General features: G+C 40.8%; 2 protein-coding genes across 3 annotated transcripts; both read right to left on the bottom strand.

Moving 5' to 3' along the window:
* Nucleotides 1-38,607: 38,607 nt before the first annotated feature.
* STK17A (serine/threonine kinase 17a) lies at nt 38,608-69,905 on the bottom strand (the record flags this gene model as incomplete). The annotated part of the gene is made up of 7 exons (XM_080701836.1): nt 38,608-38,929; nt 39,518-39,697; nt 39,785-39,833; nt 44,157-44,283; nt 56,011-56,155; nt 59,835-60,047; nt 69,703-69,905. The coding sequence occupies 7 exons, from the start codon at nt 69,903-69,905 to the stop codon at nt 38,608-38,610; spliced, it is 1,239 nt and encodes a 412-aa protein (XP_080557962.1).
* Nucleotides 69,906-99,220: 29,315 nt separating this feature from the next.
* HECW1 (HECT, C2 and WW domain containing E3 ubiquitin protein ligase 1) lies at nt 99,221-545,159 on the bottom strand (the record flags this gene model as incomplete). Of its 2 annotated transcripts, none has more annotated exons than XM_080701622.1 (28): nt 545,053-545,159; nt 341,110-341,434; nt 331,983-332,090; nt 298,997-299,091; nt 266,882-266,957; nt 262,361-262,530; nt 221,824-221,966; nt 218,316-218,416; nt 215,325-216,677; nt 210,293-210,394; nt 204,576-204,726; nt 195,904-196,043; nt 193,493-193,614; nt 190,997-191,182; nt 174,739-174,873; nt 162,783-162,888; nt 161,634-161,730; nt 158,012-158,095; nt 157,057-157,166; nt 148,821-148,941; nt 147,445-147,558; nt 146,504-146,656; nt 119,887-119,985; nt 118,827-118,956; nt 113,746-113,892; nt 111,987-112,101; nt 108,133-108,331; nt 99,221-99,332 (listed from the first exon to the last, which is right to left on the bottom strand). In XM_080701622.1, the coding sequence occupies exons 1-28, from the start codon at nt 545,089-545,091 to the stop codon at nt 99,221-99,223; spliced, it is 4,833 nt and encodes a 1,610-aa protein (XP_080557748.1). In that variant the 5' UTR covers nt 545,092-545,159. The 2 variants fall into 2 exon arrangements, with proteins under 2 accessions (XP_080557748.1, XP_080557749.1); XM_080701623.1 differs by lacking the exon at nt 545,053-545,159 and adding an exon at nt 405,859-405,911.
* Nucleotides 545,160-576,716: the final 31,557 nt, after the last annotated feature.

Raw genomic sequence — 576,716 nt, 5'->3', positions numbered from 1 at the left:
AGGAAGTGGGTCACCTGCTAGTGGGGATCAGCAAAGCTTTCAACACAGGAAGTTTGCCCTGCGCCTCTAGAGAAAGGAGAAGGCAGGGGCGAGGAGATTCAGATCAACTGCAATGACAAACCAAGGCCAAGTGGCACAAATAAGGAGCGCAGAAGTAGGAGATGCAGGAGGGAAGGCATAGGAGGTAGCTCGGGAAATGGTGGGGGCAGGGAGTGGTTACAGCAGGAAAGACACTCTCCTGAGTTGCTGCATCCTACTCCGCAGGTGAGGGCTACACAAAGACCCCCGCTGAAACTCATGACAGACTAGAGGGTGAGAGGAGGACTAGCCTAGAAAGCCTCTGGAACAGGCAGCAAAGCCAAGAGCTAAACCCGGGTGGTAACAGTGGATGAAAAGGATGTTTTCTTAAAATATTTAAGATAGTATTCTCAGGGGGTACTAGGAATTGAAGCCAGGGTCATTCTGCCTCTGAGCTAAACCCCTAACCTTATTTTATTTTTTATTTTAAAACAGGTCTCACTAAGTTGCCCAGGCTGGCTTCAAACCTATGATCCTCCTGTCTTAGCCTCCAAAGTACTAGGATTACAGGAGTGCACAGCCACACTGGGCAGAACTAGCTCTTATTTAATAACTTGTACAACCAGGCGCGGTAGCACACACTTATAATCCCAGCATTTGGAAGGCTGAGACAGGAGGATCATGGATCGTAGACAGCCTCAGCTACTTAGTAAGGCCCTTTGCAACTCAATGAAACCCTGTTTCAAAATAAAGAATAAAAACTAGGGTTAGAGGGTGCAGCTTGGAGGTAGAATGCCCCTGGGTTCCATCCCCAATACCACAGAAATAAATAAATAAATAATTATTTAAGTAACTTGTAAAGTACCTCATTCCAAAAGGAGTGATGGGAATAACAAAGATACATATATTTAAAAACATGCATGAAGAAAGGAAGATAAATGGAAAATAACTTTAAGAAAAGCTGGGATAAAGTTAATGCACAGACTTCATACTATCATGCACTAGACATTTCCTAAAAATGGTCATATATTTGACATTGAGCATCTTCTCTGCTCAGTGGAAAAAGAAGCCTAAGTAACTATAAAATCCAGAAGCTAACTGACACTGAGAAGGAACAGAACAGTTCCTAACAATATATGAAACCTGAGACAAACCTCTCCCTGAAATACCCAGAAAGCGCACTCTATATAGTACCCTGGTTACTTATTTGAAAATATTTAGTACTAATTTTAGAAAACAAGAACACCTTTACCAATTTAACTTTATTTTAAGAATTCGAATAAAATTTCTTTTTTTTTTTTTTTTTGCGGGTCTGGGGATGGAACCCAGGGGCATTCGACCTCTGAGCTACACCCCCTGCCCTATTTTTTATTCTTTATTTTGAAACTGGGTCTCACTGAGTTGCAGAGGGCCTCACTAAGTAGCTGAGGCTGTCTGCGAACCACGATCCTCCGGATGCTGGGATTACAAGCGTGCGCCACCACGCCCGGCAACGTAAAATATTTTGAATGACAGGTAATTTTGATGATTTTCAAGAAAGTTGTGTTATTGTTAGGAGGCAGCTAGATAGAAATAAGCAGATCAGGCAAGATTGGGATGGACCTGAGGGGAAATTAAACCCTCTTGGAAGGAAATATAAGACATCAAGAAGCTAAACTGATTGCATTCATACCCACCCTTAGTCCTCTCTGCCTCTGCCAGGTTCACTTAGGCCAATAGGTAGGTTTCCAGTATGGTGGTAACAAGGCAGATGCACTAAACCATGGTGTGAAGAGATAGTGACCTTCCCAAATGGCATATACATGAGGAAGGTTTCCAGATGAATAAAGGCTGCCTCATGGAAAACTCGTGGCCATTTCCCACTCCAAGAAGTTTTCTGTGCCATACCCTTTCTCTGGAATGGAGTGTGTGTGTGTGTGTGTGTGTGTGTGTGTGTGTGTGTGTGTCTGAACATTGAGCCTAGGGGCATTCTATCTCTGACCCATACTCACAGCTCTTTTTATGTTTGTGTTTTGAAACAGGGTCTTTTTAGGTTGCTGAGAGTCTTGCTATATTTTGAAGTTCTCCTCAAACCTGTAGTCCTCCTATTTCAAACCTCCCAAGTACTAGGATTATGGACATACCACTGGGCCTGGCTGGAATGTAACCTCTTTATCATGGCTTTCTCTGTGTATACCCCCACATCCCTAAACAAACCTCTTGTGTTCTCCTATTTGTGAATTATGATTGAAAACTTTCTTTTAGGAAGCAAAGGACCGAGAAGAGATCACTGCTGTATAACATTTCTTTCTAGGAAAGAGCACCACCTTCTAACACAATGAAATAACAAAGGGTAATAGGTGTTACAGGGCCGAGATACCCAGTAGAACCTGCTCGGTTGCTCCCTGTGTAGTTGGGGTTTCTTCCGTTCTTTAGCATTTGTTGTGGCTGTAACGTCACATGACAGATGGGTAGATGTGTTCTTCCCTGTTTCACTTGTATTTTCCCCTGGTGTCTCAGCTGGCTTTAGAAGGTGTGATACTGTGGGAAGCTCTGTGAACTTCAATCTGGTTGCCCCACCCTATTGAGCTCTCTTTAGATTAAGCAAGATCTGACTAATACATTCTTTGGAGATGCTTTGGCCATTTTTATTATGATAACTAAATGGCCTTTCTCAGGTCACAATACTGTAATTGACTTTATACTTAACTTTAGTAAATATTCTTACATGCTATACAGGACTTGTTGAAACACAGCACTTCCTGCTTATTTGTTTGGTATTTCAATAGCTTTTTCTTATTGAACAAAGCAGTATATAAGTAAATTTTACAAAGATGATGTAAAATTTTATCCTTCTTAATTTGTTAAACTTATATTTCTGTATAGAACTGGTCAACTTCAGTTCCTTCAAGGACATGGTAGTTGCCAGTTCTCAGAAAGAATATACACATGAGGGACTTTCTCCAGCAGGACTCTATGGATTCATTTACCTTCAGGGCTTCAGAAGTGATAGGTAGACAGTTGTTATGACTCTCCCTGTTCTGGAAGCGGGCAAATGGTGACAACGTGGTTAGCCTGCCTCATAGGCCTAGCCAGTGGGGGAACTAGCATTTTTACCCTGTTTTGCACTGCTGTGTCTCTGATCCCTTTAGGGCACATCAAAGGCTTTGTTTTTTAAAGACACACAATTAATTCTAAGTTTAAATCTTCAAATGTGGATACACATACTTACGGGGTTAGCTAAACTGGAATTTTTACCTCTGTCCCAAATTTCATTTCTTTTTGGAGAAATGCCAGCAAAGACAAAGTGATTTACCTGAATCTCACCTAGGGTGAGGGTGTCCTGATGGCCAAAGCAAATCAAAAGTCTGCAGAAAGAGCTTGACCTCCGTGTGTCTTTTGTTAGGTCTTTGTTGGTGGTGGTTGTCACCATTGGGATTTAAATTTACACTTAAGCAATTTCACATTAAAAGATTTGATTTCTGCCACTTTTTGAGAAATATAAAGATTCACTGAGACTTGGCCCACATAGCCATAGTCAGCTGGAGCCAGGTTAAAGCTGCCCCTTGGCTGGGCTGGGTGCGCCTCACTCTCTGGAACCCCTCTCACTCATAGGACCCATCTGGCCCTGTGGGTATTTGAGCTGTCCTGTTCTGACCAATCCCTGTGTCCTGCTGTCTTATCACTAGGCATCTTAGTTGTCTAGAAAGGCCCCGGCTGGTGTGAGCAGTGATTCAGTGACCACAGAAGGAAGAGACTTGGCTCTGTGGAGGCCTGGGTGCTCTCTTAGCCCCACCCAGGCCTTCAGGGGACAGGAGTTAATGCCAGGGTGGATCTAACGTGCTGTACTTGCTGAACTGGCACCTCTCCATCTGTTCACTTAGCCTGAAAGTCATGAATTTCCTATCCAGGGGGTGGGGAATTTTCTAAAATATGAAAGAAAGAAGCCAGTGACAGCTCGGGCCCATTTGCAGGCTTACAAGGCCAGCTATGGCTGCGGGAGGGTACGCTTCCTGTTTACCAGTGGGTCTGAGACAAAGTAGTTGTGCTTCCTTGCTGTTCTGGGCTTGGCACACAGGCTAGGTCCTGTCTGTCAGGATGGTGAGACTGAATGCTCACTCTGTGCTTGGCAGCTGGGGGTGGTAGGGCCCCCATTCCCTGGGTCCTGGACGTGGGCCACCCTCGGGAGACACCCTCTGGAGGGCACTCACTTTGGCTCCGGAATTAGCCCTGCCATTCAGAAAGGAAGAAAAGAGGGAGGGTGGTCTCGCCTCCTTTCTGTCTTCCTCCTTAGCTCTTCTGTGGGGCCAATCCAGACAGAGGCCTTAGGCACAAAATAGAATTTTATAATTAATTTGTATCTTTTGTTTTTAAGCCTCCAGGAAACAGAATGTCAAAGCCTCTGGGAAGAGTGTTTCTTTATTCCAGTGTGGTGATTGCAGGGACCTGTCCACTTTTGTATTACCTTCTACAAAGTAAGTACCCAGCACACTTCCTGAGTCATGGCTTCCTAGTTCTTATGACCTTGCTCCTCTGTCGAAGGAAATACTTGGGATGCTTTCTGTAGATTAGAGCAAGGAGAAGAGGACTATTTTAGAAGTCAGTCCACTATCCCGTTGGCTAAAGCTTCCTCCTTATCCTATAATCCTCCTTGTTCTAGGAGCCACACGTACAAAAAACAGGACCAGAATACATTAGCATAGGAAGCCTTGCAAAGCAAGACCAGCTTTCACTCCAGTGCACATGCAGGGCATCCGTCAAGATGTCTGAGACTGTGGGATGGAAGAGCAGAGGGAAAGGCATACCAGATGGTTCCCAGGTGGGGAAACTGGCCGTTTCTCAAGTGTCATCAGGCTGCTTGCCCTGCTGTCCTCTGTCCTGACTTAGTGGAGGAGAGGGCCTGGAGTAAGAGATGCTGGCAAGAACAGAAAATAAAAACAGAGTTATGTGAGATTATCATTGTTAATTTTGGATAAATTGCTATAATATTAGATGTCAACCACTAAGCCAAGCATGGGAAAGAGGGATGGGGAGGGAACGGGGTGGGGATTGGGTAGGGGCTAACTGGGAGATGTGTGCATGTATGTCTACACAAGTTTTTATCCCATTATGATGTATGAATACAGTGCACCAATAACAAAATTAAAAAAAAAAAACCAAAAGAACACAGAAAGAAAAATTATACAAAAATTTTCATTAAAAAAAAAAAAAAAGAGAGGAATTCCTGGAAGATGGCGACCGAGAAAAGCGGGGCTTAAGAGTCCCGCTAACAACCAATCTCCATTACCACAAAAAGAGCGCCTTTCATAGCCAGAAAACACCATCACCAGAAAAACAAAAAAACCCACCAGGCTCCAGAGAGAAAGCGGACTGAGAACAGAGCTCAGGGCCACAGAGGAGACACACGCGCCCGAGGACGCGGCAGCAGCGCCATACTGCCGGCGGCAGCGGCGAACTCAATGGACGGCTACAGCAAGCCAGGTGAGCCGCTGCGGAACAGCCAGGCGGGATCTTTCGGCGCAGACAGCATTTAAAGCTCCCAGTGGCTGAGCTCAGCACACGCTGCAGTGATTCAGAGTGGAAATCAAAACCAGAGAAGAAAAAATACGCCAGCCTCATGGCCGAGGGCGTGGCAGAGGCGCCATATTGCCACCGGCGGCAGCAGCAGCAGTGAATTCACCGAGTCCAGTACAGCTACATCTGCATACTCAAGAACAGTGAGTCAAATTGCGGGCCACAGAGGAGAAATCGCAGTATTGGGCCTCCTGGGACTTGACCCAGTGAGGGAGTGGTGGTGGCAGAGATATCACACCATAGGAGAGCGTGCAACCTGGCACCCCCCATAGTTTAAAGCAGCCTCTATCGACTCCCTGGGTCGGAGACTCTGTGATACAACCCAGTAAAGGAGTAGTGGGGTCTGAGATAATACAGACTCGAGATCCAGAGCACCTTAAGTGAAGCCATAGTGACCCAAGGGAAGAACCCAGAGAAGGCACAAACCTCCGAAATCATGGGAAAGAGGAATAACACTGGAGTAATGAATGTGCACAACCCCACAACATCAGAACCTGATAAAACAGAAAATCAGAGATTTCTAGAAGATCAAATCAGGAAAATAACTGTAGAAATAATAGAGGTGCTTCGAAAAGAACTCAGAGAGAGCCAAAAAGAGATAAAGGATGCAATTAATGAAGTAAAGGCCTCAATTCAAAGCACAAACAACCGATTAGACCACATGGGGAACAGAATCTCGCTCTTAGAAGATGAGCAATCCAAAAATGAATGCATAGTTTCTAATCTAGAAAAAAATATCCAACAGCAGGAATCTGACATTGAAGAAATATGGGCCCATCTTAAGAGAGCTAACCTAAGAATAATTGGAATAGAGGAGGGAAAAGAAAGTGATACCAAAGGGATCAACAATCTCTTCAAGGAAGTAATAGCAGAAAATTTTCCAAATATAGAGCAAGAGGTTGATACACAGATCCAGGAAACTTATAGAACTCCCTTTAGACAGGATCCGAGAAGAGGATCCCCACGCCATATAATTGTCAAAATGACCAATGTGGAAGCCAAGCAGAGAATCTTAAAGGCAACAAAAACAAAGGGCCAAGTGACATTCAGAGGCAAACCAATTAGAATCACTCCAGACTTCCCAAACCAAGTCATGAGAGCCAGAAGGGCTTGGAGTAACATATTCCAAACTCTGAAAGAAAACAACTTCCAGCCAAAAATTTCCTATCCAGCAAAACTTTCTATCAAATTAGATGGAGAAATAAGAAGCTTCCATGACAAACAGAAACTGAAGGAATTTATGTCTTCAAAACCAGCGCTAGAGAAAATACTCAAAGAGATTAACTACAAAGAAGAAATAGGTAACACTCACCAGAACCAGAGAAACAAGAGTTTCCATCCAACAGACAACTAAGATTGGTTATCTGTGGAGATTCATTATTTATGTTAGTCTTTTACCTATCTCTAAGTTGTATTGTTTGCATTTATTGTTGTTAATTTTTAGGATTTCTAGTTGGAATATTAATATACCTTCAGATATAGCATTTGGAAATATTTTATCCAATTCTATTAGTAACTTTTAACTCTGTTTACATTGTCTTTGGATATACAATATTTTCTTTTATTTTTTAGGGAGTTTGTATATTCTTCTGTTGCCTGTGCCATTGAAATCATATCCAAGAAATCACTTCCAATTTCAATGTTGTGAGGTTTTATGACCCAGATTTTCTCCTAAAAGTTTATAGTCTTAAGATTTATATTTAGGTCTTTTATCTATTTTGAGTTAATACTTGTATATGGGATTAGGTAAAGGTCCAATTTTATTCTTTTCCATGTAATTATTATTTTTCAACAATATTTAGTTAAAAGATTATTATTTCCACCACCAAATGTTTGTGGAAACCTTGTCAAAAATAACTTGACAATATAGGGAAGAATTTAGCTCTAGGCTTGTATTTAACTCCAATGGTCTATATATCTGCCTTTAGAACAGTACTACACTGTTTCAATTATTGTAGCTTTATATGGTTTGAAATCAGAAAATATATATCTGCTAGCTTTTTTCTTTTTCAAGATCGTTTTGGGTATCTAGAATTCATATTCCATATTAGGATAGATTTTTTTCTGAAAAATAAATATATAAATATATGATAGTTTCACCTAAAAAAAAGAAAAAAATATACTCTAGTAAGAAAGAAAGCAAAAAGAAATATTGAAATGCTATCTTTAAATCATCAAACGCTTGGTATCAGACAAATGAAACTGTTATGTGAGATTATCATTTTTAATTTTGGATAAATTGCTATAATACTAGATGTCAACCACTAAGCCAAGCATGGGAAGGAGGGATGGGGAGAGAATGGGGTGGGGATCGGGTGGGGGCTGACTGGGCGATGTGTGCATGTATGTCTACAAAAGTTTGTATCCCACTATGATGTATGAATACAGTGCACCAATAAAATAAAATTAAAAAAAAAAAAAAAAAAAAAAAGAGTTAGAGATGCAAAATTTCCCGACAGATGTGGCTTCCGGTCCCCCTGCACCCAAATTTGAATTTGTGCAGACAGGTCACAATTATCGTCCAGAGCCAGAACATTTAAGGTCACGTCAGTGCACTGGTGGCAAAGAGCAGCTGTTGTTTTCTAGCTTGGCATTTTTTAGGCTTCTTTACCCCACCCAGCTTTGCTCTTTACCCTGCCTCTGAAGCATTTTTACTTTTTCCAGAACATGAAGGTGCCACCAGCAGACAAGCAGACAGCACAGTGACCTCTCCACTCCTTCTTCCCCTTCCTGCAGAGTTGGCCAAGTTTTTTAGTCTGAGGTGGCTTGAGGTCAGTGTTCCCAGGAATGATTCCTCTTCCCTCCGCCAAAGAGATGGGGGCAGGGCAGGGCATGATAGGACTGGGTGCACTTTGGAGTCAGGGTTTAGCCTTTCCGCCCCAGGAAGCTGGAGGCAGCCAGCTGAGCCCCGCTGGGTGGTGAGACCTGGGCTCTGTAGCTGCTGCAGTTGAATCCTCAATCCAGATCTTGACTAGCAGTGTGGTCTTGAGGGGGGATAGAAGAAATAGGTAGAAAGGAGAAGGAAATATAGTGCGTGTGTGTGTGTGTATGTGTGTGTGTGACTGAGTGTTGAACTCAGGCATTCTGTCTCTGAGCTGCAACTCTGCAACTGCAGCCCTTTTTTGTTTTTGTTTTGAAATAGGTTCTTGCTAGGTTGTTGAAAGTCTTGCTAAGTGACTAAGGCTGTCTTCAAATCTGTGATCCCCCTGTCTCAGCCTCCCCAAGTACATGGCAGGAATGCACTGCTATGACCAGAGGAAATAGAATTTTAATTCAGAAGTTACCATATATTTTTCCAAGTTTGTCCCATCCCAAGCCAGTCTCTCTCTCAGGCCTATCACTCCCAAATTTATGGGAAATCTATAAATCTACCTGGCATTCTGTTACTTATCCCACAATGAATAGTTTAAGCAAAAGAGATATGATATCTTGAGAAACCTAGGAGATGTTCCAGCATTATCTATTGATCAAACAATGGAAACCATGTCAAGAAACTGGAAAATGAGTAGACCACCGTGAACCATCTTGTGATCGCCAGACTGACGTCATTTTCATACGTCTTCCCATAACCAACCTTCACTGATGTCCTTTAAAAGAAGAGCCATGAACTCCCAAAGCATGTCTTGAGATAGCCCACTCTTCCTTGAATGTGGTGTTTCTTGCTTTCCTAAATAAACTTGTCTGTGCCTGTGGTGCGTGTTGAAATTCTTTTCTATCCTGCAAGCCAAGGACCCTGCTGGTCCTGAATGGAGCCCCCCACCTACCTCTGAGGACTGTCTAGACCCTTCTCAGATGCATCTCTTCTCCCATGACAGTTTTAAGGGGAATCCTTCACTTTACTGGGCCTGAGTTACCTTTGCTGTGTAATGAGAGTTAATATGTATCAAAAGTGTTGTGAGAATTAGTTGAATTGCACACCATGTGACCATGTGGTAATGTGAAATACTTAGAACAGTTCCTTGCCATAGAAATCACTCACTAAAAACTAGCCATCTTGGCCAGATGTGGTGGCACACACTTGTAATCCCAACATTCGGGAGGCGGAGACCAGAGGATCCCGGTTCGCGGACAGCCTCAGCTACTTAGTGAGGCCCTTTGCAACTCAGTGAGACCCTGTTTCAAAAAATAAAAAGACTAAAAATAGGACTGGGGGTGTAGCTAGAGGTACAATGCCCCTGGCTTCCATCCCCAAAACCATAAAGCAAAAAACAAACAGAAGCTCGCCATCTTGATCCAATCTCTGCTCCTCCTCTTTTATTATGGCTGGCATCTTGTCCTGCAGCTATACCCCTGGTATGCAGCAGCAGGGGTGTTTTCCTCGGCCTCTCCACCTCAGTCCTCCTTTATTATTTTGATTGAATCTACAGGAGGAAAGTTTTCTCTTGTTGTCAAACCAAACACTTTAGTGGGCAGCCTTCCATCACTCTCTCCCTTGAGTAGCTTGTTCTACTTTGTGCCTTCAGGAAGGTGCTTCCTGGGGTTCTCAGTACTATTGCTTTGGGCTAAGAAGGGTTCCTGAGACTGAGAGTAGAAAGTTCTGCTTGAAATGCCTGCTCTAATCTGTGCACTTGATATATAAGCATTTCTGTATCTTATATCTTGGCCCGAAGGTTTTGTTGTTGGTACGAGTTCTGTTTTGTGGCTTATCTTAGTAGAAGCAGTGGTGTTTAGAAGTCAACTGTCACAGATTGTGTGTGTGTGTGTGTGTGTGTGTGTGTGTGTGTGTGTGTGTGTGTGTTTTACTGGGATTTGTACCCAGGTATATTGAGCTACACTCCCAGTCCTATTTTATTTATTTTTTCTTGAAACAGGGTCTCACTAAGTTGCCAAGGTTGGTCATGAACTGTGATCCTCCTGTCTCAGCCTCCCAACTACTAGGATTACAGGCGTGCACCACCACACCTGGCTAACTGTTACAGATTCTGATTTTGGCCCCTGCCTTGCCTTGGGCCAGCTATAACTCTTTGATCAAATCATGGAATCATAGGACCTTAGAGCTTAGAGGAGACTTAGAGAGGAGCTCATCAAACCTCATAGTTGAAGGGAAAGGAGATGCAAATGCGGGAGAGAAAGAGAAGGCGTGGCACGGAAAGGTCATCTGCACATCCTGCTAGCTACTGCTTTTTGAGTATATAAAATGGAAAATTTAAAGTCCCTAATCCTTCCATCCCCAGACTTCATACTTTCTGTTTCTATCTCATATATCAATTATATTTAACTTTCTATAGACAGTCTACCTGAACAAGTTAAATGTAGAAAAAACAATAGCATCTGTCTTTTCTACCTAGAAGGTATTTCCAGGGCTTCCTACTACCAGATGGCCTTGGAACAGCTGCATAGTCACCCTGAGGCCGTGGACGCTCTGGGCGCGCCCCTCAAAGTTCACCCTCTCAGCCTCAACAGGGAGCACAACTTGGTGGACATGGCTGCTGCCCAGGTAATTGGCCCTCCTTTTGACCTGCAGGCCGCGTGCTGGCTGGAAGAGAGGAGGGGCTTCTGCCATCAGGAAAGAGGCTTAGAGGAGCTGAGATGAGGATTTGGGATGGGAAAATCCACTAAGTAAAATTGCCATCAGGCTTAACATGTTTAAAAGGGCTTTCTCTTTTATAATGGATTTTAAAGATTATTAGTATATAAAATATCCTCTTATTACTATGAATTAATTAATTTTCTTTTTTTTGGTCCTTTCTGGGAGCATGAGGAAGCAGAGGATACAGTGGGTGTGCTAATGTCACCATCTTAGACTATAGAGAAATGACCAGTGAAGGTTTGCCAGCACTGTGGCTTTGAGTTTAAAATAAGTGTATATGTAGTCAGCCCACATTCAGATATAACCAGCTATTTAATGCATTTATTTATTCATTTATTATTTATTTTGGGAATTAGGGATTGGACCCAGGGGCCTTCTACCTTTGAGCTATACCCCTAACCCAATTTCATGTTTTTTTTGAAACTAGATCTCACTAGGTTGATAAGAGTCTCATTACTTGCTGAGGCTATCCTCAAACCTGTGATTGTCCTGTCTCATCTTCCCAAGTACTGGGATTATAGGCATACACCACACGAGATAGGATTTTTCTAAATTGACCAGACTAGCCTTGCCTTGAACTTGTGACCCTCCTGCCTCTGCTGCCCGAGTAGCTAGGATTACAGGTGTGCACTAAACCTGGCTAACCTTTTATTTTAAAGTTTACATATTTACACTGCTTTCCTAATGCCAATTCTTTTTTTTTTTCTTCAGTACTGGGGATGGAACCCAGGGGCATTCTACCTCTGAGCTCCACCCCCAGCCCTATCTTTTAGTCCTTTCTATGTTTGAAACAGGGTCTCACTGAGTTGCGAAGGGCCTTACCAGGTAGTAGCTGAGGCTGTCCACGAGCCGCAGTCCTCCTGTCTCTGCCTCCTGAATGCTGGGATTTCAAGCGTGTACCACCACACCTGGCGCCAATTAATTTTTGAATGAAATCCTTTTTTTCTTTGTTTTTGTTTTTGGTGGTACTGGGGATTGAACCGAAGGGTCTTTTACCTCTGTGCTACAACCCTAACCCCCTTTTAGTTTATTCATTTATTTGGGCACTCCGCTTCTGAACTGCATTCTCATCCCTATTTTATTTTTGAAACAAGGTTTTGCCTAGATGTAGAGGCTGCCCACGCACTTGCAGTCCTCCTGTCTCAGCCTCTCAAGTACTGGGATTACAGTGCACCACCATACCTGGCTTATTTTCTGTTTTGAAACAGAGTCTCACTAAATTGTTCAGGGTCTCAATAAATTGCTGAGACTAGCCTCGAACCTGTGAGCCTTCCAAGTGCTGGGGTTATAGGTGTGCGCCATCATGCCTGGATGAAATCTTGTCGCTTTGTATAATTTAGCTTGGTAAAACTTACTTGAATATAAAATGCATTTGTTCTTCTGTTTAATAAATGTGTTTTGAATACATCCTCTTGTTGGTGGAATGGTTCTAAGTTATGTGGGGAATATAAAAATGCAGACATTTTTGGACATTTATAATTTTTGTATGTGTGTGTGTGGTACTGGGGATGGAACCCAGGGCATTCTACCTCCAGGGACACCCCAGCCCTATTTTTTATTTTTTATTTTGAAACAGAATCTCACTGAGTCGCAAAGGGCCTCACCAAGTAACAGAGGCTGTCCACGAACCGCCATCCTCCTGTCTCCACCTCCCAAATGCTGAGATTACAAGTGTGTGCCACCACACCCAGCCACATATTACTTTTGACTCCCCAAAGACTTTACTGCTGTTGGCTAGAAACCTTACCAATAACCTTAGTGAACACATATTTTATATATTATATGAATTCTAAGTGGTGAAAATATTTACAAACCTTGAGGAATCACTTTTTACTGCAGTATGCAGTTTACTCGACATACTTGCTCGTGTGGAGATGATTAACATCACAGAGTTTGATGCAGATATTTACAACATACGAGTTCATTGCACTGTCAGAAGAGGTAACTACACATGTTTATAGGCTGCACTGCAATTGATGTTATGCAGTTAGGACTTTATGCTGCATCTTTACATTTGTTGATACTTGTCTCAACTATAAATGGAGCCATATCCAACCTATTTGCATAAGTTTTGATAGTTTAAGTCCTTTGCAGTGCTAGGGATTAGACACAGGGCCTTGTGCATTCTGAACACGTTTTTGTTCTTCGTGGTACCAGGGATTGGACTCAGGGACATTCTACCTTTGAGCTACAACCCTAGCTCTCTTTATATGTTTTGAAACAGGGTCTTTCTAGGTTGATGGGAGTTTCACCACATTCTGAGGCTGTCCTTGAACTTGTGATCCTCTTGTCTCAGCCTCCCAAGGACTGAGATTACAGGTGTGCGCCATGTCTGACTTAGATTTAATTTTTTATGACAGATTTGTATATATCTTATGGTAAATGATGAAATAATATTATATCACGTATGCTTTATGTGTGCATGGCATACATTTTTCTTAATTTCTTTGATATTTCTAGGCTACATAGTTCATGTGTAGATTTCTTTAAATTTTCAAAAATCCCCACAGATCCCCCATATAGAAGCAGAACCTTACCATGCAAACCTCTGTCCAAGGGTCAACTTTATTTACATGTAAACTAAGAACATCCTCCCATTTTCTTTATCTTTTTATTTTTTGAGCTAACCTGATTAGCTCCCATTTACTCTACATCATCTGTAGATTTCTTATATGTAACACAATGTAAATAATTATTATACTGTATTATTTAGAAAATAATGACAAGAAAAAAAGTTCAGTATAGACATTTAAAAAATATTTTTGAGCCGGGCATGGTGGCGCACGCTTGTAATTCCCATGCTTGGAAGGCAGAGACAGGAGGATCGCGCAGGTTTGAAGCCAGCCGCACTGGCTTAAGAGACCCTGTTTCCAAATAAAAAAGTATAAAAATAGGTCTGGGAGTGTAGCCCGGAGGTAGAAGGGTTTCCAGGAACCCCAGTACCACCAAAAAATATACTTAAACATTTTTTCATTCTTTGTTGGTTGAATCAGTAGATATAAACTCTATGAATATAGACGTCCAACTGTACTTTTGCCTAAAAGCCTTTTTTTAATGGTCCAGATCAAAATATGTACCAGTTTTCTAGTAATAATTCTCCTTTTCAACAGTTTCAACTTTTTGTCTTTTTTTCTATTTTATTATGGAATTTTTTTTTTTTTTTTTTTTTTTTTTTGGTGGTACTGGGGTTCCTGGAAGCCCTTCTACCTCCGGGCTACACTCCCAGACCTATTTTTTATACTCTTTTATTTGGAAACAGGGTCTCATAAGCCAGCGCGCGCGGCTGGCTTGGAACCTGCGCGATCCTCCTGTCTCTGCCTCCCAAGCGCGGGGATTACAAGCGTGCGCTACCACGCCCGGCACTATTATGGAAAATTTTAAGCATGCAGAAAAATGCAGTTTATACTCTGATCATCTGTATGGCTGCTGCTTGGATTCTACATATCTTTGTTTATGACTCCATTTTATTTATTTATTTATTTATTTTTTGGTGGTACTGGGGTTCCTGGAAGCCCTTCTACCTCTGGGCTACACTCCCAGACCTATTTTTATATTTTTATTTAGAAACAGGGTCTCTTAAGCCAGCGCGCGCAGCTGGCTTCGAACCTGTGCGATCCTCCTGTCTCCGCCTTCCAAGCGCGGGGATTACAAGCGTGCGCCACCACGCCCGGCATTCCATTTTATTTTTTGATATATTACAGGTACATCTATGTGCTTCACTTCTAAACATGTAGGTGTGTATATCATTAATTAGAGTTTTAACATATAGTTTTGAGGTAAAATTGATGTATAAAAAGTAGAAATCCAAGTATTCTATCTGATGAGTTTTAACAAATGCATATGGCCATGTACTTAGTCCCTCTGTAGGTTCAGATTGTCACCATAGTCCACGTGTCCTCTCAGCCTCTCCCCATAGGTCCCCTCACACCCACCAGTTCCATCGGGTGCTGATTTCCCATCCCCTCCATAGTCTAGCATGTTCTTATATGGAGTCCTACATCGTATGCTCTTGTGCATGGCTCTTACTCAGCATCTTTTTTTTTTTTTTTTTTTTGGTGGTACTGGGGGTGGAACCCAGAGGCTTTCTACCTCTGGGCTATACTCCCAGACCTCTTTTTATATTTTATTTGGAAACAGGGTCTCACTAAGTTGCTGAGAGCCTCACTAAGTAGCTGAGGCTGGCTTTGAACCCGTGCGATCCTCCTGTCTCAGCCTCCCAAGCGCGGGGATTACAAGCGTGCACCACCACGCCCGGCTACTCAGCATCTTTTTTTTTTTTTTTTTTTTTTTTTTTTGGTGGTACTGGGGTTCCTGGAAGCCCTTCTACCTCTGGGCTACACTCCCAGACCTATTTTTTTATATTTCTGAAACAGGGTCTCTTACGCCAGCGCGGCTGGCTTGGAACCTGTGCGATCCTCCTGTCTCCGCCTCCCAAGCGCGGGGATTACAAGCTTGCGCCACCACGCCCGGCCTTACTCAGCATCTTTTTGATTCTTATCAATATTGCTGCACATATCAGTAGTTTTTTCCTTTTTTTTGTGTGTGTGTGTGTGTGTGTGTATGTGTGGTGCTGAGGACTGAACCCAGGGACATTTCTACTTCTGAGCCATATCCCAGTCCCAGCCCTGTTTTATTCTTTATTTTGAAACAGGTCTCACTAGTTGTGGGGTGCCTCACTAAGTAGTCACAAACCAGAGATCCTGTCTCAGCCTCCCAAGTACTGGGTTTACAAGTGGAAGCCGCTGCACCCAGCTAGTTTATTTCTTTTCAACTGGGTTTTTGCATGATTATTTTAAGTATTGAGTTTGGCCAAATGGAAGGGCTCCCGCTGACCTCACTAAATCTTCCAAAGAGGGAAGGACATTTGGAAAGTCAAGTGGGTTTACGTGGTAGGTTATTGGAAAACAACTAAACTCTGTGGACAGTTACTGGATTTTGTAGGCATGCTTCTAGAAAGCACCATTTTGATATTTTATGAGATGACAACAACATATCCAATTACATTTGTCTTTCTGACATTTTATATCCGCAGCTAAAGATTCCCATCTCTGGATCCAAGTCAGAGGGCTATCTCTACACCAGATCAACTAGAGACACCCCCCTTAAGAGGTATTATGGGAAAGTGGTGGGAGTGGGGGCAGGAAGAGAAACTCCTGATGGGAAAACCCTGATTTCCCTCTTTGTCAGTAAATGACTGCAGTAATAAGAATTACTTTTCAAAGCTTGAAGCTGAAGGCTTCATGGCTGGGCAGCGAGCCAGTGCTGTGCCTTTTAGTTCAGTCCAGACAATGTATCCAATACAGTCCACCAGATTGTCCTCTCTTCAGCTGCTGGATCTCAGACACTTTACAGTGGTCTTGGTCTACAGTGATTTGATGCTGTGTTCCAGCTTCTAACTCTGCTGCCTCAGTCATTACAAATGAATAAAGGCATGGAGTCCTGCTCCAGAATTATTCATCACATTCTCTGTGCATAACCCCTCCACCCTGTTAATTGGCTTTTCTTGTCTGGTTGCCAGTAGCTACATCCACTCACTTCCCCTGGGAGCCTCCCTCAGAGAGGTCTGCTGTTTAGCCAGGATGTGTCTTAATTCCCCTGGACAAAAGGAGCAGGCCGCCTCCAGGGAGCCCCCACCTGTCTCCCCCTGGGCTCACTGACCTCTGAGCCTGGGATTAGTGGAAGAGCTGGCCAGCTTCCAGGCCAAGAGTTGAAGGTTTGTGTGGATTAGGGAATGGGAGTAAGCTGCTCCCTCTCCTTGGTGCCTCTTCCATTTACCTCTCCATACCCTGCGTTGATTAAACAACGAGCCTGGAGCACAATGCTAAAACATTAACATTGGCACAGCACTGATGCATGATGGTACCTGAAAAATGTAAGACATTTTCCCTAACAACTGCCCCTGCCCCCGTTTGGACTGGTTGTTAGAGAATATATATACTTTTGGTGTTTATCAGGTGGCACCTCAAGGAGGTCATCTTGGAGCTCGAGGGTGGGCAACGGATTCCTGTGTTCAGTGAGGAGAGTAGCGATGAAGCAGAAGAGCAGGAAAAGTGATGGGAAGGACTGCGCGTCCTCAGGCCTCCTCTGCGTGTCCTCACCAGGTGACGGCCCATCGCCTGGCACAGCCCCGTGAGCCGGTTCTCTAGCCACCAGTGGGATGACTGTGTACTGGCTATGGCAGTTTTATAATTCTAAGTTGACCACAACAAATGCTATTGTGTTTTTAATTGAATCAGAAAGAAACATTTATTATAACTTTGTAATTTATTTAAGTGCTTTGTATATAAAAGCAAAATACAAAATAAATGACCAGTATTAATAATGTTTGTTGATTTTTGCTGTTTCTAATCTCTTTTCTTTTCCTCCCCCCACCCCATCCAAATAATTTTTAGCTTTATCAATAAAAAGCAGAGGCTTCCTAGCACTGAGGAGGCTTTTCAGTTGTTGACACTTGAATGCTAAGAAAGACCAGGCATCATTTTGTTACGTAGCTGGTGGGCATGCACAATCACTTTGGAATCTTTTGTTTGCTTTTTTTTTTTGGTGGTACTGGGGTTCCTACATTCCCAGCCCTATTTTATACTTTTTATTTGGAAACAAGGTCTCTTAAGCCAGCGCGGCTGACTTCGAGCCTGCACAATCCTCCTGTCTCTGCCTCCCAAGCGCGGGGATTACAAGCGTGTGCCACCACGCCCGGCTTGTTTGCTTTTTTAAAAATTTTATTTCCGTATCAGTTACCAGCTGTATGTCTTATTAAAGATTTGCAAAATGATCGCTTTCCCCCCTAAATATCCTAAAACTTCAAACATTTATATGTGAGAAAGGTCTCATTAAGTTTCTGAGGGCTTTGCTAAATTGCTGAGTCTGTCCTGGAACCTACAGTTCTCCTGTCTCAGCCTCCCAAGAACATACAGGCGTGCACCACCATACCGGGCCCTAGCCCTTTTTGAGACAAGGTCTGCGTAAGTTGCCTGGTCTGGCCTCAAAATTTTGACCCTCCTGCTTCAGTCTTCCCAAGAGCTGAGATTGCAGGCATGTACCAGCTTGCCCCACCGGATATTTGTTCTAGTTAAGTTTACTTCCATGTATGTACTTAGTGTCATCATGGGTGACTCTGAACAAGCTGGGACCTGATTACTGCATTAGACATCGTCTCTGCTGTTCTCTAAGGATAGCAGTAATGCTTCCGGTATATCCAGGAATCACTGTGACTCAGTCGCTGACTCCCATTAACCACCTTGATGATGTCTTGGATAATGTACATTATCATTAGAGAAAAGGCTTACTTTTTGCCCGGAGCACAGGTTCAACAAGTACTACCACCCCCACCCCAGCACATCCCATAAGAGACAAGGACAGGCCAAAGACTGAAGAAGGGGCTTTACCAGAACTCTGGGAACCAGATTTGTAAGACTTCGGAAGAGTGGTCACAGGCAACAAACGGGAACATGACTTCCATGTACTTTATTAAAGCACCTGCCCTCGAGTAGCTTGCCAGAGATTTGCTGAGGGGCTGGGAAGTTGCACAGTACTATGATCCTTGGCAAGAGAAGTGTAGCAGTGTTGGAATGATGCGAAAGTGATACCAGCGAGGCGTCCATGAGGCTGTCTGGAGGAAGCGTTGTCAGATGGGAGGTTTTTGTTTTTTGTTGCTGGAGACTGAACCCAGATGTGTCTAACTCTGCACCACACCCCCAGCCCTATTTTACTTTTTATTTTGAAACAGGGTCTCACTGTGTTGCTGAGGGTCTCACTAAATAAATGAGGTTGTTCTCGAATCTGCAATCATCTTGTTTCAGCCTCCAAAGTACTAGGATAACAGGCATGCACCACCATGCCTGGTTTGATAAGATTTTTTTTTTTTTGCACTATAGGTTAAACACAATCATTCATTCTACCTCTGAGCTCTACACCTAACCCTGTTACCTGGATCCTCCTGTCTCCACCTCCCAAGTACTAGGATTGCAGGCGTGTGCACCGTGCTGGGCTCCAGTATGATGACTTTGATGAGAAGACCTGGCGGAGAGTGCCTGTGACGTAAAGACCCGAGAGGACAGACGGGAGGTGTGCCACAGAGGAGGGATGTCTAGCTTGGCCAGTGTGTGGGTGAGCTGAAGATGAAGTCAAAGGCCTGGAAACATAGACCTTGTGCATGTGGCTGTGGCCAAAGATTTTGGAGCAAGTAAGTGGTCCTCCTGTTAATGAGGCCATGTTGAATGTGTATTGCTAAGGCCTGTAGGACTTTCAAATAAGCCACAAGTTTACTATCATGTGTTTTCATTTGTCAGAATTAGCCTGCTCTTTCTTCCAAACATTCCCTTTTCACCAACCCAGGCCTTGGTGATTCTTGATAAGACAAAGTTTTATTATCCCAAATTTTGGTACAGTTGTATACCAAAGATGAAGCTGAAATAAATCACGCATGAAGCAGCCAGAACTTGACACCTGGGGTCTTTGCAGGGAAAAGTAAGGAAGATGCTCCCGCAGCAGTGCTCCGGGACTGTGAAGTCAGCCTATCAGGAAGTGGCCCAAGGCTGTTGGACTGTTTGCTGTTTTCAGTTTGTCTATATGAAAATAAGAATAAATATCTACCAGTCACCTGCCTTCCAGGTGAAGCACTGTTGGCATTGCTTGCTGGGATGCTCGGTCTGTTTACACAGGAGATTGAGTGCGTGGGTGTCCAGGGGACTGGATGAGAGGCATCCTCCAGGCTCGCCCCAGAGAGTCTCTCTCGCTCGCTGCCTGAGTCAGTGGCCCCGCTCAGGCTGCCCCGGCAAACTGCAGCACAGTTAGTTGCTCAGTAGAAAGGACAGTCAGGAGTATGTGCAGGAAATCTGTGACTTTATCATCCAGGGCAGGGAAGTGGGAAGCTAAAATATTGATAACGAGGCCGGGCGTGGTGGCGCTCGCTTGTAATCCCCGTGCTTGAGAGGCTGAGACAGGATGGTCGTACAGGTTCGAAGCCAGCCTCAGCTACTTAGTGAGGCTCTCAGCAACTTAGTGAGACCCTGTTTCCAAATAAAATATTAAAAAAAAGGTCTGGGAGTATAGCCCGTAGGTAGAAAGGCTCTGGGTTCGACCCCCAGTACCACCAAAAAAAAAAAAAAAAAAAAAATCCCCCCCCCCATCTCTCTCTCTCTATATATATTGATAACATGCCCTTAACACACACAGTGGGTACAGGCCAGTGACTGGCTTTTCAGGAGAAGGGACTTTTCATTCCTAAATTATTTTTCTTTTTTCCAGAAGAAGCTTTCTTTATTTTTATTATTTCTTATTTATTTATTTATTTATTTATTTATTTTATTTATTGGTACTAGGATTGGAACCCAGGGGCATTCTACTTCTGAGTTACACCCCCAGTCTTATTTTTTTTTTTCCTTATTTTGAAACAGGGTCTCACTGAGTTGCAGAGGGCCTCACTTAAGTAGCTGAGGCTATCTGTGAACTGTGATCCTCCAATCGCTGCCTCCCAAATGCTGGGATTACAAGCATGTGCCATCACACCTGGCTCAGAAGGAGCTTTTTTTTTTTTTTTTTGAGAATATAGTCCATGTTTATTTTCATTTCTATATTTCCTATTCAATCAATTTATATTTGATAGATCATATATATGTATATATGTTTAAGAATGTGTGTATATATACTGGGGATTGAACCTGGGGACATTTTACCTCTACGTGACACCCCCAGCCCTATCTTATTTTTATTTTTTATTTATTTTTTTTTAATTGGTGCATTGTAGTCATATATCAATCACATTGGAGTACAAGACTTGAGAGGATATACAAGCACACATCATCCAATTAGCCCTCATCCAGCCCCCATCCCATTCCCTCCCCCTCCCTCGATCCCATGCTTTTTTGGTGATTGACTTTGATACATTTGTTTATGTACCTCCTGCATTTTTTTTTTTTTTTTGTGGTACTGGGGTTCCTGGAAGCCCTTCTACCTCCGGGCTACACTCCCAGACCTATTTTTTTACATTTTTATTTGGAAACAGGGTCTCCTAAGCCAGCGCGCGCGGCTGGCTTCGAACCTGCGCGATCCTCCTGTCTCTGCCTCCCAAGCGCGGGGATTACAAGCGTGCGCCACCACGCCCGGCTACCTCCTGTATTTTAAAGAGGCTTTGTCCTCCACTATTCCATACCCTCTGATTGGTCACATTAGTTGCTTCACTATAGGGCCCTTTCTATAGCTCGACCTCTTCCTGTTGCCCCTTTCCTCCTAGTTATTGCTGATTAGGGGAAGCGTCTGATTTATATTTTCTGTGATATTTCTCTATACATGCCGCGTTGCAAGTACCGATCCCACTCTTGACGGCCCCAGTAGTGGCCTGGCTACCCGGTGGACTGATCCAGACCTTGCTGGCTCAAGCAGCGGCCTTGCCTCATGGGAGGCCCCGATTCTGGTCTTGCTGGCCCCCACACCAGCCTAACCCCTCAGCTGGCTTCGATCCCGGCCTTGGAGGCCGCAGTAGTGGCCTTGCCTCACGGCAGGCTCCAATGCCGGCCACTGGCCCCGGCACCAGCCTAACCCCTCCGCAGGCTCCGATCCTGGCCTTGGTGGCCCCAGCACCAGTCTTGCCTCACGGCAGGCTCCGATCCCAGCCTCGCTGGCCCCAGCACCGGCCTAACCCCTTGGCAGGCTCGGATCCCAGCCTTGGAGGCCCCAGTAGCAGCCTTGCCTCCTGTCAGGCTCCAATGCTGGCCATTGGCCCCAGCATTGGCCTAACCCCTCGGCAGGCTCCGATCCCGGCCTTGGAGGCCCCAGCACTGGCCTTGCCTCACGGCAGGCTCTGATGACAGCCTCATTGGCCCCAGCCCCGGTCTAACCCCTTGGCAGGTTCCGATCCAGCCTCGGAGGCCTCAGTAGCAGCCTTGCCTCATGGAAGGCTCCGATGCCGGCTGCTGGTCCCGGCACTGGCCTAACCCCTCGGAAGGCTCCGATCCCTGCCTCGGAGGCCCCAGCACCGGCCTTGTCTCACGGCAGGCTTCCATGCTGGCCGCTGGCCCCGGCATATGTCTAACCCCTTGGCAGGTTCCGATCCCAGCCTCGGAGGCCCCAGTTGCGGCCTTGCCTAACGGCAGGCTCCGATGCCGGCCATTCGCCCCGGCACCGGCCTAACCCCTCGGCTGGCTCTTATCCTGGCCTCGGAGGCCCCAGCACCGGCCCTGCCTCACGGCAGGCTGCGATGCCGGCCTCGCTGGCCCCAGCACCGGCCTAACCCCTTGGCAGGCTCCGATCCTGGCCTTGGAGGCCAGAAGGAGCTTTTTTTTTTAAAGGAAGTATTTCAATTGACACAACAGACAGACCACATGCAGTATAATATTAACTTGTTAAAGAGTCAGTAAGCTATCAAGGCAGAAATTAGCCCCTCTCACTATATAACTAATATATATCATTATTATATATCATAATATTATATATCATTAGCTACCTAGTGTCAATTCTGTGCAGTCTTATTTTTTATAAAGAATTTTTATAAAATGAAACTATAATCTCCCAAACTGAATCTAATGACATATGGTGTTTTTTTATGTTGTTTTGTTTTGGTCCTGGGGATTGAACCCAGGGGCATTCTACCTCCAAGCTACATCCCAGCTTCATTCTGTTTTTTTACTTTGAAACAGTCTCACTAGGTTGCTGAGGGTCTAAGTTAATGAAGCTGGTCTTGAGCCTTCAATCCTTTTTTTTTTTTTTTTTTTTGCGCATTTAGGATGGAACTCAGGGGCATTCTACCTCTGAGCTATATCCCCAGCCCTATTTTTGTTCTTTATTTTGAAACAGGGTCTCACTGAGTTGCAGAGGGCCTCACTAAGTAGCTGAGGCTGTCCACAAACTGTGATCCTCCTGTCTCAGCCTCCTGAGTACTGGGATTACAAGTGTGTGCCACCACGCCTGGCAAACCTTTAATCCTTCTGTCTCAGCCTCCCAACTACTGTAATTACAGGCATGTGCCCCTATGTCCAGCATACACACTAATTTTTATTTTGGGGAGGGATACTAGAGATAGAATCCGGGGGCATTCTACCTCCGAGCCACACACCTGGCCCTATTTTTTTTTTTTTTTATTCTTTAATTTGAAACGGTCCCACTGAGTTGCAAAGGGCCTAAGTAGCTGAGGCTGTCCATGAACCTCAATCCTCCTATCTTAGCCTCCCAAATGCTGGGATTACAAGTGATGGCATCGTGCCCAGCCTATACACTAATTTTCTGACAAAATATTTCTGTGCCTTTCCTTTGCAGTGCTCTCTGTTATAGGAGGGTTATATATACCCTGTCCTTGTTGAACTTAGACGTATGACCATGTAATTTGTTTTGTGAGTGAAGTGACATGCATAATTTCTGAGAAAGTCTTAAGGGCCAGCTCTTGGCTCACTGTGTTATCTCTTCCTTCTTTAAAATTGGTCATGTTTTGGATGGCAGCTACTCAGATGGTAGCTGAGCTACGGCAAGACATGTTGCATGAACAGGAATCCTTCTAAACCTCTAAGGTTGGGGACTGTTTGTTACTCCACCTTATGACAAAATTAAGGCACAGAGAAAATTTTTTTCTTCCTAATCCTCGAGTCAGAAGGCTTTTCAATAATATTTTGGAAATATCTTCCCTTATTAAGCTATATATTGATGGGTGTGGTGGTGCACACTTGTAATCCCAACGCTTGGGAGGCTGAGACAGGAGGATCACACAGGTTCGAAGCCAGCCTCAGCCACTTATTGAGGCTCTCAGGTACTTAGTGAGACCCTGTTTCCAAATAAAGTATAAAATATAGGTCTGGGAGTATAGCTCGGAGGTAGAAAAGCCCCTGAGTTCCACCACCAGTACCACACACACACAAAAAAAATTAAGCTCTATATTTTAGATCTTGAGATTGAAAAAAAAAAAAGTACAGACAAGAAGCTTTGATTTCAGTACCATGTTACATATGAATTTGTCACTGTCATTCAAAAGAGCAATAGTTTAACAGACATTTGGCCTGAAAACGTTGCTTAATCTATGCAGACTTGAGAACATTCAGATTCCAGTAATACCTACAGGGTCCATGGCCAAGTCTGGGAGTCAGTTCCCTTGGAGTCAGGGTGTGTGTGTTTACACCCTCCAAGCTCGGTGACAGCAGAGCCAGGTCTCTGGTGGAGGCAGCACTCCAGACTCTGCCGTGTGCTGCCAAATAACTACTGAGAAAGATAGTTATTTGTACAGTACAACAAGGATATACGCAGTCTTAGAGTGGAATAAAAAGAGCCAAAACCTTTTTCTGGTATGGAAATGAAACTCTGGGCCTTCAAATACTACCTGTACACTGTATCAATGATCTACACCCTCAGCTCCTATATTTTTAAAATCAATTTCCACAATTAACTCCAAGATTTTTAGCAACATTTCAGTTCTGAAAAAAATTTTCCTCTAAAGAATACCTTTAAAGAAAAAAAGCTGGGAGCTGGGCGTGGTGGTGCACGCTTGTAATCCCAGCATTTGGGAGGCTGAGACTGGAGGATTGCGGTTTGTGAACAGCCTCAGCTACTTAGGCCTCTGCAATTCAGTGAGACCCTGTTTCAAAAAAAAAAAAAATGTCCAGGCTGTTAATCAATAAAGAAAGGATAAGAGATAGAGAGGATAGATTCAGAAGCTCCAACAATCTGCTTAATAGGAATTCACAAAAAAAGACAATAAAGAGAATGAAGCAAAGGACATAGTTAGTGAAATAATCAAAACTTTCCAGAGCTATGGAAGGATGCAAGTCTTGAGGTTGTCAGCGCTCACTGAATACCCAGTGTGATTGAAAGAAACAGACTCAGTCCTAGACACATATTGGCGAAGTTTTGGAATTTCAGAGACAAAGAGAAAGTCTTAAGAACTGAGAGAGAGAGAGAGAGAGAGAGAGAGAGAGAGAGAGAGAGAGAGAGAGAGAAGAAGAAGAAGAAGAAGAAGAAGAAGAAGAAGAAGAAGAAGGAGGAGGAGGAGGAGGAGGAGGAGGAGGAGGAGGAGGAAGAGGAGGAGGAGGAGGAGGAGGAGGAGGAGGAGGAGGAGAAGAAGAAGAAGAAGAAGAAGAAGAAGAAGAAGAAGAAGAAGAAGAAGAAGAAGAAGAAGAAGAAGAAGAAGAAGAAGAAGAGAAAAGAGAAGGAATATCACCTGCAAAGGAAGGAGATTGAGATTCACAGCAGATTTATCACTGGGCGCCCTGGGAGTCAGAGTCAGTGGAGCAGTGTTAGAAAATGTTCTCCAGGAGGAAGGCTCCCAGCCAAGTGGGCATTTGATTTTGAGGGTAAAACAAAGATGTTTTTTGACATTGAGGAATTCAGAAAGTTCATTGCTTGTGTACCCTCTATGAAAAAAATGCTGCAGGATATATTTTAGAAATCCCAGGTGGCTGCCACACAGATACGACACGCTTTTCTCCCACTAACATTCCTATAGAGCTATGGCTCAGAAGGACATAAAGGCAATAACTAATTTGGGGATGAAGGGAAGGAAATATTACTACCTGTTGGTAAGGTGAAAGGGTATGTTTTAAAAATTTAAGGTAAAATTTTAAATTTAAAAATTCTGCCTTGTGTATGAGTAAACTTTCTATACGGTTGGGGTGGGGATCTGCCTGGGTAACCAAGGATGGGAAGAGAGGGAAAGCATGGAAATGCCCCGGGGAAAGATGGACCTTGAGGCATGATAGGAAGAGAGCACAAGCCCAGTGCATCAAGAGGAGGGCGTTTTGTAACTCTCATCATTTGTCAAGATGTGAGTTTTTATATCAAAACTTTCATTATAATATGCTACATCTACATATTAAAAATGTATTTTAGAGCCAGGTGTGGTGTAATTCCAGCATTTGGGAGGTTGAGATAGGAGGATCACAGTTCTAGGTCAGCCTCTGCTACTTAATGAGGCCCTTTGCAATTCAGTGAGACCCTGTTTCAAAATAAAGAATAAAAATAGCCTGGTGTGGTGGCGCACGCTTGTAATCCCAGCATTCGGGAGGCTGAGACCTGGAGGATCGTGGTTCGCGGACAGCCTCAGCTACTTAGTGAGGCCCTCTGCAACTCAGTGAGACCCGGTTTCAAACTAAAAAACAAAAAATAGGGCAGGGGGTGTAGCTCGGAGGTCAAATACCCCTGGGTTCCATCCCCAGAGACCTGCCCCCCCCCAAAAAAAAAAAATAGGGCCAGGGCTATAGCTTGGAGGTAGAATGGCCCTGGTTTCCATCCCTAGTACCAAAAATAATGTATTTTACATCTTTTTTTTTTTTTTTTGTGGGTCTGGGGATGGAACCCAGGGGTATTTGACCTCCAAGCTCTATCCCCTGCCCTATTTTTTATGCTTTATTTTGAAACAGGGTCTCGCTGAGTTGCAAAGGGCCTTACTAAGTAGCTGAGGCTGTCCACAAACAACGATTGTCCAGGTCTCAGCCTCCCGAATGCTGGGATTATAGGTGTGCGCCACCACGCCCAGCAAGTTATTCTAACCTAAGACTCAACTTATATATAGAACTTGTATTCTAATTGGGGAGACACATAAACAGTGACTGAAACAAGTCCTTAGAAGTTTGACTAAACACAAAGAAAGCTGGCATGATGGTGCACGCTTGTAATCCCAGCGCTTGGGAGGCTGAGACAGGAGAATCGCATAGGTTCGAATCCAGGTTTTCAAATAAAATACAAAATAGGTCTAGGAGTATAGCCTGGAGGTAGAAAGCCTCTGGGTTCCATCCCCAGCACCAAAAAAAAAAAAAAAAAAAAAAGGCCTGGCGTGGTGGCGCACGCTTTTAATCCCTGCGCTTGGGAGGCGGAGACAAGAGGATCGGGCAGGTTCGAAGCCAGCCTCTCTGGCTTAAGAGACCCTTTTTCTAAATAAAAATATAAAAAATAGGTGTCTGGGTGTGTAGCCCGGAGGTAGAAGGGTTTCAGGAACCCCAGTACCTCCAAAACAACAACAACAAATCCCACAAAGAAGTTATTTCCAGTAATTTGTAAAAGGTATGCAAACAGTCTTTTTATAGGACCACATTTTTAGAAAAGTCAGTTTAAAACAAACCTAGAAGAGTAAGACTGAGTCGATGTGCTTATTCTTATTAAGCACAGCTAAAAACCTTTAGCATAAAAATAAACACAGAGCCGGGTGTGGTGGCGTAGGCTCGTCATCCTAGCATTTGGGAGGCTGAGACAGAAGGATCGTAGTTTGGTTCGTGGACAGCCTCAGCTACTTAGGCCCTCTGCAACTCAGTGATGAGACCATTTCAAAATAAACAAAAAATAGAGCTGGGGGTGTAGCTTGGAGGTAGAATGCCCCCGGGTTCCATCTCCAGTGCTGCAAAAAATTAAAAAAAAAAATAAATAAACACAAGACCAATGTGGAAGTTGAAGAGAAGGCTGATAGGCTCAGGACCCAGGGATAACATAGCACTGAGCTCCCAGGTTTTCTTTTTCTTTTCTTTTTTTTTTTTTCTTCTCTTTTCCAGATTGAGTGCTGGAGAAACCAGCAAGCCAGAAACACCAACAGGAATGGACAAGAAAAGCCTGCTCAAAGGAGCAGGAACAGCAACCTAGAAAGAGAATGCTGAGATAGTAATTGCTCTAAACACCAAGGCAGAACGGTGGCCCAGACACACACCATCAGCCACGGCCAAGTGGGCCTTCCTTCCACACGCTCTAGCAGGTGCAGGGAGGACGCCTCACCCTGTCTGTCTGTCCAAGGAAGATGAGGGTTTCCTCACACCCATCTGGCCTCACACTCCCTTCTCCCACTGGTGTGGTCAGAGGAGACCAACTAAAACATGGTTTAAATAAGATCAGGGTCTCTTGGCTGGGCATGGTGTCACATGCCTATAATCTAGTACTTGGGAGGCTGAGATGGGAGGATCACAGGTTTGAGGCCAGCCTCAGCAATTTTGTAAGGCTCTCTGCAACTCAGACCCTGTTAAAACAAGACTGAGTCTGTAGATTGGAGGTAGAATGCCCCTGGGTTCTATCCCAAGCACCACAAAAAAAGGGGGGGGGAATAAAAAATATTCTGGGTCTTATAAAATAAAATCCAAATGTCTAGTATATAATAGAATAAATTTTTTCATGGCAAGAATAAGGCAAATTTCAACTTGAGTAAAAAGGTCACTAGGCACCAACCCCAGATGACACATAAAAGTGAAGTGCAGGGCACAGAACAGTCAATGAACCTGAGGGTGGAGTCATCACCCCGCCTGTCTGGCTGCGGCCTGGTGGCAGAGCACAGGCTCTGCTGCCCGGGCCCTGGCTTCTCTTCCCCACCCGGAGCACTAGACACTAGGGCGAACAGCGCAGAGCGAACATATGGGCAGGTACATCAGACCCTCCTCGGGTCTCCTGAACAATTTGGAGGTGGAAGCAAAGCGCATTGACGTTGGCGCGGATCCCAGTGTACACAGAGCATTTTATTTTTTTTTGGCATTGGGGGTGGAACCCAGGGGCATTCAACCTCTGAGCTACACCCTAGCCCTATTTTTTATTCTATTTATTTATTTATTTATTTATTTATTTATTTATTTTGCAGGTCTGGGGATGGAACCCAGGGGCATTTGACCTCTGAGTTACATCTCCTGCCCTATTTTTTATTCTTTATTTTGAAACCGGGTCTCACTGAGTTGCAGAGGGCCTCACTAAGTAGCTGAGGCTGTCTGCGAACAGCGATCTTCCAGGTCTCAGCCTCCCAAATGCTGGGATTACAAGCGTGCGCCACCACGCCCGGCTCTTATTCTTTATTTTGAAACAGGGTCTCACTGAGCTGCGGAGGGCCTAAGTAGGTGAGGCTGGCTACGAACCGCGATGCTCCTGTCTCAGCCTCCCAAATGCTGGGATTACAAGCCTGCGCCACCAGGCCCGGCTCACAGAGGATATTTTTAAGGCAGTTATAAAGGGGTGAGGGAGGGGACAGGAGGAAAGGGACATATGGTTCTTTATTTCACTCAAATCGGCAAACTGTTGCTATCAATGGATCCTTATGACCATGAAGTAGTTCCCTATCTTGACTGTCTTGGTGGCTACAGGAAGTTACGTGTGACAAAATGCACACACCCATATCAAGCCACTGTCGGTTTCCGGTTCTGGTATTATGATATAGTTAGGTAAGATCTGGTCCATCTTTTCAACTCCCTCTGTAATTACTTCAACCCCAAAAGCGTTGCGGGCAAGTGAAGGAAAAGGACGCAGCTTTAACAGGGGCAGGGGCGTGTGACATGACAGTCTTCCCTCAGTAACTGCTAGCTCACCGCGGAGCAAAGGCACCGCTTCCCAAGTATATTAGAAAGCTGGTCATTTTAATAACAGAGATAACTAAAGAGATACTCCTCACAAAGAACCCATGAGTGTACTGAAACTAATAGAACATTTTTTTGTGTGTAAAAAGCTGTCATCCTTTGGCTAACAGATGTAGTAAAGATAGTATTTAGTAAATAAAATCCTTCTGTAAGAAGGAATTTAACTAGTCATAAGATTTTTTTTGTGTGTGTGTGGTACTGGGGGTGGAACCCAGAGGATTTCTACCTCCGGGCTATACTCCCAGACCTATTTTATATTTTATTTGAAAGAGGGTATCACTAAGCTGTTGAGAGCCTAAGTAGCTGAGGCTGGTTTCGAATCTACGCGATCCTCCTGTCTCAGCCTCCCAAGCGCGGGGATTACAAGGGTGCGCCACCACGCCTCCGGCTATTAGTCATAAGATTATTATGTCATGTAACATAGGCTATCCCCCAAAGGACTGCATATATATATATATATATATATACATATATATATATATATATATATATATATATATATATATATATATATATATATGAAGTTACTTTTCCTCTGGTACTGAGGATGGAACCTAGGGATGCCTTACTACTAAGCCATTATCTCTATCCCTCACGCATTCATAGACATTGAATGAATTGTCCAGGCTAGGCTTGAAGTGTGCTCTGGCTGCTTTAGCCTCCCAAATTGCTGGCATGTACCACTGTGCCTGGCCTATATTGGTTTTAAATAGAAAATAGCTCCTATTTTAAATATGTCTAGATCATAGGAGGCTGGGAGTTGGTAAGCTTTTCCTGTAAAGGGCCAGACAATATTTTATGTAATGGTGAGAGAGATGTAACCAAGGGTTCTTGTTCTGAACTAGGCATAGAAAACTCTAGCCCGAACTCTGTAAGCTTAAGCTGCTTTATTATTACAAAGATGGAAAGATAGAGTTTAATAAAGCCCTATACCCGAGATAGTGTAAGGGCGTGACTGGAAGTCATCAAAGTCTTTTGCAAATTGAGTAGCTTTATAACCAGCCTTCTGACCCGACTAGATCCGCCCTCTCTCCAGGCAGGTCTTCTGATGCGGGGATTCCTTCCTGTACACCTGCCTGGTCTCAGGCGCAGACCCCACACCTTTTGTTACACTCCAAAATGTGTTAGTTGATCACTGGGAGTCTGGGGTCTCTTGGAGGCTCATGGCATTCCCCCACATCCTTGAGGAAGTTCACTTCTCTTAGAAATGTAAGACTCTAGCCGGGCGTGGTGGCGCACGCTTGTAATCCCCGCGCTTGGGAGGCAGAGACAGGAGGATCGCGCAGGTTCGAAGCCAGCCGCGCGCGCTGGCTTAGGAGACCCTGTTTCAAAATAAAAATGTTAAAAAAATAGGTCTGGGAGTGTAGCCCGGAGGTAGAAGGGCTTCCAGGAACCCCAGTACCACCAAAAAAAAAAAAAAAAAAAAAAAAAAAAGAAATGTAAGACTCTAGCCGGGCGTGGTGGCGCACGCTTGTAATCCCTGCGCTTGGGAGGCAGAGACAGGAGGATCGCGCAGGTTCGAAGCCAGCCGCGCGCGCTGGCTTAGGAGACCCTGTTTCCAAATAAAAATGTAAAAATAGGTCTGGGAGTGTAGCCCGGAGGTAGAAGGGCTTCCAGGAACCCTGGTACCACCAAAAAAAAAAAAAAAAAAGTAAGACTCTAGGCTTCTAGATTTCCTCTATTCTCTTGCCCTCACCCTAGGTGCCTGGGTCCTCTGCAGCCTTTTCTCTTAAGCTCCTGGTTTTCTATTTTTTTTATTTTTATTTTTGGTGGTACTGGGGTTGGAACCCAGGGGCTTTCTACCTTCGGGCTATACTCCCAGCCCTATTTTATATTTTATTTGGAAACAGGGTCTCACTAAGTTGCTGAGAGCCTCACTAAGTAGCTGAGGCTAGCTTCGAGCCCGTGCGATGCTCCTGTCTCAGCCTCCCAAGAGCGGGGATTACAAGCGTGCGCCACCACGCCCGGCTCATGGCTTTCTAACACCGATATTATTTTCACATTTTGAAACCATTTCCCAAATACTGGTACAATTTAGGCTGCTTGGGCCATAAAATCTCTCATCAATTACTCAGTGTGAAAGTAGCCAGAGAGAAAAATGTAAATGAATGGGTGTGGCTATGTTCCAATAAAGCCTCATTCACTAACAGGCAGTGTGGGCCATAGCGTACTGGTCTTTGTACTGGCTTCATTTCAGTTTACTTACCCCCTAGTTAATAATTTTTAAAAAAGTTACAGAAAAGCCAGGCATGGTGGCGCACACATGTAATCCCCGCACTTGGGAGACTGAGACAGGAGGATCGTGCATGTTCGAAGCCAGCCTCAGCTGGTTTAAGAAACCCTGTTTCCAAATAAAATATAAATAGGTCTGGGAGTGTAGCTGGATGTAGAAGGCCTCTGTGTTCCATCCCCAGTACCACAAAAAAAAGTTACAAAAAAGTAATTTTAAAAAATTATGTTGGGTGTGTTGGCCCATGTTTGTAATCCCAGTACTTGGGAGGCTGAGACAAGAGGATCTGGGTTCGCAGCCGGGCTCAGCTACTTAGTGAGGCTCTCCGCAACTTAGTGAGGTCTTGTTTCAAAATAAAGAATAAAGCCAGCTATGGTGGCATGTGCTTATAATTCCAGCATTTGGGAGGCTGAGACAAGGAGGATCGCAGTTTGTGACCAGCCTCAGCTACTTAGTGTGGTCCTTTTCAACTCAGTGAGACCCTATCTCAAAATAAAAATAAAAAATAGGACTGGGGTATAGCTTGGAGGTAGAATGCCCCTGGGTTTCATCCCCACTACTGAAAAGAAAGAAAGAGAAAAGTAAATAAAAACTAAACAATAAAAAACAGGGCTGGAGGTGTAGCTCAAAGGTAGAATTCACCTGGGTTCAATTCCCAGCATCACACACACACACATACACACACACACAAAAAAAAAAAAAAAATATGTTACACAGATTAAAATGTGGCCAAAGGCAGATTCCACAGAGGTAAAAGCCCTTTAGTTGTCAGGAAACCTTCGGGGATTCTGTCCTTTGTTCTCAATGAGATCACAAAGTCCCTTGTCCATTTCTATTTTGAAAATATTAGAGGGTATTCTTTCCAATTTTGTTACTATGCATTTCAATTCAGCAGGCTTATTCCCACTGTTACTTTAAAAAGTTTCAAAAGAAAAGACCATTTCTATTTAAACAATTTATGGCAGTTCTAGTTAAGTCCATGAGCTAAAAATAAGCATTAGGCTGGGCACTTGGGAGGCTGAGACCAGAGGACCTCCAGGCCAGCCTCAGTAAGTAGAGAGTAATCAGCCTAGTGAGACTTGCTTCAAAATAAAAATAAGGTTGAGGGTGTAGCTAGGAGGCAGAATGCCTTTGGGTTTCATCCCCGCTACCACAAAGTAAATACTACATACATGTACACATTCATAGAGTAAGTGTTTAAAGATTTGGAGTATTAAAAATCAAACAAAAAATGTGTTTCAAATCATTGGTAACATAAAACACACAGGGATAACATTAAAGGATATGTGAGATCTCTACATTAAAAAACAAAGCACTGCTGAAAAAAATGACAAGAAGTCAGTCAAAGGAAGACACGGACAACACGCAGTGCTGTTAAAATGCTGAACCAGTCTATGGAGTCAATCCAATCAAAATTCCACAGGCTTTTTTTTGGGGGGGGATAGTTTGGTTGAAATTGATAAGCAAATTTAATTTCTAAAATTTGTTTAGAAATACAAAGGATCTAAGATAAACAAAACTATCTTGAGAAAGGCATTAGGCAATGTATTTAACCTGATACCAAGACTTAAGTTTTGGCAAAAGGTGAACAGAGTAATGGGATAGCAAAGTAGGCCACAGACTTGTGGTCAAATGAGTAGACAAGGGCACCAAAACAATGCAGTGGGAGAGGAGTATCTTTGACAAATGGTGCTGGGCTCATGCGACATTCATATCAAAGACCAGAGAACCTGACTCCTACCTCAGGCAGGTCAAAAAGTTAAGTCAAGGCGGATCATGGATCTATACATAAAAGCTAAATCTAAACAAAAGCTGAAGGTATGGAGCTCCTAAAAAAACCCAGATACTATCTTCAAGACTTCAGGGAAGATGAGGACTTCTTATTGAGCATACAGAAAACATTAACCTTAAACCAAGAGTCAATAAACTACAATCCATCAAAATTAAAACCATCTCATCAAAAGACACCACTGAGAAAATAGGCAGGTAAAAGAATGGGGAAAACACATTTGTGTGTGTGTGTGTGGCACTGGGGATTGAACCTAGGGGAATTCTACCTCTAAGCTATACTCCCAGCCCTATTTTTTATTCTTTTTTTGAAACAGGGTCTCAGTTGTGGAGGGCTTCACTAAATTGCTGAGGCTGGCTGTGAACCTGTGATCCTCCTGTCTCAGCCTCCCAAATACTGGGAATACAAGTGTGTCCACCACACCTGCCCAAAAAGTGGGGAAAAAAACAGTATTTGGCACAAGCTGTGGTATAGCTCAGTGGTAGAACTCTTGCCTAGCACAAGTGAGGCCCTAGGTTTGATCCCCAGTGCTGCAAAATAAAACCAAAGAAGTAACATATAAACCTGACCGAGGACTTGGATCAAAAAGGTATATAGGACTTCTGTTATACAATTAAAGGACAAAAGAATCATCTGTAAGCACATGGAAAGCACACCTCAACCATCATCAGAGAAATGCAGATGAAGCCACCATGAGATCCAAATGACCAGAACAGCTATGATGAAAACAAGATGAAAATGCTGGATGTCGGCAGCCCTGTGCTGGTGGGCATAGGAAATGGTGCAACCATTTTAGAACCGCTGGGCAGCTTCTTAAAAAATTAAATATGCATCTACCCTAGCACCAATCAATTCTACTTCTAGCTTTTTTATAATCTAAAAGAAATAAAAACATGTCCATAAATTCTTTTCAAAAATATTTATAGCAGCTTATTCATAATAACTCAAACAGCTCAGGGGTCCATGAACAGAAATATCTTAGATGCACTAAATGGGGGTGAATTAAGACAGTACTACACAACAATGGGTAGGAACAATCCATCAAGATGGAAGAATCTCAGACATGCAAAACCAGAAGCCAAACCAAATACTTGAAAAAGTCTCTAATTTTATTAGTCAATTCAAATTTCTCCCAAGTGTAAGCTTAAAATGTATTTTGGATCTGTTTTTGGGCAAATAAATTTGTTTTAGGATTTACCTGTGGCTAATGATCTTTTACCTCCACTGGTGTTCATGGAGGGATGGCGATTAACGGGCCTTGGCCTCTGTGCACTGAGCTACACACCACCCCACACGGTATGTGGACTGTGGGTCATCTCCGGTCTCGCCTCTTCTAAGTGAACTTTATAACCTTTTCTACAATATGTTTTCCTCCAAACTTGGATGTAGAATGCCCTTGGAATATTATATTTGGAATGTAGAATATATTCCAAATACTGGAATTATAAGCACATACCACCATAGCTGGCTTTATTCTTTATTTTGAAACAAGACCTAAGTTGCGAAGAGCCTCACTAAGTAGCTTGAGCCCGGCTGCGAACCCAGATCCTCGTGAGGTTAGTTGGAAAATTCAAGAGATTCCACAATTAGCATCTGTCTTTCCTCTGTAACTGCTACAGAAAGGCGATTCTCTCCTTCATGGGACAACAAAACACAAGAATATAATTTTCTGAATAAAACTATACATTATACAAACTTCATTATCACAATGAATTATTCTACTATTGAATTTTATAACTAAATTAGATTTATGACCTATATCAGTAAATTTACATAATATTGTTTAACTCTTTATATTAGCAATAGAAAAGTGAACATTAACAGCCTAAGTATACAGCAACCTGGCAAGTCAACAGAGAAAGATCTTATATGGCTGAATATTATGAAGGCTCTTCGTGCTGTTACGTCAGCCAAAAACTACCAATATATCTTTACAAGTGTATTCTGAGGATTTAACAGCTTAGAAATTAAGGTGCAAATTCAGCAAGCTGGCCAGCAAAAATAAGAAACAAATGGAATTATTACATTAAATGTGTTAGCAATTAATTTAATACCAAATGGTATGGGGGCGACATGCTTATAATCCTAGTAGTTGGGGGGCTGCGACAGGTTTGAGGCCAGCCTCAGCTATTTAGTGAGACCCTGTTTCAAAATAAAAAAGTTAAAAAAAAATGGACTGGGGTCATAGCTTGGAGTTATAATGCCCCTGGGTTCAATCCCTAGTACTAATAACATAAAATAAAAATTAAAAAAGTCCAAATGATTCTGGCTTTAAAATTTGATAAATCCATCAAATACAAATATATGCCAGAGTTGTTTTTTGTCACCCTTATTTTTGTGAAAGAGATATTTATACCAATTTGCCTCAGATTGTTTCATTTCTTAAAACTTACCTGGATCTCAACATTGTGGTCATGGGTTTTCACTGAGGACTCTACACTGAGGCTGAATTTCCTGTCTCTCTTTTTAAAGCTTTGGGGTGCTACAGGCCTGTAATCCCACTGATTTGGTAGGCCGAGACAGGAGGATCACCAAGTTTAAGGTCAGCCTATGCAATTTCATCTCAAGATGAAAGATAAAAAAGGGCTGGGGTATAGCTTAGTGGGAGAGCACTCAGATTCAGTCCCCAGTACCAAGAAAAAAAAAAAGTGACTTTCCAAGAAACAATACATAAGGCCAATTTAGTGAGAAGAAAGCACAACTGAACGGCCTAATCAACTTCCTCTGATGCTGCTGGGACAGTACCAGGCTCGCAAGCCGGGCTGGATGTGAACCCACGACCCGTGAAATTCGGTGGTCAGTGGGCGTCTCCATGCTTCTGACATCTGATAAACTAGCAGAGAGCTCCGTGTGAGCCCTACTCAGCTCACGAAGGGGGAGGTCTGAGTTGTTCTAGGACAGAGCACAGGCGTCCTAGGATACACCATGGCACAGGTGTGCCTGGTGTGTTGGCGACAGACAAGTTGTATTAACAAATATTTAGCAATGAGCCTAAGATAGACTTGAATTTTCTAAGATGATACTTTAATTAATTAACTTAGTAGTACTGGGCGTTGAATCCAGGGGCATTCTACCTTCAGGCTACACCCCTATCTCCTTTTTAAATTATTTGTTTGAAATGGTTTCACTAGGTTGGTTGGTCTCCCTACTTGCTGAGGATGTCCTCAAACCTATGATCCTCCTGTCTCAGCCTCTCAAGTACTGGGATTACAGAAGTGTACCACACCTGCCCATAGGAGGATTTTTAGTTACTGTAAGTTATACAACATACACCTTTACATTTCCATTTACCTATTTATTAGGAGAGGTCTCGCTATGTTGCTCAGGCTGGTCTTGAACTTGCGAGCTTAAGTGATCCTCTCCCCTCAGCCTCCTGAATAGCGGGGCCTAGAAGAGCGTGTCACAACTCCTGGCTGTACATTTCCAGTTTTAAAATAGGAATTTACTATTTATTTTGGGGTCTAGAGGCCACTGTATTCAATCCTATTCAAATTAAACTTTATAGTGTGTGTGTGTGTGTGTGTGTGTGTGTGTGTGTGTACATATATGTGTGTATAAATATATATTGAATGCAGGGCCTCACATGCCTGAACTAAACCCCTAGCCCAAGCTAAGTTTTTTGAAATAAGGTACTTTCCTAATGACAAAATATCCAAGTTTTTAATGGACCAAAGCAAAGGTTTCTTATATTTTGGCTTAGTTGGGCATGGTGGTGTGCACTTGTGATCCCAGTATTTGGAAGGCTGAGACAAAGGGATTGCAAGTTTGTAACCAGCCTCAGCAATTTAGTGAGACTCTCAGAAACCTAGTAAGACCTAAAAACAAACACACAAAAGGGCTGAGGGCGTATCTCAGTTACAATGCTCCTGGGTTCAGTCCCCAGTACCAGGTCTGAGGAGGGCAAAGGCTACACAGTGGACACTTAACATTCTGGGTTTACAGAACCAGACCTTGAAAACCAGAATAATTTTTAGAGGTGAAAACACTTTTCTTATTAGTGATGTTAAAAAGAAAAAAAATAGCCACTGATAGATAGGTTACAAACATTAGGAAAAAACAGATGCCAATTATAGTCAATCTAAAGTAGTGATAAGATACAAAAATAAGATACCATCAAACTATAATGGAAGCTATTCTAGGTCTCAAAAATTTTTATGTGTGTGTGTGTGTGTGTAATATATATATATATATATATATATATATATATATATTTTTTTTTTTTTTTTTTTTTTTTTTTTTTTTGCGGGTCTGGGGATGGAACCCAGGGGCATTCGACCTCTGAGCTACAACCCCTGCCCTATATTTTTATTCTTTATTTTTGAAACAGGGTCTCATTAAGTTGCAGAGGGCCTCACTAAGTAGTAGCTGAGGCTGACCACAAACCGCGATCCTCCAGTCTCAGCCTCCCGAATGCTGGGATTACAAGTGTGTGCCACCACGCCTGGCTAGATGTATATTTAAATTAAAATCTTGCTCCCCCATTCAGAGTACTGTTAAGTAAAATAAAAAATGTGGGTACGGCGGAGTGTGTAAAACACGAGAGAAGTCCGGTACACATGGCATGTAAAGTTTTAATGGCACGACTCTCCCGGGGATCAGGGTGAGGCAACGTGGGGCCCGCGCGCCTGTCCAAGCTAGAGGACACGGGCTCTCCTTTTCAAGGTATGCATCTCGCGAGATGGGGGTTTACTCGCGGGAACGCCCAATTCTCGCGGGGGTTTCGCCCCCCCCCCACGCAGAGGTCATGTGACACAAAGTCACACGAGTGCAGGACCCAACTTATCAGGTACATTTTAAAAGATCTCAACATACACATATAAGCAGATATAGATACATATATGAATAATACAAAGGAGATTTATATCAGCGATGTAATTTTGGCATTTTTACTTGGATTTATAAAGAAAGTGAATACAAACATTTTTGTACACAAATTTGAACTGTAAGAAACAGGATGTAGAATTAAAAGGTGCAAATGTCTCCCTTCTGAAAAATAACATTGAAACATAACTTTACCTGTTAAACCTCTTGGTTGGCAACAAATCTGGTTTGATTCACCTAATTCCACAAGTTTGAAAAAATTATTTTTGTTTGTATCACTGACACCTGGTTATCCACTTCCAGTACATGTAATCTGGCCAGAGGTCCATAAATAACATTAACATTTTCAGTGTAGAAATCTTAAAGTTCTACAGGGAAATACTGCTCAGTAAATAAATTCTCCTGTAATTTCTTGTAGCAAAGGTTCCTCAAATTTAAATCGTTTGGAAATGGCTTTCTGCTCCATTTTTACTTTCTCAGACTGTCTGCATTGTCCTAAAGTATATGAAGTAACTACAATGAACTCCTCTGTCACCAGCGACCCCTCAGTTTCTGTTTCCTCGGGACCCGCATTCATTTCGGGCACAGAGTGAGCTTCTTGGATGGCATCTTCTTGTAATGTCCCTTTCAGCCTGCAGGAAGGATTCCGAACGCCGCCCTGTGTCAACCACGGGTGTTTTAGGCATTCTTCAGCAGTGGCTCGATCTCTGTAGGAAGACACACATTTCATACTCAAGACAGCGTTTAAACATCAGTTAAAAATTAGAGCATAAGGTATATTTTGTATCACCTTTTGGGAAGTATAAAGAGCTGGAAAAAAACTTATTATGATTCCTGAATAATACCACAAATTTTGAACTATTGTTGGGTGTCAGTTGCTGAACTACTTTTGTTCAGAGCACATCACTCAAAGAAAAAAAAAAAAAAAAAAAGAAAAGAAAAGAAAAAAAGATAAAAGCCAGGCGTGGTGGTTCACACTTGTAATCTAGGTACTTAAGAAGCCCTGACAGGAGAACTGTAGGTTTGCTGCCAGGCTCAGTAACTTAGTAAGGCCATCTGCAATTTAGAGGTTGTTTCAAAATAAATACAAATAGGGCTGGGATTGTAGCTCAGAGGTAGAGTGCCCATGGGTTCCAACCTCAGTAAACACATACACAAAGATAAAGATCTGGCTGGGGTGTACCTCGATGGTAGAGCACACACTTAGCCTGTGTATGGCCCTAGCATCAATCCTCTAACCTCCCACCCCCGCCAAATAAAAAAGAAAGCAGATAAAGATGAATATTAATACTTACTCAGGCTTTTTAACTAAAAGTCTCTTGATGAAGTCAATAGCTGACTCAGATACAACATCAAATTCTTCCTCAGAATAACTTAAATTCATTTGTGAGATGTTTAAGAATGTGTTTTGTTTAGTATCACCTAAGAAAGGTGATATTCCTGTAAGCATAACATATGTCAACACGCCGATGCTCCTAAATCAGAAGGAAAACATAAGAAAAATTAATATCTCATTCATTTCCTGAAATGAATTTAATAAATTTTTCATAAACAACTCTTACCACATATCTGTTGCCATGCTGATAGGATCATAACTAAGAATTTCTGGAGCTGGTATCAGAAACAGAAGAAAACAATTTTGTAGAAAAAATGTGTTTAGAGATTGAAAATTAAAGTAGGTGTTAGATACTATAAAGTACTATTATTCAGGTATAGGCTAAAATGAATTAACATCATAAATCAAATTAATATGGGCGGGTATGGTGGTATACACTTGTAATTCCAGAACTTGGAAGGCTGAGACAGGAGGATCACAGGCTTATGACCAGTCCCAGCAACTTAGTGAGACCCTATTTCCAAATAAAAAATAAAACTGGGTTGGGGGTACAGCTCGGAGGTAGAACACCCCTGGGTTCAATCCCTAGTGCCACAGGGAAAAAAATTACTATGTTTGTAATGAACTTACTTACTTTTCGTATTTCCATCCTTAATATTCAGTCCTAGTATTCTTATTTATTTATTTATTTATTTATTTTTGTGTGGTTCTGGGGATAAAACCCAGAGGCCTTCTACCTCTGAGTTATACCCCCAGACCTATTTAACTTTTACTTGGAAACAGGGTCTCACTAAATTGTGGAGGATCTCACTACACAGCTGAGGCTGGCCATAAACCTGAGATCCTCTTGTCCCAGCCTCCCAAGAGCTAGGATTGCGAGTGTGCACCACCACACCTGGCTGAGTTCTAGTATTAAATATTTGAACGCATAAACACTGTAATATATGCTGACAGTTTCTGATGCCATTCTCTTCTCACACCACCCATCAGCTTACAGTGGTTAAATCTCCAGGCAACCATAGCTCTTCTGCCCACCCTGGTCCATGGCACTTTCTCCTGACCTCTGGGCTTTCAGCAACTGTCCCACACCCCTGACTTATGCTTTTTATTGCAGCCAGTGTAAGCTTTGAGACTGTCCACTAATTAACAAAAAATCTGACAGTAAGTTTAAAAAAATCTGGGCATTCTTGAATGACATAAATCATAGTTAAAAGCAAGGAAGTTGCATCTACATAATTGAGAAGAATAATATGCTTTGTTAATACTCAGCTAAATTCCTGCCACACATGAAAGCAATAGAAAGATACAAATCAAGACTCAGACGTATGAAAACGCTCCTTGGAAAGAAAAATCTACCCACAACCATGGATGATTTTTTTCCCCCCAAAAGTATACAAGCAGGCTAAACTATGAAAAGAAAGGTATTAAGTACTGAATCCTGGAAAAAATAAATCTTGGAAAAACCTAAACACTCGCACTTTCACTGCTATCCACAACTAGTTTGGGACAAACCGTCACTGACTCTAAGGGAGAAAGAAGAGGCCAGGGAGGAAGGTGAGGTCCACTGATTTCCTCGATTTTGATTTCCAAAATGGCCGAGAAGCAGATTATGAATATTATATTAAAGTTTAAAAAGAAACAACCAGAGAATTGAAAATGTAATGCATAGCATATATAAATGACTTAAGGGGAGAAATGTAATGCATTTCATATATATATATATATATATATATGTATATATATATATATATATATATGACTTAAGGGGAGAAATGTAATGCATAGCATATATAAATTACTTAAGGGGAGAAAGTGTAACAGGAAAGTGGGAGGAAGGCTGTGGAAAATAGCAGCAGCTAACTTTTTGAGCCCTTGTTACGTGCTAGAAACTGATTAAAAGTTTTATATGGCAAATACAATGTAGCCCTTAAACTCCCTGTGAGGCTGGCACTATTTCTAGCCCCATTTAAACAATGGGCTCTGACTTGTCAAGAGATGAATGGAGCCACGTGGAAGACAGCATGGAGTCAGACTTGAGAGCTGGTTTCAGTGTCTAAAGTGACGGGGGGCATAAGCTCACCTATGAAAGGCAAACCAGGGGCTGCCAGCTGCTGCTCGGCGGCAGAGCCCTTGCTTTGTGGGCGCAATTCCCTGGGCTCGGTCCCCAGTACAAAAAAAGGCAAGCCAGGGGAAAACATTTAGAATTTAGCTAGGTATGGTGGCACACGCCTGTGATCTCAGTACTTGGGAGGCTGAAGTAGGAGGATCACTGGTTTGAGACCAGCCTCAGCAACTTAATGCAACTTTCAGTAACCTAGTGAGACTCTGTTTCAAAAACAAAACATAAAAAGGACTGGGATGGCAGTGTGGAGACAGAATGCCCCTGGGTTCAATCCCCAGTACTACAAAAGGAAAAGATTAAAAAAAAAAAAGAGAAATTTAGAATTTATCAAAGAACAGAAAACATTAGAGCAACCTGCCTTACATAGGGTAATAACTGCTTTTTGATTCTGTAGCGCAGAGCTCTTCATTCTGCACTCTTCTGTAATTCTTCTAGCTTTAAAGGCTACCTACTAAGGTTGGCTAGAATATTTGGGCCGCTTCTTTAAAGAAACACTATCAAGTCACATTTCTAAAACTTTTTGAGAGGTCATAATGTGTATCAGTCAGTACAGTGAATATTAAGTATTCGTTCCATAATTTTTAAATTCCAATTTAAAAAAATTTTAAAGTTTGTTTTTTGGCCTATGGCCTCATTTACTATTTGTTTTTAATTGGTGCATTGTAATTTTTCACCATAATGAGGTTTAGTGTAATGGAAATGAACTGCACACAGCATTTGTTGTGTGTTTCCCTCTGGGTCTCACCTCTCTCCCTCCGCCTCCCCATATTCCCTAATTATTTATGGATCTGTATGAAGTGGTAGGACTTTAAAACTTCAATTATTTTTTGTACTATCACTGCCATACAATTCTGATTTCTTTGACTACCTCCTGTCTGTGTCCTCTGGAGTATTCTCTTGTAAACACATTTCTAACACCTTCGGCTCTTTCAAGCACTACTCTTTGAGCCCTCTTCTTTGAAAGAAACCCTACTCCATGGCTCTTGACAGACTGCCAGCAGGCATGCGCACTGCACACTCTACCCTCAGGCCCACAGCCATCCTCCTCTGCTCCCAGGTATTGCCACACTGATGTTCCTGACCCTCATGGCTGACATCAAAGCTTCCTGACCTGGGCTAGAGAGCTGCCTTCCAGAGCTAGAGTCAAGGCCTTCTGAGTACAAAGAGCTGCTGAATATTTTGTTGTTGTTGTTACTGGGGATTGAACCCAGAGCATTTCACCTCTGAACTACACCCCCAACACCTTCTATTTTTTGTTTTGAAACAGAGTCTCATTAGGTTGCTGAGGTTGTTCTTGAACTTGTGATCCTCCTGTCTCAGCCTACCAAATATAGGATTACAGGCTTACACCATTATGCCCAGCTACCAACAAACTTTTCTTTTTCTCAGTACTGGGGATTGAACCCAGGGGCATTCTACCTTTGAGCTACACTCCCAGCCCTATTTTTAAATTCTTATTTTGAAACAGAGTCGCACTAAGTTGCAGAGGGCCTCACTGAGTAGCTGAGGCTATCTGTGAACCTGTGTTCCTCCTGTCTCAGCCTCCCAAGTACTGGGATTTTAAGCATGCGCAGCCACACCCGGCTCCCAGGAACTTTTAAAAGTTCACTTTAAGTGATACTATTCTAGTCTTTGGTCAGAGTCTCTAAATTGTCCAATGGCCTAATTCCACTACAGATGCTTTTTTTTTTTTACCCTAAAACACACATACACACAAATATGCTAGTCAAACCACTAATCCTTCAACTTCCCACTTTTTCTGTCAGAAAGTCCTACTTTAGCCGGGCGTGGTGGCACACACTTGTAATCTCTGTGTTGGGGAGGCTGAGACAGGAGGATCACACAAGTTCGAAGCCAGCCTCAGCTAATTAGTGAGGCTCTCAGGAACTTAGTGAGACCCTGTTTCCAAATAAAATATAAAATAGGTCTGGGGGTATAGCCCGGAAGTAGAAAGCTCCTGGGTTCCACCCCAAGTATGACAAAAAAAAAAAAAAAAGTCCTAGTTGACTTCTTTCTGCGTGGCCTAGACCATGGGATGTCATTTCAGCTGCTCTTCTGTAGCGACCTTCTGTGTTCAAGTTACTTTTATTCCTGCCAGAGCCTTCCACCCGGCATAATCCACCCAAATGGCCTCTGCTCCACTTAAATGGAACCCCCAGGGTTAGAAATTACTCTACCAATGTTTATTACCAGCCCAAACTTAAGGTCTTTGACTTGTATTCCTTTTAGACACAATCCACTCAAACTCTCCTAACCGTGGGCTGGTGCAGTTCGGTGGTAGTGTCTGCTGAGTATGTATGAGACCCTGGGTTCAATGCCCAGCCACTCCCCACCTCCCAACAAATGAATCCAAAGGAATCGATCTCTGATGGTGCAGTTTTAATACAGCAGATGGCCTATGCCCCTATACTCAGGCCACATGTTAGTTCCCTAATGAAGGCGATGCCTGACCCCAAACAGTCATATGAATACTCACCCACATACTCAGGAGTACCCATAATTTCTCGAAGCTCTTCGTTGTTCTTCATTATTCTTGAAAGGCCAAAATCAACTATCTTAATGTCACCCAATGGAGATTCACTTGTCAGCAGGATATTTTGAGGCTATAAAATATATTCCCCCAATATTAGTAAGACTGTGATTAAGTAAACAAAACTTGTAGCCCATAAAATACAAATTTCACCTGTGAAACAAACCAAGGAATTTTATAGTAAGCAATAATTCGTTAAAGAAATTCTTTTCTTTTCTTTTTTTTTGGGGGGGGGTATTGGGGCTTGAACCCAGGGGAAGTCTACCTCTGTGCTAAACCCTTAGCCATTTTTATTTTTTGTTTTGAAAAAGGATCTTGCTAGGTTGCTGAGTCTTGGTATATTGTTGAGGCTGGCCTTGAATCCCAATCCTCCTGTCTCAGCTTCCCAAGTACTGGGATTAGAAGTGTGCACCACCATGCCTGGCAAAAGAAGTATATTTCTAATATACTTCCTATATGTAAGGCAGCAGCTTTGTACCCTCTTTTATTTTCAGTCTCTTTCCCTACACTGGTCCTGCCTCAGCATATAGATATGCTTACTATGTTCCAGGGAGAGGCCAGTGGCTCTACCCTCCTCTGCTTCACAGCATCTCATGGCAAACGAATCACAATGTTTTGTTAAATGTTTATTTTCCTGTCTCTTCCATCGTCTGTGGTTCTCCAGACGTGTAAGTAACGAATGTTCACATTTTCTCTCCTTCTAGTCGTATCTACCTACTCCATTTCATTTCTGTCCTCTCATTCCACTGAGTCACAAAAGTCAGTGATATTTTTCAGTACTTTCTTCTGGACCACTATCTTAGCAGTGCTTGACATTGTTGCCCATTCAATATATATATTTGGTACTAGGGATTGAACTTGGGGATATTCTACCTCTGAGCTGAAACCCTAGCTCTTTTTATTTTGAAACAAGTTCTTGCTAGGCTGTTGAGGGTATCCTTATGTGGCCAAGGCTGTCCTTGAACCAGTGATCCACCTGCCTCAGCCTCCAAGTACTGGGATTACAGGAATGCCCAGCATGCTCTTCCTTGTTTATATACTTTTTCTCTTGGTGTCCATGAAAATAGAGCAGCATCTAAGCTCTCCTAGGCTGCTCTATCAAATCCCACTGCCTGGTCCTCGGGGTTTCTCAGGATCTTGAAGTCCTTTTTTCCCTCACTCCACACTCTCACCTGGTACAATCTACCTACTTATATCTTTCCCCTCTGATGTCTCACAGGCACCTTAAATTCAGTGTGACCAAAACCAGACTAATATTTTCCCTCTTCATGATGATTCTCTTTTTGCCAATGACAGCATCTCTGAGAATATGATGATATATAAGGACAGGAGAGAACAGACAATCAACTTGGTCATATCAAGGTATGACCAACTTGGTCATCTCTTTCCTCCTCTATTTAGCCAACATCCCATCATATCCTAAGGATTTAAAATCCTCAATTCTAAGAATTTCTAGACTTTGTTTACTTTTCTCCTTGCATAGTAAGCTAATTAAAACTACCATCAAGCTGGGTGTGGTAGCAAAGCTTGTAATCCCAGTACCTGGGAGGCTGAGACAGGAGGAGCAGGGTTTAAGGCCAGCATCAGCTACTTAGTGAGGCCCTCCACAACTTAGTGAGACCCTGTTTCAAAATAAAGAATATAAAACAACCGGGCGTGGTGGCGCACGCTTGTAATCCCCACGCAGGGTATATCATGGTGGTAGGATGACCCTGGATTCAATCCCAAGTACCACACACACACACACACACACACACACACACACACACACAGGTCAGGCACAGTGGTGCATGCTTGTAATCTCAGTACTTGGGAGGCTGAGACAGGAGGATGGCAGGTTCAAAGCCAGCTGCCACAACTTAGTGAGATTCTCAACAACCTAGCAAGACTGTTTCCAAATAAATGAAATAGGGCTGGGGGTACCACAGAGGAAGACTGCCCCTGGGTTCAATCCCCAGTACCACAATAAAAAAAAAATAAAAAAGAAATAAAGAATAAAAAATAGGGCTGGGTATGTAGCTCGGAGGTAGAATGTCCCTGGGTTCCATCCCCAGTATCACACACACAAAAAAAAAAAAAAAAAAAAAAGAAAGAAAAAAATTGTGTGGGGGTGGGGCTGAGGGCATAGCTTGAAGGTAGAATACCTGAGTTCAACCCCCCCCCCCCCCACAAAGCTATCATTTGTTAAAAGCCTGGCATGGTGGTACATGCCTATAATCCCAGCACTTGGGAAGCTGACACAGAAATATCAGAGGTTCTTGGACAGCCACAGCATTTAAGGGATGCCCTCTACAACTTAGAGTCCTGTTTCAAAATAAAAAACAAAATAGGGCTGGGGAAGAATATCCTTGGGTTCAGTTTCCAGTAACACCCCCCCTAAACAAAAACCCCTAATTGCAACAGCTTCTTCAATGGTTTGCTAGAGCCTATTTTTCCACATGGTAGCCAGAGGATCTTCTGAACTATGTAAATCTGATGTCCTCTCCCTGCCTAAGCCCTTCAAAAGGCTGCTCTTATGTAACATTCAAGCTCTTTGATGGGTATACAGACTTGTCACATGCCTGCTTCCTCTTGGCTCAGAGAAACTGAGTTGCACTGGACCTCTCAGCAGACTCCCTCCCACAAGAATGTCTTTGTACACAGTACTTCCTCTGCCTAGGGCATTTCCCCATTCTTTGCCTAGTGGTAGTGAAGCAGGTAACAATGACTTTTAGCTGGGTGTGGTGGCGCACGCTTGTAATCCCAGCACTGGGAGGCTGAGACAGGAGGAACATGTTCCCAGACAGCCTCAGCTACTTACTGAGGCCCTCTGCAACCAAGTGAGACCCGGTTTCAAAATAAAGAATAAAAAATAGGGCAGGGGGTGTAGCTCGAAGGTTGAATGCCCCTGGGTTCCATCCCCAGACCCGCAAAAAACAAAAAACCAAAAACAACCCAATGATTTTTAACAGTGCAAAGAGCTGCAATACGAAAGGAAATCCAGGATTATACGGTCCCTGCTTTTTATTTTATTTATTTATTTATTTATTTATTTATTTATTTATTTATTTATTTATTTATTTTTGCGGTACTGGGGATGGAACCCTGGGGATGGAACCCAGCCTCCCGAATGCTGCTGAGATTACAAGCACACCTTGCCCGGCTTTTGGCCCCTGCTTTTTAAAGAGGGTCAAAGCTATCTACCCAACCATTCATTTTATCTTTTTTTTTTTTTTTTTTTTTTTTTTTTTGCTGTACTGGAGATTGAACCCAGGGGCATTCTAACTCTAAGATATAGCCCCAGCCCTATTTTTTTTTTTTTTTTTTTGGTAATTATTTTTAAACAGGTTCTCACTAAGTTGTGGAAGGGCTCACTAAGTAGCTGAGGCTGGTCATGAATCTGCGATCCTCGTTGTCTCAACCTCTCAAGTACTGGGATTACAAGCTTGTGCCACCATGCCGGGCTCATTTTGCCATTTTATGTTATGAAAACTCTTACAGGCTTATCAAAGTCTCAATTCAGAAAGAGAGAAAGGAAAGAATATACAGCTTCATGAAGACAGGAACCAAAGTACCAATCACTGTGTTACACTGCCCATGGTCAGCGCCCAGCACACACTGCTAGGCGAAAGAACAGGAAAACCTTTGTCTCAGGAATGGTGAATAAATATATATTTATTCATATATATTCATTCATATATATATATGTATGTATATATATATATGAATTCATAATTAGAAGAGAAAGAGATGGACTTATCAGATTCAACTCTCTCAGTGCTGTGCTCTGACAACAGTATCAACACAGTGCTCAAACAATAAATGCATATTTAGAGGTTATGTAAGCAGACCCTGAAGGGTAAACTTATGATTTATTCAACATACTTTAATGACTACTTATCTTCAGGAAATAACAAAATAAGACATGAGGTCTCTCTTTTGGTGTCTTATATAAAGTCTGACATTTTTTTCTTTCTTTCTCTTTTTGGTGCTGGGGATTGAACCTAGATAGGGTTTCAGGCATGCTAAGCATGTGCTCTGCTACTGACCTATAACCCCATCTTAGAACCATACATCTTAATGAGGACAGAGAAGTACAAACATGTAATTTAACCTTAGGTAGTTAGAAGTGCTATGAGGAACTCACGAGTAGGATAGTGGCTGAGAGCTGCTGCACGTGAGCAAGCTGTCTTTATGGGAGTCAGAGAAAGCACCACATTTGAGGGAGAACACTGAGAAGGAGCCAGTCGGGGCACAGGTGTCTTGGGGACGGGGCATTCCAGGCAGAGGGAAGAGCAAGCACACAGGCCCTGAGGCAAGACGATTGGTGGAAGACCTCAAGAAGTCCTGGGTAGCTGCAGAACAGCGCAAAGCAAAAGGGGTAGGAGTGGCAGTAGGTGAGACTAGAAAAGAAACAGAGGGGAACAGGAGCCTCAGAGCTTTGTACACTCTCAGCTAGGTGACAGAAGCTAGTTATTTGCTATGAGTTGGATATGGCTTGAGCCTGTCCCTTAAAGGTTCTAGTGGTGGGAGCTCAGTCCCAGGTGAGGCCAGAGAGAGGTGTGAGACCTTGAAGAGGTGGACCCAGCACAAGGTCCTCAGTCACTGATGACTGAGCCACTCATTCCGAGGCACTGCCCTCTGAAGGGATAAAGCAGGTCTCTATGGGACACCTAATTTTCTTGTGAGAATGTTATAAAAGAGTGAGCCCGACCCCTCAATCCATGTCTCTGGCTTCCGGTCTCCCCATGTTGATTGCTCTGGCATGTGCTCCTACCACTGTGGTGCCATGTACCTTGAAGTACTCGTCAGAGCCATGCCAATGCTGGCACCACGCCCCTGAATGTTTTTCTTTATAAAGCACTCAACCTCAGGTATCTTGTTATAATAACAAAACAGACTAATATTCTATTTCTTCAGGAAAAGAAATCTATGTAGCGCCCTGATTCAAGCGCATGCTTGTAATCCCAGTACTTGGGAGCTGAGACAGGTGGATCGCAGGTTGGTGGCCAGCCTCGGCTACTTACTGAGGCCCTCTGTGACTTAGTGAGACCCTGTTTCAAAATAAAGACTAAAAAACAGGGCTGGGGGTGTAGCTCAGAGGTAGAATGCCCTCTGTCCCCAGTACTGCACAAACAAAACAAAACAAAAAGCAAACAAAAACACTCAAGCAAATTTATGGGAAGAATTTGGCTCAGGGACATATACTCATTACTATACACATAAAATGCCAAGTGAAATATCGCTAGAGGAGATCTTCACTGAATCTTCTTGAGGGTCACTTGTGATTTGTAAACATGCACACTTTGGGAATGTTCTAAACACTCTTCTCCCTTACTTTTTCTTTTTTTCAGTGCTGGGGATTGAACTCAGGGCCTTGTATATGTTAGCCAAATGTTCTACCTCTGAGCTACACTTCCAGCTCTCCCTTAAACAGTCTAAATATTTCTCCGTCACATTTTGTTAATACCTTACATTCTTTGAGAAGTGCATTTTGTTTATACTTTACATTCTTTAGTTACTGTGCAAAAGCTAGTTTAGTGGCAATGTTGTAAAGTCTAAATTAAGGAGACCAATCATTAAAATGTTACTGTATTAGTTACATACATCTAAGATAAAGTGAGAGTTTTTGAAAATAAAATAAAATAGCGGAAAGAGAGGTTGTTAGGGGAAAGAAAAAAAACCCCAAATTGCTTATACTATTAAGGGTATTTCAAGGAATTTCAGTTAAGGTCACTATATAGCCTATACTTACTCACTGTGCCGTTTTGACTGCAACTGTTTTTTTTGGTAATGAGGATTGAACCCAGGGACATTCTACCTCTGAGTTATGCCCCTATCCTTTTTTATTTTTTGGTTTTGAGACAGGGTTTCGATAGGTTGCTGAAGAGTCTCACCACATTGCTGAGGCTGTCCTCAAAGTTGAAATCCTCTTATCTCAGCCTCCCCAGCATTGAGATTACAGGTGTGCATCATCACGCCTGGCATCCACAACTATTTTAAAAATAAACTTTACTTCTCTAAATAAAATATAGGTATAGTTACAAGACTCTAATTTCTGTCAGTTCTTTGGTGACGATACCTACTTACAATAAGCTAAAGTATATGTGTTTGGAAAAGAGATAAGTATTTTCTCATCTATGATTTAGCTAAACCTCATTTTATTTTATTTTTATTTTATTTTATTTTATTTTATTTTTGGTGGTACTGGGGCTCCTGGAAGCCCTTCTACCTCCGGGATACACTCCCATGGGCTACACTCCCAGACATATTTTTTTACTTTTTATGTGGAAACAGGGTCTCAAGCCAGGGCGGCTGGCTCCGAACCAGCGCGATCCTCCTGTCTCCGCCTCCCAAGCACGGGGATTACAAGCGTGCGCTACCACGCCCAGCTCATGGATAAGGTTTTAAGGAACATTTTGTCAGACAATGAAAATTCTAGTAACTAACTTTTAAATTATTAGAACCAGACAGGAGGGTAGCGCAGGTTCGAAGCCAGCCGTGCTGGCTTAAGAGACCCTGTTTCCAAAAATAAAAAAAATATGAAATAGGTCTGGGAGTATAGCCTGGAGGTAGAAGGGCTTCTAGGAACCCCAGTACCACCAAAAAAAAAAAAAAAAAAAAATTATTAGAACCAAGTTTAGAGAAATAGGTATAATCTAAATTAATTCGGGGGATTGTTTGAAAATGTTTAGCCGGGCGTGGTGGCGCACGCTTGTAATCCCAGCATTCGGGAAGCTGAGACCTGGAGGATCACGGTTCGCGGACAGCCTCAGCCACTTAGTGAGGCCCTCTGCAACTCAGTGAGACCCAGTTCCAAAATAAAGAATAAAAAATAGGGCAGGGGGTGTAGCTCAGAGGTCAAATGCCCCTGGGTTCCATCCCCAGACCCGCAAAAAAAAAAAAAAAAAAAAAAAAAAAAGTTTAATGTTTCAGGTAATACACTGATGCTAAAACAATCAGTGGTTACACTTAAATCTGAAATGGGCATTTCATAGTGTCTAGTCCACTTTAACCATGCACACAATAGGGGGGACAAGCTAGTAATAGAATATTTCGTATTAGTATTAACATTGCTGAAACAGGACCCAACTAAAGACAAAAACACTGGATTTAAAAAACTGAATTTCTTTGTGCTATTTTTGGTCAGTTCTCCCCCTGAATGAGAAAAAGCAGGCCACTAGGCTTGTACATTCCTGAATGACTAATTCAGCTGAGACTGTAGTTAGCTTCCTTCTTTCCTTTCCCCTTTCTTTCTCTCCTTTTCCCTCTCCCTCTCTCTTTCTTCTTTCCTTTTATGGTACTGGGGATTGGATCATGGGCATTCAAACTCCGAGCCACACCACCTGACTTTATTTTATATTTTATTTTATTGTAGTGCTGGGGATTGAACCCAGGGGCATTCTACCTCTGAGCTACACCTCAGCCCTATTTTTTAGTCTTTATTTTGAAACAGGGTCTCACTAAGTAGCTGAGGTTGGCTGCAAACTTGCGATCCACCTGTCTCAGTCTCCTAAGTACTGGGATTGCAAGCATGAGCCACCACACCCAGTTCCTATTTTGGTTTTGAAACAGGATCTCCCTAGGTTGCTCAAATTCTTGCTACATTGCTGAGGCTGTGCTCAAACCCGCGGTCCTCCTCTCTCAACTCCCAAGTATTGTAATTACAGGTTTGTACCACCATGCATGGTTTGAAATTTTCCATTTTAACTATAATTAGGTCTAAATAGTAATTTAAGGTTACAATGTATTAGGATTACTGATTTTCATAGTTAGAATGTAAGAAAATATATTTAACATTGAGTTTTGAAACAGTATGAAAAAATAATTTTTAAATTATTTAATTTAAAAAATTTATTTTTAACATCTTAGCCTTTCAAGTTGTTCCCAGAGACTGAGAAGTCAATTTATATGCATAATTCTCACTGGACAGATGGCTGTTTAAAGTACAGGACAATGGACTCTCTTTGTCCAGACTCAGAGAGGTCAACTGGAAATGACCTTCTGGTAGAAATCATTCCTGCTGTCATGCTGCTACCCAGGCTCTCAGCAGTTCACTTAGCCTCGTCTGACTGCACATGTTGGGGAGCTTGAGGGTGAAAGAAAGGCCGAGCCAGTGAGAGCTTCAGCCGCCTTGTCTTTTAGTCCCTCTGGGTGTAGGAGACAAGGAAAGTCTAGTATTCAACATCAAAGGGCCATCATCAAGGCCTCTATTAAATCTGGGAAGAATTCTACACTGAGTACAATGGTGAAAAAGAAATAATTTTATACTGAAGGTATTGGGGAGAAAGGGATATAATTTCCTCATGTAAGTACAGAGTTGAGCCTGGTATTCAGGAACTTAATATTCACCTTGAGTGCTTTGAAGTGACACAAAAGATGCATGACACATGGTCTTGGCAACATGTCTGGCTTCCTACTTAATTAGCCCCTAACTAATGGTCACAGGTTGAGTTGTCATAAACTGAAAGTTCATTCTTTATCGGTGCAATGTTATATAAAGTGGGGTTCTGTTCCTAGAAGACTTTTATATCACAAAACATTATAAAAATTAAAACCAGTACATGACTTTACAAAATTAAGAGTACAAAGCCAAATATGAAAAAGTTGTAGCATAAACATTTCTTTTGGGAATTCTTCAGTGCCAACACTGAGACTTCTCAAAGTTGAGACCGCAGAGGCTGTCTTCCTGCTCAATGTTCCGAAAGAAAGCATAGGTGAAAACTTCCTGTAGTGAGGATCTTTGACCTTCTTACCATGTGGCAGACTAAAGAGGACGAGCAAAGCCCTGTTCTATGCCACCTCCATACTATGGACCCAGTCTGTGGAGGGTTTTAACTAGGTGATCTTTAGCATTAACCTCCTGGGACTACATGTGGGAGCACAAATGTCCACACCAGTCTTTGAAACACAATGCCACTGTTACTACCATGTGGCTACTGTGTTGTAACTATCCATGTTGGCCACAGTACTAAAAAATGAATTTAAATTGGCATTTTTCAAAAAAATGATTAAGAAAGCTTCCAAACTGTTTTCTCCCCTGTGAGTTTTTCTGTAGGAATCCAGTAGGTAAAGTACCCTTCTATTTTTCAAATGATACATCCTCAAGGCTGCTTTAGAACACAACCTCCAGGTTCTATACATACTCCTTGAGAGCATTCCCTCACACAGTTCTTTACACACATGGGGGTATATATAGGTGTTATGGAATGGTGCTACAGTAACAGCTCTCAGTATGCCCCTGGACCTTAAATATCAGCCCCCTGAACGGCCCTTCCTGCATCAAAATCTCTAGCAGTATATGTTTTTTTCTTTTTGCAGTACTGGGGATGGAACTCAGGGGCATTCTATCTTTGAGCTATACCCCCAGCCCTATTTTTTTTTAATTTTTTTATTGGTTTACTGTAGTCAAACATCTTTTTTTTTTTTTTTTTTGGTGGTACTGGGGGTGGAACCCAGAGGCTTTCTACCTCCAGGCTATACTCCCAGACCTATTTACTTTTTATACTTTATTTGGAAACAGGGTCTCACTAAGTTGCTGAGAGCCTCACTAAGTAGCTGAGGCTGGCTTTGAACTTGTGCAATCCTCCTGTCTCAGCCTCCCAAGCGCGGGGATTACAAGCATGCGCCACCACGCCCGTTGTAGTCAAACATCTTAATGGAGTACAAGATGGTAGAGGCTTACATGCACAAATTACCCAATTAGCTCTTCTCCAATTCCTACCCTATTCCCTTTATTCTTTATATTGAAACAGGGCCTGAGTTGCAAAGGGTCTCACTAAGTAGCTGAGGCTGTCCGTGAACCGCGATCCTTATATCCCAGCCTCCCAAATGCTGGGATTATAAGCATGCGCCACCACATCCGGCTCTAACAGTATATTTTAACAGGCCCTTATGGGTGATCTGATGCTCCACAGAGTTGAAGAACCACTGACATAAAGCATCTACTTTCTGCTGGAGGAGATACCAGCAGAGGTGAATATAGACTGTGGATGGTGGAAAGAGAAATGAGATCACAGTTCAGCACAGTAAAGCTTTTTCTGGGGCCTTGGGGCTTTAGCTGTCTCAGGCTGTCAGTTTTCCCAATCTCATTCCTTCTGGCTGAAAAGGCTATCTCTGTAGGGGAATAAACACTAAGAACTTGAGTTATTGTGGTATGTTCCATTTGATGACTGTTTCATTTTCTCACAGCCATACCTGGACTTGATATAAAAGTAAAAATCAGAAAATCAACAGGGATCACAGTCACCTCAAGGAATATGCTAGGATATTTATACTACATAATTACTGTTTGTCTTCTAAGCATTTTCTATACTTTTTTTTTTTTTTCTGCAGTACTGGGGATGGAACCCAGGGGCATTTTATCTCCGAGCTAAACCCCAAGCCCTATTTTTTAGTGTTTTTTTTTTTTTTTAAATTTTGAAACAGCGTCTCATTGAGTGGCAAAGGGCCTCGCTAAGTAGCTGAGGCTGTCCATGAACCGTGATCTTCTGGTCTCCGCCTACCAAATGCTGGGATTACAAGTGTGTGCCACCACGCTCAGCTTCATTTTCTATACTTTCAAAAACAAATTAGTATGAGAATGATGCTGGCCTGGTCAGAAAAGCCCTGCACACTTCTTGTATGCTTATTAGTTCCAGGTCTGTCCAAGCTGGTCTAATTAGTGTGCATCTCAGGACTTTGTAAAAGAGACCAGCTCCTTCCTGCTGAGTCTCTGCAGAGTTATGGGGCCAAAATGGCAGCATCTACAGCACCACATCCTACTGCCACTCTGAGAAAGCTGAGCTGAATGCAGGAGAGAAGATACAAGTACTGGTATCAGTTTTGAAGCACCAAATATGGTAGCAACTGAACTAGAATTATCCCTAGACTTTTTCACCAACAAAATTTCCTTTTTTGCTTACTCAACTTTCAGGTAGCAATTTGACCACTTGAAAGGACTGAGACTGGTATACTTCCTTCTCCTCTACCTTGCTTTTTCTCTAACAATCTTAAATGGAATACCTACTTGTCCCTATTCTCTTTAATTCTTCCACTTATTTTATTTACTCCTGCCTCCTAATTTTCTAAAACATCGCTTTTCAAATGTCCCTGCTCAAAAGTCATCTCTCTTGTCATGACATTTGAAACCCTTAGAAGCTAGTTTTTTTTCTCAACTTTAATACCTTCTAGTAGAGCTCTCAATTCCATAATTCCAGTGAAACTATTCATTTTTTTCCCCAAACACATCATAAGTCTTCTCAGATTTTTTTTTTTGTACTGAGAACTGACCCTAAGGGCATTTCTTCTCCTAGATACACCTCCAACTTTTTTTTTGATATTTTTATTTTGAAATAGGGTCTCACTAGATTGCTAAGAGTCTTGCTAAATTGATGAGACTTGTCTTGAATCTACAACCTTTCTGTCTTAGCCTCCCCAAGTACTGGGATTATAGGTGTATGACATATACCTGGCAGTCTTCCTAACTTTTATGCGGTAATTTTCTCTTATTATTCTCTACTTAACTAAATCCTAACTTTTAAAAAATGTCTAGTGTAAGTTCTGTTTCTACCAGGAAGTCTTTACCTCCTAACTCAGTTAAATTTTGGGGGAGCCGGGCGTGTAAATTCTGGGGGAATTAGATTACTTCTCTTTTTACATATACAAATGTGCATTTTCTCCCTGATAAAACTGTTTAGAAAATAAGAGTCTACATTCAATTTTAATATCCTTGTTACCTAATAAAACCCACAAACTTGATACATATTTGAATAAATCCCTGTTAATTATTTTTATTCGGAGTGTCATTCTTTGGCACTCTGTAAAGTAATTTTGATCTTACCTTCAAATCAAGATGAACTACATCATGAGTATGTAAAAAGTGGACACCTTCTAAAATTTGTCGCATGAGTCTTTGAACATCTTTTTCTTTAAAGGCTTCTTCTCTGTCTGCAACACACTGATCAAAGATTTCACCTCCAGCAGCGCTAGAGAAGGACAAAATTAAAGTAAAATTTAAATCATAAGAAAGGAAATGGAGAACATGTCAACAAAACTAAAAGGGTAAATTAATCGCAACCTGGTAGATACTCTTGATATGGATCTGATGACCTGAAGCAAAATATAGTTTGAGCAAATCCAACTTAGTTCCAAACAGCTAGACATGTACCATCCACATGGCCCTCTGCACACACAGACCACAATTTGCCAGTAGCACAACTATATTCCTATTGCTGGGCACAGTGGCACATGCCTATAATTATAGTACTTGGAAGGCTAAGACAGGAGGACTGCAGGTTCGAAGCCAATGCACAGTAACTTAGTGGGAACCTGTTTCAAAATAAAAAAAATTAAAAGAACTGGGGATGTAGCTCAGTGTTAGAACACCCCTGGGTTCAATCTCCAGTACCATCAAAAAACAAAGAAAGCAAAAACAAAAAAGCCCCTCTATTCCTCAACTGAAACAAGAATTTGAATTCAATATAGTCTAATTCACATAAATATAAGGATTTATCTAAAATTAAGACTAATTTTATTATTAGTTTTTTCCACAGTGGCATTTGTCCAGTCTGTTTTTCTGGGAGGAGAGAAGGCAGTGTGGATTGAAGACAAGGGCATTCTACATCTGAGCTACAACACCACACCTTTTTATTTTCTGTTTCAAAACAGTGCACTAGGTTTCTGAGCGTTTTACTAGGTTGCTGAGGCTGGTCTCCAACCTGTGATTCTATCTCAGCCTCTCAAGTACTAGGATGTGAGTACAGGATACTCTTTCTGTTTCAATAAAGTGTTTCCTCTCTGTTTTCCTAATAACTGGAGTAGTTCACTTGAGCACAAAATATATTGCTAGTTACAATTTTCTGAAAAATTTCAAGGATGTACAGACTGCTATAAGGAGCTTTAAAAACTAACCTCAGTGATTAGTATGACTATGCTCCTCAGTATAATGTGCAATCATGTAGCTTTTATCCTGCTTAAACATAGGCTTTACCCATTAACTGAAGAAGACAGGTGAGGGCAGAAAAATAGTAAAAAACATAATGGCTGAAAAATGTCCAAATCTGATAAAAATATAAACAGAAAGATCCATAATCTAGCTGTAGAAATATCCATAATACAGCTCAGTGAGCCCCAAGCAGGATAAACACAAATGAGGCACATGATGCTTTAGTTCCTGAAAACTAGTGATACAGATAAAAATGTCTAAGAGGCACAATCATAGGTGAAACAACGTAAGTGTACCATAGACTTCTTATCATAAACAATGTAAGAAAGACAATAATGGAATGACATCTTTAAAATTCTGAGGGTCAGCCAGGTGTGGTGGCCCATGCCTGTAATCTCAGTATTCAGGAGGCTGAGACAGGAGGATCACAGGTTCAAGGACAGCCTTAGGAAGGGAGACACTCTCAGCAACCTAGTAAGACCTTGCTCCAAAACAAAAAATAAAATGGGCTTGGGAAATAGGTTGGAGGTAGAGTGGCCCTGGGTTCAATCCCCAGTATGACACATACACACACTCCACACACAGACAAAAAACAAAAATTACTGGGGGAAAAATGTGTTTAGAAACAGAATGTGAGGTTGGAGAAGGATCAACAGATGAGATAGAAAAAAAAGTCCGAGGAAAAAGTAAGGAAATAAAGAAAAGGAGAGAGAAAGAAAAATCAGCCAGTCAAATAAGAGCATGGGATGAGGGAAAATAATCTATAAAATCCTTATAGGGCAAGGACGGTCCATACATAATCCTTCATCCACCATCTTCTCCAGGAAGTACTCCCAAACTGCTGAGGCAGAGTAACGGGGCAGGGATCATGGCCAAGAGCAGAGGTTTTGGAATACACACCCCTGGATCGAATCCTGGCTCTGCTACTTGTGGTATGACTGTGGGTTGATTATTTCTCTGATTTTTTTTCTAATATGTAGAATCTTATTTGAAAATTTATAAATAATGTATATAAAGCTAACTGGAAGATTTAGCATAGTACCTGGCACACAGGTAAAATATATATACATATATATTATGATTACTATAATTTTCTATGTTCGCACAACATGTAACAAGAATTTCTGGTAATAAACCAATATTGCTGCATAATTTCTATATATCTCCTTTGCTAGACTTTTAGTACCTGCAGGAATGGGCTATGTTATTTTCACTTTTATATTTCAGCACCTATTAGTGTCTAGTTCACACCAGTTCCTTAAGAATGAGTAATTGATACACTGACCAAAACTTGCTTGTTTCGATAGCAACAATCTACTGATGCGGCTGAGAATTTTGCTATTTCAGTATATTCATTTATACCTCTGTGGCATGCTCAAATATGACACATTGTTCACCAATTCATGTTGATTTTGGTGCTAAAAATCTGATTAATAAAACAAGAGAATGCTTCTAAGCAAGGAAATAGTATCAACACAACTATGTTTCTGTTATCTATCTAATGGCAGCAAGAGGGATATTCCAGAATAGAAGCTAAGATGCTACTGAAGAGGTTTAAGTGGGTGACTTGGTGAGACTAAGAGAGATAAAGACATTGAGGACAGCTTCAAGGTTTCTAACATGAGCAATGAAATAAATGAAGATCCAGTGGAAATACAGAAGAACAAACAATAATAAAACATCCAGGCATTAAAAAGGCAACACAATAGTATTGATACTGAGTTGAAAATGATCTCCAGTTGGATACACATATGCCGCTAGAGCTAAGGAGAGAGGCTGGTAAGATTCAGAAATAATCGGTATGCAAATAACATTTGAAGCCACAAGAAAAGACCATGGTTCAGAGTAAATGTATAGAACATAAATGTATAACAACAGTAATAATGATGGAACTCTGGGGAACACTTACATTTATATAGAATAGGGTAAAAGGCTCTGAAAGGAGGAAATTCAAAACAAAGCTGTTGAGAGCTAGAAGAATGTAGTTTCAAGAAAACATGTATAATATCATATGTTTAAAGAAAGTGAGAAGTAGAATGAATACAGAAGTGAGGAGAATGATTTTGTCAAACTGGGCTGGTGACCTAATGAAAATTTTAGAAGCACAAATGGCACTAGATTGAAAAGTATATGGAGTATTGGCATATGAACAGATGTGTGGATCAATGAAGTAGAACATAACTGACTGGAAGGTGAGCAAAGCTGTGAAATTACACTATCATTTAAGAAGAGCCAAACTGAGGAGGAAGAATTTGGAAGAGACTGAAATAATAGAAGACAGAGGAAAAGAACCACCAAAGAACCTCTAAAAGAAGTTACATGCTGACTAAAAAACAAAGCACAGGTTCCAGAAGAGGAAGGATGAGAATTAAAGGATATAGGAATTTAGCTTTGGATCTGAGTAGCTAAATCTATTCCTTTCAACAGACAAGAAAGGCATAAGACAGTACAGTAAGCACAGAGGTACTCAGAGAAGGGAGGAATACTGAGGGGAATGTGTGCCTGATGGCCTTATTTTCTCCATAAAGGAGAGAAAAGGCCAAGTACCTAATAAAAGCTGGGAAGAAGATGATCCAGTAAGTATGGTAGAGGCATTTATGAAGAACACATGAAGATCATCTGGAAGATCCTTTCCAGAGAACCGTGCCCTGCACATTATCAAAGGAGTGGCTTCTGAGATGGGAAGTGTACCCTGTCATCTGAAGGAAGACAATACTTACTATTCTAGAACCAAGATCATTTCTGATGGAGTCTCATAAACTTCATGTAAGTTAATGACCCAAGGATTGTCCTGTGCTAGTTCAAGGACAGCAATTTCATGAATTATTTCCATCCGACAGTCTTGGCCTTTTCTTCTTTTTCTCATGAACTTTGCTGCAAATTCTTTTCCAGAATCTTTCTTTATACATTTTCTCACCACTGCAAACTTACCCCTAGAATTAAACAAAAACATTCACTGTTAAAACTTTCCAGAGGTGGTAAAATTTTTTAATACTTTTACTGGTGCAATGTTACACATCATAGTGAGAGTCAAAGTGATACAAAGGTACAGGCACACATCACTTGGAGTATTTTCCACTCCTCTTCCTCCCTCCCCATACATGTTAGTTGAGATTGGTAGTGAAACCTTGTATGGACGTAACTTTATATGAAGTATTCTCTTCCTCAATTCTTGTTCCCCTCCCCCTACCTCCCACCTCCATTTCCCTTCTACTATTTTAATACTGTTTTTTCTCTTCATTTGACTGAGATCTCTTTTACTTCCTATTTTTGTTCTTGTTTCCAAATATGAGAGAAAATATATAACCCTGGACTTTCTGAGAATGGCTGATCTTACTTAGCGTAGTATTCTCTAGTGTTATGTGAGATGGTAAATTTCTTTTTTTTTCTTCTGGAAATTGAACCCAGAAGCATTCTACCTATGAATGCACCCATAGGTAGCACTCTACATATGAATACTACCCCTAGTCATTTTTCTTAATTTTTATTTATTTTATGTTTTTGTGGTACTGGGATTTGAATCTAGGGAATTCTACCTCTGAGCTATAACCCAGACCTATTTTATTTTAAAACAGTCTAAGTTGCTGAGGCCCTTGCTAAATTGCTGAGGTTGGTCTGAAATCTGCAATCCTCCTGTCTCAGTCTCCCAAGTATTGAGATTAAAAGTGTGCGCCACCCTGCCCAGCTTTAAAAAAGCCATTATTTTAAAATAGAAATTGGTCACCAAATTTCCTAATTTGATGAATCTGGCTGTCACTAACTCTATGGAAGAAGCTCATCTTCTAAAGTCATAAAAGGTAAGGATCTCGTTCATACAATATCGTTCTAACTACAGAATTAGCCAGAAATGTCTCCTTCTGGCGAGAGACACAACCAAGCATTAGCTTGTCATTATTAGCAAGTTAAAGCGGGAGGTCAGCAGAGCATACTGATTAAGACTGTGATGTAAGGAATGAAACAGATGAGGGCTTATATCTCACAAATGGCACCTGATAAAAAAGCTTAGGCAATTTATTAAAACTTTTTAACTTATATTTTTCTTATCTAAACATAAGGACACAAATCTGCTTCACAGTTGTAAGAATTAAAGTACAATTGCCCCTCAATATCTATGGGGATTGGTTCCAGGACTCTCTTAAGATACCCAAATCCAAGGACGTTCAAGTCTCATATAAATTGGTGTAGTATTTGCAAATAACCTATGCACAGCTTCCTATATACTTGAAATCATCTCTAGATTACTCATAATATCTAATACAATGTAAATGTGACATAAATACTTGTTTTAGGATGCTGTTTTGGGGAATAGTAAGAAGAAAGTGTGTACATGTTCAGTCTAGATGCATCTTTTTCTGACCATTTTCCATGCACAGCTGGTTTGAATCCATGGGTATGGATGACCAATTGTGTATGTGTATGTATAAGTAACAAATACACGCCAATTATCTAGCTTGGCACTTCCCACAGAGCAAATGCTTATCACCTATAAATATCCAATGAATCCTTAGGTTGGAGAGCAGTTTAGAAATCATAGTTTTACCCAATGCCAAGTGCCAATGTCTTTCAGACTATTAGGTAATCTCTTCCACCCCTGGGTACATATTATTTTAATGAGTTTTTCATTAGAAGCCTAACTCTGACTTCAACTGAAGGTCTAACTCCTCTGCTGAGCAGTACAGAATAGACCCCACTCTTTTCAATGTGAAAGTCTCTTGGATATTGAACATAAATCTCTCAGCTGTCACTTCCTCTTCCCTTCCCAATTTGACATCATTCTTCATCCCCAGAGGGTTTTTTTTAAATCTCACTATTATTGACTCATCAGAAAATGTGCCAAACAAATCAAAAGCAACTACTGCCAGGTATAATCTGGTCATAGTGTTACAGCACTATTATTTTGTTGGTCATAGTATAATACACCAGTACAATAATATTGTATTTAGTACAATAATATTGCTTGTAAAAAATACTTCATAGGATCTTCATATTTCATATTGGGCTGGTAAATAAATTACCTAGACTTTTTCTTTAATTTTTTTTTTTTTTTTTTTGGTGGTACTGGGGGTAGAACCCAGAGGCTTTCTACCTCTGGGCTATGCTCCCAGACCTATTTTATATTTTATTTGGAAACAGTGTCTCACTAAGTTTCTGAGAGCCTCACTCAGTAGCTGAGGCTAGCTTCAAACCTGTGCGATCCTCCTGTCTCAGCCTCCCAAGCGCGGGGATTACAAGCGTGCGCCACCATGCCCGGCTCTTTTTCTTTAATTTTTAAGACAATATCCTCATTCTATATTTTTTCAGATCTTTTCTAAAAACTAAATTTGTCCTGTTAAATTCTAGGTTTTGGCTCACCATTTTAGACTGCTGATATAACTGACATAATTTTGAACATTATTTTTTCCTTCTCAGCAATAAGTTAACCACAAATATGATTCTCATTTCCTCTATATTTTTGTTACCATTAGTAATAAAAATGTGGAATGGCAAATCCTGAGGCATAGCCCAATGGTTGTGCAATTAGGTAACAATTTATTTAACAGCACCCAAATTCCAATTCAATTGGAAGTTCTTTTGTTCATAGAATATGGATGATAAATACCTCTTTTTATTTTATCCTACAACATCATTAGCTTAACATCTCCATCAAGCTTTAAAGTCTAATACATTTTTGATAATTTTAAGAAAAAAGTATAAATAATTTGATTTTTCATACCTATGTATCAAAAGTTTCAAAAGAAGAGAAAGCTAAATTTGTAATAAACTGATTTCAAGTGACAACAATAACATTCAAGGTAAATTAAAAATGACTGTCAACAGCTTCCCAAGCACTCCCACATCAAACATGCAAATATTTATTGTTGCCACACATAAAATTCGAAACAATGCAGTTTCTACAATAAGTAAGATACTACTTATTTAGTCTAAATGTGTGTTTTTGAAAACCAAATGGATAGCTAAGTAATTCAGCAAACAGAATATTGGATTCACACACATTGCTTAACCTGCAAACTCTGGGAACCCCATTACAGGAACAGCCATAGCTAAATTTAGGGGCCTCTTTCCTGTACTTATTCAGTCTGCTGTCTAATACTTAATTTTTCTTTTTTTCCTTTCTGTATTGGGGATTGAACCCAGGTCTTCCTACATGCTAGGCAAGTGCTCTACCACTGAACCACATCACCAGTTCCGTGTGTGTGTGTGTGTGTGTGTGTGTGTGTGTGTGTGTGTGTGGTTGAAGATTGAACCTAGAGGCAATCTACCTCTGAGCTACACCAGAGGCCTAGTGTGGTGATATATGCCTACAGTTTCAGCTCAGGAAGGAGGACGGATTGAGCCCACATGTATGAACCAGCCTTGGCAACACAGGTAGAGACCTCAAAACAAATTTTTTTAAGACAAACTTGGATTTAAATTCCAGTTAGTACTTGTGTGGGCAATTTAGTCTATCTGCCTGAGTCTTGGATTCCTCAACTGTGAAGTGATGGTGAGGTCACCTACCTTAGAGGTAATTAAGGCACAGTAACATTTCTAAAGTACATAGCATTCAGGAAATCATCAGTAATCATTAGCTATTTTTGTTGTTTGGGGCACTAGTTTGGATTTAGGATATAACCAATGATTAAAAAAAAAATTGTAAACATCATAGAACACAGGAGCCCTGGAGTTGATCCCCCTTACCTCCAGCCCTAGGGCTCAGGATGGAGCCCACACTATTACTCACGCTATACAAGCATTCTGCCATTGAGCTACAACGAGCTCTGCTGAACTCTACATGATATATAAATTCCTTTAATAAGTCTAGTTGCTTATCTGCCTAAAGAGGTAAAACAATGATTACAGCTACTCAGCTTTCTAATATATTTGGTTCAGTAATCAGATTTTATATAATTTTATTAGTTTTACAAAGAAAATAAAATTCATTAGATCTTTAAATTCATGTATTTTAAATTAAGACTTAGCTGGGCGTGGTGGCACACGCTTGTAATCCCCGCGCTTGGGAGGTGGAGACAGGAGGATCACGCAGGTTCGAAGCCAGCCACGCTGGTGTAAGAGACCCTGTTTCCAAAAAAAAAAAAAAGTATAAAACAGGTCTGGGAGTGTAGCCCAGAGGTAGAAGGGCTTCCAGGAACCCCAGTACCACAAAAAACAAACAAACAAACAAAAAAACCAGACTTATTTCCTAAGTAACTGCTATTACCAATTTTGTCTCAAAGTATTAGATTACTTCAAACTATAAATATTTGTGTGTGTGTGTGTGTGTGTGTGTGTGTGTGTGTGGTATTGGGGATGGAAGCCAGGGGCATTCTACTTCTGGGTTATACCCCTTTTCCCTGTTTTTTAAATATGAAACACAGTCTCACTAAATTGTTGAGAGTCTCACAAAGTAGCTGAGGCTGGCTTTGAACCTGTGATCCTACAGTCTCAGTCTCTCAAGTACTGGGATTATAAGCGTGCAACAACCACACCCAGTTTTGTAGATAAGATTCTTCAAATGAATGAGTAGCTGCCAATTTTGCCACCTGTCCCCAAGCAAATCAGTTTCTGCATGGATAACATTTAAAAAGTCTATTTCTGAAGAAATAATTTATGACACATGCTTAAGCAATTTAAGGTTTAAACATGAATCTATTACCTATAGCCATCAACTTAAAAGACACACGGTCCCTAAAATACACCTATCACTAAATTGCCTTTCAGCTTGAACATTCTCTTATTTTCTGATAAAATTTCTTTCTTGCCCTGTTACTCCCAATTGATAAGAATGAGACAGGATAAGCCCTATCTACTTTAAGGCCCAAGTGGGGAGAAAACTATTTTGATACTAAAATTTTATAGGGTTTGTTTCAATTTGTATCTCATTAGCATATCCTCTCATAAAAACTATAAAAAACTGCTTTAGTCACAAGGTAGGCTCAAAATTATTCTTTGAAAAACATATGTGGTATAGCAGGCATGATTTCAAAAGTTAGGTGTCCCCAGCTCTGTGGTCTTTCAGAAGATTCTACCTCTGACTTGGTTTTCTCATATGAAAAATAGTACTTCCAAACAAGCCTGCACAGAAAATCAATGAGATGAGGCATGTAGACCACTTGTCAAACTGTAAAATTTATACATTTAAAAGGACCTTGTATTATAGGCGGTTCCCTCCATAGGAAAATCAACTATGAGTATGTAATTTTTTTAAAAAAAGTTCTTTTGGTTTAAAATTTTTAAACATTTATGAATATACTAAGAATGTTAAAGTTAGGGATCTCAATGAAAAACATGAAGGCAAATCAAATGATGTGAAATTAGTTTAGATTTAAAGGTATGAAGCCATGCCAGGCATGGTGGCACATGCTGTAATTCTAGTACTTGGGAGGCTGAGACAGGAGATTCGTGGCCAGCCTCAGCTACTTAGTGGGGCCCTCTGCAGCTTAGTGAGACCCTGTTTCAAAATAAAGAATAAAAAATAGGGGTAAGGGTATAACTCAGAGGTAGAATGCAACAGGAGGACTGCAGGTTCATAGCCAGCCTAAGCAACTTACTGAGGCCTTCCACAACTTAGTGAGACCCTGTTTAAAAAAAAACAATAGGACTAGGGATGTAGCTGAGAGGTAGAATGCAACTGGGTCAATCCCCAGTACCACAAAATGAATGAATGTATAAAAACATCTTTCTGTTCCTGTATTATCAATAAACTCAGGGGAAACCAACATGAAAAATTTCTCAGAACTCAAGAGTCATTTGCCCCATGCCTCAGTAATGAAATCATTAATGTTGTTTACACTGGCACATATCCTGACTCAAAGAAAGTTAACAAGCCTTAGGAATAACAAGTCAAATTTGAAGCAATAAAGTTTTACATCATCTATTTACACATGTTTAGGTTGCTATGGACTGTCAGACATGAAAGAATGTGACATTTCTTAAAATGATCAATATTACATCCTGCATTACTCTGAAATCAATACTGACCACTTAAAAACTTCTTTGAACAGCCATCATATGGAAAATTTTTATCTCTGACAAAATAGTAGCAAAACCTAAAAGAAATTGATTTATCTCTTATGTTAACTTTTCAAACCCTCTCCATTTTACTAAAGTAGACAAATCTGTTTTTCCTCTCATATCACTAAAATATAATACAGGTAGTTTTGTAAGTTATATGTCAGCATGATCAAATAATTATATAGGAAATGCAACCAGAATTAAAAGTTAGAATTTCTATCTTATGAGAAAAAAGCTCACTTGTAAACATGCTCAATCATGTTAAAACCATATATAGTGGCAAAACAGACTGCTTATAACATAAAGCAGAACTTTTACTTCCTCTAAGTCTTGTAAACATACAAACATTTCCTGTATCTTTTTAAGGAAGACTTCCTTACATTTTTGTTGTTGTTGTTGTTGTTGTTGTTATTGTTGTACTAGGGGTAGAACCCAGGGGCTTTCTACCTCTGGGCTATACTCCCAGACCTATTTTCTGTTTTATTTGGAAACAGGGTCTCACTAAGTTGCTGAGAGCCTCACTAAGTACCTGAGGCTGGCTTCGAACCTGTGCGATCCTCCTATCTCCACCTCCCAAGCGGGATTACTAGCGTGACTTCCTTACTTTTTGCCAGAGACAGGGGCATATTTAGCAATTGTGCAGGTTTCCTTAATTTTGTTTTTTGATTACATTTAAAATAGTAACATTTATTGAGTTACACAACAAGTTACATTGAGTTTTCTCTTAAGCACAGCACAGCCTTAAGGCTATAGATGTGCTTTATGTGATTCTCTCAACAACTCTATGAGGCAATCAGTGGTTAGGCAATGTACTCAAGTCCTTGTAACAAGTCTTTTTTTTATGGTAGTGGGAATCGAACCCAAGGGCATTATACCTTTAGCTATACTCTAGACCTATTTTATTTTTTTTATTTTGAAGTTGCTAAGGGCCTTGCTAAGTGGCTGAAGCTGGCCTCTACCTTGAGATCTTCCTGTCTCAACCTCCCAAGTACTAAGATTACAGGTGTGTGCCACCATGCTCAGCTAAATCCTTGTATAAATCAAGATTCGATCCCAGACTGGCTGACTCCAAGGCCCATGCTCACCACTGCAGTAAACTCCATGATGAAAAAGGAGAGCAAGAGCCAGGTACAGTGGCATTCATCTGTAATTCCAGTACTTGGGAGGCTGAGACAGGAGGAGCACACATTTGGAGACCAGACGCAGCAATTTAGCAAGATCCTATTTCAAAATTAAAAAATAAAATAGGAGACAGGTGTGGTGGTGCACACTTGTAATCTCAGTACTTGTGAGGCTGAGACAGGTGGATCTCAGGTTCACAGCCAACCTCAGCTACTTAGTGAGGCCATCCGCAACTTAGTGAGATCCTGTTTCCAAATAAGAAATAAAAAAAATCAAGCTGGGGGTTTGGCTCAGAGGTAGAATGCCTCTGGGTCCAATCTGCAGTGCTACAGAAATAAAATAAAATAAAATAAAATAAAATAAAATAAAATAAAATAGGGCTAGGGGTATAGCTCAGAGGTAGAATGCCCCAAGGTTCAATCCTTAGTACCTCAAAAAAAAAGGGGAAAGTAATAAGAAAAAAAAAATAGGTTTTGTTTTTCACTTCAGGCTTATATCAAGTTTCTAACTGCATTGTTTAACTGCTTCAGGACTTATTGCTTTTATATTCTCCTTACTTCTCTCTATATAGAAAAAGACATCACAACCTTAAAAAAATACAACAATCTTAGAGGCAAGCCAACTTTATATTAGTAAAACAAAAGTTGAAAGAAATATTCCTGGAGGAATTAGTGCCATGACACTTGATAGGGTGCAACTTAAGTTTTTCAGATTAAATTATTAAGAAATGTACCAAGGCCAGGTGTGGTGGCGCACACTTGTAATCTCCACGCTTGGGAGGCTGAGACAGGAGGATTGTACAGGTTCGAAGCCAGCCCCAGCTACTCAGTGAGGCTCTCAGTAACTTAGTGAGACCCTGTTTCCAAAAAAAATATATAAAACAGGTCTGGAGTATAGGCCGGAGGTAGAAAGCCACTGGGTTCCATGCCCAGTACCACCAAAAAAAAAAAAAAAAAAAAAAAAAAAAGAATTGTACTGATATTGCTTGCTCCTAAAGACAACAGTTTTGTTAGCCAGTTTTCTTTAGTGGAACAAAGCCAGTCGGCTCAACTAATAATTTTCCTTTTTCATGTAATCAGGGATACTTCAGAATGTATGGAATTTCAATGGATTAGAATACTTAGCCAAGTCAGTAGCTCTAGCCTCTTCTTTTGTCATAATTAGAATGTGCACAGAGCCAGTCAATTAGTGTCTGGCGCAGTGAAGGAAAGAACTGTTTTTGAAAGGTGTTTTTTCTTTTGTTAACACTAAGTAAGACATTTTTAAGGTGCCACCCCAGAAAAAATCTATTTCTAAAAGTCACCTTAATATTTGTAAAAACGTGCATTTTTAAAAAATCAGTTTGTAACTAATGCCTTTTCCAAGACCTCAGATGAAGTCTGTCATAATTAAAAAGCCCATTCCCATTACAACATGGAGCTATTTGACAACCTTGATAAATGTTTGCAACAAAAGTGAACATGAAATACTTTACGCCAGGCCCAGTGGAATGCACTTTACAGGCATCACATCTTCACAACACCTTCATGAGGTTTGCTCTTGTGAATGAGAAAAGTGAGGCTGGGGAGGGTAAGTCACCCATCCACCCGAAGGCAAATTCAGCAAGAAAGGCAAGGGTACGAACTCAGATCTGACCCCCAAGACTTGACAACTTCTCTAAACTGGGAATTTCAAAACCCCAGAGAAATCGCTACATCATCCCTCTTCAACATACAAACTGTAAATCATCCAAACAGCCTTCACCTTTTACAACTTTGAAGAGATCAACCTCAGCGTGATGGTGCAAGTTTGTAATCCCCAGTACTTGGGAGGCTGAGACAGGAGGGTAAGTAGCTTCCGGGCCACCCTGAGCAACTCACTTAATCCTGTTTCAAAATAAAAAATTAACTAGAGTAGGGTGTAGCTCAGAGGTAGAATGCCTCCGGGTTCCATCCGTTCTCAGCACCAAAAAAAGGGGGGGGGGGGTTAGAGGGAGGGAGAGACCGACCAGGTGGTAAACGCTCCCTACTTACACAAAGAGCGGGGAGAAAGCAGGAATTAGTTGACAGGAGTAGAGAGTGAGAACAAGGCCAAGAGCTTATGAATAAAACCAATTTGAATTAAGGCACAGGGACCTAAATATTTTAGAAAACAGCACAAAATCAGCCAAGAAAACGAAAGCGACGAAAGCAGGAAAAGTAGGCTGACAAGTTCACATGAAAAGCGGTCGCAAGTGTGGTTACTCGTTAGGAACGACACCGGAGGAGGTGGGGAAACCCGGAACCGTCGAGAGCAAAACGCAAAGCTGACTCCATAAGCCTCTAGTTTAGTCCAGACTTTGTAAATACGCGTAGCGCGCCGCACACGCTTCTCTCGTTAGGCATCACGGAGGTAGAAAAGGCGTGAGGAGAGGAAGGTGCCCCGGTCCGCGGCGCCCCACACGAAAGCAGTCCAGTTAAGAGGTCTGGCTCGCGGAGCCCGGCCGGCCCGCCTCACCTGCCCAGCTCGCGGCCCGGGCTCAGGCGGTAGCCGTCCTGGAAGGGCTCGGAGCGCACGGCGGTGCGGATCTCCGTCAGCAGCCCGCGGGCTGGGGGCGGCGGCGGCCGGCGCGCTGCGCTCTTGCTCCGAGCCGCCGGGTCCGAGCCTGAGGCGGCGGCCGAGGACGAGCCGCCGCTGCCCGGCTTCTCCAGAGGGATCATGGTGTTGGGCGCTCTGCCTTTCCCGCCGCTCCGTCGGCTCCCGACATCCAGCGGGCAACGGGCCCGCCTCCGGCTGCCTCGTGGCGGTGCGCCGAGCCGCACACACCGGCTCTCCCCGCGCCGCGCTCGGACTGCGGCCGCCGGCTCCCGGCAGCTCCGCCCCCGCGAGGCCACGCCCCTCGAGGCCACGCCCCCGGCCTTCCGTGGGGCCGTGCGCGCCCTCTGCGGCCAGAGAGAAAAGGCGCAGCTGGAGGGGGTACCCGGGCGGCCTAAAGGTGACGCACAGCGCCAGCCTTTGGCCAGGAGGACCGACCGAGTTGGCTGTGTTGGGTTCAGCCTTGGCGTTCAACACTGACCCAGGGTTAAGGAAAGGAAGGCACCATCCCAATTGGGGTGGTGCAAACTTGCAATCCCAGTACTTGAGAGGCTAGACAGGAGCACCGCAGGTTCTAGGTCAGCCTCAGCAATTTAGCGAGACCTTGTTTTGTTGCCAGGTGACCTACAGAGACCTGTCAGGTCTCCAGAGTGCCAAAGAGATCACTTTGGAGATGTTGATACTAAAGTTTAAAGAAGACAGATTTTTATTTTATTTTATTGTGGTACTGGAGATTAAGCCCAGGGTCATTTTGCCTCCAAACTACATCCCCAGTCCATTTTATTTTTTATTTGAAAACAGGATCTCACAAAGTTGTTGAGGCTAGCCATGAGCCTGCCATTCTCCTGTCTCATCCTCCCAACTACTGGGATTACAGGTGTATGTCACCACTATCTGCCAAAGACAGATTTTTTTCAAAATAATTCTCTTCAGTATTTATAAGAAAGTAGATGACAAGTTGGAGAGTTTCTGTGGAGAACCGGAAACTCCTAAGAAGAACGAAATAGAATTTTGGAATTGGGGGAAAAAACAAAGTAGAATTTCCATGAATGATGGGTTTAATAACAGATTAGTTGCAATTTAATCATGAATTAGTGAACCTATAAGTGAAGCAAAATGTACAAAAGAAAACACCAGAGATAAAAGGATGCAGAAAGGAGAACAAAATAAGTGTGCTGTGTGATAAAACATTATGACAAATGTGTGATGGAGTTTCAGAGGAAAAGGTAAGAAAAAAAACAAGACAATATTTGAAAAGACAAAGGCTGGAAGCTTTTCAAAACTAACAATTCAGAGTCGAGATAAATCATGAATATCAAGTAGGATTCAAGCAAAAAAAAAACTTTATGTGAGCAGGTCATAGTAAACTACTGAGAAACAAAGAGAACATTTAAAAAAAATAGGGACAGCAGGTATATAACCTACAAAAGTACAACAATAAAATTAAGAGCTTATTCTCACACAATGGAAGCCCAAACATTAAATGTCTTCAAAGTATCAGAGAAATTAGTCACTAACTTACACTATATTCAGTAAAACTACTCTCCAAAATTGTTTGTTTGTTTGTTTATTTATTTATTTTTATTTATTTATTTATTTACAGAACTAGGAATTGAACCCAGGGGCATTCTACCTCCAAGCTACACCCTCAGCCCTATTTTTACTCTTTCTTTCTTTCTTTCTTTCTTTCTTTCTTTCTTTCTTTCTTTCTTTCTTTCTTTCTTTCTTTCTTTTTTTGGTGGTACTGGGGTTCCTGGAAGCCCTTCTACCTCCGGGCTACACTCCCAGACCTATTTTTACATTTTTATTTAGAAACAGGGTCTCCTAAGCCAGCGTGCGCGGCTGGCTTCGAACCTGCGCGATCCTCCTGTCTCTGCCTCCCAAGTGCGGGGCTTACAAGCGTGCGCCACCACGCCCGGCTTTTATTCTTTATTTTAAAATAGGGTCTCACTAAGTGCAAGGGGCTTCACTAAGTAGCTGAGGCTGGCCGTGAACCTGTGATCCTCCTGTCTCAGCCTCCAAAGTACTGGGATTACAAGTATGCACCATCACGCCTGGCCCTATTTTATTTTTTAACTTGAAACATGTCTCACTAAGTTGTTGAAGGCTTCATTAAGTTGCTGGCTGGCCTTGAATCTGTGATCCTCCTGTCTCAGCCTTCCCAAGTACTGAGATGACAAGCATGTACCACCATGCCCAGCAAAAATATAGATATTTAAAAATAAACACTAAGATTTGGCTGACCTGTATGGAAGAAAACTTCAAAAGAAATTATTTTATTTTGGTAATGGTACTTCTGAACTGTATCTCCAATCCTATTTATTCATTCATTATTTTTGTTTTGAAGCAGAGTCTCACTAAGCTGCTGAGGGTTTCACTAGGTTGTTGAGGCTGGCTTCAAATCTGCAATCCCCCTGCCCCAGCCTCACCAGTACTATGATTACAGGCATGCACCACAGTGCCTGTTTTAAATTTGTGTGACTATTAAGAGAAATACACAAACACACAATCATAATCTGAAACTTTTAACGTATCTTTTGTTCATTCATAGAACAAGAAGACAAAATGGAAAAATTTATAGAAAATTTGAAAAATACAATCAATAAAATTGATGTAATTGATATATAATACTGCAAAATACATGTTCTTTGGATGTAAAGAGAACATTTAGTACCGGGAGTATAAGTGTGTACCACCATACCTGGGTTCTAAGTTGTTTTTGTTGAGTATTTTGGTTACAGTGACAGGAAAGATGATTAAAGAAATATACAACCACCACCACAACCAAAAGTCTTATGAAGCCAAGCATGGTGGTGCACATTTGTAATCCTAATACTTGGGAGGCTGAGACAGGAGGATCCCAGGTTCAACACCAGCTTCAGCAACTTAATGAGATACTCACCAACTTAGTGAGAACTTTTTTCCAAATAAAAAATAAAATAGAGCTTGGGGTGTAGCTCTGAGGTAGAATGCCTCTGGGTTCAATATCCAGTACCCTCTGCTCCCCCCCCCAAAGCCCTATAAAATCCCAAATGCTTGTAAATTACTTTTCTTCAGTGGTGACAGAAAATGCTGGGGAAAACATTTTGTAATATTCAATATCAATTGATGATTAATGAAAAGATTAACAACCTCAAAACAAAAAAGGTTTTTTTTACAAAATAAGATATTTCTTCCTTTCTCCTTTCTCTTTCTTTCCCTCTCTCTTTCTTTCTTTCTCTCTCTTTCTTTCTTTCTTTCTCTCTTTTTTTCTTTCTTTCTGTTTGTGCATTATAATTATACACCATGGTGGGATTCAAAGTGATACCTTCACACGTGCACACATCACTTGGCTTATTTCTCTCCCCATCCTCACCCATTCTCCCTCCCTCCTTGTACATGTTAGATTGGTAATGATACCTTCAGATGTAGACATGATATTAATTGAGCTATTTTCTTTCTCAACTCTTCTTTTTACCCTCACCACCTCCTTCCTCTAATCTATTCCCACTATTCTTCTGGTCTCTGTCCTTATTTATCTGTAATCCTCCCCCCCCCATTTTCTTTCTAGCTTCTGCATGTAAGGGAAAACATATAGCCCTTGACTTTGAAACAATTCATTTATTATAATGTTCCCTAGTTCCCTTCATTTTCCTGAAAATTAGTTTCTCTTTGTGGCTGAGTAGAATTTCATTGCATATATACCATATTGTCTTTAACCATTCATCTGTTGACAGGTATATAGATTGGTTTAATAATTTGACTATTGTTAATTATGCTGCTATAAACATGGATATGCATGTGTCACTGTAATATTCTGACATTGTTTTGGAAAGATGCTGAGTAGCGATAGAGGTGGGTCATATGATGGTTCCCTACCTAACATACATTTATTTATTTATTTATTTATTTATTTATTCATTTATTGGCACTGGGGATTGGAGCCAGAAGATCAGAGGCATTCTAACTCTGAGATATACTCTCTCAGCCCTATTTTTTAGTTTTTATTTGGAAGCAGGATCTTGTTGAGTATTCCTAATCTATTTTTTTTTTTATACTGGCGATTGAACCCAGGGGCATTCTATTTCCAAGCTATAACCCCAGCCCTATTTTTATTCTATATTTTGAAACAGCATCAAAGTAAAGTTTTAAAACTAAGTTGCAGCCTGGCTTAGTAGCGCATGCTTGTAATCCCAGCATTTGGGAGGCTGAGACCTAGAGGATCGTGGTTCGCAGACAGCCTCAGCTACTTCGTGAGGCCCTCTGCAACTCAGTGAGACCTGGTTTTAAAATAAAGGATAAAAAAGAGGGCAGGGGTTGTAGCTTAGAGGTTGAATGCCCCTGGGTTCCATCCCCAGACCCGCCCCCCCAAAAAAAACAAAACAAAACAAAAAACAACAACAAAAAAAACTCAGTTGCAGAGGGCCTGACAAGTTGCTGAGGCTGGCTGAGAACCTGCGATCCTCCTGTATCAGCCTCCCAATAACTACTATGATTACAAGTCTGTGTCACCACACCCAGCTACATTCCTAATCTTTTGAGGAACCTCCATACTTAACTTGTGACTACTAATTTATACTCTCACAAACAGTGTATACAATTTCCTATTTTACTACATCCTCATTAGCATTTGTTATTCTTTTTTTTTTTTTTTTTTTGGTGTGTGTATGGTACTGGGGATGGAACCCAGGGGCATTCGACCTCTGAGCTATAACCTGCCCTATTTGTTTATTCTTTTTTTTTTTTTTTTTTGCAGTACTGGGGAATGGAACTAGAATCTGAGCTATATCCCCAGTCATATTTTTTTATTCTTTATTTTGAAACAGGATCTCACTGAGTTGCAAAGAGCCTCATTAGTAGCTAAGGCTGGCTTTGAACCTGTGCAATCCTCCTGTCTCAGCCTCCCAAATGCTGGGATTACAAGCGTGCACCACCATGCATGGCTTTATTCTTTATTTTGAAACAGGGTCTCACTGAGTTTCAAAGAGCCTCACTAAGTAGCTGAGGCTGTTCACCAATGGTGATCCTCCAGGCTCAGCCTCCCGAATGCTGGAATTATAAGCGTGCATCACCACGCCCTGCTATTGTTCATATTCTTGATGATTGTCATTCTAACTGGACTTAGATGAGAACTCAGCTTAGTTTTTTTATTAGCTTAGGTTTTTGAAAAAAAATGCTTTTATTGGTGCATTGTAATCTCACATCATAGTGAAGTTTAGAGTGACAGGGACATATATAGGCACATCGCTTGGTGAGCTTACCCCCAGCAACTTTCCCACTCTCTCCCCTTCCCATATATATTTATATCGCCACTGATAATTTTATATATGTACACAACATCATTAATCATCACTCCCCTCCACTCCCCTCCCCTAGTCCCCCCATCGCTCCACTGGGGTTCTCCTCCTTTATTTAAAGTCCCTCTTGTATCCCAATTACTCTCGAGCTCTTCACTTTCTGACCCTTAACTTTGACTGGCTAATCTCACTTCACATAATCTCCAGGTCCATCCATTTTCCTGCAGATGACATAATTCTGTTCTTTATTGCTGAGTAGAATTCTATTGTGTAGTTATCCCACAATTTTGTAATCCATTCATCTGTTGATGGACGCCTTGGTTGGTTCTATGATTGGGCTATTGTGAATTGTATTGTATAAACATGGATATGCATGCGCCCCTATAATATTCTGATTTCAGTCCCTATGGAAAGATACTCAGGAATGATATAAATAGATTGGACGGTGGTTCTATTTCCAGTGTTCTGCATAATCTCCACACTGATTTCCGTAGATGCTGCACTAATTTGCAATCCCACTGACAGTGTGTAAGTGTTCCTGATTTTCCACAGCCTTGCCAGTATTTATTGTTGTTTGTTTTCTTGGTGATTTCCATTCTAATTTGGATTAGATGGAATCTCAGAGTAGTTTTTATTTGCATCTCTCTGATTGGTAATGATGTTGAACATTTTTTTCATATATTTATTGGCCATTTATATTTTTTTGTGAAGTATCTGTTCAGTTCCCCATTTCTTAATTGGGTTTTTTTTAAGAGTTAAGTCTTTCAAGTTCTTTGTATATTCTAGATATTAGTCCTATATCAGAGGAGTAGCTGGCAAAGGTCATCTACCATTCTGTAGGCTCTCTCCTTAGACTCTTGATGATTTCTTTTGCTGCATAGAAAGTTTTTGATTTAATGCCATCTATCACATTTATTAATTCCTGTTTTAATTAAGTTTAGGAAATACTTTTCTTATATTGCTATATTTAAAAAATAAATCATAAATGAGTGCTGAATATTATAAAATATTGCTTTCTCCAGTATGTATTAAATCAATATGACTATTTTTGCCTCTCATTTGAATTTGTAGTGAGCATATTTTCATTTCTGGAATAAATCTACTCTGTTATGATTTCTCCTCCTCCTCCTCCTCCTCCTCTTCCTCCTCCTCCTCCTCCTCCTCCTCCTCCTCCTCCTCCTCCTCCTCCTCCTTCTTCTTCTTCTTCTTCTTCTTCTTCTTCTTCTTCTTCTTCTTCTTCTTCTTCTTTTTGGTGGTACTGAAATTCCTGAAAGCCCTTCTACCTCCGGGCTACACTCCCACGGGCTACACTCCCAGACCTAATTTTTTTTTTTGTACTGGGGGCAGAACCCAGAGGCTTTCTACCTCTGGGCTATACTCCCAGACCTATTTTTTTTATTTTTAAATTTTATTTGGAAACAGGGTCTCACTAAGTTGCTGAGAGCCTCACGTAGCTGAGGCTGGCTTCGAACCTGCACAGTCCTCCTGTCTCAGCCTCCCAAGCGCGGGGATCACAAGTGTGCGCCACCACGCCCGGCTTCCAGACCTATTTTTTTACTTTTTATGTGGAAACAGGGTCTCTTAAGCCAGCAAGGCTGGCTCCGAACCAGTGCGATCCTCCTGTCCAATCCCAAGTGCGGGGATCCTCCCAAGCGCAGGGATTACAAGCCTGCGCCACTACGCCCGGCTATGATATTTTATTCTTAATGCATTTGTTAAGTGAATTTATGACAAGATTTTTATTCATCTTTTACCCAGGGTTTAAATTTTTTCAGTAACAGAATTTTTGAAAACATGAGGTATAATTTAAAGTCACTATTTTCAATCAGTTTTTAAAATGCATACACCACGGAAGCCACACCCTGTGAAGAAGCAGAACATCCCATCACCTCAGGAAGCCTCGTGTTCCTTTTGGGTCAATCCCCGCAACCCCTCGAATCAATTTCTGTTCTCATTTTTATCATCCTTTTTCTGGTTCTAGAACTTCATATGAATTTAATCCTAAATGTGTTCTTTGAATCTGCTTTCTTTTACTTATTATAGTGTTTTTGAGATTTGTTTATGTGCGGTGATTGTCTGTATGAGAAATGCCTTATTATTGTCCAGTAGTATCCACTTGTGTGAATATACCACACTGTCTCGATCCATTTTCCCAGTGATGGATACTTGAACTGTGTCTAGTTTGTGGCTCTTATGACTAAGCCATAATAAAAGCTAGTGCTCTATGATTCTTAGACTATTTGTCTAGACATGTTTTTCGTTTCTCTTGAGAAATACCTAAAATGATTTGTTGGGTTATTGGGTATGCACATGATTAAATCCTTAAGACATTGCAAAAGGACTTTTGAAAGTAGTTAGGACATTTTATAATACTACTAGGAATGCATGATACCTTTATTTGCTGTAGAGCCTTGCAAATACTTTTTATTCTATGACATTTATTTATTTATTTATTTACTTATTTATTTAGTTATTGGTGGTTCTGGGGGTGGAACCCAGAGGCTTTCTATCTCTGGGCTATACTCCCATACCTATTTTCTATTTTATTTGGAAACAGGGTCTCACTAAGTTGCTGAGAGCCTCACTAAGTAGCTGAGGCTGGCTTCGAACCTGTGCGATCCTCCTGTCTCAGCCTACCAAGCACAGGGATTACAAGCGTGTGCCACCACGCCCGGCTATTCTATGACTTTTAAAATGTAAGCTATTGGCCCTGGGCAGGGTTGTGTGGGGCACGCCAGACCCCCGGAAAAACCGGGGCCCAGTTCACAGTGCCCTGGGCCCTGGGTGGGGGTTGCGTGGGGCACGCCAGATTTCCGGAAGAACCAGGGACCAGCGGCCCAGGCCCCAGGTGGGGGTCGCATGGGGCACGCCGGACCCCCGGAAGAACCGGGACCTGGGCTACAGTGCTACTGAGTGCCTGATTCCACAACCTCCTCAAACCACACATACTGTCTTCTCTTATTTAAAAAGAAAAAGAAAAAGAAAAAGAAAAAAGTAAAGAAAAATATCGGAGAGGGGTCAAGAGTGCCACGGCGGCTGCCAGGATACTGGAGATGCAGACAAAACTTATCCAACTGAACTGGAACTTTTGGAAAAATTCTCTGTGAAGGAGGACTGTTTCTTCTCTATATCCTTAAGAATCCTGGACACCACCTGTAAGAAGAGAGTTTAGTGGAGACCTAGGAGGAAGGGGGTGTTGGAAGCAGTTGCTGCGATGGCGGTGGAGACTTGTATTCGGGAGAGGCAGAAATCTGATCCTACCAACCTTATCTTCTGGAGAAATTACCCCAAACGTTGAATGCTACCGTCGCACATGCTTAGGAACACTGAACAACATGCAGAGTGGAAAAAGAGCTTGGGAAACATTTGAAATGGTGGAGGCAGTGGCAATGGCAGTGACCAGTACTCAGGGGAGGCAGAATCTGAAGCATTACACCTGGAACTTTTGAAGAAATAACCTCAGAGACAGAATGCTACCATCACGCACCCTCGGGAGCGTGGGACAACCTGCTGGGTGAAGAGGGTGCTCGGATTGGAGCCTGCTGAGGGGTGAGGCCGGTGACAGGGACAGCAAAGCTGGGATTGGAGCCTGCTGTGAGGCAAGGCTGGTGCTGGGGCCTCTGAGGCTGGGATCGGAGCCTGCCGAGGGGTTAGGCCGGTGCTGGGGCCAGCGAAGCTGGGATTGGAGCCTGCTGTGAGGCAGGGCCAGTGCTGGGGCCTCCGAGGCCGGGATCGGAGCCTGCCAAGGGGTTAGGCCAGTGCTGGGGATAGGAGCCTGCCGTGAGGCAAGGCCACTACTGAGGCCTCCGAGGCCGGGATCAGAGACTGCTGAGGGGTTAGGCCCGTGCCGGGGTCAGCAATGCCAGCATTGAAGCCTGCCTTGAGACAAGGCCGGTGCTGGGACCTTTGAGGCCAGGATCAGAGCCTGCCAAGGGGTTAGGCCAGTGCCAGGGTCAGCAATGCCAGGATTGGAGCCTGTCATGTGGCAAGGCTGGTGCTGGGGCCAGAGAGGCCGGGATTGGAGCCTGCCAAGGGGTTAGGCCGGTGCCGGGGCCAGAGATGCTGGGATTGGAGCCTGCCATGAGGCAGGGCCAGTGCTGGGGCCTCCGAGGCCGGGATCAGAGCCAGCCGAGGGGTTAGGCTGGTGTGGGGGCCAGTGAGGCCAGAATCGGGGCCTCCCATGAGGCAAGGCCGGTGCTGGGGCCAGCGAGGTTGGGATCAGAGTCCTCTGTGTGGCCAGGCCACTACTGGGGCCGTCAAGAGTGGGACTGGAACTTGCAATGCGGCATGCACAGAGAAATAGCACAGAAAATAAAAACCAGATGCTTCCCCTAATTAGCAAAAACTAGGAGGAAAGGGGTAACAGGAGGAGGTCGAGTTATAGAAAGGGCCCTATAGCGAAGCAATTAAGGTGACCAATCAGAGGGGATGTGATGGGGGAGGATGAAACCTCTTTAAAACTCAGGAGGTACGTAAACAAATGTATCAAAGATAATCACCAATCAAGCATGGGATCGAGGGAGGGAGAGGGAATAGGATGGGAATTGGATGAGGGCTAATTGGATGATGTGTGCTTGTATATCCTCTCAAGTCTTGTATTCCAATGTGATGTATGATTACAATGCACCAATAAAAATATAAAAACAACAACAACAACAACAACAAAAAACAACAACACTAAAATGCAAGCTATTGCTGGGCGTGGTGGCGCACGCTTGTAATCCCTGCGCTTGGGAGGCGGAGACAAGAGGATTACGCAGATTTGAAGCCAGCTGCGCTGGCTTAAGAGACCCTGTTTCCAAATAAAAAAAATATAAAATAGGTCTGGGAGTGTAGCCCTAAGGTAGAAGGGGTTCCAGGAACCCCAGTGCCACACACACAAAAAAAATATGTAAGCTATTGCCGGGCATGGTGGCACATGCTTATAATCCTGGCTCTTGGGAGGCGGAGACAGGAGGATCGCGCTGGTTCGAAGCCAGCCATGCTGGCTTAAGAGACCCTGTTTCCAAATAAAAATTATATATAAATAGGTCTGGAGTGTAGCCCGGAGGTAGAAGGGTTTCCAGGAACCTCAGTAACACACACACACACACACACACACACACACACGCACACACACACACACAAAAGTAAGCTATCTAGTGAGTGTATAATGGTCCCATAGTATTGTTTTGATTTGTATTTCTTTTTTTTGTGGTACTGGGGATGGAACCCAGGGGCATTGAACCTCACAGCTACAACCACAGCCCTATTTTTTTATTCTTTATTTTGAAAAAGGGTCTCACTGAGTTGCAAGGGGCCTCGCTAAGTAGTAGCTGAGGCTGTCTGCAAACTGCGATGCTCTGGTCTCTGCCTCTGGAATGCTGGGATTACAAGCATGCACCACCACACCCGGCCTTTGATTTGTATTTCTGCAATAACTAATGTTGTTGAGTAATTTCTCATGTGTCTATTAGCTATTTTGCTATTTTTTTGTGTGAAATATGTGCTCAAGACTTTTTTTTTTGCTAATTTTACATTTGAGTTTTACAGAGCTCTTCATATATTCTAAATATAAATCTCTTGGTAGATATATGTATTGTAAATATTTTCTAACAGTCTGTGTCTTGTGTGTTTGTTTCTCTCTCTCTCTCTCTTTTTTGTGGTACTAGGGGTGGAACCCAGAGGCTTTCTACCTCCAGGCTATGCTCCCAGACCTATTTTATACTTTATTTGGAAACAGGGTCTTACTAAGTTGCTGAGAGCCTCACTAAGTAGCTGAGGCTGGCTTTAAACCTGTGCAATCCTCCTGTCTCAGCCTCCCAAGATCTGGGATTATAAGCGTGCTTATAAGAGTGCACCACCATGCCCGGCTCTTGTGTGTTTGTTTTTCTTAACAGTGTCTTTAAATGAGCAAAAATTTTAATTTTAATACGGCTTAATATATCAATTTGTACTTTTGGAGGAGTGCTTTTGTGTGTTTTCAAAGAGAACTACCACATGATTGTAATGATAGTCTATGTTTTCTTTTACACTTTATACTTTTGGCCTTTAGATTCATCTCTATGAACCATCTCAAGGTAATTTTTGTGTATGGTTTGACATGTTTTATATGTCTTCCCCCAAACTCATGTCGTTTTCTCTACTGTGTGGAATTATAAGGTGGGACCACGTGAAACCTTTGAGAGGTGATTCGTCTATGAGGGCATGATCTCACTCATGGATCAATGACCTTATGGGTTAATGAGGTAATTGGTCATTTTGAGAGTGGGTCTGTGATAAAGGCTAGTTTGTTTCTGCTGCTTGGATTTGCCCCACTCACCATGAGATGCCCTGTGTTGTCTCAGGACTCTCAAGACAGTTCCAGTGTGATAAAAAGGCCCTTAGAAAACATGGCATGCTGGGTGAGCACTCTACCACTGAGCTATATCCCAGACTCTCTCCTTACTATCTTGGTCACTGAAGCTTCACAGTGAGTCTTATAGTTAAATACATTCAATCATTCAACTTTGTTGATCTTTTTTAGGATTTTTTTGTTTTTGTTTTGTTTTGTTTTTTTGGTGGTACTGGGGTTCCTGGAAGCCCTTCTACCTCCGGGCTACACTCCCAGACCTATTTTTACATTTTTATTTGGAAACAGGGTCTCCTAAGCCAGCACGGGCGGCTGGCTTCTAACCTGCGCGATCCTCCTGTCTCTGCCTCCCAAGCGCGGGGATTACAAGCGTGTGCCATCACGCCCGGCTTTTTCAGGATTTTTATAATTTGTCTAGGTCTTTTGAGTTTCTGTCAATTTTAGAATCAACTTATCAAATTTCTGCAAAAATTCTCCTTGAATTTTGGTTGGGATTTCATTAAATTAGGTTAATTTGACATCATTTTTTTGTGCTACATTGGTTTAATATTTGCAAAGTATTATATGCCTGTCTTATTCCAGAGTCTTCAGGTGACAAAGACTATCTGGGGTAGTCACTCAATAGGCTGATCATTCAAAAGAACTTATTTTTAAATATCATTGCTATTTTAGCACCTGACCTTTCCAAATAAAGTTCTGGCATCATTTTAAGAGTTTAACTTCTAGAAAAGGACGTAGGTGTGTGAGATGGACAGTCTAAATTGTCAACTTGACTGGATCATGAAATACCTAAGATGCTGAGTCTTTGGGTGTGCTGATGAGATGATTGGTCTATGTAATGGGAAACTGAAGGGGAAGTCCTGCCCTGGATGCAGGCAGCACAGTTCTGACAGGTGCAAGACTTGGATAAAAGAAGGAGAAAGCTGCGTGAAGGCTTGCATGGTTCTTCCTCAAGAACATGCATCTGCTTTAGTCTAAGATGTCGGTCTTCAGCTCTTTGAGCTGGACCTTCACCATCATTTCTCTGGAGAGTTTCCTAGCCCTTCCATCTTGGACTGGGACTGAATAAGTGGTCACTCTGATTCTGAGACTCCAGCTCTTGGGCCACTCAACCAGCTGCTGGTTCCTCCGGCTCTCCTTGTGGAGTCGGAAACCTGGGACCACAATGGTTTGGACTGTAAGCTGATTGAATAAATCCCTCTTTTCCATATACATGTTCTGTGAGATTTGTTATCTAGTAAACCCTGACAAATACAGTGAGAAAAGATGGACTAGAGCCTGGAAATGAGAAAGAGAGAGAAAGGAACTTTCAATCATGTTTGTGTGTGTGGTACTGGGGATTGAACCCAGGGGCATTCTACCTCTGACCTACACCCTCAGCCATTTCCTTCTTTCCCTGCTTCCTTCCTTCCTTCCTACTTTAAAACAGGGTCTTTCTAGGTTGCTGTGGTTAGTCTCAAACCTATTGATCCTTGTGTCTCTGCCTCCCAAGTACTGGGAATTAGAAATGAGTGCCACCACACCCTGCTGTCTCTTACTCTTTTAATGAAATCTATTTTATTTTATTTATTTTTATTTTTAATTTTTGTGGTGCTGGGGATTGAATCCAGGGGTATTCTATCTCTGAGCTATATCAATCAGCCCAATCTTTTATTCTTTATTTTTGAAACAGAGTCTCACTAAGTTGCAGAGGGCCCCTCTAAGTAACTAAGGCTGGCAGTAAACCTGGATCCTCCTGTCTCAGCCTCCCAAGTACTGGGATTACAAGTGTGCACCACCATGCCTGGCTGGATCTCTCTATTTTAAATGAATCCTCATCCTCTGGAATTTTGAGTTAGTTGACTGGTTGGGACCTCATCATTGTTACTTTGAAAACTCCTCTGGTGACTTATAATCCTCTCTAAGGATAGATAGATTTCTGGAGCTATATTCTTATGGAGGTAACACATAATAAGTAGATATTTAATTTGCATTATAATATCAGCTAGAGCTTGATATTATGAAAAAACATGACGCAAGAAAAGGACATAGGACCAGGTGTGGTGATCCATGCCTGAAATTCCAGTAATGGGAGGCTGAAACAGGAGAATCACAGGTTCGAGACCAGCCTCAGCAACTTAGCAAGACCCTGTTTCAAAATAAAAAATAAAATAGGACTAGAAGTGTACCTCAGAGGCAGAATATCCCCGGGTTAAATCCTCAGTGTGTGTACACACACACACACACACACACACACACACACAAGGACTGGAGACAGGCAGTACTTAAAAAATCATACTTTTATTGATTCCTTGTACATCATAATGAGGTTCAAACTGATATAATCATACATGCATTGTCCACTTGGCGTGTGTCCCTTCAGGTCCCATCCCGCTCTCTACCCCCATACAGTAGTGAGATTGGTAGTGATACCTTCATATATGGACGTAGCACTTTTTAAACTGTTTTTAAAATTAACTCCCTCCACCTTTGTACCTCCCTCTCCCAGTCCCCTTTCCACTGTTCTACGGGTCTCTCTCATTTATCTAAAGTTTCTTTTGTTCCCTATTTTCTCTTTAACTTCCACATATAAGAGAAAGCATACTTTTGATATATTGCACAGAAAAATTCTCTCTAAAAGGTGACACATAGGAAGAGACCTAAAGGAAGCAAGGAAGAGAGCCACGAGGATGTACTTGAGCCAAGCGCTCGAAGCAGAGAGCATCGCAACGGTCGAGGCTCTCGGGTGAAAATGTGCTTGAGTGTGTGGCTGGGAGACAGAGGTAAGAGGTAAGAGAAGTGTGAGGGCAAATCTTGTAGGGATTTAGGGGCTGATAGGAGACCACTGGAGGGCTCCAACCGGAGAGGGACACGCGGAACACTTTCTTTGCACTGAGGATCGAACCCAGGGACATTCTTTTTTTTTTTTTTTGGTGGTACTGGGGTTCCTGGAAGCCCTTCTACCTCTGGGCTACACTCCCAGATGTATTTTATATATTTTATTTGGAAACAGGGTCTCTTAAAGCCAGCATGGCTGGCTTCGAACCTGCGCGATCCTCCTGTCTCCGCCTCCCAGGCGCGGGGATTACAAGCGTGCCCCACCACGCCTGGCTCCCTATTTTTTAATTTTTGAAACACAGTTTCATTAAGTTGCCAAGGATCTTGTTAAGTAGCCGAGGCTGGTCTCAAACCTGTAATCCTCCTGTCTCAGCCTCCCAAGTACTGGGATTACTTAACACTTATTCTGTAAGAATTATTCTGGTTATAGTTTAGAGAGTAGTCTAAGAGTTGCAAAATTGGATGCAGGAAGACCAAATTGGAGACTGTGACAATAATATAGTTGAGAAAATTTTGTGGCTTGGGTTAGGAAAATAGCAATGGAATTGGTAAAAAGCAATGTGAATTCTTTCAAGACTGGGCCATCAGGAATTGCTGCTGGATTAGACAAATTTGAGAGAAGGAGTCCTGAATTAGGTGTGTGTTCCACGGAAGGCCAACTTCTTTGGCAGGCCATTCACACTGTTGAGACTGGAGACAGTGAAAAGCAGAGGGGCTTCTAGAATGAGCAGAGGGGCTTCTAGAATGAGCAGAAGGGCTTCTAGAATGAGCAGAGGGGCTTCTAGAATGTACTCAGGGTTGCTGTTCATCCTTGTGAGATTCATTTTCTCTAGTTTCTTCTACTTCAGATCTTGCTTCTATTCCTAATTCAGATCAATTATCAGATGCAGACGGTCCCATGTTTATTCACCAGCCTCTACAACTCTGAAAGGTTTAACTCTAGAATAAATCTCTATTTTATATCATTCAGAATGATTCTATGTTCTTGATTGAAACCATAGCTGACCGAAGTTTGATATGTTTTTTAGCCACTGAATAGAGATGTTCATTGGACAGTTGGGTATGTCATTCTGAGATGCTTTAGCCTATAACCATGAATTACAAACACCTAGACTATTTTGCTATTGTTTCATGGTAAATAATTTAATTTTATTGTTTTCTAGTTGTATTGTTCTCAGAGAATGTGGGATATTTGCTTGTTTATTGGGTATGAAGTTTTATGGTATCTACACAATAGGTTGGGTATTTACCCTTAGTAACTCTTAATAACTAAGGAAATAGAATTTTAGATGTAGTGGGGGCTTAGAAGGCCATTATATATTTGTGAAAGAAATAAACCACCAAAAATACTTGACCATCATTAATTTACATGCACATACCATAGACTCATAATATGTAAAGCTTACTAAACTACAATAAAAGAATTTTGATTCAGGGAGGGGTGAATAAGCCATTTTATGCTACCTACTACAATCTTAGGGAAGAGTTATTTCTCATGGTCATCTCTTTCTTTCTTTCTTTCTTTCTTTCTTTCTTTCTTTCTTTCTTTCTTTCTTTCTTTCTGTATTGGGGATCAAACTCAGAAACATTCTATTTCCAAGATACATCCCCAGCCCTTTTAATTTTTTGTTTTGAAACAAGGTCTCACTAGATGCTGAAAGTCTTGCTAAGCTGCTGAGGCTGGTCTAAAACCTTAAAACCTGCAATCCTCCCATCTCAGTACCCCTATTACTAGGATTAGAGGCATGCAATACACCTAGATACTTTTTCTTAATAAAAGAAGAGCACTTTTTATAAACAATTATAAAAATATGGATAGGAGCCGGGTGTGGTGGTGCATGCTTGTAATCCTGGCACTCTGGAGGCTGAGACAGGAGGATCCAGGTTCTTGGCCAGCCTCAGCTACTTAGTGAGGCCCTCCACAACTTAGTGAGACCCTGTTTCAAAATAAAGGATACAAAAGTGGGCTGGGAGTATAGCTCTAAGGTAGAATGTCCCTGGGTTCCATCCCCAGCACTGCATGCGCCACACGCACACACACATACACACACACACACACACACACACACACACACACACACACGCACAAATATGGGTAGGATAAAAGCCATGGCCCAATTTTTATTGCACTTAAAAGTATTAGGAAATTTTCACAGTGGTAGTATTGTAGCCAATGAGGTTTATCTAAGGCATGATTATTGCTAATTGAAAAAAATTAATGAAACTTAAACATATTGGGAGCTGAGCACATGGTGACATGTGCCTGTAATCTTAGCAACTTTGGAGGCTGAGGCAGGAAAATTGCAAGTTCAAAGCTACTGGTGCAATTTGGCAAGACTCTGTCTCAATATAAGAAGGACTGGAGATGTGGCTCTGTGGCAGAACTCTCACCTAGCATTTGTGAGACCTGGGTACCAATCTCAGTACCAGAAAGAAATGGAAAAGCATTAGACATTGCATAACTATGTAAAGACAAAAAGAAAACTGTAAAGATTTACTGTTCAGAATAAAATGGAAGCATATGATTTGACCACTTATTTGAAAAAGTTAATACTGATTTGAATAAGTTTTAACCCTAACTCAGAGATTCAAGACATGAAAGCTTTTTTCTTTGTCACTCCATTTTCCCACCTTCTAAAGAGATGAAGTTCCAAAGGCTGATTTAGTCATTTGTAGGCCATTCTCTGCTTATTGTTTCAGAGAAACAATGTACTTCCCTCTTGCTGATAAATCTAAATTATTTCCCCCAATTTTATACACACTCCAATTCTGTCTCCATGTAAATTCATTTCTGTCTGTCCTTCCTCTCTAGCAGAGATAATTGTTCCTGTTCCCCTCTCCCCATAGCACTCTACTTATTTGTGTCATTGTGATGATGATGATGATGATGTTTTTGGTATTGGAGATTGGACCCAGGGGCATTCTATCTCCAAGCTCTAACCCCAGCCCGATTTTATTTTTATTTTGAAACAAGGTCTTGCTAGGTTGATGAGAATTTCATTGCTTGTTGAGGCTGTCCTTGAATCTATGATCCTCTTGTCTCAGCTGCCCAAGTACTAATATTACAAGCATGTGCCACCATCCCCAGCTATTTATTATTTTTAAAGATACCACATTGTACTCAGAAGCTGGGGTTTTGGATGAGGAGAGCATTTATATTAAAACCAGGGACCAAATATCAACTGGAGAAGAATGAATCAGTGTATTGTCAGACCATGAATTCCCTAATGGTGAGGACTACGTGGCACAGAACCCAACATTAACAACAACAGCAGTCTCCCCTTAGCCACTGTTTTACTTTCTTCAGTTTCAGTTACCCAGGGTCAAGCATAGTCCAAAAATAATACATGGCACATTCTAGAAATAAACAGTTGATAAATATTAAATTATGTTCCATTCTGAGCAGTGTGATGAAATCTTGTGCAGTCTTGACCTGTCCTGCCTGTAAGTGAATCATCCCTTTATCTAGTGTATCCATGCTGTATACACTACTTGCCCACTAGTTAGTAGCTGTCTATGCCATCAGATATAGATGGCACAGGGTTATCTTTGGTTTCAGGCATCCACTGAGAATTTTGAAACATATCTTTTATGGAAAGAGGGAACTACTGTATTAATTAAGTAAGTATTACTGGAAATTGAACCCAAGACCATTCTACTTTTTTTTAAATCTATGGGTTCAGTTTATTTATTTTTCTTTTTTATTGGTGCATTGAATTCATACATCTTAATGGGATAAAAAACTTGTCTAGAGCCGGGCGTGGTGGCACATGCTTGTAATCCCCATGCTTGGGAGGCTTTTTCATCCAGAGTTCCTCCTATGACCCATTTCTCCTTAGCTTTCACATATTAGGGAAATCAAACGATTTCTTATTTTTTTGTGACTGACTAATCTCGCTTAGCATAATGTCATCCAGTTCCATCTATTTCCCTGAAAATGATGTAATTGTTTTTTTTATGGCTGAGTAAAATTCCATCGTGTACATATCCCACAGTTTTGTGATCCATTCATCTGTTGATGGACATCTTGGCTGGTTCCATAGTTTGGCTATGGTGAATTGTGCAGCTATGAACATGCATTAGTTTGGTAGTTTGGTTTCCTTTCTTTTGGGTAGATATCAAGAAGTGGTATTGCTGGATCAAATGGTAGATTTGTTCCCATTCTTTGGTGGATTCTCCAAACAACAGAAGCTCTTCAGTTTCATGCAGTCCCACGTATTGATTTGCTTTTTAGTTTATTGTGCCTTTGGGGTCTTGTTAAGAAAGTGTTTATCTGTGCCTATGTGTTGCAGTGTTGGACCTATGCCCTCTTCAAGGAGCTTCAAGGTCTCTGGTTTAATTTCCAAGTCTTTGATCTATCTTCAATTGATTCTTGTGCAGGGTGAGAAAGTGGGATTAATTTCCATTTTTCTGCATATGGTTAACCAGTTTTGCCAACACCCTTTGTTGAACAGACTATCTTTCTTCCAGTGTATGTTTTTGGCTCCTTTGTCAAATATCAATTGGCTGTAAATGTGTTGATTTGTTTCTGAGACTTCTATCTTGCTCCATTGGTTTATGTATCTGTCTTTGTGCCAGTACCATGCTTTTTTTTTGTTTATTACAGTGGCTTTATAGTATAGTTTAAAGTCAGGTATTGTGATTCCTCCTGCATGGTTTTTGTTGCTGAGAACTACTTTAGCTATTCTTGGGTTTTTTTTTTCTCCAAATGAATTTAAGAACTGATTTTTCTATGTCTATAAGGAATGATCTTGGTAACTTAATGGGTATTGCATTGAATCTGTAGATCACTTTTGGGTGTATGGCCATTTTGATAATATTTATTCTGCCTATCCATGAACAGGGAAGATCTTTCCATCTTCTAAGATCTTTGATTTCTTTTTTCAATGTTTTATAATTTTCTTTGTAGAGGTCTTTTACCTCCTTGGTTAAGTTTATTCCTAAGTATTTTATTTTTTTGTGGGAGATCCTGAGTAGAAGTGTTTTCTGAATTTCTTTTTCAGTGGATTTATGGTTGGTGTACAGAAAAGATTCTGATTTGTTGAGATTGATTTTGTATGCAGATACTTGGCTGAAATTGTTGATCAGGTCTATAAGTCTTTTGATTGAGTTTTTTAGGTTTTCTAAATATAGTATCATGTCATCTGCAAATAGTGAAAGTTTGAGTTCTTCCTTTCCTATTTGTACTCCTTTGAGTTCCTTTTCTTGTCTTATTGCTCTGGCTAGTGTCTCAATTACTATATTGAAGAGAAGTGGTGATAATGGACTTAGTTTAGGAAGGTTGTATTTATCTAGAAAGTTGTCAATTTCCTCCAGATTTTCCATTTTGTTGGAGTATAGTTTTTCAAAGTAATTTCTGATAATCCTCTGGATTTCTTTACTGTCAGTTGTGGTATCTCCTTGTTAATCTCTTATCTTCAAAATTTGGGTTGCTTCTCTCTTTTTTTAGTTAAATTGGCTAGTGGTTTATCTATCTTATTAATTTTTTTGAGGAACCAGCTTTTGGTTTTGTTGATTTTCTTTTTTTATTCTCTACTTCATTTATTTCTGCTTTGATTTTGACAATTTCTTGTCTTCTACTCGCTTTGGGTTCAGATTGTTCCTGTTTTTCAAGGGCTCTGAGGTGTGTCAGTAACTTGTTTATTTGATGATTTTCTGTTTTTCTTATGTGGGCACTCAGTGCTATTAATTTTTCTATTAATACTGCCTTCAAAATGTCGCAGAGGTTTTGATATATTGTATCTCTATTTTCGTTTGCTTTTATGAATTTCTTGATTTCATCCCTTACTTCTTCTATGACCCATTCTTCATTTAGCAGTGTGGTGTTCAGTCTCCACATGTTTATGTGGTTTCTCTGAGTCTTCTTTTAGTTGATTTCTAGCTTTATTCCATTATGGTCTCAAAAGAGACAGGGAAGTATGTCATATATTTTTTATTTGCTAGTGCTCACTTTGTGGCCCAGGATGTGACCTATCTTAGAGAAGATTCTGTGAGCTGCTGAGAAAAATGTGAACTTTGCTGTAGATGGGTGGAATCTTCTATATATTCTATATGTGTCTAACAGGTCCATTTGATTAATGGTGTTCTTTAGGTCCGAGCTGTCTTTACTGATGATCTAGTGGTGTAAGAGGTGTGTTGAAGTCTCCCAGTATTATTTTATTGGGATTTATATGTGACTTTATATCACAAAGAGTTTGTTTTATGAAAATAGCTGCACCTAAGTTTGGAGCATAAATGTTGATTATTGTTATTTCCTCATGCTGGATTTTTCCTTTTACCACTAAAAAATGACCATCTTTTTCTCTTCTAATAAGCTTGGGCTTGAAGTCTAACTTATCTGATATCATAGTTACAACTCCTGCCTGTCTTCATGTTCCACTGGCATGGATTACCTTGCTCCAACCCTTTACCTTGAGTTTGTTGCTATCTTTACTTGTAAGGTGGTTTCTTGCAAGCAGCATATAGATAGATTCTGGTTTTTAATCCATTTTGCCACTTTATGTCTGTTTATTGGGGAACTGAGTCCATTTACATTCAGTGTGATTATTGAGAGATGATTTTTAATTCCCAACATGTTGAGATTTTACTTCTGTATGAAATATTGTTTGTTCTTCTCTTCTAGGTTGTCTGCTGGATGGAAATTCTTGTTTCTCTGGTTCTGGTGTGAATTTCTTGTTTCTTATTTGTAGTTGATCTCTTTGAGTATTTTCTCTAGTGCTGGTTTTAAAGACATAAATTCCTTCAGCTTCTGCTTGTCATGGAAGAATTTTATTTCTCCATCTAGTTTGAGAGATAGTTTTGCTGGGTAGGAAATTTTTTGCTGCAAGTTGTTTTCTTTCAGAGTTTGGAATATGTTACTCCAGGCTCTTCTGGCTTTCATTACCTGGTTTAGGAAGTCTGGAGTGATTCTAATTGATTTCTCTCTGAATGTCACTTTTGTTTTTGTTGCCTTTAAGATTCTCTTCTTGGCTTCTACATTGGTCATTTTGACTATTATTTGGCATAGAGAACCTTTTCTCTGAACTTGTCTAAAGGGGGTTCTATAACTTTCCTGTACTTGTGTATCAATCTCTTGCTGTATGCTTGGAAATTTTTCTGCTATTACTTCTTTGAAGAGATTGTTGAGCCCCTTGGTTTTGCCTTCTTTTCCTTCCTCCGTACTAATTATTCTCAAATTAGCTTTTTTAAGGTGGGCCCATATTTCTTTAATATCTAATTTCTGCTGTTGAATTGTTTTTTCTATGTTATAAGCTATGTGTTCATTTTTGGAGTGATTATCTTCTAGGAGCGAGATTCTACTCTCCATATGGTCTAAACAATTGCTTATAGTTTGAATAGATGCCTTTACTTCGGTGATTACATCCTTTATTTCTTTCAGACTCTCTCTAAATTCTTTTTGGAATTCCTATATTAATTCTACAGTTACATTTTTGAACTGGCCTTCTGGAGAATGCCGCAGTTCTGTGTTATCAGAGTCTGTAGTTGTGGAGTTGTGGGAGCTTATTGCTCCTTTGTTGTTCCTCCTTTTCATGACTTCAGACATTTGCCTCTGTTGCTTTTGATGAATTTCTCTCAGTTTCTAGGTGTCAGCTGATAAATCCAAGGACAGTTTGTATTGTATTCAGTAGTGAAGTGAAGGTTGAGGAAGGACGGAAGTGCAGGAGTAAATGGAAGAATAGGGTAAAAAACTCATGTAGAGTCTAATAGAATGAAAGTATGAGTTTGGTATATTAGTATATACTAGAGGTTAGAGATAGTAAGGGTAAAGTAGTGTTCTAGTAAACAATGTAGAATTTGTGGTATAATTATATGAAGCAGGTTTGATACAAGTCAAGGGAGAGAAAAAGCAGAAGAAAGATAGTAAAGGGATAGTGAGAAGAGGGTTGGTATTTACAGAGGAAGAAGCTTGGGAGAGGCTTTGGGGACAGCTTAAAAATAAGAAACAAAACAACAAAGAAACCCACCAGGTATACACACTTACCCACATAAAATGGAACAAATAAAACCAAAACAACCTCAACCACAAATGAATGCAATTCTACAACTAAATGACAATCCAGCATATAGGTCTGCAGCACTTTCTCTCTGTGCAGATACTGAGTACCACCAGCAGCCTTCCTGATGTGAATTTGGTTCTCTGAGATTTTCTCAATCTATGTAAATGGCCACTACTGGTCTGGCGAGGTTAGGAATTAAGCACAGGTCACCCTCCCTCTTGCCGGATTGGAGTCTAGGTCTCTCTCTGCCACCATTTGTGATGTATGTCTCAGACCAGACTCAATGTGGGAGTCTCTGTTCTCCACAGCTAGAGTTGGTCAGGTCTGACTTCTCTGTGTTCACCACAAATGGGAGGTCTGTGGTAATCCCAGAGATTTTATTAGTTGGGTGTATCTATATTTCCCCCCACATTTTCCTCTGATTAAAGCCTGAGTCTATTAGAGCTTCTGTATGTCCAACAGCAGCCCCCCTCCTGCTTTCTCCAGGCTGTATCAGGAAGTCTCAGATCGGGGTGTTTATTGGGGCTGTGCAAGACCCTAACGGCATCTTGCTTGGTGATTTCCCATGGGGGCCTGGACCTTGCTTACAGTTTTATTGAGGGCAGCTCTGAGTCTCTAGGAAGTATGGTACTCTCAGCACTCCACCTTTACTGAGTTTAACCACTAGATCTCAGACCTAGGGAACTTATCGTGGCTGCGCAGGTCCCAAAGGGCACAACGCTGGAGGATCCCCTTTGGGCTGCAGCTTTACTCTCACTTCTAATGCTCGCTGGCCGGAACTGTCAGCGGCGTGGTGGCTGGGCTGTCATTGGGTTAATGGCGTCACAGTGGGACTGCGAGTGTGGCAAGCTTCTATTCTGGTGCTGGACTCAACTCTGGGTTCCTGGGTGGCGAGGTTAGCTCACATTTGCTGTAGCAGGTCTTTGGGCAGGCTAACTTACAACCCGTGTGCCTGCTGCTTCTCCCTTCAAATCCTTGTTCTCCTTTTGTCACTGGTGCGCAGTGCTGTGCGGGAAGCCTGCTCCTGAGTTGGCGCCCGCCACTGCGGGCAGGGCTCCCTCCCCCAGGACAGTCTTCTAGTCTTTCTCTGTTACTTGTATTTAAGGTTCTTATTTCTCTGCTGATTGCTTTATCTGGCTTTGTAGCGTTTAGTTTTGGGGACAATGGGGATTGAGTGTCAGCAGGATTCGTAAGCGCTGACCATTCCACTTCTGAGTTATATCCCCAGGCCTATTTTAATTTTCATTTTGAAACAGTTGGTATATTAGTATATACTAGATACTAAAACTTGGTATATACCAAGTTGCTAAGGGCCTCACTAGGTTGTTGAGGCTGGTCTTGAACCTGTGATCCTTCTGTCTCCATTCCCAGGTACTGGGATTATAAGCATGTTTCACTGCAGCTGGCTGGAACTACTGTTTTTATGGTTATGGTTAATAGAATGAAGGTAGTATGTGCTCATGATTGAGCGCTTGGTCCTGAAGCCATGCCCCTTGTACTCAAATCTTAACTATAGCATTTACTAGTTATGTGGCTGTGAGCAAGTTGATTAACTTCTCTGTGTTTGTTTTTTTTCCAGTTAAACTGGGGATATAAAAGCTGCAATTCCATAGAGTGATACATTAGAAGCATGTAAGCATTTATTATTATCACCATGAAGCTCTGAAGGAGGCAGGAAGGAGGATGGTATAGGTTGAACTGTGTCCCTTAAAGAAGACATGTTGGAGTCCTAACTCCCAGTATCTCAGATTGTGACTTTATTTGGAGTTACAATGGGGTTAGAATCTTTACAGTGCTTAAGTTAAAATAAAGTTATCAGGATGAGTTCTAATCCTGTATGACCGGTGTCCTTCTAAAAGGGGAAATTTAGACACACACACACACACACACACACACACATACACACACACACACCATTATATGAAGATGAAGACAGAGATATACAAGCCAAGGAATGCCAAAGACTGCCAGCGAGCCACCACCAGAAGCTTGGAGGCAGGAATGGAACAAAGTCTCAATCAGGGCCCTCATAAAGAACCAACCTTTAGACCACCTAGATCTCAAGGTGCCCAATTTGCTAGGAGCATCCATATTGTGTTACTCTTTGACTGCCCTCACAAATCAAAGAGGGGCTTCAGGAGCAAGCAGCCCACATTCTTCTTTGGTGAATGCCTGCTGGCTGGGGATTCCTGGTGTCCTGATGGCACATTCTCAGCCTCCATCTCTTCTGTACAAATTTCATAATCGTGGCAAATTTTTATAATGGTGATGTCAGACCCAGGATCCCAGGATCCCAAGGGGTATGTCGTGACAGTGCATCAGTTCCCAAGGTAAGGCTTAGTGGCCTTGAGCAAGTCAGCTTTCCTTGTCTCAGCTCATCTCCAAGATAAACCAGCTGAGCAGAAGTGCCTAAGCTGGTTCCTGAGCACTGATAAAAGCCAGTCCCTTCATTCATCCTGTTAGAGAGTCATCCTTTGCAAACATATCAAAACTACATCTTGAATATAAGCTCTGTGTGTGTCATTTTTCCCTTACAGTATATAATTAGTAAGTATCAGCCACAGAAATCAGGAGCTTTGAAGCCCAATCTTGATTTCAGGGTAATGACCAGATTAAAACAATTTAACATAACCTATTTTCCTCCATAAATTATGGTTGAGGCTAATTGTTCTCTTAAATCTGAAGAGAAAATTAATTTTAGGTAAAAAAAAATCTAACGCAAACCCAGAATTGTGTAAAAAGATGTAGTATCAAGGTGTCTCACTGGCTCCCAGTCAGTCCCTCAGGTTATTTCTTCTCTTAATCTTACTCACACTTTTTATAGTAATAATATTTTTTCCCTTAAAGAATAAGTCAACTTCTGATCATCTAGCAAAAGCCACATGGTTGGTCTTTTGGAGGCTTGGAGGTAGGTGATACCATTTTGATATTGGGAGTTTGTGATCTGTGCCTCAGGGTATGACATGTTTGCCTGGTGGCACCCTCGTCCTAGAACTGACCACACTGTTATGCTGTGGCCTAAAGCACTGTAGAAGCATCTCAACAGGTAAGATTCACCTAAACCAGTGTCGGCCTACTTCTGCACAAGGAACGCTCACAAAACAAAGCTCATGTGGCTGATGTGGAGCTCCAATAGGTGTACACAAGGAATCTGTTAATAAGCTCTTCCTTTATTCATAGATTTGTAAGCATATACTATCCTTTTCAATAAATGATTTTTTGGGGGATTTTTTTTTAATCAAAGCAGTTGTCAGCCTTTTGTGCCTTTTAATTGCTTATAGCCAGTGAGAACACAGGCAAGATGCAGATTGCTGTGCATTACCCTAGACTTCCCTTTGCAATAAAGCACACACACAATGCCATACCAAAGTGAGTTTATTGACATTCCTTGAAGGTGGTCTGATGGAAGAGAAAGCTCGGCCTGAGTATCACGTGACATTTCTCTTGTCGATGTGAGCAAAATCAGTCCAGTGATGTGGACTTCTCCTGCTATTGACTACAACAAAGACTTTTTTTTTTTAACAAAACTGTTAATAGACATTTCTGTAGATAAACTGGAAGCTGCAGGAAGTAGGCTAATGGAACAATATTTACTCTATATTCTACCTCTAGGCACCTTTTTTCTACTAGAACAAAGGGACTACATGTCACTAACAGGAAAATAACACTTTCTCTTTTGGACCTTGTGATGGCTGGAACAGCCATCCCAGATTTTTATGATATAGTATTGCAGTAGTTTTAATAATAAACACAGAAATACATAATTAATAATAATAATAGTAAAGCACCACATTTGTTATGTAAAATTCTAACTACTTTCATTTGAAAGTGTTTCATCTTGACTGGGAAAATCTTTGTGGCAATTGTGAAATTTTCTGAACTCAAATTTCAGACACATGGTTTGACACAGGGACTCACTGTTCAATCAGATCATGAGAACTATCCCAGAACATGCAGCTCACTGGCTTGCCACACATATATTCTTATACTTAAAGGATATATGAGCATGTATTAAATGGAAAATGATTTAAATCTTTTCATTTTAGAGTCTCGCAAAATCATATATCTCTTTTTAAAAAAATTTTTTTTACCACTCCTTCAGTGATGGTAGTACAAAAATTTCAGAGCTTCTGCCAGTTTTATACATAGGAAGTCACAAAAACATTCAGTAGACCTAGAATATTTCTTTTGATCATACCGAGTCAATTTTTATTCTGGGGATTTTAATCTCTACCTTATAGAATAAAACACTCGTGATATCCATGAAATTATTATTATATCTTATAGCATTTTAAAAGCATTTTTCAAAGATGAAAAATAGGGTTTGTCCTTTATGCTAAAACTAGATATAAACAATCTTGTTTTATCGGGTTGTGGCTTATAAGTGACTGATTTTGCAATTTGCCTTCATGGAGAAAACTCACATATTAAGTACAAAAAATTATATGTGGTAATAAATAGATCAGCTTAACATATTGAATTATATGATTTGAGGTGGTTTGCATTTCCACCTGGTGAAATTAACAGCAAATTGCAGTTTTACAGTTACTTCAGTTCTAATTTAAATTATATATAGTTTTAAAATCAGCTTCATGTATAAGGTAAAAAGACTCTTTCCATGACTGGTTTCTGAGCTCCTCTTTGCTTTGATTTCTTTCATCGGTGTAATGGAATTCAAGGTCCCTATTAAGGAAACTAGAATTTCTCAGGTGATTTTTGACATCAGCATCTCTTTACAGCATTTTGCACTTTAAGAAATACTCTTCCAGGAATGCTTGGTGGGATACATCTAGAGTCATGGCATCAGTGGTGGAGGTAGTAGACAGAAAAAAGTTAGAAAAGCATTTATTCTTAAGTTACCTCTCCCTACATGATTTCTGAGATAACTTATTCCTTCTATATATGAGTAGAATAAATATTAATATAATAGATGAACTAAGTAGCCATTTATGTAAATTGAAAAGCTCTCCAGGAACAGGCTCCATCTTTTGAATAGTTATCTTTCTTTTTAATGCCTGAGAAATAATATAAATACTAAAAACCTAAATATTTGAGCTAATGAACATTTATATACATATAATACCAAATTCTAAGGATGAGAGATGTCCCCTATAGTAGAGATGCTGTACAAAGAGTTGGAATAAATATATGGCAATAGTACTTATGCTCTGATGTCATAAATGAATAACAGCTCTACCAGAATCTCTTACTTTTCAGATACTAAAATGTGTAATGAACTTTATTATACACTTCAGTTTCTATATCATATAACTTACATCCCATCCTATCTTGGTAAATGTTCTTTTTAGACCACATTGGAAGGCTAAATTTCCGTAACATATACTTCCTGATAAACAACAGATGCACAGCAGCAAGGGGTGCCGGGCACTGGTAATCATTTCTACTAAAAACACATTTTATTTTAGAGTGCAGGGGCCACAAATAACGAGCCATCCAGGCGCAGACTGGCAGAATGAGCCACAAGCCATGGCTTCATCTGAAATTAACGTCGTCTGAATAATATATTGAAAACAACAACACCACATTTAAATAGTTGGGTCTCTTCAGCTCATATTTTCCCAGTGAAGAAAAACACTTTCATTTATGACATACTTCAGAGAACATGGATAACAAAGTTACAAAAATAGCAAATGACCATTATGATTGGGTTTATCTTAAACGTAATCGAGAAGTCAGGCTGTCTTTGGAGCCTGAAACTGTTTTCCTGAAAACAAAGTTTTCCGAGATATCTTTTTACTGAATGCTAAAAGCAACTGGCTATTTGTTTTGACACAAATCCACGTGCCTTTGGAGGATTGCGATGATGGAGGAGAAGTACATATTGCCCTAGATCCCTAACAAGCACCATCACTCTCGCAGCTTCTCATGATGTGTGGTCCCTGTGGACAACCAGACGCGAAGGAACTTGATCACTATACTTAAAAAAAAAGTACAAAAAAATCAATACCAAAGTTAAAAAAAAAACAAAAGGTTTGCCTGCTAAGTAAGGAAGCTGGCTTTAACCAAAGTCATGAGATTATACATTGTTTTTTTCTTTTGTGAAGGAGAACTGTAGGAGACTGAACAAAACAGTACAGAACTCAGGTATTCAGATCAATGTAATACGTCCTTTTTTCCTTTCTCCAGTTTGCTTGACCACATTCTATACAACGCTCACACAATGGGGGGTGAAGCCTCCACTGGGCTTCAGCAGTCAGATCTCCTTAGACGTGTGCACAAGTTTGTGCTGCCTGTGCAGTGAATGTTCACTAGAAGTGCTCCCTCTCCTAGACTTCTCTGAACTCAAGTGGAGCCCACACTCCCCACAACCGTAGGGATACACTGCTACATCAGCAGGACATGTTTTTCTTGCTGTTGTGAATTGTTGGAAGTGTCATATTTGCACCATGTGTCTAGGCTAGTTCCAGCTGACGGACTGACGCCACCTATGAATCATGAATTGAATATTAAAAAATTTCAGTTTTGCCACTGCTGTCCTCTAGATAGATGGTATGCATGGGAGAAGGTATAGTGGGAGGAAAACAAAGAGATGGTCAGCTCCTAGGTTGTTAGAAATGATAAAAAAAATGGTGGTTCTGCTTAGAAGACATGGGCGTATAAAAGCTTGGAATGCTTAATGCTCAAATTTTCCCTTAAATGATAGAAATGGAAGTAAACATTTATTACCATTTGGTCAAGTGTAGCATAACTTGCATTCATATTTCCTTGTTAGTAATGGAGGTATGTGGAGATATACACAGACCTTAAGACAGCTGTTTTTTTTTTTTAATATTGCATACAGGCTAGCAGTTCATTGAAAACAGAGGAGATAAGCCTGAAGGTTAGATCTGAGAAGGCAGTTCTTCATGCACAGCTTTTGTTAATCCTGATTTGGTTTGAAAATAAAAATCACGGAATACCAAAATCAAAGGAGAGTTGATTAAGGGAAAGGGAAAGGGAGTCGTCCCAGACAGCGTGATGTCACTGGCCAGGAAAATGTCAGGAGAGGTTCCATTTCCTCACTCAAGTCCAAAGGTGCTGGTTTCTTCTACTGCTGTCAACAGCTTTTCATACAACATGGAGTATGAGGGGTATGGTGGAAGATCCAATCGGTTGAAGCACGTATGTGCCCTGAATTGGGGGGAAAAGATTGGTGAGAGTGTTTCAATGATACAACTAGTTTTATTACTTTAAAGGGAATCAAAATTGAGCAGGATGTTGATTTAGTACAAGCATAAAACATTGCAAACTACAGCCTTCTAGACACAAATAGGCCAGTTGAGGGAATGCAACAACTAGAAGTGGGTGGCTGGCATTGTAAGTAAACTACATTACACTAGAACCACTCTAGCAAACCAAATATAGCCTACCGTATCAGCCTGACTTTGCAACTGAGACATGAACTTAGATGTGTTCAGAGAAGAAGGCAGAATTAATATTAGTATTATAATTAGTATTAAGGATTAAAGGATCGCCTTGCCTGTCTCTGACTTCTGGGTCTCTGTAACCATGTGTATCAACTTGGAAGAGTCCACAGTGCTCTGGGGTTCTGAGATCCAATTCTCCATTCAAGTCAGGTGTGCTGTGGAGAGGAGTCTGACTCCTCTTCCCCAGTAGAACATTCACTTAGAGCTGAAGTGCTTCATTTCTTAGGAAAGCTGAGCTCACGAGCCAGCACTCCTTCAGTGCCTGGGGCATCTTCATCCCACTGCTCCAGGCTCTCCTCCCCAGGCTTGTGCTTGCCAGTGTCTTCCCCACCCTGCTGTTAACAAAGGGCCCAGGAAACACTAGTGGGTCTCTAGCCAGAATCTGTACAGGCGAAACGTACAGATTCCCCTGTGTGATCTCAAAGCACCTACCTGGCTGCTCCCTGTCAGGAGTTCTTTGTTTCTATCTTTTGTTGATGTTGAGTTTTGTACCAAAGTAGGGAGAAAGATGGTGAGGTGCAGCTGAGAGTTAATTTAATGCTTTTTCCTCTCTAGGAGGAGAGGTGTGTTGGAATGGTGTTTTGAGACACCAACTAGCACAGAAAAGACAGTCAAATAAAATAAAATGAAACCAAATCAGGCAAAAAACAAACAAACATGCATACAAATAAAACTCCACTGGAATTTTATTTGGGATATTAAACTCTTATTTATAATATCCTTCAGGCAACAGTCTATTATTTATACCTTTGTTTTAAACATAAATCACTGCACAGGCTGATACAGTATTCAGGGTATGGAGGAGATTATTTGGGGAATTAGGAAGGAGGGAGTGGCCAGGGGGAAGGTGGGTTTTCTTGCGCAGGGAGAATCTAAGGAGGAGGCTGGTGTTTTGTCTTCTGAACATTCACTCCTCCTCCTGGTAACAGCTTTCCCTCTGTCTTTAGGAAACTGCCCTTCACCTCCATTCTCCTCCTTACCCCCTCCCCTCTCAAGTTCCAAGGATAAACACAGGACGGTAGAGTATCTGGCCTTAAGCCTTAAGCGCTTAACTGGGAAGAACAAACAAACAAACAGACAAAAAGAATAAAAGAGTTTTTCAATCATTAACTTAGATCCAAACAGGACTATATCCCCTTCAAAAGAAAATAATTGAAATATTTTCCTTAAAGAAGAATATTTTAGTGAAAGGAAGGGGGAAGTCAGTAATTTGGGTAGGACAATGAGTACAGTGATTCGTCTCTATGTTTAGAAAGACTGAAACTAGAACACTGGGCTGTGGCTGACCGAGTTAAGTGGGGCAGGAAAATGTGGAGTGTGCTCTTGGAACTAGGTGAATTGTCAGGAGTGAGGCACGAGCAGACATCTTGACTTTCTTCCTCTGACCATTTAAATGGCACTTGTGAGTGAAAATATTACAGAAAAAAAAATTTGTTTATAAATCAGGTGGGGCCAATTAGCAATTAGGGAAGTTCAAATCAAAGCTACACTAAGATTTCGTCTAACCCCAATTACAATGGCAATCATCAAGAAGTCAAACAACAATAAATGCAGGCGAGCATGTGGGCAAATAGGAATTCTTCTACACTGTTGGTGGAATTGCAAATTAGTGCAGCTGCTATTGGAGATCAGCATGGACATGGATAATGGGAATAGATTCACCATAGATCCAACTATGTACCACTCCTGGGTATCTTTCCAAAGGAACAAAAATCAGATTACTAAAATGATATATGCAGCTGGGTGTGGTGGTGCATGCTTGTAATCCCAGCGTTTGGGAGGCTGAGACTGGAGGATCGCGGTTCATGGATAGCCTCAGCTATTTAGTGAGGCCCTCGACCCTGTTTCAAAATAAAGAATAAACTGGGCGCGGTGGCACACGCTTGTAATCCCTGCTCTTGGGAGGCAGAGACAGGAGGATCTCGCAGGTTCAAAGCCAGCCGCGTTGGCTTAAGAGACCCTGTTTCCAAATAATAAAAAAAAGTATTAAAAATAGGTCTGGGAGTGTAGCCCGGAGGTAGAAGGGTTTCCAGGAACCCCAGTACCACCAAAAACAAAACAAAACAAAAAAAGAATAAAAAACAGGACAGGGGGTGTAGCTCGGAGGTCAAATGCCTCTGGGTTCTATCTCCCCAGACGAGAAAAAAAAATAAAAAAATTAAAAAAGATACATGCATATCTATGTTTATAGCAGCACAATTCTCAATAGCCAAATCATGGAATCAACCTAGGTGTCCATCAATAGGTGAATGGATTATAAAATCATGAGGGTATACACACAATAAAGTACTCCTCAGTAATAAAGAAGAACAAAATTTATGTTATTTGCAGAAAAATAAATGTACCTGGAAAAAATTAAGTGAGATTAGCTAGTCACAAAAAATGAAGGGTCGTTTATGTTTTCTCTCGTATGTGGAAGCTAGGGAGTAGATGGGATAGAAGAGGGACTTGAGATAAAGGAGGAGAAACCCCAGTGGAACGATGGAGGAGACGAGGGGAGGCTGTTTATGGTGGGAAGGGAGCATGAATGAAGGGAAATCCTCCGTGGATGTGATGTACACACGTGAAATTATCAGTGCCGATCTCAATATCATGTTTAGGGAAGGGGAGGGAAAACCTTACCAAATGCTACGTGCAAGTATGTCTGTTATCTCTCTGAACTACGTTATAATGAGAGATTACAGTGCACCAATAAAAGTACATATAAAAAAAGATATTTTGGGAGAATAAACAAACCATTAGCAAATAGGACTTAGCTTCTATATCTCTCTATTTTTTTTACTAGTTGTTTTTATTGTACTTTTCAATAGCTTTGGTTAGCTCTCAGAAAAACCCTAGTTTGTCATCTAGATTCAAAGACTGCAGCCAAGCCACAGCTCAGTGGAGCACTCCACATGCCAGCTGTGCTGCGGTTAGGACAGAGCTCTTGCTTACCTCATTCTCTGTGCCGTAGACCAAGTGCAGCCAGGTGGGTGTGGGGCCATAGACCATAGATGGAAAGACCTCTATTCTGACCCCAGGCTAGCTACCTACCAGCTTTATGACCTTGGGAAATTCATTTAATCTTCTGAGCTTCAGTTTTCTCACTTGTAAAATGGAGATAATAATACATGCTGTGTGCACGCCAGAGGGTTAGTGGGAGAATCAACGATAGGAAACACATCGATCCTTTTGTAACCCGTTAATCATCATTTAAATGTACGACTCTCTTAATAATGCAACCATGATTGTGATCATAATTTTAGGAACTGTCTCATACTGTGGTGATTTAAGACCCGGGCCTTTTTCACATGACCTACTGGTAAATGAATCACCTGTCTCATAATTGATGCTTTGAAACTCCACAAGGATCTTCTCAGTCATTCCAAATTCTACTTTGTTAATGTGAACCTAGGGTTCCAGGCTTTGGAATGGTTTTGGATTGGGATTGTTCCAGTCAGTTCATTGTTTGCCTTTCTGATTTGTGTCACCTAGATGGCTGATCTCTTTGTCTCCTCTAATGTTTTCAGTGTTAAGATCTTGACCAACACTCTTCAAGAGTGACAAAGAAAGTCTTGTTACTGTCCAGAAGAGACTACTTAAAGGCTGGTCAAGAACAAACAAAAGAGACCGCCATTACTACTCTTTACTGCTGGTTGTTCAGCCAGTTGCTCAGCCAGTTACGTAAGCTGTGTCTTCCCTTCATGCCGGCGTTCTTCCACTGCCTGACCACAGCCTCGTTCTTTCCGATGGGTCTTGTCTTCATCCCTGCTGAGCCCACTTTTTCAAGTTTGTCAAGAACCTCTTGATCCCCCAATCCAGAAGTCTGTACTCTGTCCCCATCTGCTCAGGCTCTGGAACAACATCTGGCAGTTCTTCACCTTGAACATCTCTTTCCCTTTTTGGATTCTCTTTGGTTTCCCAAAGATCGCCATTTTCTCTCCTGTGCTCCCTGAAATCCCTCAAGCTTTTTTTTTTCAGTCTTCTTCTTTCTTTAGCAGAATTCAGAGCAGGTTCTCTCACCTGGGCCTGACTGGCATTTTTAAACATGATAATCTTTTGTTGTGGAGTCTGTCCTGCGCATCGTAAGATGTTCCTGCAACCAAAAATGTCTCCAGACATTGCTGAATGTCCTGTGGAAGGTACAAGCACACCTTCCCCTCTCTGTTCCACCTTGAGAATCGGTGCTATAGGGAAGGTCAACTACCTACTTAACGAGGGCTCCTACCCCACTCTAGACCTGGATTCAGGTTACATCTAATATGCTTCTGGATTCAGTTTACATCTACAGTGAAGCATATTAGAATTTTGCAACTTTTAGGTCCGTTGAACCATCCATGACTCATAGCGCTGATACCCTTGGCCTTTGACTCAAATGTAAATATCTATGGTTTTCTCTCTTTTCCATGACCACTCTACACTGCCCAGGGTTACATCTGTATGTCTGCTCTGACCTACCTTCTGTGTTTCTCTTTTCTTCCACTTTTCCTCTGTCCCCTCTTGAGCCCTTGTTCAAAGCAAGGAAACTTTCTCACTCTCCTCAAATCTTTCCAGATGGTCAGTGTCCCTTTTTCATCCTTGTGAGGGTACACTGCCCATGTCTACATTTCATAATGTGGATGAGAGTTTCTGCTCCTCACTGTCAATTTCAGATTATTACTTTGCAATCCTTGATCAACAATTTCTGTTGTTTCTCAAATCATTTAAGCATTTTTTAAAACTACAGATTCGGGCTGGCATTCTATTTTAATGAAATAGAATAGAAAGTAGCATGTCCTATAGGTAATATGGGTAAAATGTTTTAAGGAATACTCACAAATGAAAATGATCACAGTGTGCATGTACTGGGTTGAGAAATAGAGGGTATTTCTTTCTGTGGGATACAGTCTAAAAAGCTTTAAAATCAGTGCTCTAGATATATGTTTTATTTCTTTTGACCCTCTTAACTTTCCACTTATTTTATTTTTTTGTGGGTCTGGGGATGGAACCCAGGGGCATTTGACCTCTGAGCTACACCCCCTGCCCTATTTTGTATTTTTATTTTGAAACAGGGTCTCACTAAGTTGCAGAGGGCCTAACTAAGTAGCTGAGACTGTCCGCGAACCGCGATCCTCCTGTCTCAGCCTCCCGAATGCTGGATTACAAGCGTGCGCCACCACGCCCGGCTCCACTTATTTTATTTATTAAAATCTCTAACACTTAGATCAAACCTTCCTTTCCACTTCAAGTTTTCCCACCAGACTTTGTAGCAACTAAGGCTACACAGTTGACCAGCTTAACACCCTAGGGCAGGACTAGCCCTGATGTAAAGGTTTGATTTAGCTTGGGCCATGACTGGGGTTTTGCTTTGACGCTATTGGACACTTCCAATCTGCCCAGGCCATCTCTCCGGGATATGGGCCAAGGGCCCTGGGGCTCCCAGCCTCTGAGAGGCCCTGGGCACCAGGAGTCAGCTTTGTAGTTCTATGAGCAGCGGATTCCTGCCGCTGCCAACTGGCCTAGCCAGGACTTACTTCCTGAGCGACGGTTGGGGAAGCTAGGGATTATGTCTGTCTCTCCACACATGGGGGACCCTTTTTGGTTCTTAGATCTTCAGAGACTATGCAGATGGCCTGGTCCGGGCTACTTCTCCTGGATCACTGTCACTGTCCTCTCAGGCATTTGCTTCTTGCAGTCTTCCTGTCCCAGGAAAAAGTTTCAGCTTCACCAAGAAACCCTCTCCAGGGCTTGCTTAGGGATGTCTTTTTATAGTGCCTTGGCCGACATGTGAAGAATCTCTCCATAAGCCCAGTGTCCTCTGAAAGGGCGCTTTTTGTGGTTAACAGTATTAAATAATTTCAAAACTTCCAGAGCAAATATGTAAACTACATACAAATTGTGTCCCCTAAAATGACAAAAGCAAAACTCATTTTCAAAATAATAAATCAGAAGCAGGGGTGTGGAGGTGCACACTTATAATCCCAGTGGTTGGGGGCTGACACTGGAGGATCGCAGGTTCCAGGACAGCCTCAGCAATGTAGCAAGACTCTCAGCAACCTGGTAAAACCCTGTTTCCAAATAAGAAATAAAAAATAGAGCTGGGGGTAAAGCTCAGAGGTAGAATGCCTCAGTCCCCAGTGCCCACACCCCAACACACACACTAGTACTACGGATGGAGGCTGGTGGTGAATCCCTCTGTCTCAGCCTCACAAGTACTGGGATTATAAGCGTGAGCCACCATGTCTGGCAAAAAATAAAATAAAATAGGATAAAATAAAATAAAATAAAATAAAATAAAAAGGGCTAAGGGTATAGCTTGAAGGTAGAATGCCCCTGGGTTCAATCTCCAGTATAAAAAATTAATTAATTAAAAAAAGCAGAAACTCCTCAGATGGGTCTTGTTTTGGTGGCCCACTTAATTTTCGTACCCCTGTGGCATCTCTCGGGACATCTCTAGTCACTGCTTGCCCCAGGCCTTGGTCCTGCTGATTCCTGGGCTGGGATCCCCTTGTCTATTCCTTGCCTCTGACTGCTCACCTGAATGCCAGTTTCTCTGTGGTGTTTTCTCTGGGCAATTCAATCGGGATTCAGCCTGTTTCAGTCTCATAGCACGGTGCTTTACCTCCTTGACTTCCTCTGAGTCTAACCTTGTATTGTACACAGTTACCGTAAGGCTGTGTTTCCCCCATACTCTAAGCTCCTATGGGCCGGTACCTTGTGTCTCAGCCCCTCCTCAAGGAACAGATGATAGGGGTAGGCTGGCACCAAGTAATGACTCAAACTTTATTTCTCTAAAATAAAAAAATGTCCAAATAACTTCATTTTCAAAATCTATCATTAAACTAGATGAGTGGAATTTCTGCTCTGTTAGTCTTATTTACTTTAATTTTTTGTTTTTGCCAGACTTAATGTGGGAGGTTTAGCTCTCGGTGGAACCATGCAGATGAGATCCTTTGAACTTAGGATCTGCTGCTGGGTGAGTGAAGGCAGGTCTATACCAGAACCAGCTGTTGATAACTACCTGGGCACACCCACCAGTGCTCACGCACCTCAGGTGAATTATCCTCAGGGCACCAGGAAGTCTGGAAAAGCTAGATGAGAACTGCACTCTAATAAATCTCTCTATGATAAGGACTGAGCAAAGGTATTTGGGTGGTGCTACTGTTTGGATCTGGGATATGCCCCAAAGGCCCAGGTGTTAGAGACCTGGTCCTCAGAGTGGTACTAATGAGAGCTGTGGAGTCTTTAAGATGTGAGTGTAGTGGGAGAAAGTTAGGTTATTGGGGAGTGCTCCTGAAGGGTGCATAAGGACTGTGGTCCATTCTTTTTTTCTCACTCTGCTGTGAGGTGAATGGGCCTCCTCCTGCTGTGCCACTGTGGGCCCAACACAATAGAGCCAAACTAATCATGAAATGAGACTTCCAAACCCCCGAGCCAAAATAAACTTTACCCTTTTCCCCCAAGTTGATTTATGCCAGATATTTGTTACAGTAACAGAAAGCTAATAAATACAGATGCCCACGTAGAAATAAATATATCTGAATTAAATGTAAGTGGTGTGTGTGTGTGTGTGTGTGTGTGTGTGTGTGTGTGTTACTGGGGACTGAACCCAGGGGCATTCTACCTCTGAGCTACATCCCCTGCCCTATTGAAATAGGATCTTACTAAGTTGCGAAGGGCCTCACTAAGTTGCTTAAGGCTGCCGTGAACCTGTGATCCTTCTGTCTCAGCCTCCCAAGTACTGGGATTACAGGTGTGTGCCACCGTGCCTGTCTACAAATATTATTTTATAATTAGAAAATATCAGAAGAAGATAACAGGATCACTGTTTTCTTCTGTTTGTTGAAGCAGCATTTCTGACTACAGTACCTGTACAGAGATACCTCTTACTGCTCCCCACTTCACTCTTAATGCGTCCTATTCCAGATCAGGAATGTACTACCGAAGTGGCAGAGAAAGGACCTAAGACATATTAGGCTTAATACTCAGGGCACGGGGAACTTATTCTGCAATATTGCTTAGAACCCCAGTGCTGGCTTTTCTGCATTTATCCCACAATATTTTCCACAGCACATGTTATAGAAGGCACTGTAGAGATATACACAGGGAACATATAGTTTCATTCTCACATATTTTAAAACCCACTGGGTCACGCCATGCATTGCACATGCATGGATATGTAACTCTTCTATGAAGTACAATGCGGTGCTTGAGGAGGGATTACTTTGGGCTTCCAGAATCTTTACACTAATTCCAGTGCCTTCCTCCTCCCCCACATTAGCTATTCTTTAAACTAAATTGAGCTGTCTATGGATTGAAAATCTTCCCACAACCAACACTTGCATCAAGACATCAAAACCTTGCTCAGTGTATAGTCTCAGTCCAAGCTCAGAGATATCTCCCCTGCACCTTCCACTAATAACTCAAATAACTCTCTTGGGTGACAAGCAAGAATCCCGCCTCAGAGGGTGATCACCAGACTCAATTAGCAAAGTATACTCTGACCTCCTCAGCGAGTTTCCTTAAGGTTGGCAGGTGCTCCATACCTGGGGAGAGACGTAATTTTCCCCCATTTCTCTATGCAGAAACGCCGGAGTCCGTTGCTTCCTCGAAGGGCTGCAAAGCCCTCGTAGGGTACACTTGATGTTCCTGTGACGAACTGAAGTAACCTTAGTCTCTGCTCATTATTGAAGCGCTCCACCGTGGCCCAGAACCAGCGGATCACAAGATGCCCATCGTGGTACCCTGATCGGGGTGCAAGGAGGGAGAAAGGAGGAGGGAGCAGAGGGGAGAGAGAGAGCACACATCAGGGATGTTAACTGAATCTGCTGATTTTTTCTAAAAATGACCTTCAGATAGTTAGGTCTAAAACAACTTGTCTAACTAGGTCAAATTCTAAAACAAAAACAGATTTAGAAAATAGGTATTTTATAAAAAGACCTATGTTCTGAGACATGTCCTAAGAGGCATTTGCTCTCTATTTAAATAATTGGGACACCACTTAAATGTCCCTGTCTTATATAAATGTAGACAAGGAACAGAAAACCTTGGAAGAGCTGGGCACAGCGGCACATGCCTGTAATCTCAGTACTTGGGAGGCTGAGAGAGGAGGATCACAGGTTCAAGGACAGACTAGCAACTTAGCAAGAATCTGTTTCAAAATATAAAATAGGTCTTGGGGTGTAGATTAGAGGTAGTCCATCCTGAGTTCAATCTCCTGTAGGCCCTCAAAAAAAAAAAAAACAGAAAAGAAAATAAACATTTAGTAGAGACAGATTCCTTCTAAGTACAGTGGTTCATTATATTTCTTTGTTCTGTTGTCTTAGCTCTTGGCAAGCACGTACCATGGGAGAGTCTAGAACTTGAGGGCAGCTGGAGGTGAACAGCGAGCTTGGTGAATGAATCTCCTGGACTCCCAGCAGCCATCACTGCCCCACAGGAAACCCCTTACCCATAAGCAGCTGCTTCCCAGGACATTCCCAGGCTGAGCAGCTGCTCTTAGGTCAGTCCTGAGCCCACGGAAGAAGCATTTACTCCGTCATAGTACGGTTGAGGAGGCCAAACTTGAATTGATCAATTAGGATAAGTGGGTTGCCACTGTCCACAAATGTAAGAGACATTCAAAGACAGAGATATGAGCCACCCGCAGTGGTGCACACCTGTAATCCCAGCTATTTGGGAGGTTGCAGCAGGAGGTTCGCAAATTGGAGGTCAGCCCAAGTAATTTAGCTAAACTCTGTTTCAAAAAAATGAAATAAGCTGGGTGAGGGGGTGGGTCTGTAATTCCGGTATGTGGGTGACTGAGACAAAGAGGCTCACAGGTTCAAGACCAGCCCCAGCAACTTAGCAATGCTCTCAGCCATTTAGTGAGATCCTGTTTTCAAATAAAAAATAGAATAGACCTTGGGCTGTATCTCAGTGATAGAATGCTCCTGGATTTAATTCCTAGCATACCCCCTCTCTTAATAAAAACTGAAATAAAAAGGGCTGGGAATGTAGCTCAGGTGTAGAGCACCTTTGGGTTCTATCCTCAGTACTGCAAAAATAATTAAATAGAAATAAATAAAAAAGAAATCTCTGTGGACTGGAGAAGAAACAGAAAGCTTCACCAAGGAAGTGAAGTGTGAGTTAAGCACACAGAAAGCTTTGTCTAAGCAGAGGAAGGGGGAGGTCATTTCTGGCAAGGAAATAAAGATTAATGAGTCGGAGGAAAACATTCAGGGAGCAGTAAGCCACGTGGCAGCGCAGGGGATCTGATGAGGAGGAGAGTTGCTGGGGCAGCAGAGGTCTTGACACTGGGCAGAAGCCCTCTCACTCGACACCCCACATTGGTGTTTTTCACACCAGGCCAGCCTAGAGGTGCCAGAGGGTTCTTGTGGTCCAAGGTACTGTGGGGATGAGGCAGGCTGAGGCGGTGAGGTGATGCTCCAGCTTTTTCTCTGTTATATTGTCTGGATTTTCTCTGTAATATTTCATATGAAGGAAGAGTTTTGAGGCTAATTTTTATTTTTGTAAAAGCTCTTCCCTAAGAAGCAAGGAGCTTGTTTGGTAGGCAGGGAAGCAGCGGGTGAAAATGGTGTTTCAAGAAGGCGAGTTTGGCAGTGTGCAAGAGGGATCGTTAGGAGGGGTTAGGAATTCGATTCAGAGAGACCACAGTTAGAAGCATGCCGGTGATTCTACAGGAAGCCAGAGCCACTTCCTGGACAGCATGCAGGCCACCCCGGAGCTGGTGGGTGGATGGAGAGTTCTCGATAAGCCTTCACATAGGGTGAGGCCAGGGGTAACTGTCGCCCAATGGAAGGTTCAGGTTGGAAGCTGTACAGGTCCCAGCTTTGTACTGAAGTAAGGTCAAGTGTTTCATAGTCTGTGGAAAGTGATGAATTGGGCTGGGGTATAGCTCAGTGGTAGATGGCTTGCCCAGCTTGGACAAGGTCCTGGGTTCCATCCCCAGTACCACAAGCAGCAACAAAACTGGTCAGCTTATATATACACACATATACAATGGACTATTATTCAGCCATAAAAAGAAACAGAGTGCTGAAACAGGCTATGACATGGATGAATCTCAAATCAGTATGCTGAACTGGGTGTGGTGCTGCACGCCTGTAACCCCAGTAACTGGGAGGCTGAGACAGGAGGGTTGTAGGTTTGAGGACAGTATCAGCAAGTATTGAGATTTTCACCAACCTAGTGAGACCCTGTTTTAAAATAAAAATAAAAGTAGGGCTAGGGGTGTATTTTGGAGGCAGAATGCTCCTGGGTTTAATCCCCAGTACTACAAGCAAACAAACAAAAAACCCAAACAATATGCTGAGTCACAGAAACCAGACATAAAAGATGGCATTTGGTATGATTCTATTTACATGGCTTATCCAGAGTAGATAAATCCATAAAATCAGAATGCAGATTAAAGGCTGCCAGAGGGTAAGGAGAGGGGAAAGTAGGGGGCAGGGAGAACAATTGCTTAATGGGTGGGGTTTCCTTTTAGGGTGATGTAAATATTTTATAACTAGATAGAGGTTATAATTTGTACGACATTGTGAATGTGCGAAAGGCCCCTGAATTGTTCTTTAAAATGGTTAGTTTTAAGCCGGGCGTGGTGGCGCACGCTTGTCATCCCAGCATTTGGGAGGCTGAGACTGGATGACTGCGGTTTGTGGACAGCCTCAACTACTTAGTGAGGCCCTCTGCAACTCAGTGAGACCCGGTTTCAAAATAAAGAATAAAAAATAGGGTAGGGGGTGTAGCTCGGAGGTCAAATGCCTCTGGGTTCCATCCCCAGACCCACACACACACAAAATAAAATGGTCAGTTTTAGCTCAGTGTGAGATTACACACTTGTAATCTCAATATTTGGGAGGCTGAGGCAAGAGGATTAGAGGTTCGAGGCTAGCCTCAGCAACTTAGTGAGGTCTTTAGCGATTTACTGAGACCTTATTTCCAAATAAAAAAATAAAATAGGGTGGGGGTGTAGCTTAGAGGTAGAATGCCCCTGGGTTCAACCTCCAGTAACACACACAGACACACAGACACACACAGACACACGCACTCGTCAGTTTTGTTATGATACTTTCACCTCGCCACCACCAACAAAAAAATTTAAGTGATATATTCAGCCAGGTGGGGTGGCACACACCTGTAATCCCATTACTTGGGAAGTTGAGACAGGAGGATCTCAGGTTTGAGACCAGCCTCCGCAACTTAGCAATACTGTCAGTAACCTAGTAAGCCCCTGTTTCAAAACAAAACAAAACAAAACAAAACAAAACAAAACAAAGGCTAGGAGTGTAGCTTGGAGGTAGAATACCACTGGGTTCAATCCCCAATGCAAAAAAAAAAAAAAAAAAGGTGATGAATTCTGTTTGTGACAGTTGTATGATCACATCTGCTGCCAGCTCACCTCCTCGGTATTCAGTGTTATTCCGCCAGTCGTTCAGGTCTATTTCTGCAGTACCAGCTATCACAAGTTCCAGCTCCCTGGCGTCAAACACCGAGACAAGCCTCGAGTCCACAACCTGAAATACAGACTAGCTTCAGCACAGAAGCCCAAAGGTCATAGCCCTGATTGTTATTGCTCTCGGTTAAACTTGGAAAATGACCATGATTTACTATGTAATCATTCTGAAGTTCAAAATCACTGCTATGGTTCCAGTGTTCATGCACCACCTCCTCACTCATGTGTTGAAACATTCACTTCCAAGGTATTAAAGAAGGGGCCTTTAGAAGGTAATCAGGTCATGGGGGCCTGAGTAACCCCTCACTCCTTCCACTGAGGGAGGACATGTGAGAATTTGCCGTCTGTGCATTAATTAGAAGGTGGACCCCTGTTAGACACCAAATCTGCTAGGGCCTTGATCTTGGACTTCTCAGTCCAAAACTGAGAGAAATGGGTTTCTGTTGCTTATAAGCTACCCAGCGTATTGTATTTTGTTATAGTAAGCTGGATGAAATAAGATAGTCCCCGAGTTAAACATTGAGAACTCAGCCCTTCATGGACTGGACAGAAAACAGATCCCATTGTTTCTACTGCCTCAGATGCTCCCGCTGTGAGAGTGATGTCACAGACCTGCCTCGACTGCCTGAAATCACACTTACATTCCCAAGTAGTGTTGCATTTTAAAAACAGAAAGTCTAAATCATTTTAAAGTGATGTAATAGCTATAACTATTACCATTTCACTTAGAATATACTTTATCACATAAAATTAGGACTCATTTCTTAGGTTCAGGCATTATATACTAAAATGACTCTGTTTTGATACAGTCCTCACTTCCTTCCTCCCTTATGGAAAGATCTGGAAGGACCTGTTTGTTAGAGCTGTTTGGAAAGCTCTTGCTTTACATCTTGTGCCAAATCTGCCAGGCTCAACTGAACATCTGTGATGGGCGGGACAGGGGCCAAAGTTCTTCTCCACTCTGGCAGGGAAAGAAAAGTTTCCAAGACTCAAGAGCTGAGAAAACCTTCCCAGCCTCTTATTTCTACACTGGAAAAGGATGACATTATACTTGTGCACAGGTCTAGCAGCTGTCACTGTCTTCTTGCTTTATGGATTGGCATGGATTGGGCGCCACAAAATGATGCGGTACCAAGACTACAACCTAACCAGAGTGGGCAACCCCCCCAATGTCTTCATTCGCCTTTCTTTGTTTCATAGAGTCAAAGGAAACATCTTGACAGAGAGGAAGGACACTTCCACATCTGGCACACCAGGGCCACACCAGTGCCAATTTTCGTGTGTGTGTGTGTGTGTGTATGTGTGTGTGTGTGGTATTGGGGATTGAACCCAGATTCACTTTATCTCTGAGCTACACCCTCAGGACTATTTTATTTTTTATTTTGAAATAATGGTCTAGGTTGCAGGGAGGCTTGCTAAATTACTGAGGCTGGCTGGGCACCTGCGGTCCTCCTGTCTCAGCCTCCCACTCTTGGAATCACAAGAGTGCGCCACGATGGCTGGCTCTAAGGCCAGGGTTTAATGAGTGCTTTTCACCTCTGACAAGAGCTGTTCTTCCCAGAGAACTCTGGTGAGGAGAGCAGAGCCCTCTGCCTGCCTTGTTTTTTGCTCTCCACTGTCCTGCCTGGCTGGTCACTGGTCCTCCAAGTAGTGTGGAGAAGCAGAGGCCCCACCCGGAAGCTCTCGTCTGCAGCCAGGGCCTCACCTCGTAGAAGCCCCGCACCAGCGCCTCCGTCTGCTGCACCACGCCGCGCTCCACCCGCCACTTCACCATCCGCTCGATGTACTCCTTCTTGTTCTTCTCTGTCACCTGGGTGTTGGCTCCGCCAGACTTCAGCTCCCTTTCTGTTACCTGGTAGGAAGCAGGAAGGTCATGATGCTCATTATTTCAGTGTATCTCTCAGGAGACCTCATGGTTTTAGGAGGATGACGATTCATAAGCTCCTCTTTATACAGGTTCAGCATTAAGCCTCTTTGGTGCCTTTTCCTTCTCTGGAAGTCACTTGGAAGGCTTTGGTTATTTGAAGCATATTCTTTAGCACTTCAGAAGAGCTATATGTAAATATAGCATACATATATGTAAATATATGTAAATATAGCTCTTCTGAAGTGTGTGCCAACACACCCGGCCTGGACAATGGAGTTTATGGCCAGGTCTGCAGTAGTGACCGAGGATGGGCAACCTGGCCACCGGGTGGGAAACAGCAACACGGGAGCACAGAGACTGGCATTGCTGCTTAGGATGGTGATGCGAGCTTGTCCAAGTCCCCGAGGAATATCAGGATCTGGGTGCTTTCTTCACAAGCAAGAAAGTAGGCAGCATGGGCCAGCACAGTGGCACACACCTGCAACCCCAGTGTCTGGGAGACAAGGTTTGGGGCCAGCATGTGGTTAGCGAGGCCCTGTTTAAAATAATAAGTGAAAATCCCAGTGGTAAAACATCCCTGGGTTCAGTTCCCCAGTAAATGCGTGTGCGCGCCCGTGCGCGCGCACACACACACACACACACAAACATACACACACACATACACACACATGCACACACACATACACACACACAAACATACACACACATGCACACACACAAACATACACACACAAACATACACACACAAACATACACACACAAGCACATACAAACATACACACACACATGCAGACACACACACACACACACGGTAGGCAACATATTAGTTTTTGTTTTTCTGTATTGAGGATTGAACTCAGAGCTACACCCCAACCCCTACTTTTTTGTTCTTTATTTTTTAAACAAATAAGGTCTCACTAATTTGCAGAGGGCCTCACTAGGTAGCTGAGGCCTCACTAGTTAGCTGAAGCTTGCCACAAACCCGTGATCTTCATTTCTCAGCCTCCTACTGGGATTGCAAACGTATGCCACCATGCCCCACTAACTAACATGTTAGATTTTGATAACAATGTGCTGGCATTGATAGGTCAGGTCCCTCCCCCTTCCCTCAGAGGACCCTGCAGCTGGGACAGGAAGCGGAACCCCGGAAGCCAGAGTGGAGATGGAGCATATTCCAGATGTTGCGAGAGGGCTGGCATTTTCCCACCTTGCTAGCCCCAGCCCAAGACCCTGGCTACATAAATACCCTAACTTCCTCTCTGCAGAGCTGTTCACCCCAATATCGGTCTGCAGACAATTTAATAAAAGCGACAATTTAATAAAAGGGTCCTGGTATCACACTCCTTTGCTGGATTTTGCCTCCTTTGCAACCCCCCCCCCCCAGCCCCGACTTAATTTTAGCGTTTCAGGTATTTGAAGAGAGCAATCTTTATTAATCTCTTATTAATTAATTAACTTGGAAATAAGGTCTAAGTTACTGAGAGCCTTGCTAAGTTGCTAAGGTTGGCCTTAAACATGTAATTCTCCTGTCTCAGGCTCCCAAGCACTGGGATTATAGTAATCTAGAATTTACTTAAGGGTCCACCTCCCTGCTCTTTGCTACAGAACAAATATGGCATCACAGTACTCAGCTGCTAGTTTAAATAAGTAAGCTGAAGTGTCGGGGGCTCCCTCAGGGGCTCCTCACAGGGAGGGGCTGTGTGTTCCTTTGTGCTGCTGCTGTCTGGACAGGGACCCAGTCCTAGCTAATCTATCTGGTTGGTCCCCTTCTCATCTGGGCCACGAGTGTAGAGGGTATCTCAGGGGTGGCAGTAGTGAGACCCACAAGGAGCCGGGTCCCTGAGGATTCATGACGCAGAGCTTCCAGCCCAGCCTTGCCTCGCCTCGCCTGCCCACGTGCCTCAGTGTGAGAGTAAGATAAACGGCTGGCAGTTTCAGCAGGGTCATTCTGGGCTCCTTCATCAGTAGTGGAACCCAGTCCTAGCTAATATCTATCTATCTGCTCCCCACTGATAACTTGCCAAAAGAAGGGCTGCAATTCAATCATAAAACCTAACTCCCTGTCCTTGGTGACCTCATTTTGAAGAGAAAGAGGGTGAACTTTAAAAAGATCATCATTATTTTAGATCTACTACAGCACATTTTTTAAAATCACTAGGAATGTTTAAACCTTTGTCTCCATTTGTTGGTTCCTACATGTTACATGCACAAAGGATTGTTCTTTTGTATTATCAACACCAATTTTCCCTCTAGCTTTGTATATTCAGTTATTTGTAGTTAATTTTCTTGAATAGAAAATATATGTCCAGCCAGGCGTGGTGGCTTAATTTTCTTGAATAGAAAATATATGTCCAGCCAGGCGTGGTGGCGCACACTTGTAATCCCCGCACTTGGGAGGCGGAGACAGGGGGATCATGGAGGTTCAAAGCCAGCCTCAGCTACTGAGGGAGAGAGGGAGGTTCTCAGCAACGTAGTGAAACCTTGTTTCCAAATAAAATATAAAATAGGTCTGGGAGTGTAGCCCAGAGGTAGGAAGTCCCTGGCTTCCATCCTCATACCACACACACAAACAAAAGAAAACACACATCTATGATATAAAATTCAAGTGGCTTAAAAGTTCAGAAAATTAAATGTAACTTTCTCTTCCACCTTATCTCACAGCCATATAGTCTTCTGATCTGGAGGAAATCACCCCTAATTTCCTTCCAAGGAAATTCTATGCATGTGCAAAGGACTACATATTTATCATCTTTCCCTATACATAGCAGCATATTCATTGTTCTTCACTATTCTTTTTTCTTTAAAGACAAAAATATATGGATAGGGCTGGGGGTATAGCTCCGTGGTAGAGCATTTGACTAGCATGCGTGAGGCCCTGGGTTCAATCCCTAGCACCGGAAAAAATATGGATATATAAATATATAAAAACATAAGTTATGTATTTATTTATCTATTTATGGTACCGAGAATGGTACTTAGGATCATTCTACCTAGGAGCTCCAGCCCTATTTTATTATTTTATTTTGAAACAGGGCCTCACCAAGTTGCAAAGCCTGGCTGAGAACCTCGATCCTCCTGTCTAAGCCTCCCAAGTATTGGTATTACAAGTGTGCTACCACACCTGGCTTTAAGATATATATTTTGACAATTATTTTATACCAGTTCAGACCTGTTTTATTCTTCCTTTGTTATTAGCATACTCTGTTTGTTGTGGATGATTTAGTTTGTAAATTGATGGGCTGGTGGGCCTCACACTTCTTTTAATGGCCACACACGCAATTCTACTCTTCTACTGGCTAAATGGATTGTTTATGCAGCCAGTGCTCTATTGCTGGGCACTTATCAGATGTTCCAGACTTTTGCATGATGGATAATGTTGCAATGAAAATCCTAATATACTAGACATTTCAGTTGGGGATGACTATATCCACAGGACAAATTCCTAGGTGAGGCTGCTGAGTCAAAGGCAGGTGTTATCACCAAGGTGCCTTTCACATTGAGTGAACCAATCTTCTACCAACAGTGTGCCGGTGTGCCATCTTCAAAGCAGGTGGAGATGCTGGGCGTGGTGGCGCACGCTTGTAATCCCCGCGCTTAGGAGGCTGAGACAGGAGGATCGCGCAGGTTCGAAGCCAGCCTCAGCTACTTAGTGAGGCTCTCAGCAACTTAGTGAGACCCTGTTTCCAAAAAATATATATAAAATGGGTCTGGGAGTATAGCCCGGAAGTAGAAAGCCTCTGGGTTCCACCCCCAGTACCACCAAAAAAATAAAAAAAATTAAAAAAAAAACAAAGCAGGTGGAGATGCTAGACTTTCTGATTCTTGACATTATGATAAGGGGTCAGGAATCTCACTGTAACTTTACATTAAAATTGTGAAGGAAGCCAGGCATGGTGGTGCACGCATGTAACCCGAGAACTTGAGAGGGTGAGACAAGAGCAGGATGGCAGGTTCAAGACCAGCCTTAGAAACTTAGTGAGATCCTGCTTAAAAAAATAAACAAATAATATATCAAATCAAATAAAATCGGCCTAGGGTGTAGCTCAGAGGTAGAATGCCTTAGACACACACACACACACACACACACACACACACATCCACAAAAAGAAAGAAAAAAAAGGGAAGAGAACATAGGCAGATTTATTAAAGGAAGTAGTCCTCAAAGAATTGTATTTTGAGTGAATAAAATTTTTGGCTCTCTAGTTTAAGATCTAGCAATCCCATTACTGGATATGGATATATATATATATATATATATATATATATATATATATATATATATATATATTATTTGAAATCAGGTACTGGAATAGACATTTGTCCCAGGTTCCTAGTAACACTAATTACAAAAGCCAAAAGGTGGGAGAAACCTACGTGTTTATCAGCAGATGAATGGACACACACATACACACATATATATACATACATACATATGCTGGAATACACACACACACACACACACACACACACACATATATATATATATATATACACACACACACACACATACACACATACATATGATGGAATTCATTCAGCTTTAAAAAGGAAGAAAATCCTGCTACATGCTACCACATGGATGAACCATGAGGACCTTATGCTAGGTGAGGTAAATCAGTTACAAAAAGACCAATGTTGTATGTTCCCAATTATATGAAGTATTTAGAATAGTTAAATTCATAGGAACAGAAGTTGGATGGTAGTTGCCAGTAGCTGGTGGGGCAGAAGAAATGAAGAATTTCTGTTTAATTAGTGAACTTTCAGCTCAGCAAGACGAAAAAGCACTGAAGATGAGATGTGCAGCAATGTGAGGTACTTAATATTACTCAGAAGTGTTTAATGTGTAAGTTTTATGTTGTGTGCATTTCCCACAATGAAATCTCAGACCCTTTCCCTAAGCCTACCCGCATCACACAAACCTGTCCAAAGACCTCTTCATTCACAGTGAAGGTGAGGTCGAGGATATCTGTGATGTTGTTGTCCTTCATCCATTGCAAGCTCTGGTGGAATTCTTCGTCCAAATATTCCAGGTCACTCAAATCGCAGGGCCTGGGTGAATTCAAAGGGAGCAAAGCAACAGAATTACTACCAAGCAGCTGCCAGACCTCATCCCAGCCATTTGTTTATGCTGCTCTTGGCTCCAACCAAACTTCTAGCAGTTGGGTACTTTTGAAAAGTATCAATACTTTTGATTCATTCAATACTTTTCCTTCAAAAAAGAGACTGTTAAAATATTTACATAGCCCGGCGTGGTGGCGCACGCCTGTAATCCCAGTGCTTGGGAGGCTGAGACAGGAGGATCACATGGGTTCGAAGCCAGCCTCAGTTACTTAGTGAGGCTTTCAGCAACTTAGTGAGACCCTGTTTCCAAATAAAATATAAAAAAGGGCTGGGAGTATAGCCCGGAGGTAGAAAGCCCCTGGGTTCCACCCCCAATACTGCCAAAAAAAAAAAAAGAAAAAAATATTTACATAAAATATTACATAAAATAGTTTGTAATACTATTATAAATTTTATATAAACGGATTCATATCTGTTACATAATTTGTTTAAATAGTCTTTCCACATTGCCTACACAAAATCTATCTCCAAGAATCTTTTCTTTTTTAGGTACTGGGGATTGAAATTAGGGGCATTCTATCTTTGACCTATACCTCCCACCTTTTAATTTTTTATCTTTTATCTTTTTATTTTGAAACAGTTAAGTGGCTGAGGGTTTCGCTAAATTGCTGAGAATGCCTTGAACCTTTGATCCTCCTGTCTCAGCCTCCGAAGTATTGGGATTGTAGGTGTGTGCCATTACACCCAGCTTCAACATGCCTTTTTATTATACTAAAAGGTATGCATGATAATGTAAAGACCCGAACCAGAAAGCCACCAGAGACCTAAGAGGAATGTTTGGGACAAAACAGGAGCAGAGGCTGGTGCTACTGTCCTGCAGTCAGTGCTGTGTGGAACCACAGTCTGCAAAACACTTACAGCCTCAGGAGTGCTTTATAGAAGGGCCTTGTGAAGAACGCGTCCAGAAGGTACTGATGGATCAGAGCCAGGCCGAGGATACGGCCACTAAACCTGAACCTGGAACACAGACAGACAGATAAATTTAAGAACGAGTGGAAATTTACATGGTTAAATATTTTAATTTGTATTATTATGTTTCTGTAGAGTACTGAAATTAAGCTACTTAGGAAATTTCCCCATGTTACAAAGAATGCACTCAGACTCTCTTTATCTTTTTCTCTCTTCTCCCTCCCTCTCTTCTCTTCCTCCTCCTCCTCTTCTTCTTCTCCTTCTCCTCCTCCTCCTCCTCCTCCTCCTCCTCCTCCTCCTCCTCCTCCTCCTTCTTCTTCTTCTTCTCTCTCTCTCTCTCTCTCTCTCTCTCTCTCTCTCTCTCTCTCTCTCGGTTCTGGAGATTGAACCCAGGGGCATTTTACCTCTGAGCTACACCCCAGCCTATTTTACTTTTTACTTGGAAACAGAATCTTGCTAAGTCGACGACAGCCTCACTAAGTTGCTGAGGCTGGCTTTGAACCCGTGGTTCTCCTGTCTCAGCCTCACAACTACTGGGATTACAGGTGTGCACCACTATGTCTGGCCTCCGTCTTATTCTTTACCATAAATGATGCTTGTGTGCTTGATAGCTTGATATGTACTCAAGGAAACCTCTGTCCTCTTTGCCAGACTAATTTTTTCTTGACTCTCATCTCAGACTTGGAGTCTGAGAACCCAGGAAGAACAAGTACTTGGGGAGGGTGAGTGCGGGAATCTGAGGTAAACGACACACCAGACTCAAGGGGGACTAGAAGCCAGGACACCGTAAGCTCTCTGGACAGTGTATTCTTATCTACACAAACATTCTATAGCTGTGCTCACAGATAGTGGGGGAAGGTTACATGCAACCACAATGTGCTAAGAGATAAGTTAAGCAAGCATCACTAGTTGATATTGACAGCTACTTACAAAGATCAAGGTCTCTGCTGGGAAGAACTGGTCATGTAGACCTGGCCACTTTCAGATGTAAGAGGCCTTACTGAGTTTTTTCTTTTTGCTATTCTTTTTTTTTTTTTGTGTGTGTGTGTGGTACTCGGGGTGGAACCCAGGGGCTTTCTACGTCCAGGCTATATTCCCAGATCTATTTTATAATATATTTGGAAACAGGGTCTCACTAAGTTGCTGAGAGCCTCACTAAGTGGCTGAGGCTAGCTTTGAACCTGTGCGATACTCCTGTCTCAGCCTCCCAGGTGTGGGGATTACAAGTGTGCGCCACCACGCCCGGCCTTCTTGCTATTCTTAGAAAGTAAAAAGTTATTTGAAAATATCCACCACTAATTTCTGGGAAAAAGCCCTTATAATAACCCAGGAATAGAAGAGAATTCTTCTTTAACATCATAAATAACATCGATCTTAGCAATATGCGGTTGGGTCTTCATGTCTTCTGCATCCATGAATTCAGCCGCCAAAAATATTGAGGAAAAGAAAAACCTTATCTGTATTGAAACATGTACATGGTTTTTCTTGCCATTGTTCTCTAAAAAGTATAGTATGAAAACTATTTACATAGTATTTTTATTGCATTAAGTAGTATAAATAATCTAGAGATGATTTAAAACAGATGGGAGCAGGGGACGGTGGCACACGCTTGTAATCCCCGTGCTTGGGAGGCGAGACAGGAGGATCGCGCAGGTTCAAAGCCATCCATGCTGGCTTAAGAGACCCTGTTTCCAAATAAAAAGTATAAAATAGGTCTGGGAGTATAGCCTGGAGGTAGAAGAGCTTCCAGAAACCCAAGTACCACCAACCCCCCCCCCAAACAAAAAACAAAACATAAATAAAATAGATGGGAAGATATGTGCAGGCTATATGTAAATACTCTGCTACCTTATATAAGGAACTTGGGCATCTGTGATTTTGATTTCCCTGGGGAGGCCCTGGAACCAATCCCCAGTGCATATCAAGAAATGACTAACAATAAAAAATATAGAAGGATGCTGGCTATCACCACACTTCACAATATTCTATCAGTTCTAGTCACAACTGTTCATTATATATGAAAAATTAGAAATGGATTAGAAATAACTTTCACTGAATACCTATCAGACCAAGGCATGTTTTTGATATCTCATTGATACTTACAACAACTCTATTTCATGCTTATGACCATCTTCATTTCACAGATTAAGAAACCAACATCCAATAATTAGTTCCCAGCTAGAGACATAGGAGGGAAACCAACCCACATCTGCCTGTTACCAGACCAGGCCTTTTCTTTGTGTCCCTCTCGAGAAGAAAAAGCGGAGAGGTTAGTACTCTGGTCTCTTGGGCAGGCTGCCTGGTACGAGGGCTTTATCACCCTGATGTTGGTTTCCTTTTTTTTGAAAAACTTCACTCTTTAAACATTGCCTGTTACTGCTATTTTATTTTATGATGGCTACAAAGGCCTCCTGTGTCAACCAGAATTAATTTGGTTTAGGTAGCTTAAGCCAAGGGGGACTTCATGACAAGGTCTGGCAGTGTCCCGAGGAATCGAGGGTCATGAATGCATTTGGGCCTCAGGCACACGAGGGGCTCCCTCCCTCTTCATACTTTGCCCTTGGCTCCCCTTGGCTCCTTTGTTCTCTCTTACTGCTGATGCCTCCCATGACTTACATTCTGGTTTCGAGTACCCAGAGAGACTCGCTTGACTTTTTTTGACCTAGGTTTAAATTCCCAGAGCCGTTCCTGATAGTTCTGACTTGGATTGGATACACCTCTCCCCGTCAGTCATCGGTGACAAGGGAGGAAATCTCAGAGCCTATTGTCCTGCGTAGTACTCTTCAGCTAGGGTCACTGTTGCTTCCCTCTCACCCAGGGGAATGGAGTGCAGGAGATGTGGGTCTTTCCAGGTATAGGGGACTACTGTGTAGACCACCAGTAGAGAATTGTTAATTTGCTCTGAATGGGGTAGACCACAGAGGGAATTTCTAAGGATAAACTCACAGGCTAAGGGCAGGGTTCACAGGCTGATGTGGGCAGTGAGCAGGCTCTAGTTTTTTTTTTTTTATAATTGCAGGCAAGCGATGATGACGTGGTCTGGCTTCATATAAACACAAGATGGCTGGCTCTCAGCCAGGCCAATATATACTGTAACATATGTTCCAGAGCGATGAACTATGGTCGGGGTGTGTTTGTATGAATCACAATACAGCAACTGTACAATTCAAATCCAAAACAATACCTTAAAAAGGAGAGATTTGGAATGGAAAGCCTTTACCAGTTGCTGTGGGGTATTTCCAAGCATGAGGAACCTTCCAGCAATTGTGTGCCTTCAGTGTTTATCTCTTTTATTTATCACACCTAGCTTGAACAACTGCTTGTCAGAAAATTGATTACATTTGTTGTTAACATAAGTTATAAATGTATAGGGAGGATGAGACAAAGCACACTTATAATCCCAGCATTTGAGAGTCTGAGACCGGAGGATCATGTTTTGCGGCCAGCCTCAGCTGCTTAGTGAGGCCTTTTGCAACTCAGTGAGACTCTGTTTCAAACTAAGAATAAAAAATAGGAATAGGGGTATAGCTTGGAGGTAGAATGACCCTGGGCTCCAAGCCCAGTATCGCAATAAAAAAAAAAAAAAACAACCAAAAACGCTTTTCTTTAATCTCTGGTTGTAAATTAGTGTGTCAACAAACCCGGTAAGAAGAGAGCCGAAGAAAGGATCCACATAATTTAAGACAACAAAAGGCCTATTTATTTTGATGTGTGCAAGTTGCTATGAAAAAGATTTCTGAGTACTAAGTAAAATAAAGAAGTACAGGGGCCTCTGCTCCCCTCTCCTGGGAGTGCACATGTTACTTTAATACCCAGGCCCAGGCATCCTGTCCCAGAGCTTGTGTGTGAACTTGCAGGTCTCAGGAGTCTGATATCACAGGCTAGCTCTGGAGATTGAACCCAGGGCCTTCTGAGCTATACCCTCTGAACTACATCCTCATCCCTTTAAAAAAAATTTAAAGTTTTGAAATGGGGTCTTATTAAGTTGCTTAGGCTGTTCTTGAACCTGCAATGCTCCTGTCTCAGCCTCTCCAGTACTGTTATTATAGGTGAGCACCACCGTGCCCAACTCTGAGTGCCTGTTCTTTATTTTATTTTATTTTATTATTTTATTTTATTTTGCGGTACTGGAGATGAAACCCAGGGGCATTCTACCTCCGACCTACACCCCCAGCCCTATTTTTTCCTTCCTTCCTTCCTTCCTTCCTTCCTTCCTTCCTTCCTTCCTTCCTTCCTTCCTCTTCCTCCTCCTCCTCCTCCTCCTCCTCCTCCTCCTCCTTTCTTTCTCTCTCTCTCTCTTTCCTTTCTTTTCTTTCTTTCTTTCTTATACTGGGGGTGGAACCCAGAGCCTTTCTACCTCAGGGCTATACTCCCAGACCTACTTTATATTTTATTTGGAAACAGGGTCTCACTAAGTTGCTGAGAGCCTCACTAAATAGTTGAGGCTGCCTCAAACCTGTGTGATCCTCCTGTCTCAGCCTCCCAAACGCAGGGATTACAAGTGTGTGCCACCATGCCAGGCTTATTTTTTAATTTTGAAACAGTTGCGAAGGGTCTCCCTAAGTAGCTGAGGCTGTCCATGAGCTGCGATACTCCGGTCTTCACCTCCCAAATGCTGGGATTACAAGCATGAGCCACCACGCTGGGCTGAGTGGCTGTTCTTGAAGCCATGCTTGGCCGCTCCCATGGCCTCCATGTCCCCGCACACCTCCTGTGCAGTCCGAGTGCCTCTGGCCTGCACTCATTTTCACTTAGCCCCTCTGTGGGAATGGCCTCCTCTGTTAACCTGCTCTGATAGAGAGGACTGAGGGCAGCCGGGTCTGCGAGTTTCCTAGGCCTGCTTTAGGCGTTTGCTCACCGTCCTTCAGTCCCTAGGGTCAAGGACAGCTGCCCACTGGCTCACACCTGCCCCTTGGCTTGGTTGGCCAGGCCGGCCTGCAGGGCCTGCTTCTGTTTCTCTTGGGCTGGAGCATATCCAAGGGGTATGCTCAGATCCCCTCTTCATAATTTGCTTTCTCTTGACTTGCTACCACAAGTCTGTCCAGCAGATGAGCCCAGTGATAGGCCCCTCTCCTTTTCCTTTGCAAGTGCATGCAGCAGGCAGGTGGCCGAGGGTGAGAAGAGACAGCCATAGTCACCCCTGCCCCGATCTCCAAGCACTGGAAGGTGGGTCCCAACCTTTTCCCAGTTCTAGCTACCTGATGGATGTGGCACCCTGTTGGGACAGGAAGGGAGTCTCCCTCCCGGTGTTTGGGTGGGGGCCTCCCTCTGCCTCTGTCTTGAGTGGAAGGTGAAATGCCCCAGAAGATTCTCATATGCTCTTACCATAAGATGTATTCCTGACTTTTTTTTTTTTTATGTACTAGGGATGGAACCCAGGGGCATTCTACCTCTGAGCTATAACCCCAGCCCTATTTTTTATTCTTTATTTTGAAACAGGGTCTCACTGAGTTGCAAAGGGCCTCACTAAGTAGCTGAGGCTGTCTGCAAACTGATCGTCCTGTCTCAGCCTCCCAAATGCTGGGATTACAAGCATGGGCCACCACGCCCAGCTTCTGACTTTCAAAAAGCACATTTTCCCATGTATTTACCAGTCAGAGATGTTTCTATGAAAACTATTTGTACTTAAGACATTAAAGATGATGAATAGAGCAAAATATCAAGAATGTACATGCAATTGAAGACCATTCTGCTCCCCTCACCATCGTACTGAGGATTGAACCCAGGAATGAATGCTCTACCATTGAGGTACACCCTCAGCCCTTTTTATTTTGAAAGAGTCTCGCTAAGTTACTATATGCTGGCCTCGAATCTGTGATCCTCTTGTAGCGGTCTCCCAAGTACTGGGATTACAGGCATGTGTCACTGTGCCTGGCTTGGAAAAAAAATCCTTTCTATTGAGAATCAGTCAAGTACAGGTCTAGTTGGTGAGAGGGCACAGTCTGGTTCCCTTTAGAGGAAGAGCAAAGACAGTTCAAGGATTTCTTAATTTAACCCACTGACCATGTGGTCTGTGGGAACATGCCTTGAATGGCATCAGTTACTTTCATATCCTTGGTTTCAAAATGCTGTGAATTTTGTTTTTGGTATCATCAATCCCTTCTCTCCTACCAAAGAAAGAACAGAATTGGGTATTTATTAATATAAAGAAAAATGTAAGCAATATATAAAATTGCAAATAAAAATAAGTTGTCTCTATCACAAGAGGTGCCTTCTGTGGCTCTGGGTACCAACCGTGAGAGCTTGGTACACTTCTGTGGGTGGCACCACCCACATGGCACTGACACCGCACACATCTGCAAACACAGACCTTCACCACCCTCTCATAATCTGCCTGGCATCTCATTTTATGAATCTTTTACATTGGTTTAGCCCTTCCCTCTTTGAGGAGAACTCAGCTGTCTTTTATCTTTATCCATCTGCTCGTTGGTTCTGGGGGCAGGCCTGTGTCCCGCATGCCCTGTCCTCCTGCATCCAGTTAACTCTGGGATCGTTGGATAACTTGGGAAAGGCAGGTGCTGCCTTTGGGGTTGTGATCTCTCTCAGTCCTGAGTGGTGATGAGGTCAGGAGGGACCCTGGGGGAGCAGGGGCTACCGGGGAACCCAGCTCATAGCCCTGGGGTTAGGTGGCTTTGGCTTGCTCTCTACATCTAACTTTATCCAGATAATGTTTTGGGAGATATTTAAACAATCTTCCCTCCATGCCCTGCAAAAGAGAGAGAGAGAGAGAGAGAGAGAGAGAGAGAGAGAGAGAGAGAGAGAGAGAGAGGGAGAGAGAGAAAAGAAGATGAAGAAGAAGAAGAAGAAGAAGGAGGAGGAGGAGGAGGAGGAGGAAGAGGAGGAGGAGGAAGGAAGAAGAAGGAGGAGGAGGAGGGAGAGAGGGAGAGAGAGAGAGTGTGTTTGTGTGTGTCTGTGTGTGTGTTTTACTGGAGATTGAGCCCAGGGGCATGCTATCTCTGAGCTACACCCCCTGCCCATTCATCTTTTATTTTGGAACAGAGTCTTAGTCTTGCCAAGTTGTTGAGATTCTTCATAAGTTACTGAGAGCCTGGCTAAATTGCCTAGCCTGGCCTCCAATCTGCAATACTCCTGTCTCAGCCTCCCAAGTACATGTGTCACCATGCCTGATTTCCTGCAAGTTTTTTTTTTTTTGGGGTGTGTGTGTGTGTGTGTGTGTGTGTGTGTGTGTGTCTGGTGCTGGAACCTAGGGGCATTCGACCTCTGAGCTACACCCTCTGCCCTATTTTGTATTCTTTATTTTGAAACAGGGTCTCACTAAGTTGCAGAGGGCCTCACTAAGTAGCTGAGGCTGTCCATGAACTGTGATCCTCTGGTCTCAGCCTCCCAAATGCTGGGATTACAAGCGTGAGCCACCACGTCCAGCTTTGCAAGTTGTTTTAACACTGCAGACACGAGGCATGATTTATATTTGGTTTTCATAGCTTCCTTGTGTGTGGAAATAGTTTTTCAAATTAGCTGAGAAAACTTGATGTTTTCTTCATCTGCCATAAAGGAGACTCTCCTGACACAAGATAATGATAGGATATTATCTTCTGATTGCTAATTAGAAAATGAAATGAATGTCTGGCCCTGTGCTGCCAACTCCCCTCATTAATATCTGCCCTGCAGGGGCAGTGAGAACAAGGCTGTTTTTTCTCCACATGGTGGGCCAAGATGGGTTTTCTCTGGAAGTATTAAGACTCTACATACCCTCTGACTGTATATAAGTTCAAATTACTTACTGTTGATTTGATTCTAAAAGAAAGTTATAGTAAAATCGATCATTTGAAAGTGTGGATAGTAGATATTTTTTGGCCCATGATTCAGGTTAGCTTGAATTAATACTGAGTGGGTCAACTATAATTTGAGAGATTATTATGATTAAAGAGGCTAAGAAACAGAGGGCTAAGAAAATAAGCATTCTGAGATATATATATATATATATATATATATATATATATATATATATAGAGAGAGAGAGAGAGAGAGAATTACTTCCATTTTTGATGCTGTGTTCAGATGTGTTCAGGTACATTATCACTCGACCCAGGTCAGAAATACTTTTTAAAAGGCTCAGATGATTGGACGATGTGTACTTGGATATCCTAACAAGTCTTGTATTCCATTGTGATGTTTGACTACAATGCACCAATAAAAATATATTAAAAAAAATAAAAGGCTCAGAGATGCTCACATTGACCTCTAATGGCTGTTACATTAACCTGAACCTCCAAGTACTATTTTTTTTTTCTTTGTGGTATTGGGGATTGAACATAGGGGCATCTACCTCTGAGCTATACCTCAAGCCCTTATTTTTTATTTTGAAACGGGGTATCACTAAATTGAGGAGGGCCTCACTTAGTTGCTGAGGCTGACCTTGAACCTGTAATTCTCCTGTCTCAGCCTCCCAAAAACAAGATTACAGGCATGCATCGCCACCTGAGCTTCCAAGTATTCTTTATTGGGAGATTCTAAGTGTCTTGCTCTGCAACATCATGGAGGTTCTCAACTGAGGTCATATCTGTAAATCACAGAGATGATGTGTTTGTTCATTAATGAAGTCAAGCAACTGGATAACTTATTGAAAAAAATCAACCAAAGTTGTTAATTGATAGACCGAAACAGCTCAGCTCTTGTTAATTGTTTTTTTCCTTCTTCCTCCTACTTCACCTCCTTTTTTCTTCTTCTTTCTCTTCTTCTTTTTCAGATATTCAATTTTCTAACTATTGCACTGTTGAGGGAACCAAAATCATTAGTTTTCAGGCTGACTTTTTTTTTTGTAGATTTTCCCAGTGAATTCAGGCAAGCTATTGAAAATTTCTTCACTTCACTTTCCTTGATTAATTTGGGGGATACTACTAATTTCATAAGCTTCTAAGGAGATCCAAATAAAGTGGATTCTTCAGATATATAGACACCATGAAGTTTCAGAGTGAAATGTAATATCGCATTATTAGGCTTGCAGTGTTTTTTAAGATTGAAGGCATTTGAATGAGTATCTGTAGTGGGTTCAATATTTGCCCCCCCAAAAAAATATATGTCCAGGTCTTAACTCTAGAAGCTTTAAGTATAACCCCATTTGAAAAATAGATCTTTAAAATTATAGTTAAGTAAAGCACCCCAAGATGAAATTATCTTGGATCATCCAGGAAGGCCCTAAATTGAACGACAAAGTGTCACTATGAGACCCAGAGAGAAGATGTAGAAACACGTGAGAAAGTCATGTGAAGACAGAGCAGAGACTAGAGCGATGCGCTCACAACCCAAGGTTGAAAGAGGTGAGGGAGGATTTCCCCCTAGAAGTTTTATAAGAAACATGGCCTTGCTGACGTCTCAGTTTTGGACTTCTGGGTCCCAGAACTGAGAATACCCAGTTTGTGCTAATTTACAACCGTAGCCCTTGTCATATCTTAAGTTGTTCCACAAAATCAGATACTTAATTTTATGCAAAGGAAGAATTTATCTAGTTTTTGAATGAGACATGGCATCTGGTACCATCCCCATGATTATATAGAAAACTGACCAAATAAGGCTGCTTGCCTGGATAACCGAAAAGCTATGAAACCTGCTGTGTCTTCATCCAACTGGGTAACTGAGGAAGGCAAAGGCTTAGAAGGTCTTAATTATCAGAGCTGCACAGAGCAGAGAACACAGGGGTGGAAAGGACGTGGTGCACCTGGCAGAACCCATAATGATCTTCCCCTTCACATGCACCTCTCCTGCACGGGACTCATTAAAACCCAAGTCAGTTTTTTAGAAAAAAATCAGGTCAATATAATCCAGATGATTTAGAATTTTCATTTGTTTATTCAGTCTTTCTTTTCACAAATTATAATAAAGCACTTACCGTATGAGAAGCACCATGTTAGTTAGAAAAAATTTCCAAGATCCCCAAAGCTTCTGTGTATATACAAACTAGTGACATCACAGGCCAGAAAAACACTAGAATTGTTAAAATACTACCGACGTCTCAGCTGAAATGGCATTCTGTAATTCTCACGTGACTGGCACAATAATAATGGCTCTGATGACATCAAGTTCCCATGCTGCTCAGAGGCGTATGTACTGATACAATCAGAATACCAGAAATACCTGAAGCCATTTAAATAATTGGTTCTGAATTAATTGCATTGATAGAGAAGATACATGACACGTACAAGCCAAGCAAAATAGGAGCCTAGCATGACACTGAGGTTTGTGACTGTGATCTACACAGCTTCGTTCTTTGAAGATTTACCTATTGGTTATATTTTCCTTAGATAACAATATCAGAATATAAACAAAGAGTCTCTAGAAGTCTGGGTAGTAGGGAAAACCAATCTTGCAGTCTATGTTTGCTGTTCACTGAAAACCAGTAGCCTGTCCTCCTCCTCTGTTGCCTAACGATCCCAAGTCATCTATCTGATCTGTTTTCAGCCTATGCCAGAGGATTTATTTTTCAGATTATATCACATACCTTCCCAGGAGTCTAGAGTATTCTAGAGTATTCTTATTTATTTTTACAAGGTATATATATATATATATATATATATATATATATATATATAGTGTCTGTGTGTGTGTGTGTGTGTGTGTGTGTGTTATTGGGGATTGAACTCAGGAACATTCTGAGTTACACCTTCATCTGTATTTTATTTTTTAAATTTAAAACAAGGTCTCACTAAATTGCTCAGGGTCTCCATATGTTTCAGAGGCTGATCTGGAACCTTCGATCCTCCTGTTTAGCTTACAGGCTTGTGTCACCAGGCCTGGACACACAGTGATATTCTTGATTGTTAAATTTGTGTATCTCCACCAGTCATCCCCTTTCTCAGACACTGAGATCACTTGGATACCTTGATTCTATTCTCAGCTTTATTAGGGTTGAACTTCTGAGTTCACCTCTGCCAATGCCATTTTTCACATTCCTAGCCCCCACCCCAGACAGTCTCATTATTCTCAATTAGAAAATCCGTTCTCGGCTATTCACACTGGCCCTGTCCCTCCAGTCATTCCACTTCTGCTGCTCTCAGACTTGTCACCTTCCTACTTCTCTGAATATCTATTTCCTATCATGAAATTGGGGCATGACAGAAGATAAACTTCTATATTTTCACATTATTTATTTTTGAAACCTCTCTCACTCTGTCTACCACCACCACCACCACCACCACTACTACTACTACTACTACTACTACTACTATTATTATTATTATTATTATTATTATTTTGGTTCTGGGGATTGAGCTCAGGAGCATTCTACCTTTGAGATATATCCTCAGCTCTATTTTTTTTTTTTTTAAATTCTGAAACAGGGTCTCGCTAAGTTGCTGAGGCTGGCTGTGAACCTGCTATCCTCCTGTTTCAGCCTCCCAACTACTGGGATTAACAGTGTGCTCCATCATGCCTGGCTAGACTCTGCTAATCCCATTTGGCATTTAAACAATTAGAAAATGCATCCTTCAATTACTTCAGCAATAATTTTTAATTTATTTTTATTTTTTTTTAGTACTGGGATGGAACCCAGGCCAGCGCTTGCTAGAAAAACACTCTATTACTGAGCTATCTTTAGCCCTTTTTATTTTTAGACAGGGATTCATTTAGCGGTCCAGGCTGACCTCCAATTTATAATCCTCCTGCCTCAGCCTCCTGAGTAGCTGAAATTGTAGGTTTGCACCACTGCAACCTGCTGTTAATTTCTACATTTAGAGTGGACCCTAAAGACTTTTTGACCATGATATTGACCAAACATTCCACTTCATTCTTGGATCTGATGCTGCTACTGGAGTACTTTCATTTCCTTTGCCCTTAAAGTAAAATTTTAAGATAGGCCGCATCAGTTTCCATTAATGCAATCAGTCCATACTGTATTCATGAAAAAGAGTTCCAGCCAGCTAATCAAAGCATAATTTTTAATCCTTATTTTATATGTTATGATGTTGGAGTGAGGTAAATAGTCTGCTCAAGCAATTTAACTCCAATTCTTCTCAAGTCTTCCTCAGTCTAAATCCTAACACACCAGGGAAATTTGGAGACTTGTAGATGGCGTTCCCCATCTTTGCAGGTCACAACCTTCTCCTCTCCTCTGCTAATGGTTGCTCACACACGTTTTGCTATGACTTCTTTTCCAATATAACAGGCAAACAGGAGAGAGAAAGGTGAAGTAGCTTGAAACCCCAGGACCGCCACAGTCTCCACACTAGGAACTTAAAAGAAAAAAGGAGTCCTTTCAATTGTAGATCAGCATGGGCATGTCACAACCTCTCCAATCCTCTCTTCCCATCTACAAATAAGGGATAATAATGTTGATATTTGCTTACCTACCTCGTGGGAGAATGAAAAAGAATAGTAATTTAATAGTAATGGGTTCTTTGAAGATGAAACGCACTTCATAATTGCTAAGTTCTATTATATTTTTAAAAACCCTTCTCAAAGATACTCCTCTCTCCTTAGCCTCATTGCTTTGATTAATTAAAAATAATTATCCTTCCTTGACCTCATTATTTAAGTACCTGCAGCCTTCATGATGTTACCACACAGTGCTGGTTTCCACACTCCCCCTGATGTTATTGCCTTCACTTTTGGACTTTTCATGTTCTTTGAAGGACTCTTGAAGTTACCAGCATGTAAGGCAGTATTTCTCAAAGGGGAGGGGTGGCCCTCCTTCCTTTGGCATCTGAGTGCCTGGTATACTTGTTAAGATACAGGTGTCTGCAGAGCAGGCTTTGTAGGGTGGGCTAAAAATCTGCATTTTTAAATAAGTTCTGCAGTTCCAGACTAAAGTTTTATTTGCCGCTTTTGGTGGTACTGAGGATTCAACTCAGGAGCTTACTATCTCTGAGCTATACCCCTGGCCCAATTTTATTTTTAATTTTGAAACAGGATCTCACTAAGTTGCAGAGGGTCTCATGAGGAGGTTGCTGAGGCTAGCTGCGAATCTGTGATTCTCCTGTCTCAGCCTCTCAAGTACTGGGATTACAAGCATGCACCACCGTGTCTGGCTCAACGTTTTAGAATCTCTGATTCCAAGTCCTGACTAACCCTCTTTTCAAGCTGAAAAAAGTAGTCTGAAAGTCAGAAATGAAGAGTTTTTGTCTTTTGCCTTAGGCTTTAACCTATTTCTGCATAGATACTTCAAGAAGGGATGGAACACACAGACTGTCTCTTATCTGTAGCCATAGGATCCTTACCTCTTTGCACCCCACTGAATAGAGGGAGAAGCTTCTTGTTTTCTACTTTTCTTCATGTATCACCAGCCTCTCCATCCCTGTGTTGCTTTGCTTCCTTTCCTCTTTCATTAAAAATAAGTGCATCTGCGATCTATGTTGCTACTGATTTCCTTCAGAGCCAAGGAAGAGGAGCTCACCCTTTTTCACAGTTAATCTCCCTACTTGGGCTACAGATCCTCTTCCCCTTATTTTCTTTGGGCTTGTGTCTCATCAATTTTTGCCCTCTCTTATAATTCTAAACTTCCCTTCTCTTCTGACATGATCTTCTCAAAAGCTTTGCATCCTTTGAGCCGCTCCGATAGCAGAGCTCCTAGAAAAGAGCAGTTTTCAGGGTTATATATTGCTAGTTATAAAAATTACAACAGCTCTACCTTTGGAAGGTGAACACATAGTCCAAACAGCAAGGGACAAGTGCCAGTGATAATAATGTGTCTGTGATGGAGCTGTTTTTGGGTTAAACACTAGGGGAGAGTATCTTCCCAGCTCCCTGTCTTCTCAGGACTATATTTTGCTGCTTCTGGCTTCCACACCACACCCAGGACGGTTTTAATTCCCTCCGCTTAGTGCACATTCTTGTGGGCTGAGTTCAGGCTTGGCTCCAGGCTGGCCTCCTATCTCTACAGGTAGTGGTGAGTTCATCGTGGGCCCTGGCACCCCCACCGGAGGTTTACTCTGTAACTGTTCCCTGTTGGTCTTGTGGGAGGATGGAGGTCTGGTGACCTGTGAGCTGCAGGCCTGCTGCCCCGCAGACCTGAGCACCCCAGGGCCACGGTCTCACTACTCTCCTGGAAGCTGCACAGGAGGCCTTTGGAAATCCTCCCAGCATCCTGATTTTCTGAGAAGTATGGCCTGTGTCTAAGCTTTGCCCTCTGATTGAGTCTAGGAGGTGCCAAGGAAAAAAACATCAAAATGGAGGAGCATCCATTGGGGACACCTAAAACAGCTGAGAGGCCTTGGATAATCCACTTGCAGACATGTTTGCAGCTGAGCCTTTCTCTGGGCTGCCTGCCTAATAGGTGCTGACCTTTGAACTGGGCCAACCTGTAATTCCGTAGCTTTGGTTAATCATTTGCAAACTCCACCACCTGCTTCCCTAAATTAGCTACAGTTTGAAATAGCACCTAACCCCTTTCTTCCCAAACAGTTTAACTCTTAGAATCACTCACGGTTTCTAACAAGCAATGGTGTAGCCAACACTCCACTTGCAGTTTTAAGCTTTCAGTACCAAGCACCATTATGGAATATCTTGTAGCACAGTTTCAAGACTGCTTGAATCTGTGGTTTCCTGGATTGCAATCCTAATTAGCCCCAAACAAATGTAATTTCTTTGTTCTCAACTAGGTAGATTTTATTTTCAGCCAAGAGATATGTAACTGCTACAGGAAGCAAATGGTTAAAGCAAGTGGGAGATTCTTTACTGGACGGTCTAGAAGGAAATCATACATGAACTCAGTGGACAGACTCCAGGAAGGATCTTGCCTGGCACTCACAGCCTGGCACTCGCAGGCTGAGCTATGCTTGCCCAGTAATCAGAGAGCTAGCATGGGACTAACTTACTCTATTCCTGATAATGCCACTGTTATGGTTTGGATATAGAATGACTCTTAGAAAAGCTATGTACTAGCAATACAAAAATGTTCAGAGGTGAAATAATTGAATCACAAGGGGCCCAATCTTATCAGTGGGTAAGGCCATTGGTGCATTAATAATTTGAATAGATTCATTAGGTGGGAACAGGATGGTAGGGTGTGGCTAGAGTACATGGGTCACTGGGGGTGTGGGTTTGGGATTACATGCGCCCCTCAACCCTTCCCCTGGTCCTCTCTGCTTCAGGCTTCCTGTTGTGAGAGTAGTGTCCCTCTGTGCACCCTGCAGCCACCATTTATGTTTTGGAACCAGCCCTAAGGACTGAAACCTCTGAAACATAAATCCCAGTAAATCTTTCATTCTCCAAGTTGCTCTCTCTCTCTCTCTCTCTCTCTCTCTCTCTCTCTCTCTCTCTCTCTGCTAGCAACCTCCCTCCTTATGCTTCAGTGCCAGCCCCATGGGCTGAAACCTCTGAAATTGTGAGCCCCAATAAACCTTTCCTCCTCTTGAGTTTTTTTTTGTCATAGTGATGGGAAAGCTGATTAAAACAATCACAAACTGGGTCATTTATTACTGATAGAAATTCATTTCTCACAGTTCTGGAGGTCAGGGAGTCCATAGTCAAGACACTAGCAAACTCACCATCTGGTAAGGGACTGTGCTCTGCTTCCAAGATGGCACCTTCCTGCTGTATTCACACAAGGTGGAAGGGGATGAGCAAAAGGGTCTAGGTGCTTCCTTCAGCCTGACCCTGTTCAGGAGGGTGGAGTGCTTATGATGTGACCATTTCCCAAAAGGCCCCATTTCTTTTTTTTGGGGGGGGTGTCTGGGGATGGAACCCAGGGACATTCGACCTCCGAGCTACACCCCCTGCCCTATTTTTTATTCTTTATTTTGAAACAGGGTCTCACTAAGTTGCAGAGGGTGTCAGCGAACTGCGATCCTTCGGTCTCAGCCTCCCGAATGCTGGGATTACAAGCATGCGCCACCACGCCCGGCTCCCATTTCTTAATTTTAACACCTTGGGGGTTAAGTTCCAACTTGAAATTTTGGAGGGACACATACATTGAAGCCATAGCAATGATTTATCCCAAAGTTACAAATGTTTTCATAAAATTATAGGTCCACAGAAACATTCCTTATCCTGCAAAATTTTAGCTGGACTCTTCTTTTTCCAACCTCCTTCCATATGGGCACATGAAGACAGTGGCTCTCAAGAGACTGATCTTCCATCCTAGGACACATTTGGTAATGTCTGGAAATATTTTCAGTGGTCACACTGGGGTGGTAGTGGAGGGGCTACTATACCTACTGGACAGACGTCTGGGATGCTGTTATATATCTGACAGTGTACAGACCAGCCCTCACCCCACTGGCTCCTGTCAATAGTGGAGAAATCCTGGGTTGAAACACCCAGGCTAGTATTCTCTAACACCTTCAGATGTCCCTGTACAATATACATGTACACTCAAGGGTGGTAGCATTTACTGTTTGATAAGTGCCTAGTGAGTGCCCTTCTCTTTCCCTGCATGTTTACCAGCACTACGCAGAACAGGCACGGTATGGGCTCAGCTGTGTCCCCCTCCCCCAGTTCACATGTTCAATTTACTCCCAGTGTCTAAGAATGTGACTGTTTTTGGAGATAGGGCCTTTCAGGAGGTAGTTAAGTTCATAGGAAGTCATATAGGTAGGTCCTAATTTAGTAGGACTTGTGTCCTTATAAGAAGAAAAAACTAAGATGCATACATCCACATGGAAGACCATATGGAGACAGGGAGGCATGGCCAGCTACAAGCCAAGGAGAGGCTTCAGAAATTAATACTAAGAATGCCTCGAGCTCCAACTTCCAGACTTCACTTGAAACATTTGAACATTTGTTATCTAAGATACCCAGTCTGTGGATTGGGCTATGGCAGCCTTAGCAAATCAATACACAAACTCCCATTCTGTTGATGCTGCCATAACAGAACCACCATAGACCAGATAATTAATAAGCAGTAATACTTCTCTCACAGCTCTGGAGGCTAATGATTCGCAGATGGAAGCACTGTAGGACGTGCGTCTGGGGATCCTTCTCGCTGCCTCTTCCTCACATGGCGAGAGGCACAGAAGGGCAATGAAAAGGGAATGCATGCCGTGTCCTCAGCAGAACAGCGGAAGAGAGTGAACAGACGCAGGCTCTTTTGTAAGGGCCCTCATCCCACCAAGGAGGTCTCTGCCCTACCTCCTGGTAATATCAAGTTTCGACACGTTGCATTTCGGGGGGCACATATTCAAATTGTAGCAGGCCCTTTGATCTCCTTTTTATGGGCAAAGATGCTGAGACTCAGATAGGGTAGGGAACCTGTCCAGGGTTATATAGCAATGGAGAACTGAATTAGGAATTTAAACACAGGTTTTCCTTCAGCTGTGTGGCACCCTGGTTTGGGAACTGAAAGGTGCCATCTTTATGCCACGCAGGCTGCAGAGGGCAAAGATAATAAAATGCTGCCCTGATCCAGTTTCAAAGCCAATGTGGATCCTTCTAAGGCAAAGCACCCAGGAGAGACGGACTGAGAGGTGTAGGGCAAGCTAGAGCAGTGTTTCTTCAAACTGTTTTGTATAGAAGTTAGAAGTAGGGAGGAAAAAGAAGAGTTTGGATGATTGGCTGACCAGCCATGCCTCTTCCTTAGAGGAGACCCACTGCACTCGCATAACTTGAGAAAAGAAGAATATATTTATCTTGAGAAGAACGTTCAGGGAAAAAGTCATGAAGTATTTTAAGTGAGTGTAGGGGTGGGGAAATTTGGACCATATAAATGAAACAAGAGAAGTAGAAATTGAAGGGGTACACGGGGGGGAGTAGAATGGGACCTAAAGAAAGCAGGGGGAGCCGGGCGTGGTGGCGAACGGTTGTAATCCCAGCGTTTCAGAGGCTGAGCCCGGAGGAACATGGTTCGCAGACAGCCTCAGCTACTTAGTGAGGCCCTTTGCAACTCAGTGAGACCTGGTTTCAAAATAAAGAATAAAAAAATAGGGCTGGGGGTGTAGCTTGGAGGTCCTAAAATATCTGGTTGTGACACTGGTATGATTAGATTTGTACCATCACACAAAATGAGCACACAACCTTTCTGGTGGTTGCTCAGAAACTGATGGAGCAGTCAGCAACATATTTGAAACTTATCTTCTGAAAATTCTTCTCACACAGACAATTATGCAGAGTGACTCACATCACAGTAACTACTTAACACGATACACGTCAATACCTAAAACAAACAGAACATGTCCGACCCTCTGGCACTTTTCCTAGAAATAGAGAAGAATCTCAACTTTTTGATTGTTTAGACTTCAGTGCATCTGGAAAGAGTGGCTAAGTGGCATTTGGAATTAGGTAGGGCTAGACTTCCAGTTGAGGGTTCAGAGAAGCAACTGGTAGGAACTGAAGTGAAGCTCAACAGTGAGCACTGCTTTCCTGATTCCCAAATATTCTGAGCTAAAAATTGAAAAGAGATTGAAACCTTCACAAGCAAGGAGTTTGAACTGAGTACTCCAGCCATCCATGCACCACCCATCCATGCACCAATGCATCCATCCTTTGTCCACCCTCCCTTCTTCTCCCTCCCTCCCTTCCTTCTCTACATATGTATTAGTGTCAAGTTTGTGACTAGGAAGTCGCAAGCAAGACTAATCTCATAAGACTTACATTCTAGGGAGAGAAGAATGAGTCACAAATTTACAGTACAGGTCAGAGTGGCGGCGCCCACATGTAATCCTAGTACTTGGGAGGCTGACACAGGAGGATTGCAGGCTCAAGGCCAGCCTTAGGAATTTAGCAAGATCCTGTTTCAGAATAAAACAGGAAATAGGGCTGGGGGTATAGGTCAGAGGTAGAACACCCTGGGTTCAACCTCCAGTACATGTATGTAAATATATGTAATATAAATATCTTTTACTTGGCAAGTTCTGTCATATATTAAAGTAGGATACTAAGTTGGAAAGTTATAAATAAATGGCTTAATTTAAATTAAGTGCTCAGGGAAGCCCCTTAGCGAAGTGGATGCTTGAACTGAATGTGAACCTTTCCTAATTAAGCACAATAATTTGAATATATATGCACTTTGTACCATTCATGAACTATATTAGTAAGTAAATTTGAAGATTTTCATATTTCATGTATGCTTTGTTGTTGTTTATGCTGCCATTCAAAAGAGGAGATGTGTAAAAACTTTTACCTGATATTTTCTCATACCTCATTTTATAGTAAATGGACATTTTTCAATGGCACAAAGTTTTAGCAAATATTTAAAATGTTGATAGGACAAATCTAGGCTGTGGTCACCAGAATATAGTTTGCTTATATTATAAAGAAATATCATTTAAAATAGAGGGTACAAGTCGGGAGTGGTGGCACATGCTTGTAATCCCAGTACTTGGGAGGCTGAGACAGCAGGATCGTAGTTCTTGGGCAGCCTCAGCTGCTTAGTGAGGCCAAAGTTTTGTTTGTAATGAAAAGTATGTTCACAGCATTTCGGGTGATTACTGGTATCATTCTAAGCTACTTAGCTTTTAATATACTTAATCTTCCACCATTTACAATCCATCACATTTATAATTCATTCTCCTGAAGTATTTTTCTATTTCCTCTGCTTCTAACCTATTTTGAGTTTTAATTCTCTCTTCTAATAAGTATTTAAATAGTCCCTTAAATGACACCTTCTTTCCTGCTCTAATTAATTTACTTGTAATCAGAATTGATGTTCTGATTTCAAATATAGATCAAGAATTTCGCCTGCTTTAAAAAAATAATTGGCTCCTTATCATCATCATTTTCATGATAAAACCTAAACTCCATATAATACCATCAAATGCCCTTCCCTACATGACATCAGGATGCCTTTCTGGTCTCTTTCTCTGTTTGGATGCCATACCCAACTATCAGCGTGTTCACGCCTACAGCCTGTTGGGAATGTTAGTTCCTCTATCTGGCAATTCCTCCTGTTCTCTTCTGGCCAATTAGTCTCATTGACTTTTCAAAGCTCCTTGTACCTAATACATTTTACAACATACCATGATAATCACTATAATAGCTTTGCTACATTGTATTTTAATTGTGCATTATATACCTGATTTTGCCTTTGAGCCTGATGCAGAAGCCAGGATGCCAGGGCCCATGGCTAGCTCTCTGACTTTGATTCCTCATTTTATGAATCTCTAAAGTAGGGTGACTCCATATCTGGGTTTTAGTCCAGAATATTGCCTGATATGTTTAATATGTTCTCAATGTTTTGTTATTAGTTTTATCAATAACTTCTTCACCTTGTGTATTTTACAAGTTCATGTGTTGGAAACATGGCCTCTGCAGCAGCAGTGTTGAAAGGCAGGACCTTTGGGAGGTGACTGGTCTTGGAAGGCTCTGCCCTCCTGGGTGGATCGGCATGTCCACAGAGCAAAAGATTATCCTGGGAGTGTCTCTTGTAGTAGTGAGCTCTCTCTGGCTGTGTGATGATGTAGCCAGAAGGTCCTAACAAGAAGCCAAGCAGTGCTGATGTCTTGTTCTTGGATTTCCTCACCTCCAGAATCATGCGTTAAATAAAGCTCTGTTACAGAAACAGAAAATGGCACCGGGCGTGGTGGCGCTCGCTTGTAATCCCCGCGCTTGGGAGATGTAAACAGGAGGATTGCCCAGGTTCGAAGCCAGCTGCGCTGGTTTAAGAGACCCTGTTTCCAAATAAAAATATAAAATAGGTCTGGAAGTGTAGCCCTGAGGTGGAAGGGCTTCCAGGAACCCCAGGACCACCCCCCAAAAAAAAAATGGCCGGGTGTGATGGTGCATGCTTGTAATCCCCACGCTTGGGAGGCAGAGACAGGAGGATCACCCAGGTTCGAAGCTAGCTGTGCTGGCTTAAGAGACCATGTTTCCAAATAAAAATATAAAATAGGTCTGGGAGTGTAACCCAGAGGTAGAAGGGTTTCCAGGAACCCCAGTACCACCAAAAAAAAAAAAAAAAAAAAAAAGAAACAGAAAATGAATCGACACCCAGGTCTATAAAAACAGCATACAGTTGAGACTGAACAAATAAAAAGAATACCACATGAATGCCTCATCTATATACAAATGACCTCACCATAATAAAATGAAGTATAGAATAGTGTTTCAAGATGGGTCCTTAGATATCCATACAGTAGACACATATGGTTTAGCACATGGTAAGATTTTCATGGGTAGACTGAACGTCCTGAATCGTATGGGCTCAGATGGTTATTTCCATTCCCCTCTGTCCTGACCCCCACGGCTTCCCACCTTCTTCTATTCTCTGACCTTGGGGACTGGCTGTCGTGGATGTAATATCTGGAGATCCTCTGCCCTTTGGTTTATGGTTGGGTTTGGCCAGGGCGGATGGGAGAGGAGTGCCGAGGGTGCTGCTCCTGGCCTCTCCCCGCCTCTGCGTGGCCGCAGCTCCTGTGGGAGCCTGGGCAGGCTCTCACACTCGCCCAACTCTCCACCTTCTCTCTTAGTTGGCCTGAATGTTTCCACTGCTGATTTCAGCAGGTCCTTCTCAGGTTGGGATGTTAGTGATAAAAGTAGGCAATGAAACAGCAATTGCAGGAAAATCTCTACAGGCAAATGGGAAAATGGATCTTTTCCAGTTTACTCAAGGTGTGAATTGAATATTTGCTGTATTTATTCATATTGGTATCTCTCAACCCTTAATTGGAACAAAGGGAAGCAGGTGGGATTGCTACATCCCTTTGTTCAGGGCTTTCGATTCAGCTGGCTCTGTTTCAGTGGTCACAAAGCCCACAGCCAGTGGGCACAAGGCCACAGAATCTCAAGGCTCACAGTCACCCTAAAGGACAGGTGCATGTGTCGCTGACATTGTAAGGGCTGTAGAACCACAGATGATAAGTGTGGACTTTGAGAAATTAACTGCACCAGGGAGGAAGGAGCAGTCTTTATTTTAGTAGCTCTGCAGAAAAAAGAGTCTGCTGTGACTTGTGCAGTGACACTCATTTACACGCTCAATCCTCAAAGAAATGTTTGGAACACCTTGAAGTGCCAGGCATTGTGTTAGGGGAAACTAAGACAAAACCTTCTCTGCTCCTTTAGCGCTTATTTTCTAGAAAGGGGTCACACAAAACAAATAAGAGCATGGGGCACAGAAGGGCAGTTGACTGTGGAGATGCCCCTTCCAGCCACATGCTAGGAGTTTCAATCCTGAGTGATGTTTAAGCCTCTAAAACTAACCAGTCTTTGCCATGTTGGTTTCTGATCTGTGGCCATGCTTATTTCTGTTTTCAGAATGAAGAGGAGGCTGGCAGGTTGTGGGTATGCCAGGCTGAATCCTGCCCTGGGTGGTCCTATGTCAAGGGGCAATCTCAGCTTTACGAAGTGAGGCCTGTCATCTTTGGTTTCTCTTTTTCTATGAGTGATGCCGTCTTCCTCATGATACCAGTTAATTTCTCATGAGGTGGTGAACTCCCACAGAATGAGGAAGGAAGGCGGGTAGGGTGGAAACCCTACTCTGCTGGGGGTTAAGAGATGTCTCGTGGGAGCAAGTTGTGGCCAATCAGGTTTGGGAACTCGGGATTCTGATTTCCTCCAGGTCATGTACCTCCTGGTTGTAGGAGTGAGCGCAGCATGTCTTCAGGTAGGAGCTGCTGCACTCACCCAGAGCCTCTGCATCCAGATCTGAGCTGTCCTGGCCGCCTGCCCTTCGCTACGATGATGGGCAAAGAGCTTACGAGTACTTAGGGCACAGGGATGGCAAAACCTGTGAGTTTTCTGTTAATCTCTTTGGCACAAGGCACAAGGATGTTTTCCAGTGGGAAAATAAAAGGAGAAACTTTATTGTCATGATTTTGTTAAGACTCCTCAAAAGCTCATGATGCACAGGTGGCACAGCTCACTCAGCTGTGGCTTCCCTGTGGAAAGAAAACCTGTTTCTAGCATTTGGAGGAGCATTTAAGAGATGGGTAGTCCAGCTCAGGATATCGGCTTTGCTTTGCTTTGCATTCCAGGCATCTCCATCAGACTTGGACTTGGGGGACAGGTGTGTGTTCAGATTTGTAGTCTCAGGTGAGACCCCACCCCCACTGCCCACTTACATAACAAATTGTTATCCAGTGTGTGGGGCTGAAAAGAAAGCCTCAAGCTACATGAAGTTGGTTATGTTGTAAGTTGGCTCAGAAAGTCACGGTACTTGTGTTTCTAGGACACATGGCAAATATTCTCAACATGAATGAGAATGTCTGTGGATGAAAGTCAGCTTGCTGCCATTGAGGACAGGTCCTCAGACGGAAAGAGACAGAAGTTAAGTAGCACCTGGAGGGCAGGCACTTCTGAGTCCTTGTAAGGGATCCATCCAGAGAACTTGCGGATTCCCGCAACATCTCTGGATCACACCATTTCCGTCCTTGGTGCACCGAAGCATACCTGATGTACGTACAGAGCCTCTTCAGAGATAGGAGAGAGATTACGAAGCCAGGTTGAGGGGAGCTGAGGCACCGTCTCAACACAAAGTGCCTGAGGCCACTCTCAAGAAGGTGGCCTGTCAAATGTGCAGGTCACGAGTCCAGCGTGTCTCCTGTACTTTCCACTGGGCCTTCGCCTAATGTAGCCTTAGTTTTGGCCACACTAAAACATGCTTGATCCAAAGCTTCCTTCAGAATGTTGAGCCCCACTCATCCCAGCAGAGCAATTGTCCCTGCTACCCTCTGCCACCATCCAAAATGTGGCCCCTTGCTCCCAGTCCCCTTGGACACTCTTACTCCCTGGATTTCCTCAGCAACATCCTCCCAATCCTTTGCCTGGAACCCCTGCAGCATGTTGTGTGTCCTTACACACTTCTCCATATTTTTTTCTAATTTATTTATTTATTTATTTATTTATTGGTGGTACTAGGGTTCCTGGAGGCCCTTATACCTCTGGGCTACACTCCCAGACCTATTTTTACATTTTTATTTGGAAACAGGGTCTCCTAAGCCAGCGCACGTGGCTGGCTTCGAACCTGCGTGATCCTCCTGTCTCTGCCTCCCAAGTGCAGGGATTACAAATGTGCGCCACCATGCCTGGTGGCTTCTCCATGTTTTCTGACTGCCTTTTCCTTTTGCTACAACCGGCTGTCTCCGCCCCCTCCCCTGACCTTCCCTCCCTCCTTCTCTCTCATTCTACCCTCCCAGGCCTGAGCTCTCTGGTCACCCCTTCTTAGCATTCTGCATGGGTTCTGTCACTCTCTCCACCCCTGGAACATCAGTGTTGTCCACACTCATGGGGCCTCAGCTTGGCCCAGGCTTGAGATGACCTCATCTCCCATGGCTGAGCCCCTTCACCTGTGCTGGGGCCCCCAAGGCTCATTTTCCACCCAGCTGCTCTCCTGCTAGCCAGGGCCAATGCTCTGGTTATGACAGATGTAACATATTTATCACAGAAACCACAAACTTTTCGTGTCAAAGAGTAAATTCTGCGTCTTTCCTCCAAATATCTTCTATGGCATACAGCTCTTACTGCAGTTAATTAATAGTATCAACCAACCCAACTGAGCAACCAAAAGCCTTAAACTTATTCCATATTCCTCTCTCACCGTCAACGAAACAGTGAGAAAACCAACTAGCTAATCTCCTCTCCCTCTGAGATGCCCCTGAAGCCCGTCCTTTTCTCTCTTTGACACCGCCTCTGCCCAGGTTCTGACCCTCTACATCGCCCCTTGGCTTACCCACAGTTTCTGAGCTGTCTAGTGTTTCCTAGTTTACCCGCTCAAATTTATTCTCCACATGATAGCAAGATTTACTGTTTAAAAACACAAATATAATTTTTATATTCTCCATAGGGGATAAGACCATCTGATTCCCACTTCTGTCTCCATCCTTACTTGTGACTGAACACAATTTACTCTGTATGGATGTTCCCAACTTATGGTGGTTTGACATGTTTTTTTTTACCTTATGCTTGTGCAAAAGTGATATACATTCTTCATAAATCATAACTTGAATTATTTTGAATTTGAGTATTTTCTTGGTTTAGTGATGTGTGGTAGAAACCTCTCTCTGGATGCTGGGCAGGACAGTGAGCACAGCTCCCCGCCAACCATGGGGTCACAAGGGAAAACAGAGTTTTCACATTGTATTTTGTGCTAAGCTCTAATGATCTGTAGGTTTGGTGTAATAAATGTATTTCTGACTTAAAACATTTTTAATTTCTGATGGATTTATTGGGACACGACCCCATTAAAAACCGAGGAGCATCTGTATGTATACACACATCTGTATGTAGGCACACAGCTGCTCCTCAATTTTTAATGGGATCATGTTCCAATAAATCAATCAGAAATTATATGTAGTAACCATATATAGAAATTATATATAGTATGTATCTAAGGCTAACACATATGTGCATGACAGCACTGTAATCGACTAACTCAGGTGCTCTCCTATAACTTCTTGAGAGAAGAGATCTTGCTTATTTCATCTTTCTACCCTCCCATCACACAGAATGCCCCTAATTTATAAATGTTAAACTAGTGAAGGCATTTCCCACAACACCTAGCACAATCCTATGAAAATATTTCCTTCTTGGTTGTTGATTTTAATTCATGATCACAAAAACACCATCTTAAATTTCATGCAAGTAAGAGAGAATCGAGGGGTTATATTATGCATAATCTGTGTGCCGGTGTATCCTTGTGTCATAGGTTTTAACACCCTCTACGGTTGGGATGGAGCCTGTCCGAGTGGGACCTCAGCTTGAGCTGGCATTTGATTCTGGGGCTCCCGTCTCTTCTATGGCTCGCCTGCTCGGCCCACCCTGCCTTGTAGCCTTCAGCATCTGCTTACTGAAAAGTTATTGGAAAAGGAGAGACAGACAAATTTTGTTTCATCTTATGCCAGATACTTGATGTGGACACACTCTATCTATGTTCAAGAACTTCAGAGCTCGGAGTCTGGCAGGAGAAAGAGGGTATTTTGGAATACCTGGATGCCTGGTATTATACTGATGTTATAAAACCAACATAAACCCAGCAGGCCAGGTATCACCTCAAGAGCTCTCTCCAGCAGCAGTGTAAATAAGCTACATCAGAGAAGAACCCCCAGTAGTCATCTCCAGGACTCATTTCTCTCCTGACAGCAGGAGCTTTGCAGTGAGATCAGGGGTAATTTTCAAAACAGGCACGTTGGGGATGAAGTAGAAAAGTGCATGCATCCTAGATTTTCCAAGCAGCTTTCTGGAGATTTCTGATGCCTACATCTGAGGTCTTGTTCTCACAGAACTGCATATAACTGACTGATACATATTTTCTTACAAATATCAGTAGTAGTAGTAATAGAATGCAGACAACCAAAGAGATACTAGATTTTTAATTCAGAAGTCAGATTAGAGATCATCTGACCCAGCAGACTTACTGTACAGTGAAATAAAGAAGCCAATGCTAAAGCTACTGGTTTAAGGTCAAAGAGTTTCAAAACTGTGAATACCTCCCAAAAGCCTCCACCAGGAACTCCTGTGATTTTTCGTAAAATTATTGACATTCATGACCTATGTTTGCTCAGTGTGTTCTCAGAGAGGAAGTACTCTATCTCACATCAACTTGCAGTTTCTATATTATCAGTGTCTGGTGATTTATCTTGCATATTGCATAAAGATTAATCGATTCTCTCTTTCAGGGCTTTGTTACCCACTCTCATCATATCTCGTAATATCTGGCCCCACTGTTCTAAGTGCAGTGACCTTAGAAAACGGTTTCTAACTTTTGTCTAATAAGTTTCAAACACAAGAAAGTGAAAATCATAGATCTTACCATTCCAGGTGGTTTTCTACAAAGGCGGACATGGGGCTTATCTGCACCGTGTAAGTATCATTTGCAGAATACTCAAAGAGTCCGTAATAAGGGTTGAAGAGCTCCTGAGACAAAAGGAAGAAGAACTCTCGAGAAGGACCGCTGTAGTCTAGGCTGCAAGGCAAGCACAGGGCCAGGAAGCTCATTTTGTGCTCAGATGTGGAGGACAGTCTCTTTTCCAGATTCTAGTGGGCATTTTCAGAGGTGAGGACTAGGGCAAACAGAGAGCAGTATCTGTTCTTTAGGCTGAATCCCAATGGATCTATCAATTTTTGGTAGAAAATGAGGATTTTCCTCAGCAGTAAATAGTTTGGGGATATTTCTTAGCTAGATATCCAGGAATGAGCTCTTATGGTAATGGTTCTTAACCTTTTCCCCTAATCATCTAATACCTATGGTTTGGCCCATTGCAAACACGGCCTTTGTTGTGGGGGGCATGAAAGAATTTCCTGTATATGTGTGTGAATGTGCGCATGCTCATGTACATGTGTGTATGTGCATGAACTGAAATACTTCTCAAGTTTGTTCTGGTGTGCTCTCCTAAGGTGGGCTTGTCTTCCATAGAAAAGTTTGGTATATAGTGGCATATGTGCACTTTAGAAAAGGAAGATTTTTTTTCCAGATACTCAAAAGGCTACACCACTTACAAAGTAAAGACCTGGTGGCTTAGGACCATGATTTTGGCCAAGACTTTGACTGTGTGATCTTAGGTTTTTGAAAAATATGAAACCTAAAGTTTGGCAATACCTGGAGGGAGAAAGAGCTCTCAGGAGTGCATGTTTCGAATCACTATGGGCCAAAGGAGTCTAGCCACCCTGCCCTTCCTTGAGAAAAATCACCCTGGTCCTTAGGCTCTGGTCTGCCCACACTGAGGTGTCTGCATGAAATTCCTGGTTCCTCACCCCTCTTCTCCAACAAAGGTGACGTAGAGCTTGTTTCTCTGGAGTTCCTTCCGGGAATAAGCCATCACCTGATTGAAGGTTCCCTCCAACAAGTGGTCCCGACGAATAATGAGCCTGAGAAGGAGAGATGGTGGTGAGAGGTAGCTCTGGTTCTGGGCAGCGGTGGACTTGTGCCATGAGGTCTCACCCACAACCTCTCCAGCAAGAGAGGAAAGGGCAAGATGCGGCTTCTGTCGGTTCTAACACTGATGGACTTGACACTTCCCGAAACATCGGAGGACAAGGAAAACACGGGCACACTTACTGGATGCAATCATCATGTTGAACTACTTTAAGACTTTTTTGGGGGGGGTGGTGTGTATGGTACTAGGGATTAAACATGAGGGCATTCTACCTCCAAGCTACACACCAGCCTTTTTTTTTTTTTTTTTTAAATTTTGAAACAGAGTCTTGCTAGGTTGATGAGAATCTCACTACTTGCTGAGGCTGTGCTCAAACTTCCAACCCTCCTGCCTCAGCCTCCCAAGTACTGAGATTACAGGCATGTGTCAGCACACCTGCCTTAACACTCTTTTTGACCAATTCATAGGATGCCTCTTAAGACAGCTCTTTAAGTTTGAGCTAAAGCTGGAAGGGAGAAAAAGACTAAAATAACTTTTTTTTTTTAACTTGGTTTTCAACTGCACGGTTACAAAGACTCAATGAACAGATCAGAGTTAAATGTTTCCCTAAAAAATAAGTGAAGGCAAATATTTCCCTCCTCCCCGCTACAGCCCTTCCCTCTTCCCTCCATCCTTTCCTCTCTCCCTCTTTCCCCGGTTCCCTCATTCCTCCATTTCTTCCTTCCTTCTTTTATGTGTCACTGGGCATTGAGCCCAGGGGGATTCTACCTCTGAGTGGCGTCTCACACCTACTGTATTTTTTTTACTTTGAATCAGGGTCTCACTAAGTTGCTTAGGACCTTGCTAAAGTGCCGAGGCTGGCCATGAACCTGCGATTTTCCTGTCTCAGCCTCCCAAGTAATATAGGCTTGTGCCACCACACTTGGCTGAGGTTTTTTTTTTTTAATTTAATTTGATTCTTTTTTGTTTTCCAAAAAAACTACTATTGATGTCAGACTTGCCTTTGTCTGAAATCTACCATTCTTTCTCTTTTTCCTTCCCTTTTGCTTCCCATCCCTTCTCTTCTCTCCCTTTACTGCCTTCCCGTTTCTTAAACTCCGGTCTTCATTTGGATTTGTCTTAGTTTCCCCTCCCCTCTCTTCGGTTCATAATTGCTATTGCACCAGGGTATCGTGTTACAAGGATTAAAGGGACACAGGGACAGAAGAGTCTATCTTCCGTTGTGGACTCAGTGCCAAACACTAGCGCACTCACTTGATTTTCCCTGGACCCTGACCAAATCCTTTGGCTTCTAGTTTTCGGTAGAAATTGCGGAGCTTAGCCTCAAAGTCTCTTCGGTACGGTGAAGGCGCTCTTGCACTGGCTCTCTGTAAACCTGCGGAGAGAAGTACACAGGTCTGTGGGTCCCGCTCGTCTTCTGAGGACAAACTCATGTGGAACTATGGGAGAGCAAGACCTGTCACAGGCGCAGACAGGCATCTCATGGCCTTCTGCTCTGAGAAGTTTCCTTTCATTTCCAGCAGTTCCTCAGTTACTTTCATAATAAATAATAATAAAGAGAAAAAGAAATTGTGATGGAAATAAATATTTGTGTCTTCTACTCTTAAGTACTTCAAGTTGTATTTCAAATAAGAAATAATATTTTCTTTCTTTTTTTTTTGCGGGTCTGGGGATGGAACGTAGGGGCCTTTGACCTCTGAGCTACACCCCCAGCCCTATTGTTTATTCTTTATCTTGAAACAGTGTCTCACTGAGTTGTGAAGGGCCTCACTAAGTAGCTGAGGCTGTCCTTGAACCAGGATCCTCTGGTCTCAGCCTTCCAAATGCTGGGATTATAAGTGTGTACCACCACATCCAGCATTCAAGTTGTATTTCTTTAAAAGTATCCAGATGAACATTATTTGTACTTTACTGTACTTAGATAATCTGAAACAATTAACATAAACTGACCTAGACTAAACTTTTCTTGAAAGTTGATGTATTAAAAGATGTGATTGAGCTGGGCATGGTGGCGCATACTTGTAATTCCCTCACTTGGGAGGCAGAGACAAGAGGATCGCACAGGTTTGAAGCCAGCACAGCTGGCTTAAAAAAAAAAAGATGTGATTGTTGGGTATGATGGCACATGCCTATAATCCCATACTTGGGAGGCTGAGACAGGAGGATCATAGGTTCAAGGACAGCCTCAGCAATTTAGTGAGACCCTGTTCCAAATTAAAAATAAAATAGGGATTGGAGTATAGCCCAAAAGTAAAAATTTCCTGGATTCTACTCCCAGTACCACAAAACAAACAAGCCAAACAAAACATCACAAAAAACCAAACCAAACCAAAACAAAACAAAGAAGATGTGATTGAAACTATGATGAGGCCATGGGACTTTAAATGTATATTGTTTTGCTTCTATACTGATATTGATGCGTAGGCCTAGAGCATTTAGAATTTTATTAGGTTACCTTGCATCATAAGAGCAAATTTTACAACAAAAACAATAATAGTTCATTGACTCTATATAGAGCAAAGCTTTTGCACCATTTACAAAGTTTTGTAAATACTTTACTATCTTGATATATCTTTTAATGCAAAAGGGAATGAAATCCAGGTGTGGTGATACACGCTTATAAATCCAGCACTTGAATGGCAGAGACAGGAGGAGTATGGGATCAGCAAGGTAGAGAGGCCCTTAGCAACTTAATGAGAACTTGTTTCAAAATAAAAAAATAGAATAGGGCTGGGGCTGTAGCTCAGAGGTGGAATACCCTGAGTTCAGTCTCCAAACACACACATACACACACACACACACACACACACACACACACACACAGAAAAGTAACATTTTTATCCAAGTTTTACAGATGGCCAAGATTATGGTCCACCCATTCAATAACTGTTTGTTATTACTATTTCAGAAACTAACAATCTAGATAGGATTTATAGCAGTGCCAAGACATCCTGCTGCCTCGGCATCTATGTGTTGAGACCCCCCACTCCACATAGTTAATCGGCAGAACGCCCCGAGAAAGAGGGTCGTCTCTGGCCAAAGTACCCCCCACTTTTAGATACCCTTCACTATTATTCCTTTTAACTTTCTACACGAATTGCTCCAGTGATGTGAAATTAGGACTATAAATAGAAACTGAGTCCGTGGAAATAAACTCTCTAATAATTTGCCTAAACGTCCTTGGCTCTGCTCAACAACAATAAAAACTGGCCAGAATTCAGATGCTGTGATAAGCATTCCAGCTGCAGCAATTACAAAGGGTCTCTGACCCTCACTATCACTAACTTAGGTTAAGCTATTAACTCTGGTAAGGTAGTTCAGTTTAAGGAAACTTTGTTTACCCTTGAGATCCTGCCTAGAGACAGAGAAGATAAAAACCTTGTGTGTGACCTTAAAGCAATTTAGTTGATAAACAACTTAGTTGCCCAAATACAATAGACTCAAGGAAAAAGATTGGTGACTTTTATGCCCAGTGTAAATATTCCTGAAGACAGAGAGGCTGACCGCATGGTTAATGAATATGACAAAATAAAGGACAGACGTTCTAAATATATATGTATGAAGGAAAGGAAATACCGTGTAAGAGTAAGAAAGCATTTTTGCATGAAGAAGAGCTTATCATAAGAAAGTCCCAACTGGGAAAGAAAGGAATTAGAAAGTTAGAAGCAGGTTGCAGAGGGTTTGTGACAGAGAAATGGATTATTAAAGATGGTTAGACTTTTAATAGGCTTATTGTCTAAAGAAGAGTGCTCAGCAGTTAAGGAAATACATCTGACAATTAAAACCAAGAACTTTGTGGTGTTGTTTGTGGTATTTTGTCTGCAAAACTGTGTTGTGAGTTTGCTTAAGCTTTCAGATTTAGGAGATAAAAATGCCAACACCTGGAGAAACTTTATCACATCCACCTGAATCACCACGTCTCCCCACACTTGCTATATGAACTGAGCCCAAAAGATGGAAAGTTCCAAGAAAGCCAAAGAAGATTCCCCGAGAAACCCCCAAGCCTTGGCCATGCTTGTTTATTTTGGGAAGTGGCCCCCTGGGACTGCTTATCTGCAAAGACCTTGGAAAAGAATCAGGAGTCAGGAGTCAATCTCTCGAAGATCAACAGCCAGCTGAAGGACTAGTTTTATTACCTTTGTTTACATGTCATTCATTATTATTTCACAATGATTACACCCACCTCCCTCTCCTCTTACTATTAACTTTACTGGTGAAAGGTATAAATTTCTTGGAGTTTTTGTAATAAAGTGTCATTGGCTCAAGAAGCCTTTGTCCACCTCAGATTCTTTCCCAAGCGCCGTACCTAAAAACTTAGGGAATTCATAGAGGGGAAAGAATTGCTGCAGATAAGTTTCTGCAGAACTCCACCTGCCTTTTGCCCCATCTTTCTGAGGATTTGACCGGGAGCTGACAATAACGACCCAACTGAGATTAGTCGGCGACATAGCAGTAGACTCACAGAAATGAGTATGTAATTACAGGTTGAGATGATTGCTACTCATGAGGAAAGAAATACAGTTCTTCAAGAACACCAACAATGCGGGCCAATCCAAGCAGAATTTCCCAGGGAAGATATGAAGAATAAGTAGGCCTAAGTTAGACTGAATGGGTGTAATGGTTTAGAAACAGAATGTTTTCCTAGCTGTTGTGGAAGCAAGGCAGCAATGTTGGAGGAGGGGCTTGGTTGCTAAGGAGGGGTCCCTGGCCTTTATGTATGGTCCCTACTTCCCCAGCCCGCTCTCTCTTGCTCTCTGTTTCTGGTCTGTATCACGTTAGAGCAGAGCCATTCTCTCTCCCTCTCTCTGCTTTCTGCTGCCATGCCCTGAGCTTCAGGCCACCCTGGCCTCACATGGACTGAACCCAGAATCTCCCAAAAACTGTGAGCAAATAAATCTTCCTTCCTTTAAGTTGTGGAGTCAGTTGCTTTGGATTATAGCAGTGAGGATGTTGACGAAGACAATGGGTCATAAAAATTTCTCTTTAACTAAGAGAAGAGATAAGCTGGGAGAAGAACATTGCAGGGAGGTGGCCAGCATGTGCAAAGGTCTTGTGGTAGAAGGTAAACTTGTGTTCTAGTTGCCTGGAGCACAAGGTGTGAGAACCAAACTGATGCAAAAACAAGGCTTGATAGGTAGGCAGGAGTCACATCAAGCCAGATAAGGTACACCTTTCAAGCAATTGTCTTTCATGCTAAGCATAACAGAAAGCCATTGCATGAAAACTGGAGGGATATGACTTGGGTTATAAAAATATAAATCATCCTACTGTATAGAGAAAAACTGGAGAGAACAGGGTAGGCTTTGAAGTCCACACTGAGCTAGGCTGGCATCACAGAGCCGAGATGTCGATAGGTCAGAGAGATGGAGACAAAAAATTGGATATTGCAAAAGGTGGGCTTCAAATTCTGTTATTGGATGAACTGTGGTGACACACACTGAGATAAAGAACAGTAGAAAGAGAGCACGTTTGTGGGCGAGGATTGTGAGTTTTGTCTTTGAAACTAAGACCAAAGAGGGACAGCACTCAATACCACTAACAGCTTCTGAAAGATCAGGGAGGAGGGCCAAGAATTAGCCTTTGGATTGGGACCAAAGGTTCTGGTGACCTCACCAGGAATGCCTTTTCTCATGTACGAACATGGAGAGAGATAAGATACGTGCAGATCTGACAGCCTTGTAGGTTTGACAACAGACACTTGAGGAAATTTCTGCCAGGAGGCTTTAATGTTTGTCAGTGAAGTAAGTTGGAAGAGAGAGAAAGAGATGCTAGGGGTAGGAGGTTTGAGGGAAGTGGAAATGTTTGAAATAGTAGTAGAGAAGCCCAAAGAAATATGTTAGGATTTTCCTTTGGGTGTTCGGGGTTCATGTGAGGTGAGAGATGATCACTAATCTGCTCTGTCAGGTGAATTGCTCAGGAGTGTCTGACTGTAGATGTGTATAAAGCAGATAGGAAGGTTCATCTGGGGGTGGAGTTCTATCAGAAGATGAAGATAGAGAGAGAGGACCAGCAGAGCACAGGGCATTGGCAAGGATGTTACTGAAATGAGGAACCACAAAATCTATGCTGGATAGGGAGAGACGTTAAAGGAGAAAATCTATGAACTGTTGGTTCTGACAAAGCCAAAATAGGGCAATTGAATAAGCATGCTGTAAGGTAAGAGAATGCTAGAGTTGGCAATTTTAGAGATGATAAGGTCAGGAGTATGACTGGGGACAAGTGGCTGAGGCGGAGAAGGAGAAGGTCATTGCTATCAGGGAGTCCAGACCCTGGGAGGCCAGGGGACTGAACGGGTGTCCCCGTAGATGTTGAAATCATCCAAGATGATGCAAGGACTTGCTTGGGAAGGAGAGAAAGGCTTTGAGACAGGGGTCGTCATCTTTGAGAATGAGAAAAGAATGGTAGATGATAACAGCTAGGAGAGAAGGAGAGAGGAGATGCAGCTGAGTGGCGTGAGCTTTGAGGGGCCCGCCTACCTGGGAGCCACGGAATACACGGTGTGAAGGCAGCAGTAGCATGGTATATATTTACTTATTTTTGATACTAGGGATTGGACTCAAGGGTGTTCTACCTCTGAGCTAAAGTCCCAGCCCTATTTTGTTTTATTTTTTAAAATTTAAAACTGGGTGTGAGTGAATCATCTCGTCAATGTCACTCACCTTCTGGCGGTCAGAATTTCAGCAAATGGGAATCAGTGTGAAAAATAAAAGAAGATCTTCCAAGGAAGAGATGAACCGTAATTGATCGGATATGTGGAGAAGTAAAAACTCTAACACGTTATTGGTGGGACTGCAAATTAATGCAACCACTTTGAAAAACAGTATGGAAGATCCTCAGAAGAATGAAAACAAATTTACCATAAGATCCAGCAATACCACTTATGGGTATCTACCCAAAAGAATGAAAAGCAGACTACCAAACCAATGCATGAGTATCTGCAATTAAGGTGGCCTATCTGAGGGAACGGAAGGGGGGAGGACGGAAACTCTTTAAAGCACATGATGTACTTAAACATATCAAAGTCAATCACTAAAGCAAGCATAGGAAGGAGGGAGAGGGAGGGAACGGGATGGGGATTGGATAGGGGCTAATTGGGTGATGTGTGCATGTATATCTCCACAAGTTTTTTTTTTAATTCCATTAAGATGTATGACTACAATGCACCTATAAAATATATTACAAAAATTTAAAACAAGGTGTCACTAAATTGCTGATGGTCTTGCCACGTTGCTGAGGCTGGCCTCAAACTTATGACCCTCCTGTCTCAACATCTCCAGTACTGGCAATAGTTGCCATTTAAAGAGAAGAAGGAGCCATGATGAAATGCCAGGTTTCAGGATACAGATAGAACTAAACCCCAAGTCTACAAGTGCAAGTACGATAGTACGTTTTATGGTATGACTTTTACTACTGCTGGTAGCACCACTATCCCTATGATCATTACTTTAAATGTTTTTCTAAAGATTTATGCTTCACGAAGTACTCTGGCATACATTTCTATGATTCTCTATCCCTGTAGCACTTGAGTAAATTTGATAAAGGCTAGGATAGTGAGAATTACAAAAGTGAATACCAAAATATTTAGGTTGCATAATCTAGGAGCTTGTGGTGAAAGCTGGAGAATTAAAAATTAGGTACATTAACAAAGTAAATTAGATGACAGTTGGATTCATGGCATCAGTAATGTCTTTACCAGAAAAGTTGATAAATAATTAAAAAAAGTTACCTAAATAATTCTCATTTAGCAAATAACCTTTTATTCTTTCTAAAGAGAATCTTTTTGAAATATGATATCTCTCTTATATAGTAATGTTAAATCCTTCTATATGACTAAAGGTTTTACACCAAAATATAGACAACATGGCAGATCATCGTGCAGACCAACAGCTCCCCCAAATGGACGGCTCTGCTCCAAGGTAGGTCTCCTTGAGTGCCCTGGGAATGTTCTACTGTCCTGTCCTGATGTTGGCTCTAAAAAAACTCTTGAATCCCCTTTATATCAGCATTGGGCATTCCATAAGTGATGTCATTGGTATGCTTATTTAGAGGAAGTGATCACAAAATGATACTATCTTTTTTTTTTTTTTTTTTTTTGGTGGTACTGGGGTTCCTGGAAGTCCTTCTACCTCCGGGCTACACTCCCATACCTATTTTTACATTTTTACTTGGAAACAGGGTCTCCTAAGCCAGCGCGCGCGGCTGGCTTCGAACCTGAGCGATCCTCCTGTCTCTGCCTCCCAAGCGCGGGGATTACAAGCGTGTGCCACCACGCCCAGCAAAATGATACTATCTTAAAGACACATTTTAGCAACTAGGAAAACTACCTTAAGAGACAGCTCTCTTAAAGTACTCTCACGGTTCTCTCAAGGCACAACTTGGATGAGCCAAACTAAAAGGCATCCTAGTTTTGGAGACTTAGGGCAGTTATTCTGGGTGACACATAATTCAACATTTCCAAGAGACAGAGCATACCGCTAAATTCTCTTACTCTTTTGAATTCCCACACTGGCTTCAAAAACTAAATTTGGACTCTGACCCCAGAGGTTGTGAGATATGAAATTCCTAGATTTTTCAAACTACCCTCTTTCACTTTTGAAGTTAGAGAAAGATTTGGGTTTATCATTCAAATGTATGACAATATAATAATGCTAGTTAAATACAAAGGGCAAACTCTCCAATATCTGAATCCAATTGGAAGTCTGGGTTTGACCTCTGCTAATTATCTTGGTGGCTCTAAGAAGATATCTTTTTTCGCTAAACATTTCAACATATATTCCCTCATTTGGAACGGGAAATACTCAGAAGGAATTTTTGTATCATGAGTAAGTGCATTCTCATACATTAAAAAAAAAAAAGGTAGGGCAAATGACTTCAGGTGACCTAAGAACATTCTTTGGTATCTTTGTGGAGACACAACAACGGTCTCCAGTAAATGTTTTACCAGAATTGGTGTCAAACAAAATTCTGAGTCATGAGGAAAATGTTTCAGAAAGGGCCCTTCTCTTTGAAATGCTCGGAGAGTATCTTTGGAATGCAATAGCGATTTAAGAGCCGGGACTCAAACTGATTCTGTAAAGGGCCAGAAGAGTAAACATTTAGGCTTTGCGGGCCACATGGTTTCTGTTGCTATTAACTCATCTTTGCTGCTGTGGTGTGAAAGCTTTCATAGAAAATAAATGCGTAGGCATGGCTGGGTTCCCAAAAACCTTTACGGGCAATGAACTTTGAATTTCTTATTGTTTTCATATGTCCTAAAATATGGTACTTAATTTTTTAATCATTTAAAAATGTAAATTCCATTTTACATTGGAAACATTAAAAAACAGGCAGCAGTTTGTCAATGACCAATTTAGAGAGAGTGCTTTTGATCTGGGAATTGAGATGGAATAACAGAGAAAGGATAGGCACGCAGTTGTCTGTCAGTTCCTTTCAGCTGGTGGGAGCACACATGGCCACTTACAGGCGATCCCAGGCCTGAATCCCAAGTTACCTGGGGAATTCTGAGGCGAGGAACAGGGTGAACAGCGGGGAGAGAAGCTATACCCAGGGTGGAAGGCAGACTGCAGGGGGACGTAGGACATAATCTCTTCTTCAAAGAGACTGCAAAGTTATAAGAAAAGACAAAACAAAAAGTTAGTTCTCTGTTCTCTGAGAAGGTGTTCATGCATTGGGTGACATCAGTTAAAATTCTTACCAAGCAACAAAAGTATTTAATTTAGAAGCAACATAAAAGCCAGGCATATTATCAGTGGTTTAAAGCTTGCATTCATCCTCTAACAAAATATCCATCAAGAACTTTATGTAGCAGCAGTGTATGGTAGCACAAGCTTGTAATCCCAGTACTTGGAAGGAGGATCACAGGTTCAAAACCAGCTTCAGAAACTTTAACAAGACTCTCAGCAACCTAGTGAGACCCTGTTTCAAAATAATAATAATAAAAAAAAGGGCTGGGAGCATAGTTCACAGGTAGAATATCTCTGGATTCAATTCAATCCCCAGTGACACACACCACACACACACACACACACACACACACACACACACCCTTATGTAGCTTTTTTTTTTTTGTATTGGGACTTAAACCCAAGGGCATCTACATCTACCCCGGAGCTACACTCCAGCCCTTTTTACTTTTTATTTTGAAACAAACTCTTCTTATGTTGCTGAGGCTGGCCTTGCAGCTGCAACCCTCCTGTCTCAGGCTCCCAAGCACTGAGGTTCCAGGCAGGTGCCACCATGCCCGCCTCTCGTGTAGCTCTTGGTGCCTCGGGTGTAAATCTAAAGACGGCAATGACAGCAGTTACAAGTGTGAGGTCCCACTTCGCTCTGAAACACTAAAGTCTCTAGAACGTATGGAAAGGGTCTTGTCTTGTCCCTCCAGGCTGGCTGTGGTGCAGGAGCAGCCAGTGCAGCTTCTCTAGAATAGTTTCAGGCACAGCGCTCACCTCAGCAAGATGACCAGGTCAGCATCACAGGACAGCTTCTCAAGCCCGTGATTACCCTCGGTGCGAATGTAATGGATTTTCTCCCTAGAGTAATGTGGGGAAGAAAATGAGAATCCATACTAACAAAAAAGGTAAGAAATACATTTTTTTCAATTCCCCCTTTTTCCCCTCTTGAAATCTGGCTGGACAGCCAGGGCCCAGTGTCCAGTGCATTTCCTGGTATTAAGGTCTGGTCTTGTGGGTTCCCAGGATGTCTACAAGGGGTGGCTTTTCCTCAGATTTACACTGGTATAAGGAGCCGAGGAACAAAACCTGGGGCCTCAGAGAGAAAGGCAGGAGTGGGGCTGGGCTAGGGGAGCTGCTGAAGGAGTGCCCTGGGTATTATACATTTTCCATCAGGCAAAAGATTCCCAAGCAGTTCTCTCTCCCCTGACCATCCATGGCTTCCAGTGTACCATGAGCCTTTTTTTTCCCCCCCAGGGCTGGGGATGGAACCCAGGGGCATTCAACTTCCAAGCTACACCCCCTGCCCTATTTTTTAATTCTTTATTTTGAAACTGGGTCTCACTGAGTTGCAGAGGGCCTCACTAAGTAGCCAAGGCTGTCTGCGAACCGCGATCCTCCGGTCTGAGCCTCGCGAATGCTGGGATTACAAACATGCGCCACCACGCCCGGGTTTATTCTTTATTTTGAAACAGTGTCTCACTGAGTTGCAGAGGGCTTCACTATGTAGCTCAAGCTGGCCGCAAACTGCGCTCCTCCTGTCTCAGCCTCCCAAGTACTGGGATTACAAGCGTGCACCATCACACCTGGCTCCATGAATCTTAAATATGTATATAACCTGTGTGTGTGTGTGTGTGTGTGTGTGTGTGTGGTAATAGAAGTTGAATATGGACATTCTACCTATGAGCTATACTCTCAGTCCTAAAAAGGGGTTTTTATTTTGAAACAGGGTCTTTTTAGGTTACTGAAGCTGATCTTGATTTGTCATGATGAGCTATTGTACTGCAGGGCTAAAACCAGTTCACTTTCCTTTGGAAATATATTCCACTCTGTGTGTGTGTGTGTGTGTGTGTGTGTGTGTGTGTGTGTGTGTTACTGGGGATTAAACCCAAGGGTGTCCTATCTTTGCCCAGAGCCCTTTTTGTTTCTAATTTTGAGAAAAAGTCTTGCTATGTTTGAAGCCCAGGCTGGCTTCAAACCTGTGACCCTCCAGCTTCAGCCTCCCCACTACTGGGATCACAGGTGTGCATCACCATACCTGGCTTATATTCCACTCTTTTACACAGGACATTATTATTTTTAAAGCTTCCTAAGGATTATAATGGGACTCCCATGCTTTTGTTGAGTTCAAATTCCTCCAAAAGTAGGCAGTGAACTCATTACCTAAGTGGTAGAATCAGTAACAGCTACAGCAACCACAACAAGCGTTCAAGAGCTGCATTGTGTCAGAACCTCTTCAAGTAACACAATCCCTTTGGAACCCCTGGAAAAAGAGCAGCCCCTGAATAAATGGCCCACATGACCAAGTGTGCCCCCTGTGGCACAGGAATAAAATCAGGCAAGTAAATCTTAAGAGTGGAACAGGGTGGGGGTGTAGCTCGTGGTTGTGCGCTTGCCTAGCATGCGTGAGGCACTGGGTTTGATTACCTGTATAACTGGGAAAAAATAAAGTAGTGTTTTCGATCTTTAAGTAGACGACCAGGTTCTGAGGGTCCAGAGTAGGTACAAAGAAACAGATGACAGAGGCCCTGCTCCAACAGGGAGCCACAAATAAATGCCAGAATATGGGAGATCTGAAACTATCTTGGAGGTACAGAAAGAACGCCATTAACACCAGACAAAAGAGATAGTAAAGGCTGCCTGGATCACTGCATCTTTGTATTTGATCCGAGCCTTTAAAATGGGATGAAATTCCCTTATCAGAAATGCCATTCCAGGAAAGGCAAAGGCAGCAACCCGCTTGGTGGAGGTGAAGACGCTGGAAGTAGAAAACGGAGCGAAGGATGGAGCATTAGGGAGGGTGGGCTTCGGGGACCACAGACATGGTGCTGAGAAATCTTGACTCTATTTCATACACATAGGAGCTCTGATTTGTTCAATGCTACAAGAAGATAACTGTGGTTATTGGGGGTGATAGGGGATGACTTATGGGAGCCCTGTAAAGTCTTGGGGGGAAATTATGAGGATCCAAATGTGAGTCATGGCAGGGTCAAGAAGAGAGTGAATGTTCACAGGTGGAGGTGGAGGAAGAGAATGTTCACAGGTGGAGGTGGAGGAAGAGGGCAGTTGCCACGGGGCTGGGGAAGATGGCGGCTCTTATTTACATAGAGTTAAAGATCTGCGGAGTAAGCAGGTGTTGATGAAGGGGCAGGGATGGGTGGAGAGAACAATGACTGGCCATCTGGAGGGGCTGGCAGGAGTTTGGATGGTGAAAAGGTTATTTATTTGAAGGTGTCAGTGATTCACTGGGGAAGTCAAAGAAGAGTACCACAGGCATCAGCCAGATCCAAATGTCCACCAAGAGGCAGCCACTGGCTGATTGCTGCTCACCTCTAACCCTTTACACACACACACAGTGCTCGTATTCAAACTCCAGGGTGCACACCCCGAGCCCCATGCAGCTCCAGCTCCCCAACACTCAGTGGCAAAGAGAAGGAGAGAGATGTTCGCGTTTCTTGGTGAGAAAGGATTTAAACTCAGGGGATTTTTTTTTTTTTTTAACCACTCTGGTGGCTATCCTTTCCAAAAAAGTGACTCTGAGAGTCAGGGGCACTTGCTCAACAATGACTCCAATGGTTTAAGTAGTCAGAACACATGATAATTTTTGTTTGCTTGTCTATTTATTTTTAATCTACTCACCTAAAACTTGGTTTGGGATTAAGCAATTATATTTCAAAACTAAAAATCATATGGTACTTTACATAACTATTGCCAGGCGTGGTGGCACCTGACTGCAATCTCAGTACTTGGGAGGCTGAGACAGGAGAATCACAGGTTCAAGGTCAGCCTCGGCAACTTAGTGAGACCTCGGTTTCAAATAAAAAATCAAGCCCGATGTGTTGGCACATGCATGTACTCCAGCATTTGGGAGACAGAGACCAAGAGACCGGAGGATTGTAATTCACGGACAGCCTCAGCTACTCGCCCTTCGCAAGACTAAAAACTAGGGCTGGGGGTGTAGCTCGGAGGTACAGTGCCCCTGTGTTCCATCCTTGGTACTGCAAAACAAACAAAAACAAAAACAAAAACAAAAAAACAAAAAAATTACAAAAAGGTGCTGGGGGTGTAGCTTGAAGGTAGAATGTCCCCGAGATCATTCCCCAGTACCCACCCTCTCCAATTTTTAAAAAAAATAAAACTATTTTGTTTCCTTTCTGCATTTTCCTCCAAATCAACACAAATCCTCTCAATATTACATAAGCAATAGGAAACTTAACACTGTGACTATGTCTGGTTGTGCCATTGCCCAGGGCGCTGGGTCCTTCATTAAAGTATTTAAGTTATAATGTAAATACAGGAATAAAATGCATCGTCGGTTTCTGCTCTCCCCATGGAGGCGATTTCCTATCTGAAAAAAGAGCAGGAAAGACTGGAACCTCAGGAGAGGCTTGAGTCGTACCTGAGTGCGTGATTTCTTGCCAAGCTTGGCTGACGTTCTTGTAGCATTTCAAAAATGTTTGGCTGGCGAAGAAATGCCACAATCTTGTCATTATATGCTGAAACAGACAAAAGTGCAGAGTTGTGGTTGAGTCTGTATCCCAGAGATAATTTCTCTGATGACTGGAAAATACCTGCTTGATACCAGGATTAATGCAGGAGTTTGAAGTAATCACAAAAAGTAAGCTCTTGCATTTTTTTATGTGACAGAATAGCATTATTATTTTTAAAAGATCAAGCTAAAAGTAAATCAGATCTAAGTTAATTATCCATAATATGTCAGGAATTTTTACTGGATATTAACTCGTCTCTGTGAACAGGTAAATGGAATAAAATAGCTCTCCAAAGAGAGGAATTCTCCTCTCTTCCTTCTTCTGTTTCTTGGTCCTTTTCCTTTTCTGTGCTGGGCGTGGTGGCGCACGCTTATAATCCCAGCATTCAGGAGGCTGAGACCAGAGGATCGCAGTTCACAGACAGCCTCAGCTACTTAGTGAGGCCCTCTGCAACTCAGTGAGACCCGGTTGCAAAATAAAGAATAAAAAATAGGGCAGGGGCTGTAGCTTGGAGGTCAAATGCCCCTGGGTTCCAATCCCAGATCCGAAAAAAAAAAAATCCTTTTCTGAGCACTTGACACAACCCATGGTCATGTCTTAATTTTCTAGTAGTGATGATGGAAATACCTATTATTGAAATTATTGAAATTCTTTTCTCTTAATATAAGCAGCACATATTTTGGAAAGAGGGAACAAGGTTGGTAATGAAGACGGCAAACTTTCTCCCATACATACATGGAAAGAGTGGTATAAATTAAAAACTACATCTAGCAACAATAAAATTCCTTGCCTCATTTAAACCATGTTCTTCTGAACTGAGTTGACCAGTCACTGAATAGAATCAGGAAGCAGGGTTGTGAGGGATTGGGAAGGAGTAGAGAAAGAGGGGAAGGAAGAAGGATGAGATGAGGAAGGGCAGAGAGGGCGGGAGGAAAAGGTGGGAGGAAGTGTCATAAAAGCAGAGAAAGAAAATACAGAATTTTGACTATTACAGGCTTCACGATAAGGTGGTCAAGGCTAAGTCTTGGGTAGTCAGGGCTTCAAAGCAGGATACCTACCCAGTGGCAGTGACTCATGTTGGTGTTGGCTTCGAATAGCAGCTACTAGGCTGTGTCCTGGTCTGGCCAGTAAAGAGGCTCCTCTGTTTCTAGAGACTTCTGAGGCCTAATTGTAAAATAAAGTGCAAGATTGGAAATCTGTCATTAATTTCAGATTATATATATATTTCTGGTGGTACTGGGGGTGGAACCCAGGGACTTTCTACCTCTGGGCTATGCTCCCAGACCTATTTTATACTTTATTTGGAAACAGGGTTTCACTAAGTTGCTGAGAGCCTCACTAAGTAGCTGAGGCTGGCTTCGAACCTATGCGATCCTCCTGTCTCAGCCTCCCAAATGCGGGGATTACAAGCCTGTGCCACCACACCCGGCTTGATTATCTTTTGATACCAACTTTTCAACACAAGGGGTAAAGATCCTGACATCACCTAAGTTAAAAAAAAGTAATAAAGTTATAATCTTCCATCTGATGAAAAAATAAGTTTTTTTTTTAAAGACTGAAAGAGTGGTTGGTGTGCTATAATATGTTTTTAAGAAAGTGATTGTATGGACCATGTATTTAAAAATATTGATGCGTTGTAACTGTACATGGTAGATTCATAGGAACACGTCTGCATGCACATAACATTGTATGTTTGGTTTGCCTTCTTCCTCAACGTTCCTCTTTCCCTCTCCTCCTCTCGCTCTTCCCCCACTGCTCTATTGGTCTCTCTCCTAATTTTTGTGAGGTCCTTTTTCTTACCCTTTTTCTTTCTAGCTTTCACATTTGAGAGAAAAATGAGACCCTTGATTTTCTGGGTGACTTATTTCACTTAGCATGATATTATCTTCTAGTTATTTTGAAATCTATAATAAATTGTCTTACACTATAAAAAGAAAGCAGTTCTCTCAAATGTCTTGGATGTTAATCAGATTAATATACTGAATAAACTAAAGAACACTTCTCATCAGGAATATGTTAGAAAGAAATAAATTTGAGATACGTATTATCAGTGCGGTAGGTTTATAACCTCCCTTTCTGAGAGGTAACGTTGAAATTCAATACTAAATGTAGAATAAACTTGCTCTTTTAAACAGTGTTGGCTGACTGGGTGTCATGGTGCATGCATGTAATCCTAGTACTTGGGCGGCTGAGAGAGGAGGATCTCAGGTTCACAGCCAGCCTCAGCAACTTAGGAAGCTTCTGTTTCAAAAAATAAAATAGTATTTTTTGGGTTCAGTCCTCAACACCACACACACACACACACACACACACACACACACACACACACACACACACCAGTGTTGACTACATTCAAAGGACATCTTTTTTGAGTGTCTATTAGTTACTCACGGTACTGGCTTCTCTTCATATAGTATCTCATATCTTCACAAATTTTGTCAAATAAGCATTACTGAACCCAATCTACAAATAGTGTGGAGATTCCAAGAAAAGTAAGCTTTGCCCACATTTTTAACTGTAAGAGAGAGAACCAGGACTCTTGACTAATGCTTGCCCGACGTGCTTGTTTATACCAACCACACCACTTGCTTGCATGCAAAGTCTTGGTGTTGGTTGGGCACTTGACAAACCTCAGGGGACACGTAACTTGCTTCAAAGTGAGTATTTGTGGTGATTAACTTTATTTGTTTACTTATTGTCTGAGGCAGGTCTTGCTACATTGCCCAGGTTGGTCTTGAACTCTTGGGCTCAAGTGATTTTCCTGCCCCAACCTTCCAAGTATCTGGGATTACAGACGTGCACCACAGGCCTGGTTGATGATTAACTTTAAGCCTACTTAGCTTAATTTTAAAATTTAATGAATTTTATAAGTTTTACAGCATACTAACAAACTTAATACCACAATTCCAGGTGTATATGGTTCCTTAAGACACTTACAGAGTAAGATATTATAGATTTTCCAAATTGAAGCATATTTACCTGATATATGGGGTTTTGTGAAGAAAGTATAACTCCTATGGTGTTTTTCCAAAGTATGCCAAAATAGGCTTTTAGATATTTAGGAATGCTGAGTATGATTTTGTAAGACAATCATAAAGAGTTCAAATATTAGATACCGATACAGAATTTAAGAGCGATGCTAAGATCCCAGCCCACAGGGGCCAAGCCAGTTCCAAAATGGCCACTCAGGATGTGGCCATGTGTGATACTGCAAATCATAATATAGAACAAATTACTCAGCGATTCCAAGTTGAAGACATGGTAGTTGGTGGTTTTCTTTTGGGTCCTCTTTATACAATCCAAACTGACAATAACCTTATCCTCTGTATGCAGATGTAAAATTCCAGTCTTCTTTTCTGGAAGTAGGAGGGATGCGGATCGTCTGCTTCTCTCGGAGCCCTTCTCATTGCCCACGTCTCCCCGAGAGATAGGGAAATAGATTCTGTGCTTCTTTGACGGATTTCTCACTCCGTGTTATTAGCTCTGCTCAGTTTGTGTAGCAGACACCAGGCTGTGGAAGCTGGTGCTTCTTTCACTTTCCAGTCTCAATATTCTTCACCAATCAGTGAAAGAAAAGTTTGCTGAGTAATAAGGTGTGAGTCCCCACATTTCTCTCTTTTTATTAATTAATTTATACAATTTTTTTATTTTGCGGTACTGGGGATGGAACCCAGGGGCATTCTACCTCCGAGCTACATCCTCAGCTCTACCCTATTTTTATTATTTATTTTGAAACAGGGTCTCACTGAATTGCAAGGGACCTCACTAAGTAGCTGAGGTTGGCCGTGAACTGCGATCCTCCAGTCTCAGCCTCCAAATGCTGGGATTACAAGTGTGCGCCACCATGCCTGGCCTTGTTTAAATATCTTTGACGCTGTAAAGATGTAGTTCTCAAAGTCCACTCAACTGAAGATTATCTAAGTGATGAGTCACAGACAGAAGTTAATTAAACAGGAAAATTTAAGATCAAAGTTTAAGAAGCCTTGGTGCACTGAACTCAGAAGATACCTGCTGTCTCAGCCCATGTGAAGGTGTCTAACTGGCAGTGGGTCACTCTGAAATAAGTTGGGTTTTGAAACAGGAAGACTTCCTTTCCATTCTTGGCCTTCACAGAAAATTCCTATGTTGTAAATATACTTCAGGGGAAAATGGTACCCAATTCTGAGGTCACCTGTTCACTGGCAAAACGAGGCCAGATTGGAAAATTTAAAATACACATAAGGTCCAGCAACCCCAAAGGTAGATGGCTGACTGACAAATATGCTTCAGGGCAACTCTGAATGAGCAGGAAGAAGCCATGGAGTAGGCAGATAGGACTTGTGGGATCCCTGTACCATAGACACATCTGCCAAGGATAACTCAGGGACTGGAGCCCAGAGGACGAGATTGTTCGACAGAAACATTCTTCCCCAGTTAGAGGCTCAAGAAAGAACAGAGAGGAAGACAATTCAGGCAAGCCTGGAGAAAATACTGAGATTTTAAGATTAAGGTTGAATTTAGAATGTGCCAGGATCCTTGCAGCCCTGAAGTGGTACCAAATAATCCATTCTGAATGACTAAGTTGGATCCCATGGCAACGTGATGTCCCAGTGCTCTTCTAACTCCCGAAGATGATAGAACACTGGGCTTTCGATTTAAACCTAAAATGATGTGCCTCAAATTTCCTAGCATTTGGCCCCTTTGGTCTGAATTTCTCAAGTGTGTGTGTGTGTGTGTGTGTGTGTGTGTGTGTGTGTGTGTGTGAGAGAGAGAGAGAGAGAGAGAGAGAGAGAGAAGAGAGAGAGAGAGAGAGAGAGAGAGAGAGAGAGAGAGAGAGAGAGAGAGAAGAGACGAAGGGAGAGATGAGGAGGAGGAGGAAAGGAGGAAGAGGAGGAGGGGGAGGAGGAGGGGGAAGAAGAGGAGGAGGGAGAGGAGGAGGAGGAGGGGAGGAGGAAAGAAATGAAAGGGAGGAAGACCTGGTGACCCGCCTTTCCCCAGACATGCTGTCTGGTGAAAACTCAATTTGCAGTAGGGACTACTTTTAGTATTTCTTTTTCTTTTGATGTTGATTGCTTTAATCATAGTTGTAAATGTGAAAACTTCAAACATTTAGCTCCCCAGACGAAACAAAATAGATATCCTTAGAAAATAGTTTTCAGTGGCTGGTAAACAAGTTTCTCTTGAGCACTGCAATTTGGAAGTGTATATTGGCGTGTTTTAAAAAACCATGATTGCAGGATTTACACTACATTGGGGTTAATAATCAACTAATGTTCTCTTTGAAAACACTGGAGACCTAAAGTTAAAAAAAAAGTTAGTAACTTTGGAGAAGAGACCCAAATGATGAATTAGCATTAGTTCCACAATTTATGATTCTTAATGTAGAAATGGATTTTAATTAAGTCCTAAAGTGCAATTCATTAAAAAGCCTCAGAGTCTCTAAGTATCACAGAGCTGGGAGTGACTTCAGTGGTCATTATCCATTTTCATATAAGGAAACTGAGATCGTACACTTATAAAGGGAGATGGCTTATTCGGCTCAGTTTTGGGAGTTCGAGTCCATGGTTGATTATTCCCATTTCTATGGGCCCATGGTAAGCCAGGCATTGCGGTGGGATTGTGTGGCAGATGAATCACCTGCCTCATGACCAGGGAGCAAAGCAGAGCATGGAGGGGCCAGAGTCCTACAATCCCCTTCAAAGGCATGTCCCTCAATGACCTAAAAGCCTCCCATTAGGCCCCAACCCTCATTTATTTATTTACTTCTTGTCCCAGCCCCTAGGCCCCAACTCTTAAAAGTTCCATCAACTCCCAACAGCATTGCCTTGGGGTCAAACCCTTTACTACATAGGCATTTAGGGGATCATTGAAGATGCAAACGATAGCGGGCTTCATCACCTCACACCTGGACTGTGGCTGTGGCCTCTAACGGGCCTCTCTCTCAGACCCTTCTGCCACAGTCCATCCTCTTCTTGGCCTTCACAGTCTCCTTCTAAAAACTCTTCTTTACACAGACTGGGGGTTAGGAAACCTGAGCTGTGATCCTGAAATCCTTGTTGAGCAAGACTACATTATGGCAAACACAATGAAAATTTCCTACTTCATGTCCCCTTTTCTTTTTGGTACTGGGTATGGAACCCAGAGACATCTACCTTGAGCTAGGCCCCCAGTCCTGTTTTATTTTCTATTTTGAAACAGGGTCTCGGTGAGTTGCTCAGGTTTACCTTAAACCTATCATCCTTCTGTCTCAGCCTCCCAAATACTGAGATTGCAGGCATGTGCCCCAACACCCAGTTCCCTCCTCTGTTTTTATATGAGTCCCTCTGTCTCTTCTTGAAGGTACAGGCTCTCACAGTAGTAGGAGCCAAATAGCTGTTTACTTAAAGGCTGGGTCCTTGTTTTTCTCTGTGCTAAATCAGATAGGCCTCTGCTTCTCAGCCTTCCTCGGTTGCTTCTCTTGGCTTTCTGCTTGTCAGTCTAAAGTGGCCAGAAATGCAGGGCTAGACGGAGGTTTGAAAAGTGATGCAGGGTCAGTTAGGAGTGTCCACCAGGAGGTGGGCAGCTGGCAGGTGCAGAGCGGTGCCCTTGTACCGTCAGAGCTCACAGCTCTCACCTGAGGCAGGTGACACCCTGCTACTAATGCTGGTATGAAATGAATTGTAATCACATCAAAGAAATGCTTTGGAGCAAGTAGTGTAAGTGGCACCCATGGTTCCTATCTTTTTTTTTTTTCAGTTAGAAAGGTTTTTCATATTTATATTTTCAGGTAAATTTTATTTATTTTTTTATTGGTACTGCGGATTGGACCCAGGAACATTCTGCCACTGAGCTACACCCCAGCCCTATTTTATTTTATTTTAAAAGAGGGGTTCTCTGGGCATGGTGACACATGCCTATAATTTCAGGACTTGGAAGGTTGAGACAGGAGGGTCGCAGTTTTGAGGACAGCCTCAGCAATGAAGCAGGACTCTTAGCAACTTAGCGAGACCCTGTTTAAAAAAAAAAATGGGGCCTAGAGTAAAAAAAAGTGCAGGTCGGAGGTAGAATGTCCCTGGGTTCAATCTCTAGTATCTCAAAAAAAACCAAAACCAAAACAAACAAACAAAAAAAAACCCAAACGATAATGAACAAACAGGAAAGAAAATAACCAACAGGGTCTCACTAAATTGCCAAGGACAGCAATCAAACCTGTGGTCCTCTTGTCTTGGTCTCCCACTAATGGTATTACAAGTGTGAATTTAGGTGAATTTCTTATAATTGGAAGAGATCTATACCTCAGAGTATTCATCTTACATTGGATAATGTTTTTGATGGTAAATCTGTCTGCAGTACTCAGCTTCCTTATGGCATGTAGTTGCCCTATATTAATACTGAAATTGCGATCAATGTGCAACTTCCAGGAAGATGGCGACCGAGAAAAGCGGGGCTTAAGAGCCCTGCTAACAACCAATCTCCATTACCACAAAACCAGCGCCTTTCATAGCCAGAAAACACCATCACCAGAAAAACAAAAAAACCAGCAAAAAAACCAGCAGGCTCCAGAGAGAAAGCGGACTGAGAACACAGCTCAGGGCCACAGAGGAGACACACGCGCCCGAGGACGCGGCAGCAGCGCCATACTGCCGGCGGCAGCGGCGAACTCAGCGGACGGCTACAGCAAGCCAGGTGAGCCGCTGCGGAACAGCCAGGCGGGATCTTTCGGCGCAGAGAGGATTTAAAGCTCCCAGTGGCTGAGCTCAGCACACGCTGCAGGGATTCAGAGTGGAAATCAAAACCAGAGAAGAAAAAATACGCCAGCCTCATGGCCGAGGGCGTGGCTGTGGCGCCATATTGCCACCGGCGGCGGCAGCAGCAGTGAATTCGCCGAATCCAGTACAGCTACATCTGCGTACTCAAGAACAGTGAGTCAAATTGCGGGCCACAGAGGAGAAATCCCAGTACTGTACCTCACTGTACCCAGTGAGGAAGTAGTGGTGGCAGAGATATCACACCATAGGAGAACGTGCAACCTGGCACCCCCCCATAGTTTAAAGCAGCCTCTATCGACTCCCTGGGTCGGAGACTCTGTGATAAAACCCAGTAAAGGAGTAGTGGGGTCTGAGATACTACTGACTCGAGATCCAGAACACCTTAAGTGAAGTCATAGTGACCCAAGGGAAGAACCCAGAGAAGGCACAAGCATCCGAAATCATGGGAAAGAGGAATAATACTGGAGCAATGAATACCGCCCACAACCCCACAACATCAGAACCCGATAAAACAGAAAATCAGAGATTTCTAGAAGATCAAATCAGGAAAATAACTGTAGAAATAATAGAGGTGCTTCGAAAAGAACTCAGAGAGAGCCAAAAAGAGATAAAGGATGCAATTAATGAAGTAAAGGCCTCAATTCAAAGCACAAACAACCGATTAGAACACATGGAGAACAGAATCTCGCTCTTAGAAGATGAGCAATCCAAAAATGAACGCATAGTTTCTAATCTAGAAAAAAATATCCGACAGCAGGAATCTGACATTGAAGAAATATGGGCCCATCTTAAGAAAGCTAACCTAAGAATAATTGGAATAGAGGAGGGAAAAGAAAGTGAAACCAAAGGGGTCAACAATCTCTTCAAGGAAGTAATAGCAGAAAATTTTCCAGACATAGAGCAAGAGGTCGATATGCAGGTCCAGGAAACTTATAGAACTCCCTTTAGACAGGATCGGCGAAGAGGATCCCCACGCCACATAATTGTCAAAATGACCAATGTGGAAGCCAAGCAGAGAATCTTAAAGGCAACAAAAACAAAGGGCCAAGTGACATTCAGAGGCAAACCAATTAGAATCACTCCAGACTTCCCAAACCAAGTCATGAGAGCCAGAAGGGCTTGGAGTAACATATTCCAAACTCTGAAAGAAAACAACTTCCAGCCAAAAATTTCCTATCCAGCAAAACTTTCTATCAAATTAGATGGAGAAATAAGAAGCTTCCATGACAAACAGAAACTGAAGGAATTTATGTCTTCAAAACCAGCGCTAGAGAAAATACTCAAAGAGATTAACTACAAAGAAGAAATAGGTAACACTCACCAGAACCAGAGAAACAAGAGTTTCCATCCAACAGACAACTAAGATTGGTTATCTGTGGAGATTCATTATTTATGTTAGTCTTTTACCTATCTCTAAATGGTATTATTTGCCTTTATTGTTGTTAATTTTTAGGATTTCTAGTTGGAATATTAATATACCTTCAGTTATAGCACTTGGAAATATTTTATCCAATTCTATTAGTAACTTTTAACTCTGTTTACATTGTCTTTGGATATACAATATTTTCTTTTATTTTTTAGGGAGTTTGTATATTCTTCTGTTGCCTGTGCCATTGAAATCATATCCAAGAAATCACTGCCAATTTCAGTGTTGTGAGGTTTTATGACCCAGATTTTCTTCTAAAAGTTTATAGTCTTAAGATTTATATTTAGGTCTTTTATCTATTTTGAGTTAATACTTATATGTGGGATTAGGTAAGGGTCCAATTTTATTCTTTTCCATGTAATTATTATTTTTCAACAATATTTAGTTAAAAGATTATTATTTCCACCACCAAATGTTCGTGGAAACCTTGTCAAAAATAACTTGACAATATAGGGAAGAATTTAGCTCTAGGCTTGTATTTAACTCCAATGGTCTATATATCTGCCTTTAGAATAGTACTACACTGTTTCAATTATTGTAGCTTTATATGGTTTGAAATCAGAAAATATATATCTGCTAGCTTTGTTCTTCTTCAAGATCGTTTTGGGTATCTAGAATTCATATTCCATATTAGGATAGATTTTTTTCTGAAAAATAAATATATAAATATATGATAGTTTCACCAAAAAAACAGAAAAAAATATGCTCTGGTAAGAAAAAAAGCAAAAAGAAATATTGAAATGTTATCTTTAAATCATCTAAAGCTTGGCATCAGACAAATGAAACTGTTATTTGAGATTATCATTTTTAATTTTGGATATTGCTATAATACTAGATGTCAACCACTAAGCCAAGCATGGGAGGGAGGGATGGGGAGAGAATGGGGTGGGGATCGGGTGGGGACTGATTGGGCAATGTGTGCATGTATGTCTACAAAAGTTTGTATCCCACTATGATGTATGAATACAGTGCACCAATAAAATAAAATTAAAAAAAATAAAATAAAATAAAAATAAAAAATTAAAAAAAAGAATATCAATGTAAAAATAATACAAAAAAAATACTGAAATTGCCTCAGTAATATTAAGAAACTTGAGCTGGGCATGGCGGTGAATGCTTGTAATCCCAGCATTTGAAAGGTGGAAACTGGAGGATTGGGTTTCCTGGACAGCCTCAGCCATTTAGCAAGGCCCTTTGCAAGTCAGTGAGATCCTGTTTCAAAAAATAAAAAGACTGATCTCCATTGCAGCTGAACTAGTTTGCACTCCTACATCCTTGCCAGCATTTGTTGCTATTTGATTTATTTACGCTTGCCACTCTGATTGGGGTTAGATGGAATCTCAGCGTGATTTGTACCTACCTAATGGCTAATGATGTAGAACATCTTTTCATGTATCTATTGGCCCTTTGTATCTCTTCTTTTGTGAAGTGTCTATTCAGTTCAATTGCCCATTTCTTGATGGGGTTATTTGTTTTGCTAGTGTAGTCTTTTGAGCTCTTTGTATATTCTAGATATTAGCCCTCTATCAGAGTGGTGGCTGGTAAAGATCTTCTCCCATTCTGTAGGCTTTCTCTTTAGGTTCTTGGCAATGTGGAGATTTCTTAGAAAACTGGGAATGGATCCACCACATGATCCAGCTCTACCACTCCTGGGTATTTTTCCAAAGGGGTTGAAATCAGAGAACTACAGTAACATATGCATACCTATGTTCATAGCAGCACAATTCATAATAGCCAGAATATGGAACCAACCCAGGTCTTCATCAACAGATGAATGGATTGAAAAATTATGGGAAATACACACAATGGAATTCTATTCATCTATAAAGAAGAACAAAATCATGGCATTCGCAAGAAGATGGAAAGACCTGGAGAACATTATGTTAAGTGAGATCAGCCAAGCACAGAAAGGTAAGCGATATATGTTTTCTCTAATATGCCCAAACTAGGGAGCATTGGGGATACCAAGGCATAATGGAGGGAAAACCTCAGCAAAGCTAGAATGGAAGGGAAGAAAAGGAAGAAGGCTGAGGTTGATTAATGGAGGAGCTACATCGGAATATGTGTAAAAGTATGAATATAGCATGGTTAATCCGGACACTCACTGTTGGGAGGGGGAATAAGGGGGAGAGGGCACCAAGCACAGTCTAAATGTATACCATTTTCAATATGTTCCACTTATAAATAAAAGAAAAATAAAATAAAATAAAAAATAAGATAAAAAGACTAAGAAATAGGACCAGGGGTGTAGCTTGGAGGTAGAATGCCCCTGGGTTCCATCCCCAGTACTGCAAAAAAAATTTATATATAGAACTTGGACATTTTAAATAAATTAAAATGGCATATTTCCAGTTGGTGCAGAATTTTAAATTTATCCTTTATTACCTCAAGACAATATAAGTTCTACTTTTATTTAAGTGCTACCAGGGAGATGATGCATTTGAGTTGAGATACTGGGATATTGGTTTTTATAGTCCATGAAAATGTCTGCATCTAGCGCGTTGTGACACACATGTAATATTCAGGGATATATAATACTCCCTCTCTACATGGTCACATTCCACTTTCTGTATGTGCAGAAAGATTCAGCATGCTTTTATCAGTATCCTAAAACAATAATACCCAAGATAACCCCATGAAAGAAATATTCATTTTGTCACATTGGCATTAAGCTATGAGTTTCCTTATTTGGAAAGAGTTTTGTCTCTCAGAGTTTACAGAAACTCCTGTTTACTATGTGACAAGGATGGTTGTCAGGCGAGTTGTAATCATCTTCCCATTTTCTCCTATGGCCCTCCCTGGAATGACTCCCTGGGGGAGAAATGTATACATACATGTATACACACACACACACACACACACACACACACACACACTCACACACTCACACACATATTCACTCCTTCCCTTCCTACAGCACTCTTCATTTTTCATTTAATTATAATTCAGCGATAACAACTGTTTTATGAAAAATGGTTCTCAGAGCCCACATTTCCTGAGATCCTCGTGTTTTCTCTGAAGAGGGCAGAGATTTTAGGGGAATGTCAGTCAGGACATAAAAAGGGATTTGCTCATAATACCATCAGGAACTGATCTGACGCAGAACAGAGCTGTATTTTGAGCTCAGAAAGGTAGTGAAAGCGACAGTATAGAAAGTCGCTGCCCCCCACGGCTCGGCAGAAGGCAACGGGGTGGTGAGAGAAGATCCAAACCCGGGAGGAGCCAGGGTGGGGTGAGAAGAGAGTACTCATGGGCTGGTGACTTCACCCAGTTCTTTTTTTCCTAGGGTACTGGAGATTGAACTCAGGGGTGGTCTATCTCCGAGCTACACCTTCAGCTTTTTTTATTTTTTTACTTTGAAATAGCGTCTTGCTCTGACCTTGAGCCTGCATCCTCCTGTCTCAGCCTCCCAAGTACTAGGATTCTAGGCATGCACCACTGCTCTTGGCTATTTGTTCCTAGTTTAACCAAGGGATACATTTATAAAGTCTTCCCCAGGATCTTACAGAGGTAGAAGTTTCAAGTTGGTCGTACACTGCCTATCAGTTTCATGGTCTTTTAATATTCCCACGAGACTAGCAGGTCTCAGGAGAGCAGCTCCGGGGTAAGCGTGGGCTCTCCTAACACCACATTTTCAATTTCCATTAAATTAGACAGATCTTCAGTGGGCAGACAGAAGGAAGACAATCTGAAGCTAGCTCTAGGGGGCAAAGTGGGGTAAGCAGTGGATGCTGGCACAGGACACCTCTGGCTTCATCTCATGCGAGAAGTCAAGTCTAGGCCCTGGCCCCTGAGATGGTCCTGGCCCCACCGGAGGAGCCGGGCTGTGCTCTTTTGAGCATGGGGATGGGTGGGGGTTACCTCTCCGGCGCTGTAGCTTCGGAGCCTCTGCAGGTGCTGGCGATGCGTCAGATGATTCGGAAGACGGCCGTTCTGAAGAGGGATTCGGGGGTCAATGAAAGTGGTAGCGCGGCTGTTGTGGTCCACAAAAAACGACTGCCGGCAGGAAAAGCAAAGCACGGTGTGAGGACAGGCCGGAACGAAGGGGATGTGATAAGGAAATGTCACAGGGGGTGTCCCTAGCTGGTTTGCACCCCTCCTCACCTCCTTTAATCTTCTCTAAACTCACCTAGCTAGAAGGGGTCTGAGGTACTGCACATCTGCTTGCTCAGTAGTTGAATGAAAAAGATAAGCAAATATCACAACCTAAAGATAATCACCAAATTTTCTTGGCCTTCATTGTCTGATTACTGTATATCTTACAATAAATGGTAAAATTTGTTCTTTAAATTTAAACTTACCTCCCATAAAAGACAAAGCTACATCTTTAAAAACAAAACAACATCCTTCGTACTGTAGGACAATCTTTCAATGACTCTTACTCTTTTTTTGAATAAGATCTAATGTTTAGTGATGGCAATATGAACCTTAAATGACCTCAATCAATGTGAGTTTTAGATATTTTTAGATGTCACCTGAGAGATATAGTCAAAGAAATTGTGCATAGATTTAGAGGTTATTCTTGGGAGGTATGAACTCGTCATTTAAATGTTGGATATCATTGTAAACAAACCTTTTAAACAACTCCATACAAAGTCATATGGGAAGTTGGTCCATAATGAAGATAAAAATTGTCTCCACTCACCCAAGACAGATGTTAATAATAACTCTTCTAATGTCATGTGAATCAATATTTGAGGTTGGCATTAAAGATCTCCAAGGTAGTATTACATACAGATTCAAAAAGGGCTCTATGTCCAAATGGAACTGAAGGTGATGTGCCCTCAGAAACTGTTAAGAGTTCCTCCTATGACCATTTCTCCTGGGCTCTCACGTTTTAGGGAAAGCATCTGATTTCTTATTTTTTTGTGACTGACTAATCTCACTTAGCATAATGTCCTATATGGGTCATAGGAGGAACTCTAGATGAAAAAGGAAATCCTATAGAGGAGCAAACAAGACAACCTAAATGAAGGGATGGGAGGGGGGAAGAAGGAAATTCTCTAAAACACACAATGTACTTAAACATACCGAAGTCGACCACTAAGCCAAGCAAGGGAAGGAGGGATGGGGAGGGAATGGGGTGGGAATTGGGTAGGGGTTAAATCAGTGATGTGTACATGTATGTCCACACAAGTTTTTTTTACCCCAATATGATGTATGAATATAATGCACCAATAAAAAATAAAAAAATAAAGATCACTATGTACTTAAACATATCAAAGTCAACCACTAAGCAAAAACAAAACAAAACAAAAAACTGTTAAGACTCATAAAGTGAAGCTCAGCACCAAAACTTGTTCAGCAAACATCATACAACAGCTTGGTAAACTGTTACCAACTATGACATCTGTAATATTTTATAAAGCAGCTAATCTAATAGTCACTATTGGGAGGATTCAAAAGTGATGGCAGTGATGTAGAAATACAAGCAAAGAATTGGAATAAGACTGAAATAGGGAAATAGGAGTAGAAAAACCACAAACCTAACAATATGTTTATATAACGAAATTCAAAATATGCAAATATATGGTAATTTAACAAATGTTAAAGGTAAACTTTATTATTCAGATGCATATCTGGAAGTTTATATTTAAATAAGTTTGTCGAGCATATGTGATATATTTTTGGTATAAATTTCTAAACATTGAATTGATTATGGAGTTAAAGTTAGAAAAGTATTATTATTTCTCCACATTAGCAAACCATTTTCCTGACATCGCTACGGATTTATCATCTTACCATAAGTCCATTTTATAATGCTACTTTTTTAAAGCTCTCAAAAATACTGAGTAATTTGAAGGAAGTCTCAAAAATGTTAAAATAGTAAATAATGGTGACTTACAACTTACCATAGGATTTGCAGAGAGAATATTTCTCATAGTTTTATTGGTCAGTTTTATTAGAGAGTATTGTCTGCTGTGTCTGTTCCCTGTTTGCTGTTGGGGCTGGGATGTTAAGGTTTTCTTATTTATTTAGATATGTGTTAGTCACATCGTAGCCTTCACATATACTGATAGCATTTTTTCTTCCTTCTTTTTCCCTCCCTCCCTTCCTCCCTTTTTCTTCTTCTCTTTTTCTTTCATCTTTCTTTCTCTTTCCTTTCAGTACTGGGAATCAAACCCGGGGGTGTTCTACCTCCAAGCTATACCCTAGACCTTAAAAAAAAAAAGTCTCAGCCAGGCATGGCGGCACACGCATGTAATCCTAGCGCTTGGGAGGCGGAGACAGGAGGATCGCGCAGGTTAGAAACCAGCCGCGCTGGCGTTAAGAGACCCTGTTTCAAAAATATAAAATAGGTCTGTGAGTGTAGCCCGGAGGTAGAAGGGCTTCCAGGAACCCCAGTAGCACCAAAAAAAAAAAAAAAAGTCTCATTAAGTTGTTGAAGTTAGCCTTAAACCTGCAATTGGCCTATCTCAGCTATGCAAGTTCTGGGATTACGACTGTGCCCAGCTCCTATTGTTTTATTACACATAAATATCTTTTTTTTTTTTTTGGTGGTACTGGGGTTCCTGGAAGCCCTTCTACCTCCGGGCTACACTCACAGACCTATTTTTTATACTTTTTTATTTGGAAACAGGGTCTCTTAAGCCAGTGAGGCTGGCTTTGAACCTGCGCGATCCTCCTGTCTCTGCCTCCCAAGCGCGGGGATTACAAGCTGCACCACCATGCCCGGCTGTGGATGCTATTTTTATTATCAGAGTTTTCCCTGCAGAGCGTACATTGAGCAATAATAGTAAGGACGAGGAAGAAAACGACTGAATGATGATGTTTGTTCATCAAATTTCTGAGAGCCATCTTGGAGATTTAATTTCTAGTGTTAAGATTGTTCTCACCGGTTCTAGAACAATCTGTGATATTAAATGACCGATTCTGTTATTTGTGCTCCAGGGTTTTAAATAATCGAAGTCAAGGTGCATCTTTTTGGAGTATATCCTGAAGTCAACATCTTGATGTCTTTTCTTGTAAAAGATATTTGACAATTTAAAATAAGTACTACCCACCCTGCCTTGTCTCAGTCTGAGGGCTTTGGGTGTGGCCACTTCACCTTAACTCCACACATCAGGTCTGCGTTGAAGATACCATATTGTACAGGACTATGCATTAAGCAGAAAGATCTAGTTTTCTCTGAACTACTGTAACCTGAAATTGGAAACATTCTTGTGAGCCTTTCCTAACCCCCCACTTCATGTAAATGTGTTGATGAAACATGATGGATGAGTATTTTGTATGAGCAAATCAAACCATTTAGTACCTCCCCTCCCTCAGTGACAGCTGACACCTGAAAGAATGTTGGGAGAGAAGTTGACATCTACTTGTATTTTTTAAGTTTCTTTTGTGAAAGATTTTTCATTCATTTTTTTTTACTGTAAAAATACATGGAAATGTATGCCTTCTATAACCACAAAAATTATAAATGACTTGGGAGAGAATTCACCCATTTTCCATTTCAGATCATGATTTTCTTCAGAAAGACTTTCTGAATCATTCCTAAGGCATTTTGTTTTATAAGCTGGATCTGTTGGTAACCAATGCTGGCAGTGCTTTCCTTTGCTGTTTTCTCCTACTGGCATGACTGTTATGCTTGGCTTTATTGTTGTTATTTTATTTTTATTTTTCATTTTATTTGGGGATGTTTTGTATGTTTTGCTATACAGACTATGTTTTGTTTGATTTTATCTTTTGTAGGAATTTGGAAGAGCAAAGTCTTATTTTAAGTGGTTTAAGTAGTTGCCTTTTAAGTATGTCAAGTTTCTGTTTTGGAAATTCCATTGTCTGACCCCCCTTGGACCTCGAATTCTCTCACCACCCACCCGCCTTATTGCCACTTCTGCATCGTGTTTATTTCAGTCTGGGAGTACAGACCCAGACCGTTATTATACTACTCTTCAACCTTCACTGTACATGTTTTCCTATTTTACTCAGATTTTCTGAGACATTTGAAAGCTTTGAAACAACAGTTTTTATGTTTCTGTATTTGATTAATTTGAATACTCACCACTAGTAGGTGTGTATGTGTGTGTGGGGGGTTACTGAGGATTGATCCCAGGACTGTTCTATCTTTATGCTACACTTCCAGGCCTTTTTGTTTTGAAACAGGGTCTCACTAAATTACTGCACAGGCCTCAAACTGCTATTCTTTCATTTCAGCTTTCCACGTTTTGGGATTACATGTGTGCGCCGCAGCTCTTGGTTTACGGCTAATTTTTTTTTTTTTTTTTTGTATTGGGGATTAAACCTAGGGGTGTTTCGCTGTCAAGCTACATCTTTAGCCTTATTTTATTTTTTATTTTGAAACAGGGTCTTACTAAGTTGCTGAGGCTGGCGTTGAGCCTATAATCCTCCTTGTATAAGCCTCCCAAGTGCAAGGATTACAGGTGTGTCCCACCATGTCTGGCTACCACTAATTTTTTTTTTTTTTTTTGTGGTACTGGGGATGGAACTCAGGGGCATTCTATCTTTGAGCAACACCCCAGCCCTATTTTTTATTTTTTATTTTTTGGTGGTACCGGGGTTCCTGGAAACCCTTCTACCTCCAGGCTACACTCCCAGACCTATTTTATTTTTTTTTTTTGGGTGGTACTGGGGTTCCTGGAAGCCCTTCTTCCTCCGGGCTACACTCCCAGACCTGTTTTATATTTTTGAAACAGGGTCTCTTACGCCAGCGCGGCTGGCTTCGAACCTGCGCGATCCTCCTGTCTCCGCCTCCCAAGCGCGGGGATTACAAGCGTGCGCCACCACGCCCGGCTCCCAGACTTATTTTTTAAAAAATATTTTTATTTGGAAACAGGGTCTCTTAAGCCAGCGAGGCTGGCTTCGAACCTGCAGGATCCTCCTGTCGCCGCCTCCCAAGCACGGGGATTACAAGCCAGTGCCACCACACCCGGCTTTTTTATTCTTTATTTTGAAACAGAGTCACACCGAGTTGCAGAGGGCCTCACTAAGTAGCTGAGGCTGTTTGCAAACCACAATCCTCCTGTATCAGCCTCCCAAATGTTGGGATTATAAGTGTGTGCCACCATGCCTGGCTAGTCTTTTTTATACTCTGATTTTCACTCATTTTTTTTTTTTTTTTACCCTACTCTTGTTTTGCTTCATAAGGAATACATCTGGAGAATGGCTTTTGGCGACTGATGAGGGTGAGTGTAGCCAACTGGAAGTGCTGATCTCACTGGTACGGTAGCTTTTCCATTGTCTTGGTGCATGAAGTTCTACTCTCTGCCTATAGGTCTACTGGGTACAAAACCTTACTTTAAAAATCAGTACTTTGTAGTTTTTGCTCTAGATTATAGGTAACTTATATTATGATGGTTACAAATTGATAAGATTTTTAGAAAACCTCTATTTAAAGACATTCCAAAACATATATAGCTATAGAATTAAAAAAAAAACTTAAAAAAAAATTTTTGGTGGTACTGGGATTCCTGGAAGCCCTTCTATATCCGGGCTACAGTCCCAGGCCTACCTATTTTATATCTTTTATTTGGAAACAGGAACTCTTACTCTTCCTTCTCCTCCTCCCAAGCACGGGGATTACAAGCATGCGCCACCACGCCCGGCTAGAATTAATTTTAATTACTTCATTTTATTTAAATTTATTTACTGGCAGGTACCAATCATATATCTTTGCAGAATATATTTTAACTACACTTACTGTAAGTCCATGAACCCAATTAATCTGCCCATCTGAAAAATTTAAGTTAGCAGTCTCATTTCAAATATTTAATTAATATTTATTTAATTAATGTTAATATTGATATTTAATATTCATTATTGTAGCTATACCTATTATTCTGATTTCTTCCTCAGATAAGCCATTAATCCAAAAGAGATTTACTGACTGTCAACTAAGTGCCAGTGCTATTCTTGGCCTTTGGAATTTAAAAAATGAGCAAAGCAAAGATTTCTGCTTTCAAGGAGTTTAAAATCCTGCCAGGAGAAAGAGGCAACATAACTTATATAGTGAAGTGCATGGTTAGATCATAGGGTGGTTGTAGAAGTGGATAGTTAGTGGGACTCAGAGAAAAGATAAGGTTTTTCATTCTTTGGGTTTTTGCTTTCTTCCCCTCATTGATTGAAATCTGGGCCTTTCCTCTTTCTTTAGGAGCTGTTCCCATGTTCATATGATCTGTCAATGATTTGATTTAGTGTCAGTTTTGCTCTGTTTTATCTGTATGCTATTAGCTTTTGCTTTTCTCAAAAATTCAAACATATTTATTTTTATCCTGTTTTCTTCATCTACCTCTTCTTAGTTTGTTTTCTCTTTGTGGTTTCTTTCTCTTGCTTAATGGAAATTACATACTCCTCTACCATTTTGTAGATGAGGAACAGATATCTAGAAAACACCTATTTCTTGAAGAAAATTATATTCTAAGAAAAAGGTATGCTTTTTCTCAACTCAAGATCCTGTCTCTGTTACCGCTTCATAGGTCCTTTTTTATTCTGTTATTTATCTGTCCCTTATTGGAGGCCATTGCAGACACTTGCCCTGCTGGTAACTGTTGTCCTTGTTCACACCTGAGGTCAGCTGTGAGGCTGTCAGGCTGTTTCCACCACAGTTGGGTGGGAGGCTGTATCTTGTCTTTCTCAGATTTTCAAGATGACAAATAGGTTAGATGGGATTTTTGCCTTTGCTGCATTTTTTTTTGAAGTGTCCCAACTTTGAGCTTTTTGAAGTGTCCCAGCTCTGAGTCATCTCCCTTTGAGAAACAACTGTACATTCAAGCCTACATTCTGCTGTGGTACATAATAAAGCTGATGGTTGTGATCTTTGAATATGTAGATAAAGCAAGAAGCAGATTGGCCAGGGTGAGGGACAAGATTATTGGGTATTGTGAAGATGGTCTGTGAAGCGCCTGCTGTGAAGATGGTACCTGCACAGTGAGCCATGTCACTTCAGTTTTCAGCAAATGGTGTTTCTAACTCCTAGTCTCCTGTGCAACATAACCTTTCCAGGTTGTAGGGCTGAGTCTACAGAATATGATCCAAAAATGCTTTTTATGATCAGTTCCCACGATCATTGGCTTTGGAAGTGAGATTAAAAAACTTCGGGACTTCTGGGAAGATGGTGAACAAGAAAAGCAGCATTTATGAGTCCTGCTAACACTCAATTTCTATTACCACAAAATCAGCACTTTTCATAGCCAGAAAACACTATCAGCAGAGAAATAAAAACTGTAAATACAAGGGACAGAGAAGAAGAATAGAAGAACAACCAGAGACCAGAAAAGAAACAAGCCCGCATTGCGGTGGCGGACGCCATGCTAGCACCATCTTGCCTCACAGCACCAGGCTCCAGAGAGGAAAGATAATCAAGGAGCTGAAGTGAGCAGCTGTGATCATTCAGATGTAATTCAGCAGTTCTTTCTGTGCAAAGAATGTCTAAAACTCCCAGTGGCCAAGCTCATCACACCCTCCAAGGACTCAGAATGGAGCTCAACAAGAAAAGAAATATGCCAGCCTCATGGCCGAGGGTGTGACAGTGGCACCATATTGCCAGCAGCAGTGGCGAGTTCACCACCATGACTGCGACAGCTCCAGATCAGTGCGCATAACAACTGTAAGTGAAACTGTGAACCCTAAAGGAGAAATCCCAGCACTGCACCCCAAGAGACTTGCACAGCTTTGATAATCTCCCTGGGTCTGAGATTTTGCATTCCAAACCAGTGAAAGTATAGCAGTAGCAGAGATACCACACCCTAGTTGCAGCTCCCTCTGTGGGAAAATGCCCAGCCTGGCACCCCCATGGTTTGGGGCAGCCTTGATTAATTCCCTGGGTCTGAGATTTTGCTATACAACCCAGTAAAGGAGTAGTGGTGGCTGAGATTACCACAAACTCGAGATCCAGAGCACCCTAAATAAAGTTGTGGTGACCCGGAGAAGAACCTAGAGAAGGCACAAACTTCTGAAATCATGGGAAAGAGGAACAACAATGGAGCAATGAATGCTCACAACCCCACAATATCAGAACCTGATAACACAGAAGTTCAGAGATCTCCAGAAGATCAAATCAGCAATATAACTGTAGAAATAATACTGTACCTTTGAAAAGAATTTAAAGAGAGTCTAAAAGAAATAAAGGATGTAATCATTGAAGTAAAGGTATCACTTCAAACTATAAACAATCGATTAGGCCACATGGAGAATAGAATCTCATTCCTAGAAGATGATCACTCCAAAAACGAATGCATAATGTATAACTTAGAAAAAAAAATCCAGAACCCCCGGAAGCCCAGGCCGTGGGGACCCGCCCGTGTGGGGTCCCACTGCCAGCAACCCCCGGAAGCCTCAGAGGTCCGGGCTGTGAGGCCCTGGCCCCAGGCGGGGGACCTGCTTGTGCGGGGTCCCGCCACCGGCAACCCCCTGAAGTCCTGGAGGCCTGGGCTGCGAGGCCTTGGCACTGGGTGGGGGGTGGGTGGCACCAGCCTACCCCCAGGAAGGCATGGTGCTGGGGAGGAGGCTGAGCCCGAGTTTCAAGAGGCCCGGTACCAAACAGCAGGCCCAGCCACAAGGTACAGAGGAACCCAGCACTGCTGTGCTAGGCCAGGCCGTAGTGTGCTTAGAACTGCAGATTCTGTTCTGCATGGTAAGGCTGTTGGACTCTGCTCTTGGAAGGGAGGAAGAAAAAATTTCATCACTACCGAGTGCCTGATCCCACAAGCTCCTCAAACCACACCGACTGTTTTCTCTTACTTAAAAAAAAAAAAAAGAAAAGAAAAAAGTAAAGAAAAATATTGGAGAGGGGTCAATATGGCCATGGTGACAGGCAGGATACTGGATATGCAGACAAAACATATCCAATTGAACTGGAACTTTTGGAAAAACTCCCCACAAAGGAGGACTGCTTCTTCTCTACATCATTAAGAATCCTAGACATCACCTGTAAGGAGAGAGTCTAGCAGAGTCCTAGGAGGAAGACAGTGCTGGCAGTGGTGGCCATGATGGCGGTGGAGGCTTATATTTGGGAGAGGCAGAAATCTGATCCAACCCACCCTGATCTTCTGAGGAAATTACCCCAAAGGTCGAATGCTACCATCGCACATGCTTAGGAACACTGGACAACATGCAGTGTGGGAAAAGAGCTTGGGAAAGATTCGAAACAGTGGAGGCAGCAGCAATGGCAGCGGCAAGTACTCAGGGGAGACAGAGATGTGATGCAATACTCTTGGAACTTTTGAAGAAATAACCCCAGAGGCAGAATACTACTACCATGCACCCTCGGGAGCATGGGACAACCTGCTGGATGAAGAGGGTGCTTGGATCGGAGCCTGCCGAGGGGTGAGGCCAGTGACAGGGATAGCAAAGCCAGGATTGGAGCCTGCCGTGAGGCAAGGCTGGTGCTGGGGCCTCCGAGGAGGGGATCGGAGCCTGCTGAGGGGTGAGGACAGTGTCAGGGCCAGTGAGGCCAGGATCGGAGCCTCCTGTGAAGCATGGCTGGTGCTGGCACCTCTAGGGCTGGGATCAAAGCCTGCCGAGGGGTTAGGTCAGTGCAGGGGCCAGCAAGGCTTGGATTGGAGCCTGCCATGAGGCAAGGCCAGTGCTGGGGCCTCCGAGGCTGGGATCGGAATCTTCTGAGGGGTTAGGCCTATGCTGGGGCCAGCAGAGCCAGGATCGGAGCCTGCTGTGAGGCAAGACTGGTGCTGGGGCCCCTGAGGCTGGGATTGGAGCCTGCCTAGGGGAAAGGCCGGTGTCAGGGCCAGTGAGGCTGGGATCAGAGCCTGCCATGAGGCAACGCCGGTACTTGGGCCTCCAAGGCCAGGATAGGATCCTGCTGAGGGGTTAGGCCGGTGCCAGGGTCAGCGAGGCTGGGATCAGAGCCTGCCATGAGGCAACGCCGGTACTTGGGCCTCCAAGGCCAGGATAGGATCCTGCTGAGGGGTTAGGCCGGTGCCAGGGTCAGCGAGGCTGGGATCAGAGCCTGCTGTGACACAAGGCCGGTGCTGGGGCCTCCAAGGCTGGGATCGGAGCCTGCCGAGGGGTTAGACCAGTGCCGGGGCCAGCGAGGCTGGGATAGGAGCCTGCCATGAGGCAAGGCCAGTGCTGGGGCCTCCAAGGCCTGGATCGGAGCCTGCTGAGGGGTTAGGTCAGTGCCGGGGCCAGCAAGGATGGGATCAACTATAAGAAGACACAGAGAAACAACATAAACTTGTGGAGACTGAACATCACACTTTTGTATAAAGAATGAGTCAGAGAAGAATTAAGAGGTAAAATCAAGAAATTTCTAGAAACAAATGAAAATAAAGATACAACATATCAAAACCTCTGGGACACTTTGAAGGCAGTATTAAGAGGAAAATTTATAGCACTGAGTACTCACATAAGAAAAACAGAAAATCTTCAAATAAATAACCTAATGACACATCTCAAAGCCCTTGAAAAACAGGAATACTCTAACCCCAAAGCCAGTAGAAGACAGGAAATTATTAAAATTGGAGCAGAAATTAACAAAGTAGAGAATAAAAAACAATACAGAAAACCAACAGAACCAAAAGTTGGTTAAAAATGAACAAAATAGATAAACCACTAGCCAACATAACTAAAAAAAGAGAATCAACCCAAATTATGAAGATAAGAGATGAAAAAGGAGATATTACTACTGACAGTGTAGAAATCCAGAGGATTATCAGAAACTACTTTGAAAAACTATACTCCAACAAAATGGAAAATCTGGAGGAAATCGACAACTTTCTAGATAAATACAACCTTCATAAACTGAGTCAAGAAGATATAGAAAATTTAAACCAACCAATAGCAATCAAAGAGATTGAAACAGCAATAAAAAGCTTACCATCAAAGCAAATCCCAGGACCTGATGGTTTTCCAAGTGAATTCCATAAAACCTTTATATAAGAGCTAACACCAATACTCCTCAAACTATTTTGTGAAATAGAAAAAAAAAATGAGACTCTCCCAAATACATTCTATGAAGCCAACATCTCACTAATACCAAAACCAAATAAAGACAGTTCAAAGAAGGAAAACTACAGGCCTATATCTTTGATGACCTTGGATGCAAAAACAAAATACTAGCAACATACATACATTCAAAATCACATAAAGAAAACCATACACCAGGTAGGGTTCATCCCAGGGATGCAAGGCTGATTCAACATACGAAAATCAGTCCATGTAATTCATCATATAAACAGAATCAAAGACAAAAATCACATGATCATTTCAATAGATGCTGAAAAAGCATTTGATAAAATCCAACATCCATTTATGATAAACACACTGCAGAGAATTGGAATAAAAGGTACATATCTCAATATCATAAAGGCAATTTACAATAAGCCCACTGCCAACATCATATTAAATGGGGAAAAAAACTTCAAGAATTCCCCCTAAAAACTGGAACGAGACAAGGATGTCCATTATCACTACTTCTCTTCAATATAGTACTAGAGACTCTAGCCAGAGCAATAAGACAGGAGAAGGAAATCAAAGAGTACAAATAGGAAAAGAAGAACTCAAATTTTCACTATTTGCAGATGACATGATACTATATTTAGAAAACCCAAAAAACTCAACCAAAAGGCTTATAGACTGATAAACAAATTCAGCAAAGTATCTCAATACAAAATTGTTGGGAGCCATTAAGGCTTTCCCTAGATTGGTGTCTCTGACTCAGCTGACTGTCCTTTGCCCAGAGTCAACAAGGTTTGGGGTTATGGAAAGTTCAAAGAGGTCTGAGAGAGGATCAGGTGGTGATGACACGAGGGTACTGATAGGCCTATCTGTAATATGTGTTTTGTATTGGTCTTTATTGTATTCTGGTGGTGGTAGCATGAGAATGTTGACTGACCTGTAGCTGTGTATAAATACCTCTGGAAAAACAAGCCCGGCGTCGGTGCAATAAAGATGAGATTGACCCAGAAGTTGTGTTGGTCAGGAGTGTCCGCGCAATAGAGAATACTGACCCAGGTATAGTCGTTGACCCATAGGAAATATTGACCCATGAACAGGGGTCCACCAGTAGAGATAGTAGGCTGGCGGCTCCTCCACGTTAGGGTTAAAAACTCTTCATCCTCATGCCTCACTTCAGAAGCATTACTCTTGCCGGCAGGCTTCGGCACAAAATCAATCTTAAAAAATCAGAAGCATTTCTGTACACCAACCATAAACCCACTGAAAAAGAAATTCGAAAAACACTTCCACTCAGGATCTCCCACAAAAAAAAAAAAATACTTAGGAATAAACTTAACCAAGGAGGTAAAAGAACTCTACAAAGAAAATTATAAAACATTGAACAAATAAATCGAAGATCTTAGAAGACGGAAGGATCTTCCATGTTCATGGATTGGCAGAATAAATATCATTAAAATGGCCATCCTTCCAAAAGTGATTTACAGATTCAATGCAATGCCCATTAAACTACCAAGATCATTCTTCACAGACATAGAAAAATCAGTCCTTAAATTCATTTGGAATACAAAAAGCCCAGAATAGCCAAAGTAGTTCTCAGCAACAAAAACCATGCAGGAAGAATCACAATATCCGACTTTAAACTATACTACAAAGCTATTGTAATAAAAACAGCATGGTACTGGCACAAAAACAGATACATAGACCAGTGGAGCAGAATAGAAGACCCAGAAACAAGTTTACACACTTTCAACCAATTGATTTTTGACAAAGGGGCCAAAAACATACACTGGAAAATAGTCTATTCAACAAATGGTGTTGGCAAAACTGGTTAACCATATGCAGAAAATTGGAAATTAATCCCACTTTCTCACCCTGCACAAAAGTCAACTCAAGATGGATCAAAGACTTGGAAATCAAACGAGAGACCTTGAAGTTCCTTGAAGAGGGCATAGGTCCAACACTGCAACACATAGGCACAGATAAACACTTTCTCAACAAGACTCCAAAGGCACAACAAATTAAAAGGTGAATCAATACGTGTGATTGCATGAAACTGAAGAGCTTCTGTTCAGCAAAGGAAACTGTCAAGGACCTCAATCGAGAGCCAACAGAATGGGGGAAGATTTTTGCCACTAACCTCTGATAGAGGACAAATATCTAGAATATACAGAGAACTTAAGTAACTCAACACTAAAAAAACAAATAATCCAATCAAAAAATGGGCAAGGGAACTAAATAGACAGTTCATGAAAGAAAAAATTCAGATGGCCAATAAATGAATGAAAAAATGCTCAACATCATTGGCAATCAGAGAGATGCAAATTAAAACTACTCTGATGCCGGGCGTGGTGGCGCACGCTTCTAATCCCCGCGCTTGGGAGGCAGAGACAGGAGGATCGCGCAGGTTCGAAGCCAGCCACGCGCGCTGGTTTAGGAGACCCTGTTTCCAAAATGAAAATGTAAAAAATAGGTCTGGGAGTGTAGCCCGGAGGTAGAAGGACTTCCAGGAACCCCAGTACTACCAAAACAAAACAAAACAAAACAAAACAAACTACTCTGAGATTTCACCTAACTCCAACTAGAATGGGAATCATTCAAAACACAAACAACAACAAATGCTGGCGAGGATGTTGAGAAGTGGGAACTCTAAAACATTGTTGGTGGGATTGCAAATTAGTGCAACCACTTTGGAAAACAGTATAGAGCATCCTCAGAAGAATGGGAACGAATCTATCATCTGATCCAGCAATACCACTTCTGGGTATCTACCCAAAAGAAATGAAACCAAACTACCAAACTAATGCATGTGTATCTATGTTCATAGCTGCATAATTCACCATTACCAAAGTATGGAACCAGCCAAGATGTCCACCAACAAATGGATTACAAAACTGTGGGATATGTACACAATGGAATTTTACTCAGCCATTAAAAAAACTCAATTACATCACTTTCAGGGAAATGGATTGAACTGGAGGACATTATGCTAAGCAAGATTAGTCAGTTACAAATATTAAGAAATTGGATGCTTTCCCTAATATGTGAAAGCTAAGGAGAAATGGGTCATAGGAGGAACTCTAGATGAAAAAGGAAATCCTATAGAGGAGCAAACAAGACAACCTAAATGAAGGGATGGGAGGGGGGAGAGAAGGAAATTCTTTAAAACACACAATATACTTAAACATATGGAAGTCAACCACTAAGCCAAGCATGGGAAGAAGGGATGGGGAGGGAATGGGGTAGGAATTGGGTAGGGGCTAAATGGGTGATGTTTACGTGTATGTCCACACAAGTTTTTTTTACCCCAATATGATGTATGAATATAATGCACCAATGAAAAAAAAAGAAAAAAAAGGAAACATGTCAGTAAGCCAATTTCAGACAGAGCAAGGCACACCTCTAAAAATAAATAAATAAATAAAAACTTCCTCTATGATTTTTGTAGTCGTTTTTGTTGTTGTTGCTGTTGTTTTGTGTATGTATATATGTATTTGCTATTGTTACTGTGATAGTACATTTCAAATATAAGGTTAAAGCTTCAGCAATTCAGACCAAATTATGCCTCAAGAGGAGAGAGAGAGAGAGAGAGAGAGAGAGAGAGAGAGAGAGAGAGAGAGAATATCTGTCTGTCTGTATCAAAATGAAAGTAAAACTCAAGTCTTCTGATTTGAAATTAGATATTTTTCTTGCATATAGTATCATTTCACTAAGAAGAATTTTAGAAGAAACATTCTTGCCAGAAATTCTCTAATATGTATTTTAAAATGGCGTAAACACTTGATGTATACTTCAGCTATTGCACTCTTGTTAGTTTTTGCAGGGATCCAAGCTTACTACATTTGGAGGGCTCCCTATCCTGGTAAAAAAGCTGCAGTCATGGAAATTCAAGACTAAGCAAGGCATTTACATTAGCCAGTGCTTTTTGAATAATAAACACTATCTTTTTGTTCATTGGTTTATAGTAGTATTCTCTTGGCATCTTGATTTAAGCAATATGTGTAAAAATAACTACTGGAGACTAGAGCTGACGTAGTGCACTCTGCATCTGATAAGATGCTCCTTTACTTTCTGTGTGGCTCAGACTTATTTCCCACTCTGCTGCATCTTCAAACCCTCAAGTACAAATGCTGTAATTTCTCCAGGGGAGGCTACATTCATTAAAGGAGGTCCTGGCTAGTAGATTCTGTGTAAGGTGTTTTTCTACTACACAAGGCATGTCTCTCCCCACTCCCTGCAACTCACCTCTGACTCTAGGGGAGCCCAGGGACTCATTCACTAGTAGACTTGCATTCATGGCACATTCTTTGCCCACACACTCTATAGAGTCCACTCTAGAGAGTTCTCAGGCATGCTTAGTGGTTTATGGGATCCGAGGGACAATGGTACCCTATCAGCTCCTTTTGGGGAAACATGGCTTTTTAGGTGACAGATGAATGGGGCTTTTAATCAGGGAGGCAAAGAATTGTCCAGCTATGTGCTGGCTTCTGGTTCTTTTGATAAAAAAGGAGGGATTCTTTCTAGCAAATTTCATGAGAGGTTACACAGGGACAGGTCTCTATTAAGTTTCTTGGACTGTTCTATAAATACATTGAGATGACTAGTGATGATTAAGATAAAACACCCTCCCTCTGACAGATCTGGCCAGACATGCAAAGCATTGCTGGCAAGGCCATTTGAGCTAAGGTCACACAGGGTAGATCACAGGCCAGGAACATGGCACAGGCCAGGATGCCCATCCCTGTTTGACAGACTGGTGTAAGAAGCCTTATTAGGCAGATCACAAGTAATGAAATGTCACCCCCATTTAACCAAGTAATTTTATCTCCTGAGTGTTAGCTAAGGAGGCAATGCAATAGATGGGCCACTGACAGAATCTGATTTTATATTCCAAATGTAAATTAAAAAGATCTGACAGTAGTTCTCAACAGAGCATGGTTTTGCCCCCTAGGAAATACAGCAATGTCAGAACTTGGGGTGGTGGTGGTGGTGTGCCTTTTGACATTTAGTGGGCAGAGTTCAGGGACGCTACTAAACAGGCTATAACACACAGGATGTTGCCCCTGTCCAATCCCCCCAAACAATGCTGAGGTTGAGAACCCTCGATGTGGCTAGTCACCGCCTCCTTATCTCCCGAAGGCCAATAGCATGTCTCCATGGCACATTCTTCCCCAGGACTTTCCTCCTTGACTTCTCACCAGTCTCTGGTGAGTCAGAGTGTTTGGTGAAAGCCCCACACATCCCTCATATTCACCTTCCCCTGCTGGTCGGTCTTGATCTCCCAGCCCCGGGGCAGCTCCAGCCGAGTGTCTGCGAACATGTTGATGAAATTAACCAAATCCCGGTTGTGCTGGTATCGTTCAAAATTGCGAGCATCTCGACGGACTTTCAGAATCATGTGCTTCAAGCAGGTGCTACTGGTGAAGACTCGGTAGGCACTCTGAGAGAGGTTCAGGGCCAGTCAGGTAGCGTAGGAAATTAGAAAGAACACAGACTAAGTACATGCTGAGCACTTTTAACATGCTATGGGTGATCTCTACACAGCAATTTATTGAGAGCTTGCAATGGAGCCCCCAGAAACAGAGACCTTGCTCAAGAAGTAAGTGTGCACTGATTGTCAGCACACAGGGAGCTACTTGCTCTCCTGAGTCTAGCTGACTCTCAGCAGCAGTGGAGCCCCCAGCCCTGTGTAGATCTACGCTGCCTCCCTCTCCTCAGCTGCACGGCCCCCCAAGCCTCCCTCGCTCTCTCCCTCGCCCTGAGCATTGATTCTCTTTTTGTTGGTTTCTTGTCTGACTGCAAAGGTTTGCCTTTGGTCCTCTGATCTGGTTAATACAGTGTAGTAATTTAGGATCCTTGGGGATTTCAGGCTGATGCCTCATTCTTTTGAATACTATGTAAAACCTGTGTGCACAGAAAGGTCAGGGGATGGGAAGAAATGAAGAAAGATTTAGGAGTTCCTAAATATGCCGCATGACAATTTTATGGTCCATAGGCTTGGTGTGTGTGTGTGTGTGTGTGTGTGTGTGTGCGCGCGCGTGTGTGTGTGCGCGCACGCGTGCGTGTGTGTGTGTGTGTGTGTGTGTGTGTGTGTGTACAAGGACAGACAGTGAAGCCAGAGAAGGTGGTGGCTCGGGCTGTCCCAGGGCCCACCCGGCGCCCAGCCCTGGTGCTGCCACACTGTTCTGCTTCTGTGGCTGCCCCTGCAGCACTGGAAAGCTGCTCTGAGTCTTAGCACTGGTCCCCTCCTCCCCAGCCATACCCCATCACCTCATCAAACTGTAAGGGAAATACCATCCATCTCAGGTACCCAACACAGAAACTGCTGCTTTGAAATTTCTCAATCTTCCTTGATTCTTTATCTTCTACTCACCCATGGCCACAGGGGCTCGGAACTTTATCAACTCCCTGAGAAATACCTGACCTGAGCCATTTCTTGCCATGCTCCAGACCTTTTGCTTGACTGTTTCTTCCTTACCTTGGCCCCTTGGTCATTTCCCTGATAAATGCTTTATCAGACCACATGGTCATGTGGCCCCGGTGCCCAAGACCACTGTGGGTTCCTGTCACCCACTGTAGTGGTCCCAGCTCCTTTCCACGGTGCACCGTGTGTCTCTGATGAATCTTCTGTTCTTTCTCCCTGCCTGTGGCCAACCTCTCCCAGCCACACTGGGACCCTCATGGAGTGTCTTTCCTAATACGCTCTCTCTCTCTGCCTGGAATTCTTCCCTTCCCTTTAAACCTTCTGGACCTAATTGCCACCCCACAAAACAGATGCCTACTGGCTAGTGTCACTCTAATCTGTACCTGTGACTCTGACACCTAGATCTGTTTGCTGAACAGAAAAATGAACAAATATAGTGACATTGTGCCATTGCTTTCTTGAAAATCCCCCCCCCCCAAATAAATGGAAAAAAAAAACAACCTACATATTAAGGTCACATTGAGTTCAATGTCAGCATGATACTTGAAAAAGTTTATGAAAAGAAAATCGAGTTGTTTATCTTTTAAAATTTCTTTAGTGAAAATGATTTTATATAATGCCTTAAGCTGAAGGTAATCTGGCCACTTTATACTATTTTTTTTTTTTTTGTGTGTGGTACTGGGGATGGAACTCAGGGGCATTCTACCTCCGAGCTACACCCCCAGCCCTATTTTCCATTCTTTATTTTTTGAAACAGGGTCTCACTGAGTTGCAAAGGGCCTCACTAAGCAGTAGCCGAGGCTGTCTGTGAATCGTCATCCTCTCGTCTCAGCCTCCCAAATGCTGGGATTAGCAGCATGCGCCACCACACCCGGCTTACTTCATACTCTTGTTCTTTTAAAATTTTAACAATAATGAAAACATGTATTTGTTTCCAAAGCACTTTCTCTGATATGAGCCTAACAAAAACCTAAAAGCCTAAAAGCATTTCCAAATTTAGCCTTTTTACTTGGGAGACTCAGAGAGAGTGAAAAGAGTAGCCTGATTCTTTCCCTTTCCCCTTCCCCTTCCTTCCTTCCTTCCTTCCTTCCTTCCTTCCTTCCTTCCTTCCTTCCTTCCTTCCTCCTTTCTCCTTTCCTTTCTTTTTCTTTCCTTTCCTTTCTTCCTCCCTCCCTCCCTCTCTTCCTTCTTTCCTCCCTCCCTCCCTTCCTTCCTTCCTTGTATGGAATAAAATTCTAGTCTTTTTCGCCTATCAAATGACTTTGCCAAGCGTGTTTTGGGCCTGACAGAGCCGGGCCAGGCGCCCTCTATGACTGGAGCACTCACATAGTTGGCATGCAGCACAGTGAAGAATTCAGGGTTGGTGATGAACTTGACCGCCGGGGACTGCAGCAGCAGGGTGATTTTTTGTGTGTTCACTGGAGAAAGTGACCCTTCTCTCCTTAGATCTGGAAAAAACAAGGCAAAGTAACAGAATACATGGGGGAAAGTCATTTTAAATTTGTTACTTCTCCCCTCCCGCAGCAGCAGCACGCAGGCCTCCACCCTCGCGGCACACTGTTGTTTTTAGTAGTGACATGACCAGGTCGAGCATCCCTCACCAGGAATGCTTGAGACAAGAAGTGGTTCTGATTTTTTCAGATCCTGGAATATCTGCATATACATAATGAGATATCTTGGGGACGGGAACCAAGTCTAAACTCGAAATGCACTTATGTTTTATATACACTTTGTATACACGTGGCCTAAAGGCGAATTTATACAATATTTTAAAGAGTATTATGCATGAGCCTAAGTTTCATGGCATGAACTTTTCCATTTGTGGATGTTGGTGCTCAAAATATTTTGGTTTGGGAGACATATCAGATTTGGGGTTTGGGGATTAGGGATGCTCAACCTTTATCACTATCTGTAAGTCAGTTAGGAATCATTTGCTAGTAGCATTCCCACATAATCCAGTTAGGCTCGAGTCCTCTATCATCTTCTCTCGTTTATCTGGATGACTTTTTTCTTATTTTTCTTACAAGCTGCTAACAATGGCTATGAGAGATTGTTTCCAGAAAGGGTCGCAATTTCCCCCTCCCTGTATCCACACCCCTCTACAATGGGACTTTCAGCACCTCTCCTTGTTGGATCAGGGCTGCCTTCAACTAGTAGAATGTGTCAGAAGAAACAACATGTCAGTTCTGGGTGAGGGTTTCAAGACCCTGTGTCTCTCTGGTATCCCTGCTACTGCCGTGAGGATGAGCTTGGGCTACGCTGCTGAGAGATTAGAAGCCACAGGGAGCCGGAACAAAGCACGTAGCTGAGGCCAGGTCACACCAGCCAGCCCGCCAACATCTGACCAAAGATGTTTCCACAGCCCAGCCATATCCTGAGGATCCACCCGCTGTACTCGGCTCCCATTGCCAACCCGCAGAACTGGGATAGATGCCTGGTTGTGGGTTTAGGCTACTCAATTTGGGCTTAAACAGTAAGTGCCAAGGATCCAACACCAAACCCAGAAATCAATTTTTTCTTCATATTTCTGATCATATGCACCATTGTGCCATGTCTCTCTCAAAAGGCTGAATAAAGAAATTAATAACAAGCCGGGCGTGGCGCACGCTTGTAATCCCTGTGCTTGGGAGGCGGAGACAGGAGGATCGCGCAGGTTTGAAACCAGCCGTGCGCGCTGGCTTAAGAGACCCTGTTTCCAAATAAAAATATAAAAATAGGTCTGGGAGTGTAGCCCAGAGGTAGAAGGACTTCCAGGAACCCCAGTACCACCACCACCAAAAAAAAAGAAAGAAATTAATAACAGAAAAATGTAAACTAGTGTGTTCAGTTTAGTATATGTAAAAAAAAAACAGAATGGAGGCAATTATAACTATTGGTGGAACTGTGTATGTGCACTTAGGAGAGCACATGAAAATGTCCAATATACAAACTGCCATAGATGGCCAAGACCTTCAAGAATGGGAACCACACTGTCTGTTTGGCATGACTCTCTCTGAGCCTTTTATTGGTAAATAAACTTGCCATCATTAGCCCAATTAAAAGAGAAAATAGGTCATTAAGATACCACTGTGGTAATCGTATATAGTTATGGGTGTGGGAAGTGGAAGCCAGCTTCATGCCTTTTGAATATCTTTGTTTGAGTTCTTCCCAGGTGGATTCAGTGAAATCAAAATCAGAAACACCTGGCACTGGGTGGGCGCCGACTGTACTAGGTAGAAAGTGCTCTAGGTTAGTGTGCACAACCAGAAGCCTGCGGGAAAACTTTTATCCCCACATTCCTCCCTTGGGAGAACTAAATTTCATTCTAAATTCAAACAAGTAATTATTCCTAGTGTTTTCAAATGGATCCTTTGAAATAGATTGTGAATTTTTATCACCTGTTTTATTTATAAGTGGAAAAACCTTAGAGAATCAACAGATAAATTTACTAAACAACAAATGATTAGGCCACCACAAAGACTGTCTTGATGCACATGGATTATAGAAAACTCAGCCCCATCTCTAGAATACATCCCCTTTCCTGTCTCCAGAACCCCCAAGCCATGGTGGAGGGTCTTTTCACCGCGAATCTACATCTCCTTCTACGTTTCCTGGTGGGCAGCTCTGTCAGCATCATGGCTCTTTCTCCTCCACCTTCTTAACCCTAGGAGCATCTGTCCCACCAGACAGAGGGGAGGGCTTGGGTCACACGGCCATGGGATGCCACCCCTGGTGTCTAGGGCCCCCTCCTCCAATACCTAAGTTTGACTGGGAAGATTCAGCCTCTGAGTCACTCCCTCCGCCTCCACCTCCTCCAGCTGGGACTTGCTCACAGCTTTGACTGCTGGAATCATCTTCAGGCCTCTCTGTTGCAATGGTCCGCTGAATGTTTTGATACCTTTGCATTAGAAAATGGAAAGACAGGAGTTAACTTTTGTTTGCTTGTTGGAGGCTGGTACTCTGAATCAGATAACTGGAGAATATTTATAAAGATTCAGAAAGAAATGCTTAAGATTCCTAAAAGATAGCCAAAAGAATTAGCAAGACAAGTATCTCTAGATTATTTGATTTCTTTTTGTTTTGAAAATTATGATGAGTTTCAAGTATAGTGACTTTCACAAATTAACACAAATAATAACTAATCATGCAAAATAGCTCTTGCCCTTCATTCAACAAAATCAGGCTAAATCTAAAATATGGGCACGGGAGATAAAGTGTTACAACTAAGGTATAGAATTAGTACTACTTTATTGTAATCAACAAATTGGGATAATTGTTCTACTCATTTTTATTTATTTATTTATTTATTTATTTTTTATTGCTTGGGATTGAACCCAGGGGCATTCTACCACCGAGCTTCACCCCTAGCCTGATTTTTTTATTCTTTATTTTGAAACAGGGTCTAAGTTTTGGAGGACCTCATTATGTAGCTGAGGCTGGGATTGCTGCAAACCACGATCCTCCTGTCTCGGCTTCCCAAATGCTGGGATTATAAGCATGCACCACCACGCCAGGCTACTCACTTATTTTTATTTGACAGTTATTTGATATAGTTGAGCAGAGGTTGTGGAAATATTATACCTAAAACCATACTTCAGACAAATATTTGCTCCTTATTTAAAGGCTTATTTTTTATTTTTTACGGTGCTGGAGATAGAACCTAGGGGTGTTCTACCTCCAAGCTATACCAGCCCTATTTTTTATTTTGAAAAGGGGTCTCACTGAATTGCAAAGGGCCTCACTAAGTAGTAGCTGAGGCTGTCCTTGAAACATGATCCTCCTGTCTCAGCCTCTTAAATGCTGAGATTATAAGCATATGCCACCATGCCCAATTTAAAGGCTTATTTTTTTTTTTAAGCTGGGGATTGAGTTAATTGATTGACCAGTCAATCAACTTCTCAGGTACTAAATATTTACTAGGCTTTCTGCCATGTGCAGTCTCTGTGTTGGACGTTTATATCAAAGAGAGGATTGGAATACAACATTGTTCTTGGAATATACAAAGTCAAGATGGAGCAAAGAAGCCGGTCATGGTGGCACACGCTTGTAATCCCTGTGCTTGGGAGGCGGAGACAGGAGGATTGCGCAGGTTCGAAGCCAGCTGCACTGGCTTAAGAGACCCTGTTTCAAAATAAAAATATAAAAATAGACCTGGGAGTGTAGCCCGGAGGCAGAAGGGCTTCCAGGAACCCCAGTACCCCCCCCCCCCACACACACACAAAAGGAGCAAAGAGGGTAATGGCATGGAAACGGTAACTCTGACAATAGGAAAGTTTGTAGTGGTCACATAAGAGATTTGTGGGAACACAAGTCAAGAAGACCCCAAAGGTATATAAGAGTCAGAGTACAAATTTGTGGGGAAGGTTGTTGTGAAAGAACAGCTTCAAAAGAGAAAACAATGGCTGGGCAAGGTGGCACACACTTGCTTTGTAATCCCAGTACTTGGGAGGCTGAGACAGAGGATTACAGGTTCTTGGCCAGCCTCAACTACTTAGTGAGAATCTCTGCAACTTAGTGAGACTCTGTTGCAAAATAAAGACTAAAAAATAGGGCTGGGGATGTAGCCAGGAGGTAGAAGGCCCCTGGGTTCAATCCTTAGTTCTGGGGAGAAAGAGAGAAAGAACACAATGTGTGAAAGTAGGGTCCCCTGGGAGAGCTCTGAGATGCTGCAGGATCCATGAAGGGAGGTTAGCAGAGGGGGAGAGAGGCAGCAACAGAAGGGTGACCCCAGCAGCACTTGGGCCACGGGTTCTCCACATTATCAGCATCAGAATCACCTGTAGGGCTGCTAAAACAGACTGCCAGCCTCACCCCCAGAGTCTCTGGTTTGATAGGTCTGGGTTGGGGCCCAAGAATTTGCATTTCACTTAGTTCCTAGGCAATCCTGATGTTGCTGATATTAGAATTCCTGCAGTTTGAGAACCTCTTATCTAGATAATGAGTAGCTGCTAAAAAAAACAGAGACAGGGCCGGATATATGTGCAGAATGATCTCCTGACACTGGGTTCGAGGAGGGATGGAGAAGAGGAGCGTGCAGTCAGTGAGAGCAGTCTGGGAGCTACTACGGCAGTCTTTGTGGAGATGCTACAGGCCAATCCAGGTAAGGATGGAAGGTCATGCTGTTGGGGGCTGGGTTGCAGGGGTGAAGAAGAGCCACATACTGAAGGGATTCTAAGATAAGCTCTATACATTTTCTACACCTCCCTGACATTAATAGCCTGCTCTGTCTGCCTTGTGTCATTTTCTAGTTAGATGTCCAGCGAGCCTCTTCCTGTCTACTATGAGCCTTGCCTCACTCCAAGAAGCCTCTTCTTTTTCCTCAAATAACTTTGGTTTTGCCTATGGCTTCTCAGCCTACCAAGGCAACATGACCAGGACTCGGCTTCCCTTTTGTTCAAGACACGGAAGCACAGAAGGGATAGAAGAAGGGACCATTTCAATAACTATTTAGCAGCAGAATTTGTAATAATTATATAAGTATATGCAACAGGATTTAGGGTCTCACTGGATATGGGGGCTAAAGAAGAAGGAGCAGACTGTCAAACTCAAGATTTCTGCTTAGACCAGGTAGCAGGAGGTACTAACACTCAATGACAGTATGTGGGAGGATGGTCAGACAGGCAGGGAAGATGTTGTCTGATTTTGGACATGCTTATTTGGAGGTCTTTAAGGTCGCACAAGTTCAATACCCCAGGGAAATGTTGCTTTTATGGGTTTTGTGCTTAGGAAGGTGGTGAGTGGTAGAGAGGAGGATGCAGATGAGGAGAAGGATGAGGAGGAGGACAAGGAGGAGGACGAAGAGGAGGAGGAAGAAGAGGAGGAAGAAGAGGAGGAAGGGTAGGACAGGAGGAGGAGGAGGGAACAAGTCCAAGGGGAAGGCCAGCTCTTCAAGTGCAACCCCAGCTCAGCAGCAAGGGTATTCAGTATCACAGATGTAGTTCTACTGTGGAATGCTGCTGAAGCTCAGCGCCTTATCCTTCCCTTGACGGTACAGAGGTCTCCTCAGTGTGGGCGTCAGACTGCTTGCATGAGATAATCTGGGTGATGGTCAAAATTAAAGAAACTAAAGCAAAATTGAAATCTGCACTTCTGAGGAGCTTTTCAGGCAGTATTGTGTACATATAAGATTGAGAATAAGTGACCTAAGGCTTTCTTTACTTTTTATTTTATCTAGAGAGAGTCCACCACCCACTTTTTTTTTGTTTGTGTGGTGCTGGGGATGGAACCTAGGGACATTATACCTCTGAGCAACATCCTCTCAGCCCTATTTTTTTTTAATCTTTATTTTGAAACAGAGTCTCACTGAGTTGCAAAGGGCCTTACCAAATAGCTGAGGCTATCCCTGAACCTTGATCCTCCTGGTTTGGCCTTCCAAATGCTGGGATTACAAGTGTGTGCCACCATACCCGGCTCACCATCCACTTTTGACACCATCCACAAGAAACCTTTGCCTATAGCACTTACTATGAAGTGTTTTCTGAGAATCCCTCTCATAACAAAACATGGAAGGGGGAGGAATGAGCAGAGTATGAAATTAGGAAGAGAAAAGCATTTGGATGTATTGCCGCTGCAATGCGTCTGTGGAGAAGGTGGAGGACATGCCTCTGTGGTCTCCCAGATTGAACTTGGGGCATAGATCCACGGCAGGTGGGCAGAGTGGGCAGTGAGAAGCTGCCTAAGCCTGTAACCTTGACCTGGAGAAGAATGGGGCCTATCAGGGCTAAGCAGGCTCCTACTGGGACGATGCCCTAGATGCCTATGGGAGATAGCGTTTCCCTGAAATGGCCCAACAATCTTTTTAGTCCTATGTGATATTTCAGAATCCTGTCACTCTCCCCTGAAGAGGTAGATTGGTGTCACCTTGCCCTGGGCCTGGGAAGGTCTTGTAGCTGCCTGACTACTGTAGTGTAAGGGACAGTTTGGAATCAACCCAGTAGCCACGTTGTGAGGAAGCCCTGTGTAGTATCCTGGCTGAGGTTCCAGTGAACAGCCAGCATCAACTTCCAGATATGTGAATCTTCAGGCCTGGCCACCCGAACCACAGCCCTAAGTGAACACTGACTTGTGGGGCCAGTCAAGCCAGGACCACAACAAACAGTGACACTGATCAGAACCAAGCATCATTTTCTATTTATGTCACTATATTTGCAGTAGTTTTTTACTTAGCAATAAATAGCTGAGACAGAGCTTAGATATATTTCAAGCTCTAGTCTCTCTTTTCATCACCAAAGTGTAATGGCCGAAGCAGAGATATTTTTGAGTAAATATGATATTATTTGATGTTAAAAATGTCAGCAAGGTCACAACTTATCACATGCAATTAGTTGCATCTTAGTTATCTCACGCCTAACTAAGTCAACAGCCTCAGATTCCAGGCAGGAGACTCCACTCCTGGTCTTTGCTGAAGCTGGGGCAGTGCGGGGAAGCAGGGCACTACTGAGGTGGTCAGCCAAAGAGGGGAGAAAGGACCAGAAAGCCGGCTTTCTCCCATATCACCAAGAATTATCTGTCAACGTGCTTCTCTACTTTTTGTTTTGTTTTGCAGCAAAAGGTTACATTTTTTATGGTATAAGGGCTCATGAGAATTGGTTAAAAAAGACAATTGGAATGCCTAATTTGTAAGTGGACACAGAAGCATTCATGCATGTTCACGCGCGCGCACACACACGTGCACACACACACACGCGCACGCGCACGCGCACACACACACACAGGAAAAAAAGTAAACATTCAAAAACCAACCAAACAACCAACCAACCCCACCATAGAGCCCAAGAATAGGCAAGTCACATGTGTAGAAACACATTGGAAAAGTCAGGCATTAAGGGAACACTTAAAGTAAGGGTTTACTTTTTTTTAGTTCCTTTTTTTTGTGGTATTGGGGATTGAACCCAGGGGCACTCTACCTCTGATCTATTTGTGAACATACTTGTGAGGACACAGAAGAGGAAGTCACGGACTCTGTTCTGTGTGGGAGATTCTGGGAAGGTGTCACGGGGCACATGATGACCGAGTTCAGCTGGTAGGATGCGGATGTGGTCCAGGTGGGAGGTGGGCAGTGCTCCCTGGATTGGGGGTGTGTAGTCAAGCCATGAAGGCCATGTTTATGGCGTGGCCAAGTGTGCGCAGTCACTGTGGCCCACCACGGTAGCTTACTCTCACTATCGGGTACCCCGCAGTTTTCAGCGTACATCTCCTTGCGTGAACACATTCGCTCTTTACCGTCATCTGATGGACAGTCAGGGGAAAATCCTTGCAACACTAAGAAAGACTTCCATTTGGTGCTGAGACAGCGATTCTGTAAATTTCTCAAGATAAGTGGGGGTTATCAGAAAATGACCCTTCTGTCCCACTGTGTGATTACAGGTGAGAACTTCCCGTGACTGTCCTTATCAGGCCAAATCACAGAAAACTTAAATGCTTGAAAGCAGTAGGTGAAGATAAGTGCTGCAGAGCTGGGTACTTATCTGAAGGTTATCTGACCTTCCCTCAGTAGGCTTTTTCACAAGAAATAAGCACTTCCTCAAATGGCTAAATTCCTTTTCTCTATCTGTCCTGGTGAACTGCAAATGCGACTTCCTACTCAGCCAAGTCTTGCCCTTTCTCAGCGTGCCTGTCTCCAGGCAGGACTTCACGCGTGGAAGGCTGCGGAGCTCCTCCAGAGGCCTGGTTCCAGAGGGATGTGGCTTAGTTCTGATATCATCCAACCTCAGTACCATGAACTTTCATGCCACAGGTCAAGGTATTTCCTTCTGCTTCAAGTTTACTGTTTGATTTATTGTTATCAGTTAGGAGTTGTATATCAACAATACCTCTTGTAGATAGAGCCTGATGTTGCTTTGCTAGAGGCAAATTTCTGCCTGTGAAATTGTAATATGGTATCTATATAAAATGAATTTTCTGTGTCCTCTATATTCTTTTGGGGAGTGGGTTCTAGGGATTGAATCCAGGGGCATTCCACCTATGAGATACACCTCTAGCCCTTCTTTTTTTCAACTCTGAAACAGGATCTTGCTAAGTTACTGAGGGCCTCATTAAGCTGCAGAGCCTGGCCTCAAATCTGTGATCCTCCTGTCTTAGCCTCTGAAGTACTGGGATTATGGGTGTGCACAACAATACCCAGCTGTCCTCTGATTGTTTGTGTGTGGTACTAGGGATTGAACCTAGGGACATTCTCTCTCTGAGCGACACCCCCAGCCCTATTTTATATCTTATTTTGAAATAGTCTCACTAAGTTGTGGAGGGCCTCGCGAAATTGCTGAGGCTAGCTGCGAACCTGGGATCCTCCTGTCTCAGCCTCCCAAATACTGGGATTATAGGTGTGTATCACCATTCTCAGCTGTCCTCTGTGCTTTGAGTCACAGAAGTTTTGTTGCAACCACTACAAAAGGAGCAACCCATGATTTTTTGGTGCATTCATGTCTGATAAAACTAGATCAACACAAGGTCTTCCTGGTACTACAGTTTGTTTCTATAGAAAATCTTTTGTGGGTTTCATTAATGACTTCAACACTCAGCTACTGATAGGGAAAATGGAAAGCAAATGTCTTCCAAATGCTTAGGAAATAAAAGAATGTTCTGGTGAGTTTCACCTCAGCATGCTCCTCTGATTACAACAGAAACCAGAAAATCAATTTTTGTCTCCATGTGTTTTTAATAGGACTAAATAGTCCACTGCCCCTCCCCAATGATTCAGCTATATTTTAAGGTCATTTGCTAACATTAGGGTCCCTGAAGCCCAGTTTTTAACTTTCATACTTGACACGTGACTGAGAAAGCACGTGGAGGTCGTTTTGAGCTAAAGTCAGCCTGCAGCTCGTGTTCCCAGCAACTGAGAGTGTCCTGTTGTCCCCGGCATGGCCTCCAAGAAAAAGAGGGTGGAGCCGGGCATGGTGGCGCACGCTTGTAATCCCCGCGCTTGGGAGGCTGAGACAGGAGGATTGCATGGGTTCGAAGCCAGCTTCAGCTACTCAGTGAGGATTTCAGCAACTCAATGAGACCCTGTTTCCAAATAAATATTAAAAAAAAAGGTCTGGGAGTATAGCCCGGAGGTAGAAAGCCTCTGGGTTCCACCCCCAGTACTACCAAAAAAAAAAAAAAAAAAAAAAAAAAAAAAAAAAAGAAAGAAAAAAAGAGGGTGGAGACAGTGCTCTACACCAGCTTGAAAGATGGGCAACCTGTGGTCGAGGGATTTAGCTGCACATTAAAATCCAAACTACATCTTTACAAATTCAATAGTGAGGGTCTAATTTTTAAACAAAACAATTCTCAAAAAAACCTTTTCTTTTTAAAATAGGATTTTGCTAAGTTGCCCAACAAGACTGGCCTTGAACTCGAGATCCTTCTGCTTCAGCCTCTGGAGGAGTTGGGCTTATAGGAGTGTACTACTGCACTTGGCTTCAAAAAGCTTCTTTAGACATTTCTTTTTCTAAGAGAAAGGCTTTTGAAGAATTATTACTTATGGGTATATAGTATATACCGTATGGGTATGGGTATACAGCAATTATATATCATACAGTATAGAAAGCATATAATCACTTTATAGCATATAGTGATTTAAGAGATAGTTCAGTACTTTTATGGAGTATTCTGGAAATGTCTGTTTTGAGTTCTGTATTCTTTTAAGAATCTTATGGTGCCAGGCGTGGTGTCACACACCTTTAATCCTAGTACTTAGGAGGCTGAGACAAGAGGATTCCAGGCTCAAGGGTAGCCTCAGCAACTTAGCAAGACCATGTTTCAAAACAAAACAGTGCTGGGGGTGTAGCTTAGAGATAGAACCTCCCTGGGTTCAATCCCCAGTACCACACACACAGATACAAACCCCCTTATGTTGGATATGGGCCAAAAAAAATGAGCAGCATGTATAGTTTTGCACCCAGTTTCTGCAGAGTCTATAGGACACTAATACCCTTGGTGTATGCTCTGGGGGAGGGAAGGAGCCCTTGGTTAAGAAGTTCTGTTTTAGAGGCCAGGACCATTTCTCAGTGGTAGAACACTCACCTAGCATGCATAAGGCCTGGGATTTAAGCCCCAGTATTGCAAAAACAAATAAACGAACAACTCTAAAAGAAACAAAATTTGTTTTCCAGCCTGTATCAGTAAGAAGCTCAAAGGAGTCATTGCCACCAAATTTTATTAAATTAAATTAATTAATTAATTTTTTTGGTGTTACTGGGGTTCCTGGAAGCCCTTCTACCTCTGGGCTACACTCCCAGACCTATTTTATACTTTTTTATTTGGAAACAGGGTCTCTTAAGCTGCCACCAAATTTTAAATCTGGCTTTCCAGGTATCTATTATTAACCGGTTCTTTAAGATACTTAATTACTTTCCAGTCTCCTTATACTAAGCAGAAAAGTGTAAGTTTCACAGGCTGACATTCCCCTTCACTGAGGTCTAGAGGAGCTCAGCGCATACTGATCACCAACCGCCTGTTGAGCTGCTCCATCTGCTGGATGGACCCCGATCTCCGCATCCCGTCCGGGGTGGCTGCTGCTGTTGGACGCTGCCAGGTGGTTGTGCGGTTCACATGGTCCACATAAAAGACCCGCCCATGGCTGTCAATTCGAGCTTCCCAGTCTAGTGTTTAATAAAAAGGCAAAAAGAAAAATCAAAGACAAACTCCTGAGCCATGTGAACAGATACTACTCCCAGGTCTTCTGAGGAAGAACTCAACATTGGTCCCCTGGTGAAGTCCAGAGACCGCCCACAGCACCCACCATGGCCGCCGTGTGGCATGGAATCCGGCATTCCAGAGGAGTGGAATGCACTCAGATTCTCTGCTGGGCCACTTTAAACAGCAGTGTGGTTCATTGAACATGGAATCCCATATTCTAGTAATTTATACGGCAAAATTCTACATTTCTAATAATTTCTAAAAAGAAAGTTGCTTAATTAATTTCTATTCTTGCAGCACTGGGGATGGAACCCAGGGGCATCATACCTCCGAGCTATACCCCCAACCCTATTTTTTAATCTTTTTTTTTTAAATTTGAGACAGGTCTCACTGAGTTGCAAAGGGCCTCACTAAGCAGCTGAGGCTGTCTGCGAACCACGATCCTCCTGTCTCAGCCTTCTGAATGCTGGGATTACAAGCGTGCGCCACTGCACCTGGCTGCTTAATTAATTTCTTAAAAATATTGTTATTTGCCCAAGTGGCAGTTGTGGAAGATTAAGGATGTCCTCCAGCAAGAGCTGACAGTGTGACACTGGAAAACCTTCTCTTCAGTAAATCTGACACTGACTAGGTTTGGTGACAATGGCTACCATATTAAACCCTATTTTAACTCAAGTCTTACAGTTCTATACCTGTAACCTTAGGTGGCCTCTTTCTAGTACTTACCAAGCTTGGCTGACTGCCATTCTTCTTGAGAGGGTGGATGGAAGGATTTGACACCGAGAGATATTAACCATCCTTCTGGTAAGTTGTAAATTCAGAGTATATATTCAACCTACCGGCGGCTGCCAAGTATTTCTTATCAAATCCAAACTGGTAGCCAGTGATGACAAACTCTTGAACACCTCTTTGTTGTAAATAACTAGACCGAACAGTAGAGGGAGCCCAAGATAAAGGTAAATTCCTTCACTTCCCGACTGGAACACACAAAACCCCAGAAATTAAAAGGCAGAAGCATAGATGATCCGCTACATACTACATGTAGGGCCAGGGTGTGGCGAGGTGCATGAAAAAGCCCTCAAAACAGAAAGAGCTGAAGTACACATTCACATCTGAACTTGAGGCACAAAAGCAAGGATTTCTGCACAGGAATGGGCGAAGCGTTCAGAGTCCACACATAAAAATGTAGTAGAAATAGCAGCAACATGATACTGTTATGCTGAAAGTGCATTAGACTAAAGAAAAAAAAAAACAACAAAAAGCAAAAATGATTGCAAAAGAGAAAAAAGCATTCATTCAGCCTCTTAAGTGAAAAGAGCCACAGCTTTTGGGAGTAGGTCAGAGAGTAACAATGTTCTTGAAAATGTATTCAGGTAATGACATAGCAACTCTCAATTTTTTAAGTGAAAAATAAATTTTGCATATTTATGGTTTTAATATTTATGTGCTTGGCATATCTATTTGGAAACATTATGACATATGTTTTACCTGGGGTATTGCCAAATAATGCCTGATAAAAATAAAAATATCAGAAAACATCAAATTTAACTTCCTAAGCAACTTGAAGGAACATGTAGATTGTATAAATATGTTTTAGGAAATTTTAACTAAAATTGACTATTACCTAATCCAGCTGCCAACTGTTAACTGTAAATGTTAAGTAGCTCATTGATGAAATTGTATATACCTATAATTGTGTAATTAATCTCTAACCAGATCTTGAAATTTCACTGGTTCTCAAACCAATACTAGAAAAGCACTGGACAATTCTTGTTTTTGAATCCAACATGACTGCCATCCAAGAACAAGCATTAATCTTAATCAAACTCTTTTTAGCACTTACTATGAACTAGGAACTATGCCTGGTCCTGGGACACAGAGCCAAGTTACATAGGTCCCTGCCCTCCAGGTGTCTGTGGGAAGCACTACTTCAGAGACAAGGCTTCAGTCTTAAAACCCTCTAAGGAAAAAAAACTCAAGCAAAGCAGCAATAATGGTAATTTCTCACCATAAGTTTCAATATTTCCCAGTCATTCATGAGAAAGGGTAGGAAGCCAGATAGACTCTTTTATTAATAGACTAAATACATGGAACACAGACTGCTAGTTATACAATCTTAAAATATTCAGAAAATAATTAGGTAAGTGTAGTCAGGTAAGTGTGGTCAGAGTTATGAGTGTGTTTACTGGGTTGTGGTAAAAACAATTTATTTTCACACATCTCAAGACAAACAAACAAACAAACAAACAAAAAGTTCCAAATGCAATTTCAGGCCCCAGCATGACCTGCAGGAGCCGGCACTTGGATGTCATGAGTTTGCTTAAATAGGCACCAGAAAACAGTATCTTTTCAATACTAGTGAAGGTCAGGCCAGTTAGTATGTAACTGATGGAAGGGCCTATTGAATACTAAATTTTATGTTTTCTTTTTTTAAAAAATGTATGTTTTCATTGAAGTCTAAGAACAATACAGAGTTTTGTCATGAATTATCCTTATACTAACAAGGCATGTAAAATTGTACATTTTAAAACTTTTTGGCAAATTAAATGCCATGCTTATTGTTTAGACCTTTCTCTTTCTCCCCCCCCCCCCGCTCCTCTTTCTCTTTTTTATGGCACTGGGGATTGAACCCAAAGGCATTCCATCTCCCAGCTACACCCCAGCCCTACTTATTTTTATTTTGAAAGAAGGTCTTGTTAGGTTGATGAAAGTCCCACTACTTCTTGAGGCTATCCTTGAACCAGAGACCTTTCTGTCTCAGCCTCCCAAGTACTGGGATTACAGGTGTGCACCACCATGCCAGCTTAGACCTTTCTCTTGAATTTAAGAGTCAAACATCTAATTGGCTTCTTGATATCATACCCTGGATGACACCTCAAATATAATGTGATCAAAACCAAGTCTCAGACTGTTTCTACCCAAACCTGCTTTGTCTGTGTCTTTCCTTTCCAACCTTAGTTGCAGACAAGTCCTTCAGGTTAAAACTTTATATCATTCTTAATTCTTATCTTTTCTCACTTCCACCAGAATCTGACCACTCCTCACCACCCCTACTGCTCCCACCCTGGCCCAAGCCACCGTCATTTCTCCTCTGGGCCTCCGAAATTATCTTATGTTGTATCTCAAGCTTTTATCATACCTCCTCACAATTCATTTCCTACACAGATACCAGGGAAAACCTTTCAAAACTTAAGTCAGACAATGTAACTTCTCTGCTCAAAACCCTGCAATGCCCTTTTTCACTCAGAGGAAGAGCCAGCAGGCTCTACAAGGCCCTACATGATTTGGCCCAGCTGTCCCCCTGACCTCGTTGCCTGCTCAGATGCACTAGTCTCCTGTTCTTCAAACCATCCGGCTCTTCCATGTAGAGACTGTCTACTCCATTTGCCTGTAAAACTCTTCCTTCCCAATATTTGCATGGATTACTCCCTTCTCATACTTCGTTGCCTTTTCAATAAGGCCTTCTGTGGCCCTTGACCTAAAACTGCAAGCCAACCTCCACTCAAAGACTCCTCGCCCGGCACTACTTGTGCTTGTCCATAGCAATTGTCTCCAATTAGTATGCTACTTATTCCCTCATTGATTATTTTGTTTGTTATCTATATCCAAGACCAGACTGTGAGCTCTAAGAGAGCAGGGATCTTTGTCCATTTTGCTTACCTAAAATAGTACCCAGTACAGAGTAAGCATTCAACAAACATTTGTTGAATAAATGACTACTCTTAATGGAGTCATTTATTTATTATTTGAGATTTCTAAGATAATTCTGTTGGTATGATTCACTAATAGCTTTTCTATTATTTTCAGTGTTATTTTGATAGAAAATCTATCCTGTATGGAGGAATTTGTTTTAATTATTAAAAGTGGCTTAGATTAAGTAATTCTTTTTTTTTTTTTTTGGCAGTACTGGGGATGGAATCCAGAGACATTCTACCTCCAAGTTACACCCCCAGTCCTATTTTTTATTCTTTATTTTGAAACAGGGTCTCACTGAGTTGCAAAGGGCCTCACTAAGTAGCTGAGGCTGTATGCAAACCATGATCCTCCTGTCTCAGCCTCCCAAATGCTAGGATTACAAGTGTGCACCACCATGACTGGCTTAGATTAAGTAATTCTTTATAATACCTGCATGTATAACTAGTTATTACTAGAGTCTGGATTAGAGGTCAATTAATGCATACACATGTTGGTTGGTTATTTGTTGTGAGGAAAGCACCTCTATTCTGGAGAGAGTATGTTATATATATTTTCAAACAATTGACAAGTAGGAGGTATTTGTAGTAATGCTGAATTTTTACTATTCATTGATGGAATATCAATAAGTCAATGTATAAAGAAAGAAAGAAATCAAGCATCAAAAGCAAAGGAGATAATATTTGACCTGACCCCTGAAAAACAAATGTGGCATTCTTTAAGTTAGTGCACACATTAAAGATGTTCATTGTTTTCACTGATAAAATGCAACTGGATGGGGTGGGGAGTGTTCAACAAAATATATCACATTACCAAGAATAGATGAATCAAGAAACAAGCATTTCTCCTTTTGAAAAATGTAGCTGCTTAATGTAAGCACAGGCAAAAGGTTGTAAAAAAACACTGGTTCTTTGTATCCTGGAAAGTTTTTGCTGTTGTAATATCTCTCAAATCTTAAAAGTTATCTATGTGTTAAAAAATCCTAAACCAAAACAGATATGTTCTAGAATTCATGAACATATGTGATAACAAGTGAGTTTATAACATCTGGGGTGTCAGTTCCTTCTCATAAATTTATTAAATGGAGAGTTATAAGGTTAAAGCTGTAAAGAGAGGTAGTCTTTCAGTCTAGAGACTACCTGGTCCAAACCTAGCATTTACCAGATGCAGTCATTAAAACTTTACTTTACAAATGAGAAAACTGATTATCTGAGCGATTAAATGAATTTCCTAAATTCAGATGATTAGTTAGATAATGATTAATTACATACTACAGTTACTAGGAGAGAATGATATTGAATTCTATCCTAAAGATGATATTTTGCCTGGCAATCCTTAAGAACTACACAAGAAATTTGGAGCTTTTACTCTACTGATGCAAGTTACAGAAAGTGCAAGTTCACGGGCCCCTATGGGTCAAAGCTGTTTATAGTATGGAGATACTTGTGGATAACAAACCCCATGGAGAGCAACAGAATTGTTTCCATTTAGAGTCATGTATTTTAAATATAAAACAGTAAAGTTTTGGGTTATGGACAGTTTGTAAGGACTAGTCAAGTCTTATAAAGGAATGCTTTCCATTTCAGAAACTGAAGGACACTGAGAACATATGACTATAGCCTCTAGATTACATGTTAGAACAAGTAGTCAAAACAAAAAAAATAGCAAGACAAAAAAATCTGACCAATTTTTTATAATAGGTGCTATGTTGGTTTTTGATAACAGTATAAGGTATGTAGCTGGGGAAGAGTTTAGATGTTCACATACAATGCATACTGACCTGTTCAGACTTGATTAGGAAGAGTTAAGACATAGATTTTAAAAACTAAAGCTTACTTGGTGGAAGAGGCTCATCGATTGTTGGGTAGTGATGATGTTCAGGCCTCAAGGAAGGAAGCTGGTTTACGGGCTGGGAATTACGGAGTATAGGACTCTCACCTACGGACAAGATAGTCAAGACATTCAGGCTCGTTCACTGCTATAGCAACGTCATCAATAAAGCACGAGTGTAAACAAACTACTGCAAGAAATAACAAATAGAGTGGACCATCTATTTTTTGTGTCATTTGGATACATTCACAGTCATTTGTGCTACAGGGAATTTTTTTTAAGGAAGAAGAAGCAGCAGAAGAAGGAGAAATCGAAATACTTCATGTCTAATGATCTGTTCCACACAGATCAGAGTCTGATTCTGTAGCCACTTGATTTTCTTGATGGGAAGGTGGCATCAGAGAGGAACACAAGAGAAAATTCACACAGCCTCATTTTTAGCACAGCAAAGAAAATAGGCCTGTTCGAGGGAAGTGCGGCATTTATAAAGTCCCGTAAATGCTCAGCTTGTGCAAAATCACGCCTCCTCACAGGGTAGGTGTCACGAAAGGACTTCCAAGAATCTGTTTGTCAGATTTGTTTTTGGAGTGAAACTCTCAGATGGTTCCTTTCCAAGATGGGTCAAAGAGCTGGTGGGCCAAGAGGGTAAATTCCTGTGGTCTGGAAGCTAGGGGCCGATGTGGGGAGCCCAGGGTGCTATGGGAACTCATGACTATGCCTAACTGTTTGGAGGAGGGACTAGATGCGCCATGGCACTCTGGAAAGAGAAAAGAATAAGAGACAAAGGAAGAAGATAAAAGCGGAAAGACTGAAACAGGAAAACTTGAAACACAGAAGTGGGAGAGAAGGAAGAAGGAAGAGAGAAATGGAGAAATTTCAGAAATAAGCATATCCACAGAATGCGTGCCTCGGACTGTTACAGACAATCCCTTCTACTGCTGTCAGTTCAGCTTTATTCTGAACTGAACACTGATCTAGAGGTGTTTCTGTGTTGAGTGGCTCTGTGGCTGGAGGCCTTCAGCACCGGCGGATTCTCTTGATCTCTGGAGAGCTGGAGGACACCAGACGGCCTCAGTCAAACTCTAGCCTGGTTTCCTCCCGTCTCACACCATGTTCAACCTTTGTCCTGAGGACAAAGGTCAGACCTTTCCCATCCTCTGCCACCCATAGCTGATACAAACAGCAGTTTTCTATTATCTTTTGGGTCAAAAGGCAGAGAAACTGTGCAAAACAATGGTTGAGCAAGATCCTTGTGAGATTTCAAATGCTGAACATATCTCAGAATGTTTGAGCATGGAGAGGTGATTTTTTCTTCTTCTAGTTCCACAGACTGGATCAAAATTAAAAATAATTCTGAAGGAAGTTAGATGGGCTTAATTCAGTAGTTTAATTCCTAGAGGAAACTGGCAAACAAAAATATATATTCAGGAACAAATGACCCTTCTGTTAAAAACATAACAGTATTCCTTAAACCAACTGTAGTCTATTATTCAAATCCTGTGGTTCTTTGAAAACTCTAAAAGAAATCAAGGAAAGTGACCCTCATGGTAGCATATTACTCATTATAGACAGGTTGCTGTTTCAAATGTGGGTTCTGTGTTTAAGTGGGTACTATACTCATGTCTGTTTTTATGTGTTTAGTGTCAGAAATGAAAAATCGTACAGTTGTTATGTCATCAGCTGCTGCATTTTTAATTTAGTTTCTGGAAAAACATCAAACTTACCTTATTGTAATTAATTCAACCAAACAGGTTAATTACTCCTCCAAGCTAGTGGAAATACAATGTTGTCAATTGCTTGGGGTTAATGAAGCGGACCCCACCTGCATGGGAACCCCAAGCAAACGCAATGGTGTGACCGTGTCAGCAGATTGGATGGATGGAGCACGCTGACCACTCAAGCGATTCTGTTCTGTACCAGGGCTCAGCTCCACATAATCGTCCTTGCCTTGAATACAGAGCGAGTGTTCAGACCCACTGGAACATCAGAGAAGGAAACCTATATCTTTTATATTCTGTTCTGTTTATAAATAATATGACCAAGTTGTAGAAAAAGATGGGCTGCCTAAAATGTATTCAAAGCAAAGTAATTCACACCTAGTATGTAAAAATTCTGCTTGAATAGCACGGTGCAAAACCCCGAAGGACTGCTTTGGACTCTATTTATACAATTTTAAAAGTTAGCCTCATTGCTTATCTGCCTGGGAGCTCTCACTCAGGGAGAGGCAGAGCCCTCTGTAGTACTGCCTCATTTAATTCTTCCAATAAAGCTGTAAGGCTGAGCGTACAAATTTGCCTACTTGACACACAAGAAAACCGAGGCACAGAACAGTTAGGTCAGTTGGCGAGAAAGTGGTGGAACTGAATATAAATCCAGGAGGCCACGTCCAGGGCCTGTGCTCATAACCACAAGGTTATCTCGCTCCTGTCACTCATCTGTAGAAGTTTATTTAGAAAAAATATTTTAAATTAAGTTTAAAAAGGTTTGACACAGGAAAAAGAGGCTAAAGTAGATAAAGTACATAAAAAGTAGATAAAGGATACTAGCTTGTATAGGTGTCAGTTCATATTAACATTGATGGGTATAATTTTTTTGTGTGTGGTACTGGGGGTGGAACCCAGGGGTTTTTATACCTTCGGGCTACACTCCCAGACCTATTTCATACTTTATTTGGAAACAGGGTCTCACTAAGTTGCTGAGAGCCTCACTCAGTAGCTGAGGGTGGCTTCGAAGCTGTGCGATCCTCCTGTGTCAGCCTCCCAAGCTCTGGGATTACACGTGTGTGCCACCAAGCCTGGCTGCCAGGTACAATGTTTTAAAACTGTACACGGTACCTCCCTAAGTTGCTGCCAACTCCCTTACATGGGCATGTGTACTCCAAGCCAGCCTTGCTAACTTCACAGAGTGAAGGAATTTGTAGTCTCGGAAATCATGGGGAGGGGCAGTAGCGTTACTTATGGATGCAGAAGCACCCAGTGTACACGTATCAGGTAACTCCTTGCTTTCTTTGAGCGTGTGCTCTTGGGAGCCTGATGGCAGATTGGGGACTGGCTCACAAAGGAGACTCCAGACTCAGGGACTCAGTGGGAAGGCCGCTGGGAAGTCATGTACCAGCTTATGCACAGCCCCCATGAGCTCAGTGGTCCCTCTCCGGAATCTTGGCAGTTCCCTTTGTAAACACCATAACGAAGATGCACAAGGTTCTTGACCTTTTCTGAATTTACAGTTCTGCAGAGGTCAGGAATATAAAAATATCTTTAGAAACTGTCTTGCAGTTTGGTCCTGCTATGGTCCTGAAACATTTTCCTACCCTTTTCCTGCTGGGTCGTTAATTCTTTAAGGGAAGAGACAGTGTCATTTTGGGGGGTAAAATATGCTATGATATAAATTAATACTGAGCAAATGTTCAATTAATTATATGTGATTAGCTCCCAGTGTGGAGACCAAAATACGGTATAGGCTAAGACGGGATTGGATGGCTCTGAGCTATGAATAGATATGATACTTTTAAATGTAAAAACAAACAAACAAGAATAAAAACAAAACCCAAATCACCTTTTGGTGAGATTAATCACATGATTTTGCCTCTTCACTCACAAAGCCTACAATATTTACTGTCTGGCCTTTTTTGCCGTCTTGCTGGCCTCTGGCTGGAGCGATCCTGGGCTCCTCAGTCTGCCCTTTGATGTGGGAACCCCCCCTCTCCTTCTCTTGCAATCATTTTCCATTATGGACTCCCTTCCCTTTCTGTGCTTAGCATGCAGCATCTGGCCTGAGACAGAGAAGGGCTCAGAACAGCAATGCTGAAGAAGGGGCTTCTTCCTCCCTTCTCACTCCTCCTGGGCACCTCTCCATACTGCACGTCACCATTGTTTTTACTGACTCCCTGGTTTTTTTGTTCTCTACTAATTTCTTTGTGTTTCTCCTTAGTATCTGTGCCACTGCCCCTCACTCTCTATTTCTTTAAAATGTAGAATTTGGCACAACTGAATCCTTAAAAGTGTTTTTTTTAATGCTCAATTTAGTTTCTGTTCAAAAAATTTGGAGGCACCAGGCATTTGTTTAAGTCCTGAAAATTCAAACATAAAGAAGACATAGTTGTGGTCCTGAATGAACTTACAATCTAGACAGAACATCACCACTTTTTCTTTGGAGGCTAATTTAAACACCAGGATGGCAAAATAGCACAGTCCATATTTTGCTCTTTTAAAACAACTGAATTATTTCATATTATTAGGCAACTTCCCCCCCCCCCCCTCTTGCCACTGTCACTTGACTGGAACATGGTTTCCAATTCTGAGTAAGAAAGTACAAATTAATATATGATTCCACAGGCATGAGTAAGAAGGAACACCTTAGGTTAGAACACTGAATACATTTTAAAACTAAAGGTGGCAGCTTTTGGATTAGAATCTTATTTGAAACAAAACGATTTACACATTCGCATTATGCTTCCCTCCCATTAGCCAAAGGGCCACGATAACACGAAGACAACGAAACTAACAATTATTAACAAAAGTTGAGCAGACAGAGAGAATGACAAACATATTCAGGCTACTCATATACATGGGACTAGTTAAATGCTAAAACAGGTAAAATCTGTGTTCTCCAACTCCCGTTAACATTTATTGCTAGTCTTTAGTGTGCTTCGGTAGGTCAGCAAATGGTTTACACATTACGCAGCTAATGTTGAGGACAGACTGCTTCTCACGTGTGTTGGTGCTAGTCTTGGCACTTGGGTGGATGTCAAGACTAGAGAGGAAACTTGCACCAACCGGCTGTGCAGAGGAAACAAACAAGCACACAAACAAGTGCACGCTCACATCGACTCTGTTTCTTGGACACGGCGGCGTATCAGCCATCCAGTCATCGGGACTCATATACACGTGGACACACGCACACAGGTACGTACAAGACAGGCACACGTTGCCCAGCAACCCGCCGGGACGGTCCCTCCCCTCTTGTTTTTAAACCGCGTGGGCGGGACCTGCGCCCCCTGCTGCTCCCATCCTCACTCCGATCGGGTTTGAGGTCTAACCTTCTCTCCGATTGCTTGGACCCGCCACGGGGGACTCCAGACCGTCAGCGGTTCGCGCCACGCTCCCGCCGGGGGCGGCCAGCTCGTCCTGCCACGGCCCAGCACCGTTTGTGGACTCCGGGTCCAGCTCTGGGCTCTGCACCGAGTCGGGCACCGACTCGAACGCGCTGTTCTCCTCCTCCTCGTCGTCCTGCGAGGAGAACACGGTGCTCTCGGAGATCTTGGCGCTGTCCACGGAGGAGAAGCGCGTGTGGCTGGCGAAGCGGCTGTTGCCGTTGTAGCAGGAGGGGCTGTAGCAGGAGGCGCTGTAGCAGGAGCTGCTGTAGCAGGACGTGCTGTAGCACGAGGAGCTGTAGCACGAGGGGCTGCAGCAGGACCCGTCGCAGCCCTCGCAGCTGTGCTCGCCGCCTTGCCGCGGGCTCGAGTCGCTCTCGCTGCCGGTGCTGGGGTGCGTGTCGCCGTCTGGGCCCGAGCCGTTGGGCAAGCTGGAGAAGTGGCCCCCGAGGTGGCCAGGGGGCGCCGTGCCGGGAGCAGCCCCCGCGGGCTCTTCTCCGCCCTCTTCCAGGGCCGGCGGGTCGGCAGTGACCGTGTCCACCTCGCTGAGCCCGTCCTTCTCCGAGGAGTCTTTAAGGGTGGACTCCTCCTCGGCCGCGTCCTCCTCCTCCGCCGCCGCGCTCCCGCCCTGGGCCGACGGCAGGCTGTGCAGCAGCGTGTGGATGCGGATGTAGTGGGTCCGCGGCGTCTCCGGGTCCCCGCAGGCCGACGCGATCACCGTCTCCAGTTCGGACACCGGCAGGGAGCACGGCCTGCTTTTCCTCTTCACCGAGGCCCTCAGCTGCAGCCTGCCCCCTCCCAGCTCCAGGGTGGACACATCCCCCTCCTCCTCTTCCTCCTCCCCCTGGCCCTTCTCCTCCTCTGCTCCGGCCCCGCTCTCTGGGGCTTCCTCCTCCACCGTGGGCTCCTCCTTACTGGCTGGAGCCTCGTGGTCTTCCAGCAGCAGCAGCGATGGTGGTGGTGCCTCCTCATCCAGGTCGAGCCCCTCAGCCAGTTCTTCCGCACTCAGGGAGGGCTGGGTGTCCTGAGGCCCTGGGGTCAGAAGCTCCCCAGCCCCTTCAGGTCCCTCAGAGACCACACCACTGTCTCCGGCCTCCATGGAGCCTGCGGCGTCCTCGGCCGGCCTGGTGAGCTCCAGACTCTGGTCCCCTGCGCCCTCCCAGGCGTTGCCCTCACTTGGTGGCTCTGGAGCATCATTAGGAGGCTCCCCACGGCCGCCTTCCCCCAGGTGGTTGTTCGTGAGGCTGTCCTGGATTTCCGCTGACTCAGGCTCAGTACTCAGGGAAATCTCCTCATCGTCTGCTGGCAAGAAGAAAAATATGTCATTCCTTCCAAAAAAGAGCACTGTAGTATTAGCATACTGTGTGGCACATGTAAGTCATCCCTAAGGGACTTCTACATTAGGGTATTGGATAGAGGGGTTGATGAAGGTTTCTCACTGGCCAGGGCTCTGCTGAAAAATTCTGCAAGAATGAGTTCTCATTATGTTAATGACAATTTGAGGCATTGGGTATATTTTAGAATTCTGTTTTAGGGGATTTTATTTAGATAGTTTAGTTAGCCAAAGCCTAACACTACCCCAGTTGTGGGCACACAGAAGGTGCTCAACAGTGTATACTACACGGGCTGACTTCCGGAGATGGGATGGGGTGATATTTCTAGGTCCTTGATGGTCCCTGGAAAAGTTCATTGTAGTTGCACAGAATGTTTCCTGTGGCTGGGTCCTGCAGGGTACCAGAATGGGTAAGTCAGGTGCTTAGGCAACTAGAGAGACCAAAAGAGCTGGATGACAGATGGGTGCAATAGAAGCCATTTGGCTCTTATTACAATAGGAAAATCAACAAGATCTCCACACCAAGCAGTCCCCACTGCTCCACTCGATTCCTTCCAGATGTGGGTGCCCCTATGTCAAATGTACTAGTGCAATTCACTAGCTGCAAAGAAACAATATTTTTATGGCTTCACTGAAGGAAGAACTGGTGCTATTCTCAGATTGTAGCAAAAGGCTGACTTTAACATACTTTGAGCAAAGAACAATGAATTGGGCAGTCCTCAGAACTAGAACAGGTTCAGAGAACACCTGCACCACGGTCAGGTGACATTTCGTGGTCAGAAAACCAATGGCTGAATCTGACGGGATAAAATTTGACAAGATAAGGGTGTTTCCTTAAAATCCGAGTTGCATTTTGGGCATAGAAAAGTGCAGCTGGAGTTCAGTGAGTGGGTCGTGACAGACTCCGGACTCCAACTTCTCAAGAGCTTCATTGGTTTCAACAGCAACTCCTAAGTGTGGCCCAAGAGGACCTAACAATTCTGTGTGCTGTACCTCAGAATGGGGGCTGTGGGAGAAGAACAAAAGTGAAATTATGAGGCATCTCATCATTCTTATTTAGAAATATATTTCGCAATGAAAAACTGAACACGGGATGATTCTGAAACTTTCTGTTGTATTTTTCGTTTTTTTCCGTGATAATGTAAAAATGCATTGCATGATCATAGTTCTTCAACAACATGGCACTCCAGCTACTGGCCAATTGATATCCAGTTATCAGGTAGAAAGAGATGTTTCACATCTAGTCATTCATCCACTCATGTATCAATTATTAAACATCTTTTGAGCACCTCCTCTGTGGCTGTAGGTAGTAAAATAACGATCAAGACGTGGCTCTGTATTGATGTTGGCTGTGTTGTCAACCCCCATTCCACTGTGTGACCCTCTACCTTTGGGTCACCAGGATGAAGAGGAACCTGGCAATCAAGGGGACAGCAACATGGCTTCCAGAAGAGATCACTTGCTTCTGGGCCTCAAATGGAGAAGACAGAGAACCACAAAACCTAGGACATGTCTGGAGAGAACCATGGTTACTGTGTTTTAGAGAAAGGAACCATACTAGGACACTAGCCTAGGACAAGACATGAAGTTCATGCTGAAAATACCTGGGTGGATGGAGGAAGTGATCTCAAATCGGAATTGCAGCTGTCCACTCACATGATCTGTTGGAAGCCTACGGCCAAGTGTGTAGCTGACCACTCTGTCCCTAGAAGGAGATAGACACCATCTCAGATCTGGTTGATACCTCTTTTCTTAAAGACCATACAGTGTATCTTTGCCAGCAGGTGAGACAGGGAAGCTCTGATAATAGGAGGTGATGATCTACCCAGGTACATATGGATGATTCTACAGTGAAAACGCACATGCTCAACTGCCAGGAAATTCTTCTCCAACATCCTAAAGCAGGAGCCAGCAAATTTTAGCCTGTAATTTGGTCCACCTCCTATTTATTTTTATTTTTGTTTTTGTGGTGCTGGGGATTGAGTCCCGAAGCATTCTACCCCCGAGCTACATCCCTAGCCCTGTTTTAGTTTTTTATTTGGAAACAGGGTCTTGTTAAGTTGCTGAGAGCCTTGCTAAGTTGTTGAGGCTGGCAGCGAACCTGCGATCTTCCTGTCTCAGCCTCCCAAGTACTGGGATTACAAGTGTGCGTCACCTTGCCTGGCTCCTCCTCCTATTTTTGTATGGCTGTGAGTCTTAACACTTTTAAGTGGTTGGAGGAAAAAAAACTAAAGAAGAGAGAATAATATTTTGTGGCATGTGAAATGATATAAAATTCAAATTTCAGTGTCTACAAATAAAGCTTTACTGAAACACAGCCATGCACCTTGGCTTACAGATTATCTGTGGCTACTTTCCTGCTATAGTCAAAGAGCTGAGCAGTTTGAGCAAAGGCTATGTGGCTTGTAAAGTCTAAAATATTTACTACCTGGTCCTTTACAGAAAGTTTGCCAACCTGTGTTTTAGAGAAGAAAGCGAGAGAAAGGGAGAGAAATAATCTAAAGGAAACAATGTCCTTTGCTTGCTTTTCCTGTATAGATTGCAATTTTCCAAATATGCCCATATCCATTGCTAAATACCAGAACATGCCTATCTTAGGGCTCTAAGTAAATATAAGAAGGGTGCCACCAGGTTCCTGGAGAGCCTGCGATGTGCTGTGGAAAGCCACCGGCTCTAGCATGGAGCAGAGCAAGACCTGTGAGCTCGATTCACTGGCTGTGACTTCCAGTTACAACTGCAGGGCTCCCACATATAGAAACTGAGTCTCCACCCTGTACTCTGGCCCCATCCTGTCTACCCACTCAAAGCAAGGTTTTCATTACTAAACTGAAAGCTATCCAGGGAGACTCAGCCTGAAGCTTTGCTATTACATTTTCATCAACAATGTAGCTTTAGCAGAGTAAATTGGCCCAAAGATGGTCAGATAGTGATACAGAAATCAAATTTATTATGCTTTGCATTCACTTTCTTAGCTGTGCTTTCAACTCTACAATAAATATTTTTGAGCCTTTCCCAAGACAGGAGGATTGCAGGTTTGAGGCCAGCTTCAGCAATTTAGCAAGATCCTCAACAACTTAGTGAGATTTTGTTTAAAAAAAGGGGGGGGGGTTAGGGGTATAGTTCAGAGGTAGAATGCCCCTGGGTTCAATCCCCATCCCCAGTACAAAAAAATGTGCTGCAGTTGACACACAAAGTATATACTTAATAGTTCCTGTCTTTAAACAGTATATGTCCATCAGGAGGTCTAAAGTAGGACCACTAGATTCTAGCTTGAAGCAGTAGATGATACTTCTATAGTGAAGAGATGGCCAAGGTTAGAGGCCAAGTGCCAGCTAAAGGCTAGGACATTACAAGTAAAAGAACAGAGGGAGGGTTAGAAATGAGCCTCTGTTCCCAGGTTACAAAGTGAAGGCAAACACATCTGAAGGCAACGAGCCAGCAATGCTGGTAGAGAAAAAGGTTCCCAAAGCAATGGGTTCTGCTGAGGGCAGAGGGTAGCTGCCGTGGGAGATGGATTGGCTTTTGTTGCGGGTATGCTATGGATTCTGTCATGGCCCAGATCAAATGACTATTGTGCCCATGGGTGTCACTCCAGAGCCCTGCTCCTACATTGGGACATCTGTATTGGGCAGTGATCCTAAAGTAGCCTTCAGGGGCAGAGGCCTTGGAGGACCAGTTGCTTCCACTGGCCACTAAGGGGTATGTTTCACCCCATCATGGGTGGTGGGGAGAGAGCACCCACAACAGCTTGATGTTGCCTCCTCTTGGAGAGGAAGCTCTTGGAGAGGAAGCTCTTCCCTGCAGAGGACAACAGTGTCAGAGCAGACAGTAGGTCAGAGAAGGAAAGAAATGAATGGGAAGTGGCCAGTGATGACCTAGAGAAGCCCCTCGCAGCCCACTTGGTCCTGGAGAGAGGCAGTGCACGTTCAACCTTGGCTGCCCCTCTGCCACTCACAGGCCTTCGGCCTAGAACATTATTTATCCTTTCTAAGTCTCGTATTCTCATATGGGAGTAGTGGTGATAATGCCCAAGTTGCAGAAATGTTATGAGGACTAAATAAAATAACAAAGCCCTCTAGGAGTGCTGGTCCCTTCTGAGTGCCTACTGTGTGCTAGAGGCAGAATGGACTATTTAGATACACTTTTTGTTTATGTGATCCTCACAATGATGGGTGGAAGTGCAGACACTGTGTGATGGCTGTAGCTTCCTAAATGTCAGCTTTCTTTGGTTTGAGAGTTAATGGCATGCTCATGAGCACACAGCTACACACAGGCTAGGAGGGTCTCAATTGTTCTGACAACAATCTTTGGTGCTGGTGAAATTCCTCTGAAAAGCCAAAGAACTTTAAGACAGGGGGAAATTTTGCATAATTGTTCTCATTCCTTTGACATCATTCTAAGAGTTATATCATACTGAAGCATGTGTTTATAGTCAAAGAGTTCTGCCTGGTGTTTACAAATACTAGGTAGAAAAAACTATGACCTAAGGAAAAACATATTATCCATCTGAAGTTTATTTGGTGGTAGTAACCTTTACTGAGCACCATGAGTGAACATGAATGTAAAAGACCCAAAACACAGAAGCATTTGCCTACATAATCGGATTTTTTTTAAGCAACACAAATGCTGGTATTCCAGGAGAATGCATGCTTTCAGGACCTTCTCAATTTCATTTAGCATTTTCTGCAAATACTAGCACTGACTGCTGCAATACTCTACCCAAGGAATCCATCATTTCATCTTGCTAAGGAAGTGTCACACAATGATAGAATCCTATTTACAGGGCAGTGAGTTAACAAAATAATATTCTTTATAATAAAACAAATTTCAATTTCTATCTTCACAGAAAAATGCCTCATTGATGGTTTCTTTTACTATAGCCTGGGACTTTTGTCCTTTTTTGCATATATAACCAATGGTGCACAAATAAGGGGACAGGGAAGCATTTGTTAAGTTGAACGTTATGGTTCTAATTGATAGGAGAAGCCAAGGAAATGTAACTGCCTTGTAGTTTGATTCTCCATAAGACTAGACTATCGCTGCTTCCAGGCATCCCTGGGTGTGTCCTGCTGGCCGAAGCCTAGTAACACTGCAGTCCCAGTCACAGTTTACCCTATGGCGTGTCTCTCCAGGAGTCTCTGGACAGGCATCGACAGCTTTCCCAAGAAGCGCTTGATGATGGGGCGGCTCTTGGCAAACTTGTCTTTCACCTCAATTTCCAGCACGTCAGTGGGCAAGGACACAAAACTGAATTGCTGCAATGAGAGAATATGTCACATCAATTAACTGAGAGGTTCAGAGCTCACCAGTTCCCAGCCCATCTGCCTTGAGGACTGTCACTGCAAAAACTCCCAGCTGCAATGTTTGTATCCAGGTTGTAAAAATGCTGTGAGCTCTGCTTGTTCAGTAAATGAAGGGTGACAATGAGATACTCCCCCCAGGGGTTAAAATAGAGTTATTCTTTGAGACTCCAGAAATAAAACCAGCATTAGTTAAAGAGAAAGAATACCACCCAGGTCTCACCTTACTTGACTAAAGGTGTTATCATAGTTGAAGAAAGAATAAACACAAGCAGGGGCATGGTGGCACACACCTGTAATCCCAATACTTGGGAGACTGAGACAGGAGGATTATAGGTTCGAGGCTGGCCTTAGCAATTTAGCAAGACCCTCTGCAACCTAGCAAGGCTATTTCAAAATTAAAAAAAAAAAAAAAGAAAATAGAATTGGAGCTGGGCATGGTGGTGTATGCTTATAATCCCAGTACTTGGGAGGCTGAGACAGGAAGATCACAGGTTTGCGGCCAGCTTCAGCAACTTAGTGAGGTCTTCTGCAACTTAGTGATACCCGGGTTTCAAAACAAAAGAATAAAACTGGGCTGGGGGTGTAAGTCCAAGGTATCATGCCTCTGGGTTCTCACCACACACCATAAATAAATAAATAAATAAATAAATAAATAAATAAATAAAATTGTAGGTATTGCTCAGAGGTAGAATGCTCCTGGGTTCAAGCCTTAGTATACACACACACACACACACACACACACACACACACACACACACACACACACACAAGCTAAGTGAGATTTATCAGTCACAGAGAGTGAAAAGTTGGATATCTTCCCTCATATTGGAAAGCTAGAGAGAAATTGGGACATCGGAGGGACTCCAGACAAAGGAGGAGAAACCTTGAAGGAGTGAAAAAGGAGACTTCACTGAGGGAGGTGGGTGGGGGAGGAAGATTTAAGAGCTTAACACCTCAATGGACTTGATGCTCACACACAAACTTAGCCAGTCACTGTGCTGAGCACTGGAAGGAGTGGTGGGGGAGGGGTGGGAACTGGGGGAGGCTCAGTGAGTGCTGTGTGCATGTGTGCCACTATTATCCTGAACTTCAACAAGATGCATGACTACAATGGAGTAATAAAAAAGGGAAGAAATAAAAAGAACAAGCACAAACCCTCTTATAATTAAGGAAATGTACTTTTAATCAACAGCAACAACTTATGATTCTAATAGTAGATATTCTTAAAAAGTTTAATAATACCCTTCATTCTTGATAATGGGAAAATACAAGACCTTTCACTCTGTACTGGTGGGAATGTGCATTGACTTGACTTTGGGAAGGGAATTGTTGGTGTTTATTGGCATGTTTAAACTTCAAATTCCCTTCAACCCTAGAATTCAAGTTCTAGGATTGTTCTCATGCAAATGTGCAGAAGATTTATTTTATAAGAATGTTCTTTGGAGCATTAACTAACAAGAGCAAAAAACCTAAAAAAACAAAAACAAAATAAAACAACAAAAACAAAACAAATCTCTGTATTATCAGAAAGCTGGGTAAATGAAGGGTGTTAAAGCTCTGAAACAAGAACTCTGCTGTCATTAAGAAAGAACAGATAAATCAATATGCACCGGCATGAAAAAATACCTGACAAACTAAATGAAAAAGCAAAGCACAGGAGAGTATGAAGAGCAGATTCTGTTTGTACTGAGAAGATGAGAGGAAATGCCTGGAGGGGGACGTCCAAACTGAGCTCTAGGGAGGAGGCTGGTTGGAGAAGAGGAAGCAGGTCTTTTGCATTTTGTTTCATTTGATTCTAAACTGTTTATTTGTTAAGTAGCACATGGTGTGACTTTTAATATGAAAGTAACAAAGAAAGACTGTGATCATCAGAAGTTGGCTGGTCCTCAGTAAAGGTGTGGATGTTGACACTGCCAAGCTCAGGCTTTCTGGGAGGAGGAAGTCCCAACATTGAAGCTTATAGTACACTTAACCAAGGTCTGGGAAACAGCTGAAAATATAATTATTTTCTTTCATTCTGATTAGTTCCTAGTAGCAGTCTTTTAACTTCAGTTGATTTCTGTTTATAGAGACAGCTATGTTGGTCATGCTAATGGTAATCTCTCCTATATTACAATCGGGATGAGCTAGGGATGGTGCAGTAACAACCAAATTCCAAGTCTTACTGACTTAAGATAAAATTAGATTTCTTGTCTTCATGTTCACTGTAAAATGTTAGAGCAGCCAACCATCTTAAACATTGCCAGCCATTGTGACAGGTGAAAAGAGGGTCTTCTCTTGAAATAAATGACCATTTCCAAACACAGTCCCTCAAAAGAACTGGATACATGCTCCAGCCAACCTCAGGGAGCCTGACCCTACAGTGTGTTTGTTAAGAGAGAGCAGAAATGTTCAAACAATTCTAAGACTTCCACACTCGTTATGTAGTATTTCCTCCTATACAGAAAAGAGTATACATGTGTGTTATTTTTAATTAACACATAAAATTCTACATGTTTATGGGGTACTATGTGATGCTTCAATATAGTATACATTGCATAATGTTCAAATAAGGCCAATAATATTTCTTCAACTATCACTTCTTTGTTGTGAAAACAATATTTTTCTCCTAGCTTTCTTGATTTATATTATCATAATATATATATAGTTACCCTACTATAGATATCCTGCCCTACTACCCTAACCCAATGGAAAAAACAAAACTTATTTCTCTTTTATTTTTTATTTTTTTGTGGTACTGGGGATGAAACCTAGAGGCATTCTACCTCTGAGCTACACTCCCAGCCCTATTTTTTATTCCTTTTTTTTTGAAACAGGGTCTCAATGAGTTGCAAAGGGCCTCACTAAGTAGGAGCTGAGGCTGTCTTTGAACCGTGATCCTCCTGTCTCAGCCTCCCAAATGCTGGGATTACAAGCGTGCACCACCACGCCTGGCCTTATTTCTCTTATCTAACTATAACTTAGTATCCATTGAGCAGCCTTTCTCCACCTCTTTCTCTTCCTACTCTCCAAAGCCCATGGTCATATTATTCTTTCAATTTATACTATAAAATCAACTTCTAAATTCCACATTGGTGAAATAATGTTATTTGTCTTTTGTGTGTGTGTTCCTGAGTTAGAGTACCTCTAATGTCTATTAAAAATTAGTTTTAGTTAATTCCTATACAATTCCTAAGAACTAACCATTCTTGGTACTGGAAAAACTGAATTGAGGGCAGGCTAAGTTTGAAGATCAAGTTCAGAAATAGACACTACTCTAAGAATTCTAAGTGAAAATCCAGTTTCTCAGGGCCTTAAAATATCTATATTCTACTTATTTTTATTATGAAATGTGTTATAATAGATATTCTGAAGTAAATGCCCAATAGTAGACTAGATTTTATATTATGCATATGATAGAAATATTTATAATTTTCTAATTGATATAATTTATATTATAATTTATATATTACATGCAGTTGTAATATAATTGTAACATATTTAATATTAGAAAGATAGGAAGTGCTTGTTTTACAATGATAAACAAGGAGCAAATAGTTATATATAATTCAGGACCATAGTACAGTAATATTTATTATATGAATTGAAAAATGACTGAAAATAATACAACAAATTTTAATAGCACTTTCTTTACTAATTAAGAATATATTTTCCCTATTTCTTTTAATATTTTTAAATTTTTCTGTAATGAGCATTTATTATTTCCATAATGAAAACGTAACTGCCATTATTGAAATGAGACTATTTCTATCTATAGCATCCTCCATGCTCTGCTGAAGGGAGGTTATTGAAATGTCCTCTGGAACTCAGTAAAAGAAGTTCCTTCCACCCTCCACAAGAACTTCCTTTTTAGCTCTCTTTCATTAACCAGCCCCTGATTTCCATGGCATGGTCATTGGAGTCCATGTAAACACCAGGGAGGCCCGGTTCTGTTAAGAACTTGTGAGCAGCCCTGAAAATATAAAAGTCTGTCTATTCATGGACAGGCTACTTGTACCCATGAGTCTAAGGGCAGGGTGATAGATTTTGTTTAGAAGTATCTGCTGACCTGGCTTTTACTTCAAGCCTCTGAATTGCCTTTGGAGTGAGGTAAACATAGCTTTTATTTCTATCTTTGCACATGCAAGTTAGTGACCTTATTATCAACCACAGTTTTTTCCGAACGTCAGTATTTTCACCTGTAGGATGGGAAAGTAAAACCCATGCCATGTGAAATAAAGTGCATCTTTCCTCTCCATTCCTGTTCTTCTCAGATCCTACCAGCCCCATCCTCTGCTATATATTATTTTCCTTTTAATTCTTCCATTATTTCACTTTCTTCAAATTTAGTAACTCATTTCTGGTCGCTTTTAATGACCATTACAGCTGCCTGAAATAACTCTTAGTCTTGTTTTAAATGCTTAGTGAAGACTGGAAAAAGATGGCAACTGAGTAGGACTCTGCAGTGATTCCACAATTGTCATACAATGGAAACCCCAAGTTGAGTAACTACAGAGCAGGTGGGGAAGCGAGAGCTCTGGATCAGCGCTTGGGAGCAGCGTTTACATCTCTGCACAGGAGGCCTCACTCCAAGAAGAAAGAAAATGTGGCATAGGACGAGACCATGCATGTTTACCCTACTCAATTCCTTTTCAATAGTGAAAACTTTGTCACATTTTGTTAAATAATTTTTAAGGTTTTTATTGTTTGCCAGTTTGCACTTAAAAAATTTTCTTTTATGTTTATTTTTTTATTTATTTTTATTTATTTTTTATTTATTTTTTATTTTTTATTTTTCATATTTATTTTAATTGGTGCACTGTATTCATACATCATAGTGGGATACAAACTTTTGTAGACATACATGCACACATCACCCAGTCAGCCCCCACCCGATCCCCACCCTGTTCTCTCCCTATCCCCCCTCCTATGCTTGGCTTAGTAGTTGACATCTAGTATTATAGCAATTTATCCAAAATTAAAAATGATAATCTCACATAACAGTTTCATTTGTCTGATACCAAGCTTTTGATGACTTAAAGATAACATTTCAATATTTCTTTTTGCTTTCTTTCTTACCAGAGAATCTATTTTTTTCTATTTTTTAGGTGAAACTATCATATATTTATATATTTATTTTTCAGAAAAAAAAAATCTATCCTAATATGGAATATGGACTCTAGGTACCCACATCGATCTTGAAAAAGAACAAAGCTAGAAGATATATATTTTCTGATTTCAAACCATATAAAGCTACAATAATTGAAACAGTGTAGTACTATTCTAAAGGCAGATATATAAACCATTGGAGTTAAATAAAAGCCTAGACCTAAATTCTTCCCTATATTGTCATTTTTGACAAGGTTTCCACGAACATTTGGTGGTAGAAATAATCTTTTAACTAAATATTGTTGAAACATAATAATTACATGGAAAAGAATAAAATTAGACCCTTACCTAATCCCATATACAAATATTAACTCAAAATAGATAAAAGACCTAAATATAAATCTTAAGACTATAAACTTTTAGGAGAAAATCTGGGTCATAAAACCTCACAACATTGAAATTGGCAGTGATTTCTTGGTTATGATTTCAATGGCTCAGGCAACAGAAGAGTATACAAACTCCCTAAAAAATAAAAAACATATTGTATATCCAAAGACAATGTAAACAGAGTTAACAGTTACTAATAGAATGGGATAAAATATTTCCAAATGCTATATCTGAAGGTATATTAATATTCCAACTAGAAATCCTAAAAATTAACAACAATAAAGGCAAACAATACCCTTTAGAGATAGGTAACACACTAACATAAATAATGAATCTCCACAGATAACCAATCTTAGTTGTCTGTTGGATGGAAAATCTTGTTTCTCTAGTTCTGATGTGTGTTACCTATTTCTTCTTTGTAGTTAATCTCTTTGAGTATTTTCTCTAGTGCTGGTTTTGAAGACATAAATTCCTTCAGTTTCTGTTTGTCATGGAAGCTTCTTATTTCTCCATCTAATTTGATAGAAAGTTTTGCTGGGTAGGAAATTTTTGGCTGGAAGTTGTTTTTTTTCAAAATTGGGAATATGTTACTCCAAGCCCTTCTGGCTCTCATAACTTGGTTTGGGAAGTCTGGAGTGATTCTAATTGGTTTGCCTCTGAATGTCACTTGGCCCTTTGCTTTTGTTGCCTTTAAGATTCTCTGCTTGGCTTCCACATTGGTCATTTTGACAATTATGTGGCGTGGGGATCCTCTTCTCCGATCCTGTCTAAAGGGAGTTCTATAAGTTTCCTGGACCTGCGTATCGACCTCTTGCTCTATGTCTGGAAAATTTTCTGCTATTACTTCCTTAAAGAGATTGTTGATCCCTTTAGTTTCACTTTCTTTTCCCTCCTCTATTCCAATTATTCTTAGGTTAGCTCTCTTAAAATGGGCCCATATTTCTTCAATATCAGATTCCTGCTGTCGGATATTTTTTCCTAGATTAGAAACTATGCGTTCATTTTTGGAATGATCATCTTCTAAGAGCGAGATTCTGTTCTCCATGTGTTCTAATCGGTTGTTTGTGCTTTGAATTGAGGCCTTTACTTCATTAATTGCATCCTTTATCTCTTTTTGGCTCTCTCTGAGTTCTTTTCGAAGCACCTCTATTATTTCTACAGTTATTTTCCTGATTTGATCTTCTAGAAATCTCTGATTTTCAGTTTTATCGGGTTCTGATGTTGTGGGGTTGTGAGCATTCATTGCTCCAGTATTATTCCTCTTTCCCATGATTTCGGAAGTTTGTGCCTTCTCTGGTCTCTTCCCTTGGGTCACTATGACTTCACTTAAGGTGCTCTGGAACTCGAGTCAGTAGTATCTCAGACCCCACTACTCCTTTACTGGATTGTATCACAGAGTCTCCGACCCAGAGAGTCGATAGAGGCTGCTTTAGACTGTGGGGGGTGCCAGGTTGCACGTTCTCCTATGGTGTGATATCTCTGCCACCGCCCCTCTCCCACTGGGTCAAGTCCCAGTGAGTACAGTACTGGGATTTCTCCGCTGTGGCCCGCAATTTGACTCACTGTTCTTGAGTACGCAGATGTAGCTGTAGTGAATTCGGTGTTGTTGCCGCCGGTGGCAATATGGCGCCGCTTCTACGCCCTCGGCTGTTGGGCTGGCGTTTTTTTTTTTTTTTTTCTTGGTTTTGATTTCCACTCTGAATCCCTGCAGCGTGTGCTGAGCTCAGACACTGGGAGCTTTAGATGTCCTCTGCGCTGAGAAATCCCGCCTGGCTGTTCCGCAGCGGCTCCCCTCGGCTTGCTGTGGCCATCCCGTGAATTCGCCGGCAGTATGGCCCTGCTGCCGCGTCTGCCGCGTCCTCGGGCTTGAGGATCTCCTCTGTGGCTCTGTTCTCAGTCCGCTTTCTCTCTGGAGCCTGGTGATTTTTTTTGTTTCTCTGGTGATGTTGTTTTCTGGCTTTGAAAGGCGCTGATTTTGTGGTAATGGATATTTGTTGTTAGCGGGGCTCTTAAGTCCCGCTTTTCTCGGTCGCCATCTTCCCGGAAGTCCTTCTTTTATGTTTATTATCCTTTAAAAACTTTTAAACTATATTTTTTGTTTAGATTTTTTCATCTTTCACTTGCTCCTTTTTGTCACTCTTTATCTTTGCCTATTTGGTAGTTTGCACCTGTATGTACCAACTGACTTCTCTGTACTCACTAAAATACCTACTGGGCTCTTCAACTCCTGCACATAATACTAATAATTATTTCTCTCATATCCTTGTCTTTTTTGGCTTAGTACTTAATATGAAGCTTAGTGGAAATGCTAGGAAGCTCCAGATTGTGGGGTTTGATTTTCTCTCTGACTCCTTCATTACTCAACTTATTCTCCCTCACTCCTTTTTAAACAAAGACCCTTGAATGTGCTCCTATCCATTCTTTTCTTTCTCTTTCTAAAGATTTACATCTACTAGATCTGATTTCTCTCTTTTCTCCCCTTGAAAACTTTAAAATCTCTCTAATCTCATTACACAAGCTTCCTATCAACTAAAGAGCTATACCATTGCCATCTTTTAGAAATATTTAGCGTACACATCTTTTTTTCTTATCATACATATTGCTGCGACCATCAAAACAGCAGAAGTCCTCAAGGACACATGTGATAGAACTCTCTGTTTTTGGTCTCCATTTTTTTGATGATACAGCACTGTTGTAAGATAACATATACCTGGTTCATAACTGAATCCCATGTATTGCTCAATTCTATAGTCATTACTATCTACTCTCCCCAACTACATGAGAGACTAGAACCTATGGTGACACCACATCTTTATGAGACAGAACCAGGACATTTGAATTACACTTCTAACCGAGCTAAGAGATAACATATCCTGCTACATTAATTAGCGCTGATGACTCAAAAGGGAAGCAGCACTACAGAAAGAATTAAAACACAACTCAGAGATCATGTGAAAAAGAACCAACAAACAATCAGTACACATAAAATCCCACAACAATGGAAGCTACGGCAAAAGGGAAACAGAGAATTCCAGAAAGTGGACTCAGAATTTAATTATCAACCTGATAATTAAAGGAATATCTGAGGAAGGAACTCAGAAAGAATAATAAGAAAATTAAAGAACATTTCAACAAAAGGTAGACTCATTAAGAAACAAACAAAATTTGAATGTCATGAAGAATGCAATTGATGAACTAAGAAATTCAATAGAAAATATAACCAACAGACTAGACAACATAGAATCCAGTCTTGACTTTAGAAGACAGATTATTTAATATTAAACATACAGTCAATAACAGAAAAGCTAATAAGAAATCAAGAGTAAACATTCAAGATATCTGGGACCCCATAAAGTGACTGAACATCAGGTTAATTGGAATTGAGGAAGGCCTAGAGATACAAACCAAGGGCATAAAATATCTCTTCAAAGAAATATCAGATAACTTTCCAAAACTGGAAAACAAGGTGGACATTAGGTATAAGATACAAGCAGACATCTCAATGAGAAAAGATCCTCTGCATGTCACATTTTAATTAAACTCACCAACACTGAAACCAAAGACAGAATTCTAAAGTCAACAAGAGCTAAAGATCAGATGACACTTGGATACAAACCATACAGTTTACGACAGATTTCTCAAATCAAATTCTAAAAGCCAGGAAGGCCTGAAATAAAGTTTTCCAAGTCCTGAAAGAAAACAGTCTCCAAACAAAGCTGTTATATCCAACTAAGCTATCTTTCAAATTCAATGAGGGAAATAAGAATCTTCCATGATAAACAAAAACTTAAAAGAATACAAGAACACCAAAATGGTACTACAGAAAAAAAATTAAAAAATTAATATACGGCCGGGCTTGGTGGTGCATGATTGTAATCCCCGCACTTGGGACGTAGAGACTGGAGGTCACGTAGGTTCAAAGCCAGCCTTGCTGGCTTAAGAGACCCTGTTTCAAAAAAAAAAAAAAAAAAAAAGAGCCAGTGTGGTTGCTCACACTTGTAATCCCAGCATTTGGGGGGCTGAGACCCGAGGATCGCAGTTCGCGGACAGCCTCAGCTACTTAGTGAGGCCCCCTCTGCAACTCAGTGAGACAAGTTTCAAAATAAAGAATAAAAATTAGGGCAGGGGATGTAGCTCAGAGGTTGAATGCCCCTGGATTACATCTCCAGACCTAAAAAAAAGAAGAAACAAAAAATGATGAACTGATCAACAAATTCAGCAAAGTGTCTGGATACAAAATTAATCTTAAAAAATCAAGCTTTTCTGTACACGAACCATAAATCCATTGAAAAAGAAATTTAGAGAACACGTCCACTCAGGATTTCCCACAAAAAAAATACTTAGGAATAAACTTAACCAAGGAGGTAAAAGATCTCTACATGGAAAGATCTGCCATGCTCATGGACGGGCAGAATAAATATAATTAAGATGGCCATCCTTTCAAAAGTTATCTATAGATTCAACACAATGCCTATTAAATTACCAATATCATCCCTCACAGACATAGAAAAATCAGTTATTAAATTCATTTGAAACAACAAAAATCCCAGAATAGCCAAAGTAATTCTCAGCAACAAAAATCATGCAGGAGGAATTATAATACCTGACTTTAAACTATATTACAAATCCATTGTAATAAAAACAGCATGGTACTGGCACAAAAACAGATATATAGACCAATTGAACAGAATAGAAGACCTAGAAACAAATCCACACACTTACAGCCAATTGATTTTTTACATAGGGGCCAAAAACATACATTGGAAAAAAGTCTGTTCAACAAATGGTGTTGGCAAAACTGGTTAAACATATGCAGAAAACTGGAAATGAATCCCACTTTCTCACCCTGTACAAGAGTCAATTCAAGATGGATCAGACTTGGAAATTAGACCAGAGACCTTGAGGCTCCTTGAAGAGGGCATAGGTCCAACACTGTTACACACAGGCACATATAAAAACTTTCTCAACAAGACCCCAAAGGCATAACAAACTAAAAGGCAAATCAATATGTGGGATTGCATGAAAATGAAGAGCTTCTATATAGCAAAAGAAACAGTCAAGAACCTCAATTGAGAGCCAACTGAATGGGAGAAGATTTTCACCACCTACTCCTCAGATAGAGGACTAATATCTAGAATATACAGAGAACTCAAGAAACTCAACACTAAAAAAAAAACAAAAACAAAAACAGAAAACAAAAAACAAATAATCCAGCCGGGCATGGTGGTGCACGCTTGTAATCCCTGTGCTTGGGAGCCGGAGACAGGAGGATGGCGCAGGTTCGAAGCCAGCCGTGCTGGCTTAAGAGACCCTGTTTCCAAATAAAAATATAAAATAGGTCTGGGAGTGTAGCCTGGAAGTAGAGGGTTTCCAGGAACCCCAGTACCACAAAAAATATATCCAATAAAAAAAATGGGCTAGCGAACTAAATAGACACTTCATAAAAGGAGAAATTCAAATGCCCAATAAATGCATGAAAAAATTCTTAATATCATTGGCAATCAGAGAGATGCAAATCAAAACTACCCTGAGATTTCACCTTACCCCAACTAGAATGGCAATCATTCAAAACACAAACAACAACAAATGCTGGCTAGGATATGGAGAAGTGGGAACTCTAATACATTGTTGGTGGGATTGCACATTAGTGCAACCACTTTGGAAAACAGTATGGAGAATCCTCAAAAGAATGGGAACAAATCTACCATCCGATCCAGCAATACCACTTCTAGGTATCTACCCAAAAGGAAGGAAACCAAACTACCAAACTAATGCATGTGTATCTATGTTCATAGCTGCACAATTCACCATAGCCAAACTATGGAACCAGCCAAGATGTCCATCAAAAGATGAATGGATTACAAAACTGTGGGATATGTACACATTGGAATTTTACTCAGTCATAAAAAAACACAATTGCAGCATTTACAGGAAAGTGGATGGATCTTGAGGACATTATGCTAAGTGAGATTAGTTAGTCACAAAAAGTAAGGAATCGGATGCTTTCCCTAATATGTGAAAGCTAAGGTGAAAGAGGTCATAGGAGAAACTCCAGGTGAAAAAGGAGATCCTATAGAGGAGCAAATAAGGCAATCTAGCTGTGGAGATGGGAGGAGGGGAGAGGGAAACTCTTTAAAGTGCACGATGTACTAATTCATATCATAGTCAACCACTAAGCCAAGCATGAGAAGGAGGGATGGGGAGGGAGTGGGATGGGACCTGGCTGGGGGCTGGCTGGGTGATATGAGCATTTAAGTCTACACACTTTTTTTTTGGCTTCATCATGATGTATAGATACAATGCACCAATAAAATTAAAAAAAAAAAGAAACAAAAATGTACCTTAAACACAGAAAAGGGACTATATCCATTAAAAAATAACCAAGTAGATAAAAACTTAAATTTTTAAATTTGAAGATAAAAGATAAAACTCAAATGTCAAGAACCAACAAATACCTCTCTATAATGGTATCAACTCTTCAATTAAAAGACATATACTGGCAAAGTGAATTAAAAGTCAGAATCTAAGTATATATTGCATGCAAGAAACTTACAGGCAAAGATTTACATGGGCTGAAGATGAAAGGATATAAAAAGAAATTCCAAAGCCGGGTGTGGTGGAGCAAGTTTGTAATCCTGGTGCTTGGGAGGCGGAGACAGGAGGATCATGCAGGTTCAAAGCCAGCTGGCTTAAGAGACCCTGTTTCCAAATAAAAAATATAAAATAGGTCTGGGAGTATAGCCCGGAGGTAGCAGGGCTTCCAGGAACCCCAGTACCACAAAACAAACAAACAAACAAACAAACAAACAAACAAACGAACGAAATTCCATGCAAATGAAAGCCCCAAACAAGCAGCAGTAGCTACTCTTATATCCAAAAAATCAAACTTTAAGCCAAAGCTTATCAGAAGAGACAAAGAGGGCCACTTCCTATTGAAAAAGGGAACAATACAAGATGATATTAGGATAGCAAATATTTATGCCCCAAATATCAGAGCCCTACCTACTTTTATTAACACTACTTGGCATTAAGACACAGAGACCCAAATAATATTGGGAGACTTCAACACACCATTATTTATACTAAACAGATGAACCAGACAGAAGATCAGTAAAGTCTTTTCAGGCCTAAATGATACTATAAACCAAATGAATCTAACAGACATTTACAGAATATTTCACCCAACAACAACCAAAAACATATTCTTTCAGCCATTAATAAAACCTTCTCTAACATAGACCACATTCTAGGCCACAAAGCAAATATCAGTAAATGTAAAAATGCATAAAACAGTGCGTATCTTCTTAGATCACAATGGGCTGAAACTATAAACCAAGAAAATACTAGCTATATCAATATATTGAGATTGAATAATACACTTTTGAATGAGGACTGAGTCACACACAAAAAAGAAAAATTAAAAAATTTCTAAAATTAAATGAAATTGGAGACACTACTTACCAAAAATCTCTGAGATATTCTGAAAGTGGCATTAAGAGGAAAATTTGAGGCACTCAGTGCCCACATTAAAACATACAAGTAAAGAGAAAGATTCCAAATAAATAACATAATGATGCATCCATCTAAAGGCCCTAGAAAAGCAGAAACAAATCCACCCCATGTGCAATAGAAGGCAGGAAATAATTAAAATTAAAGCAGAAGTCAAATCAGTGAAATAGAGAATAAAAAATACAAAAATCAATCAAACAAAAAGTTGGCTCTTTTGAGCAAATAAACAAGATTGATATGCCCTTACTTAACAAAAAATGATAGAGAAATAATTCAATTTAATATAATAAGATACAAAAAGGGAGTTATTGCCACAGATATCACAAAAATCTAGAGGATCAGCAGGAGCTACTTTGAACATTTGTATTCCAATAAATAAGAAAATCTAGAAGAAATGGATAAATTTCTACACTCATACAACATTCCTAAATGGAACCAAGAGGACATTGACAACCCAAACAGACCAATATTAAGTAATGAGATCGAAACATCAATAAAAAGCCTTCCAACAAAGAAAAGGCCAGGTCCCTGGGGACTCAACAGCAGCAAAGGAAACTATCAAAAACCTAAAGAGAGCCTACATAATGAGGGAAAATCTTTGCCAGCTACTCCTCTGATAGAGGATTAATATCTAGAATATAAAAAGAACATAAACATTCAATTAAAAACAGAATGCAATAAAAATGGGCAATGCATCTTAATAGATGATTCTTAAAAGAAGAAATACAAATGGACAATAAATATATAAAAATGTTCAATATCATTAGCAATGAAGGAAATACACATCAAAATGACAGATTCCGTCTAACTCCAGTTAATATGGCAATCATCAAGAATACAAGCAATAATAAATTCTGGTGCTACGAGGGCAATTGGAATCCTTGTAAACTGTTGGTGGAATTGCAAATTAGTGTAGCCCCTATAGAGATTAGATTGGAGGTTCCCTAAAAGACTTGGAATGGAGCCACTATATGACCCAGCCATACCGCTCTGGGGTATCTTCTCAAATAAATTGGTCAGATTACTATAGAGATGCATGCGCTTTCATGTTTATAGAAGCATAATTCACGATAGCCAAACTATGGAACCAGCTTAAATATTCATCAACAGACGAATGGATTATGAAATTATAGTCTATGGACCCATATAGTCTATGGAATTTACTCAGCCATAAAAAAGAACATGATCATTTCATTTGCAGAAAATAGATGGAACTTGAGAATATTATGCTAAGTGAGATTAGCCATAGAAAGTGAAGAGCCATGTATTTTTCACTCATATGTGGAAGCTAGAGAGAATCTGAGGAACAAAGAGGATTTTAGATAAATGAGGGGAGATGTTAGTGGAATGAGGAAGGGAGCTTTCAGGAGGGGATGGGAGAAAAAAGGAGCTCTGATGATGAAAACAATTCAAATAATCCTTTGTTCATACACGATGTTTTCAGTATCAATGTAAATATTATTTATGGCAAGGGTGTGGAGGGGACTGGAGAGAAGCACACAGTGAAAGCGTGTACGTTTCTATCACTCTGAACCTCACTGTGATGTATAATTATAATGGACCAATAAAACAAATAAATAAACACTAGTGCACAGGCAAAAAAGTTTTCCTACTACTAAACCCAATCTATCTTTGTATCCAGAGAAACTGCCTGCTTATTGGTAAAGAGAAATTTGTGAACTATCTCAGAAAAAGATGGTTTGAAAAAGGATGGATTGTAGGACTGAGACTTCTGTTGTTTTAGAAATTTGAACATGTATCCTGAGAAACTTCTTGCATCTGTAAAACCAGCATGGAAGTGAAAGATCAAATCTTGGACAGTCTTCGGGTCTGAAATCCAGCCAATTTCCTTCTTCATTCTTCTCATGAGATGCTCATGAGCATCAGAGAACAACTGTAACACAGCCTTGGGACAACCAACAAATAAATGACTTATTATCTCCTTGTAAGTCGTGAAAATAACCTAAACAAAGGCCTCTTGGTACTTAGGGGTGAGGAAGTGAAGTTCCTCAAGTCCACTGTCCATCAGAACAGTGGATTCTGAATTCTCTGTCTTTGCTCGACATCGAGAACCAACTCTTAGACCTTTCACAACTGGGCAGAAGGCTATCAGAGGTCCAGCACTCAGGCCACAGTGAGCAGGAACCACAGGTACCTTATTCCTATAGTGCTAAGCATCCTTCTGGTTAAAAGTAAACTTTCTTCTATTTAGTCAAAAGTTCTTTAGATTTTTGCTTTTGCTTTGGGTCACTCGTTCTTAGAGTTCTCATTAGAATCATCAGGGGCACTTTAAAAATAGTACACATAATGGGGCCCTATTTTTTTTTTTTGTGGTACCTGAGATGGAACCAAGGGACATCATACCTCCGAGCTACACCTCCAGCCCTATTTTTTGGTTCTTTATTTTTTTTCTGTTTTCTTTTTTTTCTTTTTTATTGGTGCAATGTATTCATACATCATAATGGTATAAAGAAAATACTTTTGTAGACATACATGCACACATCACCCAGTTAGCCCCTACCCGATCCCCACCCCGTTCCCTCCCCATCCCTCCTTCCCATGCTTGGCTTAGTGGTTGACATCTAGTTTTATAGCAATTTATCCAATATTAACGATGATAATCTCACAAAACAGTTTCATTTGTCTGATACCAAGATTTTGATGACTTAAAGGTAACATTTCAATATTTCTTTTTGCTTTCTTTCTTACCAGAGAATATTTTTTTTCTTTTCTTTTTTTATGTGAAGCTATCATACATTTATTTATTTATTTTTAGAAAAAAATCTATCCTAATATGGAATATGGATTCTAGATACCCAAAACAATCTCAAAGAAGAACAAAGCTAGAAGATGTATATTTTCTGATTTCAAACCATATAAAGCTACAATAATTGGAACAGTGTAGTACTGTTCCAGAGGCAGATATATAAACCATTGGAGTTAAATAAAAGCCTAGAGATAAATTCTTCCATATATTGTCAAGTTATTTTTGACAGGGTTTCCACGAATATTTGGTGGAGGAAATACTAATCTTTTAACTAAATATTGTTGAAAAATAATAATTACATGAAAAATAATAAAATTGGGCCCTTACCTAACATATTTACAAATATTAACTCAAAATAGACAAAAGACCTAAGTATAAATCTTAATACTCTAAACTTTTAGAAGAAAATCTGGGTCATAAAACCTCACAACATTGAAATTGGCAGTGATTTCTTGGTTATGATTTCAATGGCACAGGCAACAGAGGAGTATACAGACTCCCTAAAAAATTTTAAAAAAAATTGTATATCCAAAGACAATGTAAACAGAGTTAAAAGTTACTGATAGAATGGGATAAAATATTTTCAAATGCTATATCTGAAGGTATATTAATATTCCAACTAGAAATCCTAAAAATTAAGAACAATAAAGGCAAACAATACAATTTAGAGATAGGTAAAAGACTAACATAAATAATGAATCTCCACAGATAACCAATCTTAGTTGTCTGTTGGATAGAAAATCTTGTTTCTCTGGTTCTGTTGTGTGTTACCTATTTCTTCTTTGTAATTAATCTCTTTGAGTATTTTCTCTAGCGCTGGTTTTGAAGACATAAATTCCTTCAGTTTCTGTTTGTCGTGGAAGCTTCTTATTTCCCCATCTAATTTGATAGAGAGTTTTGCTGGGTAGGAAATTTTTGGCTGGAAGTTGTTTTCTTTCAGAGTTTGGAATATGTTACTCCAAGCCCTTCTGGCTCTCATGACTTGGTTTGGGAAGTCTGGAGTGATTCTAATTGGTTTGCCTCTGAATGTCACTTGGCCCTTTGTTTTTGTTGCCTTTAAGATTCTCAGCTTGGCTTCCACAGTGGTCATTTTGACAATTATGTGGCGTGGGGATCCTCTTCTCCGATCCTCTCTAACGGGAGTTCTATAAGTTTCCTGGACCTGTGTATCAACATCTTGCTCTATGTTTGGAAAATTTTCTGCTATTATTTCCTTGAAAAGATTGTTAATCCCTTTGGTTTCACCTTCTTTTCTCTCCTCTATTCCAATTATTCTTAGGTTAGCTCTCTTAAAATGGGCCCATATTTCTTCAATGTCTTAAAATGGGCCCATATTTCTTCAATGTCAGATTCCTGCTGTCGGATTTTTTTTTTTCTAAATTAGAAACTATGCGTTCATTTTTTGAATGATCATCTTCTAGGAGCGAGATTCTATTCTCCATGTGGTCTAATTGGTTGTTTGTACTTTGAATTGAGGCCTTTACTTCATTAATTGCATCCTTTATCTCTCTTTGGCTCTCTCTGAATTCTTTTGAAACACCTCTATTATTTCTACAGTTATTTTCCTGATTTGATCTTCTATAAATCTCTGAATTTCTGTTTTATCAGGTTCTGATGTTGTGGGGTTGTGGGCATTCATTGCTCCATTGTTATTCCTCTTTCCCATGATTTGGGAAGTTTGTGCCTTCTCTGGGTTCTTCCCTGGGTCACTATGACTTCACTTAAGGTGCTGTGGATCTCGAGTCTATGGTATCTCAGTTTCCACTATTCCTTTACTGGGTTGTATCGCAGATTCTCAGACCCTGGGAGTCAATCAAGGCTGATTTAGACCATGGGGGGGTGCCAGGTTGGGTGTTCTCCTATGGTGTAATATGTCTGCCACCACCACTCCCCCACTGGGTCAAGTCCCTGGGAGTACAGTACTGGGATTTCTCCTCTAGGGGCCCCAATTTGACTCACTGTTGGGTGCGCAGATGGAGCTGTCGTGGACTCAGTGAATTCGCTGCTGCTGCTGTCGGTAACATTATGGTGCCGCTGCTCCACCGTTGGCCATGAGGCTGGCGTATTTCTTTTCTGTTTTTGAACTCCACTCTGAGTCCCTGCAGGGTGCGCCGAGCCCAGCCCCTGGGAGCTTTAGATGCTCCCTGGCCAAGAAATCTGCCGAATCCCGCCCGGCTGTTTCGCAGCGGCTCACCTTGGCTTGCTGTCTGCCCCTCCTCTCTGGAGCTTGGTAGGCTGTTAAGTGCGTTGGTCTGGTGCCGTCCGGTGAACTCGCCGCTGCCACCAGCAGTAAGGCGCTGCTGCCGCGTTCTCGGGCGTGAGGCCAGCGTATCTCCTCTCTGGTTTCTGAGCTCCGTTATGAGTTCCCTTCCTCTTTGGAGCCTGGCGCTGCAAGGCAAAATGGAGCCTGCCGCTTCACGCCGCGGCTCCGGCTGCAGCACTGCGGTCTGGTTTTTGGTGTCTCGTTTTTCCAGCCCTCTTTTTCTCTGTCCCTTAAAATTACATTTTTTGTTTCTCTGCTGATGGTGTTTTCTGGCTATGAAAGGCACTGATTTTGTGGTAATAGAGATTGGTTGTTAGTGGGGCTCGTAAGCCCCATTTTGCTCCGTCGCCATCTTCCCGGAAGTCCTCAGTTCTTTATTTTGAAACAGGGTCCCCCTGAGTTGCAAAGGGCCTCACTAAGTAGCTGAGGCTGTCTGTGAACTGAGATCCACCTGTCTCAGCCTCCCAAATGCTGGGATTACATGCGTACTCCACCATGCCTGGTTGAACTGTGTTCTTGACTAATTAATTTAGACTACCTTGAAGGTGGAGCAGGAACTGGTAGTGTTTAAAACTTCCTAGGTGACTCCATTCTGTGACCAGAGTGGAGATCCAGTTTCCTCAGTTTCCATTTTTATTATCAATAATATCATTGTTAGAAAACTATTAGAACAAATTCAAATCTTTCTCTGTGGCCTAAATATTTAGTCTAATGATCCATAACATATTCTTCAGACCCTAGTTTAATAGTTTATTTTATTTATTTTTGTGGTATTGGGGATGGAACCCAGGGGCACTGTACCTCGGAGCTACACCCCAGCCCTAAATTTTATTTATACCCCATTTATTTATTTATTTGTTTATTTATTTATTTATTCATTTTTGTGGTACTGGGGATGAAACCCAGGGGCAGTCTACCTCTGGGCGACACTCTCAGCCCTATTTTTTTATTCTTTATTTTGAAACAGTGTTTCACTGAGTTGCCAAGGGCCTCACGAAGTAGTAGCTGAGGCTGTCTGCAAATCAAGATCCTCCTGTCTCAGCCTCCCAAATGCTGGGATTACAAGCACGTGTCACCATGCCCAGCTAGTTTTTTTTTTTGAAACAGGGTCTCACTGAGTTGCGAAGGGCCTCGCTAAATAGCTGAGGCTGTCTGCAAACTGTGATCCTTCGTTCTCCACCTCCCAAATGCTGGGATTACAAACATGCGACACCATGCCTGGCCTAATAATTTATTTAAAAAACATTTCATAAATTTTTATTTTTAAATTAATAAATGGATGTGTGCTAAACTTACAAGCTTATACAATCAGAATACTTTATAAGCATGTAGAATGAGACTCCATTTGCCGAGTTGAATATTACATAAATAGCGGTCATTGCATACATATATCTTTAATGTACATTATTTAGAGATCAATTCTCCTCATAAAGAATGGATTCTACTTAATTCTAATCAAACTATTATAAATTCCATTATTCTAACTTTTTTTTCTTGAGGGTCTGGGGATGAAACCCAGGTGCATTTGACCTCCGAGCTACACACCCTGCCCTATTTTTTATTCTTTATTTTGAAACAGGGTCTCACTAAGTTGTGGAGGGCCTCACTAAGTAGCTGAGGCTGTCTGTGAACCACGATCCTCCGGTTTCAGCCTCCCGAATGCTGGGATTACAAGCGTGTGCCACCACACCTGGCTAACGTTTTTTAATTATAAATTTTGAATGCATATTTGTGGATCACCAAAGCTAATGTACTAATCCCTCCAGCCATTTCTTTCCTACTTAAATCTCCACATATGAGTAAGTTGTGTGTTGTGTGGCTTTTGTTTGTGAAGTTCACACCAACAGTGTTCTGTTAGTAACTGGCACACAAAGTTTCTGTGCAAAACTATCTTGTGCTTCTATTACAGTCCAGCTGATTCCTATTGTCCTCACCTGAGGATGTACAACTGTCATAGATGGAAGAAAAATATTGGGGCTTAAATCAAGGTGGTTATTTTCATTATTTTGCTGGAGGCTCATACTTAAATATAAGAAATTTATCTACACAGAGAGATGTTTGAGTCCCAATTTTTTACCCTGTCATTCTTGAAGGAAAGTAATGTATAGTATCTGGATAATTTAGAGAGAAGTTGCAACGTTTCCAGCAAGTTTTCAAATGAACAGTTCTCTTTTATCAGCTTTTAAGGTTGATCTTTCTGAATTAACTATTTTCTAAAATTTGCCTTACACAAAGGTCTGAATTCTAGGTAACTCCCAGGAACCATGGAATGAAGCCCAAGAAGGTACTTCAAAATGTCTTAGAAATGTTTTTCAACTTAGGAGAAACAAGAAATTATTAAATATTTGTTAAAAAGGGCCTGGTCTATCAGGTTAGACTCCAAGGGAAGTTTCACATTTTACTAGGAGCCTTTAAGAAGTTTGTCTTATGGGTGAATAATGGCTATTCTCAACTACTATTAAAATTACAGCCTATTCAACTAAAGAGGTTGGAGATTAAGTACATTTTACTTACATATCAAATATAACTACCAACTTCTTTATCTGAAAAGAATATTTTAAGATTCTGAAAGAGTACAGAAACGAAAATTGGAGAGATTAAAGATATCTAAATTTTAAAAGTTAAATCTTTCACACATACCTTTTTACTCCTTACACAAAGGGTATTAGATAAGTTATACTTAAACATCCTACTTAACTTATGTTGTAAAAATCAGATACTTGTCATATAAGAGAAGTGGAAATTATCTATAATATGATAGTTAAGGGTGAAGAGTGAGTTACATACTCAATTCAAATATAAAATATAAACAGAAGTAAAATTTTCCTGAAATGAAGTAGATATTCACTGGTCCCCTCTCAAAGTAGGTAAATTACACCAAGGAGAAGAGACCTACATGTACTGAGACTTTTAAAAATATATGTAAGTGAAAATAAATTCCATGCTGTCTACATTTTTAGCTATATAATTAAAAATAAATAATTCTACTTTTTAATTAATTTATTTTTTTGGCAGTACTGGGGATAAAACCCAAGAGCATTCTTTCTCCAAGGCACACCCCCAGCCCTATTTCTTATTTTTTATTTTGAAATAGGGTCTCACTGAATTGCAAAGGGCCTCACTAAGTAGCTTGAGGCTGTCCTCGAACTGCGATCCTCCTGTCTTGCTAGGATTACAAGTGCTAGGATTACAAGTGTGTGACACCACGTCTGGCCTATAATTCTACTTTTGTAGTCAGGTTAAGTAGTTGAAATAAACTAGCTCAACCATTAGAATTGGCTTGACATACTGGACAGGGATTATTCCTTTTCTTTAGCTTCTTTATACATGTAAAAAAATGAAGCCATTTTTTTAGGTCAACTTTGTAAATCACACAAGGTTCAATGGTATTAGAAAAATAGACTTCAGATCTTCATTTTTGTGTTTATTTCCTCTCAAACACTTTCTTGACTGAAATAAGTAATGTTATTAGAAGTTGGTGGCAGAGGACAGCCCTTGTTTTCTGGAGGTTGGGAGGCTTGTGTAATTTTGTCACAATTTTCCTCAATGCATGACTCCTTAGAACCATTCACTGTGGTTTTTTTTCATGCTTGTCTGGAACAGCAAAGCCCTCCTCTGCTAGTGTTGAGTTTTCTCTTGTTTATGTTGGGATTTCTCAGGGATTTTTCCATTGATCTTTCCCTTTGTTTTCAGGAAGCCAACTCTCATGATCCATTAGAGGAGCAGAGCTCACCCAAGTCCCAAAGAAGCACCTCTTCCACTTTGATGGCTGAGCCAGAAGTCTCCCATTTTGGCATCAGGTGTGTGCAGATCAATAGTTTTCGTTCGTTCATTTGTTCGTTTGTTCGTTCATTCTTTCATTCGTTCATTCCTTCCTACACTGTGGATTGAACCTAGGGCTCCACATGCTAAGCAAGCATTCTACCACCTAGCTACTCCCCTAGCCCTATTTCTTGCATTATTATTAACCACAGTGGATTATAATGGGTCTCTATTTTTTAGAAGCTAGTAACACCTCCATAAATGTGACAACCAAAAAACATCTCAGGACATCACCTAAGGTCTCCGTGGAGATAAAATCAATCTTGCTGAGAACCTCTATATATATATATATGGATTATCTTCAATTTTCCAGAAAGGTATGAGGACTGATGTTCCAATATATGGGGATATTTATTTATTTATTTTGTTTATGTTAATAAGCCTAAATTTTTAGAACTAAGATACTTTAATTCCATCTCGCTTCAAAAATATGAGGTAATCTTACAGGTCCATAAATTGAACTTAGTGAAATAAAAACAGGGTATCTGAGGACCTATGTAGAGAGAAGAACTTGGTATGGGTTGAGGGGAGAAGTCTGATGGACAGGAAGAGATGATTTTCCAGATGGGATGCCTTAACTAAATCTTAACAGATGACCAGACGTCATTGAGTGAAGAAGTTGTGGGGAAACATTCCAGGCAGAGGGATGTCATGAACAGGGGTAGATTTTTAGAGTGCATGGGGCACTTTGGGAACTGTGGAAAGTTTACTAGGTATGAGTCCTAGTGGGGGATCGTGTTGTGAGATAAAACCAGATCATGAATAACTTCTTGGCCAGAGCTTAGATGAATACCAGAGGCATCTGGGAACCATAGAAGAATCTGAATCATGCAAATAACACACTTAGTTTTGCATTTTGGAGAATCCAAAATAATACTGAAGAGGTGGCCCATAGATAGGTCAGGCCTGGAGGAGGTAGATAGGTAAGACAAGTGAGAAATGAGAAGCAAGCTTGGAGGGCAGGGAGGAGAAGGTGGCAGAATTTTGGACTGGTTAACGTCTGTGGACTGGGAAGAGATCACACATTTGTGAAACTGAATTCCCGAGGCTAAGGTCATATGAGGAGGGATAGCTAGGAATGGAGAGAAGCATGAGTGGCTGAATGCCTCAAAGCAGGCAGGGAACCAAGTGATGGAAATAGGGGTTTGGGCACGGAAGGACAGAAGACTTTAGGCAGAGGACTGAAGAGCCCGTGATATTTTTATAAGATCTAGGGTTTACGTGCTGGAATGGATGTCTGGTGGTGAGTGGAAATGAAGGTCACTGAGATTGAGGAAGTCAAGGAAATTACTACTTTCATGTGGACCTTGGTCATCTGAGAGTATTGTAGGTCTTGAGTATTGTTTAAGAAAAATAAAAGTGGAGGCCACGCTTTAGATAAGCTCCAATATTAACTGCCCAAACCTGAATAACCCAAACTTAGGTCATTCTAATTTCATAAACACAAAATATAAGCTTTTCATCCTTGTCAAGATGACAGTGAAATTAAACTAATCGGGTTTAAACAAATCAGTGTAAGCAGTTCTGTTTTCCCTAATAATGATAATGTATAACAGCAAAACATGAAAAAAGTAAAAAATACTTCCTTCGTTGTGGCTTATTAACTGTGTTATAATTGCTGTGAAGGAGCATCTTACCAATTGAAGTTACAATACCATGATCTGTATATTTTGTAATATTATTCTTTCAAAGTTTTCCTAACTTGATCTGATTTTATTTTGATATGATATATAGAACATGGTGCCAGAGGTAGAAATGTCTTTTCTGGTTATGGCAGAATAAGTAGTTGGACCTAACATTGACTTAATGTAGCTAAGACAATAAGGATATCAGTGTGAAGGTGATTTTATAATAAAAAAGGGGGAAATTAACCAGGTGTGGTGGCACATGCTTGTAATCCCAGCATTTGAGAGGCTGAGACTGGAGGATTGTGGTACATGAACAGCCTCAGCTATTTAGCAAGGCCCTTTGCAACTCAGTGAGACCCTGTTTCAAAAAAAAGACTAAAATATAAGGCTGGATGTGTAGCTCAGAGGTACATGCCCCTGGGTTCCATCCCATTACTGAAAAAAAATAAAATAAGAAGGAAAATTGCTGTGGTAAATTTCAGAGACATGATTTGGAAAATATTCCCATAGGAATTTAGATAGGGGTATAAGAAAATATGGCTTCAATCTGAGGGAGCAGAAGTATAGTAATACATGTATCTATTAAATCTACTAATAAACTTATGAAAGTCAGGAAACAGTAAGAATTAAAAAATTATAGAAATAGTTAATTTGGTTTGGGTCATGTTGAGTGAAGAAGTAAGGGATATTCAGGCTTAAAGTGGTTATACTAATTAGAAGCTGAGATTAAATGCCTCCTAGTGAGGAGTAAAAATGATCCCAATTGTTAAATAATAATTACAGGAGACCATTCTTTCTGCCTATAAAACCAATCTCCTTGTTGAAGAAGCAAAAAGATAGTCTCTTCAACAAATAGTGTTGGCAAAACTGGCTATCCATATGCAGAAAAGTGGAAATAAATCCTACTTTCTCATCCTGCACAAGAGTCAATTCAAGATGGATCAAATACTTGAAAATTAAGACAGAGACTTTGTAGTTACTTGAAGAGGGCATAGGACCAACAATCCAACATATAGGCATGGCTAAAAACTTTCTCAAAAAGACCCCAAAGGCAAAAGAAATTAAGACAAGGATTAATACATGGGGTTTCATTAAATTGAAGAGCTTCTGTGCAGCGAAGTAAACTATCAAGAACTTAAAGAGAGAGCTGACAGAATAGGAGATTTTTGCCAGCTAATCCTCTGGTAGAGCATTAATATCTAGAATATAAAAAGAACTCAAGAAACTCATCACCAAACAAACAAACAAACAAACAACTCATCCAATGGGCAAGTGAATTAAATAGACACTTCTCCAAAAAAAAAAAAAAAAAAGGAAGAAATTCACTGCTGGGCATGGGGGCGCACGCTTGTAATCCCCGCTCTTGGGAGGCGGAGACAGGAGGATCACGCAGGTTCAAAGCCAGCCACTCTGGCTTAAGAGACCCTGTTTCCAAGTAAAAATATAAAAAATAGGTCTGGGAGTGTAGCCCGGAGGTAGAAGGGTTTCCAGGAATCCCAGTACCACCAAAAATAAATAAATAAATAAATAAATAAATAAATAAATAAATAAATAAATAAGAAATTCAAATGGCCAATAAATATATGAAAAAAATGTTCAACATCATTAGCAATCAGAGAGATGCAAATTAAAATTACCCTGAGATTTCATCTAACTAATTAGAATCACAATCATTTAAAACACAAAAGACAACAAATGCTGGCAAGAATGTGAAGAAGTGGGAAATCTAATATATTGTTGGTGGGATTGCAAATTAATGCAGCCACTTTGTAAAACAGAGTGGAGGGTCCTCAGAAAAGTGGAAATAAACCTACCATATGACCCAGCTATGCCACTCGTGGATATTGATCCTAAAGAATGGAAAAGAGTTTCACAGCTGCCAAACTATGGAACCAGCCAAGATGTCCATCAATAGATGAATGGATTACACAATTATGGGAAAATACACAATGAAATTCTACTCAGCATAACAAAGAACAAAATTATGTCATTTGCAGGGAAATGGAGAATCTTATGCTAAGTGAGATGAGTCGGACACAAAAATAAAAGGTTGGGTGTTCTCCCTCATATGAGGGAGCTAGGGAGAAACTGGGAACACAGAAAGGACTCCAGACGGAGGAGGAGAAGCCTTAGTGGAGTGAAGGAGGGGACCTAACCGAGGGAGATGGGAGGAGGAGGAAGACTTGAAGAGGGAAACACCTCAGTGGACATGATGTATATACACAACTTATCAGAGCCAATCAGTGCATTGTGATGGGAAGATGGGGAGGCAGAGGGAGGCAGTGGGAACTGGGGGAGGGCTCAAGGAGTACTGTGTGCGTGTATTCCTCTATCACCCTGAACTTCCTCAAGATGTATGATTACAGTGCACCAATAAAAAGATACAATCTCTTGCTGAACCATTGGAACTACTTATTTTATTTTAAGGAATAAAGTGTTGCTTGATTGTAGAGTTGGAAATAAATTAGGGTCTTTATTATAATTTTTGTCCTTTGATATTGTAAGGTTACATGCATAGTGTGGGGGGAATTTAGTTTTGCCTCTTTTTTTTTTGCAGCCAGATATAAGAAGAGTAAATAAAACACCATCTCTGTTGATAAAAGGCTGTCTGGTACTGTTCAGCCAACACCATTATTTGTTACAAATGAAAGTTAAATGGATTGGGCTTGGAGCTTCCTGTGTAAGCATCCTTCAAGGAGCAGGAAAAGTAGAAAAGAAAATGGGACATTAAGAGAAGAAAATGGGGCGTGTAAACTGCAGCTGCTCTTTCTTGGAATCTTTCAATTTACAAGACTTTCAATTCAGTGGCCTTATTCATTGAGTTTTAAAATGACACTCAAAACAGTGCTGCTGAAAGCCAAGGATAATAGATAAACAACTCCATTAGTAGCTTAGTAATGGGATCTAGACCAATTTTTTTCCTCTCTCAATAGCAACATAACAGGGTCTTTGTAGTAAAAAGTGGTGCCCTTGGAATCTGGGTGTAGAAGAAGAGGAGTCTAAATAGTGTGTGGCTTCACTCTCTTCTAAGAAGTGTCAGAAACAATCCTGCTGAGCTGAGATCCTTGTAACTTCAGGAAATCTACTTGCTGTGAACATTAAGGTTGCTCTTAAAGACTGGATGGTGGTGCATGCCTGTAATCCCAGTACTTGGGAGGCAGAAATAGAAGGTTTGCAGCTTCAAGGATAGCATCAGAAACTTAGCAAGGCCCTCCACACTTAGCGAGAGACTTTTTCAAAATAAAAAGTGTTAAGTGTGTAGCTTGGAGCTCAAGTCCTTGGGTTCAGTCCTCAGTGTGACACACACACACACACACACACACACACACACACACAATCTTTCAAATGTGTGATACATAGTTTATGTTTATTCTAGTACAGAACAGCAAATAAATCAGATTGTGACTAGGTCTATACAAGGTTCTGAGAACCCTCCCTCTGACTTCCTTGCCTTAAACTTCCCTTTCATAGCTGTCAATGACTTTATGTCTCTGAAATCCAATTTGATTATTTCATCCTCTTGTATTATAAGCATCTCTGATGTCTACCTACTTACAGAACAGAATCTAAACATCTTAATGGCACCTCTATTTCCTACCTACCCTTCTCTTCTCATTTATTTCACTCATTCTCTGAACCTCATTTCCCCACACACTTTTACCTACTTATTTTTTGCTTAGATGCTGGTCTTTCCCAACTTCTTTGTCTTTCTAAACTCCTACTTTATACTTCAAAACACATTAAAATAAAATCTCCCCTGTGGAGCCTTTTCTGACTTTGGCACCTATCAACAGAGACATCTGTTCTTTTTGTTGCTTCAATATCTCCTCCATAGTTCTCATTAAATTATTGATTTTGCATCAAAATGGCCATTCTCCAAAAAAAGACCTACAGAATCCAGGTAATACCTATAAAAATATCAATGTCATTCTTCACAGAGCTAGAAAAATTAGTCTTAAATTTCACATAGAAAAACAAGGGACCCAGAATAGCCAAAGCAATTATCAACAATAAGAATCATGCAGAAGGCATCACAATACCTGACCTCAAATTAAACTACAGAGGTATACTAATAAAAACAGCATGGTATTGGCATGAAAAAAGACACATAGACCAGTGGAAAAAACAGAAGATGCAGAAACAAATCCATACATTTATACCAATTGATTTTTTTTTTTTTACAAAGGTGCCAAAAATATAACCTGGTGAAAAAACAGCCCTTTTCAATAAATGGTGTTGGGAAATCTGGTTATCCATTTGTAGAAAAATGGAATTACACCCCTTCCTCTAACTCTGCACAAGAGTCAACTCAAGATGGATCAAAGACCTGTAAATTAGACCAGCGATATTGAAGGCACAGGTCCAACATTCCATCATACAGGCACAGGTAGAAAATTCTTTAATAAGACCCTCATAATTCAGAAAATTAAAACAAGAATTAATAAATGGAACAGCATTAAACTAAAAGGTTTCTACTCATCTAAATAAACCATCAAGAGTCTAAAAAGAGAGTAAAGAATGGGAGAAGATTTTTGCCAGATATTCTGATAGAAGACTAATATCTAGAATATACAGAGAACTTAAAAGTCTTAACACTTAAAAAACAATCCAACCAAGAAATAGGCAATTGAACTAAATGGGCACTTGTCAAATGAAGAAATATGAATGGCCAATAAATATATTAAAAAATGGTTAACATCATTAGCCATCAGGGAGATGCAAATCAAAATTACACTGAGATTACATCTAGCCCCAATCAGAATGGTAATCATCAAGTCAAACAATAAATTTGGTGAGAATGTGGGGAAATAACTCTTTTCCACTGTTGGTGGGATTGCAAATTAGTGCAGCCACTATGGAGATCAGTATGATATTTCTCAGAAAAATGGAGATGGATCCACCATATGATCCAGTTATACCACTCTTTCTAAAGAGGTTAAAATCAAAATATTAATAGTGATACATGCATATTCATGTTTATGGCAGCACAATTCACAATTGCCAAATCATGGTATAAATCTAGGTGTCCATCAAAATTATGAAACATTCACACAATAGAATTCTGTTCAGCAGTAAAGAACAAAATATGTAATTTGCAGGAAAATGGAGATACCTGAAGAATAGTGTGTGAAGTGGAATTATTCAGTTACAGAAAGCTAAGGGTCATATGTTTTCTCTCATATGTGGAAGCTAGGAAGCAATTGGGATAAAAAAGGGAATTCAGATAAAAAAGGAGAAACCTAGTGGAACAATAAGGGGGGTCTAGGGGAGGGTGGTGGTGGGTGTGGAAGGAGAATTAATGAAGAAAACACTCTCACTGATGTGATGGACATATGTGAAATTATCAGTGCCAATCTCAATGTGTACAGAAAAGGAGAGGGAGTTGGAGGGAGCTGGGAGAAGCTCACCAAATGCTGTGCATGTATGTTCCTATCACTCTAACTTCATTATAGTGTGAAACTACAATTCACCAGTAGAAGTCTGTTAAAAATATGTCAATGTAAACCAGGCTTGGTGGCGCATGCTTGTAACCCCAATATTTGGGAGGTGGAGACAGAATGATTCTGGTTTATGGATAGCCTCCGCTACTTAGTAAGACCTTCTGAAACTTATTGAGACCTTGTTTCAAAATAAAGGATAAAAAACTATTTTCCTGTTTTATTTTTTATTCTGAAACAGGGTATTGCTAAGTTACTGTTTGCTGGCCTCAAACTGCGATCCTCCTGTCTCAGCCTTCCATGTACTAGTATTACAGGAGTATCCCACCATGCCCAGTGGAAATGCTCTAAATTACATATTCAATTTCCTTCATAGACATAGGACTTCTTAGCATTTCTATGTTGTGTCAGTTTAGCAAGGGTGTGTTGTTATGGGGGTTTTCCATTTCATTTAAAAATGGCTTTACCTCTCTTACTTGGGGCTCATGATGCAGAAGTTTCAGAGGTCCTTCCAGCAGGAAGCGGTGGCAGGTCCTCAGGCATGGTGGTGGGAAGTAGGGAGAGTGAAGGGAGGAGCAAGAGGCAGAAGTAGTTCCCAAGGCTGTGCCCTTAAGGGGCCCATCACCAGCCATGTCCCGCCTCTGAATCTGGCTGTGTAGCTTAACACATGAGCTTTGGGGGACATTTTAAGTCCAAACTATAACAGCATCTGACGTCATCTCTCAGCCAGCAGCAGCACTAGACGCTGCCCTGTGCTACCTGTGCTGCACGAAGTTCCTCTTACCTGCTGGAGTTCTATTTTATATGCACTGCAGGGAAATAAGCTGGGGGACATTGAAGGGACCCAGGAGGCAGAAGTGAGGCATCAGGACTAATTATAGCCACATGTAAAGTCTCATATCATTGCCATCTGGTTGAGTTTCATTATCTCCTGCCTGGCTTCTGAAATCACCTCCTGATGATGTCCTTTCTCCCTCCTCCCTCTTGTCAGCTGAGTCTTACTTACTCCACACCCCCCCAGCGGTAGCACTGTCGCTCTTCACTGGGCCGTTCTGGTGGGTGTGTGCGGTGGGTGTCACAGTGCACTTTTCATTCAAGGACTTCCCATGTGCAGTGGACACGGGCATCCTTCTCTGTGGGGTGCGTGTTCAAATCTTTGGTCTGTTTTCCGTAGGTTTTTGTTCTTTTCTTTCTGATTTGTGTGGGTAGTGTTTGTGTTCTAGATATTAGTTCTTTGCCACATATTTATAGCTTAATGTCTTTACACAATATGTGGTTCTCAATGTATAGGTCTGATGAACAAAGGTTCTTAGTTTTATTGTAATTCAATTAACCAAACTTTTATGCCTAATGCTTTGTGTTCTATTTGAGTTTTTTTTTTTTTACCTCCGCAATTTCATGAAGGCATTCCCTTGTTTTCTTATGAATTTGAGGCTCTACTGTTATACTTTCATATCTAGATTTACAATTGATTTGGAATGGATATTTTTGTATCTCATGAGACTACATTCAAGGTCTGTTTTGCATATGGACAGCAAATAGACCGAACACCTAGTACTGAACAGGCCATCCTTGTTGCCTTCTTGTTGCTGTCCTGAAGCAATGATGATGTGTATGTTTATTTCTATTCTGTGTAAATGCAGATTATTCACTTCTTGTATGTGAGGAATTGTACATTTGTATGTAAATTACGCCTCAGAAAAGGTAAGATAAAAAATTCAATAGTGTTGGCACACTCTTGCGAGCAAGCTCTGCATGTAAGTGCATCCTGCGTGTTACTGCATGCTGGCCTCCTTGCTAGATGTGGGGAGTCTGTGGTATAAGCTCTAGCATAGAGACCTGCTGACTCCCTTTCTATTTCAGCTGAAGTTCAGCAAGTGACAGGCACACTGTGCCAGAGGGAAACTGCTACACGGGTTGGTATTTTTAATGTCAATATTGCATTCTTGAAATAAACACAATTTGGCAAAATATTAGCTTTTCATGTCACTGGATTTAATTAGCTAATATTTTATTTAGGATATTTACATAGATTTTTATGAAAGATGTTGGGTTGTAATTTACCTTTCTTGTATTGACCTTATCAGATTTTGGTATTAAAGTTTGTTGGACTCATAAAACAAGCTTCTTTTCCATGGGAGAACTTATATAAGACTCTTTTTTATTTCTTCATTAAATGTTTGAGACAATTCAGCAGTGCCAATATCTGAGCCTATGGATTTCTTTGTGGGAGGTGTGTGTGTGTGTGTATGTGCATGTGTGTGTGTATGTGCATGTGTGTGTATGTGCATGTGTGTGTATGTGTGTGTATGTGCATGTGTGTGTTGTGTGTATGTGTATGTGTGTGTATGCGTGTGTGTGCGTGTGTGTGCACGTGTGTGTGTGTGTGCGTTATTTGGTATTGAACCCAGGGTGTTCTACTGATGAACTACACTCCTCAGCCCTGTTTTATTTTAATTTTGAGGCAGAGTGTTGCTAAGTTACTGCATGCTGGTCTTCAAACTGCGATCCTCCTGTCCCAGCCTTCCCTGTTCTGGCATTACAGGAGTATCCCACCATGCCCAGTGGAAATGCTCTAAATTACATATTCAATTTCCTTTATAGACATAGGACGTTTTAGCATTTCTAGTGCTGTGTCAGTGTTGTCATGAGGGTTTTCCATTTCATTTAAAATTTCAGATTTATCAGTATGATTGTGTTTATAATCTTATCTTTTCAGTACATTTAAGATTGTCACAGTTTTGCTTTGTTAATTTCACAATTATAAGCTTGTTTTCTAATTCATTAATTTTTCTGTATTTATCTTCTTCATTATAGTAGTAGACTTCTCTCTGTTCTTTTCATGTTTGGTTTTCTGAATTTTATAGTTTATTCATATGGAAATTCAGGTTACTAATATATTTTTTGTGGTACTGGGGATTGAATTGAGAGGCACTCTTCTTCTGAGCTATACCCCCAACCCTTTGTTATTTTTTCTTGTTTAGGAACAAGATCTCATTAGGTTGCTGACAGTCTTGCTACTTTGCAGAGGCTTTCCTCAAACCTGAAGTCCTCCTGTCCTAGCCTCTCAAGCACTGAGATTACAGGCATGCAGCCCCATGCCCAGCTCAGGTCACTAATTTTAAGTCTTTCTTTTCTAATTTGGCTGCATCCCACAAAGTTAGTTATATTATATATTCAATATTATTTAGCTCAAAATAGTTTCTAATTTTTGCTGTGTTTTTCTTTTTGACTCTTGGATTTTTTAAGGAGTTTTTGCTAAATTTTCAAGGGAGGTGGGTGTTTTCTAGTTATCTTTTAATTATTTATGTTTAGCTTCTTAAGATTAAGATATATAAAACAGTATTTAAAATCTATCTCGGATAACTCCAGTAATAACCCACCCATAGATCTGTCCCTAGTGTTGCTGGGTTCAGATTACTGTGATTGCTCAAGGCCTGATGAGTTGAGTTGTTGCCACATTTTTCTTTCTTGGTTTTTTTTTTTTTTGGTGGTACTGGGGTTCCTGGTCTACCTCGGGGCTACACTCCCAGACCTATTTTATAGGTTTTATTTGGAAACACAGTCTCTTAAGCCAGTGAGGCTGGCTTTAACCGGCATGATCCTCCTGTCTCCGCCTCCCAAGCGGGGATTACAAGCATGCGCCACCACATCCGGCTTTTTCTTGTTTTTTTCTGATCCTACTGCCCCAGCCAGGGCCTGCTGAGCACCTGCGACTTTGCTAAGGTTTCTGCCCCTGGACTTACTCACAATGCCCAGTTCTGTCTCTTTAGCACTGTAATGCTGCAGCAAATTTCTTTTTGATCATCAGCCACTTTCTGCCAATCCCTTTTGTAGGAAGCAGTGGCAGCAGGGCACGGTGGGGCACACTTGTAATCCTAGGACTTGGGAGGCTGAGGCATATTTGAGGCCAGCCTCAGCAACATGAGGCCCTCTGCAAATTAGGAAACCCTCCCTTTTTTTGGTGCTACTGGGGGAGGGGGGCAGGGGCTTTTCTACCTCCGGGCTATACTTCTAGACCTATTTTATATTTTATTTGGAAACAGGGTCTCACTAAGTTGCTGAGAGCCTCACTAAGTAGCTAAGGCTGGCTTTGAGCCTGCGCGATCCTCCTGTCTCAGCCTCCCAATCGCAGGAATTAGAAACGTGTGTCACCACGCCCAGTTCAGGAAGACCCTTTTTAAAAATAAAGAATAAAATAGGGCAAAGGGTAGAATAAAGAATAAAATGGGGCAAAAGGGTAAAATAGGGCTCAGATGTAGAATACCCCTGGGTTCCATCCTCAGTTACCTCTCCCCCTCCCCCACCAATAAAAAGGAAAAGCTTTGGCAGAGAGTTGGCGCCCTGGGAATCCTTTCCTTCCAGGGCCTTGACCAAATGAGCCCTTATTATCGTCTTAGCCATTCCCTGAAATCATCACAAATGTTTTCTTTCTTTCTTCTTCTTCTCCTCCTCCTCTTCCTCCTCCTCCTCTCCCTCCTCCTCCTCCTCTTCATCCTCCTCCTCCTCCTCCTTTTGCATTCTGTCATCTTTTCTAGTTGCTTTTGAGCAACACATCGCAGTAGGAGGATTTTATAGAACTTTAACCAGAGTGCGATATTCTTTTACTCCAGGGGCTTCTTATTACCCGTTATGGTTACATGAACGCCCATGCCCTCTCTTTCCCTCCGCCCACTGTGCCGCTACCCTTCCTCCCTCCAGCTTCACTGCCTCACCACTGCTGCCCCGTGAGCACTCACTTTCCTCGAGCTTCATGACTTCCTGATGGTCATGCCAAGTTATGACACTCAGGCCTTGAGCCAGTGATGATGCCAATCTAAAATGTGGGTCTAGCCGTCTAACCAGGACTTTCCAATTCTGGCCTCTCTGTTCAGGTTACGGTAACTCAGAAAGGCTTGTGGGACCACCGCTGAGTAAGGAATCCCCCTCAGTCATGCATCTTATACAACCATGTGGAATTTCCTTCGTACTTCTTATCTTCCACTGAAACTGTATTATTAATTAATTAATTAATTAATTAATTTTTTGGTGGTCCTGGGGTTCCTGGAAGCCCTTCTACCTCCAGGCTACACTCCCAGACCTATTTTATATTTTTATTTGGAAACAGGGTCTCTTACACCAGCGCGGCTGGCTTCGAACCAGCACGATCCTCCTGTCTCCGCTTCCCAAGCGCGGGGATTACAAGCGTGCGCCGCCACGCCCGGCCTTATTAATTTATTGTTATGTCCTTTTGTATTCTCACATTTGAATATAAATTCCGTGCCGGGCGTGGTGGCGTGCACCTGTGATCCCAGTACTTAGGAGGCTGAAGAGATTTTCAGATTTGTGGCCAGTTTCAGCAATTTAGCAAGACCCTCAGGAACTAGAGTGAGACCCTCTTTCAAGATAAGAAATAAAAAGGTCTGAGGGTGTAGCTTGAGGTAGAATGACCCCGGGTTCAATTCTCAATGCCACGCCCCCGTCCTCATAAATTCCATGAGCTCGGCCTTGTCTGTCTCATCTTTAATCTTGTGGCCAGATCAGAAGGCTTGTAGTGTGTGCACGGGCTCCATCCACCTGGCTTTGGAAAGCAGAGGCCAAGAGAGCTTGGGGACGCTAGCGCATACCACGGCCCTAGCATCCACTTGATAGTTGCAAAAATATGCTTCATGATTCTGTGCGTGCGTGCATGCGTGTGTGTGTGTGTGTTTAGAGTCCTAACTGTATTCTCTACAGGAGTACTCTGAATACAGAAGTCAAGCCTCTTTAGTTGAACTTCTCTGGGGAACTATAATCTTCTACGTTCTCATTATATTCTTCCAGGAAAGTAGGCCTGAGAATCAAGGAGAGTGCACCCTGAGTGAATATGGTTTCTAATTACAGTGATAATAAAGACAAGGAGATTGATCAATCAGTGTGAAAGTCTCTTGTTTATTTTAGTTTCTTTTCCCTTTATTTTTTATTTCTTTGGTGGTACTAGAGGTCGAACCCAGGGGCATTCAAACTTTGAGCTATACCCCCAGCCCTTTTTATTTTAGTTTATGAAATAGGATCTCACTAAGTTGCTGAGGCTGGCCTTGAAGCTGTGATCCTCCCATCTCAGCCTCCCAAGGATTGGGATTACAGGTGTGAGCCTTCTGCCTGGCTAGTTTGTATGAGTTTTAATATGCATTTCTTTTTCTTTTTTTCTTTTTCTTTTTGGTGGTACTGGGGATGGAACCCAGGGGCCTTCTACCTCCAGGCTACACTCCCAAACCTATTTTATATTTTTTATTTGGAAACAGGGTCTCTTAAGCCAGCGGAGGCTGGTTTCGAACCTGCGTGATCCTCCTGTCTCAGCCTCCCAAGAGTGGGGATTACAAGCATGCGCCACCACGCCCAGCTAATATGTATTTATTTTATCTTTCTCTTCTCATTTTAAAATTCTGATAGGAATTATAAATTTTCTAAGACTGAACATGTTTTAATCAACAAAAGAATGTTTCAAGCTTGAACTTACCTACATTGAAAAAAATTTAATGCAACATTAAGTGTCAAAGTAAATTTAGCATTTAAATGATACATTAAAGGGAAATCTTGCAATTTCAATGATTTCTTCTCAATATCCTTCTTAGATTAGCCAGTAAATAGAAGGAGTGAGGCAGTTTGATTATCACTTCCTGTCTTGCATAGAAACTTGTGTGAATCCTGTAGGAGCAGAGAATCTGTTCATTCACTAAGGTGCAACAAGAGACCCAGGAGCCCGAATTGGATTTGATGTGTGGAGTAAGGGACCCGCACTGGGTGTGTGTGACTGCAGTAAGCCACGCCCAGCTGCTGTCATTGGTCCACACAGAGTCCAACCACAGGCCCTGTTACACAGGACCCTGGGTGTTCACGGGCAGCCTCTGCCCAAGCTGCTCTTTAGCCTGCAACTTTCCTTCCACTTCCAAGAGCATCTCATTGCCCTTCTAGAGCAAACCTAGCAGCCCATCCTCTGTGAAACCTCTCAGGAGCATGGCGCTCTCCCCTTCGTGTACCACAGCATTAGATTGTCTCTTTCCACTAACCTGAGAGGGCTGTTCTATCCCCCATCTTTGTATCGTCCAGTGGCTTCTATTATAGAGCAGATAGTCAGCAAACATTTCTTAAATAAAACGAGGTGGGTGGGTGATGATTACTTTATCTTATTTAAGCCTATAGATATTCTTCCAGAATTTATTCACAACCAACTACAAACACAATAACAACAAAAAAACTGGTCAACAGTGCTTCTGAAGGCAAACTGCCTGGTTTAATTTCTGGTTTTACTATTTATCAGATGTGACTTTGGGAAAATTACTTAACTTCTTTGTACTTTTGTTTCCTCACTTTTAAATCAGGATGATAGTAGTATCCTATCTTCTAGGATTGTTGTGAGTTGATTTTATGAAATGTTTAGAACATTGTTTGGCATAGTAAGCCCTCTATGATCTCATATTAGTGGGTTTTAGGAACTAGAGACATCAGGATAAATTAGATGTGATTTCCTTCCCTGAGAAATTAAAAATCTTGTGGAGAAAATAGAGATGCAAATACAAACCAAGCCCGCCGACGCGATGGTGGCATCTAGACATGAAAGCACTCTCCCCCGCAGCCTGGGTGGAAGAGGCAAGAAATGGCCTTGAGGGAAGGCCTTTTGCATGAAGGTTGGTAGGTGGGTTAGTTATAAAAAAGATACAAAGACAAGATGCATGCAGGGCCATGGCCATGTGGAAGCACAGGGCACTGGGAAAGCAGGCACAGAGAGGCCTAGGCCTGGGGCCAGAGGTGCAGGGCTGTGCGCTGACATGATAGACCAGTTCACTCAACACCCAAGTCTGACCACCTGCACCCCTGCCTGCCCTGCCCGGGTCAGGAAAGGGAAGGTCTGCCACCCAGGTCAGGTTAAACAACAGGCAGGGGGTATTTGCTTTCCTTCTAGAATAAAAATGCATAGCCTTGCAGGCAGAGAATGCTTCTTTGGTCCTTTTGCTTTCTTCCTGCCCGGAGCGTGGGCTTGTAGCTTTAAAACAGGAGGATGAGGCCACCTGCTTAGGATGGTGCGGTGGGTAATCCCACCAGCTGGGTCCCTGGTGGCTACCCAGCAGCTGCACTGCTTGGATCGCCACTCTCTGGACTCCTTGTTTGTGACACCTTCAGAGCCGGCCAGCTTTCCTTTGCGTCCCTAGCCACACACTGGTAAGCAGAGCCTGACTGGAGACGGCCTCGAATGCTCTGCAGAGGAGCTCTGACACTGACATTTGCCCACCGGGGGCTGAGGCATACTTGGAAGTACAGCTTTGCAGCTGCGCAGACTTTATAGTTCAGATCCCAGTCTGGCCAGTTACTAGCTGTTTAACCTGAGAAGTCGCTATCCTCAACCTGAGCCTTAATGGGGAGACGTGTGGCGAGACCTCTCTTAGAACAGTGACTGCATTGCAGCACACTGGGTGGGGTGGATGAGGCCCAGGGTGGAGGTCCAGGGGAGCAGAGGTTAGTGCCCTGACAGAGCCAAAGATTTCAGAGTTCAAGTGGATTCTAGTTGATGTTTTTAGCCCCGAACCATTCTGATAGTGTAAAATTTACAAACGTTGTCCAATACTTATAGCATCTTTATGATTAAATGTCTTAGGTCACTTGAGTTTTGCTTTTTTAAAAAAATATATGGTATAAGTTCCCGTAGCATCTTGTATTAGCCCCAGGCACGCAGAAGAAGGAATCTAGAGATAATTGGTGAGAATACCAATGAATGAAGGAAAAAATGATTTAAGGTTGACAATTTCATGCTGGCGATACTGTGTTTTATTTTTAATTTTTTTTTTTTTTTGGTGGTACCGGGGTTCCTGGAAGCCCTCCTTCCTCCGGGCTACACTCCCAGACCTATTTTATATTTTTGAAACAGGGTCTCTTACGCCAGCGCGGCTGGCTTCGAACCTGCGCCATCCTCCTGTCTCCGCCTCCCAAGCGCGGGGATTACAAGTGTGCGCCACCACGCCCGGCGTTATTTTTAATTTTTTGATACTAGCGATTGAACCCAGATACATAAATAACATCCGTGCTACACCCCAGCCTTATTTTATTTCTCATTTTTGAACAGAATCTTGCTACATTACTGAGAGTCTCCCTAAGTTGCTGAGGCTGGCCTCAAACTTGTGATCCTCCTGTCTCAGCCTCCCAAGTACTGGGGTTACACCACACCTAACTCCCATCAGTATTTTAGAATCTATTGATAACAAAAGTTAGTAGGAAGTTTAAGTACAACTCTATTTCCGCTATGTCCACTTCAGAGCTCTAGCGAAGCTCTTCTGTGAAGTCCAGGAGATAGGCAATTAAGCTTAGAGAGGAGTCAGCATAACTGAAGAAACAACGATGTCACCATAGTTCACGATAGCCTAATTATAGTACAAATCAGTATTATAGCCACTATGGAGGTCAGTGTGGAGATTCCACAAAAGACTAGGAATGGAACCACCATATGACCCAGCTATAGGGCTCCTCAGTATTTTCCCCAAAGAATTAAAGTCAGAATACTATAGTGATACATGTATATTCATTCATTCTTTTTTTGTGTGTGACCCCGGGGATGGAACCCAGGGGGCATTCTACCTCCGAGCTACACCCCCAGCCCTATTTTTTTTTATTCTTTATTTTGAAACAGGGTCTCACCGAGTTGCAAAAGGCCTCACTTAAGTAGCCGAGGCTGTCCGCGAACCGTGATCCTCCTATCTCAGCCTCCCAAATACTGGAATTACAAGCGTGCACCACCACGCCCGGCCTGTATATCCATTCTTATAGCGGCACAATTCACAATAGTCAAATTACAAAACCAACTAAGGTGTCTGACAACAGAAAAATGAATAAAGAAAATGTGGTATATACACGCACAATAGGATTTTACACAGTCATAAAGAACAAAATTATGGCATTTGCAGAAAAATGAGTGGGACTAGAGAATACTATGTTCAGTGAGGTCAGCCAGCCTCAGAGAGTCAAGGGTGATATATTTTCTGTCACATGTAAAAGCTAGAAAGAAAGGAGGAGACAAAGGGAACTTCAGATAAATGAGGAGAAAGACCAGTAGAACAGTGGAAGGGAGGGGAAAGGAGGCTGGAGGAACCATGCTCGTGTCTGAAGGTATCACTGCCAACCTCACTAACCTGTATGCGGAGGGCGCAGGGGCGGCCTGGAGGAAACATTGCCAGCTGATGATGACAGTGATAAGACTATCACTGAATCTCAGTAATGACAACGCACCAATAAAATTGAATAAAAAAGAGACGAAGTGAGTCTGCTCCAAATATCTAAATTTTCTTGTCAGGGCATGTGAAGTTCTACCTTGGAGATGGTGTTTTGATTGAGAAAAGAAGGAATCCTGTTCAAAGCAAGGGCTTGGGAGGGAGCACATCTCCACTAACAACAGGCAGATGAGGATAATCCCAGCAACGACTGAGGATTACTGGTCTCTCCAATTTGCACAGCTACTGCCTGGCTCGGCTGGGAGTCGAGCCTGCCTTTGTGCGACACGCCCTGCACTGGACCGCATCCACTGGCACCGGAGCCTCCCTGCTCCTCTGCTTACCACTCAAGCTAAAGCCTGCGAGTCAGGCAGCCAAATGGCTGGGACAGTCTGCACGCTATCCAGGAGAGGACTTAGGTCAAGCCTGAGGTGCGACTCGGTAACTCCTGGCAGGCAGAGGAGATGCGTTCTGAAGTGGAGAAAGGCCTGTATTTGTCAAAACAAGCCATTCAACACTCCAACAAGCTGCTCTGCACTGTGGGGACCACCGAGATGAACAAATGACAAGGTTTCACACCTATTTAAATCATTCAATATGATATGCATCCCAATCAGAAATGTCCCAGGACTCATTGATTTAGCAGTCCCAGGAACTTGATAGTTTTATGGCCTCTGGAGCTAGTTCAGAGGCTACATTTACAACTTGGCATTCTTGCTCGAGAGCTGTAGAGAAACTGAAACATTCAGCTGAGCACAGTTTTCTTTATTTTTCCTTTTTCTTTTTGGTGGTACTGGGGTTCCTGGAAGCCCTTCTACCTCCGGGCTACACTCCCAGACCTATTTTTACAGTTTTATTTGGAAACAGGGTCTCCTAAACCAGCGCGCGCGGCTGGCTTCGAACCTGCGCGATCCTCCTGTCTCCGCCTCCCAAGCGCGGGGATTACAAGCGTGCGCCACCACGCCCGGCATGAGCACAGTTTTCTGCCTTAGAGCAGCTATAACCAGAGGCTGGCCGGTGCTGTCCTGACCGACTTGAACATGAGCCCTAAGAGCTGCAACCCACAGAGAACACGGCTGCCTCCCATGGCCAAGAGTCTCAGAGCCTTCATCCATCTTTGGTTTAGCACCAGAGCCGGGGGCCCAGGAGAGGAGAGGGGACCGTGTGGGCTGGTTATGGCTGGGCATTTCGCTTGTCCCTTAAGCTCCTTTCGGGGCTCCGGGCACTCACCTCGGCTTGCCAGATGGGGTTCACAGTGTTGCCTATGATCTTGGATCTTCTCTCCTGGCCGTGGTGCGGAAGGGCGGGGAAGATGCTGTGCTTCCCGGGCTGAATGGAAATCTTCAGATAAGGGTCTGGGTTGAAAAACATCCCTTTCTTCAACCCCATGGCCTGGAAATCTATAAAGTAAAAGATACCATAATTTAAGTATGTTTTAGTGTGGCTAATTATTACATCAGGCCTTATATGAAAAAAGTCAACATAAAAGGTGGAAAAAACTCCAATCTTTTGAGTATTTTCCATTTCTTTACAAATATGAAAGGATATGTCTATTTGGAAACACATCCAAACATATTTGGAAAACTGGCTGCCATATGCTGTGGAATATTTGGTTCCATATATAGAGTGCATATGTTGGCATGTGTTCATTGAGTTTTGGTGAGAAATTCTGGTGGCAACTCAATGCAACTAGCATTGTGCTCACTCTGTTTTCCATGTGAGGATCACTGACCTTTTTTGGACTAGATTTCTTGTGCTCCGCAGGCAGGTTAAGACAAGGTACCAAGGATCACCTTAGGATAGGGGGTTTAGGATAGACACAGAGGGAGGAAATTCAACTTTGGAAATTCTATGGGAGTGAGACACAAAATTCCCTTACAAGGTAGAGACATGAGAAAAACAACCGGTGCCATTTCCTGCTAAATGTGAAAGTTACTGGTAAGGAGACATAAAGAGAAAGGAGAGGGTTAAAAAAAAAAGCAAAGAGCACAGACGTGGAAGAAAGAAAAAAGAAAACATGGCTTCCACGGAGCTACGCTCTTAGTGGTGCGAAGGGTTTTGAGAATCTATGCTGTCAAGAAGGGTAGGGTGCCAGGTGTGGTGGCAACGCTTGTAATCCCAGCATTTGGGAGGCTGAGACAGGAGGCTCTGGGCTTGTGGGCAGCCTCAGCTACTTAGGGAGCCCTTCACACCTCAGTGAGACCCTGTTTCAGAAATGGAAAAGACTAAGAAATAGGGCTGGATATATAGCTCGGAGATACAATGCCCCTAAATACCATCCCCAGTAACACACACACACACACACACACACACACACACACACACACACACCAAAAAACAAAAACAAAAAAACAAACAAAACAAAAACAAAAACAAAAACAAAAAAAAGAAGGGCAGGGCATTGAAAGTTGAGCTTTTTTTTAAATGTATCTATCATCTATCTGTCTGTCTATCATCTTATCATCTATATCTATTTTTTTTTGTGGTACTGGAGATGAAACCCAGGGGCATTCTACCTCCATGATATACTCCCAGCCCTATTTTTTCTTTTTATTTTGAAACAAGTTCTCACTAAGTTGCAAAGGGCCTCACTAAGTAGTTGAGGCTGGCTGTGAACCTGTGATCCTCCTGTCTCAGCCTCTCAAGTACTGGGAACTATTTTATTTAATTGAAGATGTTCAATTGCATACAGTTTTGGAGAGAGAGAGAGAGAGAGAGAGAGAGAGAGAGAGAGAGAGAGAGAGAGAGAGAGCGCGCGCGCACAAATACACAAGACTGTGATGATGCTTTACAGTTGTTCAGGATAATTTAAAATCCCTTTATATTCATTGAAAGTGAATTCATGATGTCAGTAAATATAATATAATGTGTTTTATTACTGAAGTATCTTCCAAACAAAATTATTCTCATTTATTTACAAGTGAGGCAATCTGAGGTAAAGATATACAGAATCAGTGATTCTTAATCATGGTATAAGATGTGAGTTGTTTAAATAATTTATTGTGGATGAAAAAGTTTTGGTGTTTGCGTATTTACTTAAAAGTTATACTGACTTAACCCAAAGTTTTGTCCATAATGAAATTATCCGTACTCTCTTGCATTATGATATACTGCCAGGAGAGGAAAACAGGGCAGAAAGTAAAAACATCATAGAAATTTGCAAAGTCCATGGTATATTCACAGAAGTGCATGGAGAAAGAAATGAACAATAGCAGCCTGAGACAGCTTGCCTTGGGAGGTCCGTGGCTAGTGTCTGTGAGTTTGGGTTTTGGGAGGGTTCCCATTTCTTGAGAATTGATGAGTGGCCCACGCTGCCTAAACGGTTTGTATGAACGACGTGGCTTATGAGCACTGCTTCCTTTACGGGACTCTGTAATTTCAGCTTGTGCTAATCAGAAGGTGTCCGCGTGATTAACACACCCATCCCCAGTAGAAACTGTGGGTGCTGAGTCTCTGATAAGCTTCTGTGGTAGACAGCATCCCACACACAGCGTTGCAGCCCATGCTGGGGAATTGAGCGTGTCCTTCAGCCCAGATGTCTACTATGCCTGTATATGAACTTATTCTTTTTAAATTGAGAGTTGTCTGGGTATTTGTATCTTTATATATAGTTTTTTTCCCTAGTACCTGATGACCTTCTTTAATTTAATGACTCAAAATTTTCTTCAGCTCAGGAAGTTTTGTATTATTTTTTCTCTTTATGTGTTCTGATGTCTTCATAAAATATGCTGTTTTTGTATCGCCTCTGTATGTGTTGTCCATCTTTTTCTCCCTTTTATCTTTTTCCTGTTCTGCCTTCAATTTATGCATTTTAGAAGAGACCCTCAAATAAGTTCACCATATCACTGATTCTGATATTGAGTGCTAGTTGTGTTCTACTGCTTTATAAACCACTTTTAATTATACGATTGTACTTTTGAGGATTCTTTTTAAATCTCTCCTTGAACACAGTAGACATAATAATGGCTCCACCGAGCTGTTCTCATCCTAATCCTTTGGATTTCTAGGTGGGCCTGATGTAATCACAAGGGTCCTTATAAGATGGGAGCAGGAAGGGCAGAGTGAGGAGAAGGCAATGTTGTGGCAGAGCAAACGAGAGTGATGGAGCAGTGAGCCAAAGATTGCCGGAAGCTTCTACAAACCGAAAGAGGCAAGGGTGGATTTGTACTGGAGCCCACGAAGCACAGCCTTACTGCACCTTGATTGTAGCCTTGCAATATTTTTTTCTGGACTTCTGACCTCCAGAATGGTAAGAATCCATTTATATTCTTTAAGCCACTAAGTTTGTGGTAGGTTGTTATAGCAGCAGTAGCAGACACATACATTTAGCTTTCTAAGTTTTTATTTTTCCTAGCTTTGAAGAACTCTCTTGTCATCTTTTCCCATTTTAGATTTGTTACTTAGTATGTCCTATATTTTCCCATACTTTATTGATGTTACAAGCAGATGAGTGATCAACATTTTATTTTTCTTCAATATGTGTCTGTCACTAGGATATTGAGAGTCTCGCTAAGTTGTTGAGGATGACCTCAAATCTGTGATCCTCCTGTTTCAGCCTCCCAAGTAACGGAGTTATAGGCCTCTGTCACCATGCCTAGCTGTATTGTGTCTTCTTTAAGACCATTTAGGTTAAATGGAGTGTGTGAAGCCCTGAGCTTTGTATATAATTTTGGCAAGAGCAGCTAGCTCAGTGCCTCTTTTAAACTTCGTTTGCAGTCCTGGGGATAGAACTCAGGGGCATTCTACCTCCGAGCTACACCCCAACCCTATTTTTTATTCTTTATTTTGAAACAGGGTCTCACTGAGTTGCAGAGGACCTCACTAAGTAGCTGAGGCCGGCCGTGAACCACGATCCTCCTGTCTCAGCCTCCTAAGTGCGCCACCACGCCTGACCTCTTTTAAACTTTTAATTTTGAAATATTTACATAGAAGTTCTAAATATAGTACAAAGATTTCCTTCATATACTTTACGTAGCTGGCCCTATAATTAATAATTAATGTATTACCGAACTATAGTACATTTACAAAAAGTAAAAAGTTAGCTGACTCTTAACTATTAACTAAAATACTATAAAATAAATTAATAGACTTTATTTGGAGTTCACTGTTTTTTCCCATGAATGCACTTTTTTTTTTTGGTGGTACTGGGAATGGAACCCAGAGGCTTTCTACCTCTGGGCTATACTCCCAGACCTATTTTATATTTTATTTGGAAACAGGGTCTCACTAAGTTGCTGAGAGCCTCACTAAGTAGCTGAGGCTGGCTTCGAACTTGTGCGATCCTCCTGTCTCAGCCTCCCAAGTGCAGGGATTACAAGCGTGCGCCACCACGCCTGGGTATGAATGTACTTTTTTGAGCTGCTGGGTATTTATCTGTTTACCAGTTGGGCTCTACTGGAAGTTTCATTTAGGAAAAGGGCTGGATTTTATCTCTCTTCCCAGGCTCTCCTCAGGCTTCTCTTTGTGAACTCTCAGTTACTGGCACTTGGTCCTGGAGGTAAAGCAGAAGAGTAGCTTTCCTTCCTACCATCTCAAAGTACTTTCACACACTTAATGAATTCTCCATTATCCTTATTAGGTCAAAGGGGAGGGTTTGAGAAGATTTTTTTTTTCTTTATGGATGAGGAAATTGAGGCACAGAAAGGTTGAGTAACTTGTGACTTGTAGGTAATGGATAACTGAGATGGTCCTCCCATTCTTGGTTAACATTTTTTACTTTCTCCGCAAGGCCTCTAGGTGAGGGACACATACCTGAGAGAGAAAAGCTGATGAGCCTCCGACTTCCTTGCCCTTGGACACTATCATCAGAGCCAATACTTTTAAAGATCTGCAAGAAGAAGGAAAATGGGAGACAAGCAAAACAGGCATTGAAATGGATACTCACACTCGGGCACAAACACGCTAAATCACAGATATTCCTACAGGAAAGAAAGAGAGCACTGCTGTGAGTTTATTGTACAACTATTGATTAAAGCAAGCTTCTAGAAACCCGATGCTTGTCCTAGTGAATGGGGGATCTGCTAGTGGGAGTGAGGGGTACTTTTCAGAGAATTGGAAATCAACAAACATAATTACTATAATATTACAGGCCCTTTGTAACTACTTATGTAAACAATGCCTTTTCAGATTCAAATTTTCAGGAAGCATCTATTAAGGCAGGGCCTCAGGCAGTAGAATGATAGGTCAATAGATGTTTACTACTATAATTATAATGTGTTTCCATTTAGCAAAGTGTGGTGTTAAACTGCTGTATCTCCACTTACTATTATTATTTAGGAATTTCCAGGAAACTGTTCATTAGGGAGGAGCATGAACATGGCATTAAGAAGCTTCTCTGAAGTCTGTCACATTGAATTAATTGCCTTCCTTGGAAATATCAGAACACAATTGTTACATGGGCAATCTACAGTGTAGCAGGTATTTGCAAATCAGGTTGCTGAAATGTTTTATTTTTCATCATTGCTTGATATGTTATTTGGCTAATCAAAACAGCTGGAGTCCTTGCTTCCATTCTCTTATAGGAATCTTTTTTTCAGAAATGCTTTTAATTATTTATTCCAAGCCTGAATGAACTCTTCCTAGTTGCCTTTGAATTTATTGTATATTTTCAGAAAATAAGTTTAAAAATTTGAGTATCAAGTAAATTCACTCAGTGTGTACTTTTTAGAAGACAATCAGTACTGTAAGAAGGGAAAAATAGAAAATTCAATAAGCTTTTGTTCAAAGTCCCTTTATAGATCGTATGGGCTTATGCTTTTCTTTTCCAAGTATTCTTGCCAGCATAATAGTTGTAATTGGATATTCCCACCAACGTCCTGGGTCTAATGACTGAGCTCACAGCTTCAGGTCTGGGAATGTGTAGGAAGGGATTTTTAGTCTACGTCCTTCAGCTAAAGCAGGTGTCCTGGGGAGACTACGAGCCTGTGGGAAAAGCTTAGTAGGTTCAAGTGTGAGGTGTCTCTTAGGGGTGTTGGGCTGCTCAGCAGAGGGAACCAAAGTGGGTAACATATGGAAGTGAGGTAGGAGAGAAGAAATAAAAACTCGGTGGAAAGGAGACAAGGAAAGACAAAGATGTATAACTTTAAGTTTAGGTTCTGCATACATTTCCAGGCCTGTCACTCCCCAAACGAGTCTCTCTCTGTGGCCTGTTAATCCCAAATTTCTGAAAAATCTGTAAATGTACCTTTGCCCACTAATAAATTGGCCTAGTAATAAATAGATTAAATAAAGTGAGGAGGACATTTAAGAAGCCTATAGTTTATGGGACTTTCCAGCTTCCCTATTGATCAGATAATGGATCCCACATCAGCTAAAGGGTTCCGAGAACAGCCAGACCAACATAAGCCATCTTGAAATCATCATACTGGTATCATCCCCATATACCTCTGCATACCTACCTCTTACCAAATTTCCTTTAAAAGAAGAGCCAAGAACCCCCAAAACATGTCTATCACTCTGGAAATGGCTCTCATTCTCCCTGGAATGTGTATTCCTTGCTCTCCTAAAAAAATGTTGTACCTCTACTGACACATGGTGACATTCTTTTCCTTAGCATCTATCTTCATTCTTCCATAACATATATCGAGGATTCTGCTAGTCCTGAATTGAGGATCCCTCCCTGCCCCGGGGCTTCTTGGGACCCACTTCCAGAAATTGCTTTTCTCCCTTGACAGAGTAGGTCTTGGCAGGAAGCCAAGATAAGAACTTGTCAAGCTTTTTTGAGAAGCTAGAGACTCTCAGAAGTTTAGGGCAGAGGACTTAGGAACAGAAAGGTTAAAAGAAACCATCTGTGAAAGGAACAGAAACAAAACAGGTTAGTAAGATACAGGCTGAAGTTTCCTTGACCAGACAAGGAAACTTCAGCCTCCTTTTGCAGCCCAAGTTCAGTACAACCAGTGTAAACAAATCCCAAGAGTAATAAAAGAGGGAAAGGTGAGGGAGGCAGAAAAAGTGGCACCAGGAGATTGAAGAGCCACCAACCTGCAAGATAGAGATTCAAAGGAGGGACTGAAAACACGGCCACAGACAAAGATACTGGGTCCCCAGGACCCAATTCGGCCAATCACAAAAGAGCAGATGAGGAGCCACAGGAAGCGATACAAGCTCATCTCCCAAGAACTTCAGTGGGTCCTCTCTTTCAGGCACTCCTCCCCACTGTGTGCGAGGGGGCTTTCTATTTCATATCTTCCCTTGGCTTAAAATAAACTTTAATACCCCTATGCCTACCCTTTTATGATCTGTTAACTTGATTCTTCAAATTTTATGAGACCAAGAACCCAGTAAGAGAAAACCTGCATTATTTTGGTTTATCTCTATCTCTTAGAATCTCTTTTGATTATAAAGTACCAGAGTATGACATGAATGATCGTGTCAAGTTAGGACACCGGCTGGCCTCAAAGCCTTACCCTCTTGGGAAGCCTGTTTTGTTCTAATTTGCTTGTTCTTCTCTTGATTGGTTTTAAATTCCTTACTGTTATGGACTTTTCTTCTTTTTCAAACTCTTGCCTGGGTAAAGGTGGTGGGAGACCTGGGAAAGATGGCTATGCCCCCTTGCAATGCTCTACCAGGGACAGCTATAATCAACTGTTAAGGTCTCTGAGTTCTAATTCTAGTTTAAAAATGCCCACACCTAGCTTGTCTCCTTTATAGAATATAAATTCCTTGAAAAAACAACAAAAACTGTAATTCCAACAGAACCCCATGGAATTATAAACTTAGAGGGTGTGGGTTCCTATTTATGTTTTTTAATGTGTGAGATTAAACTGCATATCTCATTCTGGGCTAAAATGAACTTAAACATGCAATGATAACAAAAGACAGTACATTTATTCATTTTTTAAAAAGTACAATATTTTGATTTTTCATGTTTAAATATTCATTTGCTGGCAATTCAAGGTATTTACAAAGAAGGTTTATTATCTTTTTGTCTTTTGAATAAAAAATGGGGGAAGAATAGGTAAAGGGTGATTAATAGGTTGATTAATTAAGTTACAATTAGAATAAAAAGTTCTGATATGCTTTTGTCCAATAGGGTGACTATAGATAAAGATAAGGCACTATATCTTAAAAAGGTAGAAAAAAGGACTGCATGTTTTTGCTTTAGGAGAAATGAGAAACTGGGTGTGGTGGCACACACTTATAATCCCAGCATTTGGGAGGCAGAAACTGGAGGATTGTGGTTTGTGGACAGCCTCAGCTACTTAGTGAATCCCTCTGCAGCTCAGTGAGACCTTGTGTCAAAATAAAGAATATAGGGCTGGGGGTGTATCTTAGAGGTATAATGCCCCTGGGTTCTGTCCCCATTACCTCAAAAAAAAAAAAAAAAAAGAAATAAGAAATGTCTGAGGAGAGATATTTAATATATTATACACAATATATGCAAATATTGAAATATCATAGGGTACTCCATAAATATGTTAAGATTTTATGTTTATGTGTATCAGTTAAGATTATTTAAAAATAAAAGACAAGATTGTGGCCAGAAAAAAAGGCACTATATTTTTCAGAAGGTACTAAGCTCAGAGGGAAATCATACATCATTTAAAACGTCATAAATTCGTCCGGGCGTGGTGGCACATGCTTGTAATCCCCGTGCTTGGGAGGCAGAGACAGGAGGCTCCCACAGGTTCGAAGCCAGCTTTGCTGGCTTAAGAGACCCTGTTTCCAAATAAAAATATAAAAATAGGTCTGGGAGTGTAGCCCGGAGGTAAAAGGGTTTCCAGGAATCCCAGTACCACCAAAAAACCCAAAACAAACAAACAAACAAACAAACAAACACTTCATAAATTCTACCAAAATTCTTGGCTTTTAATTAATTTTATTTACCAAATCATCTAAACACTAGTGTAATGATAAATAAACAGAAGCAAAAGAAGTCATGATAAACATTTTCCAGGAAGTGAAAGTATTTGTCCAGGTTGGAAGGGTTTGACATCTGGCCTTTGTGTTGAAGATGAAGTGCAGAGGTTCGAGGTTGAGATGTATGTTGTACTCAGACTCTCTACTACAGTTTGTTGACTGAGAAAATGATGCAGAGACTCAGCCAAAATAGTTTTTCCCTATAATAATCTGAGGGGAGCATCAGAGACAAGGGGATATTGTTTGCCTCGTCAAGGCGAGACACATCCCCTTCCCTCTGGGGCTGGTCCCATGTCAGGTTGCCTCTCTGTCTCAGAGGCAGCTCTGGCAGCTCCACATAAATGTTTTCACAACAAAGCCTACTCGGCAAATGGTTTAACAGATTCCATGCCAAGCCTGTTGATGGCATGCAATTGATGACTCTGTAGAGCATTGGCAAGAATTTTGGCGTTGAATTAAGGGGCTTTGGGGTTAACACAAATGCATCTCTCCTACTCTTATTCTTGTGGCTCTCTTTTTGAAAAGTGTTAAGTGTGAATTTGCACCTCTGTTGCAAACCCCACAAAATGCTCTCACAGGGAACTTCTGTTTCAGAAGTATGAAGACTCTAGCTCAGTTGACAGGGCTCCTTCTGCCTTTTCTCCCTACCACATTACTCAGATCCTATCTTTCCTTTACACAGTATCACTGCATGAATGATGAGGCTGTTTCTAAAAATACTCAGTGGTGTCTCATCACTCAGTCATATATGCACATTGGCCTACTTCTTCCATCTCCCAGCCTCCCAGAACTTTTCAGATGGGCACTCTTTCTCCTAGGGGAAGGCAGATAAGCCCAGGCATAAGGGTGTCTGCCCTAGAACATCAATTTTACTAAAAAAAAAAAAAGAAAATATTTTAATTTAAAAAATTAAACATACAGATACATAAAGTTAAGTGTAAAATATATGTGCATTTTATAAGTAAAGAGGGACATTTTAAAGAACTCTTTGAGTTGCAGTCCAGAATGCCTGAGCTTTGGGCTACTGCTTTTTTGTAAAAGCTGGAAACTCTCTTTGAAGTATACATGGTGTTTTCTATAGAAGCAGACAAAATTATGATCAATATTGATGTGGTTACTTCATTTATATACCCAGGATTTTTCTGAAATAATTACAGAATTTTTTCTCTTTCACAAAGGAGTGAAGTGTAAAGAAATGATCAAAACATGATTCTTTTATATTTTGTAGACAACATTAGATTTGTGAAGGAAGGACAGATAATGGATCTCTGGATTAGGCTAGTCAATTCTAAGAATGTCACTAAGAGATGTATGGGGAAATTAGTAGAAGATAGGGTTACTTCAAAACCTGTTCATTCTAGCACATTGCCAGTCTCTAGTGAACAAGGCTATTTTTCAGCTTTGCTATATGGTGGACATCTCTCCTGGAAGAATCTTTATGTCTTGCTTCATGTAGGTAAAGACAGGTTAAATGACCATTTTGAAAAGTAAAGTCCCTCAAGTGATTGCAACTTAAAATAATCAACATACCAGTTTTATTTTTTTGTGGCAGTGGCAATTGAACCCAGGGGCATGCTACCTCTGAGATACATCCCTAGCCCTATTTTACTTTTATTTTGAAACAGGGTCTCACTAAGTTGATGACAGTCTCACTACTTGCTGAGACTGTTCTTAAACCTGTGATCCTCATGTCTCAGCCTTCCAAGTACTGGGATTACAAATGTGCACCACCTTGCCTGTCTCAGTTTGACATTTTGAGATGACACATCTTTAACTCCTTCAATACATGAAGTATTATTCAGCCATAAAAAGGATGAAATTCTGTAATTTGCAATAACATTGATGGGAACATATTATGTTAAGTGAAATGAGTCAGGCACAGAAAAGATAGACACTACATATTCTCATATGTGGAACTAAATATGATCATAAAGAAGTAGAGAGTTGAATAGTAATTTCCAGAACCTACGACAGGTGTACTGAGGGAGAAAAATGGGGACAGAATGGTTAATGGGTGCAGGAGTAGAGTTGGATAGGAAGAATAACTTTTAATGTCAAAGTAGGAGAACTGTGGTTGATAACAATTAATTTAATATTTTATTTTTTAATTTTTATTTTGGTGGTACCGGGGGTAGAACCCAGAGGCTTTCTACCTCCAAGCTATACTCCCAGTCCTATTTTATATTTTATTTGGAAACAGGGTCTCACTAAGTTACTGAGAGTCTCACTAAGTAGCTGAGGCTGGCTTTGAACCTGTGTACTCCTCCTATCTCAGCCTCCCAAGCAAAGGGATTACAAGCATGCGCCACCATGCCTGGCTAATTTAATATTTTAAAATAGCCCACATTCTAAAATCCAGGAGGGCTTAGAGTGTCTATATACATACATCTACATATATAATATGTTATTCCAAGCCCCGAAAGCAAAGAAACTACAAAATCCCTGATTTATTCCAAGCCCTACAAGAAAATAACTTATACAAAGATTATTATATCCAGAAAAGATACTGTTCATAATCAATGGAAAAAAATGTCTTCCAAGAGAAGTAGAAACTAAAATAATTCATGACTACTAAGCTAGCACTAGAGAAACACTTAAAAAAATAATGCATACACACACACACACACACACACACACACACACACTCACACATGCTTCAGAAGGGACAAAATCCATTAGAGGAGCAACTAAGTGAAGGAGAACTAATACCTAATCAGATAGAAAAAATAACCCCAAATGACAGAAAATAAAAATCACCTCTCTATAATAACACTGAATATAAATGCTCTTAACTTCCTAATCAAAATACATGGACTGGCAAAGTGGATTAATATCAAATTCCAACTATGTGCTGCTTGCAGGGACTCATACGCAAAGATAATAACAGGATAAAGGAAAGTATATATTCCATGGAAATGAAGATTGAAAACAAGTAGGAGTGGTTACTCTCATATCCCACAAAGCAGAATTAAGCCAAAACCTATCAGAAGAGAAAGAAAAAAGGTCACCTTTTGCTGATAAAAGGGATAATCCAATAAGAAGATATGATAGTAAACATGTATACCCCAAATAGGCACACTCACTTACTTAAAAAACATTGCTTGACATTAAGATTCAGATAGACTCCAATACAATAATACAGGAAAACCCCAATACATCTCTCTCACCACGACATTAGTCATCCAGACAAAAGATCATTAACAACTCTTCAGATCTAAGTAATACTAAAAGCCAAAAGGACCTAACATCTGAATTCACATTCTTCTCTCATGGAACCTTCTCCAAAACAGATCACATTCTAGACCACAAAGCAAGTATTAGTAAATTAAATTATTTTTTATAATACCTTGCATTTCTCAGATCATAGTGAGTTGAAATTAGAAATCAACAGTAAGAATATGCAGAGGAATTACATTAATACATGGAGATTGAACAATATACTATTGAATGAGGCTGGCACATAGAAGATATAAGGGAAGAGACTTAAAAATTCCTAGAATCAAATAGTGATGATTTGGATTGATAATGGAGAGAGAGAGAGAGAGAGAGAGAGAGAGAGAGAGAGAGAGAGAGAGAGAGAGAGAGGATCCAAATTACTAAAATAAGAGATGAAAGAGGAGATATCAACACAGACAATACTGAAATCCAGAGGATCATTAGAAACCATTTTGCAACCTGGTGTGGTAAAACATGCCTGTAATCCAGTACTTGGAAAGGTGAGATAGGAGGATCAAAGTTTCAAGATCAGCCTTAGCAACTTAGTGAGACTCTCAGCCACTTCCACTTAGTGAGACCCTGCTTCAAAGTATAAATAAAAAGGGCTGGGGGTGTAGTTCAGAGGTAGAATGTTCCTGGGTTCAATAACAGTGATACACACACACACACACACACACACACACACACACACACAAAATTATTTTGAGAACTTGTATAACAATGAACTGGATTAGCTAGAAAAAAAATGACAAATTTCTAGACATATACAACATACATAGATTGAACTAAGAGGATACAGAAGCTTGAAATAGACCAATAACTAGCAAAGAAATTGAAGCAGCAATAAATAATCTTCTAACAAAGAAACGCCCAGGACCAGATGGCGTCTCAGTTGAATTCTGTAAGAATTTTAAAGAAGCACTAAGCCCAATGATCCTCACATTATTCCATGAAAAAGAGAGATGGAATGCTCCCAAACTCATACTATGAAGTCAATGTGATCCTGATTCCAAAACCAAATAAAGATACCTCAAGGAAAGAAAATTATAGACCTTTTTATTATAAATATAATTATAAACATCCTTGATGAGCACAGATGCAAAAATTCTCAAATACTAGCAATTCACATTCAAAGTCACATCAAGGAAGATTGTGCACCATGACCAAGGTGGTTTCATTCCAGGGCTATTTCAATGTATGCAAATCAATAAATATACTCCATCACATAGATCACGTGGGTTATCTCAATAGATGCAGAAAACGTATCTGGCAAAATCCAACACGAATTTATGTTAAATACACTTAATAAATTAGAGATTAAAATGTACATCATAAAGGCAATGTATGAAATTCAAAGCCAATATCAGACTAGATGGAGAAAAACGGAAAGTATTTCCTCTAAAATCAGAAACAAAGCAAGGATGTCCACTACTGTCACTCCTACAGTACTTGAAATCTAGTCAGAGCAATAAGGCAAGAGAAGGAAATAAAAGGGATACAGAGAGGGAAAGAAAAACTGAAATGATCTCTTTGTAGATGATGTGGTCCTATACTTAGAAGATCCAAACAATTCAACCTGAAGCCTTCTATAGCTGCTGAATTTGGAAAAGTCACCAGAAACTAAATCAACTTACAAATATTAATAGCTTTTCTATACAACAACCATGAATTTACTGAAAAAGAAATCCAGAAAACAATTCCTTTCACCATAGCCTCAAACAAAACCAAAACAAAACAAACAAAAAACAAAATAAAAAACATTAAGGAATAAATCTAACTGAGGAAGTAAAAGACCTCTACAATAAAAATTATAGAACATTAAAGGAAGAAATTGAAGACCTCAGAAAACTGAAAGACCTCACAAGTTCTTAGAGAGGCAGAATAAATAGTGTCAAAATGGCCACACTACCAAAAGTTCTCTTCAGATTCAGTACAATCCCTAGCAAAATACCAATGTCATTATTCATGAAGCTGGAAAAAATAGTCTTAAAATTTGTTTTGAAGAACAGACGACTCAGACTAGCCAAAGTAATTCTGAGCAATAGGAATAACTCTGGAGGTATCACAACATCTGATTTCAAACTATTTTACAGAGCTATTTAAAAAAAAGCGTGGTATTGGCAATCAAAAACAAAACAACCTCCCCTAAAAAAGGTAGATATTAAGCTCTTGCTTAGAGGCAGCAATTCATTATTTTTGGAGCTTTCTGTATATTGTCCAAATACACATTTAGCTTCTCTATACTATACTGATATTGTGATCTATTTTGCAATCAGAGATCTTGAGTAGTCCCACAGAGACTATGAATTTGCTCACAAACATCCTGAGACCTCTGTTTCCCTACTCGGGCTTCCATGAGGTGAGCAGCTTTGTTTCAGCACATGTTCCCCACCACGACATTCTGACTCTCCATAAGCCCGCAGTGATGGGAAAAAGTGACCGTGGACTGACATCTCTGGAACAGCGAGCCAAAATAGATCTTTATTCATTTTAAATTGTTTCTCACAGAAATGTAAAGCTGACTAACACCAGGTAAGAGTGACAAAGGGCTCCAGGAGCAATGATGGATCATAGCACTATATGACAGAACCTTAGCTACGGAAGGAAGGAGATGGAAAAGTGTAGGTCATGCACTTAGGATCAAAAGACCTGAGAGGTAGGGAAGAGAAGTGCCAAGTTAGGAGACGATGGTCCAGGTGTGGTGGATTTGGAACTGAGAGTTTGGAAGTGATGTAGTTGTGAAGACCTACAGTAGAACCTATGGGAGTTGATGGCTGAGGGAGGGTGGTGGATATTAGGAAGCCATCAAAAATCACAGAAGAATTCTTTTCAAGCCCTATGTTATAGTAAGATTCTGGATAATAAAAATAGTGGTGCTAAAGTTTGGGTAACTGTTTCCCAAAGGCCTAGATAGTAAAATTTGGTTCTCAGCCTGTGGCCCTACTGGGAGGTGGAAGAACCTGAAAGAGGTGGGGCTTACTTCGAGGTCTTCTGGTCACTGGAGGTGTAACCTTAAAGGGGACAGTAGGTTCCCAGCTTCTTCCTCTTCCTCTTTTACATGTCCCAGCCATGAGGTAGACAGTTCTGCTACTCTACACACTTCTGCAGAGATGTGCTGACCCCTCTGCCAGAGGCCTGGGCACAATAGGTCTGCTCAACCATGGACCAACACCTCCAAAACTGAGCAAAAACAATCCTTTCCTATTTACACATTGATTACCACAAGTATTTTTTTTTCACAGTAATAAAGATCTAACTACAAAAGCCCACCAACTCTTGTCTATGATCTTATGGGATTAGATTTGTAGAGGACAGATCTTGAGACCCACAGCCCCAATTCTGGATGAGCTCTATATGGGTGAGCCTGATAGCCAGCAGCTATCACTACCCATTGTAGTTTTTTGGCATCCCTGGACACAGTTTGGGAAATATGGGGCAGTGGGTTATTTCTTTAATATTTAGTAATAAAAACTAAATGAATGAGGAACGTGCTAGTCCAATTTTAATTTGCACAACCTAGGTAAAAAAAAATGTGACAAATGAATTCATTTCTATATTTCCTTTTTCCCTGTATTATTCCAGAAAGGATTTTGGGAGTAAAAACTAAGTGTATGGAAGATTAAGGCAAAAATTGCCTATAAAACTGTTGATATTAGGTATCCCACTGACTGGAAAGAACTTTAAATGCACTTGGCCAGCAAGAAGGAGAGCAGGGGTTTAAATCCAGTTTTGTACGACTTCATTGTGCTCTTAAATTCTTACTCCTGTTATTCTAGCAGGGAGCTTGTGCTTGTGAAGGTGCTTTTACACACACACACACACACACACACACACACACACACACACACACACACACCCCATAAGCAACAACTATCCTTGTGGTCTACATTTGGGGTGGAGGTTGTCCATATTTTCTTTCTTGTTTGAAGTGAAGGGTTTCAACTATTTTTTTGGACACATATGAAGGACAACGGAGACTCTTCCTAAGGTAGGTTCTCTGGGAGATCCCTACCATAAACCCTGTGATTTTTTTCCAGGTTATAAGAAGCTCTTTGAAAAGTTAAGATTCTTCTGCTCTTGAATAAACTGATTTCTGGCAAGTCCCCCCTCTCTTCTCACTGGGCACACAGAAAAACAAAATCACCCTCATAATGGCTTCTTAAGTCCTCAATACAAATCAAACCTAACAGACATAGACATTTCTAGAAATGAGGGGTCTAGAAAGAAAAAGAAAAAGAATAGTAGTTCTTTTTTTTTTTTTTTCTTTCTGATACGGGGGATGGAACCCAGGAGCATTCTACCTTCAAGCTACACCCCCAGCCCTAGTTTTTTATTCTTTATCTTTAAACAGGGTCTCACTGAGCTGCAAAAGGCCTCACTAAGTAGCTGAGGCTGTACACAAACAGTGATCCTCCTGTCTCAGCCTCCCAAATGCTGGGAGTACAAGTGTGTGCCACCATGCCCGGTAATAGTTCTAAATAACTAGATTTTTGAAATATTGGGTTGATGTTGACAATTTTAAAACAAAAAAAGTTCTTTAAAACCTGAAGGTAACTGGGTGTTGTGGCACACACTTGTAATCTCAGTGCTTGGGAGGCTTGAGACAGGAGGATCGCAGGTTTGTGGTCAGCTTCAGGTACTTAGTGAGGCCTTCTGCAACTTAGTGAGATCCTGTTTAAAAATAAAGAATAAAATAATAGGCCTGAGAACACACACACACACACACACACACACACACACACACACACTGAAAGTGCAACATATCTACATACATTATTGTATACAATGCCAATAAAATTAATTAAGCTCCAATTAAACTCAAATAACTGTGTGTGTGTGTGTGTGTGTGTGTGTGTGTGTATGTGTGTGTAGTTACTAGGGATTGAATCCACGGGTTTTACCTCTGAGCCTTTAGTTAATTAATCAACTAATATATTTATTTATTTTTGTTATACTGGGGAGTGAACCTAGGGGCATCTTACCTCCAAGCTACACTCTTTAGGCCTTTTTATTTATTTTTTTATTTTGAAACAAAGTCTTTCTAAGTTGCTGAGTCTGCCCTCAGACCTGCAATTCTCTTGTCTTAGCCTTCCAAGTACAGGGAATCCTGGTGTGTGCTTCCACACCTCTCAAAGAACTCTTTAAAAGAGTGATTATCTGTTAGTTACTATGTCAAAGTATATATATGTATTTATTTATTTGACTGTATAAATAATTGTCCCATAAGCTGATCACTAAAGCTCACATTCTAAAGGCTTCTTCTGAAATGCAGTCATCTCTAACTTCTGATGGAGACGCTAGCATAAAAGTGATAGTTGCAGTCAAGAACATGGGCTAGGAAATTATTTACTGCCCTGGGGGAGATTTAAGAAAATGCCTGGGATTTTCATTGATCCTAGGACTGCTTAATAATTCTGACTTCCCTTTGGCTGAGCACAGAGAGGGGCCTTTATACTTGAGCAACATGCCTGAGGGCTTCATTAACTGAGGAATTTCTGCCATCTTAGCTAAAAATAACAGAACAAACCACACAGGAGAGAAAAAGTAATCTCTGTTCATTAAAATATACGAATTTGATTCTATTTTTGGGGGTTCTTTCTTGAATAACACCAGAGAAGACTCCTAAGAACGCTGGTTCGTCTCCCTGGTCAGCTACAGTATCTTAAATCTTCAGATAGCTTCATGGCTCAGTTCAGGAAGGAACTGGGATTTCATGATCTATCAGAACCCAAGATTAATTATTGTGAGGGGGTCGGTGACATTGTGGAGTGAGCAACAGACTCTTGAATAAGCACATTTTTACTCAGTCCTATTATTGTTTTGAAGTCAAGATATTAGTAGATCAGAATTAATCCAGTTGTTCATCAACCTCAATATCCCTTTCCTCATGGACTAGGAAAGGTGAAAAATAACTGATAATAGTTTGTCTTACCTTACAACTGTTTAATTAGGTTTGAAAATGTAGTTGGCATGAGAGAGGGGTCCTTTTGGGTTTGGGGGAGATAATCCTGGGCTGTCTTTTTTCTACCCTTTGACTCACCAGGGATTTAAATTACTTTTAGCAGATATGCAAAGTCCTTGGAAAGTAAGAATTTATATTCTTTCAAGACATTTTCCCTGAAGCAAAGTTTTTGTTTTCTTTTTAAAAACATTTTCCCCCAGAGTGGGATATTGGAGTTGTCCAGTTGAACACTGGAGTCTAGAATCAGAATCTATAGTTTGAAGTTAATTAGTGAAATGTTATCTAAAAGGGTCTTTATGGAGGACCCATTTAGAACTAAAAACCCAAGAAGTTTTCAGCCAGATGTTGTCCAAGTCAGTAACTTGGCCACTGTGTCAGGTGGCCATGTGATGGCTGGTGATCCTTCTCCTGGGATGCTTACTCTAAATGCTGCTAGCAGGTCAAAGATAATAAGTGGCCTTCATTTCTGCAAGTTCCTGAGGTTCACTGATGGTGGGCTTATGGATAATATTGTTATTTTTGTTTATATTTATTTAGAAGGATCATATACTATTTATGTATTTTGCAAATGTTAAAAGTGGTAACATCTAGTTGGGTGTGGTGGTGTACACTTGTAATCCCAGCATTTGGGAGGCTGAGGCAGGAGGATCACAGGATCTCAGCCAACTTCAATTACTTAGTGAGGCCCTCCGCAACTTAGTGAGACCCTGTTTCAAAATAAAGAATAAAAATAGGGCTGGGGGGTGTAGCTCACAGGTAGAATGACCCTGGGTTCTATTCCCAGTACTGAAAAAAAATGGTGACATCTTGTGTACTTATTTTGGTGCTAATTTTAACTTTAGAAGCTTCTAGTTTTAGATAGTTAAGTACCATAATGAATGAATATATATCTGGTTTATTTGATTGTGTGGAGATGATAAAGCTCATGTAAATAAAACTAAAATAAAGTTAAACACACACACACACACACACACACACACACACACACACTGCCGAGGCTGCAGCAGACAGCTGATATAGACTTTGTCAAGTCAGCCCAAGGAGACGGTGGGTTTCTGGTATGGTATGGACTGAATTGTGTCCCTCCATAGTTTATATGTTGAAGCTCTAACCTCTAATGAGACTATATTTGGAGATAGGGCCATTAAGTGGTTAATCTGGGCTAAGTGAGGGCAGATGGGAAGGGCTCTAAGCCAATGTGAATAGTGTCCTTGCCATAAGAGGGGGAAAGGTCACATGAGGACACAGAAAAGGAGGCGGCCATCTGCAAGCCAGAGAGGCCTCGCGAGAAAGCCCTTCAGACACCTTGACTTGCAGCCTCCGGAATGGTGAGGGAAGAAGGGTCTATTTAAGCCATGGGGGCCGAGGTATGTGTTATGGTGGCCCGAGCTCATGCTGGTCAGTCCTCCTAGGCATGAAATACAGAGCAGCTTACTGACATGACACAGTTTTAAAGATTTTCTAATGAATTTTATGGAATGCTTTTGACTATTAAAGCTAAAGTTTTTTTTGTTGTTGTTTAACTGATTGGTACAATAAATTATACAACATGTACTTAAATAATAAAAACAATGCATCATTGCAATTATTTCATTTTATCTCTTTAAAACTAATTATTGCTTATAGTTTTTCTATTCACTACCAGTCTCTTTCATTTACAGTTTTCTCAAACTTGGAAATATAAGTATATCTTTCCAAAATAAAAGAGGTACACACACACACATAGACATACAAACTAGTACACACACACACACACACATAGATATTGGGGATTGAACTCAGGATTCTATATCTAAGCAAAATCCCCAGCTCTTATGTATGTATGTATGTATGTATGTATGTATGTATGTATGTATTTATTTACTTATTTTATTTTGGTGGTATTAAAGGTAGAACCCAGAGGCTTTCTACCTCCGGCTATACTCCCAGACCTATTTTATATTTTATTTGGAAACAGGGTCTCACTAAGTAGCTGAGGCTGGCTTCGAACCAGTGTGATCCTCCTGTCTCAGCCTCCCAAGTGCAGGGATTACAAGTGTGCACCACCATGCCTGGCGGCACCCTATTTTATTTTGAAACAGGATCTTGCTAAGTTGCCAAGGCTGGCCTCAAACCTGTGATTCTTCTGTTTCAGGCTCCCTTGTTCTTTATTTTGAACCAGAGTCTTGCCATGTTACTCACCAAGTTAAAGTGCTGGCTTAAAACTTGTTCTGTCTTAGCCTCCCAAGTACTGAGATTACAGACATGTACCACCAGGCTCAGGTGAAACTGTGTCCCTGCCATGTAAGTCACTTCTGTGTTCTTCCATGTTTGAGAATGTCTGTGTTCTATTGCCTCCACTTACTGCTGACGACTGGTATGGTACAGAACAATGGTTTTTCCTCCACTCATCTTACCAAGCACATCCTGGCACTGTGGAGAGGACATTAAGTTTTTTTGGCTTTTGCTGTTTTTCAGATTAATGATAGTTTCTCCCATTTATGAGTCTTTGGTTTGAGACTTCTTCCAGAAATACCTTACTATACAGTTCCAGCGGCTTGTTGGATTATTTTTGTTTCTTCTTATTCACATGTTTACTAAAATTTCTACCATAAATGTTCACGTGTATTTTCTCATATAAATTCCAGCTATCGGACATATGCTGTCTTTCCATTTTAATTCTTTTTTTTTTGCTTGTCATTTCGTTTTTATTTTTATTTTTGTATTTTATTTTTTATTGGTGCAATGTATTCATACATCATAATGGTATAAAGAAAATATTTTTGTAGACATACATACACACATCGCCCAGTTAGCCCCTACCCGATCCCCACCCTGTTCCCTCCCCATCCCTCCTTCCCATGCTTGGCTTAGTGGTTGACATCTAGTTTTATAGCAATTTATCTAATATTAACGATGATAATCTCACAAAACAGTTTCATTTGTCTGATACCATGCTTTTGATGACTAAAAGATAACAGTTCAATATTTCTTTTTGCTTTCTTTCTTACCAGAGAATATTTTTTCTTTTCTTTTTTTTTAGGTGAAGCTATCATACATTTATTTATTATTTTTTTTAAAAAAAATCTATCCTGATATGGAGTATGGACTCTAGATACCCAAAACAATCTCAAAGAAGAACAAAGCTAGAAGATGTATATTTTCTGATTTCAAACCATATAAAGCTACAATAATTGAAACAGTGTAGTACTGTTCCAGAGGCAGATATATAAACCATTGGAGTTAAATAAAAGCCTAGAGATAAATTCTTCCATATATTGTCAAGTTATTTTTGACAAGGTTTCCACGAACATTTGGTGGAGGAAATAATAATCTTTTAACTAAATATTGTTGAAAAATAATAATTACATGAAAAATAATAAAATTGGACCCTTACCTAACATATTTACAAATATTAACTCAAAATAGATAAAAGACCTAAGTATAAATCTTAATACTATAAACTTTTAGAAGAAAATCTGGGTCATAAAACCTCACAATATTGAAATTGGCAGTGATTTCTTGGATATGATTTCAATGGCACAGGCAACAAAAGGGTAAATAAACTCCCTAAAAAATAAAAAAATATTGTATATCCAAAGACAATGTAAACAGAGTTAAAAGTTACTGATAGAATGGGATAAAATATTTCCAAATGCTATATCTGAAGGTATATTAATATTCCAACTAGAAATCCTAAAAATTAACAACAATAAAAGCAAACAATACCCTTTAGAGATAGGTAAAAGACTAACATAAATAATGAATCTCCACAGATAACCAATCTTAGTTGTCTGTTGGATGGAAAATCTTGTTTCTCTGGTTCTGGTGTGCGTTACCTATTTCTTCTTTGTAGTTAATCTCCTTGAGTATTTTCTCTAGCGCTGGTTTTGAAGACATAAATTCCTTCAGTTTCTGTTTGTCGTGGAGGCTTCTTATTTCCCCATCTAATTTGATAGAAAGTTTTGCTGGGTAGGAAATTTTTGGCTGGAAGTTGTTTTCTTTCAGAGTTTGGAATATGTTACTCCAAGCCCTTCTGGCTCTCATGACTTGGTTTGGGAAGTCTGGAGTGATTCTAATTGGTTTGCCTCTGAATGTCACTTGGCTCTTTGTTTTTGTTGCCTTTAAGATTCTCTGCTTGGCTTCCACATTGGTCATTTTGACAATTATGTGGCGTGGGGATCCTCTTCTCCGATCCTCTCTAACAGGAGTTCTATAAGTTTCCTGGACCTGTGTATCAACCTCTTGCTCTATGTTTGGAAAATTTTCTGCTATTACTTCCTTGAAAAGATTGTTAATCCCTTTGGTTTCACCTTCTTGTCTCTCCTCTATTCCAATTATTCTTAGGTTAGCTCTCTTAAAATGGGCCCATATTTCTTCAATGTCAGATTCCTGCTGTTGGATTTTTTTTTTCTAAATTAGAAACTATGTGTTCATTTTTGGAATGATCATCTTCTAGGAGTGAGATTCTATTCTCCATGTGGTCTAATCGGTTGTTTGTACTTTGAATTGAGGCTTTTACTTCATTAATTGCATCCTTTATCTCTCTTTGGCTCTCTCTGAATTCTTTTCAAAACACCTCTATTATTTCTACAGTTATTTTCCTGATTTGATCTTCTTTAAATCTCTGAATTTCTGTTTTATCAGGTTCTGATGTTGTGGGGTTGTGGGCATTCATTGCTCCATTGTTATTCCTCTTTCCCATGATTTCAGAAGTTTGTGCCTTCTCTGGGTTCTTCCCTGGGTTACTATGACTTCACTTAAGGTGCTGTGGATCTCGAGTCTATGGTATCTCAGTTTCCAATATTCCTTTACTGGGTTGTATGGCAGAGTCTCAGACCCTGGGAGTCAATCGAGGCTGCTTTAGACCATGGGGGGGTGCCAGGTTGGGCGTTCTCCTATGGTGTAATATCTCTGCCACCACCACTCCCCCACTGGGTCAAGTCCCTGGGAGTACAGTACTGGGATTTCTCCTCTAGGGGCCCCAATTTGACTCACTGTTGAGTGCGCAGATGGAGCTGTCGTGGACTCAGTGAATTCGCTGCTGCTGCCGCCAGTAGCAGTATGGCGCCGCTGACAAGCCTTAGGTCGTGAGGCTGGCGTATTTCTTTTCTGTTTTTGAACTCCAGTCTGGGTCCCTGCAGGGTGCGCTGAGCCCAGCCCCTGGGAGCTTTAGCTGCTCTCTGCGCTGAGAGATCTGCCGAATTCCTCCCGGCTGTTCCGCAGCGGCTCACCTCGGCTCGCTGTCTGCCGCTCCTCTCTGGAGCTTGGTGGGCTGTTGAGTGTGTTGGTCTGGTGCCTCCGGTGAACTCGCTGCTGCCGCCAGCAGTAAGGCGCTGCTGCCACGTTCTCGGGCGTGAGGCCGACGTATCTCCTCTCTGGTTTCTGAGCTCCGTTATGAGTTCCCTTCCTCTCTGGAGCCTGGTGCTGCAAGGCAAAATGGTGCCCGCCGCTTCACGTCGCGGCTCCGGCTGCAGCACTGCGGTCTGGTTTCTGGTGTCTCGTTTTTCCAGCCCTCTTTTTCTCTGTCCTTTAAAATTACATTTTTTGTTTCTCTGCTGATGGTGTTTTCTGGCTATGAAAGGCGCTGATTTTGTGGTAACAGAGATTGGTTGTTAGCGGGGCTCGTAAGCCCCGTTTTGCTCCATCGCCATCTTCCCGGAAGTCCACCTTTCCATTTTAATTCTAAAATGTACTTGTTTTTGTAGTACTAGGGATGGAACCCAGGGGCATTTGACCTCCGAGTGACACCCCCAGCCCTATTTTTTATTCTTTATTTTGAAACAGGGTCTCACTGGGTTGCAAAGAGCATCACTAAGTAGTTGAGGCTGGCTTAAAGCCTGCACCCTCCTCCTGTCTTAGCCTTCCAAATGCTGGGATTACAAGTGGGCGCCACCATGCCTGGCTAAAATGTACCTTTTAAGATCAGAAAACGTTTATTACTTTTCTCTAAAATTTTTCTATTTTGGAAATATCCATTGCCCATAGATTGGATCTCTGGGTTATTTAAAATAATTCTCTGCATTTCCATCTTCCATTTTAAACTCATTTCTGGGTCTGGGGTGAATTTCTTTGTCTAATCCCCATTGCTATGGTCTCTAACTCAGGCAGCTATGACAACAGGTCAAAAGGTGGCGCATATTATCTCCTCACTGTGCTTCTTAATAATCATCGCTGTGATGAAGTTTAAAAGATGACTGCTTTTTTTTGAATCATGTTGAGAACAAATGGAAGTTTTTTTTGTTTTTTAGAATTTCCTTTTACTTAATATACTGAATTTATTTCAGAAGTAGTCAACTTCTATGAATTTCCTTCTCTTCATTGGACCACAGAATACTTTTTTTGAAAGAAGAATGTATTTTATTTTTATTATTTTCATTTTTATGTGGATCATATTGAAAATGACATACATTCAGACTATGCTTGGTCCCCTCCCCCTCCCTTCCCCTTCCCCCTTCCCAACAGTGAGTGTCCAGGTTAACCATGCTATATTTATATTTTTACACAAATTTGGATGTAGCTCCTTCATTAGTCAACCTCAGCTTTCTTCCTCTCATATCCTTCTATTCTAGTTTTGCTGAGGTTTCTCCTCCATTGTCTGGAGTCCCTCTGGTATCACTAATACTCCCTAGTTTGAGCACATTAGAGAAAACGCAAGTCCCTTCTCTTTCTGTGATTGGCTGATCTCACTTAACATAATGTTCTCCAGGGCTTTCCATCTTCTTGCAAATGGCATGATTTTGTTCTTTATAGCTGAGTAGAATTCCACTGTGTGTATTTCCCATACTTTTGCAATCCATTCATCTGCTGACGGAGACCTAGGTTGGTTCCATATTTTGGCTATTACAAATTGTGCTGCTATGAACATGGGTGTGCATATGTTAATGTAGTTCTCTGATTTCAACCCCTTTGGAAAGATACCCAGGAGTGGTATAGCCTGATCATACAGTGGATCCATTCCCAGTTTTCTAAGAAATCTCCACACTGATCTCCATAGCGGTTGAACTAACTTGCTTTTTATAGATAGTAAGTGATGATAAAAACTGAAAATGCAGAGGATACGACAATGAGTAACAAACAGTTTTCCTGCCCAAATTACCAATGGAGTGTCCCCTAAGAAACATTTACACCAAGCAATTCAGGTGTCCACCAATGGAGGAATGGCTAAGCAAATTGTGGCATCTACATACAATAGAACATTATGCTACAACATAGATAAACCTTCAGGACATTATGTTAGAGAAATAAGCCAGCAACCAAGGATGGACACCGTGTAATCTCACTTGTAAGAGGTATCTAGGGCATTCAAATACAAAGAGATAGAAAGTATGTTATTGTTTAATGGGCATAGAGTTGTGTGTGTGTGAGTGTGTGTGTGGTACTGGGGATTGAACCTAGGAGTGTTCTACCTCTGAGCTACACCAAAGCCTTATTTTATTTTTTACTTTTAAAGAGGGTCTTACTAAGTTGGGGAGGGCCTTGTGTTGCTGAGGCTGGGCTAAAACCCGTGATCCTCCTGTCTCAGCCTCCCGTGTACTAGGATTACAAACACCACACCTGGTTTAGAGTTTTAGTTTTGAAGGTGAAGTGAGTTGTGTGGCTGGATGGTGATGGCTGTAGAACAATGGGAATGCACTTCATTCTTGCATACATATTAGAGATAATGTGCTATTTCTAATGATTTAAATAGATTATTTCAGATTTTCTAAAAGTATAATCAGGTGGTTTTTATTTGTGGCACTGGGGTTCCTGGAAACCCTTCTGTCTCCGGGCTACACTCCACCACGCCCGGCAATAATCAGGTGATTTAAAAGTGATGACAATTTTGTCAACTTTCCAATATTGAATCTATTTCTTTCTCCCACTTACAACTCAGTTTGTACTTCTAAGACAGTGTTAAATAATAGTGGCATAGTGACCTCTTTGTCTTGTCTCTTAACTCAAATGAAACTATTTCTAGTGTTTTGCCAGAAAATGATACTGGTGTTTGGCTTGAGATACTCATCAATATTTAAGTCAGGTTAAAGAAGCAATTCACATTTAGCCATGGCATGAACTTGTACTTGTCAGATGCCTTTTCTGTATCTACAAAGAGTATTGTATGGTTTTCTACTAATATACTAACAATTGTCTGTATAATGAGCGAAGCTGGGTGTGGTGGCGCATGCTTGTAATCCCAGTACTTGGGAGGCTGAGGCAGGAGGATCTCAGGTTTGAGGACAGCCTCAGCAACTTAGTGAGAGGCCCTCTCACTAAGCAGAGTAACTAAACTTAGCAGAGGCCCTCTGCAAGTTAGTGAGTCCCTGTTTCAAAATAAAGAATAAAAAAATAGGGCTGGGGGTGTAGCTTGGAGGTAGAATGCCCCTGGGTTCAATTTCTAGCACTGAAAAAAAATGAGCTAACCTGACAATCTGAGCATAAATTTCAAATAGTCCAAATATTTTAATGAATTTTTGTAATTTATATGCTAGATATTTGGTTTATGATTTTATATTTACCTTTATAAGTCAGATGGCCTATATTTCTATATTTTTCCACTTTAATGCTAATTTGGCAGTCTGGTTTCAGTATTAGTGGATCTAAGAAAAAGTTTGAAAAAAATTTCTTTTATTTTTGCTCTAGAAAATTCAAATCATAGGGCCGGGCGTGGTGGCGCACGCTTGTCATCCCCGCGCTTGGGAGGCAGAGACAGGAGGATCACGCAGGTTCGAAGCTAGCCGTGCGTGCTGGTTTAGGAGACCCTGTTTCCAAATAAAAATGTAAAAAATAGGTCTGGGCGTGTAGCCCAGAAGTAAGAAGGGCTTCCAGGAACCCCAGTATCATAAAAAAAAAGAAAAGAAAATTCAAATCATAGCCGATGTAACTGTATTTAATACCTTGAAAGAGCTCACCTATGAATTCACCCATTTTATTTTATTTTAGGAAAAAAATATGAATATGTATATATTGCTTATTATATACTTAGTAACTAGCCCAGAGGAGCTTAGTGATAATATACTGGATGCATAAATAAATTATTGAACCAGATGCTACACAATGATGTACATGATAATTGCTCTGAGGAGACTTCCAAGGCTGATGGGTCTGAGCAGTGCGAGCGCTGATGGGTGAGGCTGGGTGGGCACAGGAGGAGGAGGAGGCTGGCTCTAGGGAAGGAGGCCAGAGGCAGGAGGCGGCGAGCATCGTAGAGCAGAGGAGTGAGACAAGAAGTGGCCGAGCATCCTCAGATGGGGAACGTGTATGTTATGGCAATATCTAACCATCAGCTTCTATTACCCTAAGAAACTGCTTTTCCAAACCACCGTGATGTTATGAAATGGGGACAGAATTTAAAGTTACAAAAATAAGAAGATCTTCTAAAGCACTCCCTTAGAAAATCATTCTGAAGCCTTCTAATAAATGTCTGGGCAACACTGATCCTTTGTAGGTAAAGCTTTAGCTCAAGTACTCTAGTATACATCCACTGTGTTTATCTCTAGTGTTTGATTTCCAGCTTCTACAAATGAAAATGCTTTCTAAAATTATCCTCTAAGGAAATCTAGCAGAAATATGTATGAGGAAAAGACATGAAAAATTAGAACATTGTATTGTAAAATGACTCTAACTTCTTTTACTAGCATGATTAAGATTACTTCCTTTAGAAATTGATTTCAGAATATTATGGACTAATATTCTGAAAATTAGAGTTTTATCTCATTGTAAAACTGTTGTAACACTTCTTTTTATTTTTAAAAATTTTTAATTTTTATCGGTGCATTGTAGTCATACATCTTAATGGAGTACACGATAGTAGAGGCATCATGCACACAGCACTCACTCAGCCCTTCCCCAATTCGCACCCTGTTCTCTCCCCTCCCTCCTCATGTTTGGCTTAGTGATTGACTTCAATATGTTTGTGACTGTACATCATGTACATTAGGAATTTTCCCTCTTCCCCTTCCCACCCTCCTCAGTTGGGTCGCCTTACTTGCTCATCTATGGTTTCTCCTTCTACTAGAGTTCCTCCCATGACCCTTTTTCTCCCTAGCTTCTGCATATTAGGGAGAACATCTGATTTTTTTACTATTTGTGACTGACTAATCTCACTTAGCATAATGTTCTCCAGTTCCATCCATTTTCCTTTAAATGGCATGATTTTGTTCTTCTTTATGGCTGAGTAAAATTTCATTGTGTAGCCGGGAGTGGTGGCGCACGCTTGTAATCCCCGTGCTTGGGAGGTGGAGACAGGAGGGTCGCACAGGTTCGAAGCCAGCCGTGCTGGCTTAAGAGACCCTGTTTCCAAATAAAAAAGTATAAAAGTAGGTCTTGGAGTGTAGTCCAGAAGTAGAAGGGTTTCCAGGAACACCAGTACAACATACACACACAAAATTCCATTGTGTACATATTCCATAGTTTTGTAATCCGTTCATCTGTTGATGGACATCTTGGCTGGTTCCATAGTTTGGCAATTGTGAATTGTGTGGCTATGAACATAGATATGAATGCATTAGTTTGGTATTTGGTTTTCATTCTTTTGGGTAGATACCCAGAAGTGGTATTGCTGGATTATATGGTAAGTTCATATTTTTTTTCTTTTTTGGTGGTACTGGAGATGGAACCCAGGGGCCTTCTACCTCCGGGATACACTCTCAGACTTATTTTGTATTTTATTTGGAAACAGGGTCTCTTAAGCCAGATGGGGCTGGCTTTGAACCTGCGCGATCCTCCTGTCTCAGCCTCCTAAGCCCAGAGATTACAAGCGTGCGCCACCATGCTTGGCGTAGGTTCATTTCTATTCTTCTGAGGATCCTCCATACTGTTTTCCAAAGTGGTTGCACTAATTTACAATCCCACCAACAATGTTTTAGAGTTCCCACTTCTCCACACCCTCTCCTGTAACATTTCTTTTTAGTGCCTGATTAGGTAAATACTGGTGATATGCTGCAAAAATTGATTATGGATGTGTTAGGAAGAAAACAAAATAACAGATTTAATTCATAAAACATGCTATAGTTTGTGTCTTGAATGTCCCCCACAGGCCTGTGTGGTGAAGGCTTGGTCCCTGGCTCATGGGCTTATTAGGAAGTGGTGGAACCTTGAGTAGGTGGGACCTACTAGAAGGAGGTTAGGTCACTGCGGGCATGCCCCTGGAGGGGATTTTGGGTCCCAGCCCTTCCTGAGATTCTCTTTAACTTTCCAGCTACCATGTGCTGAGCAGTTTTCTCCACCATGCCCTCCTGCCATGAGCTGCTGCATGTCTGTCACAGGCTCAAAAGTCACTAGACCTACCAATGATGAACTGAAATCTCCGAAACTGTGAGCCAAAATAAACCTTTCCACTTTTTAGATTGCTTATCTTGGGTATTTGGTCACTGTAATAAAAATCTAACTAACACATGTGGCTCTTATTAAAATCTGAGTCAAAAAATAAGCCTCTTGTCACCTTCCCCATAACTCCATGAAGCCAGGGTCCCAGAATCAAGCCTGGGTGTAAGGGCAGGTTTTTTTTTTTAACAATTTTTTTTATTGAACATAAATGGTATACATTTAAACTATATTTGGTTCCCTCTCCCCCTCACCTCTGTTTTCCCTTCCCCCCTCCCACCAAGAGTTGTCCAGGTTAACCATGTCATATTCATAATTTTATACATATTCAGATGTAGACCCTCATTAATCAAGATCAGCCTTCCTCCTCTCCTATCTTTCCATTCAAACTTTGCTATTTCCCCTGCATTATCTGGAGTCCCACTGGTATCCTCTGTGTTTCCTAGTTTGGGCATATTACAGGAAACATATGTACTTTCTCCTTCTGTGCTTGACTGATCTCACTTAACATAATGTTCTCCAGGGCTTTCCATCTTCTTGCAAATGATATAATTTTGTTCTTCTTTATGGCTGAATAGAATTCCATTGTGTGTATTTCCCAAAGTTTTGCTATCCATTCATCTGTTGATGGAGATCTGGGTTGGTTCCATATTTTGGCTATTACAAATTGTGCTACTATGAACATAGGTATGCATATATTGCTGTATTTCTCTGAATTCAACCCCTTTGGAAAGATACCCAGGAGTGGTAGAGCTGGATCATATGGTGGATCTATTCCCACCTTTCTTAGGAATCTCCACACAGATCTCCATAGTGGCTGAACTAGTTTGCATTCCCACCAACAGTGTCAAAGAGTTCCTCTTTCCCCACATCCTCGCCAGCATTTGTTGTTATTTGATTTCTTTATGCTTGCCACTCTGACTGGGGTTAGATGGAATCTCAGTGTAGTTTTGATTTGCATCTCCCTGATGGCCAGTAATGTAGAACATCTTTTCATGTATCTATTGACCCTTTGTATCTCTTCTTTTGTGAAGTGTCTTTTCAGTTCATTTGTCCATTTCTTGATTGGGTTGTTTGTGTAGTCTTTTGAGCTCTTTGTATATTCTAGATATTAGCCTCCTATCAGAATGGTGGCTGGTAAAGATCTTTTCCCATTCTGTAGGCTTCTTCTTTAGGTTGTTGATAGATTCCTTTGATGAGAAGAAACTTTTTAGTTTGATGCTATCCCACTTGTTTATTCTTGCTTTAATTTCCTGAGCTCTGGAGGTTTTGTTGAGAAAGTTACTGCCTGTGCCAATATGTTGTAGTGTTGAACCTATGCTCTCCTCTACTAACTTCACAGTCTCAGGTCTAATTTCTAAGTCTTTGATCCATCTTGAGTTTATACTCCAATAGACTTGAAAACATGGAAGAAACTGATAGACTTCTAAGCACAGTTAACCTTCCTACACTTAGCCAAGAGGATATAGCAAGCCTAAAACAACCAATAGCAACCAAAGAAATAGAAACAGCAATAAAAATTCTTCCACCAAAGAAAAGCCCAGGCCCAGATGGGTTTCCAGCTGAATTTTACAAAACCTTCAGTGAACAACTAATACCAATACTTCATAACATGTTCCGGGAAATTGAAAGAGATGGAACTCTCCCAAATTCCTTCTATGAAGCCAGTATCATATTAATCCCCAAACCAAATAAAGATACCTCAAGAAAGGAAAACTACAGACCAATATCCTTAATGAACATAGATGCAAAAATTCTAAACAAAATACTAGCTATACGCATTCAAAACTCTATCAAGAGAATAATATATCATGACCAAGTCGGTTTCATCCCAGAAAAACAAGGCTGGTTCAACATATGCAAATCAATACATGTTATTCACCACATAAATAGAACCAAGAACAAAAACCACATCATAACAGCAATAGATGCTGAAAAAGCATTCGACAAAATCCAACATCCATTTATGTTAAAAACACTGCAAAAATTGGGATAGAAGGAAAGTACTTCAACATCATTAAGACAATATACTGTAAACCCAAAGCCAACATTATATTGAATGGGGAAAAACTGCAAGAATTTCCACTAGAGTCAGAAACAAGACAAGGATGCCCAGTATCACCACTCCTTTTCAATATAGTCCTTGAGACTCTTGCTGCAGCAATCAGACAAGAGAAGGAAATCAAAGGAATTCACATAGGAAGAGAGGAATTAAAATTATCCTTATTCGCAGATGACATGATCCTTTATCTGGAAGACCCAAAGAACTCAACCAAAAGACTTCTGGAGCTGATTGACAAATTCAGCAAAGTCGCAGGATACAAAATCAACCTAAAGAAATCAGTGGCTTTTCTTTATGCCAACAATGAATCCACAATGAAAGAAACAAAGAAAACAATTCCATTCACTATAACCTCAATAAACCTAACCCAAGATGTAAAAGACCTCTACAACAAAAACTATAAAACATTAAAGAAAGAAATTGAAGAAGAACTTGGAAGATGGAAAGATCTCCCGTGCTCATGGATAGGCAAAATAAATATAATGAAAATGGCCATTCTGCCAAAACTGATCTATAGATTCAGTGCAATTCCCATTAAAATACCAGGGACATTCTTCAGAGACCTAGAAAAATCAATCATGAACTTTATATGGAGAAAGAAAAGACCCAGAATAGCCAAAGCAATTCTCAGCAATAAGAAGCATGCAGGAGGCATTATAATCCCAGACTTCAAACTATACTATAGAGCAATAGTAGTAAAAACAGCATGGTACTGGCACAATAACAGATATACTGACCAGTGGATTAGAATAGAAGATACAGAAACAAATCCACACATCTTTAGTCAATTAATCTTTGACAAAGGGGCCAAACTCATAAGCTGGAGAAAAGACAGCCTTTTCAACAAATGGTGCTGGGAGAACTGGCTAACCATTTGTAAAAAGATGAATCTAAACCCCTATATCTCACCAAGCACAGTAAGGGCAGGTTTAAAAGCAGTTGTAGTGGCAGAAATGTGGTGAGACCATAGAAGCTGGAATTCCAACTAAATTGACTTGAGGAAAATGGCTCTGAACGTTTGCTAAGTCCCTCTGTGATAGCATTTTATATTACATTCTTTATATAGCACAAATAGTGAAAAACTACAGTTAAGAAAAGTAGCATCTTGGGAAAACCCTGCCATTCCAAAATCTGGCCAAGCTGCTGGCTGCTGGGCTGGAATAACTACTGCCTGAACACGAGCTTTTGAAAGATATTTAAAAAGAATTCTGACATGTTCTCTTCAAATTTCTCACTGAAAAGACCAGAAAACAAAGACTACAAAAAATAAACAATAGCAATATAAAGTAAGGATAAGAATAATATAGTGTAACATAACTTTGATTGGAATTTCCACAAGTATTAATGTTGAAGACAATGTAAGAAACATATTCTTGGGCCAGGTGTGGTGGTACACACGTGTAATTCTACTACTTGGCAGGCTGAGGCAGGAGGATCACAAGTTCAAAGCCAACCTCCGCAACCTAACAAGACCCTCAGCAATTCAGCGAGACCCTGTTTCAAAAATAAAAAATAAAAATAAAAATGGAAAGGGATAGGAATGTAGCTTGGAAGTAGAATGCCCCTGGGTAAAGCAAAATAAAATAAAACAATAAACAAAAACATTCTTGGAGTATGTGTAGACCAGCCTCTAAATCTGGGTGGGATTCCTACTAGTTCGATGGCCTCAAGTAAGGCAGGAACATAATGTCCTCTGCCTGCCCTTCACTCTGGCCTTTCCCAACTGCCTGGATCCTGCCTCCTGAGCCCGACAGGGTTATTCCACAAACAACCAGCTATTTTAGACACCCGAGGCTCTGGTCCCCAGGCCTGAGCACAGGAGAGGGGGCAGCCCACTGCACCGCCAGGTGAGTGCTCTTCTCTTAGGTCTTGCTGGCCAGGCCTGCGGATCGAATTGGGGTTTTGAAAGGTCTCACCTAAGGCACGCCTACAGCGGCTGCAGCCTTCCCAGAGTCTTCAGCACTGGAGGGAGAGCTCTCGCTCTGGTCCAGCAGCCCTGCGGACGATGCCTGCTGGGTTCCAGAGGACAGGAAGGGGTGGCTGTAAGAACCTGTTGGGCACAGATCTGACAGAGAAGCCTGGAAGTTCTCAGGGGGTCATGGGGTGAGCTGAGGACAGCTTAATACACCCTACATTTGGTAAGTTGTAGGTCTGGATAGATTTCTGTCCTCTGATGTATAATCAGAGAGGGGAAAATGTATCATGGGCTTATTAGGAGAGACTGTAATGAACATGGAAAAGGTACAAGAGCTACCAGAATTCTGAGAGGAGGAGCTTACCTTCAAAAATGAGTTTTTTTTATGGGAAGTGGAAATAAAAAACATATGCTGGGTGCTTCCTATGAGATAAGGAACACAGGAAGAACAACGTGCAGAGGGAGATGTGGAGAAAATTAAAGTGGTGCCTTCTTCAGAACCAGCACCACTCGGCTCTTCTTCCCCACCAGATGCCCCAGTGCCTTTGCACATGCCAGCCCTCCTCCAGCCTTGCTTGCTTCCCTTTTAGGCTTGGTGAGGTCCTGTTCATGCCACCTGCCTCCAGAAGCCAGCACAGCTGCCAAAGGCAGCCATCACAGCACTCTCTACATGACAGTGCAGTGAGTCTCATGCTTCAGCCCTGCTGGCTTCAGACAGGATTATATTTATGACAGAGTAACTACAGGCTCTCAATGACAGGCTCAAACTTTATTTATCTCTATAACTACCCATCATAGCTTCTGATCTACGACTAAGATTGCCAAATAAAGAAGAGGCCCAGAGTGGTAAGAATAGATGAAAACCTCCTTTGATAACAAGGATCTCAAGAGTTGCCTTGGGGACAGAGGCAAAGATAAGGGAGAAAGAGAAAGTGAGAATAGAATGATCACATACCAAGAACCTACTATGCTCAGAAAATTAGAGTCCTGATTATACCAGAGGAGCATTTGTTCCTTCTTTTCAAAGAATTAGGGGTTTAGCCTATTGTTGCACATGGACTCAGTACTTTCTGGACACAATCTAATGGCTCTGGACAGCCACTCCTCCTAAGAGAGTACTTAGTTCAGCACCAACAACACTCAATTTGAAAGTGGATACTCAAAGTTAACTGACAAACTTATTTTGGAAAACTTACTACCGTTTTCCTTTGGTAGGAATGTACTTAAGTTTCCAAACTAGATTGCAAAGGCTTATTTATTCATTTATTTTTGTGGTACTGGAGATTGAACCCAGGGACATTCTATCTCCAAGAGGTAGAATGAACCCTGGGTCATTCTGCCTCCATTCTAGCCCTTTTTATATTGTTTGGAAACAGGGTCTGACTAGGTTGCTGAAAATCTCACTAAGTTGCCGAGGCTGTCCTTGAACCTGCGATCCTCCTGTCTCAGCCTTCCAAGTACTGGCATTACAGGTGTGTGCCACCACACCCTATGCAAAGGCTTATTTAACCTAGAAAGTTTCTGATTATACCAATAATTTAACTAGGTTGCAAAATATAAGCCAGATTTGGTTTATCCCCATTACCAGATAGCCAAATGGTAGCTTAACCAAAATTCCTGTCTGCCTTAGATATTCTGGGTGATGCAAGAGAAACTACTTGAAAACGGTTTCATACCATATAACAGTAAGGGCAAGGACAGCCTAACCACCATGACGCCTAAGTGCGCATTAGAACACGATTTTTAAGTAGAGCGCACGCCCCTTCTGCCATGGGATTCCACGTGCTCAGCGGGAGCCCAGGATGACTCTCTCTGACCTTGGTGTCATGTGGGCTGTAGGACAGGGCTCCCACATGTGTGGGGATTAGAAAGATAAACACAAGTTGCCTTTCATTTATGAATCGTTTGAGTATGGGATTAATACATTCAAGTGTCAACTCAGTGTTTGTGGGTTTGTATGAGAAAATCATGAAGGAGATGATAATAAGGATGAAAGCAATATGACAAAATGTTTGAAGGTGTTTGAGTTTTAAGTAAAAGCAAGAGTAGCAGCCATGGACTGATGAGGGGAAAGTCAGGGATGACGCAGAACCACCGCGATCTCCTGAACTCTAAATAATACAGTCAAGGCAGATTTCTTCTCACATGTGAGCCTATGGAGAGTGTGTGCTCGTGGATAGTTTATCCTGCTTTGGGGGCTCACTTGTAGCATATTTCGAGGCTGTTTCCTGGGGTTGATGTCTTGCTCCATTTTAAGCTTACATTGCTTCTCACTGCGATCATTGCCTTGGTCAGAGGAGTGGGTAGACATCTGGAGTATCCAGTAGTCTGAAACCAGAGAAGCTAAATACCCCAAGGAGCTTTGTTTAATTAAAAGTGAATGCTGGGGCTGGCTAACACGCACCCACAATGTCACTCCTGAACAGATGATGGTGAGAAGCTCTTGTCTCCTGTCCTATCCCTGACCCCACAGCCACGCATGGACAGGCCACCCGTGCTCAGGAGCTGACCTGTCTGGCAAGGAGATGTCTCCTTGTGTGACTTGCCAGGTGGTGGCAAAGGCCAGCTGTGCGTGAGGAAGACTTTCTGAATTGGCTTCATGAATTTAAGTGAAAAGACAGAGGAATGCCTAAGTGAAAAGACAGAGGAATGCCTTTCCAAATAGCTGTCAGCTAGCCTGTGCAGGTCGAGATCTAAGTAAGAGGCACCACAAAGATAAAGATGAGACTGTAATTCAGGAAAGGATGGCATATTTCCATAGGGAGCAGAGGATGTGATTTAGATCATGGATCTGGGGCTGGCTGACAGTGTGACCTGAGGTCCATTTCTTAGGCCCCGTGGGCGTTACATCCTTCTTTATATAAAGAAAAGAAGGATGAGAGCTTCTAGTCTTTTCTAGGTCTACCATTTCATACGTCTATGACTAAGATCAATCTGAGGCAATAAATTATATTCTATTAATTTATGTATGTCTAAAAAGAAATTAAAACAAGAAAACATAAATATTTAAAGCCAAGAATTTTGGGGGGAGGTACTGGGGATGGAACTCAGGGGCATTCTACCGCCAAGCTACACCCCTAGCCCTATTCATTATTATTTATTTTGAAACAAGATCTCACTGAGTTGCAAAGGGCCTAAGTAGCTGAGGCTGTCCACGAACTGTGCTCTTCCTGTCTCAGCCTCCCGAATGCTGGGATTACAAGCCTGCACCACCACACCCAGTTAGAGCCAAAATATTTAAAATATATGTTCCAAAGAAAGACTCACTTCCCTTAAGTGCATCTCCATTAGAAACATTTGGCCCTCGAGGGAAAATGCTGAAGTTTATAATTTTTCTATCAAATAAGGGTTGTGCACTTGAGCAGAGCTGGTCTTGAGTCCTATACTTCTTCACTATTTAGAGAAGTGACTGTTTATCCCTAATCCATCTATCAACACATCTTTGCATGTGTGGGTGAACATGTGCGTGCACACACGAACACACACACACACACACACACACACACACACACACACACGTAAAGACCCACCAGTGTTAAGTTTGACCAAAGAGGAAAAACCAAGACTTACGGGAGCTGCTGAGTTTTTGACCGTGACGCTGGGAGTGGTGGCTCGCAGGGCCCCACTTACTCCATGGTAGTATTTGAAGCAGATCTTTGTTTCAGCTGAAAGACAAAAATAAAATGGCACTGAGAAGTCAGGTATAACCCAGAAAGAGACAGCGATGGCTGGGGAGGACACCTCTATGAACTGCAACCTAACTCCTCCCACGAGCCAGTCAGGCCAGACCTGATCGTCATGGCCTACATATGGCTCATGGACAGGCTTGACTTCTTTCTAAAAATACGTCATAAAAATTATTTTGGCCTTAATATTTTTGTGCCTGAGTTAAATCCACTAGTTACAATTTTCAGCATTCATCCTACCTCACTAAAAGTCATTGATTTTAAACTGCTAGTTCTAAGATGTTAGGGAGTTCGATGACAACAACCAGTCTGTTTCTTCTGTAGTTTTCCGTCACTTAATAAATTGCAATGACTAGCTTGGTAATTTTAAGGGAGACTTAGAATTTATTGAAATGCATGGATGGGAGGCATATTCTTCTAAACTACTATATATAACAATCATAACTTTTTTGCACCACAAATTTGTTTTCCTTAAAAGTTCTGTAAATGATAAACAGAGAAGATACAGCTTTGAGGGAATCACACTGCCTGAGTTTGAATTTTATCTCCACCATTTACAATCTGTGAGCCAGTGAGCCAGTCACATAATCTGTGCTCTATGTTCTTTATATCTAACATGGATTTGGGGACAGCAGGTACCCCATAAAATAATGGTTCAACAAATGCAAGTGACTAGAGTTCCCCGAAGTGCTCCGGAAACGCTCGTGATGACAATGATGTGAGACTAAGCAATGGTGTGATTCGATTGCCTTCTAGAATTTAGATCTATAGAGGAAAAAATCTGCAGCAACCTGAATTTAGTTCATTTGGTGGTGAACGGTTTTTCCCAATTGACTGTTTATAGGATTATTAAATTTTTTTTTTAAATTCAGGCCATGTCTTGGTCCTTTATAATAATTTTGTTTGTAATAATATGAGAAATCTCTAATTTGAAATCCTGTTTCTCTAATCTAGGAAATTATTTTCAATTAGAAAGTTTTAAAAGATGATGTCCGCATTGATTACCATACATTTAAAATATGCTTGTTATGGAAAGTATGGAAATGAAGACAAGAATAAATAAAATTAAAATCTCTTATAACTTTGCATATGTGAGAATATAAACTTTATACAATAATGCATTTGCCTTCTTAAAATTAACATACTTAAATAAGTATGCTCAAATATTACTTAAAACATTGTAATTAACATTCTTAGACCTGTGGAATAATTAAATAGATTTATAATTTGTAATTATTCTCCTATTTTTAGAAAATTGGGCTTCTCTCTAAAACATGAATGACTTTTTACAGATTATTTTTTATGTTCGAATTGTTCCTTAGAAACTGAAGTGAAAATTACTAGTTACCCACCTAATGAGAATCTCCTTTTCTTCCTTAATAATAGAATCTTAATTTTATTTTGGATGGTGATGTACAACAAAGCATTATATTTTGTAGCCTCCCTTGTCGATAACATCTATGTTATTTTCCATTGCTACTTACACCGAAACCTTGGTGTTGAAGTTAAGAAGATTGAAAATTTTTCCCTTGGATTGGAAGTATGAAAAAAAAAAAAAAATATATATATATATATATATATATATATATATATTGGTGATACCGGGGTTCCTGGAAACCCTTCTGCCTTCAGGCTACACTCCCAGACCTATTTTTTTATTTTTATTTGGAAACAGGGTCTCTTAAGCCAGCGTGGCTGGCTTCAAACCAGCATGATCCTCCTGTCTCCGCGTCCCAAGCGCGGGGATTACAAACGTGCACCACCACGCCCGGCGGAAGTATGAATATTTTAAGGACTCCCCCTCCTTGTGGCCAAGTTGCTTACTAATTGCACTTTGTATTTCCTCCAAATTTTGACACTCTTGTTAACAATGAGTAGTATCAATGAAAAATAAATGTAAATAGAATCTTATTTTTGTTTCATTTATTTGATTGCTAGTGAGATTAAATAAATAAATATTTTTCATCAAATTTTAACTGGCTACTTGATTTTTCTAATCTACTTAATTGCAGTTGTTTAAACTTCCCATGCCCTGGGTGGTGCCTGGGCACTCACACTCTTGCCTTTGGTGAGTGTTGTCTTCTTTTAGGTATGGCAATGCCTTTACTTTCCTTCTGGAGTCATTCTTTCCCTGCAGTTCCTCTGCATTTCTGTTGATGGCCTTTTCAAGCTCTTGGTGGAGAAGCTAATAACCTAGTTCCATATACATTCTCCAGACACCTCTCAGCTGTCCCCATGCTGGGTCTACATACCATATCCACTAATGTCTCAACCCAGGAGGCAGGTTTCTTATAGGTAAGGGATCAAGGAAGATTCCGAATAAAGCAGGAGCCAGACACTGAGGTAAGCACAGTGAGTCACTGTGTTTAGAATATGACTTCTTCCGCCTACAGGTGCCTGGCAGATCAACACGGGGGCCAAATGGCCTCACCTTGAGCTCAGTTGGCTGGAAGGAACTTGGAGATAACAGGCACTACTAGCTTTTCATTCATAACAGAGAATGATTTCAATGCCTTTGAGCAAGAAAGGTCAGGGACATTCCACATAACCTTGTATTAAATCCTATTGCCAGTTAAGCAGATTAACCAATAATTCACAGGGCCCTTCAAAGTGTAGTATTCTCCTTTTGAAAGTTGTTGGCAAAGTTATTTTTCTTAAGTATTTTAAGAGCATCTTCCAACACTTAGTAACCTGGTTATTAACATATATTCTTTTTATTTAACCTAAATATCTTTTGTAGTTTAAAGTGGTTTCCCATTGAAACTTTAAGAGATATTAAATTATTTAAAATGTCTTTTTATTTAGGGGCAGGATGTGAAGGGAAGCCACCCATCAATGTTAAATCATATGTAATGATTAAATAATGTGTAATGATTTAACATTGATTTAACAATGATTACAGGTGGCACACACTTGTAATTTCAATACCGGGGAGGCTTAGACAGGTTTACAGCTTCCAGGACAGCCTCAGCAACTTAGTGAGATACCCCACAACTTAGTGAGACCCCCTACAACTCAGCGACCCTCCACAACTTAGTGATCTCCCACAAGTTAGTGACCCTCCACAACTTGTTTCAGAATAAAAAAATAAAATAGGTTTGGGGTATAGCTCAGAGGCAGGCCTGGGGATTGAACCCTACCACAAAAACAAAACAAAAACAACAATAAACAAACAAATCTATATGTAACATTAAAATATAAATTATATATTTTATGACTTTTTAAAAGTCACTTCATCCCACAGAAATCCATGCGACTTTTCTACTTATTCTGGTGATAATTATATTACACTGATTTGTTTAACTTAATGCTGAATTTTTTCAGGAGAGGAACTTGATGCCATCTAACTCTCCAGTGTCAAGTAATTTAGGCATATTGTATAAATACCCATTGAAAAATGACTGAAGAACTAGTCATGCTTGCACAGTGATGTTTATGTCAACGATGGCCCGCGTATTGTGTTTCCACACAATGACATCACCTAATGACATCACCTAATGACATCACCAAATGACATAATCCAATGACATCATCTAATGATATCACCTAATGACATCACCTAATGATGTTGTAGCCATCTTAGTTTACACTAAGTATAATCTGTGACTTTCACATGACAAAACTGGTTAATAACACATTTCTGAGAGCATTTCCCAGTCACTGAGTGGCACATGACTGTATTGGCTTCATCTGATTGACTCCACTGCCTTATTGATAAGCCAGGCAAAGATACAGTATCCTGGTGAGTTCTAATTCTCTGTAGAAAATATATACACTTTTTTCTTTTCTTTTTTTTTTTTTCTTCTTTTTTATGGTATGGGGGATTGAACTCAGGGGCATTCTCCTCTGAGCTACCTCCAGCCCTATTTTATTTTCTATTTTGAAACAAGATCTCACTAAGTTGCTGAGGCTGGCCTCGAACCTGTGATCCTTTTGTCTCAGTCTCTCAAATACAGGAATTACTGGCAAGTGCCACCATACCTGGCAGAGAATATTCACTTTCTATAATCTATTATGGTATGATTTCAAGAAATATTTAAGTATTGTAACAATACTTAACAGGTAACAGTGATTGCTCTTTCTGAGAAAAGCATCAAGGTTCAAAGGCCAATAAATATTACATGGTAGCTGGTTTCAGATACTTTGTCTAAGGAGACTCTACAGTCATTTTGTCTTTCTCCACTTTTCTAAGTAAAATGATAATTCTAAAAGCTCTTCAAAGCACAAGGCAGCTTCTAAACAGAAGGCATTTCTACTCTAATTGTCTCATTGTCTATTCGGGGTGTTCCCATGTGAAGGTACAGAAGTGTAGGAAGGCAAAGCGACCCAAGGAAAGAGGAAGCCTGTGAGGTGGAATCCAGGAGCTCAGTTCTTGACTCGGCACGCTTTGCTGGGGGTGAGCTGCCGGCTCCCGGAGCCTTACCTAGTCTTGGTGTAGAACGGCAGTTCCCACTTTGCAGAGACTGTTTCATGTGCCACTGCCATGCAGAGCAAGTGGAGTGATGTGTAAAGTATAGTACACGTGGAGTGGTCCACACTCGAGCGCCTTCTCGTTGATCAACTGATCTGAGTAGTTGTTCACGGATGTCCACTTGAGGGTATCAATCAAATAGCGAGTGGGCAGTTGAAATCCAGCCCATGGGTTCACATCACAGGGTACAGTTCTAGAACCTCCAGAGGAAGAGACTGACTGACTCTGTGTAGGTTAGTGGCAGCTCTGAAACAGATCTCCTTGTAATATTTGGTTTGTTTTTGCCTTGCTCATGACTTACTTTCAAATTTGAAAAGGTGCGACCAGCTCATGCACAAAGTAGAGCAACACTGAAATTTTACTTGTATAATTAACACATTTTGTAACTATAATCGTTATCTGGGGACATGTATTCTGAAGGTGCAGATTGATTCACTTCGGCTAGAGTGTCATTTAAAGAGTTAAGAAAACTGTGTTTCCCCCCTTGCTTCAGTCCTGAGGGATTCGCAGCTCTGCTATAGTGGTTGAGACTTTGTGCGCAATGAAGGCAGCAAACCTGAAGTAAGCAAAGTATTTTCTTAAGTTTAAAAGTTGTCATTTAAATCAGTCTTAATTAATTAGTAGTACTTACTATGTACCAGACCATTCATACTACTTTCTGATTTGATCCTCACAAGAATCTCATGAAGTATAGGCAATTATTACTAACTTTTCTTTTTTACGCATCTAGCACAATGCCTGGCAAATAATCAGACCTCAAGAAAATCACCTATCACTACTATTTTAAATCTAAGGAAAATAAAGACAAAGTTTAAGGCCACTCATTCAACGTTGCACATATGGTTCGTGGCAGCACTAGGATTTAAGCAAATATATTAACTTATTTGACAATTTGGATTTCAAAAATATTTAATAACCCAAGTTTGCTGATCAGCTATAGCAAAAGTGAACTTCTACTTCCAGTAATGATGGACTAGGTAATTCAGAGCGCATAGAGAAACTGAAAATATAAAAACCAGTCAGCCTAAAGTAGGGCTGCCAGATAAAATGTAGGACTCACCGTTAAAATTGAGTTTCAGACAAACTGAATATTTCTTTGATGTAGCATGAAATATGCTTAGATTAAAAATATTACTCATTGTTTATCTTAAATTCACATTTCAATAAGTATCTGTTAATTTCCCCCCTAAACCTGGAAACTCTGCCTGAAGGCATCAGAGACCTAGCAAGGGAGTGGAAAGTAAAGTAATGAGGTCAAGATTCAAAAGATAAAGCTCAGAGATGAGCCCAGGATCCACAGCTGCTGTTTCCCCAAGGGAGGCTTGTGTTGATTCTAAAAAAAGCCTCTGAGAGCCTGGGAAGCTGAAAAGAACTTTTGACAGACTTGCAGGGCTAAGGGGATAAAACTTAAGAGCCCAGGGCCTGCCAAAGAGGAAGACTCTTAGAAATACCACATGATTCCAGCTGGAACCCTGAATAGTTGAACAGATTTACTGTTGACAAATGCACCAACTCTAACTCTCCAAATCAACGTGTGTTGAAATTCAACTGAGGTTATTCTGGAGTACTAAACATTGATTACAAAAAATGTAAGTCATTTTAGGAGAAAAATAACATCATTCTAAGCCTCAAATTATTTCTGCAAGTTTTCAATTGCAATGTGTAGTTCTCAACTGAAATTGACCAAGCACATGCAAAAACACAGGAAACCAAACCAAACAAACAAAACCACCAAAGTCAACAGCAGGCAATATAAACAAATACACAGAGCTTCCAAATTTGGGAGTTATAGACACAGGCTTCACTGAACACACACAACATCCAAGAATATAAAAGACTAACAAAAAATGAAGTCTATATTCAGAACACTCAAAACTATAATTTTGAAATAGTGAATTCAGTGGATGAGTTTAACAAAAGATTAAACAAAACAGAAGAAAATTTAGGGAATTAGAGCATAGATCAGAGAAAATCTAAACTGGAGCATGTGGAAAAAATAATTGACAAATATAGAGGAGAGAGTTAAGAAACACACAGGATACTAATAGGTGGTTTAAAATGTGTCACTGGAATCTAAATGGGGAGAAGAGAGACACTGATGCTAAATATAAAAACTCTCTAAACATAATGAAAAATATCAAGCTATACAATGAAAAGCTCTATGAAACCCACAAAGAACAAAATAACCAGATATCACAGTAAAACTTTTAAAAAGAAAAGATCATCAGCTAATGAAGGAAAAAGCTAGACTGCTTTCAAAGGAACAACAATTAAACTGACAGACAACTTCGGACATGAACAGAAAGAATGGAAGCCAAAGGGTGAGAGCTCTGAAGTGCTGGAAGTAGGTATCTCACCATGGGATTCTGCAACCAGGAAAAGTAAGCTTTCAGAGTAACACATTGTCTCCCATTTCTGCTTGAACATTGCACAGAATACCAGCATCAAGAAGATCTGGAGTTCATGGTAGATTCTTAGCTACCCACATGTTATGTCTTCGATGCAGAAGTAGCAAAATCTTATGAACCCAGGTGTGATCAAAACTGATGAATCAGATAGATGAACACAGTGGAGAGATGCCTTTCATTGAGAAGTCACTTATTTATGTAAAAAGAACCAGAATTGTCTATGCAGGAGCATTCTTTATCAAGAATAATTGACTTAAATCCACTAATATTTCACTTATAAAATAGATGCAAGGCAGAGATAAACCATGTCCTCAAAATCCAAGAAAAGTAATTTTAACTCAAGAAATTATCATATCTGTAAAAGAGTTTAGATAACAAAAACTATCTACAAAGAATAATAGAAAGGGTAATGTTTTCGAATGTTCAAAAAGATTAAAAAGTAATGAAAGAATAAGCTATAGATTAATTTGAATTTAAAGGATATTTAGTTTCAGCAAGAGAAAATAAGAGCAATAATTTGGAAGAAATAACATTAATAACCAGGTGTGGTGGTGCACATCTATAATCCCAGTACTTGGGAGGTTGAGACAGCAGGATCACAGGTTCAAGGTCAGCCTCAGAAACTTAGTGAGGCCCTATTTCAAAATAAAAAATAAATTGGGCTGAGTGTTTAGCTCAGAGGTAGAATGCCCTTGGGTTCTATCCCCATTACATAGAGCATAAAAATATTAATATTTAAAATTTTAAGTCCGTACAGCGTATCCTACATGTACTATGTTTATTTATAGTTTTTAATAAAACAAATATGGATTAAATGGATTGTAAAAATAAGCAGCTTAGAGGACAAATGTGACATTTGATAAAAATAAAAGGAAGAGTGAAAGACTTTCAAATAAATGCAGAAAAATTGAATTAAAGTCATTGATAAGGCAGCTGTTATGTTTGGATTTTTTTTTTTTTTTTTTTTTGGTGGTACTGGGGATGGAACCTTTCTGCCTCCAGGCTACAATCCCAGACCTATTTTATATTTTATTGGGAAGCAGGGTCTCTTAAGCCAGCAAGGCTGGCTTTCAAACTTGCCTGATCCTCCTGTCTCTGCCTCCCCAAGCATGGGGATTATAAGCGTGCATCACCACGCCCGTCTTATGGTTTGGATTTTAATGTATCTAAAAGGCCCATGTGCTAAAGGATGGGTGCCCAACTTGGTGCTAATGAGAGGTGTGGAACCTTTAGGAGATAAAGCCTAGTGGGAGGAAGTTATGTCTTTGGGATGTGCCTATAAAAGGGATATGAAATTCTAGTCTCTTCCTTTTTCTCTTCCTTTCAATTCTAGACCTCTATGAAGTGAGCAGGGACACTTGTCCACATACCCCCACCATGATGTGCTGCCTGCTACAGACTCCAAAGCAATGGGGTCAAGCAACTGTCAGTGAAACCTCTCAAACTGTGAGCCCAAATATTTTCTTCTCTTACATTGATTATCTCAGTGTGTGTGTTACAGTAATGAATACTGACTAACACAGAATTTAACACTGAAGATTCTACTATTTATGTAAAGATTGGACACTGGAAAATTTAATTTAAAACTAATTTTATCTTTTGAGTCTTTATAAGGTAGAATTCTAAAGCTTCTTGTGCTTTGGACTCTGGTTTGGATCACACCAGAATGAAGTAGAGTCGCCCTTTGTCACCTCTTATGCTACATTTGATGTTAGCAGTTTGTATTAAAGAACTCATTCAAAGAAGAAGACAATATAATTTAAAAAGTCATATTTATAAGAAAACGACAAAAATAAACAAAATCTTGTTCTACTATCAACATTCCTGAATAAACACACTATTTTTATTTAAATATTTTTTGTAGTAAAATCACTGTTAAAGTAATATATAAACCTGATTGAAAAGATAATCTTACTATATTATAAACTACCACACTGATCTGTAAAAATTGGGTAAAAATATCATCTTACTTGGATTTATACTTCCAAAAGTTTTATGATTTAGAATACTCTATGGGGCTTGTCTAAATTAATTTAAATTTAAGTTATATTAAATAAACTGGTAAATAACTGGAAAAATAAGCCTTAAACTTTGAATAAACAAAGATGATTATGTCCTTATGTTTTTCACATCTGCATAACTTATAAAAAGTGCCATATGATAATTACGTTTCTCTGATATCTAAATTATAAAGTGTCTGAGTATTTGAGTGAAACAAGAAAAAATACATTTTTTGAAGTAATTATGATAATTGACTTTTTTACATAAATAACTATATATTATTTGACTTAGTTTGTATTTAGTATAGAACAGTGAAGTCCATGTTAGTGTTTTAGGCAAACATTCAAAGTAAATCATTGTGCAAAATGACAGTGGAACTTTAATTTATGGGAAATACTCAGAAGGCTAGTAATCCCAAACTCCAAAAAAATCTTATGAATGTTTTTTTAATTTTCTATTTAAGATCTCATTATTTTCATCCCTTCATACCTGTCAGAGTTTCTGACCTGGGTCATTTCATGTGTAGTCAAAAGGTAATTCAAGTCCATGCCTGTAATCTTAGTGTTTGGGAGGCTGAGACAGCAGGATCACAGGTTCGAGGATAGCCTCAGCAACATAGTGAGACTCTCAACAACCTAACAAGACTGTTTCAAAACAAAAATAAAAGGGGCTTGGGGTATATCTCAGAGGTAGAATACCCCTAGGTTCAATTTCCAGCACACACACACACACACACACACACACACACACACACACACAACTAGAGACTTCTTGCACAATAGAATAGTTCTAACAGATTAATGTTTCAACCGCCAACTAGATAAGCTAATTTAAAAATGTCCCAAAGCACTGTAAAGCAAAGAAAATGACAAGGTCTAAAAATTCTGGAAGGGGAAACCTGGTCATATAAGCTGATAGCCTGCAGCCTCTTTTCCTGGTAGTTGACCACTAAAAGTGGACTGCACTTTATTTGATTCACCCTCTTACTGAACTAAGGCCATCAGTACCTGACCGCTTCCCCCTGTTAAGTCTTGGATTTGTTTTGAGTTTGTTCTCCAAAAGTTTGTGTGTTGGTGGCTTGATCCTCCAGTAGGGGTGTGGGAAGATTGTGTGGGACCTGGAAGAGGTGGAGCCGAGTGGGACGTCCTTAGGTCACTTAAGGGCTTGCCCTCAGAATCAGTGGCCAGAACTCAGTTTCTCTCTAGCTTCCTAATATGAGATGTCTCACTCCCACATGTGTTCCCACCATGATGCTGAACAAATGTGATTGATCTTAGACTTTCAGCTTCTGGAACTATGAGCTAAACAAAACTCTTTTCTTTATAAAGTCAGCTTGCCTCAGGTAATTTGCTATGAAAAAACTGACTGATACTCTTTCTTTGAGGGAAGATGCCATCGCCTGAAGTACCTATAATATTTCTCACCTCATGTATGGCAATTGCTAGAAAATTACCAAGTACAGAAATAGACAGAAACAAATGAGCAAAAGCAAGAAAGAAAATGGAAACAGGACTTTGAGGAAATATTAGGCAATGATTTTTAAGGAAACTATATTTTATATATGCTGTAAATGGTATGTGGAGACTTTGCCAGAAAATTAAAACCAATAGAAAATAACCAAATGAAAGTTATATTACTGAAAAACATAATAGCTGAAATTAATAACTCAATATATATGCTTACACAAAATAGATAGAGGATATTTATCTTTGGATATGAGTCCACAGAAAATATCCAGATTGAAAGAAGTGAGAGGGGAAAAAGGGGGGGGGGAGTTCCAGAGAATGGGATTGAGAAAAGCTTTAGGACAAAAACAAAAACTAGTTCTAAACACTTCATGGTTAAACTTTTGAAATCCAAAGGCAAAAGTCTTAAAAGTGTCAGAGGTGAAAAAACAGTATCTTCAAAAGAATGCCCAAAAGACTAACCATTGGCTTTTCAGAAGACCGAGAAATGACATTTCCAAGTGCTGAAAAAATAACAGCTAGCTTAGAATTCTACATATCTAATTAAATCGTCCTTCAAAAGTAAAAGTAAAGTAGTGATGCTTCCAGACAAAGAGAAACAAAGAAGACTTATCACCAGTTGGCTCACAGAGAAACACTAAAGAGAGCTCTTTCCTATTAAAAGGAACTAGATCCCAGACAGAAACAGATGTGTGAGGAGGACGAAGAGAAACAGAATGGGTTAAAACTGGAGTGAAGCTCTGCGTCTTGATTTGGGTGCTATTTACATGGAAGAATTCCCTTTCTGAAAATTCATAAGCTCTGCATTTAAATTTGTATATTTGTCTATGTGTGTGTTGTAATTCAGTAAGAATTTCACCAAAATAAAGCAAAATAAAAACTGCTTAGAAGAAAATGTGTAGTCTTATTGCATACATTAGAGAAAAAGAATGGTCAAAAACCAATGAGCTAAGCAGCAATCTCATGAGATTAGAAAAAGAACAACAAACTAAAAGAATACCCACAGAAAACAGAAAGGAGATAATAAAACAACAAAAACAAGAGCAGAGAGTAAACACGAAGCAAACATATAGAGGATCAAGGAAATAAAGGTTGGATCTTTGAAAAGGTTAATATAATTAAAAAATTCCATTTTTTAATTCCATTTGGGTATAGTGGCACAAGCCTGTAATCCCAGTATTTGGGAGGCTGAGACAGAAGAATCACAGATTTAAGGCCAGGCTCAGAAACTTAGTGAGAACCTGTTTCACTGAAGGCCCTTGGGCTTGAGAGAGAGAGAGAGAGAGAGAGAGAGAGAGAGAGAGAGAGAGTATTCATTCCCTGGAAAGGAATACAGAAGGCATGAGAAATGACAGAGGGTCCTGCACAGCTGCTAACAGTGCCAGCCCCTATTTGATGTAGCTGGCTGTGTGGTCTCTAGGCTTCCCTGGACATTCCTGCTGCAGGTAGGGGATTCCAAAAGTTTTCCCAAGGCCAAGGGCAGGAGGGGCAGTAATACCATCACAGGGTCTAGTGGCTTCTATCCACAAAATACCTAATCCTGGATTACTGGAGTAGGAACCTACATCTCAGTTCCAATAGAGGAAGAAGTATAAGGTCTGTGGTAGAGGGCTGAGTTTCCTGGAATTGAGATCAGATGCATAAACCAGAAGGCTTTAGGACTAAAAAACTATCAGACTGAAAGGCTTCAGAAAGTAGAAAGAACAGCTACCAACATGAAGGAGGAAGGACCACATGGAGAGCCTTTCCCACATTTCATGATGATTACAAATTTCTTCAACCAGCTTGAGGGTGGTTCAGTGATCTTTCTAGAAAGCATATACATTTCTTAGGCATTAACCAACTTTTTCCAGATTAATGTTCCCAAGTACAAGAATATAATGAAACAAAGGTATAAATGTATTAATGGCAATATTTGTGTGTGTGTGTGTGTGTGTGTGTGTGTGTGTGTGTGTGTGTCTGTGTGTCTGTGTAGAGGGCTTTGAGTATTACCTTCTAAAGCTATATCAAAGTGAAAGTCAAATGGCTCCTTCAGAAGCTCTCATAAGTAAGGTCCATGGTGAAGACAGGCAGAGCTCAGCTCCATGGCAGGAGGGTTCCACAATTCCTTGTGCTGCATTGACCACGTGTGGGTTTTCCAGATGGTATAAGGTAGAGTGTCATTTCTGAATTATGATCAGTGCAGGTTGTAATTTCTAAATTCTGATCAGTTATTTAACAGGGATGATGTGGTACCAGCTTTAGGGTCATGAGTCACATGGAAATATATTGGAATGGCTGCCAGAGAACTATGCCTTAATCTTGTGAATGGGCTGTGGGGCTGCTGGCAGGATGCGTGACAGGTGGAATTTCCAGGGGTGGGCTTCTTTGGCATCCCCCAGTGAAAAAGCCTTCTTTATTCCTCCATTTCTGTTTTCATCTCTGAGTGCCTCTCCTTTGCCCTTGACCAATTTTCTCTTGGACTTTAGAAGATACTATTAAATTTTCTTATCTATTTGATGCTCAGTCAAGACTAATTTCGTCAGCTTCAGGTAAGGTTGAATAATTTTTTGGGAATAGAATCTTACTGGCAAGGAACATTCAGGCCTGCTGTTCCCAGCCTCAGGAAAACCTACCCACATTTTGGCTCCCTGGTACATAGAGATTGGTAACTCGATGCACGTATAAAATGCCAGGCCATCTGGCATGCCGCATATTGAATTGGCAGCTGCTTCCCCAGTTGCAGTTGATTTAGAAGTAGGATACAGTAACTGGATACTTGGGGGTGGGGCTGACATGGAAAAAGCTGGCTTTGCAGCAAGCATCTTTCCTAAAAAAGGAACACTGGGCTCCACTGGTATGGAATTTTATATAATTTTTTTGTGTGTGTGTGTCTGGTTCTGGGGATGGAACCCAGGGGCATTCGACCTCCAAGCTACACCTCCATTTTTTAAATTCTTTCTTTTGAAACAAGGCCTCACTAAGTTGCAGAGGGCCTCACTAAGTAGCTGAGGCTGTCTGCGAATCACAGTCCTCCAGTCTCAGCCTCCCAAATGGTGGGATTACAAGTGTGTGTCACCACGCCCGACTAAAAAATAACATTTTTAAATTTGAAATTTTCTGGAATCGTTGCCCCTTGGGAAAAGCAATTCTGAATCAGTGGCACTGATCTTTACGATTAGGCTGTATTAGGGAGATTATCCAAGAAGATGCCGTGATGCGCCAAGTTAGTGTTGGGCTATGAGGAAACCAACGGTGAGGAATGAGGTGCACAAACCATCCTGTACAACCCAGGAAACACAGGTGTTTTCCCAGAGTGCAGCTGGTACATGCAAGCCACTTAGCTGACTCTGAGATGTCCCCTTGGGGCTTTCAAACACATCTCCTTCTAAGTACAGTAGAAGGAGCATCAGTATCAATGGCCAAGACTGTCCTAGATGGAAGAGCAGGCGTGGGAGAGAAGAGAAGCTCTTGCTTATGTGGGAAGTCTTAGCAGGAGTTCTTTAGGACCAGTTAGAAAACACAGAGCTGGGCGTGGTGGTGCATGCTCGTAATCCCGCATTTGGGAGGCTGAGACAGGAGGACTGGAGTTTGCAGACAGCCTCAGCTACTTAGTGAGGCCCTTTGCAATCCAGTGAGACCCTGTTTAGAAATAAAGAATAAAAAATAGGGCTGGGGGTGTAGCTCGGAGGTAGAATGCCCCTGGGTTCCATTCCCAGTACCACAAAAGGAGGAGAAAGAAAGAAAGAAAGAAAGAGAAAGAAAGAAAACACAGACACAAATATCCCCGTGCAAACTGTTTCCTTCTCCCTCTAGGAAGCAGGATTCACAGGCTTTGTGAAATCCTTCCACCGTGTGGCTCAGCTTGGTGCCCACTTGTCAGTTTGAATTTCCTAAAAGCTTTGCATTATTCGTCCACAGTCTTCTTAGATCTGTGGAAGTTCTCACTTCCTACAAGAGCTTTTCAGGATATTTTTCCTGATCCGTTAGGCTTGTTGTGGATTCTTCAGCCTTCTTTCCCACCCTTAGTCAGTGTCAGCAGCACGGGTAAACTTTAAAAAAAATTATATGAGATCTTAGAGCACTGTCCACCAATGAGAGCCCACAGATGAATGCAGCTAGAGGATGCTGTGGGGGCCGAGCTCATGGCAACCCTACCAGAGGGCTGGAGCAGAGCTCAGCTGGGGTTGGAGAAAGTCTTTGCCTGTAGGGAGCTCTGGGAAAAATATTGGAAAATCTTTTAAGATTCCAAATCAATAATTTGCTTTGTGCACGTCTAAGTCAGTTTGGTCTGCCATAAAAAGTACCAAAGACCGAATGCTTAAGCAACGTTTATCTCCCAGTTCTGGATGCCAGGAAGTGTGAGGCTGACGTGCTGGGTCTGGTCCCTTGGTCAGGGCTCTCTTTCTGGTTTGCAGATGGCTGCCTTCTTGTTGTGTCCTCACACTGCAACAAAAGCTCATGTGTTGTTTCCTCTTTTTGTAAAGCACCGATCCCATTATGAGGACCCACCCACCTGGTCCTGCTCAACCCTAATGATCTCTAAAGGCTCCGCCTCCAAATACCACTGTATTGGGTACTTGGGCTTTGTCATCCAGATGGTAGGGACACAGACATTTTTAGTTCAAGCAGTGAGGTTCTAAAGTCCCTATGACCACTTCATCAATGTCAAAAACATAGACTTCCACTTAACTGGGTTATTTCTATGTTCACTTTCAATATTGAGTTGCCTGGGACATATTTTATTCCAGTAAGCTGTATTGTTTAAAAATTGTCTTGCTATTGACTAGAGACTTTTTTTGGCTGATCAGACTGTCCTGGGAATAACTTCTGAATGATTCCCAAGGAGACGATATATATGCACAAGGGCAATGACAAGAGCCTGGGAAGACACTGTGGGCCCGGGAGGATTTCCTGGTATTCTGTGCATCTCTGTTCTCCCCAGGAAAAGCTGCAGCTGTGCACAGCCAGGGACTCACCTGCGAGGTTCATCGGGCCCAAGGGGACAAGTTGGGATTGATGTGGAAGAAAAGGACAATCTACCACTCTCCCATTGCTCCTCTATCCTCCATTTCCCAGCCCCAGTGGAAGGAGAAGGAGTTGTTAAAATGGTTAGTCAGATTCCCTAACTGACTATGTTTGGGCCATGTTTGCTAAAGAACAGAGTCCTCTGCTTTCCAAGGTGCTATCTCTCTTCCACCTCCTTATTACAAGAAGTCAAGCCAGTCAGCTCTGTTCTCTGTGTGTGGCATCCTCTTGCCAGGGTCTGACCCAGAGATAACCTGGCCCCATTCCTCCACCCACATTCCTGTCTCCTTCTCCAGCAGGGGCACTCAACGTGTTAGGCTAAAAAGCCATCTGAGAGAAAGATTATACTTAACGGCTGTTGCCTTTGAGCCTAACTCTCATGCTTTCTACATTCAAATATCAAGTGCTAGCTTTATTAATTGACTAATTAGTTGCATAAATATTTATTAAGCCCCTCTATGGGATATGTTAGAAATAAAATATTTTAAGATGTTATCTAGGTGTTGAAATTATGGATGGGTTTTACTCTCATCTTTTCCTCGATTTTTCTGCAGAGAATAGGAACAGTTTTATAAATACAGAATCCATATGTAAGAAATACACCGAAGGGAAGAGGCTCCTGCATTTGTATGAGGGAGTGGTGGAGAGCAGGTGGAGCCTATGTTTTGGACGCAGTGTTCGCTACAGCTTTTCATGGTGTATCTCGATGGGAAGAAGGCTGTGTATTAGCCGTCACAAACTTCCTTCCAGATCTCCTTTCAACAAAGTTTGGTATTCAATTTATTTTCACCACTGCTATAGTTTGAATACACGTTCTCCAAAGGCAGTATTGGGAAGTAGTGGGACATCAAGATCTGGGGCCTAGTGTGAAGTCCTCTGGCCCCAGGGGGTGCCCTTGAAGGGGATAGTCTCCTTCACAGCTGACCGTGAGGTGAAGGGGCTTCCTCCTCAAAGCACCTCACTGTGCTGTGTCACCAAAGCAACTAGTTCAAACCTTAGTGGACTGAAACCCCCCAAACTGTGAGCCAAAATAAACCTTTCTTATTTATAACTTGACTATCTTGGGTATTTGTCACAGTTACAGGAAGCTGACTAACACAACCATTGTATCCTCTGGTCATGATTTGATAACACATTGATGCCTATTTCTAGTCTGATGTTCAAGTAATTTCCTTGCCAACCACAGAAGGAAGGTAAATCCCCCAGGAGCAATTCCTGCCTCAAGGTTCTTGGCGGTGTATAGCCAGCACCCCAATTGTCCATGGACTGAAATTCTGCACCAAATACCCACCTTAGGGACAGGAACACTCCTGGCCTACGTTGGTCTTATCAGGGCATCGCACGAGGTAATGCACAGGCTCTAAACGCCGATTGTCATGCTCACATCCTGGTCCCACCAATTGTTTCTATTGGTGAATACGAGAGCAGCTGCATTATCTTCCTGTGCTTTGGGGTTCCTCATCCACAAAAGAGTAAAATAACAATATTAGCCATCTAGGGTTTTCATAAAGATTAGATAGGGCCAAATATTTAAGGTGCTCAGAGTGATATCTGTCTGGCACATCAGAAAGCTCAAAGAAGATTAATTGCTGGTATTACTATCGTTACTCTTATACTCCAGACAATAATCTTAACTGAAACTACAGCCCACAATCAGATTTTGTAGCTTAAATACAGATCCCCAGGATGAGCGCGGTCACACTCCTGGAACAACCACCACCACCTTTGTTCCCATCTGCTGTGTCTGTCTGTCTAATTGGACACTGTGGTGATCAGCTTGCCATGCCCTGCAGACACTGCCGTCTCCACCTGGCTGCAGGTCTAGACACAGCTTTTAGGTAGGTCAGTGTCCCCTGCCTGCCCTACATACATGCCTACCAAATTTGGCCTCTTCTTCTCTCCCTTGCCACAGGCCTTTAGAAAAAGCTATCATGTGTACCCATCTTGGGGAGATCAAATAGGCATGATACTCCCTCCTTATGTTGTTGAAACCTTCTATATATCAGGGGTATGGAGGGCCTCAGACATTCTGGCTGAGATTTTGTGCAAAAGAGATGGATTCTGTGTAGAGAGTGGTTTGAGAAGAATGGAGAGGATTTATTCTTCTGTGGAGTTCTAAGTTTTCCATGTCTGCATGGGTGAAAAACATTCCTGTATTTTCCCAGTCTGGGGCATTTAAAGACATGTCTTCTTGTTCCTTAATCCCCATCTGGCTCCTGTCCTGCTCCGCCTATGCTTCCAGGCACCCTGTCCCTAGTTGGTCAAGTGCTTTCAGGAAAGGTCTGGCCGCCAACTAGTCTCTGATTCATGTTTGTTATGATTCTTCCTGCACCTCAATCCCCCGCACTGCCCTTCTTCATGCCCACAGACTCTTTCATGTGCTGATAACCACAAGAAGCTAAGCCTGGACTCAAATCCCAGGTCCACCACCTGCTGGCTCTGGCCCTCAGGCAAGCTAGTGCGCCTCTTGAAGACTGAGATCCTTATCACATGTGATGAGGCTCCCACCTCATGGTACTCAGCATAAAATAAAAGGATGTAACGCCCTTGTCAAAAATGTTAGACACCCGTAAGTGCTTAAATAAATGAGAGTTCTTACTTCTATGGCTTATTCCACTAAGTCTATAAACATGTTCAAGTCCACTCTGATCTTTAGAAGACCTCCCTGTGGTCTCATTTCTCATGTGCTGTATTTTCAGACAATCTTTCTGGAGGAGGTGTTATCACTTTCCTCCTCCTCTCTCCCTGGGTATTATTATTATTATTATTATTATTATTATTATTATTATTATTATTTTTGGTGGTACTGGGGGTGAAACCCAGAGGCTTTCTACCTCTGGGATATACTCCCAGACCTATTTTATATTTTATTTGGAAACAGGGTCTCACTAAGTTGCTGAGAGCCTCACTAAGTAGCTGAGGCTGGCTTCAAGCCTGTGTGATCCTCCTGTCTCAGCCTCCCAAGCGTGGGGATTACAAGTGTGCAAACCACTCCCGGCTCTCCCTGGGTTTTTTTTTTATAACAATTTTTTTTATTGAACATAAATAGTATACATTTACACTATATTTGGTGCCCTCTCCCCCCCGCCCCCATTTTCCCTTCCCCCCTCCCACCAATGGTTGTCCAGGTTAACCATGTCTTATTCATAATTTTACACATGTTCAGGTGTAGACCCTCATTAATCAAGACCGGCCTTCCTCCTCTCCTATCTTACCATCCAAACTTAGCTAATATTTCCCCTTCAATATCTGGAGTCCCACTGGTATTCTTTGTGTTTCCTAGTTTGGGCATATTAGAGGAAACATATGTATCTTCTTCTTCTGTGCTTGGCTGATCTCACTTAACATAATGTTCTCCAGGGCTTTCCATCTTCTTGCAAATGATATAATTTTGTTCTTCTTTATGGCTGAATAGAATTCCATTGTGTGTATTTCCCACAGTTTTGCTATCCATTCATCTGTTGATGGTGATCTGGGTTGGTTCCATATTTTGGCTATTACAAATTGTGCTGCTATGAACATAGGTATGCATATGTTGCTGTATTTCTCTGAATTCAACCCCTTTGGAAAGATACCCAGGAGTGGTAGAGCTGGATCATATGGTGGATCTATTCCCACCTTTCTTAGGAATCTCCACACAGATCTCCATAGTGGCTGAACTAGTTTGCATTCCCACCAACAGTGTAAAAGAGTTCCTCTTTCCCCGCATCCTCGCCAGCATTTGTTGTTATTTGATTTCTTTATGCTTGCTACTCTGACTGGGGTTAGATGGAATCTCAGTGTAGTTTTGATTTGCATCTCCCTGATGGCCAGTGATGAAGAACATCTTTTCATGTATCTATTAGCCCTTTGTATCTCTTCTTTTGTGAAGTGTCTATTTAGTTCATTTGCCCATTTCTTGATTGGGTTGTTTGTTTTGCTAGTGTAGAGTCTTTTGAGCTCTTTGTATACTCTGGATATTAGCCCCCTATCAGAGTGGTGGCTGGTAAAGATCCTTTCCCATTCTGTAGGCTTCCTCTTTAGGTTATTGATAGTTTCCTTTGATGAGAAGAAACTTTTTAGTTTGATGTTATCCCACTTGTTTATTCTTGCTTTAATTTCCTGAGCTTTGGAGGTTTTGTTGAGAAAATTACTGCCTGTGCCAATATGTTGTAGTGTTGAACCAATGTGCTCCTCTACTAACTTCACAGTCTCAGGTCTAATTTCTAAGTCTTTGATCCATCTTGAGTTGATTCCTGTGTTAGGTGAGATATAGGGGTTTAGATTCATCTTTTTACAAATGGTTAGCCAGTTCTCCCAGCACCACTTGTTGAAAAGGCTGTCTTTTCTCCAGCGTATGTGTTTGGCCCCTTTGTCAAAGATTAATTGACTAAAGATGTGTGGGTTTGTTTCTGTATCTTCTATTCTAATCCACTGGTCAGTATATCTGTTTTTGTGCCAGTACCATGCTGTTTTTACTACTATTGCTCTATAGTATAGTTTGAAGTCTGGGATTGTAATGCCTCCTGCGTGTTTCTTGTTATTGAGAATTGCTTTGGCTATTCTAGGTCTTTTCTTTCTCCATATGAAATTCATGATTGATTTTTCTACGTCTCTGAAGAATGTCACTGGTATTTTAATGGGAATTGCATTGAACCTATATATCAGTTTTGGCAGAATGGCCATTTTGATGATATTTATTCTGTCTATCCATGAGCACGGGAGATCTTTCCATCTTCCAAGGTCTTCTTCAATTTCTTTCTTTAATGTTTTATAGTTTTTGTTGTAGAGGTCTTTTACATCTTGGGTTAGGTTTATTCCTAGGTATTTTATTGGTTTTGAGGTTATAGTGAATGGAATTGTTGTTTTTATTTCTTTCATTGTGGATTCGTTGTTGGCATAAAGAAAAGCCACTGATTTCTTTAGGTTGATTTTGTAACCTGCGACTTTGCTGAATTTGTCAATCAGGTCCAGAAGTCTTTTGGTTGAGTTCTTTGGGTCTTCCAGATAAAGGATCATGTCATCTGCGAATAAGGATAATTTTAATTCCTCTCTTCCTATGTGAATTCCTTTTATTTCCTTCTCTTGTCTGATTGCTGCAGCAAGAGTCTCAAGGACTATATTGAAAAGGAGTGGTGATACTGGGCATCCTTGTCTTGTTCCTGACTGTAGCGGAAATTCTTGAATTTTTTCCCCATTCAATATAATGTTGGCTTTGGGTTTGTTCTCCCTGGGTTTTAACCAGGGGCATTCTACCTCTGAGATACACCCCTAGCCCCTTTTATTTTTTATTTTGAAGCAAGGTCTTACTAAATTGCCATACACTGGCCTTGAGCCTGAGATCCTCCTGTCTCAGCCTCCCAGGTACTGGGATTATGAGAATGTGCCACCATGCCCAGGCACTTTGCTCTTTTTCATCAGTGCAGATTCCCCAGAGGTCCACCCATCACTCCAATGTGCCCAGGCCTGAGTGATTGCTTAAGATGCAGGAATTTTAGTGCCCAGAGCAGGAGAATTCCAGTAAACCAGGATACACTGGTTACTCTATTCGTCATCAACACGAGTTATTCTGACAAAAAAAATACAGAAACCACATCGCTTCCATCCACAGATGATTGCTAGACTATTCTTCTAGAAGAAAACAGTGGTGTCCATTATGTTGTGTCAAGGAAACCCCCTTCACGGTTTCTGCTCCCTAGACTTCCAGGGCCCTGCGCCTTTTGTTTTACCTGATATTCTGGTTACTATGGTTGCATAACCATCAAACAACTTAAACAGCAAAGCTCTGTGAGGTGTGGGCTCAGCTGGGTGATTGTCTCTTGCCATCTTGCAGGATGTTGTGATTGACAGCAGGTGGGCTGGACTTCTGCTATGGCCTCTTGCCTTGGCAAGATGGTTGGAACAGCTTGGCCAGGCGGGCTGCTCACCTAAACATCCTCTCATGTGGCTAGCCTGGGCTTCTCATAATGCAGCCGCCTCAGGGTTCCAAGAGCGAGTGTCCCAAGAGGTAGGCAGTAAAATCTTTCAGAATCTTAAAGCCTAGACTCAGACTCTGGCATAGCATCACTTCAGTGTGGAACTGGAAGAAGTCACAGAGCCCACCCAAGATCCTAGAAAGGGTACCTGGCCCCCGCTGCACAACAAGAAGTACCAAGGAATTTGTGGTGAAACTTAATGTGCACTTGATGACCTCTGTCCCTCTTCCTCCTCAACTCTTCTCATAGTCTATCAACAGTCATCTTGACATTTAGGGGCATTAGCAGAATTGCATGGGATGTTTATTAAAAATAAAAGTTCTTGCCAGGTATGAGGGAGCATACCTGTAATCTGAGTACTTGGGAGGCTGAGACAGGAGGTTTGCAGGTTTAAGTCCAGCCTCAGCAACTTAGTGAGACCCTGTTTCAAAATAAAACATAAAAATGGCCAAAAGTGTGGCTTAGAGATAGAATGTCACTGGGTTCAGCCCCCTCTAGCAGCCAACAAATGTTTAAAAAAGTTTCTTCTCTGTACATTCTGTACTTCCATCAGCCACCCAAGTGAATCTTCTGCAGTTTCAGTAGGCAGAACTTTGAGAAACACTGCTTTATCCTTTCCCTAAGCAAAATCCTTTACTTCAAACATCACCTGCCTGTTCCTCTCCCATCTGCTTCTAAGTCGGGTCCCTTGTGCACACCCTGTGTCTTTTTGGTCTTGTAGAATGAGATATGTAAGCAGGCCTAGCTTCCATCCATCGCTCCACTCCCCACCATATGTCCAGCTCCTCGCTAAGTCCTGTTGATGGCTTACCACCTGCACCTCTCTCTCTCTAACTCATCTTCTACCATTTTTCTCACTCGGGATGCTCCTTATTTATCACTTGTTTTGTGCCATTATTTTGTGCCTCAGTGTCAGGACGCTAGAGTCCACTTTCCACGTTGCTGCCAAGGTGAGACATCTGGAACGCATGTCTAATTGGGATATTTCTTCACAGAGAAGATTCCTCCAGCTCTCTGTGCTCTGTAGACCCACAGCGATTCTACCTAGAACATCTGGTCCGGGGTCCTTCCTTAGAATTTTTATTTTTCAGCTTTGTCTCATCTGCCCCAGAGTCAGTGCCCCACTGCTCCCCACCATAACGCTTCTGCAGGTGCTTTCCCTGGCCACCTGGCCCCAGCCAGTCCTTCCTTCCCATTGGCCAGGTTCACCTGGTAGTTCTTTTTATTCATAGGCAGTGATCAATTCCAAGCACGAAAGACAGGGATGTCTCCTTCTCATAGTATTTCATACCAGGTAATATAAGTTGTATATATCTCACCTTGCTATATTTAATCCTGAATGTTCTTAAAGGCTCATGTGCTAAAGGGTAGATCCCCAGGGTGGCATTACTGGTAGTATACCTTTAGGAGGAGGAGCCTTGTGGGAGGTCCACGGGTCACTGGGGACACATCTTTGAAGGGCTTCTCAGCCCCTTCTTTCTTCCCTTTTGCTTCCTGGCTCATGGTATAGGCAGTTTTGCTCCATCACTCACCTTTTGCTATTGCCACCCTGCCCTGATGAACTGCCTCCCCACAGGCTGATGGCAACGGGGTTAAGTGAACATGGACTAGAACCCCCAAAACTGTGAGCCAAGATAAACACTTTTTCTCCACAAGGTACTTTTGCAGATATTTCTTTATATTATGGGAGGCTGACTAACACACTATCAGTGTAATTCAATAGTGTTCATGGGGCAGGGACCAAGCCTTCATTTCTAGAGCTGAGTCCCTGGGTCCTCACAGTCCTCAGCAGGCCTCCGACACTGCAGGATTAAGACTCTAAGGGCTATTTCTTTCACTGACATGGAAGCTAAAGATTATTTTAAAAAGTCTAAGTTTGGGTTAATGGGCTCTTGACCATGTATTTGTGCTGACAGAGTTTTCATCACATTGGGAGAATCTGACACATACCTGACAAGAAGCCAGAACTATCCAAAGATGCATTGTTGTGAATCTGAATTGAATGATTTGGTTACATCTTTCTGGCTACTTTTTTGGGTAATAATGCTTAGTCACTGTTTGTTATTGAATCCGAGAGACTGAGACTTCAATGGACTGGAGATTGATTCTCATGCTCCCCAAATAGAGTGGAGGGATCCTCGACTGCATCCAACAGTTTGGCTTCTCACATTGGGTGGTCTCGGTCTCCCCTTCTGAGTCTCCTCACTCCTATGCTCTCTCTTCCCACTGGTACCCAAACTCTTCCATTACCACAGCCCCACTGTCTCATTGGCCCTGTACAGTTGAGACCACTGCACCCTTAGGGTGGCCCCTGGCAGCCCATTGCTGCCCAGAGGATGACCAGCCAATAACCATAACCCCCGGCAGCTTTCTTCCTCCCTTCTTTACCAGGCTGCAAGCTAAAGGTGCTCATTCCTCCAGCTCAATGCAGATGAGTTTGCCTTAAGTTACTTTGAATCAATAGTTTCCAAACTCATTTTATTTACAATATGCTAAAACTAATTAATAAATAATAATGATTATAATTATAATGATGATAAATGAATGGTTTCTTATATTACCTAAACTCTAAGCACTTTAATCTTTCTCATAGTTCTCAGGTGAATTCTAGCTAGTTGTAGCTTTCTGCTTTCTTTTATATCGTGATGGCACGTGCCCTCTCTGCCTGGCTCTCCTTAGGCTTCTCCGCCTACCTTCGATCTTGCTCTTTTATTAAGACCTAGTCCAAAACATATCTCTAATCAATTCAACCCCACTTTAATCACTTTTATATTCTTTCTGCATTTCATTAGTACAAAATATTTATAATACAAAATATATATCACATGATATATAATAATATCAAACAATCAAAATTATTGCTATGTAAATATTTCCAACTTTGTATTCTGCTCTGCTAAAGCATAAATGATTATGAGTTTGGAGTAGCTCGAATTCCTTTCTCTATTACCCCATGAGGCTTTTCCCTAGCAAGATCACTTCTTTTATGCTTTCTAAAGCAAAATTTGAAGGGGAAAAAGAAGAAAGACCAGCATGAGTGTAGCTATGACCAGAGGAGGCTTATAGAGAAGATTATGTAGGAGGGACATCAAGGGAATCATATGGTAAAAGGCACAGATGAAGATAAAAAAAATAATTTTAGAAATATTACTGTAAAACATGAATTATCCCCAAATTTGGGAAACTCAAGAACATAAATAATACTGGAATTCCTTTAGAGCAACACAATGCAGTTTTAACCATGATTTCATTTTAGCCTGGTTTATGTAGAGTTATATATTAAGAATGGGATGATACAATAATATACATCTTGCAAATATTTACATAGAGCCATGCTCATCCTTAACAGAAAACCTGGGGAACAGTATAATTGTTGCACCTTTATGCTGCACAGGTCAGTGTTCAGTCTCCTCCAATAGACTTAACCTTCTGAAGAGCTCAGAGCTAATGGCTCAAATGTTTATTGAACCACAAATCAAGATATCACCTTGAAAATCACACAATATGATTGGATATGATAGCCCATGGTAGAGCCTTTCACCAGATTGACTCAAAAGGCAAAATGGTCCTGGTGAAAACCTGCCCAAATTCAAAAAAAAGGCTCCAGGAACATGTCACACTAACCATCTGGACTGTGACTGACAGCCCCCCTGTGCCTCACAGGCCTTGCCTGCCTCTGGCTCCTGTGGGGCTAGCCCTGCTCCCTGAATGGCCAAGGGGGACAAAGCCTGTACCAGAAATGCTAATGAAGGGGAGTCAGTGAGTCCTCCTAGCACCCTGCTTTCCCTCCAAGCCCCAGTTTGGGGCACAGAGGATTTTCCCACAGAAAACTCTCAGCATAAAGCCACTGAAATCACAGTTGTCACCAAGACACCAAGAAGTCCATTTCCAGAGCAGAAGTAAAAGCTGAATGTAGATTCCTGCCCTGAAAGCAGTACCCACAGTTCCTGATTCAGAGCCTCCTGGTTACAGCAGTCTACCTGGTGATTACTGAGCACATGCTGCGGCAGATGGGTGGCTGGGCATCCCACCCCGCTCTCAGTTCTTTTTCATGGGATCACTTTGTGCGGATTTAACATTACTTTCATTTTAAAGATTAAAAGTGGTTACAAGATGGCAGAGATCTGATCCAATCCACCTTGAACTTTGGAAGAAATCTCCCCACTCATAGAATGCTACCACTGCGCATGCTCAGGAATTTTGCACAACTTGCTGTGTGGGAAAAGTGTTTGGGAGAGAAATGAGATGGTGTTGGCAGCAGCGGTGGCAGTGGCCAGTATTTGGGAGAGGCAGAGATCTGATTCAATCCACCTTGATCTTTCAAAGAAATCTCCCCAAAGGTAGACTGCTACTGCTGCACATGCTCGGGAATTCTGGAAAACATGCTGTGTGGAAAAGGTGTTCAGGAGAGAACCGAGATGGTGGTGGCGGCAGCAGTGGTGGTGGTGACTAGTATTTGGAGGGGCAGACAGATGCAGTCCAATCCACCTTGAACTTTTGAGGAAATCTCCCCAAAAGTAGACTGCTCCTGCCACACATGCTCAGGAATTCTGGACAACGTGCTAAGTGGCAAAAGGGTTTGGGGTGTATCAGAGGGAGCCCTGCATAGCCAGGTTGGGCCACCACGCTGCGTGTTCTGGGAGACATCAGCCCTCATGTCTCTGGGAGTGTAGTCCAGAGGTAGAAGGGCTTCCAGGAAACCCAGTACCACAAAAAAAAAAAAAAAAAAAAAGGAGAAAAAAGGGAACATCTATAGACGACTTGCTCACATTGACAGAGACCAGAGCCCACTGCACAGTAAGGCTGGTGCTGGGGCCAGTGAGGCTGGGATAGGAGCCTGCCAGGCTAGTGCTGGGGCCTTAGAGGCCAGGATTGGAGCCTGCCATGCGGCGAGGCCAGTGCTGGGGCCTTAGAGGCCAGGATTGGAGCCTGCCAAGAGGCAAGGCTGGTGTTTGGGCCAGCGAGGCCGGGATCGGAGCCTGCCATGTGGTGAGGCCAGTGCTGGGGCCAGTGAGGCCAGGATCAGAGCCTGCCATGAGGTGAAGCCAGTGTCAGGGCTTTCGAGGCTGGGACCAGAACCTGCCAAGTGGTGAGGCCAGTCAGCGAGGTCAAGATCAGACCTTGCCATGAGGCAAGGCTGGTGATGGAACCTCCAAGGCCGGATCTGAGCCTGCTGTGAGGCAAGGGTGGTGTCGAGGTTTTCGAGGCTGGGATCAGAGCCTGCTGAGTGGTAAGGCTGGTGCTGGGGCCAGCGAGGCCAGGATCAGAGCCTGCCATGAGGCAAGGCTGGTGCAGGGGCCACCGAGGCCGGGATCGGAGCCTGCCGAGTGATAAGGTTGGTGCCGGGGTCTTTGAGAGTGGGATCAGAGCCTGCAATGTGGCATCCACAGAGAAATATCACCGGGGCCTTTGAGAGTGGGATCAGAGCCTGCAATGTGGCATCCACAGAGAAATATCACCGGGGCCTTTGAGAGTGGGATCAGAGCCTGCAATGTGGCATCCACAGAGAAATATCACAGAAAATAAAAAATCAGATGCTTTCCCTAATATGCAAAAGCTAGGAAGAAATGGGTAATAGGAGGGAATCTAGTTGAAGAAAGGGCCCTATGGAGGAGCAATTAAGGTGACCTATCAGTGGGGATGGGATGGGGGAAGATGGAATCTCTTTAAAGCACATGATATACTTAAATAAATATATCAAAGTAAATCACTAAATCAAGCATGGGATTGAGGGAGGGGGAGGGAATGGGATGGGCATTGGATAAAGGCTAATTGGATGATGTGTGCTTGTATATCCTCACAAGTCTTGTATTCCAGTGAGATGTTTGACTACAATGTACCAATAAAAATATATCAAATAAAAAAATAAAGATTAAAAGCAAGCAAGCAAATAAACAAACAGAACCTCAGAGTTCTCGGGCCACACTGAAGGGATGCTGGGTCCACAAGCCACTGTGATAATTACACTGTGTCTCACATGGAAGTTGTCTGCTGAAGTTCAGGGTGATGAGGCAAATTCTGACAGCCCCCATATGAATAGCTCTTGCCTCGCCATGTTCAAGAGGGTGCCATTAAAAACTTAAGGCACGTTGGGCATGGTGACACACGTTTGTAATCCCCACACTTGGGAGGCATAGACAGGAGGATCGCGCAGGTTCGAAGCCAGCCACGCTGGCTTAAGAGACCCTGTTTCCAAATAAAAATATAAAATAGGTCTGGGAGTGTAGCCCGGAGGTAGAAGTAGATGGGCTTCCAGAAACCCTAATACCACTAAAAAAAGAACTTAAAGCAGAATCAATTGCTTGGATTTCCTGTTATGTATAATCAGGGGCATGTGCATGTGCTTGTGTGTGTGTGTGTGTGTGTGTGTGTGTGTGTGCGTGTGTGTGTGTGCGTGTGTGTGTATGTGTGAGTGCATGTGTGCATGTATGTGTTTATTTGGAATGATACCATGGTCTGAATATGTCCCTCCAAAATACAAATGTTAAAATTCAAAAATTAATTGCCAATACGAAGTATTAAGAGGTGGGATCTGAGAGGTGATGATAAGTGAGATCAATGACCCAGTGAAAAGGGTTGAGGGAAGTGCTTTTGCTTTGTTTTTGACACTGAGAGGAGGCGCCATGTTTGAAGCAGACCCCAAGTCCTCACCAGACACAGAGTCTTGATCCTGGACTCCCAGCTGCCAGAACAGAGAAAAATACATTTGCTTTATTTATAATTTATTTAGACTGAGGTATCTTGTTATAGTAGCCTGAATGGACTAAGACAAGTGCTGTGATGGAAAAGAATTTGAAAGTGATGTAAAGCTGAAAAGGTGTTTAAGGAATGTTCTTCTGACAAATGCTGAGAATCTGGTGAATCTAGGGCCGATTTCCACACATAGAGAGGGGAGGAGGATGCATCTCACAAGAGTGGCTGCAGAAAGGAAGCCCCTTTGGTAGTGGCTGTAGTCAGCAATTGTTTCAGACACATGACTCGGTTTCCTATTAGAATTTGAACAGGGAGATATGCAGAGGAGATTTGGGACAGAAATCAAGACAAAGAAGTCTTCCCCTCAGGTTCACCTCATCTCCTGAGTGTTTCTAGGCAACCCAGCTTTGAAGGACTCCTGACTGGAGTACACAGTCAATAAGGACTATGGTAACTTCTGAAGGCCTGAGACTGGCCAGCTAAGCCCAACTGCATGTAGCAAAAGATGGTCATTGAATTACTATAATAAGACACCATTGTAATATTTTTACCTAAATGGGTAAAGTTTAACCAGTTCCTCCTTTTGTCAGTGTTAAGTTTAATCTCTACAGCCCTCATATTACAGCATTACTACTGGAGTCAAATTCCAGGTATCCACCAGAAAAAAGTCATGTCAGAGAATGGAAATGATTCAGGCTTTCTATTCTTTTGTATTTTTTTATCATGTATACAACTCCATGGAGAGTGTGGGAAATATCTCTTTAGAATAATTCTAATTTGATGGTACTTGCAAAATCTGATTTAGTCAGGCCATTTAAAAAAGCTGTGTAAATCAATAACAATTACCTGCTTCTAAATTGAATCATGAGCCCCAAAGAAATGTTAAAACATTATAGACTCCAGGTCATAGGCAATACATCTCTATGCTCATTAAAAGAAACAACTAAAGAAAAAAATAAGGAGAAAAATAAAAAACAAAAAGAAAAAAAATTTATTTTATTGCTTCTAATTAATCCCCATGCAGAGAGTGACCTGTTTTATTCCAATATTTAAGATCTGGCCAATGTTTAATGTTAGCAAAATTATTTTTAGCTTTAAGAGAGTTTAATTTACCAATTGGGCTGATATGTTTGTTACTACTAGGAGACAGCAAAGAATCTTATTTTTGAATCATAACAAAAATTTCTTTAACCTTTGGATAATGGTCTGGATTCTGCAATTTAATAGCAAAAGGACCTTTGACATCTTGATATGTTAACAAGCAATAGCCACATCAGAACATTTTGAACATATGACCTCTCCATACCTGTTAATTTGGCACATTTTCAATCAAACATTTTTGAAAATGCAAATTATTGTACATTAAAAATATAAATTTAGATACAGATTTAATGTATTCAGACTCCTCTATAATTCATTGTAACATTTTAATTTATTTGATTTATATGTGTGCCCTGAGTTAATATTCTAATAATTTCAAGCTCAATTAAGCTTTGTCTTGATAAATTTTTCTTTTAATGAATTTAATTTTTCAATTTATATAATTTGGCAAATTATATTACATTAGTATAGACTAAGACCTTAATATATTGATCACTCATTTGATATATTACAAAATGTAATTCCTACCCTTTTCATTTCACTTTCATCCATTTCCCCAAAACAGTGAGACACTGCTCGTCCAACAGCTGTACCAAGGACCAGAATCTTCTCAAGTTTTCGTAAGAACATTTTTTAAATGTTATTTTTTAAAGTGTTCAATTTTCAGTTATTTTGAACCTGTGTTTTGTAAGCCACTTGTTGTTAATAGGACACTGCTCTTTGACCAAATATACGTTCAGTCAACTATGAGGAAAATTTGAACATTCTTTCACTCAATTATGAGTTTGAATATGCTTTCACTCAGCAGAGCATGGTGGCATATGCTGGTAATTCCAGTACTTGGGAGGCTGAAACAGGAGGATTGCAGATTTGCAGCCACCCTCATCTGTTTAGTGAGGCCCTCTGCAACTTAATGAAACCCTATTTCAAAATAAAGAATAAAAAAATAGGGCTGAGGGTGTAGTTCAGAGGTAGAATGACCCTGGGTTCAATCCCAGGTACTGCAAAACAACAAACAAACAAGCAAACAAACAAAAAACAAAACAAACCTGCTTTTACTCAATTATGACAATATTTTATATTTTAATGTCTTTCTAATAATATTTAAGGTATGTTTTTATACTGCTGATGAAGACAATTGTATGACATGATTTGCTATTTGAGGTAAATGTACATGAAATTTTCTTTATGTCACATAAATCTTTAAAAACTGCCTTGGAGAGAATAGTACTATAGCTAGCTTAATTTATAACACAAATCTCCCTGTTTTCATTGGTTCACACAAATGAGAAGACAGAAGATTTTTATACCATCAAAATGTAGAGGGGGTTAGCCCTTTACTTTGACTTAGTTGTATTAAAATTTCTACTTGGAGATTTCCTTTTCATTAATATTTATTTTTCTGACTTGAAAAAGATAAAAACTTGTAAGTTCTGCTTTTGCTTCTACTACTGAGAGCTGCTACTATTCTTTGGCCTTAAATTGGATCCTTGTGCGTATTTCTCAGTTAATTAGAACTCAAAGGAAGAAAATTGGCCCATAGTAGAAAAGAAAAATCTCTCTCATCAAACTTCCAATGTACCCTGGAATGTATAGTTAATTATGATATCTAAAAATCATTGCTAGCCGGGCGTGTTGGTGCATGCTTGCAATCCCCGCGCTTGGGAGGCAGAGACAGGAGGATCGCGCAGGTTCAAAGCCAACCTCGCTGGTTTCAGAGACCCTGTTTCCAAATAAAAATACAAAAAATATGTCTGGGAGGTTAGCCCTGAGGTAGAAGGGCTTCAAGAAACCCCAGTACCACCAAATAAATAAATAAATAAATAAATAAATAAATAATAAAAATCATTGCTAATGCCAGTTTTTGTCTTTTTTCTTATTTAAGTTTAATAGGTGTATGTTAGATATCACTTGTTGGAGTCATCTTTATATCCAAATCAAGTCCATGTTTCTTTTGCTAAATGACGCTATTTCTAGGGAGAGAGAGAGGGATCAGCAAAGAATGACTGCTGGAAAGGAGAGAGAAGCAGGGTGAGGGATGAGGGTGAGGTTATGCTAGGCCTTAGCATATGGACAGAGTGGTTTCAGATGATGCAGTAGGAAAGGGTAGTCAGGAAGCTTTGAGATAGATGGTAACAGAATTGGGTTTAAAGCATTTTGTCTGATATCAATATGTAGGATGGATTATAGAAGAGAAAAGCTAGGGGTCAGGGAGATAAATATTCAGGAAAAGAAATTCTCTTAGAAATTTCATGATGCTTATCTCAAAGGCCAGGATCAGTAACCACATCTCATAAAGTCAAGTCCCTCTTGTACTCTGATAGCATTTAGTTTCCTAATCATGTGTTTATTCTGCATGTGCCAATATAAAAAGAAATTGCTGGAAGAAGAGACACAAGTTTCTGGAGGGCGGACATTAGACTTTTCATTTTCAAATATGTAGACCTTGCAATATGGTGGGTCTTACACAGTGTTTATCAAGTGAGTGCAGAGAAATGAGAGTGAAGGAAATGGAAGACAAATATGCTGGAGGATACAGTTTATTTTGAACAATTCAAATGATCTAGTTTCCTGGCCTCATTTTTCCCCTCTGAGAAGTGGGCAGCTAGGATAGTGGATTATTCCATTTCCTTTCAGACCTACTATACTGAATGATTATCTGGGGAACACCGTATGGTGTATGATGGAGTTTGCCCATGAAAGTGCTCTCCCATACTCAAGTGGAAGAGAAGGACTTGTGAACTAAAGGTAATCTGTGCATTTCTTCAGGTGACAAACATAAAGCACATATAGGTATTTCCTTGTGCAATGAGAAATATGCCATTATGGGACCCTATGGAAAAATCCTGCTATAACTCTGGAAATAAATTATTTCCAAAGAAAAGAGGAAATTTTAGAAAATAACTCATTAATATACATGCTACCAAAATTTTAATATCTAGAAATGCCAGCAGATCAGAAATTAGAGAAATTGGCTGGCATTCCTAATATATCATTCCTACTTTTCCGAGTTCTGGCAAGAGCCAAAGGCCAGGGCAAAGGGCAGGTTATCACCAACATGCTGGGGTCGTGGGCAAGGAGCCTTGAAGGACTGAGTTAAGCAAAGGTAAAACTGGAAGGCAGTTTCACCAGTACATGTTGAGAAAACATGGTCATAGTCATGGTAAAACTGAAGACCACTTGGAGGAGCCATGGAGTAAAAGTTAAAGCACATGACCAGTGAGTCTTAAATCAGAAGCTAATGAGCATAAACAAAAGTTTTTCTTGGTTTTAAAGGAAATACCAATCCTCTGAGCTGGTTTTAATGGTTGTTACCAATTGTTGTAGAGCTCAGTACAAATCTCAGTTACTCTGCCTCCCTTTTACATGGCGCATTTCTTTCTTTCTTTCTTTCTTTCTTTCTTTCTTTCTTTCTTTCTTTCTTTCTTTCTTTCTTTCTTTCTTTCTTTCTTTCTTTCTTTGTGGTGCTGGAGGAGATGTAACCAAGAGGCTTTCTACCTGGGCTTTACTCCCAGTCCTATTTTCTATTTTACTTTGAAACAGGGTCTCAGTAAGTTGCTGAGAGCCTCACTAAGTAGCTGAGGCTGGCTTCGAACCTGTGCAATCCTCCCGTCTCAGCCTCCCAAGTACTGGGATTATAAGCATGTGTCACCACACCGGCTACATGGCACATTTCTAAGTGGAGGCAATGCAAGAAGACAAAGAACAGAGCAGTCGACATGTGCTTCAACAGTATCTGCCAAGCAATAGGAATGGCAAAAGTACTCACGCTCCACAAAGTAAGAGCTGGCGTCAATCTTCCAGATGATCTGACCCCGGTGGGAACCATTGACTCCACGGTTCTTATAGTCCAGAAAATTTTCCGACAAGACTTCATCTATATCCATAGAAGAAGAAAGCAGAGGAGAGAACTATCAGTCAAAAGCATATGTGGCAGGCGTGTGGAAGAGCAAAGAATGTGAAAGCCATTCCCAGCTCCACAAAAGCACCTGGAACCAGCACCAGAGAGCTGGAAGCATCCCAAGACACCATCAGGATCAACCCCTTTTTAGTGCAGAAATCTTCTTTCTACCCCTCACTCCTGGAAAAGTGACCATCTAACTGGTTCTTGAACATCTTCAGTCCAGAAACAATCACTGCAGTGGCAGTTAGCTTCACTTCTGAATAGCTCTTAGATGTGTGAAATCTCATTATGAAAATCTTCCTTCTAAAGTTCCTATGAGCTGATCCCCATTTGAGACTGAGAGTGAGATATAAAGAACAGGTCCAGCTCACCATGTCTGTGTGTGTATATGTATATCACTCAATACGAACTACATTTGAGGTGGGACAATTAGCACCAATAAAAGTATTTAAAAATATAAAAGATAGAGTGTCCAATCATGCCATCAGGGGCGCAGTTCTCATCAGCCTCCACCTCCTCCCCATGTCATCTCTGCCCTGGCCTGGCATGATAATCATCTTATACCCAAAGCTCATCCGTAAATTTATCTATTCATTGTTCTGTTTGGGTGGAACTGAGGATTGAACCCAGGGGCATTCTACTTCTGAGCTACAACTCCAGCCTTATTTTATTTTATTTTTTTGAAAAAGGATCTCTCTGGGTTGCTGAGAGTCTTGCTAAATGGCTAAGGCTGGTCTGAAACCTGCAATCCTCCTGTCTCAGCCTCCCAGTTACTGCGGTTAAAGCTTGTGCCACTACACCTATCCCAATAGTGTCACTTCTGCAATCTCGAGTTCCTCATCTGCAAAGTGTGTGTGTGTGTGTGTGTGTGTGTGTGTGTGTGTGTGTGTGTGTATGTGTGTGTGTTGGGAGTGGTGGTAATAGTTTCAGCCTTACAGGGAGGAGTAAATGGTGTACCTTCTAAATGAACCTGAACTTTTCTATGTCCATTGCACATTTTGGGCTGCTGCTGCTTTGCAAAGATAGTTGACTGGGAAGAGCACCACCATCTCTTCTTCACTAACAGCAAGAACTGTTTGTATCCTTTGGAAAATCACTTGTTTGCAAAATTGTCCTGCCTTTACATTCACAGTGTGTGCTCACAGCCCTGTTTGGGTTACTAAGATGATTGCATAATATGTCTTTTACAGTAATTGCCTCATTTCTGTAAAACAGCACAATATTTTCCTAGCTCCCTGGGTCGTTAGTACAGACATAATGAGTCTCACACCCAGGTAGAAATTTGCCTCATTATGGCAATTCTCCAAGGGGTGGTATTTACTTACTCATTTTGATCATCTGAGTATTAACTTTAATAGCCGTGGTCAGGTATTCACATACAGTAACACCTAGAAGAGGGTTGTTCATTGAAGTGTTAGAGAGTGTGTAAGGCACACCTCACCATTCTAGGCATTGTACTAAACTCAGGGGGATACTGGGGACCAAGACATGGTCTTTGTTTTTCGGGAGTTTCTAAGATATTTGGGGATTTATTCAAGGAAATAAATAATTTCATTAAGCTACAAAAGGTATAAAAATGGATTAAGCCTCAAGGAACCATAGGAACCCAGTGAGAAAGAGATGGGGTTGACAGGTGGGGAGAATTGCAAAAAGTTGGTGAGAACAGCAAATTGACCTATTTTAAAGAGAAAAAAATATTTTGCTATACAAATAAATGTAGGAACAACACATTTTAAGGGATTGCAAATTCATCCCAATAAGTATATCCTTTCCCTACCATTAATAATAGTACTCAATAATATCACACAACAGTCTAGTCTTGCCTGGGCTCTCTACAGAGAGTCCAACCTCTTCCCCAAAGGCATTTACCAACTACTTGTTAGAAAGGCTACTATTTTTCGCTTAGGAAGCCAGTGTATTGGCAGAGACAGAGTCTGTGCAGGAAGGAGGCCCTGGAGGAGAGAGTATGGGAATGGATGCGTGCGGTGGCAGGCCATGCCATTCACTGCTCTGCAGAGGGTGGCTCCAGGCTCTCTATGGGGGCTCTTGCTTCTGAGTTCTGTGTCAGGGCAGACTTCTCTTTCTTGGAGAAACATTTACAGCTACCATTTAGGCAAGTTTATATCTATCATTACTGTGTGATCTTATTTAATTCCTTTGTGTCTTAGTCCTTCACTATAAAACGGGAATAACATTAGCATTTACCTTAAAATTTTGTTGGGAGGATCACATAAACCATTACTGGCAGCAGTCTCAGAATAGTGTTGGACATCTAAAAAGCAGCTATTTTTGTTTAGAATCTGGGCTAAAAATAGGGCATCCTATTTTAAAGTCCCATGATACTTGATGAGAAAAGCCATTAATAATAACTTACACCAGTACTATTTAAAACTTAAGTCATTATTCATTTTGTACAAAGCACAAATGGTTATATTATGTGCTTTAAATAAGAGTACATTTTCTGGATGCTATTTATTTATTCATTCTGGTGTATAAAATTTTATCTCCTGCTCCACAGTTTACAACAGAGAAAAGATCTTTGCGGTTACTAAAATTTTATCCTGAAAGTTCTAGTGAAACTTTCAGAGACAAACACACCTAAGAAATAAGGACTTTATTTTCTCTTAATTTGTCTTCAATATGAAAACTGTAGCTATGGTGTACTAAAGCAGTGGATGACAAAAATACTACTGATTTTAAGAGCAGAACGGGCAAGTGAGTCCACACTCAATTGTAAAGAAGGATTTGTTCACCACCTGAAAAACCATCAGGAAAAACATAGCAAGGCTATGTGTCTCAGGTTACTCATGCCTTCTAATGCCCACATCTTGGAAAAACCTCTGAAGATTCTCCCATTATGGCTCTACCTAAACGGTCAGACAGGACATGTGGGTGGCCCTCCTTCCTTTCATACTACTAAGTCATCAATGCAGAAGATCTGTTCCTGTACACTAGGAAGAGACACTAAGGATAGTGGTGAGACAAGTCCTAAGGACAAGTTTCCCTTTCTCTTTTCCTGTGGCTTTTCCTTTGTTTCTTTAGAAACACAGCTTCAGCTTTTCTATGTTCTGATAGGGTACTTGATATTTAGGGAAAATGGAAGAAAGAGGGGGAGGAGGAGGAGAGGAGAAAAAGAATGAGGAGGAGGAGCTATGTTGACTGAACCCTCCATATTATCAGAGCTGTGTTCTCCTTTTGTAGGCACCATGATAACTCTTATCACTGTTAACCCAGTTTCCATGAAACCATGCCAAGTGAGAAGACATATGTTTCAGTTAACATAATTCATATGCATGCATATGTACACACACACACACACACACACACACACACTCATATTGAGCAAATATAGATCACAGGAGTAGCTTTAAAATTTCCCAAAAGTCTATTTGATAGTCTTTAACCTCATGCAGGTATAGTGACCCAGAAGATATGAAAAAAAAATACATTCCCAGGAACAATCCATGGGTATTTTTCAATAATGTAATTTCAGAAAATTTTTAATTTAAATTCTTCTTCTCCCCCTCCTCCTCCTCCTCCTCCTCCTCCTCATTATTATTATTATTATTATTATTATTATTATTATTATTATTTTGGTGGTACTGGGGTTCCTGGAAACCCTTCTACCTCCAGGATACACTCCCAGACCTATTTTTATGTTTTTATTTGGAAACAGGGTCTCTTAAGCCAGCGAGGGTGATCCTTCTGTCTCTGCCTCCCAAGCGCAGGGATTACAAGTGTGCACCACCACGCCCAGCATAATCATTATTTCTTAATATGAGGATTTATTATTATTATTATTTTTAAGTTTTTTAATTTTTAATTTTTTATTGGTGCATTATATTCATACATCTTATTGGGGTAAAAAACTTGTGTGTACATACATGTACACATCACTGATTTAACCCCTACCCAATTCCCACCCCATTCCCTCCCCGTCCATCCTTCCCTTGCTTGGTTTAGTGGTTGACTTTGATATGTTTAAGTACATTGTGTGTTTTAGAGATTTTCCTCTTCCCCGCTCCTTTCTCTTCCTTTAGGTTGCCTTGTTTGCTCCTCTATAGGATTTCCTTTTTCATCTAGAGTTCCTCCTATGACCCATTTCTCTCTAACTCTCACATATTAGGGAAAGCATCTGCTTTCTTATTTTTTGTGACTGACTAATCTCACTTAGCATAATGTCCTCCAGTTCCATCCATTTCCCTGAAAATGATGTAATTGAGTTTTTTAAATTGCTGAGTAAAATTCCATTGTGTACATATCCCACAGTTTTGTAATCCAGTCATCTGTTGATGGACATCTTGGCTGGTTCCATACTTTGGCTATGGTGAATTGTGCAGCTATGAACATAGATACACATGCATTAGTTTGGTAGTTTGGTTTCCTTCCTTTTGGGTAGATACCCAGAAGTGGTATTGCTGGATCAAATGGTAGATTTGTTCCCATTCTTCTGAGGATTCTCCATACTGTTTTCCAAAATGGTTGCACTAATTTGCAATCCCACCAACAATGTCTTAGAGTTCCCACTTCTCCACATCCTCGCCAGCATCCGTTGTTGTTTGTGTTTTGAATGATTGGCATTCTAGTTGGAGTTAGGTGAAATCTCAGGGTAGTTTTGATTTGCATCTCTCTGATTGCCAGTGATGTTGAGCATTTTTTCATGCGTTTATTGGCCATTTGAATTTCTTCTTTTGTGAAGTGTCTATTTAGTTCATTTGCCCATTTTGTTATTGGATGCTTTGTTTTCTTAGTGTTGAGTTTCTTGAGTTCTCTGTATATTCTAGATATTAGTCCTCTATCAGTGGTGTAGGTGGCAAAAATCTTCTCCCATTCTGTTGGCTCTCGATTGAGGTTCTTGATAGTTTCCTTTGCTGAACAGAAGCTCTTCAGTTTCATGCAATCCCACGTATTGATTCACCTTTTAATTTGTTGTGTCTTTGGGGTCTTGTTGAGAAAGTGTTTATCAGTGCCTATGTGTTGCAGTGTTGGACCTATGCCCTTTTCAAGGAGCTTCAAGGTCTCTGGTTTGATTTCCAAGTCTTTGATCCATCTTGAATTGACATTTGTACAGGGCAAGAAAGTGGGATTAATTTCCGATTTTCTGCATATGGTTAATTATGAATGCATGAATGCATTCTAGTTTTATTATGTGTTTTAAATTACTGGGCAAATTCTAGCATGGTATTGGGATAGCATGGTATGATAAGGAATGTGATTTATTGAAAGTATACATTAAAAAAGTTATTTTTGCAAACTATGCACTATTATGCCTAATTTACCTATTTGACTATATTTTCGTGATTGTAATTCCATATTTATTTCATATGTAAGCAGTTTTAATAGGGTCTGTTTCCAACAGAGTTAAATGAATGACTATTTTTAAGAACTGGTATTCCTAAAAAGTTTTAAGATCTTAAATTTCTAAAATTGAAATGTGAAATTAAGATGTTAATATATTTGTATTCCTTCTCATTAATACGGAATTCTAAGAATTACAGATATCCATCAAATTATGTACCCTAACCCAACCATACCATACTATTCCCTGAGTGTGAGCCATAAGATTACTCATGTTGTTGAATCTTTAACCCTTAGTTGTAGGACTAATGAGCAATTAGATTTTACTTGTGAAAGTCAAATAGATACTACTAAATGAATACTTTCAAAATATTTATTGGAAAGAAATTATTTCTAACAAATCTGTCTTTGTGTACTTGTTTTGATGAAATTATAAGCTTCTGCACATTGACTGACATTAAAAAATCATTCTTCAGGTCACCACTGTTTTGGTCCAAAACCTTTGTCTATCATAAGCAACTAAAACAATGCAGTGCTCATCTAAGGGCCAAAGCTAGGTTGAAGAAAATCTGAAAATTTGGGTCATTATGCATCCAGGGAAAGAAGCCACTTGACCAGATAAACCCTGAAGTGGTATACTGATTGCCAGGCAGTAAATGTACATTATTTTATCACTCCCCCTTACTGATCCTGAAAAGCAAGTTACATTTCCCTTTTTCCATTTTGGAAAGAAGGAACCTGAAGCTTAGATGATAGAGCCTGTCATACATCTGGCCAGAGGCAGAATATGATTCTAAACTAGGTTGACCTGTACTGAAACCTTACCCCATGACCTTACCCCATTCTGTGCCACTAGGAAAAAAATCTTTTATTGCTCAAATTTAGCTCATCTTGGACCACTCTGTAGATGAGTGCTATTCTACTTTATAATAGCAGTGATGTTAATGTTACTGTCCTAATGTTACGGTCCCATCACTGGGTTCCTATGGTCCTAGTTAAGGACATTGCTGGTGCTTGGTAACAGTGCCATGTGTAGGAACACACATCATCCTGTAATCTGGATATCCCCACCATTTTATGGTAGATGAAAATCAGTGCTGGAGGCATCCCAGACTTGGCCTTCCTTGGGTAGTTTGATGCCTCACAGATGTGGAATGGCCATATCTGATGTTGCAGCCGAATACCAACATGTTCTCCTGGTCAGTATGAGTTCTACTGCCTTGGGAGGCAGATGTGTGGCCACGGGAGCCTTTGAACTGGCATCTCTCCATTTAGAAATGACAGATAAAATTATTGCCCTTAGACTTCTAGGTCTAGATCTATGAGTTTTGGCAAGGCACTGCAAATCCGGAAGATCATTTGCTAAGGACTCACAAATTATGAACTTTCAAGTATCACAGATAATTTGGACGGGGAAATCACATTGGAGTGTTACACCATTGAATCTGTTGGCATTTTACATTGAATAACTTCACAGTTATATATGCATAGCTACTATGAGAATAACAAACTGTCAGATTAGGAATCCAAGATGATGAGTTGTGGTTACTTTGGCTCAGTCAAAATGTCATGTTAACGCCAGATCTTATTTATTCACGATTTCATGACCCTTGATGTGGCTGACAGCGCCTTCTTTCTTTCAACACCCTCCTCTCCAGTCCCCTGTGGTGTGAGTTCCTAGTTGTGCTCCTCTTCACCACCCCTTCCATCTTCTTTTTGTTTTTCCTCTGCCTCTTCATCTGCCAGGGACTATCTGGTGCTCTCTTCATTTGCATAACCCACAAGTGTCCTAATCCACTCCCACAGTACCAACAGCCCAGATCTACAAGCATAGCCCAGATCTACGGCTGAGCTTCAGACCCCTCTATCTGCCCACTGTAGAGAATATTCCACAGGCGTCCCATTCAGTCACTTCCATGCTGAGTTCATTTTCTTCTTCCCAAACATGCTTCTCCTTCCACTGTCACCTAACTTGAGGCATGGTATCAATGCTCATTACTGGCAGGAAGGCGCCCTGTGAAGAGTTGATTCAACACTAGGTCTGTGTGTGCACTCGTGTGTGTGCAAACCCCTAATTGCCTCAGGTGCAAAGCAAGTCACATTCCTAATTAAAGTGGGAGTGAGTGGGAGGAGAACTGCAGCAAAATTGGAGGTTGCAGGCAATGTAATGGGGCCAGAGATGCTCATCTCCAGATGATTAGAGCCAGCAATACAACAGGCTGTGTCTGCCAAACAGGGAGCTTTTCTGAATGATACTAGAAGGGTGGACTTGAAATGAAATTTCTACATTTTAAAATGTTGATAATTAAACTTAAAACAATGTGGATGAACAAACTTTACTTGGTGGGCTGTTATTTTGCAATCTTTGACCCATACTGATGATAACTACTTTTAGTCTTAAACTATTCATTAAAAAAAAACCATATTGAACTTCCACTGTTTCTAAGTCTGATTTATCTAGTAACTACTATTTGTATAAAAATTCCCAAGGCTGTGTTTCTTCATCTTCACACTAATATGTGTACTGCAAACTAACCAAGTGGATAGCAAACTTTCAAGTGAGCCCAGAGTGCTTTCTTGTCAGTCAAACTAGAAACCACTAATGAGAAAAGTGGCTCAGTCTGTGAACTATTCATGAGAACCCACTGCTCCCTGCGACGCTTGATGATGTTAAATCTGGTGTTGAATGTGTAAATGGTGCACTCCACGAGGCCGGGCTTCTCTTGGAGATTGGTGTTGGATCTGTTGACTCTTGTGTTCCTTTGCCAAAATACACCTTGGCTCCGGTATAATTCTGCCAATTTCTAGAACACTTGGTTCTATCCCATGAAATAGAGGATATACATTTTTCATGTAATTTATTTTAGTAATTTCAAATTTGTAAGATTTCTTTTAAAATGCTACCGAGAATGGTGAAACTTTTATGAAGTAGTTGCTTCAGCATCCAATTTATTTGCATAATTTGGTTTGTTTGCACAGATTTGAGAACATTCATATAGAAAAAACCACTTGTAATGAACTTCCAACTTTGTAACTTTCACAATTTTGACTAAAACCCTGCCTAAGAGAGTCAACTTTCTCCAGCATCAGGAATGTGTGTACAATTTTACCATGTCTTCTGTATACAAAGCAGTAAGAATGTTAAAGGGGGTGATGAAAAGATTACATTGGGAAGAAAAGTGAAATCACTGCACATAGTGCAAATCCAAAAGTGATTTCCCTGCACATAGATGTTTGCACATTGGTTGGGTGGGTACATGGTGTTACTTTGGTCTAATAAACAGAGATTTTAAAATAAACTTTTGATATCACTTATTCACAAGCAGAAAGCTTCTGTAGTTGCTAGTGGTGGTAATGTTTGTTTAACCATGTCTCTCCCTGTGATCTCATGATTTTCTTCCACTGAGTATAGATGGCGAGAGTGGCCTTATTATGTGGTCTACAGAAAAACAAAGTAACACAAGGTGGTGTCTCCAGTGTGTTAGCCTCTGGTGTATAACTCAGACAATTGTGTGTTTTAATCCTATTGTAGAGCTTTAAAAATACTGAAGTATATATAAAAGTAAATTATTATTAGTATAATGTCTGATACCCAAACTACATGCTCAAGACTATTATTCCTGGGGCCCTCTGTCAGTAGGCCTGGTTAAGTCAGTAGTTTCATGGTGCGGGCCGAGGGTAAGAATCTACTCACCGATGAGGTACATGCCAATCCAGTCTCCGGCATCCACTTCCTCCTTGATGTCCCAGTGGATCACCAGGTCCTGCGAGTGCCCGATGGAGTAGTAGGAGCTGCTGACCATGAGGGTGGAGCGGCTGTCGGAGGTGACCAGGTCAGTGTCGCTGGTGGAGCGGGGGATGGTGACTCCATCGTGGGGGCCACTCCTGATATCCATATTGTGGAACTGGTCAGGGTTGTAGCTGTAGCGAAGCGGCTCCTTGCACCGGCGTCGGTTCTGAGAGTTTCGAGATGGAGACGCCATGGCGGCCAGGCCTAAAAACCTGTTCTGGTACAGATTCTGTGGGGGTGAAGAGACAGAGAGCAGGGTCAGCACCTGCCAGCGGCTCAGCCACTGTGTTCACAAAAAACGAAGATGTGTTGAGGGACATGGGCTGTGGAGGAGCTGCCCTCCTGGGAGATCTCTAACACCACCTACAGCATCTTCTTTCAGGGCTGTAGCTTTGGGTTCACGCCAGGACAAGAACAAAGATGACAACACACCAAGGCACCTGCGTTACCATGCTCTGCTGGAGCCTCTGCCTCGCCCAGAGCCCTTTATCCTACTTGACACCAGAAACACTGGTATGCATGTAGAATGCCCTGAAAATGTGACTGTCCCCAAACAAAGTGTCATTACTTGAGTTCTCCAACATTCATTCAATTAGTCTAATTTTCCTTTTTTTTGGGGGGGGTAAATGTGATTATCATCATTGAATGTTTCAGTGGTACCAGCAGCGTGTAAGTACCTATATAGATACAGAACAGAATTAGAAGTGGTCCCTGCTGGGTGAGATGGCCATTCTTCCTCCATTTACTACCCTTTCACTCTACAGAGTGTCTCTGGACTGACATTTCTATTAAGGAGTTCAGACATCCTAGTAATCCTCTTCAAACACAATTTTCAATAAAATTCAACCTCAGAGGACTGTCTCCCTCAGAGTCGATGTTATTGCAGAAAGCATTGCAGCTGATGAAACAATGCATGCTTTTCTTCTTTTATAATGCTTACAGAATTGAACACTTAAAATGAGCTGAGCTGATGCAGCACAAAAACTTGGAAGGGCGCTACATAGAACTTATATGAGAAATTTGTTTTTTTTGAAACAAGCAAGGGTGATTCTGACTTTAGCAAAGAATGCTAAAATTGGAATTTAAAGGTACAGTCTTGCAATTCCTAGCTATAAAAGTACATGCTGTTCTACAACTAATAACAATTTTGTTTCCAAGAAGAGAAAATGCAAGCCCAAAAAAGTTTAGATTCCAGGTACTGTAATATATTATGTACAGATTAGATTTCTAGCTGGGCATCCCTAGACAACTTAATCTTTTTGGGCCTCAGATTCTTTATCTGTAAATGGGTTGTTGTCAGAAATTAACAAATTAGTGCAGATAAAGTTCTTAGTGTAGGCTTAGTATAGTAAGAGCTCAATACAAGCTGGGTATAGTGGTGCACACCTCTAATCCCATTACTTGGGAGGCTGAGACAGGAGGATCACAAACTCAAGGCCAGCCTTGGCAACTTAATGAGACTCTATGTCAACATAATAAATCAAACAGGGTTTGGGATGTAGCTTAAAAGCAGGAAAATCCTGGGTTCAATCCTTAGTACTACAACGCGCGCGCGCACACACACACACACACACACACACACACACACACCTCAATAAATTAAAATTTACTACTTAAAATAGCACTAGTATTGTCTCTCTCTTTCTCCTCACACTTAAATTTATTTTGCATGGACGCTACATGTTGCTCCTGGTCATGCCCCTTCAGGTATCCTGAAAAAAACAATTCCCAGTGTACATTATAAAGCTGTTCTATATTTCAAGTTTCAAGATATATAACTTTACAAACCATTATTTGTAAAGTTGGTGATTGGATAGGATATTTTTGCATTAGTGTTAAGAAGGTTGAGAAAGTTTTTATTTATGTGGCTTAAATTAGGGCCTCAGAACTATTATATAGATTATTTTTCTTTGTTGAAGATAAAAATTCGGTTGTTGTATTTTTACCAGAATTCTTTGGAAAAATAAGCAGTTCTCTTAAAACTGGAAAATTATACCAGAGATCACCATCCACATGAAGAGGAGAAAGGTGTAGGAAGAAATATTAGTGAAGAAAAATTTTTGTCCATAATTCCTGGATTGAAATAATGGCATTTGCCTGGAATAAGAAGGATAGCTTCAGGGATGTTACTGGAAATCCATGCACTCCTCCCCACCCTGTTGGAATATAAGGCATTATTTAAGTTTTATAAACACATGATGTAAAAACTGGCTCTAATATTCACCCATTCATACTCTCCGGCAGGATTTGGACTTCTGCTTCAAGCACATACCCCAGCACTGACCAGGCTACAGCCTCTTCTAGCGCCCTTCCCTATGCCAAGGGAGCAGGGCTTTGTGCTCTGTGATCTCCAGCACGTCAGTCCCCTGCACGGATCGCACTGGTTTACTGTTAGCTGGCCTGTCTGTGTCCACTCCTGAGATGTGAGTTTTTTTTAAATTCCCTGTGAATTTTTTAATTAAGACAACTTATTTTATTCATTTATGTCCCTTCTTGTACCAGGAAAGGTTGAAGTGATTTATAAAATAGGTAAAATGTAGAAAAACATGATAATCTAGTTGTAGCTGGTACAGAGAAGATAATAATAATGACGAAAAGCTACGTAGGATGGAGGCTCCCATAAAACGGCATTCCAACATGTCTTTAGAAGGTATCTTGTGGATTTACAACAGCCACTTCCTTTTACTTTTAATTTCCCAACATTTATTGATATATAATTGACAAAACCCTATGATTTTAAGGAGTATTATGTGATTTTTAGGATACATATATCATTTTACACACACACATATATCTTTTGAGAAATGATTGCCACTATCAAGTTAAACACCCCTTTCACCTCACATCGTTATCCCTTTCAAGTTTCATTTTGTTTTATGATGAGAGCATTTAAGCAAATGTCAGTTGTTGCTTCCTAAATGCAGCAGGTGGATAGCACTGATGGCCCCACGTGCAATTCCTTTGTGGTCCCCTATTTCCCAGGCATTCACAAACGTTCCCATTACATACTGTAGACTCATCCAGTTGGAAGAAGCTATTTAATCATTCTCCTCCACATCTGAACCATGGGATATAGAAGATCTGTTCTTACTTTTAAATAGCCTTGGATAAAGACTACTCCTATCTTACAGTGGTTCCAGTGTTTTACAACCCTGTAATTCTTCCTCATCTCTAAGGAGAATCTCGTCTTGCAGAGGACCTCTTTTCTCTTTCCTCTCTGAGAAAAGGAGAGGTGTCTCTTCCCATTCTCTGTATCAAAAGGAATTAATAAATGTCACTAAATTGATCTCAGCTTTTTCTCCGCCACACCAAATAATTCAAGTATCTTTTGCCATCTCGCCTTTGGTGATAACAAACAACTATGACACTAATCAGAGGATTGTAAGAACACAATCAATAACATTATGATCAAGGGTCACTAGTTATGGGCTATGTTAAACCCAGATTTTAACTAACTCTTGAGAAAGTGAAGCCAATGAAAATAATCTAAACACACTGTGCAAAGAGCCCCACTTTATAATCAGTAAAAGTCTATATGTTGGATTTTTCTATTTACAGAAGAAGATACACCAGTATTTTGCTTACTTGTTTTTCTTTCAAACTTAAAAGTATCATAATTGGGGAAATGTTTTGAATTAAAAGATGTTTTATTGGTTTATTGCTTTTTAAATCTTGGGACAGGCCTTGTGTGTTGGATGTGGTTTACAAAATTTCTATGCAGTAGGGCATATTAGCAGAAAAGGTCTTGAAAGCAGAAAATCATCACTTGTAGGGCAAGAACATGTAATTATGCATGAATTTTTTTAAGAATGCAGGGAGACAAAAGATTCCATTCTATCAGTTTCTATCTGACACAGTCTTACTGGCATTGCTGTTTTATAATATGACTGTGGCGAGTGCTTTCTCACACATGAAAAGAAAACAGACCAGTGCATATCTAAAATAGAACATAATTCTTAAAAGCTTCCCCACACTAAAAAATAAAAAATCATAAGTGAAAAATGCAGGCCCTGAAGAAAACTTCACTAAAGTGTATAAGATACAGTTATAGAAACTGGTGTTACTTAGTTGGAAGAAAAACCATAATACTTCTGAGTCCAAGAAGAATTTATTTTGATCATGTAGATGCCTAGAGCTTATTTTAACCTGTACTCAGCTGTAGTTATACCACCAGAGAGGTAATGGAAATAAAAAAAATTTCAAAACTCATCTATTTCCAAAAAGAATTTCATAAAATTTACAATAAAAGAAACTTATAATGGAATAGGAAAATATAGCCAGACAGAAACAGCAATAAGAAAGAAGATAATAATAATCATGAGTAGGAGCATGATCATAATTTCTTTTTTTTGTTTTCTTTTTTTTTATTGGTACACTGTATTCATACATCATAGTAGGATACATACTTTTGTAGACATACATGCACACTTTTCCCAGTCAGCCCCCACCCAATCCCCACCCCATTCTCTCCCTATCCCTCCCTCCCATGCTTGGCTTAGTAGTTGACATCTAGTATTATGGCAATTTATCTAAAATTAAAAATGATAATCTCACATAACAGTTTCATTTGTCTGATACCAAGCTTTTGATGACTTAAAGATAACATTTCAATATTTCTTTTTGCTTTCTTTCTTACCAGAGAATCTATTTTTTCTATTTTTTAGGTGAAACTATCATATATTTATATATTTATTTTTCAGAAAAAAATCTATCCTAATATGGAATATGGAGTCTAGGTACCCAAAACGATCTTGAAAAAGAACAAAGCTAGAAGATATATATTTTCTGATTTCAAACCATATAAAGCTACAATAATTGAAACAGTGTAGTACTATTCTAAAGGCAGATATATAAACCATTGGAGTTAAATAAAAGCCTAGAGCTAAATTCTTCCCTATATTGTCAAGTTATTTTTGACAAGGTTTCCACGAACATTTGGTGGTGGAAATGATAATCTTTTAACTAAATATTGTTAAAAAATAATAATTACATGGAAAAGAATAAAATTGGACCCTTACCTAATCCCATATACAAATATTAACTCAAAATAGATAATAGACCTAAATATAAATCTTAAGACTATAAACTTTTAGGAGAAAATCTGGGTCATTAAACCTCACAACATTGAAATTGGCAGTGATTACTTGGTTATGATTTCAATGGCACAGGCAACAGAGGAGTATACAGACTCCCTAAAAAATAAAAAAAAATTGTATATCCAAAGACAATGTAAACAGAGTTAACAGTTACTAATAGAATGGGATAAAATATTTCCAATTGCTATATCTGAAGGTATATTAATATTCCAACTAGAAATCCTAAAAATTAACAACAATAAAGGCAAACAATACCATTTAGAGATAGGTAAAAGACTAACATAAATAATGAATCTCCACAGATAACCAATCTTAATTGTCTGTTGGATGGAAACTCTTGTTTCTCTGGTTCTGGTGTGTGTTACCTATTTCTTCTTTGTAGTTAATCTCTTTGAGTATTTTCTCTAGTGCTGGTTTTGAAGACATAAATTCCTTCAGTTTCTGTTTGTCATGGAAGCTTCTTATTTTTCCATCTAATTTGATAGAAAGTTTTGCTGGGTAGGAAATTTTTGGCTGGAAGTTGTTTTCTTTCAGAGTTTGGAATATGTTACTCCAAGCCCTTCTGGCTCTCATGACTTGGTTTGGGAAGTCTGGAGTGATTCTAATTGGTTTGCCTCTGAATGTCACTTGGCCCTTTGTTTTTGTTGCCTTTAAGATTCTCAGCTTGGCTTCCACATTGGTCATTTTGACAATTATGTGGCGTGGGGATCCTCTTCTCCGATCCTGTCTAAAGGGAGTTCTATAAGTTTCCTGGACCTGTGTATGAACCTCTTGCTCTATGTTTGGAAAATTTTCTGCTATTACTTCCTTGAAGATATTGTTGATCCCTTTGGTTTCACTTTCTTTTCCCTCCTCTATTCCAATTATTCTTAGGTTAGCTCTCTTAAAATGGGCCCATATTTCTTCAATATCAGATTCCTGCTGTTGGATATTTTTTTCTAGATTAGAAACTATGCGTTCATTTTTGGAATGATCATCTTCTAAGAGCGAGATTCTGTTCTCCATGTGGTCTAATCGGTTGTTTGTGCTTTGAATTGAGGCCTTTATTTCATTAATTGCATCCTTTATCTTTTTTTGGCTCTCTCTGAGTTCTTTTCGAAGCACCTCTATTATTTCTACAGTTATTTTCCTGATTTGATCTTCTAGAAATCTCTGATTTTCTGTTTTATCTGGTTCTGATGTTGTGGGGTTGTGAGCATTCATTGCTCCAGTATTATTCCTCTTTCCCATGATTTCGGATGTTTGTGCCTTCTCTGGGTTCTTCCCTTGGGTCACTATGACTTCCCTTAAGGTGTTCTGGATCTCGAGTCAGTAGTATCTCGGACCCCACTACTCCTTTACTGGGTTGTAGCACAGAGTCTCCGACCCAGAGAGTCGATAGAGGCTGCTTTAGACTGTGGGGGGTGCCAGGTTGCACATTCTCCTATGGTGTGATATCTCTGCCACCGCCCCTCCCCCACTGGGTCAAGTCCCAGGGAGTACAGTACTGGGATTTCTCCTCTGTGGCCCGCAATTTGACTCACTGTTCTTGAGTACGCAGATGTAGCTGTACTGGCCTCGCTGACTTCACTGCTGCTGCCGCCGGTGGCAATATGGCGCCGCTGCTACGCCCTCGGCTGTGGGGCTGGCGTTTTTCTTCTTGATTTTGATTTCTACTCTGAATCCCTGCAGCGTGTGCTGAGCTTGGCCACTGGGAGCTTTAGATGCTCTCTGCGCGGAGAAATCCCGCCTGGCTGTTCCGCAGTGGCTCACCTCGGCTTGCTGTAGCCGTCCAGTGAATTCGCCGGTGCCTCCGGCAGTATGGCGCTGCTGCTGCGTCTGCCGCGTCCTCGGGCGCGAGGCCGGTGTATCTCCTCTGTGGCTCTGTTCTCAGTCCGCTTTCTCTCTGGAGCCTGGTGATTTTTTGTTTCACTGGTGATGGTGTTTTCTGGCTATGAAAGGTGCTGATTTTGTGGTAATGGAGATTTGTTGTTAGCGGGGCTCTTAAGCCCCGCTTTTCTCGGTCGCCATTTTCCCGGAAGTCCATGATCATAATTTCTAAGCAGGAGATTTCACATGTTATCTCATTAAACCACTATTTCTAGGTTGGTGGGAATCCCATCTCAGAATAGTTAATAAAAATTCTCAAGGTCAGACACCTTGTAACAGGAAACGGCTATTTGAGCCTGATGTGTGATTATAAGTGGGCCTTTGTGTGTGTGTTGGGGGGAGTGGTACTGGGATGGAACCCATGAGCCCTATTTTTTAATTTTATTTTAATTGGAAATAGGATCTCCCTAAGTTAAGGCTGTCTGTAAAGCTGGGATCCTCATCTCTCAGCCTACCAAGTACCCAACTACTGGGATTATAGGTGGGAGCTGCTACACCTGGCTTTTTAAAAAAATCACAGATAGAGTGGCTCTAATTGAGACTCAGATACTTCTTTGGGCTTCTTGGTAGCCAAGAAGTTAAAAGGAAAGAGTTTTTATGATCAGAGTACTGGAATGTTTTTTTCTTTAATTCCTTAACAAAATGCTTGATTTTAGACTTTTTGTAAGGAGCAACATGCAATATGGTGAATAATATCTTAAGAGACTTTTCTAAAAAGTCACAAATGTAGTGGTAGGTTGTTGGTACAAGCTTTTGAATAAACATGAGGTCATGCTCTGAAGAGAGTTTATTAGGGGCTCAACGAGAGTGTTGAGCTGCGCTATCTCCTCACCACATTCAACTGTCTACTGGCTTAGTCTAAGTCTTACACTCTAAAGCTCCTGCTCCCAACTCTGCCTGTTCTCAACCCCACATCTTCGTCTCTGGCTTTGATGCACCAGCAGAGCCTGAATGACAGGTCCTGCCTACAGTTGTCATCCTTGCTGACTTATTTCTCATCAGTGTCCCGCTCCTAGAAGGCAGGCGCCAAGACAGCTGGCCCTGAATCAGTTCCTTTATGTCTGCATTTCCAGTTGCCTAGCAGAAATGCAGATGTTGAGCCAGGTATGATAGTGCATGTCTGCAATCCCTGTACTTGGGAGGCTGAGACTGGAGTAACGTAGGTTCAAAGCCAGCCTTGTCAACTTAGTGAGACTCTGTTTCCAAATAAAAAATAAAATAGGGCTGGGGGTGTAGCTCAGATGTAGAATAAGCCTGGGTTCAATCTCCAATATCACACACACACACACACACACACACACACACACAGTAGATGATGCTTAGTGAATATTTTATTGAATGAACGAATGAGTGAATGAATGAATGAATGATGTGTGGGCTGGAGCATACCTGTCTTCCATGTTGCAGAGCCATGGCAGGATGCTCTGCTCCTTGAGCTTAGGAACCACTCTATGAGGTTATTTTGTGTTCAGAACAAGGCTTGGAGCCCAGAAATCCTAAGCCCCAGGTTCCTGAATTGCACCCATATGGATCAGGTGCCAAATGGCAGGACCAGAAGAACCCCCAGAGGCAGTGCAGGAGAAGCAGAGGTGGCCCGAGCTGCATGGCACACACAGCTTTATCCCAAACTCCTCTCATTGTGAGGCTCCACTGCTACTGACAGGCTAAAAGCAGAAACCTCCTCTTCAACCTGATGGCCTGTCCTTCTAGGCAGAATCACAAGATAATACAAAAATCATGTGCCCACACATTTCCTCTGAGTCACCACTATTAAGGGAAACAAAATTTCAAGCTAGAAAGAAATGAGTCCATCTTTTTGGGAGTTGACTTATTACCTGTCAACTATAAAAAAGTTTTAGGAATAAAATACTGCCCTGAGTCCCCTTCTCCATCTAATTTCCTGAGGGTTGAGTTGTCATAGTGCATTTTGTGTTGCTATAATAAAATATTGGAGGCTGGATACTTTATAAGTAAAGAGCTTTATTTAGTTCACGATTCTTGTAGCTAGTCCAAGCAACACGAGGGCCGATCCACAAGATGATTCTCCAGATGGCCCAGATGGGAAGGGCAGTGGCAGATGAGAGCCATGTGTGTGGAGTGGCCTCGCCTCCTAATAACCAGCTCTCTCAAGAACTGAACTAATCAGTTTCTTGAGACCCAACCTACTTTACAAGACCAGGATTAATCCATTCATGAGGGTGGAGGCCCCATGGCTTAATTACTTTCCATAGGGTCCGACCTCTCAAAGGTTCTACCATGTCAACCCCACCACATGGAGGACTACGCTTCCAGGATACAGACCTTTGGGAGACAAACTGCATTCAAACTGTAGGACAAGCCCAACCTATGCATTTGTTTCTCTGCTTGGAAACTGCTGTGTGTGAGGGGGTGGTGGGACTGAGGTGGGCATGGGCAGCTGTGCGGGGCCCCTGGCCCTCCCAGGTGTTGGAACTCTCCCGAGGAGGAAAGTAAGAGATGGCTGCCACACTACCATCTGTATCTAACTCTTCAGCTCTCAGCACCCATTCCTGAAACTTGGGCCTCAGATTGTGCTTTCAGCCTCCAGGCCATGTGTTGCAAAGGTTTTCTTTTGCATTGACCATTGTGTAGAAGAACATCACAGAATTACACATGAACTGAATTGTGTTGGCTTCTTTTCTTTAAAAAGGAAACAAAACCCACACATTGCTGGCTCAGTGGAAACATTAGGTGAAGAAAATGCTAATAAGCAAATTGAGCAAAATCAGAAAATATTCATGAAGGGATTCATGATTTAAAGCCAAGGGATTTGTTAAAATGATAGCCAGGTGTGTTATTTTAGGAACACATGAAACCTTCTCATTAATGAAAAGAATTGAACAATGTGGTTAAGAGATCTGAAGATCTTCCTGTCCTCCCTGGAGCCCCGCTGATGGTGACTTGGGAAGCCTTTGCTCCTTGTGCCTAGAAGCTGCTCTCACTTACACATGAGCGAGAAGCAGGAGGCCGGTTGGGCCCCGTTGGGCACGATGTACTTTTTGCTGTTTTGGTGAAGCCTGGGAATTTCTTAGTGCAGCTCTGGTTGCTTAGATGATTGGAGGTGTTAACAGTGGAGTTGTTGGCATCTGGGCAGTGTGTGTGGCCAGAGTTATGAGCAGGGGACTGTGGGTACAAAAAAGGGAGGAAGGACAGAGGCTAGAGGATCTCCCCATGCTCTTTCGAGGAAAATTCCTTCTACCTTGAACCTCCTGTGATCTACATGGAAGGAAAAGGCCATGAAAAGTGCTATTGCTGGGTATGTGCATGTTTGCACTGTGTAACAGGCAGATAGAGAAGCAATGTGTACAGATGTGGTGGGGGGCCTATTTTTTTCTTCTCAACATTTTTTTCCTTCAGGAGGGCACTCACCTGAACCTGGTGATACATACAGAAAACCATTGTGATGCGCCAGCGGTGCCAGGCACCTTGTCCAGGGACCCTGCCAACAACACGGGAGCCTCTCAGTGTGAGATGGGTAGTGGAGCCGGCAGCAAGTAGACTGCGTCCTGCTCCCAGGATGTCCCCTCTGATCCCGAGTCCTGCAGGAGTGGACGGTGCTGAGAGGAATGACTCTGTCACTTCCCATGATCGAGACACCACCACCTGCTTGGCTACAGTCTCTGCTCCAAAAACCAACCAATAAAACTATGAATCACAAAGAATCCCAGAGTGAGAGTCAAGGGGGTGTCCCTGTCCAGCCTTTCTCCTCTTATTCCTTAGGAAGCTAAGACACTGAGAAGGAGCAGTTACCTTCCCCGATCACACAGCAACTCAGTGGCAGGGCCACGACTGGGCCTCGAGCCTCCTTGAGGCCTTTTAGCTACCCCAGCCATTCTCCAAGCTGCTTCTCATGGGAGGGAACAATCGGGCCTGCAGGTATGAGCCACAGTGCATTCCCTCCCTCGACCAGAGCATGCTCAGATGTGCCTGACAGTAGGCAATGCGGCCGGCACCTGACACATCTAAGAAGTGCACCTGGCCAGGATTTCCAATGAGGTGCATGTCTGCATACAAGTTGAAGTTAATCCTAGAAAATAAGTTATTATTTACTGTGAAGGTTCAAGGTGCTATATAGATTCTTTCTTAAAATTTAATAGTAGGGTGGATTTTTAACTTAGTCCTGTTTTTGGTTTTCTTCTTCATTCCTCCAGTTTTCTCCATTCCTTTCATTTGGCAAATGCTTTTGTATTTTGATACGTATTAGACATAGTGCCAACCATCAACATGGTAACAGAAATGACTAAAACAGTGCTACACAACGGTGTTGTGCGGGGGTGGGGGGGCAGACAAGTCAACACTCAGCCAGGACACAGTGATGAGGGAAATGATTGGAATGGTGGGCAAGGCCCCGTGGGAGGGAAAGAAGTGCTGAGGACACCTTCCCAGATGGGGAGCATTGCAGCCATACTTTGAAGAAGGAAGAGAAAAGTCACAGCTGGGCAAGAGCAGAGGGCGTCCTGATCCAAGCAAAAGAACTCCACGTGGAAAGACACAGTGTTGGAGGCAGCTGGAAGTATGTTATGTGAAGAGGGTCCCACACAAAGGAAAAAGGATTTCTTTCTTTGGAGAGTAGAGAGATCTTAAACCTGAGAAATGATATAAAATGTTCAACCTAGACACAGCATACTCTGTCAACAGGAGCACAGCAAAGGGCACAGCGCATGATCAATGTGGAGATTCCATCCCACATCTCTCGTGAGGGCCAGGGCTGTATGCAGGGAGCTCCATCAAGCAGGCGGTCCCTAAGTTTTTTTTTTGTGGTACTTGGGGTGGAACCCAGGGGCTTTTCTACCTCCGGGCTATACTCCCAGACCTATTTCATACTTTATTTGGAAACAGGGTCTCACTAAGTTGCTGAGAGCCTCACTCAGTAGCTGAGGCTGGCTTTGAACCTGTGTGATCCTCCTGTCTCAGCCTCCCAAGTGCTGGGATTACAAGCGTGCGCCACCACGCCTGGCCTTGGTCCTTAAGTTTAAAGCCACATGTCCAACCCAGTTGTGAAGTATCACGGTAGGAGGTAGAGAGCGAAGTAATGAGGAGTGACTTGGGTCTTTGAAGGGCATTGTAAAAGAAGGGTCAGTCGAGAGTCCCCTTCTTGGAGCACCACAGCTGACATCAAATGCAGTCTCTATTTACTGGGCTTTCGTGGGTGTTGCATTCACCCACAATATTGCAGTGAGTTTAGCACCACAAAGTGCGTGCTAAGCCAAACACAACTGTGCCTGATTTTCATTATTGGGGACTTAGCTTCACTTAAGAGCAGAGCCTCAGAATACTTTGCTCATCAAAGCTATTCAGGAGAAGTAAATTTTCAGGATATTTGCATCCTTCATTTTCAAAGCTTGACTCAAAACTGTGGACAGAATTAGACTGACTTTCTGGAACATATTGTATTTTAATCTTATCTTGCCATAGTATGTGGTACAACATTTATCTTTGATGGTTATCTAGCAAAGTAGTGTTTGCCAAGAATGCAGTAGGATAAATTAATATGCACATGCGAGTACAAACTGCACGAGGAATCATGTCAGGTTTGTACACTCCCAATACACTTCCATCATTGGGAGTGTCTAACTTGGCAGAAGGTGTGATGGGCTGGAGAATAATACAAGAGCGACTCATTTCAGTCTGGAATAACAAAGGAGTTTAGAGGAACATAGGGGACAGGGGAATAGCCACTTGCTGCCCCATGAGGAAGAAAGAAAGCTTTAGGGAGAAGCAGAGAAGGTATATTTAGGCAGAAGGAACGTGTATAAAGGCACCGAGTCTGAAAGACTGCCCTGGCATGTTGAGGGAACAGGAGGACCAGTGTCTGAAGCCGAGGGTGCATTGGGCGGGACAGTGGGCAAGCTGAGTCAGAAGGCTGTGTGTCCATGGGAGGGAGACAGGCACTTCTTTTGTGGATAGGGAAAGATCTAGATGGGCCTCCCTTTCATTGTCATTTCCACATGCTCAGGGGCTGAGTATCTTCCTTCAGGAACAACTTGGCAGAAGCTTCTGCTGAAGCACCAGAAATGTCTGAGCAGGTGCATGGGTACTGCAGAGCTCATCTATGTCTGCTTTCTCAGATCACCTGTCAGACCAGAAGACAATCCCATCTTGGACCACAGCTCTAACAAGGTTCCAGGTGCCTTAGTAACACGAGCCACGGTGCCTGTCCTCAGCACACAGCGGGGCTGATCCAGGAGCAGCAGCATTGTCCTTTGTGATTAAAGTGTCCCACATGAACTTAGGCGTTTCTGATATAAATTCAGCATTAATACCTGAGACTGTTTTTGGAAGGCAGCTTAGAGCAATGATGAAGAGTGAAACATAAATAGCAGTTGGCGGTATAGAGACATCTGGTATCTCTCTTCTATGTTTCATACTTGTCCCTCTCCTTCCCCTGCAAAGCGTCAAAGCCAATTCCTATCAAAGAGGGGTCACCAGCAACACGTTCCCTCTCAAGTTCCTTCCCTCTCATCACTTTGCCCACTCCAGTGATATTTCTAGCCCGTGGTATCAATGCCAATTCTAGCTGCCACTCCTCTTAGCCTTGCCAGGCGGTACCACTCAGCACCCAGGCTATAATAGGAGAGCCAGCAGAGATGGTTTAAATTGAGAGACTTCTGTTGGAAAAAGAAAATAAAAAGGAACTGGTGCTATTTTTTAAAAGTAGGCCTATCTTTAGAGATTTGGGATAAAATGGGACAGTTGAAAGGATAAGGAGAAAAATCATCCCTCTAGCATCTCTATCAAGCTCTTAACATACCAGAAGAGAGAAATGACAAAGAATGGATTTTTAAGTGAGTCAAAGCTAAAGGGACCAGCTTCTTAACAGTGTGAGAGCTCTTTATGGAAAATTCCAACAGCTTCAAGATAGCCCTGTGGTCAAAACAAGCAAATCAAGTGGCTTAGATGGATGCCACATTACTTTTCTAATCAATTATTCATGGAAATGATATAAGGAAGCAAAAATTCTATTTTAAAAACAAAAAAAATATATAGGAGTTGTTATTCAGCTTTGACAGCATTGGAGAAATTTACTAAGATTATGATGGAAGTATATTGGGAGTGTCCAAACCACTCCTCAGCGCAGATTTTTGCTTGGTTCTAAAGAACATTAAAGGGAAGGAAACACCAATTGCTACCTTTCAGGCAGGTCTTACATGACACTGATGAAATTCTTTAACATATTTAACAGAAAGTCCCTTCTGATATTTTTCATACCACTAGGCTTTTTTCTTTCTTTCTTTTCTTTTTTCTTTTTGGTGGTACTGGGGTTCCTGGAAGCCCTTCAACCTCCAGGCTACACTCCCAGACCTATTTTTACATTTTTATTGGGAAACAGGGTCTCCTAAGCCAGCACGCACGGCTGGCTTCGAACCTGTGTGATCCTCCTTTCTCTGCCTCCCAAGCGTGGGGATTACAAGCGTGTGTCACCACGCCCGGTCGACTTTTTTATTTTTTCAAAGCTAAAGAAAAGGAACAATCAATCGAGTCAACCTGGAACCTGTGAACTCAGGGACAAAGCTATAGTCTGCTACGGGATTTTAGACAGCATTTTCAGTTTTAAAGGCTAGAGAAAAGGAATAGTTTCAGGGAGTTCATTTCTATTGCTTAGATGCCTGTGGCCATTACTTGAGCTTGTTTATTATACACAAAAGATACAGTTGCTACAGGGAATGTCTAAGTCCCAGGACTTCACAGACCAATTCCCAGCTGGGAGTTCTTGCTCAATAGTATAGTATAGGTTTATATTAAATTCAGTGAAAATACAGTTTAAGTGGGGCTATCGTTTCGACTTTCTGTGGCAATCAACAGAAGGCAAGCTAGATGATTATTATCTTACTAAGACATTTTTCACTTGTAAGCTGAATTTTAGATCCCACTGGTCTCAATGATATGGTAATGTATTCAGGGACACTCACTACCATTTCAATTAGTTACAAGACAGGCTGCCTATATCCAGACAAATAGACTCAGAAGTCTCAAGGATCTGGATATTTTAGAATTATTTTTCATTTGAGGCTGGAGTTAATTATTCAGATAACATCTCTAATTTTCCATTTACTTTGTGTGTAGAAAACAGCAGACATTAAAGTTTCCTTTCCTTCCAGAAAACGACTGCCATAAAAGAAGTCATGAGATATATCAGACACAGCTCTCACGTCTTGGGAAGTGGTACCAACCGAGGCTTTCTCATCACAATGAGTACCTGGGTTGCCTCTCAAACTGCTTGTTAGGTTTTTTTTTTTTTTTTTTTTTTTGTAAAGCCCCAAGAGAGAATGGTACTAAAAGAAAAATGAGAAAATGAAAGTAATTTGGGGTTTTGAAAGGCTGTTCAAGAGGAAACATTAGTGCGGAGGAAGCAAAAGCCACAGGTAAATGCTAATGAGTCTTAAGTGCCCATATCCAAGACATTGGCTTTGTTCTTTACAAAGGACAAGCCTCATCCCCTCTAGTCATCAGAAGACAAAGAGCTCCACGTCAGGGCCTCAATCGCGATCTACGGCTGGAGCTGGCATCTTGTTACTGCTTTATTAGTATTACTCCAAGGTAGTTAGAACCACATGCCGGGATGGTATTAAACTGTTAAGGGCACGTTTCCCAGCCAGTGTTCATGTATTTATTCATTCTGTCAACAAATGCACATGCCAAACATTGGAAATTGAACTGGAGTACAAATGATGGCATTTGTTCTAGATAATAAGAACATGCTTCAGTGAAAAATTAGGAACAGCCCAAGACATTCTATGGAGAAAAAAACTCCGTATGTCCAGTTGCCAAAGTAAGCTTATTAGAAAAAATCCTGAAAGAGAACAGGTTGGATATTCCTGATAGGGAGAAGGGTCTACTCCTTACCCAAACATAAAAATCCCAGGACACATACTGATCATAATCCCAAAAGGTGCAATGCCAAATGTGATGATCTCTATTGTTGAAATCCCCAAAGATCAAAATCCTGAAAGTCTAAAATCCTCAAAAATCACAACCACAAAATATTAAAACCCTAGATGCCAAAGTCCTGAAAGCTGAAATCCCTCAAACCACAATTCTCATTGAAAATAAAAGGCTATCCAAGGGGGGGGGGGTGTAAAAAAAGAAATGCTGGGGGTAGGATTTTTGGTTGTATGCAGGACCATTGCATTATATTAGATGGAACTAATATAAAGAATCTGTTTACAGGATTATTTTGGGTTTTTTCTTGGAGGGTATTTCTAGAGTGAGCCGGAGTGGACCAGTGGAGAAGATCCACCCTCACTGGGGCAGGCACCTTCCAATTAGCTGGTAGAGCACATACAGAAGCCCGACTGAACTCTCAGGGCTGGGAGAGTTCTCTTCTGCTGTCTTAAACACCAGAACTCCAGGCTCATCAGACTTTGGACTCCAGGATTTACACCAAGAGTGCTCCCTCTCCTTCTCCGTGTCAATGTCCTTAGGCTTTCAGACTTGGACCGAAAGTTACTTATGGGCTTGCCTGTTTCTGAGGCCTCCAGACTTGGACTGAGCCATCGGTATCCTAGGCTCTCCAGGAGGTAAAAATTGTGTAAGCACATCATAAATTTATACAGGACTTTATATAAAAGATTTTACAAATTTATACAGGAGGTATAAATTGTGCAAACAATTTTAGAGAGTTCAAACTCTTTTTATGACTTCTTTTTTGCAAAGTTGACTCCAAGTACATTCTTACAATGTTGGTTTTCTTTGTAAGCAGTGTATTTGTGTATAAAAGCATGTTGAAATCCCTCAGTGAATGAAAAGATGTCCTTTTTATACATCTGACTTGTGAAAGGTGAAATTTCTTACAAAGTTGGCTCTTTGAAGGAATACACATGCAGTAGTGATCCATCTAGTTTGTGACTAATCTTGTCAAACGACTTTTGTATTTTATCATGGTATTTTTCATAATGCCAGTACACAATTACTACCCATGGTGATCTGCATTTGTACATTTTGCTTTTTGACCTCTTTCTTTATGAATATGATTCATCTACTCATAATTGTTATACTAGTCTAACTGTGGTTAGTATACTTGAGGCTTTCTGCTTGCAAAAACATGTAATTATTGCCTATTTTACTGTAAAGTGGACCACAAGGTGTTTTCTCAGCTTTTATATGCTTCTCAAATAAATTTCCTTTAAAATATAAACAAATGTCTTTTTTTGTGTGTGCAGGTCTGGGGATAGAACCCAGGGTCATACGACCTCTGAGCTACACACTCTGCCCTATTTTTTATTCTTTATTTTGAAACAGGGTCTCACTAAATTGTGGATGGCTTCACTAAGTAGCTGAGGCTATCCACAAACTATGATCCTCTGGTCTCAGCCTCCCGAAAGCTGGGATTACCAGCGTGCGCCACCACATCTGGTTAACAAATGTCTTTTAAAGCATTTTAAAAATTATTTTTCCAGCAGGGCATGGTGGCGCGTGCTTGTAATCCCTGCATTTGGGAGGTGGAGACAGGAGGATCTCGCAGGTTCGAAGCCAGCCTCTCTGGCTGAAGAGACCCTGTTTCCAAATAAAATATTAAAAAATAGGTCTGGGAGTATAGCCTGGAGATAGAAGGGTTCCATCCCCAGTACCACCAAAAAATATATATATATATTTTCTAGAATTATATTTTTGTGATTTTGATCTTTCAAAATTTTAGTTTTTAGAAATTTTGATCTTAGAAATTTCAGCATTTTAATCATAAGAGAAAAAAAGGAAGAAATTTAAAATTGTTTATAATCAAATAATATCACATGAGAAATAAGGATCACATGAGAAATAAAAGAAGAAATTAAAAAATGTTTCAAATCAAATGAAAATGGTGATACAACTTACCAAATCACTGGGATACTATGAAGGTGATTTTAAGAGAAAAATTTATAGCATTGGGGGACCACAATAAAATAAAACAAGCAGAAGTATTCCAAATATGCAACCTAATGATGTACCTCAAGGTCCTAAAAAAACTAGAATGGACCCTAAAGCCAGTGAAAGGCATGACTTAATTAAAATTAGAGCCCAAATTATGAAAGACAATATTTTTAAAACCACAAAGAAGCAATCCATCAAAAAGTTGGTTTTTCTTTTCTTTGAGAAGATAAGAAAGATTGAAAAACTCTTAACCAATCTAACCAAAAGAAAGAGAAGCCAGGGATGGTGGTTCATGCAAGTGTAATTGTGACCAATAGTGAGACCTGTCCAAACTTCAACTGACTGAATAAAATAAGACCTGAACTTATCTGAGAATGGTTGCTACAGCTACAAAGTTAGAACTGGGATAGAGATTGAGGAGCTAAGGTGCCAATAGGGTAAATAAGCCTCCTTTCTTTGAGTTTATATAAGGTTTCTTCCAATGGATCTGGAAAGAGCTGAATTTCTTATATATTTATTGTGGTGGTAATGGGGACTGAAACCAGGAGAATTCTACCTCTGAGCTATACTCCATTCTTATTTTATGTTTTTCTTTGAAACAGGGTCTCACTAAGTTGCTGGAGGCCTTGCAAAGTCGCTGAGGCTGGCCACAAACCTGTAATCCTCTTGTCTCAACCTCCCAGTATTTGGATTATAGGGTTTAGGTTCTAGGTCAAACCTGTGCTTAGTCCTTAGTGGTGAATTTCAGGTGATGTAGCATGAAATACGATTGGTTTCTATTCTGTTTTGACTTTGTGATCCTGGTTATTAAGTGGTCTTTAGTCATTCTTATAACAATACCTCCACTTTGGCCACTTGTTTTTTTTTTTTTTTTTTGTAGTACTGGGGTTCCTGGAAGCTCTTTCACCTATGGGCTACACTCCCAGACCTATTTTATTTTTGGAAACAGGGTCTCTTAAGCCAGCACAGCTGGCTTCTAACCTGCGCGATCCTCCTGTCTCCGCCTCCCAAGCGCGGGGATTACAAGCCTGCACCACCACGCCCGGCTTGGCCACTTGTTTTTGAGGCTGATTCCCTGGGATTTCATGAGACAGAGGAGCGAGTACTTGCTTTGGACCTGTGCAAACACTGGTTGTGCAACTTATCAGAAATGTTCTGTTAGATAGCCTCTCTGTGCCTCAATTTCACCATGTGAATATACATCTGGATAGTTTTGGGGGGGATTCAGTACATACCACCCCGATATGTGATGGTCAGAGAGCAGAATATATAACCCCCAAATATGTCTTTTGGCATAAAGATTATTTTAGGCTATTTAATTGAGAATCTGAAGATGTAGGAGAAGCTCTGGGATCTCCACTTGTAAGAGTGTCTCCCTCTCTGCGCTTGGAAGATGGTGGGTATGTGTGTCTTAATCTCTAGAGACCCAATTAATGAATAAGGTGTGGACTTCATCCGTATAACAGATATTTCCTTTGTTTAAGGCACCCTTCCTGCTATTTTATCTTACACAGGCATTCTTTGTTTTAAAGAAAATGGTTTTCAAGCAACTCTTTGGAATCTACTTTAGAAATTTGCTCTTTCCCTGGGTTTTCTCCCAGGTATACAAGAGGCATATATGTTACTAAACTTCTATTTGTTTTTTGTTTCCTGTCAATCTGTCTTTTGTTAGAGGAAATTCCAGCTAATAATTAATGAAGTGTGGAGAAAAAAAAATTACTCTTTCTCCTCAGAGTCTAAACAACTGGAAGAATTGAGGAGCTGGCCCACGAGGCTCTTGGCAACGGCTCATGTCGCTATTATGAGTATTTTCCATACAGGGTCTTCTCTTAATATAAACCTCATCCCTGCCCCTCTGAGATGGGAGCCCTGCCTTTTCAGCAATTCTCTATACATTAAGAACAGCTCGAAACTTAGTCCAACCATCAGCTGTCAGATCTCCACTGCTATAGTTTGAATGTTCCCTCAAACCCATCTGTTAAAGGCTTGCTTCCCAGACTGTGCCAGTACTGGAAAGTGCTAGAACCTTTAGAGGTGAAACCTACTGAGAAAACACTGGGTGACTGGGGCCACGCCCTTGAAGGGCATGTTGGGGCCCCAGCCCTTTCTGGTTTCTCTGCTTCCCAGATGCCACGAGATGAGCAGCTTTGCGGCGCATGTGCCCCCACCATGACATGCAGCCTTGCCACAGGCACAAAGGCAGCGGGCCAAGTGACTTTGTGCTGACACCTCTGAAACTGTGAGGCAAAATAAACCTTTTTCCTCCTTATAAGTTGTTTACTTCAGGTATTTTGTTACAGTGGCAGAAATCTAACAAATCTTCTAGGACAATGGCCAGCCTGACTCCTAAAACATCACCTTCCTGAGTCCCTCTGCTGGCACACCCATTGCTTACACATTGCTGGGCTTCGTGGATACTCTCTGATGTGGGAATATCACTTGCTACCTGTCACTTGAGCTATGGGTGTTCTGACCTCTTTTCAGCCTCCAAGGGACCACCTGTGGCCTGGTTGACCCTATACATACTGGATCCACTAATGCTGATTTAATCACAGTCTCAACATCTTCATTCCTCCTCTTCTACTCAGTCCACGATCCCCTGGATTCCAAGTTGTCATTCTGACAGGTGGAAACACCATAGAAATCTCAAAAAGAGGCTAGAACTTACTCTAAAAGGGGTAGAGTGGCCATTGCATATAGGAATAAAATTAGAAAGTACTAAAGGCTACACTTTATTCTTTCACTGAGCACATATCTGTTGAATGCTTGCCACCAGCCAGTCACTGTTGTAGACAATGAGATACATTGGCGAATTAAAGAGACAAAAGGCCCAGTCATTGTGAAGCTCACACTTCACTGCACGTAGGATACCTGGGTGCTGACTTAACTGGAATGTGAGGATAAGGCTATAGAGGTAGACTTGGGTCATGTTTAGAGAGTAATTGTTGTCAGGAAGAGAAATTTATCTTTGGGATTAATTATCTCTAAAGGGTAAAAACAAACAATTGCACATTTACCAGGCAAGAAACAGGATAAAAATGGACTTTTAGAAAAACAAGTCTGAATAAAGAGGCTAGGTAACAACAAAACTTCTGTTTCAACTTACGAGAGCCTTTCCCACCTATTATGCCACATACCTGCTCATGGTTCTAGGAGACAGATCATAGCCCCATGCAAAGGAAGGACCTGGTGCTGACGGAGGGAATAGCTTGGGGTCCCAGAGATAATGAACAACAAAGCACTTGTCGAGCCTGTCTTGCAGTGCCTCGTCTTCTAGTGTTTGCATTTTCTTTACCAACAAAAATGGTATTTACTACACATACACGCACACACACACGCACACACACGCACACATGCACACACGTACACACGCACGCACACACACACACGTACACACATGCACACATGCACGCACACACACACACGCACGTACACACACTGCATGTTTTTCTCTAAGCAGAAGCCTCAACTTGAAAACCTAGAATATGTTATTGTGACGTTCACAGAAAAATGTTGAAAGGAAGGAATTGCTTCAGAATGTCCCCCCAAATACACACTGTCCCCTTTGCTCCCCTTTGTGCCCCAAGATTCTGACAGCATCTTCTGGTTGCATCTGATTTTTGAGGGCAACCTTCACTGCAGTGTGTCCAGCAAATCTGCTTCCTCTCCTTCTTGAGACAGTTCAGTCCTCGTGGTTTAGAGTGTGTGTGTGTGTGTGTGTGTGTGTGTGTGTGTGTGTGTGTGAGAGAGAGAGAGAGAGAGAGAGAGAGAGAGAGAGAGAGAGAAGTTGATAATATAACACCTAGTGAAAAAAGACCTAGGGAATATATCTCCCCTCTATAAGATGCAGAAAACTGTATGATTGGTGCTGGTATGGTCCCCCCAAACATATGTACATCTTTGAAGATATCGAATATGCATCTCAAGCACACCTCTAAAAACAAATTCTGAGGCATCCCAGTCCTAAATCCTCTCTTCGCCATCTCAGTAGGCGGTAAGTCCCTTCTTTCAGGCGCTCAGGTTGAATGCCTACAGGCAGCCTTGAGGCTTCCTCTCAAACCTCAGCTCTAATTCATCCATTGCCAAAATGTAACGTCTGAACCCAGACGACGTTAGCTTCAAAATCTGCTCAGCTTCTCCTCTTTCCCTGCTGTCTTCCTAACCTCATCCACCAGGTTGTCTTCTCTGGACTAATGAGTTTTCCTCCTTCTATCATATTGCATCATATCACATCATATCACTTCATATTCTTGTCCCATGTAGAAGCCAGAGCAACTTTTAAACAACCGACCTTCGATCATAAGTTAACAGTTTATGATAGTCCAAGTCACTGTGATTAAAATACCTGAATGAACAACTTAGAGGAGGAAAGCTTTATTGGGGTTCACAGTTTCAGAGGTTTCGGTCCACAGGGCTGGCTTCAAAGCTTAAATGGTGGTGGCAGTGGCAGGGTGCATGGAAGGACACTGCTCTCGGGGCTTGAGGGTCAGAAGTAGACACCTGGGAGAGGGGCAAGGGACACGACCCCAGGGCCCTACCTCCTCCAGGCACACCCTACCTGCCTACATTACCGTCCAATAAATCCAGTAATCAATCCATGGATCACCCACCAGAACCCTTGTGACTCAATTATTTCACCTCTTAACATCTTCACATCGCCAATATGAGAGCTTTCTAGGGAGGCATCCATATTCAAACCCTAACAGATCAGCTTCTGCCAAACCCTCCATAATTTGCTGCTCACACAGTGTAAATCCAAGGCCTTTGGGGCAGATTTCAGGCCCCCATGGTCTCTCCTCTGGCCCCCATGTCCCCGGCCTCAGCTCTCACATTTGTGTTCTCCTTTGGCTCCTGACACCCAGCTGCTGGCTGCTCCTCCAGGCCATGAACCACAACCTTACTTCAGGGCTTTGTGCTCACTGTTCCCTCTGCCAGAAAGGCTCTTCCTCCAGAAGTCTACACAGGCTTCTCTCCCTCTTTTTCTTCAGGCCTCTGATCCAGTATCTGTTTATTTAACCTGGGCATCTACTCATCCATGGCCGCCATTTATAAAGTGGCATCTTTTGCCCATGCTCATTCCCCTTTCCCTTCCCTTCCTTTATATTTCTTTTAATATCTAATACCATTGAAAAGCATATGCTTATGCTTATCAGTTTATTGTCTGTCTTTGCCTTTTTTTTTTTTTTTTTTTGGTGGTACCGGGGATTGAATCCAGAAGCATTCTATCTCTGAACCCCACCCTCAGCCCTATTTTAGTCTTTATTTTTAAACTGGTCTCACTAAGTTGTGGAAGGCCTCACTAAGTAGCTGAGGTTGGCTATGAACCTGCAATCCTCCTGTCTCAGCCTCCCAAGTACTGGGATTACAAGCGTGCGCCACCATGCCTGGCTGTCTTTGCCCTTTACAAGGCAGGTTTCATGAGAATCTGGATTTTGTACTGTTCATCACTGCATCCCCTAGCACCTAAAACGCTGTCCTGGACACTGCAAATAATTGATAACTTGAATGGATGAATAAGTGAATACTGCAGCTAACACTGCATGTAAGTCCTTAGGAAATCTACAAACTTTCTCAGTTAATTTGTATGGAGAATTTAGATAACCACCCACGAAGTTCAGGGTACTTCAGGACTCAAGGCAGACTTGCATTTAGCATGTGTGACTTCCTGAACTCTGTTCATGACATTCACAATCAAAGTAGCTGGGGGCTATGACTTTCTCGGAGTTAAAGGTTTGATTCTAAGTGTGACTTGGTTTGGTGAATGTCTCTCCTCCCCTGCACTCAGAGGTGGTAGCAGTTTGAACTTCTAGTGGACAAGAAAAACATTTTCAAGGGGCTAATAGGAACTTTGTGCATTTGCAAGTAGAAATAGCAAAGAAAATTATAGCTACCATTTTTCTTTTTTTTTCCAGGTTTGTTCTGGGGATGGAACTCAGGGGCATTCGACTTCTGAGATAGACCCCCTGCCCTATTTTTATCTTTATTTTGAAACAGGGTCTCACAAAGTTTTGGAGGGCTCACTAAGTAGCTGAGGCTGTCTGCAAACCACGATCCTCTGGTCTCGGCCTCCTGAATGCTGGAATAACAAGCATGTACCACCACGCCCAGCTCATAGCTACTATTTTTGAAAGGCTGTCACTTGCCAGAGATTTTTCTATATGTTCTTTCAGATATTTGCAGCAATGAAACTAGCATTAAATTTACTTTTTCAGCCTATAAATGGAGATATCATCAACTAAACAAGAAGAAAAATAGGGAGCAGAAATGTAGCAGCCAGCCCTGTGCTGAGGTTCTGAGGCTTGAGGACAACTAAGCCTCAAAATCAAGGAAGAGTATTTTAAGGGTTCCTGCAAGGTTTCAGTAGTCATCAGTCTTCATGGCATTGTCATCGAGCTCCCTGCGTTGTACTCCGAGGAATTAGAGCTCTGAGACCAGCTACTATCTTTTTTCCTCAAGAGAAACTTGCCTGTTTGGACTGTGATGGTTTCTCATCCCCTCTGTTCACATTCTGGGTCACCCTACTCCTCAGGGTCCTGACCTCTTCTGCTGCAACCAATGACAACGATGTGCTTGCCTTTGGGCCTGTCTTTCTCATCCTGGACATGGATCCAAGGCTTCAGTGGTCTTATTTGTTGGTAGAGCATAAGTTATAGGTGTACTGGTCATAGACCAAGAGCTCTCTGGTTGGTCCCCGTGTTTAGACCGCTGGCTCTTGGCCAGATTTAAATTTTCCTTTCGGGGTGGTACTGAGGATTGAACCCAGGGGCATTCTATCTCTGAGCTGAACTCCCAGTCCTTTTCATTTTTATTTTTTTTGTTGTTTTGAAATAGGGTCTTGCTAGATTGTTGAGAGTCTTGCTAAGTTGCGAAGGCTGGTCTCAAACCTGTGACTCTCTTGTCTCAGCCTTCTCAATATGGGGATAGGATTCATCACCATGTCTGGCTCAGATGTGGATTCTTTTTTTGGTGGTACTGGGGGTGGAACCCAGGGGCTTTCTACCTCCGGGATATACTCCCAGATCTAGTTTATATTTTATTTGGAAACAGAGTCTCACTAAGTTGCTGAGGTTGGCTTCGAATCTTTGCAATCCTCCTGTCTCAGCCTTCCAAGCACGGGGATTACAAATGTGCGCCACCACACCTGGCTAGATGTGGATTCTTGATGCTTTCATAACCTGGTCCTCCATATTTAAGTATTTTATGAGATTAAAAATATTAAAGATGGCTGCCTAGTTATCTTTCTTCTTTCCTTTTTTTTTCCTTCTTTTTCTGTTGTTTTGCCTACTCTGGTTCTTTATTTATTTTTTTACTCTGGGCAAGTTCACTCCTGACTGTATAACAAGTAGTTAGAGTCAGAGTGGCAGGTGCCTCATGAACTTCAGAGATTTTCATGGACTTCTAGAGGCTGTTTTCTCATTTCCTAGTCCAGGGTTATTAACCTGTGGTGCCTATTGGAATAGCTTGAAGAATTTGAACAAATGCATATGCCTGGGCCCTATCTCCCAGGGACTCTACCTTAATTAAGCGGTGATGTGGCTTGTGTATTGGGAGCTTTCAAAGCTTCACAGGTGAGAACTTGATCCATGTTGTCTACACACCTAGTCCCAGGAAGCTCTCATGACAACTGGTTCCATCCCCTTTCCCTTTGTGTTGAGCTGCTTTCTATACATGAAGCTCAAAGAATCACACTGGACTTGTAAGTATTCTACGAGCAAGTCCCAGTTGTCTGTAAAAGCTGCTATGTTTTTTTTAAGCCAGCAAATTTTACAACAAGAAGTTATACTAAGTTTGTTAAATTTAAATATAAGTTAGAATCCTGAAGCAAGAAGAAAGTCCTCACAGAAAGAACAGAAATGTAAATCAAACACAAAATTAATAAAATCAGAACCCTTCATTATAAGATCTATGGAAGCTGGGTTTGGTGGTGCACACTTGTAAAACCAGTACTTGGAAGGCTGAGACAGGAGGGTTGCAGGTTCATGGCCAGCCTCTGCAACTTAGTGAGGCCCTTGGCAACTTAGTGAGACCCTGTTTCAAAAAAAAAAAAATATATATATATATATATATATATATGGCTGTGAGTGTAGCTCAGAGGTAGAGAGTATTCTTGCGTTTAATTCCTAGTCTCTCTCTCTCTCCCTCTCCCTCTCCCTCTCCCTCTCCCTCTCCCTCTCTCTGAAGTCCTGGTTCTGCCACTTACTAGACCTACAATTGCAATTGTGGGCAAGTCTCTTAATGTTTTCCCTCCTGATTTTCCTTGCTAGTAACATCAACATTAAAATGCTATGACTTTCCCAGGTTTGTTGTGGAAAGAAAATGGAATAGTGTTTTTGAATGTACCTCATAACGTTATTATACTAAGAATAGAATGAAAATTATTTTATTCTATTGGGAGGGGTGGGGAAGATGATGGTCAAAGGATACCAAATTTCCATTAGATAGGAAAAATAAGTTCAAGAGATCTACTATACAACATCCGGACTAGAGTTAACAATGATGTATCCTACTTTTGAAAATTTCTAAAAGAGTAGATCTTGAATGTTCTCACCACAAAAAATGATCTCTGAGGTAATGCATTATGTTATGAGCTTGATTTAACCCCTTCATAACTATATACAGATTCTAAAGCATGCTGTACATAATATATATAATTTTTATGTCAAGAAAAAAATAAATGCTAAAAATTATCTTATATCTGAGAAAGACAGTCACTACCAGAGCCCGTAGATGTGGGTGAGCAGGGTTCTGGCCCTGACAGTTGGTTTACAGTCACCTATCTCAAACACAAGAGAATCCCTGCTGCTAGAGACCCCATTATTGACTCTGCCTGGGCCCCCACGTGCACTCCCCTGTCTTCTCTCCAGGCCTGAATCAGCTATGTCCCAGGGCCACAGAAGAGTGTGGCTGTCAGCTTTGGCTTTGGGGCAAACTTGAGCAGTGAACTACCAAGGTAAGAGAAAGATAATTTAATTAACTTGGCTAGTGCCCCTCAAATATTATGAATAAAATAAATTGCTAAATAAGAAAGTGTCCTGTACTGTTAGTATTCATCTCTGTGCTTCAGTTCAAGGTCCCACTTTTGCTCATGATCTAATGTGATGAAGGCTCAGGGACATTTTATATATTGATCAATCTATATTACTCTTAAATTGATATACCTCTAAGTCTAAATCAGTGCTTCTTAAATACTTTGGTTTCAGGACTACTGATTTATACATGTTACCATGTAACATTTAAATGTTACCAAAGATCCTAAAGAACTCTTATTTATGTGGGTTATATTTGTCAATATTTATGATGTTACAAATTAAGATAAAAATGTAAACTGTTTATATTAATTCACTTAGGATATGATAGTAAACATATTAACACGGATAACATATTAACATGGATAACATTTTATGCAAAGCAATTACATTTTCCACAATTAATGAAAGTGAAGATTGTGACATTATTTTATATTTTTGCAAGTCTCTTTAAGGCCTGAATTAACAGAAGTCAGCTGGATTCTCACACCTGCTTCTAACTTCAGCGGTTTTGATATAACACACCATGGAGCTTACGAAAAACTCCAGTCACAGTCATGAGAGAAGGGGAGTGAAAAGCCAAATGAAGTCTTAATATTTCTATGAAATTAGTTTGACCTTACATAGCCCCTAGAGAAATTTCAGGAACCCTCAGTGGTCCCCCGGGTATACTCTGAGAATTTCTATTCCAGAAATAGCACCTGTGATACATGCTATTGATTCTATTTCGTGTCATTGACAATAAGATGACGTTTGGATGCCAGTCTTACAGACTATGACATAGTCCTGTAACAACATTTAATAACATATTAACACCTTTTTTATACTAGTGGTTTAACTCAGGAGCATTCTAGCTCTGAAATATAACCTTCAGGCCTTCTTTATCTTTTATTTTGAAACAAGGTCTTGCTAAGATATTGCTGAGAATCTTGCTAAGTTCCCGAGGCGGGCTTCTCACCTGCAATCCTTACCTCAGTCTCCCAAGTACTATGATTACAGATGTGCACCATCGCTACTGGCTGCTATTAATTTTTTTTTTTTTTTTTGCAGTACTGGGGGTGGAACCCAAGGGCCTTCCACCTCTGAGTGATACCCCCAGCCCTACTTTTTTGTTCTTTATTTTGAAACAGGGTCTCACTGAGCTGCAAAGGCCTCACTAAATAGCTGAGGCTGTCCACAAACTGCGATCCTCATGCCTCAGCCTCTCGAATGCTGGGATTACAAGAGTGCGCCACCACACCTGGCTTGTCATTAACTTTCTGAAAGTGCTGAAAATCAGCTTTCTTTAGAAAACCAGTATATATTTGATATTTTACTTAGCAGTTTTATAGATATGTTTAATGATAACTATATATTTTATTGAGTAGTTTGTAGCTGGTTTTATAAATTCCCCCAATTGTATCATATGGTATGTGGGCCTTTTTTACTATTCATGCTCTGTTATGGGGCTGCCAAGTGGCCCAGGAGGGAAACATGTCATGGGGATTCCGAGCAACGTTATAGTAAGCAGATCTGACCCTTCTAGCCAGCTCCTGTCACCTTGTGGGCATCACAGGGAAGGAAGTTCTCAGTGGATCAGTGAAATCAGCCAGAAAGGGTGCAGTGCAGAGCTCTTGCCATGGCAGCTCCTGTCCCGTCAGGTCACATGCCTTCACTGTCCTCTCACTGTTTGCTGAGGTGATGTGACTGCCAATAGACTGGGTTTGGCCAGGCATCCTGTTTAGAAGGGCATGCAAGACTCATGCAAACATCCATCAAAGGGTGCCTGGGGTAATCTAAGCTGAGCAAGACCTTGCTCTTGCTGTAAATGTCATTCAACCTGGCAGTAGAAATAAGCCAACAACTGAACAGGACTATAGTCAGAGGCAAAATGCACTGTGATAAGTCACAGTGTCCTGTGGAAGAGGAAAGAATGGCGAAGGCTTACAGAGGGTATGTCATATGCTTTGGGCCTTAAAGGACGGGCAGAAGTTGGGGTGGGGGAGCAGAACTTTGTGTCACTGAACATAAAGGATGTGGTAAGAGTCTAATTCTGGAGGCAGAGCCAGAAGAAGAGGCTTCACACACTATCTGGTTAGCTGTGGTGCATTTGGAGAAAAGAGGACAGAGAGAGTGAAGAGGTGAGGCTGGAAAGGGAACCGTGAACTTGAAAGAGCATATGTTTGGAGTCAGATCTGGACTTAAGTTCCATCCTTCCACTTACTATTGCTATGATATTACACAAGCTCTGAATAAGAGAGTTTCCATCTGCGAACGGGGCAATAAATAACCTGGTAAGGTTGTTTGGAAATCGAGGATAATGCATGTGTAGAGTCACACACAGCAGGTGTCCAGTGGTGCCAGCTCTCACTGGGCACAGGCTGTGGACAGCCTGGAGTATCAAGCCAAGGAGAGGGCCCCATCTATAGGAAACTGGAACCACCGGTGTTGGAGTGGGAGGCAGTACGACTGAAGCATAGCCTGAGATGGCGATGCCACAGCACCCATTATTCAGTTTGGAGCTTGGTGCAGTGGAGGGCCATAGGTTGGGCAAGAGGATCTTAGTCTCACTCTGCTATATGCCTTGGCAGGTGTTGAAATGGTGTAGAAGGGGGCAGAACTGCTGCACAAAAGAAGCAGCCAAATCACTTCCATGAAGTTGCCTTTCCTCTATTCCCTCAGCCTGGGATCCCAGAATCCTTAACTACCAGCAATTTCAAATGCTGATTTCCAGGGACAAACTGAGCCTCAAACAAAATGGGGAGAGAGAATCCTGAACTGGCAATATGAGAGAGCCTTAGAATTTGGGTTCAATTTCTAGTCTTCCCTTAATAGACTTCTCTCTCTTTCTTCTTGTTCCTCATGCCCATTTACTCTTAGTCACTGAGGATATTATTTTCTGCAAGGCTTTACCAAGGTCTTGAGGTCTTTATGCATTTGTTGTCTTTCTGATAATAAAATTCTTGAAGGCATGAACTGAGCCCTTACATGGGGTGAAATGGTGACCCATTTAGATGCCAGAGAGGAGGCACTGGCTTTTTGATGTCACTGGGTCGACTGTGATTATTCATCCTTCTCTTAAGTTTAAATTGGTACAATTTGTCCCTTTGTACTTTTGATCAATAGGGGCAGAAATACATCATTTTCATCCATGAAATGGAAGTTTGATATCAAATTTAATGTTATATTCCAGTGGCCTGGGCTTGAGGCAACTTAGGTTCGTGTTGGCATTCTGCAGTTAATTGTGCAGCACATATATCACTCTCTTAGTGGGGTGTCTCTTCTTTCCTAAAATAGGTTTTGGCTAAATCCATAAGGTACTATGGTCTCTTACATTGGATTGATAAAGTCACATATGTTTTATGACAGAGCAGGGACGCTGCCCTGGCTCTCTGCACACTATGGTGATGTCATTTTCACAGGGACCCTAGATTGGTCCCAAAGTGAAGATGGGCTCAGTCATGACCGGTATCAGCTAGAGAAGGTGCCCTCTCCTTTGGAAATCTGCCTCCTCTGGGAAGAGGTAAGAATTTCTAGTCCTGGGACAGAGACAGCATAGGATCCAGAGTGCATACTTGCCTTTGCCAGCCCTGGTCTGTGCTCAGTCCACCCCAATCCCATTTTTATCTTCTCTTCTGCATTTCATATGTGTGTGCAGACCCCAGTAGGGGAAGCTCTTACTGACCATTTTTTTGGGGGGGAGGGATAGTACTGGGGATGAAACCCAGGGGCATTATATCTCCAAGCTATACCCCAAGCCCTATTTTTTTATTCTTTATTTTGAAACAAGATCTCACTAAGTTGCAGAAGACCTCACTAAGTAGCTGAGGCTGTTCACAAACTGCGATTCTCCTGTCTCAGCCTCCCAAGTGCTGGGATTACAAGTGTGTGCCATCACACCCGGCATGTGACCTCTGACCAAAGAAAAGTGATGTGACCATCCACTGTGAAGGTCAAGGAGTCCCTGGTTTACATGATGCACAAAACATACATGGTCTCTGTAGTTGAACCCTCAAGGAAACAGAAACACACCAATAAACATACCTGCAGACTGCAATCAGCCTTGAAGGTAAAAAATCAGGCACTACAGGAAGATCAAGATGGTAGATACTCTGGAGAAAGTGGCAGAGAAAGCCTGAGGGGAGGGGAAGACTATACATCAACTGAAGCCCCAGAAAAATCAGGGGCAAGCAGGTGCACTTTTCTAGGCAGAAATGCCATATGTGCAAATATGTGGAGATGGGAATTCTGACCACTTCAAGGACCTAAATATGATTATTGGGGATACAGAATAGTTAATAAAGAAAAGAGGGTGGATGTTGGGGCAAAAATGAAGGCTTTTATTTGAAATACTTCTTTTCATGTAATTGAAAACTCTGAGATAACCCCTCTCACATGGTAACAAAGGACACAGGGAAAGCATTCTGCTTCAAGACCACCCTTTGTGTGCTACTTGTTCAAAATGAGTTCATGAAAATAAAACTTGCTTCATTACCATAGAGTTCTATAGTGTGAAAGAAAATGTACTTACATTTGACACAAACATATATACCTCCACCTTGAGCTTAGATTTTGCAACTGAGATAAACAGGTAGAAAATATAATCTAGAGCTAACTCTAGACTCAAAGGAACAAAAAGTATGCCCCTCACCCATGTTCTCATTCTTAATTGCTGAAAATAACTGGATTTATTCATTGTTCTACTGATTTTTTTTTGGTAGTACTGGGGTTGCTGGAAGCCTTTCTACCTCAAGGATACACTCCCAGGCCTATTTTATACTTCTTTTTTTATTTGGAAACAGGGTCTCTTTAAGCCAGAGAGGCTGGCTTCGAACCTGCTCGATCCTCCTGTCTCTGCCTCCCAAAAGCGGGGATTACAAGCGTGCGCCACCACCACCATGCCCAGCCATTCTACTGATTTTGGATGCATGTCTACTGTATGATATGAATTATCCTAGATATTTTAGATATAACCACAAAAAATAAACAGGAATCTCTATCTTCAGAGCTTAAATTCTAATGAGAGAGAGAGAGAGAGGGAGAAATAGAGAGAGAGAAAGAGCAAGAGAGGGAGGGAGGGAGGGAGGGAGGGAGGGAGGGAGGGAGGGAGAGAGAGAGAGAGAGAGAGAGAGAGAGAGAGAGAGAGAGAGAGAGAGAGAGAGAGAGAGAAGAGAGAGAGGGAGAGAGAAAGCGAGCGAGAGGGAGGCTATAAGTAAATTATAAACTATATTGGAAAGGGATGGGCTCTGGAGAAGAGTGAGTTAGTGTGTTAGCTTTTTGTGTCTGTGACAAATGACTGAGAAGAACCACGTGGAGAAGGGAAGGGTTATTCTGGCTCATGGTGTCAGAATCTCAGTCCATGGTCAGCTGGCTCCATTGAGGTGAGGCAGAACATCATGGCAGATGGGTGTGGTGAGGAAAGCTGCTCAGCTCATGGCAGCTGGAAGGCAGAGGAGAGAGAGTAAGGGGCCAGGGATAAGACATAGTATTAGAGGACCCACCCCCATGACCTGCTTCCTCCAACCTTGCCCCACACCTGTACCTCTCACCACCTTCTAGTAGTCCATTCAGCCATCAGTAGATTACTCCGCTGAGGAGACCAGAGCTTTCACTTCCCCAAAGTCCCACCTCTGAACATTGCTGCACAGGAGACCAACCTTTTCACACATGAGTCTTTGGGGGACTTTCCAGTTTCAAACCATAATAGGCAGAAAGAGGATTTAGGGAATTTGGTGGGCAATTTTAAATACAGTGGTCCAGGAAGGTCATCTAGAGGCAATAGAGGAAGGAGAGAGAAAGTGACAATTAAATCACCAGGGGAAAGCATATTGGAAGCAGAGTTTAAACTGGGCAGGAGTTCCTGAGCAGTATGCATGGTGTATCTGAGGGGCAACAAAGAGGCTCATGGGGATGGGGGTGGAGCATAGAGAGTGAGGGGAGAAAGGAGAAAAGGACTGGGGAAGCAAAGGGACACAAGCAGGGACTTGTGTGTAGGCCTTGTATGCAGACCACTGAATGGGGTTCGGGAGCCATCTTCTCTGCACAGAGAAGGCACATGGTCCAGAGTGGGAGTGGAAGGCTTGCTGGTGGGTGTGCTGGCACAGGCTGCATGGGCGGAATCCAGAAGGGTGGTGGGAAGCTGCTGCAGTTATCAGGAGAGCTGCAAAGGCCAGAGCAGGTTGGTAGCTATACATGTATTGAGAAACGACTGGATTTGGGATCTATTTTTGAAGATACAAGTTTGGATGTAGGGTGGAGAGAAATGATGAGTCAAGGATGACACCACAGGGTTTGGTTTTAGAAATAGGAAAGAAGAGATCGCTGTTAACTGAGAGTAGAGTGGTCTGGCAAGCAGATAAAGATGCCAGTGTGGTCATTTGAGTTTGAGATGTTTATCAGACATCCAATTTATGACCAAGAGTAAGAATTGAGCTGAAAATTTAATTTCAGGTCTCAGGGGAAAGGTCTAAAATAGGCATATAAATTTGGAAGTCACCAGGCTCTAAATGCTATGTAAGGCCATGAGAGTAGATATAACCATCAGGGATAGGATGTAGATGGGTAGGAGGAGAGAACTGAAAGAACCCAGGGTAGAGCAGAGTTAAAATTTTGGGAAAGTCAGAGAAAGAGCCAGAGAAAGAGAGTCCAGTATATTAAAAAACAAAAAACAAAAAACAAACTTCAGCCGAGTGTGGTGGCACACATTTGTAATCTCAGCATTTGTGAGGCTGAGAAAGGAGGATTGCGGTTCCCCAACAGCCTCAGCTACTACTGAGTGAGGAGGCCCTTTGCAAGTCAGCGAGAACCTGTTTTTAAAAAAGAATAAAAAATAGGGCTGGGGGTGTAGCTCGGAGATAGAATGCCCCTGGGTTCTATCCCCAGTACCAAAAACAAGAAAAACAACAACAACAAAAATACTTCCTGGAGGCAGAAAGAGAGGGGGGGGGACATGTTTCATGGAAGGTGCTGTCAACTATGCCAAATATGGTAAAGTGAGAACTGAAACAGGTCAATGGATTTTCCAAAACAGAGGTCATTAGTGTCTTTATCAAGAACAGCTGTAGAGAAAGAGTGCAGATAACATTGAATCCAAGAATAAGAGGGAAACACTAGAGGTGCCTTAAGGCAGAGAACGAGAAGGTCATAGATGGAGAGGGCAGTGGGCAGTGAGAGGTTCTGGGAGAAATGCCTTGGGTATGCCTGTATGATGGTTTAACAGAGAGGCTGTGGCTGCTGGAGAGATGTCCCCAGAAGGTGGTAGAGAGCTGAACCGAGTGCACAAATAGCTTAGAGGGAAACATAGGTAGTTCATCTGTCACAGAAGGTAGGAAGGCAGTGTCATGCCAGCATGTGGCTGTTGGAGTTTGTGGGTGCTCTTTTCTGGTTCCTATAATTGTCTCAACAGAGTGAAGCAGAGTCACCCAGCCCCTGAGGAGGATGGGAAGGGGATGATGGAGGTGACTGATTGTCACACCTTAGCTAGTTCAGATACATTACAAAATAATGTTCTTACTTTATATGGCAAAAGAAAAGGAGCAGGACAAGAAGAAGCAGAGGAGAAAAAAAAGAGGCTGAGCATCTTGAAAACCCCAGGAAAATCCCAAATGAAGCTTCTCACCCATGTTGAGAAGACCCAATGAAGATTTTCTAAGTATAAATATAACCTCGGAAAATAGGATTAAAAAAGGTTTGCATTTTGGTTGGCTCTTGCTCTCTCTCTGCTTCTGACACCCTCTCTTTAATTTCATAGCAAAAGGGAGTTATAGTACATTATGTTTGATCCAGGTAGTTGATTTCACTTTAGGAAAACCAAAATTAGGAAAATGTAAAAGTGACAGCATGTGCCAATGGAGCTGTTCTTGAGGAGACAGCCAGGCCGAGCTAATTTTGTACACACTATACAACATCAATTGGCTTCACTTTGTGTTTTATTTTCAAACATAGAATATGCCAATGGTCAGATATAGAATGTTCCCTGAAGAGCTCAGGGTTGATATAGTTAAGTGGCAAGGTTGTGATCTTATCAGTAGATGAGTCCATTACAATGGATTTACTGGGTGGTAACCTAGGCCCGTGGAGTGAGGCTAGAGAAGGTGGGTCCCTGGGGGTGTGGCCTTAGGGACTCCTGTGTGTCTTTGACTCCCCTTGCCTTCTGGCTCTAGCAGTTTCCAGCTTCCATGATGTGAGAGAAGAGCACATGCTCTCTTTCTCTCTACTTCCCACCGGTCCAGAAGCTGGCCTTCCATGGAGGAGGAGTTTTTGGAATGTCCAAAAAACTGAGAAGTAAACCTTCCTCCCTCTAAATTATGTAGTCAGGTCTTTTGGATTATAGCAGTAAGAATGTGGACTCGGACTACTGCTTTTGGTTTATGGGATTTAGCCATGCAAAAATAAGTAGTACCATAAAATAGGTAAAACACATACATCTTATCAGAATTAATAATAACTTATAACAGCATAAAGATGATGGCATTTTCCATAATATAGAACAGGAAAGGTATACTTATCACATTTTTTAAAGATATCATTAAAAATTTCTACCTACATTTTATTTTGACTAGCAATTTATAATCTGTAATTTAAAATTTTTGACCTTTATTTAAACACACAAACCACTGTGTTATACTCTTTTATTATTATTTTTAAGTGAATTAGAATCACTGAGGTCTCTAGTCACTTGCTGGGAGAGAAGGTGAATTCTCAGGGGAGCCTCACAGGTGGGGAGTTTATGAGTCTTGACATAAAAATCAATGATGCTGGCCTTTTTGTGACTCTAAAGAACAAGCCAGGCTGGAAGTCAGTTTGTTAGATTGATCCAAAACAAACTGCCCCTTGCATGGTTTTTGTGGAACATGATTTCCCACCATTGCTGTTATTCCTTACACAGTAAGAAAATAAAGAAAAAGAGGGGGTCACTTCTTTCTATTGCGTCTCCACCAACGGGAACGTGTCCCCTTTGACAAGGGGACTATGGAACAGTTGATTTTTTAAGCCTTATGACTTAACCCTTGGCTTCTGCCTCATCTGCTACAGTAGATCTCAATTTATGAAACAATTATGATAACAAAAATCTAGTAAGCAAATTCAATATGAGAGGACACCACAAAATACTAGAAACTACCAAAAGAAATGGCCTGTGGATCAATTAGTGGGATATTGGCAAAAACTCTATAAAGCATTTGATTGAATAAAACTATACTACCTACCCAGTAAGTAAGGCGACTGGATTTGTTGGCAGGTGTGTGTGTGTGTGTGTGTGTGTGTGTGTGTGTGTGTGTGTGCACGTGCGCGCACACGCGTGTGTGTGTAAAAACAGACTAAGAGGCGAGGAAGTTGTGGAGGTGGACTGTGTGGATGAATTAATGACCAGATTGCAAAGTTGCTATCATCTGAGCAGACAATTCTTGAATCTATATTCCTTCCTCCCTCTTTATCTGCCCCAAACATAATACTATTTCTTCCATTATCACAGTTTTTATGATAAAAAGCAATGTTTTTGCTCAGTAAAGACAGCTTATAAAATACAAAAGGCATCCAGAGAAAAACACCACCTCAAGACCTACCATCCAGAGATGAGCACTGTTTATAGAAGACATTTCCTTCCAGTCTGCATTCAGTGTGTGCATATGTATTTTCACCAAAATATTACTATGCTTACATCCACCATGAATCTCGTGTTTTACTTATATAGTACTGTGTTGTGAACAATTTTTGTTTATCAAATATTCTTAGGAGATGCATTTTATAAAGGCTACAAATTATTATGTATCATGGTATCATTAAATAGTTCTTTCCCTAAATAGTATTATAATTTTTGTCAGATTCCGTAAAGTATTTCTAAATTTTCACCATTGAAAATATAATTCTAGCCGGGCATGGTGGCGCACACTTGTAATCCCCGCGCTTGGGAGGCGGAGACAGGAGGATCGCGCAGGTTCGAAGCCAGCCGCGCGCGCTGGCTTAGGAGACCCTGTTTCTCTAAATAAAAATATAAAATAGGTCTGGGAGTGTAGCCCGGAGGTAGAAGGGCTTCCAGGAACCCCAGTACCACAAAAAAAAAGAAAATATAATTCTAAAACAAGCATCTTTAGATTATTTTTGTACACATTTCTAAGTGCTTTGCTATTTTGTTCTCTGAGAAACCTGATAACTCAGTAATATTACCGATGTTTAGCCAAACTTGCTTACCAAGCCGATGTATGAGACTCATTTATGCTTTCTCCACTGCTTCAGACTGCCTGCCTAGGTCATCTCCAACAGCATTACGTTTTGTAGTTTTAATTTGACAGGAAAATGGCAGAGTATTTTCCCACATATTTGTGTTTTATTTTTTATTATAAGGAAATACCTTCTCATTGACTTAGTAATCTTTTACATGTTCTCTTGTGTGACTCACATCTATCACTTGACTGGAACAGTTTAAGTGCTCAGTAAATGTTTTGAATAAATGAATAATAAATAAAGAGATGGCTCATGTCTTTTCTATTTTTGTAATAAAGTTGTACTGTTTTTCTTTAAACTGTAAAAGCATATTTTACAACTTCTATTAAGGAAACCTACCCTTTTATGTAAATATTATCCAACATTTGCTTTCTTTTTATTTTGTTTATGGTATTTTCTTAACTTACAGAAAGTTCAGTATTTTATATGGTCAAACATCTGCATTTCTTTTTCATTATTAACATTCAGTTATTTAATGCTTAAAAGATTTCTCTCTCCAACTCAAAATAATATCCATCCACATTTTTTTTGACTTTTGATGATTTCATATTTTATATGTCAGGAAATTTATATCTTAAGTGTTTTTCCAATGTACTTAACTATGTCAATGGCATTTATTTTATAATATATTGTTTTTGTTTTTGTTTGGTGGTACTGGGGGTGGAACCCAGGGGCTTTCTACCTCTGGGCTATACTCCCAGACCTATTTTATATTTTATTTGGAAACAGAGTCTCACTAAGTTTCTGAGAGCCTCACTAAGAAGCTGAGGCTGGCTTCAAGCCTGTGTGATCCTCCTGTCTCAGCCTCCCAAGCATGGGGATTACAAGTGTGCGCCACCACGTCCGGCTTTTATTTTATAATATATTGTTCACTCAAAGTTTTTAAAATTCTCTTCACTACTATTTACAAAATTTATATAAGGGCCAATATCTGCTCTATTTATATAGTTGCACTAATCCTTCCTCCCCTTCCCTCTCCCCCTTCTCCTCCTCTTATTCTTATTCTTATTATTAATCTTTGTAGTGCTGGGAATTAAAGCCAGGGGCATTCTTCCTCTGAGCTATACCCCCAACCCTATTTTATTTTATTTTTTTGGAAACAGAGTCTCTCTAAGTTGCTTACAGCCTCACTGAGTTGCTGAGGTTGGCTTCAAATCTGTGATCCTCCTATCTCAGCATCCCAAGTACTAGGTTTATAAGTATATGCTATCATGCCTGGCATACAACACCACTTAAAATTATAACATTATATTAATCTTAAACTGAACAGCCACAGTTTTTCCAAAGTTTCCTGGTTATATTAATCTATTCATTGTTCTAGATATTTCTGGAATTGTTGAATACAGTACATATACAGACAATATATGCACATAAAATTACATTTATATAAATGTGTTTTATAAATATTTAATTTGTTTAAAATTTACTAAAATAATATTAAAATTATATTTTAAATATATTTTGTGAGCCTGGCATGGTAGTACACTCTGTAATCCCAGTACTTGGGAGGCTGAGACAGGATAATCACAGATTGACAGCCAGCCTTAGCTACTTAGTGAGACCTCACAACTTAGTGAGACTCTGTTTCAAAAATAAATAGAAGTGGGGATGTAGCTCAGAGGTATAATGTCCTCCCTAGTACCACACATACACTCTACACACACACTTTACACACACATTTTATTGTCAAGCAATATTCCTGAGTATACTGTGGTATGGTACTAACTAATATAGGAGGCAGGTGTCTTCTGTCCAGATTCTAAGTTACTTAGAGACATTTTTAAGGTTATATTTCTATTTATTTTCTCACTTTATTATTTTTAGTTAAAGTTGACATAGAGGATTAAAATAGTTAATAATATTGATAGAGTTTAAAAAAATACAAGTTATATAAAAACAGCTACTTTTTATTATTTAAGAGTACACTAAACTAATTGCATTTCTGCCATAAGTCTGTTTTTGTATGTATATTCAACTTGTACATTAACTTGTGAAAAGCTGAGGTAATGTAAAATTTCCATCTATCCAAATGATATACCCCAATCTTTTCTGTCTCTTAGTGAACTTTATTTTTCTTCAGAGAGTTTCCACGGATTTCTTTATGAAGTTATCCCTAAGTACTTTATACATAATATTTTCTTTCCTTTATATTTTATAGCTTGATTTCACTAATTTAGGTGACATCTATTGATATCTATTATATTAACCTTGCCACATTATGTAACTTAAAAATTCTAATAAATTTCAGTTGAGTCCTGCAGATTTTCAGTTTGATGGCTAGGCATCTGCAATGTTATACAGTATCTGGGCACCTTTACCCACCCTCCAGCATGGCTCTCAATCTCCTCACCACCTGCTGCTCTCGCTATTATGAAAGGCCTCCTGCGCGGAGTCAGTGTGACCCATGGGATCTGACAGGGGTGACAGTGCATGTCCTCTCAGGCTGAGTCACACATGCAATGTGGCTTCGCCATGGTCTCCTGGCTTCACACTTGGGGAAGGCGGCTGGCAGGCTGTGAAGACACAGACACAGTCCTGTGCGGAGCTCCAGGGTGCTGGCTCATGATAGGCTCTCTGCTCTTCCCCTCCACGCACAGCCACATCGCGAGCCACTTTGTATGCGCATTTTCCTGCCTCAGTTATGTGTTCAGAGGGGCGCAGCCCTCGCTGACATCTGACTTCCAACCTAAGCCCAAACCCTCCAGCCAAGCTGCTCCTGGATTCCTGGTCCGCAGAAACTATGAGAGATTATTAATGACTGTTGCTTGAGGGCACTGAACTTGGGGGCTAATTTATTGTAGGGCAGTAAATAATTAGAGAGTTGAAAAGAATGTGCGTGAGAAAATGGCCAACCATTATTGCGTGCTTACTCTGTTGTAGTGACAGTGATAAGTATTTTAAGTCTTTTCTACACATTTCACATGCTGCTCTAACAGCCCGAATCTAGGCATTCTCCTTGCAAAGACGAAGGCACTGAGGCTGAGAGTGTTAGAGAAAGATTTCTCAACCTTGTCTTAATAGGTTGAGCAGCCAGCTCCTTGTTTTGCATTGTAGGCGCCTGGCTTCTACACACCAGACTGTAGTAGCAGCCCCAATGCTGAAAACCAGAAAATGTTCACAGTTATTGCCAGTTATCTTCTAGGGGGCAATCATTTCCCCACACCCAGCTGAGAACTACCTTTTTTCCCCCTTGGCTACATAAGACAGGCTAGGTTTGACAATAGTTAAAAAGCTACTGTCTCCATTTTCTAATTGCTGGTTACTTCTTAAACTCTGGCGGCCTCATCAGTGGGCCTGGCCCCATCTGTTTGTGTATTTCCTGGAGCTCTCCAGGTTTCTTCTCTCAACTCCTTCACTCTTACATTGAAAATGTTTTCCTTACCCATATTTGTTTCAGGATTGAATTTCATGTTTGTCTTTCTAGCACCCTCTTAGTAGACTGTTTTGTCATGATAAGGAAGTCCCACAGGAAAGTATCAGCGGGTGGCCAGGTCTTATTAAAAAAAAAAAAGAATGCGTCCGGGAAGATGGCAACCTAGAAAAGCAGGGCTTAAGAGCCCCGCTAACAACAAATCTCCATTACCACAAAATCAGCGCCTTTCAAAGCCAGAAAACAACATCACCAGAGAAACAAAAAAAATCACCAGGCTCCAGAGAGAAAGCGGACTGAGAACAGAGCCACAGAGGAGATCCTCACGCCCGAGGACGCGGCTTCACGCCCGAGGACGCGGCAGTAGCGCCATACTGCCGGCGGCACCAGCGAATTCACGGGACGGCCACAGCAAGCCGAGGGGAGCCGCTGCGGAACAGCCAGGCGGGATTTCTCGGCGCAGAGGGCATCTAAAGCTCCCAGTGGCTGAGCTCAGCACACGCTGCAGGGATTCAGAGTGGAAATCAAAACCAAGAAAAAAACGCCAGCCCCATAGCCGAGGGCGTAGCAGCAGCGCCATATTGCAACCAGCGGCAGCAGCACCGAATTCACCGAATTCAGTACAGCTACATCTGCGTACTCAAGAACAGTGAGTCAAATTGCGGGCCACAGAGGAGAAATCCCAGTACTGTACTCACTGGGACTTGACCCAGTGGGAGAGGGGCGATGGCAGTGATATCACACCATAGGAGAACGTGCAACCTGGCACCCCCCCCAGTCTAAAGCAGCCTCTATCGACTCTCTGGGTCGGAGACTCTGTGCTACAACCCAGTAAAGGAGTAGTGGGGTCTGAGATACTACTGACTCGAGATCCAGAGCACCTTAAGTGAAGTCATAGTGAGCCAAGGGAAGAACCCAGAGAAGGCACAAACTTCCAAAATCATGGGAAAGAGGAATAATACTGGAGCAATGAATGCTCACAACCCCACAACATCAGAACCCGATAAAACAGAAAATCAGAGATTTCTAGAAGATCAAATCAGGAAAATAACTGTAGAAATAATAGAGGTGCTTCGAAAAGAACTCAGAGAGAGCCAAAAAGAGATAAAGGATGCAATTAATGAAGTAAAGGCCTCAATTCAAAGCACAAACAACCGATTAGAACACATGGAGAACAGAATCTCGCTCTTAGAAGATGATCATTCCAAAAATGAACGCATAGTTTCTAATCTAGAAAAAAATATCCGACAGCAGGAATCTGATATTGAAGAAATATGGGCCCATTTTAAGAGAGCTAATCTAAGAATAATTGGAATAGAGGAGGGAAAAGAAAGTGAAACCAAAGGGATCAACAATCTCTTCAAGGAAGTAATAGCAGAAAATTTTCCAGACATAGAGCAAGAGGTCGATACGCAGGTCCAGGAAACGTATAGAACTCCCTTTAGACAGGATCGGAGAAGAGGATCCCCACGCCACATAATTGTCAAAATGACCAATGTGGAAGCCAAGCAGAGAATCTTAAAGGCAACAAAAGCAAAGGGCCAAGTGACATTCAGAGGCAAACCAATTAGAATCACTCCAGACTTCCCAAACCAAGTCATGAGAGCCAGAAGGGCTTGGAGTAACATATTCCCAATTTTGAAAGAAAACAACTTCCAGCCAAAAATTTCCTACCCAGCAAAACTTTCTATCAAATTAGATGGAGAAATAAGAAGCTTCCATGACAAACAGAAACTGAAGGAATTTATGTCTTCAAAACCAGCGCTAGAGAAAATACTCAAAGAGATTAACTACAAAGAAGAAATAGGTAACACACATCAGAACTAGAGAAACAGGACTTTCCATCCAACAGACAACTAAGATTGGTTATCTGTGGAGATTCATTATTTATGTTAGTCTTTTACCTATCTCAGAAGGGTATTGTTTGCCTTTATTGTTGTTAATTTTTAGGATTTCTAGTTGGAATATTAATATACCTTCAGATATAGCATTTGGAAATATTTTATCCCATTCTATTAGTAACTGTTAACTCTGTTTACATTGTCTTTGGATATACAATATGTTTTTTATTTTTTAGGGAGTTTGTATACTCTTCTGTTGCCTCTGCCATTGAAATCATAACCAAGAAATCACTGCCAATTTCAATGTTGTGAGGTTTTATGACCCAGATTTTCTCCTAAAAGTTTATAGTCTTAAGATTTATATTTAGGTCTTTTATCTATTTTGAGTTAATACTTGTATATGGGATTAGGTAAGGGTCCAATTTTATTCTTTTCCATGTAATTATTATTTTTCAACAATATTTAGTTAAAAGATTATTATTCCCACCACCAAATGTTCGTGGAAACCTTGTCAAAAATAACTTGACAATATAGGGAAGAATTTAGCTCTAGGCTTTTATTTAACTCCAATGGTTTATATATCTGCCTTTAGAATAGTACTACACTGTTTCAATTATTGTAGCTTTATATGGTTTGAAATCAGAAAATATATATCTTCTAGCTTTGTTCTTTTTCAAGATCATTGTGGGTACCTAGAGTCCATATTTCATATTAGGATAGATTTTTTTTCTGAAAAATAAATATATAAATATATGATAGTTTCACCTAAAAAATAGAAAAAATAGATTCTCTGGTAAGAAAGAAAGCAAAAAGAAATATTGAAATGTTATCTTTAAATCATCAAAAGCTTGGTATCAGACAAATGAAACTGTTATGTGAGATTATCATTTTTAATTTTTGATAAATTGCTATAATACTAGATGTCAACCACTAAGCCAAGCATGGGAGGGAGGGATAGGGAGAGAATGGGGTGGGGATTGGGTGGGGGCTGACTGGGCAATGTGTGCATGTATGTCTACAAAAGTATGTATCCCACTATGATGTATGAATACAGTGCACCAATTAAAAATTAAAAAAAAAAGACATCTATGCTGAGACCTTCATGAGCTTATCAGGTGAAATGTGTGTGAGGGAAAGGGACCAGGGTTAGTAGAAAGAGTGGCTGATAAAGGGAATATTCAAAATTTCTATGGCCAATAGAAGCAGTGTACCTTCAGCCCTACTGCGTTCAGTATAATTAAAATGGGGAATGTTTCTGGCATTAAGTAGAAGCCCAAAAGGTAGAGTAATAGAAGATTCAAAATATATTCAAAGGTGAGACGTCAGAGTTTTATTAAAGACAGTATTTCAATAGTGAGGGAGAAAATGAATTAAGGATGGTGCCCTGAGTTCTGCTGTGAGCAAGTATGTGGTCAGTAGTACTACTTATCTTTTAAAATGAGCAGCATAGGAAGGGCCAGGTTTTCAGGGGAAGATAATATGTTTTGAGTCTCAAGTGCCTGTAGGGTATCAAGTGGAATGGCGTAGTGACAGAAACGGGGCTCGGACTCAGAAGCCCCACTTGAGAAGCAGATTTGGGCCAGACAATGCCTTGTTGTGGGCACAGCCCTATGTATGATAGGATGTGAAGAAGCAGAGCTGGCCTTTACCCACAAGATGCCAGGAGCAGCCTCCCAATTGTGACAACCAACGTGTTTCCAGACACTGTTAAATGTCTCTTAGGGGCCAAAGTGATTTTCTTTTTGAAGACCACTGAGTCGTTAACCACTGGGCTAAAGATTTCATGACAAAGCAGCAGATTTTGATGAATACCTTGGTGGTCTGGCTCTAAATTACAGCTCTTCATCACTGAGCTCTGAGAACAAGAGTCCCTTTGTCACACACTGTCACAACACATTATGTGTTCTCCTTCTAGAATTTGTCTCCATTAATTATATAACCAATTCTGTTTACCCTGTAGAAATTAAACTCCCTGAGGCAGAATGCTTAGCAGGGTGTCTTACATATCGGAGAGACTCAATATTATTTTCTCAAAAAAAGGAATGAATTATAGATTATTGATTTTAACTTACTAGCAATTTTTTTTAAATTTTAGCACTTGTATTTAGGAAAGATGTCAGTTTCTAGTTTCCTTATTTGTAATGTTCTTGTAGATTTGGACACTCTGCTTATGAGGCCTTCAGAAAACAAAGTGATAAATTCTATTTTTAATCATCTCTGAAAACTGCCATGTGAATTTTATATTGTGATTAGAAAATATATTGTAAATAATTTATCCTTTTTGGAATTTAATGAGGTAATCCTCATGGAATAATAGTATATTGCTACTTGGTAAATATGTGCAATGATGACAAAATCTATTTCATGGAAAAATAGTATGATCTTTAATGTATACATTATTTTTATGTAATATTATTTTTCTCTTCTTTAAATGTCAAACAATGGGTTAAAATTCTGTCCATGTCTGGCCATTTCTTGCAGTTTTTGTTTTACCTATTTCAATTCTACATTACTAGGCGTATAGAGATACACAGTTTTTGTCATCATGGATTATGATTTCATCAATATCAAAGTATGATCTCTGCCCTGTTAAACACTATTTTACACCAAAAATTGCTTGATTTGATAGTAAGCTGACATATATCTTATTTTATTGCTTAGCTTTTACATTAAGCTCTTTGATCTTAATTATTTCTTTTTGTATGCATTTCTTTTTTTTTTTTTTTTGGTGGTACTGGGGTTCCTGGAAGCCCTTCTACTTCCAGGCTACACTCCCAGACCTATTTTTTACTTTTTATATTTGGAAACAGGGTCTCTTAAGCCAGCGCGGCTGGCTTCGAACCTGTGCGATCCTCCTGTCTCCGGGGATTACAAGCGTGTGCCACCACACCCAGCAGTATGTATTTCTTTTAGTAGAATATAGATTAGTTTTGTAGTTTGATCTGGTTTGAGCATTTTCTTGTTTTCAGGAGATATTTATTTATATTTATTTTTAGAGGAGATGTGTGATATATAACACACACACACACACACACACACACACACACACACACACACACTTAGTTTTTGTTTCCAGTTCTTGGAACAGATCTCCTAAAACTTGGAAATTTTTGGTTGAGAAGAATGTCTTTTATAATTCATAAGTAGCCCCTTTCATGGTAACTGAATTTATGCTATTGATCTGACTCTTGGTGAGTTCCCAGATAGCTTCAGGATGGGAACTGGTCACCACTTCAACCAACCATGGGATTGCAGGGTTGCTCTTTCAGCCTACCTTTTGGCCCTGGCTAATGAGAGAAGGATGATCAAGCCAATCAACAATGATGGATGTTTTAATCAATAATACCTATGTAATCATCCCTACAGGATAAAAAACAACAATTAAATAGCAGGGTCCATAGGAGCTGGTGAATACATCCTGAAGCCAGGAGGGTGGCACACCTCAAATCTATGTTAAAGCTACTAAGATTTGGGGGTTGCTAGTTACCAGGATATAACTTAGTACATCTTGACAGTTTTCTTTCATTGTTCTCTCAGTTTCTTGATGATATGAACAATATGCTTTTGATTCCATACACTTAATGTTTTATGGTAAATCACAAGAGGAAGGTAACACATTTAACATATCAAGTCATTTAAACGAATTATTTTCATATACTATGGAAGGAAAAGCAGACTGTAAATACATTCATTTCTTGAACTGTAGTAATTACTTCTTACAGAAGATAGGTGTTCTACTTAAAAATCAAGCATAAACAAAATTTGAAATTTTTCAATAAAGAAAATATAGTATGCAAATACACAATGAAATAATATTCAGCATTAAAGATGAAGGAAATTCTATCACTTGTGAAAACTTTGATAAATTAGATTACATTATGCCAAGTGAAATAAGCCAGACACACAAAAAAACAGATTTTGCAAGATCTCACCTATATGTGGCATGTAAAAACTAGAAATCATAGAAATAGAACAGTCACCAACAGAGGCTGGGGAAGAGGAAGGAGAGGAAATTATTGGTCAAAGGGTACAAAGCTACAGTTAGACCTAAGGAATAAGTTTAGACCTCTATTGCACAGCATGATGACTATGGTTAGTAATAATGTATTGTGTATCTACTGGAAGAGTAGAGTTTAAATGTCTTACCAAAAAAAAAATTATGTGAAGCGAGGAAATATATTCATTAGCTTGACTTAATTATTCTACAATGTAAACATATATTAAAACAATACATTTTTATCCCATAAAATATATAATAGTCATTTGTCAATTAAAAATTTTAAGAGATTTATGCATTTTATCATTATTTTGTGATTTTTGAATGGTAAATAATGAAAATTAAAAAGCAATAGAGAAATATAAGCTTAAATTAAAAAATAATAACGCTAGAAAGAACAAAACAAATTCTTGGATATCTTTTCTTCCTTTCTTTGGCCCTTCTTCTCTCCCTCTCCTTTATTCCTTCTCTGTTTTTTTCTCTCTCTTTATGGTTTCATTACTATGAATAGAACTCAGAGTATTTTAGCCATCAGATAGTGCTGTGGTTTGAATATAGAAAACTTCACCCCACATTTTCATGCTAATGGTGGTGATTCAGATCAGACAGGAAGAGTTCTGACGTGGCACACTTGCTGGGTCTTGACCTGTGAAGCCCTCTGCCATGTTGTGGTGCAGCAAAAAGGTAGTCACCAGCTGCCAGTGCCATGCTCTTGAACTTCTCAGGCTCCTGTGAGCTAAACACACTTCTATTCCTTATAACATACCCTGTCTCTTATACTCAGTTACAGTAGCAGAAAGTGAACTAAGGCAGATGATTTTCTCTGTAGTACTTTGCCTGAAAAGCATTCTCATAATTTTCTATAAAATTTTGTGTTTACTAGTAAACTTATGAAAATCTTCACCTATATATCTATAGGATAAAGTCCTCTTTGAACTTTCTTAGGTGTTCCAATTAAATGAATGTTTCCTCCTTGAGAAAAATAATAACTGGTTTTTTCCCTCTTTAGAAGATAGATGAGGTTCAATTAGATTCCTCTCTCTCTCTCTCTCTCTCTCTCTCTCTCTCTCTCTCTCTCTCTCTCTCTCTCTCTCTCTCTCTGTGTGTGTGTTACTAGGGATCCAACCCAGGGGCATTCAACTTCCTAGTTATACCCTTAGCCCTTTTTAAAGTTTTTGAAACAGATGAGGATTCAATTAGATTTCTCTCTCTCTCTCTCTCTCTCTCTCTCTCTCTCTCTCTCTCTCTCTCTCTCTCTCTCTCTCTTACTAGGGATCCAACCCAGGGGCATTCAACTTCCTAGTTATACCCTTAGCCCTTTTTAAAGTTTTTGAAACAGAGGCTCCCCAGGTTGCTGAGAGTCTCACTACATTGCTAAGGCTGTCTTTGAATCTATGATCATCCTGTTTCAGCTTCCCAAGTGCTGGGATTACAGGTATGTGCCACTATACCCGGTCACTATTTTCTTTTTGTTGCAGAGGAAGTAATATCAGGAAATGTAAATGAGAAAAAAAAATTCAAAATCCTACCAGCTTCACAGCCATTCTTGTTTTGGTAGAAGGAAGTATCACATACAAACACGTAATCTACTCTTTCAACAAACGCCATGTAACTGTTCACAAACAGTGCAGGCCACTCCTCTCTACTCAGGCCAAACCACAAATGTGTTATGTAAGGCGTATGAGTCTGTGGATGTGATTGCATGCTGGGAACTGGGGAATGGGAAGGTGATCTATAGGTAAGCTGAAATTGCAGGTAGGGTAGAGCTTCGGATGGTCACAAGAGGGCAGCAAACCATTTGGGAAAGGCAAATGGAAGAGAATAAATCTGATGATAAAAAGACATTCAAGGAATGCTCCTTGAGTAAAAGGTTCTTCCTCATCTAACGACCATGTTGGGATGCTTTGCAAAGCACAGAAATGGAAGTACTCTAGAAATGAGGCTCATAGGTACGTATGTAATGTTTGAATGTATGTATGTATGTATGTATGTATGTATACATGTATATGTATGTATATATGAGTTTTGGTGCTGGGGATTGAACCCAGGGGCATTCTCTAGCCCTAATTTATTTTTTATTTTGAAACAGGGTCTCACTAAGTTGTGGAGGACCTCATTAAGTTGCTGAGGCTGACTTTGAACTTGGGACCCTCCTGTCTTAGATTTAGTACTTAGTACTTAGATTCCCAAGTACTGGGATTATAGGCACTTGCCACCATGCCTGGCAGGCTTTATTTTTTTAAGGAAAAAAGACAATTTAATCTACATCCAGACTTAATTTTTTTCTATGCCAAGAACTTAAATGTCCCTAGCCCTAAATTATGTTATTTCTAGGTCTCTATAGCCACTTGAATATCTCAGTCTCTATAACTCATTTTTATAATATTTCTTAGTACATAACTTAGTGTAGTGGCCAAGAGCTTGTTCCCTATAGCCAGACTATCCTACCTCAACATTTAATAATTATAACTTACTTTAAAATTTCCTCTGTAAAATTGGCATGAAAATATCAGCATCTTACTTTTGTGAAAAAAAGTTTGTAAATTTTTTTGGAATAGTGTTTGACGCATAATAAATATAATGTAAATGCTTGTTAAATGAAAATAAATATTTGTTGTTCCATTTATGAGTTTCCTTCAACAGTAAATGGCACCTTCACCCACCCAGCTAGATGAAAACTGCAAGTCATCCTTTATACTTCTGTCTTCTTCATATTTTATATGCAATTGATAATTAAGTCTCCTATCACTTTTATCCATTAGATCAATACTAGATTTTTCCATCTTCATCAGTCCCAATTTAGTCCAAGTCACCTTCATTGCTCACCTGAATTCCACCTATAGCCTTTTATACTCTTTTAAGTTACTCTGATATCTTTCTATTTCATCCAATATTGTAAGTTTTCAAAATACAAATCGGTTTAAATGATTTCTTGTACTAAAACTCTTTAAAACCTTACTTTTTTTTTTAGAATAAAACTAAAACTACATGTTGTATTCTATAATGGACAGTCTGGCTCGATCATTTTCTCAACCTCTGTGTTCCAGTTACCTTGGAGACTTTCAAAATTTTCATTATGACTTGTTTTCTCTTGCCATAGGAGCTTTGCACATACTTAGCACATCTTCCCTTCTCTATATTTACTTAACATCTAACTCTTCAGATCTTAGCTCAACTGGTACACAGAAGCTTTTCTTGACCCATGCTGCCTATACTCACTGTTATCTGTCCTCAGAGCATGGTATATTTGTTCTCCATAGAAACTTTCTCAATAAAAGATATCTTTTCATTGCTTTTTAGCTTTCATTGTTCTGATAAGAAGTCAGCCACTCTTTGGTCATTCCCTCCGACCCCCATATGTGATATGCCCTTTTTTTCTTCCCCTGTGACTGCTTTTATGATTTTTTATCTTTAGTTTTCAGACGTTTAATTAAATAGGCACTTTTCTACATTGTTGGCAGGATTGCAAACTAGTCCAGCTACTATGGAGATCAGTGTGGAGAGTTCTTAGAAAATTGGGAATGGATCTACCACATGATTCGTCCATACCACTACTGGGTATCTTTCCAAAGCAATTGAAACCAGAGAACTACAATAATATATGCATACCCATGTTCATAGCAGCAAATTCACAATAGCCAAACCATGGAATCAACCTAGGTGTCCATCAACAGATGAACAAATTACAAAATTATGGAAAGTACGCAGAATGAAATTCTACCCAGCAATAAAGAAAAGTAAAATTACACCATTTGCAAGAAAATGGAAGGACCCAGGGGGAACATTATGTTAAGTGAGATTAGCCAATCACAAACAGTGAAGGGTCATATGTTTTCTTTAATATGTGAAGGATAAGAAGTAATTGAGATAGAAGAGAGACTCCAGATGATAAGGAGAAACCTCTAGAGAGTCAGGAAGGAGATATAAGGGTAGGGGTGGAGGAAGACCTAAGTCTTCATTAGGTTCAATAATAGAAATATTACCATAGACTATGTATTTCATGTGAATAAATACCAATGTCATTCTGGGTATTCCGTATTGGGAGGGAGAGAAATATGGAGGGGGCACCAAGAGCGTGTGCATGTATGTCATTGTCAACATGATTTACATTATGATGTGAGATTATGATGCACCAATAAAATCACACAAAAATGTTTGTCTGTAATATGGCTAGGTAGGCTTCTATTTGTACTTCTACTACTTGGAGTTCACTGAGATTTGTAGATTGATATTTTCCAATCATATCTGAAAAATCATTCACTCTTTATTCAAATACATTTTCTAGCCCATTCTTTTTGTCATTTTGGGATCTACAACTCCTTTATATTTTAGACCATTTGAATGTTACTGATTTTCAATATACTGCTTTTCAATATTTTTCCATTCGTGCTTTAGTTTGAACAATTTGTATTAACTGATTTTCAAGTTTATTGCTTTTTTTTTCTCAGTTTCTACTCTACTATTAACTCATCCAGTTCATTATTTTACATCCTTTATATTTTTACACTAGAATTTCCATTTAGTTCCTTTTATGGTCTCAATTTCTCTGCTGACATTGTTCATTTATCCTTCTATTCTGATCATCTGTTTCTGAACGTCTTGAACATAGTTTCAATAAGATGATTAAAGTTTTTTCTCTACTTGTTTAAATATCTGGATCATCTTTGGGTCTGCTTCTATTGATAACATTTTTGGTTTATGTATCTCTTTTTTGCTTCTGTGCATGTTTTATAATTTTAAAAACTATATTATACATTATTTATAGAATAATGAAGACTAAAGTATACTCTCATAGTGCTAACTTTTTCCTATGTCTGGGGGCTAAGAAGTAATCATATTTTACTAAGAGTTGAGATCTGAATTTTATCTCTCATTGATAGCTGTATGATTTTTTTTCATTCTAGCATTCACCCTACAAAAAACATTCTTTACCTCTAGCAATTTAACTCAATAATTCTGATACATAAAACTGTATCTATTTTTGCTAATCACTTAATGCCAAGACCAACTATCTGAATATAGAAAGCTTAACAATGAATTTGCCATTTTCAATTTTACTTTACTCCTATTAAATCAAGTGAAATATTTCTAGCTTTACTGAGCCAATACATCAAAAAGAACCTGGATCTTTCATCATTCTCTAAATACCCATTCAACTATAATAGCATAGTCCAGTTTTGACATATTGCTCAACAACATCTACCTGTAAATGCCACCTACAACTAACACCATAATTTGGTATCTTTGTAGTCCCTAATTTTATTATTTGCAGAGGTAATGAGATTTGGAACTAAACTAACCTGAGTTTAAATTTTAGCTCCTCTAATTTTTATGTGCAATCCTGGCATTTAGGTTTTTGTTTTGTTATCTATAAAACAAAAAAGAAAGCCGGGCGTGGTGGTGCACGCTTGTAATCCCCATGCTTGGGAGGCTGAGACAGGAGGATCGCATGGGTTCGAAGCCAGCCTCAGCTACTTAGTGAGGCTTTTAGCAACTTAGTGAGACTCTGTTTCTAAATAAAATATAAAAAAAGGTCTGGGAGTATAGCCCGGAGATAGAAAGCCTCTGGGTTCCACCCTCAGTACCACCAAAAACAAAACAAAACAAACAAAACAACCCCCAAAAAGATAGTATTTACTTTATAATATTGCGAGAGTTAGCCAACATTTAATAATTAATAAGCACTTAATGACAAAGTGCTATGTGCCAGGAACGTGATAAGTGCTTCACCCACGCTATTCCATTTTATTCGCAAAATATTCTTTTACAGTCAGTACTACTGACACTATTATTATTACTTATATTTACATATGAATTAATGTAAGCTTAGAGAGGTAAAGTAACTTGCCTCAGGTCATATAAGCCACCAATGGTAAAATATAAACCTAAACAACATAAAGTGAGAGCTTACAGTCTTTATCCACTGTGCTAAAATTCTTGGTACATACTGACCTTCATCTCAGTGCTTTTACTACTAATAATATTTTTACAACTAATAATGCAAATAAAATCAATCCCTATCAAGTCTGCTTGTTGTAGATGACTGTGCTCCACCTCTTCTCTACTATAGATTTGCCCCACTAGAGTTAGAATATGACCTGAACACACACCCCATGCTATGGATCTTAACCTGCCTTTCTGGTTACCATCCTTCTTACCTTCAGGGTGAATCCAGCTCTACTGGCTACTAGGAGGGCTAACTATGGACATTAAATCTACTGTCGAGTAATTCCCAGAATATACTCAAGAAATCATGAGCTGGTAGATGATAGGTAAAGAAAATTGTTATATAAATGGTGTTTCTATATCTCCCTCTTGCCACATACTAAACACTCAAAGGGGTCCTTCGGGGGTGGGGGAAGATCAGATTTGTTTAACCTAGAATCAGCCTCTCAAACTGATTAGACCACAAACTCTTTTGAGCAAAATTCTGTATCTCAACTTGGAATATGAACACTTAGACTTCATTTGTCTGGACCTCTGTGCCTTATTCCTGTGGATGGTCAAACACCCTTAGTACAGTGATCATTAAGCCTCAAAGAATTAATGAATGGTGAATATAATGAGTGGATGTCTACTAAGAATAATTATAACATTATTTGTTAACTTCAGAATAAGAAGAGAGCAGGCATTCTTTTTGTTTCCTGATTTTCATATCAATTAATCTAAATGGTTAGATCTCAGATTAAAATTATGCCTTAATTGGCATAGATGGAATCAAATAAATAATTCTCAATACATTATATATATATATATATATTTTTTTTTTCTTTTTTTCATTTGTTGGTGGGGATGGGGTTGGGAAAGGGAAGCCAGTAAGTAGCAGAGGACGGAATAAAAGAGAAATTTCTGTTCTAGAAAATGTTGCTTTTAGTGCAGCAGCTTTTACTTAACTGATCACTCCCTTGGTATGCACCAGGCTAATGTCTTACTTATTAATTATGCTAGCATTTAACCATTATATTATTAATCAGGAGAAATTACTTTGGCACTTATCTTTTATTCTATTATATTTTTATGTGGCTCGAATTGTAATTCTTCTCTTTCATAATGCTCAGTATGACTTCTTATGCCAAATGTAGCTTTGTGACTCACACACTGACATGTGTGTTTCTGTGTGTGTGTGTGTGTGTGTGTGTGTGTGTGTGTGTGTGTGTGTGTGTGTTACCAGGGATGGAACTCAGGGACACTCTATCTCTGAGCTACACATCCAGCCCTTTTTATGTTTGCTTTTGAAGAAGTGTCTTGCTAGGTTTCCAACAGTCTTGCTGAGGCTGTCCTTGAAAATGCAATCTTCCTGCCTCTGCTTCCCAAGTACTGGGATTACAGATGTGAACTAGTACACCCAGTTTCACATATTGCCTTATGACGTTTAATTTTTTTTGATACTCTGATAAATCAAATAGCAATCTTTGAAGACATTCAAAATATTTAGGAGGACTAACTATGGACCTAAAGTGTGCTACAATTCAAAGAGCAATTGGCCATAGAAAAGAGCCAAAATTTACCTATCTAATTGTAAGAGATAGTGTGCAAGATAATGAGCAGGACACTTTAAAGATTAAAAAGACAGTTTTAGAAATGACAAACATTACTTTGTTTAATCTTCTATGGTCTATATATTAAATAATAAGATCAGATCTTCTTGGAAGCAGATAATATCACTTTTTATAATAAGGAAAATAAATCATTCCTTCTTTTTTTGTGGTACTGGGGTTCCTGGAAAAACTTCTACCTCTGGGCTACACTCCCAGACCTATTTTTAATATTTTATTTGGAGACAGGGTTTCTTAAGCTTTGAAGCTGCACGATCCTCCTGTCTCTGCCTCCCAAGCGCGGGGATTACAAGCATGCACCACCACATAACTTATATTTCTATTTCCAACTTAAGAATACCTTCCTCAGGGACAGATCAGCCATACTGGCTATAATATAAGTGGCTGTTTCCCTTCACTAGACTGAAAGCCTGAATAGTCAGGGCTGGCTTAGCTCATCAAGTCACCCCCTGCACTAAGCACAATGACTGTCTCAGAAGAGCCACCCCTCAGACTCCTTATGAGTGAATAATATGTACCAAGTAACACATATTTGTTGAGTAAATCTTGTTTTACTCAGTGGTGACTAAATTTATTAAAATAAGATAGTGTAGCACCTGAACACAGAGCTCCATTCCTCAATTATTTTTATTTCAAATTATTTTGCTTGGAAGTAGGATTCCAGATAGTACAAATGATTTAATTCTTTGGCACATGTTTTGAGCTTTTTTATTTTATTTTATTTTATTTTCGGGTCTGGGGATGGAACCCAGGGGCATTTGACCTCCGAGCTACACTCCCAGCCCTATTTTTTTTTTTTCTTTTATTTTGAAACCGGGTCTCACTGAGTTGCAAAGACCTCACTAAGTAGCTGAGGAGATCTGGGAACCGTGATCCTCCCGTTTTAGCCTCCGGAATGCTGGGGTTACAAGCGTGCGCCACCACGCCCGGCTTGTTTTGAGCTTTTATATGCCTTCATTCTCAAGTAATACAGAGTTGGGGTTCTAGTTTCTAACTTATTACATTTATTGACTGGGATATTGTGTTTTCCAAACTTGTAGTTTTTCATAGTTAAATGAAATAAAGAAATGGGAAGTGAATTACCAGAGAGAGCATAGAAGAGGGCATTGAACAGCCTCCTGAGGAATGACAAGGTGATCTTTTGTCAACAGTGGGAAACATGAAAGAGAAGAACAAACCAAGGTAGCCATCACCGGAGATGGTAAAAAGAAGCCTTTTTTCCAGTGACACCAAAAGGTCTCAGAGATAGCAGTGATCCTGGGGAGACAACCTGAGACAGGTAACAAACAGTTACTGCAGATTATGTGGCTTTTAAAAAAAGGAGAGAGTGGCCATGTCTCTGGGGACCAGTACTGGGACTGAAAAGAGGGAGACAGCAATCGGCTGAGGGAAGGTGAGATTTCAGCTGGGGTGGAGCAGAGATGGAATTCTTGGCTCCTCACTCTAACATGTATCGTTTTCCAGGGTACCTCTTTGCTGAGGAAAAATAATGGTGGGGAGGTGAGGAGTATTTTGTTGAGGTTCCTGTGAGTACAGCATCAATAGATTGTATATTGATTTCATGTTTGGTATGAATACTTTCTAGTACATTCGGTTAAGCCCCTGTCATTACCTTCCAGTAATAGTGCTATTATGTTGGGCATTTCCAGAAGGGCTAGGGAAGTGGAAACTTGCCACCTGGCAATATTCCATAAAACTAATGACCTGAGGGAATTCATGAAAAATTGCAGATACAAGTGCTAAACACAGGGATAGTAGACCATGTCATATTTTACTCTTTATAACAATTACCTAAATTATGTTATTTTGTCCTGAAGCAGGACAAAATAATTTATTAATTTATTCTTATTAATTCTTATTATTATTCATTAATGTATTCTCAGTGGTCACTGATGCTCCATTGTAAAGGGATCCTCTGTGTTTGGTCTCCTTACATTTGAAAACACTTGGAGATAAGACTAAATTTGAGCTAGACTCAAAAAACAAAGTCGCTTCCCAGGGCACCATAAATCTAATTTGGGAAGATTCGATAGCTGTCAATCAAGGAGATTTGCCAAGAAAATTCCTCTTAATATGAGCTTTTAGCAGGAACAGTAGCAGAGTCTAAAGATCTGAACAATAAATTCAGGTTATTCAGTGGAAAACTTTAACCAAGTTCCTCACATCTCAAAATCTGTTTGTCAATTATAAAATAAAGTTCATTGGTGGCTCTGCACACTTCTCAAGATTGGAAGGAATGCCAAAAGAGGTGACATACATTACAATGATTGGAAAACTTAAAACACTGAATAAATATGAGAATTATTTACAAAGGGTGGAGCAATGCCTGGTACATGGCTACCAGCAACCATAATAAAGTAATCTGATGTGTTCTGACAATCTATGTGTGTGGGCTTCTCAACTGACTCATATATAAAGAAAAGCTCATATAGGAAAGAAAAAGGGAGTTTATATTTGAGATTATTCAGTTGGTGGTAAATATAGCCTTTAGCATCATCCTTGTCATCATCATCAACATCATCATCATCGTCATCATCATCATCATTGCTGACATCATCACCATCATCATCATCACCATCACCATCACCACCACCATCATCATCATCATCATCACCACCACCATCATCATCACCACCACCACCACCACCACCATCACCACCACCACCACCATCATCATCATCATCATCACCACCACCATCACCACCACCACCACCACCACCACCATCATCATCATCACCACCATCATCACCATCACCACCACCATCATCATCATCATCATCATCACCACCACCATCACCACCACCACCACCACCACCACCATCACCACCATCATCATCACCATCATCATCATCACCACCACCACCACCATCATCACCACCACCATCATCACCATCATCATCATCATCACCACCATCATCATCATCACCATCATCATCATCACCACCACCACCACCATCATCATCATCATTACTATGTTTGAGCAATATCCGGTGTGCATCAGGATCTTTTCTTCATGCTCTCATTTAATTTAAAACCTCAAGAGGCTGCTCTGTTACCATCCTCATTCAAGAAAAGGGAAACAGAGCTCAATGGAGTTGCCAATGAGTTCCAAACTCTGCTGCACTTCAAAATAACCCGATTTTCTTAAAAAATGCAGGTGTGTTGGCCTCACTAGAAAGTTACTGAACCAGGGTCTTTATGGATAAATCCAATAGGCTAAAAGTTGATTTTAAAGCTCTACCAATGATATTTTTGGGCAGGTAGGATTGTGAATGACTGGGCTAAGTGGCTAAGTAACTTCCCTGAGGTCACACAGCTAGAAGCAAAGTTGGCTGTTGGAATTCTGTGCCAGTTTTATTTATTTATTTTTGTATTGGGAATTGAACTCATGCACATTCTATCTCCAAGCTATATTCCCATCTTTTTTTACTTAAATTTTTTTGGCAGGGTGGTACTAGGGATTGAACCTAAAGGCAATCGACCTTTGAGCTACACCCCCAGCCTGATTTTATTTCTTATTTGGAAACAGGGTCTCTCTAGGTTGATCAGAGTCTCATTACTTGCTGAGGCTGCCCTCAAACCTGTGATCCTCCTGTCTCAACCTCCCAAGTACTGGGATTACAGGTATGTGCTACCATGCCCAGCTACTTCTAAATTTTGAAACAGCATTTGATAAGTTGCTGAGGCTGACTTCAAACCTGGATCCTCCTGTCTCAGCCTTCAAAGTACTGGCACTGCAGGCATGAGCCACTATGCCTGGCTCTGTGCTAGCTCTTACCGACTCTCCTGTCTTGTCTGACTAGTGATTCAGCAGTCTATTTAATTTAATGACAACTATCTTTTATTGATTTTAATTGGTCTTTCCACATTCTATACTAACTACACTGTGAGATTACATTTTCTCTAGTGACCATTTGGGTTTTATATTGAATGATTGCTTCGAGAATATTTTATACTCTGGCAAACTCCTAATGGCATGGAAGCATTTACCTAGAGTTGAAGAGTCTAACTACTAAAGATTAAGATTACAAAATGAGTCAGTAAGTGTCTAACTGTAGAACTTGTAGCCAGTAATCAGAAAACACTCACAAGTTGGTGAGGAAAGTTTTCCACTAGAGGCTGTAAGATCTGTGCAAGGGGGAGAGGCCCAGGGCAGTCTTGAAAGCCTGTGCCAGATGGGGCAGTGGTATAAGCCAGTGCTTTTACAACTTAAATGGCCACATGAATTTAGAATGTAGATGCTAATTTATCATTTTTTGAGTGGGGTGGAGAGTCTACATTTCCAAGCTCCCAGGTGATACTAAAGCTGCTGAATCTTGGGTGTAGGGATTACAGCCCAAGGTAGCTATGAGGAAAGAGATTCACCTTCAGAACAATAAGCACAACCCTGAGGGTGAGGGTCAGAGTGCCTCCCACTGATGAGGATTCTGATGAGGGCAAAAAGCTGTTCAGAGGTGTGCTTCTGAAATGGAGACAGACATGCAACACAGGAAAGACGCTCCACAGCAAAGAATTCATTATCTATTGTGGAGTAGGCAATGGGATCAGTTTAAGTAAGACATACACTTTAAGGAGGGCCAAGTCACATCTGGGTACTTGGAATGTTGAGATGGGAGGATCAGAGTTTTGCGGCCAGACTCAAAAAATTAGAGAGACCCTGCTTTAAAAAAAAAGTGCTGGGAGTGTAGCTCAGAGGTAGAATTTCCCTGGGTTCAAATCCCTAGTAACCTTCTCTCCACCAAAAAAAAGAAAAAACAACTATAATAATAATATACGTAAGCATGGATTAGTAAGCTTGTAAAGATACAGTTATAATAGTCCATTGGAAATATTTAGCATGTTGAGAGAATTCTAGGCCAATGTTGGTTGAAGTGGCTGAGATGGGAAGAGTACAGTGCTGGACATTGGCATTCCTGTGAGGTGAGCCAAGGGTCCCATAGAATGCGGAGCGTGGAGGATGGGGGCTAACTCAGTTGACATGGCCACTGGCAAGTGCTGTGGTCTTACTCCTACCTGTGAGGTAATAACATTTACCCCCAAAAGCCTCACAGAAATGAAGTGAACTGTAGTTGGAGCAAGAAACCATGTGCTTTGGCTAATTCCTTTTGGGGATGGCAGAGTTTGAGAAGGATTTTGTGTGTGGAATAAGAGAGAAAAGATGAAATAACCACAGAATGGGGTTAAGTTTTAATCATATCAGAGTGTAACGAGCCTATATATCCTTGAACATCTTTGTCCATTAGATCTGTGACTGTGATGAGAGAAAAGAAATTAGATTCTGTGAACCCCCAAAATTAGTCGCCTGTCCCTCTAGCTGATGAGAGAGTAAAAGGACAGGCTTCTGTTTTGACCAGATGGCTTCTGTGACTTATCTCGGGGATGTGATAATTTGGCACCTTAAAAGCTCAAAGAGAGTCAGACCTCCATGAAATAGAGACCTCCAGAAAGATAAAACAACTGAGAGAGGAAGGCAGAGGAGAAAGTGTCCACATAAAGTAAGGAAGGGAACCTACACTGGAGACGTCACTATCCTGGAAGGGGAAATGAACAATTAAAAAGATGGCATCAAAATGGGCTAAAACAAGGCACCTCTAGGTCAGTCTGGCGGTGAGCTGAGCGAGATGTGATAGCTGTGCCACGCGCCTCTATCACTCAACAGGGCCCTCCTCACACAGCTCCCACCAACTGCGGCCAAGCAAAATGTGGGCCCAGGACCACAACAACTTTTTTTTTTTTTTTGGTGGTACTGGGGTTTCTGGAAACCCTTCTACCTCCGGGCTACACTCCCAGACCTATTTTATACTTTTTTTTATATTTGAGAAACAGGGTCTCCTAACCACAACTTTTGATTTTTTTTAATATAAGAAGAGAAGAGTCTGAAGTTTATATAGATTGTCTGTTATTATTATTATTATTATTATTATTATTATTATTATCATTAACATTATCATTATTGGTACTGGGATTCCTGGAAGCCCTTCTACCTCTGGGCTACACTCCCAGACCTATTTTATATCTTTTTATTTGGAAACAGGGTCTCTTAAGCCAGCATGGCTGACTTCAAACCTGCGTGATCCTCCTGTCTCCACCTCCCAAGCTTGGGGATTACAAGCGTGTGCCACCATGCCCGGCAATTGTCTGTTTTTTTTTTAAATAATAAAATTAAAACTAAAAAACCCCACTGGAAAGTGGATAAAATAATCTCACCAGGGAGCTTGAGTTTTGCTGACCTCCAGGCCATGTTTCTATGCAAGTTAGCAAACAGCATGGGTTTTTAGAGATTGTACCCAGAGGTGGGAGTACCAGACAGAGCAGGTGAATACGGGTGGCCCCGCATTCTCTCATCCCCGTTCGTTTTTGACCTGCTTTATCTCAGCACTTCCTACTTCCTAGTGTCACATTCTACACTGATTTGTGTTTTTAATCTTCTAACTACCTCCTCACCCCCAACCAGAAGGAATCTCCATGAGAGGAGAGACCACTGTGTTCTGAGCCATGTTCCCAACACCTCGGCTGTGTCTGATATATCGTAAGCACTCAATCAATGTTTGCTGACAGAGTTATAAATGGCTAGTCTATGCCTCCATGTAAAAAACCCAAGCCAGACTGGGCTGTGCCACAGGGCCCTGATTCCAGGGTCTGTCATCTAATTTCTAGTAGTTCATGATGCTATTTCTGACCAGGATAATCTCTACTTCCAAATTCTAAGAAGAATAAATAATGCCCAATTTGTTTTTCTTTTTATTTAAAAAAATTCTGCAAGAGGAAAGGAAAAATAAAGACGCATTCATCTCTGTTATAAATTAAGCTGTGATCATGAAAATACTGACTTGTTTGAAATTGTGTAAAACAAGAACCTGCATTAAGAAAGCAGAGCTGAGCAAACAGACTCGGAGCCGTATCTGCTGACATGCTGTGCTATCCTGAGACTGCAGCAGAACACTAGCGAGGCTGCGTTCTCTAAGAATTCTGCACAGTGCAAACGGGCAGGAGAAAAAAGAAAAAAAAATGCAGTGGAACTTTTAGTTCTTGCTGAAAAAGAAAATTATGAGCTTTAAATCCAGGTCTACAAGAAGAGAGGCATCTGAGATTGCATATAGAGCTGAAACTCTCCTTTGCTTGAACAAAATCACTCACTATCCAGGACTTAAACAAAGCAAGAAAACCAGTTTGCTACACACACATGTTTTCTGCCACATGCTGCCTGAAGAAAATAGCTAGGCAATGTGAATGCCCTAGTTTAAACCAAGCCCTGAGTTCTACACAAAAGTCCTTCTCTACCTTTCTCTATTGCTACACAGAAATACATTTCCCTTCAAGAGAGAGAAAGAAAAAAAAATATATATATATATATATGTTTAAAAGACAGTTCAGGCCCTTTATAAAAGCACTTACTTTGAAAGGACAGATTATGTATCAAAACAAGAGCACCTTCTTAAAGAGCAGGTTCAGAAGTTGTTCAATGGCCGAGGCCTTGGTTTGTGCTCGCAGCTGTGGTCCTGCTGGGCATGGTTAACAGAAAGCCTGCACAGCATGGTCCTCCAGGGGTGCTGCGTCAGGATGACGCTCTGGAACAGTTACTGGGACAGGCTGTGAGCAAGTCAGCAGGACAGTTTTATTTCTGTGCTGAGACTGCTGCTTCCTGATGGGAAAATACTGGTGGCAGAGCTACCCCTAGGAATCAGGCAGCCGCAGAGGATCCCCAGGTGATCTGAGTTCTGGGGAGGCGATGAGGGGTCAGCATTAGGCAGAGGGCTAGCAGCCTCCAAAGGAGACCCACCTAGCTTACTGATTTCCTTGTGGTGGTTCTCGACCCTGCCAAGGGCATGACTAAGCTCACCCATGACAGCGCAGGGCCATGCTCTTTATCTCCCCCGAGGTCAAGGCAGTGACTGGAGCATAGCTACAGGGCAGGTCATGGTGGTCCCTAACTCAGTGAGGTGTAGAAATGAGGCTTCATGTATTCATCCATGTATAGGGACATTTATCATCAGTAGTTATTGTAGTAGTGGCATAGAATCCATGAAAACTATGGGAGGGGGAGGGAAAACAGGAGGAGGTGGCAGGGAGAAAAGCCAGCCTTTCAAATAAGGTCCTAATTCATTAAGTAGAGAAGTAGTAATGTGCTGATTTTCTGTTGGTGTCAGGATGACAAATTGTAGGATGGGACTAAGGGCTTCTGAGGAATTGGTCAATTTATGCTTGGTTAACACTATAATCCTAAAAGCAATAAAGAGATATAGTGGATGTTTAGGGAAGCCAACTGTGGGCTCTGGATGCCTAAGGATCCATACCTTTGTCTATTAAGACCTTCTAGATGGAGATTATATCTAGACTGAGGACATGGTGGGGTGATGTAGAAAACCTTGTGATTGTCTTCAGTTTGGAAGATTTAAAAAATATCAAAGTTATTCAGCCATAGATTTCCTTTATTGTGTGGTTTTGGGGTCAAAGAGAATAAGCTGATAAGAAGCATCCTAGGTCAGGAGAGGGGTCATGCAACCATGAGCTACCCTGGAGTGGACCCTGGGCCTCTACCTGAACCTCATCATCTCTGGGTGGTCTTGGATGACACAGAATCTCTCTCGGATTCACTTAGCATTCCTCCACCCACATTGCCCCTTTCTTCCATGTTCTGCTATCTAGCACATGTCCTAATATAGAAAGGAATCAAATGAGCCCTCCTTTTCTCCCTATTACTTCCGTTGCTGTCACTCCTCTCTACTTAGGCAGTGAATTCCACCAAAGGATCATATTTTGATGTTAGTTCTCTAGTTGCTTTCGCCTAATCCTGAAAAGCCAAAAGCTGATCATCTCATGTCTTTGGTGATTGTGGCAAATAAGGAGAAGGGCTGGCAAGATCCCTTTAAGGAAGGACTCATTCCCAGCTTCTAGGAAGCTCTCAGCTGACTGTAGCTCCCAATCCCTTCAGGTACACATAGTTGTCTCCGGAGGGCCACTGGGTATAGCCCTCTGCACAATCCTTCCTTCCCTCTCCCTTTCTCTTTGTCAGGCATTGTTTTTCTCTTGCCAAACCATCAGATGTTTCCTAGGGACCCAACACAGAATTGCTAGTCATTGTAATGTCTAATCCCCAATACTTTGATTTGTTTTTACAAAAAGGACTTTTGACAGGCTTTGGAAAACTCTCCTTGAACAAAACCACCCTTGTCTTTGTAGAATAACAATCTACAGTGCGAATTTATTTTTCATTCTCTTAATGACACATAGAAACTTAATGATCCCTAAGCAAAAATTTAGAATTTTTCAATTTCTAAATGCCTGGGGTCCACATGCAAAGCTATACTTTGGGGTTTGAGATGCATCTCTAGTTGAGAACCAGTGAGTGTAGCACAAGATTTTTTCTTATTTAGGCCTCTTTCAGAGACAAGCATCCATTCTGCTGAGAATCATTCTAGAAGCCATTCATTAAATGGTCAGTTGGATGATCCCTAGTTCATTTGCAGATATTTTTTATAAATTCAGCTAGTAATGTGGCATACCAGTTTCAGAGCAAAATAAATCTTTTTAGAAAATGCTAGAAGGTGTAGGAAATCTTAGGATTACATTTTCAGTTTTGAAGATTTAAGCTAAAACACAAGAATTCAGGGCCAATAGATTTTCATTATCATGTACAGTGTAGGGCAAAGAGTTAGACTTTGACCTTCCTCGAAACTAAAATTAGGGTTGCTGAATCCTGTTGGGTTTCTAGGGGGCTGTGATTATGCTCATATTTCACATATCACAAGGACCTAGTTTGGGAACATCAGTTGATATCCATATTCTGTCTCGTGTTACCTGGTGAAAGCTCATTCACATCAATGCCAAGGAAGAACATCTGACCACACTAGATCACTGAGTTAAACTGCCTGTGATGATCTATGCCCATATTTAGCTTTGCTGTTAAGTTTCAAGAATTTTATTTCAAGGCAAAGCTTATACATGAAGATGAACAAGGGCTAGGATTCTCTAGGACTAAGAAACCCTAACTGCCCTAGGAATATTGTCAGAGCAGCAAAAGAGCCTAGTGGACAGGAATCCAGCTCAAATACTTGGACTACAGTTAAATCCCTGCTCCTCACCAACTGGGAAACTTTGGAGCAGCAATTCCAGCCATGGTAGCCTAGCTCCTTCATACATAAAATGGGAATGACAACACACCTACCTCTCAGGAGAGGAGCTTTCAGGGAAAGCCTGTAGCACATACCATGATGCATAATGCCTGGAAAATGAGGACTGTGATTCTTGTAGACCAGGGCTGCCACTGCAGGGAAACCGAGACTGAAAGAAGCCGACTTGATGGCAAGTCTGAGGGGAGCTGGTAGGAAGCATTGTTCAGGGAAAACCACTCAGAAAATAAGAAACAATGGGTCCATTTTACGGACTCTGCAGCCTCCCAGAGGACCTGACTCTGAGTTAGGAGGAGAAATTGCTGCTCTTGCCCTGAGGGGCATTTCCTTGTTTCCATATTAACTTGAAAGTAGTTACCCACAGCCCATGGAGCTCTTGAATGTAAGTTGGAAGAATCATCATAGAGCATTTGTTTTCAGGTACAAATTCACTTATGAGAATGGTACGTTCACACCACACAAGAGAGACTTTACATGCAAAGAACATCATCTCAAAATGGAGCACAGCCAAATTCTGGGGGGTGGGGATGCAGGGGGCAGGAGGGGTGGGTAATGGATCTCAGATGCCTGGGTTGCACTGCAGGTAATTCTGGGCTGGGAAACCACAATGAGCTCTGTGCTGAGGCGCATTCCATTATGAGTGGAGTGGGTCTATCATGGAATGACATAGATGGTTTCTTATAATCAGAAAAGCACACTGACCTTCACACTACACAGGTGCAGCAGCATAATGACCCACCACGAGTACGCGCATCAATTCCTGGGGAAGAGTCCAACGAGGTTAACTTAGCATGTATCCCAAGCAAATAAAATCAGTGACATTACCCGCACAAGAACATTGTCCCTCCCACTCCCACCAAGATACATGGTTTGGGCAACAGGCATGTCAAAGGACAAAAAAAACAAACAACAACAAAAAAAAAACCAACTTATACTAGAATCATTCTCATTTTGATAAAGTGGATAAAATGTAGCAAGAGATAAAAAATTTAACTTAAGGAGTAAAAATCATGGGAATAAAAATGCGTTTCCCTTTTCAATAAACAAAGATTTCCTATGGGAGGCTGCAGGAGAGAAGTTCTGTTCCCACCCCAACCCCGCCTTCTGAAAAACCCACACAAAAGCATACTCAGATACTCAGATATGCTCTGCTTATAAGTCCCCCTCACCACCAAGGAAACGAATCTACACTTAAGTTGCTGAAAAGATCACTATTTCAGCACCCTCACTCATGCACACATTTCTGAAACACGAGACTCAGGAGGGAGTGCAGTCCCTTAGATGGATTATCTAGTAGACTCCCTGTCATCCCAAAGGTCAATTACTAGGTATCACTGGTAATACTATTGGGACTTTAGCAATCATGTCAAAAATTAGCATAAAGGATTTGAACAGAGAGATGACAAGCATAGGAAAATTGCTGATGGTATCTATGAGGCTCCTCTTCATCTACCATCTATGTATCATTTTGGTTCATGAGTCTTAATTCTGATGTTATAATCTCATCTTTCTCTACAGCCACGGTTGCCATGAAAGTAGTCAGTATGACCTCATTCCAGAAAAAAGCAGTACGTGATGTCAGCATTTCAACCCCCCCCCCCACCCCGTGAAACCTGAAGCTTTGCTGACAAGCGGGTTTGTGTAAGAAGCGAGTAGCAAGCTGGCATTCTAGGTGCAGATTATGTTCTCACCCTATGATCCAAGCAGACTTGAGTAGGAGAGCAAGAGGACTCAGCACCCACATAGAGATCCCTGCTCAGTGCCCCATACCACACTGGACTCTTGGTAGTGAAGGACACTGAGCAACATTCCCTCCTCAAGCCCCTTGCTCCATGTTATAAACTGGGTCTGGAATGAGCCCCCAGAGAAGATCAACATTGAAAGCACGTCCCCGGGGCAGCTAGGCTCAGAGATAGGGCGTGGTCAGAAGGGGCAGATTGCTGGGGTGTGGTCTGGAGAACTTTAGCTGTCCCAGGTCCATCCTCTCCCACTCTCTGCTTTTGGACAACATGAGTTGGGAAGTTCTCTTCTGCCACACCTTGCTGTCATGATGTCTCCTTGGAGTTGACTTACTTTGGACTGAGCCCCTGAAACCATGAGACAAAATAAACTTTTCCTTCTCTAAGTTGTTCTTGTCAGGTATTTTGGTCATGGCAATGAAAAACTAGCAATAACGCTCCATCATGGCCACTGGCTTTCTGCTTGCTTAGGCAGCCCCAGGTCTGCTCCTTGTTCAACCTCCTCTCCACTCACTTTTCCCTATTGGCTGTCCTAAGATCTTCAAATAATCACACCAGAGGCCCGTATTCCTGTGCATGGCCTTTATTAATATCCAAACACTAGCAACTCCCAAGTGTCCGTGACAGCTCAGAGTGCTCATCTGAAGCCCAAACCCAATACCCAACTGGACCACTCAGCCACTCCAAACTAACTCAGGATCTTTATTCTCACACCAGATCCTCCCCCCAAATGCCCAAACTTAGTAATAGCTCCTTCAGCCAGCCAGAATTCCCTCTCAGGAACATGGAAATCCTCCTTGACTCTTCTTGCTCCAACCAAGCATGAGTTCACCTGTGCTTACCTTTTAATCATCCTAGAACTCATCTGCTTCTCACCATGCCTGCCTCCTCTATCACGGTCCAAGCATCACTCTCCTATCCAGCTCCAATAGCCCCTGACCGGCTTCTCCATCTCCATGCTTGCCCCAGATATATTCTCTACAATGGACACAAGGCTTTAAGAAAAGGGGAAACTTGACGGTGGCGTTTCTTGCTTTAGTGGCTTCTCATTTTCTTTAGGCTGAAGTTCCAAATAGAAGCTTGAGGCTTATTTCATATAACAAGCAAATGGACCTGGTCCTGGCTCCTCCTCAGCCTCACTGCCTCCTAGTGCCTCCCTACAACCCCCATCCGTAACCTCCCACTGCGTCTTTGCTGGGAATCTTAGTGTTCAGCAGCACTGGCTTCTTCCTCCATCTGACACCAGCTTCCTTCAGCCCTCTGTCTGGCATAGTCTTCATCTTAAATATCCCCTGAACACCCTTCTCCATGACGGAGAATCTTGTAGTTACTGTGACAGTTTTTAAATTAATTCTGAATGATTGATATAACTCTTTGTTTAATGTCTGTTTTGCAAAGTTGACTCAGAATTCTCTGAGGCTAGGCTGACATCCTCAGTACTTGGCACAGAGCCAGGAACTTGGGCATGTCCACTGTGTCCATGAGAATGTAATGAACAAATGAATAGCCAGGGTTAGCTAAGTCCTCAAGAAAGGCATAGTGTAGATTTTAGCAGACTTTTATTGCACCTGTCCTAAGCCAAATGTTTATCCAAATTAATCAAACACACACACACACACACACACACACACACACACACACACACACACAGGAAAACTAAGTAGAAGGGGAAAAACATTCAAATTAGATGTTATCTATTTAGCACCTAGTACTGGGGACTCTGATTATTTGACTTTACAGATTATATATATGAATCTATATATCAATATATATATATATCAATATATATATATCTATATATATATGTCAATATATATATTGATATATATATATCGTAGTTCAGAGTGGTCGGGACATACATGCACACAGCACTTGGTGAGCTTCTCCCCAGCTCCCTTCCCACTCCTTCCCCTTCCCCACATATGACATCGAGATCTGCAATGATACTTTCACATATATCCATAATGTTAATGGAAATGTTTCCTTCATTAATTTTCAATCAGCACCAGCTTCCATAATCCAACTGGGGTTTCTCCTCTATAATCTAAAGTTCTTCCTATATCCTGACTACTTCCTAGTTTCCCACAAGTTTGCAATCCGTTCATCTGTTGATGGATACCTAGGTTGGTTCTATAATTTGGATATTGTGAGTTGTGTTGCTCTAAGCACGTATGTTATAATATTCTGCATGATATATGCATGTGTCACTATAATATTATGATTTCAATCCTATAGAAAGGTAGCCAAGAGTGATATAGCTGGGTCACATGGATGAGTTTTTGTCAGGTTACTAATTGTTTAACTTCAAAACTTGACTCTGAAAAAAAGGAATCAGAGCACATGTGGAGAAAGTGAATATGGATCAAAAAAAAAAAAAAAACCCAAAAAGGATCCAGCCCTGGATTCTTAAGTTTCAGACCACCTTACCAAGGAGAACCTGGTTGGGACCCTCTTCCATCAGGAATAGAATAGAGCCCAAAGATTTTAAAGAATTGAATGGGGACCAAGTGACATGTGAAAGCAGCACCGGAGGCTGCTTCTCCCTGCCTTCCGCCCGCCCTCGGCTTTCCAGATTCCATGGGTCTTCATTTTTGCCATGTGGGAGCCAGCCTGGTTGCAGTGAATGAGTACAAAGATTTGGAAACCACAGGAAATGAAAAGTGGTAGTATTAGGTGTCCACAAAGTCATATGTTGTACATAATCTAAAATTAGACCCTTCTTCCTTTGAAGATGGGAGTGATTTATATGCAATTCTACCCAGTTCCTTCTGCTTTAATTTTTGCTTTAATTTTTTTTAATTTTTTTTTATTGGTGTACTGTATTCATACATCATAGTAGGATACATACTTTTGTAGACATACATGCACACATCGCCCAGTCAGCCCCCACCCAATCCCCACCCCATTCTCTCCCTATCCCTCCCTCCCATGATTGGCTTAGTAGTTGACATCTAGTATTATGGCAATTTATCTAAAATTAAAAATGATAATCTCACATAACAGTTTCATTTGTCTGATACCAAGCTTTTGATGACTTAAAGATAACATTTCAATATTTCTTTTTGCTTTCTTTCTTACCAGAGAATATTTTTTTTCTATTTTTTTAGGTGAAACCATCATATATTTATATATTTATTTTTCAGAAAAAAATCTATCCTAATGTGGAATATGGACTCTAGGTATCCAAAACGATCTTGAAAAAGAACAAAGCTAGAAGATATATATTTTCTGATTTCAAACCATATAAAGCTACAATAATTGAAACAGTGTAGTACTATTCTGAAGGCAGATATATAAACCATTGGAGTTAAATAAAAGCCTAGAGCTAAATTCTTCCCTATATTGTCAAGTTATTTTTGACAAGGTTTCCACGAACATTTGGTGGTGGAAATATTAATCTTTTAACTAAATATTGTTAAAAATAATAATTACATGGAAAAGACTAAAATTGGACCCTTACGTAATCCCATATATAAATATTAACTCAAAATAGATAATAGACCTAAATATAAATCTTAAGACTATAAACTTTTAGGAGAAAATCTGGGTCATAAAACCTCACAACATTGAAATTGGCAGTGATTTCTTGGTTATGATTTCAATGGCACAGGCAACAGAGGAGTATACAAACTCCCTAAAAAATAAAAAAAAATATTGTATATCCAAAGAAAATGTAAACAGAGTTAACAGTTACTAATAGAATGGGATAAAATATTTCCAAATGCTATATCTGAAGGTATATTAATATTCCAACTAGAAATCCTAAAAATTAACAACAATAAAGGCAAACAATACCCTTTAGAGATAGGTAAAAGACTAACATAAATAATGAATCTCCACAGATAACCAATCTTAGTTGTCTGTTGGATGGAAAATCTTGTTTCTCTAGTTCTGGTGTGTGTTACCTATTTCTTCTTTGTAGTTAATCTCTTTGAGTATTTTCTCTAGTGCTGGTTTTGAAGACATAAATTCCTTCAGTTTCTGTTTGTCATGGAAGCTTCTTATTTCTCCATCTAATTTGATAGAAAGTTTTGCTGGGTAGGAAATTTTTGGCTGGAAGTTGTTTTCTTTCAGAGTTTGGAGTATGTTACTCCAAGCCCTTCTGGCTCTCATGACTTGGTTTGGGAAGTCTGGAGTGATTCTAATTGGTTTGCCTCTGAATGTCACTTGGCCCTTTGTTTTTGTTGCCTTTAAGATTCTCTGCTTGGCTTCCACATTGGTCATTTTGACAATTATGTGGCGTGGGGATCCTCTTCTCTGATCCTGTCTAAAGGGAGTTCTATAAGTTTCCTGGACCTTTGTATCAACCTCTTGCTCTATGTTTGGAAAATTTTCTGCTATTACTTCCTTGAAGAGATTGTTGATCCCTTTGGTTTCACTTTCTTTTCCCTCCTCTATTCCAATTATTCTTAGGTTAGCTCTCTTAAAATGGGCCCATATTTCTTCAATATCAGATTCCTGCTGTTGGATATTTTTTCCTAGATTAGAAACTATGCATTCATTTTTGGAATGATCATCTTCTAAGAGCGAGATTCTGCTCTCCATGTGGTCTAATCGGTTGTTTGTGCTTTGAATTGAGGCCTTTACTTCATTAATTGCATCCTTTATCTCTTTTTGGCTCTCTCTGAGTTCTTTTCGAAGCACCTCTATTATTTCTACAGTTATTTTCCTGATTTGATCTTCTAGAAATCTCTGATTTTCAGTTTTATCGGGTTCTGATGTTGTGGGGTTGTGGGCATTGATTGCTCCGGTATTATTCCTCTTTCCCATGATTTCGGAAGTTTGTGCCTTCTCTGGGTTCTTCCCTTGGGTCACTATGACTTCACTTAAGGTGTTCTGGATCTCGAGTCAGTAGTATCTTAGACCCCACTACTCCTTTACTGGGTTGTATCACAGAGTCTCCGACCCAGAGAGTCGATAGAGGCTGCTTTAGACTGTGGGGGGTGCCAGGTTGCATGTTCTCCTATGGTGTGATATCTCTGCCACCGCCCCTCCCCCACTGGGTCAAGTCCCAGGGAGTACAGTACTGGGATTTCTCCGCTGTGGCCCGCAATTTGACTCACTGTTCTTGAGTACACAGATGTAGCTGTACTGGCCTTGCTGAATTCGGTGCTGCTGCCGCCGGTGGCAATATGGCGCCGCTGCTACGCCCTCGGCTGTGGGGCTGGCGTTTTTCTTCTTGGTTTTGATTTCCACTCTGAATCCCTGCAGCGTGTGCTGAGCTCGGCCACTGGGAACTTTATATGCTCTCTGCGCGGAGAAATCCCGCCTGGCTATTCCGCAGTGGCTCACCTCGGCTTGCTGTAGCCGTCCCGTGAATTTGCCGGTGCCGCCGGCAGTATGGCGCTGCTGCCGCGTCTGCCGCGTCCTCGGGCGTGAGGCCGGTGTATCTCCTCTGTGGCTCTGTTCTCAATCCGCTTTCTCTCTGGAGCCTGGTGATTTTTTGTTTCACTGGTGATGGTGTTTTCTGGCTATGAAAGGTGCTGATTTTGTGGTAATGGAGATTTGTTGTTAGCGGGGCTCTTAAGCCCCGCTTTTCTCGGTCGCCATCATCCCGGAAGTCCTACCCAGTTCCTTCTGGACTACGTGGCACTTCAGAAGCCGCTGCCCAGAACGGCAGGAGAGTCAGAGGCCAGTGGCCCAGCATGGCAGGGCAGCGCTGGAGGGCAGGGCGGCCTTCAAGGCTCAGGCTGGGCCTTCCCAGAGCTGCTCCTCCACAGGCCCCTGCAGCCCTGTCCCTGCCTCAGCCCTCAGCCCTCGGAGGGGCTTCCATTTTCTCAAGTGCCCTGTGACTTCACCACCCAGCAGGGCCTGTCATCCCTGTCAGTGCCTGGAAGCAGCACGGCCACCTCCTTGACCTGATGCTGAGCCACCTGGGGAGAGGCGGGGTTTTAAAAACCAAATAAACCAGGTGAGACAACACTCCTGGGCCAATCTTGATCTGCCCCGGCCCAGATGAACTATGCTTAGAAGCCAGATAACAAATAGCAGAATGTTAGCTTTCAGGAAGTGTTTCCTCCATTAATTTTACCCCCCAGTCCCCCTCTATCACTCCACTAGGGTTTCTCCTTCATTACCAAAGTCCCTCATGTATCCTGATTACTCCCTCACTTCCACAGATGAGGAGAATCATTCGCCCCTTCACTTTATCATGCACTATAATTTTTTTAACTGTTTAGCTTGCCTTCTCTTCTTTTGACTCTGCCATGTGTTAACTGGAGGAAGGGATCAAGATCATCCATGGGGGGGGGGGATACACATAAGACTAGCAACATAAAAAACACATTTTAAAAGTTTTCTGAATCATAGTAACTTCCTTTTTCAAAGATGCAAAGTCCCTGGCTCAGTGTTCATCATCTGATAAAAGTTTGCTGGTGGATGGACCAGGCAGGGACTTGGAAGACAGAATGATCTGTACATGCCTCTCACACCTGGGTAATTCCAAATGCACCACACCAGACTCCGCTGGAAGGACAAACTAAGCTCAGTTGCATGCATTTTGAAAGGGATTTAAAAATTTTATTCTTTTTAAAGATGAGAAAATTACATTTGCTAAATTTAATAAAAGTATCGTTGCACTTGGGTGGCTGGGTCAGGAGGATTACAGGTTTGAGGCCAGCCTCAGCAATGTAGGGAGACTCTTAGCAAGCTAGTAAGATGCTGTTTCAAAACAAAAAGTACAAAAAGGCTGGAGGGGAAGTTCACAGGTAAAATGGCCCTGGGTTTAATCCTCAGTATCATAAATAAACAAGAAAACATAAAAATAAGAACTATTTTGTTGTGAGGTCCTGAGAACTCTTTACCCTTTGCATGCTGTTCTAGTAGGCCTTCTGTCATTTATTGGTATTAGGACAGTGTTCATCAGCTCAACGCCAGTATGGGTAGCTACTGAGAAAATAAAACTCTGGCTTCCTGTGGGAAGTCCTGTTTTCAACTTTGTGATGGGGAATCCATCAGTAGTCCGTGGGGTATGCAGTTGTGTTTTGTCCCAATAGATTTTATTTCATTCCTTTATCTTGATCCCATTTAAATTTTCAGAGATGAAAAGTTGACTATCACATAGCATTATACTATTGTTGTCATTGAACTCATTTTATATAGGAGGTCTCTTCATAATTCAATATGTAATAGCATCCTTTTGTGTGGATAATGACTTACAATACCTCCCAGATTCTTAGGCCCCCTCATCCTTGTAGATCAACTTGTTTAAATAAAATGAAAAAAAATGACTTTGACAAACAGGCCAAGCTTTCCTTGAGAAGTATAGTCTTAGCAGCATAACCAGTGGCTAGCCCATTTATTTATTTATTTGTTTATATGTAGATATTTATTCATAGTACAGGGGTATTCTATTCTGAGATACACCTTCCAGTCCTATTTTTTTATTTTGAAACAGGGTCTCATTAAGTTGCCGAGGCCGGCCATGAACCTGCGATCCTCCTGTCTCAGCCATGCCTAGCTTCCTTTTAAAAAATATTTATTTTACTAATATATTTTAATTTGCATTTATTCATCTATTTTTCTGGTTCTCCAGCATTTCTATGACTAAACAATGATACACAAAGGGGAAAATAAAAGTGGCTTCACTCAAAACTTCCAAGTTCCCCAAACTTCCCACGTGATATTTTCTTCCTAGTTTGATGGACCTATCCTGACAGAGAAATACTGGTTCCCAGATGACCAGTTTGCGTCTCGAGGGACAGTTCCAGCTCCATGACCAGGCAGTATAACTGTCAGCACCTGTGAGAGCAGCCTCCTCCTCCCCAGCACCTTTCTTTTCTCACACTTCAACTCTGAGCAGCAGAGGGACAAAGAGGAGCAAGACGGAGCCTGCGTGATGAGAGCTTGGCTCTCATCCTGGGGCCAGTGACAATGAGCTTGGCCCTCCTTGCTGCCCCATCCCTCCTAAGGTCGTGATTTAATGCCACTCAGCCCAGAGCGGTTTGCTTTTTTTCTCTAACCTTTATGTTCCATCCAGAGTACATCTGCGACGGGGAAGCACTCATAATAGAACTCCATACTTGAATAACTCCACAACAACGCTGTCTTCTACGAATAATAGCTGATCCCAGGGTGTTTTCATTAAAAACAGATTTCTGTGACAGACTATCAAAACATTTTCCTTGTACAATAAGCAATATAATGAGGCAGAATTATGCAAAACATATGGGTTTAACTGTGCCCTCAACAACTAAGGGCTTGCTTCTGCTGGTTTCAGTATCTCATTTAACATTTCCATCATGGGTATGATAGCAAATTGGTTCTATGCAGGGATCTTTTAAGTGCCAAATGCCAATAAATAAATAAAAAACCAGTGAACCACATTTCTACCTCTCCCTCCAAACTGTCATCAGTTACCTTTAAGGATGAAGTTTGCGTATAGTCTTAGGGAGCTTGAGAGGTATTATCCAGTAAGGCAGGTTCAGAGCCATCCAGCATTTATTGACAATCTCCTACCTGTCTGGCTTCACTTAGGCACTGGGAATATAGTGGTAAAACTAATCGCTAACATCTATGTCATTCCCGTGTGCTGGGCACTATTCCAAGCACTTTATATACACTAACCCATTTAATTCTCACAACAATCCTGAAAGGTAGTTGCTATTTCTGGCTGCATCTTACAGACAGAGAAGCATTTTACAGATAGTGTGAAAGCAGTAAATAAATGTTTTCTGAAATTACCATGGGCTGGGCCAAAGGATGCCTTTCTTATTTTGCATTTTTTAAAGAATCACAGCCCCATTCCCTTCTCCTATCTTCCAGAATCTCTTTACTGACTTCATATTCTTTCCCTGGTATTATTCTTAAACATGTTTCCAGGTCTGAGGTTCAGGCAGGAAGTCCGTGTCCCACCTCCGTGCCCTCTGGGGCAGCCCCTTCACCCACAGCCACTCCTCTGAGTCAGGGAGGGTTCTGATGAGTACACCCCAGGTAAGGAGCCTAGGGGGTGGGCCCACCTCTTCCTGCAGGGTCCCAGGGGCAGAGCTCCAGACTGCCTTGCTCGGGGCTCTGCCAATTCCAGGTGAGGATCCTCCACCTTGGCCCTGGCCAGCTCAAAGCTTCTCTATATAGGTGTGTTGTGCCCAGGCCTCAAAGGACTACAGGTATCCTGGTTTAAAATAGATTGATGTAATGATTTTCAGCTTTATGATGGTATATAAGTAATAAGTACTCAGTAGAAAACATTTTAAAATTGGTTCTCACCTAATTGGGTCAAAAAGATAAGGTGGAGGAGGCCTGTACAGAGGCCCAGAAAGCAATGAGGTGTGATCTAATTTGTTTTAAGAGCCTCTCGTGGAGGGAGCTTTTCATTCCTTCATACATTCAACAGATGTTTATTGAAAGACAACCGCATGGCAGGGCTGCCCATGAGGCGACATGTCAGTGCACAGCAACACCTGCCAGCCCGGGCAGTGGAGCTCAGATTTGAGAGAAAACAGCACGAAAAACACAATCAATAGTATGCACACGTCAGAGAGTGGGGACAAAAATAGCAATGATATATTAAAATGTGGGTAGGAGATGGATTTTTCCTTGGGTTTCCAGGAGAAGCATCAAAGATAAGGAGACTTTGAATAAGTGACTGTAGGTGTGCATGCATGTCCAAGGAAAGCATTCTGGGAGCAGGATGAACAAATGCAAACAGTTTGAGATGGGGAGCAATGAACTCTGCGACGCAGCAACGTGGCCAGAGTGAAGAGAACGGTGGTATCAACATTAGGAAGCCACATTGGAGCTGAAATGAAGGCCAGATCACAGTAGGCTTCTAGTTCACTGCAAGGACTCTAGAGTCTGCGTGGCGGGAGGTGGAAAGCTCCCGGGGGGAGCTCTGAGCAGGCCAGTGTCAGGATCTGGCTGCACTGAAAGGCTGGAGCCAGGCTGCTGGTTAAGAAGGGAAGGCGAGGGAGGGAGCTGGGAGACCTTGCAAGAATCCAGACAGACAGGAAGATGGTGTGAATAGTGGGAGGGAGAGTTTTGCCAGCAATGTAGACAGAAGAGAGGCGTCACTGGCAGAGCTGTGTTGCACGTGATTTGTAAAGCTGCTGGCTAACATTTGCTTGTTTACTGATCCTTTATATTCATGCAGCTCTTGCAGGCTGAGAAGGGATGTTTGCTTTCCTTAACTGCACATCTGACTACCTGCTTACTTACGGGTGATATGAAGCAGCTTACTTTTTTCTCTATGCCAGAATTATGATGTTTCTACCTCTCTCTGAATCTACTTTTTCTCTATAGTGAGAATCACAGCTTCTGCTATGCCCATTGTATTTCTATACCCATTTCCAGCTGTCTTGCATTTTGGGGAATTGAAAAGCTCCAGTGAAAACAGGAAGAGAAGAGCAAACCGAGGCTCCGAGGCTGCTTGAGGACCTGGAGCTATCAAGCAAAGGTGAGGCATGCCAATGGGCAGGTCACAGAAAACCACCTCTGGAGCCAGCTAGACCAATTCCTATTCATAGGCTCCAGAAGAGTATCACTTGTCGTCATGTTGCAAGTTTCCATAAAATTATTTTCATGGAAGTTGTTTCCTGGGCAGGGAAAAGAATCCAGGAAGATCTATCACAACTAATTAGTCAACCTTGTAACTTTACCATCACCATCTTTTTAAGTGACATATTTTTCACTGGATAATATTTTAAGAGTCTACAGATACATGATGTCTACACAAGTTTTTTACCCCATTATGATGTATAAATACAGTGCACCAATAAAAAATTTTTAAAAAATAGGAGTTTGGCCGGGCGTGGTGGCGCACGCTTGTAATCCCCGTTCTTGGGAGGCAGAAACAAGAGGATCGCGCAGGTTCGAAGCCAGCTGCGCGGGCTGGCTTAGGAGATCCTGTTTCCAAATAAAAAAAATGTAAACATAGGTCTGGGAGTGTAGCCCAGAGGTAGAAGGGCTTCCAGTAACCCTAGTACCACCAAAAAAAAAAAATAGAAATTTGTTTTTAAATACATAATCCATTAAAGGCATTAAAATCCACAGGCAAACACTATGTGGGACTATATATGTGGGACTGTGTGTGGTCAGCTCTCATCTTAAATTTTCACAATAGTGTCCAAAGTCCTGAGGATTAAATGAATTATGTAACTCAACAGTAAAGTAGTGAGGTCTTATGAAGCAAGAAAAGTTATAACACCCAAGTTGTGGTTTACTTAATAATTCTATTGTTTCCACATGGGAGGTATAAGAAGACATAGTCCAGAACACAAGAATAGAGGTTCTGGAAAATAATGTTAACTAGCTTGTGGGAGGGCAAGAAATGCTACATTTGTGATCTAGCCTCAGTATATCAGCAAAGGAGAATGCAAACCTTCTAAGAACTATAGGCCAAGGGGTACTCTTTCCACAGTTTGGAAAATGTGCGTCTCTAAAACCACACAATAATCAGATTTTTTAAAAGCAAATGATGCTTTTATATAAATACAAATATTCCACATTTAAATCTACCATTCTATATAAGTACTATGAACCAATAAAAATAAATTTTTAGCCAGGTATGGTGGTACATACCTATAATCCCAGTAGAGGCTAAGACAGAAGAATTGCAGGTCCAGCTTCATCAATTTAGCGAGGCCCTCAGCAACTTAGCAAGACCTTGTTTCAAAATAAAAAATAAAATGATATAGGATTCGGGGTGATATAGGATCCCTGGGTTCAATAGCTAGTGCCAGAAATAAATAACCAAGTAACTAAACAAATAATTTTTTAGCCAGGCATGATGGCGAATGCTGCAATCCCAGTGCTTGGGAAGCTGAGACAAAAGAATAGGAGGTTTGAGGCCAGTTAGTGAATTTATTTAAAAAATAAATTTAAAAAAATGAAATAGGGCCGGAGTATAGCACAGCAATAGAACACCCTTGGGTTTAATCTCTAGTAGCATAAAATGGAAAAATAAATAAATAATTTTGAAAGCACAAGTGTCAACAAGCACCGATCATGAATATTTTATGTGTCTAGGGATTCCTGAGCAAAGGCACCTTGCTTAAAACACGATTGATGTCTGTCTTGGAGACAGAGACTTTTGGGAGAATATAAAGTCTTATCTACTTTGGAGATGGCTGTCTGTCTAGAGTTTTTTGTCTCCTCTCCCCAGAGAGGATTATTTTGCATCCCAGAGGGGAGGTGGGCCAGATGTGCTAGAAGCTCCTTTGTGAGCTCCGAGCATCATAATTTCAGGGTTTCTCTGCTGTGGCACAAACCACAGGGAACATCTGGCTCTCATCAGTACACCCCATGGGGAGCTGGGCATGAGGAAATGATGATAAGATTGTTACAGTAATTAAACTGTTCTCTGATCCGCAAACCTCATGTGTTCTCTTGGAACAAATAAATAAAAGTAGATGTGAAATCTTAATAAAAGGCGAGTTGGCTGCTATGGGAATACCTTCCACTACAGTAGAGTGCATTGTGATGCCCCATCCAGCATGCCATTCTGGCCACACATTCCTGCCCATTGCCATGGACTTGCTCCTGTTGCCTGCGGGAAGGGCATACTCCCACTTCCTGGGCTTTGCACCTGCCCATGTAATATGTAATATGCTTTGGTCAACTACATGTGATGTCTACTTCTGAGCAAGAGGTTTACAGAGTTTTGATCACCCCTCTTGCTCCAATCTCCTTTACCATAAGAATAGCATGTCTTCGTCCTGGACTGGACTGTGTCTCTAGACTACAGTGCATCAAGAGACACGTGTGTGCCACATCTGAGGCCAACTCGTGAAGTGCAAGAGCGCTGCAGCGTGCCCTCAGCCCAACTGCAGTGTGAATGAGAAATAGGCCTTCGTTGCGGAGGCCACTGAGAGTGTGTTGATGGTTGATGTTTATTTCATAGCAAAACCACCAGGTCAAACAAATACAACTATGAATCATGCCTCCATTTCCATCCTCTTCTGAATTAAGCCCCACTCCTCAAGACAAGGTTATATCCTGATTATTTTATGTAAAGCTGCATGGATATTTCCCACTTACTTTGAGGAGGCCTCATATTTCATGAGTCAGGGGGAGATTTTGACATAGAAATAGACTTGTAAGGCAGCACTCAGACTACTTCCCTGTCCCATTCAAACTGCCCCCATTAGCCACGTCCCCTTCTTTTTCTTTTTGTATTCTCTGGTCTCTTTTTTTCCCTAAAATCCTCAGCTCTTTCTTTATGAGCAGTTTTCTACTGTCAACTCTCAAATGAATTCTCCGCAGAAATTGTCAAGAACTTCATGCTGTGGCTGCGGGGCTATGTTGTTGGCAAGAACTCACCACTAAATTTCTATTTCTTCATTAAATTTTTACCGGAAATCATAGAAACTGGGGAATGTAAGTCTGCCAGAATTTAAGGACAACATCTCTTCTGTGAATCCACTATTTTGGGCCCTTTTCAATCTTGTTAGCTGACAAACAATTAAGGCACTAATGCAAGCAGGGTCTTGGAGTTTAACAGACTTAGCTGGGGCTCCTGGAGGCGTTTACATAACAGGATAACAGATGTTTCGTGTCACGGCATCTCAGAAGGGAACAGGAGGCAGACCTGCCCAGAGAGGTTAGCATCCTGTCCCTTCCACTGATTATTATGACGAAACAAAACCAGAAGAATGTTAGAGATGCTCATGTTAAGTCAGAGAGCCTACAGGATCTCAAACGTACAGACTTAATGAAATAGGTCACCACTTCACTTTATCTAACTAGAATCCAATAGTTTGAGAGACTGTAGGGCAGGACAACATGATTTTAATGGTGGCACATTGAGCCAAGTGAGATAACGCTCTAGTGCAGATCAATCCAGTGAATCCCTGTCATGTGCAAGGACCACGGGGGAGCTTCTAGACTTAAACATACTCAGAATGAAAGGAGTTACACTTAAAAGGATATGATGGAAGAGACAGATGAGTCCCAGTTGTGTAATAGGTAGAACAGTGCAGGGGAGTAGAGAAACCTGAGTTCAAGTCCCATTTTTCCATTTTCTGCCTCTGGGATTTAAAGCAAGTTATTTAACCTCTCCAAATGCTACTTTAAATGAAGATTATAATTGCATTACTCCATAGTGCTTTCAACAGATTCAGGTGGGAGAATGTATGGAAAGGTTGTAGGAACAGCATCAAACACATGGTGTCCATTGACTATAGGACAGAAAGTGTCAAAAAAGAAAAGTGAAGGTCAGGGGGTGAGGGACTAACGATGCACCACACCTAGTGGAAACCAGCTGGGCTCTTAATTTTTTTTTTTGCAGTACTGGGGATGGAACCCAGGGGCATTCTATCTCTGAGAGACATCCTCATCCCTTTTTATTATTTTTATTTTTGAAACAGGGTCTCATTGAGTTGCAAAGGGCACACTAAATAGCTGAGGCCGTCTGTGAACCTGCGATCCTCTGGTCTCAGCCTCCCGAATGCTGGGATTATAAGCATGCACCACCACATCCGGCTTCTGCTTCAATTTTTTACAAAAATATTTGGATCCTTTTAGATTTACAGAACAGTTAAAGAATACTCTGACAAACTCCCTAATACATATTCTACAAATGTGAATATTTTGCTTTGTTTTTCTTTGTCTCTTTCTTTGTGAGATAGATATAATTTTTACATTTATGCACTTTGTATAAACATATGTGTATGTAATTTTTCCTGAACTATTGAAAAATAATCTGTATGCGGAATGCCCTTTTATTCCTAAATATTTTAGTGTGTATTTCCCCCCAAACAGTAATTTCTCTTACACGGTGCAGTACAATGATAAATATTGGGAAATTAAAATTGACACAGCACCATGATTTAATACACAAATCTTACTCAGATTTTGCTAATCTTCTTAATTATAACCTTTATGACAAAGGAAAACCCAAGATTAAAGATACAAAAACCATTCAGTTTTGTGGCCTCTGTATTTCATGACACTAAAAGTACAGGTAGCACAGGTGTTGTGGTTTGGATTTTGCCCCTAAACCTCGTGTTGTCAGTGCAGCCAGGCTCAGGGGCAGGGAGTGGCTGGAGAAGTGGGTCACTGGGGGCGTGGCCTTGGGGACTGTATGGTCGCTGTATCTCCTCTCTGGTTCTCTCTACTTGTCACCACCACAAGCTGAGGGTGTGGCTTCTCTTTCTCTGCCATGCTTAAAGCCCTGCTGCTGAGCCATTCCTGCTGCAAGCTAGCTTATCATGGACATCCTCTGGAATCATGAGCCCTAAAGTAAGCTTTCGTGCTCTAAGTTGTGCTTGTAAGGTATTTTGGTAACAGCAATGACAAAGCTAAAACAATAGGCCAGTCAGCTCGTACAATGTTCCCCACTTTTTGTCTGTCTGATGTTTCCTGGTGATCAGACTCAAATTAATTGTATTGGTTAGAAAAGCATGGAGGTTGTGCTGGGTTCTCAGTGCCCTTTATTAGGAGGTACCTGCTGTTCCTGATGATGCTAATTTTGAGTTTTGAGTTAAGGTGGATCTGCCACATTTCTCCACTGTAGTTACTTACTATTTTGTCTTTTGAATTAGTAAGTATGTACTTTGAGATTATGTAGAAATACTTTGGGATTACATGCATACATTATTATTTGTTGAACTTTCACCCACTTTCTATAGCATACACTGTGTGTGTGTGTGTGTGTGTGTGTGTGTGTGTGTGTGTGTGTGTGTTTTACTGGGGATTGTACCCAGGAGCATTCTACTCAAAGGTATACTTGCAACCTTTTTTATATTTATTTTGAAACAAGATCTCACTAAGTTACTGAGAGTCTGCCTAAATTGCTGAGGCTGGTCTTAAACCTTAGATCCTTCTGTCTTAGCCTCCCAAGTACTGGGATTACAGGTATGTGCCATCACATCTGGCTCCATTAACTAATTTTTTCTGAAGGAGCTCTTATTTTAATGGTCTTAGCCTCCTTCTTTTCACAGAAGTTTTAAATTATACATTTTAAAGAATATTTTACCTGGTAATGAATTTAATATTGAGATTCATCAATATTAATATTTTGTAAATCATTTTCTAAAGAGTGAGCTCCTACTTGTTATCAGCTGGCTGCAAAGACTTCAATGTAAAGATAATGGAGGACAGCCAACATTGGAAACACATGGTATTTACCAGAAATTGAATAAAAATAGAAAATTTTTGACTTTTAGTTTCATTAGCCATTTTACATCTGGTTTCAACACAGTATTGACAATTCTTTCCATTTTTATAATTATAGAAGTAGCTAATTCTTACTGTGGTAAACCTGAAAGCTATACAAATCAGAAAAACAGAGGAAAAAGGACACCCAAAATCCAGAATCCACTACTGTTAATCAATTTGGTAGATTTCTTATAGTCATTCTTTTTCTTTTCTTGTGTCTTATTGTACATACAACATTGCATTCCAATTTTAAATAAAATATAAGCATTTACAATGTTGAGGATTAAGTATTTTCAATATTAAAGATTTTTCTGTAAGCCTATCTTAATGGGTGTCCTTTATTTTGGACATTTGAGATTGTTTATATTTCTGTTATTTAATAATGATGGGGCTAAAATCTGAATATAAAATACTTTCTGAATTTTGATTTATTTCTACAGGAAATATTATGGCCTGGTTGAATGTGGCTGAGTGAAATGCTATGGCTACATGTTGCCAAGTGGCCTCGCCAATTTATACCCAGTGGACAATTTGTGCAAATGTTCTTCTCACCCACACTCAATGGCACTGTTTCTATAGTCCTTATATCTCTTGAGTCTACATTTCCAACCTTCTCTTGGCCATTTGCACTGTCCTTTGGTGAACTATCTGACCATATTCTCTCAGGCTTACCTACTCAAGTTTGGTATTCAGTTTTTACTTAAGTAAATATATGAGCTCTGTGCACTCTAAAATACCAAGATACTAAGATTTTGCTTAACATACTTGTTTCAATGTGTTGTTTGCCTTTTAATTTTGTATATTTGGCTGTTAATGGAAGAGTCCAAATTTTACACAGCCAAAAGTCTTTGGGATTCCATCTAACACTTTACCTTTAGAAAGCCCTACTCCTTCTCCTCACTCATATGGAGATAAATAGCATTTCTCTATCCATCTACATCTAGTGTGGTTTAGCACTCATTTGAATTTGAGGAATTTTAGTGACTTTGAACCACATTTCTTTTTTACTGATATCTGCTAAACCTTTATCATGCCTTTTTTTTGGGGAGGGGAGTACTGGGGCAGAACCCTAGGGACATGGGGTTTCATATTTTTGATACCATTTCTGATGTAAAATTGGCTGTCTTATAAATATCTGGCTGTGCCTCACTTCTTTTTACTTATTCTTTTTTACCTTGAAACAGGGTCTCACTAAGTTTCTGAGGCTGGCCTTAAACTTTCAATCCTCCCATCTCAGCCTCTCAAGTACTGAGATTATTTACAGGTGTGCACCACCATACCAGCTTATATAAATTTTTTTTAGTGTGCTAGAGTGGACTCTTAGTTATATAATTTCATTTATCTATTTATTTTTCTGGATTCAAGACCACATTTCTTTCATTATAGTTGCTATAAAATATGGTAGAATCAAGCCAGGTATCATGATGTATGCCTATAGGAAGAAGGATTAACTGGTGCCCAGGAGATCCAGGCTAGCCTGGGCAACATAGTAAGAACCCATTAAAAAAAAAAAAAGTAGTGTTAATCTTATCTTACTTAATTCTTTTGATCTCTCAAAATGTACCTCTTCTGGATTAAACAATAGTTTTATTTACAATTGAACTCTTTATAAGGTATTTATAAGACAGCCAATTTTACATCAGAAATGGTATAAAAATATGAATTACAACACAGACAACAAAATGAAGTAGGCTTAAAACAAAGATGAAGTGGACAAACAATTTTTCTTTTTAATTTATTAACTCTAGCTTAAACTTTGTTAAAGAAAGAAACAAAATTATGTTTTAAGAGAGTTGCAGGGTCTTCAGTTAAAGACTGAATTTCATAGTGTTATATCTCATGCAGGGAAAAATAAGACTGATCCCCCACCCCCCCACACACACATTCTAACACACTGTAGTTTCACTCTTGGAATTTTACTCTAACCTCCTCAATGAACCTCAACATATCCAAATCAAAGGAGAATGATCTAGAAGAGAGAAAAATAAAATAAGAGGTCCTCAGGGTAAGGGAGAACCAAGAAAACAGAATCCACATGAGTCTGGCCAGACAGCACCTCATGGATTCCTCTCTGTCTAGCAAAAGTTCAGTATCTGAGGAGTTCCCTGTGTAGGGCAGAATTATAAAGGTTATATTTATTAACCCATACCCCAAATTCGGAATCTGACAAATGTTGAAATCAAGAATAAACTGAGAGGGTTCAAGGAACAAAGTAAAGAGACACTGATTGGGGGGTATTTATTCCTCTTTGGGGCACATTATAAAGGAACATAACATAGGTCAGAGTAGAAACACTAAACAGCTTGCCACAAAAATATAATGGAGAAAGAAAGCTGGCCAGTTTTTCTAGAAATCTTCTTTTCCTTAAGATGTGAATGAGAACCCCTAGTAGAATAAGTCCTATTTCTCTCTACATCCTTGCTGCAATGAAGTTTACAGCAGGTTCCCTTATATAAGCAGATGGAGTTACAAATGAAAACCCATACACACACACACACACACACACACACACACACACACACACACACACACCAAGAAATAAGAGCAGCAAGATCATTCAAGAATACTACATGTGTTGCTGGAATCATTCCTTTCAAAGTCAAACCCAGGGAGCACAGATCAACATCTCACCAAAAGCTTTAGCAGAGGCTCCTGAGGAACTTTTCTTCTCTTCCCACAATGGTATCCCATTCTCCTCATGCTTCCCTGATGGGCGGCCACATACCCTATATACCTTGGCTTCTCCTCTAAAAGTGCTAATCAACTGGGACATTCTTTAATAATATTTTAAAATAATTTTATTAATGTCAACTACTAAAAACTTTATTGGAAAAATGAGGCTGCTTCATTCATAACATTAGAAACTTTATATGAATCAACACAGAGCAAAACAATCTTATAATTTTCAATTATCATGAAAGAATATGGAAGCCAGCCGTGGTGGTGCACACTTGTAATTCCAGCATTTGGGAGGCTGAGACTGGAGGAATGTGGTTCGCGGACAGCCTTAGCTACTTAGTGAGGCCCTCTGTAACTTAGTGAGACCCTGTTTTTATGTTTGTTTGTTTGTTTTTGGTGGTACTGGGGTTCCTGAAAACCCTTCTACCTCCGGTTACACTCCCAGACCTATTTTTATATTTTTAATTTGGAAACAGGGTCTCTTAAGCTAGTGAGGCTGGCTTTGAACCAGCACAATCCTCCTGTCTCCACCTCCCAAGTGCCGGGATTACAAGCGTGCACCACCATGCCCAGCGAGATCCTGTTTTGAAATAAAGAATAGGAGGAGGGAGGGGAAGATGGTGACCGAGTAAAGCAGCTTTTATGAGTATGGCTGACACTCAATCTCCATAGCATCAAAAATAACGCCTTACAGAATCAGAAAATACTACCAATAGAAAAATAAAATCTATAAATAAAAGAGACAGAAAAAAATAAGACTAGAACAACTAGAGAAGCAGAAAAGAAACTGTGCCAACACTATCTTGCCTCATAGAACCAGACTCCATGGAGGAAAAGCAAAGGAGCTGAAGCGACCAATTGCAGTCTAGTCAAATGTAATTCAGCAGTTCTTTCAGTGCAAAGACAAGCTAAAATTTTCAGCAGCCAAGCTCATCACAATCTCCAGGGATTCAGAGTGGAGCTCAAAACCAGAGGGAGATACACCAGCCTTATGGCTGAGGGAGTGGCAGTGACACCATATTGCCATCAGCAGCAGTGAGTTCTCCATGCCCATGAAAGCTCCAGCAAAAGCTCCAGCCCAGCACCACTACAATCGTAAGTGAGATTGCAGTTGCTACAGGAGAAATCCTAGTGTTGCACCCTCAGGAACTCAACCAGCTTAGATAAACTCTCTGGGTCTGAGATCTAGAGGTTCAATGCAGTACAGGAGTAGGGCTGGCAGAAATTACTACACCCTAGTTGCAGTTCCCTGAAGGAAAGCCCACAGCCAGCGCCTTCAGAGTCTGACACAGCTGCAACAAACTCCCTGTGTCTGAGACTTTGCGATACAATGGTGGTGGAGATTACCACACCCCCCACAGATTCAGAGCACAAAAAGTGAAGTCGTGGTGAACTGGAGAAGAACCCAGAGAAGGTGGGAGTGGTTTCTGCTGTTGATCATATCAGAATCTCAGATAGACTCAGGTTCAGATCAGTGGAAAGTGTGGGGGGAATCTTACACTTAAACCTAAACCCAATGAGTAGGATTGCCGAGAACACCACAGACATCCCAGTTGTGGGGAATAGGAAGAAGTCAGACTATCCCAGCCATAGCTGTGTAGAGCTGAGACTCTTACATTGAGTTTGATCTCAGAGGCATACACTACCAGTAGAGGTAGTGAGAGACCTAGACTCCAAATCTGTAGAAAGTGTGGAGGGTGACCTTCATTCAATATCAAATCCAACCCCATTGATAATGACCATCTGCATAGACTGAGAAGACTCAGAGAACCAAACTCACAGAGGGAAAGGTACCTGTAGCAATCGGTATCTACACAGAAAGAGACTGCTGAATTTATTCGTAGAGTTGCATCAATTCATTGTGGGGATTGTTTGGGTTTTTTCGTTCGTGTGTGTGTGTGTGTGTGTGTGTGTGTGTGTGTGTGTGTACCTGATTGCCTTTTTTTTTTGGAGGAGGGTTGTGGGGTTTTTGTTTTGTTTTTATGATTTTTTGCTTTGTTTGTTTTGTTGTTTTTTTAACCCTCATACCAAATCCTCCCCCAAGCTTCTTCCCTTGTACAAATCTACTCTCTCCTCTCTATTCTTCTATCTTTCTCTTCTTTTTATCGCTCCTAGTTCTGTATTGAATCCAACTCATATCACTATACCAGAAACTATAAATTGTTTACTAGAATTCTACTACATTGTTCCTATCTCTAATCTCTAGTGTATACTATCTTAACAAACTCATATACTCATACTATTCGACTTTATCTGAAACCTTACCCTATTCTTCCATTTACTCCTTCACTTCCCTCCTTATTCAACCTTCACTGTAGAACACAACTTGCCCTTGAATATACAAGCTGACACCTAGAGACTGAAAAAAATCTACCAAAAGCAACAGGTACAAACTTCTAAAATCATGGGAAAGAGGAACAACAACAGAGCAATGAGCTCTCACAATCCCATAATAACAGAATTTGATAGCACAGAAATGCAGAGATTTCCAGATCAAATCAGGAATGTAACTGTAGAAATAATTCAGGATTTTAGAAAAGAATTTAGAGAGAGTCCAAAAGAAATAAAGGATACAATCGTTGAAGTAAAGGCATCAATTCAAACTATAAACAATTGATTAGACCACATGGAGAATAGAATCTCACTCCTAGAAAATGATCACTCCAAAAATGAATGCATAGTTTATAACATAGAAAATTCATTTCTTCAACAGGAATTGGACATTGAAGAAATATGGGCCTATCTTAAGAGAGCTAACCTAAGAATTATTGGCATAGAGGAGGGAAAAGAAGGTGAAACCAAAGGGATCAACAATCTCTTCAAAGAAGTAATAGCAGAAAATTTTCCAAACATAGAGCAAGAGGTCAATACACAGGTACAGAAAACTTATAGAACTCCCTTTAGACAAGATCCGAGAAAAGGTTCCCCATGTCACATAATAGTCAAAATGACCAATGTAGAAACTAAGGAGAAAATCTTAAAGGCAACAAAAACAAAAGGCCAAGTGACATTCAGAGGCAAATCACTTAGAATCACTCCAGACTTCCCAAACCAAGTCATGAAGTCAGAAAGGCATGGAGTGACACATTCCAAACTCTGAAAGAAAACAACTTCCAGCCAAAAATTTCCTACCCAGGAAAACTATCTTTCAAATTAGATGGGGAAATAAGAAACTTCCATGACAAACAGAAACTGAAGAAATTTATGTCTTCAAAACCGTGCTAGAGAAAATACTCAAAGAGATTAATTACAAGGAAGAAAGAGGTAATACACGCCAGAACCAGAGAAACAAGAACTTCCATTCAGCAGACAACTAAGCAAAAAATAACAAACAGTATCCCAAACAGAAATAAAACCTTAACATGTTAGGAATTAAAAATTATCTCTCAATAATCACACTGAATGTAAATGGCCTCAACTCCCCAATAAAAAAACATAAATTGGCAAAATGGATTAAAAAACAGATACTATCTATCTGCTATTTGTTTGGAAGAAACACACCTTACAAGTAAAGATAGAAACAATCTTAAGATAAAGGGCTGCAGCAAGGTAATCCATGCCAATGGAACTTGAAGGAAAGCAGGAGTAGCAACTATGATATCAGACAAGTTAGACTTCAAACCCAAGCTTATTAGAACAGACAAAGAATGTCATTTTTTACTGGTAAAAGGAACAATTCAACAAGAGGAAATAACAATAATCAAGATTTATTCCCCAAACATAGGTGCACCTACTTTCATAAAACAAACTCTCTGTGACATCAAACCACACATAAATCCCAATACAGTAATACTGGGAGACTTCAACACCCCTCTCACACCATTAGACCAATCTTCTAGACAAAAGGTCAGTAAAGATGTCTCAGAACTAAAGAACACCATTAATCAAATGGACCTGTTGGACACATATAGAATATTTCACCCAACTAGAGCAGAGTTTACATTTCTCTTAGCTGCTCACAGAACCTTCTCCAAAATAGATCACATCCTGGGCCACAAAGTGAGCACTAGCAAATTCAAAAAATGTGACATACTTTCCTGTGTCCTTTCATACCATAATGGAATGAAGTTAGAAATCAATTATAAAAAGACCCAAAGAAACCACATGAACATGTGGAGGTTGAACACCACACTTCTGTATGAAGAATGGGTCATAGAAGATGTAACAGGTGAAATCAAGAAACTTCTAGAAATAAACAAAAATAAAGATACAACATATCAAAACCTCTGGAACACTTTGAAGGCAGTATTAAGAGGAAAATTTATACCATTGAGTGCTCACATAAGAAAAACAGAAAATCATCAAATAACCTAATGATACACTTCAAAGCCCTTGAAAAACAGGAACAATCTAACCCCAAAGACAGTAGAAGACAAGGAATTATTAAAATCAGAGCAGAAATTAATGGAGTAGGGAATAAAAAAAACAATACAGAAAATCAATAAAACCAAAAGCTGGTTTCTCAAAAAAATTAACAAGATAGACAGCTGGGCATGGTGGTGTATGCTTGTAATCCCCATGCTTGGGAGGCAGAGACAGGAGGATCGTGCAGGTTTAAAACCAGCCATGCTGGCTTAAGAGACGCTGTTTCCAAATAAAAAAGTATAAAATAGGTCTGGGAGGGTAGCCTGGAGGTAGAAGGACTTCCAGAAGCCCAAGTACCACCAAAAAGAAAAAAAAAAAAAAAAAGATAGACAAACCATTAGCCAACCTAACTAAAAAAATGAGAATCAACCCAAATTATGAAGATAAGAGATGAAAAAGAAGTTATTACTACTGACAGTGTAGATATCCAAAGGATTATCAGAAACTACTTTGAAAAACTATACTCCAACAAAATGGAAAATCTGGAGGAAATTGACAACTTTCTAGATAAATACAACCTTCCTAAACTGAGTCAAGAAGATATAGAACACTTAAACCAACCAATAACAATCAAAGAGACTGAAACAGCAATAAAGAGCTTACCATCAAAGAAAAGCCCAGGACCAGATGATTTCCCAAGTGAATTCTATAAAACCATTATAGACGAGCTAATACCAATACTCCTCAATCTATTTTGTGAAATTGAAAAAAAACAGAACTCTCCCAAATACATTCTATGAAGCCAACATCATATTAATACTTAAACCAAATAAAGACAGTTCAAGGAAGAAAAACTACAGGCCTACATCTTTGATGAATTTGGATGCAAAACTGCTAAACAAAATACTAGCAACACACATTCAAAAGCACATAAAGAAAATCATACATCATGACCAGGTAGGGTTCATCCCAGGGATGCAAGGCTTGTGAAACATACAAAATCATTCCATGTAATTCATCTTATAAACAGAACCAAAGACAAAAATCACATGATCATTTCAATAGATGGTGAAAAAGCATTTGATAAAATCCAACATCCATTTCTGATAAAAGCACTGTAGAGAATTGGAATAGAAGGAACATATCTAACATCATAAAGGCAAACTACAAAAAGCCCAATGCCAACATCATATTAACTGGGGAAAAACTTCAAGAATTCCCCCTAAAAACAGGAACAAGACAAAGATGTCCATTATCACCACTTTTCTTCAATATAGTACTTGAGACTCTAGCCAGAGCAATAAGGCAAGAAAATGAAATCAGATTACAAATAGGGAAAGAAGAACTCAAAATTTCACTATTTGCAGATGACATGATACTATATTTAGAAAACCCAACAAACTCAACCAAAAGGCTTATAAAACTGATCAACATATTCAGCAAATTATCTGGATACAAAATCAATCTTAAAAAAATCAGAAGCTTTTCTGTACACCAACCATAAATCCACTGAAATAGAAATTCAGAAAACACTTCCACTCAGGATCACCCACAAAAAAAATAAAATATTTAGGAATAAACTTAACCAAGGAGGTAAAAGATCTCTACAAAAAAAATATAAAACACTGAAAAAAGAAATCGAAGAAGATCTTAGAAGATGAAAAGATCTACCATGTTCATGGATTGGCAGAATAAATATCATTAAAATGGCCATCCTTCCAAAAGTGATCTACAGATTCAATGCAATGCCCATTAAACTACCAAGATCATTCCTCACAGACATAGAAAAATCAGTCCTTAAATTTATTTGGAATAACAAAAAGGCCAGAATAGCAAAGTAGTTCTCAGCAACAAAAACCATACAGGAGGAATCATAATACCTGACTTTATACTACAAAGCCATTGTAATAAAAACAGCATGGTACGGGCACAAAAACAGATACATAGACGAGTGGAGCAGAATAGAAGACCCAGAAACAACGCCACACACTTTCAGCCAATTGATTTTTGACAAAAGGGCCAAACACATACACTGGAAAAAAGATAGCTGTTCAACAAATGGTGTTGGTAAAACTGGTTAACCATATGCAGAAAATTGGAAATTAATCCAACTTTCTCACCCTGCACAAGAGTCAATTCAAAATGGATCAAAGACTTGAACATTAGACCAGAAATCTTGAGGCTCCTTGAAGAGGGCATAGGTCTAACACTGCAACACAAAGGCACAGAAAAAAACTTTCTCAACAAGACCCCAAAGGCACAACAAACTAAAAGGCGAATCAATACATGGGATTGCATGAAACTGAAGAGCTTCTGTTCAGCAAAGGAAACTATCAAGAACCTCATTTGAGAGCCAACAGAATGGGGGAAGATTTTTGCCACTTACACCTCTGATAGAGGACTAATATCTAGAATACACAGAAAACTCAAGAAACTCAACACTAAAATACAAATCATCCAATCAAAAAAAATGGGAAAGTGAACTAAATAGACACTTCATGAAAGAATAAATTCAAATGGACAATAAATCCATGAAAAAATGCTCAACATCATTGGCCATCAGAGAGTTGCAAATCAAAACTACCTGAGATTTCACCTAGTTCCAACTAGAATGGCAATCATTTAAAACACAAACAACAACAAATGCTGGCAAGGGTGCATAAAAGTGGGAACTCTAACACATTGTTGGCGCGATTGCAAATTAGTGCAGCGACTTTGGAAAACAGTATGGAGAATCCTCAGAGGAATGGGAACAAATCTACCATTCGATCCAGCAATACCACTTCTGGGTATCTACCCAAAAGAAAGGAAACCAAACTACCAAACTAATTCATGTGTATCTATGTTCATAGCTGCACAATTCAGCATAGCCAAACTATGGAAGCAGCCAAGATGTCCATCAACATATGATTAGATTACAAAACTGTGGGATATGTATTTTACTCAGCCATAAAAAAATACAAATGTGGTATTTACGGGGAAATAGATGGATCTTGAGGACATTATGCTAAGTGAGATTAGTCAGTTGCAAAAAGTAAGGAATCGGATGCTTTCCCTAATATGTGAAAGTTAGGGAACTCCAGGTGAAAAAAATCTTATAGAGGAGCAAATAAGGCAACCTAACTATGGGGAAAGGAGGGGGAGAAAAGGAAACTCTTTAAAGCGCATGATGTACTTATTCATATCAAAGTCAACCACTAAACCAAGCATGGAAGGGAAGGATTGGTGATGGAGGACATGGAAGAAACCTGAGGAACGAAAGGTTCCGAAAGAGTTAAGGCAGTTTGGCGAAAGGTCAAGCTTTCCGAGACTCTGGGTGACTTCTGGTCTTTCCAGAATTTCTCACCCCCAACCCCACCAGTGAGAGCGGGAACTGGCTGTAATCATGCTCTTAATAATCTTTAACCAGGCCCCTTTGTTTCTTCTTGTTTTTTAATTTTCCCTCCATGATTGTATTCTGCAAGCATATGACATATGTTCTACATCAATCATTCTGCATTGTGTTTGAGATTGTACTTTGATGTTTTTCTTTCTGTTGAAGTTGTGGTTTTGGTGCAGGGGAAAAAGTATAAAAACTTAGTTCTAGAGAATAAAGTTGTCAGTGGTCCAAGAGACTACTGTCCATGTCTTCATTTCAGGTCTCTCCCTCCCAAGTCCCGGGGAGGAATCCCGACACGTGGCGCCCGCAATCAGAGACTTGAAGGAGCCCCCAAAGAGAAGAGGGAGGAGGCCGCTGCAGAAAGAGGTAAGCAGCTATGGGAAATCAAGTAAGTAAGAATCCTTTTACAAAATTAGTACATTATCTTTTAAAGCAATATAAGATAAAGATATCACAAGAAGAGTTGCAAAATTGTTATGCTCTAGCCGCAGAATATAATCCTTGGCTTCCTGATGAAGGAACTTTAGATGAAGAAATATGGGACAGAGTTTGAAAAAAAATATTATGACAGCCTATTGGCAAGGGGAGAAAATCCTCCCTCAGTGGTGGGTCACTTAGTCTTTAATTAAAATGATCATTCAACCAATTGACAGCAAGGCTTTTAGATTTAGAAAGTAAAACCAAAAAAATCATCCCAGGTATATAAATTGTCAGAAAGATTTAGTACATGTAAAACAAAACAAAACAAAACAGAAGAAAATAATGTTTGCCTCAAAAAGCCCAGGTAAAGAAGTGGGAGTGAGCGCCCTGGTACCAGCACTCACTACCCCTTTGGCCCCTGTGGCAAAAATTATATATCCTTTAGAACACAGGATGGATCCAGTTCTGCCCACACCTATGCTTTTACTATCCTGTGTATTTAGCTTTTACCTTCCCTGTTACTTTTAATGCTGGTTCATTGCAACAACTGATTGGAGAGGGCTTAAATCTGACTATATATATATATATATATATATATATATATATATATATATATATAATCTTCTTTTTAAAAAGCATGCATGCTATATGGGCTTGTTTCTAATTTATTATATTAAATTCTTGCACTCTTGGGCTGAGAACTGAATCCCTTATGATTTCTATACAGTAACAAAAATGATCTTTACCAAACAACAATATTTACTATGACAAACGTGGCTTAGTGAAAAGGCAAAACAAATTACATAATCAAACAGTTCAAAAAAATTAACCCAGTTGTAATACAATTCCTTCGTCGGGAAACTACAGGATTCTATTTTTAAAAAAAAAACTATAAAAAATGCAAAATTGGAAAAAATGCTGATCAAGCAACTAGCTTTTGATAATGCTAATAAAGACTGTCGGGCCACTATCCGGCCCATTAGAGAGGTCGGGACTGTTTTAGAGTATACGAAGACATGTCAAAATATAGGAACAGTGAAACATAAGGCACCAATAGCGGCAATTGAAACTAAGAGAATACAGGATATAGATAAGCGAAAGTGTTTTAATTGTGAAAGACCCGGACATATAAAGAAAGAATGTAGAATCCCCTTACAAACAAATAACAATAGACAAAGGGGGGAGAAATCAACACTTCCCGGATATGTCCTAGATGCAAGAAGGGGAGACATTGGAAAAGTAAATGTAAATCTAAATTTTATAAGGATGGAAATGAGTTACAAAAAAATCAGGAAAACTAATAAGGGGGTGTTCTCTCAGCCCCAAACAAAATGAGGGACAATTTTCTGAACAAAAACTCAAAAAATTAAAAGGACTTTTGGAAAATATGACAATTAAGGACAAGACCATTCCTATAACTTTACAAAATGTAATGACTCTTGCTACAGTCACTCAAGGAAGTGCTGCTATGTATTTACCAGCCCCTCATTCTCAACGACTGTTGGTTGTTAGTAATCCTCATAAAATAGATTTTGAATATGTGGGCCCTATTCCAAAAAATACTGTGGGATTACTTCTTGGTCTCAGTGATAATATTTTGAAGGACCTTCTGGTACATACTGATGTAATTAATAAGAATTATACGGGGGTAATTTCCATCTTGATCCATGTCTCCGATAATGTGGAGATAAGGAAAGGAGAATATCTTGCTCAATTGTTAATCCTTCCCTATTTTAAGTGTAACACTAAAAATAAGGAACAGACGAGAAAGTAAAAAAATATTGATATCATAGGGTTAACTGCTTTTTTACAAAAAAATAATAAACCTATTCTTACTATTATTATTAAGGGGCAGCCTTTCACAGGCATGCTAAATACTGGAGCAGACATATCTATTATAAAAACAGTTGAATGGCCAAAAGGATGGCCTAAACAAAAACCCCCTACTACTTTAGTAGGTTTGGGAGTACAAGATATTGTATATCAAAATAAAGAAATTTTATCTATTGAGACTGCTGACGGAACTAACATTTTGCTCCAGCCTTGTATTGTGGATTTAAATTCAAACAATGCCTCCTTATGACTATTTAGGTTATGTGGTGCAAAAACAAACAGTAAAACCCAAAGTTGCCCGCAGAAACAATCCGGCCAATTGTACTTTAAATAATATGCAAAAACTGTTAGGAGACATTAATTGGGTTCGACCCACTCTTGGAATTCCAAATTATGCCTTACAACATCTTTTTGCCACCTTAGAAGGGGATCCTTCCTTAAATAGTCCACGGGTGCTTACTGCCCAGGCAAAACAAGAGCTAAAATTGATAGAACAAAGAATTTCCGAGGCATTTGTTAAATGATATCAACCTGGCAAAAAAATAGGATTATTAATCATGAAAACTCCTAATACACCTACGGGAATTGTAGTCCAAGAAGACAAACCATTAGAATGGATGTATACCCACCATAAGAGGTCAAAAACAATCACCCCTTATATTGAACATGTGTCTACGTTAATTGTTTTAGGTAGAAAAAGGATTATTTCTCTTTCTAAATATGATGCTAAATTTATTACTGTGCCGTTTAACAAAGAAACCTTTCATAACCTTCTTAATCTTTATACTTCATTACAAATTGCTTTGGCTGATTTTGTTGGTGATATTACTTTCATTATCCTCAAGGAAAGTTACGGAATTTCCTCACTAGATGTGATTGGGTTATTAATTCTGTTGTTGTCTCACAACCCATTTCTAAAGTTCCCACTTATTATATCAATGCTACTAAACAACATAAGGCTACCATTTATGGTCCTAATTTAAAATTATAACTCCCAACCCCTTATCAATCTACACAAAAAATGAATTGTTTGCTCTGATTGCATTGTTAGAAAGATGTTCTTGTGCTTTAAATGTGGTATCTGATTCAGCTTATGTAGTTAATTTATTTCCTGGTATTAAAACCGCATATATCCCTGATGGCCCTGCACCTATTATGCAACTTTTTCTCAGGCTTCAATGTTTAATCAGACGCCGATCTGAGCCTTTTTATGTTACCCATATTAGATCACACTCCAATCTCCCTGGCCCGTTAACACAAGAAAATGCTGGTGCTGATGCCCTTTTGACAGCAGTTTTTTCCTCACCTCAGGAGAAACATACGTTTTTTCATTCAAATGCCAACAGGTTACATGTAACATATAAAATTCCTTTTTCTCAAGCAAAACAAATTACATGAAATTGCCCTATATGCCGACCTTTTCATTTAACTGAACAACCTACAGATGTTAACCCTAGGGGCCTAAAACCTAATGATCTCTGACAGATAAACTTTACTCATATTTCTTTACCTCTTTATTCCTTAGCCTTGATAATTATAGATACTTATTCTTCTTTTATATGAGCAATACCTACTAAAAGTAAAACTTCCAAGACAACAAGACTAACATTAATAAACACTTTTGCGGTTATGGGAGTGCCTCTACAAATAAAAACAGAGAATGGACCTGCTTTTACCTCTAAAGCATTTAAACAGTTTCTTACTAAATGGAATATTTCCCATGTTCCTGGCGTCCCCTACAACCCCCAAGGTCAAGCCTTGGTTGAATGTGCTAATGCTACTATTAAGCTTCTTCTTTCTAAACAAAAGAGGGGGAGTATGGACCCCAGAGAAGTTTTATATACAACTCTTTATACTTTAAACTATTTAAATTTAAAAATTCTTCTGATATTACCAGAGCAGAGAAGCATTTCCGTACAAAGAAGCAGCCATTATTACATCAGGCAATTTGGGTTAAGGACCATAATTAATAAATGGAAGCCAGGAAAATTATATTTCCTAGGCAGAGGTTATGCTCTTGTCTCCACAGAAAATGGTGAGCAATTCTGGATCCCCGAATAAAAACTCCGGTGGAGAAAAAAAAAAAAAACTTATGGTTCCAGCTTCACCAGATGCAGATATTGGAAAAGAAACCCTACCTGACATGGGTACAAATAAAGAATCTGAGTAAGAAGGCAAAGACTATAGTTAAAGAAGCTGGAGGATGGGTGACACCAGACAAGATGTTTTTTTAGCAATAATTGCCCTATTGTCCTGTGCTTCAGGGGTGAGTGATGACAACTACACATATTGGACTTAAAGCTTGTTGACTGGACAGATAATGCACCACTAGTGCTCACCAGCCATTCAGGAATAATGCCACCCCTTGGCCCTGGAAGAAAATGCCACTAAGCCATCCAGATGAAGAAGAATAATTGATAAACTTCACATTGGGATATGAGACTTTACCCATTTGTTTTGGGGGAATTGACCTATGTCTTCCAATATTTCCCCAATGGTGGGGATACAATGTTAACAATGGGACTGGATTACACCTTAAATTTTTGCTGCTTTTTCTTTTTACTTAATGCTACTGATTTGATGGCTCCTCATCATATGAGTAATTACATCACTACTTTCTTAGCCCCCTTAGATTTGCCATGTAAAACAGTTTCTTAAAAAAATTAATTAAAATTATGCTCTGTTATATTAAAATACATGTAAAGCAAAATTGGCCCAGATTGCTACTCATAAAAATTTCACTTTTGTAAACTGGGGGCCATACGGGTATTTTACTGATTGTGATGAAGAGCATAATGATAATGTTTATTATAATAAGAATACTGTATACTAAAATATTACTAAATCTAAATATCACAATAATGTTTCTTTCTGACAACAAACTAAAGTAAATCAGCAGTTGTTAAACAAGGTGAATGAGTTTGGAGAAGCTCTACAATGAATAGGGAATCAATTAGTAGAGACACAGTCGATTATCCTTGAGATGTCATTGAAACATTAATCAGTTTTGTGTCACTAATCTAGAATACAAGCATACAAAATATAAATGGGACTCTATTCGTCAACATTTAGCCAGTATCTCTAGTAACAGCTCTTTGGATATTGATGCCTTAAAAAGAAAAATTAAGGAGACATTTGCTCATACACTTTCCTCTGAATATGATGATAAATTTTTTAATGCTTTGGACAATATTATAAATAATAATCCTTTGTCAAACTTAATAAAAAACACCAGCTGGAATATTGCAATTGTTGCTTATAGGATTATGTTTCATACTTATAATTTTAGGATTCAGATGGGTCTGGAGAGCCTTATCTGAATCATAGGCCTCTAACCTTGCTCTCACTGCAGCTGCCGTTCAACTTAATAAAAAGGGGGGAAATGATGGAGGACATGAAAGAAACCTGAGGAACGAAAGGTTCCAAAAGAGTTAAGGCAGTTTGGCGAAAGGTCAAGCTTTCCGAGACTCTGGGTGACTTCTGGTCTTTCCGGAATTTCTCACCCCCAACTCCACCAGTGAGAGCGGGAACTGGCTGTAATCATGCTCTTAATAATCTTTAACCAGGCCTCTTTGTTTCTTCTTGTTTTTTAATTTTCCCTCCATGATTGTATTCTGCAAGCATATGACGTATGTTCTACATCAATCATTCTGCATTGTGTTTGAGATTGTACTTTGATGTTTTTCTTTCTGTTGAAGTTGTGGTTTTGGTGCAGGGGAAAAACTATAAAAACTTAGTTCTAGAGAATAAAGTTGTCAGTGGTCCAAGAGACTACTGTCCATGTCTTCATTTCAGGTCTCTCCCTCCCAAGTCCTGGGGAGGAATCCCCACAATGGGGAGGGAGTGATTTGGAGACTGGGTGGGTGCTGGCTGGGTGATGTGTGCATTTATGTCTACACAAGTTTTTACCCCATTATGATGTATAAATACAATGCACTAATAAAAAACATATAAAAATAAAGTAAAATAAAGAATAAAATAAAGGACAGGGAGTATAGCTCAGAGGTCAAATGCCCCTGGGTTCCATCCCCAGAGCTGCAAATAAATAAATAAATAAATAAATAAATATGGAAAAGAATATGGGATGTTTTATGTTTCTTAGTAAACTTTCAAAGTTGTATTTACTTATTTTCCACATTCAATAATTAAAATGTGAATATTTTATATTTTGTTACCATTGTGAATTGGATATTTTCTAAGTGACTAATTTTATAGTTGAGTATGGTCTTTGTAAATGACCTTATTAATTCAAATAACTACCCATTTTACTTATATTTCACAGGTGTACAATATCTTTAATGATAATGACCATTTGCTCTCAACTTTGAAGTAGCTATCCCCGTTGCTTTTGCTTTACATAGTATTTCATTAGCTAGAGCTTCAAGATTAGTGTTAAATAACCATTAAAAGAGTAGTCAATTTTATATTACTTCTGACAATGTCAGGGGTGTAGTTAACATGAACCAGGACACTGACTATTAAATAATGAAATAGTTAATAGTGAACACTTAATAGTAAAATAAGCATTTATTTCTATGTTATATGATCTAGATGAATATATTTTTTAATAATTTATTTTGCTAAAATGAATGACAGCCATAGTCATTGAATATAAAATATGATGGGTAGCTTTTATGACATTGTACTAGCCCTGAAAATGTGAATTATGGAAATAAAAATCAAGAATGTACAACTTTCCATTTAAACCCAATGTTATTTAAATTCACATAACACATGTGATTATTATGTAGTTTTTAAAATAAAGCATGATATTTAGTAGCACTTTGACTTGTGATATAGGCACCTAAAATTAATTTAATAACTATATTACTACATGTAGCTCTAGTTTTCTGATTTATTCACTATAATATTTCAGTGATGTATATTGTAGACTTGATTTATTTATTCTCCTTACAGATGAGCATGTGGGTTGGTTTTAATTTTTTCTTTTGCTATTATAAGCTCTGTTACTTCCTTACCTAGAGCCCAGTATGCACATGTGTGAGCAGTTCTGGGGGAATGCACAGGCGTGGTCATTGGTGTCTTAAGCCACCTCATCCTTCACTTGCCAGATGGGGCCATGATGCTTATCAAGGGAAGGGAGCCGGGTACTTCCCAACCATAGTGCAGTTCTCATGTGTCTACATTTCAGCCTCTTCTTGTGCTGTACTGTTAGCCTTTGTTTTTAACTTAAGGTGTATGAATGAATATAACTGTGGGCTTAATGTATATTTCCCTTATTACTAGTGCTTATGATTTCTCTCCCCAGTTATGGATCCAAGTATCAAAAGTAAGCTAGTCACTGTTGATGGTTCTGCGAGTCCCGCAGTCCTCCTCAGCCTACTGCCTGGCGTTGGACAAATCTCCTCCGTGCCAGCGGCTGGCCTTGGTCCTCCACCATCCTCTCCTACACTTTTCTTAAAGTTTAATCAGTCTAATAATGCTATTTCTTTGCTTGAAGTACTTAATGGTCCCCCACTGCCAACAGGAGAAAACCCAAAATTGCCAGCACAGCAAAGTCACCCTCTACAGGCCAAAAGATGACTATGAAGTTGGTGCAAACCCAGGTGGCTGGTGTCACAACTCACTATAGTGAGTCTTCCTCTGTTTCCTGAGCTGCACTGCCCTGGAGTGCTAGCCCAGTGGATTGAGACTGAGTTGACTTCCAACCTCCAAATAATCCTTCTGTATATACCTCCTCACCTGGCTGGGTTCTTGCTCTAAACTAACAAATCTCCTGAAGCATGAGACTGTCTTCTCCCCTGTCTTTGCTCATCTGGTATCATCCATAAAGAAGATGGCTTGAATAGCCCACCAACAAAGTGTTCTTGGGTATAAACGCTGCTGAAGGCGAGGCTTGCCATGGCCCAGGCACTGCGATTTGTGCTGTGGCTTCAGGCACACTGCAGCTAGGTTTATCCTTGAAGCCTCATCGTATGCTAGTCCAGCTTCTTTCTTTTCCCAAGACAGTTGCCAAGTTCCAAATGCTTCTAGGATAAAGCTATGCATTCAAAGTGTGACATCCTGAATTCACTTTCAGATCCATGAGATAGCTGGTCCTCTTGTTTGGATTATGTCATTTGCAGGAAAATTAATGGAACTAAAGAACACTATGCTAAGTGAGACAGCCAGTCTGAGAAAGTCAAGGTCATGTGTTTTCTCTCAACTGTGGAAGCTAGAAAGAAAATGAGAAACAAAAAGGACATTAGGTAAGTGGGGAGCCCGTGGAATAGAGGAGGGGATTTGGGGGAGGGAGGTGGGGAGGAGGAAAAAGAGAACTGATGGAGAAAACAACTCAAATAATGCTATGTGCATACATGAAGGTGTCACTACCAAGCTCACTAACGTGTAGAGGGAGGGAGAGAGGAGCAGATGGGATCTGGGGGACATACCACGTGCAGTGCGCATGTAGGTTTGTATCACTTGGAGCCTCTCCATGTTGTATACTTACAGTGCATCAAGAAGGGAATTTTAAAAAGCACCCTGAATTTGAAGAGATGAAGCTTAGCAGGATTATTTCAAGGTTACGGTGATGGTGCTGGAGAGAGAAGAGCTGGGGCCTCCTGACTCCTCTGACTGTTCTACAGAGCAAGTTGCTGCTCAGGCACAAAACTTCAACTTGTGATCTAAATATACCTATGTTGAATGGTCCAACTTTGTGATATTGATCTTTTAAGTTAAAAATATAAGACAAACTATCAGTTTTCACCCACAAAATTCCATTTTGAAGGCTTCCAAATCCTTTTTTGGCACAGACTTCATGAGGCCATTTGTATAGATCTCCACCAAAGGAGAATAAGGAAGCCTTTCTACTCTGCCCCATCCCCTCCTGTCCACCATACAGGTCTCACTGCCTGTCTTCCAAGCTCAGATTGCCTTTTCTGGAGAATTCTTCGCTCTCTAGTCCCAGAAGGAGCAGGTGCTAATGGCTATGTTTGTACTAGATGACACCACTCTTAGGCCAAAACTGACCACTGAGACAACATAGCACACAAATTGAGCCACTTAATTCGCTGGTGACTCAAAAATTCATTTTTTGATGATTCTAAAGCATATGTGTGGAGGGTGTTGGATCTATTCCATCACTCAAATCTCAGGCCAAAGGCCATGTAAGGACATAGGAAAACAATGCAAAATAATCCAAAAAGGCAAGAGAGAAGTCTATGCCCATGTAATTTTGCAAGTGAAGCTGTCTATTGTTTAACTTTAAAGCACCATTTTTCCCCTCAATTTCTCCCACTTTTGTAGAATTTTAAATTTGCTTGACTCAGGAGTGGTGCCATTTACCTCTGTAACAGTACTTAGGAAGCTGAGAAATGAGGGTTTCAGGTTCAAGGCCAGCCTGAGAAATTTAGTGAGGCCCTCCAGAGCTACTTAGTGATATCCTGTTTCAAAATAAAAAAATAAAAATGGCAGGCATCGTGGCGCACACTTGTAATCCCAGCATTCGGGAGACTGAGACTGGAGGATCATGGTTCGTGGACAGCCTCAGCTACTTAGTGAGAACCTCTGCAACTCAGTGAGACCCAGTTTCAAAATAAAGAATAAAAAATAGGGTAGGGGCTCTAGCTCGAGGTTGAATGCCTCTGGGTTGCAACCCCAGACCTGCAAATAAATAAATAAATAAATAAATAAACAAACAAACAAACAAATAAATAAAATAGGGCTAGGAGTGTAGCTCAGAGGTACAATGCCCTGGGTTCGGTCCCTAGTACCACACATACACACAAAATCAGCTCAGGTTGGTTTGTCTTTCTTACAACCAGTAATTCTGAAAGGAAAAAGGACATACTTTTCTTTCTAGGATACACCAATTCATCTCTTCAAATGGAAAGAGGCTGCAGTATATCTCATTAATTTCATGTAGACATCTAACTATCATCCAACATTTACCCTATTTAATAGAACTCATGCATTTTAAGTAGGGAGGAAACATGTTTCTTATTTCTTATCTGCACTCCCAGGGAAAGGTTTCACTAGCTGAAGACAAAAGGATATTTTTCATAGCTAGCTGAGACTCAATTATAGTTTATTTAGTAGGTTCAGGATCAGAATTCAGATATAAAATGTCTATGAAATGAAACAAAATATGAAGAGATGAGAAAGGTGAGTCTCTAAAATTTTTCTAGCATATTTTAATGTCTCTATTAAATAAAGGGCCAATTTAATAGTGTAACTGGTACTAAGCTGCTGTCATTAAAACGTTGGTCTAAGGGTAGGATACAAATGGGAGTGGGGGATCAGAGAAGGAGCTATTAAAATGGTGTCACAAGGACTCTGCTAGGGCTTGGATCCTGAGTGTGCCGGAGGTCCATGTCTTAAAGACTTGGTACCCAGCTTGGCGATTCTGGGAGGTGATAGAAGCTTTAAGAGGTGGGACCTGGTGGGGGTCTCTAGGTCACTGGCAGTGTGCCCTCAGGGGGCCTGGGAGCCGGATCTCTTCCTCTTTCTCTTTTTCACTTCCCAGCCATGAGGCGAGTGCTTCGCTGTGCACTCCTCATACAGCACCACCACAAGCCCAAAGCAATGGGGTCAGTCAATCATGGACTGAAGCCTCTACAACCATGAGCCAAATCAACTTTGTCCTTTATGAGTAGCTTATTTTATGTCTTTGATATGGTGATAGAAAGATGACTAAAACAGGCTTGAATCTACTTAGCACCAAAGACTGAGTCATCGAGTCCTTGAGGTCTAGCCAGAGTGCGTTAAGATTGCCCTGTGTCTAGCACCTGCTACAGGCAAGCAGGGAATAAGCGGGTATTTTGAAAGAGACCTTTGCCTGGGGGTTAGCACATCTTCTGGAGAGCATATTGGGCAATATATTCAGCTTTTATGGTCTAGGAAACATGGAAACACCCAACAGTGCTGGTTATTAAGGTGGATGGACTGCCTACATAGTAGGGACCTGTAAGGCCTGAAAGTCTGATTTATTTCACTGGACTCAGCTTTTGCCTTATAAAACAAAAAAAACTATAAAATGACCGTCAGACTTATATGACTTCTTATTCTGTCTTCTTCCTGGCTCAGAGGACCAGCATCTTTGTCCATAAAGAAACTAGACACCATTTGTCATGAGTTGTATATAGAATGTTCCCTGAAGAGCTCATATATTAATGTTTATAGTTGATATAATTAAGTCACAAGGGTTGTAATCTCATCAGTGTATAAATCCACTGTACTAGATTTACTAGGTGGTAACCTAAGCAGGTGAGGTATGGCTGGAGGAGGTGGGGGCCTGGTGGAATGGCCTTAGGGACTGTGCATGTGTCCTTGAACCCACTTCACTAGCACTCTCTTGCATCCAGCATCTGTGATGTGAGAACACAGCCCTTTCTCTCTCCTTTCCTTTGCCTCCCATCACCATGCCCTGAGCTCCACTGATGTTACCCATGGTGACATGAACTGAACCCCTCATAGCTCCAGAACCGTGAGCAAATAAATTTTCCTACCTCTAAGTTGTGTATAGCCAGTTTTGTTTTCCAGAGAAGTGATAATCTTTTCTGAAACAACATCTGTCCTTTGAAAAAATTACAGTAGTCTTGTCTGTTCCATTCCTCTGCCTTAGTCTCCAAACACTATATTTACATGTCCTTGGAGAGAGAGAGCAACGACCAGAAAAAAGCTGTCAGTGGAAGTGTAGATGTGGCAAGGGATGTTGACATAACTCTTTCAGCATTTGACAAGTCAAATTGATAAAAGATAATGTATACAGAGAATTTGAATAAAACAAAGTCAGTTTAGTAGAAGCTTCTCAATATCTTTTTTAATCATGAAATAAGCTTCATTTTCTAATATGTATGAACCATTTACAAAAATTTATTATATGAGGACCACAAAAATGGAATTTCAGCAGTTTTGATTTGCATTTCCTTAATTGCTAGGGCATTTTACATTTTTATAGATTTGTTGGCCATTTGTACTTCTTTTGAAGAATGTCTATTAAGTTCAATTGTCCATGTATTAATTAGGCTTTTGGGTGTTAAGGTTTTTGAATTCTTTGTATATTCCTTTGTATATTTGTAATATCCTCTTACAGAGGATATTAGTCCTCTGTAAGAAGAGTGTATAGCTATGCTTTTTTCCCATTCTGTAGGCTCACTTTTCATGCTCTTGATTATTGCCTTTGCTGTGCAGAAGCTTTTTAATTTGATGTCATTACATTTATTGATTCATGGCTTTATTTCCTGCCTTTATGGGTCTTCTTAAGGAAATCTCTGCCTGTGCAGAGGATTGGTCCTATGTTTTCATCTAGTAATTACAAAGTTTCTGGTCTAATTTCTTGGTCTTTGATCCACTTTGAGTTGACTTTTGTGCAGGGCAAGAGATAGAAGTCTAGTTAAATTCTTCTATATATGGTTATTCAGTTTTCACAGCACCATTTTTTTGTTTAAACATGGAAGTGCCTTTGTATGAATTGATAAATAGCACAACTCTGAGCCTCTCTCCTGGGAACCGCAACACTCCCTAGACAGAGTAACTAAGGAGGGTGGGACTACTCTTTAGGATTACTTAAGCACAACAAGATCTCTCCAGAAGTCCCAAAGGCAGTGTCCAATCTGACTGGCTAGTGCCCAAACAGTTAGTGGTGATTAAATATTCATAGCCTAACTGCTTTCATTTTTAAATAGGAAACATAAATAAACTCATAATTGAATCTTTATATTTCTTCTTTTTTTCTTTTTCTTTTTTTTTTTGTTGGTACTGGGGTTCCTGGAAGCCCTTCTATCTCCGGGCTACACTCCCAGACCTATTTTATACTTTTTATTTTTGGAAACAGGGTCTCTTAAGCCAGCACGACTGGCTTTGAACCAGCGCGATCCTCCTGCCTCCACCTCCCAAGCGCTGGGATTACAAGCGTGCGCTACCACGCCCGGTGAATCTTTATATTTCTTAAAATTAAGAAAATAGCAGTAGGCAAACTAAAGAGAGCAGTGAGACTTGAACAAATATCCCAAATATGCAGATGACCTTGCACCTAACTCTCCTGGTCCCATCCTCATTGTTCTGCTCTGGTTCCCAGAGACAGACATGTTGAGCACTGATGGTCTCCCATTCCCTATCAAAAGGTGGGTTCAGCCAATAGTGAGCGCAATGGCATGTGGAGGGAAGGAGAAGAGGGGTGAGAATACTTCCCCACTGCCTGCCTGGGCTGTGAGCTCGCCTTCTCCATGCGGCTCTGGGCCTCACTGCTCCTGTGCCAGGTCAGCTCCCCAGCCAACTGGCTGTTGTGTGGTCTCCCACACACTGCCCAAACGTTTGTAAACAGTACCTCTATTAAACTTTCCTCAAATTGCCCACCTTGAGCTCAAGGACACACCAGCAAGAATCACCACCACCACATCCAAATAATAAAGAAGAAACCAAAGTGGGGGGATATAACTAAAATTAAGCAGTCATTTTTTTGACAAGATACAAACACACATATGAAATTGTAGTTTTTCATATATATTATTCAGAAAAAAGTTTTAAATATACTTAAATGTATTTTTCCTGAATAGCTCTTTATGATACTTATTACCCCAGTGCTTTAAAGGACCTTCTTTCATTCTTTAAAAGCTATTTGCCCCATCAATGGTAGTTATAATCTCCATTTTACTTTCTTTATTCCACGTTTACCATACATGTATAAAAATAATATATTTAAGCTGGGCGTGGTGGCACACGCTTGTAATCCCCGCACTTGGGAGGCTGAGACAGGAGGATCACACAGGTTCGAAGCCAGCCTCAGCTACTTAGTGAGGCTCTCAGCAACTTAGTGAGACCCTGTTTCCAAAAATAGGTCTGGGAGTATAGCCCGGAGGTAGAAAGCCTCTGGGTTCCACCCCCAGAACCACACACACAAAAAAAATAATATATTTAAGAAACTAATAACTAAGCCGGGCGTGGTGGCGCACACTTGTAATCCCCACGCTTGGGAGGCAGAGACAGGAGGATCGTGCAGATTCGAAGCCAGCTGCCCTGGCTTAAGAGACCCTGTTTTCAAATAAAAAAGTATAAAATAGGTCTGGGAGTGTAGCCTGGAGGTAGAAGGGTTTCCAGGAACCCCAGTACCACCAACCCCCCTAATAACTAGAAAAATTATAAATGCATATATGAAAGCTAGAAAAACTACAGAAATACATATTTGTGTGCATATTATGTATATATACACATACACACACAAAATTAGAAAAGAAAAGCAAGTAACTAACAGTAGTAATATAAAAGACAATTGTGAAAACCACTAGTAGAGAAAACAGCTTCTGAGGAATTAAAAAAAAAAGCCATTCAAGCTGCGTGTGGTGGCGCATGCTTGTAATCCCAGCATTTGATCATAGCATTTGGGAGGCTGAGAGAGAAGGATCGCAGTTCGCAGACAGCCTCAGCTACTTAGTGAGGCCCTTTGCAACTTGGTGAGACCCTGTTTCAAATTAAAGAATAAAAACTAGGGCTGGTGTGAGCTGGGAGTTAGAATGCCCCTGGGTTCCACTCCCAGTACCATAGAAAGAAGGAAAGAAAGAAAGAAAGAAAGAAAGAAAGAAAGAAAGAAAGAAAGAAAGAAGAAAGAAAGAAAGCCATCCAGAGGTGTAATATAATAAATTCCAAAATCCTGCTGAAATGCTTACTTTTCTAAAAAGAGATATACTGATTTGATGTTCACAACATACAAATATTTTACACATTGCATTTTTCTAAATGCACTCATATTCCTTTCCCAACTCCCTGACATAATTTCATTTTGATGGTATACATATTTTGATACTACCTGCTTATTAATTATATCATACTTTCTTATGACAAAACCATGTCTATAGATTCAAATTTAACTTTAAAAATTGTTAAATTCCAGATAGGGTAGTAAATTAACATTTTTATTAAATTCTTATCAGTAGTATGCAGTTAATTAAAACAGAATAAATAAAAATGTTATTTGCAATAAATTCCACTTGTAATGAGAGCATTTTTAATGATTTACAAGTCAACAATTCAATTAATTAAACCCTGTTCAGTTCTTTTGAATTACCTCTTATTTCTATAAAAGCATCAGAAAACATCTGTGTACACCAAGCAGGAGTGACTGACTTTCTGGGAAGCATACAGAAGAGGTTTACCAAGTTCATCATACCTGCTGCTCTTTTATTGAGGGGCACATTGATAAAGAAATGGAAAGGTAGAAAAACTGACATGTTACTACCTTCATTTACTTTTATCCATACAATATTTGACAAACATATTTTATATTAGTTCATGCTCTCTCTATATATATTGTCAAAATTGTGAAATACACACAATGGAATTCTACTCAGCTATAAAGAAAAACAAAATCATGTCCTTTGCAAGAAGATTAACATTATGTTAAGTGAGATCAACCAAGCACAGAAAGAGAAGGGACATATGTTTTCTCTAATACGTCAAAGAAAGAGAAGGGACATATGTTTTCTCTAATACGTCAAAATTAGGGAGTATTGGGGATACCAGAGGGACTGTAGATAATGGAGGGAAAACCTCAGCAAAGCTAGAATGGAAGGGTAGGAGAGGAAGAAGGCTGAGGTTGATTGATGGAGGAGCTACATTCGAATATGTGTAAAAGTATGAATGTTGCATGGTCAACCTGAGAATCATTTTTGTGCAGGGGGAAGGGGAAGTGAGGAAGGGAAGAGGGCACCAAGCACGGTCTGAATGTATACCATTTTCAATATGATCTACATAAAAATAACAAAAATTAAAAAACAAAATCATGAAACTAGAGATATAATCATCCTTTTTATGGAAAGTATGAACCATGCAACATAAATGGCAGAGCCATTTTACCAAACTAATTAGCCAAATCAGATATTTTTTGTTAGAAAAAAGTCTGACCTCAGATCTAATATCTAAATAAATGTGTCAATGCACATTTCAAAGAATATTATGAATGTGACTAGAAATAAATTAAAAGATGCAATTTGTAATTTAAATTGCTAAACATATTTCAATGAGATTGAAATGAAGATCTAATATATTTATCAATTTAAAGTAAGTTTTAGCCAGGCGTGGTGGCCCACGCTTGTAATCCCCACATTTGGGAGGCTGAGGCAGGAGGGTCGCACAGGTTCGAAGCCAGCCTCAGCTACTTAGTGAGGCTCTCAGCAACTGAGTGAGACCCTGTTTCCAAATAAAGTATAAAACAGGTCTGGGAGTATAGCCTGGAGGTAGAAAGCTCCTGGGTTCCACCCCTAGAACCACACAAAAAAAGTAAGTTTTATAAACAAGGTAATAAATCAGTCTTATTAGTTAAGCTTGTATAGTATAACTTGCTGCTAAAATTACCAGTTACTTAAGGAAATCAGGGCATGGCAATAGCTTTGCTATTCCTTCTGTAATGGTATGCATATGATTTGGCTTTCTGGGAAAATTAAATGAGTCCTGTACATAAACCATAAATAACCTCAATAATTCTAATAGACATTTATTAGAATTTTTAATAGATTTTAAAAAGTGAGAATACCATATTGCTCAAAATAATCAATCTGGAAGGTATCACATAATTTTGTTCTGTATTGATAGCAGGAAGAAAATAGTAAATGTTTTATAGGAAAACAAATGTCAATAAAAGAAAGAGCTTATGACATGATTTGATAAATTAGGTTTTGACTACCTTACCAACACATTCCTAATCTAAGAGAAATTGGGTAAAATTTTATTAATGCAATTTGTCAAATAGCCTTAAAATGCTGATAATTCTGGGAAATATGATTGTGTTTATAATCATCAGTAGCAGGGAGTCTATATGGCTTTGTCTCTTGGAAAGGGCTGTTCTTTCAGCCAACGACACGTCCAAGGGCAAGCACTGTGGACAGGTGTAAAGAAAAAGCTGCTTACTTTTGAATAAGGAAGAGGGTTTCCAATAATCAGTATTTCTTTCCCATGCTCTTTTTGCTTTGCTGTCCAGTAAGTCTCCCTTAAACACTCCTTTCATAGCAGGCAGAGACTGGAATAAGCTTATTAAGATGAAGCCTGTCATTACTCCACAGAATTCAGATCACAAACACGAAGGGCAAAGCAGCCTCTTCCCAGCACCACATGACTTCATCTTAAAAGAATCATGGAAGACAAGAACAGAGGGAAGTTCCAAGGGTTTGTGATATCTTGATTTATTATTTAAGAAAAGCTTGTCTCTTTCTTGGATACACTTGAAGTACTGCACCCTGTGGGTAATGTACAGAGTCAAATTTGAGGGAGGAGAGGGAAATACTTGCTTTTGTGAAAAGTTATTATGAACACAGGTTTATTCTAGTAGTCCAATTTTAGAAAAGACTAGGTAGAAGTTGAGGGTTGGAGAACAGAATTACATCAAATATCCATGCTCGTGTTGCCCTAGAAAGCTTTTTCTTCCAGGGACAATTACCCTTCCCTGCACCGTGCTAGTGGAAGGGACACTGTCCCGTTAGAGTATGAGTTCTCTGAGGACAGAGTAATCTATTTTAACTAGTCCTATATCCCAAGCATCTGCCATGGTGCCTGGCACTGAACAATCACAGACAACCAGTATGCCCACTCAGTCACAGAAGGAAAAGGTGGCATTTCAGGTGAAAAGACGGGAACTGCCTAAGTAAGCCAAGAGCAGTTTTAGTCATGTAAAATTGTAAAGACTGTAATTTTTATTCTGATTTTTAGTCTGTCTGTCTCTTTCTCTCTCTCACTTTCCACTTAACCCTTTTGGAGTTTTCCATTGTCCTCCCAGAGCATGCTCAGCCTCTGTCTCCTGGAAGACCTGACTCCCCTTCTATACCATGCTAGCAGAGCCACCCCAGGGGCTCATTCTCTGAAAGCTGTCCTATTTTCCCCCATCACAACCCATTTTTTCAATACCAATTTCTGCAAGTTCTTTTTGAGCAGTGACAACAGTCACATCAGCTTCTATGAAAATCCAGTGAGTTAAAGAACTCACTGACTACAAAGGTCTCCTGATCCAGGCATTGTGATGAGCTGCAGGGATGCTTTGGGTGGGTACCCCCACACAGGCCCCACAGATGGCAGACTCCAAGAAGACCATGAGGCTGCCAGTCCTATAAACTGAAACTGTTGACTTCAAATCTCTTACAACAATGTCCACCCTTTTGGAGCAGAAACCAAAGTTTATAGACTTGGTCTTGTTCCTTAAATTTCTCCCTTTGGCATAGCCAATACATCACCTTAAACAGAGACATTGTGGGACTGTGTATGTCAGATAACCTCGTGTCAGAACACCATTGCTGGGCCTTCTCCATGACTCCATTCTATTAATTATCCCTTCACTGTTCTGAAACTCCCAACCTTTTATTTTATTTCACATTCTTCCTATCACCACTCAAATACATTCACTCCTCTCCCACTTCCTTTTTATCCAACCTATTTATCTTCTCCCCTTCTCGGCAGACTGTGGAAAGACACTTATATTCCTGGCTTTCCTCCTCTACATTGCCCTCAAATCTTATTCAGTTGTATCCTGGCAATGAAGACACCCATCAACCCCAGTATTTTTCCCACAGAGGGATAAAATATGGAGAAAGAGGAGGCTCCTTCTTGCTAATTCCAATCTGTTATAGGAGAGAGAGAGAGAGAGAGAGAGAGAGAGAGAGAGAGAGAGAGAGAGGAAATTCCTCAACAATATTACAGTGTCCACAGAAAAGACAGGTGCCTGAGAAAGAAAAAATCCATCAGCTTGAAAAAGAAAGGATAAACTGCTCCTGAAGCGAAGCAATGCTTCCTGAATCAGGAGAGTGTCGCAGGCTCCAGGCTCAGAGTGAGAACCCCCGCCTGGAGGAGTCATCTGCTCGGACCAGCATCAGGGAGAAGGAGGCATGGGTCTTCAGAGCCAACTCGAGGCCTCCCAGCACGATGGCCCCATGGGCAAGATGAGTAGGCAGGCCCAGGTCATTTGATATCACTGTTATGAGGGTTTCATAAAACACCCTGTGACCTCCTGTGACCAGGAGGATGAGCACATAAAGAGCCTGTTATCTCTCATTCCCAACTCTGATGTAAATACAGAGAAATGCAAAATAAGAAATAGTATGTTATGGACATAATCAAGCTCAATACTCAAAGTGGTGCCAGAAATGAAGAAAAACTAAAAGCTGGAGGAATTTGGATAAAGTTAAGCCATAGGTTGGTCAGGCATTTCAGAGCTGGACATGGCCTTATCTCTGGGTGTGTGGCTTTTGATATTCTTTTTTGTTGTTGTTTGGGTTTTTTTTTTTTTTTTTTTGGTGGTACTGGGGTTTCTGGAAGAACTTCTACCTCCGGGCTACACTCCCAGACCTATTTTACATTTTTATTTGGAAACAGGGTCTATTAAGCCAGCGCGTCTGGCTTTGAACCTGTGTGATACTCCTGTCTCCGCCTCAAGCGCGGGGATTACAAGCATGCGCCACCACGCCTGGCGGCTTTTGATATTCTTTTTTTTATGTTGTAAATGTTTATATTTCTCTCAACACAACATTGTATGGTATATTACTAGTTTTAATATGTATCCATAGGATTAATACTCATATGGAGTACAGTGGAAAAGTGCAGAACTAAAGAAATAAATGTCTATCTGAAAACAAAAGCACACATTTCTTAGGATTTAAAAATATTGCACATAATAAGGTTGCACAGAAATTACTGGCTGGTGTTACAAACAGGATGAGGTATTAGTCAATCTCTAGATAAAGACAAGTGCTAAGAGGAGGAACTACACACACACACACACACACACACACACACACACACACACCACATAAATTTATATTAAGATCTAGAGTGCCAACAACTAAGAAATGTGGAAAGATGTGTAAGTGGCTAGGCTTTCAACCCTACATCATCAGCCAGGGACTAAATACATAACAATCTCTTGGCAATATTTCATGTTTTTCAACTTTTCTTCAGTTTAACTAAGAGCAGTAAAATCATTTCTTTTACGCCAATTCTACATCAGAAAGGTATATTTCTGTGATAAATTATCAAACCATCCCTTTCTAAAGCTTTTGTTGGCAATCAACCAAGATACTGCTCCTCCTTGCTGCATGACTCAATTACACACTTTATATACATTTAGCAACTCAAGTCACAAATACCAGAGCATGCAATGTTAAATTAGTAAAGATTTCACTGCAAAAATCATTCAAGTTCACATGACTCCAACCTCGTGTTATCTGTTGGAAGCTAGAAGACTTTAAATGCTGACTTGTTAATTTAGTGGAAAAGAGACAATGCAGCTGGGCACCGATGGCCCTCCCAGCCCTTGGGAGGCTGAGATAGGAGGATTGCGGTTTGCAGACAGCCTCAGCTACTTAGTGAGGCCTTGTTTCAAAATAAAGAATAAAAAATAGGCCGGGGCTGTAGCTCGGAGATAGGATGTTCCTGGGTTCCATCCCCAGTATCACAAAAAAAAAAGAAAAGAAAAGAAAAGAAAAGAAAAAAGAAGAAAGAAAAGAAGAAAAGAGACCATGCTGTCCACCATCTCAGGGAACAGTGGTTCCTATGAGGTCATGAGTGTCAAGAACGGTCTGAGAGAAATGTGACCCTGATCCTAACTACCAAAGAAATACAGACAGAGTTCATAGTACAAGAGAGAACAAAGTATATATATATATATATATATATATATATATATATATATATATATATACACACACACACACACATACACACACACACACACACAGCCAAAAATGACATAAAATATACCCTGAACTAGTGAATCCCATGACACTCAGAAGAGATAAAAGTGAACTACCCCTTTGAAATACTATGATGGTCCAGACCATGGCACTTTCAGTAAGGAAAAGCCATGAGATAATCCACAGGTAAGAGGATGGGAGGCCAAACTCCAATAACTAAAAGTAATAAAGCTATCTGGGAGAGCATTTAAAATAAGAATGTCACCTTAAAGTGTTGAAAGAAACAAAAAGAGAAATGGGAATCATAAAACAAAAACATGACCCTGTGGAAAAGTATAAGCTGACTTGCAAATAAAGCAAAGAAATTCTATACATGAAATATCTGTGCCACTGAAATAGAGAAATCAATGGATAGACCGAAAGAGCAGATTTCAGAGAATTAGTCCATTGGAAGAGAGAGAGAACAGTCCTTAGTGTAGCTCTCAAAGGTGAAGATCTGAAAGACATGGCAGCTTGATTAACATGAAAGAAGCATGAAAAGTAGGAGAAGGAGAATGAAAAGAAGGAAGAAAAATAAAGAAGTTGTTTCCAGATGTGAAGAACAATAAATTCCTAAACTGAAGGCAGTGCAACAAATCCCAACTAGAATAAATTAAATGAATCTACACATAAATACAGCCCAGTGAATCCACAGAACACAAAAAGACAACTACTTAAATATTACCAAAAGAAAAAGAAAGATTATTTAGAAAGGCATAACAAGGAGACAATAGTGCATTTTTACAGAGCAGCACAGCACTTCAGAAGACAATGTAATAACATAGTCAAAGTGCCAAGGGAAAATACCACAGCTAACCTAGAATTATGTGTTTAGCAAGTGTATAATTTAAGAGTAAGGGTTAATTTGGATATAACAAAGACTGAGAGATTTCTCACTTTACATGCCTTAAAGATTATTCCAGCACAAAGGATAGTGAATAGAGAAATGAACTGGACTTAAGAAGCCATATGAAGGCAAAGAAACTGGCCAATATTTTATTCACTTAAATACGAACTGATTAAAAATAATGATAAATTACCAGACTTGAAAGTTTATAAAAAGGAGAAGCAAAATGGCCCCAAGTTGGGGAAGGAGGCTGGGCATTGCAAGGCCCTTGTATTGCTAGAGAAACAATACAAAGATTAATGAGCTTCAGTGTTTCTGGGTTTGTAAAGTTAACTGTGCCTTTTAACATTTTAAGTTACCCACCATAAGAACTGAAATAGAACACATTAAGTCCAAGCCAGTAAAGGGCTAAGGGGATGGGGAGAAAGCTATAAAGAATATGTGGCTATTTAAAGACTAGCAGAAAGGATGGGGGAGACCCTACATAAGCATGGTGGGCCTTTTTTTTTTTTTCCTGCTAACACTCCTTTCTACACCCTACTTTTCTCTCCTCTCCACCTAACCCCTTAATTGATGGAAGTGTCAGTGCCTCCTGGAAGATTTCCTTGACTCATGCCGACTGGCTATCTGCTCTCAGAGATCCCTTTTAGTAACCACCAGGAGCCTTAAAAAGCCTCCTTGTGAGTCCTCATGGCATCATGCAAGAAGAATCCGATTATTTGTTTCCTGAGTTCTTTAATTTGTTCTCTTGTTCTGAAGGTTAGCTTTTCCTTCCCTGAGCTGCTACTAAAGGAAACAATGGCTGGAAGGAGCCACACTCCTGGGTTCCAGGTAATGTTCTCTTGCAGAGGTTTTATTCTCTAGTGAAAAGATGGGGCAGAAGAAGTGAGGGCATGCTGGATGGAAAGAGTCAGCAAAGACCTCCTCCCTGGAGGACCAGAGGATGGGTGTGAGGAAACTGAGTCTGAGTTGTAAGCAGTGTATAGACCCCTATATCCAACACTATCTGCAAGCAATCCAACAAACCTGGGCATTTATAATCCCCACCACCACAAAATAAGAGCAAGGTTTATTTTTTTATACCTTGGGCAAATATAGGACAGAAGGACTTTGCCCAATGGCCAAGATGGAATTAAGGATAACCAAATGAAAATTGTTCTATCGGTTGAAGCGGCTGTGGTCACAGGACCACTGCATGTCGCCATGCCAGTTCTGCACTGCACACTCAAGGGTAGTCATTCGCAGGGACAATGAAGTAAGTGGTACACATAGATTTTGCAGTATACAACCTATACAGCGTTCCAGGCACTGACATGATGAGCCTGGTTTTAATTATCTAAATCCTAAAAAATGACTCTTCATGACCAAGCTCTAGTCAAACTCCTCTGAGCCCTTTTCTCCATTAAGCCTCCACCTTGGTCTAGATGAACTGCTCCAACTTTCAGTATAGCAGGGACTTACTGGCTACTTTTGCTAAAAGCACTGACTCTTCACTTGGGCCTGCAGTTGTCCAATGGGTAACTTAAAACAGGATAGAGCTTGGCCTCTCTTCTATCTACCCCCTCTATTACCTTAAACCTTCAGTCTAATTCCTTCTCAACTCTGCCTATAGGCATGCTAATCCTTTGAGATGTTTTCTTCTGTGAATCTACCTCCTTCATGGCTGAAGATACCAAAGTAAGAGTAGCTAAGGTCTTTGAAGATTTTTAGGGACATCGTAATTGACAAATTGTCAACTGCCAATAGGAATTTCAGATTCCCCATAGTGCAGCCCGGAGTGGCACAAAGATTATCTACTTTGTAGCTATGCAAACCCTTGCTGTTGTTCCTCTTTTTTTTTTTTAATAAAAAACCTCAATGTTCTCATCAACCTCTTCAAAGAACTTACGACACTGGATCTTTTGCTGTTCTCAGCACAGCCACACTGATTAAAGCTACTTTACTGCCTTCACGACTGCTCATCCCTTCAACTAGCATTGGGGACGGGAGGCCAAACCTAGTGCATCAGGACCCAGAGTCAGGGCCGTTGTCCTGAAACTCCAGTAACATCAGCATTAATGATTTAGACTACCTCCGATACTAAAAGACTTGACCAAGTTCTGTATGTACATATGTTCCTATGAATTTGAATCTCACTATGAAGTATAAATACATGCACCAATAAAAATATATTAGTAAAATAAAATAAAAGACTTGAACAAACACCATCCCAGTTTCTGTCCACTTGAGGCTGTGTTCCTAGGATGCAGATTCGAGTCTGATCCCTTAAAATTCAAGGCCGCCAAAAGAACGTATTGTTTGTTCCAGCCAATACTGATGATAAGCCCTAGAGTTGTGAAAAGAACATTTATCTTAGGAAACTTGCAATTATAAATACCTTCCCTGCCATGTTGAGGCATAAATCTTCTACTACCCAGAAATGTCCCCTGAGGACCTGGGGGCCACCTCTTTGAAATGCAAACATCCAGGGAGATAGCTCTCTTCTCTTATCTCCAGGTTTCTGTCCAAGGGTTAAAACCTAATATAGTGGGAACTTTTCTTCACACTGTAAAACTATGTCCAGTCCTAGAGATACAGAGAAATTTTTTTCCCTCCTCCAGATAAGTGCCAACAAACAAGCCAGATTTCAAATGGCTTAATCAGATAAACTAAACCTCTTTTTGCACACACAGCAGTGTTCAGGGGCCTCCCATCTTGTTTCAGAGGAATTGAGCTTGGGTAACACCGAGATATCTTTTCTACTATAGTAGTATAAAATAGAATCTGTCTTACTGGAATTAACTAGTGTCCAGTTTTGTTTTTCTTTGTCAGTCTTCAATTGGGCCAAAAGTTCCATGAAGGCATGGTCATGTATAATTGGCCACCATCAGATCAAAGTTGCTCAGTAAATATTTATATAATGAATAAATGAGTATTTTTATTTGATTTGCACTCAAATAATGAGTTATTTCCTTTAATTGTCATTTTGCAAGACATACAGTTCTGGACAAAGCAATCCATAAAGAAAATGAGTTGGAGTTTCTTTAACAAACTCTATTGTCAGTTTAAAAATGGAGCAAAGCTGAGCATGGTGGCACATACTTGCAATCCCAGTACTTGGAAGGTTGAGACAGGAGGATCTCAGGTTCAAGGGAAGTCTCAGCAATTTGGTGAGACCCTGTTAAGAAATAAAAAATAAAGAGGGCTAGGAGTTCTTCTGTATTGTTGAGTATAATTCCTTTGTGTATATATTCCATAATTTTGTAATCCATTCATCTGTTGGGTCTATGATTTGGCTACTGTGAGTTGTGCTACTTTAGACATGGATATGCAGGGAAACAAATGAACTTGGGGAACATTATGATAAGTGAGATGAACCAGTCACAGAGAGTGAAAGGTCATATGTTTTCTCTCTCATGTGGAAGCTAGAAAGTAACTGGGACACAAAAGGGACTTTAGATAATGGGGGAGACGTCACAGTGGATGGATGGAGCCGCGGTGGTGGTGGTGGGGGGAATTAATAAAGGAAATACTTCCATTGGCGTTGTGTACATGTGTGAAATTATCAGTGCCAATCTCAGTATCATACATGGGGAAGGGGAGGGAACGAGGGGAGCCAGAGGAAAATTCATCAAGTACCTGTGTGCATGTATGTCTGTATCACTCTGAATTTCATTATAATGTGAGACTACAATGCAACAATAAAAGTATAATAAGAAAATGGGCAGGGGGATCTGGGAGTATATCTCAGAGGTAGAATGCCCCCAGGTTCAATCCCTAGTACAAAAAAAAATAATTACTGCCACAAATTTTTTGTTTGTTTTTTTCAACAAACTACTCTAGCCAGGCAAAATAATTTTCAGTCCCAAGTGTCCTGAGATTCCTCATGATAAGAATGAATTTATACAATGATAGAGCAATAAAAACAGCTACTTTTCCACCTACTTTTGGAGAAAGCAAAAATATTTCTTTATTTTGGTGTGGGGGTAAAAAATTCCTGAGCATTATCTGCCAAGAACTACTGGAATTATTCATACCCAGAGCTAAATAGCCACGATAAGCATTTTTATTAAGCAAAATTCATTTGTTATTTCAACTTCAGAATAAATATTTTGGGTAACACATGGAGAACTCATTTATAATTCAGTTTGTGCTTTTTTAGCAATATACATCTAAACATAACAAATAAAAGATATTGTATAACAGCCAATATTGTTAAGCACATATACCTTAACAAATTAAGAGTATAGCTGCAAAATATTTTTTTTTTGTGGTACTGGGGATGGAACCCTTCTCAGGCTACACTCCCAGACCTATTTTATATTTTATTTGGAGACAGGATCTCTGAAGCCAGCGAGGCAGGCTTTGAACCTGCGCGATCCTCCTGTCTCTGCCTCCCAACCACGGGGATTACAAGCGTGTGCCACCACGCCCGGCCAAAAAATTTTGACATTAAAATACAGCAATACTTGGGCTCATAGAGGAAAAGACAACATGTTATGTTATTGATTACCACATACAACAATTCCCTGGAAAAGCAATATGATTTTATTTTTACAAGAAACAAAAATGTTTATATCTTTTCTCAGTAATCTCCCTCTGGAATTTATCCTTAAGAAATAAAATGAAAGAGAAAAAGAAATAATGTTTCGGGTATTCACTGCCATGTTATTTGAAATATGACACAAAAAAGGAAACAAGAGAGGATCATCTCAATAATGGAACATCAACTAATTGGAACATAAACCATCATAATTATTATGAAGACAATGTAGCAAAATAAAAAGAACTGAAGTATGATAAATATAAAAAGTAAGGAGAAACATTTTTCTCAATACTATGACTGTCTTGTGATAATTATGTGTGCGCATGTGTTAACTAGTTAAGTAGGGGTGAGGCTAAGAGTCCTCAGGTGATGGAGAACCCTTCTCATAAATTGCTTCTTTCATGGGCAAATGTAGCTTTCTAAAAGGAGCCAGGGGTAACTGGCCTAAGAGCCTTTCCAACTTTGGAGCAAGCAAAGAACATTGAGCTGGTAATTTTTGCTTAGGCACCAATGAGAAAGAGTGTAGATGCATAAACTGTGGCTCAAAATAATAATAGAGGGCTCCACAGCTCACTCATATTCTCTCTCTCTCCCTCTCTCTCTCTCTCTCTCTCTCTTTTTCTCTCTCTTTCTCATACACACACACACACACACACACACACACACACACACACACACACCACACACACCTCTCTATCTCTATATCTCTATCTCTCTTTTGGGAACATATCCCTCCCTTCTAACATGGCCAACTCACCTAAAATTGTTCACTTAGTTTGCTAAGTAAATCTTTTATGCTTATCCTATCCACGGCTCTCAAGCGAAATCTTTCTTTGGGGAAGAAAATGAACTGAGGGAACTACCACTTGGTAACATATGGGCCTGGAAAAATATGGAAAAGAAAAAATATTTATCCTGTTAAGTCTACAATTATTGTTATCAAAAGCATTTTAAATGTCTCCCAAACCCAAGATACGCACACACAATTTTTTAGATGAGTATAAGATGTAAAGATGTTGACCAGAACCTGCTGGAGTAGTTTGCATAGTACAGGCTCCAGAACCAGACTCAACTTCCAGCTCTACCACCTCTGTCCAGTTACTCTATCTCCCTGAGCCTGGGTGTCCCCATCTGTAAAATGGGGTTCTTGACAGTACGTACTTGTATTTCATGGATTAACAAAAGACTAAATGAGTAAGAACTTAACCCAGCAACTCTAGCAACGGGAATAGCTCAATATTGGCTAAGTATTGTTTATAGTATTATCAAATAAACTCTTTAAACTGAGGGCTTCTTGTCACAAATTTATCTGAAGCTCCCACAAATAGGATGAACCTTAATCCTACCCCAAGGTCATAAATTACACTCACTTCACATGCACAGTAATTTGGTTAGTCTTTTAAATATATTTGGACATTTAGGTGTTTCTTTTTCTTTTTTTGTTTTATATTAAAATTTTAGTGAAATCTTCATGCATATATATATATATATATATATATATTTTTTTTTTTTCATTTAGTAGTAAGAATTCAACCTAGATTCTTCTTTCCTCATGAGGTTATTCCCTGGACATGAATCTTCACAGACAAAATTTCTAAGATTCTCTTGCCCAGGGTCTAGGAGAATTGCTAAATTTCTTTGGTGACTTTGTACCAGACAAAGACTTGGAAAATGTGACTGCAAAGAAAATGGTAGTCTTAGCTAATGGCATGCCTTGGTTACATATGTACTATGGGAAATATAAAGACAAATTAGTGCTCTTTTATTACTATTTCTTTTAAAATAATTGTCATAAGAACAGTATAGGGTGTGTGTGTGTGTGTGTGTGTGTGTGTGTGTGTGTGTGTGTTACTGGGGATGGAACCCTAGGGAATTCTACCTCTGAGCTACATCCCCAGCCCCATTTTATATTCTTTATTTTGAAACAGGTTTTCATTAAATTGCAGAGGGCCTTACTAAGTTGCTGAGGTTGTCCGCAAACCATGATCCTCCTTTCTCAGACTTCAAAGTACTAGGATTAGAGCATGCACCACCACACCTGGCTGAACATTATAGGTTTACAACAGAAAGTCCCCTGGCATCACAGAGAGTGTGGATTCTCTGCTCAGCTTCCACGTGTCAGTCCTCTTGGTGTTTACACAATACACTTTGCCATGGACACTCAGAGCTTCTTCGCTATATGCCCTGTCTTTGTGGGTCCCAGGACTTCACCCTTTACCTCTAGTACAAAGACAAAGAGATCTGCATTTCTAGCTTTCAACACTCCTGCCACGGAGCCCTGTGATTGGGACTGTCCCTCCCATTTGGACTGTCCTCAGACCATCCCCAGCCAACAGGAGAGACTCGGTCAGACCAGGCAAGGGAGCTTTTAGTGAAAGAGACCAGTGTGTGGCAGAAGTCACAGTGTATAAAAGGCCAGTGTGTGATGAAGTAAGGCTGGTACTTTCTACCCATAGTCATCCACCTGGACGTGCACACATCTTTCCTTTCATGGCTGCTCTCCTAAGCTTCAAAAGACATTCCAATGGCATGCCATTGACAGATCTCTTCCCCACCATGACTCCTATCTTGACCCTGGATATGAAAACATCTGGGAGACAAAGGAAAGGCTAATGTGATCATGTCCTTTGCAAAGCTTCCTCCTGCCATGATGTTTTGGAAGGTTTTCTGCTTTCTGTTTTTAAAATTGTTTTTTATTAAGAATAAAGTATGGAAACAGCCAGAGATTAGCATTTCAGCCCATGTTGCTACGGCGATAAGCCCTGCTATTGAATAGGGAGACAGAACTGGTAATCATTTTATAAATCCTTGTCTCTTCCATTTTCCAACTGATGCCCAATAATGTGTAGGTTCTGAAGATGTCATCAGATAAGAAACAAGCCAAAGTTTTATGTCGTATCTATGTAATTATCTTAAAAGGAGGGTTCAAAGGTGAGATGGCCATCTCAGCAACACGCATTAACATACACAATTTGAATCTAAAACACAGAAAGATAAGATTTTCTGTTGGAGAGTAAATTTGACTTGGCTGATTGGCTTGCCAAATTTGGTTAAAATTGGCCATTCTGCAAACTGAGTGACATAAATGAGTGAAAATTCGCAACTCAAGTTTCGTTTCGTTTTGTGGTTCTAGGAAATCAAACCCAGGGATATTCTATCTTCAAGCTCTATTTTATTTTTTACTTGGAAACAGGGTCTTGGTAAATTGCTGACAGACTCAACAAGTTGCTAAGGCTGGCCTCCAACCTGCAATCCTCCTGTCACAGGCTCCCAAGCACTGGAATTATAGGCGTGTACACCAGGCCCAGTTATAGCTCAAGTCTTTGACAAAAACATTTAACAATGTTTCAGTTTTTACCTTTTCTAATTATATTGACTGAGTAGCTGAAGGTGCCTTTAATAAAAAAGAAACCTATTGTCACTTGGAGAACCCATTTTTGGTAGACATTCCTGAAACTCAGGAAATAAATTAATCTAATTTGGTCCAGTCACATCCTTTCTGAAAATCAGGTGGTTTCTGATACTTAAAAAATAAATGAAAGGAGAACCAATACAATTGTAAGATAATAGAATCTAAAAATATTTTTGTTTGGTGATTTTTGGGCATGATTTCTAAATAGAGTTAAAAAAAAATTGACATTAAGTGATTTATTTCATTCTCATCTACTTATTCACAGGTCATTACTGTAAACAGGCCAACCAAGTATAAACAGAGTTGAAGCTAAATTGTTATTTCAAATTATACTAAAGATCTGTAGTAATAAAATCATACTATAAATTATACTACAGAGCTATAGTAATAAAAACAGCAAGGTATTGGCATAAAAAGGACACTTAGACCAATGGAAAAGAATAGAAGATGCAGAAACAAATTTACACACTTATAGTCAGTTGATTTTTGACAAAGGTGTGAAAAACATATGATGGAGAAAAAAAAAACAGCCTTTTCAACAAATAATGTTAAGAAAACTGGTTAAACATTTGTAGAAAAATGGAATTAAACCCTAAGCTCTCACCCTGTACAATAGTCAACTCAAAATAAATCAAAGATCTAGATGTGATGGTGCATGCCTATAATCCCAGCACTTGGGAGACTGGGACAGGAGGACCACCGGTTCAAGGACAGCAATGTGGTGAGACCCTCAATAACCCAGTGAAGCCCTGTTTCAACACAAAAAATAAATAGGGCGGGGTGTATAGCTCAGGAGTAGAATCCCCCTGGGTTCAATCCCCAGTATTCCCCCCAAAAAGAGATAGAGCAAATACCTGGATTTTTTTTTTTAATATGGTACTGGGAATTAAACCCAGGGACCATTCTACCTCTGAGCTACACCCTCATCCCTTTTATATTTTTTATTTTTTTGAAAGAGATCTCATTAAGTTGCAGAAGTTCTCACTAAGTAGCTGGCACCACTACTCCCAGCTTAAAGACCTGGAAATTAGACCAAAGACTTGGAAATTATTAGAGTAGGGCATAGGATCAATGCTCCAACAGAAAGGGTCTGGTAGAAACTTCCTCAAAAAGACCCCCAAAGCTCAGGAAATTAAAATGAAAATTAATAAATGACATGGCATTAAGTTTAAAAGTTTCTGTACAGCAAAAGAAATCATCAAGAGTCTAAAGATAGAGTGTATAGAATAGGAGAAGATCTTGGTCAGCTTATCCTCTGATAGAAGACTAATATCGAAAATGCACAATGAACTTGGAAATCTTAACACTAGTTGGGCACAGTGGTACAAGCCTGCAATCCCAGGTTTATGGCCAGCCTCAGCAACCTCATAAGGCCCTGCACAACTTATTGAGACCACCCCATTTAAAATGAAAAATAAAAAAATAGGGCTGGAGGTATAGCTCAGAGGTAGAGTGCCGTGGGGTTCAATCGCTAGTAACACACACACACACACACACACACACACACACACACACACACACATCTTAACACATCTTAACACACACAAACACAATAAAAATGGGCAATTGAACAAGACACTTCACAAAAGAAGAAATACAAATGGCCAATAAATATATGAAAAATGTTTAACATCATTAGCAATCAGGGATTGATGATTAAATAAAAAATAAATGCTGGAGAAGACATGGGAAAATGAACTCTTATATACTGTTGGTGGGATTGCAAATTAGTACAACTGCTATGGAAATAAGTGTGGAGGTTCCTCAGCAGACTAGGAATGGTGCCGCCATATGAACTAGCCTCGCCGCTCTTGGGTATCTTTCCAAAGGCGTTTAAATCGGAATATTATAGTTACATATCCATATTCATGTTTTTAGCAGCACAATTCATAATAGCCAAATTATGAAACCAGCTTAGGTGTCTGTCAAAAGGTGAATGGATTATGGAATTATGGGATATGCACAAAATGGAATCCTATCAGCTATAAAGAACAAAATTATGTCATTTGCAGGAAAAAGATGGAACTGGGGAATATTATGCAAAGTAAGATTAGCCAGTCATAGAAAAGTGAAGGGTCATGTTTTCCTTCATGTGTGGAAGCTAGGGAGAAATTGGGGTGTGAGAGGGACTCTAGCTAAAGGAAGAGAAATCCCAATGGAGCAAGGGAGCTCCAGGTCTAGAGGACTGGGGTAGAGACTTGATGAAGCAAACACTTCAATTGACATTCTGTTCATAAATGAAATATCACACACGGGAGGGGAGGAGTGAGGTGGGAGCCTGAGGGAAGTTTACCAAGTGCTATATGCATGTATGTCCCTATCACTCAGAACTCCATTATAATGTGTGATTACAGAGTGCACCAACAAAAGTATACTTTAAAAAATTGTCATTGTTACTTGTAGCAGTAAAGTAAAAAGAAAATCAAACATGTATTTATAGATTGATGCTGAAAACTGTATCAGTCAACCAGTAAGTCATCCAGGTGTACAGGAGCACTGGAGAGATAAAAGCCCCTTCCTATCCAGTAAGTATATTTTTCCTGATAAGAATTTATGGCATATTTATGTTGTGATCAATTGTGTACTAATTGGAATTATAACAATGTATCAATCTAGATATTTCCAACAGAGAGGAAAAACTATGTTAGAGAACTTAAAAGGTCTAATTTTTACTTATGTACATTTTTTTTTTTTTGGTGGTACTGGGGTTCCTGGAAGCTCTTCTCCCTCCGGGCTACACTTCCAGACCTATTTTATATTTTTGAAACAGGGTCTCTTATGCCAGCGCGGCTGGCTTCGAACCTGTGCAATCCTCCTGTCTCCGCCTCCCAAGCGCGGGGATTATAAGCATGCGCCACCATGCTCAGCACTTACGTACATTTTTTTGTGGTACTTGGGGTGGAACCCAGGGGCTTTTTTACCTCTGGGCTATACTCCCAGACTTTTTTTTTATACTTTATTTGGAAACAGGGTCTCACTAAGTTGCTGAGAGCCTTACTCAGTAGCTGAGGCTGGCTTTGAACCTGTGTGATCCTCTTGTCTCAGCCTCCCAAGTGCTGGGATTACAAGTGTGTGCCCCCATGCCTGGCTTACTTATGTACATATTTTTGTTGCAGAAAAACATGACATAGTGATCAATAAGAATTCCTATCATAAAATATATTAGGATAAAGTTCAGTGGGACCAGTGAAATGAAAATATGAGTTCCAGAGGAATAAAATATTACAAATTTATTTGTCAAAGAAAAACTTCCCATGTGTTTTAGAAACCAATAATGATGACTATCAAAGTCTGTAATGTTTAGTTGCATTAGGTATCTATTTTTGAACAAGGATTTACTGTAAATGTCAATACTTTAGTCAGTAAGAATAATATATATTACAACTGTTTAAATATATGAAGGAAATTTTTGGGGGTGGTACTGAGGTTCCTGGAAACCCTTCTACCTCCGGGCTACACTCCCAAACACCTATTTTTTATATTTTTATTGGGAAACAGGGTCTCTTAAGCCAGCAAGGCTGGCTTTGAACCTGCGCAATCCTCCTGTTTCCATCTCCCAAGTGCAGGGATTACAAACCCAGCCTTATGAAAGAAAATTGTAATGTTAACTTTAAAAGTGAAAAATTATTTTGAAATTTAAAAAACTATTTAGGGGACTTTTGTGAAAATCTGGAGACCACTGTTGTAGAGAATCCTGGAGAGATGCAGTGAGGTCTGAGGACACTGGCCAGCCTGAGGGTGAGAGGAAGCCAGCAGGGATCCCAGGTCCTGGCAGAGCCTCAGGAGCCTGGGAACTCAGGTGCCAGGTGCTGCTCCCTGAGGAGAGCAGCTCATCTGCCTGGAGAAGAGAGTGGAGAGCAGAGATTTGAAATGAACTTCTAGAGAATTCTGAGTATTAAGGTGAAATGTTAGGTGTTGTGTAGGGATTATGAATCCATTTGAGGCTTTGGAGCAGGGAAGGAAAATCATTTAGCAGTATTGCACAAAGTCTCAAGGGAGATGATACCCAGTTTGCTCCTAAAGACAAGAATGCTAGTTAAGATGAGTCCCACTTTATCTATTCTCAGGGAGAATAAAATAGCTGTCAGCCAAAAAGATCTCAGAAGGAGCCTCCACACACGTGCATGTGTTGAGGGTCAGTATTGCCTAGGAGCAGAACCAGGAAAGACGTGGGTTGTCATTGATCAGAATGAACTGGTCAGTTACTGCTGAGCGATAGCCCAAGGGCTCAGGGCAGCTTCAGGGCACCTGACCCCGTGCCGCATTTAGAACCCCACACCTGAGCTCAGCGTGGTAGCTCAGACCTGTAATCCTATACTGGGGAGGTTAAAACAGCAGGGTCTCAGGTTTGTGGTTAGCCTTAGCAACTTAGAAAGACTGTGTGTGTGTGTGTGTGTGTGTGTGTGTGTGTGTGTGTGTGTGTGTCTGTGTGTGTGTGCATGCGTGTGTGTATGTATGTATATATTCTAATATATATATATATATATATATATATATATATATATATATATATATTAGAATAAACAGGCTGGGGTTTTGCTCAGGGGTAGAAGCCCTCTGGGTTCAACTCCCAGTATCTCTGCTGTCACCATCTTGAAACCCTTACTAACCTTTGCACAAGACATTGTTAGGGAAGAAAATCAAAGTGGAACATCATTGGTTTGGGCACTCAAGTCAGAAGGAGTCAGAAGGGCTTGTGAAGCCAGGTCTCAGGCTGGCCCATGGCTGAACTTCTGAACCAAACTGGCATTTGTGCAATGAAGTTCACTAGACTCTGTAACAGTCTGTGAAACCATCCCCTTGCTTCCCGAGACTATGCTCAGTCCCTTTCTTACCATGGCGACCTTCCTTGAACAATTCTTGACAAAGGATATAACTAACAGCTCAGTTTAAGGTAGAACAACTACCACCATATTCCAAAACCGCAGAGGCCATTTCCAAGGCTGGTTGAATTCTGTATCTGCCCGACCGCAATCTCAAGCAAGCCCCCAGTGAATATAGCACTTCTTTGCTCTCTTCTACCTTGATTTTTATCTTGATCAAGACATTCTCTCACATTTTCCTTTTGCCCTGGGCCTCACAAATCATGCAGCTAGGCCTGGAAAGGGTTTCCTAGGGTGAGAGCATCCTTGCCTGTCCTTCCTGATTCAGCTGCACCGAAGTACCCCGTGTCCTCACCCCATCACCTCCCAGTGGCCACTAGGTCCTGTTGATTACTGTCTCACAACGTCACATCTGTTTCTATCCATGAGGCAGCTCTTTATGTAGATGTAGCAGCTCAGAACAAGGAGAAATTGCTCAGGGATGGGGAGCTGGAAAAGGCTGTGTAGCAGGGACAGCAACTGCTCTGTTGAGACTCTTCCTGACCTCTAGGCAGGGCCGTGGCTCTGAGCTGTGGTGGGGGATTGTGAACACTGGGGGTGACCACTGGCCTAGGAGATGGCACTGCCTTGTAGGGGGCTCCAGCTGCCTCTCCACAGACTGCCTGCCAGGAGGGGAAACAGTGCCTTCCTCTAACTTGCATGAAGCCATGATGTGGGAATCCTGGAGGGGCTGTTTCCGCTGCCTTCCATAAGTAATCGTTATCTTCCACAGGAAGACTAAGCCCTCGCTCAGAAATAAGTTATTATTATTTTTTGATCTTCCTTTCACTGTTTTCCTGATTTTCTTGATTGTACATAGAATATCTTTCCCAAAAGTTCTCCTTTTGATTAAATCACCATGGAGTATCCTGCTCTGGGAGCAGGAATGGGGTGTTTGTGGCTCCAAGTAAAAGACTATTCCCTTTTATTTAAAATTCAAGTTTATGAACTTAGCAGGGATGAGTTTGAGAGCTATGACTGTTTTCTGAGTAGCTCACTTCCACAAGCAGTGCTTTTACACAGTGGACACACACAGTATCACTCACTGCATATACTTAAAAAACCTACTCAAGTGGAGGGAAAAAATAAAACTCTTTAAAATGCAGTTTAATTTTCCCACTCTCTAATGTACATTAATGTAAATTATTATTTATTGTTTTTATGTGAGTTTTTAGACCACTATATATTTAAATAAAATAAATAACAGTACACCATCTAATTCCAAAATTACGTATGAATTCAAAATGATGACTGTGCTGTCATAACAAAGGAAGTGTGTACTGTGAAAGAAAGCATGAGAACCACATTCCTAGGGCTTCTCACCCAGCCTGGCCCACCTCCCACTCAGAGAGTGCGCTGACCCCAGACCCCTGAGGGCCACCCCTTGCTCTCTCTTCTGTGAGGGCATGAACTCGATGAGGCAGGGGCTTCTTACACTCACAATGGCCTTCCCAGAGCCAGAACTCTATCCTCCTCCTTCTCCTCCTCCTCCGACTACCCATTGGTGACATCCATTATGTTCCCCTCTGGCTCCACATGTATTTTACCCAGGAAGTGCAATTAGAAAGCATGGAAGTTTAGCAGCTAACTGGCCATCGACAGCTATGGGCTAGTCCTGTGGTTGTAGACAGAACAAAGGCCTGTCAGCAGCCGCAGGTGTCTTCTGTCTGTGGGTCCCCTTGCTCAACTCTGGGATTTTAATGACATCATCACTGAGGAATGTTGCTACATGAGAGAGATAAGACACATGAAGTGTACTAACCCAGGAGTCAGGTAGCGTGGGCCTTCCTCCTGCTTATACTATATGATTAACATAAGTGTTGATCGTAGCCATTTTTTTTTTTTTTTTGGTGCTGGGGATGGAACTCAGGGGCATACTTCCTCTGAGCTATTCCCCCAACCCTATTTTTTTTTGGTGGTACTGGGGTTACTGGAAGCCCTTCTACCTCTGGGCTACACTCCCAGACCTATTCTTCAAACCTAAGCGATCCTCCTGTCTCCACCTCCCAAGCACGGGGATTATAAAGATCTTAGCTATTTTTATTATTTGTGTTTTAAATTGATTTGATAAATGGTGTTATGGTTTAGATTGTGAATGTTCCCCTAAAGCCCTATAGGCTTGGCCACTCACCTGTGGTGCTGTTGGGAGGTGGTAGACAGTTAATAGGCGAAGCCTAATGGGAGGAAGTTAGATCACTAGGGGCATGCCCTTGGAGGGGATATTTGGATCCCAGAACCTTTCTCACTTTTTGTTTCCTGGCCACTATTAGGTGAGCATCTTTGTCCCACCATGCATTTCTCGCCATGGGGCCATAGACTGAAACCTTTGAAACCATAAGCCAAAATTGATATTTTCTTCTTAGAAGTTGATTTTCTCAGGTATTTTGTCATAGCAATAGAAAGTTGACTAACCCAGTGGGATTCAAGCATCTTAATTTGGTCTATGAGCCTTTCCATTTTGTGGTTTCTAAGTCAGCTTCCTTAGTAGGTACTTGCCCCAAGATTCTTCCCTATACAATATTTGGAAAAGGAAATATTCTTGTCTTTCTCAGATTGGCATCTACAAAAGGCTGGAGTGTGTGTGTGTGTGTGTGTGTGTGTGTGTGTGTGTGTGTGTGTTGCTGGGAATCAAATTCAGGGCCTTGCACATGCTAGGCAAGCACTCTACCACGGAACTAACACTCCAGAAGGCAACCACTGTACCACTGAATTAACACCCCTTTACCAGATAGATAATACCAATTGATATCAATTGATAGCAAGTGACCTATTAGCAATCAGAATCCAAGACTAGGCCTAAACCAAAAAGAAATAAATATTTTGTGCAGAGTAATCATTTATAAACTTAGACAACTTGAATATGGTGAGAGAGAAATTTGAATTTGGAATATAGAGGGTAGAACATTCTGGCAAGAGGGCTTATCTACAGATGAATTTGTTGGTAAAGCTAAAGAGTGCCCCACTTGAAATGGCTGCAGGAGGGGTCATTTCTCAATTTATCTTGTAGCAGTAAGTACTCTGGTCCTTGGACAGGATCTAGAAAGACAAGAACTGAAATAATTCAGTTCTGATAGGTGGATATTTTAGAAGAAAACATTCTGGGTTCATAACTTCCCAATATCAATGCATTTCTTTGTCATTAATCTTTTCAAAATTTCTGAAGCTTGTCAGGGTTTAGTACAAAAAAGAAATACATGATCCCCTCCTTTCCCACTGTGACTATAAAATAAATATTTTTGAATATCAGCATTGAAGAGCATTTATTTGCTTTTAATCTGCTCAGTGAGTCTTCCTCTCTACCCAGATCAACTCTGTTGAATCTCTGTCACAGTTAACATAACCTTCCCCATGTTAGAAAACAAAGCAGTATATAGAAATTCTGAAGGTTCAAAATATGCTATAGGTCTGCTTGGAATTTCATGTGAAAGGTACTCCTAAAGTCAGGCAGTGAGTTGGCCCCGATTGAGATTTTGTGCTTGATTATGTTTATAGCTTGGTTAATAGTCAAGAGTCCTATCGCCATCACCAATTCCATTGGAGATGGTGCATTTATAATATGGTAGAAGCCCTTTTCTCCAATACAATTGATCACTAAATGACAAAAGTTCTAAAGCAGGGAATCCCTCAAAGAAATTAAATGCCTAACACTTTCACTTCCAAATATTTATTTTTCATAACAAAGGAACAGTTTGTTCTTCAAAATCATTTTTTTTTTCATTTTGCTGAGTGATGTTTACATTGTTTGAGTAAGAGGAACCAGCTCTTAAATGCAACATCTGTGATATATTAAGTCTAGTTTCTAAAGCACAATGAAGGGCTCTTTGAGAACTTAAAGCATTAACAAAGCAATCTTCAGCAATATCTTTTCAGATTTTAATGATTTTCCAAGAGGCTTTTCTAACTCTCACATTATGGTGTTTACATAATCTATGGGCCAGGAGCTTCCCCACTGCCTGGGAGCTAACCGCAGGATCCAGGCCCCACCCAGACCCACTGAATCAGAAAATGCCTTTAACAAGATTTCCAGGTGGTTTGTGTGCGCATTAAAATATGAGTGGCACTGATCTGATTCAGTTCCTATTTCAGTAGTAATTTTTAAAGAGGATCCCTGCTTTCTTTCTGCCTTATGCTTTATAGTATTATGCATAATTTAACTAAGTTATATAATTACAAAAGTATAACTGGAACAAACAAACTGGGCAAAATGCACAACTGCCACTTTAAGTATTCAACTCAGCTTGTGAAAAGGGAAGCAAAGGAGCAAAGCATTAGCTGGAGAGTAGGATGTAACTGGAGGATGACACAGGACAGGCTGTTCACTCTATGGCCATCACTCAGACGTCTTCCCGAGGGATGACACTGCAGGGGAGAGTCTGACAACAGCACTGAGCTATCAGCTCAATGTCTCCAGTTCTTCCCGTCTGTTCACTTGCAGGATTGCCCTATTAGGCCTACATGTGGCCTAGAGCATGTGTTAGTCAGATTTCTGTTACTATAGAAAAACACCTGGGATAATAAACTTTAAAAGAGGAAAGGTTTGTTTGGGCTCACAGTTTTGTTGCCTGTGGTGAGGCAGTACACATGATGGGCATGTGTGTCAGAGAAAGCTGCTCACCTCAGGCTAGTCAGGAATGAAAGAGAGAGGAGAAGAGACCAGCATCCCCCATCCCCCTCAAGGCTGTGACCTAAGGCCTCCCACTAAGTTCCACGTCTTGAAGTTTCCACCACCTCCCAATAGCACCAGGCTGAGGACCATGCCTTTTGGGTTTCCAGATCCAAAGTAGAGTAGGGCAGGAGGCTCAGCTGGCCAGTGAGCTGTGAGCAGGGCTAACATGTATCCATTTTTAGCCACATCATTTAATTTTTAATTGTGAGACTCTTCCCTTTGTTCTAAACACCAGTGACATCAGTGGTGGAAGCTATTCATCCAGCAAGGAAGCAACTCTGAGATTTTTTTTTTTTTTTGTGTGTGTGTGTGTGTGTGGTACTGGGGTTCCTGGAAGCACTTCTACCTCCGGGCTACATTCCCAGACCTATTTTATATTTTTGAAACAGGGTCTCTTACGCCAGCGCGGCTGGCTTCGAACCTGTGTGATCCTCCTGTCTCCGCCTCCCAAGCGCGAGGATTACAAGTGTGCTCCACCATGCCGGGCTATCAGCTCTGAGATTTTAAGCCCCTGATATTCTGGGACTGATTGAAGCAGAATGTAATCCCTACTGACTAAGACAGCAGTATTACTTTGAGTATATAGTTGAATGAAATTTGGTCACATTACAAAATTTACATAATAAAGGGTATGAAATGTGGCAAACAATAAATCTTCAGTGATTCAAATCAGTATTATACAAGGGGATAATCATTATTGGCTTATAAATGTTTAATCTGTAGCTGTTCATGACTAAATAGGGTAAAATTTGGTGGAGATGGAAATACTGGAAGGTTATGAAGAACCTGAGACTAGAATATAACTTTCCTTCAAAATCTCCAGTCTCAACGTGCATCAGAGAAGATCATGAGTTGGTCTATGTGATTTGGAAATAAGTTTTCATTGACCAGTAGTATTGGATAGGTACCTGCAACTTGGTATGCATGAGACTAAAGAATTTGATGAGCCAAGAAAGCCAGCGCCTCTGGAAAGATATCTCAGCTCTAGAACTGTATCCTGCTGTGTCCACAGAGCATTCCTCACTTATTCTACCCCAAGTTTAGCTGATCAGTATTTGTTATATTCGTGCCAGGTTAGGCTTTCCCCCAAGGTATGTAAAGTGCTATAAAGGGCAGTGGATAGGATCATTTTGAGTTCACAGGCAGGATAGACAGTTATGACGTGCCTGTTTGCAAATATATGTTTGCACATGTGGCCAAATTCTGTCTGAGCCTTGTTGTAGCACGCTGTGCAGTTGTGATGGAGGAGAGATATAGCTGCTATCTACCTCAAGATGTTAGAGGTGACCAACAATTATTGAAAGAGCCTGAAAATTTTCCAAAAAAATATATTTGTTCAGATTTGGTGAAAAGGAAAGCATTAAAGCATTAGAAATAAATTCCATTAGTTATTATCCTAGTTAAAGTAAAAAAGAAATTTATAATGCAAACAAAAATCCAATGTTCAATAGTACAGAATAAAATGTGTGAGGGGCAGTTCTGACTATTCTCTCTGTCAGGGATGTCCCTTTCACCTAGAATTGAAGCTTTCCTTTTTCTTTTGTATTTCTGAATAAAAATTGCTTGTGAAACTAAAATAAAATGTTTGAGAAAAACAGTGATTTAAGACCATTAGAAGCAGAAGTCATGCAGTGGTTCAAAATAAACCCATACATTCTTGGACAAGACTTTCCAAATGTGGACCCTAATGTGCCCACTTGCGTGGATTAGACACTGAGTGATGAGGACGATCAAATTGACAAGGCGCAACTTTGCAGACCACGTCTTCAGAGGTCCCGTGGCCTCCTGTGTGCTCTCCGTGGGACCGTGTGCTCAGCCTCAGGAGAATCTGCCGTATGGGAGGACATCACACAGCCAAGGTCTGAGCATCAAGGCCCACAGTCCCGTGATCAGCCCTCTCGGAGGCATCAGGACCAGCTGAGCCTTCAGACACGGCCTTCTTGGCTGACATCCTGGCTGCAAGCTCATGAGAGACTGAGTCAGAGCTTTCCAGCAAAGCTACTCTTAGACACCTGTACCTGGGAAACTGTGTGCCAAAATCAGTATTTGTTACCTTAAGCTACTAAGTTTTATGTATCTGGAAAGCAGAAGTAAATAATAAACATGCACTCATAGAGCTACTTTTATAATTAAACAGAAAAATTGTTATAGTTTAGATCTGGAATGTTTCCCCAAAACCCAGGTGATTGGTTCCCAGACTGTGGAGCTGTTAAAAAGTGGTAAAACCTTTACATGGCAGGGCCTAGTACGCAACTTTACATCACTGGGGTGTGCCCTTGAGGGGATTATGTGACACAGTCTTTTTCTGTCTTCTCTTCCTTGCTCCACCACACACTCCTCGCCAGGATGTGCTGCCTTAGCAGTGGGCAAAGACAACAGGGCCAAGTGCCCATGGACTGAAACCTCTGAAACTATGCTAAATATAATTTCCTCCTAAGTTGATTATTTCAGGTATTTGTCCTAGTAATGAAAAGCTTACTGACATATAGATCTTATGTGCAGGCTAGGAAGGAGTCAGAGAAGGTAATGTTCTAAAGAGCCTTCCCAATCAGGTGTGAGTTGATCTCAAAGCATGAAAACCCCAAATAAGCTCTCTGAGAATTACTATACTCTTTGTCTTTGAGCAAGTAATTCCTGGGGACCATCCTTACTCAAGACCTACCAAGTAGAGCAGGCCCTTCCCTGCTGCAAACACAGCTAGGAACTCTTCAGCAGACTATGTAGGCCATATCCCCTCTCAACTTATTGAAATCGGCGTCTATGGGCTGTGAGAGCAGACTGATAAGCTCTCAGGAATTTTACAGGCTAGTTGTTAAATAAACACATTAAATCATTATCAAAATTATATAAACAAGGTTAAATTGCAGTTAAAAGACAATAAATTCTCAAGACATATAACATCCTAATTATTTTGCAACATTATGTAATCACCTGTGCATTTATTTGGGTTATCCATACATATTATCCATATACATTGAATCTATATGACAGAAATACTACTATTAAGTATAGAAAAAAAAAGCCAAAATACTTTCTCCTTCTTTCACCCAGCAATCAGCACAGAATTCTTCTATAACTCCTCGTCCCCACAATATGCGGTGATTCTCTCTATGAAGCCATCCCCAGTGGATTCTCCAGTGGATCATTATTCCCCTGATTCAATTAAGTTTTGACTCTACCCAAAGATAGTATTGAAGGGACAGTTTCCCAAGACTGTTTCCACTTCAGATACCAGTCAAAAGTTGTCACCTATACTTTTTCACAACACCATCTTCAGGTTCAATTAATTTGCTAAGGCAGATCACAGAACTTAGGGAAACATGATTTTTCATTTAGTATAAGGATATTACGAAGGATAAAGATGGACAGATAGATGAAACAGATGCACAGGGCAAGGTATGTGGGCAAGAGCACTAAGCTTCCATGCCCCATTTAGGAGCATCACCTTCATGTGCTCCATATCTGGAAGCTCCCTCCACACACGTCCTCTTGGGTTTTATGGGAGCTCTCTAAATAGGCACAATTGAGTACAACATTGGCAACTTAGCCTTCAGCTCCTCCCCTTCTCAGAGGCTGAGGGTAGAGTGGGAGTCCTTTAAAATTCTTTTGGGTCACCAAACCCCATTCTGAAATTATCTAGGGGTCCCCACACCCCTAATATAGCTCATTAATAATGTAGCTCATTAGCATACAAAAGAGCCTCATCACTCTCGAGATTCTAGGGCTTTTAGAAGCCTGTGATGGTTTGGATGTGGAATGGCCCCCAGAGAAGCTCAGGTGTTGGCAATGTAGCAAGGCTTGAGGAGATGGATCACTGGGGGCATGGTCTTGAGGAATATATCTGTCCCTGGTTGCTTCCTGTCGTTCTCTCTGCTTCTGGCCTCCATGAGTTGAACCGCTTTTTCCCATCATGCCCTATTGCCACGAGATTTCTGCCTTAGAGCCAGCCAGTCATGGACTGAACCGCTAAATCATGAGCCAAATAAATCTTTCCTCCTCTAAGTTGTTCTTGTCAGATATTTTGTTCACAGCAACAATAAAACTGACTAATATACTATTTCAGGAAACCCAGAAAGAAATCAATTATTTATTTCACAATATGGTCAGCTACTCCATATTTAGGGGTACCACACTGGTAGCTTAAAATCAGTTAAGGCAAGAGTACTTACATTATGGAAACTGATAAAGGCCACAGGTGGGGTCTTTATTTTATAGAAAATGTTGGCAACATAGATTAACTGTGTTATGTTCATACTTGTTGTATTTTGAATAGCACAAAATGTTGAGGAAGTATTTTCCAGCATTCCAAAATTTTGTCCAGTTCAGCAAAATAATTGTTCACATCACAGAAGAATGAGTAAAGCTCTAATGTATATTTTTATCTTTTGTCTTACTGGTTAAGAGAAATGAAAGCATCCAGGTGTGGTGGCGCACGCTTGTAATCCTGGTACTTGGGAGGCTGAGACAGGAGGATCACAGCTTCATGGCCAGCCTCAGCTACTTAGTGAGACCCTGTTTCAAAATAAGGAATAATAAATAGGGCTGGGGGTGTAGCTCAGAGATAGAATGCCCCTGGGTTTAATTCCCGGTAACACACACACACACACACACACACACACACACACACACACACAAAATGATAATTGAAAGCATTAAACAACATTCAATTTGGATTATACTCAGTTGTGACCATAGTTTGACTAAGGAAAAATCAGGGTAAACATTTTATGAAAATCAATTGACTTTATCAAACTCACAATAAGGGAGATTAAATATTTTGTTATGATTTTTAAAATCTATGTAACACATCTTTTATAGCAATAATTTTAAAAGTAAGTGTGTGTCTCCCTCATTTTTCAAAAATGGCCATGTTTTAAGTAATTACCAGCATACCAATGATACTCAGGCTTAATACAGTAGGTACATTAATCCTCTTAATAAAGAACCAGCATTGTGTATGACTGGGAGGGACAGAGATGTTTGAGGCATCTTTACTTGACAGCAGGAGCAGGAACATTCAAATAAGGCAGGGGAAGCAGGAGTCTATTCTTCAGCCTGGCTCTACCTATCAGATCAGCAGAGAAGCTAGAAGAGCTATTTGCACAGAGGAAAGGTTAGGGGTTGATGTCAATGTAATCTTAATTGTAACCTAAGTGAGGGCAAGCACAAATGGCAGGTGAGCACCTACACAAAGTTCCATAATTTATGCCTCTTTGTTCTCACTTACCTTTACAAGGCACCTAGCTTAGGAGACATTCAATAAGTATTAGGTGAAGCCTATATTAAAAAAAAAAAACACACAGCCTCACATGATAGCTGTATACGACCAACATGGATTTTTATCCGTGCACTGCTGGAGTGCCTTTGGAGGGCATGTAGGCCAGTGGAGTCTTCATCAGTTCTTACTTAAATCCCTATAGCTTAAGTTGCAGTTAAGCCATTGAAAATACACAAAAATATAATCAAGGTAAATGAGCCTACGTCCATCTGAATACTGAGAATCTGTGTATAGCCTCTGATCATTGTAGGAGTGAGAATTAGAGGACTCCTGCACCAGGATGTCCCAGGAACTACTGAGTGGTGGAAGTAACCCTGAGCAAGCATCTGGGCTCAACAGTCACCCAGCCTGTACTATGCACTGATGATGTGCCCAACTTTCATCCTGTTAGGCACTGCAAAGAGCACCTTGCATAAAAGTTAATGCTAGCTCCACACCTTTGGATGGCAGGTTCAGAAAAACTTGTCAGTGTAGCTAGGAGATTCATTGGAGGCCCTCTGGAAAGGGTCAGATCTCAAGTTGCTGGAGAGCCTTCTGCAGACAAAGGTAAAAGTGTCCAATTAACATTTCTGGCCAAAGTGAACCTCTGCCCATATTACCTATGAAAAATACTGTGCTAATTAATGTGCCTTTCAGGGTTGACTTACATGGTGAGAAATAAAACTGTTATGTTTTGGATAATGAACTCTCTTGGTTAGGTTCTTGTACACGCTCCCAAGGTTTGGGCTTCTGACTGGGAGAATGTGATGCTATCTCACTTCTTGTAGGAAGTCCTAGTCTACTCTACAGTGTATACAGACAATATGCAATACCAATATGTAAAAATACTCTTCTTTGCATTCATTTGTTCTTAAATATGGTAATATAATTTCCGCATTCAGATATACTTGATCTCTCAGCAAAAAATTACAACATATATAAAAAATTCGCTAAATAATTGCTGGTCCTTTTAATGGGCGAACATAACCACAGTAGGGACTTAGATACCAATAAAATCTAAAGTCTATTCAATTTTAATATCACACTTATCTCCTAAACACAGGAATTTCTATTGAAGCATGGCATGTCTCAAGCAAAGGCTGGTGTTATTACCATACTTGCAGGTTTCGGACTGGGGTGAGAGCATTCTATCACTCTATTCATGGCTCTCAGTGAGGTAGGCTTCTGCTTCAGCTTTGATGCTGCCCAATAATATAGCTCCGTCCTAGCTGGGGCCTTTGGTTGCAGCTGTCAGCCACTCTCCTGCATCCTAGGATGGATTTTTCCACTTATAATTTCCTGTGGAAAGCAAGGGTCTTTCTTTGAGTGTCAACAACTTTAATGATTTCTCACTGCAGGGAAAGAGGGGACAAATTATTCTGGAGAAATAGTTTGTATTTTTCTTGGTGATACTTGTGAACGGCTTGGTATTTCTAAGATGGTTGATATTCTCTGAGGCTCTTTGCTCTAGACAACATTGTTTTCAGGGTTTTGTAATTTTGAATCAGGTTATCATCCTCCATAGAAAGATATTTTTAGGAAGAGCTCTGAAAATGTTACTTTTTCAGTTGAACTTCCCATGTCACCAAGCTACCCCTGATTTAATGAATAAACCATGAAAGGACTTGTTAACACTTGGAACTCAGAATGGGCCGGGGGATGGGAACACCCAGCCTGGGGGTCCAAAGCATACTTTCCCCTTGGCTGTACACCTCTGCCTGTGGCATCTTTGTCATATTGTTTTACCTCTTATTTAGTCTCTGTTTTCTCTCCCTTTAAAGTGGGATGTGAGAGTCCAAGTTGAAGGGCTAGTATAAAAACTAAATGAGGGGTTCTTTGAAACTAAGTGAGACCCTGTTTCCAAATAAAAAGAAGAAAAATAGGGCTGGAGGTATAGTTCAGAGGTAGAATGCTCCTGGGTTCCATCCTCAGTACCAAAAAAACCCCACAAAATTAAATGAGACAGAATTTCACACAGTGACAGGTGCATAATAAACACAGATGAACTCAATAAACATAAGCTGTCATATAGAGCTGTGTGAGGCCAATCATTTGATACTTCCTCCCATATTCAATAGCGCCTTGTTTAAGCCAGTACATTCCTGAGCAACTTGGAAGGCATTTTAGAGTAAACTCCTCTCTGTTGTGAACAGCATTAAAACCAAGTTCCAGTTGAGCACTTTCTCTGTGCAAGAAAGCTGTGACTGCACCATGGGGATAATCAGACAAGAACCCTACTCATGGGAGCAGAGGGAAAAAAATGGGTGACTAAAAGATTTGCAAAAAAAAAAAAAAAAGAGAGCAGTTAAGTACCAAGAAAAGATAAGAATAAAGTGTCAACAGTACTCAGAAGGGGAAGAGCATACCTTCTGCAGGGGCGTAGAGGAGAACTGAGAAATCTGCAGAGAGGGATAGATTTGGACCTTGTCGAGAAGAGGGTATGGCTGAGAGGAATGGTGGCTGCCGACATCTGTGAGCTCTTCTCTGTGTGCCAGACACTGTGCTCAGCTCCACATTCACGTTGACTCGTTTAATTTTCACAAAACTTCTCTGAAGTGAGTGCTATTAGTCTTATGTTATCAAGGATGAAATTAAGGTTCAGAGTGATTTGGTCACTTATCTAGAGACACAGCAGACAAGTGGCAGACTCAGGGCTGGAGCTCAGGTTTGTCTGAATTTTCAGCCTTTTTTTTTAAACTACTCAGCCAGGTGGAAGATGGAGTAGGAGGAAGATGACCATAAGGAAAATGTTAAAAAACTTGGTGAAAGACCAATCTAGTCAAGACTGCTCCTGGTATCAGGCTAAGACCCCAAGGTTTTGGTCATTGAGAAATGAAGAGCACATGAAATTTTTGAATGAAAAGTGACATTATCATCATAATGGTATAACAGTAGAATAACTGTGGGAGCCCCCACCACAGATGGGTTGGAAAGGAGAGCCCTGGTCTTGCTCCTCCAAAGTTCTCCCAACCATTATGCCTCTCCAGTTGCCATTTCTTTCAGAAGCTAAGCCACAGTCCCAGAGTGTGAAAGAACATTATTAATTCACTCAAAGTTCAAAACTTCTGTTTTCTAGAGTAATATTTGCAAATATTTTTGACCATCATGGAAGAAAAAAATTCATATGTGAGTCACAAAACACCTACCATTTTGGGAAATTTCTAATCCACAAACCCTTGAGAAGTGGTTCTTGAACTTTAATGTACATAGAAGAATAGCCAGAGAGTTTGTTAGAGTCTAAATTGTCAAACACCAGCCTCCAAATGGTAACTCAGGAGATTAAGAGATGAGACCCAAGAGTCTGCATGTGAACAGGCACTGCCTAATGTCTCTAATGCAAGTGGTCTCAAGACAAACATCTAGAAACCTCTGTTCTAGGGCATGACAGGTGCATACTTTAATCAACGGAGGACTGCTTTATGGCCCCTCAGTATAGTCCCATTGTGTAATGCTTTTGCTTGTAGCCTATCTCTTTCTGATTTTTGAAAAAAATATTGCATGCCAAAAGGAGACAGTGGAGACCTCTTTTACAGTCCACTCACAAAGATTCTGTACACAATAATGGACTCCAGAATTTAATCCAGGGGCTTAAAAGATCCATCATCATTTATCAATATCATACTTGCCACTCTTTTTCTGAAAATGTCATCTACTTCATCAGATAATCTATTTTTCTTCTTACAAGTAGTACTTGCAAAATCGGTAAACATTATACTGAGAAAATACCATGTGGCTCACTGAGAAGAATTATCTAAAGAGGTTATTTAAATGTGAGCAGGCCATTAGCCACTGTGAAGATTAAGACGAAGTGTGTTTCGGTGGGCAAGGGAAAGATAAATCCATAGGATAATAAGATATTGGAAAGGCATTAGAACTAAGAGAGTGTTTAAGGTGTGACTAGGAGAAGGAAAAAATGTTGAGAATATCAAAATGCAGCACTGACCTAAGGGAGTGTTTGTAAGAAGGAGTGTTTGTAAGAAGTCCAAGGTTACCTTAAGGCCTCCATGACTTCCTACTACACAAAGGCTTCATGCTCTTTCCAAAACATTTCATTTTGGGTCATAGACAAAGTCTGGCAAAGATTACACTTGCTCTGCTTGCCTTCAAATCAATTGCATTTTTGGCCATTTATCTGTGGTGTTTACAAAGGATCTTTTATTTGAAAACTCACAACATGCCGAATGAAGGGAATGTATTGACTTCCTACTTGAGTAAGAATCTACCAGCATTCATGTTCCTAAAACTCAGTTTTCTTTTATCCAAAAGATAGCCAGGCATGATGGTGCACACTTGTAACCCCAGTACTTGGGAGGCTGATTTGGGAGGAGCATGGGTTCAAAACTCAGCAACGTAGAGAGATCCTGTTTCAAAAAAATAAAATAAAATACATATGAGGGTGTAGCCCAGAGGTAGAGGGCTCCTGGATTCCATCCTCAGAACTACAAAAATAAAAAATAAATTTCAATAGATGATATTTATTTAAAAATAATGGCAATGTTCTCAATAAAATTCTTGAAGTTTTCTGTATATTTAAATTTTTTCATGAGAATCAATTGAGATGTTGGCCAAAGAATACCCAATGTCACTGTGAGGGATAAGTTCAGTTGATCTACTGTACAATCTGGTGAATATAGTTAATAATGATGTATTGAGCGCTTGAAAATTGCTAACAGAGTAGATCTTAAAAGTTCTCATGGCAAGAAAATGATAAATTTGTGAGGAAATGTACATGTTAATTATCTCATGTTAGCCATTCCACAATGCAAACATATATACATACATACATACATACATACATACATACATACATACATAAAAAGTCATGTTGTATACCAACAAGAAGGAGAAGAAGGAGAAGAGGAAGAAGAGGAAGGAGAAGAAGAAGAAGAAGAAGAAGAAGAAGAAGAAGAGATGATGATGATGATGATGATGATGATGATGATGATGATGATGATGGACCAGCCAAGATATCCATCAATAGATGAACAGATTACAAAACTATGGGATATGTACAAAATGGAATTTTACTCAGCCATAAAGAAAATTACAATTACATCATTTACAGGGAAATGGATGGAACTGGAGAATATTATGCTAAGTAAGATCAGCCAGTCTCAGAAAGTTAGAGGTCCTGTGTTTTCTCTTATATCGAAGAAGCTTGAAAGAAAATGGAAAACAACAGGGACTTCAGATGAATGAAGAAAGAGACTAGTTAGAGTAGTGGAAGGGAATTCAGAAGTGAGAAGATGAAAAATGAGGCTTGAGGAAGGGAACAGTTCAAATAATGCTATGTCCATACATGGAGGTATCATCACCAATCTCACTAATTTGTATGGGGAAGGAAGTGTGGGGATGGGATGGGACACAAAGGTAAATGCGTGAAGTGATGTGTGATGTGTGCTTGTGCATTTGTACCACTTTGAATATAACCATGATGTATAATTACAATGTACCAATAAAAATATAAAAGTAAATAAAAAATCTCATCAAAGAGAGAAAAATTTCAAATAAAATATTGGAAAAATGATATCAGGAAGCCAGGGGGAATAGTATTGAAAGACACATAGGTTCTTTTAACTGTTCTAAGTCTTAAGTGGAAGACAGGTTTGTTTTGGTTATTTATTTATTTATTTATTTAGTGCTGGGAGTAAACCCAGAGCCTTGTGCATGCAAAGCATATGTTCTACCACTGAACTACACCCCCAGTCCAATGTTTGTTTTATTAGTGTGCTTTATTACTTACCTATACCTCTAACATCTATTCTTTTTAATTGCATATTATATAATAAAATTTTCCAATAGAACAAAAATGAGATTTTCACAAGGTAATTAAGTATATTCTATTTGAGTTGAGGGGATGGCAAAATGTCAACTATTTGAAATCATTTTTCTTTGCTCATTATCCATAGACAGCAAAGGAAAAAATGTGATAATGTTCTCCAATGTACTAATGAAATAAAACCTTTGTGCATATTGCAAAAAGAAATAAAATTCCTTAGAAGGAGTCTTGTTTTTGTGAGTGGATAGTCTTTCATGAGTGAATAAAGAACTATCTTTTAAGATGGAAAGTGAAGTGAGTCGTGACCTGGGGAAGGTGTGACATGATGGCAGGAGCTGTGTTCCTCTGAGCACATCCTAGTTCCTGAGAAGCAAGGACATTGGTCCAAGCCTGGGCTAGAGAATTATTTCTTTGTCCTGGTTGATGCTGGGAGAAGTCCCAGGAAGAGAAAAGGAATTAGGGCCATTTCTGAGTCACATCATTAGGGAGCAGAATAAAGACACAGATTTGGGTCAAGTACTAGAATAGTTGCAGTGGCTAAGAAACAACATTTGGAGAGTTGGCTGGGGAAAAGAGACTCAGAGACCTATTATTCATGACCCAGGTAACCCAGGCTGATCCAAGTTCAACCTCCATCATAAGAGATCTTCCATGGATCCTTGTGGCAAGAGGCATTCTTTAGAAACTGGGGTTTTTGTTAGGCAACAGGGGACTTACTCCTACCTTATGTAGTAGAAGCTTTATGACATCTTCTCAAACACCACCTACCAGGATTCATTTAAAGTAACAGGTGGTTCTGGGCTTAGTTCTGTACACCTGTAAGCCCAGTACTTAGGAAGCTGAGGCAGAAGGATTGCAGGTTCAAGGCCAACATCAGCAACTTAGTGTTTGGTGGAGGGATAGCTTGGAGGTAGAACACCCAGTACAAACAAACAAACAAACAAACAAACAAACAAACAAACACCAATAGTGATTGTACCGAGTTTTTAGTTCACATCGATAATTTTCCTAACAGATGGACATCCACTGGAGAAAATATGCTCACTGAATGCCCAGGGAGAAACAACATCCCAGGGCCTTACAAGTACTAGGCATGCAGTCTACGACTGAGCTACATGCTTATCCCCCAAATGACCCATTTTGAAACCTTCTACTTGACTGGTTCTAAGTTTCTTTCAAGAAAATGCACAGAAAAATATTTCTTCCCTTTTGTGGTATGCAAAGTAGCCCATTTAATTTCCTCTGCTTCCCTTTCAGTCTTTCCCTCATGCAGGGATAAGAGGAGATTGTATTTCTGTAATCCTAGAACCTCAGGCTTCTTCTGCGTGCCCACTCCATCCACCACCCGGAGCCAGTCTCAAGATTTCCTGTCTCTCCACTAGACAAGGTCCTCCTCTCAGTGTCTCACTTGCTACGGATCAGGGCTGTTCCCAGGTTGCCCTGGTGTGACTGGAATGTCCTCGTGGTGGTCACTTACATCTAGAAGTTGGGGTTTACTGTCTTTGTTTATTTATCCCCAGATTGCTTTTACTAAATTTTACACAGAACCAGAGAGAATATATAAAGTATTGTGAGAGTGGATGTCTGAACTCTCAGGCTTCTGCAAGTGCAGCAGGAAACATTGCTTTGGAGAGACCAGGCCTGCGGGCCCTGTCCATGGTGCTAAACACAAGCCAAGGACTTGATAAAGGCAAACTCAATAATGTTCGTACCCTTCTAGCTGCTCATTTGCTTATCCTGAGTTGAAAGCATTCCCTTTCCAACACATAGGAGCCTCTTTATCTTGTGTCCAAGGTTTGCTCATAAAGCTATTCAGAAACTGGGCGTGGTGGCACACGCTTGTAATCCCAGCATTGGGGAGGCTGAAACTGCATGATCGCAGTTCGCGGACAGCCTTAACTACTTAGTGAGGCTCTTTGCAACTCAGTGAGACCCTGTTTCAAAATAAAGAATAAAAAATAGGGCTAGGAGTGTAACTCAGAGGTAGAATGCCCCTGGGTTCCTTTCCCACTACTCCAATAAACAAACAAACAAACAAACAAATCTATTCAGAAAATAAGAGTATTTCTCAACATCAGGTATTCCTGTGTGCTTCTCATAATTAGGACGGACTTCTAATTGTTGCATTTTTCCCTATAGGGATCTGTGCCAATTAAGAAGATTCTCAGTTCTGGGGAAGAGAGAGAGTGCAGACGAGCTGAGCCCTAATTGTCTCATGTCTCTTTTGATTGTTTATTTTCCTCAAACTTAAAGCACATTTATAAAGGTGACATTAACCTTAAGTAACATGTTACATTTGAATGCACATAGTAATGTTAAGTGCAATTTTATCCTGTCGGTACGTGTGGATCTGTATGTTAGGTGTACAAACTCAGGCATATATGAAAGAATTTCTGAGAAAAAATTTGGAGGTCTCTACAGCCCATTGGTGGAAATACTGAGTTACATAGTAGTTTTTATTTTTTTTACTTATAATGGATATAAATAGCACTCAGCAACTGTGAAAATCTTGCCTCCACTTGAAGATTCAACCTATCAGAACCTAAAGCTCAAATCCTAAGGTAACATTAATCTCAAAAGCTGTCAGATGAAACATGTCCAAAGCATTTTAGTTTTCTTATCTGCAAGTGCCATCATACTGAAGAAAATTTTTAGCAATGCAGTCCAAATCAGGAAGAAGGGATAAGAATGTCCAACCCTTTGAGGTACTATACTTGAAAAATATTAAATACTTTCAAGCCTGACAGTTTTGTCATTCACAAATAATTCTTCAAAACTCAGTCTTGCAGATCTTTCTAGAAAATTAGATAAAACCCTCTCTTTTTTTCTTTCATTTTACCCCACACAACTGTTATAGCCCATTGTATTTGAGCTATTATTATGCTGTTATTATTTTGTATTGTATTTGTTATTATTTTGTATTGTATTTGAGCTATTATTATGCTGTTATTATTTTGTTACCCAGTTTATACATGTTAGGTATAAACTCTACTGCTGAGTTATACCCCAACCCCCACTGAATTACTTTTATGAAGCTCTTCCCACTTAGATTGCCCACACAATGCTCATAAAGGTCCTAGTATGCAGCCTGGGAAGCACACAGTATGCTTACTGTGTGATGCCTATGCTTTAAAATGTTTATGCAAACTTTAAGTAAGACTGAACAATTTATTTCTTTAGAAATATCAGACTAATGGGATAGAAAATACAACTCTGAAAGAAATAGGATTTTATAAAATCAACACATCAGAACTTAAACATCTAAGTGTGTCTGTGTTTGACTAGTGACTCTGAGCAGCTCAGCATTTAGAGGGATGACATTTCCCACCACTCAGGATAGTTTTGGGGACTGCTCCCTGGTTGTACAGTTGCAATCTTCATTTCATACAAGAAAGTCAAACACTTTATTTTTATGAACTCTCGCTTATTTTTATTTGCTTTTATTTTAAAGTTAAAACCAAGAAAAGAAATTAGATACAAAACACCAGTTGTGCTTATACACCCCTCAACAGTGTGCTTGCATTGACCTTTTGTCAGAAGCTGAATAATGTACTACCGATATCACTAAAATGTATGGGGAGCGGGTGGGATGTGGAGGCACCAAGTGATATCACTTTGAACGTCACTATGATGTGTAATCATAATGCCCTAATAAAAGTATAAAAACGCGACCCAACCCCAGGGCATCACCTTCTCTAAGTTCAAGAGCACCGGTCTCACTGCTGTTTCCCCAGTGCCTAGCTTTTTGCACCTCTTTCTTTACCACCCTGTGTACAAAATGACATCAGTGGCCAGGCACAGGGACACACACCTGTAATCCCAGTACTTGGGAGGCTGAGACATGAGGATCACAGGTTTGAGGCCAGTCTTGGCAACTCAGTGAGACTCTGTTTCAAAATAAGAAATAAAACAGAACTGGGGGTCTAGCTCAGAGGCTAGCTCCCTGGGTTCAATCCTCAGTGCCAAATGGGAAAAGGAAAAAAAAAAAAGATGCCCTCACCACACTGTGCTGCTCCCTCTGTCCCCAAATACAGCTGAGCAGTCTGCCTGATTTCCTGCCTGATTGCTCTTTCCCCACAGTCGAGTGGTCAGCTGGGCCACTTGCACCCCTCGCTGGCGGCTGGCACCCACTTACCAGGTCCTTCCTAAGGACCTCTCGCTGCTCCTCATCCTCCAGGTCTGGATGACCCATGACTTCAACTTCCTTTTTGGACAGACTATGTACATTTCTTAACTCTTCCTAACTCCACTGACAAGGCCCTTAATTTTTGTTATTTCTTTTTTAAATTTTTTTTTAGTCTTTTAAAAAATTTTTTTATTGGTGCATTGTATTTATATATCATAATGGGGTAAAAAAAAAACTTGTGTAGACATAAATGCACACATTACCCAGCCAGCCCCCATCAAGTCCCCACCCCACTCCCTCCCCAGCCCTCCCTCCCATGCTTGGCTTAGTGGTGACTACAATGATATGAATAAGTACATCCTGTGCTTTAAAGAGTTTCCTGCCCCCATCCCCCCAGTTAGGTTGCCTTATTTGCTCCTCTATAGGATCTCCTTTTTAACCTGGAATTCTGATTGACACCTAGTAATTGCACATATTCATGGGGCACCATGTGGTCTTTTGATACATGTACACATTATGTTTTGGTGCTTTATTGCACAGCAGGGCGACTAAGAATGACCATAGATATTGAACATTTTTTAAAAGCTAGAAAAGAGGATTTTAATTTCTCTCACCACAAAGGAAGGATGAGTGTTTGACAATGTCCTTTAAAATGCAGCCCTATATACCTAGTACTTGCCAGGCACTCTGACGGCCACTGTGTGCATCTCCATGCAGGGACCACTCACAGTATGTAGCTGTATGCTTATCACTGATTTTTGGCTTAGACTAGTTTGTGTGGGTTCATGTTACAAACAAGAATCCTTAAATTTACATGACCGGAAGCCAAGCCTGTCCACTGGAGTGGCTGCCTGGTAGTTCTGATGATAAAGACAGTGGTCAGCAGACAAAACAGCCACCTCTTCTCTCCACTCCCATTGGCTCCAGGATACCCTCTGCAGTCCACATGCAGTCTCATCAGGCAGGGAGTTGTCCCGAGGTGGGGCGGGGAGCAGGCAGCACAGTGAGGATGGTAAGGGAGCAGGTAAGATACAAAGATAAGAAAGCAATGAAATATGACCTGGTCAAGGAATGCAGAGCAGTGGTCACTTTAGACAACAGCAACTCACCAGCACGCATGAATTAAGCCCATCATTTTTCCCTCATTGAAGAGGAGCTGGCTGAGTTGGAATGCTCAAGTTCTTTTTCTGGTCTTCCTAGACCAGCCGTTTTTGATGGAGTAGAGGGTGTGTCTCCATGAGAATCTGGCAATGTCTGGAGACATTTCTGGTTGTTACAACGAGGGGGTGGAGAGCATCCAGTGGGTTGAAGCCAGGGGTGCAGGGCAGCCTACAGGGTAGCCCCCTCTCAAAGTACCCCACTTCCAGTAACGGCGCTGCCCCTGAGAAACACTGTGCTAGGCTTCATATTTTACCTCCAAACTGGTATTTTCTTTCATTCCAGACCTCACCTCACTAATCATCAAATTGTAGTGGAAAGGTGAGAGAATTATTAACGGAAGTCTTCTCTCAGCTATGAGAGTAACATCACTCCTTGTAATTACCCAGAAATGTACAGTGCGGGGAGCATATGGTTTCTTTCTTTATTAATGTTAGAGACAAATAACATTAGTTCTCAAACAAGTAATGCATGAGCACATTCTCCCTGTAAAACGATTTATACACCACAGATAAAAGTAAAGTCCTTCTAGCAACTGCCCTCCCAGCTCTCAAAGTAATAGTTTAGTTTGTCAGTTTGGCATGTATTTTCTGTAGTACACAAAGACAAATTCTCTGTCCTCCCAAAACAATTTATTTGATGAATCTTGTGAGAGTAGACTCAGAACTTGTTGCTTTAACTTGCATACTACTAATTACAAGTGAATTCGAGTATCATTTTATATATTGATTGGCTATTTCTTCTGTCAGTTGCCTGTTCGCTACTTTTGCTTATCTGTATCAGTATGCAGATGTGTCTCTTATCCCTATTCATCAGTACATAAATACTTTGACGACTGCTTGCAAAAGCCTTGCAAGTAATTGCTCTTAGTTTTCCCCCCTCATGTATATTTTATTTATTTGTTGCTCTTTCCTACAGAAGCTTTAAATACTGATGAAGTAAATTTTGTCATGTGCTTCCCTTAAACGTGTCACTTTTCTTGTTTAGCTAAGTATTCCCAACCAGTTTCTACGGCTCCTCTCGACTGTAATGCCCATTCTCTCAGAACAGAAGCCTCCTGCTATTCCAACCACTCCAACAATGCAAGGGGTTTGGGAGAGAAGGGCCAAGATGCAGGTCCTCCACATCCAGCCACCCCTCAGACGTCTGTGCCCAGAGCCCCATACTCACTGAGTGCCCCCATTGAAAGCTGCTCCCTTGAGGGGTCATCAGAAGTCACCTTTGCCTCCCCCCTACCCCATGCCCACACTTGTCCTCAAGTCCTCTCCATACCACCTTCTAATGGTTGCCACTTCTCTCTTCCTTCTCACGGGACTGTCACCCCTGGCTTCCCACGGCCCACATTTTCCTCTCAGATACATAGCTGCCTCTTGACATACCACCCTGCCTCAGTTTCCCTTCTCTTCAATGCTACACAAGGACCCTCAAGAGAACCTGCTTTGGATTATTTTACTCTCCAATTCTTAGAGTCTGACTGTTATTTCCATTGGATAAAGATCAACTTCTTAGCACAACAGAAAAAGTCCTGATGGCTTTGCTTCTGCCCAAGCTCATCTCCAGCTACCTGCCTCCTCTCCAGTCATGCTGAGTCACACTCAGGGCTCCACGGAGACCCAACTGTCTCTACCAGGAACGTTCCCCTGGCCAACCCTTCACATGAAGCACAGGCCTCACATCCAGGGAGCTGACCTTCTCTGACCCCCATGCCCACCCCTGGCCCCAGCCAGAGCTAAGTGGATCCCTGTGTGCCCACCTCTACCCCTGGACACAATGCACCATGGAAGAGCCATGTGCCTCCTGCTCTGTCTCTCATACAGCCTGGACACCGATGTTGTCATTCCTTTATTCAGTGAACGCTCAGGAGCATGGTCTTTGTGCAACGCAAGGCGCAAGATTTTGTTGGCATCATGCAAAAGTGAAACAGGCCCAGACCTTCTTCTCAAGACATGTGTGCAAGCCCATATATATATATATATATATATATATATATATATAAACTAGTTAGAAACTGACAGAGGCCAAAAAAGAAATGCTAACCACATGCTATGGGAGTTCAAAGGGAGAAAGAGTGATTCCATGATAAGGTAGGGATAGGGCACATGATGAGTCAGTGTTTAGAAAGGCTGGCATTGGAGTATGATTGTCTGGCTTAAGTCCTGGCTCCAATATTTATTTACTAGCAAGTCAGCCGAACTCGCTAAGCCTCACCTCTTCCATTTAAAAATAGTACTCATGTTCCTAATTGAGATGACAGTCTATTATTTGCAGCTTGTTTAAGAATAAATGATAGGTTAATGAATAAGGAAAATGTGGTATATCCACATGATGAAATACTAATTTAGCAATTAAAAAGTAGGAAATCTTTCATTTGTAGCCACATGGAGGAACCTTGAGAGTAGGATATAGTGACATAAGCTGGGTAGAGAAAGGCACACATCACTTGATTTCACTCATATGTGCCATCTAAAGAAGCGATCTCATGGGAGTGGAGTATAGAAGAGTGGTTTCCAGAGGCTGAGATGGATGGGGTGAGGGGATGGGAGATGATGGTCAATGAGTACAAAGTTACAGTGAAGAGAAATAAGTTCTGGTTTTCTATCGCACAGTATGGTGACTGTTTTTAACAACAGAGTATTGAGTATTTCCAAATAGCCAGGAGAGAGAACTTTAAATAGTCTCATCACAAAGAAATGATAAATATAGGAGGTGATCATACCTTGATTTGATTATGACACAATGTATACATACTCAAAACATACATATTTATGTCTCCTCTAAAATATGTATAATTATTATGTGTGGATTAAAAACAAAATACATTTTTAAAATAAAGAAAACATTTTCATAAGCAAAACAGTTCGTCTTCACAGCACCCTTGTTGGCTATTACATCAGAGAGGGTAGCATTTGAATTTAGACTTCAATGATAGAAAAGTCTTACATATGCAAAACACAAATTTTATGAAGGTTAGGGCTTTACTCCACAATCTCTTATCCTTCACATTGCCCTTTCCTCCCTCATTCTCCCTAAATACACATTTCCTGAAGTCTGCCCCTGCCCCCCAGGCTCCATCACTCATCCCCTCTCCTTCTAGACATCACGCTCTAAATCTCTTTCAGTTTCTTCCTGCCTACAGTGGGTTCAATAGTATACCCCCAAATTCATATCCACTCAGAGCCTCAGAAAGTATTATTTGGAAATAGGGCCTTTGTAGATGCTGATTAATTATCTCAAGATAAAATCATCCCATATTTAGGGTGAGCTTCCTGCCCAATAATTGGTATTTCTATAAAGGAGGAGAAGACACAAAGATGCACGAAAGGAAGGCCGTGTGAAGGCAGAGGCAGAAAGTGGAATTCTGTTGCACAAACCAGAAAACATCAATGGAGAACCACCGGGACCTGGGAGAAGATAAGGAAGGTGTCTCCCCTGGAGCTGCAGTGGGAGCATGGCTCACGGCTTCCTATGAGACTCCTGGACTCTAGAACTGTGTGAGAATGAATTTCTATTGTTTTAAGTGACTAAGTATGTGGTGATTTGTCACAGCAGCCAGGGAAACAAATCCACCAGCCCACCAGAAAGTAAATCACACAGGATCTTTCCCAACACCCTGCTCCAATTATGCTTCTTACCTGCCTAGCATCCTTCAGTGGCCTCATGGCCTCTGGAATGAAGGGCAAACCCCTGGTTCTTGGCTCACAGGCACCCAGGTGCTCTCCAGGAACACCTGCCCTCATTCCAGGAAAGTCTGAGCTGCCTTTCCTAGTCCCTCCCCCAGGCCTGTTTTGGGAACTCCTACCCATCTTTAAGATCACTAGTTCAAATGAACCCTTTCCATCAAATGAACAAAACAACTGCAGCACTCTTTTACCTTAACTTATTTTTTTTTTTTTTTTGGTACTGGGGATTGAACTCAGGGGCATTCTACCTTTGAGCCTCAGCCCCAGCCCTATTTTATTTTTTATGTTGAAACAGAATCTTGCTAGGTTGTTAAGACTGATCTCACACCTGAGCCTCTCCTATGTCTTAGTCTTCCAAGCACTGGGATTACAGATGTGCACCACTATGCTGGCTCTTATTACCTTTTCATGGGCAAAGATTGTTATCGGCCTTTCAGGCAAAAAATTATCTCTAATAATCTATAAAACACAATCTGAAGTATAATATAGACTGTGTCATGTGAAATAGATTTTGTTGGTAAAAGGATGTGCATGTCTGTTATGTATTAATATAAAGAATAACCTGAGGCTGGGTATTCTATTAAAAAGAGGTTTATTTAGCTCTCAGTTCTGGAGATTGAAAGGTATGGTTGCCTGCATTGGGCTGGCTCTGGTGACAACCTTGTTATGGATACAGAGAGTCAGAGAGAGAGAGAAACTCCAAGGCGCCAATTTTGTTCTTTTATAACCCTCAAATGAGAATTATTCAGGGTCTCAATGGAACTACCTTAATCTCCCAAGGCTGATGCTCCATGTGATCTGACCACCTTGTGCTAAGCTCAATTTTAGAGGTTCTACCACCTCCTGGGTCACTACCCTGGAGGTGACTCAGCTTTCCACATGTGAACCTTTGGAGGACATACACATTGTATCCAAACCATACCAGGAAGCTTTGTTTTTTAACATGACTAACCTCTGTCTTTAAAATATATATATATATATCAATAGTAATAGAGTTGGTTCAAGAGTTAGTCTTTCTCACTCAACTCCATCCTGAGGTTGGGCTACTACTTCTTGTAGATATTAGATAGTATTATATCCTGTGCATGCCTCTAGTTTACCATTCACCTTATTAAAATCATCTAACTCTTTGTCAAACTCCTTCATTAGACTCTAAGGGTTTTGCTCATGTCCTATTTATTCTTGTGACCCAGCTACACTAAATGGCTTGAATCTTGTAGATGTTCATGAACATTGGTTGAACAATTGAATAACTGAAAGAATGAATAAATGAATGAGAAAGGGATTAGAATGAAAGCTCCTTTTTTTTTTTTTTTGCAGTACTGGGAATGGAACCCAGAGGGCATTCTACCTCCGAGCTACACCCCCCATCTCTTTTATTTATTTATTTATTTATTTATTTATTTATTTATTTATTTATTTGTGGGTCTGGGCATAGAATCCAGGGGCATTCAACCTCTAAAGGTACAACCCCTGCCCTATTTTTTATTCTTTATTTTGAAACAGGGTCTCACTGAGTTGCAAAGGGCCTCACTAAGTAGCTGAGGCTCTCCGTGAACATGGATCCTCCTGTCTTAGCCTCCTGAATGCTGGGATTACAAGTGTGCACCACCACACCCAGCAAAAGCTCCCTTTTAAATTTGTGTTGGGACCCAGAGACTCAGCACATACAAATGGCTCATAGTATAGTTTCGTATCTCCGGCTTGATTGACATGAAAAAAAAAAAGTAATTTCTGCTGAAGAATAGCCTCTTAACTTTTTGTGCCTGAATATAAAACTTCTAACCAGTTTTCATAACAGTTGGCATGATTGATTGGTCAGAAAACTATTACCAACAATATTACACAATGAGAGTGGGTTTATAATGTCTGCCTATGGATCAGAATCTTCAAGAAAAAAAAGGAAAAACTCCATATAAGATAACTGTGTCCTTTTCAAATTCATATGCAAGAGCAAAGATAAAAACACTTCAATGTTCTCAAAGTAATCTAGACTTCACATAATAAATATCTTGAAGCTTTATAGATAATGTGCTGACTTGCTATTAATAGCATATTAGAACATACTTTAGTCACATATACAATATAGTCCCCAAAGCTGATTATTATTGTTATCTCCTAATTTTATATCTTTATGTATATATTAACATAATTCATAAACAGTAGACTAAAATTAGAAACTTTAGCTGGGCGTGGTGGTGCATGCTTGTAATCCCCACGCTTTGGAGGCAGAGACAGGAGGATCACGCTGGTTCGGAGCTGGCCTCGCTGGCTTAAGAGACCCTGTTTCCAAATAAAAAAAACATATAAAATAGGTCTGGGATTGTAGCCCGGAGGTAGAAGGGCTTCCAGGAACCCCAGTACCACACACACAAAAAAGAAACTTTATGCAGGTGGCTACCAATATATTTTGGAAATTTACAACTGTAGACATACAAGTATTTGAAAACATAAGAAAAAGAAATTTACATGTACAATAAATATCACAAATATATTATGAATGCCTCACTGAAATAGATGCCAGTGAAAATTAAGATTTCACTTAAGATTAAAATTGTTATTTTCAGCACTTAGGGCTTGAGAAGCCCTTACCACTGAACTGACCTCAAGCCAGAGTCATTCCTAGCATTTCTCCATTAGTGCAAAGGTTCTGGAGGAGTGATCAGTTGCAAATAAAGACAAGGGTGTATGCCCTGATGCGGAGGAACAGACTTCTACTGCCTTTAACCCCAGCGCTTCACTTTTAAGACACTCCCTGACAGATGAGCTCGTGTTGAAAGGACCTGCTGAGTGCAGGACAAACACTCTGAGTCAAGCTCCATGCTCGGTTTTCCCTTTCTAACTCTGGAAGAAAGAGCTTGCGCTCAAGCCCAGCACAGCTCAGCCCTGACAGTGCACCTGCCATGTGCTGAAGGCTGCATGGCTTCAGGTAAGAGAAGGAGGCATCAGGGCCACCCCTGTGGGCTGACCCCTGGGAGCCTGGGCACAGAGTGCAGGCATGACCACTCCACTTGCAGCCTCAGCCCAAAGGACATCCCACGTCCACTTGATTTCCAGATGCCTCCTGATCGTCCCCGGGAGTCTCCACTGGCACCTTCAGCTCATTTATACAAAACAGAAACATGCATTTTGAGAGGCACTTCAATGTTTTATTTGTTATGCACTTGTTATTAGCTGGTTTAATTTTTAAAGTAATTAAGATATAAATAAATCATGAAAATAAACAGTAAATGATGAATAGCAATGGCCAGTGCCTTCTTCCTCTTCCCTTTCCAGCACCTCCCTGTCTCCCAGGTAAGATGCTGCAGCCAATGGACTTGCTGCTTTCCCTTCCTCACTCTCCTACCTGCTCCTCAGTCTTTGTTCCAGTCCCTCATTTATTATTATTTTTTCCTTTCACCACCTTCCCTTGAGCCTAGGCCTCCACTCACTCTTTCCTGCCTTCACTACCTCTTTTTATGTAATCCCTGCCACCTAGGGTCTTCTTATCTCTTCTGGTCACAAAAATGGCCTCTACCCACACTTCCACACAGTTGTGTTCAATTGTTTATTCCACCTACCACATTCTCAATTCTCTTTTGTCCAAACCTCATCCCCAAATCCAATTAAGATTTTAGCATGCTCTATTTCTTAAGGGTTAGACCCAAGATGCAAGGGTTCCACGTGGCAGCATATAGCAGGAAGGGAGCACCTGGATAAACTTAGTAAGAATCAAAACAGAAGCCACTTGGGACTCAGCTGACCAGCACTGCGACAACTGTTTCCCGGGGCCATCACTGGGCACCAATCCTGGGTTCTGGCGGGTGGAAACATGGCCAAGAGCCTGTGGAATAGTTGCCAAGTAACCAGGTGCCCGTCCTCTAAGGAATGGCCTGGATCTTCAAATGGAAGGCCAGGGAACCTGGCCATGGCGGGTTGAAGACTGTAGTCAAGAAGCAGAGCCGGACTCCACTCTCGGTGTCTCATAGGACCTCCCTCCAGACAGCTCACACACCTGATCTCTCAATGTGTGTGTGTGTGTGTGTGTGTGTGTATCACGTGTGTACATGTGCACATGTGTGTGTGTGCATGTGCATACATATGCATGTGTGTGTTAATCAACCACTGTCAGGTCTCTTTCCCATATATACTTAACAATGTTGAAATTATATTAAAAAATGAAATATATTTGCTATCCCCAAAACAGTGATAAATCAGATGAAGTCTACATTCTTCCAATAGCTCAGTAGTGGAAGAAAATTGTTCTTGGAAACCTTATCTTTCTTTTCTTTTCTTTTCTTTTCTTTTCTTTTCTTTTCTTTTCTTTTCTTTTCTTTTGCTCTTTTGTCCTATGTGATTCTGACCAACTCTCCTGCCTGTTTCTGCTAATGAGATTAACAGTAATAGTTACCAGTACAGGCTTTGGAGTAAACAGCTAGTGACTCTTCCGCTCTAGGAAACTAATAAAAAAACAACTTTTTAAAATATATTTTGTATCCCAGTACTTGCCTGAGACAGAAGACTTACAGGTTTGAGGCCAGCCTCAGCAGCTTAGCAAGACCTTTAACAACCTAGCAAGACTCTTTTTCAAAACAAAACAAAAGAAAATATTAAAAATGGTGTGGAGTATAGCTCAGATAGAATGCCCCTGGGGTGGATCCCCAGTAGCCTTCTATCCAAATATTTTTCATTTCTTTTTAAATTTATTACAAAGAAAAATGGAAGAAATAAAAACAGTCAAGAGTGACTAGATACGTAGTTCAGCAAGTGTATTGGTGGGTAAAGCTTGATTTTCACTGAAGTGGACATCCAGTTGTTTATTGTGGTTTGATCATGTGAGGTCACTTTTTTCTTCTATTAATTATGAGAAAAAGGATATCATGAAGCAAATGATGGGTGCTGCCATTACACTTGCACATTCAATAAAGACAAATGGGTGGTGAAAGGAGCAGACAAAGAGGACTGGGGCTTCCCAAGGATCTAACAGGAAATGGTTCACATTGCACCCAGGAACACAATGCATACAGAGTACCTACAACAAACATACTTTGTACAGAGGTGAATAAAGAGAATTGATGCAGGGAGAAAAATGAAAAGAAAAATTTTAAATGTAAGCTTGATTAGCCAGGAATAGTGGAATGGCTGAATCTTAGTAACACAGAGATCTTAGAAGTCATTTTTTTGGTTTTTCTCTTTTTTCCCCCCTCCAAGATAATAGAAGCAGTAATTAATCTACACAGCATCCATTGGCAGTTAATATCAGCTTGAGTTTGAACAGTGCCAGGAATGGGAAGCTGACTACCTCACCAGCCCACATTACTGAAAGCTTTGTTTGAAAAATGTTTCTTAAAGCAAATGAGAACATATGTCCTTGTATCAGACAACCACTGGTGCTGGTTCTGATTTAAGAACTATGCAAAATTCTTTCATTAGTTCATCTCATAGATACTGAGTAAGTCTGTGCTAGGAGCCTAGCATGGTAATAAACATGGGGCCTGGAAACTCAGGAGCAATCAGGACCAGGCACAGTCTGGAAGCTGAGGCAGGTGAGTGGTCACACAGGTTACACCTGGATAGAGAGGAGAGGGAGCCCACCTGGAGGAGTGGAGGACTGGGGATCACTGTGTGGAGGATGTAAACCACTAGCTGAGTCCTGAAAGTGAGCGCTCATTCTGATTAAGGGTGCGCATGTGCCTCGTGTGTGTGTGTGTGTGTGTGTGTGTGTGTGTGTGTGTGTGTGTGTAGGATGTGGGCACTTCTAGCAGAGAGGGAGTCCAGATTTCATGCAACTAGTCAAATATCTTTGAGCCCACTTAAAATGTGTCCGAGTCTGTTATAATTTCTAAGTATACAGAGAGAAGGAAATAAAATATCTAAGGCTCATACAGTTTCCATTCTGGTGGGAAATACAGAAAATAAATAAAAGAAGTCATAGATGATATGGCCAATAAATAAAACCAATGAGGAAAATAAAGCCACCCCCAGGGTTGCTGGGCCTCACCTGGCTAGATCCTAATTTGCAAATTGCTCTTCTTGTTCTCAAGCCAGGTCTGAAATATGACTGGTAAGATACCATTAAAAAGAATAGTGGCAAAAATAATTATGCCAATAGTGTTAAAAAATCCAAACTAATCTCAAAACAACAACAAAAACCCAAGAAGATGTCATAGAAATCAATGGGCAACTTCAAAAGAAGGCCCTTTTTAACAGGTGACACAAATGAGTCCAAATTCTTGTCATCCTTCATTCCCAGAATTCTTTGTTATGCTATAGCCCGAGGTCTGGCAAGAGATGAGGTCTCTGCTCCCGGCCCTCAGCTTCCAAAGGTCCCAAGGTGTCCTGCAGCCTGGGCCACCAACAGAGCCCAGAGAACACACACTCCTGGCCACAGCCCCTCAAAAAACCTAACAATGTAGAAGGAGAAATAAACTATAGAAATGAGGACAGAAATTATACAAATTGAATAAGGGAAGTAGGCTGAATCATGTAAAACAGGTGAGCTCGGTGGTACGAAGGACTGAATCATGAGGCAAATGGTTGAAGCTCTAACACTTATGGAAAAAAAGGAGAAAGGAGAGAGAGCTTGTCCTTGAGGTAGAAACTGGCACAATTTTACTGGGTTTTCTGGAGAAACTAGACAAAATAACATTTTATGTGGAAGTAGTGATTATAATTGCCAAAAAAGATGTAATTAAAGGATTTTAAGTAGTTAGTCAGGTGTGGTGGTGCATGCCTTTTTTTTTTTTTTTTTTTTTTGGTGGTACTGGGGTTCCTGGAAGCCCTTCTGTGAGCTACACTCCCAGACCTATTTTTCATTTTTTCATATTTTTATTTGGAAACAGGGTCTCTTAAGCCAGAGCGGCTGGCTTCGAACCTGTACGATCCTCCTGTCTCTGCCTCCCAAGTGTGGGGATTACAAGTGTGCCACCACACCCAGCTAGTGCATGCTTTTAATCTCAGTACTTGGGAAGGTAAAATAGGAGGATTGCAGATTTGAGGTCAGCCCCAGAAATTTAGCAAGACCTTCAGCAACTTAGACCTTGTTTCAAAAAAAAAAAAAAAAGGTTTGGAGTGTAGCTCAGAGGTAGAACACCCCTGAGATCAATCCCTTGTACCAAAAATATATATGCACACCCACGTGTGTGTGTGTGTGTGTGTGTGTGTGAGAGAGAGAGAGAGAGAGAGAGAGAGAGAGAGAGAGAGAGAGAGAGAGAGAGAGATATTCTGGGTGTTGATAGATCTATGGAAAAACAAAATTTCCCAAAACAAGCCCTGACCCACTTAAAACTTTGTGACTTAATAGGAGTGACATTTTCCAGCTGGGCATGGTGGCAGAGCACGCTTGTAATCTCAGCATTTGGGAGGCGGAGACTGGAGGATCATGGTTCTCAGACAGTCTCGGTTATTTAGTGAGGCCCTTTGCAACTCAGCCAGGCCCTGTTTCAAAATAATAAAAAAATATGGCTGGGGATGTAGCTTGGGGGTAGCATGCCTTTCTATCCTTAGTACTGCAAAAATAAATAAATAAATAAAGGTGGCATTTTCGAAGCAATGGAGAGTTGATGAATTACTCGCTTAGTGGTTCTGGAACATGTGCGGAAGGAAAAAAAAATACTATAGGTGTCCTTAGTAACTGAGGAGGGATTGATTCCAGGACTCCCATGGATACCATAGTCCTCAGATGTTCAAATTCCTTATATAAAAAGGCATGGTATTTGTATGTAATGTATGCACATCCCTCCATAGACTTTAAATAATCTCTAGATAACTTATGATATATAATATGATGTAAATGCTATATAAATGATATTGTTTAGAGAATAATGACAAGAAAAGAAATTCTGTACATGTTCAGTACAGAAGCAATTTTTTTCTGAATATTCCATCCATGGTTGGTCAAATCAATGGGTGTGAAAACATGAGTATACAGGACCAACTATGTCCCTATATTACCAAAATAAAGTCTAAACATTGAAATGTAAAAAGAAACCCATGAAAATATTAGTAGAAAATCCAGTGGAATGGTTACATCATGATAGGAGTGAAGAAAGCTTTGTTTTTTTCCTAATTATAAAATGAAAACTTAACATTCTAAAGTGAAGAATTAAGAATGGTGATAATAGAATGAGAAAAATTTTGTATGAAAAATAATAATACACAAAATCCAAAACAAACAACAAATTGTAGGAAAGTATTAGTACATATATTAAAGGTAAAAATTGATGTTCTTTGCAAATAAAGGGTCTCAAATTTTATTTTATTTTATTTTATTTTTTTTTGGTGGTACTGGGGTTCTGGAAGCCCTTCTACCTCCGGGCTACACTCCCAGACCTATTTTATATTTTTGAAACAGGGTCTCTTACGCCAGCGCGGCTGGCTTCGAACCTGCGCGATCCTCCTGTCTCCGCCTCCCAAGCGCGGGGATTACAAGCGTGCGCCACCACGCCCGGCAGGGTCTCAAATTTTAAAGCAAAGGACAAGTAGACCCACAGATAAATGCTCAAGATCATGAAGAGGCCACCAGGAAATCAGTAAATGCAGAAGGATATAAGTGTATGCAAAACAGTTTAATTGCACTAGCTGCCAAAATAATTCAAAGAAGACAATAGTTTGATTTAGTTATTTAATTGGCAAGATTTAATAAATGATAAAATTCTATACTAATTTGCAAAAATATTGTATGTGTGAGTAGAATTATAAATTCACATAAACTTTCTGATGGGCAATTTGGCAAAAAAGATATAAAAACCTTAAAGATTTGCATATTCAAGTTCTACTTTTAGGAATTTTTTTAAAAGGAAACGAACATGTCTGTATGTAAAGATTTAGCTAAAAGCATAAAAATATCAGAGTTATTTGTATAAGGGAGAAATGGTTGGTTACATAAACTGTTGGATTCAGGCAGTAGAACAAATGCTTGGTGCAATGGTTCTCAAAATCTGGTGCCTATAACAGCAGCTCCAGCACCATCTGGGAACTTGCTAAAAAATGCAAATTCTCTGGCCCTTCCCAGACCTACTGAATCAAAAACTCTGCAGGGCGATGCCCAGAATCTGTGTTTCACCAAGCCTTCCAGGTGACCGAGATGTTCCCTAGTCTGAGAGCCTCTCCATTAGGGTATGAATGAGGGTTCCAGTGTAACAGGGGCCTGCTTCTGACCCTGGCAGCTAACAGATGGCCTGTTTCAAAGCTGACATTTTCCTCCTTTGTCCTCCCCCTTTCCTTCCCCTCCTGTTAACAAATAACATGTTCTTATCCATTTACTGATGGAAGGGGACCTGGCGCCTATGGATCTACATAAGAACTGGCTCAAGGAAGACTGAAACATGAATTGTTTTTCTTCTAATAAAAACAGCAGCATGACTCTTGCCTGTGGAATCAACTCAAGGATAACTTGGAAGTGAATTGCCTCCCTTCTGGTAAGACACCAGCATGACACTAAGGTGCTAAATCTTAAAAGGGACCCAATTTCTTTATTCAGGGAGAATCCAAGGCTTGTTCCTGAATGCTTAAGTTCACTGGTTTCTCCAATTTGCTAGAAAACCAATACATTTATTTTTTCTTCCTCCCAAAGGCTTGTTCCAATTATTTGATTTGGCAAGTTGGGACAGGTACAGGGATTCAGTAACACCAGGAGTAACTAGATGGGACACTCAAATTGGTTAGATTGAAGAATTTTTTAATTGTTTATGAATGATAACCACTTATATATTGGTCAGTATTTGCTTTTTCACCTTACTAAATTTTTGGAAGCAATGTGTCTACAGGAAGAAAAATTGTAATGAATAATAATTAGTACTGTTTAGTACATGCTTTTATTTTTAGCATGCAACATTTTATTGACTTTTGAGATTACCCAGTTTCCATCCACCAACTTCTAGATGGCTAACCAATATTTTATACACATACACACGCTCTATAAGGGATTCTTGGCTCACACAGAGGACTCGTTCATAACATTTAGGATCCATTTCAAGTCTGCAGAACTTTGATCCTGTGCTGAAGATATAGTCCCTGCTTTTATTGCTTAAGAAATCAGTGAGTAAATAATTGTTCATTTTTTTCCATATCTTCAGCACAGTACATGCTTTTTGAGTGCTGATACATATAAAACACTGTGCACAAGTGCTTCCTCAGCTCAGTGTTCACAAGAAACAGCATAACAATCTTATTCTTCTACTAAATAGGTAAAAAAATTAAAACCAATATATATGAAGGTACTAGCCTGCACTTCTGTTCTCAACAGTGGAAAACAAGGGTGCAGATCAGAACTGTCCGAGGCCAAAATCTGTGCTCTGAATTCCTGTGGATGCGAGGGAGTATGGCCTGAAAAGAACATGTCAGTTCTGCACTTGTAAAACTAAACCCTGGGAGAACTTAACTCACTACATAATTTTACATGGCAATTTAGTACCCTAAAAATAGAGCGATGGATTTCATATTAGTATCTTAATGTCACACTCAAAATTATTATTTTAACAGTCTACTTAGGGAAAATTTAACATAGCAAATATAAAAATATTTTACTTCTGTCTTAATTTTTTCAGTGTTAATAAAAGCTATTGGGGAGAATTTATTTCCAACTATGGAATATACAGAGTTTACTAAAAATTTTTAATACATTTTAAAAGCCATAGTACCTGAAACAATACGTTCCACAACTTTTAGCCTATCCTATAATTTGTTTAATTAATTATACTTTCAGTCTGAGTAAAACTTTCCTATTGAATGAAAATTGACATTGAAATAAAAATCCCTATTTTATTAGGGGTGTGTGTGTGTGTGTGTGTGTGTGTGTGTGTGTGTATGTGTGTGTGTGTGTGTGTGTGTAGTATTGACTGGAGATTGACCCCAGGGGCATTCTACCTCTGAGCTACATCCCCAGCTATTTTTATTTTAAGTAGAATCTTACTGAACACTGGCTTTGAACCAGCAATTCTTCTGTCTCAGCCTTCCAAGTACTGGGATTACAGGCATGGGCCACTGTGCCTAGCTCATATTTTATTAGGATAAGTTTCCACTATTTCTGGCACAATGCCCAGATTTGTAGACAAATGTGTATTAGTAAGGATAAGCTAAATTGTACTGTGGTAACAAATAATCCCTCATATCTCATTGGGTTAATTCAATAAAAATTTCTTTTCTCAATCATAATGCATATCTAATCTGAGTTGGTTGGTAAAGGCTGCTTGTAGGGAACAGAGGTTGATGAAACATCAGTTTGTTGTCATGTGTTGCCTGATAACTCTGGTTATCACACTAACCACACCTCATCTTCCCTGGCCACCACGGGTCATATGACACCTAATTTCAAGGTTGCCATGTGCTCGGAAGGTCAAGAGCCAGAACTATTTGGTGACAGCAGTAAGTACAGCCACTAGACCTCTAAGAAATCATCGTGAGGGTGTTAATTAGCACTTATTAGTAATTAGTTGTTAGTGGTACCCTCTAGGTCAATATATATATATATATATATATATATATATATATATATATATATATTTTTTTTTTTTTTTTTTTTTTTTTTGGTGGTACTGGGGTTCCTGGAAGCCCTTCTACCTCCGGGCTACACTCCCAGACCTATGTTTATATTTTTATTTGGAAACAGGGTCTCCTAAGCCAGTGCGCGCGGCTGGCTTCAAACCCGCGCGATCCTCCTGTCTCTGCCTCCCAAGTGCAGGGATTACAAGCGTGAGCCACCACGCCCGGCTGTCAATTTATATTTTTGAGAACAACTCAAATATATGAAAGAGATAGCTTTACATGTTTTTTCAGGTTATAAATATGTCCCTGCTAAAATATCTATTAACTTGAGCCAGGCATGGTGGTGCACGCCTGTAATCCCCGTGCTTGGGAGGCTGAGACAGGAGAATCGCACAGGTTCAAAGACACCCTCAGCAACTTAGTGAGACCCTGTTTCTAAATAAAATATAAAAATAGATCTGGGAGTATAGCCTGGAGTTAGAAAGCCCCTGGGTACCACCAAATATATATATATGTATATGTATATATGTATATGTATATGTATATGTATATATGTATATGTATATGTATATGTGTATATATATTTACTTTATTTCATTATACTTGGAAAAATTCATATTGATTGATTTTTATTCATAAGTTTTATCTTTCCATAGGTATTAAGAGAAGAGAAAAGATTGTTGGTTAATTATGACCAAAAAGAAAACAAAGAGAAAGAAAGATGGCTGAAGGTCTGCCCATGGGTCACTCGATTCAGTGAACATTCACTGAGGACCTGCTCTGTGCCAAACTTCAGAGAGGCCCTGGGAGTCTGAAGGCAGCTAAGAGGAAATAGGTATCAAAATGTTAGAGTTGGAAAGAATATATTTTTGTTATTTAGTAATCTTTTGTATATTTAATTTTTTATTTCATGTTTCTTGTGTTAATTTCTGTTATTTTTGTTGGTACTGGAGGTTGAACCCAGAGGAACTCTACCTCTAAACTACACCCCCAGCTCTATTTTATTTTTCATTCTGAAACAGGGGCATGCTAAGTTGTTGAGGGTTTCATTAAGTTGCTAAGGCTGGCTTTGAACCTGCAATCCTCCTCTCTCAGCCTCCCAAGTACTGGGATTATAGGCCAGCACCACCATGCGAAGATTTTTGTGTTAATTTTAGGAAAACTATTTTTTAAAAGGTTTTTCCTGCTGGGCCTGGTGCGCACACCTGGGACAGGAGGATTGCAGTCTCAAGGCCAACCTCAGCAACAAAGTGAGGCCCTTAGCAACTGAGCAAGACCCTCTTTCAAAATAAAACAAGCTGGGGTTGTAGCTCAACAGTAGAATGCCCCTGGGTTCAATCCCCAGTACTGGGTGCGTGCGTGCACGTGCACGCGCACACACACATACAGAGCATTTCCAATGATTTATCATTTTTATCCAGAGATTGGATTGGTACAATTTATTTTCCTCAATTAAATGTTCTTAAGTACTTAACTGCAGTGGCTAATTTTCTTCCTGCATGGCTGTCACCAGATTCATTCTGGATTTATTGTTTTAAACACTTCAACAAGAAAGAAACAAGTGAAATGTAGTTTGTTGCCAGTTCAAGTGGCTTCATCCATGAATAAAAGACCTTTCTGATCATATGTCTTTGTGTTCATGCATAAATCCACTGACTGCGACCCCTGTGAGACTGCTACGCACGGGAGGTTGGCAGGGTTGAGTGCGGCAAGCCAGTGGGCCCAAGGGCTTCCACCGTGCTGATTTATCATGTCTCATGATAAATGCCGGCCAGATTGTATTACCCTGAAGATAATATAATTATTATGGAGAGAAAGATGACAATTCAATATTCACTGAATATAGAAACATATACTTGAAAACCTATCAAGTACTATCTGTAAAATGAATCTTCACATGTTTACTATACAAAGCAATTGAACAATATGTATTTTAATTCTTTTGCTGAAGCAAAATGCAAACCTCTATAAACACTAAATTGACATTTTATTTAATAAAGTCAAATTTCTTAAAATGCTCACTAATTTCTCTTTTCATATTATATTCAAAGAAAGACTTTGAAGAGTTCTAACCTTATTTTGTCCCTGAAGTCTTTTCCCTCCTACTTCCTGTTGCCATGGATTCCAGCCCTTTTGGTATATTCTGTTTATTGTTTACTTAAAATAATTTCATTTCCCGGAAGACCATTGAAATGTTATTTTTTTTTTCTGTTCCAGGGCTGGAAGCCAGAGGCATTCTACCTTTGAGCTATACCCCCACCTCCTTTAAAAAAATTTGTTTTGAAGCAGGGTCTCACTAGGTTGCCGAGAGTCTCACTGAGGCTGGCCTTGAACCTGCCACCCTGCTGTCTCAATCTCCCCAGTACTGGGATTACAGGTGTGTAACTGTAAAAGTTAACGCATGGCCAAAAGTTAACTTTGATAGAGGTATATTGCTTCTTTTTTTTTTAATTTTATTTTATTGGTGCACTGTATTCATACATCATAGTGGGATACAAACTTTTGTAGACATACATGCACACATCGCCCAGTCAGCCCCCACCCGATCCCTACCCCATTCTCTCCCCATCCCTCCCTCCCATGCTTGGCTTAGTGGTTGACATCTAGTATTATAGCAATTTATCCAAAATTAACAATGATAATCTCACATAACAGTTTCATTTGTCTGATACCAAGCTTTTGATGATTTAAAGATAACATTTCAATATTTCTTTTTGCTTTCTTTCTTACCTGAGCATATTTTTTTCTGTTTTTTTTAGGTGAAACTATCATATATTTATATATTTATTTTTCAGAAAAAAAATCTATCCTAATATGGAATATGAATTCTAGATACCCAAAACGATCTTGAAAAAGAACAAAGCTAGCAGATATATATTTTCTGATTTCAAACCATATAAAGCTACAATAATTGAAACAGTGTAGTACTGTTCTAAAGGCAGATATATAGACCATTGGAGTTAAATACAAGCCTAGAGCTACATTTACATTTATTCATGATGTCATAATTCCTAATAACTTTATATATATTTTTTCATTTGGTAGAGCAAAATCATAAGGTTTGTTATTTTTGAAGGTTGTGCTTCAAGTAAACCAGCCATCCAGGATGTGTTTTTCAAGAGGTGCATGAATTTACTATATGGTTTAAAAGCATAAGGGAGCCTAAGTCCTGAGATTCATGTCCTCATGTTTCCATTTATACTTGTATAGAAGGTCCTGCCAAATACAATTCAGGACTGGGGAGAAGCAACAAATAAATTTAGCAGGGTCAATAATTTTCTAGTTGTGAGGTTAAAAAAATCTTATTCATACACAGATTCTACTCGACTTACAATGGGGTTATGTGTTGATACGTTTATTATAACTTAAAAACGTTACAAGTAAAACTTCACTGGTTTGGAGAAGTGTCCTCCAAAGGGCCTATGTGTTAAAGACTTGACTTGGCCCCCACCTGTGGTACTGCTAGAAGGTGGTGGAAGCTTCAAGAAGTGGGTCCTAGTGGGAGAGAGTTAGGCCATTGGAGCACACCCTTGAAGGGGATTTGGGACACTGGTGTTTTCTCTCTCTCTCTCTCTCTCTCTCTCTCTCTCTCTCTCTCTCTCTCTCTCTCTCTCTCTCTCTTCTGGTGGCCATGAGGTGAACCTCCACTACAATGAATTCCCACATTCCCACTGTGATGTGTCGTATTCTCACAGGCCCCAAATCAACAGGCAATTATAGCCTTCAATACTATGAAGCAAAGTAAACATTTTGTTTTTTAAGTTTATTATCTCAGACATTTTATTATAGTAATAGAAAGTTGACTAGCACATGCACTAAACATTATAGCTTAGCCTATAATACAGACTGAGAACACATATATTAGCCTATAGTTGTACAAAATCATCTAATGAAAAGTCTATTTTATAATAAAATCTTGAATGACTTGTGTCATTTATTGTCTGCCCTACTAAAAGTAAAAAACAAGGCCGGGTGTGGTGGTGCACGCTTGTAATCCCCACGCTTGGGAGGCTGAGACAGGAGGATCGCACAGATTTGAAGCCAGCCTCAGGTACTTAATGAGGCTCTCAGCAATTTAGTGGGACCCTGTTTCCAAACAAAAGTATAAAATAGGTCTGGGACTATAGTCCAGAGGTAGAAAAGCCCCTGGGTTCCACCCCTAGTACCACACACACAAAAAAAAAAAGGTAAAAAACAGACTGGTTGTATGGGAATGCTTCTGTACCATCATAAAATGAAAAATTTTAAGTTGAACCATGGAAAGTCTGGGACTCTTTCTTCCTATAAAATGTTATATAATTTTTATAAGAAAAAAACATAACCTCTAACATTTTCACAGAACATTATTCTTGTTTTTCTAGGTAGGAATCAGTACTCACAAAAATGCATCTTAGAACCTACTCATTACAGAGCTTTAAAAGTACAGAGAGTCCTCCAACAGGACACTGTGAGCTGGCCTCTGATTGAACCTGAATGAAAATACCACAGCACAGCTTAAACAGTCCTGCTTCCTGCCCTGCTATATTGGATTTTCTTGAGAGTTTCTCTAAAATGCTGGGAGTGAGAATTCTGCTTCTAGTGCACATAATGTATCCTGGTGCACACTAGTCACCTCCTCAAACAAACACTCCAAAGATGGGCAGATTTTGCTGAAAATGTAGTGTGTGTGTGTGTGTGTGTGTGTGTGTGTGTGTGTGTGTGTGTGTTTCTGCACTGGGGATGAAACCCAGGGGCATTCTACATCTGAGCTAAACCAACCCCTGCAGCCCTATTTTTTATTCTTTATTTTGAAACAGGGTCTCACTGAGTTGCAAAGGGCCTAAGTAGCTGAGGCTGTCCAAGAACGGCGATCCTCCTGTCTTAGCCTCCCAAGAGCTGGGTTACAAGCGTGCGTCACCATGCCCAGCATCTGTTTTTGATAGAGTAGGCAAACAAGTAAATGAGTGAATGAATGAAATTGATATTTTGGTATTTAGTTAAAAAATACAAATGAAAGCTTTTATATCAAACTTTTGCCCAAAAAACAGGAGGCACTTATTTCTTGAAAATAAAACATGCTCCAATATATCAGTGTATTTGGTCAGCCACATTACCAGATCACAGTGCAAAAATATCAAAAATTATCAGTACAATTTTAGATACATGCATAAACACACAGCTGCATGAAAAGGTTTTTTAAATATTTTTAATATTTTGATACAGAGTATATCAAAACTGTATTTATAGACCCTTAAGAAAATAGTCATTTATTACTTGAAAATATAAGAATTGACTTAAGCATACTGTTATTAAGCACGAACTCCCTGTCTTACATTCATAGAAACCAATACCATGGCACTAGGATTTTGTAAAAAGAAAAAGCTTTCTTGCATGGCTGACCTGCAAGCATGTCAGGAGCTAAAAGCTCAAATTGGCTTTTCCAATCAGTTAGTACTGGAAGAATTTATAGGAAGGGAGAGAGAAAAAACTGCCCATTGGCTGGATGATAAGAAGGGTGCATATTTGGGGAGAAGGAGTTACATTCTGTGCAGAGGATATCACTGAGGCTGGCTTCTTCTGCTCACATCTTTTTGAAAAGCCAATTCCAAATCATAATAATCATTAATGAAAGGCCAAAAGGCTTTTCCTGGAAGATAACTCAAGATAAGTTATTTATATCCAGGTGTGTCCAGGACTGAGCCAATTTCATTATTAGTTTTGACATAGAACGTAGCAGAATTAAAGATATATCTCCAAAGGAAAACTGATTTTCTTAAAACTATAAAAAATAAGACACTGCAAATAAACATGTTATTTACCAAAAAAACAACCCATAAGATATATAGAAATTTCTGTGGTTTGAATACTCTATTCAAAATTCATGTTGAGCCGGGCGTGGTGGCACACGCTTGTAGTCTCCCCACTTGGGAGGCGTAGACAGGAGGATAACGCAGGTTCGAAGCCAGCCGCTCTGGCTTAAGAGACCCTGTTTCCAAATAAAAATATAAAAAATAGGTCTGGGAGTGTAGCCCGGAGGTAGAAGGGCTTCCAGGAACCCCAGTACCACCAAAAGAAAAATCATGTTGAAATTTAATTGCCACCAATAAATATAAGAATAAAATATAAATATTTAAATATAAATAAAAGTAAATATAAAATTGGAGGCGTGGCCTGTTTTAGCATTCTCACTACTATAATATAAAGAACTGATCATACAATTTAGAGAAAGAAATATTTATTGCTCACATTTTTCTTTGGAGATTTTGGGGTTCAGTCCATGTGAGGCCAGGGACCATAGTAGCTCTCAGGACTTGGTGGCAGTAAGTGGAGAGAGTCCACACAAGACTTTGCTCCTCACAACATGGAGGCCAGAAGCAGAGAGAGGGAGGGAGGAGAAAGCACATACTGTCCCTAAGGCTGCAGCCCCAGGAACTCACCTTCTCCAGGCACACTCTACCAGCCCAAACCACCACCCAGCTCGGGGGCTGGTGTCCTCAGTTCTCCAGCCTGTAGATCCATTGTGGGACTATTTAGCCTCCTACTGTATAATCCAATCTAATAAATACCTTCTTATAATTATATATAGATTCTGTTGTTTCTATTACTCTAGGGAACCCTAAATAAAACAAGGGATCTACAAAATAGAGCAATAAAGAATAAAATTTTCAGAAATTAAACATTTTATTCCATCCACCAAACAATTTTTATAACCGATTAGAACTTTAGTTTCAGATTGTCGGTATGATGTTGTTAATTTACATCTCTTATTTTAGGATATTTTTGTTCAAAATTCCCAAACAAACATGTAATTCTCAGATTTATTTTAGGTTATGTATGAGATTAATGGTTTCAGTTCTTATAAATGTCCATGTAAGTATTATCTTTCTTTTTTGTTGGTTCTAAATTCTGATGGGCTTGAATGAGTAGTATACTTGGATATACGATAGCAGAAACAATGCACTAGTAGAACATTTCCTGAGAATATATCCTGGCATGTCAAAGTATATTTCTTCTGTGGCTGTACAAATACTAGTTTGTCTACATAGAGTAATCCAGGTTTATGATCCTGGTGAATCTTCCTCCATTATCATCAGACAGTTAAGTAAAAAGTGAACTATTTGATAACACTTTTGGTTTGTGTATTTTTATTTAGAGACATATAGAATTTTTCTCTTAACCCATAAAATTAAAACATATTATTAGGTATGCATATCTGTGTGTCTCTATATCGTATAAGGCTTGGGAATATCTTTTCAACAGAAGCTTTAAAGCTTTCTTTAGCTCAAGCAAATTTTCTTTTACACAGCTTTAAATATGATCCCTTCTCCATCTGCTCCAATGAGGCGATCAGACATATGTTGGACACACTAAATCAGCCTTTAAGTCACTTATCTTTTATAATTCTTATTAATTTGTATTTTCGTTCTAGGTTCTGTGAAAATACTTCAGGTTACTCTCTAAATCCCTCATCCCATGTGTGGCAGTGCTTAATTGGTATTTGCTGTCTATATTGAAGAAGATCATTTAGCAATCAAATTTTTACTTTTTCTTTTTTGTAGCAGCCTTCTTTTTATCCCTCAACTCTCCTTGAGATTGCTAATCAGGGTGTATTTCAGTGTTTCTGCTAGTTTTAAAATTAATGTTATTTTGTGTATCTTTCCAACACTCAAGACTACCCCTATCATTTTATCTTATATTTCTCTTCAAATGTCTTTAATTAAGATTCTTTATTTTTGGTCTACATTTTAAAAATAAATGTGTACATTAATAATTTGTACAAAAACAAATTTTACTAAGCATTTTCTGTTCCAGGAACAGCAATATATGATAATATATAATATTATTATAATGATATAATGTTATAATAATATAACATATATGTAATATATAAACATTAAGCCATGTAAGCTCACATTAATCCTATGAGATAAATTGTACTGTACTTCCTGGGTGTCACCTGGAAGTGAAAAGATGTAGCTATCTGCCTAGGGATTCTGTCCAAATGACATATCTTTCAGCTTCTTGACTCTACTTGCTCCTTCAGCCTGGCTTGGGCCTATAGGCCCATTGCTACATGGTCAGTGCTGTAGGTGCCAACAGAAGTCAGAAAAAGGCATATGAACCAATTTTTCTTCCTCCCTCCCTTCCCTGTATTTGTTGGATGAGCAAGGAGTTAACTGGAGGCATGTCTAGGTAGGAAACAACCATGGCCCTCCATCCACCTTACCTAGCAAGCCAACCATGTCCACTGAAGCCTGGGGGCTTGAATGTCATTGCTGGTCTGCATGGCAGGCATTGGGACAGATGCTGGAGTCCTTCATCACCCTTGGCCTCTCCTGGCCCCATCCTTCCCCATTCCCAGGTGCTTCGAGCAGGAAATTTGGCAGGGGCAGTCAGGGACTTCCATCTTCTCTTGTGTTGGGTTGAAAGTCATAAAGCACTGACCAGTTTCTTTGTCATTATAATCTTATCTTTAAAACGCTGGTTTGGTTATTAAATCCCTCCATTTAAAAAAGATAAGAAAAAGAAAAAGATCAGTCTGAGATCACTCTGAAATCAGTCTGCAATGGTATGAGTAGTGTTGAGTGTTGGGAAGATAAACAAAATAAAATTAATTTTAAAGCTAGCAGAAACAATGAAATATACCCTAATTAGCAATCTCAAGGAGAGTTGAAGGATAATAAGCAGGCTGTTAATATTACTAAGCTACAGTACAGATAGTAAAACTAAAATCTTAGTCAAGAAGTAATGTAACTTTGGTTCAAATCTAGGATTCACAAAGTACTATATGAATTTGAGCAAGCTATTTTACTTCTCTCAAAATTTATTTTTTATAAGTAGCAATAATAATATGTTATTGGGGAAATAATGATGCAAGTCATTCAAAATATTCAACAAAGTTCTCGATTTTCAGTAAATATAATAAATATTGGTTATCATCATTATTTTTAACCATAAAACCTCTAGACTCAGAAACACTAAAAGGATATGTAAGATCACTACAATGATTCAGAATTTTCTGAGTTTTAGATTTTTGCTGAGGAATTATAAATAGTAAAAAAAAAATGGTAAAATTACCATTATTTGCAAATCAGATGCTATACAAAGTCTAAACTCCATTGCGTGAGCACATTTATATTTAAAAATGTATCTGAAAAAAATCTTTGAAGAACACATTGATACACTGATAGATTTTTTTTTCAGTACTGGGGATGGAGCCCAGGGGCATTCTACCTCTGAGCTACACCCCCAGGCCTATTTTTTATTCTTAATTTTGAAACAGGGTCTCACTGAGTTGCAGAGGGCCTCACTAAATAGCTGAGGCTGGCCACAAACCTGTAATTCTTCTGTCTCAGCCTCTCAAATGTTGAAATTACAACTGTGCGCCACCATGCCCAGCCCAATAGATCCTTTTACTTTTAATTTTTAAATAATCTTTACACTGACAGAAAAGTTGCAAAGCTGAATAGGGCTGCCATTCTTCCCTCCTACTCTATTGCACTGGGGATGGAAGCCAGGGGCATTCTACCTCTGGGCTACATCTCTGCCTTTTTTAGTTGTAGTTTTGTTTTTTGTTTTGTTTTGTTTTTGAAACAGGGTCTTGCTACGTTTCTGAGAGTCATGCTAAGTTGTTCAGACTGGCCTCAAACCTGTGACCCACGTGTATTAACCTCCCATATAGCGGGGTTATTGGTTTGTGCCACTGCACCTGGCTACGGATTTATCTTCATCCAAGTGTCCCTTCTTGTTAACACCTGATCTTTCATCACTATGATACATTTGTTAAAACTACATACTGGTACAATACAATAACTTATATAGACTTTATTTGTGCATTTTACTAATATCTTTGTTCTGTTCTAGCATACAGTCCAGGATCCTCTATTGTATTTGTTATGACTTCTTGGTTTTCTTCCATCTGTGATCATTCCTAAGCTTTTTTTTTTTTTTAAACTTCCATCACTTTTATATACTTTCAAAGAATTATGGGCAGTTAAGGTGACATTTGTTCCAAACTTCTTATTTTTCTTTTTTGTAATCAAATATTTGAAGGGGAAATACTTTGATAATATGCAAATACGTGAAAATACTATGTTTTTCCTCAAACTTCTACCTTTTAACAAGTGAGATCAGGGTGTTTTTATGATGATTTGCTATTTTGTTAGTATTATAAAAATACATATACATCTAGGTGCACAGACACATATGTGTGTGTACCTATATGTATATTTAGGGGATATGTATGTGTGTGTGTATATATATATATATATATATATATATATATATATATATATGTAGGTGTGTGTACAAAATATATGTGTATAAAATAAGTAAAAATACATACATACACATATACATATATACATACAAAATCAAGGAAATATATATATATATACATATACATATGTATACACACATACACACATATATATATATGTTTGTATTCTTCTGTAAAGAAAAGTCTTCATTTTTTTTTTTTTTTTGCGGGTTTGGAGATGGAACCCAGGGGCATTTGACCTCTGAGCTACAGCCCCTGCCCTATTTTTTTATTCTTTATTTTGAAACAGGGTCTCACTAAGTTGCGGAGGGCCTCACTAAGTAACTGAGGCTGTCCGCGAACTGCGATCCTCCGGTCTCAGCCTCCCTAATGCTGGGATTACAAGTGTGCGCCACCACGCCCAGCTGACTGTCTCCACATTTTTAAGACCACTGACTCTCAGAGATCGAGTCTTCATAGACTTCAGATGCCAGAAGTATAGACACCACCTGAAAGCCAGGCCTTCCAGTTCAGGGTCTGTATGTCTTAACAAGATCCCTAAAGGACTTGTGTGCATCAGAAGTCATTATTATTAAGGGACCTGAGGAATGAAAGTCACACTTGAAATTAGCAGCAGGGCCAGAGGATGCCTCAGTCTCCCAACTCCCAATTCGTTCTCTTCTTTTTGCTTGATTGATCCACTTCCCCCCAAAAAACCAAAGAAGGTATGCTTTGGATTCAGACTGAATTGAAACAGTTAACACTACCTGAAAAACGACTTAACCTTTCTGCAACCTCAGTTTCCGCATATGTAAATGGTAGAAGTGCTAACTAACTTTAACAAACACAGTGGAGACAACCTGGTGGGACAAGTTACCTGCAAGAATACTGACATGCAGGCTGGTCCCCCTCCCAGAGACACTGGCCGGGCTTCTGGGAGAGCTGTGAGTACAAGGCTTTAGCTGTCAGCCTCTGCAGGGTCATCTTGGTGACAGAGAGCTGCCTTGCCCATGGTTATGTTCTTCCAAAGGTGGCCCATCCAAAGATAGAGATGTGGGAGCCCTCTATTTGGGCACAACTAGGAACAACACTGAGGTCTCTCTCAACTCCTGAATCCTGTGAGTTCTCTTGACCACCTCTTGGTCAGGTCTGTGTAGCAGCTCCCCATCTCCATTCCATTTCTGCCCCCTGTCTTCACAGGTGTTGAATTCAAGCATATCCCGTAGACCTAATCCATCTCGGAGTTCATCCAGAACTTCAAATTGAGTTGGGAACAATTGTTATGAATATAAAAGTTATGCTTTGGGGAAATAATATTTGCATATTACCAACTATCGCTGTATACAAATCAACCTAAATATGTATTAAGTACCTGTTATGCACCTGGCACATCCTCAACTTAGGGATGTAGAGTTTACCAAAACAATGCTTGCTACCTAACAGGAGAAGAGTGAAAATAAACAAGATTATACATGTAACTAAAACACTATTTCAGCAAGACTTCCTTGGTCAGCAGTTGGCCCTTCTCAACCCAAACTCTCATGATATATGTATCGTGACACAGTTCTATCAAGAACCATCTCTGAAGAACTTTTCTTTGGGTATGGATTACCATTCATTTTTTTTAACAATGACTAAAAACAAACAGACACATGATTTCAAATTAAGAAAATCATTGTTTTCTTAAAATGTTTTTTTTTCTTACTCTTGATAGAAAATTCCAGAGACAGGCATAAGCAAGTTCTGGATATCTAAGCCATCAAGCTGGATGAGTTTTATAACTCTGCTTTGAAAATTACTTCCTGTATGTTTCTCTATGTTTGCCTTCATTTTGGCTGTTCTGCAATAACAAAAGAAAAACTGCCTTGTGCTTCTATTGCAAAGGAATGTGCCCTGAAAGCCGAATGAAATCATGTTTCTTCAAGGCAAGGGCAAATGCATTCTATGTCACTCTTTCAAAAGGTTGAAAATAGTATAAAACTCAATGTTCAATTATTTACTCTGATGAAAGATCTCTTAGCCTGGAGTGTTGTTAAAAAATAATTCTTGCATGATTAAATCTGTATTACCATTAAAAAATCAGAACAGGCACATTAAAATGTTTGTCAGAGCACTACCTATTATTCTGTAGCTCTGGCTTTGAAAGCCTAGTAGAGGTTTCCTTGGATGATAGACAACTTTAATGGTCTTTCACACACAAAAAAATTTTTAGTACAAAATTTCCATTACCTACCACTGGCAAGTTCCTCAAGGGACACACAATTGCACTAACACATAATGCAGCCTTAAAATAGTCTTTAGAAGCAATATGTGTCCCTCCCCAAAGTGCCAAGTAACTTAGTTCTTGTGTCAGTTAGAAGATCTTCACAACCTATTCCTGTTCTCCACCTTCATTTTCACATTACACCTGTTATGGATTAGGTACCGTACACTAGTGAGTGGCAGAAACCACTGACCATGAGCTTCCTGAGTCCACACACAGGGCTTGACCAATGCCCAGCTACAAGGTGCTACTGATGTGCCCAGCTCATCCTTCTCAGTTGATCAAATATGTGTGCCTGCTTCCCTCCTAACTCATTATATATCTTCTCTTTTCCACCTAATAGCCAAATTCGATTGGTCTTGCTTTCTCACACTGTTTTTGTTCTGTTGTGTTTAGCTATTTTTTCTTTCTCTTTCCTTCTTCTTTATGGTCTACACTTACTATCTCATCAGCTTTCTCTCTTTTCTCCCCTTTAATATTATATCCTGTTGCTTACCTTCCATATTTTTTCTAATGAACCATACAGTAACCATCTGTAATAGTTTGGATTTAATCCATGTGGATTGGGGATTATATATGGTCCCTCCTCCCTTGCTCCCTCTCTTGCTTCTGGCCTCCTTGATCTGAGAGCATAGCCCTTTCTCTCTCCCTCTCACTGCTTCTCACCACCATGCCCTTAGCTACACAGGCCCAGCCTGACATGGACGTAACCTTTGACATTTCCAAAACTGTGAGCAAATAAATCTTCCTTCCTCTAAATTCTGTGATCAGGTGTTTTGGATCACAGCAGTGAGAGTGTTGTCCAGAATACAAAATTCTATCAGAGGAGTCAGGTCACTGCTATATCTAAGCCTGACCATATAGACTGTGAGTTTTTGGAACTGGTAGTAAGAGGAAGTTGGGAGGGTCATCATGCTGATAGAGAGGCAGATTATAGAGACCATGCTCAGGAGGGTTTATAGGGCAAAGAGGACTCCATGAGAAAATGGATTAGGGACCACATATTTTACATTCTGGCAAAGAACTTATTGGTATTTTGCCCATGCCCTGTAACATTGTATGAAGACAAATTTAAAGATGATAAATTGATTAAGCTGGAGGAAGAAATCTCAAAACAGCAAAGTATTCAGACTGCATTATAAATGTTAGAGTCTGCACACAGTGAGTTGTACATCAGACACCAGAAGCAGAAAGCAAAGCGGAGACACTTCAGATTTGCAGTTTGATCAGAAAGGCATGTGTAAAATTGGGCCCAGAGAAATGATGTTATAAAAGAAAGTAAGGTGGCTGAAGGGAGGTTGAATGCTTTGCTTAGAAACAAACAAATGCAGTTTAAGATTTGCATAAAACTACCACCACCACCACCACCACCACCACCAACAACAACAACAACAACAACAGAATACAGTCAGGACAGTTGGCAACCATGGAAACGAGGGCCCAGTGGTGACCAGGATGGATTTAGATCCAATGGTGGTCTTGATAGAGGCAGGCCCAGTGGTGGTCATAATGAAAGCAGGTCCAGCAACTGAGATGATGGAGAAGGGCTCAGTGGCAGGGACTGAAGAGGGCATGACTATGTTTCTTGATGGTGATTAATTTTAGTTCTCATATAATGTTGGGCTTACCGGAAAAAGGGGATCAGTGAGTCTTTCCATCAGATTTTTTAAAGCAATGAAGTACCCAGACTGCATTATGGATATTAATGTCTGTGTCTAGCAAGTTGTATAGCAAACATCAGAAGCAGAAAGCAAAGGAGGGAGAGTTTATAATTTGCAGTTTGGCCAGAAAGGCATGTGCAAATCTTGGTCCTGAAGACAAGGTGCTTTGAAAGAAAGTAAAATGGCCAAAGGGAGGTCTAATGTTTTGCATAGAAACATTGAAAAGAATATTGTTTGGGCAGTTCAAACCCAAGTGTAGAATCATGGAAACAAGAACCCAGTGGTGGTGGGTGCTTGAAAAGCGCCTGGAAGCAGCCAGGATTAAAACAGACCCAGCAGCAGCCAGAATTGAGACAAACTCAGAGGCAGCCATGACTCAGGCAGGCTCAGTGGCAGATGTGATTGAAAGGGGCCCAGCTGCAGTGAATGAAAAGGGTGTGACTATCTTTCCTGCTGGCAGTCAATATTGGCACTCACATAATTCTGGCTTTCATAGAAAAAAAGGGGTCATGGAGTCTTCCCTTTGTCCTCTCACACACAAATTTCAAAGAAAGGCCCAGGAATCCAGGTAACGTGTGGCAGGTTCAGAATCCCTGCAAGTAGGCCCAAATGGGTCGATTTGTGAAGTTATGAGTGTGAAGCCAAGGTTGTAAGAAAAACTCCTGAGATTTAAAAATGCCAGAAACATGGAGCAACCACGAGGAAAGGCTACAAACTGTGATCCATGAACCAAGCTGGAAGAGAGAGTATGCTACCAACTGTAAACTAGGCTGCAGTGGGGGGAGGGGTACGAAGGCCCTTTGGATATTACATCTCACCACCATGTGCCCCAGATGCCAGAAATGGAGTTGCAGGATCAAATGCTTGCCCTGATGGATTTCAATTCTATTTTGGTCTCATTCCTTCTTTCTATGGCCCTGTTCTTCTCTTTTGTAATGCATATATTTACTCTGTACCATTGTACATTGGATGCATGTAACTTGATTTTTAGTTTGCTTTTTGTTATATTGTTTTACAGGGGCTCACAGCCAAGAGTTCACCTTGATTCTCAGAGGAGACTTTGGGCTTTGAGACTTTTGAGCAATTCTGTAACTATTGCGATTATGAGTAGTCTGGGAGACAGACTAAATGCATTTTTGCATTTTGAAATGGGCATGAGCTCTTCAGGAGCAAAGGGCAGAATGTTATGGGTGGATACAGAATACTCCCTGAAGAGCTCGTATGTTGATATTCAGGGTTGATTCCATTTAAATCATGGGGGCTGGAATCTCATCAGTGTGTGAGTCCACGGTGCTGGGTTTACTGGTTGGTAACCTAGGCTAGTTGGGTTTGGCTGGAGAAGGGGGCTCGTGGGGGTGTGGCCTTGGGGACCGTGCTTTTATCTTTGAATCCCCTTGCATGCTTGCTCTCTCTGCTTCAGGCCTTCATGTGCGAGAGCAGAACCCTTCCTCTCTCCCTCTCTCTGCTTCCTTCCACCATACCCTGAGCTCTGCAGAACCAGGTCTCACATGGACTGAACCCCCAAATCTCCAAAAAACCGTGAACAAATAAATCTTCCTTCCTCTAGATTGTGTGGTCAATTGTTTGGGATTATGGCAATGAGAATGTTGACTGGGAGACAATGTCTTATCCACCTCAAAGTAGCAATCAAATAAAGCAAATGTCTTGGTGAGTATACCTATAATGGCCATGTGCTTTTTGCAGATTAAATAAGTAACTGATAGGATGGTTTTCACAATGTTTGCCAAGCAGTAGAAGCAACAGCTGTATAAGGGTGCTGAGGTCAGCCTCCAGTAACATCAACAGCTTCAAGATGGGGAGTGAGAGCCAGCATCTAACTACATCCCTTCTCTCCAGTGGGAAGTGTCAAATTGTGAGACATAGCCTCTGTGAATTTCACCACTTGAGTGTGCCATAATCCTCAGGACCTGGTACATCTTAGATACTGAGCTCCATCCTGTTCACACCCTGAGATAAGCCAGGAGCCCTCATTTCTGAGCATGTGACATAAGAAACTGATGAATGAAATCTGAAATTTGACTCCTAAAAGAACCAAGGAGCTGAGCATGGTGGTACATGCCTATCTTGGCACTTGGGAGGCTGAGACAGAAGGATTGCAGGTTCTAAGCCAACCTCAGCAACTTAGAAAGACCCCATTTTAAAATATAAAATAAAATATGGCTGGGATGTAGCTTGGAGGTAGAATACCGGGGGTTAAATTTCTTGTTCCACAAAAATAAATAAATAAATAAATTAAATAAATAAATAAGTAAGTAAATAAATAAATAAAAGAACCAAAGTTTAAGCATGGTACATCACCCAAAAATTGTTTCGTCAAATTCTAGGGGTAACACAAAAACTTAGAAGTGTATAGTTTGCTCAGAGAGGTCAGTATGAAAAGGGGTGTAATAGAATGGGGATCCAGCCTGGTGACGCTCTGTGCTGACACCACCAGGCTGTGCTGACACCACCAGGAGATGCTTTGTCTTTGTAGAGGAATGAGCGAACCAGAGTGAGGCAGGATGTGCTTATGGGAACAGTGGCTGACCATTGAGCGCAGGGAGGAGCTGAGTCCACTGGGTTAGTTTCTGGAGCTACCACTGAGTGTGTTACATTCTGTGTATGAATATACTTCAAAGAATTCTCTATTTAAATGACAAAGCTGCCCTAGAAGAATGCTGGAGTATGCATAAGAATTACCTCTAGAATTTATTTTAAACATGCTAATTTTAGGCAGTGTTGTCCAAGTACCAGGAATAGAATCCAGGGCCTCATTCTGGGAGCTTTGGAGTCTGGGTATTTAATTAGTATTCCTCAAATGATTTGGATGCAGGGTATACAGGCCAGATGTAGAAAAAAAGCAGTCATCCCATTCTTCAATCAGACCAATACTGGTTGATCCTAATTTTTAGGTCCTCAGAGAATTTCTTCCATCTTTCAAAATGTGGGGTAAATGAAAATCAATAAAATAAACTCCAGTCAAGCATATCATGTTCAGGTTTTCGGGAAGAATAACACATCGAGGTCAACTTCATCTAAGTTGTCAGAGGCTAAGCTAGGAGCTGATAAAAGAATTCTGTGGTATAATTTAAAGAACCTAGATATAGTCCTGCTGGGGCTGCTATAATCCAAATGGTCAGTACACTACTACTGTTGTCATTTTTATTTCTTCAGTTCCTTTCAAACTGAGAAATTAGTTTTCAAAATCAGAATCTCTCACTAAATATGGTACTGAACCGGAAGAGAAATGTCAACGCTCTTGGATACATTCCCATAATGGCACACTCTGCGGAAAGCAATGGCTCCGAGGGCAAGCTGAGCCCTGAGTACAACTCTGATGGAGATCAAGCAGCTGGGCTCATCAGTGAGCCAAGGAGCCATGCTGGGCAACTCCTGGTCAGCAGTTTTTGTGAGATCCCAGTACCATGAGGCTGGGCCTTCCTGGTAAGTCAGATGAATAAAGAGTTTTCAAATGATCCCATTCAGTGGTTTTAGGTAAAGAATGGTACAGTCAGAGGGTGTAAGCTTTCAATCAGGGGTGGATAGTGAAAAATCATCTCCCAGTGCCCGCAGATCATGTGATCGGTTAGCTTTGTTCATACCAAAGAGAGTACTATGGACTGAATGTTTGTAATGTTTAAGTCTCTTTAAAATTCATAGGTTGAAACTTATATTAGGACACAGGGCTTCCAAGGAAGTAATTAAGGGCAAATGAAGTCATAATGTTAGGTAGTTCCCAGAAATGAGCAAGGGATGACGACAAGGATCACGCCACTGTAAATGGCAAAAGTGACTCCACCTCAGATGGCGGAGAGCCTTGCCTCCTTCATGGCCAAATACTACTCCCTTAAATCTAAAAGGAGCCAGGTGTGACCAGGCGAAGGGGCTTCCCAATGCTGGAGCATAAGCTCAGCACTAGGTCTATGGGCTTCTCTTAGGTATGGATGGGAAATTTTCTCGAACTGTAGAAGCAGCACAGACACACTAGGCTGTGGTATGGGAGAGCAGGAACCACTATCAAATACAGAATACCTGAGGGGAAGGTTTGCAGACCAACCGTAGATGCTACTACCATTTCTACTCTTGAAACAGACCACTCCAGTACCTCTGGAACATTTTCTATCCCTTCTAGCATGTTCCCCTTTCTTAAAAATGTACACTTACTTGCTATGTAAACCCTTTATGTTTATCCTATTCATGTCCCTCATCTGAAATCTTTTTCTTGGGGAAGGTAAGAACTGAGGAAACCGCCTCCTGCTAACAATAAAGGCGAGTCTCAGATCTCTTATGATTTCTTCAAATGCCATATTTACATTATAAATAACCTTTATTAGACATCTCTAATATATATTTTCTTACTTAGGACTCAGAGCAACTTATCACTAACTCCATTTTGCAGGATTAAAAAAACTTAGGCTTAGAGAGAAGTTAAATGACCTGCCTAAGAGTCCCAAAAGGGAAGTGATGGGAAGGGCGGCCCCAAACACAGGATCTGGCCCCAAAACCTGTGCTTGCATTATACTCATTCCAAAGATGAAGGTCTCAGAATTAATAATGAAATAAAGCAATTAAGAAAAATTACGACCAAATTTGAGTTAAGAAAATAAAAGATGAGAAAGCTAGCAAGAGCCACATAAAACTGTTAAAATTTCAAATAGAGGAAAAATAGAGGGAAGTAAATGAGAAAAACTACTGGCAAAAAAGACATTATAATAAAATAAAGGAGACAAAAAGAAAGCCAATTAAAATGGCATGATGTCAAAATGACTTATTAAAACAATACTGAGCCGAGCTGAGCACAGTGGAGCCTGCCTATTCTCAGAACTTGGAGGCTGATATAGGAGGTTTGGAAGTTTGAGGCCAACCCCAGAAAATTAGTGAAATCTTGTTTCAAAACAAAAAAAAAAAAAAAATAAGGTTGGGGTAGAGCTTAGAGGTAGGACACCTCTGGGTTCACTTTCCATTACAAAAAAGCCCCCAAACAATGCTGAAATATAAGGAATGCCATAAAAGAGAAAATGTGCCAGTAATAAAATAGGAAAGCAGGAGTCTCTAAGCTGGAAATAGACTCCACAGCACTATCTCCCAGGAACACAAAGGACACACATCTGAAAGGGTCTTTTGAACTCCTCTGAGCCAGTGAGATAGCATTTTAGTGGCCAAACTCTGTGGCAAATTCTAATTTTATCCTACTGACAGGATTTGCAACAGCTCAGATGAAAGTTGGATGTGAAGTTTCCCATAAAACACCATTCTTGAAAGATATATTCTTTGAGTAAAAAAATAGCTTCATACTAAATGCTTCTGGGAAGCTGTGGTGGCGCAGAGGGGACACATCCCTGCGCCTGTCCTGGAGGCATCATTCCCAGCGGAGCCGCTTCCTGGGGCCTGAGCAGCATCTGCACGCCGCCAGTGGCAACACTGCCCCTCTGGAACTTTCTACAATGCACAGCAGCACAGCAAAGACTCTGGGAAGCAAGAAACCCGTTGTTCCACTTTGTTCAAGCCACTTATCTGACACTGGAAGGCTCTCCCTTCCCTCGCTCTCATTTTTTTCCATAAATGTGCTCTGTTTTCATCCTAATGCAGTTTTATGGTAAGTGCTTTGGAAAATTCTGTCCTGAAATTGTTGCTTGAGGTTTCAAGTCGAGAGAGAGAGAGAAAGAGAGAGAGAGAGAGAGAGAGAGAGAGAGAGAGAGAGAGAGAGAGAGAGAGAAGAGGAGAGGAGAGGAGAGGAGAGGAGAGGAGAGGAGAGGAGAGGAGAGGAGAGGAGAGGAGAGGAGAGGAGAGGAGAGGAGAGAGGAGAGGAGTTTCAGTTTTACTAAGTAAGGCACAGATAACCCTCCTCATTGTTCAGTTTGTTTAAAAGCAATGTTGCAAATACAGACGCACAAGATCAGGGTGATAAATATACTGTGCAGGCAAACACATATCCAGATGGAGAACTTAGGCCTTGTAGGACTGCACCACAGGACCAAGAAATGTAGAAGAAACAACATGATAAATGATCTCCAAAGAGACCTCAACTGCTGCCTCCCAGAAAGAAACCACCTGGTGCTACATGATTAATTTCCTAGGGATGTGAGAGCGATCTGGTTTAGAAACCAAGTGAGAAGAAAAAAAAAAAAACTAAAACAGAAAGCAAAAACAGACCCCCAAACACATGTTTTTCAATAAACAATATTGAATGACTGGAACGAATTAAACCATTGACCACCTATGTCAAGTAAGTATGGAGCATGAAATGATAGCTTCACCCAACTATCCAACAGTCCTCACACAACTGGGTTACACTCACTTGGACAGCAGCAATTTCAACTGCAAAGAGGAACAACATATCCTTACATCACTTCTCAACGCTGGAGGGTTGTTATTCTGACTTTCATAGTTATCAGAAAATCAGATCTATTTATGGCACATTCTTTAGAAGATTAACACAAGTAAGGTACTTAAAGGAGAGTGATATTAAAAAAGTTACAAAAAATCCATTGAAATAATTTCCAAATGTGTATGGATGTTATTCCGTTTAAAATGGGGGGAGCCTTATAAACAGTGTCAGTCAGAGCAAAATGCAACTGGATTTGAGTTGGCTCTTTGGGAGAGGGTAAGATGTAAATTGGAGTAAAGAATGCAAAAAGTATTTCAGGCAGAAAAATATATATATTATACATAGAATCCAAGTACTGCAGATATATGAATGGAATGTGAGAACCAGAGAGCTGTGGGAGCAGTTCTGGATGGGTGAGTGTGGACACACCAATAGAAGGCTTGGCAGGACCCATCACAGGTCATAGGACGGACACTGGTGCTCTTAGCTAAGTGCAACAGGGCTGAGGTTCTGCTTAAGAAAGAAAAATGGGCGAGGCATGGTGGTACACGCCTGTAATCCCAGTACTTGTGAGGCTGAGACAGGAGTATCGCAGGTTGGAAGCCAGCCTCAGCAACTTAGTGACTCTGTCAGCAACTTAGTGAGACCCTGTTTCCAAATAAAAATAAAATCAGGCTGGTGTGTAACTCAAAGGTAGAATAAGCCTCAGTTTAATCCCTAGCAACACACACACACACACACACACACACACACACACACACACACACAATTAATATAAATACCACATGCCTGCTGAGAGGGAAGAGGAGAAGGGGGTGGAGGAGGAAGATGAGGAGGAGGAGGAGGAGGAGGAGAAGGAATATCACTTTGGTGATTCAGACCTGCAGTTATTAAATCCTGCACACAGTGGCAACAAAGAAAATGGAAAGGACAAAAAGTAGAATTTTGGGGCAACCTCCAAGGTATTTAGGTGATATATCTTTTATCTGGTTGCTTAACTCCATGTTGACCTGGACATGGGACTACTACAAGTCTTCAGGAGTAGGAGAACTAAATATCACTGCCAGGAGAAGTCATAAATCTGGCTTTGAATATATCATACCTGAGGTGATAAAAATTTCTCGGATGAAATGACTTGAAATGTCAGTGAGGTCAGATTTAGGTTGTAGAAATCCTGGGCCAGTGATAGCCATGGATTGTAATGCTCCCAGAAGGATAACTCTGGGATCGGTAATGCTCAGCAGCATTTGGCGGACCCCTGGAAGAAATTTAGCTTCAGTGAGGATGGATTGGATTACAAAACTGCGATGTGTTGAAGAGGAGATTTTGAAGAATACAAGAATAGAGGCTTCCACTTGTGGTATGCACACAGCCCACCAGAAAGCTGGCTGGTATTCCAGTGAAGGAGAACCTCTCTCCTCCGGTGGCCTGTTCTCAGTTCTCCTTCCTGTGTGGCCTCTTTCTACATCTACTGGGAGGGGAGAGGGCACTCCCCTATAATTTCAGTTCAGCTGAGATAGGAGTACTAGTCAGGATGCTCTGTGTCCTGAACTAGAACTTGTCTCTCTTAGAAATTAAAAGCTAAAGAGGCCTGAAGCTACATCTTCTAGTATTACTGATAGCCAGGAACAAACTTCTGTTCCAGTGACCAGATAACCGCAGAGAAAAACCTTGTGAAGATTGTGAAGACACCTGTTTAAGTCTTAGTAGACTGGTCATGGTGGCACACAAATAATCCCAGTATTTGGGAGGCTGAGACAGAAGGATTGCAGGTTCAAGGCCAGACTCAACAGTTTGTTTATTTATTTTTTTATTTATTTATTATTTATTTATTTATTTATTTTGCGGTACTGGGGGTGGAACCCAGGGGCATTCTACCTCCAAGCTACACCCCCAGCCCTATTTCTTTTTAGACAGGGTCTCACTGAATTGCAAAGAGTCTCACTAAGTAGCTGAGGCTGTCCGCGAACCACGATCCTCCCGTCTCCATCTCCCAAATGCTGGGATTACAAGCGTGAGCCACCATGCCCGGCATCAACAATTTAGCAAGGCTCTCAGCAACTTAGCAAGACCTTGTTTCAAAATAAATAAAATAAAAAAAAAATAAAATAAGGCTGGGGGTGTAACTCAGTGGTACAATGCCTTTGGGTTCAATCCCCAGAGCCATATAAAATAAATAAATACACAAATAAAATAAGCCTTAGTAATCTTCAGTAGATAAATGCCAAAGAAGCTCTAAGATTTCGGCTAGATTTAGACACCTTATCTTGTCTTCTAGTTCATTTTAGGACCCCTCTGATTCTGGTAGAACACACATAGAATGTAGGAATATAATAAGAATATGTGTCTCTAGTCATCTAGTAAACATTAGCATGTGTGGTTTTACTGTTCAAAAGTAAAAAATGAAAAAAATGTGAATGAGAGTCAAATAAGGAGAATGCAACTCTAAGAATTCAAGGATAAGCAGAGTATGAAAAGGAATTACTAGAAAATAGTAAAAAAGTATAAACTGAGAAAATCCTTGCCTGTGGCTATATATTAGTCCCTAAAGCTCAGGAAATAAAGTCAATAATAAATGGGATGGTATAAAATTCAAAAGCTTCTGCACAGCAAAAGAAAGAATTAAGAGTATGAAAAGAGAGCCTATAGAATGGGAGAGAAATCTTCACCAGCCACTCCTCTGACACGGGGTTGATGTCTCAAATATATAAGGAACTCAAAAAACTTAAAACCCAAAACCAAAACAAAACAATACACAAGAAATAAACAATTGAACTAAATAAATATTTCTCAAAAGAAAAAAATACAAATGGCCAATAAGGTTTAACATTCTTAGCCATCAAGAAAATGCTAACCAAATTACACTTAGATTTCATCTTACTTTGGTTAGAATGACAATCATCTAATACAAATAATTATTAGTGTTGGTGAAGATGTGGGGGAAAAAGACATACCGTCTTTGTGGGACCGTAAATCAGTACAGTCACTATGAGATCAGCATGGAGGTTTGTCAGAAGACGAGGAATGCGACCCGCATGTGACCAGCTATGCTCTCCCTTGCATCTCAAAGAGAGTTAAAGTGAGAATACCACAGTGATGCTTTATACCTGCACAGTTTACAATGGCTGAGTTACAGAACCATCCTAGGTGTCCATCCACAGATGAATGGATAAACAAAACGTGGTATGTGCACACAATGGAGTTTTATTCAGCAGAAAGAAGAACAAAATCAGCCAGGTGTGCTTGCACACACCTACAATCCCAGTAGACAGGGGAGAGCAGATTGGAGGGTATCCTTAGCAACCTAGACCCTTAGTAACTCAGCGAGACTCTCTCTCAAAATAAAAAATAAAAAGGGGCTGGGGGTGTAGCTTGGAGATAGAAGGCTCCTGGGTTCAATTCCCAGTGCCACTAAACAAATCAACAAAGAAAAACAAAATTATGCCCTTTATAGGAAAATCAATAGAACCAGAGAACATAATGCTAAATGGGATAAACACGACTCAGAGAAATCAAGGCTTGCATATCTTCTCTCAGTTTTGAAAGCTAGAGAGAAAAAAGAAAGAAAGAAAAGGGGAGTCACAAAAATGAGAAGAGAGAAGAGAGACTGGTAGAGTAAGGGAAGTGGATCCAGGAGCAAGCAGGGGTGGAGAGGGGAAGTATAGAGACAGACAGGCTGAACACTGCAATGAGCATGTGCGAACACATCGCTACGACTCTCATGGCCGTGTAGACTTGCAATGCACCAAGAAAGCTTTAAGCATAAATGTTATACTTTTCATCCTCAATATGATGTCATAAATGTACAAAAGGGCTTGTGAAGCCAGATGAGAAATGGGGAGGAAAAGAACTTAGAATTAGTAAATTTGATTACAGAGAAACTTAAATTCTTAAATCAAATGAAACTTTGACAGCAAGTTAAAATGAACAAAGATGTGGCTTTAATAGGAGAGAGCAACAAAAATTAAAAGGCAATAGCAGTGAAATTTCAAAATAGAAATGTGAAAAGGAAATAAAAAGCTCTCTAAGAATGCAAATGAGATGGTCAGAGGAAAAAGCAGCACATGAAAAGGTGACCGTTGTGGGCAGATGATTTGCCTTTATTTATTTACCCCTGAAGAGATTTTGTTTAAAGATGGGAACCAAACGAGTCACTTTTACTTAGACGTAGAGGTACTTATTTTACTCTAGTGAGAAGTCTGGGCCGGTAGGGCAGCTGCTTGATGCCCAAGGAGCCAGACCTTGTTTCAGCTCTTGCTCCATCCTCTTTGGGGGTTGGCTCTCTTTCCCAGCTGATGAGATGGCTGCTAGCACTCCAGCCACCGCGATCACATTCCAGATCTAATAGTGAGGAAGAAAGAGAGGAAAATGCGGCATGCCCGATGAGTCAGCTCCCTGTAAAGAGCTTTCCCAGAAGCCCCAGCCAGTGACTTCCAAAAATACCTCATTGGATTCAATTATGCTGTATGACTATACCCTTCCTTAAAGAAGACTGGGAAATAGGGCTTTCAAGCTGAAACTTTTCCCAAATTAAGTCAGATCCTGTTAGAAAGGAAAAAGAGAGAAGAGATATTGGTAGATAAATAATAGCCAATAACAAAATTCTTGAGATAAATACAATAAAAGTTGTGAATCGATACACAGAGTACATTAGGTAATGATTTTCCTGTGCTGAGTATGCAGATCGGAAGAGTTACTTATGTTTCCAGCCAAGTGAACAACAGCAAAAGCCTAGGTACCTAGCTATCTTAGCAATGTGCACTAAATCTATTTTTACAAGATCATAAATGTATCCAAGTAAGAAAAATTCCATAGGTCCCCAGCAAAGAATTCAAATCTAGGCTGTTCACAGACTTCCCCACAATTACTAAAGGTAAGAAAATAATCTCAAGAGTCTGAGGAGAGGTTACAACCCTAACATGATGGTCACAACCAAAATATTATGAAAGAGAAAAGTATCCCCCATATGTTGAATGATGTATAAAGTGCGCCACTTAAAAATTGCCAACACGGCTTTTCCCCAAAGACTGCAGATGTTTCAAGAGAAGCTCATTCCATTCAAATTTAAGAATAAGTTTATTCTTAAAATTTAAGAATGGGAAAATTAAGCTCTAAAAATTATAAATAAGGTAAATTTGAATGAGTTAGAAAGACTTTGTGACCAACTGCATTTTCTAAAAATGGGCACAAAAATATCTTCAATCCTACATTTAACATTTTAAAAGCTTTGTCCTAAGGTGAATTCTTAGGGCCGATATAGTACCAGCAAGAATGAAAATTATTAGCATGACAAGATTGGCCAAACACGAGAAGGAGGAAGAGGGAGGGAATGGGGCAGGAACTGGGTAAGGGCTAATTGTGTACATGTACGTCTCCACTATCTTGTACCTCGCTAAGATGTATGACTACAATGCACCAATAAAAATTAAAAAATGGACAAACTTTTAATCCAAGGCAGCATAAAAATAAGAGTAAAAGAACAAAGTGTGGTGGTGCATGCCTGCAATCCCAGTACTTGGGACAGAAGGATTGCAGGTTTGGCGATTTAGGAGGTCCTCAGCAACTTGAGACTCTATTTCAAAATCAAATAGGGCTGGAGGTTCAGCTCAGAGGTAGAACACCTTTGGGATCAATCCCTAAAACCACAGGGAGAAGGCAAAAAATACTCATGAACACTCATGAAGAATGTGTTACTAAAACTATGCATATATTTGAAAGGTCAAACAGATGGAAATGCCAAATAAAATAAATGAATATATAAACACTAGTTCTTGGGTCAAAAACAGATACATTTGTAAGCATTTTTTATTATTATTATTATTATTATTATTATTATTATTATTATTATTAATTATTACTATACCCAGGGACATTCTACCTCCAAGCTACACCACCCCAGCCCTTTTTCCTTCTTCTTCTTCTTCTTTTTTTTTTTTTTTTTTTGTGGCACTGGATTGAACTCGGGGCAATTTAGCTCTGAGCTACATCCCCAGCCCTATTATTTATTCTTTATTTTTGAAACAGGGTCTCACTAAGTTGCAGGGAGCCTCACTAAGTAGCTGAGGTTGGCAGCAAACCTGCAATCCTTCTATCTTGGCCTCCCAAGGACTGGGATTACAAGTGTGCACCACCATGCTTGGCTCCCAGCCCCTTTTTAAATTTTGTTTTGTTTTGAAACAAGACCTCACTAGATTACTGAGACTTACCATGAACCTGTGATCTTTGCATCTGAGCTTTCCAAGTACTGGTATTATAGACATGCACCACCACACCCTGCTAAACAATATTATTTCTAAAAGAGAGAGAAAGAATAAGGGGAGGAGAGAGAAGGAAAGGAAGAGGGAAGAGGAGAAACATAGAAAAAAAAATTTAAAGGAAACTAAAACTATAGATTGAGGCAACTCCATGGTAGTGCATGCCTGTATTCTCAGTATGAGGGAGGCTTGGAGGATCGCAGGTTCAAGGCCAGCCTTAGCAACTTAGTGGTGAGCTCTTGTTTTAGAATAAAAGTTGAAAAGGGCTGAGAATGTAGCTCAAAGACAGAACACCCCTAGGTATAATCCCCAGTGCTGAAGAAAAAAAAAAAAAAGAGCAAATTCAAAATTTGCAAAACAATAATGGCCAAATATTTGAACTTAGAAAAATAGATTTCTAGAAAAAGGTAATTTGTCTCAAGTAGAAGTAGAAACTCTAGAGCAAAAACCATGATATCAATGAGACGATCAGATGGACCCTGAGAAAGGTATAAGGCACCACGAGGCCAGCGTATAGAGAAAGCATTTGTAAGCTCAAGGGAATAATAACCATGACCTCACATTCAGTTTGGGGAGAATTGGAAAATAGTTTCCAAGCTTATTTTACAAATTTCAAATATGTAATATGAAAATGCAGGCTAATTCACTTAGTCATATTCTACATAAAACTGAAAATATTGAATCAACAGAATTCAGAAAATAAACTATGTTCAGGTTGGATACATTTGATGCCTTTCAGGATAGGTTAATACTAGCGAATCTATTAGTAAAATTGATCATTTCATTAAGCGAAAGGAGAAAATACACTAGTTAACTTGAGTAAATCCCCCAAATTCAATGTTCATAGATACAGTGTTTACAAATATTCACATTTAAACTGACTAAACTAGAAAATACAACAATACGTCCTTATCTAAAATATTGAAATAAACATTAGCCTATATTATTTAATAGTGAAAAACTAAATCCAGTTTAGTTAAAAGAAGATAGAAGACTTCTCTTCACCCTATTTAGTGTTGTTCAGGTTTTAGCAAATATTATAAGCACCTCTTGCCTCAAACTCCCCCATCCCCTCCAAAAATAAAAAATAAAAAATAAAGGAAAGGAGAGAGAGAGGGGGGCGGAGGAGAGAAGGAAGCTGAGCAGAAAGAAATAAGGTAGAAAGTTCAAAAGAACTATACCATTCAATTTCCTGTGTTAGGGATAAAATATAAGGCTCCTATGGGCCTAAACTGGGTTAATTTGAGTATCATAAAAAGTAATGAAGTCAGGTACAATGATGCAGACCTATAATCCCAGCACTTGAAAGGCTGAAACAAGAGGATAACAGGTTTAAGAATAGCCTCAGCAACTTAGTGAGTTATACTGTTTCAAGATAAAAAAAATAAAACAGGGCTGGGGCTGTAACTCAGAGGTGAAGTACCTCTAGGTTCAACCTCTGGTACCAAAAAGGAAAAAAAAAAAGTAATGACTGTAATTGATTTATCACACTGAGTAAATAAAAATCTATAAGAGCACAGTGATTCCTTTCTTTGCCAAAGAAAATAGAGGAAAATTGTTTTACACAGGATAACAGCTAATAAACAAGGAAGGAATTATATAATTGGAAAATCATCATTTGGCAACTCCCAGTGTAATAACAGATTCAAGGAAAGATCCATTGTATGATAAAACAATTAAGTAAAAGGCTGTTAGGGAAGAGGAATTTGTTTGCATTACTAAGTGTGAAAACAAGTTGTACTAGCCAGGTGTAGTGGCGCATGTTTGTAATCCCCGCGCTTGGGAAGCTGAGACAGGAGGATCGCACAGATTTGAAGCCAGCCTCAGCTACTTAGTGAGGCTCTCAGCAACTTGGTAAGACCCTGTTTCCAAACAAAATATATAATAGGTCTGGGAGTATAGCCCGGAGGTAGAAAGCCTCTGGGTTCTACCCCCAGTACCACCAAAAAAATAAAAAATAAAAAATGCACGTTATGTTCATTTAGCAGTTTATCAGATACATTTTCTTCTCATACAATTTTTATGCTGTATATATATATCCATTATTTTAACTGGATATACAATAATTTACATAATACCTCATGTATATGTATGAATATATGATGCATCAATAATTTATTGTGGCACTTTGCTATATATTTAATATATAAAATATAATTCTTCTAAATTCATGTGGGAAGTATTAACAACTCCATTTAACAGATGGGAACACTGAGGCCTGAAATGTGTCTGCGGCTTGAATAGATCCCACAGCTAGACTCTGACAAACAGCCCTGCATTTTCAGCCATTTGCTTCTTAGTGGGAACCAAAGTTAAATTAACCTTTTTTTGGGGAGGTGATGGTATATTTTGAAAATATTGAATTAATGTCCCTAATGTATACAAATCCTTGACTACATTTCTTATTTCCGAAGAATCATTCTTAGAAGTAGAACTGACAACTCAAAAGGTACATAGAAGTTTCCTCAAATACCCTGAAGAGTCGATTTTCAGAAAACTTCTAGCAACAAGTCTTAAATTCTGACCATCTCTGAGGGTGCCAGACTCTACCTGTCATTCTATCTGTCCCAGACCTAGCTTATATTTTATTTGGAAACAGGGTCTCACCAAGTTGCTGAGAGCCTCACTAAGTAGCTGAGGCCAACTTTGAACCTGTGCGATCCTCCTGTCTCAACCTCCCAAGCGCGGGGATTACAAACCTGCGCCACGACGCCCGGCTATAACTTGCATTTATGTGATTTCAATGTTATATGCATCTTCATCTGGTCATTTTGTACGAAAGGTTTTTTTTTTTTTATCCTTTACTCACTTATATAAATACAAAATTTAAAAATTATGTAACTAAATATATAAATACATAAAATTTTAAATTACACATTTATATATTTGTTTTCATATAAATCAGGGATTAGTCAACTTTTTCTTAAAGGGCCAGCTGATGGACATTCCTGGTGTCACAGGTCTACAGTTTCAATCTTTATCACTCATCTCGGACACAGAAATTTGAAGCTGCAGTGGCAGATGCTATGGAGATTACTGGCATGACTATGTTCTAGTAAAATCTTGACAGAAAAGACCAGTAATCTATAGTGTGCTGACCCTTGCCCTAGGTAAAGGTATGTTATTTTTTTAATAAATATTTTAGAGACGGGCATGGTGGCACACACTTGTAATCCTAGCATTTGGGAGGCTGAGATGGGAGGATTATGATTCGTGGATAGCCTCAGCTACTTAGTGAGGCCCTCTGCAATTCAGTGAGACCCTGCTTCAAAATAAATAATAAAAACTAGGGCTGGGGATGTAGCTCGGAGGTAGAATGCCCCTGGGTTCCATCCCCAATACCACAAAAATAAATAAATAAATAAATAAATAAATAAATAAATAAATAAATATTTTAAGTGGTATAGCAAAAATAAAGAAGAGTAATTTTCCTAGTGATGGGGCAGAAATACCAAGGGTGAAGAAGACTTGTGCCAAGCTTTATGGAAAAAGGAACAAATACTGAGGAAGACCAGGGCCAAGACCTCAGTGTGTGAGAAAGAGCTGCCACCTGGTGGGGTTTTATTCACAAAAAAAGGGTGAAAACCTAAGTGTACCTTTTATGTATATGATTTTGTCCCCAAAGCTTTTAGACTATTTCCCGTGGGCTGCTGAGACAATTTGAGGCTCTCCAGAGGACTGCAGAGTCAGTTAGAAAGAGGGTCTCCTGGCGTGTAGACTAAGCAGGTGCAGGTTCACCTCTCCGGGCTGGGAGAGGACCGACGTGCCACACCTTCCTCCAGCAGAGACCTACCCAACGTCCCTGACAAAAAGCCAGCATCTTCTGCAGTGTGGTACACCGGCAGGTCAGCTCATCTTCTTGAATACATCCTTGTGACAGGAAGTTGTTTCTATTATTGAGTCAAAAATCTTCCTTCTACGCACTGTTTTTTGGTCTAGACTCACAACAAATTCATGAGTCTTCTCTGCTACATTTCAGATTTTAGTTATTTAAAGCCACAATCATGGTCCTTTGTTTCTATCCATAGACACTCATTGTCCTGAACTGAATGTTTGTGCTTCCACAAATCCATATGTGGGAATCCCAACCCCAGTGTGATGATATTGGGAGGTGAGTCTTGCGAGGTCATTAGGTCATTAGGATGTAGCCCTCGTGAACGGCAGTGGTGCCCTCTTAAAAGAGACCCTGGCAAGCTCTCTGTAGCTCTCCCCATGTGAGGAATGAAAGAAAAGTTGTGGAGTCTGCAAGCTGGAGGGGCCCTCGGCAGAAACTAACCAGGCCAGCCTCCTGATCCTGGACTTCAGCATCCAGAAGTGTGAGAAACAAATTTCTGTTGCATATAAGCCACCCAGTCTACGGTTCTTTACTATAGCACCTTGAACTAACTAGGCCATCCTGAAAGCACAGGCTTTCTGGAGCAGAAGCCACAAATTGGAGGCTTCCAGTTATGCCCAACTTGGTCTACCGAGTGTTGTAAAATCAATTAATTGAATGAGAAAATTTTTAAATCATAAAATTTTTCTTAAAATTTCAGCCTGTTGGTTTTCTTTAAAAGAAGAAAAAGGAGGAGGAGGAGGAGGAGGAGGAGGAGGAAAGAGGAGGAGGAGGAGGAGGAGGAGGAGGAGGAGGAGGAGGAGGAGGAGGAGGAAGAGGAGGAGGAGAAGATCTGAAGAACTAGCAACACGGAGTCACATTCCCAAGTGCCAACAATCAGCTTGACACTGAGCAGCAGAGCGTGGGCTCCGGGCTCACCAGCCTCACCCAGCACCGACGCCTTGCTCACAGATGCCCATCTGCCTGCACCCTGAGGACATCCACGTTTCCTGCCATACCCTAAACCGAGCCAGCAAAGGCTGCTCCAGAACATTCCCCCACAATCTAGAGACAGGCTCCGGTACCAGGTTTAACAAATGCAAGTTCTGTGACCCAGAAGACACACGCTTCATCATTTGGAAAATGAGGGGCCTAAATGGAACCTGGCTTAGGTTTCTTATCTAGCCAGCAGTCTACGAATCTATAAATGGCCTAGCTAATATTCAAATCTCACTGAGCTCATTGCCTGAAAAATGCCCAGAGTCATGAGTTCCACGCACTAATAGCACTTTGAAAAAAAAATAGATTTGAAAATAAAATATCAGGATCCCTCAAAAGCCATTTGCAAATTCATATCGGGATGTGCTAAATGAAAAAACAAAGCCATTCACTCTTTTGCCTCTAAAATGAGATTTCAAGCCAAGAGTTTTAATAATTAGGAGAAAATTCCCACCACAGAGTTTAATGTTCCTATGAAAACAGTGCAGCAATTATGAGGTTTAGTAGAAACAAATGAACACTTGAGAAAGAGAGGGGCCAGGACCACAGAGTAGCACCGCTTGCCTTAAAGCCCCGTCTCCTCTCCCCCTTCCTCCCCACCAACATCCCTCCCACACCTGCAGATACAAATTGGGATTTAATTTATTTTGTTTCTCTTGCCAGAATCCCTTGCATTTTCTATAAAGCAGGAATGGTTCACTCAATGTTTTCTCCAATGAACTGCAAATATCCTAGGTTAGGGAGGTGCGTGATACTTTACCCGAGCGGGACACAGAGCTCCAAAGAGGAGGTCCTGGCCTTCTTCTTTCTCTCTCACTTAAAGCTGGCCTCATTTGAAGGGCAGCCATACCTCTGGGCCGCAACATCAGGCAAGCAAGCAGGCTGGGCTTAATGTTCTTGGCTTCTGAAATGTCCAGAAGCTTCCGCCAGCCCTGACCTCACCCACTCATGGACCCACTCAGTTCCTTCACTTTGCCTCTCAGTCCTGAGCAGGCGGAAGCCACAGACATGTGCATTTCAGGCAGTGTGAACTGCAGAATGTCCTTGGCCACCGCTGTTTTAAGTCCCTAGGGAACATGGAGATTTAAAAGTGCTTCCTGTGTAATCCCAGTACTTGGGAGGCCGAGACAGGAGGATCGAAGGTTTGAAGTCAGACTCAGCAACTTAGACACTCAGCAGCGTAGATCCTGTTTTAAACTACAAAATAAAATAGGGCCGAGGGGATGGCTCGGAGGTAGAATGGCTCTGGGTTCAATCCCCAGTACTCAAAAAAGTGCTTTCTGCTCCAGAAGAATATCTGGATCACTGGGAAAAAAGGAAATTTGTGGTAGAGTTGCCAGTCATAAAAGAGTATGCTCCTACCTCAGGTGGCTCTTAGGGGACGGACCCATTGCCTTGGCTCAAAGTGCCCACGGTCAGTACCAGGAACACTCCGTCTTGGTAGAATTAAGTTTTGTCAGAGAATATCACAATGATTTCTAAGCCCCCGACAAGGACAACATTCTGTTTAAAGACCATGATGTGAATAGCTCCTTGTGAAGCAATATTGTAAATCTGAGGATATGCCTCATAATAACAGTTCCCAGTCCGTAATAGGTGTTCCATAACTAGTGTGGAAAATAAGATGATCACCCTTTTTTATTTGCTTTCTCAAATGAGGAGTTTCTCTATTTCTGAGATTTAATTCTGCTTTGTCTTTGGACATTTTTGCCTTAAACTATAAGTAGGTTTTTGTCTAGGTAGAAGAAATCCCCCCCATAAAACACAAATGCTTATAACATAATAGATGCTCAAGGAATGGTTTCAGTGACTAAGTAATATGAAATTTCTTCAAAATAATTAACCATAATTAAATATATATGCATGTATCTCTCTCTCTCTCTCTCTCTCTCTCTCTCTCTCTCTCTCTCTCTCTCTCTCTCTCGTGGGAATTGAATCCAGGGGAATTTACCTCTGAGTTACACCCTCAGCCCTTTTAATTTTTATTTAAAAACAGGATCTCTCGCGAAGTTGTTGAGGTTCTCACTAAATTGTGGAAGCTGGCCTTGAACCCGCAATTCTCCTGTCTCAGCCTCTCGAGTACCAGGGTTACAGGCATGCTCAAGCCTGTATGGCCCCAGATTCTGTACTTGTGGATCCCACCTCTTCTGACTTTCTACTTAACATGATGGTATGCATTTTGTAGACGCCTATACTATAGATGCTGCTCTAGAAATAACAAAATACAAACCTTCTCAATTCTCGGGTATTTCCCTGGGTTACTTATTAGTTTAATACTCAGAGAAGGACCTGCTGTGGCAGATGCTGGGGCAAGTATCAGAAATACTAAGATACGAACAACGCAGTCTTTAACCTTGAGGTGCTTAGCATTCAGTGGGGAGACTGCAAGACAGGGGAGTGAATAGAGAGCATATAATGATACCTGCCACTGGGAAACTCAGGGCAGGGGAAAGAGATCATGTTTGATAGCAAATCTGAGTGATGGTTTCTGCTAGGTGATGAGATTCAAGACATTTTTAAAACATGGTTAAATTTACAAAAGGATGGGGCGTCTAAGAGTAGGAAATAGCATACGGGAAGCATATATAATTATAAAAAATGCACAGAGTGTGTTCAGAGAAATGGGGGGAATGCACATGGCTGCAGCAGGGAATGAAAAGGGTGAGCAGGGCATGGACTGGCCACGCCCTGCAGGCCTACGGGTCAGGCCGGGGACTTGGTTCTTATTGTGCAGACAGGCAGCCTCCAGTGTGACAAGATGAAAAACTCATGGTGGTCCAGAAGAGATAGAAACTGGAGGGCAAGGAGCGGTTTTTATCAGGTCCTAGCAATAAGATAACAGTAAGTGATTCAATTCAATACTTGAGTGACTACTACTTTCTGGGTGCTGAAAAGGAGGCAAAGCAAGCTGAAGCCAGCCCCCCTCTCTGTTTTTGGAAGGGCAGGGGTATTGGAGATGGAACCCAGGGTGCTCTAGTCCCTTTTACTTTGAAACAGATCTCACTAAGTTGCTGAGGGTCTTGTTAAGTAGCTGAGGCTGTCGAGAACCTGTAATCCTCCTGTTTCAGCCTCCTAAATACTGGGATTGTAAATGTGCTCTACTATGCCTGGCTTTACTAGTATTTTATTCAGTATAAAGTGGACATGGGAAAAATTGGGGGGTTGAATTTTGGACAAAGAGAACACTATTGCATAAATCAGTAAGAGACTAGCTAGTGAGACACCTGCCATGTTCCTGGCATGGAGTAAATCAAGAGGTTCCTCCTCTAATTGATTTTATAGGTTAGAAAGAGAGGCAGGCAATAAGCACATAAGAAAAAAAAACACACTAAACCATGTGGTGCAAAGTGGTGTGAAGGAGAAGAAAGAAGGTAGATAGATGACAACCCTCTAAAAATGTGTGGTCAGAACATTAACAGGTGTAAAACTTGGGGGTTATATTTTGCACCTGTTAATTTTAAGATTAGGTGGTATTCAAGGGGAGATGCTTGGTGGTTGCCCATGAAAGTTTAGAGCTCTGGGAATGAGTCAGGGCTGAGGAAGAAAACTCGGATCATCGGTATGAATGCCACGTTGAGACCAAGGGAGGGAATACAAGGAAGAGCAGAAAAAAATCTGAGAGGCAGCCCCTGAAGGATCCCACTAGTTAGAGGCAGACATTTGGAGAGGTAAGTGGGGGTGGAAATTGAGGTGCTAACCAAAGAGCCTGAGAAAGAGGAGACGGAGATGGAAGGAAAACCAGAAGAATCTATGTCCCAGAAGAAGCAAGGGGCAAGAGGGAAGGGGGTGGGGGAGGATGTGCCTGGAGTGAAATGCTGCTGACATCAGCAAAGGAGAGATAGAGGATTGGCCTTTGTAGGCCACAGGTAGACATCCTGGTGACCACAATGAGGTGGGGGGGGGAGCGGTGATGGGGATGAGTGCCTGATCTGGTGCTCTCAACAAAGGCAGAAGGAGCAGAGACGCAGGAATGGGAAGGTAGCTTTCAATGAACTGGTGATGTTCTGGCTTCAGGCTATAGGGTAGGTATTTGTTTTTATTTCACTTTATGTTTTACATATATGTTAAATGCAAGGTTTGTATAAACCAAACATTATATAATAAAAGGTGTCTTTAGCTGGGCATGGTGGTGTAGACGTGTAATCCTAGTACTTGGTAGGCTGAGACAGAAGGATTTCAGGTTTAAGGCCAGCCTCAGCAACTTAGTGAGACCCTTTCCAACTTAGTGGACCCTGTTTAAAAAAAAAAAAAAAAGGATTGTGGATGTAGCTCAGAGGTAGAATGTCTGTGGGTTCAATCCCTAGTAATATAAACACACACACACAAACACACACACACACACACACACACACACACACGCATGCACATGCCTTTAGAGGCTGAGATGGTGAGAGCAAAGAACAATAGTGAGTCAACTCTGTTGAGGTATATTCTAGAAAAAGGAACAAAAATTGATTGTGGGGGGATGTGGAGGCAGGGGAGGGAGTTCCCATAAACACATCCGCTGTGCTCTTCCTGGCCCCATGCCAATGACTCCCTTTCCATCATTCCTTTTACATGCAGGCCCCGTGCCTCACTGACAGGCACAGAGAGGACACTACAGACAGTGCGGGGGAGGGGGAAATGCTGCAGGTGAAACACTTATAACCTTTCTTCACAATTTCAAAAAGCTCATTCCTACATGAACAACTTGCGATCAAAAGAAATAAAATAAATTTAACTAAGTAGTTTAAATGGAAAAGCGGGATATAAATAATGGTAAATATAAAAGGAAGTTCTTTTAAGGATGAAAAAAACAATCTGGTGATTGCACCCTGTAGTCCTGTAGCCTTTCCAGTTGGTCTGTGTGTTACGGGAAGGAAGACGAGTTGCTGAGGAGTTCTACCAGTTCACCACCAACAGCAGCAAAGCAAGGTCTTCTGTGTTTTATTCTAGCTTCTCCATCTTTTTTTTCTCTCCCTTAACATGAATCTTTGACTCATAATAATATGTAAGAATGATATTTCTGTTTCTCAAACTGTTCTGACTTAAACCCCTAAAGAGGAAGCAGGGAACATTTCTTGCAAGTCAAATAGGTGTCAATTTAAGGACAAAGTGATTGAATTACAATCCCTGGCCATGGATGTGGAATTTGGTCTTTTTTTTTTTTTTTTACACACATGATATTTCCCTGACATCTGTGCAATACAAATATATCTAGAAAGTGTGAAGTGAAAAAATCTGCTCCACTAAATATATAAAAGGGACTCCGAATGAAGCATCCATGATAGCATTCGTCATCATGGGCACAGATGGCGTCCTTCTCCAGCTCCCCCGCCCCCCAGTAACAGCTTAAGTTTCATCCACTGAATTCTCCCCAAAATATCACATGCAATAGATGCCTGATCACACCAGAAGACTGTCTGCACTCATCCTTGTTTTTTCAGTCCTCCATGTACCTCAAGCTCCAGGCCAATAAATCAGAAAAAGTATGGTACAAATGATGTAAATCGTGCACATCACATATGGTGCTGGAAATCCAGACGATCTGGAAGCCCAGTGGCCTTTGTGATATCTGGCCAATAAGTAGTAGCATTATTGTCAACCCACACCAACTGCTTATCATTTTTCCTACTGTGCTCATGTCACAAAACATAACAGCCACTGCCCAATGCCTCCATCCACAGTTACACACGATGACAAGGAATATATAAATTTACCAACAAGCTATTTTGTTCCCTAAAGTACTTAAAGAGGCTTTAAAACACAAATGCATGGCATTTTGGTTCCAAATGATGGTCAGAAAGTCCATAAGAAATACAAATATACTACAAAGTCATCAAAAGTCTCAATCTATCTATCTTAAACTATCTTAATTTGGAAAAGCAATGCCAATGAATCAGAAAGTAGAAATGGTTGGGACAACTAGGAGGTCTGTGAGGCTCTGACTCCTGCCTGGTGCGGGCAGGGTGGGTGGGTGCAGTAGAAACATGGGGTATGTGGGGTGGATGTGGGAGATGTAGCAGGAGGCTGGGCAGAGCTAAAGAAGTGAGGGGCGAGAAAACCAAGAGAGACTGAAAAGGGAAATTACTGAATGAATCCTACGAAACACTTTTGACTGAAAGAGAATTTAGCTGGGAAACATATTCCATGGTGAGAATAGAAATGGTTTAGTACCAAGCATGGTGTCCCATGCCTGTTATCTCAGTACTTAGGAGGCTAAAACAAGAAGATCACACGTTCAAGGCCGGCATCAGCAACTTAGTGAGACTCTGTTTCCAAAATATATGTGGGTATGGGGGTGTAGCTCAGTGATAGAGTCCCATGGGTTCAACATTAGTACCACCAAAATAAATAAATAAATAAATAAATAAATAAATAAATACATACATAAATGCATAAAGTGGTTTACTACAGGCCTTTGAAATCTGATCACCAACCCAGAAATTCTAAATATTTTGTGTGTTTTTGGAACTACACTTTTCACCACTATCCATTTCACTGGTGACAAGGAGTGTCAACTCTTTTCTTTAATAAGTAAATTCAATTTTACAAATAAGAAACATTTACTATAGATATCTATAGAACACAGTGTTAATAGACAGCCCAAAGTGGTTATTAGATAGCCCACAGATGGACATACGTGACTTTAGGTATTTATCTTTAAATATTACATAATACATATATTGCAAAGCTAAGTTATCACTAATATTTTTCATCCTCCAATTGGCTTAATGGAATGAATAAAAACAATTACCTAATCATGGTGTTAGAAGTGACCTTTGTGATGGTCTGGTTCAACTTCCTACTTTTCAAGAAGAAACTAAACCTCAGAGGGGGGAAATGACTTGAAAAAAAATCACATAGAACAGTTCACACTGCTTTTTCTGAAAGTCCACAAATATCAAATATGTCCTGGGCTACATTACAGAAATAGGTGGGCACTGAACTTCCAGGTAATCTGTCCTATTTTGTTTTTGTTTTTGTGGTACTGGGGATTGAACCCAGGAGTATTCTACCTCTGAGCTCTACCCTCAGCCCTGTTTTATTTATTTCTTTTTGAAAGAGGGTCTCCCTAAATTGCAGGGGGGCCTCACAAAATTGCTAAGGCTGGCTGTGAACCTGTGATCCTCCTGTCAGCCTCTTAAGTACTGGGCATACAGGCATGAGCCAGGATGCTTGGCTCTGTCCTGTTTTTAACAGTGAGAAGAAAGCAGATGAATGAGAGAGAAGCAGAGGTCTTAGTGTCTGTAAGTCACACCTGTTAGCCTAAGAATCTGACTCTCTGGAGACTCAGGCAAGGCTGGCTGACTCAGCTAGCCTGGCAGGCCCAGGCATGATGGTCGTCTCTGGTAACTGCTGGGTCATTTTAGAAGCACAATGCATGGTGGTTAAATGTGATTTGAATACATATGGGCCCCCCAGTGGCATTCCGTAGACATGTCCATCATCTTAGCCAGCTCTGGGTGGTAGACTGAAGTCTGAGGGAGCACTGGGCACAGAGGTGCTCAACACTTTTGTTTCAGTGCAGGTTTGAGGAGAAAGTGCTTAGTCCAAATGAGTTTTCTTTAAATGCAAGATACAATAAAGCAGTGATGAGATAAATCTTGCCAAAATGGACAGTCTAAATCAGTCCCATAAAACTAAATAACCCAAACCTACAGCACTTGAACTTATACTCTACATGGCTTTATTTTCATCACTGAGGGGTGGAGGTGGAGCCTCTCATAGAGCCTGGTGGGAGAATTGAAACTGAGTCCTGCCTCACTCTTTCCCTTAGGTATCTTACATAACCTCTCTGGTTCCCCCAGCTGACTCACGAAGCAAAGGATTCCCACCTACCTACTGCCTAGACAACCAGAGGGCACTTTTATGACCCGAAATCCAAGCAATAAACATTCCTGAGAATATACAAGTGCTAGGGGCTGGAGAGGAGAGATGACTCTAACAGCATCCTCATCCTGCAGAGGCTCAGGCCATGTTTAAGCCAGAAGGCTGGGGCATATTTTCAACTCCAGCAACTGCAGTGGGAACAGAGCTACCTTAGCCGCACGAATGAAAAGGCTATGGGAAAAACTGAAATGAAAGGGGTTAATTGTGCCTGGCGGGGACTGTTATTCCAGGATGTTATTTTGATTGTAACTTTTTAAAAAGCTAGTGCACAACTGTGGAAAATGGTGTGGCTAAGCACAAAGCAGTGACCAACCACCTCAGTCATGCCCAAATTGTAATGATCACTGTGAGCACATGAAAACGCTTTGTTTGCCTGTGTGGAATAGTCATTGCCTCACTCATTTTTATGACAGAAAACTGCCAGCCAGTTCTATGAGCAATACTAAATTACATCAGGGAAAGTAAATCTGATGCTGTTGCTAATTACTGCATAGGATGAAACAACCATCTAGGGTCTTTCATTAGAAACAGACACAAAAATCAATCATTGAAAATAAGCTAATTCTCAATTATCCAAGTCAAGATTGGGATAAATAACTAAATCCACAAATGAGAAAACCTTCTACCCAATTAATTCAGTCTTTGCTCCCCAGCCCCCTACCAAGTCTATGTCAATAGTAGACCAAAAAAAACAAACAAATAAATAAAATAAATGACCTGTTTGAGTTGTTGGCTAACTTCATTTATAGGGAAAAATGTGAAGGCTGGGCTTAAAAAATATCTGAGTTGTAAAAATGAAGACCAAATTCTACAGTAAATCTTTGGTTTGGTGTTATTGTTTGAGCTATGATTATTTGCCTTTCTTATACTGGGTAACTTTTCTTACCTCTCTATCAGTTATCACAGAATGCTAAGAAACCATGGAATCAACCAGTCCAACTTTAGAAATAAGGAATCAGAAGGTGGTTTGCCTTTTCATGATCACAACTGATCTGTTAGTATTTGCTTTATTAATAGTCCTATCTGATACACAGACGGTCAAGCTTAACCTTTTAATTTACCTATCTTTAAAAGCCAGAAATGTAAATAGAATCAAGTCCAGAGATACTGTGCCCACAGACCATCATAGCTGCAGTGCCTGTGGCTGGGGACAGATGCAGGATGGGCTGTCCCGGCTCAGGTTGCGGCCTCCTTACCAAGGCAACAATGTCACGATCTGAACAAACTTGGGCAATTTGCCTAGCTGAGAAACCACCCCAGACAAAAAGAGAACCGTCATCCTGCGAAGCAGCCAACTGCATGAGTCTGGGATTCTTGTGTAGATTTAGTTAGAACATGGCTTATTAAATAAAATACTCTGAAGCCCAATTTGCTCCTAAGTCTACGAATTAAAACCGTGCTTCATTTTTTCCAGTGGAATGCTGTGATTCCAGAGGAAGGAGCAAACAGAGGGATCAGGCAACAAGGAATTCTGCCACCATCCCTTTCTCTACCAAACAGGCACACACACACATTCATTCTGGGGTAGGCATGTGGACTCTAATCCCTTCTTAGTGGAAAACACACATTTTCAAAATGAATCCCCAATCTAGAATGAATTACCGTAATAGCCACAGCGGGAGGAGTCCGCGGAGGAGGCATGCAGAGCTGGACACCTGCTTTGAGATGCCTTGGACCACAACGCTGCCGGAGGCTTTGGAGGCTGGCCTTTTAGGTAGGGTATCTACCCTTCTAAACTGCGTGCAAATCCCAGGGAAACAGAGAAGATGCCTCCCTTACTTTGTACTATGCTGCTCTTCCTGTATCCATTTCTGCTGAACACAGCACTGTTATCTTTTCAAAGAAGAAAAACAAGGGGAGAATTGCGCCACTGCAGATCCCAAGAGAAGTAAGCACAAAACTACAGCAACGTCAAATAAGATCTCAGGCAACTAGGAAAATCCCCACATGCTCTCTGATGTCAACCCGATGCAGACTGGGGCGCGCTGTGCGGGAGCCACAGGAAGCCAGGCGTCTCTGCAGCCAGCGTCCCTGCCAGCTCCCCCCACGCGCTGAAATCGGCAGGAAAGAAGTTATGTTGTCCAGCCTCTGTGCACGACGGACAGACCATGCATCTACACTCCCGACAATCGGCCAAGTGGCCGGGACTTGAAAGCAGCTGAGCAATCAGAGCGCGGGATGGAGGGGCACTTTGTTTGAGCCCTCGGATTTTGCTGCATCGTCACGGCCGGCCCGGGAATGTATGGGTAGAAGGAAGCGCACCTCCGGCCAAAAAAATGGACCAGACGCAGTTTTCCCAGCGCCTCCCTCTCGACTCGGGTGCAGGTTGCAATACGGTAGGCGACCCGACTGGCTGCGCCCGCTCAAACTCAGGTGGCAGGCCCAGCTGAGAGCCACAGCCGGCCAGGGACAGAGGCGCCGGAGGAGCCCCCGCCCCGAGCATCCTCCCCGCCCGCCGCCACCCGGCAAAGCCAGGGCCGGACCTGGACACGGGCCCCCTGAGCCCGGACTGGCGAGCTCATTCGGAGGCTGGGCGCTCGCTGGCCTAGAATCGGCATTGCGTGGGACAATTGTCCGAAAGCCAGCCGGAGGCAAAGCGCAAATCCAGAGCTTTGGTTCACAAGGGGTGGTGTGGGCCGGGAAGGGGGATTACGTAGGTCTCTCCGCCCCCTCCCCTGACACCTCCTCGCCGCTGGGAGGGCGCCGAGGGGCGGGGGAGGCGCTGCGAACCTGCTTGGGGGCTTCTTTGTTTCTCTCGGTGCCCCTCAGGAGGGCCCCGGTGTCCCCAAACCGGGTCGCCACCGGGGATCCCCGGCGGGCCCAGCCCGCGGTGCGCCCAGGCTGACAATTGAACCTCGCGGGAGAAGCGAGCGGATGGGAAGGAGGGTGGATCCCGCCCTGGGGAGGGAGGGCGCTGTGGGGGCCTCGCGAGGCGAGGAAGCCGCCCGGGAAGGGCGGGGAAGGGGCCGGCGAGTCCCCGCTGGGCGCCCGCTTACCTGGGCAGTGCCGGGCTGGGCGCAGACCATGCTCCCGTCGGGGCGCAGGTTACAGCTGGGGGCGCAGGAGCCCCGCAGAGGCGCCGGGCGCCGGGAGCGGCTCTGGGGGACCCCGCGGCCGCCCGCTGTCGCCGCGCTGGGCTGCCAGGTGCCGGGGCGAGCGAGCGGCTGCGGGTCACCGCCGGGCGGGGCGGGGGGCGGCGGGTGGGCGAGCGCGGCGCGGCGCGGAGGGGGCTCGGTGGGTCAGGGGCGCCCGGCGCCCGGGCTCAGACATCCGCGCCTGGTGCGCGGCAACGCAGCACACTCCATCGCTTTATCCTCCCGCCCGCATCCGCTCCCTCCCTGCCTGCTCCTCTGTGGGTACCAGACTCCCGAACCAACCACAAGCCGGGCTCGTGCTCATGAGCGCTGCCCCGCCCCGCAGCCTCCGCGCACCCCTCCCCGCCCCCGCCATAAATATATATTGATTCTGTTACCGCCAGCCCCATCCTTCCTACACGCAGCGAGCGTACTGGGCATATCCAACACCAACCGCGGCTCATCAGCCCTTTTGTGTGTGTGCGGTGTGTTCTGAGAGGATGCACCCTGCACAGACACCCTGAGCAAGTCCCCTGTGACAGGTGTTCTCCGCCTCGATTTTACACACGTTCCTTGCCCACCTCATGCACAGTTATGAACATTCATAAACACATTTCAGGACACCCTCCTGTATTTGCCCAGCAAGCACACAAAACAAACATTGTTATTACAAATGCAAAGGCTGAAAATTACCCCAGAACATGCATTGTTGGCAAATCTCGCTTCCAAAACAGGTTTTATATTAAACTACACAGTGCGGAATACTAGAACTGGAAGAAAACAAAATCTAAATCCCTCCACGCACAGCCAACTGGGATCTCAAGAGAAATGAGATTCTGGTCACTGCAGGTTGCCAGGTACACCATGTAGGTAAACCTGCGTGCGTTTGGTTGGTATTTATTTGGCTTGCATGTGTTTACATAAGAGGCAAAGGTTTGGAGCATGTATGCTTCACAGTCTGTGATTCTAACTGCATTCTTCACGCTTTTTATTTCTTCCCATTCCCCAGTACAGTATCCCCCTATTTAAGCTGCTTTTCTCATCCTGAGGAGTTCTCTTCTTTCCCATACTTCAACCCCAGACTTCCTCTAGAATAAACAAAGGGTCCAGCCTGACTCTAGCTAGATTCCTTACTGAAGACCTGAGCACAGACCTTTCCACACCACATCTCCTTCCTGTTCCCCCTATGATGGGGCTGGCTGCTCAGCCACGGACCCACCTCTTGGCACTGATTTCAGTCCCACAAGGGCAACTTTCCAGAAGTGGAAACCTTGGTCTCGAAGGCGGCCTCACTAGCTGTGCCCCTTCTGCAGTGAGCAAGTCCCTTCCCTTTCCTTATTCCACTTGGGATGCTCTACCCTTTCTCAGCAGACACTTCCCTTTGATAGCAGTCCAGTCTTCCAGTCAGATGAGCTCAAAACTGACCACTCTTCAAACCTCAGGCAAGGATCCACACAGAATAACAGGCACTCATTTCTCCAGGAGATTTTACACTTGATTAAGCATCATCTCCCATGTGAAGAAGCCCCTCTGAGAATAGACTTGGTCAGGCTGCAGCAGTAAACACTAGCATCAACCAACTGTGTAATATTTCCAACCAAAAAACTGACAGGAAGAAAGAAAAAGCTTCTTGCATAAACCAGGATCCATAGTTTCAAATTAGCACAATATCACCAAACAACAATAAAGAAAAAATTCTTTACTTCAATTAATTGCGCCAGGAAGTTCACTGAATTATTTTCAGCGATGCAGCATCAATTTGGCTCAGATAAATTATTTTCTCTGTTCTTTCTATCATGGAGATGACTTGACAAGTCAACATCTCTCATAAAAGTTATTGGTGTAACAATCCTGATCCTGATAAATGCCATATTTTTCACTGGGGAGATTTTTTTCCTACTGAAGATAAAACATATTAAAGTAGAAGTGTACAAAGTTTCACATTTTAAGGTGTTGAATAGATAAAGAAACTCCTTGTAACAGCACTTTCTACATGCCAGGCACTTTGGCAGTATATAGATTCATGGGAATTATCTTTTTATTCTTAATGGTCCCAATGTATTCTGGGTATCATTATCCTATTTCACAGAGAAAAATTACAAGTCTACATGGGCTTTGTAATTTCCTTAAGGTCTCATTTGTGAGAAGATCTCAGATCTAGATGTAACTGATGTCAGCCACTCTAATCTTAAAGAGAAAAATATTTGATGGAGAAAGGTAAAGACTTGGCATGAATTTAAAGCCACTCAATTAGTAGTCATTTTCATAAGCCTTGCAATATACTCAAAACACTATTATGAATACGATAATAACAAGTCACAGTTTCAATGCCCCCAATAATTCTAATCTCAAATAATGCCATGGGTGGTAAAAGGCATTTTGAGAATTATTTAGAAACACCTGTATTATCATGGTGCTGATGTAGCCTGCATCTAGCCTTTGTAACTCAGAGTCCAGCAGAACCAAGGGAGGACATGGCATGCCTGCTTCTCCTAGGCCACCTGAAGACACAGGTGAGCAAAGACAGCCTCCATTTGCAAGTCAATGCTGAGAAAGCTATGACTTGATCAAAGGCTCCATCCTCAGGGACAGACCTTCACCATAAGGACAGAAGTTCCTGCCTCACTACATGTAATGCTGGACATTGTCTTTCTCCACAGGGCAAATTATAGCAGGTCATACAAGCTTGTCCAGGTGGACCTCTTAGGCTCTGAGGCTTAGAATAATAGCCTGGAGGCCAGGGTGTCCAATTTTGATCAGTTGACCAAGTAACATAAAGAAAGCAGTTCTTCTTGTAACAACAGAATGTTTTTTTTTTTTAAATTTTGAAGGTGAATAAACCTGCACATGGATACTGAGAGGCAGTGGCACTGTTGGTAGCTCTGAAACCCTCAGGTAGTTTTTGATAAGTGGTCAAGCAGAGGCTGAAATTATCATAAGATTTTCTTGCGTGGATTTATTCATTGCTTCAACAATTTTTAAAAATGTGTTAATATAAACTTGAACAAACAAGAGTCTCTGACTTCATGTTGATTGGAGTTGATGGTATTTAAGCCTCTTATTAAATAAAGAAGCCAATACATTTGATAGAGGCAGTAGTAAGTAAAATGGAGAGCCTGGCCTCTCACAGCACAAGGCTATAAGCCAGACCCCAGTTAGGGGAGGGAAAGTGGGTGTCAGATAGTAGACCTGGTGCCTGAATTGAGACTCCAAGGTCACTAGGAATCGGCAGGTGAGGGAGCTGAGTAAGAATATCCAGATGTGGACAGGTGGAGAATCCATAGTGTATTCAAGAAGATTTCAGTCCCATTAAACTGTAGAAAGCTGCTTAGGAAGTTAGTGGGATATCACTGTGGTTTGTTTACCCACTTTCCTAATGACTAATGATGAGCATCTACTTTTGTGCCTCTTTTCCATCTGTGTATTATTTTTAATGAGGTAACTGTTCAAAACCATTTAAATTGTTTGTTTGTGGTCTATATTATTCATTTGGGGAGTTCGTGTATGTTCCATATGGATTCTTTGTCAGACCTGTGATTTCTGAATATTTCTTCCCAGTTTGTGGCTTGTCTCCAAGGTCACAAAGAGTTTTGCTTGTTTTAAAATTTGTATAGTTGTATGTATGAAGCACAATATTTGTTTAAATGGCTTCACTAACACCAAGAAAAGACTTAATTCCCAAATCATATCTGGGTGTAATGGGACACACCCAAGCATAACAAGCAACTGCGCAGGCGTTATGTGCAAGGCACAGGTATAATCTGCATATGCCTTGACAGCTAAAGTTACTACCTAACAACGTAAGGACTCTACTTATTGGTGCCTGAAGACTGGCCACCGCAGCTTCATCCCCGAGGAACCTCGCCATTCCCAACCACTGATACCAACATTGAAAGCTGACTCAGCCAGACTCAGACCTAAGTGTGGCGATTCCTCACTTTGGGCTCTGGTCCACCATCTACTGAATCTGTTGGTGTGATAAACTCTCCCTGGTGAAGGTGATAAGCTTTCATGGGTTAAAGCAATAATTTGATTCCTCTGATGCCAAATGCCCAGACTGGAAGCACAACCTCGATCCTCCCTGTGAGAAATGGACTGTGTGACCCACCTCTCAGGATGCACTAACCTCAGCTTCTCAATCCCATCTTGTCCCTTTCCCCTCTTTCAACCATAGCAATTAGTCCTAGCAGTTATTCCCTAGCAATTATGCTTGTGAAATATATTGATGAATAAAGAACTGGTCTTAGTCATAAATGCAGTAAACATTTGTAAAATGACTGAGACTATGTTTTGGTTGTTTGTATTATCTGAGTCTGCTCAGAACATTATAGTTTATAGTTAACATTTTACACTTGGGTCTTTGGTCCATTTTCAATTATTGCTGATTTTTAGGAGTGAGGTATGGATTCTTTGTGTAGATTTTTTGGAGTTTTCAATGTAAACAATTGTCTGTGAAGAGAGAGACCATTACTTTTTAACTTTTCAATTTAGTTTTCAGTTTACTTCTTACTTTATAATTTTTTTCTTTTTTTACTTTATTACACAATTTCTTCTTGCATATATTTTTATTTCTTAATTAAGTAATTTGTTATTGAGTTTTTAATTCATGATAGGCAGTATAAATATGATTAATACTCTTTTTTGGTGTGTGTGTGTGTGTGTGTGTGTGTGTGTGTGTGTGTGTGTCTAGTACTGGGAATTAAGCCTGGGTTGTACTACTTACAAGATCGACTCCCTGCCCTTTTTATTTTTTGTTTTGAAACAAGGTCTCAGTAGTATGCTGAGAGTCTCACTAAATTGCTGAGGCTGTTCTTGAACCTGCGGTTCTCCTGTCTCAGTCTTCCAAATCCAGGGATTACAGACATGCACCACCACACCTGGCTGATTAATACTTATTTTTAAAGAGCATATAAACTTGTGATAAAGATAAATGTAATTACAATGTGACATAGGTGTTAACAGTTAGAGGTTGTGTTTTCCTTGTGCCAGAACAACTACCCTGACTGAAGGGAGGTTAAAGAGTTCGTCACTAATGGGACTTACAATAAGATTAGCAAACCGCTGAATGACCAAAAGACACCCAAAGAGGAAAGACATGAAATGTCAAAAGATTGAATGAATAGAATTTACCTGGGAAATAGTGACGAGATCAATGTCAATGAATCAAGGAAAGAGTGAGGTCAGAAATGAGACTGGGAAGAAAGGTTTGAGACACACTGAACGAGTCCACTATGCTCAGCACTAGCTTCTTGAATCAATTCTTGAAGTTTGGCTGAACCGTAAAGAGTTTTAAAGACAATAAGTAAAACAACATGATTTGCTATTTAAATATACAGCAAAACAAAATGTATAGTGTTACTTTAAGTTTGTAATAAATTTCTGTTGTACCTTAACAACCGAAGAGTCAGATCAGGACGGCAGCTGCCTAGTTTCCCTCACTCACCCTCCCATCAAAATGCTCACCATAGAATTTATAGGACAAATAAAAATTTGAACTGTGTTTATCAACAACTTATCACATGCCAGAATAATTCTTTTCCTTTTTGGGGGTTATTTATTTATTTATTTATTTTGCGGGTCTGGGAATGGAACCCAGGGGCATTCAACCTCCGAGCCACACCCCCTGCCCTATTTTTTATTCTTTATTTTGAAACAGGGTCTCACTGAGTTGCGGAGGGCCTCACTAAGTAGCTGAGGCTGTCCACGAACAGTGAACCTCCAGTCTCGGCCTCCCAAATGCTGGGATTCCAAGCGTATGCCACCATGCCCGGCTCCAGAATAATTCTTCACAAATCTAATAAATGCATAATTTAGTCATTGAAACACAGCCAAACAAAATTTAGAAGTGTTCTGAGAAGTTAGATATGGAAAATACATAAAGAGGTTTTACCAAGAAATGTTTATAAGGCAGTGTGCACCAAAGTGGTAGAGAACACTAAAAATCTTCGATGAATATTTTATCTTATTTTATTTTGTGGTACTTGGGATGGAACCCAGGGGCATTCTACTTCTGAGCTATACTTCCAGCCTTATTTTTTATTCTTTATTTTGAAACAGGGTCTTAATGAGTTTTGGAGGGCCTCACTAAGTAGCTGAGGCTGTCCACAAACTGCGATCCTTCTGTCTCAGCCTCCCGAATGCTGGGATTACAAGCGTGTGCCACCACGCCTGGCTGATGAATATTTAAAAATTGACACCAAATCCTTGAAAAACTTGTAAATAGTCCAAGTGCAAATTAAGCTGAGAGACCATTTTCACCACATTAGTTGCCCTCTGCTCTGGTTCGAATATGGTCTGTCTGTGCTCATGGGATGGAAGCCTGGTCCCAAATGTGGCAGTGCTGAGAAGTGCTGGAGACTTTAAGATATGGGGCCTAGTGGTTGGTGGTTATTGGAGGTGCTGTACTTGAAAGGGATTAATGTGGTTCTCATTAGACCCTGGTGAGTTTGCAGGAGAATAGTCTCTTACAGAAAGAGTTGCCCTGGCCCCTAGATACCTCTGGCTTTCTGTCTTGCCATGCTACCTAATGTTCTCACACAAGTTCCTTCCAGGATGCCATTTCCCATGTTATTACATAGCCAAGGGAATACTCACCAGAGGCTGAACCCATGGTGCAACACAATCTTAGATATTCAGCCTCTACAACTTCAAGAAAAACTATTTTTTTTACAAAATACTCCAGTTCATGTATTTTGTTATAGCAAAAGAAAATGGACTCATAATCCCTCAAAAATACACATTAAAAATACTAGTTAGGACACAGTGAGATTTAACTTTGCATTTCTGATGGTAGGTGAGTAAAACATTCCAACTTAAGTGCAATTCGTCACATATTTTAAGGGTCTTTTAGCAGTTCCTGGGATTAAATATAATGTATTAGTCTATTATTGCTGCATAACAAACCACCCCAAAACTTTGTTAACAAAATACCAACCCTGTATTATTTCTCATGAGTCTATAAATTGGCTATGAATTGTCTATCGATAGCCCACTGATCTATAAGCCAGACTCTGGGGCTTACTGGTGTGGATGGTTGGCAGGTTTCCTGGGAGCTGGCTGATCTGGACAATTCATCACAGACATCAGGGCTCTGTTCCCTGTGGTCACTCATCCTCTAGAGGCTGGTCCCAACTTGTTTTCATGACAGTGACTTGGGCAGCAGAGAACAGACAAGCAGAAACATGCGAGGCTTCTGAGGTCTGGTCTCATAACGGGCACATTGTCCCTTCCACACTATTGACCAAAGCCCATCAGGAACCAGCCCCAAGTCACGGGACACAGAAAGAAACCCTACCTCTTTGTGGGAAGAACTGCAAGTTTACAATGTTAAGGGCATGAGTACAAAGGGTGAACTGGACCTAAAAATGGACAGTATTATCTCAAGCAAAAAGAGCCAAGAAGACCACATTGGCCAATAGCTACAAAACAATTATATCTTTGATATGAAGGATTGAGAAGTACACTCTTGGATAGTAGATCACGAGCTCCAACATCTAGAACCTTAATCATAGGACCTCAAATAAAATAATAAAATAGGATAAAAATTTGAACCCTCCCTTCATCCCACTTTTTATGACTAACTCTTGAGACATTAAACCTAAATATGGCAGAGTTCATCTTGCTATTTTTAATATTTATCTTCTGAGCTAGCTGAAGAAACTCTTGTGACTTCCCCTGTCCTCTCTCTCTCTTCCCTCCCTCCCTTCCTTCCTTCCTTCCTTCCATCCTTCCTTCCTTCCTTCCCTGCATCCACTCAGATCTACATCTTAGAAAACAGATAAGACATAGAACAGAAGGGCCGGCAGTGCTCGCTGCTCTCTGCAGTGCTTCGTCATCCATTCTGAAAGCTTTATGAACTACAGTGGGGCCAGAATGAGCAGCAGATATTGCAGTAGGAGTGCAGACTGAAATGATGTATGCTTTTAAAAAAACCCAAACTGCAAACTAAGGTAAATAACCTAAACTGTCAAAAGATGTATGTACCCAACTCTAATCTTTTTTGTTATTTTTGAGTACTGGGGATTGAACCCAGGCATATCCTACCTCTGACCTACACTCCCAGAGAGGCTCATTAAGTTGCTGAGGCTGCCCTTGAACCTGGAATCCTCCTGTCTCAGCCTCCCAAGTACTGTGGTTATAGGCATGCACCACCACGCCCAGCTTCAGCCATAATCTTGAAACTCATGTTGGGTGCAAGGCACTGTAAAGGAGCTTGTGCACCTGCCTGAGGGTCATGTCTGTACTGGAGAGTGGGATGCCACTCAAGTCCTCAGTGAAGAGGCTAATAGCGTTCCACTCACCTGTGCCCCAAGAACCTAGATGACTCTCAGATCACTTGAGGATTTATAAAACAAACAATCCCAAAGTGACAATGGTAGGTCTGGAAATATACTTTAATGAAAGAAAAACTATTGTTCTGAGAAATTAAAGAAAATATTTTATCTATGAAATTACTTTCTACTAGAAGATATTTTTTAAATGTAGGAGGCATTTTCTAGGAAAGTTTATGGAGTTGACAAAGGAAAGATAAAGGAAAAAATTAGAAAGATAAAGATGCAAAAAGGCGAGTAAAACAACAAAAATGCAAGAAAATGCTGAATGCAAATACAAATTGAAAATAAAACTAGAGACAGAAGGGGAAAGAAATATAGAGAAAATAAGTGATTGAATGCCAGGGTCCAGCCCTAGCAAGAGTCGAGGTTCGTGTGTTGGTGAGAGAGAGCCGAGGTCGATGAGAGAACTGTCACACGAGCTCAGGTTCAAACGTCTCCATTTTATTCAGGATTTGTTATAATTTTTATATTTTCTTTTTGGCAGAAAAGCAAGGGCGTAGCCATGCAAGCAGGATCTCCAAGGACAGGAAAAGTTATTATTTACATACTTCGGGGCGGGGTGTCAGACATTTAAATGATCATAGTATGCTTTGTCTCACTTCACAAGGCTGACTCAAACTTAATCTTACACATTGGCCCAAACTAAGGTCAGTTTGAACTTAATGTTTGGCCCAATAACTTTATCCTTGGGAAAAAAATCTTTGTTGTCTGAGTCTCTTATAAGCTGTTGCCCATCAGTTTTAGTTATAATGTTTATACATAAAATTTTAATTATACATATTGATTTAAATAATCTTAAAATAACTTTTTGAAGAAAGGAATGCTAGACATACTTCATGGGGGATCTACGCCGTTGTGGATCCCCTGATGGAGCTTTCTCAAGATCTCAAGATGGGGTGCTGTAGCAATTGACTTAAAGGACAACCCCAAAAGAAACGACCGAACTCTAAAAAAAAAAATGCTGATGAGATGTATAAGACAGTAAATGCAAAATAATGCAGATAAAGATCCTCAGACATAAAACTCTGTTTTCTTTGGGAGAAGGGTGGTAGTAGTAGAGGGCTGGGAGGGGGACTTGGACCAAAAAGAGAACAAAATAAAAACAAAAACACTTGATAGAAGAAAAGTTACCTGAGCTAATATAGTCCTTAAGTACATAAAAATGAAGAAATATGGAACTAAAACTGAGCATTCAAACCAATTGAATATGTAAAGTTCATTGTGAGTTTGCTAAATAGTTATGGTTTGGATCTTAACTGCCCCCCAAAGAAAAGACTTATGGGTGAAAGCCTTTGTCCTGAGCCTGTGGTGGCTGGGATGTGGTGGAAACTTTATGCAGTGGGACCTAATAGAGGAAAGTTAGGTCACTGCAGTGTCCCCTGACAGGGCATATTGGACCCCAGACTTTTCATAGTATCTTTGCTCCTTGCCATGATGTATTCCCTCACCACAGGCCTAAAGACAACAGGGCCAAGTGACTATGAACTGAACTCTGAAACCATGAGCCAAAATAAACCTTTCCTCATTATAAGTTTCTCAGTTATTTTGTCACAATGACAGAAAAAATGATTGACATAATTAAATGCAAAAACATTTATTGATATAAAAATAAATGCAAAAATAATGGTAAAGCAATATATTGTGTATTAAAAACTTGGGCTAATAAGGACAAGAAAATGTATGGTCAGAATGGTAAATAATGATATTTAATATTTCCTGTTAGATTTTGGACTATAGTAATATAAAATGATTAAAAAGGAAAGCCATAATACGTAAGCAAATACATTAAAATAGTATTTACAACTTTATTTTCAGAATTCAAACCTTAAATGTACCAACAAAGTACATAATGAATAATTTTATATTGATAATAATGATTTGTAAAGAAGTTTTAAAAGTCAAAATGGCTGGGCGTGGTAGGTAGCTCATGCTTGTAATCCCAGTACTTTGGAGGCTGAGATAAGAGGATTACAGGTTCACAGACAGCCTCAGTAACTTAGTGAAGCCCTCTGCAATTTAATGAGACTCTGTTTCAAAATAAAAAATAAAATATGGCTGGAGGTTGAGCTCAGAGGTAGAATTCTTCTGGGTTCAATCTCCAGTACCACCAAAAAAAAGTGTCAAAATGTGTAGAATATCCTCATAACAGTATGTTAGATACAGAATTTTTCTAATATCTTCTTATGAGTTGATTTAAGTATATCCCAACCAGTCAGCATCAAATTGCACAGAAAAATTTAAAATACATAGTTAGAATAATATTGAAGAACTCAATTAGTAAGCTTATATCACATTTTAAAAATAAAGCAGATGTTTTTTATTGAATCATCCATAAACTATTATAAAATGGACTATATACACAATTACATGGTCAACCTCCAGAACACTAAAGCATATGTAAACTTTCTTAATAGAGCAAAGCATCTTTGCATTCTCTCACATTTTCATTAGAATAAATATTATTCAGTTCTTTCTTCCTAGTTCTTAAAAGCAAAACGTCAGATCTTACTGGTTTACATTAACCAGATCCTACAGTTCTACAGTATGGCATGTCTTTCCTCCATTCTAGAAGATTCACAGTAACCGCCAGTCCCATTCCTAAACTTAACCCAGATTCATCAGGGTAGAGATGATAACAGGAGCTGGGGCACATTTTACAGAAGAGAGGCTGCATATTATAAGACTTTTGCATCAGTTGAGCCTCTGCAAGGCCTCCGAGCAAGAAAAACTATTTCAGCAAGGGATAGAAAGAACTATTTCTGCTGGCCACGGCTTTCAGGAGAATCAACCAAATGTCTTTCCTATTCATTAACAGGGTACAATTTATTTCCTAGCAGGTACCTAAATTTGACATTAGTGGCCCTTCAAGGCTGGGCACTCAATTGCTTTTACAGCTTTGTCACTCTGTTACAATACAGATCCTGGGCCTGATTTTCAACAGTGTCCGTCCTGCAGCTAAAAGATGCTGTCATAGAGAACTTCTGGTTTTCATAGCATGTTATAAGCACATAGTTAGCTGATCAAAACCTGCCATTTGCTTTGTTAAAAGATTCCAAAGCAAGGATGTCAGTCTTGTGCATCTATAAAGATAATAGGGCTATAAATTTATTTTGCTATGTTGCCAATGACATACTTTTATTTTTTTTAAAAGCACCCTTTTCCGATGACCAGATCTCTACTCAACGTTCATTGCTTTTTCAACCCAGATGTCAGCTGGGTATTTCCGCACTGGGGTTCTTGACAGTTTCACAATTGTCTCAGACTCTTGAATTCCAGTCTGCCTGAGAATTCTTCAAACTCTGGGCGTGGTCATATTCTCACAGTCATTTCTGCCTGTGGACGACTTTTGCATATTTTCATATTGCAGTGCGTTGACTCAGATGTGATGCTGTAGAGCCTCCCAGTTACCCCAGCTTTATTTCTTTGTCCTGACTGAGGAACACAGAGTACCTTGACTGCTCTGTCACCATGCCAGTTGCAGGTTTCCTCAGCAGGCTTCAACCCAAACTAGGCCAGGAACATTCTCAGCCAATGACTGATCACCCAGGGGCACTGCTTTTGGGATAGGCAGATGCTATCCTTCACATATCCTTTTTCTTTTGTAGAAAAGAAAAAGAAGAGTTGGGCGTGGTGGTGCACACTTGTAATCCCAGCATTTGGGAGGCTGAAATGGGAAGATCCGGGTTCACAGCCAGCCTCAGCTCTGTGTGTGTGTGTGTGTGTGTGTGTGTGTGTGTGTGTGTGTGTGTGTGTGACAGAGACAGAGAGAAAGAGAAAGAGAAAGAGCACATTCTCTTTCCCTGGAGTATTGGGAACAGGTACTACCAATGTCCTGGCAGAGTCTGACTGGGGAGATCTTATCTTTTTTTGCTCCCAGAAGTGAGTTACAGGCGCCAGGTGTGGTGGCGCACGCTTGTATTCTCTGTGCTTGGGAGGCTGAGACAGGAGGATTGCACGGGTTCGAAGCCAGCCTCAGCTACTTAGTGAGGCTCTCAGCAACTTAGTGAGACCCTGCTTCCAAATAAAATATAAAAAAAAGTCTGGGAGCATAGCCCAGAGGTAGAAAGCCTCTGGGTTCTACCCAGAGTACCCCCCCACACACACAAAAAAGAAGTGAGTTACACTCAGTATTTGCTGTAGTCAAAACATACATTGTGTTTTAAATAGCACCAATCATTACCAATATGTATGTAAAGATTAATTTTTGAATGCACGCTCTTTTCCTCTGAAAAGTATAATTTTCCAAACTGGGGGGAAAAGGTTTATATTCTAACCACCTTTGTGTGTGTGTGTGTGTGTGTGTGTGTGTGTGTGTGTGTGTTGTACTGGAGATGGAACCCAGGGGCATTCTACCTCTGAGCTCCTACCTTCATTCTACTCCCAGCCCTGTTTTTTATTCTTTATTTTGAAACAGTGTCTCACTCTCACTGAGTTGCAAAGGGCCTCACCAAGTAGCTGAGGCCATCCTTGAACCATGATCTTCCTGTCTCAGCCTCCCAAATATTTAGATTACAAGCATGTAGCACCATGCCCGGCTTCTAACCACCTTTTTGAAAAAGAAAGTTTCCACAAGTCCCAGCTTACAAATGTCATTTTAAAACTGAATTCTATAAGCTGAGTATAAATATAAAATATAAATGGTAATAAAAATCAGGCAATTTTTATAAAAATTAGGCAATTTTTATTACCCATATTAAAGGGAAATCAATAATATTTAAAGATCATTTATAAGTTTCTGAGAAAAAGTAGCAATTCACTATAAAAAGAGACAAAATTAAAAACTTAGTTATGACCAAAAAACAATAAAAAAGGAATCTACATAGCACATGCCTATGATTCTAGTATTTGGGAAGCTGAGACAGGAGGATCATTCTCTGCCAGCCTCAGCAACTTGGTGAGACCCTACTTCAAAAAATAAAAGAATATAATAAAATAGGGCTGGGTGTAGCTTGGAGGTAGAATGCCTCTGGGTTCAATTTTTAGTATTGCAAAAAGTAAAAAGAGTCTACATCTCTAGTAATCTTTGATAAGTACTTTTTTTTGCGGTACTATGGTTTGAACCCAGGGACATTCTACCTCTGAGCTATACTCTCAGCCCTATTTTTTATACTGAAACACAAAGAATTGTCTCAGTAAGTTGCAGAGGGCCTCACTAGGTAACTGAGGCTGGTAAAAAAACCTGTGATCTTCCTGTGTCACCTTCCCAAGTACTGAGATTGCAAGCATGTACCTCCATACCCAGGTGATAAGCACATTTTAAAAACATAATAATCAATTTTTGCCTAATAAATTCATAGATATTAATGATCTAGGAAAAAGAAAAGTACCTAATTTTGTTGATGGTGCTTATAAATTAACACTCTCTTTCAGAAGAACAGGAAGATGAATTGGTTTAAAATTGTAGAAAGCAAATTGATAATCCTTTTGAAAACTCATCCTATGACTTAAAAATGGCTTTCATAGAAATTCATTCCAGAAAGGTATCTAAGATATGTTCAGATATTTATCTCTGGTGGTGATATTGGAATTATTTTATAATTGAAAAAACTTTAAACAACCTCTAAATCATAAATTGTGGATTTGTGAAACATAATATGCTATACACATCAATGAACTATAATGTAAACATGGGAAATGAAAACAGAGAAAGATTATATATTATGTAGAAAAATGTTCATAGCACTTTAGGAGACAAATAGAGGTTAGATAACTATCTGCCTGGGTATGCTTTCTACCTTCCTTAACATAATTCAAACATTCATCACTCTTCAAATTTCTCAACTAACACCATTTCTTCATTTCTTCTTAACGAACACATTTCTTCAGATAAAATTCTCCACTCAGAGATGGGCTATCTTCCAGCTCCCATCAGGGTACCTACTTGTTTTCTGACTCACACTCATGGCTGCTTCATTCATTCTGTGGCAATGTTGGAGACTCCCTTTCTTCCAGCCCAAGTTCACCTTGTCACCTGGGCTTTCAGTAGCAATTGTCGCCATGCAATACATGAAGAGCAAGGCAGAGTTCAAAGGGAGACCCACAAACTATGTGAATAGACACATGAAAGTTACAACTGAGAGCCAGGCATAATGGCGCACACTTGCAATCCTAGTACTTGGGAGGCTGAGACAGGAGGATTACGGGTTCGTGGCCAGCCTCGGCTATTTAGTGAGGCTCTCTGGAACCTAGTGGGACCCTGTCTCAAAATAAAGGATAATATAGGGCTGGGAATGTGGCTTGGAGGTAGAATGTCCCTGGGTTCCATCCCTGGTGTTACCAGAAGAGAGAGAGAGAGAGAGAGAGAGAGAGAGAGAGAGAGAGAGAGAGAGTTAGTTCTAACTGAAGTTAACTCTCACGTGACATGTGGTTCATTCTTCCGCTGAGCAAATTCACATCCCTAACCACTTGGAAAGCTATGTTGGAATCTTTGGGATGTCTTGGGCCAGGGTAGTATGGGGGCCAGGAGGGCAGACCTGCACCTTAAGCCTGTTTTTCATACCAACTCAGCTCCATCCTACAAGGAAGTGGTCTCACATGCAGCCCCAGTCAGTACCCAGGGCCTCCCTTCCTGCTGAGGGCTGACTCACTTCACCCCTGCTGTGTGCCCACCCCCAGGAGGACAGGCTTCAGGAGGATGTCACTGGGCCCCACAGGAAGACCTCTGAAGGGTCTTAGAAGTGGGGTGTGGCCTTCCAATGGGCACCAGGTTGGCACTAGGGGACATCTCCTTGGCCCACAGACTTGTCCACACCTTCATGGAGGGGCATCTGCAGAAGAGGTCCAGAGAGCCTGGGACCTGGTTTGTCTGTTGAAAAAAGATCTGCTTTCCATGGTAAAGGAAAAGTTAACTCTTAGGTGTGTGTGTGTGTGTGGTGGGGGGGATATGAGGGTTAAACCCAGGGGTGTTCTGCCTCTGAGATATACCTCAGCCCTATTGTATTTTTATTTGAAAGAGGGTCTCACTGAGTTTTGGAGGGCTTTGCTAGGTTGCTGAGGCTGGCCACGAACCTGCAATCCTCTTGTCTCAGCCTCCCAAGTGCCGAGATTACAAGCATGCACTACCACTATTCTAGTTACTTTTAGTTTTGAATAAGATTTGATTATAATTTTTGACAATGTTGGAGAACAAATAAAAATGTAATGACTTTGCAACTTAATATGTCTCATTTCATATGTTTGAACAGCTTGATAATAAAGGCCATCAGCAGCCTTAGAAAATTTAATGTATATAAAATTTCCCTCCCAGTGGAATTTTTGAATTGTCCTTTATCATTTGCCTACATAAGTCTAAGTCCATTCCATTAAAAATAAATGCTTCTTCAAACCTATCATTGCTCTTGAAAATATTCTATTAGCACATTAATTCTTGTGTGTGTGTTAGAACACTCAGAGGCATTCTACCTCTGAGCTACATCTCCAGTCCAATTTTATTTTTTATCTCAAAGCAAGGTCTCGCTAAGTTGCTGGAGCTGGCCTTGAACCTGTGATCCTTCTGTCTCAGACTCCCAGGTACAAGTGTGTACCGCCATGCCCTGCATCATATTAGTTCTGTCTTAAGTATTTTAATATTATATATTTACTTAAGCTTATTTCTACTTTACTGTTTACATTTGGTATTTTATATGTAGTTATTAAAATTCTTTTGTATACATGTCGAGAAGTCTTTTTGTTTGTTAGTGTTGTGCAGTAAGGATCATTTGTCAAGTCACCTTCATTTCTTGCCCTCTTCTTACCAAGGCTATGCATTCTCCTGTATTCTTTCATAGACTCTCACTAGTGCCATTTTTCCACTTAATTATTTATTTAAATTTATTTTACTATATATTATGAAAACTTATCTAACCTTTTCTTCTAAAACTTAACTAGATTTTATAAATTAATCTGTTGGACCAATCACTTTTATATCTTTCCTTCCTTCTCCTTCTCCCTTTATATCTCCCACCCCCCTCCTCATCCTTCTCCTCCTCCTCCTCCTCGTCCGTCCTTCTCTTTCTTTTTTGATATGGGATCTCCCTATGTTCCCAGATGAGCCCAAAACTCCTGGACTCAAGAGCTCTTCCTGCCTCAGATTCCCAAGTAGTAGTTGAAACAAGCATGAGCCACAAAGCCAGCACTTTCGTGTGTGTGTGTGTGTGTGTGTGTGTGTGTGTGTGTGTGTGTGTTTTGCCGGGACTGAACACAGGGATTCAACCTCCAAGCTACACCTCACCCTTTTGTATTCTTTATTTTGAAACAGGGTCTTGCTAAGTTGTCAAAGGACTCACTAAATTGCTGAGGCTGCTCTCGAACCAGTGATCCTCTTACACCACCACACCCAGCTTCCTAATCTTTTAGTATTTTTATTTTTATTTTTTATTTTTTTAGTACTGAGGGTTGAACCCAGGGGCTTTTCTACTTCCGGGCTATACTCTCAGACCTATTTTATATTTTATTTGGAAACAGGGTCTCACTAAGTTGCTGAGAGCCTCACTCAGTAGCTGAGGCTGGCTTTGAACCTGTGCGATCCTCCTGTCTCAGCCTCCGAAGCGCTGGGATTACAAGTATGTGCCATCACATCCAGCTTCCTACTCTTTTAAATTAACAATTTCTATTAAGATATGACATACAGCAAGACTGTGCACACACAGTAAAGACGCAGGTCAATGAATTATCACCAAGTGGACATATTGGTAAGAGTATCATCCAGCTCAAGGGGGAAGCCACACCCGAGGGCCCTGCGCCAGGCATTTACCCAGTCAGTCCACTTATGCCTTCCCCAAGGTCACTGTAAATTGACCCTCACAGTATGCATTCTTCTGTGGTTTTTCTTCTTACCTAAAATTATATTTGTGAGATTAATTTACATTGTTGTGTCAACATTTCGTTATACAACATTCTGTTTTATAAATAGTCCACAATTTATTTGTTCATTGTCCTATTGGTGGCTACTTGTTTTTTTCCAACTTTAGGTCAAATTGCTATAGTAAAGATTTTTAGATGTATTTTTAATGCATATGCACAAATCCCTGTTCAAAATGTGTGTGAGTGTGTGTTTGAAAGGATTTGCTGAAGCATTCAGTAGATACTGAGGGACAGTTTTCAAGTGTTTGGACCAATTTTTATTTCCACAAGCTTGAGAATTCCAGGTATCCAACATCCTCATCAGTATCAGGTACTGCCAATGTTTTTAATCTTAGCTCTTCAAATTCCTAATTACCATAGGTTTGTAACTGTATTAAATATAGTTAAATATAGTTTTTAATTTCACTTCTCTGATGCTTAATAAGCTAGGGGCATTTTCAAAGGTGTATTGTCCATTGGATATCACTGCTCTGAAGAGTCTTCAGTTCTTTTGGCCATTATCCTCTTGAGTTTGTGTCCCGTTCATATTTATATACATACATGTTACACATATCTTAGTGTAGTCAGCAACAGCTTTTCCAACTTTATTTGGCGGCTTTCTTTATTTTTTTCTCTTTCCTTTTCTTTATTTTTTTTCTCTTTCTATTGGTGGTACTAGGGATTGAATCCAGGGGCATTCTACCCTGGTTTACATCTCCAGCCCTTTCTTTTATTTTATTTCTGAAACGGGTCTAAGTTGCTGAGCTGCAGACCTCCTATTTTATTTACCCAAGAACTGGGATTACAGGTATGTGCCACCAGGCCTGGCCATTTAACTTCTTAAGGGTGCTATAACAAATGTACACAAACTTGCTGGCTTAAAATAACAAAGATTTATTTCAAAAACAAGGTGTCAGCAAAGTGAGTTTGTTTGGAGGTTCTAATGTCCATTTCTTGTCCCCTACCTAGTTGCTGGTAGCTGTAGATGTTCTTTGGCCTGTAGACACATCACTCCAACATCTGACTCCATCTCCACATAGCCAGGGTCACTGTGTTGAAGCCTTTCCATGGTGATCTCCTTTATGACTTGGTGTCTTTCTTTTCTTTCTTACATGTGAACTCTCTATCATTGGACCTGCAACCAATCACCAGGATTCCACCCAAAGAACTCAATTTAATCACAGATTTTAAGTGGCATGAATTTGGAGAAATACCATTTAATACACTACCCCTTTATGCTGTTGTTATTTTTTCTCATGATTGGTTTTTTCTGCATTAAACAATATTCTATTCTCAAAAATGAAGATTTTTTTCCTATGTTGTTATCTTCTATAGAAGCTGCATATTTAGATATATTATCTATCAAAAATTGATAGCTGCTGGGCACATGCTTGTAATCCCAGCATTCGGGAGGCTGAGACAGGAGGATCGTGGTTCGCGGACAACCTCAGCTACTTAGTGTGGCCCTTTGCAACTCAGTGAGACCCTGTTTCAAAATAAAGAATAAAAAAAAAAAATAGGCCTGAGGGTGTATCTCGGAGGTAGAATGCCCCTGGGTTCCATCCCAGTATTTCAAAAGAAGAAAAAATTTGATAGCTGTGCATGAAACAAGGGTTAAATTTTACTTCTTTCTAGATGAAATGTCTACCTGACCAAAGAGCATTTATTAAACCCATATCATTTTTGCATTTCTCTGCAGTGTCACAGATATAATAAATTGGGTGCCCATAAATATATAGATCTTTTTCTGAACTCTATATTCTTTAATATTGGTCTGTTGGTTAGTCCTATACTATCTTAATTACTATATATTTTTTGTGGTACTGGGGATTGAAGCCAGAGGCATTATATCTCTGAGCTACACACCCTAGTTCTATTTTGTTTTTATTTTGAAACAGGGTCTCTCTAAGTTGCTAAGGGCCTCACAAAGTTGCAGAGGCTGGCCTCCAATCCATTATCCTGTTTTAGCCTCTCAGATACTGGGGTTACAGGCACGCACCACCACATCCGACTAATTACTGTAAGTTATTAAGTCTTCATATGTGCAAATATAGGTCTACACTACTGATAGGGCTCTTTCTTCTTTTTCAAGATTGTCATGGCTACTCACAGTTCTTTCAATTTTCATGTAAATTACGAAACTAATTTATGGAATAATGCTTTCCCTAAAACACTTGAATTCTGGATGAGATTGCATTAAGTCATACATTAATTTGAAGGTACTTCTTGAGCTCATTCACTAGTAGAAGCTTTAAAATAGCTTTAATAGGTCCTCCTAAAAATTTTCACTCTAATTGTGTTCTGATAAGAATTTAAAATATAGATTCGTTTAGAAAGAAATTGTATGTTTACATATTGTTTTATACCCCTGAAAATGATATATCTTTATTTGTTCAATAATCTCTCAATAATAAGTAAATACCTGTAATGATGTGTTACTTCTCTTTGTTTTTATTCTTATACATTTATAGATTTTAATATAAGTCTTATTATTTTATTAACATCATTTTTAGAAATTATTTTCTAGAAATTGTGTCTAAGTACTATCTTTCCACTATAAAATTAGCTAGTTACTGCTGATATGTAAAATTTCTGACTTTTAATTGTTTTCTTTTAATGAGCTAACATATTTCGTGTCTATTTGATCATTTTTAGTTAATTATATTGTTTTTTCTAGATAAAATTATGTCACAGGCAAATACTAAATTTCTTCCCCCTTACACTATTTCCACAATTCCCTTTAAATTTTTTTAATGCATGTGCCCTCTCAAACACATTGAGAACTGCAGAAACAGCAGGCATGGTTTGTCCAGATTTTAATTAAAGTATCTTTAGTATTTCACTATTAGTAGATAATTTGCATTAAATCAAGACACATTTTGGTTCTCTTTTTGTAGTAGGGATTAAACCCAGAGGTATTCTTCCTCTGAGCTATATCCCCAGCCCTTTCTATTTTTTATTTTGAAACAAGGTCTCACTAAGTTGCTAAGGCTGGTCTTGAACCTGGGATCATCCTTTCTCAACTTCCCAAGTGCTGGATTTATAGGTGTGTCACTACACTCAGCTTATTTTTTTGTTTTCTAAAAGTTTAATTTCATATGTTTATTCTTAAAATCAGGAATGGATATTTAATTTTATCAGATATTATTACAGCTTCTATAAGTAAAAGAGCAAATAAAAGAACTGGCTGAGTCATCAGAAAGTAATCATTCCCAGAGAAGATGGAGAACCAGACTTCAGAAAGGTGAGACATCAGCTTAGATGTCGGCCAAATCATTCCATGGAACCTGTGCGGTGAGCTTGCTTCTGCATGCCAAATGACCCTGGATTCTTCCCTGGACATAGCTGGTCTGCAGCCCCAGAGCTGGGACATGAATACAGACACTTTCCCCTCTTTCTATTTCACATCCATACTTCTTTGCTCACCTATTTAATTTTGACTCAATTTTGGTTTTAATGTGATGGACCAGTCCTAAGACTGCTCATGCTCTCAATGAAAAAGAAACTAGAAAAACAGGTGCTTTCTACTTTGTTGTCTGTCTCACCCTGATACTGAAAAGAAGATGCAGAATTTTTAGACTTAAGAGTGTGTGTGTGTGTGTGTGTGTGTGTGTGTGTGTGTGTGTGTTAGTGGGGATTGAACCCAGGGGCATTCTACCTCTAAGCTACAGACAGCTCCAACCCTTTTTTTTAAAAAACAGTCTCACTAAGTTGCAGAGGGCCTCACTAAGTTGCTGAGGCTGGCCACAAACCTGTGATACTCCTACCACAACCTCCCAAGTACTGGAATTACAGACCTATGCCACCATTCGAAGCTAAGAAGAAGGTTCTATTACTGCAAAATCACCCACACATACTCAAAAAAGATGGCTTTTCCACTTTAATTGAAATTATTGAATGGGTTGCACCCTTTAATCTGTTAATGTGAAACAAATATACCGTTGGATAGTTAGACAGAAATGAGCAGGTCAGGGTGAGATTGGCCTGGTCCTGATGGGCAGTTAAGTGGGCCCTTGTGAATGAATATGTGACTCCCTTCCTTGCCAAGACTAACCACAGTTGGAGAATCATAGGGATATCGGGAGGCCGAACTTTCTCATGTATGACCCCCTCTCCTGGGGTATCACTCAGGCACCAGTGGGAAGTTTTCCCAACATGGCGCAAATAGCACCAACACACTAAACTGTGGCACAAAAAGAGATAGTGAATGCCCCAAATCCATATCCATGAAGAGAAAATGTTTTCAGACTGAATAAATCTCTCCACATGGAAAACATCAGCCATTTTTCAACTCCAAAAAGTAACTAATTCCAGACTCTTTCTCTGGAACATTTGTCCATTTTTACTTTGGAAAGTGACCTTTTCTGGACTCTTTCTCTAAAATATAACCTCAGCTGGGCATGGTGGCACACACATGTAATCCCAGCATTAGGGAGGCTGAGACAGGAGGATTGTGGTTCGTGGACAGCCTCAGATACTTAGTGAGGCCCTTCATAACTTAGTGAGACCCTGTTTCAAAATAAAAAATAAAAAATATTTTTTGTGACTGACTAATCTCACTTAGCATAATGTCCTCCAGTTCCATCCATTTCTCAATTACATCTGAAAATGATGTAATTGAGTTTTTTTTAAAGGCTGAGTAAAATTCCATTATGTACATATCCCACAGTTTTGTAATCCATTCATCTGTTGATGGACATCTTGGCTGGTTCCATAGTTTGGCTATGGTGAATTGTGCAGCTATGAACATAGATACACATGCACTAGTTTGGTAGTTTGGTTTCCTTTCTTTTGGGTAGATACCCAGAAGTGGTATTGCTGGATCGAATGGTAGATTTGTTCCCATTCTTCTGAGGATTCTCCATACTGTTTTCCAAAGTGGTTGCACTAATTTGCAGTCCCACCAACAATGTCTTAGAGTTCCCACTTCTTCAGATCCTCGCCAGCATCTGTTGTTGTTTGTGTTTTGAATGATTGCCATTCTAGTTGGAGTTAGGTGAAATCTCAGGGTAGTTTTGATTTGCATCTCTCTGATTGTCAATGATGTTGAGCATTTTTTCATGCATTTATTGGCCATTTGAATTTCTTCTTTCATGAAGTGTCTATTTAGTTCATTTGCCCATTTTGTTATTGGATGCTTTGTTTTCTTAGTGTTGAGTTTCTTGAGTTCTCTGTATATTCTAGATATTAGTCCTCTATCTGAGGCATAGGTGGCAAAAATCTTCTCCCATTCTGTTGGCTCTTGGTTGAGGTTCTTGACAGTTTCCTTTGCTGAACAGAAGCTCTTCAGTTTCATGCAATCCCACAAGTTTTTTACCCCAATATGATGTATGAATATAATGCACCAATAAAATATTTTTAAAAATAAATAAAAATAAAAATATTGTATAAAAATAATAAAAATAAAAAATAAAAAATAGGAAAGGAGGTGTAGCTCGGAGGTCAAATGCCCCTGGGTTCCAACCCCAGACTCGCAAAAAAAAAAAAAAGTTACCCCTATACCATGGCCTTCTCTCTTAAACTATACCTCTATCTTCTTAAATAAACCTCTTACTCTTATATTTGTGCTTTTTATTTGGAATCTTTCTCTCAGAAAAAGCAAGAATTGAAGGAAAGATCACACCCTATAACAATTTATTTCTAGGAGAGATTATCACCCTGTAACACTATTAGAGTTCTTAATGCTGCAGAGCTGGCAGTACAGTTCCACTTGGCCACGGTACAATAATCTTTTAGTAGAATCCTGATTTTAATTTGTTCATACTTATCCACATGTATAGCCAGGAATGGCCAGTGGTTTTCTTTTCTATGTTAACTGTTGTCAGTGACCCTGTTAGGGGCCAACTGGGGTTGCAGTGGAAGTTTTGGCAGTGAGATCCTCAGAGAACAAAACACAGAAAGTCACCATCAGGAGGAGAACAACAGCAGCTTTATTTTAGAGACCTGTTTGTTATATAAGGCTCTGGGCAAAATGGCTCACATCCACACCAGTGTAACATGAGCATATGTGTTGTGTATTACCTAGTCATGCTTACTAAACTATATAAACATCTGAGGATGCACTATAAACACATCTGAGCCTGCACAGGATGAGGAGGGTCATCTGTGACTGAACAAGATGTGTGCACATCTGCCGCTGTGTGGGGTTCATGTCCTCACCACCAACCTATGCTTCCTCTGGGCCCCACAACTGTGTAAAGGTTTTCAGAGCTATCCAATATGTAGTGGAAAGATTTCCAATTTTTATCTAAGCCCTTGAGCAAGTCATGTAAACCGAAGCATCAGCTGTTCCCAAAGGGATGCTTCCAAATGACCAATGAAGCATCCTGGTCCAGTATGTTTTGAGGCAGTAATTCTTTGACAGTATTCCCATTCCCCCCGCAACTTATTGATATGTTCAGATTTATATATCCCCTGAAGAGTTAGAAAATGTCAAAGACTGAAAGTAAGTATGTTAAAGTCCATGGATGCCAGCAAGGACTGGTCTCTGGGCCATGAACATGAGTGGTAGGGATGGCAAATGGGTTAGATGGGTTAGTTGTAGAGATGTATAAAGGAAGTCCTTTTATCTCAGTATGGTTGTTATATAATAAGTATTTTGTGAGAAGTATATTAAGAAAGCATCTGTCCAGAGACTGAAAACTGGAGGCATTTGGTTTGACATATATAGTAGATTTTTTTAACCTGATATATTTGTTTATTCTTAAAATCAGGAATGAACATTTAATTTTATCAAATTACATTTATAGCTTCTATGTCACAAGTAAAAGACCAAACAAAAACACTGTCGCTGGCCTATTCTTTTTTGCTACAGTGCCCCAGATTCCTGGACCTGGTATTGTTTCTTGAATATAGAATGTCCCCTGGTAAAGCTCATGTCTTGGGAATACAGGGTCTAATCTCAATCGTAGGCAAATCCATTGATGAATTAATAATGTGAATGGATTATTGGATGGTAATTTAAGCAGATAGGATTCAGCTGGAGGAGGTAGGTCACTGGGGTGTGACCTTGGGGATGATATTTGTACCTCATCCCTTCCCCTTGCTGTCTCTGTTTCTGCCCTCCGTAATGTGAGAGTAGCATCTCTCTATGCGCCTGTCCAATGCTATTTATGCTTTGAAACTAGCCCTATGGACTGAAACCTTTGAAACCATGAGCCCAAATAAATTTTTCTTGTTCTAAGTTGTGGTGGTCTGGTATCTTGGATTATAGCAGTGAGAATTTTGACTGAAATACCTAGAAACACATCTAAATCATCTCCCTGATAGCCATTCTTGAATATGCTATTTTAGAGCATCATTTAAAAATTATTTTATGCTTTTGAAATTATAAAAATAATACATGCATATTAGAGTAAGTCAAACACTTCTTAAAATTTTTTATTGGTGTATTGTAGTCATTCATCTTAATGGAGTACAAGATAGAGGCATACATGCAAACATCACTCAAACACTTTTTTTGTATTAGGAATTTAACCCAGAGGCATTCTACCTTCTAGCTACACACCCAGCCAACCCTATTTCTTATTTGAATAAAAGGTCTCATTAAGTTGCTAAGAGCCTTGCCAAGATGCTTAGGCTGGCCTAGAACATGTTATCCTCCTCATTCAGCCTCTCAAGTACTGGGATTATGGCGTGAGCCACTACACCCAGGTAAAATAGTTTTTATAAATAAGTATAATGCCAATGTTAATATTTTTCCTACCTCTTCAAAAATTCCCTTTAGATAACCACTGTTAACAGCATGATGTGTTCAGACCCTCCTGGCCCTTATTCACATATTAAGTCTACACTACATATAGTGTAGACTTAAGCAGATGTGCTTTCTTTGTATCTTTGTTTTTATTGAAATAGAATTATTTTTTGTCTGCAATAGTTTTTCCTTTAAAGTTTTATTGTGTACTCTTTCTAAGATATACAAAATAGAGAAGAAAAGAATGAGCCCCTCCATGTTCACCACAGAACTTCAACAATTATAGAGTCAAGGTAAATTTTATTTCAACTCAACCCTTACCTATTCACTACTACCATATATTAGATCAATATTATATTATCAATATGCAGTATTCCTCCCCTCAACAGTTTAGCCTAAAATTTCAAACCTATAAAAATGTTTGAAGAATAATAAAATTTATCTACCCATTTAACAGTTGATTTTTCATTATTGAGAATAATTTACAGCCTTCCCTATCCTTACAGCGGGAGTTGGCTGAGATGCTTAAAGCAAGGTGGCTATGGCCACATTCACCTGAACATAAGATTTGAGAAAAAAAATCATGCAGAAAGAAAAAATAACCAGAAAAGGCAACTCATATTTAATAGTGGTTGATGCAGGTTAATGCATCCTTAGCTGAAGGAACTCCAAAAACCTTTTGCCAAAGTATTTGTTGACTCTTAGCTCTGTGTTTGTAGACACTTGTGTGAAGCTGCCTCATTCCTCAGAGAAGAGAAGCCTTTGGGAGCCCTGGGTCCTGATCTTGGACTTGGCAGAACTCTCCAATGGCCAATCCTATAGGCAATGTTTCCTTTAATAAACAGTGAGTAATTCCAAGTTCAAATATTTTTAGATCATTTAATTTGTCCTTTGAGTTGGGCAAGGCTTTCATTAATATTGTATTTTTTCCATTTCTCCTTGGATTTATAACAGTTTGTGCTATGTATACTTTTTCAAAGTATCATTTGGTACAACAAAGTTCATGATAGTGAAAGTTCATTTTGTATTTCAGTGTTCATAAAAGAAAAATGATTGTATCTGACCTTGACTAATAATAAGTACACACTGGCCTGGTGTACTCCATGCACATGTCTCTTCTTACCTTGTAAGCAAGTCTTCTAGGTCTGAGAAAACGTGAGTAACAGCCTTTTCTAGTGCAGATGATGACGAATTAGATCATGGATCCAGCATCCATCCTTTTAGTGATGGCTAAGTACTTCCAGATTCAGATGCAAAGAAAGTTTGGTTATGCACAGATTTGATGTCTACATCCACTAATGTAAGCATCATGATTCTAACAATATTTTGTTTGCATCTCTGGTAATGATGTCAACCAGTCTAATAGGTTTAACATGTTATTTTGTTTGAGATTTTTGACTCTTTATTACCTATTGCCACATAACAAATTACTAAAAAAAACGTAATGGCTCAAAAATTTATTATTTGACAGTTTTGGTGTATCAGAAATTTAAGAGTGGCTTAGTTGAATGGTCCTGGCTCAATGTCTTCCATGAGGTTACAGCTCTAAAAGGGACTTTAGATAATGGAGAAGAAACCTCTGTGGAGCCATGGAGGGAGTGTGTGCAGGGAGAATTAATGAAAGAAACATTTCCATTGACATTATGTACATGTGTGAAATTATCAGTGCCAATCTTGATATCATGTATGGGGGAAGGGAGGGAATGGAGAGGGAGCTGAGGGGAAGCTCACAAGTGCTGTGTGTACGTCCCTATCACTCTGAACCACATTACAATGTGTGACTACAATGTACCAGTAAAAGTATATTAAAGTAGAATAATGAGCTGGGCATGGTTGTGCACACTTGTAAGCTCTATACTTAGGAGGCTGAGACAGGAGGATCACAGGTTTGTGGCCAGCCTTAGCAACTTAGTGAGGCCCTCTGCAACTTAGTGAGATCCAGTTTCAAAAATAGATGTACCTCAGAAGTAAAATGGCCCTGGATTCAACCTCCAGCATCACACACACACACACACACACACACACACACACACACACACACAGAATAATGAAGTGAACAAAGAAAAATAAACCATCTCTAGATTTTATATCTAGTATAACATAAATTATGTACAAATTATTGTTATACTGTATTGTTTAGGAACTAATGACAAAAAATATAGTTTGTATATGTTTAGTTAAAAAAACTCCTCCCAGGACTTCAATCCTCTGAAGGCTGGAGGGGCCAGGATAACACCTTCACATGCATTCCCGGGCAGATGCTTCTGTTCCTGTGTTACCCTCACAACAGGGAAACTGGAGTTAGTGATACAAGAGAGAGAGCGAGGAGGAAGCCACAGTGCCACTTCTGAGTTTGTTTCAGGTATTATATATAATTATTTCTGCCAGATTCTGTTCCTTAGAAGCAAGTCATTATGTATTCAATTAAAGGAGAGGAATTATGCTCTATTTTTTGGAGCATAAATTTTTGCTCTTTTTTTAAAAAATGATAATGAACCCTCATAAACAACAATAGTTGGGACTTGGGGATACAACCCAAAGCTTTCTGTCATCTAATTATAGAATTTAAATCATCTCTATGAATTATTAACTCTTGATCTCTTTGTTCTTCCATCTCCTGTTCTGTTTCTTCTGATTTTATGTACTCTAGCTATTTTGTTATGGTATTGGCCTGCCAGTAATGAGTTCTTTCTGATTTTGTATGTCTTAAAAACTATTTCACATTTATTTTTAAAGAATTTTTTTGTTTTAGGTGGCGAGGTATAAAATTATGGGTTGCTAGTTTTTTTCTTTTCTGCATTTTAAATATATTGTTTCATTATCTTATGGCTTATATGGTGTGCATTATTTCCAGTAAGAAGTCTGCTTCATTCTTAATGTTTTTTATCTATTCATAGCGTGTCTTTTTTCCCCCCAAGCTGCTTTCAAGATTTCCTCTTTATCCCTGGTTTTGGGCAATTTGATTACATGCTGCTCCTTGGTAAAGTTTTCTTCACGTTTCTCGCAGATGCTTTTTGCATCTGTGGGTTTACAGTCTCATCAAATTTGGAAAAATTAAAGTCATTGTTTCTTTAAATACGTCTTCACTCCTCTGTGGAACTTTAATTATGCATTTATCAGGCAGCTTGAAGTTGTAGCATAGGTCACTGATACTTAATTTTTAAAATCTCTTTTCTTCTTTATATAATATCTAATTCTATGTTTAAAATTCAATCATTTTTTCTTCACAATGTCCAATTTTCTGTTAATACTGTCATGTGTATTTCTCAATTTGGACAAAGATTTTTCATCTTCAGAAGCTTAATTTGTAAATACCTCGCACATCTCTCCTTAACATGATCGTCTCTCCTCTGCCTACTTGAACATATGAAACACTTGACAAGAATGCCAGAATTCACTCTGGTTGGCAAGAATGCTAACTATTCTTGGCCCTGTGTCAATTCTCAGAATTGTTCCTTCTAGTATGCCTGGTAGCTCTCCCACCTGCAGTAGGGAGTTTGTTCATCCAGTCCTCTGAAGATTGGACGGGAACCTGCTGCAGGTGTCAAGAGTGCTCACTGAGCCACTTTCTCCCCTCTTGACAATTCTCTTCTCTATATGCTGTGAATTCTATCTTCTGTGACCTACCACATTCCTGGCCTCTCTGCTCAATTCAGAGAGACGTCTGTACTGGGTTTTCTTTGCTGAACTGCAGGCTAGAAACTATAGTAATAAGTTGAGACATTCATTCGGTTAATCTTACTTTATTTCTCTCAAGGATCACTGTCCTGTGCTGACTGTTGTCCACCACTTGAAAATCTCTGTTTCATATTTGTCAGGCTTGTATGTAGGTAAGGCAAAAGAGTAAATATGATCTTTGTTATTCCTCTGTGCTTGAAAACAGAGGACTCCTTAAAAATTGGCTTTGAACCTAATATTTTATATAACTACTTGAATTAATTACCTATTGCTATGCAATACAACTCCCCCAAACTGTAGTTTAGTAGTATAAACATTCACTGTTCACAATTCTGTATTGGGAATCTGAATTGGGTGCAGATGATTGATTCTCCAGCTCTTGGTGATGTCAGTTGTGCTAACTCACCCATCACAAGTCAGCTGACTGTGTGGAGAGCCCACTCATCCCTGAGGCTATTGGCACTGCCTTCTGCAAGGATGATCCTTTTTCATAGCATACCGCCCTTCACTAGAATCTTCTTCATGCACATTCTCTCTTCCTCTATGTGGCTGGAACTGAAAGTCTTCACAGTGGTGGAAAGATTTTTTGGAAAGAGCCTGAACTCCTTAGGACAATCAGTAGATCTTCATTTCTCTTAACCTTTGCTATACTAAACCATTGTGATTTGACTATTGCAATCCATTGCTTACTTGTACTGATAAAATTCTCTTTCAAAAATGTTTTGTAATCAAAGTTTCTCTAATGTCATAGTGAGGAGGAAAACTGTATTATTTTATCCATCCTATTTAAGATGAAAACTTTATTTTTTTTTATTAATTTATTTTTTATTGGTGCAATGTATTCATACATCATAGTGGTATAAAGAAAATACTTTTGTGGACATACATGCACATCTCGCCCAGTTAGCCCCTACCCGATCCCCACCCCATTCCCTCCCCATCCCTCCTTCCCACGCTTGGCTTACTGGTTGACATCTAGTATTATAGCAATTTATACAATATTAACATTGATAATCTCACATAACAGTTTCATTTGTCTGGTACCAAACTTTTGATGACTTAAAGATAACATTTCAATATTTCTTTTTGCTTTCTTTCTTACCAGAGAATATTTTTTCTTTTTTTTTTTTTTAGGTGAAACTATCATACATTTATTTATTTATTTTTCAGAAAAAAATCTATCCTGATATGGAATATGGACTCTAGATACCCAAAACAGTCTCAAAGAAGAACAAAGCTAGAAGATGTATATTTTCTGATTTCAAACCATATAAAGCTACAATAATTGAAACAGTGTAGTACTGTTATAAAGGCAGATATATAAACCATTGGAGCTAATTAAAAGCCTAGAGATAAATTCTTCCATACATTGTCAAGTTATTTTTGACAAGGTTTCCATGAACTTTTGGTGGAGGAAATACTAGTCTTTTAACTAAATATTGTTGAAAAATAATAATAAATGAAAAAGAATAAAATTGGACCCTTACCTAACACATATACAAATATTAACTCAAAATAGATAAAAGACCTAAATATAAATCTTAATACTATAAGCTTTTAGAAGAAAATCTGGGTCATAAAACCTCACAACATTGAAATTGGAAGTGATTTCTTGGATATGATTTAAATGGCACAGGCAACAAAAGAGTAAATAAACTCCCTAAAAAA

The sequence above is a fragment of the Muscardinus avellanarius genome (genome assembly GCF_963383645.1).
Source record: "Muscardinus avellanarius genome assembly, chromosome: 9".
Taxonomy (NCBI): Eukaryota; Metazoa; Chordata; class Mammalia; order Rodentia; family Gliridae; genus Muscardinus; species Muscardinus avellanarius.
Note: the sequence above shows the minus strand (reverse complement) of the source record. Positions and strands in the feature narration are given on the sequence as shown.